Source organism: Pinus tabuliformis, chromosome J (genome assembly GCF_031772625.1).
Source record: "Pinus tabuliformis cultivar Carrire ecotype Pingquan chromosome J, CPIR1, whole genome shotgun sequence".
NCBI lineage: Eukaryota > Viridiplantae > Streptophyta > Pinopsida > Pinales > Pinaceae > Pinus > Pinus tabuliformis.
The window spans coordinates 681,050,085-681,626,800 of NC_142295.1; positions in this window are offsets into that span (position 1 = coordinate 681,050,085).

Below are 576,716 nucleotides of genomic sequence, written 5' to 3' on the forward strand. Positions count from 1 at the left end.
TGGACCAGAAACTACGGGTTGTCCAGCTTGAGGTACCAACTGTATACTTGGCTGCAACACCTGTTGACCCTGTGATGGATCCCATACTAACATTCCAAGGTATTGACCTGTAACAGGTTGAGGATACTGAGATCCATAACCAGATTGAGGATAGGATTGATAATTGAAAGGTGCAGTTCCCATACCTTGAACATATGACTGACCTTGAGGTGGTTGATAACCTTGACTTGAGTATTGACCTTGAGGTTGATAACCTTGAGGTAAATACGGATACTGGGGTTGACCTTGACCTTGAGGTTGATACCCTTGAGGTTGATACCCTTGGGGTTGATACCCTTGAGGTTGCCATCCTTGGGGTTGACCCTGGGGTACATATTGAGGCCAAGGTTGACCTTGAGGCATGTATTGCACCATAGGTACATACTGACCTTGAGGTTGCCCCCCAGACACGATTTGTGTACCTTGAGGTTGCCCCCCAGGCGTTAACTGAGGCTGCCCCCCAGGCGGTAATTGGCCACCTTGAGGTTTGGAAACGGGAACTGAACCTGACATCATGTAAATGTCTCCTATACCCAATGGTTATTACCATTGTTTCCAGCTAATAACCCATGATCAATGGGTTGAGGAGATGCCCCCGCAAAGGTACCAGAAAGTGATTGATACCCGGTGGGAACAGAAGGACCGCCGTGTAAGAAAGATTCAGGAGTTTGAGTAAACACGGACGACTGACCAGACATATTTACAGGAGTATAAATACCTCTAGGTGGAAAGGGAGTATGAGGTGTAGAAAAACCAACCCCTGAGTTGTCTAAATAATTGGTTAACGAAAGGTACCAAGTAGTACTTCTAGGAGGACTGTAAAAGATAGATTCACGCTCCCTGAGCTCAATAGTAAGCTGATCTTCAAGGTTAGAGACGCCTATTTCTTCCTCTGGAGCAAGTTCTTCGATAGCAATCAGACCAGTAGGAAGATTTTCGGTGATAACTCGTTCTACTCTTGGTGAATCTGGAACACTAGAAGTCAGAGTAACAGGTTCAGATATTTCAGGTTCTTCGCCTGTATCACTAGCAGACGAAAAACTACCAACAAGCTCAGAAACTGTAACAGCTTCGGGATTATAACCTGTCTCTAGACCTTGGTAATCTGAATGGACTACCAAGGAAGATTCTCCTTCTTCAGGTGAACCTACTCTACTGCCACTAGGAGGAGTTACAAGGACCTTCAAACCTTCTAGATTATAGGGGTCATCTTGAGGAGGTTCACCCCTAAGTCTACGGGATCTTCTCAACAATTCGGCCACAGAAACAACTTCAGGAGACTGGCCCCGAAGTCTACGGGATTGTCTCGGTAATTCCACCACAGCTAAAAACTTCTAACTACTACACACGAAAACAAAGTAAAATCTCAAATCAAACCACCTAAAGTCTCTAAAGAGCCAAACAAATTTGAATCACACGCCTAAAGAATCTAGGGCATCAAACCAAGCACAAACAGTAGCCTTCCAGACCGAAAACGCTAGTTGGAGATGAAACCCAACATCACCGGATTCAGTACAGAAGTGGCGGGTGGAACAGTTACCCCGGCAACCTGCTTAATGAATAGACCAGCACAAGTTCCTCCACTTTAACCGTCTCGAGTGAAGTGAACCCCCCGGAAAATCCAAGTGAGTCTAGCCGACGTCTGCTCCAGGTACAGTGGGATCTTCCCTCCACCGTCACCTCGGTAGAATCCTAAAGATAATGGTCACTAAGGTTACCAACCGCAACAAATGCACCTGGGGGAACAGTCTACACTCCGACAGCACGCAAGGGCAGAGTATCAAGCTCAATCCCCTTGCTGGTTCCTTGACAATAATCCAAGGTTTACCGACAAGTGACCCCTGGCTCCTCGACAATGGTTAATCCGAGGTTTACCGTTTGTAATACGTGCGTGTCTGGCGTCGTTCCCAATGAGGGGGGATTGATCCCCTCACTGGTTCGGACACGAGCTCGTGCTTCTCCTTTAAGAGGAGCTTTCCCAGAGTACAAATGAGACAATTGGATTTATTCTATCACAAGATAAGCTACTTGTTTGGTTTTGTTGTCTTGGAGAGTTAATTACTCTCCTACTCCAAGACACTAGCCTGATCTAAATTGGTGTTTCAGAGCCCTAGTAAATAAAAGTTACTAAGTTGATTTTACTTTAAGCGTTAATTTTATGGTTTTTCTTAAAGACAAAAGGTAGTGGAAGTGAAACCAATGGTGTGTAGACTCGACTCAAACCACTACAAAGATGCACCTAGGATGGTTTACGTTACTTTTCTCTTTCAATGAAATTCCTAACTAAGGGAGTTGAGAAATGCAAATCTTATGGAAAACAACTTTCTTAGTAAAGACAATCAAAGAAACAATTCTCTTTATCTTTCCAAGCATACAAACATGACCACTCCCTACGTGCACGAAAAAACTCTTTTTCTTTCAAAACTCTTCAAAGCTACTTGAAACAAAACTTTTCAAAGGAGATGTTTTTGTATTTTCCCTTATTTAATAAAGAATATAAATCTATTTTAACGAAAATCAATCTCAAAAGTTATAAAATCTATGAAAACTTGACTCACAAGCAAATCAAAAAGAAATTTACTCTAAGCAAACCTAACGAGGCAAAAGCCTACAAAGATGATTCTAGGTTGTTTTACTTGACCACAATCAAGTCAAGGACCAGCTAATGCAGAATCAAAAGACCAGTCAAAACAAAACTCAAATCTTTTTGTTCTTTTTGTAAAATGGAATTCAATACTCAATCAACAAGCACTTCGAAATTTGCCAAAGAGATAACTCAAAGGTAAGTTACTCTCACAGGTAGACTTTATGACAGGTCCGACTTCTAAGAAGGCTGACAAAACCAGAGAGATCTAAGGCTTGACAACTTCTACCGCCAAAGTCACTACAAGACCTACTCAAAAATCAAACCCTAGGGCTTAAACTTCTATGAAATCCACTAAAACACTCAATGCTATCAAAACAAGTTCAGGTGAAGATCTTTGACAAGAGACTAATGGATCTGGGTAGTAAAAACTAATAAAAAGAAAAATCCAAGAGAAAAAATGCAAAAAATGGAAATTTCTTAATTTTTAGCAGGGGACGCAGGCAACCGGTTAAGCCAGGTGCGGGCCCGCTCTGTGCACACAGCAACAGTGCGTACAAGTACGCACTGTGCAATAATCAAAGGGTGCGTCCTACTGAAAAAACCAAGAAAAGCTAAATTCAATCTGACCCTAAGCTAACCCACCCAAATGCAAAGTCACAGAGCTAAAAACCAGAAAATAAATGACTTTTCTCAGATCAAAGTTGCATACAAAGGAAAAGACTTTCACATCAATGGATCCCCAGCGGAGTCGCCATTTTGTCAGGCAGAAAGACTCGATAGTGCGGACACAACCAACCTCCCTAGGAGTCTAAGACTCTCTAGTGACAAACAAGAGCAATCCTTCTCTAAACATGCATTTACTATATAAGAAATCAAGTGTTTAGATCCTACCTATAGTTCAACGTTGTTGTAGCAGTCCAGCCTCACTGATCCGGATGAGCTCCTCCTTCACCTTGAAACCTGCATCCACTAACAATCAAACGATTAAATAGCACTTGATAATCTCATAGAATAAAACATATTTAACACATAGACCAAGGAGTGCATGAAACAACTCATAAATAACAAGTTATTGAGAAGAATGGACTCATTTGCATTAATAGGAAACAAAAGGAACAATTACAACCTGAGCCTTGGTGTTGTGCAAGTCCCTCCCAGGGTCCATCAAGAGTTCTCCTTTACTTTGACAAAGCTCACCCACTTCCAAATAGAACAAGCAAAGATGGCAATCTCTCCTCACAAGCTTCTAAATGGGAGTCCTAATTCCAGCAGCATCTACCCTTAGAAATGTTTGGCTTCCAACCTCCCCTCCTTCTGGCCCAATGCCTGTATTTATAGTGGTCTAGAGGAAGTTATTCAGGTCCACCATCAATGGGATAATCCCCTCTTTGGATGGGATAGCTCCCTTATTGATGGGATAAGTTCCTCTTTGATAGGGGTACATGAACCATCTGGAGGCGCTCAATACACGTCGAACAACCTTCTAGAATGCTCTAGAAATGACCACGAGTAACTTTTTAAAGATGAAACTTGCGCATTTTGACCTTTACAGGGGTACGCACCTGCCCCTTTACATACAGAGCGTACAAGTACGCAGCTTTTGTGAACATTGGGTGCGTACCCGCAGGTAAGGTTGAGAGAACCTGCGTACCCAGAGATAAATACATTTATAAAGACTTTCTCTCTTTTTGGAGTTTGACATGGAGAGCAGAGGCATAAGACTTGCTTAAGAGGATAGCATGACTGTTGATAGAGCCATACTAACTGTAAATAGTCATGGTGACATTTTTTAGTGTAACAAACCCACTCACTCATTTCCACATGTTTCTTTTCCCCGTGATATGATCTCCGTCATCCATCTCTTGACTTCACCCATGCGATAAGATCTTAGCCTTTCATCACTCCTGTTAGCCTTTTCCGACATCTACTAACTTCACCTATGCAATTAGATATCGGCCATTCATCTCTTGTTAACCTCATTCATCCATCCACTCACCTAATCCCTCGCAACACGATCTTCACCGTTCATTTTCTTTGTTCCCTTATTCATCCATCCATTCACTTAAGCCTTCGCGATAAGATCTCCACCATTCATCCTATTAGTTAACCTTGTTTTCCCATCTATCTACGTAACCTCCTTTGATCCAATCTCTACCGTTCATTTTCCTTTCACCTAACTGATCCAATGGCTCGTATGCACTATTGCTCCCTCACGTCCTCCTTTCACTAATTTCGTCCTCTGACTACTCATCTACTTGAAAGATGAGTTAGTTTAGTTCTTTTCTTACACCTTAGTCTAGTTTTGATGCTCTTTACTTCTATAACTTAGCTAATTAGCATTAGATTAGTGTTAATTTAGCAATTCTGCTTAGCATAGTTGTTTGATTGGTTAGTTAGGTTATGGTATGGTTTAAGCATCTCATGTTGTTTTCTTCATTACTACAATAGAGTAGCTCTCTCTTAGAATATGTTTTCTCTCCTTCCATCAAAGAATTGATCTTCTTCTGACCCTATAGAAGTCTGGCTTGGAATCCATAGGGTCTCTTGCCAGTTGAGTAGTGACAACAAGCAGTACCTTCACTTTTACTTGTGCATATAACACTGTCACCTCCAAGTTTGTATGAACCACAGGTTGATAAGTAAAGCTAGTAGCCCTGGGAGTTGCAACATTATTGTTGCAATACCTAGGCTCATCACTTGGCACAATTCCTTAACCAGTTTTCAGTAGTTGGGCCTTCAACTGCAAGGCCCATTGTCCTTTGTGTCTACAAAATCTGCTTAATCTTTCTCTACACTAACAAATTCAACTAACTGGCCTCATCTTCCCACGATTGCATCCTTGAAGATATAATCAGTTCCTCGCGACAAAGCAAATTGATTTATTCTGGATGAGATTTCCTTCTTGTAATCTAGCAAACCTTTGCATTGGTGATAAGGTCCGTGAAGTTAACCTAATTTCCTCAAACTATATATGCTTTTCTTCGATGTCCATGCCAATCTTCTGTAGAGTTGGATCCTCCTACAACAAGGTCCATAACTCCATGGCCTACTCAAATAGATAAGTGCAACCCTTGAATTCATCTTCCAAGGTGGCCATTGCTTCTTTAATAGCAGCTCTGCACTACTCTCTGACTTCGGGAGGGGTATTGGGCTACAAATTTCATTGTAACTCTGAAATTTGCAGCTGTAGCTCAAACCTGACTTAGCCAATTTCATCTTGAGACTCTTTAGTATCATTGGCCAGATTTTGAATCTTCCCACGGAGGCCACTTCTACTAGGATCTTGAGCTCTAGGAGCTCACTGTAGGGCTATGCAATCGTTGCATCCAACTGCTAGCTTCGCGTTGTGACCTCCTCCTTTTCTTTGAGGGACAATGCTTTTTCCTCAAATATCTACTAGTTGTTAGTCTTTACCTAATTAATTACCAGTAGTGGACATTACTCTCGTATCTTGATTTCATCTGACACCCTTTGGTGTAGATCGTACATAGTTAAATTGGGGAGCGTACTCAAATTCAGACTCACGTTCTTCATTTGTAGTAGATGTGCCTACTCTTCAGCTAAGTCGCTACAAAGGGATCCCTCTGGTAGTTGTATCATGTGGAGATCCATGGTCATTTCGGTGTCCAATTCTGACCTACTTGCTTGATTTAGGATTTCTTTCTTCTCGCTCACCTGTCCCATGCTCACTTGCAGAATACCTCTTTGTACTTGCAAGTCCCGAGGGCCCTATTGTACCTTAGTAAGCGATTGTTGATATTGCACTTCAAAGTGGCTCATCATATTCGTTGTTCCATAAATGACCACAACCCAAATTTCATCCAAGTCCCCCTATGTGATGACCAAAGGCATCACACCCACTACTTTGTTAGACTTTTGATTGTGTTTCCCTGTGGAAGTCCTTTTCTTCTGCTTCTTGACAACGAGGGGATACTCCAGCTCTGTGCCTCCTTCTTCTTCTGCCTCTGTTTATTCCTCCACCTGTGTTCTCTCGGTGTCTGACTCTTCGACATTGATGTTAGCCTACGACATAGTCATTTCTTGTGCTGCTTCTTTTTCCTTAGCTGCTACTTATTTCTCCTTTACAACAACTTCTTTCTCCCTCGCAACAACTTCTTTCTTTTTCATAGAATTTTCTCGAGCGACCACTTTCTATGCCTCCTTCCTTTTTTCTACTACTATGATCTATGTTGTTGAACCTTCAATAGCCGTATTGGTACCTGTGATGACATCAGAAGGGGTCAGCCAATAGCTTGGCCTCATCTTGGGCCTCCCTGTAGTCCTCCAAAAAATATTTACATAGATATTGAGTCCAATCACACTAGACCCCTTTCGCGCACTGCGCAGCCAAAGAGACAACTAATGCGGGTACTTCATCCGTGCGACACTTTCTCATGATCTTACCAGCTCATATCTACGTAGAAAACTGAACCACGCCATCTGATATGGAATGAATAGAGTATTCATGTGACTTAACCAAACCAAATTCTCCCCTCATTTGGTCTGCCAACTTCTTTTCCTGTGACTTTCGTACAAAAACCTCTGCATGGTCAAATCCTTGGGCTGAAAACAATGTAATGCGGTGGATTAGCATATCAGTGATCGGGATGGGTTCTCCCAACCAATGACACCCATCATGTACTAGTGTTAGTAATTGGCACACACAGAATGTGTTAATAATGGTGTGACTAAAGTACAACAACCACAACATGTTTAGGATCGGCACGCCCCCAACTCCAACCACCTAGTTCATTGGTTCAAGGCATGTGACATCTGATTACTCATAGTGGACCTTCTTGAGGAACTTGTTTGATGCCAATTGTGTTAATTTATCATGGTCCCCAAGGTCCCAATCCTCTGTTTTAAAATTTGGTATCTGAGCTAGCAATGGTCCCTCAAATTGCACACTCTGCGGCAACAATGGTGTGGAAACCATAAACTTCACATTATCTAGGCCTTCTGACACTTTAGTGATGGATTTTCAGGGTGGGATGTACTGCGGTAGCTGAGTTATCAGATCAATCTCCTCTACATCAATTTCCTCTATGACTTCATGCAGTTCTTCCTCATCTAGATCTAGTGGCTCCGTCGACTGTTTGGACTTATCCATTTTTCCATTCTGGTAGATTTTTGTTGGGTTTTTTTGCGACGATTTTTGCAACGAAACTTTCTTAGGCTTCTTTTGCTTCATATCTCCTATTGTAGGAGTAGATGGATTAGGCCTTGGTGACCTAGGCACGGTAGTAGGCAACCCTGTAGGTACAAATGGGGCAACCACTGTCTCATGTGGGACTGGCTTTGTCTCAGGGAGAGATGTAGTCATTCTCTCAAGGAAGCTATTATGATAGTAATCAGGCAAGTTTATGAACATAGAAGTGAAATAAGTTCCTCCCAATCTGGCTCAGACATTCAACCCTTTACTTGGCACAAATCAAGGTGAAAAGTATTAAAGAAAACTCTCAGGAAGAAAAGTGTTCGAATGTGGGGTGGTATGCCATATCTATAGACCAATTTAAATTCAAGTCCAATCATTCCCTCCAATTCATGGTCATTAATGCACATTTGGTGGTATATTTCCAAAGATATTATCCATAAATGCTCCCCCCCCCTCGCCACTCCATTAAATGGAAAATTATCCATCCAATCAACTATAGTGATTTCAATGGTCACTTTTTGGCTAGGCTACATGGGGCCCACCCACGTAGCATAGCTCCCCTTCCATCCTTAGACTTGTCGCACAACCCCTTTACTTTGCCTTTCTAACTTTCGGGCAGTGTAGTTTAAAGTCTCGTAATTCCTTGCAGCATCCTGGAGTACTAAGACTATCCAGTAATCATATAGTCGTTGCGCAGGGGCAGGATCAACCTTGTACAATTTCAATCGACTTCCATTGACTTTTCTTGGAAATAATTCCCCATTCAGCTTCGTGAGTTGAACTCCACCTCCATCTATAATTTACTTCACAACATATGGCCCCAACCAATGCATCTAAAATTTGCCTTGGAACTTTTTGAACTTATTGTCATATAGCAACACTAAATCTTTGATCTTGAGGGTGCGTTGTTTGATATGGTGATCATGCCATGCCTTTTCATGGTCCTTCTGCACCTGCTAATGAAATTAAGTGAAAAAGTGATCCTCCTCCAACTAAACAAGCAGCGTGAGCTATTCTTCCATGGTATCGAAATTAACCATGTCTGTAACTACTACAATTCTTAAACTTGGCACTATGTACTCCATGGGCATTACAACCTCTTGCCCATATACTAGCCTGAACAGGGTTTGTCCTGTCAACTTTTTTTAGGTAGTCCTGTATGCCTAGAGGACTACTTGTATGTGCACATCCCAATCACTCCGTTTCACATTGCAAATATTCGTCAAAGTGATTTCCATAATTTTTTTGAGGCCTTACTATGCCATTCGCTTAAGGGTGATAAGGTGTACTTTTCTGGTGATATACTTGGAATTCCTCAAGCAATGCAACAATTGTCTCATTCAAGAAGTGCGTGTCCCTATCACTCACCAAAATCTTAGGGCATCTGAATTGAGACAATATATATTCAAAAATAAACCTTGAGGCGGTATCAGTGCTACATTCTTTTATAGGTTGTGCCTCCACCCACTTGATTAAGTGTTCAATCATGGTAATGATATATCTGGCCAATGTCTTCTTCCCTAGTGGCTATATTGGCTATAATGGTCTCCCCATCCTTTGGCATACATTCCATGCAAAACAATATATTTTGGAGTCCTTATGCACAGTCGGCCTTATGCACAATCAGCCTCCAAAATCCTGCATGTAGAATCTTCTATACAGTTTCTCTTCTTTCATAATGTCCTTTTGCTACTCCTCTATGCGCTTATGCAAGGATACTTTTCCTCTCATACTTCAGAACATATTGATGCAATATTTCATCAGATCCCATTTTATATAGATCTCCAATGACAAAAGAGAAATTTGCAGCTCAAACCACTAATTCATTCTTTTGTTGTGTCAAATATCGTTAAGGATCTGTACTTGTAGACAAAAATTGAATTATGTCTGCAAAATGATCGTTTGCGACGCGAACAATGAAGAGATGCACATCGGTAAACCCCTCCTCTAGACTCGTAGGATCATCCCCATCCTTAATTCATGATAGGGGAAATGGACCAGAATTCAAGTGCCTTGGCTTCACAATTACTTCGAAATCACATTTTTGGAAATGCAGCAACCATCTGCAAATACCCCCCCCCCCCAACACAGGCTTTTTGACCAAGTATTTCAGAGCATAATTATTTGTATACATATTGAAGTGTGCACCCAACAGATGGTGCCTAAATTTCTGTAGCACATACACCATTGCTAAACCTTCGTGCTCTATGGTTGAATAGTTCTTTTCCGCATATGACAACTTTATACTTGCAAATTCTATTGGATGGTCAATATATCCTTCATCTAGTTGGGTTAGCATGACTCTTATCTCTATGAAGGATGCATCTACATGAACATGGAACTCCTTCTTTCACTTGGGGAACACTAAAATGGGCGTAGTGACCTTTTTCTCCTTCAAAACATCCAAACTCTTCTGGCAGTGCTCGTCCCAGCAAAATGTTGCATCCTTTTTCAATAATATTTCCATGGGTGCAGTTATTTGTGCATACACTTTGATGAACTTCCTATAATATCCTGTATGTCCCAATGTTGTGCGCAATTGTTTAACATTCTTTGGGGCTTCCAAATTAACGATTACTGCCATTTTTACACGGTCTACCATCAATCCTTGCTTGCAAACAACATGGCCCAAGAGTATCCAGTAGGGTACACAAAATATGCATTTCTTCAAATTAAGGGTTTTCTAATGCTTTCGATAAGTATCGAACATGAGGCGCAAACTAGCAGCATGTCACTTTACTAACCCAAAAATTGTCCAGTCATCAAAGTATACCTCCAAAAATTTATGGATAAATTCATTAAAGGCCACAATTACCACCCTAGATAAAATTGCAGGGGTATTCTTAAGCCCAAAAGGCATCACTGTAAACTGAAAACAACCCCATTCAGTAGTGAAGGTGGTCTTACTCCGGTTTTCCAGTGCAATCTTGATTTGATAATAACCTGAGAATCCATTCCTGAACGAACAGGTTTCCTGTCCTCCAACATTCTCCAGTACCTCATTTGTGAAAGTTGTAGGGAATGGATCATGGACACACATGTCATTCAACTTCGTTAAGTCTACGCATATCCAAATTTCACCTTGCATTTTCTTTTCTTGAACCACCATGGGACTAACCTAGTCCAATTCCTCAACAGGTTCAATGATCCCGACTTCAAGCATTTTATCCAATTCCTTGCACACTTTTTCCTTATACATAAGATTTAATCAGTAGGGGCGTGTTGTAGTGGCTACAACCACCCTCCAAAATTTTGGGCTCGCATGCAAATTTCGAAGCCTACCTCAGATCCTGCGATCGATTATCCTTGGTCACTTGTTGGTGAGATGATGATTTCAATCTCCCCTCCTTGATCTTAAGAGTTGTCCATGTTCTCATCTTCATGAAACATGTGTCATATTTGGGCATAGGGCTTTTTGTTTGTCATACGAAGGGAATGTTGTCTTTCTTCAAGGGAATTGTATGCATATGAGTGGTTGTCATCACATAGACATGTTTCACACTAACCTCATGCACTCACATCATGAAGGTTGTTGCATCAAGCAAAGTATGTCTTATGTATTCTGGATGGTCTATGTTGTGTTATGTCCTATCAATGTTTGCATATGTTTCATTGATCTCACACTTATCCATTTTCCCAAGAAACCTAGCCTCATCCAGCTTCTCGGAACTATGTGCTTTGCTTCTGCAACCATCAAGCTTCCTCCCTTACCTGCTGAAACCCCACAGTATGTAGAGACACAAGCCTACCTTTCCTGTTGAAACCCCATAGCCCATAGAGGTCCAACCAGCATTTCTCTCCATAAATGCGCAAAGAAGTCTAGCTACACAACACCATAAATTGTGTAGAGGTGTCCTCCAAGGACCCCTGTCCTGCAATAGTGCTTTGAGCCTCAAAATTGTGCAGTGGTGTCCAAGTTGTCTTGTCGGTCTTGCATGTAGAAACTACGCAGATGGGCCACCTAGGGCTTCATTCCAGCAATAGTCACTCTCAGCTGAAATTGTAGATCTACCTCTCAGTGACTACAAGAAAAGGTCACATGTTGAAATCGCTTCCAAGGAGTTGGGGAGAAGGACCAAGGAACCGATTAATGGAAAAGATCACGACCGCATGCAAATTCTGTCAGATGCATGATCATCTTTAGGGTAAGTATGGTAAGTATAGAACATCTTCCGAAGTAAACCTCTTAGTTGAGTTTGTAGGACTACTTGTCATTGATATAATCCTGTCCTCAGTAACATGCATGTGCGCAAACATGTAAAGTCATCTCATGTGTTTCCTCTACATGTCTTGCTTCTTTTTCACTTGTTTGACCAAATGTCATCTTCTGCATGTTGATTTCTATGTCATGCTTGCAACCTTGTTCCTATAATGTTGAAGGTTGTCTTCACCATGTAAACATCTATCGCACTCACACACAATGTTTTATGCATTGTCATGCAAGCATCATCATAGTCATTCAATGATCCATCACAAGCGTCGCACTTGTCGCTCACAGCGCTGGTCAGTCACGTTGAGTATATGTTTTCTTGATGGTTTGAGGTGTCTTGTCATCAAGTCATGTTGAGTGTGTGTTCGCAAGGTCGCATATTGTTCTGGATAGTTTGGTATCTACGGATAAATACCAATTCCTAGATAAGTAGCCATATCTAGAACAATAGTTTAAAGTACTTTAGTGCTTTCCTATAAGCAATAGATAAGAGAAAGAAGATGAGAATACCTACTCGTAGTTCCACCTTCCTCTTGTCTCCTTTGTATCGATCTTGTCACTCCTTCCCGTACTTAACATGCTTGAGAAGTACCTGTAAACACAAACAGAAGACAAAGAACCAATCAAAGAAAAAGATCTACTGAATACAAGTGAATGGAATTAGATACATTTCACACATATAAGCATCATATGACAATAAAAACATATGGGAAAAGGGTTCAAATACTTTATTGAATAGAAGGAGGAATTACAAACATCGTGTCTGATTAAATGTCATTCCTCCAACTTGGATCCCATCCACATCACTTCAAAAGCATGACAAACTTGTAGCATTACAATACTTGCCTCAAAGCCAATTCTCATAGAAACGTTATCTCCTTACAATTCAACATAGTCCAACCCCTGATCACTTAGATGAGTGGTCAATTTATAGGGAAATGAAGGAGGTTATGTCATAAACAGTGGTATTGAATGGCCTTCCATATATACAATTAGTTCCATAAAGGAAGGGATGAGAGGATAGGCTATATCTTAACTCATTCCTCATCCATTTTCGAGCTCATAAGAGTTGATAAGTAAGGAACCTTCTAGATGAATCCAAAAGATAAGAATATTACCCAAACCCTATGTGAATTTAACTCAATATCACCCAGCGTAGGTGAATGAAGGCCTAATTGCTCTGCAAAGCACCATAGCATGGAATTAACTGCTCTGCAGCGCACCCTTACATGGGCCTACCTACGCTGGTCCATCTAGAGGTAATTTCAGGATGTCTTCAAGTCATGAAACTGCCCGGGAAGGAGGCATTCAAAAGGGTGAATTGTTTAGGGCATGTAGCAACTAGAATTAGGGTTTGATGAGCCCTAAAACACTGATCTGGATGATGGGAGTGATGTGCCCAAATGGATCTGTAACAACTACCCCCTAAAGCATGAAATCTAAAATTGCAAATTTCGAATGAAATGCTTTACGATTTGATGAGGAGGTTTTGAAGTGGAGGTGACCTGCACCAATTACAATAAATATATCATGATATTTTCTTTTTACATGAATTACTAAGGGAAGGCATACCCATGCTCAACATATAAACTTTCATTACATGTACACAGATAGTCATCTATAGATATAGACCCATGATCGGAATGACCATCAATGTAAAGCCATTGTACATATGATTTAGTACTCTGAAATTGTAGCCTGGATGGATGAAACTAGATCCAGGTTCTTCTATCTCTTTCAATCGTTCACTCAAGTACAAGTCTAACCATGTGAATATGTGATCTAGAGTCGAACATGGGAAGACACTGTCTAATTACCAGCCAATGATGTAAGCTATTAACAGACGCGAGAGAAATCACTGATAATGATAATGATCCTCAAGGTATTGCAGTACATTCTTCACGGTGTGAATGGATGATTTAATGTCTTACACCACAAAAAGTCTTTCGGTCAAAGGCCATTGATGTCAACCTATTGCTGGAAGCGAGAAACCTACCATTGATGTATGCAAGCCTCAAGGTACTAGAAGGGTGTTTCTAAGTCAACTTCTTGGATAATGAGCTAACGTTGACAAGAAGTGACTCATCACAAGAGGGCCTTGATGTATCCCACATCAACGACACAAAACGAGTGTAGTGATTTTGGAGACAGAATTTGACTGACGACACAAGGTTCAAGAATGACAGTCATGAAAATGAAGGTTTATGGTAATTCAAAGGATGAATTTTTATTGGATGACTTCTATTGAAAATGTCGGCGACATTAAAATGAATTGGTAGCATTGAACCAAAACAAAGTTATGGATGATATGATGGACCAATAGTATGATAACCATCAAGTTGATAACCAAACCCAAATAGTCATGGTGATGGAGTGAAAGTGTCATGTTCAAGAGAGACCTGCTACCATAAAGTGGTTTTCACCTTTTCCCATTTTCCCTAGTCATCACTGATCAGTGCCTCTTTATTTTTTATCAAGCTTGAGGAGGATAACATATGCTTGTTGTATAATTCCACCCTTTGGGTGAATCTATCACTATTTGATGTTTTAACGAGTCTAGTGAAGGTGAAATTCTGTCTTGTCCAGATGGACAATTTTGTCGCTATTTGATGTTTTAACAAGTTTAAGGACAAAGATAACTTCGTTCTTTTCATGTTTAGAGAGTTTTAAATGGGACAAAAAGAAAAATCCACAAGTTCTTTTTTGTATATTTGTCTCTCAAGCCCAAAAAAGCGTAAAACAATATGAGAGAGAACCTATCTCGTAAATAATCTATTTCAACCCCAAAAAAGGTTAAAATTATATTGATTAGATGTCATTTCCAATCCGTTAATGAGATAAAAAGGGCAAGTGCTTGGCCATATTTCATGTTTAGAGAGTCTGAAAAGAGCTTAAAGAGGACTCCAAGGGGGTTCCTTTTTCGTTTTTAACAGAGCTCGAAAAAGAGATAAAAGTATGCTCTGCGGTCAAAGGTACAATTTACAATTGAGCACGTCAAATTTTGTAACTCAACTATAAAAGCTACTCAAAACAACACCAAATGTATTAAAAATACTTGTTTCATAGAAAAAAATAGGCAAATACTAACGTTTACTTGATTAATGAACATGAAATAAACAGAAAACAAGTTTTTACCATTTGGAACTTACCATTCAGTTTTGTGCTCTGGGCTAGTTTTTTACCTCGGACTTCATCAATTGATTGTGAGAGATTCTATGGACCATTTCTTGTGTCGTCCAGACTAGGTAGGAGATCTACCCCTCCTCTTTCTTTTCAGGTCATTCTTTTGTCATTTCATGCAAGTTTTAGGGTTTTTTGGGGCCTCTGGGGTTTCATTTTCTCACCCAGGGATCAACGCAGGCTTTCACATCAAAAACTACACTATAGAGCACCCATATAGACGGTTTCTTGCTCTACAGTGTAATTTCTTTGTTCCTGGGCTACATTGGGCGAGTTTCCCTAATTTGTTTTAGTTGTTTGCTCCAAAATTTGACCTATTTTTTGCATGGAAAGGATCCTAATTTAGCTTATGATTGGATTTCAGGCTTTCATTAGATTAGAATGTCGATTACATGGTGAGAATGAGAGCATGAAGAACAAGACATGGTTTCCCTAAACAATCCGGGTACAATTAAGGCCCCCAAAAAACCGTGGGTTACTCAAATACTTCAACTTGTCCGAAATGAGGCAACAAATAAAACTATTAAGTTCATGCATGGGATCCGACAGATTAGACTTTTCACATAAGGGACAATATGATCCCTATTGCCATTGATAACATTTAATTTCTTACTAGACTATCAAGGTGAGGTGCCCCCATCTCACTTTATGGATTTTACTGTGGAGGTGAATTGGTGAGAGATTACATTCAACAGTTTTTTCGGCCATGTACATAGCCTAGCAAGGATGGGAAAATAAACATCAGGGATGCAGGTGATTTTCATTTTAGAATGATCCTCTTCACAATCACAAAGTTGGCTGGCAGTGTGACACTACATCTGGTGAAAAAGTCATATATGAAATATGCACTTGAGTGTCTAGAGCCAAAAGTATTCAACTGGTGTGAGGTTGTGCTTTCTTCACTGAAAGAAAAAATGACCAAGGTAAAAAATGGTAAGACAAATAATTTCTACTATGGTTTTATCTTAATAGCTTTTACCTTAGAGAATCACATTGATGCAACCACAACATGTATCACTAGGTGTGGCTGGTCCTAGAGATCCATGTATGCAGAGGTGGGTCAAATTGATGGCCCAACATGCGGGTTAGTCAACAATCATTTTTTCCACTGCATTTTCCAATTGGCTCAATCGACAACATCTCATCATCGAGGAAAATCCATACTCATGGATGGATTTCTGTGGAGATGCATATTTGATTCTACTAGTTGGAGCACATAAGGTGCTATAGGTAAATTGTTTGACCAAAGTGTTTTTTTTTATTTTTCAAGTTTCTACAAGTTTTTTGTGTTTTTAATGTTTCCAAGACTAAACTAACATCATTCTCATGCATGCAGATGTGCGTACTATTCGACCTGTAGCACACCAATAGGGTTCAGGTGGGTTAGCACAAAGAAACATTCGGAGAGTAATTCTCTAGGACTTGGATTTGGCTGAGACCTTAGTAGAGTTGCAGGATCATATAGAGGGATTAACCCTTGGTATTTTAGATGTATGGATCGAGGAGTTACCTATGAGGCTATAGCACCACACTATTGGTCTTCCTAGCTACTGGATGATGCTTTTACACATGATAACATAGGCTATGACCTATTATCATGAGCACCACTAGATCTACTTAGGATGTTTTTTCATGCATTTTGAGTTTTTGGATCAGATGACCAAACGTGTCTTGGACACAAATTTTGTAAAAACTTTTAGAACACCTATCTATTTTACTTTCAGAGTTTTCTGTGGTTATGTGCAATCCTATTCAACTGATGATGTGAATTGAAAATATTACTTTTACATGTGTCACAAATGTCTATTTAACACATAATTCGCTAGAGAATCAGTTAATGTGTTAAAGTTTCTGGAAATATGTTGATATTGAATGTATTCAAAATACCTTTCCAAAATACTAACTCTAAGGAACATACGAAGAATTTTTGGGTTTCAAACGGAATACACACTTGTAAGTTGTAGTATGATGAGTTGTGAGTCCAGCCTAAAGATGACTCAATGAATAGTAAGTGAAATGGAATCAGAGAGAAGTTCGATCAATGTGTTATACTCAGCGATGTAGTTCATCGAGTCATCTAACTGAAAACTCACTAACTCGCCACTTGGAGTGAAAATGGCCCATGTTGTAGAAGATTGGTTTTGCGTACTACGACTAGCACCATCAGTGTAACCAACAAATGGTTCTGAAGACTCTGACATCTGCAACAAATGAAAAGCATATTACTAACCAGATAAAAACTCTAAAAGACATACACTGACACACACACACAAGCAATGAAAGCATATATAAAGTGAGTTTTACTACACTCAATCAAGCATAGTAATGTTTGCGGTGTAGCCTATTTTGGGGCTACGACAATGGAATCCCATCATAATCTACTAACTTGTAGGCACCTTTTGCCAAAACACACTTGACAATATAAGGACCCATCCACATTGGTTCAACTTTCCTTGCTCCAAGTTTATCAGCTTCCTTATCGTAAATCAAGACCATGTGTCCTCCTGAGAAGATACGAGGCTTGACATTTCTATCATATTGTACCTTGATTCATTTATTATGCGCTTTGTTAGCCAATGCGGCATCACGATGGGTTTCATCCAAATGGATTAATTCTAAGAAATGCATTTCTTCTTCAGAAGTGTCAGCTAATAAGTCAATCGTGAGTTTGAGAGATGAAATTTTGCATTGTATCGGTAAGACTACTTCTAAACCATACACCAACTGAAAGGGTGTGAATCCAGTTGAATTTCTTACCAAGGTTAGATATGCCCACAAGGTAGAGTACAGGATTAAATTCCAGTTTCATTTATGAACCCCTATCATTCTTTGCAACATCTAGTTCAAGACTTTTTTGATAGCCTCAACTTGTCCATTCGCTTGCAGGTAATAAGGGGTAGGACTATCATGTAACAGTCCTAACTCAGAAGTCAACTCAACCATCATGTAATTGCGAAAATGCGACCCGTGATCTGTAACTATGGCTTGTGGTACATTAAATTGGGCAACCACATGGTTAAAAAAGAAAAGAGTAGTTGTTTAGCCGTTGTTGTTTAATTTTGGTATTGCCTCGGTCCATTTGGTAAAATATTCAATGATGAATATAATACACCCATGCCCCATGACCGAGGTGGGGTTACATGTCATGAAGTCAATGCCCCATTTGGTGAATTATCCAACAGAAATGACTGGATGCAATGGTGCAAGTGGTAATCTAGTTTTTCGGTCATAAATCTGGCATGCGTGACAGCTTCTAACGACAATAATACAATCTTTGAATATAGTTGGCCAGAAGTAACTAGCAAGGAAAATTCTCTGTGTGGTAGCATATCCAGATAAGTTTCCATCACAAGCACCTAAATGGCAATCATTCAATGCTTTCTCGGCTTCCTCATGTGTGAGGCATCTCCTTAAAATCATATCAATACCACGACGGTAAAGAGTGTGGGCAATGATTCGATAATATTTGGCTTGGTATCAAATACGTCATTGTTGTGAGTGAGAGGTATCAGGCCACAAAGTTTGGGTCTAGAGATAGAGTAGTATATCTCTATACCATGGGTCAAATGATGGTATTATAAACAGAGACTCATCCAAAATTGATGGTTCATATGTTGAATCAATGGAGGTCGAGGGAAGGTCGCAAAGTAGCTCAGAGAAAACAAGAGATTTCTTTGATTTGGACTTGATGAATTCCAGATCAAACTACTACAAAATGAATATCCATTTTGAGTATTTTCCCCCCAGCAATTGACATGACAGAATGTATGTCATGGGGTTGCAATCCAAAATAACAGTGGTCTTCCGTAGCAGGATGTAATGGCAAAATATCTGAACAACTTGCATAGCTGCCAAAGCTAGTTTCTCAACGTAAGAGTACTAACTTTCTATATCATTGAGATTGTAGATCAAATAATAAATCAGATGTTCAATCCCATTTTCCTCTTGGACTAAAACCATGCCAATGGTTGTATTTGTAGTAGCGAGATACATGTAATAGTCATTTTGATAATTCAGAGAATACATTAATGATGCTCTAATCAAGGTATCTTTAAGAGCATCAAAATAAGCTTGTGCAACCTAATCCCAATGGAAGGGTATCCCATTTTTCAAAAGGTGTGTAAAACCTTTAGCCATCTTAGCATAATTGGGAATGAACCTCCTCAGAAAGTTAGCCTTCCCTTGGAGTCTCTGCAACTGTAAAAGATTTGAAGGTGGATGCAAATCAAGAATTGCTTGAACCTTTAATGGATTGATTCGAATTCCATCTTTAGATACTACAAATCCAAGCAAATGACTAGAACCAACACAAAACACACATTTTTGTGGATTGAGTTGTATCTTGTAGTGTCGGCACCAACAAAATATTTTTTCAAATGTTGCGGGTGATCAGTCCACTTTTGTGAATGAGCGGGTAAATCGTCAAGGTAAGGTTGAAAAATGTGCTTGATGTCATGGAAGGCATAGTTCATTGCCATCTAAAATGTGGCCCCTGCATTCTTAAAAGAAAATGGGAGTTTCCTATATGCGAATGTGCCCCATGGACAAATAAAAGTTGTTTTAGATTGTTCCTGTGGGCATATATTGATTTGATTGTAGTCGGAAAAACCATCCATAAATGAGAATATGTCGCATCTAGAACATTCATCAATAATCTGGTCAATAAAAGGAGTAGGATAATTGTCTTTTGTACATGCTTGATTTACATCCCTATAATCGACGCACACTCAAATTGTCCCTTGTTTCTTCATGATAGGAACAATGTTGGAAACCCAGTCAGTAAGAGGCACAAGGCAAATGAAACTAGCACGCAAAATCTTTTCAAATTCTACTTTAATAGAAATGAATTTCTTTGGATGAACAGGTCGAAGCCACTGTTGTACTGGTTTGACATTAGAATACATTTTGATTTCATATTCAACAATACTAGATTAAATGCCTGGCATCTCCTTGTATGACCATGCAAATATATCTCAAAATTCACGAAAGAGAGTATGATAACTATCAAGTTTTGATGGAGAACATGAATTGCCGACATGAATCTTTTCTACAATATTAGGCTTGGTCGAAATATTAATAGAAATCGTTTCCTCAATATTTGATAGGTTTCGCTCGGAATCTATTGTGTCTATAAAAACAAAATTTGAAAAGAAATCAACAACTGAAGGGTGGTTTAGTTCATTTGAATAATCTTCGATGTCATCTGGAAGATGGGAACAATAACGATAATCATCCCAAGATTCTTCTAATATCATCATTGATTGGACAATTCCTTCATCCGTAGAAAATATACGTGAAAAGGGATCTGAAGAAGTACCATGTTCTAATGAATGGTTTACCCATACTGGTGAAAGTGGATTTGGGTTTACCGCACAAGCCAGAAAAATTAATTGCTATGCAGGCTCAATGGGGCTTAGCAGCATAACTTCAGTATAACTATCATCTTCAGAATTGTTGGTAATCCTCCTTAAATTAGATGAGGTGGAGGAAATCATGTTGCAAGTCTCTACTCTTGCTACTTTCGCCAAATCAGATGGTGATGGTAGTGTAAAAGTACCCATTAGGGAAGGATATTTAAAAAGAACTACACCAACACTTTGAAGTGATAGTAGGGGTTTGTGTACCAATGAAATGCTTCTTGTAGCCTGAGAACTAGATGCAAAGAAGGAAAGATGATCGATAACTGTGATTACACTCTTGTGAGGGAACGCAATAGTACGAAAGTACATGTAAACCACAGCAGCCATAACATATACCCATGGCCTTCCTAGTAAGATGTTGTAGTTGAGGGGTTCGTCAACTACCTCAACTTCAACAGTAACTATTTTGCCGCCTAGTTCAATTTGCAGGTTACTCAAAATCGTACAAGCTGTATATGTTCGTTTGTCGAAAGATTTTAACATGGTTGGTGATTGTGAAAACGGTGGTGAAACAAGTGCTTTCAACTAGCTCATTGACATAATGAAAATAGATGTCCCCTCATCAATAATAGTTTGGTTAACATTCTTATTGAGAGCTTTTACTTGAATTAGGAAATCTAGTTGTGCCGACAACTGTGGTGTATATCCCACATGGTTAAAAACCACAAGATTGGAAGCCATAGGGTCTATTCCACCAATTTATGACAGTAAAGCTTATTTCTCGGAGGGACAATTTTGTAACACCTCAAGAATCGACATAGGAGAAGGTGATTGAGCAAGATCTTCTACTATGCTATAATTCTGCGCTGCTCGAGCTCGAGGGTTAAATGTAAATTTATGAACAACTCCCTCTAGTGGTTTTATTGTGAATTCTAGTGCAAGAGGTGGTGGAATATTTTTAGATGAACTCAAAGTCGAAGGATTAGGTTGATTAGTGGCCTGATTATTTGACAATGACGGTAGATTTCCATAATATTTATTTCTCGTTGACACAAAAACTTCGTTTTTAGGCTTTGCAATGGATAACATAAATACTTGGGATGTGGAAGCATGGTTTGTTGCAACCAAATGTGTCTCCGGGTTTGGAAATGGATCAGTCAACACTGCAGATGTGTTAGAAGTCTTTAGAATCTTAGAGACTTCTGAGCAGTGTGGACAATCTCTTGTAAAATGCTCATCATTACAGATTAGACATGGATAACGAGGTTTTTCTTACTGAACTAGAGGAATCAAATGATTTCTCTTGAGGGGGATTATCTAGTTTCTTCTTGTTTTTCCCCTTCTTCTTGACTCTTGGTTGCTTTTGATTTTTGCCTTTGTCAGATGACACAACATTGACTTTAGAAGAAAGATTGTTTTCTGATTCATTGGAAGTTTGATTGGTAATGGCAAGGGTTTGACCAAATGGTCTACCTGCCATTTGCGTGCTCGAAGAACAAATCATACCATCACCGGCATGAGAGTCCTTACTCGATTGTGGAGGAGGAGGAACAGTGAAAGCTGGTTGGGATGCATTCCAAATGTTGTTGTAGAGCATGCTGGATTGTGTATAAATCAAATCCAAATATTGGGCACAAGTAATTACTTTCTCTTCTGTGACAACTCCACCTTTCACCACATCCTCGGTGATTGATGGCAACAAGGATTTTATGAACCGCTCAGCGAAAATCTTATAAGGAACATAGGTCTTAACCATTCGATGACGACACCACCACTCATGAATATGATATGATATATTAATAACAATAGTATGTTTAAAGCTGGTTAGGAGTTCCGTTCCAGTCTCGTATCTTATAGGAAACTGGAAGTGGGTCAGAAATGTGGTGGCTAAATTTGTAAATTTTTCAAAAGAAGCTGGTGGTAACTCAATGTACCACTTCGCAACTAGACCATCAAGCATTCTTTGGAAAAGACAGAGTCTAACCGTGTCATCACTTAAGCAGTTTGATGAACACCATAGATGAAATGTCATGACATGATTTGATGGGTCTTCTCTAGGATTTCCATTGAATTTCGGAATGTCAAAAGGTAATTTATGTGGAATTACAAGCCACCAAGGTTCATATAAGATTGGATAATTAGTGAGTCGATTTAAATCTAGTAATTCTAGAGTTCCTAGAAATGGCAACAACTGATTCATGTCAAGTTGAGCATACCCAGGATATGATGGAATTGCCTGAGAAATAGGCCTTTGCATACCAACATAGGGCATCCACATTTGGTAACCTTGATAAGGTTGTTTTTGAACAAATCCGACGTAAGGTGGTTGTTGATAACCAGGTTGAATTTGTGGTTGTCCATAACCAGCAAATCCTTGTTGACCAGGACCTTGGTAAGCTTGATATTGTCCAAACCTAGGTTGAGCCTATTGGGCAGGTCCAAATTTGGGTTGGAATTGCTGGAATTGAGGCTGTTGAAATTGGGGTTGCCATGGTTGTTTAACCAACTGTTGTTGTTGTTGGTACAACTATTGTTGATTTAATAGTTGTTATTTCACAGCAATGAAAGGTTGGCTAGGTTGTGAATAAACTATACTAGTGTAAGCCTGAGTCACTTCGGATAAAGGTATACTAACCTAACGTTGTTGGACCCCAAACACAAGTGGTTTTTTTATAACAACTTGAGAAACTTTAACTTCTTGACTCGAAACTTGTGGTTGCGAGGTAGAAGGACTAGTTTGTACAGGTTGAGATAAAATTGTTTAAACTTGTGAATGCGGTATAGTGGTAACAACAGGTGTAGTAGGAATAGTTGACACAATTTGCATTGGTTGTGTTGGATACACAACCCTTGGTTGAACTTGCATTGTTTGCTTCCATTGACAAACTTGAATTCCATGTTGACTTATATACTATGGGATAATACCATATGATGGTCCTCTAGGATATGGAGGATAAGGTGAATAAGCATATTTCTCTCCATATGGTGGAAATCCAGTATGTAATGGATACATAGGTTGTCGTTGACTAGATTACCCAGTTTGATATTGATATGCAAGATCAAAATGTTGAGTTCCCATTAAAGAAGAACCAGGTAGAATTCCAGTTGAGGACATGGGTGATGACCATGGTGTAGAAGCAACCCCCAAGTGGGTTCCAGATAAATATTGGTAACCAACTGAGACAGAAAATTCACCATACAGTTGTGACTCAGGTGCAGTAGAAAACATCAAAGAGGTTGCGATAGAAGATTCTTCCGCAGCTGCATCAGATGATACAGTCTAGGATGTTGACAGTTATTCAGCCATAGTTAACTGACCCAAAAGTTGTCCGAAAGAATCGATGGGTACTTGAAAAGAAGTAGGATCAAAAGGAGTAGTAAAATGAGGAGTATAAGGATAAATATTAAGCCCAATTCCAAAATGGAATGGGGTTCCAAGTGCAGTATCTTCTTCAAATTCTTCCTCGAAAGTAATTAAACCAAGTGGAAGAACTTCACAGTCTGGTTCGTAATATACTTTTGGTGTTGATAAAGTGAAAGTTTTAGTAGTTAATAATGTCCAAGGGTTAACTAGTTGATCATCTTCTGGTAAAGTAACAACTTCTGAATGTTCAAATTCGAAGTCTAGATGTTCTAGTGAAAGAATAATAGTTTCAGAAAGAGGTTCCTGAACAACTTTAGGTTCATGAAGAAACTTTGGTTTGAACTATGATAGGTTCTGGACTAACTTCTGGTTGAACTGATTCAAGTTTAGAAGTAATTTCTTATTGAGAAACTTCAAGTTGAGGATCAACTTGTTGTTGAACAACTTCGGTTACTGTTTCACTAATATCAGTGATAATGATCTCAGGTAATTTTGAAACTTCTTCTTCAGAAACAGATGTACTAGAAATAGTTGGAGTAACTGGAGTCTCAGTACTTATCGAAATGGATGATTCTAGTAATTCAGATGAAGAACTAGGAGTTCTTGATGTACTTGACTCAGTTAAGTGAGACCTCTTTGACCGAATAGGTGTCTCTTCAGGCAAAAAAGGTGGTTTACTCGTTGTTCTCTACAAATGACGGGGTAAGGGTTGATGTTCCTCCATGATTAATGATTAATTTTATTATCAAAAAAGAAATAAACAAAAAGGGGTAAGTTAGGCAAAAGATTTACCAAGGAATTGTGAACTAGAGAATACCTCCTAGCGAACCAAGAAGTACAGGCAGGCAATCTCCCTGAATGCTGTGTTCAGTGTATCAAAGTGTACAAGGGGAACCAACTCGGTTACCTAAGGATTGATAGCAACCTAGTGTTGTCCTCCCATATATACCCGAAGGTATGTAGAGGCCCAATCCATATAAGCATTGTCTAATGAAACACTGCACAGTGAGAGCATTCCCATATACTTTATGTACTGTAACACTGCCCTATATACCAAAAGGTATGTGGATGAGCTACAATATACTCATGTACGTGGAATGAGGTATCACACTGAGGATGTATTGCAGACAATTTAGCGACAATTGCTATGTTTTGCGATGCTAGAACATGTCTCTAACCTAGAACCACTAAATGTTTTTCGTTAATGACAATGCTCCATTAGGTAAATTGATGTTAATTTTAAGTTGATCTTTCTTAGGAATTTTCCTTTCAAGTTCACCATGTGATGTATTCTAAAATTCCTAGAAATGCAACTATTATGATAAGAATTCTTTCCATTCAATTTAACAATGAAAATACAGGCTACTAGGGATAGAGCAATTAGGTTTCTTTCAATAAAAGAGCAAGAGAACAATCTAATGCAATTTCCCTAAACTATTCCTATGAGCACACACAAACTTTTTCAATGCAACATGCACGTATTTCTTTTCAATTTCCTTAATGTGAATGTAAACAAAAAGGAAACTAATGCACATACAATAAATCGATCTTTAACAAGAACAAAGACTTTACAAAAGTTTTGTTTCGAAGGAAAAGAAGACTTTTACAATACTTTCTTTCGAACAAAGATTAATAAACTATATTCTAACTTTGACTATGGATTGATCATGACAAAGAAAACATTTAAGAAACATTAATCAATCAAGTCAAAGTAGGGCTAGCAAAGGAGATAGAAACTTGTTCTCTGAGATATAACATTCATCGATCAATCAGCAAGAAAACAAACAAAGAAAAGTTGGAAAAACTCATTCCAAAGGTGGGAAGTTGACCCTAGGAGGATCAGCGTAGCCCTGAATGGGAGACAATGTTCTTCATAGCATTGTTCCTAAGCCAAGGGCGCTTTGCAGCACACGGTGTCCCTTACAAGCTTGGGTTGGTGACAGTGAGCCATTTCAAAAGGCAATTTAGCACAGTTTTGACCAAAATTTCAATGAAAAAGAGCTGAAATACAATCAATGAACACAAGTAGGGTCTGCGAGAGTGTCCTAGGAGGTGGATAAGCTACTAGGAAAGACGATCTTCCCCAGTGGAGTCGCCAGTTTTTTTTGGAGAATTTGGTATCTACAAATAAATACTAATTCCCTCGATAAGTAGCCATATCTAGAACAACAGTTTAAAGCACTTTACCCTTTTCCTATAAGCAATAGATAAGACAAAGAAGATGAGAAAACTTACTTGTAGTTCCACTTTCCTCTTGTCTCCTTTGTATCGATCCTGTCACTCCTTCCTGTACTTAACATGCTTGAGAAGTACCTGTAAACACAAATAGAAGATAAAGAACCGATCAAAGAAAAAGATCTATTGAATACAAGTGAATGGAATCAGATACATTTCACACATAGAAGCATCATATAACAATACAAACATATGGGAAAAAGGTTCAAATACTTTATTGAATAGAATAAGGAATTACAACCATCGTGTTTGATTCAAAGTCATTCCTCCAGCTTGGATCCCATCCACATCACATCAAAAGCATGACAAACTTGTAGCATTACAATACTTGCTTGAAAGCCAATTCTCATAGCAACATTATCTCCCTACAATTCAACATAGTCCAACCCCTAATCACTTAGATGAGTGGTCAATTTATAGGGAGATGAAGGAGGTTATGTCATAAATGGTGGTATTGAATGGCCTTCCATACTTATAATTAGTTCCATGGAGGAAGGGATGAGAGGATAAGATGCATCTTAAATCATTCCTCATCCATTTTTGAGTTCATAGGAATTGATAAGTGAGGGAAACTTCTATATGAATCCAAAATATAAGAATATTCCCCAAATCCTTTGTGAATTTCATTCAATCTTGCCCAACTCAGGTGAATGGAGGCCTAAGTGCTTTGTAGAGCACCCCCACATGGACTTAACTGCTCTGCAGTGCACCCTTACATGGGCCTACCTGCGCTGGTCCCTCTAGAGGTCATTCCAGGATGTCTTCAAGTCATGAAACTCTTTGGGAAGGAGGCATTCAGAAGGGTGACTTGTTTAGGGCATGTAGCAACTGGAATTAGGGTTTGATGAGCCCTAAAACACAGATCTGGATGTTGGGAGTGATGTGCCCAAATGGATCTATAACACATATGCACAAATTCACTCGCTCACAAACTTATTCATTTTTGCTGAAGTTCTAACGACCGGATCACCCTATAACAGCCAGACCCCCACCCTAGAATCAACTCAACCGGCTGTCACCCAGAACAACACAGAAGTGTCCAACAAACCATTTCAATCTATGCTACCTACAAGATGATAAATCAACCCTCCTATTGGTGAACCAAAGATTTTGACCGGGTAGTGACTCCACAACTCAATCCCCTAAAAAATTGCACAAAAGCTACAGACCTTACTAGCTCTGCTGATTGAGAAAATTTCCCAGAAAAGCTGGACAGACACCAAGTCTCGATCCCTATCTCCACTCAAGAATTGTGTAATTTTTCCAGCCAGTCACCTAGACAGCCAACCGACAGCTCACCCAGAAAACTGCACAGATTTCTGAGCAAGCCCCTCAGCATCCCAACATCCCGCTCAGCTTAGAAATTGCACATATGTGTTTAGTAGGTCATCCTCCTAATAATTGAACATTTTTTGTCTCTACCAAACCCTGCAACCCATTTCCATATCCCTCCAGGAATTGTGCAGTTTTTGCTGCTAAGGCCCTCGGCTGCCCGAACTTCTTCCCTCCAGGAATTGCGCAAATCTGCCCTCCAGCTGGGCCAGATCCCGCGAACAGTCACTATTGATATAGATTGTACATCTTAGTCCGCAAGTGACCTCTATGAAATTTTCACCAACAGTGCCCGAAGCTCGCATCCAAGCTTGAAACATGCCTCACACAGTTTCATAGCCTTGCCCTCTCTCACGGTCACCTGCATCCAAAAGTGAACAACCATGCACCATGGTAGACTAGGAAGTTTATGGATTTGATGTCATCTTATCATGAACGACTGTAGATAAAGGTACATGAACAAACATGATGTGATGACAAATGGGATGAACAAGGAGAGTACATGCAAAAGGACATGTTCACAAATGGATGAACAAATGAGGCATGTGAAGAGATGTGTTAGTGAATAGAAGACCATGGGAATATGTGTTTGCGAATGGACGAACGGATGACTTGTGTAGATGGATGGATGAGCGAACATGCAAGGAGATATTTTCACGAATAGTTGAACATGTCAAGCATGCCAAAGTACAAGAAAAGGATCAACACGCACATGCAACATCAAGCGAACCCAATGATCATCGAGGACTCCATACACTTTTCCATGTGAAGGGGAAGTTGTGATACACCAAGAGGACATCCATCACTCAACAAAAATCCATCTTGACATGCACACTAGTGTCGAGTCGTATCATGAACATACTAGCACTGTTGTGTCGAGTCGTATCATGAGTCGTGTTGGCCACATCACTACTGTGGGCCATACTGTTGTCAATCAATGTAATGTAACGTGCAAGTCCAAGAGACCCACTTGTAATCTAAAGAGTCATTTAATATGAAAAGTCATGGAATTCAAAAAGTCATGAGGGAAGTCGAATAGTCACAAGGGTCAATTTCACCCTTGGCTATAAATGCCACCTCTTGTACATGGAAAGCAATTTTTCACCTTGTCTCCTCCCACATAGCCTTGAGAGTCTATAATATTTTGTTTGACGAGCGAGTAGTGGCTCCAACACCCCACCCATAAGGTTATTGATGTATGGTGTATCAATGTGTCTTGGAACTTTCACTTAATTCAACAGCTTGCTCACATGCCAACACATTTTCTCACATGTGTTGTACTCTTTTGTAAGAATTAATCTTTAACACTTATAATACATGTTGCTTTAACCTGTGTTAAGCAATTTAACTCATCCAACTGTTCTAATACATATATTTATGAAAATGTGTTGTATAAGTTGTTAATGTTGTCCTACCCATGTTGGTTACCTCCTGGACACCACACATAACCTTTCATGAAAACCTGCTATAATGACCATCACACTTGCGTGGACTGCTCGTTGGCTATTGTACGTGCTATGTTCCTTTGTGTGTTGTGACTGCCACATCCATGTGGATTACTCTTCCAGAAGCTATGCATGTCCTATTGTGTTGTGTGTCTCTGATAGAGTTTGGACTTCCTCCCATCCAACCTGAGACTCACTCCCACCTTCTCTCTCTACTATGAAAGAACCCTAACACAAGTAACACTAGAATTCACTAGGCATGCGGACCTCACTGTTCGAAGACAAAGAATACCACTCTCTCGTGCCAACAAGCAAGAGCTAAGGCATATCTTTAAGATAATGGTGATCGAGCCATCATACTGGATGGGTCTCCTAAACCAAACGATGTGAGGTCTAGTTTGGACTTCATACCAGGGAGATCCCCTGACGTTGGTGGGTCCAACACCATCAATAGGGCGTTGTTTGAATGGCTTTGCATCTAGCATGAAAGTGATCTTCATGACTCCTAGATCCCCTACTATCCCTTTTAGATCAAATAACTTGGTGGGAAACAAGTGATGATACGGTCGTAGGAGCTCTGTGACCTCATCTATAATATATTCTTCCCAATAGTCACTAATGTTCACAAACTTCCGCTGCACTTCCTATCCAATATTCACTTGCTTGGTCTTCAAAGGCACTGATATATCAGGGATTGCTACCTTAGGCCCCTCGACTTCAGGCTATCCCTCAGATTCAGGAATGTGAATGTTCCTGGGATCCTCTTCACCATCCTCCATGGTCACATTGTAGCATTCAAGTGCATGGCATAACTGCATACCCAAATTTGGTTGTACCTATTCAATCAGTTCTTTAGGAATTCTGAATATAGTAGCTTTGATCATCTGTAGTGCTTCATCTGTTGGCATTATGATACAAGTGTTTTCCTTGATGGCAACTCACTCAGAAGTATGATACAGGTGATGGTAACTCAATCAGAGGACAGATCTTAGTAAAACAGGTCAATAGAGAGATATACGTAGGTTCATCGTGACTAAGCCGCGTATACACACAGGTTAGACGTTCCAAAGACACATATGCATATACATGCACTTTCATGCAAGGAAAAGTGCGTACATGTTGGAAAACTAACTTTTTCCCCGTGGTATTTGGTCCATGGTATTTTGGTATTGGTCCATGGTATTTGGTTCGAAATGTTGATCCCAGGTATTGAGTCCAAGGTATTGTTTCTACATGGTTTTGGACCATGGTATTGAGAGAAGCCTAAACCTATAAAAGGAGAAGATAATTAGGCAAAAGTGGGGAGCAAGGAATGCATGTCTGACGAAGTGTGAAGATCTAGTATGCTGGTTATGGGTTTGTGATGCTTGGCTCAAGTTGGAAATGGCAGCGAAGGTATAAGTAATTATCTTTAGATCTGTACGCGGGTTGTCTCTGGTGAAAGCGCGTATACACTCGGTTTTGATATAGTCAAGTAGCGTATACATTATGAGATTTGGTGTTTCAGGTTGTTGTTGGTTCTAGTGGTTGTTGCAGAGTTCTAGGCTCTAGTCTGTGTTCTGGTAACTGTGTTTTGATGACAGGGTTTCAGTGATTCAGTATTGGGTGATTTAGAGATTTATGATGCAGGTATAAGTTGATGATTGTATTGCAGCAGTGATTGTTTTGTGTTTATGGATCCAGTCTGAAAATTTATGAAATGTGGTCCCTAGAAGAAAGAGAAGGTTGTAGCTTTCTGTAAGTCAGCACCTACGTACTAGTATTTCAGCTAGTACAAGAGCTAAGGGGGTTGTAGCAACATTCCAGAAGAATCTGGAGAACAAGAGACGGTTGTAGCCCTCTGCAGGTTGCAGCCTGCGTGCTAGTAAAGGACTGTACCAGTACATTGTAAAAGAAGTTTCTTATTAAAGGAAGATAGAAACAAATTGCAGCAGGTGGTTTTCACCCACATTGGGTTTCCACCTTATATCATAGTGTTCATGTGTGCTCTTTATGTGTGATGATCTATTCTGTTTACTGTTCATATTGTTAATAACGTTCTGATGCATTCACTAAAGATGAACTAACTAAATCATAAAGTTATTGGATGTACGCTAGTTGCATTTAACGTAGTTGCGTATATACGTGGGTATCCTTAACTGAAGTAGCGTATATGAATCTGAGTATGAAAATGAAAAAGTATCTAATTTTCTAATACTGATTCACCCCCCCCAGTATTATTTCCAACAATTGGAATCAGAGCAAGTCCTTTAGAAGAAGCTTGATCGCTTGAAGGAAAGATCCATCAGAATGGCTAATCAAGAAAGAGAGGCATCCATCATGCCACCAATCTTTGACGAGAGCAACTTTACCCACTAGAAGATAAGAACCACGGCATATCTACAATTTCTTGGAATGGATGTTTGGGGAATCGTGGAAGGAGGATGCACATACCCATCAACAATTCCTATAGATCCAGCAGAGAGAAAGCAATATGAAGTCAATGCCAAAGTTGTTACTGTCTTATTGGGAAGTTTGTCACAATCAGAATTTATGAAGGTCATGCATTTCAAATCAGCCAAGGAAATATGGAACAAAATCATTCTAACCTACGAAGGATATGAACAGGTAAAAAGAGCAAAGCTTCAAACTCTCAGAATCCAGTATGAAAATCTTAAGATGCATAGTAATGAAAGCATAGCTAATTACTTCCTGTGTATAGATGAGATTGTAAATTGTATGAGGAATTTGGGTGAAGAATTTAAGGAAGTTGTCTTAGTTGAAAAGGTTTTGAGATCCCTGTCTACTAAATTTGATTCCAAAGTGTCTGCCATAGAAGAAAAGGAGGATCTGCAAAAAATCACCATGACGCAGCTTCACGGAATCTTAACTGCTTTTGAGATGAGAAAAGAGGGACCATCAGAAGCTGCATTCGAAGCATCAGGATACATGTCAAAAGAAGAATATGAGGTAAATTTTGTTAAGAATCATGAACGGTGAACTGGACAGTTCAAATGTAAGCTACCTTTCAAATGCTTTTCATGTGGTAGAGTTGGTCACTACGCTGCTAGATGCCCTCATAACAAAGCAAAGATGTCTGAAGAAGGTAATAGAAGCTATTATACCCATGTTAAAAGTAATGACTCATTCAATGGTAGTGAAGACATTAGAAGTCTCATGGCATATGAAAAGAAGGATGTAGAAATAGAAGAAGTTACTAGATGAAACGAACAATTGGAGTCAGTAACCAGAGCAAGGGAGAAATTGCAGGATATAGTAAAAGATCAGAGCATAACAATTCAGAGACTTGAATCAAAGATCCTCTCTCTAAAAGAAGATCTTGAAAAATCAAAGAAGCAGAATAGAGAAGCTCTTGAAGAACAAGAACATGAAGTGATCAAATTAAAGCAGCAAGTGGAAGAAGGAAGAAAAGCTGAAGAAAACATAAGGAAACAACATCAGGTTGAGGTAAATATCTTAAAAAGTAAATTAGAAGAAAAGGATAAATTGTTACGATTTCAAGATAGTACTAAGATTTTGGATGAAATTCTTGGTAGTCAAAGATCCCCTACTATCAAAACTAGTCTTGGCTTTTATGAATCTGTTGAAGGTGAATTTAGCTCACAAGGTGAGGTAAGGAACTCTAGTGAGAAATCTGAAATGCTCAACAAGGAACAGCCAAGGAAAGAAATTCCTCAAAGAAAATTATTTGATCCTAACTATGGAAGTGATAGATGATTATTTCCTCCATTGAATAATATTGAATGTTATGTATGTCATAATCTTGGACATGTTGCAGCCAGATGTAGAAGTAGAATGGTTCAAGACCATCACACAAGATCATCACATTCCAGGTACTTCAGAGGATATTATTTTGCCTGCAATGTGTTTGGACATAAAGCAATTGATTGCAATAGAAGGAACATGAAATATGTAAGATGTTTTACATGCAACAAGCATGGACATAAAGCAATGGAATGCAGGAGCAAATTTCAAAATTCAAAGCAAGAGGACCATACATCATCACAGTTCCAAGAATTGAAGAAGACAGAATCAGAGACAGAAAGGTGTGACATAACTCAGTTAGCTGACATAACAGACACAGGGGAAATTGAAAGTGAACACCTTCAGTATTCCATCTTGCATATGTTGATATAATTAAGATAAGTCATGTATATACGCGAGCTAGAGGATGCAGAGTCGCGTATATGGAGTTCAGAAGAAAAGGCATCATAACAGACCCAAGAAAGGGTTCGGTCAGGATATGTAATGGTTGGCACAGGCTCAAGGGGAGCATAAACTTCAAATAGTGCATTGTTGGCATTATGGTTAGAAGTCGTTGGTGAAGTTTATGAGTCTAAATGATACATCTTGTTGTTTGATCAAAGGAAGGGTATTGCAGGTTTGGATGCTGATGCTTATGGTGCAGATCATATATGATGTATGATAGTGGCCAATGACTATCATGATCTTGAATGGATAGCTGGTCTTTGAACTTGCATGTGCTCAAGGGGAGCATGGATGAATTTATACATATTGACATATACAAAGGGGGAGCCCAATCAGAGATTTCAACAGGTACTCAGGGGGAGTATGGACAACAGAGGGAGAGAACTTCTTGGTCTGCACCTTTCCCTTGATGTCAAAGGGGGAGAGTGACTTGGTGTGGTGGTTGCCATCAAGTCCAAAGGGGGAGATTGTTGGCATTATGATACAAGTGTTGTCCTTGATGGCAACTCACTCAGAAGTATGATATAGGTGATGGTAACTCAATCAGAGGACAGATCTTAGTACAACAGGTCAAGAGAGATATACGCAAGTTCATCGTGACTAAGTTGCGTATACATGCAGGTTAGACGTTCCAAAGATGTGTATGCGTATACATGCACTTTCACGCAAGGAAAAGTGTGTACATGTTGGAAAACTAACTTTTGCTCCATGTTATTTGGTCCATGGTATTTTGGTATTGCCCTGTGGTATTTGGTCCGAAATGTTGATCCTAGGTATTGGGTCCAAGGTATTGTTTCTACATGGTTTTGGACCATGGTATTGAGAGAAGCCTAAACCTATATAAGGAGAAGATTATTAGGAAAAAGTGGGGAGCAAGGAATGCATGTCTAACGAAGTGTGAAGATCTAGTATGCTGGTTATGGGTTGTGATGCTTGGCTCAAGTTGGAAATGGCAGCGAAGGTATAAGTAATTATATTTAGATCTGTACGCAGGTTGTCTCTGGTGAAAGTGCATAGACACACAGTTTTGATATAGTCAAGTAGCGTATACATTATGAGATTTGGTGTTTCAGGTTGTTGTTGGTTCTAGTGGTTGTTGCAAAGTTTTGGGCTCTGGTCTGTGTTCTGGTAACTATGGTTTGATGACAGGGTTTCAGTGATTCAGTATTGGGTGATTTAGAGATTTATGATGCAGGTATAAGTTGATGATTGTATTGCAGCAGTGATTGTTTTTTGTTTATGGATCCAGTCTGAAAATTTATGAAATGTGGTCCCTGGAAGAAAGAGAAGGTTGTAGCCTTCTGTAGGTCAGCACCTACGTACTAGTATTTCAACTAGTACAAGAGCTAAGGGGGTTGTAGCTCCCTTCCAGGAGAAGCTGGAGAACGAGGAGGGTTGTAGCCCTCTGCAGGTTGCATCCTGCGTGCTGGTAAAGGATTCCACTAGTACATTGTAAAAGAAGTTTCTTATTAAAGGAAGATAGAAACAAATTGCAGCAGGTGGTTTTCACCCACATTGGGTTTCCACCTTATATCATGGTGTTCATGTGTGCGCTTTATGTGTGATGATATGTTTTGTTTTCTGTTCATATGGTTAATAATGTTCTGATTCATTCACTAAAGATGAACTAACTAAATCATAAAGTTACTGTATGTACGCTAGTTGCATTTAACATAGTTGCGTATATACGCGGGTATCCTTAACTGAAGTAGCGTATATGAATCTGAGTATGAAAATGAAAAAGTATCTGATTTGGTAATACTGATTCACACCCCCCCCCCCCCCCCCGAGTATTATTTCCAACATCATCTATACACTTAAACCCATCTTTAAAGCTAAAATATAACAAAAAAATTTCTATCAAAACATCCCATTCTGCGGTCCTGTGACGGAGCTCCGTTTCCAGATACCAGTTCATCGGGATTTTATCCAAAGTATGGAAAAATATATGAACCCACTCTGACTGTGATTATTCTCCCCATGCTTTTGTTTAATGACCTAAGTGTTCATGCATATCGTCCTTCTCTATGTATTTCTCCGTAATGCGGGTATTAGCATACCGAAACCTCAATTTCATCATTCTCCGATACTCCTTCCAATTTGCAAAAACATTTTTATGCATGCCCCACCAATGAGTAAGCGTAGCTCATATTGCAATGTCCAGCACTTAGAACCGATGTTCCTTTGGTACATCCCTTTCAAATTTGTCCAGAAATCAATTGACAACCTCTAAACCATCATAATATGGTAAGTTGCGTACCTCGGTGGATATACATCATAGAAATTTGGTAAGCCCGTTGCAGCACAATGATGATACTTCATGCAAATGGTTCTACCAGTGTTCAATCTCCTCATCTAAATCTGAATTACAAGAGTTTTCCTTCTCCCACATGATTTTCCCATTCGTCATAGGGTTAATCCAATCTTCATCTCACACAGTCAACTTATAAATATGCTCAATATCATCATCCTCCTCATAATCGTGGACTGGTTCAGTATACCACACGCCTTCAGGTGGATCTAGTGGCACAATAACCCTTAGTTATTTATTTTCAAACATCATACTACGCTTCTTCAGATTGATGAATTTATTCATATCAAATGCCCAATAAATTCCAGGTAGTTTTGGATATGGGTTATTGTCTTCCACTATTTCAATCACTTCAAAGTCAGTTATAGTGCATGTTGGCTTAGTGGGGCCTAACCTAGGTTTGAAGGTGATTTAGCCAAGAAAATCCTGGTACTACTGGTCCTTTCAGCAATAGTCCACGGAATGTTGATTGAGGTCTCACTTGAAGTAGTATGGGAGGGTGCTAGAACCAGATTTCTGCACCCTAGGGATGTCTTGAAAAAGTTTCTAGAGGTTCGCAGTCTGACCCTACGCACTTGCGCTACTCCACACAACTGTTTATCCTTTGCGACATATACCACTACCTCCGCGCACCTCTGTAAGGTCACGAAGAAAGTACTACCTTGATCTCTATTCTTACTGCACTATTATATTAGTACTTAACTTAACTTATGAGGGCCTAATATTCTTAGTACTTCATTCAACATTTTGGTAAGTGCGTGTAATCATAAACATTATAAATGCATAAAGATAAATAGAAACATAGATGCACAATATTATGAATCAAATTTATATTTATTAGTATTCCTTTTGAAGTACAAATCCACTTACAGACCCGACTCCACCCTACACACTCAGTTGCAGGGGTCCGCACACTTAGCTGCGGACTCTATTAGGCCTTTGCACTCTCAACTACAGAGCTCTTCCTACTACTATGACCCAGTATGCTTCAACTTCCCCCCTACACTCTAACCATGCCTTTGCATCTATCTATTACTTGCTTGCCCAAAACTAACTTTACACTTAGAGCCTCACTCTATTTATACAATCCCATGGTCTGCCGACCATGGGTAGGCCGACACAACTTTACACTATTTTACAATTCTTAGGGCAGATAACCCTATGAATCATCCTAGACTTTCGTGCTCCATGCTTGTACTTCGCGGAGTCTTACAATACAATTTGCCAAAACTCGGGCTTTGAGCCCTAAAACCTGTTGCGAGGGATCCCATGCCCAATAACACATGCCTCTTAAACATCCACATTAGCTCCATGTAGGCATTCCATAGGAATAATCTTCTGTTGATTGGCCATTCTCAACTAGATCGAGGACCAATGTAGCATTGGCCTTCCCATTCTTTCCCAGGTTTTTTTTGGCAAAACACTTGCATCAGACCTTGAATCAAGAATTACCTAGTCCATTTCCTATTCTCCACTTTGGGTAGTCAATATCATTTCGTGGTTGGTTCTCTTCTTACTTTTTCCCACCTTATGTACTATGTGCTGCTCTTCTAGAGGCTTATTCTTACCAATGCAATTATCTACCAATTCTTGCAATCCTTCTACTATCTTCTTATCCCTTAGGAGTTTCATGCAGGTTTTCAAAAATGATGCTAATAAGGAGGGGTATACCTCCTGCGCAGTACTGGTATATTCATAATTTCCCATATTTTGAGTCCTTCATGTGGGAGCTCCTTCATCCATAAAGCTCCTCTTTTCTTCCATAAATGTTTCCTTCACCTTATTTACATCAAATCCTGTCTCCTTATTAGCAACCTTGTGAACCCACACATCGGCTTCTGGCTATTTCCCCTTATCTTCTATATTAGCTATACCACTTTGTGTATCAATATTGACACTAGACCAATCTTCGCTAGGCTTTAACCTCATCATCTAGATGTTCTGCATAGGATGCTAGGTCTGAGTCTTGTTTTCTTGCATGTTATTGATAAGAACTGGGAAATCTTCTATAACATGGTCAAATTATCGACAATATTGACATGAAGGGTATGTTGGATTCTGAAAATCACGTGCAAAATGACCCACTTACCCACAAATGTAATAGATGATCTGACCACGACCCCTTGCAACTCCTCCTCCTTTCCCTCTTCCTTGACCTTAGAATCCTCTGCATGCCACAGTTTCACCCTGATATTTTTGAGGACAAGTCTCTACCTACATTCTATACGTAGGGGTCCTATCCATCATCAATTCATAACTTCGACAATGGTGCTCATCATGACCTACAGATTTGTAGAAATTGCAAAACAAATGCTAGGGGGTTTGTGAAAAATTTTGTAGTAGATGAAAATTATTTGTTACATGTTGTCTTGTAACCTAACAAATAGGCACCATGGCATTATTCCCATGCTCGTCTTAGCGGTATTTTCTAGCTTCAGGGGGATAGGGCCTCCCCCTATGAGATAGTTCTGATAGACTCGACAATGGTCCTTATCATGAACGTGGCCTTCTCATTTCAAGCACCAAATGTCTGCGCAAAACTTAGTCTAAAATTACTTTCCCTTCTTTAGGCTCTACAACTCCGTATGTAAGATATCCAGCTGCAACTGAATTTGTTGTACCCCCAGATTCATATATTGAATGGGTGAAGCTTCCAATCTCATAGCAATATCTAATGCTTCAGACTGTGTGCCAATTTTCTGCTATGACAGTGGCAATCTCAGATGGGTTAACAATGAAGTAATGTACCAGTCCCTATGTTGATCATCCTTGATCTGCATATTAGCCTGCTGGAGTAGAAACTTTAGTCTCAGATCAAAGCCTCATGTAGACTCATTTACCTTTTGCTGGATCTCTTTGCCCTCATTTACTGATTGAGCTTGTGACTTAGGTTTCTTGAATTCACTATTGAGTGTGTTGGGTGTGGATCCTAATTATCTTCTGTATTCAAAGGTATCACCACTTTGGACACCAATTCTTAATGAGGCGGCAATGCCACCCATAAAATATTCACTGTAGGGGGGTTCTAGGGGGGGGGGGGGGGGGCTATGACCTTTAGGAGCCCATCGGGGGCAGCACCCCTGAAGCTAAGAATAGATGTAAAATTTCTTTGTAAAATGTTGTAATTTCATAGTCAATCTGGGCCATTCATTAGGCGGAGATCTAACGGTAGAATTTATGTTTAACTTAGGGTTTTTCTTCCCTAGAAGGCAACCCCTCACTATATATGAGGGAATTGTATTGCATCTATGTATATCTGTATTTTGAGTGAGGAAGAGAGATGAGATTGAGAGTGAAGAGGGAAATACAATGGATCTGTTGTAGGTTGTATCTCTTCAGTTTGTTGGATAATATAAAAGGAAGGATTGGCTGTTTCTTTGTGGACGTAGCCCAAACTGGGTGAACCACATATATTTGTGTCTCTCTTGTTTTATGTGTTTTCTGTGTTTATATTTCTACAATATTTTATGTGTTCCATTTCATTGTAATATATAATTTTCTAACAACTGGTATTAGAGCTGAAGGTCTATTTAGGTGATAAACTCGTAGGAGAGAAGGGTTCCTGGTTCGAGTGGGACCAATGGCGGAAGATGGTAGATTCAGGGTCGAAAAATTTGACGGAAAAAACTACCAGCTATGGAAGATGTAGGTGGAAGATTATTTGTACAAGAGTGATCTGTACCAACCATTGAGTGGAGAGGTAAAGAAGCCGATGAGTATGATAGACATAGAATGGGTTATTCTTGACAGAAAAGCACTTGGAACAATATGATTGTGCCTAGCGGTGTTGGTAGAGTTCAATATTTCAAAGGAAATGATAAAAGAGGGTTTAATTTCAACATTGGCCAAACTATATGAAGAACCGTTGGTCTCAAATAAGGTATTTCTTATGAAGTGTTTACTTAATATTAAGATGTCAGAAGGTGGATCTGTTGCTGATCATTTAAATGAGTTTAATACAGTTACCAGTCAGTTAAGTTCTGTAGGGTTAAATTTTGATGATGAGGTTAGGGCTTTGTTATTTTTGTGCTCATTGCCAGAAATTTGGAATGGTTTAGTTATGGCCATTAGTAACTCTGTCTCTGGATCTAGTACTTTAAAGTTTGATGATGTTGTCGGTGCAATCCTTAGTGAGGAAATGTGATGGAAAAGCTTCGGTTAGACATCGGTGATGCTTTGAGTGTAGAGACTAAGGGAAGAAAAATGGAAAGAGGAAAGGGCCCTGGATATCACAATAAGTCAAGAAAAATTAGATCCAAGTCCAGATCGAGGATAGTGTGCTGGAAATGCAGGAAGAAAGGACACCTAAAGAAAGACTACAAGTCTCTAAAGGGAAAAGCAGGAGACGCATAGCAAGAAACTAATCATGAAGTGAATGTAACAGGTGATGTGTTGCAAGATACTTTGATTCTTTCATTATAAAATTTTATTGATGTTTGGGTGGTAGATTCAGGGGCTGCATTCCATGCCACACTTGATAGGAAACATTTTTATGATTATGTTCAAGGAGATTTTGGACAGGTTCGATTGGGTGAGGATAAACCTTGCAAAATCATTGGAATGGGTATAGTTTTCATAAAACAACAAAATGGAAATCAGTGGCTATTGAAGGAGGTAAGGTATGTTCTAGATCTGAAGAAAAATCTGATTTCAACAGGGCAATTGGGAGGTGAAGGTTGCATAACTACTTTCACAGATAAAACCTGGAAGGTCACTAAAGGATCCCTAGTAATAGCGAAAGGAGGAAAGCTTGGTACATTGTATTTATGCAATGATATTTCTAACTCTGTTAATTCTTTAACCTCTACAGGAGAAGATACGAAATTTTGGCATCATAGGCTTGGGCATATGAGTGAGAAGGGGATGTAGATTCTTCACTCAAGAAATAAGTTGTCATGTTTGAAGCATGTTGATTTAAAATTTTGTGAGAATGTGCTTATGGAAAACAGAAGAGAGTTAGATTCCTTAGAGTTGGGAAAGAAAAGAAGAATGGAAAATTAGAGCTTGTGCATACAGATGTATGGGAACCTACTCAGGTATCATATCTTGGTGGCTCTCATTATTATGTTACTTGTATTGATGATGCAACCAGAAAAACCTAAATTTATTGTATTCGAAATAAATCTGATGTCTTTGATAATTTCAAGGAATGGAAAGCTTTGGTTGAAAATGAGACAGGAAAAAGGTTGAAGTGTCTCAGATCAGACAAAGGAGGTGAATATTGCAGCAAAGATTTTGATAGGTATTGTTCAAGGAATGGAATTCGTAGAGAGAAGACAGTTCTAAGAACACCACAAGAAAATGGTGTGTCAGAAAAGATGAATAAGACAATCATGGAGCATGCAAGGTGCATGAGATTGCATGCAGGATTACCTTTACAATTTTGGGCAGGTGTTGTAGATACTGTTGTTTATCTAATAAACAGAGGGCCTTCAATTTCCTTGGATGGTGGTATTTCAAAGGAGGCATGGACAGGTAAAAGGGTAAACTACTATTTTTTAAAGAAATTTGGTTGTGAAGCCTTTGTCCACATTAATAAAGAAAATAGAACAAAGCTTGCAGCAAAATCAAAGAAATGTACCTTTATTGGATATGGTGTTAATGATTTGGTTATCACTTTTATGATTATGAAAAACACGAAATCATTAGGAGTAGAGATGTCATATTTAATGAAAAGGTTTTGTATAAGGATCAACTACAGAAAAAGAAATAGGAAAAAGAAAATAGAGAATACACAGTGCTTGCCGAGATCACAGGAAAAGTGATGGTGCCTCAAAATCATAATGATCAATAGCCATAACAACAACCAAAATAGCAACAAGCACATCAAACACCTGAAAGTGGTGTTAGAAGATCTACCAGGATAAGTAGACCCCCTAAATGATACTCTCCTTCATTATATTATGTATTGTTGACTAATTCTGGTGAGCCAAAATGTTATGAAGAAGCAGTGCAGGTAGAAACGAAGAAGAAGTGGGACCAAGCCATGAAAGAAGAGATGGATTCCTTAGCACATAACCAAACTTGGGACTTAGTCAGGTTTCCTGCACGTAAAAAAACATTTCAGAATAAATGGGTTTACAAGTTGAAGGAATAAGATGGAGGTAGAAAAAGGTATAAAGCTAGACTTGTGGTGAAAGGGTTTTCGTAGAAAAAGGGTATAGACTTTGATGAGATATTTTCTCCTGTTGTTAAAATGACTTCAATCAGAACTATTTTAAGTCTAGTAGCAGCCAAATATTTGCATCTTGAGTAGTTAGATGTAAAGACAACCTTTCTCCATGGGGATTTGGAGGAAGAGATATATATGCAGCAACCATAAGGATATGAGGTAAAAGGGAAGTAGAAACTAGTGTGCAGGTTGAAGAAGAGCTTGTATGGCTTAAAACAGGCTCCAAGGTAGTGGTATCTAAAATTTGACAGGTTTATGTCTGAACAAGGTTATACTAGATGTCACTCTGATCATTTTGTTTATCTCAAAAGACAAAATGATGGAAGCTATATTATATTGTTATTTTATGTAGATGACATGCTTGTTGCAGGATATAACATGCAGGAAATAAATGTGCTCAAAAGAAAATTGGAAACATCATTTGTAGTGAAGGATTTGGGTGCTGCAAAACAAATCCTTGGTATGAGAATAACTAGAGACAAGAAGAATCACAAATTAAAATTTTCTCAAGTGGGTACATAGAAAAGTTTTTGAAAATGTTTAATATGCAGAATGCAAAACTAGTTAGAATACCTTTGGCTAGCCATTTGAAATTAAGTAAGGAGGAGTGTCCCAAGACTCAGGAAGAAATGGCTCATATGTTTAAATTTCCATATGCATCAGAAGTTGGAAGCTTAATGTATGCAATGGTCTGGACAAGGCCTGATATTGTGCATGCAATGGGAGTTGTAAGCAGGTACATGAACAATCCATGAAAAGAGCATTGGATCGTAGTGAAGTGAATTCTCAGGTATTTGAGAGGTACCACAAACCAAGCATTATGCTTTGGTGGTTCAAACATTTCTCTACAGGGATATGTTGATGCAGATATGGCAGGTGATAGAGATAACAGGAGAAGCACAATAGGGTATGTGTTTACTGTAGGTGGAACAGCTATTAGTTGGGTCTCAAAACTACAAAGTGTTGTTTCACTCTCAACAACATAAGCAGAGTATGTTGCTACTAGAGAGGCTAGTAAAGAAATGATTTGGTTTTCTGGATGAATTGGGTAAGAAGCAGGAGTTGGGCAAGTTATACAGTGACAACCAGAGTGCCATAAATCTTGCAAAGAACTCTGCATTTCACTCCAAGACTAAACATATACAGCTTAAGTACCATTTCATATGGTCAGCATTGGAAGATGGACAGTTGAAGCTGGAAAATATACACACTAGCCAGAATCGTGCAAATATGTTAACAAAAGTTGTAACCAGGGAGAAACTGAGAATATGATTAGTTTCAATTAGTTTTCAAGTATGATGAAGAAGATGAGAAACAACTAGGTCCAAAGTGGATTCACTATCCAGCAAATGAAGCAGCGGTGGAGTTTCTATAATCAGTCTCCAAGTGGGAGATTGTTGGCTGTGGAGCCTAATTATCTTCTGTATTCAAAGGTATCACTACGTTGGACCCCAGTTCGTGATGAGGCAGCAACACTACCCATAAAATATTTGCTGCAAGGGGGGTCCAAGGGTGGTAGCTGTAACCTTTGGGATCCCCCCCTAGTGGGGGGATCAGGGGTAGCACCCCCAAAGCTAAGAATAGATCTAAAATTGCCTTGTAAAATGTTGTAATTTCTTATCCAATCTATGTCATTCATTAGGTGGATATCTGACGGTAGAAGTTATGTTTAACTTAGGGGTTTTTTCCCTAGAAGGAAACCCCTCACCATATATGAGGGAATTTTACTGCATCTATGTATATCTACATTCTTAGAGAGGAAGAGAGAGGAGATTCAGAGCGAAGAGGGAATTATAGCGGATCTGTTGTGTTAGCGCTCAAATCTGCCTCAGGCTGAGGAAGGCAAAACTTGAGGCCGCATCAAACCACGCTCAGCCTCATAGCTAGCCCTACGAGGACAGGAGAGGGCTCTCTCCAGGTCTATCTTGGAAAAAGGTCTTCAAAAGGGCTGAGATGACTCAAAATTAATACTTATTTTAGGCTAGTAAAGAGATAGGAAAGTCTGATTTAGATTTTTGAGTTTTTTGTTGGAGAAACGGGAAAAACAATTTTGGGTCCGGGGATAAGGCCAGATTTTTGCAGAATTCGAGTTGGGGCGAGGTAGGCAGTAGTCTTGATACCTTTGATCAGGTGTATGGATGGATTAGAACGACAAGGAGCTGAAGAGGGCAAGGGAGAACATGGATCCTCTCCAAACTGGCGAAAACATGTAAAACTAAACAAATTTAAAGGCAGAGCACTGTAAAAAATGGATTCAACGTCATTTACTCATTCATTTAGTTTCAGAAGCATAAGAATGGAAATGGCATACATTAAACATGAATAAACTTACAATAAACTGAGAGATAACACCATCAAGAACTGAAAGCCACAAGAATCCCAACAGGTGCTACAAAACCTCTGATCTTTCCTTAGCCAAAATATGAAAAATATTTACAATAGTGTGCCAAAATCTTCCCAAGAGTCCAACCCTTGCTACTGACTGAAAATTTACATATATATAGCAACCCAACCCATTCCCTAACCTCTAGGGGTCGAGCTCCTCCTTCTAGGAGCAGTTTGAACAAATTCTAAACATGGAGCAAGAATCTAGGTGACCAAAACAACCTGCCTCTAAAAAGAAGGAAACTGATCCATTACATTAAATTTTTGCTATTTTATGAATGAATCATCTAGAATATGGTAAATAAGTGCCAAGTTTACATGATTTACATAAAATTATATCAAGCTGGGTCAAAAATCACATCAAGAGGTGAAACTGGTGAAAAATGGCCGAATTCTTGAGCTGGAGGATGAAAATTTGACCAAAAACCTCTATGTGTAGTGCCCTGATCTCTATGCGTAGCGCTCCTTTCAGCCTGATTTTGGGGCACTTCCCGACATCGAAATCAAGCTCACAATAGCGGGTTGGAAAGCCCTGGATGTATGCTATCCAGCCCAAGAGGAATTTCCCAATTTGGAGCTCATTTTCCCCTTCAAAATTGCATTCTCCCAGAAGTACTTCCTGCTGGTGCAAAAGGTGGCAGCAAGGTGGTTTTCATGGTGTTTTTGGGCCTTTTGATCATCCAAAACTTGATGAAATGCTTCGGAAATATTTGAGCATGCATAACTTACCATGAAAAACCCAAAAATATAAAGTTTCCCTCCAGCAAGTGTCCCAATCAAAAGCGAGCCCGTCGACGCGCTACTCGTATAGCTGAGAAATCTGTTTTGGGACCAAAAAATTTCAAAATGACAAAAATTTCTCCGAATTTGAGAAGACCCTCCATCATGTATCATGCCCAGCCAGCGAAGCCTCAGCCAAAACTCGAAGTGGATCCGACCTCTTTCACCGTTTTAGTGCTCTGCTCAACCTCCTTTTCAAAATCTTCATTTTTGCTTTGCCAACATGCATGCGAGCCCAATAATGATGTTTCATGTGACAGAGCATGTCTTTGTCTCTATTGGCCTTCTCCAACAACTCCTCCAGATGTTGATTGAATTTCTCAAGCCAAAATTGCCGCTCAAAAGGTGTCAAATCGCCAGGTCTTTTTCGGGCCAACTTTCGGTCTTCACGGATTTGTTGCAGCTCTTATAAGTGTGTGCTGATCCTCTAGTTGCTTATTGCACTGCTCCAAATATTTGATCAGACATTCTGCCTTCAGTAACTTCTCATTCAAGCTATCAATCTCAGCCTTCTGCTCTTGGATGATCTCTTTCAGTTTCGAGCTAGGAGAGCTCCTATCCACATCACTAAATGTAACGTCAATATCATGACCTCCGAAATGGCCCTCCTCATGTATTGACCTCTTGCCTCTATCCTGAACCTGTACCTATACCTGTACCTGTACTGAAGAAGAAGGCGAGACCCCTTCCATGCCATGTGGAGATAGTACTCATCATGTAGCTGCAAATAAGGCCCTGTGGCCTCTCTGATATGTCACATACACTGGAGCATTGATATGCTTGGTCTCAGGAATGTCAAGCTGATGTGAAGGCTCTCCCTCATCATGAACTATCTCTGGAGGTGGCTGTGGCGGTGTGAAAAAGTCACGAGAAATAAAATCCTCCCAAGTAATGCCCTGTTGTGCCAACTGATGAACCACTATGATCTTGATCAGCGCGTAATGATAAATACTTCTATGCTGTTGTGCTGGGGTATTCTTCTGTACAAAAATCACCATTCTCTCTATGTTGCGATACATGAAGTATGGAATGTTCATCATACGTACCCTTGTGAAATGCATCAACAAACAGACATGGTACGCATAAAGACGCAAGAATCTGCCCTCACAACTGAAATACCGAATGATGAGTTTCATCAAAGGTACAAACTCATCATTCAGGAATTTGAAAGGAAAAACCCTGCTCAGGGGCCTCATAGACCCATGTTTGATGTATGGCTCATAGTAGGATTTCTCTAACTGATGATGTTTATTCCATTTTTCTCCAATATTTGGTATCCCAGTGGCCTGTGCAATAGTTTCTGGTGATAGAATCAAATCTACTCCGGCGAGGTTTGCACAGCCATCATGTAAATGTAGAACAAACAAATGGGCTAGTTCACGATGATGCTGGATTTGTGAAATTAACTCATAATAGTGGTAGCATGACTGATAGCGAAAACAATCCATTGCAAGCGGGCAAGCCTGCAATTGAACCAAAGAAGTAGGCTCTTCCCTGAGATGCCTACCACCTTTTCCACCTCTGTGAGACATCCGTGGCACATTACCCTCTGTTGTGGAATCACTGTCATACTCCTGCTCATAGACTGAATCTGTGTCTGACATGGCTTTAAAAACAAGATGTCTGTAATATGTATGTTGATATAGGTGTGATGAAATCAAAAGTTCAATGTGTGCTCAAAACCCAAATATGTTACATATGTACCAAAGCATCATAGGAAACAAGCCACAATGATAATAGCTCTGTTTAAGTAGATTGGCATAAAACAGTCACTGCTTTTATCACAAGGAAATTTTGACAAATGAGAAAAAAGTGTAATGTGTAGCCTTTGTAATGTTGGCTAAAATTTGTCAAAGGGGAGAATGAGTATGGGACTGTATATTATCAATGGAGAATGGGAAAACAACGTGATAATGACCATAATGAACAATGGAAATGACAGTGGTAATACAGTGGCAATGACAGTAGTGGTAAAATGATAAACTGAAAGCGTGAGGGCAGTGACACTTTGACAATAGATGTGTAGGTACCTATATCAACCATACAAGTTGGGAAAATCTTCACAAAGTCACCAATATGTTTTTAAAACCCTAAGGAATGAATCTTCCATGAGCATAGGGTTTCACCTCTCTACACCCAACACATTAATTCCCCACTTTAAACACACCACAATCATTTTCAAAATTTACTGAGCAGCCATTAAAAACCTACTTGCAAGCTGTTGAAGTCGATTTGGCACGGATCCCGACGCAATAGCAGAAATTTGTTGGTGTTGTGACTGTGTGCGTAGCGCACCTACCCAACGCGTAGCGTACAATAAGTGCGTAGCGTCCGTGGTATTTAACACCGGCTGGTGAGGTTATATGCGTAGCGTGCACTATATGAGTAGCACGCCTCCTCTGCGCATAGCGCGCACCTCCAGTTCCGGTTCACAACTTTGCAAAACACGATTTCGGACTTCAACTTCACCTGCTTGATTTCTACCTTGAGAATTTGTGCAAATGAATTGTTTACCATGGTTTATATGTGAAGAAAAATATCTCATAAAATCAGATTTGATTTTAAATTTACTCCATGACCCACTTTTATAATGTTTGGCACTTTGTCATTCGATCACTTAATATAATGTTGTTCTTTGGCTTTTCCTTGCTTTTTTTGAGTCTTGCACTGATGATACCTTGTTTTTTTTGTAGGGATTCGGCATTTGGCTTTGGAAAAGATCAGAGGTTTTGCTCTGAAACTTCTTGTGATGAAACAAATACAATTATTACAAAAAATGACAATTTCTAGCTCCAAAACAGTGTTTTGGACTAAAAAAGTTTTCAAATGCTTTCTGAGAAAAAATATGAAATGAGAATCTTTTGAAACCAACCTCATGGCCTGCGGGCTTTTATTTCATGTATGCAAAGGACTGAAAACCCTAGACTCTAGGACTAAAGACTCTTTTTTAACGAAACTAATCATTTATGACGATGAATGCAATGATCATGTACTTCGGTGATTTTTGAGAAATTTTGACTAACCCTACAGGGAAAAGCATGAGGAAACAAAAGACAACCAAACCCCTCGTCAGTCAATGGCATGCCCCTAGCGAAATGCAATGAAATGGAACGAGCGAGACACCTAAGAATGACATGCAAAAGCGAAAAGATCTCTGACGGAGGGCTGTAAGGATCGACTCTAACATTGGCTCCAATGGGGATGGTGGCTCCTTGGAGATGCCAAGAATGGGAGATCTCTGGGAGAGTCAGATAGTGCCTTCATCCATTGGGCGATGGGGTCATTATTTCAACAGTTAACACAAAACTTTGACACATTTATTGACTGCAGATTTGACAGAAAACCGAATACAACTCTGACCAAACTGACTCAATTTTAAAACTGAAAGGACTGATAAAAATGACTTGAAAAACTTCAAACCAACTAACTTTCATCTCCAGAATTATAGCCTTCGCTTCGGGCCCCAGACTGAAGATGAGAGATCATTACACACATCTAATAGAACATAAGTAAAAAGATATATACAATTATGATGAAATGAGCAGAAAATACTCAGAAGTGGTACCGCTTTAGCAGCCAACCGTTGATCGGCCCGTCAGGACAATCATCTCCATTAATTTCCTTGAGAAGAAAAGTGTTTTGACCACGGTATGCTGCAATATTATAAGGACCCTTCCATAAGTTTTCAAATTTGTCGTGCTTTACTTTATCTTCATTCCGGGCATCCCACTTCAAAACTACCTCATCCAGCTGAAACTTATCTGCTTTTGCCTTCCTATCATAAATCTTCTTTATGCACTCCTGCAACTTGAAAGTATTTTGAAATACCTCCTCCCATGTCTGCTGTAAATGAATCATCTGATTAATCCTCCTCTGCATGGGATCTTCCTCACTACCAGCTTCCTGAAGAAATTTTACTACCGGGATAGCAAGTGAAGTAGGAAAAACCGTGTCTGTCCCGTACACCAACTCGAAAGGAGACATGCCAATAGACTTTTTCTGACTTACCCTATCAGCCCACAGTGCATTCACTAATTTCTTGTGCCAGCTCTTTTTATTGATTTCCAGCAATTTCTTAATGATATTGACCAAGGACTTATTTGAAGATTCCGCCAAGCGATTTCCTTATGGATGGTAGGCAGTCGAATGGCCCAAGCTGATGTTGTACTTATAGAAAAATTCAACCATTCTCTTCGACTTGAATGCTGCCGCATTATCTATGATTAGCTTACTAGGACACACAAAACGTGACAGAATATTGTTTTCAAGAAAAGAGATAATTACCGCATCCGTGGCCTGTCGGGTGGGAATTGCTTCGATCCATTTTGTGAAGTAGTCCGTAGCTGTCAATATCCATATATGCTGTCTTGACGATGCCGAATGGATTTCCCCAATGAAATCCAAGCCCCACTGCTAGAATGGTGCACTAACTTCAATTGGTTTGAGAGGCAAAGGCTGTAGTTTCTGCTTCCCTTCGAAAATTTGGCATTCGTGACAATTCTTAACAACCTTATACACATCTGAAAACAACGAAGGCCAATAAAAACCTGCCCTTAGGATCTTATTCGCTGTGGTTTTCCAAAAAATATGGCCCCCGCAGTCACCTCTATGAAAATCTTCCACAACTTTTTTGGCTTCCTCCTCTACCAAACAATTCAATAACATTCCACCAGGGTCTTTCCAATACAATGCAGAATTCAGTATGCAAAATTTTGCAGCTTTCAATTTCAATGTTCTACTCTTATTTCTAGGCATCCCAGGAGGTGGAGACAAATTTTGAAGTATGTATATAATGTCAGCATACCAAGGGGAAGAAACAAAAATATCAGATACCTGATCTAACATACTATCCTCATCTTCATCAGACATAGCAGCAATCAAATTTATATCTAGAGCATGCAGGTTTGTTTCAGCCATTAACTTGGCGAGTCCTTGTCCTTTGATCAGCCTGGTTGGTTTAATCTCCACATCATACTCTAACAACGCAGCAATTCACTTGCCCCGCCTTCCTTTTGGATCTGCCTGTACCAAAACATCTTTAACTACTGCGTTAGGAACATATGCTATAATGTGAGAATGCAGTATTACACATGGAAATCTTTCAAGGCCTTTACAAGCGCAAGTGTTTGTTTCTCAATAATGTTGTATTTCAATGCTCCATCCCTTATAATACGACTGAAAAGGGCAATGGGGTTCTCAACTCCATCCCTTTTTTGCATTAATACAGCTGCCAAAGTGTGCTCAGAAGAAAATGAAAACAAAATGAAGTCCTGTGTGTAGTCCGGGCTAATTAAAGTAGGGGCTGAAGAAAGAGCTAGCTTTACCAAATTGAATGATTTCACCGCCTCTTCTGTCCACTTTAACTGACTGTCCTTTTTCAGCATGTTCGTGATTTCTCTAAGATGCTCGACAAGATTTGGAATAAAACGACGCATAAAATTCAGTTTACCATTAAATGACTGTATTTCTTTCTTGCTCCGAGGTTGTTCAATTTTTTGGATGGCCTCAACACGTGCAGGGTCCACACAAATGCTATCTTTCGATATGATGTGGCCAAGGAGCTTGCCTTCATCCATGGCAAAAATGCTCTTTTTTGGATTCAGCGAAATTCCATATTTGCTACACTTTTGGAAAACAATTTTCAAATGATATAAATGTTCCTCATCAGAATTTGAAAACAGAGTTAAATCATCAATGTAAACAACCAAAAATACATCTTTCTCGTTGGCGAAAGCCATGTCCATTGCACGCCGAAAAGTGGCACCTGCATTTTTCAAACCAAACGACATCTTTGCATAATGAAACATTCCCCATGGACTGGTGAACGCAGTCTTGTCACGATCATCTTCATGCACTAAAATTTGATTATATCCTGAATAGCTGTCGAGTAGTGACATCCTTGATGCTCCAACTACTCGCTGCAATATATGGTCCATTTTTGGCAGCGGATTTTCTTTTAAGGACACCTTATTCAAATTTCTGAAGTCAATACATAAACGGATCTCACCTGTTTTCTTTCTTACGGGCACCAAATTTGATATCCAATCGGAAAATCTGATAGGCACAATGATTCCTGACTTATACAACCTGTTCACCTCTTTTTCTATCGATGGTAGCAGTTTAGGATTTATTCTCCTCAACTTTTGATGGAAAGGCTTCTGATTTGGTTTAATAGGGATAGTATGCTGAATGATATTAGTATCATATGTTTTCAGATCTGAGTAATCCCACGCAAAAGCATTAGAAAATGAAGACAAAAATCTGACATACTCTTCCTTTAGCTTTGGTGACAATGACTTTGATAGCTTTACCATCTTGGGATTCTCAGCTGTCCCAATATTTACCTCTTCAACACCCTTTTCAGTCGGTCTCAATGTCGGTTTGCGGGCTACATTGTATTGGTCAAACAGTTCCTCCAAAGGAATCAATCCCTTAGGAATAATGTTATCTTTATGTTGCAGCACTTCCATTTGATTTACTTGTATATCAACATTACCATCATCATTTTCTGTATCTATGGAGGTGTCTTTAAACTTACCCTTATTCTGCAGAAAATCATTAATCTCCTCATCATCCTGAAAGACTTGCTAACATCGCTGATTATCTGGAACGGTGGGGCGGTGTTTCACATGAATCTCGAATTTGCTGATGGAATTCATTGTAATTTTTAAATTTCTTGCCGCCTTACCAAGTCCATCAGCAACACCATTTTGTATGCGAGGCACACACGTCAAGGTATGATCAGAAAATAGTTTCAGAATATCTAAAACTGCATTACGGTATGCCCTCATGCGAGGATGCTTGGCTTAAAACTCACCCTTCACCTGCTTTATCACCAACTTTGAATAACCATATACTACAATTCTTTTTGCTTTCAGCTTTCTAAGAATGTTAAGGCTAGCAATTAGAGCCTCATATTCTGCTTCGTTATTAGAACAGTCAAATGCTAGTTTGTAGGAACATACTCTCACATTGCTTGGAACCTTATCTGGAGCGGAAAATGGACTACGAATCCACACACCAATTCCAGCACCGTCACTACCTACTGCGCCATCAAAATCCATGGTCCAAAGACCATCTTCATCCTCCTCCAAGTGCTAAAATTCTGTCACCTCTGTTTTTTCCTATTTGCTGCCCATTATTTTCAGCTGATTGCTCCATAGTAGCTTGCTTTTCGCTTCTTTCTTTCTGCAGAACTTCTCTAAAATTCTCGGTGATTTCTGGTATATCTTCTGCCTGAACTAATTGACTATCTATATCATTAAAACTATCAGCAAACAAAACAAATGACTCCAAAGCGGTATGTACATAGTTTACAGGATGATTGATTGGTTTCTCCTTGCTTGTTATCATGTATTTCATATTCTGCTCTCGATATAGCTTTCGCATTTGACCAAAGACTGGAATTGTAGCATAAGAAAAATCTAACTGTAGTGTACCTTTCAACTTTGCTCCCCAAGATCTTGAAAGGAGTATGCCAAAACGCGAAGGGATGTCCGCGACAACCACATCCATCAAGACATTCTTCGCCAGAATTTGATCTAAGCTTACCACCAAATCCTTGATTAGTCCGATACACTTTACACAGCTGGAATCAAATGAATACAAATCATGGTATTTTCTTGTAATATCTAATCCCAACTTTTCCATGATCGCCTTTGGCATCAAATTGTGCGAAGCACCCGAGTCGAACATGGCATTATGTAATACATATTCAAGCAACCTCAAACTGATATAAAAGGGAGGAACATCACTGTCAGGAGACTCACCATCTAAAGTAGGCCCAAAAAGCAATTCTGGCTGATCATCTTCAATATTTACCGTGTCCAACATTGGATCAAAATTCAGAATTTTGGAGACTTGACCTCGGTAGCTTCTGTTCTTCATGATTTCAGTCAAAGGAATAGATAATTTCAGTTTTGAAATTTCATTTTCCAAACTAAATGCTGAAACTCTTTCAACCTCTTTGATCGGAACTTCTCTTTTTTCAGCTTTATCCCTCATTGTGTTTAGCAGCTGATTTACCTTGTCTGCTGATGATTATTTACTAGCTACGGGATCAATTGTCTCTTTTCCTTTTTTCTGTGGTATAGGTGAATCATTTATTGCTGAAATCTCCTTCTTCTTCTGAATGGGGTTTATGGGCACATCTCGATTTCTTAATGAGTATTGCTTCTATTGGGCGGACAAAGCATTCATGTATCCTCTTTGGTACTCCTTCGATTCTTCCTCAAGTGCTGCATCGTTTGCTAGAATAAAATCCTCATCTTTGTGTGTGGCGGAGCTTTCAACATATTCTTCATCTTCCGTGATGTAGATAGGCAGATCATCAGGAGTAAAGAAATGGTTTTCCTCCCCTACAGTATCACCATCATCATCAGATTCTTGACCAACAAAATTTTGCTGAAGAGGAGTCTTTACCTGCTGCTGAACTACCGGATCTTGTGCTCTTTGTTCACGCTGCTTAATTCTAAATTGTGGCTGCTGCTGACCACGGAAATTAGGATTTCGGATCTACGGTTCTGGCTTGTCAAGAGTGAGCTTTTCGAACATCCTCTCTACCTTGTGAAGTATCTGATCTGATGTAGAAGCTTCTTCCTTTATGGTCACTCTCTTTTCAGCTTTCATCCTGGCTCTTTTATCATTCAAATTTGCTTCAACACTAACAACAATCTTTTGCATATCCTCCAAGGTAGGCGGATCTCTATCCCGTAATGAATAAGCCATCTCTGGATCAAAACCATCCAGGAATTTAAGAAGAGCTGATTTTCTAGATGGTCTTAAATCATCCGGAATAGCATTATAAACTGTATTAAATCTGATAATGTAGTCTTGGACAGACTCACCAGGATTGCGTTTGATATTGTTATACTCGGCATTGATCTGAAGTGGATCTTTTCTGATTTCCCAACGATCTAGAAACTGTCTGTGAAGCTCAGCCAATGTAGTTATACTTCTAGCTCCCAAGCCTCTGAACCATTTTCTTACCTCTCCTCCGAATGTTTGCACAAACAATCGCATAGTTACATCCTCTTCATCAATCTCATGTAAATCACAAAAATCTGCCATTCTGTCTATGTGTTGCTGAGCGGGCACACTTTGAGGAGTGCCATCAAATATAGGAAACTTACTCTAATAATTCGTGGGCATATCATGCAATTGCTGAGGTAAAGCAAGAGGTGCGAAATGAGCAGCCATTGCTTTTGTCGGATTTGTTCTGGGGGTTGCTTGAGGGGTGAATGTAACTGAAGTATGAGAAGGTGTATGCAGAGGCGTAGCAATGTGGGATGAAGAAGGAGAATTTACTGCAGACTTTTGATATGTGATGATGGGTTGCAGGGGAATAGTGGGAATGAAAGGTGTTTCGGTGGGAATTTTGGAGGTGAAATCTGTGATAGAAGATCCAATATTTGCAGATGAAGCTTCCAGGAAATCAGCAAGATTTTCAGCCTGAATGTTTCTCTGAAGATGTATCAAGATAAAATTTTCAATTAATTTATTATTTCTTTCAACATCAAGAGCTACAGCAAAGTCAGGATTTGGAACTAGAGAATCAAGTGCACACTCGGATTTGGTTTTAAACAGTGACAATTCAAACTTCTCATCAAAATCAAGTTCTTCAAGCTACTTAAAAATTGCAGGACAAGAGTGAGACTTAAACAAAGGAATTATGGGACATCCTTGTCGGTGTATTCTTGCAATTAGATTTGGGTTCTCATATACTGGAGGTGGATCTGGATTAGGATTTCATCTCGTGTATCTTCTGGAAGCCAGTGTGGAATTGTTTCGAACAATCAAAGGGACACAAACAATTTTTTCAGCCTATCAACTTCTAGACTCAATCATCCAAGGTCTAGAACGAATAAGTATACTAGGGTAAATTACAAATCAAGTGCTGCATTCACAAGCTCACCGAAGATCAACTGAAGCAGCGTTTATCTACTTCCGCTTATGCATGGCAAAACCGTTTCGAAAGCTACCTGGCATGACTTCAGACTCCGTCTAAGACTCATGAAACAAACACATCAACCAACAAACAATTTTCTTCCCCAGTATGGTCGCCACTATGTTAGTGCTCAAATTTGCCTAAGGCTGAGGAAGGCAAAACTCGAGGCCACATCAAACCATGCTCAGCCTCGTAGCTAGCCCTACGAGGACAGGAGAGGGCTCTCTCCAGGTCTATCTCGGCAAAAGGTCTTCAAAAGGGCTAAGATGACTCAAAATTAATACTGATTTTAGGCTAGTAAAGAGATAGGAAAGTTTGATTTAGATTTTTGAGTTTTTTGTTGGAGAAACGGGAAAAACAATTTTGGGTCCGAGGATAAGGCCAGATTTTTGCAGAATTCGAGTTGGGGCAAGGTAGGTAGTAGTCTTGATGCCTTTGATCAGGTGTATGGATGGATCAAAACGACAAGGAGTTGAAGAGGGCAAGGGAGAACATGGATCCTCTCCAAACTGGCGAAAACATGTAAAACTAAACAAATTTAAAGGCAAAGCATTATAAACAATGGATTCAACCTCATTTACTCATTCATTTAGTTTCAGAAGCATAAGAAGGGAAATGGCATACATTAAACATGAATAAACTTACAATAAACTGAGAGATAACACCATCAAGAACTGAAAGCCACAAGAATCCCAACAGGTGCTGCAAAACCTCTGATCTTTCCTTAGCCAAAATATGTACAATAGTGTGCCAAAATCTTCCCAAGAGTCCAACCCTTGCTACTGACTAAAAAATTACATATATAGAGCAATCCAACCCATTCCCTAACCTCTAGGGGTCGATCTCCTCCTTTTAGGAGTAGTTTTAACAAATTCTAAACATGGAGCAAGAATCTAGGTGACCAAAACAACCTGCCTCTAAAAAGAAGGAAACTAATTCATTACATTAAATTTTTGCTATTTTATGAATGAATAATCTAGAATATGGTAAATAAGTGCCAAGTTTACATCATGTACATCAAATTATATCAAGCTGGGTCAAAAATCACATCAAGAGGTGAAACGGGTGAAAAATGGCCGAATTCCTGAGCTGGAGGATGAAAATTTGACCAAAACCCTCTATGCGTAGCGTGCCATTCAGCCTGTTTTTGGGGCATTTCCTGACATTGAAACCAAGCTCACAATAGCTGGTTGGAAATCCCTAGATGTCTGCTATCTAGCCCAAGCAGAATTTCCAAATTTGGAGCTCATTTACCCCTTCAAAATTGCATTCTCCCAGAAGTACTTCCTGTTGTTGCAAAAGGTGGTAGCAAGGTGGTTTTCATGGTGTTTTTGGGCCTTTTGATCATCCATAACTTGATGAAATGCTTCGGCAATACTTGAGCATGCATAAATTACCATGACAAACCCAAAAATATAAAGTTTCCCTCCAGCAAGTGTCCCAATCAAAAGCGAGCGCGTCGACGCGCTACTCGTATAGCTGAAAATTTTGTTTTGGGACCAAAAAATTTCAAAATGACAAAAATTTCTTCGAATTTGCTCAAATTCGGAGCGAAGACCATCCATCATGTATCATGCCCAGCCAGTGAAGCCTCAGCCAAAACTCGAAGTGGATCTGGCCTCTTTCGCCGTTTTAGTGCTCTACTCAACCTCCTTTTCAAAATCTTCATTTTTGCTTTGCCGACATGCATGCGAGCCCAATAATGATGTTTCATGTGAAGGAGCATGTCTTTGTCTCTATTCGCCTTCTCCAACAACTCCTCCAGATGTCGATTGACTTTCTCAAGCCAAAATTGCCGCTCAAAAGGTGTCAAATCGCCAGGTCTTTTTCGGGCCAACTTTCGGTCTTCACGGATTTGTCGCAGCTCTATAAGTGTGTGCTGATCCTCTAGCTACTTATTGCACTACTCCAAATATTTGATCAGACATTCTACCTTCAGTAACTTCTCATTCAAGCTATCAATCTTAGCCTTCTGCTCTTGGATGATCTCTTTCAATTTCGAGCTAGGAGAGCTCCTATCCACATCACTAAATGTAACATCAATATCATGACCTCCTGAATGGCCCTCCTCATGTATTGACCTCTTGCCTCTATCCTGAACCTGTACCTATACCTGTACCTGTACTGAAGAAGAAGGCGAGACCCCTTCCATGCCATGTGGAGATAGTACTCGTCGTGTAGCTGCAAATAAGGCCTTGTGGCCTCGCTGATATGTCACATACACTGGAGCATTGATATGCTCGGTCTCAGGAATGTCAAGCTGATGTGAAGGCTCTCCCTCATCATGAACCAAATGATGAGTTTCATCAAAGGTGCAAACTCATCATTCAGGAATTTGAAAGGAAAAATCCTGCTCAGGTGCCTCATATACCCAGGTTTGATGTACGACTCATAGTAGGATTTCTCTAACTACTGACGTTTATTCCATTTTTCTCCAATATTTGGTATCCCAGTGGCCTGTGCAATAGTTTCTGGTGACATAATCAAATCTACTCCGGCGAGGTTTACATGGCCATCATGTAAATGTAAAACAAACAAACGGGCTAGTTCATGATGATGCTGAATTTGTGAAATTAACTCACAATAATGGTAGCATGACTGATAGCGAAAACAATCCATTGCAAGTGGGCAAGCCTGCAATTGAACCAAAGAAGTAGGCTCTTCTATGAGATGCCTACCACCTTTTCCACCTCTGTGAGACCTCCGTGGCACATTACCCTCTATTGTGGAATCACTGTCATACTCCTGCTCATAAACTGAATCTATGTCTGACATGGCTTTAAAAACAAGATGTCTGCAATATGTATGTTGATATAGGTGTGGTGAAATCAAAAGTTCAATGTATGCTCAAAACCCAAATATGTTACATATGTACCAAAGCATCATAGGAAATAAGCCACAATGATAATAGCTCTATCTAAGTAGATTGGCATAAAGCAGTCACTGCTTTGATCACAAGGAAATTTTGACAAATGAGAAAAAAGTGTAATGTGTAACCTTTGTAATGCTGGCTAAAATTTGTCAAAGGGGAGAATGAGTATGGGACTATATATTATCAATGGAGAATGGGAAAACAACGTGATAATGACCATAATGAACAATGGAAATGACAGTGGTAATACAGCGGCAATGACAGCAGTGGTAAAATGATAAACTGAAAGCGTGAGGGCAGTGACACTTTGACAATAGATGCGTAGGTACCTATATCAACCATACAAGTTGGGAAAATCTTCACAAAGTCACCAATATGTTTTTAAAACCCTAAGGAATGAATCTGCCATGAGCATAGGGTTTCACCTCTCTACACTCAACACATTAATTTCCCACTTTAAACACACCACAATAATTTTCAAAATTTACTGAGCAGCCATTAAAAACCTACTTGCAAGCTGTTGAAGTCGATTTGGCATGGATCCGGACACAATAGCAGAAATTTGTTGGTGCTATGACTGTGTGCGTAGCACACCTACCCAATGCATAGCGCACAGCAAGTGCGTAGCATCTGTGGTATTTAACACTGGCTGGTGAGGTTATATGCGTAGTGCGCTCTATATGAGTAGCGCACCTCCAGTTCCGGTTCACAACTTTGCAAAACACGATTTCGGCCTTCAACTTCACCAGCTCGATTTCTGCCTTGAGAATTTGTGCAAATGAATTGTTTACCATGGTTTATATGTGAAGAAAAATATCTCATAAAATCAGATTTGATTTTAAATTTACTCCATGACCCACTTTTATAATGTTTGGCACTTTGTCATTCGATCACTTAATATAATGTTGTTCTTTGGCTTTTCCTTTCTTTTTATGAGTCTTGCACTGATGATACCTTGTTATTTTTGCAGGGATCCGGCATTTGGCTTTGGAAAATATCAGAGGTTTTGCTCTGAAACTTCTTGTGATGAAACAAATACAATTATTACAAAAAATGACAATTTCTAGTTCCAAAACAGAGTTTTGGAATAAAAATATTTTCAAATTCTTTCTGAGAAAAAATATGAAATGAGAATATTTTGAAACCAACCTCATGGCCTGCAGGCTATTATTACATGTATGCAAAGGACTGAAAACCCTAGACTCTAGGACTAAAGACTCTGTTTTAACGAAACTAAACATTTATGATGATGAATGCAATGATCATGTACTTCAGTGATTTTTGAGAAATTTTGACTAACCCTACAGGGACAAGCATGAGGAAACACAAGACAACCAGACCCCCTCGTTAGTCAATGGCATGCCCCTAGCGAAATGCAATGAAATGGAACGAGCGAGACACCTAAGAATGATATGCAAAAGCGAAAAGATCTCTGATGGAGGGCTGTAAGGACCGACTCTAACATGTTGTAGGTTGTATCTCTTCAGTTTGTTGAATATTATAAAAGGAAGGACTGGTTGTTTCTTTATGGACGTAGTCCAAAATGGGTGAACCACATATATCTATGTCTCTCTTGTTTTATGTGCTTTTTGTGTTTATATTTCTGCAATATTTTATGTATTCCATTGCTCTGTAATATATAATTTTCTAACAGAGTACCATCTTCATCTCGTCCAATGTTACATTTGGGTGCTTCGAATAATACTTAATGTACCAACTTAGTTCTCTATCTTATAGTGTAGTAACCAGCTAGGCTTTCTTCAAATCATTGCCTGTAACCTCTTGTGACTTCCATACAACATCTGCTACAAACCAAAACTATTCAGGATCTTCTATCTTTAGACCCTTGAATATGGGCATCTTCATCGCGTCGGAGATATTGAATAGTGGAGGTGGAGGTGGAGGTGGAGGTGTAGGTGTAAGTGTGTGAGGCAGAGGTGACGGTGGAGGCGAAGTGGATGGATTTTTTATTCCTGTGATACCCCACTTTACCGTATGTAGCACACCTAGAGGTGTCCAAGAAACACTACTTTCTTCATCATTGTCAGATGCTCCCAATAGAGGACTATATTCAATACCTGAATCTAGGTCTCTTTTGAATGTTTTTCCACTTCGCATAGCTCCCGTCAGATCTCTTCTGAACGTTAATTTAATGGCATAATCCTTTTCTCGCACAATAGCATTTTAATCCAAGTCTTCAGAAATTTAAGATACTTACCTCTAGTTCCTTTGAAGAATTGCCATTAATATTCGCTATATCTTACAGATTTATCGATCACGAATTCAGTGATGAATCTACCCAAAATATTATCAATCCAGTAATTGAAAACCCTTGTGATCTTGTTTTCTAAAGTTTCTAGATGCCTTACCAATTTTGTAGTCCACACAATAGGGTTATCCAAATTCTACGTACCTTGGTTATCTGTAAATTTCGACAACCACTGGTGTAATTCACATGGAAAAGATCCAAAGAATTTTTTTGCTTGTCTGTATACATATATCTATTCAACCACTCTTCCTTCGACAGACGCAGATTCTTATTTTCCTGGGCTGCAAATTTGTGAATCTTCCAATCTATCCAATTCTCAATTTATTTATTTATTAGGAATCATTTATTCAGCATCAAACATTCCTTAGTCAAATCCCGGTCTTGGCAAAAGAACCATTTGTTGGCCTGAGGGATCCTGACCCAGGTTCAAAGTTAGCTACGCCAACCAACAAAACCCTAAATTGCTGGTCCTTTTGGCAACAACCCATGTAGCGTAAGAGGCAGTTTCACCCGAAGTAGTATTCGGGGATGACAGAACTAGGTTTCTGCATCCAAAGGTCTATGTGATGGGTTTCAATTACTTCTAGGGATTTATCCCGACCTTCGTGAACCCTGATTCTTAAAATTCAGGAATCACAGTAACTTATAGAAAAAATAATCTAACCCTTTGTAGAATACTTTAAATATTCATAATATCAAGTAAACATGTAAATTTACTACTTTCATGCATAAATTAAGTGTTTCTTCATATAAATGCAAAAAATAGAGCAAATACACATAAATTGCATAAGTAAATATAAATGCACAAATACTCATCTATTGCTCCAAAATAGTCTTTATTAGATATAATCCTTCTGTTATAGACTTTTCTTCCCTACACACACAACTGTAGGGGCCCACACACTTAGTTTGTGGACTTACCAATGTCTTTGTGCATACAACAGTAGGAGCCTTCCCCTTCTCCTAAGCACATGAAACAAACTTTATTTCCTTAGACTACATTCCCGTACAATGATCTTCAATTATATACTTACTTCCTATGAATCACTATGACTCCTTTATATAGCTTCTTCTTTTACAATACCATGGTTCAAGAACCATGTGTAGGTCACAAAACACCTTATCTTCTAACAACTAAGGGACTAAAGTCCCTCTAACTCTTATGACCTTCGCGCTCTGTTCCCTCAAAATGCAAAGACTTTATATCATTAACAAAATTAGTTACAAAGTTACCCTAGGGGACCCTGTCCCAACAAGAAGTGATTAGTTAGCTTCTACATTAATCCTCTATAGTTTCACTTGGAAAGAATCTTGTAATAAACATACATGATAAGCTCATGTTGTGTCCAATTATAATTCATGCTAGGGAATGCATTGTGTGTGCAGATTGCATCTAGTAGATAGGTAAACATGTAAAATATGGCTTTCCCACCCTTGAGGGGAGTAAGAAAATTAGATATGTGGATTCGAAGCTACTGAGCCAACAAGTTTGACTATTTGAATGGTTTAGCTTCATTCAAAACCTAGTTCAGTAAGAATTTCCACCCTTTAGGAAAGGTCTTGGTGCTCAGTAGGCCGTAGATTCTGCAACATAAAACTATCAAGGGATGATAGGCCCTCCTAAGAGATTTTGTCTTGTAGGTGTTGGTGGGTGTTTCAAAATTTTTTTTTAGCTCTTTTACCCAACCTTTAACAATATCCTTGGTGCTCAAGTAGTTGGTTTTCTCATAGAAGTTAGAATCCATGAGCGATTATGGCTTAGGAAAATGGTACATGCGATGATAGTCTATTGCGAGAAAATAAGCAAGCCTTTGTCCACTGACACTATTGAGAGTCATAGCCTCCGGATCTATGTGGGATATTATCTAGGTGACAACATTTGCACATGGAAAAGCTATATCTTTACATGCAATCTTGTGTAGACCTGACAATTGGACATTGACATACACCTTCCAATCTTACAAAACTACTTTCAAGGTTTTTACTAAGAAAATTTCATTCACCTTATACCGTATGATATATGATTCCTTTTCTTCAAATAGTTGAGTGTCTAAATAAATTGGCAATTAAAATTCCATTCTCTCAAATACCTCCTCGATGTTGCTCTCTGTGGTATCCTTTGAAGTAGATCTCTTTGGTGCCAGATATCAATGACTGATGAAGAGAAATTTTCAACACCTACAATACTTGTGGGAGGAAAAATCACTCATGGAAGACATAAATTATCTTTATAACATCAAATTGCAAATAAATATCAAGTAATAACCACAAGGACTGACCAGGAAAATTGCACAAATTTTGAGGTGAAGGAGGGAGACTGACTGCTTGAATTGCGCATTGCACAGTCTCAATAGCCAATGGTGCAGCCTGAGGTTAGAGATTGTGAAATGTGCATTTCTTCTTGGGCAGACTGAGGTGGAGACTACACATTGTGCAGTCTCAGAGGGAAAGTAGATAACTTGAGCCTTGGACTTGCGCAATCTCGAGCTAGACAATGAAAACATTGACTAAGGGATGAGTAGATCTACCTGGTAAGAGTGGGAAATAAGAAGTTCTGAGTGATGGTGTAAGTTGAAGTGAAGACATGACTAAGTATGGATAGATCGGTTCAAAAAAAGTTTGGAATATCAAAATGCAAAAGGAAAAACAAATATGCATGGAGAGTCTCCATAATGACAACCATTAATGGGAAAAAAAAAGAAAGGTGATGTGACACTTGTAAAAGATGAATGTTGGATTGAACCAACACTTGTACAAGCTAATATACATTAAAAATCCAACAAACATGAAAAGAAACAAGAAAAACAACACGTATAGAAGCCAAATGACAAAAAGCAATGGAAAAAGTGACAAAATACGACAAAATCAAAACTCCCCTGGAAAAGCACCACAAACTCCACCGAAGGCTCCTTGATCTCCTTGGGAATGTTAGAGATCCAAGACTGATTGTACAAATGCGATATAGGGGCGTCGATGATCCATATTTAAACATGAACGCAACAAATTACATATATAACCATAATTACAGAGATGCAACAAAAATAACACTTTATTTCATTAATATCAAATACTGAAATATGCTTATAAACAGAATGGAAATAAGGCTAGCTCGGCTAATGGTAGCTTATCTCTAAGAGAGATGTGACAGATACATGCCTATGAACTATGTTAAAATGAGGCTTGAAGGCCTATTTATTATTGAGAAACAATTTACAACTCTAAACATCCAAAAACCTAACCCTAGAAGATGAAACACCAAACTATGGGCCCATTAGGGTAAGTTAGTACATCAACTTCTCGGGGTTGTAAATTTGGAATATGATCTTCGTTTGATGCACATGATACCTCGTTAGAAAGGTCTATGCAAGGATTACAATTATTGAAAACAAATATTGAGTTGAAAGTTTATATTTTCCACTAGAGTTTTTCCCAAAAAACGATGTTTAGAGCCTCAAAACGGCTCCGAAAGTTCAGGACCCAAAAAACTGCCAGAAATAGTAAACTATGCTACAATTTAGGAAACCGAAAAATTGAAAGAAACAATGGTGGGGGTCCAAGTGGAATAAGCAGGTGGCCATCAATATACACTTGGATCATTCCTCTACCCTTAGGAAGCAATGGTCCCCATTGCGATGAGTTCCTCCATGAGATGAGGAAACTTCTGTTGAACTTGGTCCCTGGTGAGCCACTTGCCCTAGTGAAGGAGTTGACCTACATTGACAACTCGATATAGTTGGATAATTTGCTATTAGGTGTTCTTGATCTATGTGTCCATGATATGATTAGTTTTGGCTTGTTCCAAGTAGTCTGGGTTTAACTCTTTGGTGTGAGTTGTTCTACAATTTTAGATGTGTCCAACAATGGTGGAAAGTAGGGCTAAAGGCGGTCCACATTGAAAACTGGGTGCAAACCAAGGAATAGTGGAATACTAAGCTTAAAGGACTTGTCCCCTACTACCTTGGTGATGGTGTATGGCCCATATCAGAGTGTGCTAAGCTTATGGTGGAGCCCAATGAGGCGCTCCTTCTAAAAATGTAGCCAATCTTTCTTGCCCAACTGGAACTTGTTTGGAACCCGATGTTGATCATGTCATTTCTTGTACTTAGCATTGGATCTGTCCAAGATGTCATAGACCTATTGGTGGATGTGCTGAATATGCTCAATAAAGTTTTTTTTCTTGTCAGCTTCAGACTGGACATGAGCCAAATCTACCTGAGTAGCTCCAAATGGTATGGCCACATCAATGCGACATAGTGGCTGGAATCTCAAGCCCACCTGAAAAGGGTTGTGACCAGTCAAGTTATGGAGAGCCTGGTTATAACTGTGCTAGACATAGGGGAGGTTCTCATCCCATGTGTGTGGATGCTTTGAATTGTACATGCATATAATGTGTATGATCACCCTTTTTATGACCTCTGTCTAACCATCCGATTGGGGATGGAAAGTTATGCACTTAGTGAGCTTAGTGTCCAGCATTGAACAGAGACTGGACCAAAATGTACTGATGAATTTTTTTTCCCGATCTAAGATGATATACTGTGGGATCCCAAAGTGTACCCACACTCATTCAAATAAGAGTTTAGAAGTGGATTCTACTATGATATTCTTCTTGCAGGCTGCCATAATGGCCATCTTCGAGAATCTATTGAAAAACAAAAAAAACAATATTTTCCATTCTTAGTAGATGGAAGGCCCGACATGTAATCCATGGAGATGGATTCCCAAGGTTGACAAGGGGTAGGCAGCAAAGTATAAATGCCATGCTTCTTGATGGTCGGTTTGGAAATGACGTAGGCAGTGTAGGATCTGATGTACTTCCTGACAACCTATTGAAGATTCATCTAGTATAAATACTTCTAAATTATTGCCACTGTTTTCTCGATCCCAAAATGTCCAATGACCCGACTGTAGTGTGCTTCCCAAATCATCTTGGCATGCTCGCTTGAAGGAAAACGAAGGTGTCCCATGTGGAATAATAGTGCATCTTGGAGGTGAAATTTTGGCACTTGCTAACCCTCTAAGAGTGTCGGTATGTGTGGCCGAATTTTGGGTAGATTTTCTAGAGAAGTGACCAATCCAAAGTCTCATGCCCACAAGAATTGAGCACAGTGGTTAACTCCATGATCAAGAGTCAGCTGAGGCAGTTTGCAACATTATTGGTATTGAACTTCTTGTACTTGATATTCAAATGGAACTATTGCAGGTATGTCGAACACTTTTGATGGCGATCATTCTGCAACTTCCCTTGCATCTGTATGAACAAGAGGGGTTGGTGGTTCATATGGATGACCATTTGCTTCCCCAAAATGTAATGTTTCCATTGCCGGTCGACCTTCACAATGGAATACATCTCTTTTCCATAGGGATACTTCTGGATTGTGCCTGAAAGTGTCTCACTGTGATATGCCACTAGATGTCCCTGTTGAGTAAGGAATGCCCCAACAACATAGTCAGAGGCATCTGTTTCGATCTCAAATGGTTGTTGCAAGTCTGGTAATGTGTGAACCGGTGTAGAGCAAAGGAAATGTTTCAAATCTACAAATGCCTTTTGTTGAGATTCAAACCAAAAGAATTTTTCTTTTCCTCCTTCCTTGGTGACTTGAGTCAAGGTCCAAGTGAAATTAGAGAACCCCAGCATGAACTTGCGGTAAAAATTGGCAAGGCCTAGAAATCTGCGGAGCTTTGTTAGAGTGGTTGGGGTTGACCAATCCCAAATGACTTGGATCTTGGCTAGATCCACATGGAACATCCATTCATAAATAATGTATCCCAGATACTAAACCTGGGTCATGCCAAAAGAGTATTTCTCTAAATTGGCACACAACTTGTGTTGCCACAGTGTTTGGAGAACCTGTCAGATGTGGTTGAGGTGATCTTCCCAAATTTAGTTGAAGATCAGGATGTCATCCAAGTATACCACTACAAATGAGTTGGTGAATGGTCACAAGATGTCATCCATCAACCTCATGAAGGTTGCAAGAGCATTCGTCAACCCAGAAGGCATAACCAACCACTCAAAAAGGCTCTCCTTGGCTTTGAAGGTAGTCTTCCACACATTAGAGGGTTCAATTGGTACCTGGTGATATCCAGACTTCAAGTCGATCTTGCTAAAATATTCGCCCCCTTGAGTTGGTCCAGAAGGTCATCAATCTATGGGATCGAGTACCTATTCTGGACAATGATCCTTTTCAACGCCTGATAGTTGATACAAAGTTTCCAAGTCCCATCTGTCTTCTGCACCAACATGATCAGGCTTCCATAGGGTGATGAACTCGGCCGTATGTGAACTTTCTATAGCAGCTCTTGAATCTACCTCTTGATTTCGCCGTTCTCGAGAAAAGAGTGCTAATAGATGGGTCCATTAGCAAATGATGCACCTCAGGTTAGATCAATGGGGTGCTTGACCTGAAAATGCAGAAGCATCCCTATAGGGGATGTAAAGATGTCCTTGTACTCCTCCATGACCTTGTCCATCTGTTGTTGTCATGCGGAGGGGCCCTGTCTAGAGGCCGTGGCCACTGTCTTCTTCTTCCCCGAGGGAGTATCATCAGGAAAATAAATTTCCTAGTTTTGGAAATGAGCTTACTGCATGGTTTTCTAGTAACCAAAGGGATGGTGGTAGGCGGTGCTACCTCTGGTATCCTGTACAATTTATTCCCAAAGGTAAAAGTAACAACGCAAGGCCTTGACTCATACAAATCATGTCACTTCTACAAGTATGGTTGGCCTAACAATACATCACAAACATCAAGAGGAGTAATGACAAATAATACCTCATCCGTGAAGTGCTTGATGTTGTATGGAAGGAGACACTGCTGGGTGACACGAAGATCCTTTCCTTGGTGAAGCGACCTAATGGTGTATTTTTGTGGGTGTGTTGTGGTCTGTAAGCCCAGCTGATTCATGAAATTTTCTAAAATGAGCTTCTTTTGGCTCCTGCATCTACAATGAACTGTAATGGGTAACCCTTTACCCACATCTAGGAGTGGAAGATGTGCTCCTCCTCCTCTAGATCTTCAAGTTCCTCCTTTTGGATCTTCGTGGTGGAAATAGTGGTGTTGGGATCCACATCGATAATATTCTTCCCTTTGTCATTCCCCTTGTCAAGTTCTGACTCAAAGTCGAAACATGCATCTAATTCAAAAGCCTTCAGCTTAGCCACCAGTGACTGCTTGGCCTGACACTCACTTGTGTTGTGAGTGGAGCTCTTATGGAACTCACACCACTTTCCCGTGTCCTTCTTTGGCTTTGCAATGTTGTTCTTTGCTTGCAGCTTGGGTGGTTTTTCCTCAGCCACCCCGCCTTGGATTTGTCCTTTGTTTTGCAGTTTAGGGGCACCTTTCCCTTACTTCAAATTCATAGATCCAAAGTCTCACTTTCTCTATTTAAGCTTCTACTCGATCTTGATAGCATATCGGTATGTCGTGCCGAGCGAGGAGATGTCTAGGAACTCCATCTCGTCCTAAATATACTTGTGTAGGTAGCCATGACACTTGAGTACCAATTTTTTCTTAGAATTTTTGATACCCAACTTCGTGCAAAGGGTATGAAAGACATTGGTAAAATCTAACACGTCTTGGTCCCTTCCCTGTTGTAGCATGGTTCACTTTATGTATTTATCCTCATAGCTCCTGACAGGGTAGTGCTACTCCTTGATGGCATCCCAGAATGAATTCCATGTGGGTGCAACTGAAAACAATGAGGGTGCACTTTCATCCTTCTGCTCACAGTAGGTTTCCCAACAGTGCTTGACGTGGGGGGTGAATTTGAGAAGAACAAAAGTAATATTTTCCTGACTGGAAAAATCATGAACAAAAAAAATCCTTCTAGTAGATTTAACCATTTATCTACGAGGTCTACATATATTTGTCCCTCAATTATGGGAATGCCAAAGTTTACTTGTACCTTAAAAGGAGTGACACCTCCATAGTGGCTATTGGATGTGGATGCATCACCGATGGGAAATCATTGAAGCATTTGAGCAAAGTTATCCATCATCATGTTCCTTTGTTTCTCAAGGGCCTCCTGGAGCAATATTTTGATAAAATCTCTTGCTCCCTTGCCTTTCTTTTCTTCCCCCATGGGTGACTGTCAGGGTTTGTGAGGCTCATCTTGCAAAGGTTCAACCAGATCGATCCCTAACTCCTTATACCCCGACGTCATTGGGGACATCCAAAGAAAAACAAAGAAAGAGAAGACCCCTCTGATACCACTGATCCAGATATAAAAAAGAATGCAAAAAATTATAGATATAATCATAAATACAAAGATGCATCAGAAATAACACTTCATTTCATTAATATCAAATACTAAGATATGCTTACAAATAGAATGGAAATAAGACTAGCTCAGGCAATGGTAGCTTATCTTTGAGAAGAGATGTGGTGGCTACATGCCTCTGAAATGTGTTACAATGAGGCTTGAAGGCCTATTTATTATTGACAAACAATGGAAAACCATAAACATCCAACAACCTAACCCTAGGAAATGAAACACCAAACTATGGACCCTGATGGGGTAAGTTGGTACATCAACTTCGCGGGGGTCGTAACTTTGGCATACGATCTCTGTTTGATGCACACAATACCTCGTTGGAAAGATATATTTGAGGATTACAACTATTGACAATGAATACTAAGTTGAAAATTTGTATTCTCCACCTGTAGTTTTTACAACTACTGACAACGTATATTGAGTTGAAAACTGGTATTCTCCTCCTATAGTTTTCTTAAAAATGTTGTTTAGGGCCTCAAAACGGCTTTGGAAGTTCAGGACTTGAAAATCTGCCAAAAATAGTAAATTGTGCTACAATTAAGGAAACTGAAAAACTGAAAGAAACAATGGTGACGGTCCAAATGGAATAGGTGGGCGGCCACCAATATCCACCTGGATCAGTCGATTATATAGATCTATATCGATTAGGGTTTATGACACGCATGCCTACAATAAAAAAAAAAACGACACTTGTCAGAAAGTTCCAAAAATAGTAATTGTGTCACCTTCAGGAAACTAATTAATGAATCCCTATTTTATAGTGATGTTTTTTGCTTTTTATTTTTTATTTTTTTCTTTTCCAGGAAACTTGCATGCACTGCCAAGAATAATTATGCAATTCCCAAGGACTGGGAAACTTCTTGACTCAGTGTATTGTGAAGTTTCTGAGCTTAAGGGATGATTTGCATAATTTCCATCATCAAGGTTGGGATTCCATCCTAAATTTCATAGTTTCATGCTCAAGGATGGCATACCAAGAAGAATTGCATAGTTTCTATAGGAAAGGTTGGTCTTCCTTCCAAGATTTCAAACCAGGATAATTACATCACAAGTGAAGCATGAAAAGACAATTCTTTTATCATAGCATGAATACTTGACGATAGTAAAAGACAATCTCCTATAGATAGACGAAAGGTTCCAAAATCAAAGCATGGGAAAAATTTTGGAGGGTGGTTGTAGCAGCTACAACACTTGGCGACACACTAGAAAAACTCCATCTCTCTATATAGGTATGGTCTCATGTAAAATAGGTCTAAATCTTCAAGAAGTATATTTTAGTTCATTGATAATCGCAACTTCTTCACTTAGCTTGCATTAAATATATAGTCCCTACCATTCTCTTTATTAGTGGCACACTTAACCAAGCCAAGTCAAACTCAATTGTTTCGATTGGGGATGAGGAGTATATAAATTTACAAGTGAATATGTTTTCAAAGTCTTAGTTTTCATCTTTTGTGTTTCTCCACTACCAAGAGGCTTGGATACTACCCTAATGGAGTCACTTTAGGAACACAAACATTTCAATGCAACCACCGAGCCTGGATAGTACCTCGATGGAGTTGCTTTCTTCACCTCTCTACGTAGGAATCTGTTCTCTTCTTTCCCCTTTTATTATATATTTTCTTCATTTTTCATTTTTTCATAAAATTGTGCATAGGAACTTATTGATTTAATGAGGTGGAAGAGGGATCCTCCCCTCCTTACTCTACTCGATTTAGTCAACAAGGAAACAAAAATTATAAAAGGCCAATTAGAGTAGGTGGTACTAGTTATGGATTCAAGAATTGTGGTTCCACTATGATTTTCTCCGAAAAGAATGTATTTTTCATCAGGGTAATATCAACTAAAATATGAAATATTCACGCAAAGAGAGAGAATAAACAGTTAAACAAGCATTGACAACAGCAAAAATTCCTCTTGAATTTCACCCTGATTGCTTAGGAAACCAACACGGTCACATGTAAAAGATATCCTATAACTGGAAAGTAAAGAAAAGAGTAGTGTGAAAAGTAAATAAAAAACAAAGAAAACAACAAACTACCCCTACTCCTACACTAATTTAGAGTAGGCCAGGGTCAAATAAAATGAAACTTCTAGTGTAACCACCGATGCATCCACTAGTCTATATAGGCGAGGGAATTCATATCAAGAAAGATATTAAAAAATAACAACAAATAAGAAATATAAAGAGATACATGTCATAACATTAAAAGTTTGAAAATAATCACAGAGAAATAGAAAAGAAAAGCACATGCAAAACACTTAGTGGAAGCATTATGGTGTTCGGACATACTACAACAAGATGAAATGCAAGAACAATATTTCAAACTTCTAAACTTGGTGAACATAAAGAAAGAAGAAAACTTTTGTTTTCCAATGGAGCTCGCTAGGTATAACTCATCCAAATACTGAGCGATAGCATTGTGCAAAACAGATGGAGGATGTGAATATTGTGGAACAATATGATTTTTAATTTGTGTAGAGGATTGATGACGAGCCTTGAAAGATACAACATTGTTTGGATCAGGCCTAGAACTAGCCTCAAGTCTCTGAGAACCTGATATAACCATCAGCTCGGGCTAAAGTTCCTCGACAACTTGTAGAATTCCAAGAACATCATAAGGTAGATCATCAAAAACCCGTGGCTTAGAAATATTACAACAAAAAAATTAGAGCCATGACAAGATGAATTAATGAAAATATCATGACAACCATGATAAAAAATTTCAAGATAAAAAACAAAGGCATGTTCGTGATCTGATGAATCATAACAAGGGGAAGATTGAAAAAAAGAAATTTCACCCTCTGTTTCCTTACAATGATCATATGATGGATTGGAGAGATCAAGAAGAGAAGATTTTCTCTCTTCGCATTTGTATGTAAAACTAAAATCCCACGAGTTATCAGTGTGATATAAAATAACATCATCATAAACTAATTCTTTGGAATATTGAACAGGAATGACAAAATCGTGGAATATGTCAAGATAATGAGGGAGATGCATGAAAGGAGAAAAATAAACCTTAATCGCAAATTCTTGTTCAGGGATAGACTCCCACACATAGTCATTGTAAATGATATCACATGTTTGTTGCTCAACACTAACCCCATATTAAAATTGATCCTCATGAACATCAAAAGAAATAGTCAAAACAAGTGAACCAAAGAACTCATAATCAATAGGACCAAAAGAATCAATTGATGGAGGATGAGGAGGTAAAAAATCATCACAAAAATTAGATTCATAGTCCAAACTTGCATTGAAATCTTGAGTATGTGGGGTGGGAGAATATGGTGGTAAATAAGTGGATGAACTCTCCACCTCAACCTATAGAAATGGAGTTGTTTGATGAGGAGAAGATGAAGGGCCACTTGCAATAAAAATTTCCTTCGTCATAGATTTAGTAGTTGCATAACCGAGGTATGTTGGGAGACTTTCAAAAGACTCAAATTATTGTGGATCCATCGAAATATGAACAAGAAATTTGAATTTATTTTTCCTTAATTTTAAATCAATATAATGGTTAGAAAATTTAAAACAAAAATGAATGAAACGATCGTAAAAATTATTAAGAGATCTAGTAGGTGTTTTTTGCAATCGCATGATTTTCTTGAAAACAGATTTGTAATCATACCCATCAAAGGCATGGCAAAGATCCTTGACAAGATGTTTGAAAGAGTTTATGGAAGAGATGGGAAATCTGTAACACCATTCCTTTACGCGCGCTTTGAGCGTGAGGGCAAACAAACTGAATGTAGTATCCTCATAGTGAAAATTATGTTTTGTGCAAAATTCAAAAAACTGAGCAGTGTGCTCAAGAATGGTTGCTCCACCCTCGCCATCAAATTTAATATTTGACAAGTCATTTATTATTCTCATGGGAGCTTTAAGATTTTAGGCTCTATAAAAACATGATGGGGTTAAGATTTTGGAAGAGGCCATTCAAAGATGCAGAAACATCAAACAAACTTCACGAGATCATCTTGTCATCTCGCTCTCCTTCTAGCACCAAAAATGTTCACAGTGTTGGACCCACCAACATTCAAGGGATCTCCTCGACATGAAGTCCCAATTAGACCTCATACCATTTGGTGTAGGAGTCCCATTCGGAATACGACTTGATTGCCAATGTAGTGGGTTTTAATGATGTTCCTTGGCTGCAATAATGCATAGAGTGGTGTATGGTGACTTTGGTGGGAACAAGTGTGTGACTCTATGGAAATTCAAGTGTAATGCATTAAGCTTCTAATACACAAAGGGAAAATTAGTGAGTCCCTTATAAGCCTATAATAATACGCAACTTGGTAGGAACACACGAGCATAAAGACATCACAAGATAATCTACAAAATAGTTCACAAGTTAATAATGATGGAATTATACAACAAAACACATTCAACAATATTTTTACTAATGCAAACGAAATAGTTCATAAGCATAAGAATAAGGATAAGTTAAATAACACATTGCAAAAATAACAAGCATAGTCCTACTATATTCACAACATATGCATGAAAACATGTTGGCTCTGAGCTTTTATTAAGTGAAAGTTCCAATCATACCTATACCATTGATAAACCACTAGCACCAATAGTCGAACATGAAGTCAACACCCGATCCTCCAAAGAAAGATACTCCCTCTATGCTAGAGAGTAGCCAAGTGTTGTGGGGAAAAGTATCCGATGCGGATGACACTAACCCTTCTAAAGGTGACAGTCTTTAGCAACAACTGAATGATAAAGTTTTCATGTTCCACTTTATGAAAGTACAGAGAGAATAGTAAGAAGGTCAACCAACCTGGTGTCTTGCGCTTAGTCGATCCTTGTCCTTCTCTCTTTGTATCCTGCTCCCAGCTCTTTGCTCTCCTAGCCGATCCAGCTACATACAGATCCTGCACAAAACAAGAGAGCGAACTACAAGATACATGTACTCATAACTGAAGCATGGATTAGGGTGCATCAAATATACATGTAAACACAAAGCATCTATGTAAAACAAGTATATAGGAGAACATGCAAACTTTATTGATAGAAAGTAATAGGGTTCCAGAGGAAGTTACAACCAATGATGTTGGATCCAATCCAGCAGCACTTCCTCGGCAGCAAGAACTCTCCTCTTCACCTCTAGTAAAACAATCACCCAATAATCCTGGCGGTATACCAACAGCACCTCCTTGCTTATACAAAATTCCAGCCTCCTTAGACCTCATAGAAGAGCTCTATATATAGGAGGGAAGAGGAAAGGATGAGTCAGCTGGAGGCTGGCATATAGCTGACTAGTGTCCTCTCCATCTTCAGTTAATCTTCAGTTCGTGTGTCCACTTGGAGATCCTTGCTTACACATGGTGATCAAGTACCTCTTACTCATCACAGGGCGAATCTCATGAACCAAGTGTCATTTTGGAAGCTTCCTGGGCAATTGACACCTTGCAGGATGACTGTGCCACTTGGCCAATCTCGCCCAGCGCAGGTAGCCTTCATTGTTTTTGACTTCCAGCGCAGGTACAGAGTGGGACAGTTGCAATACAGCGCAGATGCTCAGTTAAGCAGCTGACATGATCCAAAATAAGCCTGTTTTGAAGTGTTTTCAGGTGGAGAACTGATTGGAAGTGCTGTTGTTTGATGACCTTGTTCTTTTAGGGGTAAGAACAACATATTTAGGGACTGAGGATCCCTGTAATTATTGACATTCCATGCTCCTTGACGCGAGGCACAAAAATGTCTATAACACCAAGGCTCTCAGAAACGCCCAAGATCCTGATTATAAGCTAAAAGCTTGGCTCCCAAAATATCTTTACATGAGTTATGAGGGTCTATTTATAAAAAAAGGAGTGACTATTCACTTCCCCTTATGACTCTTGGAATTCCCTCATGACTCTTCAACTTCTTTACAAAATGACTCTTTACATTCATTAAAACATGACTCTACACATTCCAATACTAACACTTGGAATTCCACTTACAAATTAATTAAAAAATAATATTATAATACACTCGTACCAATATAATAAAAAACTGGGTAGAGCCAACTAGACAACCTAATAAGACAAAATAGTTAAGCATGAGTTTGGGGAAACTCTAGATCAACAACTTCCACTTGATGTTTCTTAGTTACTTAATGATGCCAAGCTTTGTACTGTATGATGAAATCCCCAAACTATGTGATGGTGTCAGGATGGAAGCAAACACTAGCCTCCATGGCATTATGGTACACTGACTTGAAACCAGTTTGTGTTTCTTTCTTGAGTAGGAGCAACTTTGTGTTGATTTAGACAAGGCCACCAATGTAATTCTACATATTATGTCTATTTACTTCAAGATCTTCCTTGATGGCTATTTGTCTCAAATGTTCCAAGTATTCATCAATCTCCTTCCTGAGCTAATTCCTATGCTTGATCTCTATGAGTGAGCTGACTGATGGGATCCCTAGTGATTTCACCAAGAAGTCCAAGCTATTGTACAATTGTGCATATGAGGCCTGAGTGTTGGCAATGAACGAGGTGAGCTGTTTTTTATTCTGGATGAGAATTCGAACCTTTTATTTCTCTAACTCTGCCTCTCGCCTTGTCTTCTTTCCCAATTCAAGAAGTGCCCATTTGCATTGCATTGACCATTCATGCACAAAACCAATAACTGATTTTAAAAACTTGAGAGTTTTGACATAATATTTACACTTCTACTGCAACCCATGCAAGTTGAAGATTTCCTTATGCATGGTAACAAGCTCTTCATAAATATTCTACATGGTCTCTCCTAGTGTCGATACTTCACCGAGTATTGCTACCTTTAGTTCTTCCAAATAGAAATATGCGCAAGCTACATTCTGTGCCTCTGATCAGAATTGTTCTGCCTCTTCCATAGAATCCTACAAGTTCTTTGCCAACTATATTTTCTCAGCCTCATGTTTGAATTTTTACACCTGTGAAGGCCAAGTTGGTTGTGGAAATGGAATTCATAATCTTCTTGGTGTCAGTCACAATCACCCTTTGTCTAATGAATACATGAGATGTAAGATCATCTAGAAATTGATTCTTCCATGCTTGTACTTTTTTTTTTCCAAAGCTCATCATAGGTCAAATTGTATGTGTCCATAACTAGACCATCATCAAGAGGAACAATTTTCTCTTCCTTGCTTGGAGCTTGCTTCATCGGAGAATGGTGAGATTGAATGGTGACCTGCTATATACTTGGCATCAGGTTGACATCATGATTTTGTGGCTCCATTTCCTCCTCCATATCTTGGATCTTGATGAACTCTTCAATATCTTGAGCGAGCTTCTTGTCATGTTTCCTCTCTCCTCTAGCTGTCGGTTGTTCCCTTGTTCTTCAACTTGTCTTCACGCTGTTTCTTCTACTATTATTTTTCACCTTTCTTCTTCTTCTTGCTTCTACCTTTGTTCCTCCAATATTTTTTGATCTCGTTCTTTCGCCTGCTTTTTCCCCATTTATTGCACCCTTTGCTTCCTCTTCTTATCTACTACTATGGCTATTCTTATAATGACTAGATCTTCTTTCATGTTGCGGCTATTCTCTCCCCTTGGGATGTGCACAACCTTCCTCTTTCCATTCTCATACATTGGGTTTTTCTCTTCCTCTGGTGCTACCTCTAGATTGATTTATTCTTGTTGAGTATCCTATGAAGTTACTGTAAAATTTACTGGCTCATGGGACTTGGAGGCATTGTAACAATTCTTCCATGGTTCTTCCTTTGGCTAGTGAAAGGTCCTACTTAACCACTATAAATGAATTCTCGCATAGTGGTCTCTACAAACATTTCGGGGATCATACAAATTGAAGTCCATAGTACCAAATGCGAACTTTTTTATTGCCTTTCCTTTGGTATCTATGATTTTCATATTTTTGATCTCATACAATCCGATTTGCATAGGAAGAGTTGGCCAAGGGGCTTTCTTATTCCCATGCAAAGCTACTAACAACCCTAGAGAGATGATACACAACTTATTGCATGACTAACTTATCAGTGGCATACTTTGGTAAAATATGTAGAGACTTCTGTCTGCTAAACACCCTAAGGAAATTTCCATCCAGTGAGGCAAACCAATCTGCTATCTTTGACATTGCTTCCATTTCCCCACATGACATGCAAGGTGGCACTTCCTCAAAGACTAGCTTGTACAATGGAATGAGGAAGTGATTAGTTAGCTTCTCCATTACTCCTCTATGGTTGCACTCTGAAATTAGCTTGCAATAAACATACATGAGATGCTCTTGTGTTGTCCAAGTCCAAATCATGCCAGGCAATGCATTGTGTGCACATATTGCATCTAGTAGATAGGAAGAAATGTTAAATATGGCTTGCCCGCCATTGGGGTGAGTAAGGGAATTCGATATATGGATCCATAGTTGCCGAGCCAAAAATTATGACAAGTTGAATGGCTTACCTTCATTCACAACTTGGTTTAGTAAGAATGCCCACCCTTCAAGAAAGGTCTCAATGTTTTTCTAGCCATAGATCTTGTAACATAAAATTATCAAGAGCTGATAGGCCCTCTTGAGAGATTTTGTCTTGTACATATTGGTGGGTGTCTAATGAAACTTTTTTGGCTCTTTCACCCAACATTTAACAATAACCTTGGTGCTCAAGTAGCTGGTTGTCACATAGAATTAAGAATCCGTGAGTGATTTTGGCTCAGGAAAATGGTCCATGAGATGATAGTCTACTGCCAGAAAAGAAGAAAGCCTTTGTCCATTGGCACTATTGAGGGCCATAGTCTTTGGAGTTGTATGGTATAGTATCCAATTGACAACGTTTGGACTCTGTGCATGGAAAATCAGGATATCTGCATGCAATCTTGTGTAGACATGACTGTTGGACATTGACATACACTTTTCATCTTCTAGATTTGATTTGAAGGTTCTTGCTCAGAAAATTTCATTCACCTTCTACCATGTGAAATTTTATTCCTTTTCTGCAAACAATTGAGTGTCTAAATAATCTGGCAAGTAAAATGGCGTTATTTCAAATGCCTCCCCAGTGTTTCTCTCTGTAGTATCATTTGAAACAAATCTCTTTGGTGCCATGATGTTAATGACTAATGAAGAGAAATTCTTAACACTTGAAATACCTATGGGAGGAAAAATAACTCATGGTAGACATAAATTAGCCTCATCAAATCAAATTACAAAGCAAGATCAAACAACAACCACATGGACCGACCAGGAAAATTGCCCAAATTTTGAGGTGAAGGAGGGAGACTGGATACTTAAACTATGCATTGTGCAGCCTCAACAACCAGTGGTGCCACATGAGGCTAGAGACTATGTAATGAATATTTACACCTGGGAAGACTGAGGTGGAGACTGCACATTGTGCAGTCTCAGAGGCCAAGCAAACAGCTTGAGCCTTGGACTTGTGTAATGCTGAGCTAGACAATGCAAACACTGACCAAGGGATGAGAAGATCTACCCAATAAGAGTCTAGGAAACAAGTAGATATGAGTGATAATGAAATTTTAAGTTCATATATGAATAATTATGGATAGATCGGTGCAAAACAAGTGCGTAATATCAACATTCAAAAGGAAAAATAAACATGCATGGAGAGTTGCCGAAATGACAACCATTAATGAGAAAAAAACAAGAAAAAATAATGTGACACTTATAAAAGGTGAAAAAAAGATCAAATCAACACTTGTACAAGCTAATATACATTAAAATTCTAGCAACCATGAAAAGAAAAAAGAAAAACAACACTCATAGAAGCCAAATGACCAAAAGCAAGGGAAAAAGCGACAAAAGACGACAAAAGCAAAAGTCACTAGGAAAAGCACCACAAACTCCACCGAAGGCTCCTTGATCTCCTTGGTAATGCTAGAGCTCTAAGATTGAATGTAGAAATGAGTTCTAGGGGTTTCCAATATATAGATCTAGATCAAATAGGGTTTATGAAGTGCATGCCTACAATGAAGGAAAAAACAATAGTTGGCAGAAAGTTCCAAAAATAGTAAGTGTACCACCTTCGGGAAACTAATTAATGAATCCCTATTTTCTAGGGATGTTTTTTTTCTTTTTTTTCTTTTTTGAGAAACTTGCATGCACACTGCCAAGAAGGATTGTGCAATTCCCAAGGACTAGGCAACTTCTTGACTCAGTGCATTGCGTAGTTTCTAAGCTCAAGGGATGCTTTGCCCAATTTTCGTCATCAAGGCTAGGTTTCCATCCAAAATCACACAGGTTTCATGCTCAAGGATGGCTTGCCAAGAATAATTGCACAATTTTTGGAGGCAAGGCTGCCTGACCCTCCAAGATTTCACAATTCCTAGAGGCAAGGCTGCTCGACCTTCCAAGATTTTGCTATTTCTAGAGGCAAGGTTGCCCGACCTTCCAAGATTTTACAGTTTCTAGAGGCAAGCCCAACAACGCTGCAATGTCAAGTTAGAAGTTATCTTGTGTTTTAAAGATATCAAACCGAGATCAATACAACACAAGAAAAGAATGAAAATCTAAGTCTTTTATCATAGCATGAATACTTGACAAAAATACAAGTTAAGCACCCGTGGACAAATGGAAGGCTCCAAAATCAAAGCATGGGAAATTTTTTGAAGGGTGGTTGTAGCAGCTACAACAGAACTCCTTATATATGGAGATGTGACACATTTATACTAACACAATATCTTTAGCTAATTGTTAGTTAGACCCTGTAATTTGTTCATATAAAATGTAGAAATATATATTTATAGCCCAAGAAAAGAAGATGATATCCTCTTATTCATAAAATTGTAATTATATGGAAACTAAGATATAATATTAAACAACAACCCCAGCCTTAACCATTTAAGGTTAAACAAGAACCTTGTTTTAACATGAAAATACAATAGAATTTTTAACTCTATATTGATCAAGCTTTGCAATTCTCGAAACTTGATAAAAACACTACATATGGAAAAGCTTGATCAATATAGAGTTAATCAATATAGAGTTAAAAATTCATGTTAAAATATGTTAAATTATTTTAAAATTATCATGTTTGAAAAATTATAATACTAATAATGCTCGAAAAAGGAAGACACCTACTATATTTTGAAAAAAAATAGTTTCCTCGAGACATATTTCAAAGGAAAAATATGGTTTAATTTTGAGACAATAATAAGAAGATTCCATAATTAGCATCTTTTAAATCATGTGGTATGTCACTTTTAATAGCTCAAAGATGAATGAAATTTACAAATGGGTTCTTTTAAAAAATTTCATAGAGTTCAGATCAGTCTAAGTTTATTATTGTTTGCTAAATTAAACACCAATATATTATGACTAACTTGGACAATGAATAAAATAAACCAATAATCTCACGTACTTGCAACAACAGAACAGGACAACATCACATTTTCCAAGTTGAACCTTTTTGCCAAGAACCAAAAATGTGATGCGATAACGTATACCAGACATCGTCACATAAACAAGCTAGATAATTTGTGATGAGCAAGTTGAATAACCAAATTCATCAATCCAAATGATTAACACCCACAATATTTTCCTACAAGAAAATTAGTTTATAAAAATGTTCTCAGGATCAAAATGTGGTGAGACAAGATACCTACAATGCATTCCTACATGCAAACTATTTTAAAACAATAATGAGATTAAACAATGGCTCCATAAAAGTTGGTTGAATTTCAAAATTTATGGAAGAGCCTATTCTTCCATAAATTTTGACAATAATGAGATTCCCTAGATCTCAATCTAGTGAGAGGAGTTCTATCGTCAGAAGATACTTTCCTCTTCATTAAATCTAATATAGATAAGCTGATTGGTTGCCCGTTAAAAACAACTATTTACAGAGACAACTCTAAGAATCAACCCATAGTTCCATGTACATAGAAGAGCCTGAACGTAAGTAAATGTTACTGCATACTAAACAAATATGAACATATTAACATCCATGATATAGATTCAACCCCGATAATGAATAAAAGCACAATGAAACTCGTTCCAAAAAATATATATTATAGAACATGGGTGAAAAGCTAACATTTACAAACACATTGGATTTAATAGCAAATTACAAAAAGGGACAAAATAACTCTAACATTGAGAGTGAATTTACAAACATTTATCTTATATTTAAACAAAATACCTTTAATGGAACCACTTAACAAAATTACAAATTGTTCCCATGTTACAATCTTGAAAAAAATAGACCACGTCACAAACTTCAATTCTCCACGTGTTTTGAATTTTTGATAGATAAGTAAAATAAAATATTGGATTGCTACTATAATATTTTTGTGGCTATTACTAATCCCAACTAGTGTGATTTAAGGGTTTTGAACTACCAAAACAATGACATCCACTAGCTTACAAAGACAAACTTCCTGCTAATTTGTACAATTAATATTAATTTACCGGTTGCTGATAATTTCCATACGTGTAAGGGGCATAACTATACATATTGGGATCCTGAGGTTCTGGTGCATAACCATAACCTTCATCATATACTTGTCCGTAACCATAACAAGCTCCATTTAATTGATTCGAATCTAGTTGTTTGAGTTGAACCCACCCAATAGTCTGTAGCTACAATAATATAAATCCATCATATGAATTAACATAAAGAATAATCACTTAAACAACAATTTTACCATTAAAAATACTTGTTTGTTTGAAGGACTTCATCCGCAAGAAATACGAATGACTTACTGACCAAGAACTGTACCACGTAGCATTTGCAATTCTTCCTTGCAGAAGCCTTATGAATAGAATAATTTTTTCAAAAACAATACATAAATTAAACTATTAAAATTTGAACCAACATTGGTTTGTAAAATTTCAGATTCTACATGAAGTGGCAAGCTTATGCATGTTAATAAAATGAAGAGTAAAAAGCTACATTCTAATGCTTTGCATTGTAGCTTAACATGCCAAAATATACTTAAGAAAAAAGTGTACAATATGTGCTTAAAAATATCCATAACAAAAACCTGTTACTAAACTGGTCAAATCCACAACATTTTCCCACTGGTATTTTGACATGCACAAGTTCTCCAAATTGGCCAAATAATGATCTCAACATTTCATTTGTGACAGTTAGATCTAAGCCACCCGCAAATATCTATCCAAAAGGAAAATAGAATAAGAATATGAAGTAACAAATTCCTTAAAAAAATGAAAGCATGCAAAGAGGCAAACAAAAACAAAGGAACTCACAGTTGTATTGTTTGGATCATTATCTGAGGCAACTACTTGAGGAGGAACTTCCTTTGTTGAAAACAAAGTAGTTGTGAGGGGTATTGGACATATATAGAATAAATATAGAACAACAAAAAATACTAAACATATATCCCAATAAATTATCACATAAAAAACCTTGCATTAGTAAATAATCACATAACATTTCATAAAACATAAACATAGCCAGAAGTGATGGCTAAAGAAACTATGCTGAAAGGAATAATCACACATGATACGACAAAATAGTAACTAGGGTGTAATTAATTGCCACCAATGACAAGGAATTTGCTAAAATCCTTTACAAAATGCTAAAATAAATGATGTATGATAGGAATATTAGGCATGCATTCATAATGGGTAAACATAACATAAAATAATATAATACCAACATATGGACAAATATGTTTTAGTTTCAGAAAACCAAAGGCAACATAAGACAATACTTTTTTTGCCAGACCAATAGAAAATTAGGTCTACATCCAACTAGGCACACCCTCAAACTTTTATGCCAATATCCACAACAATTACACTTCCAAAAACTCAAATCTTGGCTTATGTGATTGAGCATTCATAAGTTGCACGGTGCACCATCCATCCATAAAATATTAATCTTAGATTAATTTAGCCTTTAAATTTTGAAGCTGGAAACACCTTGAGGGGCTCAGAAAATAACCCATGTTATTGGAAATTCCACCCTAGGCACTGGAAACATGACTAAAAAAATTCATCACTTTTCAAATTTTCTGGTAACTCCTCTTTTGGCTTTATTTCCAAGATTGAAATAAAAAAATTATGCTTGTTGGACATTAAATAAACCAACACTCCTCATGTGTTTCTCATAATGGACTAACTGCCTCTCGTGGACACTTATCTCTTGTGATGTGATTGTTGACAAACACCTATAGGTTTTGGTCTAATGACAATCATGATTCCCAACTAGTATCAAAGCAAGTAACTCTTCTTTTGGCTTTATTTCCAAGTTTGAAATTCACAAATGATGCTTGTTGGACATTGAATAAAACAACACTTCCCATGTGTTTCTCGACATGCACTAACCACCTCTCATGGATAGTTATTTCTGGCAATGTGATTGTTGACAAACACTTGTAGCTTTTGGTCCAATGACAATCAAAGTTTGATCCACACACAGATTAGGTTGGGGGGGAGATTCTTGCACATTGGATAAACGAGTTGTCCTCATGTGTTTCATAACATAGATTAACCACCTTTAGTGGATATTATCTCTTGTGATGCGATTTTTAACTAACACTTACAAGCTTTGGTCTAACGCCAATTATGATTCCCAATAATGGTATATCAAAATTTGCATTTCTAGAGGCAAATTGGGGTAGATGCTGTAGAGATGACCCAAGTTCAAATACTAGAAAGCTATTAAGTACCCTGCAAGGGGTCTGCCATATTACAAGGGCATGTGGCCTCACAGGTGTAACCACAATTTGTGCTAAGCAATGTTGTTTCATTGTGATAGCACGTTGGCAATTAATACATAATTTGCATTGACCTAACTAGTACAACTACTCCTTGCTCAGAGCTTAAATCTTACCTTTCATATCTTCCTAAACTTAGACTGATTGGAAAGAATAATTTGTACCAAGAACTATTGTTGCCTTGCTATAACATGCAAACAATTAATACATAATTTGCATTGACCTACCTAGTACCACTACTCATTGCTCAGATCTTAGGGTTTACACTTTTCATCTTCCTAAACTCACACTGCCTGGAAATAATACTTCAATGCCCTCCTCTCTCCCATAGTACAAGGGCAATGTTTCAACATATGTACAACACAACAGGTTCAAACACTGGCAAGATATGAACTACCTGCATGGGGTCTGCCATTTTACAGGGGCATGTGGCCTCTCAGATGTAGCCATAATTTGTGCCTAGCATTATTGTTGCTTTTCTATAGTGTGCAGGAAATTAATACATAATTTTCATTGACCTAACTAGTACCACTAGTCCTTTCTCAGATCTCAGGGTTTACCTTTCATATCTTCCTAAAGTCAGACTACTTGGAAAGAACAATATATACCAATAATTGTTGTTTCCTTCTTGTAGCGTGCAATCAATTAATACATAATTTGCATTAAGCTACCTCATACCACTTGAACTTGTTCATATCTCAACATTTACCCTTTATATCTTCTTGAACTCACACTGCTTGGAAATAATACTTGATTTTCCTCCTCTCCCCCACTATACAAGGGCCAATGTTCAATAGATATACAACACAACAGGTTCAAATACTGACAAGATATCAACTACCTTGCATAGGGTCTGCCATATTATAGGGGCATGCGGCCACTTAGATGTAGCCACAATTTGTGCCAAGCATTATTGTTTCCTTCCTATAGCAGGCAAGAAATTAATACATAATTTGCATTGACCTACCTAGTACAACTAGTCCTTGCTCAGATCTTAGGGTTTACCTTTCATATCTTTCTAAACTCAGACTGTTTGGAAAGAACAATTTGTACCAAGCATTATTATTTCCATGATATAGCTTGCAATAAATTAATAAATAATTTGCATTGACCTACCTAGTACCACTAGTCCTTACTCAGATCTGAGGGTTTACCCTATGTATCTTTCTGAGCACACCCTTCTTGGAACTAATAATTCAATTCCCTCCTACCCCATAATAAAAGGGCTAGGATCCAATATATATATGACACAACATGTTTAAATACTAGCAAGCTATAAACTACCCTACATGGGCATGTGGCCTCTCAATTGTAGCCAAAATTTGTGCCAAGAATTGTTGTTGCCTTGTTGTAGTGTGTAGGGAATTAAAACATTATTTGCATTCACATACCTAGTTCCATTAGTCCTTGCCCATATCTGATTCTTTACCCTTGGTATATCCTAAAAGACTGAAGGTACATTATTCGCTAACTTCAAGATTCTCATGATTACCTTCACAATTAATTATTACAATAAGGGTTGTATACAAGGACCTTACCATGCTTTGAATCATAGATAAGATTACAATGCTTTTAATGCATTACACCTCTGTTTCAATACAACATGCCCCTAGAATAGTAAAAATAAATAACGAAGGTACATTACTCACTAAACTTCTCATGAATACCTTTGCAGTTAATTATTATAATATGGGTTGAATAGGGACCTTGAAATGAATACATTCAGAGAGGTCTAGACCAAAATCCTAACCATAGGTAATTTGGGTAACCACACAAAAATCATTAATAGAATCAACCTAAGTAGTTCATTGCATTGCACATAAAATTTTTGTAAGATCCTTCCAAAAAATTTGTTTCACACTGAAAATTTTTCTTTGCTCTATTTAATCTCCACACAATGAAACTCTCACAAATTTGACTTGTGGTTTTATAGGAACATCATGTATTGATAATATTTTACAATGAAAAGCAACAATATACTCTAGCTCATGTGACCTACCTTCCTATGCAAGAGGATCTATAGTCTAGCTCATATCACATAACATCCTACATGAGAGTATGCAATTTTCATGTGTTGGGTAACTTGTAAAGTTAACACTAATCCTAAAGGCAGATGATTGGATCCAAAGGATCTAGTAAAACCTAATAGACGTAAGAGTAAATGTTAGGAATCAACACAAAAGATGAAATATGAAATGTAAGATATAAAATAACTTAAACCCAATTTCTTATATCCTATTTGAGAATTTTGTAATACCAAACATTTTCAACTGTGTCAACTCAATTTAGAAAGCCATCCACCAAATAAGGTGGCATCCACTTGGCTATACTGATACAAAATACAAAAATAATATTAAAGCCTCCCATTTCTTTACATCCAGCTTGAGAAGTTTATAATACAAAACACTACTCAAGCATTGTTCTAGATACATCTACAATAGCCAATTGTTTCAACACAATTTAAATAGGCTAAGTTATTTGAAAGGACAACCACAACATGAAGGTGGCATCCACTTGACTATCCTTTACTAAAAATCCAAAAGATAGTCTCAAAGTCTCCAAACTATTAATAAATCATTCATGACAACATGATACCTATGCCAACCATATACCATGCCTTTGTACAAGATGCCTTGAATGCTTGAAAATATTTTGTAAATATATAGAAGATGAAAAATAAGATGGACAATGAACAATTGGGGAAAAAGCTTATATCTTTTTATGATAAAACTTCAAAAAAATGAATTCAACAGTAAATCTTCTATCTAAAATGAAGGAAACAACCATATTAAAACAGGAAATGGAAAAAGTGACTATATAAAAAGGATTTTGGAAGGAAATCTAACAAGGTGGACAACTCATGAATATACAAGAAAAAAATTGTTCAACAGTAGAATAAAATTCTACAAAAATCTCAAACGAATGGAAAAATAACAGTTCATTACATAAAGAGTAAAAATGACCTAAGTGAGGGCACCCACTAAAATGATGCTTTTTTTGTGCAAAATTTTGTTCCAGACCCCTAATGGAACAAAGCATCTTGGTATCCTGCTTTGCGAAAATATTAGTTTTATAATCTCTGATAAATTTGGTCTCAAATTAAATTTTTCCCAATTACAAAAAGGAAAGGAAAATAATAAGAAGGAGGTGAGTTTGTAGATCCACTGAAGCAACCACCATGGTTTCTCTTGAAGTAGTTAAAATATAAATTAATTCCAAATATTAGAAAAATTGGCTTGTATAGAACTCACTATTTTTAAAATTCTCACACATCACCTGACCAAATTCTAGTGTAATTTAAAAAAAGCTCTTAATCGGGTATAATGGATTCAAACATAATTGGAATCAAGAATATAAAAAAAAGCAACTGAAATAACAACTATCTGCTAGTTTAGAAAGGAAAGAATTAAACACATAGGCTAGAGCCTAAAGCTACAGAACACAAAGGAAAGAAAAAGCAAATCTAATCCATATCAATGGAAAAATGATTTTTTCCAACCAACACGAAGCTTCTTCACCATTCTAGCATCTGCTACCAGACTAATAAAATATTCAAAAAATCAATACATTTATTTATACATTCTCACAAATTAAATTTAGGATACGTTTTCTAAAAAAATGTGGTCTTCTTTGTTGTTGTAGGACCTATCCACATGGGCCTTGAGGAACAAAACACGCCATTCATCTCTGTCATGGCTCAAACTTGCTTATTCTCATCCCTAAACCCTACAAACCCATGTCCTTTTGAATGGGTTGTAACCCTATCAGTAACAACCTTGTCTCCTTTTATGGTTTGACATCTAGTTCGGAATGTCTCTTGCAAAAAATAGTCTATCACATCAGATGCCAAATCTCCAACAAATATAGGATATTCAGGTCCAATCTTAGGCCATTTTTCTCCAATGCCAAAGGTTGCCAAATTTATCCTATAAAATTTTTCAATGTTAGACATCTGTGCACCATTATAAGTTTGAAAAGCTCTCTCATCGCCTGCATTTCTTACAAAATCCACAAATCCATAACCCTCTGATTGTCTAGTATGTTCACTGTGAATAATTTTAACAGAACAACCTGCCATTGACAACATGAATATGATCAAAACAACTGTGTATCCAAACAAACATTTATGATAATAAAAATGCAAATAATATTTAGCATATTTTAAATTTTCATATAAAGTACAATGAGATAGGAAAAAAGAAGTAAAAAGCGTAAATTCAAATTAATATACATAGTCTAACAATGTCAAATCAAAAGTTAGCAGCCCCATTCACCTCAAACAACTTTACAATGGCAGTGGTAGGGTGTTACCTCAAAACAATGGCAATAACAATGGAGGTGGTTTTTAAAAATATTAAAGACTTCAACGAAGGTCTTTCCACCATCATTGTTGCTCAAGGACAAATTAACAACCGAGACACATGAATGGACCCTCAACAATTTTAACAACAACCAAGGACAAATATATAACCCCATTCATATTACCATGGTGCATGACTTCTCAATATTGGATTTTGTAAGTCAATAATTTGTTGCAGAGAATATAATTTCTTAAGAATGAAAACAAGCAACTCCATTCAGAGGTACTAGATCTCAAAAAACAAGTTTTTGAAATGATAAAAAATGAAAACATACAGTTATGAAAAGCAATTGTAGACTCCCTGACACACCAAACATAAATCTCAAAACATAAAATGATAGCAAGAGATGAGATCACATCAAGACCTTTTTGAAAAAGGAATATGAGATCACAATAGCCTCCCCCACTCACCGTGGTGAAAGGCGTGGTACAAACAAAAATTGAACATCTACTAATACTTGGAGCTTAATTTTAGAGAGCATGGGATCCCCTTCCCATGGCCCCATCAAATTCCATATAAATAGTTCCTGAGGCATAGGAATGTGATGTAGAGGTATAACCATGTCTAGAAAAGAAAAGAGAAGTGGTAAAAAGGGAGAAGAGGTTAGCACAAGCATTACTAGCCAATGACACATCCCTTAGGGTAACATGTTGGAAAGAGCACAATTCAAGGTTAGTTGAAGAATACTCATTACACTCTTCAATGCATGGTTACAAATATTTTCATTGTATGGATCCAATTATTAGTGGCATTACATATTAGTCCCATCAACAAATGAATATACAAGCAGTAGTTCTAGCCAACCATAGAATAACAGTTCATCACATTCTAGTTTCTTTGGAAATACTTCAGGATTATCTTGTGGAGATGATTCTAAGAGTTATGTAGTAGTTTCATTGAGTACCAAAGCCTTTAGTTTCTTATTTTACCATAACACATCAAGAAATCATATCATAGGATCTGTTATGCCAATAAAGAAAAATGAGTGTATGGGAGGGGAATCCCTTGGATCTGGTAGACACATAGAACATGAGGTAGTATTGCACTCTAAAGTGACATATGATAAGGGATTTTATGTTGTGCCTAGAGTTAATATTGTTGGTAACCAAGTGGAAATTATATCTCCAAACATGGGGGATATTTTTATTTGTGACATGCCTAGAAAAAATAGTGGATTTATATTCTAACTAATATTAGATACACAAAAATTGCTAAATTATCAGAAAACCCTATTATCCTAATATTGTTAGTTTGAGATTGCAACCAACCTTAGTATTTTCTGCCTCTTTGTTTCCTCATTCGAACTAGCTAGACTTTGTTTGCCACAATTCATACCACAAATGTATTCTGATGCTATAAACACACCTCAGAATTGTCCCGCTACCACAAAGCCCACAAGGGTGATCCAATTCCCAAATAATTCCCCAGTTTCAATATCCTTCCACGAAACTCATTGGATAAGGTTACAAAGGTGATGAAATTTCTCTTGAATCACACCATATTTCCCCAAACAAACCCTTGCTACCTAAACCGAACCTCAGGAGGGTTTAATGACTCAACACTCTCAATAAATCTCTGATTTGACCCTATCTGTGAGCTACTACCATCAAGGATCCTTCTTATGTTTTTTTTGCCACAACATGGCTTATTTCAGCCTTCATTTGTCATAAAGGGATGAATGAACCTCAGATAACACCTTAGGAGAGTACATTTCTAAGGATTTAACCATACCTCAACTATGCTACCACAAGAAGATGCTGAAGATGGGTCACTAAGTCAAATATGAGTACAAATACCATTTCTACCTCTAAATGAACCTCAACCAAATCTCACTACCTTAGAATACATTTGAATGATTATTCACTGTCCAAATAGATGCCAAATAGCCTTTCTACCTTGCTACAAATAGATGAATGCCGCCTCATTGATTGTCTCAAGAAGTAACTCAAAGTTCGTTGCGCTCTCGATACTCCAGAGAATAGATGCCAAATACCCTTGCTGCCACACCACAAATAGATGAATACTGCTAATTGATTGACTTAGGAAGTAACCCAAATTTTGTTGTGCTCTCGATGCTCCAGACGAAAAGTTCACTAGGACCCCAATCTAAGACAGTCGAGTTACCCCAATATTCATTACGCTTCACCACTTTTGTTGTAGGGGGAAGAACCTTGACCAAATCGAACAAAATCCCTTCATCTTGGACCAATTAGTCTAAAACAAACTTGTCCCACAAATCTCAGATACATAAAGACAAACTAATTACTGATGGGAATTGTTGTGATGGGAACGTGACGGTAACAATCCATAGATGGTTTTTTTTGTAAAACACCCTATCTAGAGATAGTAATGGAACTCGGAAGGTGTGGCTCCCAATTTTCACCAATTTTTCTATGCTTAGGAATGGAACTCAATAGTTGTGGCTCCCGAGTTTGGCCAAGTTCATTGCACTCTCTACTTACATGATATTCCACTAGAAAAATCATAATCTTTCATTTATGATTGAAAAGTTACATGTTGTAGATGCCTTTCAGCATATGTTGCATTGGCCTTTTGCCATCTCTGTAAGCATATTCAAAAATGGTGCTCATTTTTTCAAGAAAGATCCATAGTTTCTTCATTACCACACAGGGTGTTTAGTTTCAGAAAAAAAAACATGGGTAACAAGATTAATATATAGGAGGGAAAAATTCAGACTTTTCACCCTTTTTTCTTCTCAACCTTTCTCCAATCCCCTTGTGAATCTGTTGGAGTTATAAGTGCTAGTGCTGATTCAGCCACAAGTTGTGGGTTATCTTTGTCAGAGTCTGATGTGTTTGAAATGTTTTGACGTTTAGATCTGCTCATATCCATATTTTCTTATGGCCTTGCCAGTTCTGTGACTATATGTTCGTGTGGATTTGTATCTTCTACTTCCGATTCTTTGTTCATCTGATTGGCTTCATTGGGGGCTACATATTCCTCTTCTTCCTCCTCCTCGTGATTCGAGAGTGGTGGAGGAATTTGCCACCTCTTTGCTTCTTTTCTCATTTTCTTCTTTCTACAGTTGTCTTTATTGGATGCTGGACATGTGCTTTGTAGGTGTCCTATTTGTCGGCATATTCTACATCTGAATGTAGTGTTTTCAGAATCTAGTACCCAAGTCTAGCTCCTCTGTCTATGCTTCAGCTGAATTTGGTCCGGCAGACCTTTGCTGAGGTCTACTTCCACACATATTCATGCAAAAGTGTAAATTATTTCCTCTAGTCGTTTGGTATCCATTTTGATGTAGCGCCCAATAGTATTACCGATTCCAGCTAGTACTTGATGATTCCAGAGATGAATTGGGAGATTGTGTAGGCGCACCCAAACTGGCATCTTAGAGACAATCATTGTATTTGCATCAAATTCTGGAAACCATGGTGTAATGAAGAGTCCTGTGGATCCCCAGAACTAGGGTCCTTCTTGTATTACTATGTCTCTGTCCTTCGCTGAAAGAAAGTACACAATGAAAAAACCCTTGGAACAGAGATGTATTTCACATTGTGTGGTCTAGTTCGTGAAGATCCAATGAAATAGATCAACCGGTTTGGGCCAAAAGCAGTTGAATCTACATATTATTGCTTGTCTTTCATAAATAGTGCAGTGCTCATCTGTTTATGGTATATCTATGTTGTATTCTAGGATACGATTCAACTGTTCCACAATGTATGGCCTTGCGTCCATACCTGTTTGATTTGGTCTTGCTCCATTTGTATTTTTCCCTTGTAGTATGTTTTTAAAGGATATACTGCCTGTTTTTTCCCCTGTTGTGTTCATGTGAATTTTTTTGAACCAATCCCACTTCCTTCACCCCTGAGAGGATTCTTACTGTTGACAGTTGTACCCCCTCTTATTCTCAGATCGAGAATGATTGTTGACAAGGGTGCAATTTTGTAATCCCATAGATACTTTGAATATTGAAGAACTCTACCCCCATGTATCAGATTTTGTGATCTAATGGGGTATCTTAGTTGTTGCATTATGAGTTTATGCATTTGCTTAATAGAGTTTGTCACTTTCCCCCAAATTAATTTCGATTTTCCTTCCAGGGTTTTGACACAAACCTAGAAGCTATGGGCATTTATTTGTGGTCTAGATCTTGTTTTCAGCTACTCCTGGTTTGTCCTGTCCAGCGTTATAAGATGTGAATTTTCCTGCGGGAGATCTAACCCTAAGATTTTGCTTCACATCTTTATCTCACCACCGGTCAGCTTGCCCTTCCTTCTTTCTTCAACATTATTGCCCCAGGTACCATATAGGTGGGGTATCATGGCCTTTGTGATCACCCAGATCTGCATTTCACATGTATTTTCGTCCTCTGTGTGTCTGAGCTGTATGATATTGGATCTACCGATAATTCCAGGTTCCATGACAAGTTGAGTTAACCCATATCCATTCCAGATCCTGCCAAAAGCAGCACTGCCAAATTCTATTGTGCATAAAAGGTATAAGATATGTTTACTCTCCCTTACCTCTGGATTGATGTTGCATATCCTTTTTGCCTCTGTAATTTGGTCGTCGTGGGCCTCTTGTCCATGTATCTGTGCTAGCGTATAACTATATTCCTATAGAGACGCCAAAATGATGATTTCATATGCCCTCCTCATTACTTCCGAGCATGCTTCCTTATTTTTGTCATTGCAGCAGCCCTAGAGAGCCGAATTTGTCAGGTTTGCAACGGATTGAGAGGGAAGAGTCATCTGTAGAGCGACAACAATTCTCTTATGTGCTTTAGTAGTTCGATCTGCTGCACCATGTTCCATATCTTCAATATATCTCTCATCTTCCATAAGAGGGTAACAAGTCACCAGCTGTAGGTAACCTTCCTTCCCGATTTGATTGATATGCTTCAACTACATGATGAAGACCTTTGTTCGGTCGATTCCGGTGGCGAAAGGGCAAGCTGCAGTTGCGGCGACCATTTTCTGCAAACCCTAGAATCCTCTTCAACGGTTTTTTCACGTGTCCTTTATATATATATATATATATATATATAACATATAAAAACCCTTGCACCCTTTGTTATATGGCCAATATATTCCTTTATGTTTTTTATTTTTATTTTTTATACCCCAATATGAGCACACATAATATGGTATTTCCTTGTCAGTGAAGCTCCCTGTGAGACAAAGATAGAGGAGGAGAAGTCCTTGAAGTAGTAGGTTTAGTTATCCTAGGTTCCTCAGGTTGTATAACCTTAGTTGTAAATTATCTAGATCTAGAAATTTTGGTTTAATGACCTCAGGTTCTAATGTTTTAGGGCTTCAGTTTCAACTACATTAGGCTCACCAGTAGGTAAGGATGTGATTTTGGGTTCAATACTTAGGGGAAGTGATGATTCTGGTTGATTTAATTTAGATGTGGTTCTAGAATGGGTATCTTTCGAAGTAACAGATTCAGTAGTTTATGTTTTCTTATTCTTACGATGACCGGGTGTTGGTTTTCGAGGTAGAGGAGGCAATGTTTGCATTCAATGTGAACAATAGGGATTTTTAAGGTGTTCTTCCATGATGGATTAATTTATTTTAGAAATTAAGACACAAAAAAAAAGGAGTAACAATGCAAAAGGTTTTACCAAGTCACTTTGAACTGCAATATACCATTTCCAGTACGTGCATGCATTCTCCCTAAATTTTGTGTTTGGTGTATCGCAGTAAACAAGGTGGCCGACTTGGTTACCCGTGGTAGGACAACAACCTAAAGGGGACTTCCAAAATATAATCAGAGGTACGTAGAAACGCAATTTGTGGTAGTCTTGTCTACTGCATCTTGTATGATAGGAAGTATTCAAATCTACTTTTCATAAGAGGAGTTCGATCCAATATACCTGAAGGTACGTGGAGAACGATCCAATATAATTACATACATGGAATACTAACTACCCCAAGAATGTAACATAAACAAATAGCGACAACTCCTATGTTTAATGACATTGAAACACATCTTCTAGCCTAAATCTCTATTTGTTTCGTTTCTAAATGATCCATAGGTTAATTGAATAAATTTTAAAGTTGATATTCAATTAAGTTTCGATTTCAAGGCTCACTATACGAATTCACTCAAACCTCATATGATGCAACTAGCATGTTCAAAATAATCCTTTTGCTTCGAAGAATATCTATCTACAAGAAGGAATAAACAAAAAATGATGCAATAATCAAAGATGTATCAAACAAGAGATTCCTAGGTAGACATTTCAATGTACTATTCCAATGTAATTCAAAAAACCCTATATGAAATGAAAAAATGGATATTTTCTTTTCTTTTCTTTTCGTTTCAATTTTCAAATGCAAAGAAAATGATTAAATGAAGCTAGATAATTGACCAAAAGAACTCACACAGAATGCAACTATAAATTTGGGTAGCGGAGGGCCTGCGTAATAGTTTTGGGGCTCAAAGCCCATAATTTTGGGTAAAAGTATGGTAAAGGCTCCACGAGGTGTGTGGAGTGTGAATTTTAATGAGTCAAGTCAAAGGGTTGTTTGCGCAAAAATAATATAAGAAAATAGAAAGTGAGTCGGCCTACCCATGGTCTACGGACCGTGGAAATGTATAAATAGAGCAAGGCTCTATGGTTAGAAGTCAATTTTTAGTCTTAGTTTTGGATCTTGAATGTAATGGGTTTATGAAGGCAATATTTTGTTTGCGTCTGTAAGTTCGAGTTAAGGGTGTTGGTAGATAGATAGAGGCTCTGCAACTGTGTGTGCAGAGACTTGGTAGAGTCTGCAGCTATGTGCATGGACCCCTGTAGCTAAGTGTGCAGGGAGGATCTAGTTGTATTGACAGAAGATAGATAAAGATAAGAATTTTAGAATCAATGTGTGCTTTATCGTGAATCTATCTGTTGCTTATGTTCTAAATTTATGCATTATCTTTAAGATTTATGATTCCACGTACTGGGTTTTATTGTTAAATGTTTGCTTAAAGACTATAAGGGGAAGATCAGATCTGTAATAAATTCATTAATAAGAAAGTGCATCTGTGCGGATCTATTCGAAAGCCCAACAGCAGTACAAAGTGGGGTCGTAGATGGTTCGCGACCCCTCCAGTCCACATCAAGACATTCCAAGGGTGTGGAAACCTGGTTCTAGCACCCTCCCATACTACCTCATGTGAAAATTTAGTTTACGCTTCGTGGATTGTTGCTGAAAGGGCCAGTAGTGTGGGATTTTTTCGGCTAAAACACTACTCAACCTAGGTCAGGCCCCAAAAAGACAAAAAATGGTTCCATTGTAAGGACCAGGACCGGCCTAAGGGATGTCTGATGTCAGAACGCTGGAACCCTATGAAGAAAGAGCTTGAAGATTGGTTGGATCAAAAGCTTCACAAATTCGTGGTTCAGGAAAATAGAAATTCACGGATATCAGAGGAAAGGTTGCTGGGTCGTTACCTATACACAAATATCCACGATATCTTCTTCGCGTCCTTCTCGATGGAACTATATGAGTGGATCGCAAGGCTAGCTGACAGTCAGGGAAGGTGCACACTGGATCAGCCCATCGTGTGGACTCTAGAGTTGGTGCGTAGGCTAGAAGTGTCTGAAGATAAAATCACACGGGCAGTAGATCACTAGTTGGATCAAATAATAGGATGGTTTATAACTGAGTTTGCGATAGACACAACTGTGAGTTACAACTAGGCAGAAAGGCGATTTGTATAAGGACTGCGAGGTAAGTACATCAAATTTTTGAATACTTGGATTAAAATGTTGTTATGTGAAAAAAAGGTTATGCGCATTCATTGATGTCTGGGGTAATGAGGAGCGGAAGAGGCTACCAAGGGACCGAAGGATTAGAAAACAGTCCTCTGATTTGACACTCGCAAGAAAGTGAGGAGGAGCTTGGAGGGTTCTCTTTGAGAAGTACGATCCTATTGATAAAGTAGTGCATTCCACTAATACCACCGCCACCCATGCCATCATCTACTTCACCGTCATCAAACCCATCTTCACCTACCCCACCTCCGCCACCATCGAAAGTTGGAATGGCAAGTGTGGTCAAGTTTCCTGTATTCAGAGGCATAGGAAATGAGGAACCAAATTAGTTCTGGTTCATGGTAAAGGATGTATAGGAAGCCCAAGGAATAATAGATGATAACATAAAAAAGGATACTTTGGTCAGTGCAATGCAAGACCATGTGTTGACATGGTATATAAAGTACTCGAGCAAGCACTTGAATGCGGGAATAGCAGCGACCCAGGATGTACTGAACAAATAATTTATCCGACCAAAATCAGAGACGCAGTCGATCATCGGATTCAAGGAGATCGCAATGCTACCTGGTGAAACCCTGTGGGATCTGGATCAGAGATTGAAGATTACAATCTGCGAGGCTAACATGACACTGATGGATGTGTAGCACTATGTATGGTTTGTGGCATCTTTGACGCCACATTTGAGGACGACGCTATCACAGCAAAAGATCTCAACCCAAGCTGAAGCATTAGAGACCACAATGAGGTTGCATGAAACTCCAATACAGGATCCAAGGTTGGGAGTTTAGAAAATCCACACACAGATACAAAACCTATGCTTAGAGATGCGAAGTTTGAAACACGATCAAGTGCCTTAGTCAGAGGCACAGAAAGAGGTGTGGTGCATCAAATGTAAAGGCCAGGGCCATGATAAGGATCATTGTCCGGTCTTCGCGAATTACTTGGTAGTGGGGGGGCCAATGCTAATGCGACCACAGGCACAAGCAAGGCCAAGCATGGCGGCCACACTCTAGTGAACGATCTGTCAGGTGGGAGGAAAGCATGCCACAGACAACTATCATCTATTGCAGAACTTAAGACAACCCTCCCAATAGCTATTTTGCAACTTTTGTAGCTCGATGGGCCATGATGAATGAAATTGCCGAAGTTATGAGTTGTTGATGGATCGAATACCTACTTATAGGATACAGATGGAGACAAGAGGTCAGGATCCAGCTGCAGAAATAGCATGGGGTGGATTCCAGGGACATGGAAGGGGACGAGGGGGAATGGTACTTGGACGAGGACAGGGACAATTAATCTGCTATAATTGTGGAGGACCTGGGCACTACACGTGTGATTGCATGAACCCAACCAGAACATGTTGCTTGTACTATTACCAATTTGACCATGAAGTAGTAGATTGCTTTAAACTAATTGCATAGATACGGGAAAAATGGGTGCACCAGGCTACTCCCACTCAGAACGTCCAAATGATGAAGGCTAAACTACATGAGAAAGATCCTAATGTGAACATGATGCTCAGAAGTGGTGCAACTATAGGAGAAGATAAGGGGAAGCAATCGAAGGAGGATGCATGGGTTAGCAAGGCCCATACAAAACAACTGGAATTTGATTTGGAACGCGCGAAGGAAACATTTATGGAAGCTAAGAAGAGCTTCGCAGAGGCTTCTACTTCGAGTAGCAAGGATCAACCTGAGTCAGAGATGGATACATCTATGCTAACTAGCTTTTTAGAGATATCATCGCGACTCATCCCGAGTCAATCAGCTGGTGTGGAAATCTTCACATGGAGGTTATTCAGAAACTTTTTCGCTTCGCTTACACTTGCAAGAAATTCTTCTGTGGTCCTTTTTACCCATTTTACGTGAGCTACCGATGCATCCGTGTCCATTTCAGTTGCTTGTCCAGGTTCATAGACAGCCTACATGTGTGCTAACTTTCCCTCAATGGTGGTGGAGACCGCGAATGCCTCATCAAGCCAAGGCTAGATATGTTCTTTAAGCATTACTTCCTTTTGCTGAGTTGCGTCAACTTGTTCCTTGAGAACTTGGGCCTTCCTCATTTTAGCCAAACACTGCGTGATGGCGACTGTCTGCGCAACCCCCTAGGCTTTGTCATAAGCCTGCTGTAACTCCCATGCTTCCGTCTCTACTTGCTGTAATGTGGGGTCTTCGTGGAGGGATGTGAGCGTAAGGAGGGACCGATCCAACAATCTCGAGCACTCTTGGACAGCATGCTTGAATTATGTTGTGATGCTGCTCTTGAACTTCTAGGGGTGTGTGGTGAGCTCCAGTATTGTAGCAATAATGCTACAACTCCTGGGGCTTCCTGTCTCTTAATTTTATCAACCCGGTAGTTCGTACAAACATGGAAGCGACGGTGTTGTATGCACAAGTACTAGCTCTTGTCGCAGCTGTCACTTGGTCAGCTGGCACAAGTCCGCTAGGGCTCAAGCCAACTTCTATAGGCTCACAGAAGAAGCTTTATCAATGATGGACGAAAGCTAGCTCAAAGAAGACTAATCTACTTGGCAAAAATGAACTGAAAGCAAATCAAAACATGGAAACCCTAGGAAACCCTAATTTAACTAGTCTAACCTCTATGATGCAAAGAATGTGAAGGAAACTTCTACCAATGATGCCATTACCTCTAATAAGTGAAAATGCATGAATCTCATCTACTTGCATCTTAAAAGACATGTTTTTGTATTTTTTCTTTAAGTGGACGGAGTGATTGTGATTTTGTGCTTATTAGGGTTTGGTTGTGCAGATGTGATGCGGAAGGAAGGAAAGCTTGGAAAAGGTTGGGGAGGCTAGGAGAGGTCCCCAGAGATCCTTAGCATCAGTCCACAGAGGTTCCTCACGTTCAGAGGCTCAGCAACCGAGTGAGTGTGCTCCTACAGGATGTCTGCAGGGGATTCTACAGGAACCGCAGGGGTTTCTACAGGATGGCCTACCGTGGGTGTTTGAAGTGATGGAGGAGTGATGGAATGGTAGGGGAAGATGTCTAAGGTAGGAATAAGGCTGGTGATAGCTCAGGAGTGGAGAAGTAGGATGGAGAACGAGTGTATGAAGTGGGTTGATGGATGAAAGGTGATAACAACGAAATGTCTAAAGAATGAAGTTACATGAGGAGAGGAGGAGTTTAGGAGATAACAGAGCGGAGCAGAGGTCGAGGATGTGGTTGTATGCATGATCAAGATGAAGAAGGAGGTAATAGAATGATGAAAAGCAGTGTAAATGAAACAAATGGCTTATGACTGTCACCAACATGAAAATTCATTAACCTAAGCTACCTGAACTCAATGAACAACAAGATAAAGCGTGTAGAGGAATGTGCATGAAGCAGTGATGAAGGTGTATGGTGCAAGAGTGAAGTGCATGGAAACATCTACCATAAACGAGACTATGTTGCAACATGTATAACGTGAAGAACTGCGTATTTTTGTGGCTGGTATAGGCTGCACTCCAATCTCGAAACAGAGATGGCAGTGGAGACTTTCTCAACCTTGTTTGCTGGAGCTCCAATGTATTATCAACCTGCTAATCTAACTAAACAATCGAAAGCAATTCAACCATAAACTAATCCTATCTATGCTCATGAAAACGACTAAATTACCAAACTGTGAATTTGAATTGCATGTGAAAATAACCAAACTCAAAGTGCTGGAACGAAATGCAAACACATTACAACACTGAGGAGATCTATTGCTCTCAGGTTGGGCCCTAACCTGAGAGCTATAGCTCCTTGAGAAAACTCAGAACTAGATCAAAATCTGCCTTCTTTATTCACAATCTGATGTCATGCCAAATTGGCTTACAAAAAGAACTACACCGAGCTGTGCTCAAAAATTACAATAGCAATGCGAAAGTTTCAACAACCTATCAAAGGCTACGGCCTCCATACTTATGCAAAAACGATCATCCAACAGGTGTCCTTGATTTTAGGAGCTCGACTGTCCAACTGAAGTTTAAACTGCTGATCCTGTAGGACAGTCATAATTGTTGTTCCTGTAGAACAGTTATAACTGCTGTTCTTGTAGAACAGCTGGCTGCTTCTAAGCTCGATGGGGAGATGTATTGGAGCTCGGAGCTATGGTGGGAATCACGAGGAGGGTCCCAAGACTGTGGACATCCTCTCCTAAAAACCAGCAGTGCCACCTCATTGTCTCCTTGTCTCCTTTTCACGTGGTCTTTTCTCCCTTTTAATGCAAAAACCTGAAATCATAATGCATTAGGCACGTAGATAAAGTGTCTACCCTTCTTCCTACAAAAAACACGGATAAACTAAGAAATGCATGCATAAGTAGTAAAAAGTGAATGGTTTGAGCAAAACAAGTAGGCCAAATGAGCCCAAATTATACCAAAAATTGGGGCTCATCATCACCCCCCAGCTAAACTATTTGCTCATCCTTGAGTAACTTAGTCCAAGTCCTCATCTTTCATTCCTTTCACTGCTCCTCTTGCATCCCAAGGCTCTGTGGTAGGGTCCTCTCTGTAGATGTGAAACCCTGCTTTTCTGTTTACCTCTTCCCATGGTTGACTGTCATCTTCCTTTGTATTTCCTTCAGTCAATCCTAGCAATAGCGGTGGGCTGAGTTTAAGGCCAATCCAGCTGGCCTGGAGGCTTTGCATGGACTTCTTGTAAAGGTCAACCCTTGCCAAAGCTTCTCTCATCCGGATGGGGGTATGGTACTCTCGGATTTTCAAGCTGTGGGCCATGGTATTCCATTTGCGTGCACAAGCCTGGGCAGCACTTTCTCCCAACAACCTTTCCATGTCTTCAAAGTGAGCTATGGCCTGGGCTTGTTGGTCCATAAACCTCAAGGAAGTTGTGGGATCCGTAGCCAACTGTTGGTGGGTTGAGATGAGTGCCACCGGGTCCTCTAGTTCCGGCCTAATGAACAGTGGTTCGATCACTTCTTGGTTCATGACCGATTTTGCTTCAGCTGCTCTTTGATCTTCATGGTTTAACCATGAGGCGAGGGCCATCAATTGCATATCACCCAAGGCAATGTTGGGATCCCATGAGACTTCATTAGGCAAAGCCAAGTTGTGGAGGTAAAACTCTGCCAATTTGGCTTTGTCTTCTACCAAACTAGTAGTGCATAATTCAGAAAATTGTTGTGGGTTTTCGATGTGTGCAATACCTCTTTGGGCCAAGGTGTTTATTTGGAACTGAAGCCATTGATCTTTTAAAATCAATCCATAGGATTTTGCGGGCATTCTGCACTGAATTGCTTCCATGGCCCAACTGGCCATGCAGGCCAATTGTGCTTCCTTTTGTTGCAGCTGTTCCTTTAAGGCTTGCACTTCAATTCTTGTCTGTTGTTCTGCCTCCTGTAGAAGTGTTATTGGCTCTTCAAGACTGGTGGTCAGCTCCTTTTTGCCTTCTTGTTCATTTGTGATGTCCTTGGAGGATGTTCCTGCCTTTGCCTTTAGTTCTTGTAGCTGCAACCATAACTTCTGATTTTCTTCCTGTAGAAGTGCCTGCGGGCAACTAGCCACATGTTTAGCCATGGTGAATTCACTCCTGACCTCCTTGAGTTGATCCTGTAGAGGGCCTATGTCCGCCACCCCCTTTGATTTGGCGATTTGCATCCATGTGTGGGAACGGACTCTTTCTTTCTCTAGTTCAAAAAATAGAGGGACAGTAAATTTTTGTGGTATGATTTTTCCCGCCTCTAAGAAGGTGTAATATGAATTCAGATTGGGTGAAGGGCTAGGTTCTGGTATGTGTTCTCTTGCTATCTCTTCAGGCAGTTCTGCCTCACCCTCCCTTGGTGATGAGGGTCCTTCTCCTTCCCTCTTTTCTGTTTCCTGTAGCCGGGCCAGAGTATCCTGTAGAACGTTTTCTGCTTCCTGTAGCTGAGTTTTTTCTAACTTTTCCTGCCATGTATTTTTCTTTGGACTCCCCTTCTCGTAGGTGACTGTGACCTTGGAGGGTGACTTTTCTTTGGGAGAAGTAGGTGTATCTTCTATGACGATCGGGCTACTGGATTGGGCCTGTGGCTTGCCCGTCTTTATCCTAACACTTCTCCGAGCCTTAAAGTACAGAGGAGTCTCCCTCTTCCTCTTGTCTTTCGGCTTAGGTGGCGTATTGAAGCCAGCTAATACAGCTGCTGCCTCCCGTGCCAGAATATCCACCTCCTTTTCTTTGGTTTTTACCTTTTTGGGGCTTCCTGTAGAAGCCTGTTTCTGCAATTTCGGGCTTCCTGTAGAAGACCCTTTCTTGACCGGTTTTGGGCTCCCTGTAGGAGCCTTTTCCTTTAGCAGCTTTGGGCTTCCTGTAGGAGCCTTTTCTTGAGTCTTTGGGCTTCCTGTAGAAGCCTGTGTCTTTGTTTCTGGACTTCCTGTAGAAGTCTGTTCCTTAGTGATTTTCGGGCTTCCTGTAGAAGCCTGCTTCTGTTTTCCTGTAGGTACAGGTGTCTCCGTGTTTGCTTGCTTACCTGCCTGAATTTTGCTTTTTGCTTTGGTTGCAGGTGCTGTTGAGGTACTTGGGCTGACGTGGACTACCTCAGCTTTGTCCATTCTGCCTTTCATCCTCTTTTCCCTTGCTGACAGAATAGGTGTGCCACCCTTTTCTTTGTCCTTCTTTTCCTCAGCCACTGCTTCCTTGTCTTCACTGCTGGAGGAGCCACTATCTTCGATCAACATTTTAATATCCCCATCTTTGGTCAAATTGCGGAAGGATTCCCATGAGAGGGGGACCTTATATGAGTGCAATGCATCTTCCACAAGCAGTTTTATTAACCCATGGTGGGCTATCTGATCAGGTATGCCCTCTCTTAGCTTTGTAGCACACTCCATTAGGGACTGCAGGAGATAATAAGGGATGCTCAGTTTTTGCTCTACAGGAAGGTCGATTCAGTGCCTCAACTCAGCGAGTAACCGAAAGTGATATGCATACACGATGCTGAACCGGCCTTCACAAGTAATATATTTCATGATTTGCAAACTAACTTCATTCCAAGGTGGTGATAGGCTCGTTCTTCTCACCCCGTTTTTATCCTCCGAGAATTCTTCCTCAGGTGGAAAGAATTCCTTCTTTGCCTGCTGACTCAGCTTTCTCTCCTCTTTATCCCACGGCAGACCCATGGGAAGTTTTGTGATCCGACTGATATGTTCTGGGGTGAGTTTGAGGCTTAGACCTCTGAAGCTTACTGTGGCCAGTGTCTGAGATTTAGGCTTCAAAGCCTGCAAGAATTCCTCGGCTACTTCATCATCGTAGCCCTGCAGCTTATCACAAAAAGGCATCCATTGTGCTCTGGTGAAGAGCTCTACCACTGCCGGGTTTCTCCTTAATTTGGTGGAATCTGTGGGTTCCCGCTTGATAAACCCACCTGGCATGATGAACACGGGGGTTTTGACTAAAGGTGACAAATGCAAAGGAGATTCGGTCTATTTTAGGCAGAGCATGCATACAATTCACAAAACACAGTCTAATTATACTGCTATCCTGTAGAAGCGATAGTATAGGCACAACAATCCGATATTTTTATGACCAGACTGTGAATAATGATCTTGCCACCTTTGAAAGCCAATTGCGGAAGGAGTTTCAGGGTTACCTTTTTCTGCCACCTTTTCTTACGTGAGGAATTCACCTTCCGGTAGAACTGCGTTCCTGTAGAAACTGCTTCCTGTAGGACTGCGTTCCTATAGAAACTGTTCCTGTAGGAGCAGTGTGCAAACTTCGGGGAGGACTGTAGTTGGCCAGCGGTCGAGATGTGCTTCACCGGCGTTCTGGTAGCTGAAAGCTCGGCGTATCAACGTGCAGAGGAAATCAAAAGAGCCACTCGAGTTTTGAAGTGGAGATTGATGAATACATGCGCATAATCTAGCCGATTAGATTTTGAATCGGTGCAGCTCGTGGCGCGGGGGGTGAGCTGTCCCCGCCGGACCGTTGGGCGACGTCACCCATCATTCGCCTGCATATTCACTCACTGCCGCATTCATTCCCACAGATCTGCCGCCGCCCTTTTCGGTTAAACTCGTTTCTCGGTTGACGGGACTATCCTCACGTGTGTGCTGCGTATTTTCTTTGTCGTGGCTGCCACCCAAGCATCCGACTATACCATAACTAGCCGACGTGGCCAGTCAACTGGCCATACGGCCGCTCAACCATTCATTTCTACGCCATGCAAACAAATCAAAGTAATACTCATGCGATTTGGTGGAAGGAAGGGTTGAGACACTTACCTGCGCGCGGCTGCACACGATTTTTCAATTTTTGGACGACGGAGAGCGGATCTACCTGCTGCATGCGGCTTACACAGTCCCGGAGGCTCATGGTTACAGGATGCTGGCGATGGAGTGGATGCTCTGGTTGCCTGCGCCCGTGTGTTGTTTGCAGAGGGCGGTGCTGTGAATGGTATCCACTCATGCAGGTTTGACTGTTACAGGATTCCCGCGGGGTGCCTTGTAATAGTCTCGCCTCCTTGGGTGCATGCTGCACGACGATGGATAGAATCTTCTGATCACGCTCCCGGAGCTTTTGATGCTCGACATGGATGTGGTATGAGCTCTCTATGCTTGTTTTTCTTTGACAAATGGCTTTACCACGAGAACTCATTGATCTGGTTTGCTGGTGCAGGGATCTTGGTTGCATGGCGACGAGGATGGTGGAGCAAGGTAACAGCAATGTTCAGGGATGCCAACAGTGGCATGCATGCATCCTACCCATTCCTCAGCCGCTAGATCTCCGTTTGAAACAAATTTTTGGCCGTCCCAAACTTCTACAGGAAGTTTCTTGTAGAACACAGAGCTTCCTGTAGAAATTTTGCACTTTCCTGTAGAAACTCCGCGCCTTCCTGTAGAAAGACTGCGCCCTCCTGTAGAAAGACTGCGCCTTCCTGTAGAAAGACAGCAGCTTCCTGTAGAAGATTCAAACCATGATAAAAGTGCACATACCTTGAAAAACATGGGTGCTCTTGGAGGAGGTACTGATGAGGTTCCTTGACATCATGATAAGGACCCTTGGCTGTGATTGGAGAGGCTTCTTCTCCTCCATAGAACATCTGCAACCTGCATGCAATTTTCATATTGTGCTTATTATTTTTTCTTTTTTTTTTTTCTTCTTTTTTTTGGAAAGATAACAGGGGCGCCCCCAAAGAGGTTTTCACCCTTGCTACCTGCCCTGAGCGCCTCAGAGAGGTTTTCACTCAAGGATCTTTTTCAACCTTTTCTCTTTTTTTTTTTTTTTTGAAAAATCAATAGGAGTGCCTCAATGAGGTTTTCACCCCTACTACCTGCCTTGGGCGCCTCAGAGAGGTTTTCACCCAAGGATCTTTATTTTTTTTTTTTTTTTCCTTTTTTTTTTTTTTTTTTTTTTTTTTTTTTTTTTTTTCAGATCTTCTTTCAGGGTGTGCCAGAGGCAAAGGCAGAACCCCTCTCTATGACCAATATAGATTTCTCCATAGTTTTGATAAACTCTTGTCTTGAGAGAGGTCTCCTGTAGATCTTCAATCGATGCCCATTGACAAGCATGGGAATGGCTTCCTCATCAATGGTTCGAATGAGGACAGATCCATTGTCATGGCATTTCTCCACTGTATATGGTCCTAGCCATCTGGTTCTCAGCTTCCCCTTGAAATCTTTGTATCTGGAATCATACAACAAAGCCCAATCTCCCGGCTGAAATTGCTTGTCATGGAGATGTTGGTCATGCCACACCTTCCTCTGAAGTTGAACCACTTCTGAGTGAAGGAGGGCCTGCATGCGGTGCTCGTCCAGGCCATTCAGCTGCAGCAACCTTTCTTGTTGTGCATGGCTGAGATCTAGGTCCAGCTGAGCTGCCATCCTCAAAGTGTTATACTCAAACTCAATGGACAGCAAAGCTTTCTTCCCATAGACCAGCTCATAAGGTGTGAAGCCGGTGGTGGTCTTCCAAGTGGTGTTGTAAGCCCATGTGGCCTCAACCAGGCGATCTGCCCAATCTTTTCTGCTACTGCTCACCACTTTGGTCAAGATCCCTTCTAATGCTCTATTGGTGACTTCCACTTGCCCATTTTCTTGAGGATGATAGGGAGTGGAAGTCCTATGCTTGATCTTGTGATGAGCTAGGAGATCTTCAACCAGGTTGGAGGTGAACTGGCTCCCTTGGTCGGTGACCAGCTCTCTTGGATAGCCAAACTTATAGAAGATGTTCTCTCTTAGGAACTCGGCCACCTTCTCTTCTATTGCTGCTTTGATTTCTTTGGTCTCTGCCCACTTTGTCAAATAGTCAGTACACACAATGATGTAGGATCTTTGCCTCGAAGAGGGATTGATTGGACCCACAAAGTCCATGCCCCACTTTTCAAATGGCTCAAGAGTCACTTGAGGTTGGAGAGGCATCTCATCCCTTTGGGTTGGTTTCCCCATTCTTTGGCATTGGTCACACTGACTGACATATCTTCTGACATCTTGATGAAGTGTGGGCCAATAGTAGCGTGCCTGCAGGATCTTGAAGGTAGTTCTCTTTGCTGCAAAATGCCCTCCACAAGGCCCATCATGACAAGTGAGGAGGATATCAAAGACTTCCTCCTCCCTTACACAACGCCTTAAGATCTGATCGAGGCCAAGCTTGAACAGATTGCCCCTGATCCAAGTAAACGAGGCACTTTTTCTGATGATTATGCTCTTCTCTTTTGAAGAGAGATGCGGAGGGAACTGAGCTGAAACAAGGTAGTTTGCTATATCAACAAACCATGGAGAGAGTACTGAGATAGCAAACAGATGCTCATCAGGCATCTGGTCATCCACCGTCCCATCTTCATCTGCAGACAAATCCAATCTAGATAAAAAGTCAGCAACAACATTTTCTCTACCTGGTTTATCAACAATGGTTAGATCAAACTGCTGCAATAAAAGTAACCATCTAATAATACGAGCATTCACATCTGGTTTATTCATTAAATATCTAATTGCAGCATGGTCAGTATGTACAAATGTCTGGTAACCTGTAATATAATGTCGGAACTTGTTCAATGCATGGACCACAGCCAAGAATTCCTTCTCGGTTACAGTGTAATTCAGCTCAGCTTTGGACAAGTTTTTGCTAACAAAGTAAATGGCATATGGAAGTTTCTGCTCAACTTGTCCTAAAGCTGCACCTATGGCTTTGTTCGAGGCATCAGTGTGGATGTGGAAAGGTAGGGCCCAGTTTGGACCTCTCAAGATTGGTGCTGACACCAACTTGTCCTTTAACTCATTCAAACTCTTTTGACAATCGTCAGTCCACTTAAACTCCACATCTTTTGCCAATAGGCCAAACAATGGTGAGGCTAACTTGCTGAAGTCCTTAATGAATCTCCGGTAGTATCCTGCTAATCCCAAGAAACTCTGGACATCTCTTACCTTTTGAGGAGGTGGAACCCTCTTGATGAGAGCAATTTTGTTAGGATCCACCTGCAATCCTTGGGAAGAAATGGTATGGCCTAGCACAGTCCCTTCAGTCATCAGGAATTCACATTTTTCAGGACTGAGGGACAGGTTCATCTCGGTGCATTTGGTTAGGACTTTCCCCAGGTTGGACAATGCTTCCTGGAAGTTGGCCCCATAAGGAGTAAAGTCATCCATATAGATTTCCACTGCATCATGGACCAGCTCCGAGAAGATGCTCAAGACAGCTCTCTGAAAGGTAGCAGGAGCATTGCATAGCCCAAAGGGAAGGACTCGATAGGCAAAGGTACCCCAAGGACAAGTGAAGGTGGTCTTATCTTGGTCTTCCGGGCTGATTTGGATTTGATTGTACCCGCTAAACCCATCCAGGAAAGATAAGAACTTCTTTCCTGCCAGTCCATCCAACACTTGATCTATGAAAGGTAGAGGGAAATGGTCTTTCTTGGTAGCTTTGTTCAGCTCACGGTAATCCACACAGATTCTCCACTTCCCATTCTTCTTGGGAACCAACACTAGAGGGGACACCCATTCACTATCTGAGATGGGGTAGATGAATCCGGCATCCAAGAGTTTTTGCAATTCTTCCTTGACAATGTCCTTAAGGGCAGGATTCATTCTCCTCTGCGGTTGCCTAACCGGTTTACAGTCCTCTTTGATATATATGTGATGAGTACAGACCGAAGGATGGACTCCTTTCATCTCCTTATAGCTCCAAGCAAAAGCATCTAGGTGGCTGGCCAACAGGCTACACAGCTCCTTTTCCTGAGAAGGAGATAGGGAGGAGTTGATCTTCAATGCTCTCTCAGGGCTGAACTCCACATTCTTAACTCTGGGAGTGACAGGGTTGGTCGTACAAAGATCCACTAAGGTGCTAGCTTGGGCATCCTCCACCAATTTTTCTAAGGGTAGTGCACTGGTAGGTGGGTTTTGGATCAAGTTCTTGATCAAGTCATCCTCGGTTGGGGGGTTTCTTCTAGTGGTATCTAGGGTACACAGAGGTGCTGAATACACCTCGTATTCTTCTCCTTCCTCCAACCAGAGTGGTAAGTCATGCTCTAAAGAGGGTTGGGCAGGAGGGTATAGGACTAGTTGCTTGGACATGGGACCATTTTTGATGGTCATGTTTCCTGCCCGACAACTGATGTAAGCATCTGCAGTAGCTAACCAAGGCCTTCCCAAAATGAGAGGATATCCAGTAAGCTTGGCCTTTGGTTGCAGAACCAGGAATTCTACAGGGTATTCCCAAGAATCAACGGAGACCATGACATCCTCCACAATCCCTTCGGGAGTCACGGTGGAGCGATCTGCTAATTGCAGTACTGTCGAGGTCTTCCTCAAGGAACCCTGAAGATTGAGTTTAAGCATGGTATCCCTGGTCATCACATTGATGGCCGCCCCCAAATCAATCAAGGTGTGGGGGATAATGGTGCCATTGATGTGAACATCTACTACAGGACTTCCAGGATCTAGGTACTTTGGGCAGATGACTTGTCCTAGCGTAAGGTCAGACAGTTGTCCTATGACATTGATAGTTGAAGCATCTTTCTTCCGTCTGCCTGGGTGTTTGAAACACTTCTCCTTAACCAGCTTGTTATATATTGGCACATCCTTGATGGCTTGGAGAAGTGGGATTTTTACACACAACTGCTTGAGCTCACCCAAAAGCTCATCTTCTTCTGGGTTAGGTTGTGTGGTGGCTGTTAGTCTCTCAGGAAAGGGTGGAGTAGGCTTTGGTTCACTCTCCTGATGGTCTTCCTCATCCTCTGGGGGAGGAGGCTGGCGATCTGGAAGAGTCTTCCCAGATCTAAGATTGATCTCCTGGATCTCCACAGCATAGGTAGGGCATGAGGTTTCCCTAGTGTATGCCTGCTGGGCCTGTCTATTGTTGGGGTTCGAGTTCGGTTGAGTAGGCATTTGAGGTTGCCTTGGAGGAGCAGGAGGTAATGGTTGAGGTTGCACTGGCGGTGGAGGCAAAATGGCAGGAGGAGTGTTGTATTGGGGCCTCCACCCCGACTGAGGTGCATTCCACTGAGGCTGTGGCTGGGTATGTGAGTGATATGGATGAGAAGTAGGTTGAGTGGGGTACTGAGGTGGATAAGACCATGGAGGAGGCATGGACCATGAAGGATGAGCAGGGGGACCCCAGGAAGGCATAGGAGTTGACTGGTTGGGGTTGTAATAAGCTTGAGATGCCCCTTGCATCCCCTGCTGATAAGGTCTAGATCCTTGTGGCCTCCTTTGGTTGAGGTAATAGAGAGGCTCTGTGGGAGCTTCGGTCCCTTGGTACATGGCTTTAAACCCAGGTAAGGTTGGACACTGATTTGTGGGATGGTCCTCCTCACAAACGAAACACACTTCAACCGAATGCAATGGACATTCATTCTTAGGGTGCCTCCTTGTGCACCTAGGACAGAAGACAACCAAGGCTCTCTGAGCCTCTTCTTTCTTTTGCTAAATCCTGAATGTATCAAGCTGCATGGTAATGGTTTGTCTCACCTCACTCTTAAGATCTTCTAATTGGTTTGCAAGCTCATGTTTGGAGAAAGGGACACTAGTTGAGAGGTGGTTTCCTCTACCTCGTTTCCGAGCTGCCCTGGAGTGGTTTCTAAATACAGTCTTGATGTCCTCATAAGGCAGTTGGTAAATGTCCCCCCCAGCTAACATGTGAAGGGTATCTAAGAGGTCTTCAGGGACTCCTCGGAGTAGGACCAACTTGAGGGATTCAGGGTCAAGTGTGCACCTGGCCCGCTTATAGCTTAGTTGGAACCTCTCCTCATAATCCTCTAAGGACTCATCATTTCCCATGGACATCCGAAAGATTTCCCCCTTTGTTTCCTTGGACCTATAGTAATCCCAGTACTTGTTGTTGAAGGCTTGCTGCATTTGAGCCCAAGTGGTGATACTATTCCCAGGTAAGCCCATGAACCAACGTAGTGCTGCATCCTTAAGGGTGGAAGGGAAAAGTTTCAACTTTTGCTCATCTTCAGTATAGTCATAGGTTCTACAAAGGACAGCAAACTCAAACAGGAAGGTATCAGGATCTTCAGTGGTCAACCCATGGAAGTGAGGTAAGGCGGAGGGGCTAATGTTTTTCATTTTCATCTCTCCATTGGTCTCTCGGATGGGGAAGGCACCTTCTATTCTCTCATCTTCTCTTCTATTGTCAGCCATAGCTTCATATGGATTGGTCTCTAACTCTTCTTCTACTATAGGGTCTTTGGATATCTCAGGTTGTTCACCTATAGGTTCCTCTGGGTCACTGTCACCAAAGAGGAGAGAAGGGTGACTCAGTGATGTGGTGGGGGTGTTTGGTAGGAATTTGCTTGATCTATCTCGGTTCCTACGAGGCATGAAATGGAAAAGACTTTCTTTTTCTTTTTGCTTGCTTTTGCTTTGCTTTTATTTTGGTACCTGCAAAACTGAGACATATTTATCTACAACTAACTATGAAAGATGAAAAATTAACTGAAAGAAGGAAAGAACTAATCTACTTTGCTCAAATGAAATTGCAGAAGGGAAATGCTAGTCTATGAAAGCAGGAAATGCTAATCTATGAAAGCAGGAAATGCTATGCTACTTTCGCAGAATGGAAATGAAGTAAACTACTAGCAGAAGGCAAGAGTAAGAAAGTAGAAGAAAAGCAACAATTACTAATACTCTGACGCTTCCCCAGCAACGACGCCAAAAAGATGGTGAGCTCCAGTATTGTAGCAATAATGCTACAACTCCTGGGGCTTCCTGTCTCTTAATTTTATCAACCCGGTAGTTCGTACAAACTTGGAAGCGACGGTGTTGTATGCACAAGTACTAGCTCTTGTCGCAGCTATCACTTGGTCAGCTGGCACAAGTCCGCTAGGGCTCAAGCCAACTTCTATAGGCTCACAGAAGAAGCTTTATCAATGATGGACGAAATCTAGCTCAAAGAAGACTAATCTACTTGGAAAAAATGAACTGAAAGCAAATCAAAACATGGAAACCCTAGGAAACCCTAATTTAACTAGTCTAACCTCTATGATGCAAAGAATGTGAAGGAAACTTCTACCAATGATGCCATTACCTCTAATAAGTGAAAATGCATGAATCTAATCTACTTGCATCTTAAAAGACACGTTTTTGTATTTTTTCTTTAAGTGGACGGAGTGATTGTGATTTTGTGCTTATTAGGGTTTGGTTGTGCAGATGTGATGCGGAAGGAAGGAAAGCTTGGGAAAGGTTGGGGAGGCTAGGAGAGGTCCCCAGAGATCCTTAGCATCAGTCCACAGAGGTTCCTCACGTTCAGAGGCTCAGCAACCGAGTGAGTGTCCTCCTACAGGATGTCTGCAGGGGATTCTACAGGAACCGCAGGGGTTTCTATAGGAAGTCTACAAATTGCTACAGGATGGCCTACCGTGGGTGTTTGAAGTGATGGAGGAGTGATGGAATGGTAGGGGAAGATGTGTAAGGTAGGAATAAGGCCGGTGATGGCTCAGGAGTGGAGAAGTAGGATGGAGAACGAGTGTCTGAAGTGGGTTGATGGATGAAAGGTGATAACAACGAAATGTCTAAAGAATGAAGTTACGTGAGGAGTGGAGGAGTTTAGGAGATAACAGAGTGGAGCAGAGGTAGAGGATGTGGTTGTATGCATGATCAAGATGAAGAAGGAGGTAATAGAATGATGAAAAGCAGTGTAAATGAAACAAATGGCTTATGACTGTCACCAAGATGAAAATTCATTAACCTAAGCTACCTGAACTCAATGAACAGCAAGATAAAGCATGTAGAGGAATGTACATGAAGCAGTGATGAAGGTGTATGGTGCAAGAGTGAAGTGCATGGAAATATCTATCATAAACGAGACTATGTTGCAGCATGTATAACGTGAAGAACTGTGTATTTTTGTGGCTGGTATAAGCTGCACTTCAATCTCCAAACATAGATGGCAGTGGAGACTTTCTCAACCTTTTTTGCTGGAGCTCCAATGTATTATCAACCTGCTAATCTAACTAAACAACCGAAAGCAATTCAACCATAAACTAGTCCTATCTATGCTCATGAAAACGACTAAATTACCAAACTGTGAATTCGAATTGCATGTGAAAATAACCAAACTCAAAGTGCTGGAACGAAATGCAAACACATTACAACACTGAGGAGATCTACTGCTCTCAGGTTGGGCCCTAACCTGAGAGCTATAGCTCCTTGAGAAAACTCAGAACTAGATCAAAATCTGCCTTCTTTATTCATAATTTGATGTCATGCCAAATTGGCTTACAAAAAGAACTACACCGAGCTGTGCTCAAAAATTACAATAGTAATGCGAAAGTTTCAACAACCTATCAAAGGCTACGGCCTCCATACTTATGTAAAAACGATCATCCAACAGGTGTCCTTGATTTTAGGAGCTCGGCTATCCAACTGAAGTTTAAACTGCTGATCCTGTAGGACAGTCATAATTGCTGTTCCTGTAGAACAGTTATAGCTGCTGTTCCTGTAGAACAGCTGGCTACTTCTAAGCTCAGTGGGGAGATGGATTGGAGCTCGGAGCTATGGTGGGAATCACGAGGAGGGTCCCAAGACTGTGGACATCCTCTCCTAAAAACCAGCAGTGCCACCTCATTGTCTCCTTGTCTCCTTTTCACGTGGTCCTTTCTCCCTTTTAATGCAAAAACCTGAAATCATAATGCATTAGTCACGTAGATAAAGTGTCTACCCTTCTTCCTACAAACAACACGAATAAACTAAGAAATGCATGCATAAGCAGTAAAAAGTGAATGGTTTGAGCAAAACAAGTAGGCCAAATGAGCCCAAATTATACCAAAAATTGGGGCTCATCAGTGTGGGTGGCTGTGCCTTCAGTCTTAGCTTTGCAATTTGTAAATTTAATTCCCACTATTCTTTGACGGCCTCCTCTTGGGCCGTATGGAATCCTGCAGCCATGTGATGAATCTTGTCAGTTGTTGGAAGTTCCGTAGGGATAACCAACTCCGATACCTTGCTGCAGGCCTCTGCCATAGCCTGTTCCACTTCCTAGTTGTGTGTGACCAAGTCATCACGCTGTAGACTGACCTGCTCTAGATTTTCCTTATGCTCCATCAAGATTTGGATGACACGGCCTTCCCAGGCACAAAGCTCGGCGGTTATCCCATCCTGTAGTTGGTATAGTGTTTCTCTAGGAAGGGCGACCAAATTCAACCCCCAGCTTTGCATGTCACCTTTGGTTTCTACCAAGACAGTGCCTGCTGAAAACACTAAAGTGTTCATTCTATGGGTGCGCACCATCGGCTCGGCTGCGACTGTGCCCTCTGCTAGGTTCGGTATCATCCCTCCCAGGGGTCGCACCTATAATTCCTGCAACTATGCTCTAAGCTCCCCCAACACATTTGTTTGCTCTCTCATCAGCTCCTCTAATGCACCTGTAGTGATATTGCGTGCTGGTTTGCTGCTGTCAAGAAATTCCTTCTCCAAAGTCTTTGCTATTTTTGACTTTTTGTGTGTACGCAGCGATTCCTTGTTGTGCAGCCTCTTGCCCTGGGTCAATTTTGGGGTAAGTTTCGGGCGTTCCTGTGTCTTTGATTCCCTCTACAGGTCCTGTTCTGAGGACATTTCCTGATCTTTCGTGATCTCCTTGGCAGTTACTTCCTGGGTCACCACCAGCTGTGAAGCGGCCTTTTGTTCCTGATGTGTCCTTTCTGCCAGTTTAGTGAGTCGCAGTTGGATTTCCTTCTTTCACTATTGCGTGGCCATTCTGCCTAAAACGGCCTTGTCCAGGGTGCGCCACTCTGAAGGCCATGCTACCAATACCTAGTAAATTGCATCATCCATTGCAATGAACGGAATCTTGACCCATCTTCATTTTGGATCCTTCTGCGCCTGGTTATATAGGTTATGCATGTCTGCTTTGAACTTGGTCGTGCTTTACAAGATGTTGTATACCATTGGGGATATCCGTGGTCTATGAGTGATCCATATCCAGATTCTTGCCTCCATGAATATCCAAAAGACCTTGATATCATGAACCCTCGTGGCGTCCTTTGTAGCCTAGAGCGTGGTATACCACACCGCTTCAGGTAGGTTGTTCTCATTGCTGGGAAACTGGCTACCCTACGATAGTTCTCCTACAACCAGAAGGATTGATAGTAGCAACCATGCATAATGGAACATCTTACCTTTTTCCTGTGCTTCCCTACAATTTATCAAAAATTTGTCGCATAAGAACTACGCCCAGTTGAACTAAACCCCTTCTACATGCTGCTCCGCAAGTGAAATGACAAGAGCTGGCACCTCATCTGCACGGCATTTTCTCATTAGTTTACTAGCTCGCAGTTGGGTGGTGACTCCCACCACTTGGTCTTTGATGCTTGCTATTACATACCCACGTGTTCGCTTTTCCAGCTTATATTTAGCCTTCATTTCTTCTTTGAGACCCACATTGCTACTTGTTCCGGCTATGTTTGTGGGGTCGTTCCCTTTAACAGGAAATTGGGTAATTCGGTGTACTAAATCGGTTGTGATAGGAATTGGCTCCTGCAACCAGAGATACCCATCATGTACCAAACATAGTAACTATCAGATAACAAAAATGGTGATGGTTGCACGGTGATAGTGGGATATCCATCGCAGATTAAGTAATCCCGCCTTCTCCACACCTAGTAACCACTTCCGCGGTAGTAATTTGTCTTTAGCCAACTAGGGGAATTTTTCGCTATCTGCAAGATCCAAATATTCAAACTTGATACTCAGTACTCAGCCCAGTGGAAAACCATCAAACCTTCTCTCATCTGGAAGAAGTGGGGCCTGGAGTGTATTCTTTGCAGTGTCCAGGTCCTTCGATATCTTGGTCGTCCTATTCCATGGAGAGACATATGGGGGTAGCGAAGGTATATGGAAAGCATCCTCTTCTTCCTCATCCTGTGCTTCAATCTGAGAGATCAAGGCTTGAAAATATTCGTTGGCCTCCTCGAGTTCGGTGGTGATTGCTTTGCCCTTCTTGGCTACTGATAACTTACTGAATCTCAGTGATACCTTGACTGGCTCCATCATGTGCTTATTTTTCCTGGGCCACAGTGTGCATGGGGACTTTGAAACCTCAAGGACCCCAGCTGCTTCATTTGGCTACTCCTAGGTTGGATATAGCTCTTTCGCGAACTGTGCTCAGGTTCTCACCATGGTGCTCATGGGATGCCTGTAGCTGGGTGTTTGCTGGTCTTTACTGGTTCAAATCTCAAATATCACAGTGTTGTCCACAGGTTTTTATAGGAATGTGTAATTTTGAATTGATCCCTTCCCTCCACTTCCAGTTCATTAATATCGTCTAGGCAACAGATCTTTTCGTATCCAGCTTAGAACTCCTGTCTTAATGGTCCACCGCCCACTCCTTCCTGTCGTAACTCGAACTTCTTACAAGGAATAGTGGTGTTAGCAGCCACCTCCCAACCTTCCCACGCAGAAGCGCAACCCCTATGGCACAGCCGCAATTTTGGTGACCGAATGACCTTGCACGGAAACTACTTTCTGTGCCGGCCTCCTGCATGCTTGTTTATAGTCCCGTGCCTTCTTGCAACTACATGGGGCGTTGAGACTATGCTTTCCACATCTAGTCAGGTCATCGCACCCCAGGTGTGAGGTCTCAGCTTTCCTACTATCTTGGGCTGTAGGCACCTTTTGAGTGCCTTCGTATCCATTATCTCCTCGTGAACTATTGTATGGGGTATCTTATTCCATTGGTGCGGTCATAGCCATGATAGCAGGGTCGTAGCTCCTTCTAGTACTACGGTAGACCCGGCCAGGCATGGTTCCCTTATATACAGAATCGTGTGGCCTGCTTGTGCATCGCCACTTTCCATATTTTTTATTCTGTCCCCCGATATAACGCTTTTCTTTCTCAGTCACACCCATTCCTAATTGATTTCGCGATACCTGCTGCTACCGCGCCCGTTCTGGTCTCCCTCTTGTCTTACTATTGACAATATCAGCTTCACCTCCCTCCTGTTATATGCCCATTAAACCCCTGGTATCTGCAGCTTCCCAGTGGGTCATCTTATCAAGCAGACATTGTTCGTGCTCCCCCCTAGTTTCCTATTCGCTTTGTCATGGACAACTGGAAGACTGGATCACTGTTGTGAATTCGGATTTGTGATCCTTATTCAGTTGGGTGTCTAAAAAACATACACCTACACCCTACGCCACTGATGGATGCTCATCCCGTCTTTTCCTCCAAACCATACCTGCACCTACCTCCTATATCCGTGCCACTTTCCCCTAGTATTTTGGCATGTGCAACACCCTTGAGCAGTTGTCATGCATGGTGCCCCCATTTGCTCACCCTGTTGCTTTTGTTTCAGACTTGCCATTTCCCATCGGTCTACTGGTTCCTCCACTTTCACTACACCCTCATCGGTTTGCCACTCTCTGGCTTCTATCGTTACACGGAGTAGTGATCTAACCATCATATTACAATTTAGCATTGTTACCTCATGCAATAGGTTCTGCCATCACTCAATCTCTTCATCTAAGTCCGATGTGTAGGAACTATCACGTTCCCATGAGATTCTCTTGTCTACTATCAGATTCACCTTATCCTAATCTTGCGCTGTGATCTGGTAGATACAGTCTAGTTCATTGTCACTATCCTCATCGCACACAGGCTCAGTGTAGCATGCTCCTTCGGCTGGGTCCAACGCAACCACTACGCGGAGAGAATTTTTTCTCGAATATCATTTTTTGTTTCTTTAGGTTGATGACTCGATTCATATCTGTGGCCCAGTCTAACCCTAATAATGCAGGATATGGGTTACTGTCATCCATAATTTCTATTACCTCAAAATCAGTTTGTGTGCTTGCACCTTCGATGTCTACTATAACTCCTTACAGTATTCCCATAGGCAAGATCTTCTATTGGTTCGCCATCCGTAATTGGATAGGAGACCATTGTAGTGTGGGCCTTCCCATGCATTTCCAGGTCTGTTTAGGTAGGACATTTGTGTCTGACCCGAAGTCCAAAATGACTTGATCCACCTCATAGTCACCAATCTGGGTTGTCAATCGCATTTCCTAACCGGTGTGCAAAGCATGCTCACCTAGTTTCCCACCATGCATGGTTCACTCGGCCCTGCACACCTAGTTATCAACTCTTGTAATCCCTTCACTGTTGAGATTGCAACAAGATGATGGAGCTTAGTGAAAAGAGTCGCCTTCACTAAGTGGGCCGCATGAAAATTATGGCGCAAGTTCTATTTTTGATCCCAACATGGATGATCACTGTGTGAGTGATCATAGTATGAGTGATCAAAGTCTATTTTTAGACTGGCTGTCAAAAATAGAAAAGTCAAATATTATTGTCTCATAATAATATTTGGACTATAAACTTGATCTTATTCTCTTGGAGCACTTCAGGATGAGCTATGGATGTGGTACATGCAGATCCCAGAGGGAAATGCGTGGTTACCTATGGGATGACTAATAATTGCATGCAGGACTTCAGTTAGATCTCAAGTGAGTTGAGTTTAGTGGACTGGAGGTGCAGTTGATGGAGTTGTGTTCAGTTTAGCTTTGTTAAACTGGTTGTATTTAGTCTAACTGGAAAATAGACTAGAGATGAGTTGGGTGAATTAGTTATTAATTAATTCACAAGTTATTAACTCATAATACAACTATAGAATACATCAGTTAACTCAGTTGCATGTCAGTGCATGTTTAGTTCAGTAGGGACAGGTGTTAGAGGATCAGATTGCTATCAGTTGTGACTATAGTTGTGCATGATGATTTGCACAATCAGAGGGATCGAGTATGCCAATGAATTGGAAAATATCAAGAATTGTAGCCTGTGCTCACGTCCAACACAGTGTGAGTGATTCTTTGCAGGTGAAATACGAGTTTGGTAAACCATTCTCATCAGTTCTTGAGCAGGTATTGAGCTGGAGAGGTAGGCAAGCAGTGGAATAGATTTGGAGATCAGATCTGAGCTGTATTGTGTGTAACAGGTGGAGCTGGTATTGGATTGCTTATGATAAGCATTGTACTTTGTAATGTTACATGGTCTCAATCATTAATATACAAATAGTGTGGGGTTTTTAGCGAGATGCTTTCCCCGGGTTACATATTGTGTTAATGTGTGAATGCTCTTGATGTTTTATTGTTATTGATGCTGCTATATTGATGATCAACGTAGAGGAGCTTATGTATTGTGTATGTATTCTACAATAGTACATGATCAGGATAATCTCCATTGAATATGTGTTAAATTGTTCAAAATTTCTACATGGTATCAGAGTTGTTGATCATCAGATCTACTATTCAGGAAGTGTTTACATTCTATTTCTTCAGGCAGAGTTTGTAATCGGGCTAGGTAGCCTCTGGATTCATCCTTCCTTTGGAAGGTGAGATATCTGGTGAATGCCCATACAGTCAGTCTCTGTACGAGAAATATTGTGTTCTCACGAATCTTAGATCCGAGGCGGTTGAGTTGGTTGCTGGTGGAATTCGAATTTGCAGCAGTGTTTTCTTGGTGACAACGCAGCAATGTCTTTCAACAGATTGCGATTGGAGTATGCTCTTGAGGGCAGCGCAAACTATATTGCATGGAAGGACAGGATGGAGGCAGTATTGGATGATAACAGGCTGAAGGAGTTCATAGATATGGATATCCCAAAGCCTACTGATGCTGCTGAGGCAGAAGTTTGGCAAAAGAAGACCGCAAAATGTCGAAGGATTCTGTTGGAGGGCGTGAAGGATCACATTGTGTCCGACCTCCATGAAAAGGCTACTCCATATTTGATGTGGAAATCATTAACAGAATTATTCCAAAGCAAGAGCGATCAAAGGAAGTTGGCGCTCAAAGATAAACTCAGAAACATCAAATGCGAGAAGGGTGACAGTATTCCCAAGTATCTCATGAAGTTCACTCAGTGTCGAGATGAGCTGGGGAGTGTGGAGGTTACTGTCGATGATGAGGACTTGGTGAGCTTGGCTCTCCTTCGTCTTTTGAAGAGTTGGCATTCCTATCAGGACTCTGTCAATGGTCGGGAGAAATTGCCAGGATGGGAAAGACTATGGTCAGATCTTGTGCAGGAGGAGTACCAGGGACGGATCTTCGTCAAAGGGAGCTGATGAAGAGAATTGTGCTTTGGCTGCCAAAGAAAAGAAAGGGAAGAGCAAGAAAGCTTCTCAGTCTAATGCGAAAGGCAAGAAGCAGGATATGTCCAAGGTGAAGTGTTTTCATTGTCACCTGCATGGACACTATGCCACTAATTGTTCGCAGAAGAAGAATAACAAGCAGGCTGCTGGATCTTCAGCAGGAGAGGCTCTAGCCTCACAATTTGAGCTTGATTTTTCATTGATCGCATGCTTGGTTTCAATTGTGATGGGATCAGTGTGGTTCTTGGACAGTGGTGCGTCTTTTCACATGACGGGAGATAGAGATTTGTTCTCTGATCTGGAGGACAAAGATCTTGGAGTGCACATCGAGATGGGTGATGATGGTAGATACAGTGCAACCAGTATCGGTACCATTTCCTTTGAGAGGGAGTCTGGTAAACCCTTTGTATTGAAGGAAGTCATGCATGTTCCAGGATTGAAGAAGAATCTTATCTCAATGGCGATGTTAGAAGACAAGGGGTATGATGTTGTTTTCAATGAGGGAAAGGCTTTCCTGCGCAGCAAGACAACTGGTGAGACCGGAAGATAGGGGTTCGAGTGAGGAACCTTTATCATTTGCATGTATATTGATGCGCAGCAATGGCGGGCAAGGCAGAAGGATTGGTGAGCCGGGATGATGGCGAGTTGTGGCGCAGGAGATTGGGTCACCTTCACCATGGAGCCTTGAAGATACTGCAGCAGATCACTATAGGGCTTTCTAAAGGCACACTTGCGCAGTCAGATCAATGCAAGGGGTGTACTTTGGGGAAGTTTGTGAAAGCCACCTTTCACGAGAAGGATAGTCACACCACGCCGATCCTTGAGGGAATTCACACAGACATGTGTGGACCTTTCTCAGTTGCTTCAACAGAAAAACACAGGTATTATGTGATTTTTGTTGATGATTTCTCTCGTAAGTGTTGGATCTTCTTCATGCAGAAGAAGAGCGAGACATATTCAAATTTCTGTGAATTCAAAGCACTGGTCGAGAAGGAGTCAGGGAAGAAGGTGAAGGCTCTTAGGAGTGATAATGGTGGTGAATACATCTCGGACGAGTTCAAGGATTTCTACAAGGCAGAAGGGATTCTAAGAGAGCTCATAGCTCCCCATAATCTACAACAGAACGGGGTAGCTGAGAGGAAGAGCCGAACGATTGTGGGTGTTTCACGGGCAATGTTGCATGATCAGGGCCTACCCCTTCACTTGTGGGCAGAAGCATGCAATACAGTAGTTTATGTGCAGAACTATTTTCCTCATAGGATACTTGGCATGAGTACACCTGAGGAGGCTTATTCTGGTAAGAAGCTTGATCTTTCTCATTTGAGGATTTTTGGTGCTAACATTTACATGCATGTGACGAAGGATGCCAGGAAGAAGTTGGAGCTGACTGCACAGGTTGGGATATTTGTGGGGTACACTGATACGCCCCACAACTATCGTGTGTATTTTCCAGACAGTGGTAAAACTGTCATGCGACGAGATATAAAATTTCAGGAGGAGAAAGCCATGAAGTGTTCGCTTGAGAGGGAGCTACACTTGCATGCAGATGAGGAGCTATTAGTTCCTAAGGATGAGCTTCAGGACGTGGATCAGCCACAGGATGAGGTTCATGGAGTGGAAGAGACCACTCATGCAGTGCCAACCATCAGAGGGCGAAAGCGCTTGACAGAAGTTGAGCGACTGGATCAAGATGCAGAGAAAGTTGTAGGACCACCTATAGCCCAACGCAGGCAGAGATAGTCACCTGATTGGTACACTGGATACATGGCTCTTATGAGCAAGTGTGTTGTGACTGAGCCATCCTCTTTCGAGGAAGCTGTGGAGGATCCCGCATGGGTAGACGCCATGGTGGAAGAGTATGATTCTATTGTCAGAAACAGTGCATGGGAGATTGTTCCTAGACCAAAAGGGAAATCAGTGGTGGGTTCGAGATGGATCTACAAAGTTAATCAGGTAGCTGACGGGAGTGTGGAGAATTACAAGGCAAGATTTGTTGCCCAAGGCTTTTCATAGATAGAGGGGATCAATTATGAGGAGACCTTTGCACCTGTCGCAAGGTATTCTTCCATACGGATGATTCTTGCTCTCTCAGCGCAGATGGGATGGCACATTCATCAGATGGATGTGAAGACTGCATTCCTCAACGGAGTCATTGAGGAGGAGGTGTACATTGAGCAACCCAAAGGCTTTGAGGTCTTCAGCAGCGAGTCGCATGTGTGCAGGCTCAAGAGAGCGCTGTATGGGTTGAAGCAAGCACCACGTGCTTGGTACACACGGATAGACAGCTATTTCCCAGGACTTGGATTCTCCAAGAGTGAGGTGGATCCTAACCTATACCAGATTGTGGTGGAGGGTAAGTTGCTTATCATTGTATTGTATGTTGATGATTTGATTCTAATGGGTGATGAGTTGTTGATACTGTCATGCAAGAAGGATCTTGATACAAAGCTTGAGATGAAGGATTTGGGCCTCCTTCACTATTTCCTAGGATTGGAAATATGGCAGCGCAGTGGTGGACTATTTGTTTCTCAGGGCAAGTATGCTCGGGAGATACTGGAGAAGTTCAACATGCATGGCTGCAAGCCTGTTGATACTCCTCTTCCTGGAGGTTGGAGGAAGGAAGATGCCACTTCAGGAGAAGAAGTGGATGCCACTATTTATCAACAGTTGGTGGGGTCGCTGATGTATTTGGTCAATACACGACTTGATATATGCTATGCAGTTAACCAGCTTTCACAAGCTATGGTTAAGCCTACCAAGCTCTTCTGGAAGGCGGGCAAGCATGTATTGCGCTACTTGAGAGGCAAATCGGGATATGGTTTATGGTACAGACAGGAGGATGAGGTGAAGCTATGTGGCTTCACGAATGTAGATTGGGCAGGGAGTCCAACAGACAGAAAGAGCACATCAGGAGGGGTCTTCAGTATTGGATCGACAGCAGTTTCTTGGTACAGCAGGAAGCGGAGATCCGTGGCACTCAGTTCAGTGGAGACCGAGTATATGGTAGCAAGTTTGGCTGCATGCTAGGCTATATGGATGAGGAAGATCCTGGTTGGTTTGTTCGGTTCTCATTTGGATCCTACTGTGATTTACTATGATAACCAGAGTTGCATTAAACTCTCGGTTAATCCTGTATTTCATGATAGATCTAAGAATATTGACATCAGGTACCATCATATCAGAGATTGTGTGCAGTGGAGGATCATGTTGCTTTCATACATTCCAATGTAGGATTAAGATGCTGATATTCTGACGAAGGCTGTCACCAGGAGCAAATTCGAGTACCACTGAGGCAGGATAGGGGTTGCTGATAATCCATATCTTGTCGAGAGGGAGTGTTGAGATTGCAACAAGATGACGGAGCTTAGTGAAAAGAGTCGCCTTCACTAAGTGGGCCCACAGGCAAATTATGGCGCAAGTTCTATTTTTGATCCCAGCATGGATGATCACAGTGTGAGTGATCACAGTATGAGTGATCAAAGTTTATTTTTAGACTGGCTATCAAAAATAGAAAAGTCAAATATTATTGTCTCATAATAATATTTGGACTATAAACTTGATCTTATTCTCTTGGAGCACTTCAGGATGAGCTACGGATGTGGTACATGCAGATCCCAGAGGGAAATACATGGTTACCTACAGGATGACTAATAATTGCATGCAGGACTTCAGTTAGAACTCAAGTGAGTTGAGTTTAGTGGACTGGAGGTGCAGTTGATGGAGTTGTGTTCAATTTAGCTTTGTTAAACTGGTTGTATTTAGTCTAACTGGCAAATAGACTAGAGATGAGTTGGGTGAATTAGTTATTAATTAATTCACAAGTTATTAACTCATAATGCAACTATAGAATACATCAATTAACTTAGTTGCATGTTAGTGCATGTTCAGTTTAGCAGGGACAGGTGTTAGAGGATCAGATTGCTATCAGTTGTGACTATAGTTGTGCATGATGATTTTCACAATCAGAGGGATTGAGTATGCCAATGAATTGGACAATATCAAGAATTGTAGCCTGTTCTCACGTCCAACACAGTGTGAGTGATTCTTTGCAGGTGAAATACGAGTTTGGTAAACCATTCTCATCAGTTCCTGAGCAGGTATTAAGCTGCAGAGGCAGGCAAGCAGTGGAATAGATTTGGAGATCAGATCTGAGCTGTATTGTGTGTAACAGGTGGAGCTGGTACTGGATTGCTTGTGATAAGCATTGTAATTTGTAATGTTACATGGTCTCAATCATTAATATACAGATAGTGTGGGGTTTTTAGCGAGATGCTTTCCCCGAGTTACATACTGTGTTAATGTGTGAATGCTCTTGATGTTTTATTGTTATTGATGTTGCTATATTGATGATCAACGTAGAGGAGCTTATGTATTGTGTATGTATTCCAATAGTACATGATCAGGATAATCTCCATTGAATATGTGTTAAATTGTTCAAAATTTCTACATTCACCGCTTTAGTGTCCCCTAATAGCTTCATGCATGTCTCTAAAAAGTTAGTTAGCATAGATGTATCCATCTCTGGCTTGGGTTGATCCTTGATACTCAAAGTAGAAGCCTCTATGAAGCTCTTCTTAGCTTCCATAATGTTTCCTTCGCACGTTCCAAATCAAATTCCGATTGTTTTGTAGGGGCCTTGCAAACCCATGCATCCTCCTCCGGTTTCTTCCCCTTATCTTCTCCTGTAGTTGCACCACTTCTGAGCATCATGTTCACATTAGGATCTTCCTCGCACAGTTCAACCTTCATCATTTGGATGTGTTGAGTGGGAGTAGCCTGAAGCACCCCTTTTTCCCACATCTGTGTAATTAGTGTGGGGCAATCTACTGCTTCATGGTCAAATTGGTAATAGTATGGGCAACATGTTCTGGTCGGGTTCATGCAATCACGCGCGTAGTGTCCAGGTCCTCTACAATTGTAGCAGATTAATTGTCCCCGTCCTCGTCCGGTCCCATTCCCCCTTTTCCCCATCCACGTCCCTGGAATCCACCCCACGCTATTGTTGCAGCTAGATCCTAACCTTGTGTCTTCATCTACATCCTGTAAGCAGGTGTTCGATCCATCAACAACTCATAACTTCGGAAATTTTGTTCATCGTGGCCCATCGATCTACAAAAGTTGCAAAATAGCTGCTAGGAGGGTTGTCTCAGGTTCTGCAATATATGACAATTATCTATGGCATGCTTTCCTCCCACCTAACAAATCCAACACCAAAGTGCGGCCGCCGTGCTTGGCCCTGCTTGTGCCTCTGGTCGCAATGGCATTGGTCCCCCCCACCAAGTAATTTTTGAAGACCGGACAATGATCCTTATCATGGCCCTAGCCTTTACATTTGACCCACCACACCTCTTCATGTGCCTCTGATCGAGGCACCTGATCTTGTTTCAAACTTCGCATCTCTAAGCATAGGTTTTGTATCTACACATGGATTTTCTTAACTCCCAACCTCAGATCTTGTATTGGAGTTTCATGCAACCTCATTGTGGTCTCTAATGCTTCAACTTGGATTGAGATCTTTTGCTGTGATAGCACCATCCTCAGATGTGGCATCAAAGACGCCACAAACCACACACAGTGCTATGCATCTGTCAGCGTCATGTTAGCCTCGCGAATTGTACTCTTCAATCTTTGATCCATATCCCATGGGGTTTCACCAGGTAGCATCGCGATCTCCTTGAATCTAATGATCAACTGCGTCTCTGATTTTGGTCGGCTAAATTCTTTGTTCAGTGCATCCTGGATCGTTGCCATTCTTGCATTCGGGTGATCACTCGAGTACTTTATATACCACGTCAATGCGTGGTCTTGCAAAGTGCTAACCAAAGTAGCCTTTTTTATGTTATAATCTGTTATGCCTTGGGCTTCCAATACAACCTTTACCACACACCAAAATTGATTTGGTTCCTCATTTCTTATGCCTCTGAATACAGGAAACTTGACTGCACTTGCCATTTCAACCTTTGGTGGTGGCGGAGGTGGGGTAGGTGAAGATGGGTTTGATGAAGGTGAAGTAGGTGATGGTGTGGGCGGTGGTGGTATCAGTGGAATACGTTGCTTTATCAATTAGAATTCACTTCTTGAAGAGAACCCTGCGAGCTACTCCTTGGTTTCTCGCGAGAGTCAAATCAGAGGACTATTTTCTAATCCTTATGTCCCTTGGTAGCCTCTTCCGCTCCTCGTTACCCCAGACATCATTGAATGCAGATAACCTGTTTTTCACATAACATCATTTTAGTCCAATTATTCAATGATTTGATGTACTTACCACACGGTCCTTGTAGAAAGCACACTTCTACCTTGTTATAACTCATAGTTGTGTCTATTGCGAACTCGGTTATAAACCCTCCTATTATTCGATCCAACCAGTGTTCGAATTCGCATGTGATTTTATCTTCGGAAGCTTCTAGCCCACACACCAACTCTGGAGTCCGCACGATGGGTTGGTCTTGTCTACACCTTCCCTGACCATTAGGTAGCCTTGCAATCCACTCATATAGTTCCATCGAGAGGGACGTGAAGAAGATCTCGTGGATATCTGTGTATATGTAATGATCCAACCACCTTTCCTCCAATATCTGTGGATTTCTATTTTCCTAAACAACTAATTCATGAAGCTCCTGATCCAAAAAATCTTCAAGCTCTTTCTTTGTAGGGTTCTAGTGTTCTAACATCAAACATTCCTTAGGCCGATCTCAGTCCTGGAAATGGAACCTTTTGTTGGCTTGTTGGCACCTAACCTAGGTTTAGAATTGTTTTAGCCAAACAAATCCTACACTACCGGCCCTTTCGGCAACAATCTGCGGATCACGGATTGAAGTCTCACCCGAGGTAGTATGGGAGGGTGCTGGAACTAGGTTTTTGCACCCTTGGTTTGTCTTGATGTGGATTGGAGGGGTCGCGAACTGTCTGTGGCCTCACGCCACTCTATACTGTTGTTGGGCTTTCTCGTAGATCCACACGAATGCGCTTTCTTATTAATGAATTTATTACAAATCTAATCTTCCTCTTATAGTCGTTAAGAAGACATTTGACAATAAAAGTCAATGCATGCAATCATAAATCTTAAAGACAGTGCATAAATTTAGAACATAATCAACAAATAGATTCACGATAAATCACATAGTGATTCTAAAATTCTTATCTTTATTTATCTTCTGTCAATACAACCAGATATTCCTTACGCACTTAGCTGTAGGGGTCCATGCACACAGCTGTGGACTGTACCAAGCCTCTACACACACAGCCACAGAGCCTCTATCTATCTCCCAACACCCTTAACATGGACTTACAGACGCTGAGAGAATATTGCCTTCATAAAACCATTACATTCAAGATCCAAAACTCAGACTAAAAAATGACTTCTAACCATAGAGCCTTGCTATATTTATACATTTCCATGGTCCGCGGACCATGGGTAGGCCAACTAACTTTCTATTTTCTTACATTATTTTGGGCGGACAACCCTTTGACTTGACTCACTAAAATTCGTGCTCCATGCACCTTGCGGAGCCTTTACCATACTTTTACCAAAAATTGTGGGCTTTGAGCCCCAAAACTGTTACTCGGGCCCTCCGCTACCCAACATATAATATGAAAATTATTTTTATTCAATCAACAATGAAACCAAGTGTTCACAAACCCTAATTGACAAGAAGAAAGAAAAATCAAATAAACTCTCATCAAAAGGAAAGAAAACTCAAATGTAAACACACCGATGACTTTACAGAGACAATGGCTAGTTCATAGACTTAGGAAAATTCACTAGATCAAATGAAAACTTAGAGCAAGGCATAAAAATGCAATTTTTACGTCCTATAGGAACCATCAAAGTCTAGGTGAAGGAACTAGGACGATGCATTGCACCAACAAAGAGAGACAAGTGCGTTAGGTTCCTTCACCAAGCTCAAATTTATATTTTTCCAAGACTAATTACTCTGTAAACAAGTCAATTTAAGTCAGATTGAAAGGTATAAAATGAATAGGCAATGGAAACCACTATAGGAACATCTCATTCCCCAACAAAGTTGCCAAGTTGTTTGACAGAAAATTATCTCCTACAATAAAAAGTGAATCCCCTAGGTCTAGTGGCTTGCTCTAGAAACAACAGAGACAAAACACTTGTGTTTTCCTTAGAGAAATTAGGATATTGAGGAAAGACTTACCTTGAGTTCAACACAAGTTCTCCTCTTCTCCCTGCTTGTGAGCTTTAGCTCTAGCTCCAAATGCTATAAATGGAACCCATAAAATAATTATAACAAGCACGAGAACTACAATATACAAATATCATAGGCCAATATCTCTAATCAATGAGTAAAAAAGGAATTGAAATAAATATGCATCGAATATACATAAGTATATTAAAACAAATAATTTTGTATTAATGAAATGTAAGAGAATATTACAACCCCTTTACAGATTTTTACCATGTAGATGTCTCCCACCAAACTTCTCCTTAGCCACAAATCAAGCCTTCAATGACAACTCAAGGATGGTAATGGATCCTTAGTTAAAAAGAAGAAACATCAGGGCATAACTAAGAGTCTCCAAAAGCCAACCCAGACTTTATGAGAGGCAATGAATTTATAGGGTAAATAGGGTAGTTTAGGATTTACCAATCTAGGAATTAGATTAACATATGAGGGAGGATAAGATCTAGGGATAAGAGATAAGATGTCTAGGATAGGAATTTGAGATCTCAATCAATTTTAAAGGTTAAAACCAGCTTTGAAGCTTCTAGAAAGAGAATATTCAAACTTTTTTTTCCTGAATTTCTAGAACCATAACATTTGCAACAAAAGAAAAATGTGCTAGTCAGTGTAGTTTCTCAGTTATGCAACATGAAACTAGTGTAGGTAGCTAGAAGTCAGGGTGCGCTAGGGCCAAAACTAGGTTTTTAAGCTGATTAACCCAAAATTCTTAGACATGTTGGAGAGATACTGCTTAAAACTTTGCAAAGGGATGATTGCAAGGTTTCGAGGATGTTGATTGATCTAGGTTTCAGGCCATTTGAGCATATGTTACCAAATGGCTTGTAACGACTACCCACCCCACTTTCTGGTGTGCTTAGTGGAGTTCTTCCTCTAATTGTGTCTTCACTTTCCTATCTATGTCTCTTTCTTTACCTGTTTCCTTCAACCCTTTTAGCCTCCAATCCATGCTTCCCTATTTTAGACGGGATTTTCTTGGATTTGTGCCTTTCTAGATAGATGGCACCAAACTCATGTTGCTTTTTCCTTTCAAAATCATATAAGATCTGCAAAATCACTACATTCACCTCTACGTGCTTTTCTTAAGCTCTAATAATCATTTAATTGTCTATCTTACAACTCCTCAGTTCAATCCTTAAACCCCTAAGGGTGTCCATCAAATGAGTGGAAGTTTCCTTTGTCTTCTTCCTGAATGAGTCTTCTTCGTGATTATATTGAGAATAATCCATGCTATACATTACGATTATGCTTCTCATTCCTTTATTCCCTTTCTGTAATTTTGTTGTCTTTTTATATGTTGTCACACACACAAATGTTATTTTAATCAAGAAAAAATACATTAACTTGTTACATTGTTATACCAAGACTAAGCATGTCATTCTGAAGTATGTTGATCTGATGTTGTTTAAAAATCCATATTAGTCACAAATTTCAAGAAACAAAACGGCATGATAGCATATTAACAATCACATCAATATCAAGTCCAAATCAAAATGTTATCAACCAAACCCATAACAAGTTCAAATTAGCATTTTAACAAGGTTTGCAGTCACATCAATTATAAATCCAAGGAAAATTTAGCACATGCACTAATCATTGTATTATATTAAATTTTCACATGAACCTCTTTAGGTCAATTGTTGAACCTTGGCTCAATACCACTCTGTAACACCCTCTCCCACACCTTACACTATCTTGGGTTGTGGAAGGTGTTACCTGATAATTTGATCTAATTTCCAAGGTATATTTCAAATTAGCATTTTAACAAGGTTTGCAGTCACATCAATTATAAATCCAAGGAAAATTTAGCACATGCACTAATCATTGTATTATATTAAATTTTCACATGAACCTCTTTAGGTCAATTGTTGAACCTTCGCTCAATACCACTCTGTAACACCCTCTCCCACACCTTACACTATCTTGGGTTGTGGAAGGTGTTACCTGATAATTTGATCTAATGTCCAAGGTATATTATGAAGATGGGGTTAAAAAAATCCTCTTTTTTCCAACTTAGTCAATACCTAAAACAAATGAAATCATCACGTTAAAATCGTTGAGATCTTTCCGAAAATACAAATTTGATCTCAATTTGACTTCTAGATTTAAAGTTATGGCCATTTGAAATTTTGGTATATTATAAGAGGCCACATCATCATGTTGGCCATGTGGTGCCCTCGTGGCATCCATGTAACTTTAATAAGTCATATTGGTGGATCCTACCAAGCAAGTCAACACCATACTACTTAGTTTCATTGTCACTTGTGACGTCTGAAATTAACCAAAAGAGATAGGGAGGTAGACTAAAAGAAGTGGGCAGAGTTCCACCAAAAATAGAGTGGTCATCATCGTAGGTGGTTTCCCATTATAGACCCACCTCCCCCCCTCCCTTTTCTAACTCATGCCAGACCATGGACATTGTGGCATGTATGGATACTCCAATATCTTCTTGTTTCTCTATTATTTTTTAATATCTGACTCCCATATACTCTACTTTTCTATAGAACAATAAACAATACAATAAGAATGAAACCCCTTTTTATCATAGTGACCCAATATTTAACATGGCCTAATAGAAATTTAGGATTAGGATTTGGATTTCTACATGCCTCAACTCTATGTTGGAATTAAGGATGTAACACTCCCTCTCACCCCCTCACAATATCTTGGGTTTTGGAAGGTGTTAGTTGATAATTTGACTTGACCTCCAATGTCTGTTAGGAAGATGGGGTTACAAAATTTCTCTTTTTCCAACCTTGTCAAAACCCAAAATGAATGTCACTGTCGCATTCATTTTGTCAATAGATTTCCAATGATATAAATTTTATCTCAATATGAATCCTAGATTGGATGTTTTGCCCATTTGAACTTTTGGCCTATTATAAGAGGCCACATCATCATGTCGGCCATGTGGCACCCTCGTGGCACCCATGTAACCTTGATAGGTCATCTTAGCAAGTCCTACCAGGCAAGTCAATGTGATACTTCTTAGATGTGTTGTCACCCATGGCATATGAACATTTACCAAAAGAGAAATGAAGGTGGATGGCAAGTGGTGGATAGAGCTCCATTAGGTTAGTTTTGGACCCCCCCTTGCTAACTCATAGTAGACCAAGGGAGCCATGATGTGAATCATGTTAGTTGATCAAAACCCTAATACAATAACATTGTTTAGAGGTGGAATCCCATTAACAAGGGCCACACTATAGGAGTTTCCATATCAGACACTCCCTCCCCCTTGTTAACCCATGATAGGCCTAGGGGGGAGCCTAAAGTGAAATTGGGCTATTGATATACCACTTCTACGATCACACCATCCAAAGAAATCCACCTGGTAAAAGGATCCCAAAGGGTTGATCACATCAGCGTGAAGCTACCACATGGTATCGACATGACTCCTACCTGGCCCATGTGGCACCACAATGTCCAAGAATTGTGGGATTCACTTCATCTCAATACTACCACATAGCATCCACGTGGCACTGCCAAGTCAACATTGGCCTACAATTTTGTGTTTTTTTGGAATTGTTCATTATAATCATTTTGGTTAACTCACCCTCTCTTATCGCACAACATGTCCAACACTATGGAGTGAAGTCCATCTAAACCATTGTTCATTCAGGCCTTCACCACGGTGTGCACCCCTTTCCACCACTAGATCCTGAATGCTCAAATCCACTTTTCACATTACCGATTTGAGCCTCTGCTAAGGTGTATACCCTTTTCCAACCCTCAGCCCTAAATCCCTAGATCTTCCTTTCATGTGATACATTCAATGTCGGACCCACTTCTGTCATTGGATCCGCATATATACCCTTGTATGCATTACAATTAGTGTGGGACCCATGTCTAGACCTTTGCTCATTTAGGCCTCCACCAAGGTGTACACTCCTTTCCACCCCTAGACTTTGAATGCTTGGATTCAACCATTCGACGGTGGATCCAATGCACAACAACTAGATCCACTTTACCTCTACTGTTGGACTGCCATGTCACAAATATTCTAGATGTGCCTAACTAGCATTGCCACATCATTAAAAGTGTGGGTCCCACTTGACCTTTACCCACGGTATGAAATACATCCCTTTGGCATCCAGTCATGTGTATGGTGATGGTGGGGGTTACCACCTTCAAATCCTGAATAACCATGTTTCTCCTATGTGTAACCAAATGAACATGGTTATGATTTGGTGAAATTATGAAGGCTTGGGGCATCGACCTGAATGCCAAATTTCCTGCAGGAGATGGTAAAGGCCTCAACATTGACCTCCATAGGTGAGATGATCCTAAAGCCCGATTGTCATGGGTCTATTATGTATTTTCTCGCTATGGTGGTTTACAAGAAAATCATTTATAATTTTCATTCAAACAAATATGATCCAAAGATTTATAGTTTTCAATCAATTTCCTAAGTTATAAGCCTACTATTACAACTATACAAACACTCATATACCAACATACAATTAACTAATAAATCATAAACATAGTAACAACACCATAGTGCTACTAATCATTGAAACATAACTCTAAAGATAGCCAACAATACGGTAATAACAACATACATCACCCATATGTGAATAAGCATGATCATAGTAATATGTATCATCATAACAAGGCTATCACAACCTAAGAGCCAAACATACACAATTTTATACTTATATGAGTGAATTGAAGTGGCTAGCAATTGGATAAGGGACTTCAACTCTCCACCCAACCATAGGCCAGCCACATTGCAATCTCTCTTTCGGTTGACCACCCTTGATCCAGATCTGTAGTATGAGGGTGTTATAAGCTCAAAGAAATTTACACCAAGGATTTACCAAATATTCAAGAGGAGGAGTCCATTGTTTGGTGATTTACCAACTATGTAGGTTTTAACCTCGTATAGAAATTACCTGCATACGAATTCTAAAAAAAAACATAAAATATACAATGTGATAGCATAACACATAAAACACATATACACAAAGATTTTCCCTTGGATCCCAAAACCGGGACTACCAGCTTGATTTTTTCGTTATGTTCCTTTCATTGTTACAATACATATTTACACATGCCAAAGCATACAATACCATGTACTGAAACACCATCACATCTAAAACCATGGACCAAAAACCATCGCGTCCAAAAACATGTGCGAAAATCATGCACAAAACCATAGGTGGGTCCGCCCAACCTAACATAGGGTCCAAAACCAAAATTTTTCAAGGTGCTACCTTGGACCCCATAAAGTGGGGTTACGGGTACCCCTCAAACCCCCTATGACCTCCTCCCCTCTAACCCGCAGTTAACTACGTGGGCTAGTCGTGGAAAGAATATATCACAACCCAACATTCTCCCACTTGTTGTTTTCTTTCCACAGGGGGCCACAAGAGCGCTTAGTCATTTATCCAGCCCTGCAATGCCCATTGTTTCTCTACACCAAGAGATCTTCTTAGAGCTAAGAGATTTTTCAATGCATCTGTAGCATTCTTAAAAGTGTGCACCTTTACCAGCAACACCTTTTTTCTTCTATCATATCCCTCACAAAGTGATACTGAACATCAATGTGATTTGTCTTTGAATTATATGCGGGGTTCTTTGCCAAGAAAATTGCACTTTGGCTATCACAGTCTCTCCTTATAGCTTCCTGTACTAACCCCATCCTTGAACACAATCTCTACAACCAAACTGCTTCCTTGCTTGCATGAGTGGCTGCCATGTATTCTGCCTCTGTAGTTGATAGTGCCACTACAGATTGTTTCTTACTCATCCAACTGACTGCACCTCGAAATAGGTTAAACACATACACACTTGTAGATCTTCTCCGATCCAAATCTCCACCCCAGTATGCATCAACAAAGCCACGAATATCCAACACTTTGTCCAATCCTGGTCTTGCTTGGTAGCACAAACCATAATTACTAGTGCCATGCAAATACCTGAAAACCCGCTTTACTGCTGTCCAATGCTCCTTTCCTAGTTTTGACATAAACCTGCTAAATACTCCCACTGCATGTGCAATGTCTGGTCTAGTACAAACCATTGCATACATCAAGCTATTGACTGCACTTGCATATGGAACACGGGACATGTCCTCTTCCTCTTCTTGTGTCTTGGGACACTACTCAGTAGATAACCTCACACCTACAGGAATAGGAACCTTCACCGGTTTACTATCCTTCATATTAAACCTTTGCAATATTGTCTCAACATACTTCCTTTGGTTTAACTAGAGCTTCCTCTTTACCCGATATCTCTTAATTTCCATGCACAAAATTTAGTTTGCAGCACCAAGATCCTTCATGTCGAATTTGGAGGACAATTGGGTCTTCAAATCCTGGATATCTTCTTTGTCATTTCCAACCAACAACATATCATCCACATATAAGACTAGATAAATAACACGGTCACCAATTAATTTAAAATGCACACAGTGATTTGCTTTACTTCTGGTGAAGCCAAGTCCCCATATAAATGTATCAAATTTCTGATACCACATCCTTGGTGACTGTTTTAACCCATATAGAGACTTCTTTAACTTGCATACCAGTTCTCTTACCCTTCACCACAAAGCCTTCAGGTTGCTTCATGTAGATCTCCTCTTCCAGATCCCTGTGAAGAAATGTTGTCTTCACATCCATCTATTCTACCTCAAAATCAAAAGTAGCAACAACAGATAAAAGTAATCTAATAGAAGTTACCTTGGCAACAGGAGAAAAAATATCACCAAAATCAATTCCCGACACCTGGGAATAACCTTTTTCTACCAACTGAGCTTTTTATTTCTCCACTTTTCCTTCTACATTTGTCTTCTTTTTTAAGACCCATTTGTTGCCAATGGGTTTCCTTCCGGTCAGCAAATCCACCAGATCCCAAGCCTCATTTTTGTGCAAAGATGCCATTTCATCAACCATGGCCTCTTTCCAAAGTTTGCATCCTCTGAATCTATTGCTTCCTTCATAGTTCTAGGATCATCATCAATAATAGACAAAGCAAAATTTGAATAGTAAGCAGATGGACTATACCTCTCTGGCTACCTTCTTTCTCAAACTAATATTCTCACAGCCGGCGTTTGTGGCTCTTCATCTTCTGATTCCTCCTCTGCTGTAGAGTCTGATTCTTCCTCCTTGAGCTCAAACTCTATCTTCTCAGGTTCCTTTGGTTGGAATTCATGTTTAATAACATCTTTCACCTCTCTGAGCACCACATCTCGACTGTACACAACCTTCTTTGTTACTGGGTTCCAAAGCTTATAACCCTTTAAACCATCCTTATACCCAATAAAGATGTACTTTTCAGATTTACTATCCAACTTGGTTCATTTCTCCTTTAGAACATGTACATATGCATCACATCCAAATACCCTTAGTTGTGAAAGAGAGGGTTTCTTACCAGTCCATACCTCTTGTGGAGTGTTATCCTCCAATGCTAATGAAGGTGACCTGTTGACTAGGTAACATGCAGTATCCACCGCCTTTGCCCAGAATTCCTATTCTAACCTGGCACCACTGAGCATGCTTCTTGCCCTTTCCATCAATGTCTTGTTCATTCTTTCTGCAACACCATTTTGATGAGGTGTATATGGAGTAGTCTTCGGTTGTGCTATACCACACTTCTTACACAATTCTTCAAATTCCTTGCTGCAAAACTCTCCACCATTATTTTTCCTCAACACCTTTATCTTCTTTTCTGTTTGATTTTCCACGAGATCATTAAATTCTTTAAACCTATCAAAGACTTCATATTTCTTCTTAAGGAAATATATCCATGTATTCCTTGAGAAGTCATCTATAAATGATACATAGTACATAGACTGACCGAGTGATGGAACCTTCACAGGTCCAAACACATCACTATGCACAAGGTCTAATATTTGTTTTGCCCTCTTACTATCAGAGGGGAAACTCACCCAATTTTGCTTCCCATATACACAATTTTCACAGAAATCAAAATCCAGAGAGCTATTACTCATACTTTCTACCATACCTTTACCATGAAGTTTTCAAAGGCCCTTCTCTCCAATATGTCAAAGCCTTTGATGCCACAACATGGTCTTTTCTCTAGAGACCACTAGATTTTCTTCTCCACTTTCAGGAACCACAAAACTGTTGCACCCATCAGTAACAGTGCTACCTTGCAGCTTGTATAGAGTTCCAATCCAAACTCCCCACATCAATACCAGTGGTCCACAAACCATTTTGCAGGTATCCTTCTCGAACACTGTTTTTACACCTGCATCATCCAGCTTGCTTATAGAAATGAGATTTTTTGGCTAATATAGGAATATGCAGAACACCTAAAAGTGTTCTAACCCTTCCACCTTGCAACTTCAACTTTACTTTTTCACGACCAATGATTCTAGCCTTCCTGTCATCCCCCAAGAAGACATCACCACCATCATATTTCTCATACTCGGAAAACCACTCTCTATGGGGAGTGAAGTGAAAGGATGCACCTGAGTCAATCAACCATGCCTCATGATCTAGATGTGTACTTTAAGAAGCCAAGTACACATCCCCACCTTCATCTGAGGTGGTTTTCGCCTCTGCAGAAGGAGCATCATCAAATCCCTTTCCTTTATTAGGAGCTTTAGATTTACAGTCCCTTTTGTAGTGGCCTTCCTTTCCTAATTTCCAGCACACCACCTTTACATGTTTTCTTGGAGATTTATATCTCCCTCTAGATTTAGATCTCCCACTCGATGACTTAGTTTTGTTTCTATTCTGGGACCATCCTCGTACAGAAAAGGCATCACCATTCTGGCTCTCCATATTTTTCCATCTCATCTCCTCCATCAGCAAGGATGAGACTATTTCATCAAATTGCAAGGAAGTTGCATTGCTACCTATTGCAATAACCAGACTATCCCATGAATCTGGTAGAGAACACAACAAACTAATGCACTTATCTTCATCTGAAATTTTAATATCAATAGGTGCTAACTAGCTTACCACAGTATTGAATGCGTTCAGATGTTCTGTCACCGAGTCTCCATCTTTCATCCTTAGGTTATATAGCTTTTTCCGTAGGAACAGTTTATTAACCAAAGACTTAGATTGGTACAAAGTCCCTACTTTGCCCACAAAGCCTTCGTTGTAGCTTCCCTTGATGCATTCAACAATACTGAATCTCAGACACACAATCTTATTGTGCTCTTTACCTTCCACTCTAACTTCTTCCATTCTTCATCGGACACTCCCATTGGTTTAGTCTGCTGTGATCCAGTGATGTTTATCCACCAACAGATCCTCCATCTTGAGTTTCCACAACTCAAAACTCTGACCATTAAATTTCTCGATCTCTATCTTTCCACTGCTCACCATCTTCTTTCACCACCAGAATCAATCTCGCAAATCTCCCACTGAACAACGTCTACCATAGGCCCAAGTGAAACCCCTCAGTAGCAAAGGTGTCCCCTTGAAGCCAAAACTTCTCTAATACCAAATGTAGGTTTTAACCCCGTATAGAAATTACCTGCATACAAATTCTAAAAAAACATAAAATAAACAATACAATAGCATAACACATAAAACACATATACATAGAGATTTTCCCTTGGATCCCAAAACGGGGACTACCAGCTTGATTTTTTCATTATTTTCCTTTCAATGTTACAATACATATTTATACATGCTGAAGAATCCAATACCATGGACCATAAAACCATCATGTCCAAAACTATGGAACGAAAACCATCGCGTGCAAAAACATGTGTGAAAATCATGCACAAAAACATAGGTGGGTCCACCCAACCTAACATAGGGTCCAAAACCAAAATTTTCCAGGGCACTGCCCCAGACCCCATAAAGTGGGGTTACAAATGCCCCTCAAACCCCCTATGACCTCCTCCCCTCTAACCCTCGATTAACTACATGGGCTAGTCATGGAAAGAATATAACATAACCCAACAAACTGCCCCAATAAATAATCATCACAAAGACCCTTATACTCCTCGAAACCAAATATGGGACTTCACCCAAGGTCCAGTTGGGGTATTTGCATAGTTCCAAGAGATTGAACTCACCATCTAGGTGGTTTATCAACTGGATTTATAAGGCAAGCCCTGTAGGAGCCTATAGACCATTATCGAAGTGGGTTATCAACTTACATAGCAAGCACTAAGTGGTTTATTAGCTTTACAAGTAATAACTTAGTGGTTTATCATTTATCTCAATAAGAACCACAGTGGCTTAACTTACCTACCTAGTGGTTTATCAGCTTACTCAACAAACACTAAGTGGTTAAATTATTCATTGAGCCTCCCACTAGCCATACAATGTTAGGCACACATAGTCCAGTCCAAATGATTCTTCTCCATAGATTTTCCTTTATTTGTTACATGCCTTCCCTCCGTCCACCCATGATTTTCTTTGTTTCCTCTTTCTAGTCACTTCTTGCCTTCCCTGATTATGTAATAACTAACCACAATTCATGTTCTCTTTCATGTTGACATTCTTCTTCTTGTCCCAAGGGAGCCACCCTCCTCGGCCTTGACCTACGAGGAGAATAGGCATTGTCCTTTTTTCCTTCATGTCCACTCCAAAACATTATTAACTATTATAGCAGGAAGCCCGAGTCATGATGGATTTTGTCGGTTTAAATTCACTGGGTATGGCTGTCTCATGGCCCTTCAAAGGCATTCCCCCCTTAAGAAATCAATATTTGTGTCCCCTCCTCAGTACAACGAGCCAATTAAATTTTTACATAAATTTACATAAGTTTATGCAGTGGCACTTACATACTTTGGGTGTAACAAAAAGGGTTGTTATGCAGGCTATTAATTTTCTAGAATCTTCTTGAAAGTAAACACTGCAAGTAATGGAAGTTAATGTGGCATCCACTTGGCATCATGGTGGTCAACATGATATGTCAACTTGTGGGAGGTGTAATTTCCTCATATGAATTTTGATTAAGGTGATATTTGCACTATTAGAAAGCTCTTGATGTGTAGAGCCACATTGAGAGGTTGAAAACTTTATTTGCAAAGTTTTGACCCCATTAATTATCATTTAAATCTTTAAATAAACTCTACATATTTTTGGACCCAAAATCACCAAAACAAAGTTGTTGGAGGGGCTAGTTGACTTATGCGATTAGCCCAGTCGACTCAAATCACAAAAGAATGTGTTGTAATTCAATTGAATCCTTAGTTTAGTTGAAGGACCAACTTGGTCTAGTCAAGTCAGTTGAGGTAGTTGAATCATTTTAATTGTCTATTGATGGATATAAATATGGATGTACTCGACTCTATCTAGGGAATTGGGTGTTGAGAATATGCTAATATAAGTGTGATTTTGCTGGCTTTCTACAACTTTTGTGTCTCTTTTCTCTTCCATGTGATGAATATGATTATTTAATCTTTCTCAATGCTCCACCCTAATGGTGACTAATGCATACCTTTCGCTAGATTACAACATTGATTCCATTGTTGGTACTATTGTACCCGAGTTTGTACAATACACACATAAAATACTAACATTGGAAGAGATACAAGAGTGGTAGGAGAGTAATATTAATAACTACTTGAAAAATTATGTATGAAGAAATCAAATATCTATTGTAGAAGCTAAAGCACATTTTTTCATATAAGCACATAAAAAGTTGATTGAGTTAGTGCCTGATAAAATAAAAATAAAAATATATCGACCATTCACGTAATGTAATAAATAGAACCTCACATTCAATTAATTTTAAATTTAACTATCACATGTAGAACACATTTACAAGAGTTGGTGGATAAGATATTAGATGAATTTTGTGAGAAAGCAATAAAATAATACACTTATGTTGAAAAAATTAAAGCAATGCTTTTGACGATTTTCACCATATTTTCTTTTGTACCATATGTGCTTTAGTACATAAATTTCTCCTCAAAAGGGGAGTTGTTCATATAGTTTAATATAGACCACCCTTGAAAACACTAATAAATTCTAAGAAAAGTAATTGGTAGGTTGACTGGGATTTCTTTTTCAATTCTTGGTGTAAAAATACAAAAGAAGCATAACGTTACTTCTTGAGAAAATAAATTTTTTTGTTGGAATCACCCTTGTCAACCTAGAGTAAGTTGGGTCGTGATTGGGGGAGTATATGTTCGTGAGAAATCAATAGGAAATAACAAAAAAGAGAATTAAAGTAAATTGGCAGTCAAAATGAGAGGAAAACAGTCAGTTGAAGGAACATGAGGATATACACATGACAAGGAAACCAAATGAAGGACCCAATAATGTATAAAACAACACAAACAACAAACAGATATTCAAAAAATAGAGTGGGACAAAAGACACAAAAAAGTGATGAAAAAGGCATGAAAATTTTACCCATATATTAAAAAATAAAGAAGTTTGAGGGTGAGAGATTGATGATGCACAAGGCATTGAAGGTAGCATAGAGCACCCAAAGTTGAGTGGTGTAGCACTAACCACTATGATGAGAAGTAATAGCCTACAATTAAGCCCTAACAAGCATGTAGAAAATATGGATGTTGATGACTCTAGGTCAGTGATTTCACAGTCTCCTATCATAAGTATATCAAGTCTCCTTATTAGATAATTCCTCCAGCAAAGACTCCATATTAATTTAGGGCCATCTACAGTTTGGGATAAACGAGATGAGCACGAGAATTTTAGAGATCATCTTGAAATTGAAATACCCATAGTCAACCAAACCTAGATTGATAACGAAGAAAATGATGACATACTTCTCCATATAAGAAATCTCATGTATGTAACCCCCTTCCACAATTAATATATGTTGAAGAAGAACAAAATAGAAGTTGAATCAATGAACCGATGTAACCTAGTATGGACCGGCTCACTAAATACATAGATAAATGGTGAGAATTGGATGTCAGGTTGATAATTTCTACAAGTTTCAAAGTCAATGATAAATAAAGTAGTCCATGCATCATTCAATTACCATGTGTTGTGGTTGAAATATTAGATGAAATAGTTTAGTTGACCAAATTGTTGGGAAAAAAATACATCTATCAAGCCAACCCTCGAGTCCAAAAAAATAGCAAAGAATATACCACCTCAAGCAAATATTGGACTAAACCATATCCCCCTCAATGAGGGAGACAAATATCCTAAAAGACATTGGTTCATTTGTGAGAAATTCTAGACAACTAAAGATACTATAGATACAGATAAACATAAGGCACAATTTGAAACAACTCATCAGAAGAGAACTCTGACATGGTTTATGAATTTTACAATGAACCGAGTTAGAATTAAGAATGACATAAAAAAAATAACTTCTTCTCATTCTTCAAATACCAAGATGTTAAACATCTTGTTGCCCAAAAGTTAAAATAAATCAAACAAAGAACATATGCAATAGTAAGTTATTATGATAAAATATTTAAGGATTTGTTAAGTAAAACCCATATAATATTAATGAAGGTCTACTTGTTTAATGTATGTTTCTGGGCTACTAGAAAATATTTGAAGCCCAATAATAATGCATGAAGTAACATCATATGAGGAAGCATTGAAAAATGCCCAACGTATTGAAACATACAATGACTTGCAATGAAACTCCTCAATGACTAATAAAATACTAGAATAAAAAGTTGAACAATTGCAACAGTTGTTGTTAAACTTATCTTCACAAAAAATAGTGTATGGTGTAGCAATTGCATAATCAAGGGACACTCAAAATATAATTTCAAATTTTCATATTATTTTGACCACAATGTCTGACACGTTCAAGAAGACATATAATTTGACATATGTCAAGTCATGTTGAGCCACACTACTAGAGAGTGCCAATATAATCTAATAAATACAAAGCCTAAATGGTGCACCATATGTGAAGATAATGCTCATTCTACACATGAGTGTTAGTTGAATGGGAAGAGCAAGCCTAACTATCACACTCTATAACATACACATACATATGATCAATTTAAAGACTCAATAAGACGAGGAAGGGGAAATGATAGCGGAGGAATTGGTGGAACATGAGGTGGATATAGTGGATAGGATCAAGGTCGAGTTCAAGGTCATGGAAGAAATTATTGCTTCACGTGTTGGCAGGAGGGCCATGATGTACCTAGTTCCCCCTGAAAGACAAAATTGACCTAAGAGTATGAAATATGTGTGAACTAGGCAATCATTGTTTAAAATATTTCCCTAAATATTAGAAAAAAATAATGAATAAAAGAGTTTTCAACCTCCTCCAATTTGTACAAAATAAAGAGGTTCTGAACTCCAAAAACCTTTATGTCATCACCAAATTGGGAGTAGATCAAGGAAATAATACAAGAGATCAAAAAAAAAATTGACCATAGAAGAACACTACCCAATATCCAAATATGCAACAACATAGTGATACAATGGAAAAAGTAGTTGAATTTTTAAAAAGTGAGGCTAAACAATAGAATCTGACAAAAGATAATATATTAGAGGAATATTTGGAATTATTACAAGAATAACAATTAGTTGAGCATTTCATCAAGCTCCTCCATATATTGAAAGACTATAATGAGGAGAAAAATCCATGTAATAATTTGCGCCAATTATCTTAGGGTAAATATCTTGATGACTTTGAGCCTCATGTAGATTTTCACATAGATGGATATATGATATATAAAGTCATAGTTGAATTTGGATCACAAGTTAATATCCTTCCTAGAGAAACATGGATAAAGCAGGAAGGATGAGTTTGAAACGAATGACTAATTATCTCAAACTGGTAAATCAAAGATTCATAGAACCTATTGGAATAGTAAGACAAGTAAAATCATCAATAATGGGCATTTTGACGTTTTTCGACATTGAGGTAATCAACATAGTCGATTGGATACCAGCATATCTAATTCTAGTCAGAAGATCATGGGGTGAAAAAACAAAAGAGACAATTTCCTTAGAAAGATAGAATAAAATTAAAAGGAAACAAGAAAAAATTAGAATTCCTCTTGACCCCTGAGAAGGAAAACCCTAGGATGATGATATATAAATAACGATACTATATGAAATATTGCATGGGGGTAAATGTAATGTGGAGCCAAATTCCTTTCAAGAAATTCTCTCAAGATCCCTCCTATCCATAGGTCAAAATTCAAACATCGATCTTAATGAATGGAAAATCGAGAATTAAAATATAAAACAAGAGAATGTTGGTAGATTGAAGTTGTGTAGACTAAAAATGTCTGACCTTGTTTCATGTTAAAGTAGTTCCCATCATTCAATATTGTTGTACCCCATTGAGATTCAGAAAGCAAGCATCTCTTGTAAACTAATTTGACATTAATATGACATAACTTTATATATTGATGTTTAGTCAATTTAATGTTCTTAAATTGTAAGCATAATTTATTGACCAGGGCAGGTAAACTGGTGAAGTACAAGTTCACTATATGCATTAGAAATTGTTTATGTCATTAAAGTGATTATTTTATTGTTATCTAAATTAATGTCAAGCTCTAGAATCAGTATTGAGATGATGTTATTATCTATACTAGGATGTTATTTTTAAGATTTGTTAATCGATTACTCTAAATGATGTTTCTAGAATTAGTTTTAATTGAATTGAGCTTTTTAGAATTGTTGAAGAATGATCTTAGCTATTTTTAATGAATATATTATGTTATTCTAATTTTCAACATTATCAATTGTTTTTGGATTTTTACGCTGCAGCTAAAGAAAGCCAATTATGAAAACATGAAATGTCATAAAGAAAATCCTATTTTATCAATTTGAAAAATATGCTTTAGTTTAGATGCTGAGAAATAGTGTCACTCTTATCTACTGAATCTTTATCAATGCAAGAGTAAAGTGGAAACAAGATTACTAAGCTATGAAACAACTAAACTAGGAATGAAACAAAATGACTGAGTTATACTAGATATAAAGCAAATGAAATGACTGAGTTATACTAGGTATGAAGCAAACAAGATTATTGAGTTATGCTAGGTATAAAGAAAATGATATTACTGATACATAGATCAATCAAGTGAACCTAGTTGCGAACTCCATTGAACTTAATCCTAAAAATGTAAAAACAGAGAATCCATAAATTAAATATATGAATCCAATATACCTTTGTTCAGGCAATGGGTGGGTGAAGGGGGGAATTCGAACCATTTTCCTATATTGCTGGAATTCTCCAATGCCCCTCCTAAGACGGCTGCTCCATTCAAATTTAATGCCTCTTGGCTACAGGAGGACTCTTTCAATCAACTTTTCAGGGATACTTGGAGACATTCGGGCATCGGTCATGTGGAGAATAAAGGAGCCTGTTTCATGGAAAACCTAAAAAGACTAAAGAGAGCAACCATCGAATGGGCCTCAGCTAGAAGGAAAAAACAAAATGAAGATCTGGTCAATATTGATGAGGCCCTTCGGGTGTTAGAAGATCCAGAGGCTGATGCTTATGCAACCCAGGAGTCAAAAGAAAGAATTTTGGCTCTAGAAAAGAGTAGAGCAAAGATTTTATTGGATAGAGAAGAGGAGTGGAGATTGAAAAGTAGGGCTATCTTGTTGAAATCGAGGGATGAAAATACAAATTTTTTTCATAATTATGCAAAGGGAGGGAGAAATGCAAATACCATATGGCAGCTGAAGGACCCTGAAGGTAGAGAGGCCTCATCTTTTGAGGAGCTATCAAATATGGGTAAGAGCCATTTTCAATCCCTCTTCTCTGAACCTGGGGGGATCTCTTTAGCCGAAATCATCAGAACAGCCCAAGCTTTCCCACACTTTGTGGAGGAGGAGGATGCTGAAGACCTCTTTAGAGAAGTGACTAAGGAGGAAGTAGAAAGCATTATTAAATCTATGGCTAAAGATAAAAGTTCGGGGCCAAATGGTTGGACCATCGAGCTTTTCTCCCATTTCTTTGATTCAATTGGGGCAGAACTGACTGAAGTAGTGGAGGAATCAAGGAAGAAAGGAGAAATTTATGGTCCTTTTAACTCAACTTTCATTGCTCTCATCCCAAAAAAAGAAGACCCGGAAACCTTTGAAGACTTCAGGCCTATTTCGCTGTGCAATACTATTTACAAGATTATTGCAAAAATCATTGCGGTCCGTTTGAAACCTATTTTATCCTTATGTATCTCAAAGGAGCAATTTGGTTTTTTGGACGGTCGTCAAATCCATGAAGCTATCGGGGTAGCTCAGGAGACTATTCACAGCATCAGGCAAGCAAACAAAAAGGGGGTTGTGCTTAAAATCGACCTCTCAAAAGCATATGATAGGATCAGTTGGACATACCTAAGGATGCTCTTGACTCATCTAGGCTTTAAGGTGGAGTTTATAAACTGGATCATGGGATGCATCTCAAATGTAAGTTTTGCTGTTCTGATAAATGGGGCCGCCTCCAAATTTTTTAAAAGCCAAAGAGGACTGAGGCAGGGATGTCCTCTTTCTCCTCTACTTTTTCTCCTGGCAGCAAAAGGATTAAGTAGGTTGCTTTCAAATGCCAAGAGATCAGGTTTGATCAAAGGTTTGGAAGTTGTTGTTAATTTGTTCATTACTCACCTTCTTTTTGTCGATGATATTCTCTTATTCTCAAATGGGACCATAAATGAAATTAAAGAGATTAAAATCATTCTTGATCTGTTCCTGAAAGCTACAGGGCTTCAAATAAACGATAGGAAGTCCCAATTAATATTCGAAGGTTTCAGTAGACAAGAGGAGATCCTGATTGCTTCTTATTTGCCCTTCGGAACCTGTAATATGGAGCAGCCGTTCAAATATCTTGGTTTTTGGCTAAAGCCATCCTCCTACAAAAAACAGGACTGGAACTGGTTGGTGGCAAAGATCGAACAAAGAATTTCCCATTGGAGTTTCAAGTGGTTATCGCGGGCAGGTAGACTTACTCTGGTAAATTCTGTTCTTCAGGCTATTCCGGTTTTTTGGGCTTCTTTGACTTGGATCCCCAAAGGGATTCTCCATAAAATCAAATAGATATGTAGCAGGTTCCTGTAGTCAGGGTCAAAGGAGGACACTGTTCTCCCGTGGGTGGCCTGGGATAAAATTGCTAGACCAAAAGACTGGGGTGGATGGGGACTAAAAAGTCCTTTAGATTTCAGTAAATCTTTGGCAGCAAAATCAGGATGGCGAATTATAAATTCGGAGAATCTCTGGACTAGAGTTGTAAAGAGGAAATATATTGACCCTGTTCCTCTTGAAGACTGGATTAGGAACCCAAACAAAAAAGGAAGGAATTGCTCTGTTATTTGGAAAGCCACTTCAGAGGCCTTTAAAGTAATTGAACAAGGTTTGGCTTGGCAGGTTGGGAATGGTGAAAGTTTGAGGATTGGCAGGGATCCGTGGGTAGGGTGTAGCGAAGGGTTTGCTCTACCCCCTGACTTGCTTACTCATCTGGATGAGAGAGGAATCAAAAGCCTAAATCAGATAGCAAATATGGAGCAGTCATCTATATGGTGGCAGTCTTGGAAAACGGAAGAAGATTTAGGCTTAGATCCCATATGGAGGAATGAATGGTAGCTTTTTCTTCAGGAGCTTAGAAGATTAAATGTCATATTAAAGTACAGACCGGACTCCCTGGTTTGGGCCCATTCTGAGACAGGTGTATATTCTCCTAAGGCTGGGTATAATTTTCTGATGAAGAAAAAAGGATGGGACCCCCCTGTTTGGTGGGCAAAGCCTCTATTCAAGCTGAAGTGTCCCAAAAAGGCTAGAATTTTCTTCTGGTGTGCCTTAAAAAATAAGATCCCTTCATGGGAGATTCTTCAATCTCGTTTTAAGCAGGGTCCAGGCAGATGCCCGTTATGTTTTGCTGATTCAGAATCCATTCCACATCTGTTTCTCTCATGTCCTTTTACAAGGCAAGTCTGGTATGAAACGGAAAAGCTCTTGAATGTCAAAGTAAGGTGGGAGGGGGAAGTTATGTCCAATGCCTAGGAATATTGGTGGAACCATTTTCATGAGAAGAATCTGAGAAACCTTCCCCCCATTATTTGTTGGGGCATTTGGTTAGCCAGAAATCGAAGTATCTTTAGAGAAAAATCTACCCCAGCGGCAGCCATTGCAATCCAAAGCTCTGCCATTCTCGACAACATTCCTGAGCCGGAAGGTCCTTTAAAATCCAAATATCGGAGGGAGTTTCATATTAGAGATGGGATTCCGTGGGCTTTCTTTGATGGGGCAGCCCAAAATAACATCGCAGGAGCAAGGATTATTATTCACATTAGCCCTTCTCACTCGCTTAAAGCCTCTGTGGGACTTGGGATAGGATCCAATAACTTTGCAGAACTCTCAGCCTTAAAACTACTACTTTGCTGGCTCATCCACAAAAATATCCTTGCAGTTCAGATTTTTGGAGACTCGCTGAATTTTGTTAACTGGGTCATCGGGAAATATAGATGCAAGCATTATATGTTGATGCCATTATTAGAAGAAATACAAAATTTAAAGCTGCAGTTTAATGTATTTTCCATTGATCACATTTACAGGGACAGAAATGAGGAGGCAGACAGGTTTTCTAAAGATGGTTTGCAGCAAGCTGTGGGCGCATGGAGAATAACAGAACAGTACCAGGACCAGATCCGTGTGTCGGATCTTCCCCCATACACTTAATGTGTTTTTTCCTTTATATATATATGCACTAGTTTTATCAGTGGCTTTATATGATACTGGTGGCATATGAAAACTGTGTCTATCTCTGTTTTTTCTGTTTTGCTCTGTTTTGATAGAGCGTGTAGTGATCTGTGTATATTGTCCTTGCTATGGGTTGTTTTCCTTTTGAAAGGAGACCCAGGTTCCTTGAGACTTTCTTGTTTACAGTTCCCATGGTGTGGCTGTACAGGCCGGGTTCAGGAGTTTACAGAACTTTGTAGGTATGTTGCTGATTACACAGAGGTGTTTATGCTCCTTCTCATGCAGATTTTGCAGAATGTTTACTCATATGCTTTGTAACTTTTTTATTCCTTATAAAAAAGTTCGATTTTTTTTCCTTGGAAAAAAAAAAAATTAAATATATGAAATAAAATAAAATCTAATTGCAGTGAATCAAAGACCTGATCTGCATGTAGGGACCCTCCACAAGGCAGTCAATAGTTTTAATCAACAACACATAAAATGTATGAACCAAGATCTTTGCATTAATCGGAAAATAGTTTCTACGGGATGCTTCAAAATTAAATATGGTGGTGCACCCTTAACATAAAGCTGACATTCTTCTTATAGAGTTTTAAGTAACAACATGAGAAATTTAGGCCTATAGGTCTTCGCTACAATCCTTATCAAAACCAAATCATATCACTTATTAATTGATTTTCTATTGAAAAAGAAAATCGATAATATCCCTTTAAACTCAAACTCTGTTCCAACACGTTATCTTATGGTTGACTGTCATGGTTGACCATGTTGTAGTGTGAATATCTTGATGGATTAGCTCAAGTAAATAGGAAGAAATCCATGAGAGAATTATTCCCTATCTACCCATATACTCTTTTGCTGAGCTGGCGCACTTGAACCCTGTCAACAATAGAAGTAGCTACAGATCTATGAATTAGCTGTAGAATTAGGTCAATTCCATAGATGCATGTAAAATTTAATAAAAAAATTAGGCATATTGATAAAATATGAAAAAGAGGACATCTGATTGTTTACCTTAACAAAAACTTATTTTTATTTCATTTATTTGGATGATAGCGATAGGAAAAAGGAAGTAAACATGGACAAAAAGGGTGTCAAGATAAAACCGTTCTTTGACTCTACATTCCCCCACACTGGAGGTTTTGTATGTACTCAGACATCACAACATTGTCATTCTCCTGTATACCTTTGCTAGCACATCCATATTTCACTTTCTTCTTCTTCTTGGCAACCACTACCATCCTTGGTTTCCTCATAAGGATCTTATATTTCAAGTTAATGATTTCTCTTTTTATTGCCTTGTTTTATTTCTTAAATTTCTTGTTCTTTTTATACCATAGACTTAAGTGAAGAATGAGGTTGTCACTCTTGGCAATTTGAATTCTATTTTGTGCCTTCAGCATTTGATTTTGAGTTTTGAGGTAGCTGTTTAGTGTCTCCAGCTCAAATATTTCTTGTTTCAAGACATTAGATATTGGAGGTTCTTGTGGCTCATTAAACTGGTTGCTTCCTTCTTTTGGGCTCTGAATTGATCATTTGGTTGTTTCTTCCTTTCTCTCTAATGATTCTATGTAATCATAAATTTATTGTTGAATAGGATCAATACCCAGACTTTATATTGGAGTCCTTGGAGGTGAACTGAAGGGAGGTGGTAATACCCTTGGTGATAGTCTCAGTGATTCTCTTAGAGAGTTCTCAAGACCTTCGGATTTCTCTTTTTACTCAAGATCGATATGTTCTTCAGCTCTTGGTGCTGCTTCTTTCACTATGTTTAATCTGGTGCTTTTTCTCAAACCCGTGGTTGGAAATCGTTGAGTTTTATTTTCTTTGGCTTTTGGATTTTTTTTATGGGGAAGGATTTCTGTTTGGGGTAAAACCTCTGTTTCTTGCTGGCTTTATTTCTTCTAATATTTTCTCTGTTCATTTTCTGCAAAATTTCTACAATTGGTAGATCATCCTCTGACAATTCTTATTGAGGCTATGGTTCCTATTCTATTACCATCTACATTTTTCTCTTTCTTCCCCTTAGGGTTTTTATACCACTTGAATTTTCAGGGATTTTCTCTTCAAAATGATTTCTTACTGGAAAATTTTCCCAATTCTCACCTATGATTTGAAGATGAAACTCAATCAAGATTTTTATCAATCTGTGATGGTACATTCTGTTGTCTATAAGATGGATTTTATTTTGAACATTCACTGAAATTTTCTTAAGGCTATGCAACAGAAAGTATGGAAGATTCATTTGATGTTCTTCAAGGAAATTCAGCAATAGCCTAATTTGATAGAAAAACATACACCCAAATCGACCTTCACAAGTATCAAATTTCTGAAGGACAAGGAGCAAATTTCTCCATTCGTTTTTTAGGGCAGAACTAGGAATACCTTTTCTGAAGATGGTAGTATCCATGCCTGGGATTTTCAAGAAAATTTTCCAATCTTCCCCTTCGATTCCTTTGTTCTTGAACCAATTTTCTCTAGCTCTAGGCAATTCAGTGGCTATTGCAATGAGGGACTCTGTTACTGTGAACTTGACATTGCCTATTTCAAACTTTGTTCCACCAAAAGATCGTGCAAAGGTTTTTGTCACCTCCTTGTGGAAACCATCAAAATTTTCTATGAAATTTAACCACTGAACTTTCTGTAACAATTCTCTGGTATAAGGGTATCCTTCCAAAAATTTCCTTCTTTTTGGTTGTATTCAAACAATAACACCCATGGTGAGAAATGTTTTGTCTCAAGAACTGTTTACCTGACAGGGAAAATGGTCATAGTAGGGTTTCAATATGGGATGGAGAGATTGTATAAATTAGAAGAATGAGAGAACGAGTGAGTATAAATAAGGTTTACAGAGATGATTTAGCCATTTGAATGCATTTAATTCAATGATTCGGAAATCAAATTGAGGTATTTGAAATGAGGATGAGATAGGAGTTAAAATGGTGGTGCGCAATAATGGATTTAACAAGCAACTATCATCCATGAACTACAATGATTTCGTTTTTATTTTGGTAATGTTATGTCCACATAATTCATATATGCAATATGTTAACCCCTATTGTGAAATTAAAGTATTACATACCTTAGATTGATTTTCTAACTTTTATTTGTCCTTTGATTTCTTTTGCAGGTAATTTGCACTTGAAAGGAGTGAATCATTTCTTCCATTTGAGCCACCAAGTGTCCTTGTCAAATTGGCTACAAAAATATTATTAGAGCTGAAGAAACTTGCCCGAGCTACAGAAAGTCACTAATTCTGTAGCTGAAATATTTTTTTAAGAAAGGGATGTTTAGAAAAAAAGGACCCTTTTTTTTTAGAAAAAAAAATTGGTGAAGAGAAAATTTAAGGTGCCAACAAGAGTTTGTCTTCACTTTAAATTTTCTGTATAAGCATGCCAACAACTTGTTGGTTTTCAGGTTTATACATTATTATTTACTTTTTTTTTTTTTTTTATGTATCATAGAGAAAAATATAATTTCTAAGGTTGAAAAGAAGAAGAAGTATTCTCAAACATCTTCAATTCTGAATTGTCTTGGAAAATTTGTATAAATTTTTCTTTTGTCAATGGCTTCTGATAAAGTCTAAGTCGACGTCCATTCACAAAAAGAGGAATTTTCTCTTCATCAATAGTCCTGACTCTAACTGCACCATTGTCAAAGACATTTTCAGCTTCATAAGGTCCAATCCAGTGAGCCTAGAATTTTCCTTGGAATTTTTTGAACTTTGAATCAAAAAGTAATGCCTAATCTCTTGGATGAAAATTTATTTCTTTAATGTATTTGTCATGCCATTTGGATATCTATTGCTGAATTAGCCTAGTCTTCTAGAAGGCTTCTTGTCTTATTTCATCAAGCTCATTGAGTTGTCCCATCCTTTGCTTTTCTGCTTATGATAAGTCAAGATCCAACTAGACTGTTATTTTATAGGTGTAGATCTGGGACTCTATTGGAAGTAATACCTGCTTCCCATAAACAAGTTCATAGGCAGTGTTGGGCCTTGAAATTGTTGTTCACTTCCATTAAATTTTCACTTATATTTCCATATTATCACCTTCACTCCACCTATATTTCATTACATTGACCTTATCATTATCATTATTGGGTCACATTTATGTTTTTACAAACTTTATTAATTCTTAAAATTTTAAAGTGAATTTATGGTTAAAAATTAGAGAATAATGTGCATATACTTATACCTAACAAGTGGGATGAGATTGCTGACATATGTCGGTCAAAATGAAGCTTCTAAAAGACTCTTATGTGGCCTCCCAAAACCAAATTCGAATTTGAGTGGAGAAGATCATGGGATTATGAGGATATGTGTCTTATTTCCTATTTGTATTGAAACTCTAAGAAGACATGTGCCTTATCATTTCCTATTTTGATTGTAACTCTAAAAATATGGGGAGAGATTCATGGACTCTCATTAATGAGATAGCTTCTCATCTATTTGTATAAATAGGGGAAGTTTTCTCCTATCATTTTCATGTGTAAAATTGGAGTTATGCTCAAGTTTTGAATACATAGTTAGATTGTGGCACCTTACTCATGAATGTTCCTTCATTTTGACTTGGTTTTGCTTACATATGGAGCATCTTGATTTACGATCTTTCACAATTTTAGATCAACTACCTAAAATGTGTGAGATTTAATTGTTTTTATGGATTAAAGTTCATTTGCTTTCTTAGTATTAGTTTTAGAATGACTGTGTAATATTTTCTTTTCTAAAAACATTTCAATAGGAAATATTTATGTATTTTCCAATTGGATTAAGTTTGAGGCAAGAGCTCATATTTATTTAGTTTCCTTTTATGTTCTGTTATTTACTTTCTCAGATCAAACTATCAATTCATTGTATAATTGAATAAAAGATTAGGCCAAGAAGGTGTTATCAAATTCGGTGATTGAATGTTCAACCTATGGAATCATTGAACTTTACTTTTTCGTGCTTTTATATTTGATTTTAAGATCCTCCTTTAATTGCATTAACTGATATTCCTAAAGATCATTCAAAGAAATTGATATAATTATATTTCAATATTGAATGGTTGAATATTTAATACATGTAATTACTGAGTTATTTTCTACACACTTTACTTGCTTTTCTAGGAAATTAGAAGTTAAAGTATAAATAGTTGCTTACACATCATCTCAAGAAGGTAACACTTCATAATTGAATGATGGAGTAACTAAGTATACATTAGTTGTTTTTTATTTCACAAGTTAGTTTAATTTCATTTTCATTATTTGATTTCATAGATTAGATGAATTGGTTTTCGTTATTTTGTAGTTAGATTGATCTAAATTGAAAGACAATTTCTAGCACATACAGTGCACGCATGCTTCACAAGTTTACAAAACCCTCGGGTTGACAAATTAAATGATAGGCAATCACTTTGCCCCCACATTTTGGCATCGTTGTTGGGGAAGTGTACATATGAACTAGCTTTCAGTTTAGAGTGTATTTTATTTGTTTTTGTTTATACTAACCATATATGGACAAAGGATCTAGAATTCAGCCTAAAGACTACATTGAGGAATGGTATCAAGAAGCAGTTATGTCACAATATTCATCACAAGAGATTCTTGTGGCAAATCAAAAGGTCAAGTCGTTTTGCATATCCTTACAAATAGTCAGGTACATTTTTCAAGTTGGGATATGAATATACTTAAAAAATAAAAAATAAAAAAATTGATTTTAGATAGATAGGAAAGATAAAAATAAATTTTTATAGTTTTTAGGATAAATTTGATGTTTTCTGGTGCAGTAAGAACCACCCATCTACTAACCCTTTGTAGGAAAAAATTTCAGTAAAACAAATGGTTGAGAAAAAGGAGCACAAGTGAAGATCACAAATGATAATTTAAGGTAAGAGATCAAGCCTTTTCATTTTACTTTTGCAAAATTTACAGAAGAATCGATTGATAAAATCTTGACTATGCTAACAAAATAAATCTCTCAAGTATGCTCTCCTTCTGCACTTCATGTGACGTGGATGATCAGAAAAAGAAATTGTTTTGTTAGTATATCATAAACATTATTTAGCTACAGAATGCAACTCTGCAGCTAATTTCTATTTTCATGATTTGATTTAATTCATTTTTATTTTTCAAGAAAAAAACAAAATCCAAATGCATTTTCTTTATTAATATATTGTTTTGTTTAATGAAATATATATATATATATATATATATGTATGTATGTATGTATGTATGTATGTATGTATGTATGTATGTATCTTTTTAAATTTTTGAATATATAACATATATAATTTCCTTAAAAAAAAAAAAAGATGAAAATCAACCAAATAGTTCGACATATTAGAATATCATGGAGATGGAAGAAAGCATTGGCCGATCTAATTAGGGAGAATTGAACCTATTGTCAAGCTTGCATTGAACAACCAAGATGAGGTTTCAAGAGTTGTATGCCCTTTTTAAACAAGCATCAGAAATTGTGGAAAAATGTATTACAATACGGAGCTGGGATGTTGTTTCTCGTCATCAAACCATCACGAAGATCACCATTGTGAGTAAAGATATTGAAAAACATCTAGCAATGTCACATCTAGTGCACATGGTCCAATTTCAAGTGCAAATTTGGAAGATCCTGTATGGAAACAAGTAGGTTATCGGCCAGAAGGAACTATTTATGTTTATTAGTTTTCTCTAAAAAACCAACTAGATCTTTAAACCAGACTAGACCTGTGTTTGAAGCCGGTGCTCTGCTCTAGATTTCAAACCCTTGTATGTCCTAAAATCTTGAACATGAAGGGAGGCTGAAAGGCCGTTGAAACTAATTGGAGAGGCAGCATAGAACAGAAGAAAAAAATCATGGCGGAAGTAGATGACACAACAACCCATCTACACGCAGTTAACGAGAAGTTGTGGTTGCTCATAAAATTTCTGCAAGAATTTCCCAAGACAATCATGAACTAGTAGGCATAACCAATAGAAAACCTGCAAATGAAAAAATCCAACCACAACAATCAATTTTTGTTGCCAGGGCATCATAGAAAATGTACTTGTTTTGACACATGTTTTTAAAATGCGTTTCTTGATAAAACCGAGGAAAATTAGAAAAACCAAGCATGATTTTTTTTGGGAATAGGGTGAGTTAGGTAACCCAGAAATGGTTTTTCGAATTTCACAACCGTTTGAGCGAATTTTATGGTTCTTTGGAGCCTTAATTTCTAGATTGCATGAGAAAAACAAATTTTCGGATTTAATGCACAATTGCGGCCATGATTTGATTTCTCTGATCCTCAGGAGAAATATCCACCCATATCCAATTTCCCTAGATAAATTGTGCCAAGTCATCCACTATGTGTTGGCCTTGTTAATTTTCTCTGTTGAAGGAGCCACCGTGAGAGAGAAACTGGTGATGGTGCAGATAAGAATATCGATGGTAATTCACAGCCGATGAAAATCCTATCTGGCAGTGGACATGGCGATAATGCTAAGAGGAGTGGAATCCCTTAACATCTAGAAGTCTATTACATTACATGCGCCACCTCTAACTATTCGTGGTTATTACAGACAGACAATCCTAATGCAAAATAAAATCGGATAGGATTTTGAGTTGTTTCTTTTATATAGATAGCTGCAGTGACTCATAAATGAGATTTAGTTTCTTCGGTATTTTTGTTGATCTTGCTCATTAGTTTTAATGGGCCCCTACACTTTTTTGGCAAGTTGCAACAATATCTTTTGTTGCAAACTTTCATTATTAATGTTGATATTCTCATCTAATGGCTATATCTTGCTGATGGTTTTTGGATATTTTCTAAAAAAAATAGAAATAGTAATAATAATAATAATAATAATAATAATATATTCTGGTGATTAATACATATGCAATCAATTTATTGAAGCAATTTATAAAGCAAAAAATACTTGCAAAATTTGATTGAAATAACTTTTTTGTACAAGTACTTTTTCATATTTTTGTCGCTTCAAATATTTTTGACAGCATGTTATTTTGACAGCACAAATGACGATTCAATAATGGCTTGCAAAACAATTGGAAAATTAGTTAGATGCTTTATGAACATTTGGCATTAATATTGTTGTTGTGTATTTTTCTATGTAGTTTTAACTTGCAGAGCACATAAAATTTTTGTGATGCCAATCATTTTACTGAGCACAGTGCTTGAAGTCATCCAACGACAGGGAGTTAATTTATTTTTCCTGGTTATTTCTTAAAAATAAATTGTAATTGATACCATGAATTGGACTGAACATAACACTTTTTCTTTTCCTTAGTCTATTTCATTTGACATTTTGTGTAAGAATAAAAAGGGAACTAATCATTTATTTTTGAACACATTTATGTTCTTTATGTCAAGTTTTTTGCAAGTTTGGGATAATTGAATGATCATTTATGAAAACTAATTGTGCACACAATTGGTCTTCAAAGGATTGATTCCATGAGAAACATAAGAACAACTCCATGTCCATATCCATCAAAGCCATTATATTCCCCCCTTTTGAATTATAAATCCAACCAAGCAATTCAAAGCAAGCCATAGTCATTTTTCCCAGCAAGAGTCAGTTGTTCATTTTCCTTTATTCACATACACTTTCCACTTTATGCACAAATAAAATCAAGAAGCTCACTTACATGCTTATTGCTCATTGTCATTACTATTTTCCATTGGCATCTTCCAACTTCATTTTTCTTTCCTATCATTTTTCATTTCGCAAATAAACCCTGCTTCAATGCAAATTATTGAGTTTATAGTTCTTTGAGTATAAAATCCTTGCAAGAACACCTTGAGGCTTGAATTCCTTAATGGCAAGTCCTCATGCCAATGAACAATGGGAATACATCAATGTCCCTTGTTCATCGGATCTTGTAGGTACTCGACAACAACAAAATTATTCTTACTTAGCAAGATGTGTTTGGTCATCTTGACTCTCATTGTCATTAATGGTGAGAGTTCTCATGTTGACTGGTGGCATCCATTAATGGTCACTAAGTTAACAATTTCTTACTATGTTTGACATCAGAACATTTATTCACATAGCAGGAATTGTGCCAATGAGTTTTGAAGACATGAAGACTATACTTTTCAGCATTTTGGAGCAAATGTATAAGATATACAGCTACAGAACTAGATGGCAGTTGCAGAATCAGACAGCAGCTGCAGAACTGGATAGCAGCTGCGAAATCAGACCCTAACTGCAGAATCAGATGACAGCTGCAGAATCAAATAACAGCTGCAGAATTAGATGACAGCTATAGAATCAAATAACAACCACGGAATCAAATGGCAGCAGCAGAATCAACACTATTCTGCAGCAGATTCAGCAAGTTTTAATAAAAGAAAATAAAAAGTCATCTTGACTCATTTCTCCATGATTTTTCAAACCACTTGAAGAAGATTATGATCAGAATTTTGCAGCCACCACACATGAAACTCATCCATTTCTAAAGGGTAAGTTAAGGTATGTCATTTTCTAACTTTTAAAATTCCTTGAAAAACTAGAATGATAATTTTTGGAAAAAACGTTTCTCTTCCTCATCTCATAAAATTTTCAGTATCATTAGTTGGGGGGGATACATTCATATTCATATTTTTCCATATTCATATCACATTCAAAAGCCCACATACTTTCAAAAGATATTAACTATTATGAGCATACAAAGGCTTGTCGAAAGTACTGAAAAGATAGAAACACAATCATGGTTGTCACACAAGAACCAACTATGACGCAATCCAATAATGGTATACTTTGCAACGATAATCAAATTATTATCATGCAAAGTTCAAAGATAAAAAATGAATGCAACAACAAAATATGCTTGTAACACAAGAACCAACCATGTTGCAATTCAACTAAAAGATTTTGCAGAAATATGAAGTTATCGAATGATACCATGCAAAGTTAAGCCAAAGACCAAGGATCAAAAAGAATTAATGTAATAGATTGCATGAGGACATGCAATAGCTTCAGTTGGGGGGTATGTTGGACCTTGAAATTGTCATTCACTTCCATTACATTTTCACTTATATTTCCATATTTCCACCTTCACTCCACCTCTATTTCATTACATTTACCTTATCATTATCATTATTGGATCACATTTATGTTTTTCCAAACTTTATTAATTCTTAGCATTTTTGACTGAATTTATGATTAAAAATTAGAAAATAATGTGCATGTACTTATACCTAACAAGTGGGATGAGATTGTTGACATGTGTAGGTCAAAAGGAAGCTTCTAAAAGACCCTTATGTGGCCTCCCAAACCAAAATTCGAATTTGAGTGGAGAAGATCATGGGATCATGAGGATATGTGTCTCATTTTCTATTTGTATTGAAACTCTAAGAATACACGTGTCCTATCATTTCCTATTTTGATTGTAACTCTAGAGATATGGGGAGAGATTCATGGACTCTCATTAATGACATAGCTTCTCATCATTTTGTATAAATAGGGGAATTTTTCTCGTATCATTTTCATGTGTAAAATTGGAGTTGTGCTCAAGCTTTGAATACAAAATTAGATTGTGGCACATTACTCATGAATGTTCCTTCATTTTGACTTAGCTTTTCTTACATATAGAGCATCTCGATTTACCATCTCTCACACTTTTAGATCAACAACCTAAAATTTGTGAGGTTTAGTTGCTTTTATAGATTAATGTTCATTTGCTTTCTTATTATTAGTTTTAGAATGACTGTGTAATATTTTCTTTTCTAAAAACATTTCAATAGGAAATATTTATGTATTTTCCAATTGGATTGAGTTTGATGCAAGGGCTCACAGTTATTTAGTTTCCTCTCATGTGCTATTATTTACTTTCTTAGATCAAACTATAAATTCATTATATAATTGAATAAAAGATCAAGCCAATTAGGTGACTTCAAATTGGGTGATTCAATGTTCAACCTATGCAATCATTGAGATTTACTTTTTCGTGCTTTTATATTTGCTTTTAGATCCTAATTTAATTGAATTAACTGATATTCCTAAAGATCATTCTAAGAAATTGATTTAAACATATTTCAAGATTGAATGGTTGAATATTTAATACATGCAATTACTGAGTTATTTTCTACACACTTTACTTGCTTTTCTAGGAAATTGGAAGTTAAAGTATAAATAGTTGCTTACACATGATCTCAAGAAGGTAACACTTCATAATTGAATGTTGGAGTAACTAAGTATACATTATTTGTTTTTGATTTCACAGGTTAGTTGAATTTAATTTTCATTATTTGATTTCATAGATTAGATGAATTGGTTTTCATTATTTTGTAGTTAGATTGATCTATACTGAAAGACAATTTCTAGCACATACAATGCACGCATGCTTCACAAGTTTATGAAACCCCCGGATTGAAAAATTAAATGATAAGCAATCACTTTGACCTAACAGCGATTATGTCTTGTCGTACTTCTCCATGTAGTTCTATAAGCCCACAAAGCTTCTGGAAGCTTTTCTGCCCAATTCTTCCTATGTAAGTGTACAATGTTGGTAAGAATTGCTTCAATCACCTTGTTTGTAGACTCAACTTGTCCATTGGTTTGTGGATGGTATGGAGTGGTTTTCTAATGCTTTATTTTGTATTGTTCCACTAGCTTCTGCACTAAAATAGATGTAAACTATGTTCCTTGATCTGTTAGAATTTTTCTTGGGACACCAAAACAAGTGAAAATATCCTCAAAAGAAATGAAACTACAACATTTTCAATAGAAAAATGAAGTTCTTTAGCTTCTATCCATTTAGTGACATAATTAGTACATACCAGAATATACCTTTTTTGTTTTGAAGGTGGGTTGATTGGACCAACAAAATCTAGTGCCCATTTCTCAAATGGTTCAATGAGTACCTGAGGTTCTAATGGAATTTCATTTGAAAGAGTAGGTTCTACATTCTCTAACAATTGTCACATCTCTTAACATATTCCTTTGTAACCTTGAAAATGGAAGGCCAATAATATCCTAAGAGTAGGACCTTATAAGCAATTCTTCTGTCAGAAAAATGTCCTCCACATGGTTCATCATGGCATGCTTTAAGTATTTCTAGTATCTCATCTTCTCGAACACATCTTCTAATAATGAGATCTAGTCTTGTTTTGTACAATTCTTCGTTTATCCACGAATAAGATGTGCTGTTGTGAATTATCCTCCTCTCCTTTCTAGGAGACAAATGAAATAGTAATTTCCCTGTAGCTAAATAGTTAGAAATATCTACATACCAAGGTGATTTAGTGGATACTGAAAACAGATATTCATTAGGAAATTTATCCTCCACAGGTTGATCATTGTTTTGTTTTCCAGGTCTATCTAGAATGGTGAGGTTGAATTCTTGTAATAGTAAGAGCCATCTGGTTATTCTTCCATTAGTGATTGGTTTATTCATTAGATATATAATGGCATAATGGTCTGTGTGAATGAAAGTTTCCTAGCCAGTTATATAATTTATGAAGTTGTTAATGGCATGAACTATAGCTAAAAACTCATTCTTAGTTACATTATAGTTTATCTCTATTGGAATTAAATTTTTACTGGTATAATATATTTCATAAGGAGTAATGTATTTTTGTCCTAAAACATCTCCTAAGGTTGTATCTAAAGCATCAGTTGATATATGGAAAGAAAATTTACAATTAGTTCCTTTTAAGATAGGTGCTTCAGAGATTTCTTTTTCAAAATTTCAAAGGTAGCTTGAAAATCAGGATCCCAACTGAATTCATAGTCTTTGGTAAGTAGTTTGAAGAGTGGAGATGAAATTTTTGTGACGTTTTATATAAATCATCTATAATATCTAGTAAAACCAAGAAAATTCCTAACATCTTGTTGACAGTTTGGCACTGATAATTTAGAAATGACCTCTACTTTAGATGAGTCTACCTTAATTCCATCTCCTGAAATATGGTGACCTAAAACAATTCCTTCACTAAACATCATAATTTTTTTCTCATGACTTAACGAAATATTTGTTTATTTACATATTATTAGAACTTTTTCTAAATTTTCAAGTGCTTCTTTAAAATAATCTCCATAAATCATGAAATCATCCATATACACTTCCACACAATCATTAATAAGATCAGAGAAAATTCTAAGGACTGCTCTTTAGAATGTTGTCGGAGCATTGCATAATCCAAAGGGAAGTACTCGATAAACATAAGTTCCCCATGGAAAAGTAAATGTGGTTTTATCTTGATCCTTAGGTGCTATGTGAATCTGATTGTATCCACTAAAACCATCCAAAAATGAAAAATACATTTTCCATGCTAATGTGTCTAAGAATTGATCTATGAAAGGGAATGGAAAATTGTCTTTTAATGTTGCTTTATTCAATTTCCTGTAATTGATACATACTCTCCATTTCCCATTTTTCTTAGGAACGATTACTAGGGTGAAACCCACTGATTGTCTGTTATTGGATAGATGAAGTTTACATTTAGTGGTTTTTGTAATTCCTCAACAATTTCTTTCAGATTTGGGTTCATTCTTCATTGTGGTTGTCTAATTGGTCTTGAACTTTTTTCAATGTAGATATGATGCATGCAAGTTTTAGGATTAATTCCTCTCATATCAGTGTATTCCCATGCATAAGCATAAGAATGATTTTGTAAAATTTCTACCAAGTGATTCTTTTATAATTCTTCCTGGTTTTCATTAATGTTCAAAGTTTTACCTGGAAAATTTTCTATTGAAGAAATTCCAAATTTTTCCATAGAGAGTAAAGATACTTGTCTAGATGAGATATATGCATTTCGACTACAGTCATAATTTGAGGAGGATTCATTATTTTCCATCAGATTTAAAATTTGGTCCTCCTCTCTTACGTGTTCAGTTGTGAAAATAGGTTGTATATCATCATCATCATCTATCCATTCCTCATTCTCTATTTCTATTGTTGTTTTGCAAGTGGATACAATGTAAATTTCTTTGTAGAACTTCCATCTAAGATAAACATGTCACTTGATCTACAACTGATCAAAGCAAAGCATCAACTGTAGCTAACCAAAGTCTTCCTAGGATTAATGGATGTCCTCCTAGATTATTCTTGGGTATTAAGACCATGAATTTGAAAGGATATTCCCAAGAATCTAAGGATACACAAACATCTTCTAACACACCATCAGGATTAATTACAGGCCTATCTACTAATTGTAATAGTGTTGGTGTGTATTGAAGGTTAGGAAGCCTAAGTGAATCCTTGACTTGTTTACTCATTATGTTTATGGCTACTCCTAAATCAATTAGTGTGTTTGGTATTTCAATTCCATTGATGTGAATTTTCACAATGGGGCTCCTTAGATCTAGATATTTTTGTATTTTTGTTTTCCTCGTCATGATGTCTACAGTTTTCCAACTAATTCAATTATTTTTATGTCTTTTCTTTTTCTTCCTCATCTTTGAGTACTTAATTCCTTTATTGTTTTTGCAAAAATTGGTATTTCTTTTATGGATTGCAACAAAGGAATTTTTATACAAACATTTCTTAATTCATCCAACATATTATAATCAGGAAATGGGATTTGTTTTTCTACTCCTTCATCAATTTTCAACTGTTTAGGAAAAGGTGGTCTAATGGATACTGAGGGTTGTTCTATAATAGGATTATTTATAGGAATATTTCTATTTGATGATTTTCTTTCTAAGGAAGAGAGGTTTCTCCTTCTTCAGATTGATTTTTATCTTTTTGAAGAATTTTCCTTGCTTCCTGAATAAAAACAGGGGGTTTTCTTTGCAATACTCTACCAAATCTTAATTGAACATTATTTATATCTAGTGGAGTTATTACATAGGTTTCAGGATTTTTCCCTTCCATATTGTAAACAGATTTTTGTGACATTTTATTATTGGGATTCAGAAGTGGTTGAGTAGGAAATTGATTTGATTTTTGTGCAAATGGTAGGGAGAGTTGTGGATTTTGGTTATGAATTTGGACTTGAGGTAATTGATTAGCTTTAGGAATTTGATTAGAATGGGGTAAGAATTGTGGTGGAAAATTAGGATAGGATGGTGAATATTGTCGATATTGAGCATAAGTCCCATAAAGATTTTTCCATCCTTGATTCCAAGATTGTGATTGTGGTTGAGCCCAAGTCTTCCAAGATGGATTCCAGTTATTTTTTGAAGACTGGGTGAATTTTTGTGATCTGAAGCCTTGTGGTTGATTTTCTTGAGAGTTATACCATGGTCTTTTGGCAATAAACTAAAGAGGGTCTACTTGTTCCGGTATCTCTTCCTCAATAAATACAACCTTAAGACTTGGTAAAGAAGGACATTCCTTAGTATCATGGTTATCTGCACATATGGCACATGTTTCTATGGTTTTTAAGTCTAAAGGACATTATCTTGGAGCATGCTTCTTTCTACACCTAGGACAAAAAATGGATAGTGCAGCATTTTCAGGATTTTTCTTGTTTTGTAGTTTAAGGGTGTCAATTTGTTCACTTAGACTTCATAAAATATCTATCTTGAAAGTATCAAGCAAACTTCCTAATTCTTCCCTACTGACTGTCCCAACTGTAGATTTATTGATTCTTGATAAGAGAGGGTCCTTAGGATTTTTTTCCAACTCGTGCTTTAAGCCTTGAGATATGTACACATAAATCACAGATATTTGTAAATGGTAGTTGAGGGGTATAGGACATATATAGAATAAATAAAGAACAACAAAAAATAGTAAACAAGTGATATATCCCAATAAATTATCACATAACAAACCTTGCATTAGAAAATAATCACATAACATTTCATAAAAAATAAACATAGCCAGAAGTGATGGCTAAAGAAACCATGCTAAAAGGAATAATCACACATGATACAATGAACTAGTAATTAGGGTGTAATTAATTGCCACCAATGACAAGGGCTTTGCTAAAATCCTTTACAAAAAGCTAAAATAAATGATGTATGATAGGAATATTAGGCATGCATTCATAATGGGTAAACATAACATAAAATAATATAATACCAACATATGGGCAAATATGTTTTAGTTTCAAAAAACCAAAAGCAACATAGGACAATACTTTTTTTTCCAGACCAATAGAAAATTAGGTCTACATCCAACTAGGCACGCCCTTAGACTTTTATGCCAATATCCACAACAATTACCCTTCCAAAAAATCAAATCTTGGCTTATATGATTGAGCATTCACATGTTGCACCATCCATCCACAAAATATTAATCTTAGATTAAGTTAGCCTTTAAATTTTGAATCTAGAAACACCTTGAGGGACTCAGAAAATAACCCATGTTATTGGAAATTCCACCCCTAGGCACTGGAAACATGACTCAAAAAATTCATCACTTTTCAAATTTTCCAGTAACTCCTCTTTTGGCTTTATTTCCAAGATTGAAATAAAAAAAATTATGCTTGTTGGACATTAAATAAACCAACACTCCTCATGTGTTTCTCAAAATGGACTAACTGCCTCTCATGGACACTTATCTCTGGTGATATGATTTTTGACAAACACCTACAGGTTTTGGTCTAATGACAATCATGATTCCCAACTAGTATCAAAGCAAGTAACTCCTCTTTTGGCTTTATTTCCAAGTTTGAAATTCATAAATGATGCTTGTTGGACATTGATTAAAAAAACACTCCCCATGTGTTTCTTGACATGCACTAACCACCTCTCATGGATAGTTATCTCTAGCAATGTGATTGTTGACAATCACTTGCAGCATTTGGTATAATGACAATCAAAGTTTGATCCACACACAGATTAGGCTGGGGGGAGATTCTTGCACATTGGATAAATGACTGCTCCTCGTGTGTTTCATAACATATATTAACCACCTTTTGCTGGATCCTTTTCTCTTGCGATGTGATTTTTAACTAACACTTACGAGCTTTGGTCTAACGACAATTGTGATTCCCAACAATGGTATATCAAAATTTTCATTTCTAGAGGCAACTTGGGGTAGATGCTGTAGAGATGACCCAAGTTCAAATACTAGAAAGCTATTAACTACCTTGCAAGGGGTTTGCCATATTACAAGGGCATGTGGCCTCACAGATGTAACCACAATTTGTGCTCAGAAATGTTGTTTCATTGTGATTGCACATTGTCAATTAATACATAATTTTCATTGACCTAACTGGTACAACTACTCCTTGCTCAGAGCTTAAATCTTACCTTTCATACTTCCTAAACTTAGACTGATTGGAAAGAATAATTTGTACCAAGAACTATTGTTGCCTTGCTATAACATGCAAACAATTAATACATAATTTGCATTGACCTACCTAGTACCACTACTAATTGCTCAGATCTTAGGGTTTACACTTTTCACCTTCCTAAACTCACACTGCCTAGAAATAATACTTTAATGCCATCCTCTCTCCCACACTACAAGGGCAATGTTTCAACATATATATAACACAACAGGTTCAAACACTGGCAAGATATGAACTACCTGCATGGGGTTTGCCATTTTACAGGGGCATGTGGCCTCTCAGATGTAGCAACAACTTGTGCCTAACATTATTGTTGCCTTTCTATAGCGTGCAGGCAATTAATACATAATTTTCATTGACCTACCTAGTACCATTTGTCCTTTCTTAGATCTCAGGGTTTACCTTTCATATCTTCCTAAAGTCAAACTGCTCGGAAAGAACAATATGTACCAAGAATTGTTGTTTCCTTCCTGTAGCGTGCAATCAATTAATACATAATTTGCATTAACCTACCTCATACCACTTGAACTTGTTCATTTCTCAACATTTACCCTTCATATCTTCTTGAACTCACACTACTTGGAAATAATACTTGAATTTCCTCCCCTCCCCCACTATACAAGGGCCAATGTTCAATAGATATACAACACAACAGGTTCAAATACTGATAAGATATCAACTACGTTGCATAGGGTATGCCATATTATAGGGGCATGTGGCCTCTTAGATGTAGCCACAATTTGTGACAAGCATTATTGTTTCCTTCCTATAGCATGCAAGAAATTAATACATAATTTGCATTGACCTACCTAGTACAACTAGTCCTTGTTCAGATCTCAAGGTTTACCTTTCATATCATTCTGAACTCAGACTGCTTGGAAAGAACAATTTGTACCAAGCATTGTTATTTCCATGATATAGCTTGCAATAGATTAATAAATAATTTTCATTGACCTACCTAGTACCACTAGTCCTTACTCAGATCTTAGGGTTTACCCTATGTATCTTCCTGAGCACACCCTTCTTGGAAAGAATAAATCAATTCCCTCCTACCCCATAATAAAAGGACTAGGATCCAATATATATATATGACACAACATGTTTAAATACTAGCAAGCTATAAACTACCCTACATGGGGTTTTCCATATTACACGAGCATGTGGCCTCTCAATTGTAGCCAAAATTTGTGCCAACCATTGTTGTTGCCTTGTTGTAGCATGTAGGGAATTAATACATAATTTTCATTCACCTACCTAGTTCCATTAGTCCTTGCTCATATCTGATGCTTTACCCTTTGTAAATCCTAAAAGGTCGAAGGTACATTATTCACTAACTTCAAGATTCTCATGATTACCTTCACAATTAATTATTACAATAAGGGTTGTATACCAGAAACTTACCATGCTTTGAATCATAGATAAGATTACAATGATTTTAATGCATTACACCTCTGTTTTAATACAACATGCCCCTAGAATAGTGAAAATAAATAATGAAGGTACATTACTCACTAAACTTCTCATAAATACCTTTGCAGTTAATTATTATAATATGGGTTGAATAGGGACCTTGAAATGAATACATTCAGAGAGGTCTAGACCAAAATCCTAACCATAGGTAATTTGGGTAACCACACAAAAATCATTAATAGAATCAGCCTAAGTAGTTCATTGCATTGCACATAAAATTTTTGTAAGATCCTTCCAAAAAAGTTGTTTCACACTGAAACCTTTTTCTTTCCTCTATCTAATTTCCACACAATGAAACTCTCACAAATTTGACTTTCGGGTTTATAGGAACATCATGTATTGATAATATTTTACAATGAAAAACAACAATATACTCTAGCTCATGTGGCCTACCTTCCTATGCAAGAGGATCTATAGTCTAGCTCATATCACATAACCTCCTACATGAGAGTATGCAACTTTTGTGTGTTGGGTAACCTGTAAAGTTAACAATAATCCTGAAGGTAGATGATTGGATCCAAAGCATCTAGTAAAACCTAATATACGTACGAGTAAATGTTAGGAATCAACACAAAATATGAAATATGAAATTTAAGATATAAAATAACTTCTTAAACCCAATTTCTTATATCCTATTTGAGAAGTTTGTAATACCAAACATTTTCAACTGTTTCAACTCAATTTAGAAAGGCATCCACCAAATAAGGTGGCATCCACTTGGCTATACTGATACAAAATACAAAAATAATATTGAAGCCTCCCATTTCCTTACATCCAGCTTGAGCAGTTTATAATACAAAACACTACTCAAGCATTGGTCCAGATACATCTACAATAGCCAATTGTTTCAACACAATTTAAACAGGCTAAGTTATTTGAAAGGACAACCACAACATGAAGGTGGCATCCACTTGACTATCCTTTACTAAAAATCCAAAAGATAGTCTCAAAGTCTCCAACCTATTAATAAATCATTCATGACAACATGATACCTATGCCAACCATATACCATGCCTTTGTACAAGATGCCTTGAATGTTTGAAAATATTTTGTAAATATACAGAAGACGAAAAATAAGATGGACAATGAACAATTTGGGGAAAAAATCTTATATCATTCTATGATAAAACTTCAAAAAATGAATTCAACAATAAATTTTCTATCTAAAATGAAGGAAACAACCATATTAAAATAGGAAATGGAAAAAGTGACTATATAAAAAGGATTTTGGAAAAGGAAATCTAACAAGGTGGACAACTCATGAATATACAAGAAAAAAATTGTTCAACAGTAGAATAAAATGCTACAAAAATGTCAAATGAATGAAAAAATAACAGTTCATTACATAAAGAGTAAAAATGACCTAAGTGGTGGCACCCACTAAAATGTTGTTTTTTTTGTGCAAAATTTTGTTCCAAGCCCCTAACAGAACAAAGCATCTTGGTATCCTACTTTGAGAAAACATTAGTTTTATAATCTTTGATAAATTTGATCTCCAATCAAATTTTTCCCAATTTAAAAAAGGAAAGGAAAATAATTAGAGCGAGGTGAGTTTGTAGATCAACTAAAGCAACCACCATGGTTTCTCTTGAAGTAGTTAAAATATAAATTAATTCCAAATATTAGAAGAATTGGCTTGTATAGAACTCATTATTTTTAAAAATCTCTCACATCACCTGACCAAATTCTAATGTAATTTAAAAAAGCTCTTAATCCGGTATAATGGATTCAAACATAAATGGAATCAAGAATATACAAAAAAGCAACTGAAATAACAACTATCTGCTAATTTAGAAAGGAAAGTATTAAACACATAGGCTAGAGCCTAAAGCTACAGAACACAAATGAAAGAAAAAGCAGATCTAATCCATATCAATGGAAAAATGAATTTTTCCAACCAACACAAAGATTCTTCACCATTCTAGCATCTGCTACCAGACTAATAAAATATTAAAAAAATCAATACATTTATGTATACATTTTCACAAATTACATTTAGGATATGGTTTCTAAAAAAAGTGGTCTTCTTTGTTGTTGTAGGATCTATCCACATGGGCATTGAGTAAAAAAACACCCCATTCATCTTTGTCATAGCCTGAACTTGCTCATTCTCATCCCTAAACCTTACAAACCCATGTCCTTTTGAATGGTCTGTAGTCCTATCAGTAACAACCTTGTCTCCTTTTAAAGTTTGACATCTAGTTCGGAATGTCTCTTGCAAAAAATAGTCTATCACATTAGATGCCAAATCTCCAACAAATATAGTATATACGGGTCCAATCTTAGGCCACTTTTCTCTAATGCCAGAGGTTGCCCAATTTATCCTGTAAAATTTTTCAATGTTGGGCATCTGTGCACCATTGTAAGTTTGCAAAGCTCTCTCAGCTCCTGCATTTCTTACAAAATCCACAAATCCATAACCATATAATTGTCTAGTATGTTTATTGTGAATAATTTTAACAAAAACAACCTGCCATTGACAACATGAATATGATCAAAACAACTGTGTATCCAAACAAAAATTTATGATAATAAAAATGCAAATAATATTTAGCAGATTTTAAATTTTCATATAGAGTACAATGAGATAGGAAAAAATAAGTAAAAAGCATAAATTCAAATTAATATACATAGTCTAACAATGTCAAATCAGAAGTTAGCGGCCCCATTCACCTCAAACAACTTTACAATGGCAGTGGCAGGGTGTTACCTCAAAACAATGGCAATAAAAATGGAGGTGGTTTTTAAAAATTTTAAAGACTTCAACAGAGGTCTTTCCACCATCTTTGTTTCTCAAGGAAAAATTAACAATCGAGACACATGAATGGACCCTCAACAATTTTAACAACAACCAAGGACAAATATATAACCCCATTCATATTACCATGGTGCATGACTTCTAAATATTGGATTTTGTAAGTCAATAATTTGTTGAAGAGAATATAATTTATTAAGAATGAAAACAAGCAACTCCATTCAGAGGTATTAGATCTCAAAAAACAAGTTTTTGAAATGATTAAAAAATGAAAACATGCAGTTATGAAAAGCAATTGTAGACTCCCTGACACACAAAAAAGAAATCTCAAAACTTAAAAGGATAGCAGGAGATGAGATCACAACAAGACCTTTTTGAAAAAGGAATATGAGATCAATAGCCTCCCCCACTCACCGTGGTGAAAGGTGTGGTACAAACAAAAATTGAATATCTATTAATACCTGGAGCTTAGTGTTAAAGAGCATGGGCTTCCCTTCCCATGGCCCCATCAAATTCCATATAAATAGTTCCTGAGGCATTGGGATGTGATGTAGAGGTATAACCATGTCTAGAAAGGAATAGAGAAGTGGGAAAAAGGGAGAAGAGGCCAACACAAGCATTACTAGCCAATGAAACATCCCTTAGGGTAAAATGTTGGAAAGAGCACAATTCAAGGTCAGTTGAAGAATACTCATTGCACTCTTCAATGCATGGTTACAAATATTTTCATTATATGGATCCAATTATTAGTGACATTACATATTAGTCCCATTAACAAAGGAAGAGACAAGCAGTAGTTCTAGCCAACCATAGAATAACAGTTCATCACATTCTAGTTTCCTTGGAAATACTTCAAGATTATCTTGTAGAGATGATTCTAAGAGTTATGTAGTAGTTTCATTGAGTACTAAAGCCTTTAGTTTCTTATTTTACCATAACACATCAAGAAATTGTATCATAGGATCTATTATGCCAATAAAGAAAAATGAGTGTATGGGAGGGTAATCCCTTGGATCTGGTAGACACATAGAACATGAGGTAGTATTGCACTCTAAAGTGACATATGATAAGGAATTTTATGTTGTGCCTTGAGTTAATATAGTTGGTAACCAAGTGGAAATTATATTTCCAAACATGGGGGATATTTTTGTTTGTGACATGCCTAGAAAAAATAGTGGATTTATATTCTAACTAGTATTAGATACACAAAAATTGCTAAATTATCATAAAGCCCCATTATCCTAATATTGTTAGTTTGAGCTTGCAACCAACCTTAGTATTTTTTTCCTCTTTGTTTCCTCTTTCCAACTAGCCAGACTTTGTTTACCACAATTCATACCACAAATGTGTTCTGATGCTATAAACACACCTCATAATTGTCCCGCTACCACAAAGCCCACAAAGGTGATCCAATTCCCAAATAATTCCCCAGTTTCAATATCCTTCCATGAAACTCATTGGACAAGGTTACAAAGGTGATGAAATTTCTCTTGAATCACACCATATTTCCCCAAACAAACCCTTGCTACTTAGACTGAACCTCAGGAGGGTTTAATGACTCAAAACTCTCAATAAATCTCTGATTTGACCATCAGTGTGAGCTACTGCCATCAAGGATCCTTCTGATGTTGTTGTTGCCACAACATGGTTTATTTCAGCCTTCATTTGTCATAAAGGGATGAATGAACCTCAGATAACACCTCAGGAGAGTACATTTCTAAGGATTTAACCATACCTCAACTGTGCTACCACAAGAAGATGCTTAATATGGGTCACTACGTCAAATATGAGTACAAAAATCCTTGTTGCCTCTAAATGAATCTCAACCCAATCTCATTACCTTAGAATACATTTGAATGATTATTCACTATCCAAATAGATTCCAAATAGCCTTTCTACCTTGCCACAAATAGATGAATGCCGCCTCACTAATTGTCTCAGGAAGTAACTCGAAGTTCATTGCGCTCTCGATACTCCAGAGAATAGATGCCAAATAACCTTGCTACCACACTACAAATAGATTAATACTACTAATTGATTGACTTAGGAAGTAACCCAAATTTTGTTGTGCTCTCGATGGTCTAGACGAAAATTTCACTAATACCCCAATCTAAGATAGTTGATTTACCCCAATATTCATTACGCTCCACCACTTTTGTTGTAAGGGGAAGAACCTTGACCAAATCAAAAAAACTCCCTTCATCTTGGCCCAATTAGTCTAAAACAAACTTGTCCCACAAATCTCAGATACATAAAGAAAAACTAATTATTGATGGGAATGTGACGGGAACAATCCAGAGATGGGTTTTTTTGTAAAACACCCTATCTAGAGATAGGAATGGGACTCGGAAGGTGTGGCTCCCGATTTTGGCCAAGTTCATTGCACTCTCTACTTACCTGATCTTCTTGCCTGCTTTTGGCCTCCACTTGGCCCATATATGCAATTAAAAATACCTTTATATATATGTGTGTGTGTGTGTATATATATATAGATATATATATATATATATATATATATATATATATATATATATATATATATATATATATATATATATATATATATATATATATATATATATATATATATACATATAAAAACCCTTGTACCCCTTGTTATATGGCCAACATGATATGGTATTTCCTTGTCAACGAAGCCCCCCATGAGACAAAGATAGAGGAGGAGAAGAAGTCCTTGAAGTAGTAGGTTTAGTTATCCCAGGTTCCTTAGGTTGTATAACCTTAGGTTGTAAATTATCTAGATCTAGAAATTTTGGTTCAATGACATCAAGTTCTAATGTTTTAGGGCTTCTGTTTCGACTACATTACGCTCACCAGTTGGTAAGGATGTTATTTTGGGTTCAATACTTAGGGGAAGTGATGATTCTGGTTGATTGACTTTAGATGTGGTTCTAGAAGGGGTATCTTTCGAAGTAACAGATTCAGTAGTTTATGTTTTCTTATTCTTACGATGACCGGGTTTTGGCTTTGGAGGTAAAGGGGGCAATCTTTGCATTCAATGTGAACAACTGGGTTTTTCAGGGTGTTCTTCCATGATGGATTAATTGATTTTAGAAATTAAGACACAAATAAAACAAAAGGGGGTAGCAATGCAAAAGGGTTTACCATGTCACTGCGAACTGCAATATACCATTTCTAGTACGTGCAAGTGATCTCCCTAAATTTTGTGTTTGGTTTATCACAGTAAACAAGGTGGCCAACTCGGTTACCCACGGTAGGACAACAACCTAAAGGGGACTTCCAAAATATACACAGAGGTACGTAGAAATGAAATTTGTGGTAGTCTTGTCTAATGCATCTTGTATGATAGGAAGTATTCAAATCTACTTTTCATAATAGTAGTTCGATCCAATATACCTGAAGGTACGTGGAGAACGATCCAATATACTTAAATACATGGAATACTGACTACCCCGAGAATGTAGCACAAACAAATAGCGACAACTCCTATGTTTAATGACATTGAAACACATCTTCTAGCCTAAATCTCTATTTGTTTCATTTCTAAATGATCCATAGGTTAATTGAATAAATTTTTAAGTTGATATTCAATTAAGTTTCGATTTCAAGGCTCACTATACGAATTCACCCGAACCTCATATGATGCAACTAGCAGGATCAAAATAACTCTTTTGCTTCGAAGAAGAAATATCTACAAGAAGGAATAAACAAAAAATGATACAATAATCAAAGATGTATCAAACAAGAGATTCCTAGGTAGACATTTCAATGTACTATTCCAATGCAATTCTAAAAACCATATATGCAATGAAAAAATGGATATTTTTCTTTTCTTTTCTTTTCAATTTTCAAATGCAAAGAAAATGAAAAAATGAAGCTAGATCATTGACCAAAAGAACTCACACAGACTGCAACTATAATTTTGGGTAGCGGAGGGCCCGCATAACAGTTTTGGGGCTCAAAGCCCACAATTTTGGGTAAAAGTATGGTAAACGCTCCGTGAGGTGCGCAAAGTGTGAATTTTAATGAGTCAAGTCAAAGGGTTGTCCGCCCAAAAAATAATGTAAGAAAATAGAAAGTGAGTCGGCCTACCCATGGTCCGTGGAACTTGGAAATGTATAAATAAAGCAAGGCTCTATGATTAGAAGTCAGTTTTTGGTTTGAGTTTTGGATCTTGAATGTAATGGGTTTATGAAGGCAATATTCTCTCAGTGTCTGTAAGTCTGGGTTAAGGGTGTTGGTAGATAGATAGAGGCTCTGCAGCTGTGTGCGTAGAGGCCTGGTAGAGTCTGCAGTTGTGTGCATGGACCCCTGTAGCTAAGTGCATAGGGCGGATCTGGTTGTATTGATAGAAGATAAATAAAGATAAGAATTTTAGAATCATAGTGTGCTTTATCATGAATCCATCTATTGCTTATGTTCTAAATTTATGCACTGTCTTTAAGATTTATGATTGTGCGCACTGGGTTTTATTGTTTAATGTTTGCTTAAAGACTATAAGAGGAAGATCAGATCTATAATAAATTCATTAATAAGAAAGCGCAACTGTGCGGATCTATTCGAAAGCCCAACAATAGTACAGAGTGGCACGAGGCTGTAGATGGTTGATGATCCCTCCAGTCCACATCAAGACATCCCAAGGGTGCGGAAACCTAGTTCCAACACCCTCACATACTACTTGGGGTGAGAATTTAGACCGCGCTCCTCGGATTGTTGCCGAAAGGGCCGGTAGTGCGGGATTTGTTCGGCTAAAACACTTCTAAACCTGGGTCAGGCTACAACAAGCCAACAAATGGTTCCGTTGCTAGGACCAAAATCAGCCTAAGGGATGTTTGATGTTAAAATGCTAGAACCCTATGAAGAAAGAGCTTGAAGATTGGTTGGATCAGAAGCTTCATCAATTCGTGGTTCAAGAAAATAGAAATTCATGGATATCGGAGGAAAGGTGGCTAGATCGTTACATATACATAGAGATCCACGATATCTTCTTTGCGTCCTTCTCGACAGAACTGTATGAGTGGATCGCGAGGCTAGCTGATAATTAGGGAAGGTGTAGACTAGATCAGCCCATCGTGTGGACTCCAGAGTTGGTGTGTAGGCTGGAAGCGTCTGAAGATAAAATCGCACTGGCAGTAGATCACTGGTTGGATCGAATAATAGGAGTGTCTATAACCGAGTTCATGATAGACACAATTGTGAGTTATAGCGAGGCAGAAAAGGTGCTTTCTATAATGACCATGGTGTAAGTACATCAAATTGTTGAATACTTGGAGTAAAATGTTGTTATGTGGAAAAAGGGTTATGCGCATTCATTGATGGCTGGGGTAACGAGGAGTGTAAGAGGCTACCAAGGGATCGAAGGATTAGAAAATAGTCCTATGATTTCACTCTCACAAGAAAGCGAGGAGGAGATCACAGGGTTCTCTCCGAGAAGTGCGGTCCGATTGATAAAGCAGTTCATTTTACTAATACCACCATTGCCCATGCCATCACCTACTTCACCTTCATCAAACCCTTGTTCACCTACCCCACCTCTGCCACCACCGAAGGTTGGAATGGAAAGTTTGGTCAAGTTTCCTATATTCAGAGGCGTAGGAAATGAGGAACCAAATCAGTTCTGGTTTGTGGTAAAGGCTGTATGGGAAGCCCAAGGCATAACGAATGATAACATAAAAAAGGCTACTTTGGTCAGCGCGCTGCAGGACCGCGCATTGATGTGGTATATAAAGTACTCAAGCAATCACCCGAATGCGGGAATAGCGGCGATCCAGGATGCATTGAACAAAGAATTTAGCTGACCAAAATCATAGACGTAGTCAATCATTTGATTCAAGGAGATCGCAATGCTACCTGGTGAAATCCCATGGAATCTAGATTAGAGATTGAATATTACAATCTGTGAGGCTAACATGACGCTAACGGATGTGAAACACTGCACGTGGTTTGTGGCATCTTTGATGCCACATCTGAGGATGGCGCTATCACAACAAAAGATCTCAACCCAAGTTGAAGCATTAGAGACAGCAATGAGGTTGCATGAAACTCCAATATAGGATCTGGGGTTGGGAATTCAGAAAATCCACGCGCAAATACAAAACCTATGCTTAGAGATGTGATGTTCGTAACGAGATCAATCACCTCGGTTAGAGGCACACAAAGAGGTGTGGTGCATCAAATGTAAAGGCCAGGGCCATGGTAAGGATCATTGTCCGGTCTTCACGAATTACTTGGTAGTGGGGGGACCAGTGCCAATGCGACTAGAGGCACAAGCAGGGCTAAGCACGGTGGCCGCACTTTGGTGCACAATCTATCCGGTAGGAGGAAAACATGCCACAGACAATTGTCATCTATTGCAGAACCTGAGACAACCCCCCCAACAGCTATTTGCAACTTTTATAGATCGATGGGCCACAACAAATGAAATTTCTGAAGTTATGAGTTGTTGATGGATCGAACACCTACTTACAGGATGCAGATGGAGACATAAGGTTAGGATCCAGCTGCATCAATAGCGCGAGGCAGATTCCAGGGACAGGGACAGGGATGAGGGGGAATGGGACCCGAATGAGGACAGGGACAGTTAATCTGCTACAATTATGGAGGACCTAGGCACTACGGGTGTGATTGCACAAACCCAACCAGAACATGTTGCCCATACTGTTACCAATTTGACCATGAAGCAGTAGATTGCCCCAAACTAATTGCACATATGTAGGAAAAAGGGGTGCTTCAAGCTATTCCCACTTAGAACGTCCAAATGATGAAGGCTAAACTACGCGAGGAAGATCCTATCGTGAACATGATGCTCAGAAGCGGTGCAACTACAGGAGAAGATAAGGGGAAGCAATCGAAGGAGGATGCACGAATTCGCAAGGCCGCTACAAAACAACCACAATTTGATTTGGAACGTGCGAAGGAAAAATTTACGGAAGCTAAGAAGAGCTTTGCGGAGGCTTCTACTTCGAGTAGCAAGGATCAACCCGAGCCAGAGATGGATATGTCTATACTAACTACCTTTTTAGAGATATCATTTTGACTCATCCCGAGTCACTCGGCTGGTGTGGAAATCTTCACGTGGTGGTCATTTAGCAACTTCTGTGCTTTGCTTACACTCACAACAAAGTCTTATGTGGTCTTATGTACCCGTTGTACGTGAGATACCGATGCATCCGTGACCATTTCAGTTGCTTGTCCAGGTTCATAGATGGCCTGCATGTATACCGACTTTCCCTCTATGGTGGTGGAGACCCCGAATGCCTCATCAAGCCAAGGTTGGATGTGTTCTTTAAGCATTTCTTCCTTTTGCCGAGCTGTGTCAACTTGTGCCTTGAGAACCTACGCCTCCCTCATTTTAGCCAACCGCTATGTGATGGCGAATGTCTGTGCAACCGTCGAGCTTTGTCATAAGCCTGCTATAACTCCTGCGCTTCTGTCACTACTTGTTGTAATGTGGGGTCTTCCTGGAGGGATGTGAGCATAAGGAGGGGCTGATCCAAAAATTTGAGCACTCTTGGATAGCACGCTTTATCATGTCCAATCCTGCTTGAATTATGTTGTGACGCTACCCTTGAACTTTTGGGGGTGTGAGTGGCTGCGCCTTCAGTCTTAGCTCTACAAATTGTAAATTTAATTCCCACTATGATTTCGTGGCCTCCTCTTGGGCCGTACGAAATCCTGCAACCATGTGATGAATCTTGTCAGTTGTTGGAAGCTCCACTGGGATATCCAACTCTGGTACCTTGCTATAGGCCTCTGCCATGGCCTGTTCCACTTCCTGGTTGTGTGTGACCAAGTCATCATGCTGTAGATTGACCTACTCCAGATTTTCCTTATGCTCGATTAAGGTTTGGGCAACGCGGCCCTCCTGGGAACAAAGCTTGGCAATTACCCCATCCTGTAGTTTGTATAGTGTTTCTCTAGGAAGGGCAGCCAAATTCAACCCCCAACTTTGCATGTCACCTTTGGTTTCTGTCAGGACAGCAGCTGCTAACAAAACTAAAGTGTTCATTGTGTGGGTGTGCACCATCGGCTCGACTACGACTATGCCCTCTGCTAGGTTCAGTATCATCCCTCCCAGGGGTCGCCCCTATAATGCCTGCAACTGCACTCTGATCTCCCCCAAGATAGTTTTTTGCTCTCTCATCAGCTCCTCTAATGCACCTGTAGCGATATTGCGTGTCGGTTCACTGTTGTCAAGAAATTTCTTCTCCAAAGCCTTTGTTGTTTTTGAATTTTTTTCATGTACGCAGAAATTACTTGCTACGCAGCCTCTTGCCCTGGGTCAATTTTGGGGTAAGGTGTTGTGGGGAAAAGTATCCGACTCGGATGACCCTATCCCTACTCTAAGAGTGACAGTCCTTAGCAACAACTGAAAGTAAAGCTTTGATATTTTCCTTTATGAAAGTACAGAGAAGGAAGAAAAGATTGACCAACCGGTGTCTTTCGCTTTTGTCGATCCTGTCCTCTCTCTTTGTCTCTTGTTCCCAGCTCCTTGCTCCCTTTGCCGGTCCAGCTACACAAAGATCCTGCACAAACAAGAGAAGGAAAACTACAAGAAACATGTACTCATAACTGATGCATGGATTAGAGTGAATCAGATATACAAGTAAATACAATACATCAATGCAATACAAGTATATAGGAGAACATTCAAAGCTTTATTGATAGAAGTAAAAGGGTTCTGAGAAGGTTACAACCATCAATGGCTCCAATCCAGTAGCACCTCCCCAGCAGCAAGAAATCTCCTCTTCACCTCTATAAAAGCAATCACCCAATAGCTCTAACTGTAAACCAACAGCACTTCCTTGCTTTGCACAAAATTCCAGCCTCCTTAGACCTCATGAGAGAGCTCTATATATAGGAGATTTGGAGAAAGGATGAGTCAGCTTGAGGCTGGCATAAAGCTGACTAGTGTCCTCTCCCACTTTAGTTAATCTTCAGTTCTTGAGTCCACTTGGAGATCCTTGCTTACACATGGAGATCAAGTACCTCTTACTCATCATAGGGCGAATTCCTTGAACCAGGTGTCAGTTTGGAAGCTTCCTGGGCAGTTGACACCTTGCAGAATGACTGTGCCACTTGGCCAATCTCGCCCAGCGCAGGTAGCCTTCATTAGATTTGACTTTCAGCGCAGGTACAAGGAGGAGCAGTTGCATTCCAGCGCAGATGCTCAGTGGAGCAGCTGACATGATCCAAAAATAGCCTGTTTCTGAGTGTTTTCAGGTGGAGAACTGATGGGAAGTGCTGTGGTTTGCTGACCTTGTTCTTCTAGGGGTAAGAACAACATGTTTAGGGACTGAGGATCCCTGTAATTATCGACATTTCATGCTCCGTGCTACGAGGCACAAAAATGTCTATAACAGTTGCCCCCTAAAGTATGAGGCCGTTTATCGGGTGAAATGCTTTATCTAGAGGGTCCGAAGTTCATTCCAGTGCTGAGGAGGCGCCCTGTAATACAATACAATACAATACATTATTTTTCATTCTGTTTTCATGATCTAGCTGAGGCGGGCATTCCCATGCTCAGCTTTATAAATACATTTTGGTACATATAACAGACGATCGTCTGATGGTAGACTGATAATTTTCTGCTGAAATTATCATCCTTTGAGTAGGATGATCATCTGCTGCAATGATGTACATGGCAAATGCTTTTATATTTCCTGAATATGTATCGCAGCCCGGATGGATGAAACTAGATCCGGGGTCTTCAAACTCGTTCGATCTTCACTCTAAGTACAAGTCGATCCATGTGAGAATTTCGCTGAAGTCGAACATGGAAAGACATCGCTTGATTACCGGTCAATGATGAAAACCGTTAACAAGCGCGAGAGGAATCACCGATAATGATAATGACCCTCAAGGTACTGCAGTACAATTCACGTGGCGTGAATAAAGGACTTGGCGTCGAACGCCACGCAAAATCTTCTGGTCGAAGGTCATTGATGTATACCTGTCGCCGGAAGTGAGAAACTTGCCATTGAGGCATGCAAGCTTCAAAGTACTGATGGGGTTGTTCCTAGATCAACTTCTTGGATAATGAGCTGAAGTCGACAAGAAGCGATTCGTCAAAGGAGGGCCTTAATGAATCCCACATCAATGACACGGAACGGAGCTAATGATTTTAGTGGAGGTGAAAACAAACTGTGACATATGATTCAGGGTGGCAATCATGAATGGATGAAGGATAATGTATGGCAGTGGATGGGACACGGTTGACACTTTCAGAATGACCTCTCTTGAACATATAACGACACTGATGCGATGGATCGGTAGCATTACCCCAAAATGTGGATGGTTTGGCGAAGACCATGGTGATGAGACCGGTGAATGAAACAACCCAACCCGATGTGGAACGGAGGAAAAAGTGTCATGTTCAAGAGCGACTTGCTACCATTAAGCTTTGATGTTCTCCCAATTTTTCCCCAGTCATTTCTGACCAGTACCTCTTTATTTTTGTCAAGCTTGAGGAGGATAACATATGCTTGTTCTATAACCTGCCCTTCGGGCAAGCCCATCGCTATGATTTAACGAGCTTAGCGATAGGGAAACTCGTTCTCGTCTAAAGACAAGTTTGTCGCTATTTAATCATTTTAACGAGTCTAACGACAAGGAAAACTCAGTCCTTTTCATTTTTAGAGAGTCTGAAAAGGTACAGAAAGTTAACTCCATAATTCCTTTTTCGTCATCTAATCCCTTAAGTCCGAAAAAGTATAAAACAATACAGAAGGGATGGGTGTTCGGTACTTTTAACGAGCCGAACAAGACAAGCGCTCGATCTTTTTGTGTAATAATCCCTCAGGTCCAAAAAGATTAAAGTCTAAAAGAGGGATAGCTCTTCCGGTCCCTTTAACGAGCTGGAAGGCCAGAACTCGGCAAACTTTTCATATTTTACGAGTCAGTGAAAAGAGCTCAAAGAAGACTCGTCTTTTGAGGAACGAGTGATAAACAGGGATAGCAGCAGATTCCAGGTACAGGTTGGAATTTTCCAATCACGGCAGTGTCACAAGGATGGCTAGATGAAATCACTCTTCGCAGATGTTCCTCAAAATGGGTAAACACACAAATGGAAGTGAATGATCGGCCAAATGACGGTGGAGGTGACGGTGCACAAACACGACCAAGGCTTTTATGGCTGATGAATTTACGATCCCAAAAGGGTATTTACCGGTTCATTTTTTCTGAATGAGCTTGAACTGTAAAGGAAAGCCTGCTCATAAACTTATGTTTATTTTTTAACGAGCATGAACTATGCGCTAAAACTGCTCGGATCTTGCGTTTATTTTTTAACGAGCATGAACTATGTGCTAAAACTGCTCGATATACCAGTCATAAGAACGCCTCCTGTGAGATAGCTATTTTTTAAGGAGCTTTACCTCACGAAGCTATGCTCCAATTTTGGCAAGTTTTTACCTTTGCCCCACAGGCTTTCTTCATGTAAGGTCGGAAACGGCTAATCCTACGAGTTTAAAGGGTTAGACCTACAGGTTTAAAGGGAGGACCTAAAAATTTAAAAAATAAATAGTCGTCCCTTGCTTACATTCCAAAAGTTTGCATGCCCCCAGGCATAGGACAGAATTTCGAGGCTGCCCCTCCTCTCCCCTACTTCTGCTTTTCTTTGGGTGTTCACAGCTACTTGTCATCTTGCCAATCTAATGTTAACGATACTAGTCTTCTTGTTATTTTAAGGGGTCTTACGCGGTACTTGTCTTCCCGTCGGCCCAACTTTTAACGAACAGCTATTTGTGACAAGAGAAGAACACTACTCAAAGACAAAACATTGGTATTATTGAGGGAGGCTTGCCTCTTTCTTATTATCCGAAGAGGGTTCTATTTGCTGCCACAAATCAATCTCTTTCTTCGGCGATGTCTATCATTGGGTTACTCAAAGATGGTTACCCTCTGTCACAACAACAGAATCTCCTTCTTTGGAGGCTGCCCCTACTTATCCTCCAAAACATTTGTTTTGATGGGTGAGGCTTGCTTTTCCCCAAAGATGGTTACTGCTTGTTGCAATAAGGGAATTCCTACTTGGGCAGTGCCCACCTCTTTAGACAAAGGTGAATGACTCTTTTGCCAAACACATAACTTTAACGAAAGAATACTATTCCAGAACAACCCCTCTTCCATCCACGGACGGGGTACGGACTAGTCATATTCTTTTGCGGAAATTCTACCTTATACCCAGGGTTTCTTCTGCCCGAAGCAGACCAGGGTGCATGCCCCCTGGGTTCCAGTCTTTCTTTCCGAATCACTCGCACTCATCGGGAAGTAGGACTGGGGGTGGAGGCGAATCTTGAGTGAATAGACCATTTAGGAATGGTATTTGACTATTTGCGATGCGAGATCCTGGAAACGAAAGTTGGTCTACGAGCTTGACCATCCTTCCTTCGTGTGGAAAACACATTACTCTAAAGAGTGAGGAGACTATCGCTCCCATGCAATAAATATAGTCACGTCCAAGGAGTAGGTTATAATCCAAGGGTCCTTGGATGACCATCACGTTCAAATTAACGGTCTTCCCTTTCAATGTAACAGGCACATTGGGGAGGATTCCTAATGGTCGACTGGTTCCTTTATCAAAACCTGAGAGATTTCTTAACTCAGGTAAAAGCGCTGGGGAACCCAGTGCTTTCCAAGCAACAGAGGAAAGGATACTCACAGACGCCCCTTCATCAATGATAGTACCAGCCATGATCATTCTATAGATCTGGACAATGATTCTGAATGGTACACTGGCTGGTAACCGGGGTCTGCCTAGTTGATTCCAATCAAAGGATACAACCAGGTTGCTTGGTGGTGGGACCGAATATACGGCTGGATATGACCCTGATGATGTTCCTTCCTGCGATAAAGGAATGGGCGCATTGCCTTGACGCTCATCAGAGTCGGTGCTGATGAAAAGAACCTGGATGGTGTCATCCTTATTCTCTTCAGTGAGGGTGTCGCATGAAGATGACTCTTCGGCGACGGTGTCATTTGAAGATGAAACTTCTGAAGGTAGAACCGGGTAACCTGCCGTATCGACCTTTGGACTTTCGTCCGGTCTGGATTCAGCAGGTTCATTTTCAGTGACTGACGCTTCAGCCGACCACTTGAGCGGGCCAGCTGTATTTTCAACCAACGAAGGACTTGGCACGAGTTTTTTGTATCCAGGAGGAAGTTTTACCGGTGAAACCGGACGATCTTCCAAAACTCTTTTCGCTTCGTCTAAGAAGGGACAACGGTGGATGGCATGACTGCCTTCACACAACTTACAGGGGAATCTTACTCCCCCTTTTTGTCTTGACCCTTCACTTTCACTGGTTGACGGAAAGCAATCAACCTGATGGTCAGAGGTTGATGCCCCCGAATTGTGCAGACGAGGGGACCAGTCCCTTAGTATCCGGGGAATACAGGGACAATCTCTGTGGAAATGGTCTCCTCTACATATGACACATGGCGATTTAGGCCCGGTTTGTGCAGTGGGTGGGTTTTCGTCAGATGTCTTTTGCTTGCCCCCAGTCGCCTTAGGCTCCTTCTTCTTCTTCTCTTTCTTCTTCCTTTCCTTCTTCTCCTTGGGAGGCTGACTTTTGCCAGCTCTACCTTGCGAAGATGAAGGATCAGAGGAAGTATTGTAAGAAGTGGAAGGCTGGTGGGTAGCTCTAGACTGGTCTGACTGTTGATTCGATTGCTCAGGATTAGTGGCGATCTGGACTACATTAGTTGAAAAGAGCCATACAGGGAGGCCGATTGTCAATCCTGGAAGTGACAATGTTGCCATATGAGGCGCACCAACATCTCCCCAAGAGGAGAAGGGATTTGGACTTCCGCCAAGGTTGCCTCCTTGGTTGGTGGGCTCCATACTTTTCAACTGAAAGATCAACGTGGGAATAACAGGTGATTTTGTTCCGCTTAAAATAAATTTTATTAACGACGCTTTTAGACACAAACTTGCTTTTTCATGTTTTAAGAGTCGAGAAAAAGCTAAAGATGACTCTAGTCGCCTTCGATGTATTAACGAGCCCGAAGTGACAAATGCTCGGTTGGACTTTTTCAGTTATAGAGTTTGAAAAAGGCCAAAAGAAACTGCTCTGGAGATCTAGGCAGAGGGTGTGCCAAACCTTTCGCGAAACCACAGAATACGTTTTACGGTATGGGTGGTCGATCTTCGTGAATGCTGTGTTCACTGCATCGCGATCAATAGGGCGGTCGACACGGCTTCCTATGGATAAAGGATAAATGCCTATAGGGGTCTCCCAATATACGCGACGGTACGCGGGAGCACAAGTCCGTATTAGTGCCACCGACTCTCAGGAGGAATCACCCACCTTCGTAGAGATCGACAGTCACTATGTTTAACGACGCCGGAACACGTCTCTACCTAGACCTCTAGATGTTTGCGTTATGTTACAAAGCATTGTTATGTAAATTGGATTTATTTTAATGTTGATCTTGCTTAGCAGTTTGCCTTTAAGGATCACCACGAGATGTATATATACAACTTCCTACATGCAACCTAAGATGAGAAGCAAAACTTTTCGATCTTTCAACTTTGAAAACCTTAATCTACTGAGGGAAAAGAGGATATCAACTTTTCTCACAGATCATAGAACACACACTAAAATGCAAATTTTCCTAAATCGTCAAGCACACAGTCAAATGCAAAATGCACAATGCAGATATTTCTTTTCGTTATCCTTAATGTTGATGTAAGACAAAAAGGAAACTGTTGTATAACTTTGAATCTAATTTCGAGCGAAAGTAAACAAGCTTGTCCAAAATCAAAAGACACCTTAAGATCGACTTGTTTAGACACTGGAAATGTATAGATTCAAACCACAAGATGAAAAACAAACAAACTCAAACAGCCATGAACAGTAATAAAACTAGCTCTTAAGATCACTACGACACTTTTACAGTTCAGGATCTAAGAGGCCACAGCTATACTGGTTTGCTTTTCACAATGGGAAACTGTAACTGAAACAAGAAATACTGAAAGAACAGTCACAGTTTCATCACACAACTGAGGCGGAATAATGTCAAGGAAAGTTGGTTTACAGCAAGTACAATGACAAGCAATCAGCAGCAAAATAACAGTGAAAACAGGGCTCAGACACAGTGGGAAACCTCAGGAGGACATAGCCTAACTGGATCAGCGCAGGCTCTGGTCTGTCAAATTGACTCTCAGCGCAGTTCCCGAAGGGAGTACCTGCGCTGGAATGCAGACTGCCTGTGGACAGCCTGCACTGAGACACGAGAGTTGCGTTTACAAGGATTTCCGGGTCATAAAAAGCTCAAAAATTCACTATTTTTGCTGAAATAAAAAGCTATAGGTCAAGTACAAGCTAAGGGATGATCAAGAGGATGAAAAGCTATCACAAAGAGTACAAGAGTCTTTTGCAGATCAGCTCTTCAAATCATGAATCTGCTCAGTAAATGAGCAAGAGTAGCAGCCCCTCTACTTCGCTTTTGATATAGTCAAAAGCTTTTCGATTTGGTACTCTTTGGTTCAGGAAATGAATAGCAAAGATACTACAAACACCAACAAGATACTAGGCATCCCCAGCGGAGTCGCCAGTTTGTTGTAGGGAAAAGTATCCGACTCGGATGACCCTATCCCTACTCTAAGAGTGTCAGTCCTTAGCAACAACTGAAAGTAAAGCTTTGATATTTTCCTTTATGAAAGTACAGAGAAGGAAGAAAAGATTGACCAACTGGTGTCTTTCGCTTTTGTCGATCCTGTCCTCTCTCTTTGTCTCTTGTTCCCAGCTCCTTGCTCCCTTTGCCGGTCCAGCTACACAAAGATCCTGCACAAACAAGAGAAGGAAAACTACAAGAAACATGTACTCATAACTGATGCATGGATTAGAGTGAATCAGATATACAAGTAAATACAATACATCAATGCAATACAAGTATATAGGAGAACATTCAAAGCTTTATTGATAGAAGTAAAAGGGTTCTGAGAAGGTTACAACCATCAATGGCTCCAATCCAGCAGCACCTCCCCAGCAGCAAGAAATCTCCTCTTCACCTCTATAAAAGCAATCACCCAATAGCTCTAACTGTAAACCAACAGCACTTCCTTGCTTTGCACAAAATTCCAGCCTCCTTAGACCTCATGAGAGAGCTCTATATATAGGAGATTTGGAGAAAGGATGAGTCAGCTTGAGGCTGGCATAAAGATGACTAGTGTCCTCTCCCACTTTAGTTAATCTTCAGTTCTTGAGTCCACTTGGAGATCCTTGCTTACACATGGAGATCAAGTACCTCTTACTCATCATAGGGCGAATTCCTTGAACCAAGTGTCAGTTTGGAAGCTTCCTGGGCAGTTGACACCTTGCAGAATGACTGTGCCACTTGGCCAATCTCGCCCAGCGCAGGTAGCCTTCATTAGATTTGACTTTCAGCGCAGGTACAAGGAGGAGCAGTTGCATTCCAGCGCAGATGCTCAGTGGAGCAGCTGACATGATCCAAAAATAGCCTGTTTCTGAGTGTTTTCAGGTGGAGAACTGATGGGAAGTGCTGTGGTTTGCTGACCTTGTTCTTCTAGGGGTAAGAACAACATGTTTAGGGACTGAGGATCCCTGTAATTATCGACATTTCATGCTCCATGTTGCGAGGCACAAAAATGTCTATAACATAAGGTCTGGGAATTCTTATGTCTTTGATTGCCTCTGTAGGTCCTGTTCTGAGGAAATTTCCTGATCTTCTGTGATATCCTCAGCGGTTACTTCCTGGGTCGCCACTGGCTGCAAAGCGGCCTTTTGTTCCTGACGTGTCCTTTCTGCTAGTTTAGTGAGTCGTAGCTGGATTTCCTTCTTTCACTGCTGCATGGCCATTCTGTCTAAAATGGCCTTGTCTAGTGTGTTCTACTCTGGAGGCCATGCTGCCAATACGTCATAAATTGCATCATCCGTTGCAATGAACAGAAGCTCGACCCATGTTCCTTTTGGATCCTTCCGCGCCCGGATATATAGGTTATGCATGTTCGCTTTGAACTCGACCATGCTTTGCAAATTTTTGTATACCGTTGGGGACATCTGTGGTCTACGAGTAATCCATGCCTAGATTCTTGCCTCCATGAATATCCAAAAGACTTTGATCTCACGAACCCTCATGGCATCCTTTGTAGCCTAGAGCGAGGTATACCACACCACTTCAGGTAGGTTGTTCTCAATGCTAGGAAATTGGCTACCCTGCGGTAATTCTCCTGCAACCAGAAGAATTGATAGTAGCAACCATGCATAATGGAACGTCTTACCTTTTTCCTGTGCTTCCTTACAATTTGTCAAAAATTCGTCGCATAATAACTACGCCCAGTTGAACTGAACCCCTTCTGCACATTGATCCGCAAGTGCAATGACAAGAGATGGCACCTCATTTGCACAACATTTCCTCATTAGTTTACTGGCTAGTAGCTGGGTGGTGACTCACACCCCTAAGTCTTTGATGCTTGCTATGACATACCCACGCTTTCGCTTTTCCAGCTTATATTTAGCCTTCATTGCTTCTGCAAGACCCACATTGCTACTTGTTCCAGCTATGTTTGTGGGGTCGTTCCCTTTAATAGGGAAGTGGGTAATCCGATGTACTAAATCAGCTGTGATAGGAATTGGCTCCTGCAACCAGAGATACCCATCATGTACCAAACATAGTAACTGTCAGATAAAAAAAATGGTGATGGTCGTGCAGTGATAGTGGGGTATCCACCACAGATTAAGTAATCTCACCTTCTCCACAACTAGTAACCACTTCCACAGTAGTAATTTGTCTTCAGCCAACTGGGGGAATTTTTATCCACAAGATGTAAATATTCAAACTTGATACTCACTACAAGGCCCAGCGGCAAACAATCAAAACTTCTCTCATCTGGAAGAAGCGGGGCCTAGAGTGTATTCTTCGCAGCATCCAGGTCCTTCGGTATCTTGGCTGTCTTGTTCCATGGAAAGACATATGGGGGTAGCGAAGGTATATGGAAAGCATCCTCTTCTTCCTCATCTTGTGCTTCAATATGAGCGATCAAGGCTTGAAAATATTCATCAGCCTCCTCGAGTTCGGTGGTGATTGCTTTGCCCTTCTCGGCTACTGATAACTTACTGAATCTCAGTGATACCCTGACTGGCCCCATCATGTGCTTGTTTTTCTGGGGCTGTGGTGTGCATGGGGACTTTGGAACGAGTACCCCAGCTGCTTCATCTGGCTCCTCCTGGGTTGGATATAGCTCTTCCATGAACGTGCTCGAGTTCTCTCCATGGTACTCGTGGGATGCTTGGTAGCTGGGTGTTTGCTAGTCATTACTGGTTCAAATCTCAAATATCCAATTGTTGTCCACAGGTTTTTATAGGAACGTGTAATTTTGAATGGATCCGTTCCCTCCACTTCCAGTTCATTAATATCGTCTAGGTGGCAGATCTTTTCGTATCTAGCTCGGAACTCCCGTCTTAATGGCCTGCCACCTGCTCCTCCCTGTCGTAACTCAAACTTCTTATGAGGAATAGTGGCATTAACGGTCACCTCCGGAACTTCCCGCACGGAAGCACAACCCCTATGGTGTAGCCGCAATCTTACTGACCGAATGACGGTGCACAAAACCTACTTTCCGTGCCAGCCTCCTGCAGACTTGCTTATAGTCCTGCACCTTCTTACAACTGTGTGGGGCATTGAGACTGTGATTTCCACATCTAGTCAGGTGGTTGCAGCCCAGGTGCGAGGTCTCAGCTTTCTTGCTAGCCCGAGTTGTAGGCACCTTTCGAGTGCCTTCATATTCGTTATCTCCTCGTGAGCTATTGTATGGGGTATCTTATTCCATTGGTGCGGTCAAAGCCATGATAGCAGGGTCACAACTCCTTCTAGTACTATGGTAGACCCGACCAAGCATGGTTCCCTTATGTGAAAAATCATGCGACCTGCTTGTGCATCACCACTTTTCATGTTGCTGATTCCGTCCCCCAATATCTCGCTTTTCTTTCTCAGTCGCACCTATTCCTCATTGATTTCACGACACCTACCGCTACCGCACCTGTTCTGGGCTCCCTCTTGTCTTACTATTGACAAGCTCACCTTTGCTTCCCTCCTGTTATAGGCTCATCGAACCCCTGGTATTCGCAGCTTCCCAGTGGGTCATCCTATCAAGCGGACACTGTTCGTGCTCCCCCCTGGTTTCCTGCTGGCTTTATCACAAACAGCTGGCAAACTGGATCACTGCCGTGAATTTGGATTTGTGATTCTTATTCGGTTGGGTGTCTGCACAACATACACCTGCACCCTATGCCGCCAATGGATGCTCATCCCGTTTTTTCCTCCAAACCATACGCGCGCCTGCCTCCTATATCCGTGCCAGTTTCCCCTAGTCTTTTGGTGTGTGCTTCTATATCCATGGCCTAGTCTATCCCTAAAAATGCAGAATATGGGTTACTATCATCCACAATTTCTATTACCTCAAAATTAGTTAGTGTATTTGCACCATCGATGTCTATTGTAACTCCTTACAGTCTTCCCAAAGGCAAGATCTTCTGTTAGTTTGCCATTCGTAATTGGATAGGAGACCATTGTAGTGCGGGCCTTCCCATCCATTCCCAGGTCTGTTTAGGTAGGACATTCGTGTTTGACCCCAAGTCCAAAATGACTTGATCCATCTCATAGTCACCAATCTAGGCTATCAACCGCATTTCCCGACCAGTGCGCAAAGCATGCTTGCCTAGTTTCCGAACCATGTGCGGTTCACCCAGCCCTGCACACCTCGTTATCAACTCTTGCAATCCCTTCACCGCTTTAGTATCCCGTAGTAGCTTCATGCACGTCTGTAAAAAGGTAGTTAGCATAGACATATCCATCTCTGGCTTGGGTTGATCCTTGCTACCTGATGTAGAAGCCTCCATGAAGCTCTTATTAGCTTCCATAATGTTTCCTTCACGCATTCCAAATCAAATTCTGGTTGTTTTGTAGGGTCCTTGTGAACCCATGCATCCTCCTTCGGTTGCTTCCCTTTATCTTCTCTTGTAGTTGCACCACTTCTGAGCATCATGTTCATGTTAGGATCTTCCTCACGTGGTTCAACCTTCATCATTTGGACGTTCTGAGTGGGAGTAGCCTGAAGCACCCCTTTTTCCCACATCTGTGCAATTAGTGTGGGGCAATCTATTGCTTCATGGTCAAATTGGTAATAGTACGAGCAACATGTTCTGTTTGGGTTCATGCAATCACACGCATAGTGTCTAGGTCCTCAACAATTGTAGCATATTAATTGTCCCCATCCTCGTTTGGGTCGCATTCCCCCTCATCCCAATCCGCATCCCTAGAATCTACCTCACGCTATTGTTGCAGTTGGATCTTGACCTCGTGTCTCTGCCTGCATCCTGTAAGCAGGTGTTCGGTCCATCAACAACTCATAACTTTGGAAATTTTGTTCGGCGTGGCCCATCGATATACAAAAGTTGCAAAATAGCTGTTGGGGGGCTTTTCTCAGGTTCTACAATAGATGACAGTTTTCTATGGCATGCTTTTATCCCACCTGACAGATCGCGCACCAGAGTGCGGCCGCCGTGCTTGGCCCTGCTTGTGCCTTTGGTCGCTGTTAGAGCCTAGATTTGCCTCAGGCTAAAAAGGCAAGGTTCTAGGTCCACATCAAACCACGCTCAGCCTTGTAGCTAGCGCTACGAGGATAGGAGAGGGCTCTCTCCGGGTCAATATCAGAAAAATATAATCGATGGGGCTCGAGATGACTGTAATGAAAGCTAATTTTAGGCTAGGTATTAAGTACATGGATTTGTTTTGGGTTTTTTGGGGGTTTGTGTTGGAAACAGGGAAAGGCAAATTGAGCTCGGGGAGGAGGCACAATTTTTGCAAAGTTCTGATTGGGGCAAGGAAGGAAATCGTTTTGATGCTTTAAAGCGAGTGAGATGGATAGATTAGACTGGAGAGGAGCTAAGGAGAGCAAGAGAGTCTCAAGAATTCTCCTTAAACAAATGAAAACATGAAAATTTAAACAAATTCAAAGGCAGAGCATAGCAGTTATGGATTCTACCTTAATCATTCATTTGTTCAAATTTAGAAGAAGAAGCAGGAAAATGATACACATAACACTAATAAACTTAAAATTACTTAGAGAAGCACACCATCAAAACATAAAGCCACATGGATCCCAAACAGTGTTGCAAAACCCTTGTCTTTCCTTAGCCAAAAATGCAGAAATGAATGTACAATAGAGTGCCAAACTTTTCCCAAGAGTCCAACCCTGAAAATGACTTAGGAATTACATGATATAGAATAGCCCAACCCATTCCCTTGCCTCTAGGGATCAAGCTCATCATTCTAGGAGTTGTTTCAACCAATTCTAAACAAAGCACTAAAATCTAGGTAATCAAAATAACTTGCCTCTATAAGGTAGGAAACTGATTCATTCATTAAATTTTCACTTTTTGGTGAATGAATCCCCTAGAAAAAGTAAATAAGTTCCAAAATTACATCATGTTTATCCAATTACATCAAGTTAAATAAAAAATTACATCACAAAGCAAAACTAGTCAAACTGGCCGAATTTTTGAGCTGGAAGGTGAAAAATTGAGCAAAAATCCTCTATGCGCCGCACCAAAATTTGTATGCATTGTGCCACTTTGAGGCTAAGTTTTAGGCACTTTCTAAAGTCCAAATTGAACCCAAGTGTGCTTGTTGGAAAGCCCTGCCCGTCTACCTTCCAACCCAAATGGAATTTTTGAATTTCGTGCCCATTTACCCCTCCGAAACTTCAATCTTCCAATACTACTTCCTGTGTGTCAAAACAGGGGCATAGAGGTCATTTTTAGGGTGTTTTTGACCTCCTGAGGACTCAAAACTTGCCCAAAATTATTGGCCATGCACCTGCAATCATGATTTTTCATGAAAAATCCAAAAATATAAAATGTTTTTCATTTGGATCCTCCTATCATAAGCGCGCGCAACATGGCGCGACACACAAGGAGAAAAACCCTATTTTTTGTACAAAAATTTGCAAAAATACCAAAAATGCCACAAATTTCTTGAAATTTGGGTTGAAGCTTCTTCATTAAGTGTTATGCTGGGCTAAAGAGGCTTCAGCCAATATCTGAAGATGATCGAGCTCCCTTTGCCTCTTTTTCTTCCTTATTGCCTTCTTCAATTTTGCCTTCAAATTCTTGATTCGAGCCTTGCACACATTGTTTCATGCCATGTAGTGAAAAGACATGTGTCTCAGCAAAGCATGGTCCTTGTCGGCCTTTTCCAACAGCCTCTCTAAGTTCATGTTAACGCTCCTGGGATTTGCCTCCTGATCCTCACTAATCTCTTGCTCCTATGACGTGAGCTCAACTCTCCTCCTTTGTGTAGCTTGGCGATGCTCACGAATGTTTTGTAGCTCCATGATTGCTTGTTGATCCTCAAGCTGTTTGTTCCTCTGCTCCAAGTACTTCATGGTCCACTTAGCTCTCTCCAAATCAAGAGATAAGGCTTGGTCTCAATTTGTTGCTCCTGGATAATCTCCCTAAGCTTGGCACTTTGTGGGCCCGTATCTGTATCATCATCATGAATGAGAATGAAGTCTGTCTCTCTTTCACCTGAAGGCTCACTTGAAGGCCCCTCATCCTGCATTGGCCTCTTGCCTTTGTCCTGTACCTGTGATGCCAATGGAGGAAGCGAGGCCCCTTCCACCCCGAGTGGAGATAACACTCGCTTTACTGCTGCAAACAAATGTCTGGTGCCTCTCTGATATGTGATGAATACAGGCACACTAGTGATCTCATGGTGCTCATACTGATGAGAAGGTCCACCTTCATGTTTAACCTTTGATAATCCTCGTGAAGCTCTGAAGAAGTCACGAGAGATGAAATCATCCCAAGTGATGCCCTATACTCCAAGTTGATGAACCACCAAAATCTTAATAAGAGCAAAATGATAGAAACTGTTAAGTTGTTGCTGAGGTGTTTTGTGTTGCATAAAGGTGGTCATCCTCTCTATGTTTTGGCAAATGAAATACAAAATTTTCATCATCCGTACCCTAGTGAAATGCATGAGCAACCTGATGTGATAAGCATAGAGACGAGAGAACCGTCCCTCACAGCTGAAATATTTCATGATCAACTTCATTAGTGGAGCATATTCATCTTTTAGATATCGGAATGGGAACACTCTCTTGAGCTGCCTCAAGAAACTAGTTTTGATGTATGGCTCATAATGCTGCCGGTCAATCTTTTATTTCTTGTGCCATGGTTCACCAATGTTCGGTATATCGGTTGCTAATGAGACAAATTCTGGTGTAAGTGTCAAGGTGACACCAGCCAAGTTAGCTTGATCTCCATGCAAGTGAAACACAAAAAGACGAGCCAACTCATGATGAAATTGGACACTAGCCACCTTTTGACAAAACTCATAACATGATTGATGCTGAAAACAAAACATGGCAAGAGGGCAGGCCTGCAATTCTGTAAGGGTGGTCGGTTCTTCCCTAACATGTCTGCCACCCTTATGAGGCCTACGGGGTGCCTGTTCTTCCAAGGGTGAATCACTTTGGGTTTCCACTTCATAGTCTGATGAGTGCTCAGATGCCATGACTACTGTACAAAATACTTGAAGAAAAGATGCTGCTGTATATGAACTGTGCTTGGACTGCTTTTTAATGATGTATGAAACTACTGTGTTGTAATGCAATATAGTTGGATTCTACCTCCAAGGGGAAAAATGCAACAAGGGAATGTTAGGAAGGGGAAATAATAGTGAGGAATGGGAATTATTGGGAGAAATTTGATAGGGAAATATGGGAGAGGGTTTGAGGGATTTATGTATGGGAATAGGGTTTAGGGTTTGGGATTGTTGTATAGAGTTTGAGGTGTGAGGTTGGAGGATTTGGGACAGAGCATGTAGGAAAAGGGAATAATGAATTTAGGTGATAGGGAATTAGGGATTGGTCAGAAGACAAGGGAACAATGGGAAGGAGAAATGATTTTGGTGGCAAAACAGTGAGTTTTGAAACCCTGGCAGCAAGTTTGCTTATGTTTATAGAAGGAGGGTTTTATATATGTGTTCACCCATTGTCATCCATAAACCACCATCACTAATCACGAAACTGGATGAAATATCAAAATAGCAACCCTACCTGGCAAATCCACGCAAGTTTATGAGCAAATTGGCGAAATTTCAAGCCAATTTGGGTTGTGGACTATATGTGCTACGCCAAGAACCTAGTGCACCGCATACTTCTAGTGTGTCGTGCCCATTCAGAATAACAATGGACAGTTTCTCCCAGTGCGCCGTGTGCTTCCAGTGCACCGCGCCACCTATTCTATGCACCGCACTGGCTAGTTTCAAGTAATTTCACCCCAAAACACACACTTGCTCACCCAATTCACTTTGAAATGCTTCTCTTTGACCTTGGCATGTAGAATGACATTGATCTTCATGGAAAAACCTTTGTAAAGACATTGATTTGATTTTTGGTTCTTCAAAACGCATTTTTTTAATGTTTTGAAATTGGCACTTTTTCACAATTAATAGAACTCTGTCTTTTTGTTTCCCCCTTGTTTTTGGTTTGAATGATGAATTTCTTGGTAATTTTTTACAGGGATAGCTGACATGGGAGTTGGCAAAAGGAGACCAGAGTTGTGCCTGAAGAATTCAAGAACTGAAAATTCTGGAAAATTATTACAAAATACAAAATGTCGACTTGTCTTCAAAACAAAGTTTTGAAGAAAAGTCATAATCCATCTGTATGACGATAAAAATCTTTGAAATAACAACTTATTAAGAACCTCCCTCTGGCTTGCTGTCTTTATTAGGCCTTGTTGAAGACCAAATTGACTAACCCTAGACCTAATGACTAAAATGACTGTTATGACCTAGAAACGGAAACAGAACAACAAATAACTTTTAAGACTTGATTTTGATGAACAGACCTGAGCTAGTAGTGCAAAGCATGAGGCAGATGAATGAAAAAATCCCTTTCGACAGATTTATGGCATGCTCCTAATGGAATGCAATTGATCGAGGATATGAGACACCTAAAAATGAAATGCAAAAAGAGTTTTGATCTCTGATGGAGGGATGACCAGACCGACTCTAACATTGGCTCCAATGGGGATGGTAGCTCCTTGGAGGTGCCAAGAACGGCAGATCTCTGGAAGAGCTAGATAGTGCCTTCGTCTGTTGGGCTATGGAGTTATTATTTTGACAAACAATATAAGATTCTGACTCAATTTATTTGACTAAAACTTGACTCAAAATGACTCGATAATTAAACTAAAATGATTGAAAAAATGACTCGACAAACTAAACTCAAAACTGAAATATTTCTTCAGAATTATAGCCTTCACTTCGGGCCCCAGACTGAAGAAAAGATCACAGCACACACTTGCAGGGAAACTGAAATAAAATGGTATTTACAATGACAATGATAACAACAAAAAAACTCAAGAAAGGTACCGCTTGAGAAGCCGACCATTGACCGGCCCTCCTGGAAAATATTCCCCGTTCATCTCCTTCAGAAGAAAGGCATTTTGACCCCGGTATGCTGCAATCTTAAGAGGACCTTTCTAGAGATTTTCAAACTTACCGTGCTTGCCCTTTTCCTCATTCTGTGCATCCCACTTTAAAACCACATCATCCAACTGAAATGTATCCACCTTTGCTTTTCTCTCCTGCAACTTGAATGTGTTTTTAAAAACATCCTCCCATGTCTGCTGCAAATGGATCATTTGATTTAGCCTTCTCTGCATTGGGTCATTTTCACTACCAACCTCTTGAAAAATTTTGACTACTGGAGCTGCAAGAGAGGTAGGGAACACTGTATCAACTCTATAAACTAACTCAAAGGGGGACATACCAATGGATTTCTTCTGACTCACATGGTCTGCCCAAAGTGCATGGACCAAGTTCTTATGCCAACTCTTCTTGTTGATTTCTAGCATCTTCTTAATGATATTAACCAAAGATTTGTTGTAAGACTCTGCCAATCCATTACCTTGTGGATGATAGGCAGTTGAGTGACCCAAAGTAATGTGATATTTACTGCAAAACTCAACCATCCTTTTTGACTTGAAAGCTATTGTGTTATCAGTGATTAACTTACTCAGGCAACCAAAACGAGACAAAATATTATTCTCAAGAAATGAAATTATTACCGCATCCGTAGCTTGCCTAGTGGGAATTGCTTCGATCCACTTCGTGAAATAATCTGTTGCCGTGAGGATCCGTCGATGCTGACCTGAAGAAGCAAGATGAATTTCACCAATGAAATCCAACCCCCACTGATGAAAGGGGGCACTCACCTCAATAGGCTGAAGCGGTAAAGGCTGTAATTTCTATTTTCCTTCAAAAATCTGGCAGTTATGACAGCTCTTGACAGTCTTGAACGCATCAGCAAACAATGTCGGCCAATGGTATCCATCCCTCAGAATTTTATTTGCCGTTGTTGTCCAAAAAAGGTGACTACCACAATCTCCTTTATGGAAATCCTCCATGACCTGCTTCGCTTCTTCCTTCACCAAACAATTTAACAAAACGCCACCGGGATCTTTCCAATAAAGTGCAAAATTCAAAATACAAAACTTAGCAGCCTTTAACTTAAGAGTTCTAGCTTTGTTTCTATCCATACCAGGCAGCGCGGACAAATTCTGAACGACATATATGATATCTGAATACCATGGAGAAAGAACAAACATTTTTGATACCTAAAGTGAAGAACTTTCCTCATTTTCATCGGACATAGCAGTGATCAGATTTATGTCTAAGGTGTGCAGATTTGATTCAGCCATCAACTTCACCAATCCCTGACCTCTAACAAGCTTTGTGGTCCTTATCTCCACATCATACTCCAGCGAAGCTGCTATCCACTTGCCATGTCTTCCTTCAGGATCTGTTTGGACCAAAACATCCCTGACAACATCGTTAGGAACATAAGCTAAAATATGGGAATGCAGAATGTAAACGCGGAAATCTTTTAGTGCTTTTACAAGTGCAAGGGCTTGCTTCTCAACAATGTTGTATTTCAAAGCAACATCTCTTATAGTCTGGCTGAAGAAAGCAATGGGTCTTTCATGCTCATCTTTTTTCGGCATTAATACAGTGTCCATAGTATGCTCCGAAGCAAATCAAAACAAAATAAAATCCTGAGTATAATCCGGGCTGATTAGAGCTGGAGCTGAAGAAAGAGCCAATTTTACTAAATTGAAATATTTTATAGCCTCTTCTGTCCACGACACTTGGCTATCCTTCTTAAGCATGTTTGTAATCTCCCTTAGATGTTCAGCAAGATTAGGAAAAAAGCAGCGCAGAAAATTCATCTTACCATTAAATGATTGAATCTCCTTCTTATTCCGAGGCAAGTCAATTTGCTGAACTGCTTCCACACGTGCTGGATCAATATGGATGCCATCCTTTGAGATAATGTGCCCAAGTAGTTTGCCTTCATCCATGGCAAACAAGCTCTTCTTAGGATTCAATGACACACCATATTTTCTGCGCTTTTCAAAGACAATTTTCAAATGATACAAGTGTTCTTCATCTGATTTGGAAAACATAGTCAAATCATCAAGGTACACAACCAAGAATTCATCCTTCTCATTTTCGAAAGCCAAGTCCATTGCCCGCTGAAAAGTGGCACCCGCGTTCTTCAAACCGAAAGGCATTTTTTCATAATGAAATGTTCCCCATGGAGTGGTGAACGCTGTTTTGTCTTGGTCATCTTCATGGACTAAAATTTGGTTATATCTGGAATAACCATCGAGTAGTGACATGCGAGATGCTCCAACTACTCGCTGAAGTATGTGATCCATTTTTGGCAACGGATAATTATCCTTCAATGAAACTTTGTTGAGATTCTGAAAATCAATGCACAAACGAATCTCACCGGTCTTCTTTCACATGGGCACCAAATTAGATATCCAATCAGAAAAATGGATGGGAACAATGATTCCTAATTTTTACAACCTATTTATCTCCTTCTCAATTGATGGTAGCAATTTTGGATTAAGCCTTCTTAACTTTTGTCTGAAAGGTTTTTGATTAGGCTTAATAGGAATTGTGTGCTGAATTATATTGGTGTCATATGTTTTCAAATCAGAATAGTCCCAAGCAAACAAATCAGTAAAAGATGACAACAAACTGATATATTTGACCTTTACCTTCGGTGGCAATGTTTTGGACAACTTTACCATCTTCGGATGCTCGGCTATTCCAATATTCACGTCTTCGACTTCCTTCTCTGTTGGCTGCAATGTTGGTTTGCGAGCTACGTCATCATGATCAAAGAGTTCTTCCAAAGGTATCAAGCCTTTAGGAATCACATTATCCTTGAGCTGCAACACTTCCATTTGATTGATCTTCACATCATCTTTACCATCATCATGTTCTACATCAATTGAGGTATCTTTGAATTTACCTTTGTTTTGCAGAAAATCATTAATCTTCTCATCATCTTGGAAAACTTGCCAATATCTCTGATTGTCCGGGACAGTCGGACGATGCTTCACATGGATTTCAAATTTATTGCTTGAGTTCATAGGAATCTTCAAATTACTTGCTTCCTTAGCAAGTGCATCAGCAATACTATTTTGAATACGAGGCACACACGTCAAAGTGTAATCTGAAAACAGCTTCAAAATGTCTAGAACAACATTCTGGTATGCCTGCATCCGAGGATGCTTTGCTTGATATTCGCCTTTAACTTGCTTAATCACCAATTCAGAGTCCCCATATACGGCAATCCTCTTAGTTCTTAGGATCTTTAGGCCAACAATCAAAGCCTCATACTCAGCTTAATTGTTTGAGAAATCAAAAGCAAGTTTGTAAGAACATACCCGCACATTACTCAACACTTTGTTTGGAGCAGAAAAAGGACTGAGTACCCAAATTCCAATTCCACCACCATCATTTCCCACCGCGCCATCGAAATCCATGGTTCACAGGCCATCTTCCTCTTCTTCTAAGTGCTGAAACTCTTTTTCCTCTATTTTTTTTGCTTGCTGTCCATCGTCTTTTTCTGATTGCTGAATGGTATTTCCATTTTCTTGTCCTTCTCTCTTCAAAACTTCTCTGAAATTTTCTGCTATTTCTGGAATATTATCTTCTACAACTAACTAACTATCAATATCATTGAAACTATCTGAATACAGAACAAAAGACTCTAGATCTTTATGTACATAATTGATCGGATAATTAATTGGTTTCTCCTTGCTGTTAATCATGTATTTCATTTTCTGCTCACGATATAATTTTCTCATTTGGCCAAACACTGGAATCATTGCATAGGAGAAATCAAGCTGCATAGTTCCTTTGATCTTTGCTCCCCAAGAACTTGAAAGAAGCATACTGAATTGGGGAGGAATATCTGCCACAACAACATCCATCAAATTATTCTTAGCCGTAATCTGATCCAAACTGACCACCAAGTCTTTAATAAGCCCAATACATCTCACTCTGCTGGAATCAAATGAATACAGATCATGATATTTCCTTGTGATGTCCAAACCCAACTTCTCCATGATAGCTTTTGGCATAAGATTGTGGGAAGCGCCCAGAATGAAACATAGCATTATGTAACACAAACTCATGCAGTCTCAAACTGATATAAAAAGGAGTCACATCACTATCTAGAGACTCACCATTCAATGCTGGTACAAAAATCAGTTCAGGTTTATCATCTTCCACACTCACCATATTAGACATTGGATCAAAATTCAGAATTTTGGAAACCTGACCTCTATAACTGTTGTTCCTCATCAGCTCTGTCAAAGGAATGGATACCTTCAATTTAGAAATTTCATTTTCTAAACTAAAAGTGGAAGTCTTCTCTACCTCTTTGGCTGGAACCTCTTTCTTGTTAGCTTTATCTTTCGGTACAATGGGCTGATTGACTCTTTCATTTGCTGGTGGAGATTTGTTAGGCATAGGATCAGCAACTTCTTTTCCTTTATTTGGTGCAACAGGTGGCTCATTCTTAGATGTTGGACCTTCATTTCTCTTCTGGATTGGATTGATGGGGACATTTCCATTTCTTAATGAATACTAACGCTGCTGGGTGGAAAAGGCATGCATATAACCTCTTTGATACTCATCTAAATCCTCTTCAAGAGCTGTGTCATTTGCCAAGATAAAATCTACATCCTGCTATACAACTGAATTTTCTGCATACTCATCATCTTCAGTGATAGATGTGGGCATATCATCAGGAGTAAAGAAGTTATTTTCTTCTCCTATTACATGGTCTTCATCATCAGATTCGGGACCAACAAAATTTTGCTGAAGAGGTGTCTTTACTTGCTGCTATTGTGATGTTGTTTCTTGTGCTCACTGCTCACGCTGTTTGATCCTGAATTGTGGCTGCTGCTGGCCACAGAAATTGGGATTCCGAATCCGTTGTTCAGTCTTATCAAGTGTCAACCTTTCAATTATCTTTTCTACATTGCGTAGCACCTGATCTGAGGTAGAAGCTTCTTCCTTTATTAAGACTTTCTTTTCAGCTTTCAATCTAGCTCTCTTGTCATTCAAATTTGCCTCAACACTAACGGCAATTTTCTGCATTTCTTCTAAGGTAGCTAGATCTCTCTCCCTTAACTGATAAGCCATGTCTGGATCAAAACCATCCGAGAACTTAAGCAGAGTTGATCTTCTAGTTGGCTTTGAATCATCAGGAATTGCATTATAAACTGCATTGAATCTAATACAATAGTCTTGAACGGACTCACCAGCATTTCGCTTGATCTTGGTATATTCAGAAGTGATTTGCAGAGGATCTTTCTTTACTTCCTAGTGTTCCAAAAATTGTCTTTTAATCTCTTCTAATGTAGGAATACTTCTGGCTAGAAAAGCTCTGTACCATTTTCTTACCTCGCCACCGAAATTCTGCACGAATAACCTCATGGTCACATTTTATGCATCGATCTCATGGAGATCGAAGAAATCCATCATTTTGTCCACATGTTGCTGAGCTGTGATACCCTGATGCGTGCCATCAAACAAAGGAATTTTGCTCTGATAATCTGTGAGCATGTCATTCAAAACTTGAGGCAGCGCAAGAGGTGAAAACCGAGCAGCCATTGCTCTTGGTGGATTTGGTCTGGGGGATGTTGGAGGAGTGGAAGTAGCTGATGTGTGAGGTGTATGAGGAGGTGTATGCAGAGGTGAAGCAATTTTGGATGTAGAAGGAGTAGATGGAGGTGAATTCACAGCAGAACTTTGATCAACAATAGTAGGCTGCAGAGGAAGGGTGGGAATGAAAGGTGGCTCCATGGGAACCCTTGAGCTAGATGGAGTTGCGACAGTTCCAAGAGTTGCAGATGCATCTTCGAGGAAATCAATGATATTTGCAGCCTCAATATTAGTTTGGAGTTGTCTTAGAATGAAATTTTCAAAAGACTTGTTAGATTTTTCAATGTCTAGAGCAGCAAGAAAGTCCAGATTCAGGACAATAGACTCAAGAACGTTTTCAGATTTGGTTTTAAATAATGACAATTCAAACTTTTCATCAAAATCAAGCTCTTCAAGATACTTAAAAATTGCATGACATGAACGAGATTTAAACACGGGAGTGATAGAGCTCTCTTGGCAAACAATTCTTGAAATCAGATTAGGGTTTTCGTAGAAAGGGGGAGGATTTGGATCCGGATTAGCTCTTGTATATCTCTTTGAATCCAACGTGTTATTTTCAAGAAATCAAAGGGACATAAACAACTTGATCAGCCTGTCAAATCCTAAAATTATCATCCAAAACCTTAGAATTCTCAAAGGTACTGGGGCGATTTACAATTCAAGTATCACGATTACAAGCTAGACCAGAGATTGACTGAAGCAGCATTTATCTACTTGTGCTAATGCAAAGCAAAAGCATTTCGAAGGCTACCTGGCATAACTTCAGGCTCCGTCTGTAGCTTAGAAAACCAATGACATCACAAGCAAACCATTTTCTTCCCCAGTTGAGTCGCCACTATGTTAGAGCCTAGATTTGCCTCAGGCTGAAAAGGAAAGGTTCTAGGTCCACGTCAAACCACGCTCAGCCTCATAGCTAGTCCTACGAGGACAGGAGAGGGCTCTCTCTGGGTCAATCTCGGCAAAAGATAATCGATGGGGCTTGAGATGATTGTAATAAAAGCTAATTTTAGGCTAGGTATTAAGTACAAGGATTTGATTTGGGCTTTTGGGGGTTTTGTGCTGGAAACAGGGAAAGGCAAATTGGGCTCGGGAATGAGGCACAGTTTTTGCAGAGTTCTGATTGGGGCAAGGAAGGAAATCATTTTGATGCTTTAAATTGAGTGACATGGATAGATTAGACTGGAGAGGAGCTAAGGAGAGCAAGAGAGTCTCAATAATTCTCCTTAAACAGATGAAAACATGAAAATTTAAACAAATTCAAAGGCAGAGCATAGCAGTTATGGATTCTTCCTTAATCACTCATTTGTTCAAATTCAGAAGAAGAAGCAGGAAAATGATACACATAAAACTAATAAACTTACAATTACTCAGAGATGCACACCATCAAAACATAAAGCCACATGGATCCCAAACAGTGCTGCAAAACCCTGGTCTTTCCTTAACCAAAAATGCAGAAATGAATGTACAATAGAGTGCCAAACTTTTCCCAAGAGTCCAACCCTAAAAATGACTTAGGAATTACATGATATAGACTAGCCCAACCCATTCCCTTTCCTCTAGGGGTGGATCTCATCATTCTAGGAGCTGTTTCAACCAATTCTAAACAAAGCACTAAAATCTAGGCAATCAAAACAACTTGCCTCTATAAGGTAGGAAACTGATTCATTCATTAAATTTTCACTTTTTAGTGAATGAATTCTCTAGAACAAGTAAATAAGTGCCAAAATTACATCATGTTTATCCAATTACATCAAGTTAGATAAAAAAATTACATCACAAAGCAAAACTAGTCAAACTGGCTGAATTTCTGAGCTGGAAGGTGAAAAATTGAGCAAAAATCCTCTGTGCGCCGCGGCAAAATCTGTATGCTTCGCGCCACTTTGAGGCTAAGTTTGAGGCACTTTATAAAGTTCAAATTGAGCCCAAGTGTGCGTTTTGGAAATCCCTTCCTATCTACTTTCCAACCCAAGTGGAATTTCCGAATTTGGTGCCCATTTGCCCCTCCAAAACTTCAATCTAACAAGACTGCTTCCTGTGTGTCAAAACAGGGGCAGAGAGGTCATTTTTAGGGTGTTTTTGACCTCCTGAGGACTCAAAACTTGCCCAAACTTCTTGGCCATGCACCAAAAGTCATGATGTTTCATGAAAAATCCAAAAATATAAAAAAAATTTCATTTGGAGCCTCCTATCATAAGCGCGCGCCACGTGGCGCGACGCACAGGGAGAAAAACCTTGTTTTTTGTACAAAAATTTGCAAAAATACCAAAAAAGCCCCAAATTTCTTGAAATTTGGGCTGGAGCTTATTCATTAAGTGTTATGCTAGGCTAAAGAGGCTTCGACCAATATCTAAAGATGATCGAGCTCCCTTTGCCTCTTTTGCTTCCTTATTACCTTCCTCAATTTTGCCTTCAAATTCCTGATTCGGGCCTTGCACACCTTGTTTTGTGCCATGTAGTGAAAAGCCATGTGTCTCAGCAAAGCATGGTCCTTGTCGGCCTTGTCCAACAACCCCTCTAAGTGCATGTTAACTCTCTCAAGATTGGCCTCCTGATCCTCATTAATCTCTTGCTCCAATGACGTGAGCTCAACTCTCCTCCTTTGTGCAGCTTGGCAATGCTCACGAATGTTTTGTAGCTCCATGATTACTTGCTGATCCTCAAGCTATTTGTTCCTCTGCTCCAAGTACTTCATGGTCCACTTACCTCTCTCCAAATCAAGAGATAAGGCTTGGATCTCAGTTCGTTGCTCCTGGATAATCTCCCTAAGCTTGGCACTTTGTGGGCCCGTATCTGTATCATCATCATGAATGAGAATGAAGTTCATCTCTCTTTCACCTGAAGGCCCCTCATCCTGCATTGGCCTCTTGCCTTTGTCCTGTACCTGTGATGCTGACGGAGGAAGCGATGCCCCTTCCACCCCGGGTGGAGATAACACTCGCTTTGCCACTGCAAACAAATGTCTGGTGCCTCTCTGATATGTGATGAATACTGGCACACTAGCAGTCTCATGGCTCTCATACTGATGAGAAGGTCCACCCTCATGTTTAACCTCTGATAATCCCCATGAAGCTCTGAAGAAGTCATGAGAGATGAAATCATCCCAAGTGATGCCCTGTACTCCAAGCTGATGAACCACCAAAATCTTAATAATAGCAAAATGATAGACGTTGTTAAGTTGCTGCTGAGGTGTTTTGTGCTGCATAAAGGTGGTCATCCTCTCTATGTTCTAGAAAATGAAATACGGAATGTTCATCATCCGTACCCTGGTGAAATTCATGAGCAACCTGATGTGATAAGCATAGAGCCGAGAGAACCATCCCTCACAGTTGAAATATTTCATGATCAACTTCATTAGTGGATCATATTCATCTTTCAGATATCGGAATGGGAACACTCTCTTGAGCTGCCTAAAGAAACTGGTTTTGATGTATGGATCATAATGTTGTTGGTCAATCTTCTATTTCTTGTGCCATGGTTCACCAATGTTCGGTATACCGGTTGCTAATGAGACAGATTTTGGTGTAAGTGTGAAGGTGACACCAGCCAAGATAGCTTGATCTCCATGCAAGTGCAACACAAAAAGACGAGCCAACTCATGATGAAATTGGACACTAGCCACCTTTTGACAAAACTCATAGCATGATTGATGCTGAAAACAAAACATGGCAAGAGGGCAGACCTGCAACTCTGTAAGGGTGGTCGGTTCTTCCCTAACATGTCTGCCACCCTTATGAGGCCTTTAGGGTGCCTGTTCTTCCAAGGGTGAACCGCTTTGAGTTTCCACTTCATAGTCCGATGAATGCTTAGATGTCATGACTGTTGTACAAAATACTTGAAGAAAAGATGTTGTTCTATATGAATTGTGCTTGGACTGCTTTTTAATGATGTATGAAACTGCTGTGTTGTAATAAAATATAGTTGGATTCTGCCACCAAGGGGAAAAATGCAACAAGGGAATGTTAGGAAGGGGAAATAATAGTGAGGAATGGGAATTATTGGGAGAAATTTGATAGGGAAATATGGGAGAGGGTTTGAGGGATTTATGTATGGGAATAGGGTTTAGGGTTTGGGATTGTTGTATAGGGTTTGAGGTGTGAGGTTGGAGGATTTGGGACAGAGCATGTAGGAGAAGGGAATAATGAATTTAGGTGATAGGGAATTAGGGATTGGTGAAGACAAGGGAACAATGGGAAGGAGAAATGATTTTGGTGGCAAAACAGTGAGTTCTAAAACCCTGGTAGCAAGTTTGCTTATGTCCATAGAAGGAGGGTTTGATATACATGTTCACCCATTGTCATCCATAAACCACCATCACTAATCACAAAACTGAATGAAATATCAAAATAGCAACGCTACCTGGAAAATCCACACAAGTTTATGAGAAAATTGGTGAAATTTCAAGCCAATTCGGGCTGTGGACTGTATGCACTGCGCCAAGAACTCAGTGTGCCACGTGCTTCTAGTGTGCCATGCCCATTTAGAATACATTGGGCAGTTTCTCCCAGTGCGACGTGCGCTTCCAGTGCACCGCGCCACTCGTTATATGCGCCGCGCCGGCTAGTTGCAAGTAATTTCACCCCAAAACATGCACTTTCTCACCCAATTCACTTTGAAATGCTTCTCTTTGACCTTGGCATGTAGAATGACATTGATCTTAATGGAAAAACCTTTATAAAGACATTGATTTGATTTTTGGTTCTTCAAAACCCATTTTGTAATGTTTTGAAATTGGCACCTTTTCACAATTAATACAACTCTGTCTTTTTGTTTCTCCCTTGTTTTTGGTTTGAATGATGAATTTCTTGGTAATTTTTTGCAGGGATAGCTGACATGGGAGTTGGAAAAAGGAGACCAGGGCTGTGCCTGAAGAATTCAAGAACTAAAAATTTTGGAAAATTATTACAAAAAAAAAAATGTCGACTTGTCTTCAAAACAAAGTTTTGAAGAAAAGTCATAATCCATCCGTATGACAATAAAAATATTTGAAATAACAGCTTATTAAGAACCTCCCTCTGGCCTGCTGGCTTTATTAGACCTTGTTGAAGACCAAATTGACTAACCCTAGACCTAATGACTAAAATGACTGTTATTACCTAGAAACTAAAACAAAACAGCAAATTATTTTTAAGACTTGATTTTTATGAATAGAACTAAGCCAGCAATGCAAAGCATGAGGGGGATGAATGACAAAAGCCCTTCTGATAGATTTATGTCATGCTCCTAACGGAATTCAATTGATCAAGTGAGATGAGACACCTAAAAATGAAATGCAAAAAGAGTTTTGATCTCTGACGAAGGGATGACCAGACCGACTCTAACAGTCGCAATGGCATTGGTCCCCCCACTACAAAGTAATTCGCGAAGAACGGACAATGATCCTTATCATGGCCATGGCCGTTACATTTGATGCACCACACCTCTTCACGCACCTCTTATCAAGGCACCTGATCTTGTTTCAAACTTCACATATCTAAGCATAGGTTTTGTATCTACGCATGGATTTGCTGAACTCCCAACCTCGAATCCTGTATTGGAGTTTCATGCAACCTCATTATGGTCTCTAATTCTTAAACTTGGGTTGAGATCTTTTGTTGTGATAGCGGCGTCCTCAGATGTGGCGTCAAGGACGCCACAAATCATGCATAGTGCTGTGCATCCGTTAGCGTCATGTTAGCGTCAGGGATTGTACTTTTCAATCTTTGATCCAGATCCCATGGGGTTTCACCAGGTAGCATCACGATTTCCTTGAATCCAATGATTGACTATGTCCCTGATTTTGGTTGGCTAAATTATTTGCTCAGTGCATCCTGGATCGCTATTATTCCCACATTCAGTTGATCACTCGAGTACTTTATATACCACGTCAACGCGCGGTCCTACAACACGCTAACCAAAGTATCCTTTTTTATGTTATAATCCGTTATACCTTGGGATTCCCATATAGCCTTTACCACGAACTAGAATTGATTTGGTTGCTCATTTTCTACACCTTTGAATACATGAAACTTGACCGCACTTGCCATTCCAACCTTCGGTGATGGCAGAGGTGGGGTAGGTGAAGATGAACTTGATGAAGGTAAAGTAGGTGATGGCATGGGTAGCGGTGGTATCAATGGAATGTGCTGCTTTATCAATTTTACCACACTTCTTAGAGAGAACCCTGTGAACTCCTTCTCACTTTCTTGCGAGAGTGAAATCAGAGGACTATTTTCTAATCCTTCGGTCCCTAGCAGCCTCTTCCGCTCCTCGTTACCCCAGACATCATTGAATGCGCATAACCCATTTTTCACATAACATCATTTTAATCCAGGTATTCAACGATTTGATGAACTTACCACATGCTCCTTGTAGAAAGAAAGTGCCTTTCTGCCTCACTGTAACTCACAGTTGTGTCTATTGTGAACTTGGTTATATACCCTCCTATTATTCAATCCAACCAGTGATCTACTACCCGTGTGATTTTATCTTCGGATGCTTCTAGCCTACACACCAACTCTGGAGTCCACACAATGGGTTGATCTAGTCTGCACCTTCCCTAACTATCAGCTAGCCTTGTGATCCACTCATATAGTTCTGTCGAGAAGGACGAGAAGAAGATCTCGTGGATCTCTATGTATATGTAATGATCCAACCACTTTTCCTCCAATATCCGGGGATTTTTGTTTTCCTGAACCACTAATTCGTGAAGCTTCTGATCCAAAAAATATTCAAGCTCTTTCTTCATAGGGTTCCAGCATTCTGACATCAAACATTCCTTAGGCCGATCACGGTCCTGGAAACGGAACCGTTTGTTGGCTTGTTGGTGCCTGACCCAGGTTTGAAGTGTTTTAGATGAACAAATCCCGCACTATCGGCCCTTTTGGCAACAATCCGTGGAGCATAGAATGAAGTCTCACTCAAGGTAGTATGGGAGGGTGTTGGAACCAGGTTTCCGCACCCTTGGGATGTCTTGATGTGGACTGGAGGGGTCACGAATCGTCTGCGGCCTCCCGCCACTCTGCACTATTGTTGGGCTTTCTCATAGATCTACACAGATGCGCTTTCTTATTAATTAATTTATTACAAATCTGATCTTCCTCTTATTGTCTTTATGCAAACATTTAACAATAGTGCGTGCAATCATGAATCTTAAATACATTCAATAAATTTAGAACATAAGCAACAGATAGATTCATGATAAAGCACACAATGATTCTAAAATTCTTATCCTTATTTATCTTCTGTCAATACAACCAAATCTGCCCTACACACTTAGCTACAAGGGTCCACACACGCAGCTGTGGACTCTACCAGGCCTCTGTACACATAGCTGCAGAGCCCCTACAGATGTTGAGAGAATATTGCCTTCACAAACCCATTACATTCAAGATCCAAAACTCAGACTAGAAAATGACTTCTAAGAATAGAGCCTTGCTGTATTTATACATTTCCATGGTCCGTGGACCATGGTTAGGCCAACTCAATTTTTATTTTCTTACATTATTTTTGGGTGGACAACCCTTTGACTTGACTGATTAAAATTTGCGCTCCGCACACCTCGCAGAGCCTTTACCATAATTTTACCCAAAATTGTGGGCTTTGAGCCCCAAAATTGTTACGTAGGCCCTTCGCTACCCAACATATAATATGAAAAATATTTTTATTCAATCAACAATGAAACCAAGTGTTCACAAACCGTAATTGACAAGAAGAAAGAAAAATCAAATAAACTCTCATCGAAAGGCAAGAAAACTCAAATGTAAACACACTGATGACTTTATAGAGACAATGGCTAGTTCATATACTTAGGAAAACTCACTGGATCAAATGAAAACTTAGAGCAAGGCATAAAAATGCAATCTTTATGTCCTATAGGAACCATCATAGTCTAGGTGAAGGAACTAGTGTGATGCATTGCACAAACAAAGAGAGACAAGTGCGTCAGGTTCCTTCACCAATCTGAAATTTATATTTTTCCAAGACTAATTACTCTGTAAACAAGTCAATTTAAGTCGGATTGAACGGTATAAAATGAATAGGCAAAGGAAATCACTATAGGAACATCTCATTCCCCAACGAAGTCACCAAGTTGTTTGACAGAAAATTCTCTCCTACATAAAAAATTGAATCCCCTAGATCTAGTGGCTTGATCTAGAAACAACAAAGAAAAAACACTTGTGTTTTCCTTAGAGAAATCAGGATATTGAGGAAAGAATTACCTTGAGTTCAACACAAGTTCTCCTCTTCTCCCTGCTTGTGAGCTTTAGCTCTAGCTCCAAATGCTATAAATGGAACCCATAAAATAATTATAACAAGCACGAGAACTACAATATACAAATATCATAGACTAATATCTCTAATCAACAAGTCAAAGAGGAATTGAAATACATATGCATCAAATAGACATAAGTATATTAAAACAAATAATTTTGTATTAATGAAATGTAGGAGAACATTACAACCCCTTTACATATTTTTACCATGTAGATGTCTCCCACCAAACTTCTCTTTCCTTAGCCACAAATCAAGCCTTCAATGACAACTCAAGGATGGTAATGGATCCTTAGTTAAAAGGAAGAATCATCAGGGCATAACTAAGAGTCTCCAAAAGCCAGCCTAGACTTTATGGGAGGCAGTGAACTTATAGGGTAAATAGGGTAGTTTAGGATTTACTAATCTAGGAATTAGATTAACATATGAGGGAGGATAAGCTCTAGGGATAAGAGATAAGACGTCTAGGATAGGAATTTGAGATCTCAATCAATTTTAAAGGTTAAAACCACCTTTGAAGCTTGTAGAAAGAGAATATTCAAACTTTTTTTTCCTGAATTTATAGAACCATAACATTTGCAACAAAGGAAAAATATGCTAGTCAGTGTAGTTCTCAGTTATGCAACATGAAACTAGTGCAGGTAACTAGAAGGTAGGGTGAACTAGGGAGAAAACTAGGTTTTTAAGTTGATTAACCCAAAATTCTTAGACATTTTGGAGAGATACTACTTAAAACTTTGAAAAGGGATGACTGCAATGTTTCAAGGATGTTGATTGATCTAGGTTTTAGGCCATTTGAGCATATGTTACCAAATGACCTGTAACGACTACCCACCCCCCTTTCTGGTGTGCTTAGTGGAGTTCTTCCTCTAACCGTGTCTTCACTTTCCTGTCTGTGTCTCTTTCTTGACTTGTTTCCTTCTACCCTATTAGCCTCCAATCCATTCTTCCCTATTTTAGAAGGCATTTTCTTGGTTTTGTACCTTCCTATATAGATGGCACCAAACTCATGTTTCTTTTTCCTTTGAAAAACATATAAGATCTGTAAAATCACTACATTCACCTCTACATGCTTTTCTTAAGCTCTAAGAATCCTTTCATTGTTTATCTTACAACTCCTCAATTCAATCATTAAACCCCTAAGGGTGTCTGTCAAATGAGTGGAAATTTCCTCTGTCTTCTTCCTGAATGAGTCTTCTTCGTGATTATATTGAGAATAATCCATGCTATACATTACGATTATGCTTCTCATTCCTTTATTCCCTTTCTGTAATTTTGTTGTCTTCTTATATGTTGTCACACACAAAAATGTTATTTTAATCAAGAAAAAATATATTAACTTGTTACATTGTTATACCAAGACTAAGCATGCCATTCTGAAGTATGTTGATCTGATGTTGTTTAAAAATCCATGTTAGTCACAAATTTCAAGAAACAAGAGGGCATGTTAGCATATTAACAATCACGTCAATATCAAGTCCAAATCAACATGTTATCCTTTGCAACACCTTGTATTGACCATAATACTTTGGTGATAATTTATTATCCTTCTTAGTTTGCTTGAGGGACATTTTCTTATATGGTTGTAGGCATAGGAATACCGAATCACCTACATCAAAACTTCTTTTGCTGCGATGTTGATCTACCTGTTGTTTCATTCTATTATGTGCCAACATGAGGTTCTCCTTTAAGAGTTGGAGGACTTGTTGTTGATGTTCGATGTGATGTTCCACTGCTTGAACCTTAGAATTTTCTCTTAAATATGATGTGATGGATGGTGGCTGATATCGATAAAGTGCCATAAATGGGGTAATTTTTGTTGCTGTATCGAAGGAAGTGTTATACCACCATTCAGCCAGAGGCAGACCCATTGTGTCTATTTATCAGATACAAAGCAAAGAAGATATCCTTCCAAGCATTTGTTTACTATCTCAGTTTTCCCATCAGATTGAGGATGATAAGATGATCTATGAGCTAACTGAGTACCAAGACAAGAAAATATTTATGTCCAAAAAATTTCTAGCGAAAATGGGATCTCTGTCACTTACAATAATCTTTGGGTTTCCATGTAGCTTTTGAATTGTTTCCATAAATGTAGTAGAAATTGTACTGGCTTTAAATGAATGTCATAATGCACAAAAGTGTGCATACTTGGTAAGTCTGTCAACTACCACCATGATGACAGCCTTTCCCTCAGACTTGGGTAAACCTATGATAAAATCCATTGAAACCTCCTCCCAACGTTGGCTTGGAATGGATAAAGTTTGTAATAGATCCAGTGTCTTAATTGTTTTAACTTTATTTTGTTGGCAAACCAAACATTCCACCACAAACTTTTGAATATCTGATTTAAGGCCATCCCAAAAAAATTCCTTCTTAACCCTGTGGTAAGTTTTTAAAAACCCTGAGTGCCCTCCTAAGGGAGAAGTGTGCAATTCCATAAGAATCTTTTGTTTTAGCTGGGAATTCTTACAAAGGTATAAGTGATCTTTTTACCATATATAAAGTTGCAATATGTACCTTTTGTGTGTTTTGCACATTATTGAGATCGAAAAATTGCTCCATCTGTAATATCCATGTTGCGGGATCCTTGCCATCAAACTTCCTCATTTCAAGTTTTGGAATATGATGGGTTTTCGATCCCACATTAGAGTCTATGAAATCATGATTAACATTTATTTTGTTCACATCATGAGTTTCCTTTACTACTTTTTCACCATTAGTAAGTATTTCTTGTAGAAACTTTGTCAAATCTGTCTTCAAATCTGCCATGTCTCTCTTTAAATGGAGCCATGGTTTGGACAAACTTAAGGAATTTTTATCTCATATAAATAGCCTCTATAAACACATAAAATTCACTATTGAAATTGAAAAAGACAACTAGCTCCCCTTCTTAGATGTCCTCCTTACCAAGAAAAATGGCAAGCTAAGCCACCAAGTCTTCAGAAAGCAGACACACACTGACAGGTATCTTCATTCAAACTCCCACCACCATTCGAAGCAAAAAGTTGGTGTCATCAAAACCCTAGCCACCAGAATCTCTGACCCTGAACATTTAGAAGAAGAACTTAACCATCTCCATGAGGTCTTTATAAACAATGGCTATCAAAAACACATTATCCATAAAATAATTAAAGATTCCATAACCAATAAACAAAAAAGAAAATCTCTTGAAAACCCTAGAATCTCCTTACCCTATATTAAAGGAACCACAGATAAAATTGCCAGAGTTCTCACCAAGCATAACATTATGGTTGAATTCACTCCCCCTAACACCATAAAAAACATGCTTGAGTCTGCTAAGGACTTAATAGACCCAAAAAATCACAAAGGAGTATACTCAATTCCCTGTTCTTGTTGTAAAGTTTATATAGGAGAAACAGGGAGATCCTTTGGAATAAGATTAAAAGAACACATTAATGATATTACAAGAAATAGGTCGGAAAAATCAGGTCTAGCAGAGCACGCATGTTTCTCCTCACACTATATCTGTATGGAACAAGCTAAATTAATCCATAAGGAAGACCATTATTTAAAAAGAAGAGTAAAAGAGGCAATTGAAATTGAGAAATCCTCCAATAACATGAATAGGGATGACGGTCTTAAATTAAGTAGCACCTGGAAACCCTTATTAAATAAAATGAAAAAATATTAAATTAATCTAATACTCCCTTTTGACAACATTTGATAAGTCAAGAAATAAATAAATAAATAAAAATAATAATTTCTTCAATTCAAACTATTTCATAACAAATAACTCATTTATATAACATATCATATAATTAAATAACAAAAAAATATAAATATAATATCTTTATAATAATAGTATTAATAATTATAAAGAATAATAATTATAACAACAACAACAACAACAACAACAACAATAATAATAATAATAATAATAATATGTATAACAATAATAAACTAATAGATAAATAATTAATAATAAGAATAATGTTTAAATTGTATTAAATAAAGATATAAATAATAATAATAATAGTAATAATAATAGTAATAATAAAATAAAAATAAAAATAAAAAATTTAAAATAAATGAATAATAAGTAATTAGAATTAATAAATAAACAGATACTAAATATAAAAATAAAAGAAATAAAAATAACAAATAACAAATAAATAAATGATATACAATTAAATTAAATAATATAATACAAATAAATAGATTAACACATAAAATAATGTAATATATATAGCAAACAAATACGTTCAGATTTATTCAATCATTAAAACCTAAAATTTAAATCATAATAATAATATTAAGAAATACTTAAATAAAATTTATTAAATAATTTAATATATATATATATATATATATATATAATCAATTAATTAATTAATTAATAATTATAAATAAATCAGGCCGACATTATAAGCTAAAAGATATCAGATATCTTTCTAAACAACTATTAATAGCTTCATAATTTTCTCGACTCTCTCTTCTCAAAATACAGATCTCATTGCCCTGATGATGGAATCACCTAGCTAGTCTGAAACGTTGGTTTCATAAATTGTTCACAGGTTTTTCCACTAGCATAAAATGTCTTCAAATCTATCTTCAAATCAACCATCTTAGCTTCCACGCACTTTATCTTAGATTCTATTATCTTTTGTGAGAGTGACATTTGTTGGACTTGGTCTTGTAATTTTGATATATCATGTAGCATTTCTTCCTCTTCTTCATGAGTCATGATAGAGCTTTCAGGTTTTTTACTAGGTGTTTGCATTTTCTTTCCTCGAGGCATCAGTTACCGATAATAATGCTCTATTATTCCCTTTGAGTTCCTTCAAAATAAATTTTCAAACCAAGCTTAAGCAAAAATTTAAAAAAATCTTCACACTTTTTTCCACTTTGTAGGAGCTTGATATTACCTCTGATGTTTCTGTATACTTTCAAATCATCCAGTTCTGAAATTGTGACTTGCAGTAGCCCTCTATGTCCTCTTTCCAATGCCACCCGTGTGATTCAAATTGGATTCTCCAAGGAAGAGTTATGTGAAATCTCCCACAGTGACCTCATTATAGACTAGTTTAGTAGAGCGAACGTGTACGACGTACCTGAGTCATTATTTCGACCTTTGGCTCTGAAAAATATATACAAGAAACTAAAATCCGTCCTCTTTCTATACCTTCTGACGAAATTTCAATCCAATTATCAGAGAGAAAGTTATGACGATTTTCCCTGGGTCACCTGTTTGGAATGTAATTCAAGAGTCAACAAAAGGACCAACTTCCTCAGATCCTATCTCCGCAAATATAGCGTGAAAAGATATTAAATTTGGACACGAGATTCAACGTGATTTCTTCTCAATTGGGTTTTTTTTAGCTTCTGAAACGTCGTAGGAAAAAAGTTATAGGGAAAATTCCACAATGACCTGTTTGGAGCAGCAAAACCCTAGAATCCAAAGCTCTGATACCAAATCTTATGAAACCAGCTCAAGAAAAATATAGAAAAGATAGATCAGCACCTTTGAATTCAGCCTCTTCGAGGGGGAACCTCCTTTACATTACATAAATGAAAAATTCTTGGATGATTCAAATGACAAAACCTCCTTTATATATATAGGAAAATAAGGAGTCATAATATAACCCAGCTAACCTAACAATAATAATATAAAGCCACAAAAATAACAATAGATGGATTCTATGGGGCACAGTAATAACAATATGGGGACAATAGTGGCACAAAAATATTAATAATGGATACAACTATAATAGTAATGGGGTAATCATTAGTATTATAGGCACCCAACACACCCCCTCACACTATCTTGGGTTTTGGAAGGTGTTAGTTGATAATTTGACTTGACCTCCAATGTCTATTAGGAAGATGGGGTTACAAAATTTTTCTTTTTCCAACTTTGTCAAATCCAAAAATGAATGTCACTGTCGCATTCAGTTTGTCAATAGATTTCCAATGATATAAATTTTATCTCAATCTGAATCCTAGATTGGATGTTTTGCCCATTTGAACTTTTGGCCTATTATAAGAGGCCACATCATCATGTCGGCCATGTGACACCCTTGTGGCCCCCACGTAACCCTGATAGGTCATCCTGCTGGGCCCTACTAGGCAAGTCAATGTGATACTTCTTGGATGTGTTGTCACCCATGGCATTTGAACATTTACCAAAAGAGAAACGAAGGTGGATGGCAAGCGGTGGATAGAGCTCCATTAGGTTAGTTTTGGACGCCCCCTTGCTAACTCATAGCAGACCAAGGGAGCCATGATGTGAATCATGTTCGTTGATCAAAACCCTATTACAATAACAATGTTTAGAGGTGGAATCCAATTAACAAGGGCCACACGATAGGATTTTCCATATCAGACACTCCCTCCCCCTTGTTAACCCATGATAGGCCTAGGGGGGAGCCTAAAGTGAAATTGGGTTGTTGATCTACCACTTCTATGATCACACCATCCAAAGAAATCCACTTGGTAAAAGGGTCCCAAACGGTTGATCACGTCATCGTGAAGCTACCAGATGGTATCCACATGACTCCTACCTAGCCCATGTGGCACCACGATGTCCAAGAATTATGGGATTCACTTCATCTCAATACTACCACATGGCATCCACGTGGCACTGCCAAGTCAACATTGGCCTACAATTTTGTGTTTTTTTGGAATTGTTCATTATAGTCATTTTGGTTAGCTCACCCTCTCTTATCATGCAACATGTACAACACTATGGGGTGAAGTCCATCTAAACCATTGCTCATTTAGGCCTTCACTAGGGTGTGCAGCCCTTTCCACCACTAGATCCTGAATGCTCAAATCCACTTTTCACATTACAGATTTGAGCCTCTGCTAAGGTGTACACCTTTTTCCAACCCTCAGCTCTAAATGCCCAAACATTCCTTTCAAGTGATAAATTCAATGTCGAACCCACTTCTTTCCTTGGATCCGCATATATACCCTTGTATGCATTACAACTGGTGTGGGACCCATGTATGGGCCTTTTCCCATTTAAGCCTCCACCAAGGTGTACACTCCTTTCCACCCCTAGACCTAAAATGATTGGATTCTGTTAGTGTCATTCTTTCCAGCCTTCCTACAGTGATCAAATATGCTCTTACAAAGTGGTCTCAGAGTGTCAAGGTCAAATTTTGTCATTTCAAAGAGTTTTCAAGCAAAATTTGGTCACTAGGCATTAGGTCTAGGGTTTGCTCTCACTTTTTTCAAAGTTGTCCAAATGTCAATCTATGTCACTATTCAGCTGAGTCTATCATCATTCATAGGGTTGTCATTATCATCTCAGTGTCTAATGAGTCATTTTACACCTTGTTCATGCTTCAGTTGCACCTAGGAAAGGTCATTTCCCTCTCCTAGGGTTTTGAAAGCTAATTTCTCTTGGATGGTCAAATCATTAGCAAAACCGGTATCCAGATGTTCATACACCTTCCCCTATCCTTCATGTACCTTATCAAACACTTTCCATCACTGAGATCCCCCAAATTCCTCATTTTTTCACAAACCCTAGTTTCTAGCTACAACTTGGCAATTTTCTAGGTTTGGCCTGTGTTTTGCCCTTTTGGACCCCTTCCCCTCGCTCAATCTCTGAGATTCCACTTTCCCCTGCTTCCTAACATCCCTCCCCACTCCCAAAAATTTCCCCAAGAATTTAGAAGCCCCCTATCCCCTTCATTTCGCTTCATTTCCACGAAATTCCTTGTTTCACACATCGGGATCAGTTTCACTCAAAATATGTTTTAGAGAAATCAAAGATGAATTTGGGAAAACTCAGAGAGTTTTTTGTCCACAACAGGCCATGGAAGAAAAACCTACTTCACTTTGTGCACAGGTGTCATGGTTTTAAAGAAATGTTAAAAATACAATCGCCAGATCCAAGGAGGTTGGCCAAGGCACTAAAACGACAGAAAAGGCCTGATCCACTCCAAATTTTGGCCAAAGCCTCTTTGAATGAGCATGGAACTTGATTGGGGACTCCCAACCCAAATTTCAAGAAATTTTGGAGAAAATTTTGTCAATTGTGAATTTTTTGGGCAAAAAACAGGTTTTCCTCCCCAACAGGTCGCGCGCCGCGCGCGACCTATTCGATGGGAAACTCCATTTCGGGAAAACTCGTCATTTTTGGATTTTTCATGCAAAGATACACCTTCTCAGCAATTACCAAGAGATTTCATCAAGTTTTGAGCCTCCAGAAAGTCAAAAAACAAGCAAAAAATGACTTTTTGCCACCTTTTTGACACATAGGAAGCAGTCTTGGGAGATTGCAATTTTGGAGGGGCAAATGGCCACCAAATTCCGAAATTCCACTTGGGTTGGAAAGTAGACATCCAGAACTTTCCAACAAGCCCACTTTTGCCTCATTTGGACACCTGTAAGTACCTCAAAAGCAGCTCCAAAGTAGCGTGACCTGTTCAGGATTAGGGCACGACCTGTTGGGCAGTTTTTCACAGAAATCCACCTACAGCTCAACAAAACGCAGTTTTGACTAGATTTGACTTTTTTTAGGGAATTTTGATCCTCCACGTTGTAAATGATGTAAATTTATGATATTTTGAAACTTATTTATCTCTTCTAGAAGATTAATTCATGTGATAGGAAAAAATTTAATGAATGAATTGGTTTCCTAGTTTATAGAGGCAAGTTGTTTTGACTTCCTAGTTTTTAGTGCTCAGTTTAGAATTGGTTGAAACAGCTCCTAGGATAGTGAGCTCGACCCCTAGAGGCAAGGAAAGATGTTAGATTGCCTATATTATGTACTTTCTTGGTCATTTTCATGGTTGGACTCTTGAGGGAGAAAGCTTCTATTGTATTACTCATTGTATCTCTGCAATTTTGGCAAAGGAAGAAAGACCAGGGTTTTGCAGTCTTTTTTGGGATTCCTGTGGTTACATGTATTGATGGTGTGTTTCTCTTTGTACTTGTAAGTTTGTTATGTGAATCATCTCCTTACTTTTCCTTCTGCAAATTAGGCAAATGAAGTGTTAAAGTAGAATTCATGATTGCCATGCTCTGCTTTTAAGTTTGCTTAATATTTATGTTTTCATCTGTCTAAAGAGAACTCTTGAAGGTTTCTTGCTCTCTTTAGCCCCTCACTGGTCATTCCTATCCATTCACTTAATTCAAAGGCATCAATACAGTCTCCTACCTTGCCCCAAAGAATCCCCTGCAAAAACTGTGTCCAATCCCCGCACCCAAAATTGCCTTTCCCCGATTTTCCACCAAAATCCTAAAACTTCCCAATTCAAACCTTTTTATTAGTTTACTAGCCTAAAATCAGTGTTTCCTTATTATTTATCTTGCCCGTTGAATATCTTTACCGAGATAGACCGGAGAGAGCCCTCTCCTGCCCCGTAGGGCTAGCTACGAGGGTAAGTGGTTTGATGTTGCCTTGGAGTTTACCTTTTTCAGCCTGAGGTGAAATTTCAAGCGCTAACATATTGGCGACCATACTGGGGAGAACAAACTTGTTTGTGGATTGATGTGTTGGATTCATAAGTCTTAGACGGAGCTTGAAGTTATGCCAGGTAGCCTTTGAAACGCTTTTGCTTTGCATTAGCGGAATTAGATAAACGTTGTTTCAGTCAATCTCCGTGAGCTTGTGAATACAGCACTTCATTTGCATTTCACCCCAGTACATGTATCAAGTTCAGATCTGATTGTTGATGGTGGACAACGATCAGACACTTGAAAGGCTGAAATCATTCACTTGGTGACTCTAAATCATTTTCGAGATCAGATCCAAAGACTCCACTGGAGGATGATCCAGACCAGCAAAAACATCAAAGGACAACATGAATAGATCAGGTATTCAAGTTGGAATTTCATCCAAGACATTTTGTTCTTTGTCATAAATTATTTCTTCTCTTTTCCCAAGAATGTCAAGAAGGATTTGCAAAGTATACTATGCTTGAGAAAAGATCCTTGGCCTGCAGTTGATTCTTTCCCTTTGAAGATCGTGAATACCAAAGATTTGCATACCTTTGAGCTTGATCAAGACATTTCTTCTAAATTTTGTAATGACCATCTTCAAATTGATGAGTCTCAAGAGACCAAGACCGATTATATACCTGTTGTACATACCCATACACCTTGTAAAATTCCAGATCGGTATAAACCTCTTGTTTTACCTTCAGTTCTTCATGCTTTCCCCTAAAACTATGATCTATACTTGCCGAGGTTTGATGGTGAATGTAAGAATGTCAATGCCGAGCAACATGTGCAGAATGTTGAGACTTTTCTAGATCTTTTTGAAGTTGATGATGAAGATGTCAGTATAAGGCTTTTTGCTCTTTATTTGCAAGCTAAAGTGAAGAGTTGGTTCAAAGCCCTGCCTGATGCGAGCATCTCAGATTTCCAGCAGTTCGTCAAAGTTTTTCTGGATAGGTGGATGATCGGGCAGAACCTTTTCTTGATTGTAGAAGAGTATAACCAGCTGAAAAGATTACCACGGGAGACAGTACAATAGTTTTTAGCCAGATTTAACCAAGTTTATTATTCGATGCCAATTGATATAAGGCCTACTCCTAGATTGGCTCTCTTGCACTATCCGGGTGCCTTTGATCCAAAGATGGAGTTTCAGCTGAGAGAAAGGGATATTGCAACACTTCATGAGATGCAAAACAGTGCGGTAAATGTAGAGGCTCATCTATTGATCCGAAGGGCAAGGATGAAGGAAGAAGAGATGAAAAACATAGATCCGGAAAAATCGACATCTCTAGAGGTAAAGCTTGACATTTTGGTAAGTGCAGTGGAAAAGATGATGGAGAAGGTCACCGCAAGAAATTATTATGATGTTCAAGCTCATGGCGCGCTGATTGAAGAAGAATAAGTTGCTGATCCAAAACATTTTGTTTCTTATCCTAGTTGTCATAGATCTGATAATGATTGTTTTGTAGATCACCTTGGCGAAGAAAAAACTGTTGATATGACCTGCATGCTTGATGATATGTTTTATACTGATGATTTTCCTCAGTTTGATCAGTATGATGATGATTATGTTCTCCAAAAAGAAGCTAATCTTACAGACAAATCAACAGCTAGTTTGTGCGAGGAGGAAGTTCACTTACAACAGCTCGAGTACAATGATCAACTGATACATATTAGCTATGACATTGATGAGGAAAGTGCAGCAAAGTTTGAAGTAAGTGAAGGATATTTGCCTTTTTGTTTTGATTCATTTCAGTTCATCAGAGATAACTACCATGCAATCAGAAATCAAATGTCAACAAGTCTTGATTTGAATCATCTTGAGAGCAATGAAAATTTTGTTCAAGACTTCTCATATTTAGATTTGCAACCCCCGAAAGCCATTGATTGTCAAGTTGCAGCTGAAGGCTTGGAAGTGTACACACAAGATTTAATGATTCAAGGTGACTCCATACCATTCTGTTTTGAATCATTTCAGTTTTTGAAGGGTAGATTGCATAGTAAATCTTCAAATGAACAGCCTATCACAAATCAGCAATCTCTCAGTGTTAATGTTGAGGATCAAACGGATAACAAAATTCTTGAGCAGCCTGTAGCATTAGATTTGCAGCCACCAAATGAAATTGAAGGGCAGATTACAGATGAAGTTGTGGAAGATGAAATACATGATTTGATGATGCAGAAAGATTCTATACCCTTTTGGTTCGAAGTATTTCAGTTTATAAGGCAGAATCTTCGTAAAATCTCTCAAGAAAAAGATGTACAGCTAGAAGGATGTCATACATTTTCAATGGATACATTACAACAGTCTTTTCATGTTTTTCATGATCCAATAGCTGATGTTTTGGATGAGGTTTGCAGTCAAAGTCTTTCTCCATTGACTACATGTGAGCTTGAAACATGTGCTGACATGAACTTGATCCGACAGCCGGTTTCTTTATCATTTTCAGCAGAGGTCTCGTCACAAGGCTCAGATCAAAGTTTTCATTCATGGTATGAGGAGAAGAGAAGTAATCCATTGGATGAGCTAAGTTCCAGTGTGCATGAACTTCAAGATCCTTATGCAGTGTTTTTGGAGAAGGATAGAGAATTCATATCATTCTACGGATCTGTTTCCAAGTTATCATGGGAGTTGCCGTGCAGTAGTTCTCTCTTGTTATTCGTAAGCGAGAACTTGTGGAGACTTCAAACAACAAACGGGATACTTACTTGGTTGCACTGGTTGTTTCATTTCACTTGATCAGGTGATGAATGAAACTGTTAGAGTAGGTTGTGATGAATAAGCTCCCCTTTGAGCATCATTTCCAGTTTGTCGGTTGTGTTTAAGTATTGAGTCAGTTTTTAGTTGAGTGAGAGTCAATTTGTGTTGTCAAGTCGTCGGTTTTCAGTCATGCATTTTAGTTTGAGTTTTTGACTCCATTGCCCAATGGATGAAGGCACTGCCTAGCTCTTACAGAGATCTGCGGTTCTTGGCACCTCCAAGATGCTACCATCCCCATTGGATCCAATGTTAGTGTCAGTCTTTCCAGCCTTCCTACAGTGATCAAATATGCTCTTACAAAGTGGTCTCAGAGTGTCAAGGTCAAATTTTTTCATTTCAAAGAGTTTTCAAGCAAAATTTGGTCACTAGGCATTAGGTCTAGGGTTTGCTCTCACTTTTTTCAAAGTTGTCCAAATGTCAATCTATGTCACTATTCAGCTGAGTCTATCATCATTCATAGGGTTTTCATTATCATCTCAGTGTCTAATGAGTCATTTTACACCTTGTTCATGCTTCAGTTGCACCTAGGCAAGGTCATTTCCCTCCCCTAGGGTTTTGAAAGCTAATTTCTCTTGGATGGTCAAATCATTAGCAAAATTGGTATCCAGATGTTCATACACCTTCCCTTATCCTTCATGTACCTTATCAAACACTTTCCATCACTGAGATCCCTCAAATTCCTCATTTTTGCACAAACCCTAGTTTCTAGCTACAACTTGGCAATTTTCTAGGTTTAGCCTATGTTTTGCCCTTTCGGACCCCTTCCCCTCACTCAATCTCTGAGATTCCACTTTCCCCTGCTTCCTAACATCCCTCCCCACTCCCAAAAATTTCCCCAAGAATTTAGAAGCCCTCTATCCCCTTCATTTCGCTTCATTTCCACGAAATTCCTTGTTTCACACACCGGGATTACTTTCACTCAAAAGATGTTTTAGAGAAATCAAAGATGAATTTGGGAAAAATGAGAGAGGTTTTTGTCCACAACAGGCCAAGGAAGAAAAACCTCCTTCACGTTTTGCACAGGTGTCATGGTTTTAAAGAAATGTTAAAAATACAATCGCCAGATCCAAGGAGGTTGGCCAAGGCACTAAAACGACGGAAAAGGCCCGATCCACTCCAAATTTTGGCCAAAGCCTATTTTACTAAGCATGGTACTTGATTTTGGACTCCCAGCCCAAATTTCAAGAAATTTTGGAGAAAATTTTGTCAATTGTGAATTTTTTGGGCAAAAAACAGGTTTTCCTCCCCAACAGGTCGCGCGCCGCGCGCGACCTATTCGATGGGCAACTCCATTTCGGGAAAACTCAGCATTTTTGGATTTTTCATGCAAAGATACACCTGCTCAAAAATTACCAAGAGATTTCATCAAGTTTTGAGCCTCCAGAAAGTCAAAAAACAAGCAAAAAATGACTTTCTGCCACCTTTTTGACACACAGGAAGCAGTCTTTGGAGATTGCAATTTTTGAGGGGCAAATGGCCACCAAATTTAGAAATTCCACTTGGGCTGGAAAGTAAACATCCAGAAATTTCCAACAAGCCCACTTTTTCCGCATTTGGACACCAGGAAGTACCTCAAAAGCAGCTCCAAAGTAGCGCAATCTGTTCAGGATTAGGGCGCGACCTGTTGGGCAGTTTTTCACATAAATCCACCTACAGCTCAGCAAAACGCAGTTTTGACTGGATTTGACTTTTTTGAGTGAATTTTGAACCTCCTTGTTGTAAATTATGTAACTTTATGATATTTTGACACTTATTTATCTCTTCTAGAAGATTCATTCATGTGATAGGAAAAAAATTAATGAATGAATTGGTTTCCTAGTTTATAGAGGCAAGTTGTTTTGACTGCCTAGTTTTTAGTGCTCAGTTTAGAATTGGTTGAAACAGCTCCTAGGATAGTGAGCTCGACCCCTAGAGGCAAGGAAAGATGTTAGATTGCCTATATTATGTACTTTCTTGGTCATTTTCATGGTTGGACTCTTGAGGGAGAAAGCTTCTATTGTATTACTCATTGTATCTCTGCAATTTTGGCAAAGGAAGAAAGACCAGGGTTTTGCAGTCCTTTTTGGGATTCTTGTGGTTACATGTATTGATGGTGTGTTTCTCTTTGTACTTGTAAGTTTTTTATGTGAATCATATCCTTACTTTTCCTTTTGCAAATTAGGCAAATGAAGTGTTAAAGTAGAATTCATGATTGCCATGCTCTGCTTTTAAGTTTGCTTAATATTTATGTTTTCATCTGTCTAAAGAGAACTCTTGAAGGTTTCTTGCTCTCTTTAGCCCCTCACCGGTCATTCCTATCCATTCACTTAATTCAAAGGCATCAATACAGTCTCCTACCTTGCCCCAAAGAATCCCCTGTAAAAACTGTGTCCAATCCCTGCACCCAAAATTGCCTTTCCCCGATTTTCCACCAAAATCCTAAAACTTCCCAATTCAAACCTTTTTATCAGTTTACTAGCCTAAAATCAGTGTTTCCTTATTATTTATCTCGCCCGTTGAAGATCTTTACCGAGATAGACCGGAGAGAGCCCTCTCCTGCCCCGTAGGGCTAGCTACGAGGCTAAGTGGTTTGATGTTTCCTTGGAGTTTACCTTTTTTAGCCTGAGGTGAAATTTCAAGCGCTAACAGATTCAACCATTCGATGGTTGATCTAATGCGCAACCACTGGATTCACTTTACCTCCACTGTTAGACTGCCATGTCACAAATATCCTAGACGTGCCTAACTAGCATTTCCACATCATTAAAAGTGTGGGGACCACTTGACCTTTTCCCAAGGTATGAAATACATCCCTTTGGCATCTAGTCATGTGTATGGTGATGGTGGGGCTTACCACCTTCAAATCCTGAATAACCATGTTGCTCCTATGTGTAACCAAATGAACATGGTTATGATTTGGTGAAATTATGAAGACTTGGGGCATCAACCTGAATGCCAAATTTCCTACAGGAGATGGTAAAGGCCTCAACATTGACCTCCACAGGTGAGATGATCCTGAAGCCCCGTTCTCATGGGCATATTATATATTTTCTCGCTATGATGGTTTACAAGAAAATCATTTATAATTTTAATTCAAACAAATATGATCGAAAGATTTATAGTTTTCAATTAATTTCCTAATTTATAAGCCTACTATTAAAACTATACAAACACTCATCTACCAACATACAATTAACTAATAAATGATAAATATAGTAACAACACCATAATGCTACTAATCATGGAAACATAACTCTGAAGATAGCCAACAATAGGGTAATAGCAACATACATCACCATATGTGAATAAGCATGATCATAGTAATATGTATCATCATAACAAGGCTATCACAGCCTAAGAGCCAAACATACACAATTTTTACTTATATGAGTGAACTAAAGTGGCTAGCAATTGGATAAGGGACTTCAACTCTCCACCAAACCATAGGCCAGCTACATTGCAATCTCTCTTTCTGTTGACCACCCTTGATACAGATCTAGAGTATGAGGGTGTTATAAGCTCAAGAGGATGAGTCCACTGTTTGGTGATTTATCAACTGACCCAATAAATAATCATCACAAAGACCCTTATAGTCCTCAAAACAAGTATAGGACTTCACCCAAGGCACAGTTGGGGTATTTGCATAGTTCCAAGAGATTGAACCCACCATCTAGGTGGTTTATCAATTGGATTTATAAGACAAGCCCTGTAGGAGCCTATAACCCATTATCCAAGTGGTTTATCAACTTACATAGCAAGCACTAAGTGGTTTATCAACTTTAAAAGTAAGAACTTAGTGGTTTATCATCTATCTCAATAAGAACCACAATGGCTTAACTTACCTACCTAGTGGTTTACTAGCCTTCCAATAAGTACCCAAGTGGTATATCATCCCTTTTAACAAGCACACGTGGTTTCATATATTATCCAACAAGTACCTAGTGGTTTATCAGCTCATTCAACAAACACTGAGTGGTTAAATTATTAATTGAGCCTCCCACTAGCCATACAATGTTAGACACACATAGTCCAGTCCAAGTCATTCTTCTCCATAGATTTTCCTTTATTTGTTGTATGCTTTCCCTGCGTCCACCCATGATGTTCTTTGTTTCCTCTTTCTAGTCACTTCTCCCCTTCCCTGATTGCATAATAACTTACCACAATCCATGTTATCTTGCATGTTGACATTCTTCTCCTTGTACCAAGGGAGCCACCCTCCTTGGCCTCGACCTATGAGGAGAATAGGCATTGTCCTTTTTTCCTTCATGTCCACTCCAAAACATTATTAACTATTAGTGCAGGAAGCCCGAATCATGATGGATTTTGTGGGTTTAAATGCATTGGGTATGGCTGTCTCATGGCCCTTCAAAGGCATTCCCCCCTTAGGAACTCAATATCTGTGTCCCTTCCTTAGTACAACCAGCCAATTAAATTTTTACATAAATTTGCATAAGTTTATGCAATGAAATTTACATACATTGGGTGTAACAAAAAGGGTTGTTATAAAGGCTATTAATTTTCTAGAATATTCTTGAAAGTAAACATTGCGAGTAATGGAAGTTAATGTCGCATCCACTTGGCATCATGGTGGTCAACATGATATGTCAACTTGTGGGAGGTATAATTCAGTCATATAAATTTTGATTAAGGTGATATTTGCACTATTAGAAAGCTCTTGATGTGCAGAGTCACATTAAGAGGTTGAAAACTTTATTCGAAAAGTTTTTACCCCATTAATTATCATTTAAATCTTTAAATAAACTCTACATATTTTTGGACCCAAAATCACCAAAACAAAGCTATTGGAGGGGCTGGTTGACTTATGCGATTAGCCCAATTGACTCGAATCACAAAAGAATGTGTTGTAATCTAGTTGACTCCTTAGTTGAGTTGAAGGACCAAGTTGGTCTAGTCAAGTCAGTTGAGGCAGTTGAATCGTTGTAATTGTCTATTGATGGATATAAATATGGATGTACTCAACTCTATCTAGGGGATTGGGTGTTGAGAATATGCTGATATAAGTGTGATTTTGCTGGCTTTCTACAACTTTTGTGTCTCTTTTCTCTTCCATGTGATGCATATGATTCTTTAATCTTGCTCAATGCTCCACCCTAATGGTGACTAATGCATACTTTTCGCTAGATTACAACATTGATTCCATTGATGGTACTATTGGACCCAAGTTTGTACAATACACACATAAATATTAACATTGGAAGAGATACAAGAGTGGTAGGAGAGTAATATTAATAACTACTTGAAAAATTATGTAAGAAGAAATTAAATATCTATTGTAGAAGATAAAGCACATTTTTTCATAGAAGCACATGAAAAGTTGATTGAATTAGTGCTTGCTAAAATAAAGAAATATATCAAACATTCACGTAATGCAACAAATAGAACCTCACATTCAATTAGTTTTAAATTTAACTATCACATGTAGAACACATTTACACGAGTTGGTGGATAAGATATTAGATGACTTTTGTGAGAAAGAAATAAAATAATACACTTATGTTGAAAAAATTAAAGCAATGTTTTTGACGATTTTCACGATGTTTTCTTTTGCACCATATGTGCTTTAGTACATAAATTTCTCCTCAAAAGGGGAGTTTTTCATATAGTTGAATACAGACCACCCTTGAAAACATTAATAAATTCTAAGAGAAGTAATTGGCAGGTTGACTAGGATTTTTTTTTCAATTCCTTGTGTAAAAATACAAAAGAAGCATATCATTACTTCTTGAGAAAATAAAAATGTTTGTTGGAATCACCCTCATCGACCTAGAGTAAGTTGGGTCGCGATTGGGGGAGTATATGTTCGTGAGAGATGAATAGGAAATAACAAAAAAGAGAAGTAAAGTAAATTGGCAGTCAAAATGAGAGGAAAGCAGTCAGTTGAAGGAACACGAGGATATACACATGACAAGGAAACCAAATGAATGACCCAAGCATGTATGAAACAACATAAACAACAAACAAATATTCAAAAAATAGAGTGCAACAAAAGACAGAAAAAAGTGATGAAAAAGGTATGAAAATTTTACCCATATATTAAAAAATAAAGAAGTTTGAGGGTGAGAGATCGATGATGCACTAGGTGTTGAAGGTAGCATACAACACCCAAAGCTGAGTGGTGTAGCACTAACCACTATGATGAGAAGTAATATCCTACAATTAAGCCCTAACAAGCATGTAGACAATATTGATGTTGATGACTGTAGGTCAGTGATTCACAATCTCCTATCGCAAGTTTATCAAATCTCCTTATTAGATAATTCCTCCAGCAAAGACTCCATATTAATTTAGGGCCATCTACAGTTTCATATAAACGATATGAGCATGAGCACTTTAGAGATCATCTTGAAATTGAAATACCCATAGTCAACCAAACCTAGATTGATAATGAAGAAAATGATGACATACTTCTCCATATAAGAAATCTCATGTATGTACCCCCTTCCACAATTAATATATGTTGAAGAAGAACAAAATAGAAGTCATATCAATGAACCGATGTCACCTAGTATTGACTAGCTCACTAAATACATAGATAAAGGGTGAGAAACTGATGTCAGGTTGATAATTTCTACAAGTTTCAAAGTCGATGATAAATAAAGTAGCCCATGCATCATTCAATTACCAGGTGTTGTGGTTGAAATATTAGATGAAATAGTTTAGTTGACCAAATTGTTGGGAAAACAACCCATCTATCAAGCCAACACCCGAGTCCAAAAAAGTAGCAAAGAATATACCACCTCAAGAAAATATGGGACTAAACCATATCCCCCTCAATGAGGGAGACAAATATCCTAAAGGACAATGGTTCATTTGTGAGAAATTCTAGACAACTAAAGATACTATAGATAGGGATAAACATAAGGCATAATTTGAAACAACTCATCAGAAGAGAACTCTAACATGGTTTATGAATTTTACAATGAACCAAGTTAGAATTAAGAATGACATCAAAAATAACTTCTTCTCATTCTTCAAATACCAAGATGTTAAACATCTTGCTGCCCAAAAGTTAAAAGAAATCAAACAAAGAACATATGCAATAGTAAGTTATTGTGATAAAATATTTAAGGATTTTTTAAGTAAAACCCATATAATATTGATGAAGGTCTACTTGTTCAATGTATGTTTCTGGGCTACTAGAAAATATTCGAGGCCCAATAGGAATGCATGAAGTAACATCATATGAGGAAGTATTAAAAAAGTCCCAACGTATTGACACATACAATGACTTGCAATCAAACTCCTCAATGACTAATAAAATATTAGAATAAGAAGTTGGACAATTGCAACAGTCTTTGTTAAACTTATCTTCACAAAAAATAGTCTATGGTGTACCAATTGCATAATCAAGGGAAACTCAAAATATAATTTCAAATTTTCATATTATTTTGATCACAATGTCCGACACGTTCAAGAAGACATATAATGTGACATATCTCAAGTCATGTTGAGCCACACTACTAGAGAGTGCCAATATAATCTAAGAAATACAGAGCCTAAATGGTGCACCATATGTGAAGATAACGCTCATTCTACACATGAGTGTGAGTTGAATGGGAAGAGCAAGCATAACTATCACACTCTATAACATACACATACATATGATCAATTTAACGACTCAATAACACAGGGAGGAAGGGGAAATGACAGAGGAGGAATTGGTGGAACATGATTTGGATATAATGGATAGGATCAAGGTCGAGTTCAAGGTCATGGAAGAACTTATTGCTTCACGTGTTGGCAGGATGGCCATGATGCACCTAGTTCCCCTTGAAAGACAAAATTGACCTAAGATTATGAAATATGTGTGAACTAGGCAATCATTGTTTAAAATATTTCCCTAAATATTAGAAAAAATAATGAATAAAAGAGTTGTAAACCTCCTCCAATTTGTACAAAATAAAGAGGTTTTGATCTCCAAAAACCTTTATGTCATCACCAAATTGGGAGTAGATCAAGGAAATAATACAAGAGATCAAAAAAAAGATTGACCATAAAAGAACACTACCCAATATCCAAATATCCAACAACATAGTGATACAATGGAAAAGGTAGTTGAATTTTTTTAAAATGAGGCTAAACAATAGAATCCGACAAAAGATAATATATTAGAGGAATATTTGGAATTATTAAAAGAATAACAATTAGTTGAACATTTGATCAAGCTCGTCCATATATTGAAAGACTATAGTGAGGAGAAAAATCCATGTAAGAATTTGCGCCAATTATCTTAGGGTAAATATCTTGATGACTTTGAGCCTCAAGTAGATTTTCAGATAGATGGACATATGATAAATAAAGTCATAGTCGAATTTGGATCAGAAGTTAATATCTTTCCTAGAGAAACATGGATAAAACATGAAGGATGAGTTTGCAACAAATGAATAATTATCTCAAACTAGTAAATCAAATATTCATAGAACCTATTGGAATAATAAGACAAGTAAAATCATCGATAATGGGCATTCTGAAATTTTTTGACATTGAGGTAATCAACATAGTCGATTGTATACCAGCATATCTAATTCTAGTCAGAAGACCATGGGGTCAAAAAATGAAAGAGACAATTTCCTTAGAAAGAGAGAATCAAATTAAAAGGAAACAAGAAGAAATTAGAATTCTTCTTGACCCTCAAGAAGGAAAACCCTAGGATGATGATATATAAATAATGATACTATATAAGATCTTGCATGGGGGTAAATGCAATGTGGAGCCAAATTCATTCGAATAAATTCTCTCAATCTCCCTCCTATCCATAGGTCAAAATTCAAACAACGATCTTAACGAATGGAAAATTGAGAATTAAGAATATAAAACAAGAGAATGTTGGTAGACTGAAGTTGTGCAAACTAAAAATGTCCGACCTTGTTTCATGTTAAAGTAGCTCCCATCATTCAAGATTGTTGTACCCCATTGAGATTCAGAAAGCAAGCATCTCCTGTAAACCAATTTGACATTAATATGATATACTTTATAGATTGATGTTTAGTCAATTTAATGTTGTTAAGTTGTAAGCATAAATTATCGACCAGTGCAGGTAAACTGATGAAGTACAAGTGCACTGTATGTGCTAGAAGTTGTTTATGTCATTAAGGTGATTATGTTATTGTTATCTAAATTAATGTCAAGCTCTAGAATCAATATTGAGATGATGTTATTATCTATACTAGGATGTTATTTTTAAGATTTGTTAATCAATTACTCTAAATGATGTTTCTAGAATTAGTTCTAATTGAATTGAGCTTTTTAGAATGGTTGAAGAATGATCTTAACTATTTTCAATGAATATATTATGTTAATCTACTTTTCAACTTTATCAATTGTCTTTGGATTTTTACCCTGCAGCTAAAGAAAGCTAATTATGAAAACATGAAATTTCATGAAGAAAATCCTATTTTATCAATTTGGAAAATATGCTTTAGTTCAGATGTTGAGAAATATTGTCACTCTTGTCTATTGCATCTTCATTCAATGCAAGAGTAAAGTAGAAAAAAGATTACTAAGATATGAAACAACTAAACTAGGAATGAAACAAAATGACTGAGTTATACTATATATAAAGCAAACGAGATGACTGAGTTATACTAGGTATGGAGCAAACAAGATTATTGAGTTATGCTAGGTATAAAGAAAATGATATTACTGATACATAGATCAATCAAGTGAACCTAGTTGCAAACTCCATTGAAGTTAATCCTAAAAGTATAAAAAAAGAGAATCCATAAATTAAATCTATGAAATAAAAGAAAATCTAATTGCAATGAATCAAAGACCTAATCTGCACGCAAGGGCTCTCCACGAGGCAGTTAGTAGTTTTAATCAACAACACATAAAATGTATGAACCAAGATATTTGCATTAATTGGAAAAACATTTCTACAAGATGCTTCAAAATTACATACAGTGGTGCATCCTTAACACAAAGCTGACATTCATCTTATAGAGTTTTAGGTAACAACATGAGAAATTTAGGCCTATAGGTCTTCACTACAATCCTTATCAAAACCAAATCATATCGCTTATTCGTCGATTTTCTATTGAAAAAGAAAATTGATAATATTCCTTGAAACTCGGACTCTGTTCCAACACGTTATCTTGCGATTGACTATCATGGTTGACCATGTTGTAGTGTGAATATCTTGATGGATTAGCTCGAGTAAACAAGAAGAAATCCATGGGAGGATTATTCCTTATCTACCCATATACTCCTTTGCTGAGCTGGCACACTTGAACCCTGTCAACAAAGGAAGTCGCTGTAGATCTATGAATTAGCTGCAGAATCAGGTCAATTCTATGGACGCATATAAAATTTAATAAAATAATAAGGCATATTGACAAAATATGAAAAGGAGAACATATGATTGTTTACCTTAACAAAAAATTATTTTTATTTCATTTATTTGGATGATAGAAAAAGGAAAAATGAAGTAAAAATGGACAAAAAGTGTGTCAAGATAAAGAAGTTCTTTGACTCTACATTCCCCCACATTGGAGGTTTTGTATGTCCTCAGACATCACAACTTTGTCAATCTCCTGTATACCTTTTCTAGCACATCCAGATTTCACTTTCTTCTTCTTCTTGGTAACCACTACCATCCTTGCTTTCCTCATAAGAATCTTATATTTCAAGTTAATGATTTCTCTTTTCATTGCCTTTTTTTCTTTCTTCAATTTCTTGTTCTTTTTATACCATAGAATTAAGTGAAGAATGAGGTTGTCACTCTTGGAAATTTGAATTCCATTTTGTGCCTTCAGCATTTGATTTTCAGTTTTGAGGTACCTGTTTAGTATCTCTAGCTCAAATATTTCTTGTTTCAAGACATTAGATGCTGGAGGATCTTATGGCTCATTAAACTCGTTGCTTCCTTCTTTTGGGCTCTGAATTGATCCTTTGGTTGCTGCTTCCTTTCTCTCTAATGACTCTATGTAATCATAAATTTATTGTTGAACAAGATCAATACTCGGATTTGTATTGGAATCCTTGGAGGTGAACTGAAGGGAGGTGGTAATACCCTTGGTGACAGTCTCAGTGATTCTCTCGGAGAGTTCTCAAGGCCTTTAGATTTATCTTTTTACCCAAGATCGATATGTTCTGTAGCTCCTGGTGCTACTTCTTTCACTGTGTTTAATCTGGTGCTTCTTCTCAAACCCGTGGTTGGAAATCCTTGAATTTTATTTTCTTTGGCTTTTGGATTTTGTTTATGAGGAAGGATTTCTGTTTGGGGTAAAACCTCCACTTACTTGCTGGATTTCTTTCTTCTAAGATTTTCTTTGTTCATTTTCTGCAAAATTTCTACAATTAGTAGATCATCCTCTGACAATTCTTATTGAGGCTATGGTTCCTATTCTATTACCATCTCCATTTTTATCTTTCTTCCCCTTAGGGTTTTTATATCACTTGGATTTTCAGGGATTTTCTCTTGAAAATGGTTTCTTACTAAAACATTTTCCCAATTCTCACCTGTGATTTGAAGATGAAACTCAATCAATATTTTTATCAATCCATGATGGTACATTGTGTTGTCTATAAGCTGGATTTTATTCTGAACATTCATTGACAATTTATTAAGTCTATGCGACAGAAAGTATGGAAGATTCATTTGATGTTCTTCAAGGAAATTCATCAATAACCTAATGTGATAGAAAAACATAAACCCAAATCGACCTTCACAAGTAGCAAATTTCTGAAGGACAAGGAGAAAATTTCTCCATTCGTTTTTGAGGGCAGAACTAGGAATACATTTTTTGAAGATGGTAGTATCTATGCTTGGGATTTTCAAGAAAATTTTCCAATCTTCCCCTTCGATTCCTTTGTTCTTGAACCAATTTTCTCCAGCTCTAGGAAATTTAGTGGCTTTTGCGATGAGAGACTCTGCTACTGCGAACTTGACATCGCCTATTTCATCCTTTGTTCCATCAAAAGATCATGCAAATGTTTTTGTCACCTCCCTGTGGAAACCATCAAAATTTTCTATGAAATTTAACCATTGAACTTTCTGTAAAAATTCTCTGGTCTAAGGGTATCCTTCCAAAAATTTCCTTCCTGTTGGTTGTTTTCAAACAATAACACCCATGGTGAGAGATGTTTTGTCTCAAGAACTATTTACTTGACAGGGAAAATGGTCATAGTAGGGTTTCACTCTGGGATGGAGAGACTGTATAAATTGGAAGAATGAGTGAGTATAAAGAAGGTTTACAGACATGATTTATCCATTTGAATGCATTTAATTCAATGATTCGGTGATAAAATTGAGGGATTTGAAATGAGGATGAGATATGAGTTAAAATGGTGGCAGACAATAATGGATTTAACAAGAAACAATCATCCATGAACTACAATGATTTCATTTTTATTTTAGTAATGTTATGTCTAGCTAATTCATATATGCAATATGTTAACCCGTATTGTGAAATTAAAGTATTACATACCTTATATTGATTTGCTAACCTTTATTTGTCCTTTGATTTCTTTTGCAGGTAATTTGCACTTGAAAGGAGTGAATCATTTCTTCAATTTGAGCCACCAAGTGTCCCTGTCAGATTGGCTACAAAAATATTATTAAAGCTGAAGAAACTTGCCCAAACTACAGAAAGTCACTAATTCTGTAGGTGAAATACTTTTTTAAGAAAGGGATGTTTAGAAAAAGGGGATTTTTTTTATAGAAAAAAATGGTGAAGATAAAATTTAAGGTGCCAACAAGAGTTGGTTTTCACTTTAAATTTTCTATATAAGAATGCCAACAACTTGTTGGCTTTCATGTTTATACATTATTATTTATTTATTTTTATTTTTTTATGTATGATAGAGAAAAATAAAATTTCTAAGGTTGAAAAGAGGAAGAATTATTCTCAAACATCTTCAATTCTGAATTGTGTTGGAAAATTTGTATAAATTTTTATTTTGTCAATGGCTTCTGATAAAGTCTAAGTCGATGTCCATTCACTAAAAGAGGAATTTTCTCTTCAAAAATAGTCATGATTCTAACTGCACTATTGTCAAAGACATTTTCAACTTCATAAGGTCCAATCCAGTGAGTCTAGAATTTTCCTTGGATGTTTTTGAACTTTGAATCAAAAAGTAATACCTAATCCCTTGTATGAAAATTTATTTCTTTGATGTATTTGTCATGCCATCTGGAACTCCGTCGCTGAACTAGCCTAGTCTTCTAGAAGGCTTCTTGTCTTATTTCATCAAGCTCATTGAGTTGTCCCATACTTTGCTTTTGTTCTCATGATAAGTCAAGATCCAACTAGACTGTTATTTTATAGCTCTAGATCTGGGACTCTATTGGAAGTAATACCTGCTTCCCATAAGCAAGTTCATAGGGAGTGTTGGGCCTTGAAATTGTTGTCCGCTTCCATTACATTTTCACTTATATTTCCATATTATGACTTTCACTCCACCTATATTTCATTACATTTATCTCTATTTCATTACATCTACCTTATCGTTATCACTATTGGGTCACATTTATGTTTTCCAAACTTTATTAATTCTTAACATTTTAAAGTGAATTTATGGTTAAAAATTAGAAAATAATGTGCATATGCTTATACCTAACAAGTGGGATGAGATTGTTGACATGTGTAGGTTAAAAGGAAGCTTCTAAAAGACCCTTATGTGGCCCCCCAAAACCAAATTCGAATTTGAGTGGAGAAGGTCATGGGATCATTTGGATATGTGTCTCATTTCCTATTTTTGTTGAAACTCTAAAAAGACATGTGTCTTATCATTTCCTATTTTGATTGTAACTCTAGAAATATGGGGAGAGATTCATGGACTCTCATTAATGAGACAACGTTTCATCTATTTGTATAAATATGGGAAGTTTTCTTCTATCATTTTCATGTGTAAAATTGGAGTTATGCTCAAGCTTTAAATACATAATTAGATTGTGGCACCTTACTCATGAATTCTCCTTCATTTTGACTTAGTTTTTCTTACATATGGAGCATCTCGATTTACCATCTCTCACACTTTTAGACTAGCTACCTAAAATGTGTGAGATTTAATTGTTTTTATAGATTAAAGTTCATTTGATTTCTTAGTATTAGTTTTATAATGACTGTGTAATCTTTTCTTTTCTAAAAACATTTCAATAGGAAAGATTTATGTATTTTCCAATTGGATTAAGTTTGAGGCAAGAGCTCATAGTTATTTAGTTTCCTTTTATGTTCTGTTATTTACTTTCTTAGATCAAACTATCAATTCATTGTATAATTGAATAAAAGATTAGGCCAAGAAGGTGACATCGAATTGGGTGATTGAATGTTCAACCTATGGAATCATTGAGCTTTACTTTTTCGTGTTTTTATATTTGATTCTAAGATCCTCATTTAATTGCATTAACTGATATTCCTAAAGATCATTCTAGGAAATTGATTTAATCATATTTCAAGATTGAATGGTTGAATATTTAATACATGTAATTATTGAGTTATTTTTATTTTTTTTTCGAAATTCTTTTACGGTTTGTGAGATAAAATTTTTTTAACATTTTTTTATTTTTTTATTTTTGTCTTTTATATATATTTTTATATTTGTTTTTTATATAATCAACATTTTAATCTTAATTTTAGTAGTTTTTAATTTTTTTTTGTTAATTTTCTATTTCTTTTAAATCTAGTTTGTTTTCAATTTTTATTTTTACCTTTTTTTGTTTTTTCATCATTTTTTTAAATTTTTCTATTTTTACCTACTTAATTTTTAGTTTATTTTAAATATTTTTTTTTCTTTTCCATTTTTTTTCTTTTACCAATTTTTTTTATGGTTTACAAGATAACTTTTTTCCCATTTTTTATTTATTTTTTTACTATTTATTAGTTTATAATTTTTTTTGTTTTAGTTTTTTAATTCTTATCATTAATTTTGTTTTTGTTTTACATTTTTATGATTGGTTATTATTTTTAGTATATATTTTAATTTATGTTTTGTTATTTTTTTTTACTTCTTTTTGTTTTGTGTTTTTTCATTGTTTTAATTATTTATTTTATGTTTTCATTGTTTTTTTAAATTTAATGTTTTTCAGGGTCATGATAAAATATTTTATGCCATTATTTCGAAATGTTGAAATTTTACTTTTGAAAAAAAAGTGTTCTCCCAGCATTAAAACTTTTCGTTTTGTGGGTGTTTTTTGGATAATTTTTGCGCAAAAAATTGGTTTTCACCACCATTTTTAAAATATGTTGAAAATTTACCCAAGAAAAAAAAAAGGTGTTATTCTAGCATCAACACTTTTCGTTTTAGCACTGTTTTTGATGTCTTTTCAGGGATTTTTGGCCAAAGTTCCAGTTTTGAGTTTATAGTTGCCGTTTCAAAGTTTACATTGTTGACGTTTTAACTTGTAGAGCACATAAAAATTTTGTGACGCCAATCGTTTTACTGAGCACAGTGCATGAAGTCATCCGACGACAGGGAGTTAATTTATTTTTCATGGTTATTTCTTAAAAATGAATTGTTATCGATATCATGAATTGGACTGAATATAACTCTTTTGATTTTCCTTAGTTTGTTTCATTTGACATTGTGTGTAAGAATCATAAAGGAACTGATCATTTATTTTTGAACGCATTTATGTTCTTTATGTCAAGTTTTTTGCAAGTTTGGGATGATCGAATGATCATTTAAGAAAACTAATTGTGCGCACAATTAGTCTTCAAAGGATTGATTCCATGAGAAACGTAAGAACAAGTCCATGTCCATATCCATCAAAACCATTAACTTCCCCCCCTTTTGAATTATAAATCCAAGCAAGCAATTCAAAGCAAGCCACAATCATTTTTCCCAGCAAGAGTCAGTTGTTCATTTTCCTTTGTTCACATACACTTTCCATGTGACCCACAAATAAAAGCAAGAAGCTCACTTATATTCTTATTGTTCATTGTCATTACTATTTTCCAATGTCATCTTCCATTGTCATTTTTCTTTCCTATCCTTTTCCATTTCGCAAATAAACCCTGCTTCAATGCAAATTATTGAGTCTATAGTCATTTGAGTATAAAATCCTTGCAAGAACACCTTGAGGCATGCATTCCTTAATAGAAAGTCCTCATGCCAACGAACAATGGGAATACATCAATGTCCCTTGTTCATCGAATCTTCTAGGTACTCGACAACAACAAAATTATCCGTACTTAGGAAGATATGTGTGGGAATCTTGACTCTCATTGTCATCAATGGTGAGAGTTATCATGTTGACTGGTGGCATCCATTAATGGCCACTAAGTTAACAATTTCTTGCTATGTTCGACATCAAAACATTTATTCACATAGCAGGAATTGTGCCAATAAGTTTTGAAGACATGAAGATTATCATTTTCAGCATTTTGGAGCAAGTATAGAAGATATGCAACTATAGAACTAGATGGCAGCTGCGAAATCAGAGAGTAGCTATAGAATCAGATGACAGCTATAGAATCAAATAACAACTACGGAATCAGATGGCAACAACAAAATCAGCACTATTGCATAGCAGATTTGGCAAGTTTTAATAAAAGAAAATAAAAAGTCATCTTGACTCTTTTCTCCATGATTTTTCCAGCCACTTGAAGAAGATTATGATCAAAATTTTGCAGCTACCACAGATGAAACTCATCCATTTCTGAAGGGTAAGTTAAGGTATGTCATTTTCTAACCTTTTACCATAAAATTCTTTGAAAAGCTAGAATGATAATTTTTGGAAAAAACATTTCTCTTCCTCATCTCATAAAATTTTCAATATCATCAGTTGGGGGGATACGTTCATATTCATATTTTGCCATGTTCATATCACATTAAAAAGCCCACATACTTTCAAAAGATATTAACTATTACATGATTTTTATGAGCATACAAAGGCTTGCCAAAAGTACTGAAAAGATACAAACACAATCATGGTTGTCACACAAGAACCAACTTTGACGCAATCCAATCAAGGTATACTTTGCAACAATAATAAAATTATCATTATGCAAAGTTCAAAGATCAAAAATGAATGCAACACAAAATATGGTTGTAACACAAGAACCAACCATGTTGCAATTCAACTAAAAGATTTTGTAGAAATATGAAGTTATCAAATGATATCAAGGAAAGTTAAGCCAAAGCTCAAGGATCAAAAAGAATTAATGTAATAGATTGCATGAGGACATGCAATAGCTTCAGTTGGGAGGTATGTTGGACCTTGAAATTGTCGTTCACTTCCATTACATTTTCACTTATATTTCCATATTTCCACCTTCACTCCACCTCTATTTCATTACATTTACCTCTATTTCATTACATTTACCTTATCATTATCATTATTGGGTCACATTTATGTTTTTCCAAACTTTATTAATTCTTAGCATTTTTAAGTGAATTTATGATTAAAAATTAGAAAATAATGTGCATATGCTTATACCTAACAAGTGGGATGAGATTGTTGACATGTGTAGGTCAAATGGAAGCTTCTAAAAGACCCTTATGTGGCCTCTCAAACCCAAATTCGAATTTTAGTGGAGAAGATCATGAGATCATGAGGATATGTGTCTCATTTTCTATTTGTATTGAAACTCTAAGAAGACATGTGTCTTATCATTTCCTATTTTGGTTGTAACTCTAGAGATACGGGGAGAGATTCATAGACTCTCATTAATGAGATAGCTTCTCATCTTTTTGTATAAATAAGGGAAGTTTTCTCCTATCATTTTCATGTGTAAAATTGGAGTTGTGCTCAAACTTTGAATACAAAATTAGATTGTGGTATATTACTAAAAAATATTCCTTCTTTTTGACTTGGTTTTTCTTACATATGGAGCATCTCGATTTACCATCTCTCACTCTTTTAGATCAGCTACCTAAAATGTGTGAGATTTAATTGCTTTTATAGATTAAAGTTCATTTGATTTCTTAGTATTAGTTTTAGAATGACTGTGTAATCTTTTCTTTTCTAAAAACATTTCAATAGGAAATATTTATGTATTTTCCAATTGAATTAAGTTTGATGCAAGAGCTCACAGTTATTTAGTTTTCTTTCATGTTCTATTATTTACTTTCTTAGATCAAACTATCAATTCATTATATAATTAAATAAAAGATCAAGCCAATAAAGTGACTTCAAATTGGGTGATTCAATGTTCAACCTATGCAATCATTGAGATTTACTTTTTCATGCTTTTATATTTTCTTTTAAGATCCTCATTTAATTGAATTAACTGATATACCTAAAGATCATTCTAAGAAATTTATTTAATCATATTTGAAGATTGAATGGTTGAATATATAATACATGCAATTACTTAGTTTTTTTCTACACACTTTACTTGCTTTTCTAGGACATTAGAAGTTAAAGTATAAATAGTTGCTTACACATCATCTCAAGAAGGTAAACACTTCATAATTGAATGTTGGAGTAACTAAGTATACATTAGTTGTTTTTGATTTCACAGGTTAGTTGAATTTCATTTTCATTATTTGATTTCATAGATTAGATGAATTGGTTTTCGTTATTTTGTAGTTAGATTGATCTAAAATGAAAGACAATTTCTAGCACATATAGTGCACACATGCTTCACAAGTTTACGAAACCCTCGGGTTGACAAATTAAATGACAGGAAATCACTTTGTGTTAATAGGGAGTATGTCCTGTAGTACTTCTCCATGTAGTTCTATAAGCCCACAAAGCTTCTGGAAGCTTTTATGCCCAGTCCTTCTTGTGTAAGTGTACAATGTTGGTAAGAATTGCTTCAATCACCTTGTTTGTAGACTCAACTTGTCCATTGGCTTGTGTATGGTATGGAGTGGTTTTCTGATGCTTGATTTTGTATTGTTCCAATAACTTCTGCGCTAAACTGGATGTAAATTTTGTTCCTTGATCTGATAGAATTTCTGTTGGGACACCAAAACGAGTGAAAATATCCTCAAAAAGGAATGAAACTACAACATTTTCAATAGAAAAAGGAAGTTCTTCAGCCTCTACCCATTTAGTGACATAATCAGTACATACCATAATATACCTTTTTTGTTTTTAAGGTGGATTGATTGGACCAACAAAATCTAATGCCCATTTCTCAAATGGTTCAATGAGTGCCTGAGGTTGTAATGGAATTTCATTTGAAAGAGTAGGTTCCCCATTCTCTAACAATTGTCACATCTCTTGACATATTCCTTTGTAACCTTGAAAATGGAAGGCCAATAATATGATTCCTAAGAGTAGGACCTTATAAGCAGTTCTTCTGTCAGAAAAATGTCCTCCACACGATTCATCATGGCATGATTTAAGTATTTCTAGTATCTCATCTTCTCGAAAACATCTTCTAATGATGAGATATAGTCTTGTTTTGTGAAATTCTTCGTTTATCCATGAATAAGATGTGGTGTTGTGAATTATCCTCCTCTATTTTCTAGCAGAAAAATGAAATGGTAATTTACCTATAGCTAAATAGTTAGAAATATCTACATACCAAGTTGATTTAGTAGATACTGAAAACAGATATTCATCAGGAAATTTATCCTCCATGGGTTGATCATTGTTATCATTCTGAATTCTAGATAAAATTTCAGCAATTGTATTTTGTTTTTCGGGTCTATCTAGAATGGTGATGTTGAATTCTTGTAATAGTATGAGCCATATGGTTATTATTCCATTAGTGATTGGTTTATTCATTAGATATATAAGGGCATAATGGTCTGTGTGAATGAAATTTTCATAGCCAGTTATATAATGTCTAAATTTGTTAATGGCATAAACTATAGCTAAAAACTATTTCTCAGTTACAGTATAATTTAGCTCTATCGGAGTTAAATTTTTACTGGTATAGTAGATTTCATAAGGAGTAAGGTATTTTTGTCGTAACTCATCTGCTAAGGTTGTATCTGAAGCATCAATTGATATATGGAAAGGAAATTTACAATTGGTTCCTTTTAAGATAGGTGCTTCAGAGATTTTCTTTTCCAAAATTTTAAAGGTAGCTTGACAATCAGGATCCTAACTGAATTCACAGTCTTTGGTAAGTATTTTGAAGATTGGAGATGCAATTTTTGTGATGTTTTATATAAATCTTCTATAATATCTAATAAAACCAAGAAAAGTCCTAACATCTCATTGATAGTTTGGCACTGATAATTTAGAAATGACCTCTACTTTAGATGAATCTACCTTAATTCCATCTCCTGAAATATAGTGACCTAAAACAATTCCTTCGTTAAACATCATAAAAATTTTCTCATGACTTAACGAAATATTTATTTATTTATTTACATATTATTAGAACTTTTTCTAAATTTTCAAGTGCTTATTTAAAAGAATCTCCATAAACTGTGAAATCATCCATATACACTTCCACACAATCATTAATAAGATCAGAGAAAATTCCGAGGACTACTCTTTGGAATGTTGCCAGAGCATTGCATAATCCAAAGGGAAGTACTTGGTAAGCATAAGTTCCCCATGGACAGGTAAATGTGGTTTTATCTTGATCCTCAAGTGCTACCTAAATCTACTTGTATCCACTAAAACCGCCCAAAAATGAAAAATACTTTTTCCATGCTTATGTGTCTAAGACTTGATCTATGAAAGGGAGTGGAAAATTGTCTTTTAATGTTGCTTTATTCAATTCCCTATAATTGATACATACTCTCCATTTCCAATTTTTCTTAGGAACGATTACTAGGGGTGAAACCCACTGATTGTCTGTTATTGGATAGATGAATTTTACATTTAGCGGTTTTTGTAATTCCTCCTTAACAATTTCTTTCAGATTTGGGTTCATTCTTCTTTTTGGTTGTCTAATTGGTCTTGCACTTTTTTCAATGTAGATATAATGCATGCATGTTTTAGGATTAATTTCTCTCATATCCCATGCATAAGCATAAGAATGATTTTGTAATATTTCTACTAGGTGATTCTTTTATAATTCTTCCTGGTTTTCATTAATGTTCAAAGTTTTACCCGGAAAAATTTCTATTGAAGGAATTCCAAATTTTTCCATAGAGAGTAAAGATACTTGTCTAGATGAGATATATGCATTTCAACTATAGTCATAATGTGAGGAGGATTCATTATTTTCCATCAGATTTAAAATTTGGTCCCCCTCTCTTACTTGTTCAGTTGTGAAAACGGGTTGCATATCATCATCATCATCTATCCATTACTCATTCTCTATTTCTATTGTTGTTTTGCAGGTGGATACAATGTAAATTTCATTGTAGAACTTCCATCTAAGATAAGCATGTCACCTGATCTACAACCGATCAAAGCATCAGCTATAGCTAACTAAAGTCTTCCTAGGATTAATGGATGTCCTCCTAGATTATTCTTGGGTGTTAATACCATGAATTCAAAATGATATTCCCAAGAATCTAAGGATACACAAACATCTTCTAACACACCATCAAGTTTAATTACAAACCTATCTACTAATTGTAATAGTGTTGGTGTGTATCGAAGGTTAGGAAGCCTAAGTGAATCCTTGACTTGTTTACTCATTATGTTTATGGCTACTCCTAAATCAATCAGTTTGTTTGGTATTTATATTCCATTGATGTGAATTTTCACAATGGGGCTCCCTGGATCTAGATATTTTTGTATTTTTGTTTTCCCCATCATGATGTCTGCAATTTTCCCAACTAATTCAATTCCTTTTATGTCTTTTCTTTTTCTTCCTCATCCTTGAGTACTTAATTCCTTTATTGTTTTTGCAAATATTGGTATTTCTTTTATGGATTGCAACAAATGAATTTTTATACATACATTTCTTAATTCATCCAACATATTATAATCAGGAAATGTGATTTGTTTTTCTACCCGTTCATCAATTTTCAACTGTTTAGGAAAAGGTGGTTTAATAGATACTGGGGGTTGTTCTATAATAGGAGTATTATAGGAATATTTTCTATTGGATTATTTTCTCTCTGAGGAAGAGAGGTTTCTCCTTCTTCAGATTGATTTTTATCTTTTTGAAGATTTATGCTTGCTTCCTGAATAAAAACAGGGGGTTTTCTTTGCAATACTTTACCAGATCTTAATTGAACATTATTTATATGTAGTGGAGTTATTACATAGGTTTGAGGATTTTTCCCTTCCATATTGTAAACAGGTTGTTGTGACATTTTATTATTGGGATTCGGAAGTGGTTGAGTAGATAATTGATTTGATTTTTGTGCAAATGGTAGGGAGAGTTGTGGATTTTGATTATGAATTTGGACTTGAGGTAATTTATTAGCTTGAGGAATTTGATTAGATTGGGGTAAGAATTGTGGTGGAAAATTAGGATAGGATGGTGAATATTGTTGATATTGAGTATAAGCCCCATAAGGATTTTTCCATCCTTGATTCCAAGATTGTGATTGTGGTTGAGCCCAAGGTTGCCAAGATGGATTCCAGTTATTTTTTGAAGATTGATCAAATTGTTGTGATCTGAAGCCTTGTGGTTGATTTTCTTGAGAGTTATACCACGGTCTTTTGACAATAAACTAAAGAGGGTCTACTTGTTTTGGTATCCTATCATCAGTAAATACAACCTTAAGACTTGGTAAATAAGGACATTCCTTAGTATCATGGTTATCTGCACATATGGCACAAGTTTCTATGGTTTTTAAGTCTAAAGGACATTATCTTGGAGCATGCTTCTTTCTACACCTAGGACAAAAAATGGATAATGCAGCATTTTCAGAATTTTTCTTGTTTTGTAGTTTAAGGTAGTCAATTTGTTCACTTAGACTCCCTAAAATATCAATCTTGAAAGTATCAACAAAACTTCCTAATTCTGCCCTACTGACTGTCCCAGCTGCAGATTTATTGATTCTTGATAAGAGAGGGTCCCTAGGACTTTTTCCAACTCGTGTTGTATGCCTTGAGATATGTACACATAAATCACAGATATTTGTAAATGGTAGTTGAGAAATATCTCCTTTTCCTATTAAGTTAAGGAGATCAATAGACTCATCTCTGATAGATTTGAGTAGGAGGGATTTCAATGTTTCCTCATCTAAACTATCCATTTTTTCCCTTTTAGGATTATATACAAATCTCTCAACTAAGTATTCAATATTCTCATCTTCATTTTGAGTCATTTTGAATACTCCATCTCTAATGTCGTGAGGCATACAATAGTCTCTATATTTCTCTAAGAAATATTTTTTCATTTGTGCCCATGTCCTTATAGAATTTTCTCCTAGACTCATGAACCATTTTAATGCCAAATCCTTTAAGGTAATAGGGAACAATTTCAATTTTTGAGCATCATGTAGATAATCATATGACCTGCATAATACTTCAAATTCAAAGAGAAACGTCTCTAGGTATTCATTCCTTTTTCCATGGAAATTAGGAAGAATATAAGGTGAAATATTCTTCATTGTGAGGGTTGTATCTTCATCGGAGATAGGAAATCCAAAAGGATCTTGATTTCCTCTACCTCTACCCCCTCCTCTGCCTCTATATCCACCTTTTCCTCTACCTCTACCTCCAATCCTATTTTTCTAACCATTGATATTTTGTACCTCCCCTTCTCCTTCTTCAGCCATGATAGATTCTTCATAACTAATGTAGGTATGTTCTAATTCTTCTAGTTCCTCTATCAATGGATAGTCAAAATGAGTTTCTTGTTCCTCTTCTTCACTGGGAATTTCTAGTTATTCTCCTAGAATTTCTTCACCAGTAGAAGATATAAAAGCTACTCCTGTAGTAAGATTTTCTTCGATTATGGCTTCAATAGATGAAGAAGGTGAAGTTCTGGATTGGATTTCTGATCTTAAGAGTTTAGGAAGTATTTGTTGACCTACAAATGGAATTTTGGTTTGAGTAGGTGGTGTGGAACTTTCAATTCGTGGAGTGAGAAAATTTTGGGAATTAAACTTCTTCATCTTCCAACAAATCTACCTCTAGAGTCTCTTTCCCTACGCATATCATGTTTTTAATTGATTTTTTTTTTAACTTCTAGTTTCACTTCCTTGACAAAGATGCCAAAATGTTTAGTCAATTTAATGTTCTTAAATTGTAAGCCTAAATTATTGACCATGGTAGGTAAAATGATGAAGTATAAGTGCACTGTATGTGCTAGAAGTTGTTTATGTCCTTAAGGTGATTATACTATTGTTATCTAAATTAATGTCAAGCTCTAGAATTAGTATTCAGATGATGTTATTATCTATACTAGGATGTTATTTCTAAGATTTGTTAATCGATTACTCTAAATGATGTTTCTAGAATTAGTTCTAATTAAATTGAGTTTTTTAGAATGGTTGAATAATGATCTTAACTCTTTTTAATTAATATATTATGTTAATCTACTTTTCAACTTTATCGATTGCTTTTGGATTTTTATGTTGTAGCTAAACAAAGCTAATTATGAAAACATGAAATTTCATAAAGAAAATCCTATTTTATCAATTTGAAAAATATGCTTGAGTTCAGATGCTAAGAAAGATTGTCACTCTTATCTACTACAACTTCATTCAATGCAAGAGTAAAGCAGAAACATGATTACTAAGCTATGAAGTAACTAAACTATGAATGAAAGAAAATGATTGAGTTATACTATATATAAAGAAAACAAAATGACTGAGTCATACTAGGTATGAAGAAGGCAAGATTATTAAGTTATGCTAGGTATAAAGAAAATGAGATTAATGATATAGAGATCAATCAAGAGAACCTAGTCACGAACTCCACTAAACTGAATCCTAAAAATATAAAAATAAAGCATCCATAAATTAAATCTATGAAATAAAAGAAAATCTAATTGCAATGAATCAAAGACTTGATCTGCATGCAGGGTCCCTCCACGAAGCAGTCAGTAGCTTTAATTAACAACATGTAAAATGTATGAACCAAGATCTTTGCATTAATCGGAAAAGAGTTTCTACAGGATGCTTCAAAATTACATATGGTGGCACACCCTTAACATAGCACTGCCATTTTTCTTATAGAGTTTTTTATTAACAACATGTGAAATTTAAGGCTATAGGTCTTCGCTACAATCCTTATCAAAACCAAATCATATCGCTAATTTGTCGATTTTCTATTGAAAAAGAAAATCAATAATATCTCTTGAAAATCGGACTCTGTTCCAACACTTTATCTTGCGGTTGACTGTCATGGTAGACCATGTTGTACTATGAATATGTTGATGGATTAGCTCTAGTAAATAGGAAGAAATCCATGAGAGGATTATTCCCTATCTACCCATATATTCCTTTGTTGAGATGACACACTTGAATCCTGTCAACAATAGAAGTAGTTGCAGATTTGTGGATTCGTTGCAGAATCAAGTCAATTCTGTAGTTGCATGTAAACTTTAATAAAACAATAAGGCATATTGACAAAATATGAAAAAAAGGACATATGATTATTTACCTTAGCAAAACCTTATGTTTATTGCGTTTATTTGGATGATAGTGATAGGAAAAAGGAAGTGAACATGGACAAAAAGTGTGTCAAGATAAAGAAGTTCTTGGACTCTACAATTGATGAGCTACGAAAGAATGATGTTCTATATAACTAGATCAAGGAATGTGACAAGTATTTTCAATTACTTAAGATATTGCTAGTTGAAACACCCATGTTGAAATTTCTCGACTGGTCAAAGAAGTTTCACGCGGATGTTGATGCATCAAATGTGGTATTATAAGTTCTACTAGTGAAAATTGATAGTGAGTTCATAGGCCATCCAAATTCCTATGCCAATAGAAACTTGGATAAAGACAAAAGAAATTATTCGATGACGGAACTATAAGCACCCGCCATGAATTTTTATTTACAAAAATTATGCCACTACTTTTTATCTAATCCATTTATATTTCTCATAGGTCATCAAGCTTTAAGATATCTCGTCAATAAATTTGTGCATCAGGGCCAAATATATTAATAGTTATTATTATTCCAGGAATTTTAATTCGAAGTGATAATCCAAGTAGGGAAAAAGAATGTTCTGCCTGACCACTTATATTGATTATAAATAGGATAAGAATTTGCAGAATTTGATAACGACTAGATAGATGCACAAATATTTAAATTTGATTAAACTCTTGCAAAATTTGCAGATAATTGTTAACGCTTTTCATATGGGAAGAGATATTGATGGGATATTCAAAAATAAATAAAATAATAACAATAAAACAAACCCCATTCACAGTAATCAATAGACAACTATAGAATATGGGAATGGAAAAAATATTTTGAAGATGTGTTTTAGAGTATGAAAGGTAGGATATTATAGGTGAAGCTAATAAAGGAGGTGTTGGTGGACATTATCAAGTAGATATTACAGGGAAAATATTACAATTTGGATTATGACATTCAACCTTGTTCCAAGATTGTTGATGACAAGTCCATAAATGTGATCTGGAGTATCAAGCAAGCGGATGTCGAAGTAGAACAGATGAGGAAGTATCCTTTTGACCTCTAAAGCTTCAACCCATATGACTCATATTTCATTGTGAAGGATCACTATAAGAGAGTTCAGTTCAACTGGATCCATTGGGCATGTCATTGGGCTGAGGAAGACTCATGGAGGTACTGATATAATTCCTCTAGACCCAATGAACAAGTTCGCTTCGCCGTAGAGTGGTTAGCAAAGCATCATGAACCAACATCATAGAGAGCACCAATAGCAGCAGCAGTAGCAGAGGCAATAGAGCCGAGCATACTTGTGTGCAACAAAGGGAAGAGGAAGATTGTCGACCACATGGAGGAGGAGCAAAGCTCCAAGTTTTGAGCATATCCACTTGTAGAATGTAGTATACCTAGGGGGATGATATGGAGTACAGAGGGAGGTACCTAAGGGAATAATGTAAGAATGGTATGGGCCATAGTAATAAATAAAGTGGTTAACCCGTATCATGTAAGGGACCACAAGTAGTTAGCAATAATGTAATAAGCCCATGGTATTAGATAGGTGGTATTGAGGGAACCATGGTAATGACCCATGGTATTGTATGTATGAGGCCTATATAAAGGCTAGAGACTCCCCATTGAGAGATGTGAAGGAATATTGTATGAACATGCATATGGCTTGTCGAGTGTTCTCCTTCCTTAAGGAATGAATGTATGTGTAATAGCCCAAAATGAACATGTAATTAATCAAGTAATTTATATTCAACATGCAATTATGAATTAATTAATATCAAGTTCAAAACTATGAGTAGAACACTTACCTGTACCTGTGATTTCGGTTGACGTTTGTACTTGTGATTTCAATTGAAGTCTGCTAATCGCAACAAGGTTTTGGGGACGACTCTCCACCCAACTGTAGGCTCAATTGTGCGAGGACTTGCTACAACTGGCCACCACCAAGCCCTCAATCAACATACTACTTCCAGTGACTCCTCTGTCTTAGAACACTATTCTCCCAAGAGAATGAATGATAGAATCTTGGAATGATGGAATCATGGAATGAGCGAATACCTCCCATCTTCCTCACCATCTAATAAATAGAGCAAACATTGGAAGGGGAACCACATGCACACACTCCATGTGTCTACATGCAACTTTATTGCTTTCTTGTTTTATTTCTTTTTTATAGCTTTACTGATTTTTTTTATTGTTTTATTTCTATTTATATTTATTTAGAGAGTATGATTATTTATTATTTATTACTATTTTTATTTTTATTATTTTTTTATTCATTGTTTATTATTTATTTTCTTGTATTTTTTTAATTATTTATTATTATTTATTATTTATTATTTTTATTATTATTTATTATTAAGGGAGGGACATTACATACTCTCCCACTTTAAGGAACTTCGTCCCGAAGTTAAGTTTTTATTTTTATTATTCATTATTTTTATTATTTATTATTTATTATTAAGGGACATTACATTTATTTTGTTATTTATTACTTCATGTAACAGTCCCGACACCCTCTACTGAACTAGTATAACCAGTAGGCATCGAAAATTTCACAACACCCAGGAAATCCCATGGAATATCTGTCCTTTTTCCCACTTTCGAAATCAGGCATAAGCCTCCACTTTTGGAATCAGGAATAAGCCTCCTCAGTCTATATCCTAGTCCAAGGGTGGCCCTAAGGCTCGTGCCTGACTCAGACCTCATATGCTCCAAGGCAGGAATCCGATACAGTGCTCAATTTCACTGGGGATCTCGCAAGGTTGGCCTACTCCATCCACAACTCACTAAGGTGCACAACCCCAGGCATCGAAGTACTTACACCCCCACCAGACTTCGACATCCCAATATAATACTAGGCACCTAGCCTTCAATATCAGGCACTTCGCCTCCTCAAGATGGTCCCATAACCCCTCAAGATCTATCCATGAAGAGCTATACAAGACAAAGGAACCACTGGTATATGTAGTGTTGATTGAGTTTGTCCCCAACCCATATGGTGTTACTTATTCTCCCTCGTGCATATGGGTTCGCATGAGATCATCAAATAAACAGGCCCTCTCGGCCCATTTGTGGAGTCCTATCAATCATGACACCTCAACATGCAACCAATGCATTAGTTATACCATCATAATATCATAGAAAATAATCCACATGCAAAGTCTTGCATGTCGTCATGAGAACATTCATCATTGTTAATCACAACATTATGAATAATAACAAATTGCATGCTCATGCATGTCATAAATTTGTATGCAACCATCACATGCTTCACCTCATGAAATACCACCATAAGTTATAACATCAACATATTTGCATCAAAGACATATGATGAATTCACATAATAAATGAACCACATGTCATTAAACCTCATATTATAGCATCATTATTCCTATGCCATGTTATGCATATCATATCCATCATGAGTATTCAACATTAATTGCCTATCATCACGTAGTAAATGAATATGTCATTATACCTTGACATAACATCATAATGCCTATGCATATCATCATCATAAGGATACATCATCACTATTGTAACAACTATATAAATATGAACCACATGTGCATGATGACCCTTATACCATCATATCATCAATATGAGAAACATCTTAATACTTATCAAATATAGAATAATACTCTATAAGGATTCTTACCATGATTCACCAAAAAAATCAATTTCATTTACTTTACAGACATTTAACTATGAACTAAGATTATTCAACATCCATCTAGGATCTATGTTATCTCATTAGTGTTATTAGTGTTATGATTCATCAAGATACCAATTACTTTTCAATAATCATCTCTACTTCTTTCAACTAGGAAGTTGACCATTTACACCATAGTTATAATCATCTAAGTACATCGTTAAATTTCACATGAGCCTCCTCATCGTGAGTCTTAATCTCTCATTATACAATCATTATTTAAATCTTCTATCTCAAAATTAAAATCCCTTGGGTTTACATCCATTTACCTTTTGGCTTACCAATTCCAATACTGCTATATGCAATTGCATATAAACACTAGGTCATCATGATTTAATTTTATATCATGCTTAATTTAGTTGCATGAGGGTTTGTTGATCCATGTTGACTTATACCAACATCATTTAACAATTATCACTTTCATCCAAAAAAATTTCTTATCTCGTCAAGTTCCTATCTCAATACCACTTGATTGCTTTATCATAAATTCACCCTTCATCAAGTTGGACAAAAAACTCTTTCTCATTAAATAGTATCATTATTTTAGACTTTTAAACAGTTGGAAACACTACTACCATCATTGTCCAAGGAAAATTTAAACGTGTGGTGTTTTGTGGAAACAACCTCTTTTAATGCTATGGGAACAAAACTTGATACGTTTCTCTATGTGAAGTCCTTCTCATGAAAGAATGCGTGCAAATGAAGTCCTACTCATGAAACAATGAGTGCAAATCAGTCAAGTATAACCTCTATTAATTGACTTTCACTTCTTTTGTCAATATGTACACAATCCTTCTCAAGGTATCCTTATAAAATTTCTAGCAACATTTCTTTCCTATACTTCAACTAATTTTTTTTTTTGCACCATTTAAACCTTTAAACATCTTCCTCGTTTATCATCACTGGTCATTATGAAAATTCTCAACTTCATATCTTCACACTTTTAAACTATGTAGATCATCAATATGACCATTACCAATCATGTTTCTTTGGTCCACTCATCAATACCCTTGAAAGAACTTTCTTCTTGATAGACATCCCTTCATTTTCTCCTACCCAATATTCATAGATATATTTTTATTTTTCTCCGAGTCTTAATTTCCTAATATTCCATGTCTACTAGCTTTAAAAATGGAAACTTCTTGTGTAACAACCCAAAATAAACATGTAATTAATCAAGTAATTTATATTCAACATGCAATTATCAATTAATTAATATCAAGTTCAAAACTATGAGTAGAACACTTACCTATAACTGTGATTTTGGTTGAAGTCTACTAACTGCAACAAGGTTTTGGGAATGACTCTCCACCCAACCGTAGGCTCAATTGTGCAAGGACTTGCTACAACTGGCCACCCCTGAGCCCTCAATCAACATACTACTGCTCGTGACTCCTCTGTCCTAAAACACTATTCTCCCAAGAGAATGAATGATAGAATTTTGGAATGATGGAATCATGGAATGAGGGAATGCCTCCCATCTTCCTCACCATCTAATAAATAGAGCAAACATTGGAAGGGGAACCACATGCATACACTCCATGTGTCTACATGCAACTTTATTGCTTTCTTATTTTATTTCTTTTTGATAGCTTTATTGATTTTTTTTTACTATTTTCTTATTTTATTTCTATTTATATTTATTTAGAGCTTTAGTATGGTTATTTATTATTTATTACTATTTTTATTTTTATTATTTTTTGATTCATTTTTTATTATTTATTTTCTTGTATTTTTTTATATTATTTATTATTTATTATTAAGGGAGGGACATTACTGTATGGTGTTGCCCTACCTTAAGGGTTTGATCAATAAAGAAGTATTTCTATCTATTTCTATCTTATTATTTCTAGGTATATTTGTATTCTCATATATTTTGCACCAGAATGTACAGATCTAATCTACAAACATGCTGACCCGAAAAATGTCTGGAACATAGCTGATTTTTAAATCAGCAATATATCCCTTATCCCGACTCCGATTCGGCTGATTTGTTTTTTCAAATTGGGTATTTTTTTGCAAAAATTTAGATATGCAATTAAGTTCTACAGATTTTGCATTAAAACATACATATTTGATCTTCAAACTCACTGCCCAAAAAATTCTTGCAAAAGAAAAATATACTCCACTTTGCCCAAGAAAGTGCTCTGATACCACTTATTATAGATCTTACATGAGAATATATGATAATAGAAAAAAATCCACTTTGCCCAAGAAAGTGCTCTGATACCACTTGTTATAGATCTGATCTAAAAATATATGAGAATATAAATATAACCAGAAATAATAAGATAGAAATAGATAGAAATTCTTCTTTATTAATCAAACCATTAAGGTAGGGCAACACCATTCATTCACTCCTTAAGGAAGGAGAACACTCCACAAGCCATATGCCTATTCATACAATATTCCTTTACATCTCTCAATGGGAAGTCTCTAGCCCCTATATAGGCCTCATACATACAGTACCATGGGTCATTACCATGGTTCCCTCAATACCATCCATCTAATATCGTGGGCTTATTACATTATTGCTAACTACTTGTGGTCCCTTACATGATATGGGTTAACCATTTTATTTATTACTATGGCCCATCCCATTATTACATTATTCCCTTGGGTACCTCCCTATGTACCCCATATTACCCCCCGTAGGTTTACTACGTAGAACAAGCAGCTTGGCTATTTAGGCGAAGAGGCAGCAGTGCGACAAGGGAATAGCGTGAAGGCAGAGGGATAAGAAGAGAATGGAAGAAGCAGAGAAGGAGTTGCATGAGCTAAGGTTGCAACTCTTGAAAGAACAAGATCTACGCTAACAAGAGAAGGAAGCAGAATAATAACAGATTCAATAGGGGGTGCATCATGTGCAGACAGATGAAGCAGTGCCTGTGCAAGTAGTTGATTCAACTGAACATCTGGCATTAGGCGAACAGGGTGAACCATTACAGGGGCAGATTTTTCTTATGAGATAGAACACGCACTTCAACATCTGGATGCAAACATGGAGTAGCAAGAGTTGGAACAGGATGCCAACCTCATGCCTCATCACAAAGAGGTCGACTCACCCACTTCATTACATCTTGATGATGAGAAAGTCTTCAAATGACCAAGGGGGCACTGAGATCCTTGGTGGTCAGCCAAAAGTAGAGATGCACAACATCTCCTTTTACGAATCTCATCATAGAGTTGTGCAGTCTCAGAGAGTACCAACTCTGAAGGACCAAACATCCCCTATGCAATTTGAAGAATAAGTGATTGTGACTGATGTGCACAAGCATCCAGTTGCTTTCGCTGACACAACTAGAGTGTATGCCAAAGCCACTAGCTAAAGTGTTCATTTCCTCATAGCTAAGAATGATTGAATGGTGAAGGAACTACAGGTAGCCAAGAAGGAAGGAGAATTGGTGACAATTTCCACCTGAGCTGAACTAAAGAAGGCAATACTAGATGAAGTATTGTCCTTGGACATAGTTATGTGAGAATTGTACTCCAATTTTGGTACTTGTTGAGCGATAAAAAGGGTCTTTTTAACCTCTATTTACCCTACATTAATTATCAATCCATGTACGATTTTTTTATCTCAAGAGTGTACTCAGTCTGAGGCGGTCACTTGTTCAAGAGTAATGCTTGCAGTATAGTGCTTACAAAAGTAAAAGTAAATGCTAGAAACAAACTCTAATTGTAATGGCAAGAAACTCAAATGCTTTGTAACTAAATCATTCACTTAAGAAACCACAACAATCATCGATCAAGGATGTAGTAATGATAAATCTTTCCTTTGTAAACTGATGTAAATGAAAATCAACCAAAGACAATATCTCCAATCTGAGAACTTAGACAACAGTTGTCAATGTTCATTACAGTTGTAGATCTTTCTATCCACACCAAAGAAAATAATGGAAATAAAAATTCAATTAATAGAAAAGGAACAACAACTAATCTATTGAAAAGATCAAACAACAAAAGTTAATCTACACGAATGAATTAAGCAACAATCTTAACCGAAAGGATTTGAACAACAATCTTTAACTAATAAAGGAATTGAGCAACAATCCAAAAAAGGAACAACAAACCAAAATAGGTCTACAGAAATTGGACAACAAACTTAATCAAATGTAAACACACAACGACTATAGAATCAGTAATATTATTCTATGATACAGGACATTAACCACAGTTATAAATGAACAACAATTGCAACGATAATGGAACAATAATCTAATGAACATCAATCGCAATTGTAAGTAAACCATAGCTAAATGAATAACAATACCAATCGGTAAATGAACATCAATATCAATCTGTAAATGACCAGCAATATTAATATGTAAATGGACAGCAATATATGAATTAGATAGTGTGATATTACTTCAGAATGAACAACATAACATTTTCAGTTGTAAATAATAATCTTGCTATCTAATTACTAATTCGATATAATAGAGAAATTCAATGAAATGTTCAGAAACGAAATATTACTGAATAAAGAAAGTTAAGGAAATGCAAAGGAAATCAATCCACACATGACTGTAATCGTAAATAATGATACAAGAAGCAAGTGATCCACTAGGGCCGGGCCCTTAGCCACTAGGGAAGCATTGTTGCGTTTACTCCAGGATCAGATAATGGAATAGCAACTGAGTTATATATTAATCATAAAGGTAGAGTTACAGCTATCGCTCTTTAAAGAGAGTCGATGATCAAATTTTAGATTACAACAGTAAATTCTAAAAATCAACAATAATATTCTGCCCTGGACTAGCAGCACTGTCCCTTTTATAATGGCCAGGTGGAAGTATCAAAAATACAGATAAGTTTTGAGGTAGAAATCCCTCAGGATCAAAAGATCCTAAGGGATTCACCATATCTTTAATCTTCAGTTATCGTTTTGTCCTCTTACGCTAATGCCGCATTTCTTCTTCCTTTTCTTGGTCCATGTGCTCCAATCTTGATTTCCTCATCTGGATGTGGTTTCCTGTCAAAGGGACAACAATTGGTTCTGCTTTGTCTTTTCCTCCAGAATAGTGATTTTCCATTTTCTTCACTTTCTGCATAGAAAAATACAATAATTAATCATTTTACATCAATCACAAATCTCCTTAATTCTATTATAATTCTTTAACATATTACCATCTTAGAATGTAAAGAAGTTATGATTTAAATGAAAAGATAAAGAAATAGATGGTAAATACATACCTTTTCCAATGCTCAACAGTACCATGCATCAAGCAGTCGTTCATCTCCATGAATGGTAGCAGCGATGTGCGAGAAGAGAATGCATCTTGAAGAACATACATATTGTTGTTGATAACATGCAAGCATGGATGATGAAGTACAAGGGAGCCCCACTTCACTTTCCAAAGATGATGAAGGCCAATGCGGTCGAGCTGCAAGTATGTATTTGGAACTATGAAGACCTACCACAACTCATCACTATCATACAAGCTTCCCATGCACAATTATTTAAGAGCATGGATGTTATAGTGCACACTCATGCGATCCCATCACTTGGGACTCTCACCTAAGTAAAGACAAAGAAGAAGGTCCGACAGGAGCTTGATTCGTACTTTGATGAGTTGATGCACCCCGCCACCATCCCAGACTTTCCTATTAGTGTAGACATCATGCACAAGTACGTTTCTGGTCTAGCCAGACTGAAGACAATGATGCGCATGCTCACAGACGAGTTGGACAGAGGAGCTCGAGAAGTGTACCCAGATGCTATGGGGGCAAGGTTCAGGTTTCAAATGAATGTCACAACAAAACACATGGACACTATCAAGGATTACCAATCCTAGCATCAATATGTCACTGTTGATCAACATGAGGATGTCGAGTAGTTGGACTTCTAAGGTTGTCTAAGTCCAAATGATGTCTAGTTTGGCTTGTCCAAGCCATTGTTCACATGGGTACATGTGCATTGTAATGTTGAGTCATGTCAAGTGTAAGTCAAGTGTCAAGAGTGGATGTAACAGACATAGAGTAGGTGAAGAGTCATGAGGGTAGTTGAATGGTCACAAAGGGAAATGTCAAGGGTCACCCCACTCTTTTCTATAAATAGTCCCTCATAACTCATTGTATAGGATTTTGGTCAACCTAGCTTCTACTAAGACTATCTTGAAGAAGGCTTGGATAATATTGTAACATGCCTTGGCTTCTACATTGCACGGAGCTAGTACATCTCTTTGGAAGAGCAAGCAGATGTGGCTATAACATTCCACTGTTGGGGCTAGCAGGTTTACATGGATATATTGTATGATTGTGACTTACACTTCTTTATATAATAAGAGCCAGCACATTTTCATGCATATGTTGTTATTGTAGTTGGACTGCTCCGGTTTCCTTAATGATATCTTGTTTAACTTACGTACTTGTGTATGAACTGATTTGTATGCAATTATATGAATCTTGTTGTTAATGTGTTGCATATGTTGTTAATGCTGCCAGCGTCTGTGTCAACTACTCTACTAGAAGTCAGACATACCTTTCACTTGAACCTTGCTATAACAACCATTGCATTTATATCAGACTGATCCATGTGTGTTGTACGTGTTATCTTACCTTATATGACGTGACTGCTACATCCAAGTGGACTGATCCGCTGGAAGATGTGCATGTCCTTTGTGTTGTGTGTTCCTAGCCAAGTTGGGACTGATCCCTTTCAACCTAGAGCTCACCTTCACCTCCTCCCCCCTTTGAAGTGTTGGAACCTCTCATACACCTTCCTTGACTCATTGCATTAGTCACACCATTACTGCTGACATAGTTATCCTACTTGCCTCTGTATGACATCGTGGTCAAGGCATTACCTTACGACTCATTGCTGGGACTCCTACACCAAACGGTCTGAGGTCTAATTGGGACTTCTTACCGGGGAGATCCCCTTGACATGTTGGCATCTTGTGGAGGACTTGAAGAATGTCCAAATCATTATTGAGAAAGAGCTAAATTTGGAGGTATTCGAGAAACTCTTTAGAGAGAATTATCTATCTGAGCGTTACTATTATGACAGGGCTAATGATTTTTATGAACTCAGGATGGGGAAGATGATGGATGATGACTATGTCACCAAGTTATTGGAGTTTCTGCTATATGCACCTTACCTAAGGGATGAGAAGGAAAAGAGTCAGAGGGTTTTAAGTGGTCTTCCCATAGTCTTGAGGGATAAGATTAAGATGTTGGAGCTAAAGACTCTAAGTGATGTAGTTAAGAAATTGAAACATTGTTTTGAGCAGGCCATAAGTAGACCAGAAGCTAAGGGCATATGGAGGTAGTGAGATAGCGATGATAATGCAAGGACCTAGCCTAATAATCATGCTGAGAAGAAGGAAAATAAACAACAAGCTTCTGTGAATCGATTTCAACAGAAATTGAGCTCTGTTGATAAAAATAATGCCCAACAAGGTTTGGCAATGCAACGAGGATAAAAAATGAAGGAACCTATGCGATGTTGGACATGTGGAGAAAACCACAAAAGGAAATATTGCCGACACCAGTTCAACATAGGACCAAAAATTTATAATATTCAGGAGGCTAGAATAGTGGGAGAAGTGGCTCAAAGTTTGCGTAGGATCTACGCAACAATAGACAATCGAGAAGAAAATCATTAAGCATCCATCATTGAGATGGAAGGTAAGCTAAGTGATCATAATATTTCTCTTTTAATAGATCATGGTTGAAATTACAGTTATATGGGACTAGAAGTCATAGAAGAATGTAAAGTGATTACACAGTAACATGAGGAACCTTGGTTGGTTGTGTTGTAAACTAGAACTAAAAGGAGAATTCTTTATTGGGTGAGGTTTGGTACATTTGAGCTCAGTGGAATGCCCACATCAACCCACTTAAACATGTTGCTGTTGGGGAACTATAACTTGTTGTTGGGCATGAAATGGTTATTGATCTAAGAATGGGGCACTTAGGCTTGTTGTCTAAATTACAAGAACCTCTCCCACTTCCAAAGCTTAAATTTTCCCAAGTCTTATCGGTTAACTAATGTGGAATTATCAATATGCTTGAAAATATAGGTGTTTGCTTATGTTTGTTTAAAGTTGTTTATGTGTTGTAAATCAATTTTCTTAGACTGATATAAAACATGTGACATTGAAACAATGCAGTAAATGAGCATCACACATAAGACAACAATTTAATTAGGAGTTCACCCAAAACTCTTAGGCTACGTCTCCATGAGCTCTAGTCAACTTGACTAGGCTCTCTGGGATTATGGCATCAATATTTTTACAAGCTCTCTGGCTCAACTCCATAGTTTAACACAGAAAAAATGGGTTTAGAATGCCATTCTATCCCCAGCTCTAAAGCTCTTGGCCTTCTTACTCTGGCATTGGCACTTAGGCTCTCGTACTGGCTCTTAGGCTCTCGGCTTCCTCAATTGAGCTCTCTATCTTTGATCCATGCGCTCTTTTGCTTCTGCTTTGTCTTAGCGCTGCCTTTTTTTTCTCATTCTATCATTTTGTGGCTTTTTAAGCCAATCAGCGTTGGTTAGTTTTTTTTCCCCTTCAGGCTCTTTAGCTCCCAGCCTCTGTCTACTCAAATCCCCTTCTCAGCATTTAACAATCATTTGTTAATGCTTTTAGGTAAGGTGGCAACCTGTTTTGTAATGGAATGGGTCATTAGGCCTTTGAAATCCCTAGAAACAACATTTTTTGTTTACACAGAGAAATACATTCAAACATGGGAAAAATCTACCAAAAAAATGTTCATTAGACTTCAAATATCCATAAATCCACTCTATACTTCTATCGGGTCCGCCTTTTAATTTCTCGCCGCATCTCCACCATTGATCTAGTAGATCTGGATCCAACGGCTGAGGTTCATTTCGGGTGACTCATTCGTATGGGGGTTAACTGCCCGATAAGGGTGGTTTTCTCTCTCTAGGGTTTGGACACATGGTAGCCAATGTATGGGCTTGGGTGGAGCACGGCCAAAACCTCTTACCGCCTTCAGCCCGCCTGAAATCCGGCCTCTTTCGTGACTTTCTTTGTATTTAAAAGTACATTAAAAATATGAAAATCCCGCTCATATCAGACTTAAAATATTATCAAATATCGTTCATAAGTTTATTAGGTCCAATTATATCGCATCGCATATGGTATCGGCCCTGCTCCTTTGAATAGCTCTGATGCAATAATGTGATGTGATTAATCACAATCGCATATCGTAGAGACCCAGGGTCCTGCCTTAAGCCTCATGCCATCGCCGATGTTGATCCGCTGACTTCGGCGATCACACCATCACATTGGCCTGGGTCTCTTGCTCATTTTATATGTGTATGCCTGCCTCTGACCCGATATGTCGGGGATCGGTGATTGTGGGTACTTCCCCTTTCCACTTAAGTCCACCTTGGACCTCCTCCAATGCGATTTTCCCTTTATAAGGGTTTTTAAGCCATTTTTAGGGGATTTTTCCTCTTTTTCCAAAAACAAAGGGCATCTTCCTTCTGCGATAACTTCTGCATCCTAAGTCCATTTTTTTCCCATTCAAGTTGCAGTAGATTCAGAATGAAAAGATCTCTGCACTGGGGCTATGTCCAGGAACTTCCTTGGAATTTCATTTTCCTCGGTGAGGAACACTTATACTTAGGACTCTATCCAAAATCCATTTTGGATCATGCCTTCCCACTAAAATAACTTTTGGTCTCCAAAAGACTGATATACTGATCTATACAATAAATGAAAGTAACAACACCCTCTTCTTCCAACCTGCATACACTTGCCTTGCATAGTGCCTTTGAACCAAAGTTTTTGACCACTTCCCTTCCTAGATGAGCTAGTCTTCCTGGGAAGAACTGTCTTCCTCCTTACCTTATTGCAGAACTTTTGCTGAAATGGTCATAGAAGGTAGTTTGAACTTCTCTACCTTGATCATTGATCCAAGGTGGCTCAAACAAATGTGAATTTCATCTGATCCACAAAACTTTCATTTGTATCTGTTTGACAAGCTGTCAACAACAACTATTAACAAAAATAGAAATAAAGACAACAACTAGATGGCCTAAACTCCTGCTTCAACAAAGAAACATATTTCCACATCTTGTGAATACCTCCATGTCTTACATCTACATACAAATGATGGACTATCTAACAAGCCCACCAAACATGCCTTTACAAAAAATGACCCTTCAAGTCAAGCATGTAGATAAAGACCATTAGGACTCTTTTCAAAAGATGAAACACTTCATTATTATCTCGCTCTTGGAGACCAAGTCAACTTTCCTCAATTTAGCATTACATCACATGCATGTCAAAGCAATCAACCCTGCAAGTTAATCACACATACATGTTCAAATACAAGGAAAACATCAACATCCCTGTGTTCATGCACATCATGCTCATGCATGCATTTTATCCTTCAACTTTAACTTAAGTACACTATACTTTTGAAGCTAAAGTGAAATATAATGTTGCAGCAATAAAGTGAGTCTCCTACTCAACTTTTCCATTCAACTTCTTGGTAAGAACCTGAAACTTGCATCTCATAAACAAAGAAATGCAAATAGATGCATCAATAGGCATGCAACATTAATTGGAAAAGAAATCTAACCATTTCTTACCAATCCAGTTCAAACATATTTCCTTTTTGTGCACATTAGCATCAACATGTGAATCATTCTTAAGCACATCATCCATGGAAACTTCATTTCCATTTCTGCCATCTTCTCTTTCCATTTTCTTCAGCTTTTTTTGAAGCATTGTTGGATTCAGAGTCCAACACCTTTCAGCAAGATACCCTTGCTTATGATAGTAAGTGCAACACATGTGCATCCTCTTGAAAGCATGATTTTCCTTGTCCAATGGACCTTTGGATTTTTGCTTCTTTTCCTTCAAATGTTTCCTATATGTGGCCATTCTCTTCCAACATCTAGAAACATGATGGTTATCCAAACCACAAAAGGAACATGCAATTCTTTTCCCATGCTTATGTGGAAATTTATCATTCTTTGCAAAATCAAAAGGAAGATGTCTAGAACTAGATTTATACCTTTCTCTTTCACCTTTATTGCCTTCACAAGGAGGTGAAGAAAATGAAGAAGTGGCTCCCTTTGGAACCCCATCAATCTCTTCAAGGCTATTAGAGTCTCCCCAACTCTCTGGTTCAAGTGTGTGCTTCTGAACACCCGCATCCTGCAAATGATGTTTTGAGTTATTTCATTCCTCCTGAATACAACCTTCAAATGCTTGAAGACCTGCAATGAAACTCCTTCTTGGAGCTGTTTTAATGGTCTCCATGGCAGCTTTGGAGCTTTCTCCATAATCTTTTCCATAGCCAAGACCTAAATACTTAGGCCTTTCCTCAATTATCATTGGTTCAACAATACCTTGTGCATGCTTTCCCAAGCCCTTTCCTTCATAGCCCATCATGGAAATTAGCTTGGAACCTATGCCTTTAGTATGTTTTTCAAAAGAACCAATATAAGCATTCTCAGAAGAATTTGAAGACAAACTGGAATGGTTTACCTTTTCTTAAAGTTGATACTTGAACAAGGCTTCTTTGGCAACAAAGAGTTGTGACTCCAACTCATGCATCCTTTTAAGGTTCATATTTGACATATGAAGTTGCCTCTCCATTTCCCACGGTCTATGAGAAAGAAACTACTTCTCTTCCTTCATGGAATTCAACTACTCTCTAAGTATGCTGCTCTTTCTTCCATCCTCATACATTTCTCTCAACTTGTCCATCATGATGAACAAGTCTTGCTTCAATTCCTCATCATAGAGTCTTGTGATGAAGGAGGAATTTGAGGATTCACTTGTAGAAGTTGTCATTATACCAATGAACAAAATAACTTCAAACAAGATTAATAAAGTGCTTTATTAAGCAACTTTTTGCAACAAACCTTTTGTGCTTCAAGGATTTCTTTGAGGTCCTTTGGGATAGAAGAATGCCTTCAGCCCTTCTTCCTTCTTTCCCTTCCTGGACTAAGCTATCAATAGCTTTCCCTTCACCTCTGCAAACTCAGAAAATAGTCAGTCTGTAAACAAGCATACATCAACTAGACAATCAATCCTTGACTACCTAAACACCTTTCAGACAAGCAATCTTTGCTCTCTTAATCAAGCATTCTAATATAACCTACTTTGAAGGTGGATTTAATCAAACTTAAGCTCTGATACCACCTTATCTGAGAATGGGGCACTTATGCTTCTTGTCTAACTTACAAGAACCTCTCCCACTTCCAAAGATTAAATGTTCCCAAGTCTTATTGATTAACTAATGTGGAATTATTAATATGCTTGAGAATATAGGTGTCTGCATATGTTTTTTTAAAGTTGTTTATTTGCTGTAAATCGATTTTCTTAGACTGATATAAAACATGTGACATTGAAGCAATGCAACAAATGAGCATCACACATAAGACAACAATTTAATTAAGAGTTCACCTAAAACTCTTGGGCTATGTCTCCATGAGCTCTATTCAACTCAGCTAGGATCTCTAGGATTATGGAAGCAATCTTTTTACAAGCTCTCTGGCTCAACTCCACAATTTAACACAGAAACAATGGATCTAGAATGCCATTCTGTCCCCAGCTCTGAAGCTCTCAGCCTTCTTGCTTTGGCTTTTGCTCTTAGGCTCTCACACTAGCTCTTAGGCTCTCAGCTTCCTCAATTGAGCTCTCTTTCTTAGCTCTGCACGCTCTTTTGCTTCTGATCTGTCTCAACGCTGCCTTATTTTTTTCATTCCATCATTTTGTGGCTTTTTGAGCCAATCGGTGTTGGTCAGTTTGTTTTCCCCTTCGAGCTCTTCAGCTCCCAGCCTCTGTTTGCTCAAATCCCCTTCTAAGTGTTTAACAATCGTTTGTTAACGCTTTCAGGGAAGATGGCCACTTGTTCTATAACGGAATGGGTCATCGGGCCTTTGAAATCCCCATAAACAACATTTTCTATTTACACAGAGAAATACATTCAAACATGAGAAAAATCAACCAAAACATTGTTCATCAGACTTCAAATATCCATAAATCTACCCTATACTTTTATTGGGTCTGCCTTTTAATTGCTTATTGCATCTCCACCGTTGATCTGGGAGATCTGGATCCAACGGCTAGCTTCATTTCGGGCGGCTCATTCGTACGGGTGTTAACTGCCTGATAAGGGTGATTTTCTCTCTCCAGGGCTGGGAAATGTGGCAACCAATGTATGGGCTCGAGCGGAGCCCAACCAAAACCTCTTACCACCTTCGGCCCACCCAAAATCCTACTTGTTTCGTGACTTCCTTTGTATTTAAAAATACATTAAAAATATGAAAATCCTGCTCATATCGGACTTGAAATATTATCAAATATCGTTCATACTTTTATTAGGTCCGGTTATATCACATCGCATATGGTATCGACCCCACTCCTTTGAATAGCTCTGATGTGATAATGCAATGCAATTAATCGCAATCGCATATCATAGAGACCTAGGGTCCTGCCTTAAGCCTCATGCCATCACCGATGCCGATCCGCCAATTTCGGTGATTGCACCATCGCATTGGCCCGAGTCTTTTGCTCATTTTATATGCCTATGCTTGCCTCCAACCTGATATGTCAGGGATTGGTGATTGGGGGTGTTTCCCCTTTTCGTGTAAGTTTGCATTGGACCTCCTCCGATGTGATTTCCCTTTATAAGGGTTTTTAAGCCATTTTTAGGGGATTTTTCCTCTTTTTCCAAAAACAAAGGGCATCTTATTTCTATGATAACTTCTGCATCCTAAGTCCATTTTTTCCCATTCAAGTTGTAATAGATTCAGAATAAAAATATCTCTGCACTGGGGCTATGTCCAGGAACTTCCTTGGACTTTCATTTTCCTCACTGAGGAAGACTTAGACTTAGGAGTCTATCCAAAAACCATTTTTGATCAGTTATACAACCATAGGGCCAAAGTGGACTGCTTTGAAAAATTAGTTAAATGTTTGGATGAGGATGGGAAGTACAAAATTCTATAGGGAAATAGGAAGCAAACATTAATTAGAATCGTTATGAAAACTAAATCTAACTGTAGCTATCAAAAGGGATGTAATTTTTTTTTTGTTTTGATTTCTTAGGAGAGAGAAAGAAAGGCTAGCATAGGTTAGGTAGATAACGAGCTATTAAAAAAGTATCTAATGCTACAACAGTTTGAGGATGTGTTTCCCATTGATTTGCGAGGGTTACCTCCTCACAAAGAGATCAAATTCTTCATTGAATTGATTCTTGGATCAGAACCAACATCCAAATCACCTTATAGGATGAGTACACTTGAGCTAATGGAATTAAAATTGTAGTTGAAGGAAATGTTGGATAAAGGGTATATTCGGCCAAGTGTGCCATATCGAAGAACCCCAATATTGTTTGTAAAGAAAAAGGATGGGACCCTTCACCTTTGTATTGGCTATAGGTAGCTAAACAAAGTGATTATTAAAAACTGATATCCGTTTCCACGGATAGATGATCTATTTGATCAGATGGAGGGGGAAACAATTTTCTCCAAGATAGATATGAGGTCTAGATATCATCAGATGTGAATTAAAGAAGAAAATATTCACAAGACTGCTTTCTAGACCAGGTATGGGAACTATGAGTTTGTAGTGGTACCCTTTGGGATTACTAATGCACATATAATTTTCATGTGTTTGATGAACAACATATTGCATCCTTACTTGAACAATTTTGTTATTGTATTTGTGGGTGACATCCTAGTTTATTCAAAGATAGAAAAATAGCATGAGAAGCATTTCAAAACAATGCTATAATTGTTGCAAGAGCATAAGATTTATGCAAAGATTATAAAGTGTGACTTTTTTTAGCCTCGAATTCGCATTATTTGGGACATGTTGTCTCCAAGGAAGGGATATCAATTGACCTAGAGAAGATCAAGAATATAATGGAGTGGCTGACTCCAAGGAACGTGAACGATGTCATATCATTTATGGTATTAGTAGGTTATTACAAGAGGTTCATTATGAATTTCTCCAAGATTGGGTATCTTATTACAACATTGCAAAGAAAAGGGAAGACGTTTGATTGGACAACAGAGTGTGGAACAAGCTTCGAGAAGCTAAACCAACTGTTCACAACTGCACCAGTGCTCAGGATTGCAGACCTAGTAAGGATTTCATGGTTCACACAGATGCATGCAAGGAAGGACTCTGTGGAGTCTTGATGCAAGAAGGATAAGTAGTTTTATATGAGTCCCAGAAGCTAAACATGCATGAGGTGAACTACATGAGTCATGACTTAGAGTTGGTAGCCATCATTCATGCACTAAAGATGTGGAGGAATTACCTCCTTGGAAAGGAGTTTAATCTTATGATAGATCACAGTGGATTCAAGTATTTGATTGAGAAACCCAAGTTGAATGCGAGACAGGATAGGTGGTTAGCCACACTCAGTGAGTTTTATTTTGAAATCAAGTACATAAAGGGAAAATAAAATAGAGTTTTTAATGCACTCATCTAAAGAATTCAGTTAAATCATTTAGTGGCCGTAAGTTCCTACAAGACAAACTTGGTGGAAAGGATCAAAAGTACAAGAAAACATGATGACAAGTATCAACAAATGAAAGAGAATATTCTAAAAGGTGGTGAGGATAAGGAGTATCACCTCACTGATGATGAACTAATTAGATTTAAGAGAAGAATTTATGTCCCAAGTGATCAGAAGTTAAAAACACTTATCATGAAGGAGTTTCATGTCAAACCTTATTTAGGCCATCCAAGATACCAAAAGACAATTTCAACCATTAAGAGATTCTATTATTGGTTGAATTTGAAGAAATAAGTGGTTGATTTTGCGGCCAAGTGCATAGAGTGTCAGCAAGTAAAGGTTGAATGTAAACATCTAGTAGGATTATTGTAACCCATTCCCATTCTGGAATGGAAATGGGAAATGATTTCTATGGATTTCATCTCAGGTTTGCAACAAAATTCCAAGCAACATGATGTAATCATGGTAGTTGTTTATAGGTTGAGCAAGGAAATTCATTTTGTGGTGGAAAAAACCATTAACTCAACTAGTGAAGTGGCACATACATTAATAAAAGAGATTGTGATTCACAAAAAGTTTGTTTTCGATAGAGATTCCAAGTTTTGGAAGGATATGTTTGCCGATTTGGGGACATAACTAGCATTAAGAATAACATATCATCCACATAAAGATGGAAAAACTGAGATAGATAACAAGATCCTTAAAGAAATATTGAGGATATATGTAATGCATCAACCCAAGAAGTGGTAGGAATACCTTCCATTGGTGGAGTTTGCTTACAACAATGGATATCAAGAGTCCATCAAGATGAGTCTATTTGAGGCTCTGTATGGAAGGAGTTGTAATACTCCTATTAGTTGGAGTGATATGGTGAGGAAGGTCCTCTTTTGGCATGATATGCTCATGGAAATGGAGCAACAAATTCAAGTCATCGGACAAAATTTAAAGGTGACACATGATAGGAAAAAGAGTTATGATGATCAATGTAGGGTGCATAAGGAGTTTCAATTTGGGGAACATGAATATTTAAGGGTCAAACCTTAGAAGAGTTCCATGAGAATTGGAATTGTGCCAAGTTGGAACCATGGTATAGTGGGTCTTTTGAGATCCTTTAGAGGATTGGGCCAGTGGACTATAGGATGGACCTACCTCCTACTATTAGAGTTCATGATGTTTTTTTCGTGTTTCTTTGATTAAAAGGTAGGTGAAGGATTCTAATCATGTAATTGATTGGTATGTGATACAGGTGGAATGAGAGGGGGAGTCCCAACCAGAACTAATATGCATTCTAGACTGAAGGAGTCTCATGCTATGGAATCAAGCCATAAAGCAAGCTAAGGTGTAGTGGAAGCACTTTGGTCTTGAGGAGGCAACTTGAGAAATGACTGATGCCATGAAGAAAACTTATTCATTTTTATTTTCCGGTTAAGGAAATTGTTTATAGGTTTATGGAAAGTATGAAGCTCCAAGGACAATATTTTATTTTTATTGTGTACTTCTGTTTGAGAATGTATTTTGTCTCTGTATATAAGGACAGATAACACCAAGGAAGGTGTGCCCTCAAGGGGCAGAGGTTTGTAGTAGCCCAGCTCGATGATGGCTGGATTTTTCCATGTAAATACATGATTGTTAGTGCATTTAAAGAAAAAGGGGTTGAGTAAGGGACACTGATTCCAAAAAGGGACCGAGATAGGTCAATTGCTTGGAAAATTCATCTTACTTGCTAAAGCAAGAAAACTGTACAGTTTGGAAAACCATTGAAGGCTGGTTGTTGAACATTAAATGCTCTAAAATAGTGTGTCATAGAGAGAGTTGTTGTAAGTTTATGAACTACAGGCAAAGGAAAAATCCAATGATGGCTTGGTAAAACACAACAAAGCAACTAGGTCGCAAGGCATGGAAAAGAAAAGGGGAGACTACACAGAAAATGAAGGGGAAGGAAAAAAAACCACAGTTTTTATCTGTGAGGAGAAAGGAGGGACAATAGTGGCAAGGATAGAAATAAAAGAAAAAATCTCTCACACAAGTTAACTGCGCCAGGGAGGAGAAAAGGGAAAACAACCATGGACAAGCATATATAGGGGGAGCTCAATATCTTGTGGACAATAGATAGAGAGACTAAAGAGTAGCAGAAAAAGGGGTAGCACAAAGTTTGATGCACGCACAATGAGAAAAGAGAAGAAGGAGATTGATTGGAAGAAACTGTGGTAAATTAGAGTGATGTTATTCCTGGTAAACAACAACAAGTTCAAGAATTGGGAGGAGTTTAACATCTTCCTTTACTCTCAAGGTGTCATCATACTTTTGTCAAGCAATAAGAGCAGTAGAGGATTTCTCCCTCAGATGAGGGTAAATCTCCAAATACTGTAGGGTGCTGGAGGGTGGAGATGGCATTCTTGGATTCTATTGACAACCTGGGGTAGAGGTTTAGCCCTTAGATTCCTAGTAAAGGAAACTATGGATGTATCCATTTCTTTTCATTTAACAATGGGTTATGGATTCCATTAATTTGGTGGAACCATTGTGTGGCAGTGGGTTTTGGATTCCCTTAATTGGGTGGAACCACTATGTTGCATGTTGTCAGGGTGGAGGTGAAACCTTTCGACTCCCTAGAGTATGTGGGTGCTTTTTCAGATGGTTAGAGAGGGTGGAGGTTTTAAGTCTAATGAATCCCTAAACACGGTCAATTGATATTGATTAGTTGAAGAGTGGAGGCAACAAACCTCTGGATTCCATGTTTATTGTTCATCATCATTTGTTAGACAAAGCGTGGAGGCAACATGCCTCTGGATTTACTGATGTGCAGCTGTTGGGTGGAGGTAGGAGGACCTCAGGAGTCCATGCTTCAACTAACAAATATTGATTATTTCCTCCAACAAGATCACCTCAGTCAATTGGTATCTGGCTCAGGGGTGTCAACTACAAGTAGCTTGGATGCATTTGTCTACGGTTGGGTTGAGAGTTGAAGTTCTGAACTTAGTTACTCAACAATTGTATTAATTAAATATAAGTTCTTATGTGTAACCTTGTATGATCTAATGGTTGAATGTTATGATTATAATTGTATAATGAAGTCAGAAAGGAGAAAGGAGGACTTATCCTTGTACTGTCAGAATAACACTAGTACAAGAATGACTAAGAAGGTCAACGAACCTTCAATGGTAAATTTCCTATTGTATATTCCTTTATGGAATTATGGAGATCTATGAGAGATGCAATGCCTCCAGTCTTTGATCTTATTGGGTCAGTTAATGGATTCAAATTTCTTGGTTGACAAATTTGTCAGTTATTTTGGTTTTTGGAGAAAAATCCTCTTTTTATTGACCCTTTTTGATAATTTTCCAAGTTATTGTAGGGCCTTGTAAGTTATCTTAGTTCCAGGTATGAGTGATGCATCCATTTCCTTGAAGAAACCCAAGAAGTCCCCATTGAATTTGCTTCAGAATATGACCTCTGGAAGCTTCCATAATGTTTTGGAATTCAATGAAAATCACCTATGTCAGAGGTTGGGAGGTCGAGATAGTTTCATGGGGAAGTGGTCCATTAGGGTATCCTACCTTGACTAGGTTAGAGGTTGGGATGGTCGCCTGAGGAAGTTTTCCATCAAGGAAGCTGACCACGACTAGGTCGGAGGTTGGGAGGCAAGGGCAGGGTTATTTTTGGAATTTTTGCACTCGACAAGATGCCAACTTGACCTGAAGGTGGGCCTAATGATCACTACAGCCTATTGTACAATACCACATTGAATATTGCTAATATGTCTAGTGGGAGTGGAGCCCACTTTGAATGGCCACTTCTCTTGATCTGTAGCTCGGATTGGGGTGAAGATACATTTCATCATATTCATTTAAATGAGACAATCACAAGGCTGATGATAGTTTTGGGTTTAGAGGAGTTCCACAATAGTAAAAAAATTTATACCCCATCCTCATAATAGTATTTTGAGGGTTGTGTATTAAGAGTGACTGCCTCTTGGTCAGGGGTTTTAGTAAGTGGTGTTGTTAAATCTTCAACATGATTTCCTTGACTCAAATTTGCATAAACATATTTAAAATCTTCATCTTGAGCATACTGTTCAATACAAATTTCATGCATGATTGAGTTATGATTAATAATAGTAGATGAATTAACAATAAGCCTTGGAAACATATCTGAAACTTTGTTGTATATACCTTTCTTATAACTAATTACCAAACAAAATTGTAGCAGGAATCCCATCCACCTGAAATGTCTAGCTTGTTGTAGCTTTCTTTTTTAATATAAATATTGAAAATGTTAATGGTTGGTATGAATAATCGTTTATTTACCCATCAAATAATTCTTCCATTTTTTCATGCATTGTACCAAATCATACAACTCTTTATCATAAGTGGGATAGTTAATTATTGTGTTCGTAAAGGTTTTAGAATGATGGCAAATTGGCTTACCATGCTGCATCAAAACTGTTCTCATAGCATAATTTCTTGCATTAGTTTGAATATCAAATGACTCCTTAACATTTGGAAGTGCTAGAACTGGTGCTGTATTGGTTTTCTCTTTCAAAGTGTCGAACAATTTTCGCTACTTGCCTCCCCACTGAAAGACCATGATCTTGTTCAAAGCTTGGAAATTCACACACATGCACCATGTACCATCCTTCTTTGGAACCAAGACAATAGGATAACCACATATGTGCTAGGCCTGATGACCCCTTTGTCAAGCAACTCTTGAATTTGCTTCTTGATTCTGCATTCTCCAAAATTGGCATTCTATACATGCCAATATTTGGATGTGGTGCATCCTGCTGTAAGTGAATCTCATGTTAGATTCCTCTTTGAGGAGGCAACCCCTCAAGTTCTTGAAACATCTTGCCATAAGTGTTAATAAATTCAACCAATTCAGGGTTGATTTTTGAATCACATCCTTTGAAATCTTCAGATTCAACAATATCTTTAGATTTAATCACCAATAACACAAAATTCTTACTAGCATTTACAAGCCTTTTCATATGACCAACACTAACAAGAGATAAGTTCATATTCTTGTGATGTGCTTTAACAATATACTCAACTCCATATTTAAAAATATGATATTTCTCTCATGATGATAGAATATGGATTTTCAATCATACAAATATGGAATCTCTAAAAAGATTCCATAAATATCAAGTGGTACAACATCAAGTTCTACCTCATATATAAAGTTGGCAGTGATGGTGAATTTGAGCTTACATTTTCTTGTCACTTGTAATTTGGAATCATCACATATCCAACCCAAAGGGTAAGGTTTGGTATGAGGTGTAGTTTCTAGATTTGGTTTCTTGATAGTTGCTTCAGAAATAAGATTGACTTGAGATCCAATATCAAACAATGTATCAACTTTTGTATGTTTTGTAATGACCTCGATATGCAAAAGATCACTTCTTTCTTTATCATTTTGAGACTCAATAAGCTTACTAGAAGAAATAGTACTTGCATTAGAAGCTATAATTTTCATTCCCATGTCTATGATTTTGGTTTCATCACCTGAATCAAATCCTAGATCTTGTTGAGTTGTAGCATCGGTCTTTTGTTTCCCCTTATTATTGAACTTCTTTGGTCTCATTTCTAGATGTAATTTCAAACAATGGCCTTCATCATAGACTTATTTTGAATAATGCTTACATGTAAGTTTCTCTCCCTCTTTCTTGATAGTAACATTATTTTTTCCTTTGCCTTTAAACTTCCCCTTTCCTTTGTCTCTAGATTTGGAAGGTTTCTTGCTAGTTTCTTGAGGAACATTCTTACCTCTTGATTCTAAATGAGTTGCTTGAACACATACTTCATCTAGATTGGTGGGATTAAACATAAGTATAGTATGTCTGAAATAACTATGTGATCCACATATGTGTTTAAGGAGAGTATCTTATGAAGACAAATCAACACCCAATATTAAATCTCTTCTTCTAAATTCTTTTGTGTACCTTTGGACACTCCGACCTTTATGTTGTCTAAAATTTTTCCAATCCATAATTGATTTTTGAATGTAAGCTAATGGATAAAAATTCTTTCTTAATGTATCTATAAAATTATTACAAGAAGAGATAATTTTACATTTTTTCTTCAAATCTTTTTGAGTTCTGGCCTCGCACAAGATGAGGGATACCATCTTTCCAAGTAAAGAGAAGCAAGATTGATCTTTGTAACGTCATCATCAATCTTTGTAATCATGCAATAGACTTCAATTTTATGAACCCAATTATCCAACTTTTCAACATTTACTTCCCCATTATACATAGGAAATTCGAACTTGAAATCAAGCTTAGTCAAAGGAGACTTAGCATATCCTTTTGGAGATGGAGGAGGAGTAGATCTATGAGATGAAGGAGGTGAAGAAGGAGGTGAGGATGGAGGTGTAGATGGAGGAGAAGGAAGAGGTGGAGGTGGAGGCTTTCTGCCATCACTGCCATTACCTTTTGAATTATTAGAAGTTTCTCCTTGCAACCCTGCTATCCTCTCATTGTACAACACTTTCACCACCTCAGACATATCATTGAAAGGCTTTCTAAACACTCTCTCATCCTTAGACATCAACTATTGTCCTTCTTCATGTCCCATGATTGGTGGAGTTTGTGACCTCGAACCAATTTGAGGGTTTGGTTCTTCAAGCACTCCTTCTCCTCTTCTCATTTTAGACCTTGTAATCATTCAAGAAAAAATGTGAAAATTTTTTCAAACCTTCAAAACAACCATGACCTGATACCAAACTAATTTGAAATTAAAATTGAAGGTTTAACATAGAATTTTGCAAGCTAGTTTATGTGTTGTGGTCAATGGATCAAAATTGCAACAACATATAAACTTAGTAAACGTTGTTAATTTTTGTAGATTTAAACAGCGAAAAATAGACAACATGCAACATCACAAAACAACAATTTGATGACAGAGTTCACCCCTCCTGGGCTACATCTCCGGGTCCAACTTACAATGTTGGCCCTTTAAATTATATTCTCAAATGTCAAATTACATCAACATACAATTCTCAAATTGCAAAAATAACATCGCCATTGTGTCAAGAACACCCAAAAACCACTATGGAGGCTCTTCTTGGGCTCAAAAAGGCTGAAAAATGGCCAATTTAGGCCTCCTTCATTTCCCTGCTAACTCTTCTACAAAATCGATCCTCTGTAAAAACTAGCAATGAATTTTTCCTTTGGCAGAAATTCTCTATGAAAAATTTGTGCGGGTTCAACGACAATTCTACTGCTAATGGTGCAAATTGTCGGATGGTTAAGAATGACAATAGGAATGAGCCCCTAGTCCTTTGCCCCCATGTTGGGCATATGGGTACAATGTGATATGGGGTGCAAGACAAATGCCACATGCCCTCTGGCCCTCTGCTCCTAGTCATGTGGTAGTAATGAGACAAGGGGATGTGTACCACATGCCCTACCCCTCCTCGTCTCCCGTCGACGATTACGTTGGATATTAATAGAACCAAGGCTAGGGGCCAACTCCCTGCCCCTTCTACCTCCACCCATGGTCATGCCATAACACATATAACCTGGGGCTAGACTGAATGAGTGAGGTTGTTGGACCAACCCCCCACAAACATGCCAACTGCATCATATTAAATATAAGTAGCCCATTACATATATCAAGAAACATTGCGTGATCTAGCAATAAGGTGAACAAATGTGTTATTAGAGGTCACAGGGTCGAACCCTACTGAGGTCAGTCGGTGCATACGTTTTTCTTACACAAACTTCGAGGGCCATATAGTGCCCTCTCATAGGGCCACATGGTGCCTTCTGGTTGGCTCCACACCAAACCTTCCAACCAATGAAAAAATGCCAAATGCCCCTATATGATCATGCCATGTGTCACATCCTGATTGGATCAGATGACAACAATATTGCAAAGTCACTTGCTAACGTCAATGCCACATCATCATATGCTCTGCCCAGTCAACCCTACAAGTTTACTTTTTAAATGTTTGTTAAAAAATTTAGAACATGATAAATTTCTCATACAGTGTTGAATTGACGTGATTCAAGCGTTGTTGGAATCAAAACGATGAGATTTACGATTTGGTATTGGTTTCAATATAATTTAAGAACTTTAATTTTTGAGCATATTTTTGATGCCCTAGATAAATTAAAACGAGGAGTCTAATGTGAAGGATCTTATCTTTGAGTATGAGGGGTAAGAACAGGATGAGGTTGATAAAGAGGTGTCCCTCTTAAATAGACGAGAGATGAAGGTCAAGACTCTTCTTCAATAATGTCCTCAATACTCAAAATATTGGGTGGAATTTGTTCTCCATAAAGATTGAAATATAGAGGTTGTGGTTGAGACAAAGCACAAAGGGGTTTCACTCAATGAACCTCTGGAATATTACATGTGTTTGTGGCATACTAAACAATAACATTAATTTGAATACATATTGGAAAATACCTCTAAAAATCACTTTATTTAACCCCCTACCAATATGAACCCAATACACCTTACGAATTTAAAAAACTCCTACTTTCACTAGATATTGTAAATATCCACTTTTTCATTAACATTTTTAATACCCTTTTATATTTATATCTCGATTATAGTGACATGAAGCCTCTCTTATCACCCCACATGCATTCTACAATGCACATTTCTTCTTTTGATATACATTGTAAATGCATATTATTTCTCCCACAATTACTCAAGCCATACTCAAGCACATCTTACTATGATTTGTGGCATTTAATGGTCTAAGGCACACAAATATTAACCATGTTTTATGAATATTGGTGATGTGAGTGTATATAAAATGAAATATAAATTGATCTATATGATGATTAAAAATCAATTGATGAATCTTTATGAATACGTTTGCACCAAATAAGGTGTTCAATACAAGTCTAGACCCTCTAGAAGTAAGACCACTATCTACAACCAAGGGTGGGGCCCCAAATCACAAATCCATATAAAGAAATGGGTTTTACCCCCATCACTTAATTAATCATTCACTAACTACCTCTCAAGCAAGGGAACTTACTAAAACTTATTTAGGTCTTTGGAGAGGAATAAAAACAATAACCTGCTTGTGTTTTAGGAATATTTAGTGTTTCTACAAATGCCTAACCCTCTAGATCTAGTAGCTGATCTAGAAACAACAGTCAAAGAAAACTTAATATTTCCTATAAACAACAGATAAAATAAGGGATAGAGAACCTACTTGTAACTTACGCTTGTTCCTTATCTCCCTTGACCAATTTCACTGCTCCTTCCGTACTTAAATCGCTTGAGAAGTACCTACACAACTTACAGAAACAAAAACCTGTCAAAGCATAATGATCTATTGTTCATAAATATCATAGAATTGAAAGTATGATATACACATGAATTCATTGAACATAAACATAAACATAAGGGAAAAATCTAGAAAACTTTATTGATAAGAGGAAAGATTACAACCAATGCGAGTTTGATCCAATGTCATTCTTCTAACTCAATCCTTCTTCACCTCATGAAAAGTAAGACATTCCAACAATATCACAATACTTGTACTCAATCCTAATCTCATACCACCAGCATCTCTTTGCAACTCAATATTTTCCAGCCCAGATCTCTTAGATGAGTGATCTATTTATAGATGAGTGAAGGAGGTTGTGTCATCAATAGTTATGATGAATGACTTTCTATTTTTAGAAATGAGTTCCATGAAAGAGGGGATAGGAGGTTGATGTGTTATCGGGAAATCTAGTATCTATGCAGAGATGCTAGTCCCACTAAGATGGGTAGCTATCTTAGAAACAAACAGATTAAAGTTACTTTCATTTTCCTTTATGAGAAGTAGATAGGAGAGGATCAAAGAATACCAACCTCGATCTTTCGCTCAGTTCTTTGCTTGTCCCTTCTCCTCACCAACAGGTCTTTGCCACTTCTCCCTTGACCACTTTGCTTCAAAGAGTACCTATAAAGTCAAAGCAACATAATACCTTCAAAGTGAAAAGATCTACAATCATAAACAATATAGGACCAGATATATATTGACCACACAAATGCATATACTATCAGACATATAAGAATGTGGAGGAAAACTTGAATATCTTTATTGATATAAAGATTAGAAGAGAGGATTACAACCCATTGATCTGACCCAACGTCATCCTCCTAGCATGAAAGTCCTTCTTCACCTCATGAAAAGCTTAGATCACCCAACACTATGATATTCCACCAAGAAACCAGCAACACTTCCTTACAAGATACAAAATTCCAGCCTCTGGATCTCTGGGATGAGGGATCCATATATAGATGATTGCAGGGAGGTGAGTCAGCTTCTGGGATTTTGATTAGTGTCTTCTCTCTGATAGTTCTTGATTCCACTTGGATATTGATGATCTCTTACTCATCCCTAGGCGAATTCAGAGAGGCAAGTGTCACAGGAGAAGTTTCTAGAATATTCCATGATCATCCACCTTGCAAACTGTCTCTGCCATTTGTCCATTCTCATCCATCGCACCCTACAGAAGGGATTTTCATTATGCATCACACTTTTTGCACTAGGAAAGTGAGATGCATTGCACCCTTAGCATTGAGCAGCCTGCATGGTCCAGTTTTGGCTAGTTTCGAGCAGTTTCCTGTGGAGAACTTCTGGGAGATGATGTAATCAGTTGACCTTGTTTCTTTAGGGCATGAAACAACACTTTTAGGGACTCAGAAGCCCTTGGTTTATGGACATATATGATTGGGGTTGTAGTACCCAAAAATTTCCATAATAGTTGCCCCCTAAAGCATGAGGTCGTTAATCTTTTGATTTCGGGTGAAATGCTTCATCATGAGGATCCGAGGTTTTTCGAACTAGAAGGTGACCTGTAATAAGATACAATACAATACATTATCTCCGTAATATTTTCATGATCTAGCTAAGGTGGGCATTCCCATGCTCAACTTTATAAATTCATTTTCATGTACATAGGACAGACAACCGTCTGTGTGGCAGGCTGATGATTCTAATAGAGCCATCATCCTTTGATTTGGATGATCATCTGTGCAACAATGATGTACATTTGATGTCTTTATCTTCCTGAATATATCACAGGCTGGATGGATGAAACTAGATTCAAGGTCTTCAAACTCATCCAATCTTCGCCCGAAGTACAAGTCGATCCATGTGAAAAATGTTCTGGAGTCGAACATGGAAAGACATTGCCTGATTACCAGCCAATGATGTAAGCTATTAACAGGCGCGAGAGGAATCACCGATAATGATAATGACCCTCAAGGTACAACAGTACAATTTGCGTGATGTGAGAATGGGACTTGGCGTCGAACACCACACAAAATCTCTCGGTCGAAGTCCATTGATGTAAACCTATTGCCAAAAGTGAGAAACTTGCCATTGAGGCATGCAAGCTTCAAAGTACTCAAAGGGTTGTTCCTTGGTCGACTTCTTGGATAATGAGTTGATGTTGACAGGAAGTGACCCGTCGTAGGAGGGCCTTAATGAATCCCACATCTATGACATGGAACAGAGCAAATGAATTTTGGAGTTGAAAACGATCTGATGATACAGGGTTTAGGGTGGCGGTCATGAAAGAATGAAGCGTAAAGGTATTGTAGTGGATGAGACACAAGATGGGTTGGTGAATTCTCTAATCGACTTCTCTTGAACATATCCGCGACACTTGAAATGGATTGGTAGTGTTAACCCCGAAGATGGATGGTATGATGGACCAGTGGTAATATGACAGGTGAATGGAATAACCCAACCCGACTCAAACATGGAGTGAAAGTGTCATGTTCAAGAGCGACTTTGCTACCAATAAAGTTTCTTCAAGTTTTCTTCCCAATTTTTACCCAGTCATTGTTGACCAGTACCTCTTTATTTTTATCAAGCTTGAGGAGGATAACATATGCTTGTTCTATAATTTTCCCTTCAGGCAAACATGTCGCTATGTTTTAATGAGCCTAGCGACAGTGAAACTCATTCTTGTCTATATGGACAAGTTTGTCGCTATTGGTTTTAACGAGTTTAACGACAAAGATAACTCGATCCTTTTCAATTTTAGAGAGTCTGAAAGGGACATAAAGGAAACTCCAATAATCCTTTTTCGTCATATAATCCCTTAAGTCCAAAAAAGTATAAAACAATACGAAAGGGATGAATTTTTGATAATAACGAGCCGAACAAAACAAGCGCTCGATCTTTTTGCATAATAATCCCTCAGGTCCAAAAAGATTAAAATCTAGAGGAGGGATAGCACTCCCGGTAGCTTTAACGAGTTGGAGAGGCCAACTACTCGGCAATATTTTCATATTTTATGAGTCAGACGAAAAGAGATTAAAGGAGACTCGTTTTTTGAGGAACGAGTGATAATTTCAGGTAGCAGCTGATTCCAAGTAAGGTTTGGAATTTTCCAATCACGGCAGTGTCACAAGGATGGCTAACAGGATCACTGTTTGCAGTTGTTCCTCAAAAAGGGGTAAAAAATCAAATGAAGGTGAATGATCAGCTAAAATAGAGTGGAGGTGATGATGAGAACACGACCAAGGCTCAGGAGCTGATGATAATGCATTCACAATGGTTATTTACCGAAGATTGGTTCATTTTTTAATGAGATTAAACTCTGGGGAAACATTTTATCATTTCTTAGGTTTAATTTTTAACGAACTTGAACTTCACATAAAGAATACTCATGATAATGGTCATTGATTATTTGATTTCACCGCTAACCACTTTGTTCCTTTGATGGTTGTACTTCCTGTTCAATTGCTTCATCAAACTGATTAGAAATGAATAATACATGCTTGAAAAATGATTTAAAGCACTAATACTTTACTCGAATTACGTGAAAAGTAATTTAAAAGTGGTTTTTACCCCTCATTTTACCATTTCATCTGAACTTTGGTTTGTTGGAGCTCTGGAGGTGCCTTTCCCCCTTGATTTTCACTATCTGATTCTAGGAGATTCTGTGGATGATTCTTGGCGTCATCTGGACCAGGTAGGAGCCAAACTTGAGCTCTTCAGTTGCATTCCTTCCTTTTTGAATTCTGAGCATGTTTCCCTATTTTTCTGATCACTTGGGGTTTGAAAAATTCGCCCTGGCTCCATTTCACCCTTCCTATATCGAAAGGTGTGATGCATACTGGCTTGGCTGTTGGCCAGTTAGTATGCATCTCACCCAGTACACTGCTGGGGTGCAATGGGCATAAGAAGGGAAACTTTTGACTATTTTCTCATGGAATTTTTGCCTATTTTTTGCTAAATCAGGACCTTGACTCCTCTCTTGCTTGTTTTGCAGAGATTCATCAAAGCAAAAATGGTTGTTACATGGCAAGAATGCAAGCATGAAGAAGAGGACATGGTTGCTTTACATGATCCTGGTATGGTAACTGCACTGCGGAACTGTGGCCTACTCAAGTTTTTTACATCTCTAGCATGAGGCAAAAAATCAACTTGTTGCAATATTTTCTCAATGCATGGGATCCTACCAACCAGGTGTTTCATATCAGAGGCAAATCCATCCCCTTGACTGTCATAGACATCTATTTTTTGACCGGTTTATCGAGGCGTGGTGCCCCTCTCTCATTATCAGGTTATGCCCATGGGGGCGAATCCGTGAGAGATTATATTCGCCAGTATTGCAGAGAGGGATCTCAGCCGATTAGGGATAGCAAGATCAACATCCGAGATGTCACTGACCAGTCCTTGAGGATGATTTTATTCACTTTTACTAGACTGGCTGGTAGTGCAGCTCTTCACGTGGCTAACAGGTCCTATATGCAGTACGCCTTGGAATGCCTTGAACCAAAGGTGTTCAACTGGTGTGACGTAGTACTCCCTGTGATGAAAGAACAAATGACCAAGGTAAAAGGTGGAAAATCTAAGAATTTCAACTATGGTTCTATTTTGACCACTTTTTCCTTGGAAAAGATCCCACTGATGTAGCCGCAGTACATTTCACTTAGTTTACCTCCACTGACTGAGCCACAGATGTAGAGATGGGTTGACCTCATGGCTCGACATGCTGGTCAGTCCCAGGTTTCCTTCTTTGATACCTTCTTCGAGTGGTTCAACCATCAGGAGATGGCTTTTTCTGAGTGTCCATACGCTGGTATGGATTTCCGAGGTGACCCGGATTCGGTGTTGTCGGTTGGTGAGCGGTGGGGTGCTATCAGTAAATTCTCTAACCATATCTCTGTTTATCATTTTTTTTATAATGTTCTCGTGCTTTCTTCTATCAAGACTAATCAAAACTCATGTGCTCATGCAGATATTGGACCAGTTCGGCCAGCAGTACATCTGAGAGCACCAACTATCGTTCCAGTAGGAGAGGTTGTGGGGAGGGTTACCCTTCACGACCTTGATGTGGCCAAGACACTTTCAGTATTGCAGGATCAGGTCGAGGGTCTCACTCTTGGTATTCCGGACGTGAGGACTAATGAGCTGCCTCTGAGGTTGCAGCGACATACTACTGGTGTGTTGAGTCGATGGACTAGGCTTTTACGCATGATTGCACAGGCAGTGACTTGTTATCACTAGTATCATTAGACTAGGGTGCCCCCTAGCCTTTTGAGTTTTGGGTCATTTGATCGATTTTGTCTTGGTTACAAAACATTATGTATAAACCATAAACAGATATATATATATATATATATATATATATATATATATATATATATATATATATATATATATATATATATATATATATATATATATATATATATATATATATGTATATATATTTGATTTTCGGAGCTTTATTTTGGTTAAGTTGCATGATCTTGATGCAAATATTGATGAAATGCTTCTTTTATAAATGTTGCAAATGTCTATCTAACACATAATTTGCTAATGAGTCCGTTAGTGTGTTTAAGTTTCTAGAAATATGCTGATATTGAATAGAATCAAACTGCCTTTCCAAAATCTTGACCCTTAGGAACATGCGATAGATAGCTGGATTCCATACGGAGTAGATACCGGTGAGCTGTAGGATGATGAGTTATGAGTCTAGCCTGATGATGAGTCAGTGTATGCCACGTGTGATGGCATCAGAGAGGAGCTCTATCAACGCACTGTATTCAGCAATATTGTTCATTGACTGACCAATACATACCCCTCTGAAACTCACTAACTCACTGCTTGGATCGAAGATGGCCCAAGCTGCAGAAGATAGGTTCCGCGAACTACGACTTGCTCCGTCAGCATATCCAACAAATGATTTCCATAGGTTTGACATCTACAACAAATGTAAAAGTGGATCACGTAACCAAAACAATTACCCTTAGCGAAAACAAAAATGTAACAAAAGCATAGGGGTTACTATCTTAAGTCAAGCATAGTAAAACTTAAGGTACAACCTGTTGCGGGGTTGCGCCAATGGAATCCCATCATAATCCACTAACTCGTAGGCTCCTTTTGCTAATACATGCTTAACAATATAGGGGCCCACCCATAAAGAATTGAACTTACCTACTCCCAATTTATTGGACTCCTGGTCATAAAGTAAGACTAGGTCACCTTCTGAGAAGACACGGGGTTTGACATTCTTGTCGAACTGCACCTTGACTCGTTTCTTATGGGATTCGTTAGCCAAAGTGGCATCACGACAGGTTTCATCCAATTGGATTAGTTCCAAGAGACAAGACTCCTCTTCTGAAGTTCTGGGGAGAAGGTCGACCGCGAGTTTGAGGGACGAGATTCCACACTGAACTGGTAAGATCGCTTCCAGGCCATACACCAGTTGAAAGGGTGTAAAACCGATTTCATTCCACACCGATGTCCGGTATGCCCACAAGGCTGAGTATAGGATCAGGGGCCCACTCCTTTTATGGACTCCAATCATCCTTTGCAGCATCCACTTCAGGACTTTGTTGATTGCCTCAACTTGTCCATTAGCCTGCGGATAATACGGAGTAGAGCTGTCGTGGGATAGCCCTAATTTGGCAGCCAACTCAACCATCATGTGATTGAAAAAATGCGATACATGATCTATGACTATGGCCTATGGAATGCCGAATCTGGAGACCACATGATTGAAAAAGAAGAGGGCAGTCATTTCGCCGCTGTTGTTTAATGTAGGCATCGCCTCGGCCCATTTGGTAAAATAATCTACTGAAACTATGATATACCCATGCCCCCTAGCCGAGGTGGGGTTACATGTCATGAAATCTATGCCCCATTTGGTGAATAACCCAACAACAACTACTGGTTGCAGAGGTGCGAGTGGTATTCTGGTTTTGCCATCAAAGATTTGACAGGCATGGAAACTTCTGAATACGGTTATGCAATCTTTGAACATTGTTGGCCAGAAGTATCCTGCTCGTAAAAATTTTTGCATTGTAGTGTAACCAGATTGATGCCCCCCACACGCACCTGAATGAAAATCATTTAGGACTTTTTTGGCCTCCTCGTGGGTGAGGCACCTCCGCAGAACTGTATTGACACCACGACGGTAAAGCGTGTCACCGACAATCATGTAGTCTTTTGCTTGGTCTCGAATTCATCTTTGTTCTGCGTGCGATGTATTAGCCCTATATGTTTGGGTTTAGAGATAGATTATTATGTCTCCATACCACGGATTGCTTGAAGATATCAGAAACAACGATTCGTCCACGATCGCTTCTTCTGAGGTTGCATCATTGGACGATGATGGGAGATCGCATATTAACTCCGCGAAAACCAGGGATTTCTTCGATTTGGATTTTATAAATTACAGATCAAACTCTTGTAGAATTTCTATCCATTTTGAATATTTGCCCCCCAGCAACTGTCGTGACAATATATAAGTCATGGGGTTGCAATCTGACAAAATGGTAGTTTTTCGAAAGAGGACATAGTGTTGAAATCTTTGTATCACTTGAACAGCTGCGAGAGCTAGATTTTCAATGTAGGAGTACTTGATTTTCGTATCATTTAAGTTTCTACTCAAATAATATATAGGATGTTCAATTCCATTTTCTTCTTGAACTAAAACCATTGCGATGGTCGTATCCGCTATAGCCAGATACAGGTTAAAGTCTTTTTGATAATCAGGAGCATACATTAATGATGCTTTTATTAGGGATTCCTTTAAAGCATCAAATGAATCTTGCGTGACTTGATCCCAGATGAAGGGTACTTCTTCTTTCAATAAACGAGTATAACCTTTAGCAAGTTCGGCATAATTTGGAATGAACCTCCTCAGAAAGTTTGCTTTCCCTTGGAGTTTCTGAATCTGAAGAAAATTTGAAGGTGGAGGCAAATTAATGATTTCCTGAACCTTACAATGGTCTAGACGAATCCCATCCTTTGAGACCAAAAAGCCAAGTAAATGACCAGAACTGACACGGAACACACATTTGTGTGGATTGAGTCATATCTTGTAGTGTCGGCAACGTAGAAATATCGCTCTCAAATGCTGTGGATGATCGGTCCGCTTTCGCGAATGAGCCGGAAGATCATCGAGATATGGTTGAATGATGCTTTTGATGTCATGGAAGGCATAATTCATTGCCCTCTGAAATGTTTCCCCTATGTTCTTTAAACCAAAGGGTAGCTTGCGATATGCAAATGTGCCCCACGGACAAATAAATGCAGTCTTTGACTAGTCTTGTGGGCGGATATTTACTTGATTATACCTGGAAAACCCATCCATAAATGAAAATATTTCACATCCGGTGCATTCATCAATTATCTGGTCAATGAAGGGTGTAGGGTAGTTTTCTTTTGGACAAGCTTGATTTACATCCCTATAATTGACGCACACTCTAATCGTTCCTTGTTTTTTCATTATAGGAACAATAATCTATACCCAATCGGTTAGAGGAACCGGGTGAATAAAACTAGCATGGAGAAGTTTTTCAACTTCTGCCTTGATGGCAGCGGCTTTCCTGGGGTTCACCTACCATAGACGTTATTGTACTGGTTTGACATCTGGATACATCTTAATTTTGTGTTCAACTATGCTCCAGTCAATGCCTGGAATTTCATCATACGACCAAGCAAAGACATCTCTGAACTCGCGAAAAAGAGAGTAATATATTTCCAGTTCTGAAGGAGAACAAGATTTGCAGACATGAATATTCTCTACAACACATGTTTTGGTTGAGATATTTATGGCGATAGTCTCTTCAATATTGGAAAAGTTTCGTTTGGAATCTACCGTGTTTACAGTATTTGATAGAAAATAGAAAACTGAGGGATGATGAAGGTCACTAGGAGTATCTTCCTTGTAATCAGGAAGATGGGAACGATGGTGGTAATCTTCCCATGGTGCCCTATCAATCATCATTGATTGAACAATTCCTTCATCTGTAGAATGTACTTGCAACCAAGGATCTGAAGGGGTACCATATTCCTTAGACCTATCTATCCAAATGCTTAATGAGCGTTGATTTGGGTTTGCCTCCCATGCCGAAAACATTGATTGCTACAATATTTCTATTGGGCTTGGAGGCAATACCTACAGATGATCCATGTTAATATCATTTTTGGACATCTTTTGAATAGAAGATATCATATTGCAGGTTCCCATCATTGCCACTTCTGCCAGATTGATTGGAGGCGGCAGGGCGAAATTCCCCATTAATATAGGGTATTTTAGTGGGCCTACTCCGATATTTTGAAGTGAATGAGGGCTTCCATGGATCATTGGAATGCTTCCCGTAACTTGTGAACTGTTGGGGAGAAATGTTTGCTGGTCGACGATTGTAATACTTCCTTGGAAGGGAAATGCAATCTTCCTGAAGTAGGTCAACACAACGGCATCCATAGCATATATCCAGGGCCTTCTGAGTAGGATGTTGTAATAGAGGTTTCCGTCGATCACTTCAACATCAATTTCTACTATTTTTCCCCCCAGTTCGACTTGCAAGTTACTTAAAATCCCATATGGGGTGTATGTTCGTCCATCAAATGCTTTTAATGTTGTCGAAGATCGCGACTATTAGAGTCGGTCTGGTTAGCCCTCCCTCAGAGATCAAAGCTCTTTGTGCATTTCAATTTTAGGTGTCCCGCTTCATTCACTCAGTTGCATTTCACTAGGGACATGTCATGATCTAACGGAGAAAGTCATGCTGCTCAGTTTCCCTCATGCCTAACCTCTGCTGGTTCAGGTCTTAGTCCAAAATCAATCAAAGTCATGATAGTCAAGGTCTGGTTCCATTTCAAGACAGATTCATTTTATATGGTTTGAGTCTAAAATTCATCAGTTTAGTCTTGGAAAAAACATGTCCAGAAACAAGCCATGCAGGCCAGAGGGAGATCTTATTCACCTACAGTGCAGAAAGCTTCATCCTGACCGTAAGAGACATCGACTTTTGTTCAAAACTCTGTTTTGAAGAAAGGTCAAACAGTGCCATTTATAACAAAATTTTCCAAAAAAGTCACTAGTTGATTTTTCAGATGCAGTCATGAATTTTAAAGCGGACTGGAACTAGAAATGGAATCGGGCGAAGAGAAGCTACAGGGACTCTCGATCTCGAAATGGAGCTGGAAGGTATGCTGCTACCTCTGCTTCTCTTGCGACTGCCTTAGGTGCTTGACCCAGAGATAGTGGTGGGGAAGTGGGTCAATAACTCTAACTAGTGGCGGAATCTGGCGAGTTATTTAGGTCGACTCGTCAGGCATGATTTATGATGCTCTTGGGTCATCAAACATCCTCTTCGTCACTGAGACCCATGCAAGTCCCTGGGGTGGGGTTTGCTACCCCCATACTAATCGAACACAGGCAGGGGAAGGGTTGGACCAACTCCAACCAATCGGCTCTACTCCCTCCAATCGGATTCTATCTCTTTCTGCGCTAGAGGCCCAGTCACATAGTCCCCGTGAAGAAATACCGAAAATTTCATCAAGAGAGCCAAATTTTCGAAGAAAAATGAAAAGCAGAGTTTTTAAAGTCAATGAAAAAGAAAGTGCAAAACAAAAACATTATAAAGTGGGTTTTCATAGAAGGAAAAATCAAACCAGTTTCTTTAAAGCCTATAAATACATATTGTGGTCCAAAGCAAAGCCATTGTGCCATTGAAGACTTGGATAGACATTGTAGAAGGTGGAAGAGTGAGATTGGTGAGCGTTTGAGTGAGTTGGGAGGCGATTTGGTAAGCGCAGCGCATACACCAGGTCGCGCGACGCAATGGCAGCCAACCTACAGTGTGAAATTTGCAAGGGTGTGATGCGTATAAGGTGCGCGGCGCATTGGGAAGAGCGTGTGGCGCACACAGTCCAGCGGCCCAAAAATGGTGCCAAAACACTTCAACAGTTGGGAAAGCTATCAAATCACGAGGTAGGCTTTATAACACCTCTCCTCCATAAATTTGGTCAATGTCTATCTATTTTTAAGACGTCAAATGAGATCCAAAACAGATTGTCCATCCATGCCAATCATCCTCAAAGAAAAAATGATAATGGGGGTTTGAAAATTTGAAGAATCTACCAAGGTTTTGTTTCCCCTCTCCTTTTTCCTCTCACTCCTCATCTTTTTCACCTCCATATCCCTATATCTCCTAAGAAAATCCCTTAAAAAACCCCACTAAGACCCATCCCCTGTTTTCCCAAGAAAATAGTGTCGCTTGACCACGCGCGGTGCACACACGAGGTGGCACGGTGCACTCAGGGCGCACGACGCACCGGGAGCCTAGCCACAGTGTTAACTTTACACTGGCGTGACGCATACCCGACGCATGGTGCACTGGGCAAAGCGCGCGGTGCACAGGCCTGTGAGCCTAAAAAAGCACCAAATCTCTCATGATTTTTAAAAATTGGCTCTCAAACTTTCCAAATTGCCCATAAACCATATCATCATTGATCCTTAATTCAAGAAAAAATAAATCTTCGTGGCCATGAAATCAGAGGAAGACTTCTATCAAGCAGACACAAAATGGCACAAAGAATGGCAAAATGGCTAGGGTTTTGCTATAGTAACTTAATTATCAATTTTTCTCCTACCCGACCTCTGTCAGCTAAATCCTCTAGAGCATTCTTCCTTAATTGTTACCCTAGCTACAGTGCAATCCTACCCCTTTGTCCCCTTACTCATATAGCTCAAGAGTGCATTAACCCTACCCCACCAAAACCACACCCCAAACACTCCCAAATCCCTGATAAATTTCCCCTTTAAACCCCTATCCCCCTTTTCATCATTCCCCTCCTGACACCCCCTATTTTTTTGTCCCCTTGGTGACAGATTTGCAGATCATATATCAGTTCAGTGGGTTTAGAGGGCAGCGAAGAAATTCAGGACACAAACAACAGTAATGGCATCAGAAACTTCATCAGATTATGAGGGGGAAACTCACAGTGATACAGCTTCAGGAGAACAGGCTCCCCGGAGACCTAGGAGTGGCAGACATGTCAGGGATGAACCAAACACCCTCACTGAGTTGCAGGCATGCCCTCTCGCTATGTCTTTTTTCCAGCACTTGGCATGTTTCGAATTTTGTTAGAGGGTGGCAAATGTCAGAATCCATCATGAGTTGGCCCGTCTTTTTGCTCTTCACCTACATGGAGGACAGTCTATCTTGGTAGGGGTCACTTTCACATTGACGCCCAAAACCATATCAGTGGCAACAAGCATACCAAATGTTGGAGAAAAGTGGCACAAAAAGATGAAGGTGGAGAGGGAACTTTATGAGCCTTACATTAAGGCTAGTTGTTTGACTCATCTCACTAGAGTTTTCCCATTCAGATTTCTGAGAGATGATTATGCTCCGCTCATGAAATTGATCATGAAATACTTCAGTTGCGAGGGGAGGTTTTCTTGCCTTTATGCCTATCACATCAGGTTGCTCATGCACTTTACCAGGGTGAGTATGATGAACCTCCCATTTTTCATCTGCAGGAACATAGAGAGGATGAGAAATTTCATGCAGCACAAGACCCCTTGGCAGCAGCTCAACAATGTATATCACTTCACCCTTATCCAGATTTTGGTGAACCATCAGTTGGGATTGCAGGGCATTGCTTGAGAGGACTTCATCTCCCGTGACCTCTTCAGCGCCCCACAGGTAGTATCAGAGGCAAAATATGAGACGGGTGGTCCTTCTCATCAGTATGAGTGCCATGAGGCCACTGTGGTGCCATTTTCCATCACATATCAGAGAGGCTATCTGAAAGGCACCAGGCCTTTGTTTGCAGCAGCAAAGCGAGTGTTATCTCAACCCAGGGTGGAAGGGGCCTTGCTTCCTACATCGGAAATACAGGTACGAGACAAGGGCAAGAAGCCCAAGCATGAGGAGGGACCTTCAGGTGTGCCACTAGGTAAACAGGAGGCCGGATCCATTCACATTCGTGATGATGATGATACAAATGCACGTCCACAAAACGCACAGCTGAAAGAGATCTTCCAGGAGCAATAGGCAGAGATTCACTCCTTGACCCTCAAGTTGGAGATGGCCAAATGGAACATCAGGTATTTAGAGCAAAGGAACAAACAGCTGGAAGACCAACATGTGATCATGGAGCTGCAGAACATCCGTGAGGATCGCCTAACGACCCAGGAGAGGGGGATTGAATTCACTTCATTGGAGCAACAAGTTAGGGATGATCGTGAGTCCATTCTTGAGAGAGTGAACATGCACCTAGACAACATGCTGAACAAATCTGATGACGACAACACACTGTTGAGACACATGGCTCATCATTACAAGGCACGAAACTTGAGTTTGAGAGCCCAAATAAGGACTTTGAAAGCAAAACTGAGGAAAGCCACACAAAGAACAAAAAGGGCAAAAGAGCAAGATAGGCTCAGAATCTTGGCTGAGTCTTCCTTGGCTCAGCAAGGCACCCCATAGAGGACTTCCAGCCCAAATCTCAAAAAGTTTGGGCAAATTTTGGTCACATGGAAATTTTTTGGGCGAAAAACAGGGATTTTCTCCCTGTGCGCCGCGCACCCTGCGCGGCGCTAAAATTATAGACCTCAGATCGAGGAACAGCTTATATTTTTGGATTTAGCAATGAAAAATACATCTACTCGTGTCCAGGCTAGAAATTTTGATAAGTTTTGGGTCTCCTAAAGGTCAAAAAACACCCAAAAATGGCCCCTCTACCACTTTTTTGACACACAGAAAGCAGTCATGGGAGAACGAAGTTTTGGAGGGGAAAATGAGCTTCAAATTCAGAAATTCTAGTGGGGTTAGAAAGTAGATAGGCCAAGATTTCCAACAAGCCCACTTGGGCACATTTTGGACACTTGCAAGTGCCCAAAAACAGGCCCCAAAGTAGCGCGACACACAGAGAAAAGCGTGCGGCACACAGAGGAAATTTTGCCCAGTTTTCTCCCGTTTCGCGAAATTTCGGGTCGCGACTTCTCCAATTGGGCCCGGTCATCCACTCTTAAGTTTTTTGGCACCAAAGGCGGCTTTTAAAGAGTTTTCTCTCCAGGTGGGCATCTATCCAAGTGGCGAAGAGTGCAAAGGGTCACCACACGCCAAATTTCATGCTTGAGAGCGCTACACCTGTAGCTGATGGTTGGCTCTCCAGCTCCATTTCGAAATGATTTGAGTAACCTCCCAACCCCTAGGCATTCCATCTCTTCTCTACACTTTCTATATATTGTATGTATTTCACTTGCAAAAGGTTGGCTGGCTTGTAACTTCTGGGAGACTGTGGGAAAGAAACTTTGTTTCTCCATTGTATATTTTTACAGAGAATTAATGAAAGGCAGCGGCTCTGTTTCATGAGATTCCTGTGGTTGTGAGTGTAGCAAGTGTGTCTCTTATGTTTCATATGTATCTTGTTATGTTCCATATTTCATTTCATATTCATTTCTGGTGAAATTTTTCAAATGATATTAGGTAGAATTCAATGTTATTGCTATACCTGTGGGAAAATTTCATGTTAGTGTTCATTCTTCTGTTGAAAAGGATTCATGTTGCCCATGCCATTTTCACCTTCTTAATCAATCTCCACATTCCGCCATACCTTAAAAATAAAATTGCTATACTTTCCGCCTACCTTGCCTCACGAAATAATCTGCGCCTTTATGCTAAGTTCTTTGTTCATTGAGGTCCAGTGGTCCCATAACATCCCAGAAACACAGTCATTCATAAAAATCCCCCTTTATGTTCATTTTCACTTACTAGCCTAAGATAAATTGTTCATTGGAAAGTCATCTCAATCCTTTTCGTTTCATCTATTCACTGAGTGTGACTCGGAGAGAGCCCTCTCCTGCTCTCGTAGGGCTAGCTACGAGACTAAGCATGGTTTGTGGTTACCCTAACTTTTGCCTTCTCTCAACCTGAGGTGGATTTAGGTGCTAACAGCGACAAGAGTGGAGATCCTAAAGTTTTCCAGCAACTCATTGACATAATACATGTAGATGCCCCCTCATCAATAATGGTTCGATGAACGGTTTTGTTGAGGGCTTTCACTTGAATAAGGAAAGCTAGTTGAGCTAGTAACTAAGGGTCATATCCATTGTGATTAAAGGACACAAGATTGGAATCCGTTGGGTCAATCCCACCTATCATTGATAACAAACCCTGTTTTTGGGAGGGGAAATTTTGCAGTACCGCAAGTGTCAACATAGCGGATGGCGATTGGGCCAGATCCTCCACTATATTATAATGTTGTGCTACTCTGGCATGAGGATTAAATGTTGATTTGTGTACTACTCCCTTTCGCAGCTTTATTGTTAGTTCAGGAATGATGGGTGGCACAACTTCGGTCGAAGTTGTTGTCAAACTACTAGGCTGATCATTAGCCTTGTTTTTCGACAGCTGTGGATTCCCGTAATATTTATTCCTTGTCAATATCAAAGCATCATTTTGCTACTTCGAAACCAACAACATTAGCATTTGGGACGGGGAAGCATTGTCACTAGCAACCAGATTTGTTCCTGGATTTGGAAACGGATCAGTCAATACCGCCGAAGTTTTTGAATTCTTAAGGAAATTTCTAAGCTCGGCTTTATGTGGACAATCTTTCGTCCAATGATCCTCATCACATAAGAAGCATGGATGACTTGGTTTCCTATCTCTAAAAGGGTTTGCAGAAGATTTTTCAGGAGATGACTCCTCCTATTTTTTCTTCTTCCCTTTCTTTCTCTTCTTGACACCTGGTTGCTTTGGTTCTTTTCCTTTGTTAGTCGACACAGTGTTTACCTCTGAGGTGAGAAGTTCCTCATTTTCATTTTGACTTGGAACTATATGAGCCTTCTTTGATGTAGCTTTTATGGTTTTCATGCTAGTTGCACCTATCACACCATTGCTAGCATGAGAGTCTTTGCTTGATTTAGGAGGGAGAGGAACAGAGAATTCTGGTCTAGGAGCATCACGGATTTTATCGTAGAGCATGCCAGACTGAGTATATATCAAGTCTAGTTATTGCGCACGAGCAATTACTTGCTCTTCAGTGACGACTCCCCCCTTTGCCACATCTTCTATAATATAAGGTAATAATGACTTAATAAACCATTCAGCTAGCAGCTGATCAGGAAAATATGTTTTCACCATTCTACAATGATGTCGCCACTCATGAATATGATCAGATATGTGAGTGGCCGTTGTCTATTTGAAATTGTTAAGAAGCTCTATTCTCGTTTCGTACCTTATGGGTAACTGAAAATGCGTTAACAAGGTTGTGGCTAGGGTGCTGAAGTTATCAAATGAAGCTCTAGGCAATTCGATATACCATTTTGCTGCCGAAACAGTTAACGTTCACTGAAAAAGGCGAAGCCTAATTGAATCATCGTTTAGAGTGTTAGATGAACACCACAGTTGAAAGGTCATCACATGATTCGACGGGTGTTCACCCTGATTTCCATTAAATTTAGGAATATTTGACGGAAGTTTATGAGGAATTGCTGGCCACCAAGGGGCATAAGCGATTGGATCGCGTGTCAGCTAATTTAGATCCAGTAACTCTAAAGTTGCCACGATGGGCAATTGTTGATTCAAGTTTGGCGAAGCATACTTAGGATAAGATGGGATTGCCTAAGCAATGGGTCTTTGCATACTATCATAGTGCATTTGATGCTGATAACTTTGGTAAGGTTGATGGGCATAACCATTATGAAATGGTTGATGTTGACCGTTTTGAATATACAGCTGCCCATTACTTGCAAAGATTTGGTGCTCAGATCCTTGGTAAACTTGTTGGAATTGCGGTTGTTGATATCATACCAGCCATGGTTTTGAAACCATTTGCTATTGTCCAATACTGGTTGTTTGACCAAGATGAGGGGTAATGGTACCTGTTTGAGCCTGGGTCACTCCAGTTAAGGAGCCACTAATCAATGATTGTGGTGGTGTCGTAGAGACAAGAGGCTATTGACTTGTGACCTGAGAGACTTGAGGTCGACATACATCAGGAAACGCTTGTACTTGCGACACCATCACAATAGCCGGTGTAGTGGGGATATTTGACATAGGCAAACTTTGTTGCATTGAGTATACAACTCTTGGTTGTTGAGGCAATATTGGCACCCAACCGCTAGATGTAATTCCAGCATAACCTGAATTCTATTGTGAACTCTTGTATGTTTGCTCTCTTGTAGGAGACAATGAAAGGGTATATTGCCCCCCATACGGTGGTAATCTAGTGCTTAAAGGAATGATCTTCCTTTGAGGACCGGACTGCCAAAATTGACATTGCGAAGGATCAATTTGATGAGACTCAACATAAGGGATTCCAGATATTATTCCGGACGAACAAACGGGAACAAACCATATTGTCGAAATAGCCCATGGATGAATTCTACCAGTGCTTGAGAGCTAGTTGCGACAAACGGTATGTCGACGAACATTGTTGGAGTGACAGCAGGAAGTTCTACCACTGTTGTGTCAGATGACACAGCCCTAGATGTCGATGGTTGTTTAGACATATCTAGTCTATCCAAAATATCTCCTAACGATTCTACAGGAACTTCCAATAACGGTAGACTAATTTCTGACGAAGAAGGATATCGGGTGATCCCAACTCCAAAATGTGATGGAGTACTAGATAGGGGATCCTCCAAAATCTCTTCTATAGCAATCAATCCAGGTGGAAGAGGTAGACTGTCAGGTCCATAAAATATTTCTGGTGCCGAAGAAGGTATAGATTCTGCAGCGACAGATGTTTGGGGAATAACACCTTCTGAATCATCTATAGATGGGGCCAGTTCAGGAATAGAAGTGTTTACCTTCACACTAGGATCAGTTCTACTATCCTCTTGTGGCTGTGGAACTTCTTCTGTAGAGGCAGGGATACCAGAAATGTTTGTAGTAACTGGAGTCTCCGAGGGTGTCGGAACACTTGTTCCAACCGGACCAAGGGACTTTGAACCGGTTAAATGAGTTTGCTTTGTCTGGAATAGTTTTGTTTTTGGAGACAAAGACGGTTGACTCGTAAGTCTCCATGAACGATGGGGTTTTGATTAACTTTCCTCCACGATTGTGGATTACTCAATCAACTAAAAATAAAGGGGGAAATTATTCTGAATTAAATGAATTTTAGATGCTTTGACACAACTTGCTTTTTCAATTTTTAAGAGTTGAGAAAAAGCAAAAGATGACTCTAGTCACCTTTGATTTTTAATGAGCCTGAAGTGACAAGTGTTTAGATGGACCCTTTCATTTAAGGAGTTTGAAAAGGAATGAAAGAGACTACACTGGAAATCTAGATAGAGGGACTACCAAACCAATTGCAAAACTGCAGAATACTTTTTACGGTACGACAGTCAATCTTCCCGAATGATGTGTCCAGTGCATTGCAATCTATAGGGCAGTAGACATGGCTTCCTATGGATAAAGGATATAGCCTATTGTGGTCCCCCAATATATACTCGACGGTACGTGGGAGCACAATTCTGTACTAGCACTTGTTGTCTCAAAGAGGAGGAATCACCCAACCAACAATGAAAGCGATAGTTACCAGGCTTTACAACACCAGAATAGGTCTCTAGCCTAGACTTCTAGATGTTGTGCATTAGGTTCCAAAGCGTTTTTATGTTCATTGAATTTATTTTACAGTTGATCTTTCTTAAGAAATTTTCCTTTCAGGTTCACCGCGTGATGTAGATATACAATTCCTAAAATGCAATCTAAGATGATAAAGAATCATTTAATCTTCTTTTTTGCAATGAAAATCCTAGCTACTAAAGAAAGAGAGACGATATTCTTTCATCATAGAGCAAAGAGCACACACTAGATGCACTGTCCTAAATCAAATCAACAAGCAATCTAAATTCAAATGCACATGCATGTATTTGTTTTCAGCTTTCTTAATGTGTGAATGACAAGAAGAATTAAGTACAAATCTGAATTATCTTTTCAAAGCGACAGTACTAACAAATTTCGCTTCAAAATGAAAGGAAGATAATGACGACACTTTGCGACTTTGAATTGAAAACTGCTTTTGACACTTGAAAAACTACTAATCCAAATCAAATACAAGAGTAACTATATAATTGACCATCAAGAACAATAGAATTTTTTTCTTTAACTGAAAACGACACTTGCGACACTTCCAAATCAAAAGACGACAATTTGATTATGCTACTTTCTGTAAAAGAGAACTATAAATGGCGCACAATACATAAAAACATTCACAATTATTTGTACTATGGAGGCGGAATCATGCAAAGGAAGGGAGTTTCACAGTGGTATACTGATCACAGATAGCAAAACTCCTGAATAAAGCCGAAGAGAGTGAACACAAAAACCAAAATCTGAGAGCAGAAGAGGTCTTATCTGATCAACGCACCTACAACACAGGGAAAGTGTGATGCAGCACACCTACTGCACACGGGAGGTGCGATGCATCCAGATTCCCAAGAGGAGAAAGTACGATGGTCCAGGGACAAGACTTCAACATGGTTCTTGGTCACATTTTGCAGCTTAGTTCAGGGATTTATTCAGTAAATAGAAATCACAAGGGTTGATCTAATGAGGTTACTAGAGCCACCACTAGGGCAACTAGGATGTTTGCAAATCGATTGTTCAATTTATAAACAAAAACCCAGAGATAGACTAAAGAAACATTGATCTACTTTGCACTTGCATAGAAAATGCAGTTCGAAGGCTAGCTGGCTTAACTTTAAGCTCCATCTGCAATTTTATAAAGCAAACAAATATAGACAGGTAAACAATCTATTTGCTCCCCAGTGGATTTGCCATTTTGTTATCGGGAAATCTAGTGTCTACATAGAGCTGCTAGTCCCACTAAGATGGGTAGCTATCTTAGAAACAAACAGATTAAAGTTACTTTCATTTTCCTTTATGAGAAGTAGATAGGAAAGGATCAAAGAATACCAACCTCGATCTTTCTCTCAGTTCTTTGCTTGTCCCTTCTCCTCACCGATAGGTCTTTTCCGTTTCTTCCTTGACCACTTCGCTTCAAAGAGTACCTGTAAAGTCAAAGCAGTATAATACCTTCAAAGTGCAGAGATATACAATCGTAAACAATATAGGACCAGATATATATTGACCACACAAATGTATATACTATCAGACATACAAGAATGTGGAGGAAAACTTGAATAGCTTTATTGATATAAAGATTAGAAGAGAGGATTAAAACCCATTGATCTGACCCAACATCATCCTCCTAGATTGAAAGCCCTTCTTCACCTCATGAAAAACTTAGATCACCCAACACTATGATATTCCACCAAGAAACCAACAACACTTCCTTACAAGATACAAAATTCCAGCCTCTAGATCTCTGGGATGAGGGATCCATATATAGATGATTGCAGGGAGGTGAGTTAGCTTCTGGGATTTTGATTAGTTTCTTCTCTCTAATAGTTCTTGATTCCACTTGGAGATTGATGATATCTTACTCATCCCTAGGCAAATTCAGAGAGGCAAGTGTCACAGGAGAAGTTTCTGGAAGATTCCATGATCATCCACCTTGCAAACTGTCTCTGCCATTTTCCCATTCTCGTCCATCGCACCCTACAGGAGGGCTTTTCAGTATGCATCGCACTTTTTGCACTGGGCAGGTGAGATGCATCACACCCTTAACACTGAGCAGCCTGTATGGTCCATTTTTGGCCAGTTTTGAGCAATTTCCTATGGAGAACTTCTGGGAGATGATGTAATCCACTGACCTTGTTTCTTTAGGGCATGAAACAACACTTTTAGGGACTCAGAAGCCCTTGGTTTATGGACATATATGATTTGGGTTGTAGTGCCCAAAAATTTCTATAACATGATGTTTCCCAATTGCCTTTGTCATCCAAGGGAAAACTGAAAGGGGCAGGTGGCACTTGAGAAACTTCTAGAAGCTTCCAATGGATAAGGAATCTTCAAACCCTCACAGAAATTTTCCCAAGTTCGCCCATCGTAGGTTAAAGAGGGACTAAGTGTGATGCATAGCACTTAGTCAGTGTAGCTCCTGTAATGCATTGCAGCCTGATAGAAGGTTTCCTGCACTGATCTCCTTTGGGGTATTTTTGGATTTTTTCTGTGATGGAACTTCTTTGGGAGTTAGGCATTCTGATGACTAGCTTCTTTAGGGCATGTAACGACTGTGTTAGGGATTGATGAACTCTAATAACATCAACTTGTAAATTGGGGTTGATATGCCCAAATGGATCTGTAACAGTTGCCCCCTAAAGCATGAGGTCATAAATATCTATGTTAGGTGAAATGCTTTATCATGAGGATAGGAAGTTTTGAAACGGAAGGCGACCTACATCAATTACAATACAACAAATCATGATAATTTGATATTTTCTCATGAATTAGCTGAGGGAGGCATTTCCATGTTCAGCTTATAAACTTTCATTACATGTACATAAATTAGATAGTCATCTACAGATATAGACCTATGTTTCTATAGATATAGATTCGTGATCCATGGTTAGGATGACCATCTGTGTAAGGCCTTTGTACATTTGATTTGGTACTCTTGAATATATCGTAGCCCAAATGGATGAAACTAGATCCGGGGTCTTCAATCTTGTTCAATATTCACTCAATGTACAAGTCTAACCATGTGAATAGATGTTCTGAGGTCGAACATGGAGAGACATCATCTGATTACCAGCCAATGATGTAAGTTGTTAACATACGCGAGAGGTATCATCGATAATAATGATGACCCTCAAGGTACTATACTACATTTCACATGGTGTGAATAAATTATTTGATGTCGAACACCATGAAAAATATTTTGGTCGAAGGCCATTGATGTCAACCTATCACCGGAAGTGAGAAACCAACCATTGATGTATGCAAGCTTCAAAGCACTGAAAGGGTGTTTCTAAGTCAAGTTCTTGGATGATGAGCCAATGTTAAAAAAAAGCGACTCGTCATAGGAGGGCCTTGATGTATCCCACATATACTACATGAAATGAGGTAAATGGTTTTTTAGAGATGAGAATTGACTAATGACACAATGTTCAGGAATGGCAGTCATGAAAATGAAGGTTTACACTATTGCAACGGATGAAGGTTTAAGTGGATGAATTCTCTTGAACATATCAAAAACACTGAGATGAATTTGTAGCATTGACACAAAACGAAAGTAATGGATGGTGTGATAGACCAACGATGTGATAACCATCAAACTGAATGACCCAACCCAACTAGTCATGGAGATGAAGTAGAAGTGTCATGTTCAAGAGCAACTCGTTAACATAAAATTTTTCAAATTTTCCCATTTTGTCCAGTCATTGCTAACTAGTACCTCTTTATTTTTATCAAGCTTGATGAGGATAACATATGCTTGTTCTATAATTCACCCTTTGGGAAAACTCATTGCCATTTGATGTTTTAACGAGTCTAGCAACGGTGAAACTCGACCTTGTCTAGATGGAAACGTTTGTCACTATTTGATATTTTAATGAGTTTAACGACAAAGATAACTCGATCCTTTTCATGTTTAGAGAGTTTGAAAAGGGAAGAAAAGAAAACTCTATAAGTTATTTTTCGTAAAATAATCCCTCAAGTCCAAAAAAACATAAAATAATACAAGAAAGATGTCGTTGCCAATACTTTAACGAGTTGGAATGGACAAGCGCTCGACAATATTTTCTTATTTAGAGAGTATGAAAAGAGTTTAAAGAGGACTCTATGGTTTCTTTTCATTTTTTATCAAAGCTCAAAAGGAAACAAAAAGTTATCTTTGTGGTCAAAGATGCTCAATTTGCCATTTAACATATCAGATTCTGCTTCTAGTTATTCATCCTGCTCAAAACTCCACCAAAGATGATTAAAAATACATGTTCATGGATAAAAATGAATAAAAACCAACATTCACTTGACTTACATGTAAAAGTAAAAATAAAAACAAGTTTGGTAATTCATTTTAACCATTTCACTTTTACCATTTGATTTGGAGCTCTAGAGCATTTTTTTACCCCAAAGATAACGAGCTAATTGTGAAAGATTTTGTGGATCATTTCTCATGTCGTTTGGACCAGGTAGGAGCTATCCCAGTGCTATTCCATTCCATTCCATTCATTTTCAAATTTGAGCAAAAATTCTTGGTTTTCTAGGCCTCTAGGGTTTCATTTTACATTCTATGGATCATCACACCCTTCTTATGTGGAAAGGTGTGATGCATTTCATGCACCTAAGAGGCAGCATGCAATGCATAACACTGTCTCTAGAGGGTGGGTGTGATGGGCACAAAACCCAAAATTAAATAGTTATTTTCTCCCAAATTTTTAACTATTTTTTGCAAAAGTTGGATCCTAATTTGTATAATTGTTGTGTTTTAGACATTCATTGGATCAAAATGGTCATTGAGTGGAGAGAACGAGAACATGAGGAACACGACATGATTTCGCTAAATAATCAAGGCACAGTGGATGGTTTAAGAAATTGTGGGCTACTGAAATACTTTCGTTTGTCCAGCATGAGACAACAAATTGAACTGTTACATTATCTTGTTCGTTCATGGGATCCTACTGATTAGGTTTTCAACATCAAAGGAAAAATGATCCCCTTTACCACCGAAGATATTTACTTTTTGACAGGACTGTCGAGATGGGGTGCCCCCATCTCATTATCAGGATTTACCCAAGGAATTGAATTAGTGAGGGAGTATGTATGAAAATTCTGCTGGTTAGGATCTCAACCCAGCAAAGACAGAAAGATCAAGATTTAAGATGTTAATAATTTTCCATTGAGAACAATCCTCTTCACCCCTGCCAAATTGGCTGGAAATGCATCGTTACATTTTGCTAATAGGTCTTATATGCAATATGCCTTAGAATGCCTAGAACCAAAGGTATTTAACTGGTGTGAGGTAGTTATTTCATTGATGAAAGACCCGCTGACCAAGGTGAAGAATGGGAAGACCAAAAATTTTGGATATGGGTCTATCTTGATTTCTTTCACTTTGTAGAGAATCTCGCTTATGCAGCCACAACACATTTCTCTGGGAGTACCTGGACCTAGAGACCCACGGATGTAGAGGTGGTAGATCTTATGGCTAGGCATGTTAGCCAGTCATTGATCTCATTTTCCTCCGCTTTCTTCGAGTGGTTCGACTGTGAGGAGATGGCATTCACAGAATATCCATACATTGGGATGGACTTCCATGGTGATCCAGATCTAGTATTTCCAGTTGGGGCATAGTGGAGCGCTATTGGTAAATTGATTTGACCACACTGTTTTTATTTTTGGAGTTTTTACTTTTCTTTTATTATTGTTACCAAGACTAAGTAAACTTGTATATGTATGTAGCTGTTGGATCCATTCGACCTATAGTATTCCAATGGGAGGCGGATGTGCTAGTTCAGAGAGCTATTGGGAGGGCAGTTCTTAGAGATTTCGACATAGTAGAGACCTTGGCTCAACTGCAAGATCACATAGAGGGTTTAACCTTCGGTATTCCAAATGTTCGGATTGAGAAGTTACCCATGAGATTGTAGCATCATACCATTGGCGTGCCAAGTCATTGGATGAGACTCCTGCATATCATAGCACAGGTTGTGACCTATTACCATTAGCAACACTAGTCTACTGGGATATTTTCTGCATTCATTTTTGAGTTTGTGGGTCATATGATTGACTTTGGCTTGGACACAAACTATTTGTAAAAACTTATATACAACTATCTTTTTGACTTTCAGAGTTTTCTTGTGGTTAAGTGATGAAATCCTGTTCAAATGATAATGTGATTTGAAAATGGTTTCTTTACATATGTTGCAAATGTCTATTTAACACATAGTTTGCTAAAGAGTCAGTTAATGTGTTTAAAATTCTAGGAATATGTTGATATTGAATAAATTCAAAATGTCTTTCCAAAATTCGAACTCTAAGGAACATGCGATGAATGGCTGGGTTTCAGATGGAATAGATGCTAGTAATCTATAGTATGACAAGTTGTGAGTCTAGCCTAATGATGATTCGGTGTATGCCAATTGAAATGACATCAGAGAGGAGTTCGATCAACGTGCTATAATCAACAATATTGTTTGTCGATAATCCAATACATATCCCTCTGAAACTCACTAACTCGCCGTTTGGAGCGAAAATGGCCCATGCTACAGAAGATAAATTCTATGTATTACAACTAGCTCCATCAGCATACCCAAAAAAAAGTTCCGAAAAGTTTGACATCTGCAACACATGTGAAGTGGATTACCTAACCAAATAAGAACTCTAAAAAGAAAACTAACACACAAAAATGAAATCAAATCATATTTACAGTGAGTTTTACTACACTTAACTAAGCATAGTAACGTTTAAGATACAACCCATTTCGGGGCTGCGGCAATGGAATCCCATCATAATCCATCAACTCGTAGGCTCCTTTTGTCAACACATGTTTAACAATATAAGGGCCCATCCATAATGGTTCAAATTTTCCCGCTCCTAGTTTGTCATAATCTTGACCGTAAAGTAAGACCAGGTCACCTTCTGAGAAGACACGAGGCTTAACATTCTTGTCGTATTGTGCCTTGATGCATTTCTTATGCACTTCATTAGCTAATGCATCATCACGACGGGTTTCATCCAGATGGATTAATTCCAAGAAATGTGCTTCTTCTTCAGAAGTAATGGGTAGCAGGTCAATTGCGAATTTGAGGGATGAGATTTCACATCGAATTGGTAAGACTTCTTCCAAACCATAGACCAAATGAAAAGGCATAAATCCAGTAGCGTTTCTCACTGAGGTTCAATATGCCCAGAAAGCCGAGTACAAGATTAAATGCCAATTTCGTTTATGGATTCCAATCATTCTTTGCAACATGCGCTTAAGGACTTTGTTGATAGCCTCAACTTGTCTGCTAGCTTGCAGGTAGTATGGAGTAGAACTATCATGTGATAGTCCTAATTTGGTAGTTAATTCGATCATCATGTGATTGTGAAAATGCGATCCACGATATGTAACTATAGCTTTTGGTATACCGAACTTGGAAACCACATGGTTAAAAAAAGGAGTGCAGCCATTTCACCACTGTTGTTCATTGTAGGCATCGCCTCAGCCCATTTGATAAAATAGTCAATAACGACTATAATATACCCATGCTCCCCAGCCGAAGTGGGGTTACATGTCATAAAATCAATGTCCCATTTTGTGAATGGGCCAACAACAACAACTAGATGCAGTGGTGCAGGTGGTAATCTAGTTTTATGATAAAAAATATGGCAAGCATGGCACTTCTGACAGCAAGAATGCAATATTTGAATATGGATGGCCAAAAGTAACCACTCGTAGAATTTTTTGCGTAGTTGCATAACCAGATAAATGCCCCCCACAAGCACCTGAATGACATTCATTCAAAGCCTTTTCGGCTTCCTTATGAGTAAGGCACCTACGCAAGATCGTATCAACACCATGATGATAAAGTTTATCACCAATGATCAGATAATATTTGGCTTGGTATTGAGCACATCATTGTTCAGAGTGAGAGGTATTAGGCTAAAATTCCTGGGTCTGGAGATAGACCAATATATCTCCATATTGACAAAATTAGAAACAGAGACTCGTCTGAAATTGGTGCTTCTGATGTTAAATCATTGGAGTACGAGGGAAGATCGCAAAGTAGCTCAATAAATATGAGATATTTCTTTGATTTTGATTTGATGAATTCCAAATCAAACTACTGCAAAATAACTATCCATTTAGAATATTTACCCCCCAGCAATTGACGTGACAAAATGTATGTCATAGGGTTGCAATCTGATACAATGGTAGTTTTGTGAAGGAGGATGTAATGACGAAATCTCTGCACAGCTTAAACGACTTCCAAGGCTAACTTTTCAACATATGAATATTTACATTTTGTATCATTGAGATTGTGACTCAAATAATATATAGGATGTTCATTTCCACTTTCCTCTTGAACTAAAACCATACCAATGGTTGTATCTGCAGCGACGAGATACAAGTAAAAATATTTTTGATAGTTTGGGGCATACGTTAATGATGCTTTAATCAAGGAATCTTTCAGAGCATCAAAAGAAGCTTGTGCAACTTGGTCCCAATGGAAGGGTACCCCTTTCTTCAATGGACGTGTATAACCTTTAGCTAATTCAACATAGTTTGGAATGAATCTCCTCAGAAAGTTTGCCTTCCCTTGAAGTCCCTATATCTGTAACAAATTTGAAGGTGGAGGCATGTCAAGGATCACCTGAACCTTTATGGGATCAAGTTGAATTTCATATTTCAAAACTACGGATCCAAGCAATTGACCAGAGCCAACACAAAACATACATTTGTGTGGATTTAGTCTTATTTTGTAGTGTCGATATCGTAAAAATATTGCTCTCAAATGTTGCGGGTGATCAATCCATTTTCACGAATGAGCAGGCAAATCATCAAGATAGGGTTGAATAATGTGTTTGATGTCATGGAAGGCATAATTCATCGCCCTCTAAAATGTAGCCCCTACATTTTTTAAACAAAAGGGTAGCTTTTGATAAGCAAATGCGCCCCATGGACATATAAAGGCAGTTTTTTATTGGTCCTGTGGGCAAATATTGATTTGATTGTAGCCAAAAAACCATCCATGAATGAAAATATTTCACATCTGGCACATTTGTCAATAATCTAGTTGATAAAAGGTGTAGGATAGTTCTCCTTTGGACATGCTTGGTTTACATCCCTATAATCAACGCACACTCTAATTGTCCCTTGATTTTTCATCACTGTAAAAATATTAGATACCCAATCAGTAAGAGGTATAGGGAAAATGAAGCCAGCACGCAAAAGTTTTTCAACCTCTACTTTAATGGCGGTGATTTTCTTAGGATGAACAGGTCGAAGTCGTTGTCATACTAGTTTGACATCAGGGTACATTTTAATCTCATGTTCAATAATGCTTGAGTCAATGCCTGGCATCTTCTCATAAGACCATGTAAACACATCTCGAAATTCACAAAAAAGAGCACAATAATTATCTAGTTCCAATGGAGAACAAGATTTGTCGACATAAGTAGTTTCTACAATGTTAGGCTCGGTGGAAATGTTTATAGAAATTTTTTCTTCTATGTTAGACAAATTACACTCATAATCTACAGTATTTATAGAATTTGACAAGAAATCAATGATTGATGGGTGATTGAGTTCATTTCAATAATATTCATTGTCATCTCGAAGGCGGTAACGATGATGATAATCTTCCCACAAAATCTCTCATATCATCATTTATTGGATGATTCCTTCATCCGTAGAATGTATACAAGAAAAAGGATCCAAAGAGGTACCATATTCTAATGACCTATCTACCCATGCAATTGTTGAGTGCATATTAGGGTTTGCCACACAAGCCCGAAAGAGTGATTGCTATAATGTTTCAATGGGGCTTGGTGGCATTGCCTCGCCATAATCATCACTTTCAAGGTAATTAGAAATCTCCTTAAAATCAGATGATGTAGAAGAAATCATGTTGCAAGTCTCCACTCTTGCCACTTCTGTGAAACCAGATGGTGATGGGAGGGTAAAAGTGCCCAACAGGGAAGGATCTTTTAGGATACCTACTCCAACATTTTGAAGTGATGGTGAGTTTTTTTGTATCAATGGAATGCTTCCCGTAACCTGTGAACTATTTGCAAAGAAGGCTAGCTGATCAATGACTATGATTCCACCCTTGAAGGGAAATGCAATCATTCGAAAGTATGTGGAAATAGCAGCAGCCATAGCATATACCCAAGGCGTTCCTAATAAGTTGTTGTAATCAAGGAGTCCATCAACTACCTCGACCTCAACATTTATTGTTTTGCCCCCCAGTTCAACTTGCAGGTTACTCAAAATCCCATATGGAGTGTATGTACCTCCATCGAAACCTTTAGTGTAGTTGGTGATCGTGACAAGGGTGGTGAACCAAGAGTTTACCAGCAGCTCATGGACATAATGCAAGTAGATGCCCCCTCATCAATAATAGTTCGGTGAACATTTTTATTGAGAAATTTTACTTGTATTAGGAAAGTTAATTGTGTTGGTAACTATGGTGTATATCTTGCATGGTTAAAAACCACAATATTTGAATCCGTAGGATCTATTCCACCTATTGCTGACAATAAATCTTGTTCTGGGAGGGATAGTTTTTCAACACATCAAGTGTCGACATAGCAGAAGGTGATTGAGCCAGATCTTCCACTATATTATTGTTTTGAGCTGCTCGAGCACGAGGATTGAATGTTGATTTGTTTACAAATCCCTTTGGAGGCTTTATTGTTAATTTAGGTACAATTGGTGGAACAACTTCTGGTGAAGTCGAGGTCGAAGTACTAGGTTTATCAGTAGCTTGGTTATTCGACGATGATGGATTTCCATAATCTTTATTCCTTGTTGATACCAAAACATCATTTTGTGGATTTGTGATAGATAACATGAGTACTTGGGATGTGGAAGCATTATCAATTGCAACCAAATGTGTCTTTGGGGTTGGAAACAGATCTGTCAAGTCTCTTGGGTTAGAAATAGATCTATCAACACTGCTGATATATTCGAAGTCTTAAGAAGCTTAGAGACCTCAAAGTGATGTGGATAGTCTCGTGTATAATTCTCATCAGAACATATCAGACATGGATAATGAGGTTTCCTAGCCATAGTAGGGGATTCAGATGATTTCTCAGGAGTGAAATTTTCCTGTTTCTTTTTGTTATTCTTCCCTTTTTTCTTACCTCCTGATTGCTTTGGATTTTTTCCTTTGCCAGATGACATGACATTAGTCTACAAGGCAATATTGTTTTTTGATGGATTTGCAATTTGATTGGAAATAGCAAGAGTTTGACCAGATGGTCCTCTTGTCATCTGTGTGCTTGAAGAACCAATCACACCACCGCCAACATGGAGTCCCTACTTGATTTTGGAGGTGGTGGGATAGTGAAGGCCGATCTAGGTGCATCGGGAATTTTATCATAGAGCATGTTGGATTGTGTGTAAATCAAATCCAAATATTGGGCACAAGCAATAACTTGCGCTTCTATGACAACTCCTCCCTTTTCCACATCCTCGGTGATTGATGGAAACAAGGATTTTATGAACCACTCAGCTAAAATCTGATCGGGAACATACGTCTTAACCATTCGACGATGACACTACCACTCATGAATATGATCTGATATATGGGTGGACGTAGTCTGTTTAAAGTTGGTCAAGAGTTCTGTTCTAGTATCGTACCTGATAGGTAACTAGAAGTGGGTCAAAAAGGTAGTGGCTAAAATGGTGAAGTTATCGAAAGAAGCTCTTGGTAATTCAATGTACCATTTAGCAGCTGGACTAGTAAGCGTCCTTTGGAAAAGATGAAGTCTGATTGAATCATCATTCAAAGTATTGGATGAACATCATAGATGAAAGGCCATAACATGATTCGATGGGTCTTCTCCTGGATTTCCATTAAACTTCGGAATATCAGGTGGTAACTTATGAGGAATCATCGGCCACCAAGGTGCATATGAAATTGGATCATTACTGAGCCGGTTTAAATCTGGTAATTCTAAAGCTTTTACAAATGGAAACTGTTGATTCAAGTCAGGTTGAGCATACCCAGGATGAGATGGAATCACCTGTGCCATAGGTCTTTGCATACCAGCATAGGTCATCTACATCTCGTAACCTTGATATGGTTTTTGGAAAAAACTAGAATAAGGTGGTTGTTAATAACCAGATTGGAATTGTGGTTGTCCATAACCTGCAAAGCCTTGTTGCCCAGGTCCTTGGTAAGCTTGATATTGACTAAAAATAGTTTGAGCTTGTGAACCGAATCCAAACTGGGGTTGAGACTATTGGAATTGGGGTTGTTGGAATTTTGGTAGCCATGGTTGTTGAACCAACTGTTGCTACCTAGTAGTAAAAGATTGACCAAGCTATGGATGACCTATACCAGTGTAAGATTGGGTCATTCCAGATAAAGGTATACTAACCTGAGGTTGTTGCTCGGCTCCAAAAACAAGTGGTTGTTGTATAACAACTTGAGAAACTTGAATCTCTTGACTTGAAACTTGTGGTTGCAAGGAAGAAGGATCAGTTTGTACCGGTTAAGATATGACAGTTTGAGCTTACGACTATGGCACAATAGTAACAACAGGTGTAGTAGGGATATTTGACATGGTTTGCATTGGTTACATTGGATACACAAGTCTTGGTTGGTCTAGAATTACTGGTTTCCATTGACAAACTCTAACTCTAGGTTGACTTGAATATTTTGGGAAATTACCATATGGTTGTCCTCTAGAATAAGGAGGATACGGTGAATAAGCATATTAATCTCCATATGGTGGAAATCTAGTATTTAATGGATATATCGGTCTTTGATGACTAGATTTCCCAAATTGATACTGATGTGTAGGATCAAATCGTTGATTTCCCATTTGAGAAAAACCAGGTAGAATTCCGGACGGGTACATGGGCGTTGACCATCGTGCAGAAGCAACCCCTGAGTGGGTTCCAGACAATGATTGGTAATCAACTGACATGGACGATTTAGCGTATAGGTGCGACTCGGATGTGGTAGAAAACATCGAGGGAGTTACAACGGAATATTCTGCTACAGTTGCATCAAATGATATAGTCTTGGATGTTGATGGTTGTTCAGCCATTGTTAACTGGCACAAAAGTTGTCCTAAAGATTCGATGGGAACTTGCAAGGGAGCAGGATTCGAAGCAAAGTAATTAGGTGTAGAAGGATAAAGATTAATCCCAGTTCCAAAGTGAAACGAGGTTCCAGGTGTGGAATCCTCTACTATCTCTTCTATGGCAATCAAATTTGGTGGAAGAGGTTGACCGTCAGGTCCATAAAAGATTTCTAGTGTTGATGAAAGTGTAGTTTCAATAGTAACTAATGTCATAGGGGTAACAACCTATGAATGTTGAAATTTGAAGTCCAGATGTTTAGGTAAATGAACAATAGTTTCAAAGGGAGGTTCTTGAACAACTTCTGGTTCAAATGTAATTCCTATTGGAACTAGGATAGATTCTAGACCAAATATTGATGGAGTTGTTTCAAATTCAGAAGTACTTTCTGGTTGAACAATTTCAAATTGAGTATCAACTTGTTGTTGGACAACCTCGGTTACTACTACACTAGGATCAGTGCTAATGTCCTTAGGTAACTGTGAAACTTCCTCTTTAGGAACAGATGTACTAGAAATAATTGGAGTAACTGGAGTCTCTGTAGCTACTGAAACAAATGTTTCAAACAACCCAGATCAAGAACTAGGAGTTCTTGATGTACTAGAGTTAGTTAAACAAGACCGCTTTGTCCGAATTGGTGTCGCTTTAGGAGGCAAAGGTAGTTGACTCATTGTTCTCCGCGAACAACAGGGTTTGGGTTGACTTTCTTCCACGATTTTAGATTACTTTATCAACTTAAACTCAACTATGGAATAAAGATGTTATTTGTGGTCAATTAATTTTTAGTGACACTGGGACACAACTTCGCTTTTTCAGTTTTAAAGATTCGAGAAAAAGAAAAAGATGACTCTAGTCGCCTTCGATTTTTAATGAGCCTAAAAGGACAAGTGCTTAGATGATCCTTTTACTTTTAAAGAGTGGAAAAGGAATGAAAGTGACTACTCTAGAGACTCTAGGCAAGAGGGTTTACTAGACAAATCGCAAAAGTGCAATATACACCTTGGTGATAAATGAAAGAGAAATTGCCAAGGACTTTATGTACAGTAGTCAATCTTCCTGAATGCTATGTTTAGTGCATTGTGATCGGTTAGGTAGCAGACTCAGCTTCCTAGGTATAAAGGATTTCAACCTATTGGGGTCTCCCACTATATACGTGACGGTACAGGAAGCACAAATCCATACTATCATTTATCGGATCAAAGAGGGGGAATCACCCAACCTTCAGTGAAAACAACAACCACTAGGTTTAAAGACACTGGAACACGTCTCTAGCCTAGACCTCTAGTTGTTTTTCGTTAAGTTCCAAAGCGTTTTTAGATCAATTTATGTTTATTTTAAGTTGATCTTGCTTAGGAATTTGCCTTTGAAGGTTCATCGTGAAATGCGTTCTGAAATTCCTAAGAATGCAACTAGAATGATAAGCACTCTTTTCATTTAATTTCAACAATGAAAATCCAAACTATGAGGGATAGAGCATAGAAGTACTTCTGAAAAAAACAAAAAAGAGCACAAACTAATGCAATTCCCTAAACCATTTCTTTTGGCACACAAACTCAAACTCTAAAATGCAAATGCATGTATTTCTTTTCAGTTTCTCTTAATGCGAATGATGCAATAAGAAAAACTGGTGCACAAATGATTCAGAATTCTTTTCATACAAAAATGATGATTGCGACAGTTTCTTTCAAAGACAAAGGAAGACTTGTACGACACTTTCAATTTTGAAGAAATGAAGCTTTTCGACAGTTCGAATGAAAATCAAATCAAATACACAAAATAGATCAATCGATCAGCGATGAAAGAGGACTTTACGACACTTCACTTTTCGAAGAAAATGAGGACTTTATGACACTTTTCTACTGAAATGACAATCGATCAAAACTACTTTTCGACAATGGATTGCAAATGACCAAACAAATACATAAACAAAATTCACCAATCCTAGTCTAAACACAGCCAAATGAAAGAGATGAAGGCTAGTTTCAGAGATGAGACATCATTCATACTCAAGAAGCAATTCAATCAAAGATGAAAATTGAAAAAACTTCAGCTCCTAGATGGGAAAAATGATCCTCAAGAGATCAATGTAGGCTGTAGTGATAGACAGTGCACTGAATCTCTCTGTTCCAATGTGGGAAATGTATTGCATTGCAAGTATCAGTTAAGGACAATGCGATGATTACAGTGAGCAATTTTGAAGGTGTTTTTAGCTCAAATTTGATTCAATTTTTAGTGGATTAGAATTGAATTGAATAAACAACAACAAGTACAGTATACTGGAATGTTATAATACGATAATTAGCTACTAAAAAGGGAAAATGTTCTTTCCCAGTGGAGTTGCCAATTTTTTTTGGGAATATTTAGTGTTTATACAAATGCCTAACCCTCTGGATCTAGTAGCTGATCTAGAAACAACAGTCAAAGCAATCTTAATTTTTCCTATAAAAAACAGATAAAATAAGGGACAGAGAACCTACTTGTAACTTCCGCTTGTTCCTTATCTCCCTTGACCGATTTCGCTGCTCCTTCCCATACTTAAATCACTTGAGAAGTACCTACACAACTTATAGAAACAAAAACCCGTCAAAGCAAAATGATCTATTGTTCATAAATATCACAGAATCGAAAGTATGATATACACATTAATGCATTCAACATAAACAAACATAAGGGAAAAATCTCGAAAAATTTATTGATAAGAGGAAAGATTAAAACCAATGCGAGTTTGATCAAACATCATCCTTCCAATTCAATCCTTCTTCGCCTCATGAAAAGCAAGACATTCCAACAATATCACAATACTTGTACTCAATCCTAATCTCATACCACCAACATCTCTTTGCAACTCAACATTTTCTAGCCCAGATATCTTAAATGAGTGATCTATTTATAGATGAGTGAAGGAGGTTGTATCATCAATGGTGATGATGAATGCCTTTCTATTTTTAGAAATTAATTTCGTGAAAGAGGGGATAGGGGTTGATGTTTCCTAATTCCCTTTGTCATCCAAGGGGGAACTCAGAGGGGTAGGTGGCATTGGAGAAACTTCTAAAGGCTTCCAATGGATAAGGAATCTTCAAACCCTCATGAAAATTTGCCCAATTTTGCTCATTGCAGGTTAAAGAGGGACTAAGTGTGATGCATAGCACTCAGTCAGTATAGCTCCCGCAATGCATTGCATCCTGATAGAAGGTTTCTTGCGCTGATCTCCTTAGGGGTACTTTTTGGATGTTTTATGTGATCGAACTTCTTTTGGAGTTAGGCATTCTGATGACTAGCTTCCTTAGGGCATGTAACAGCTGTATTAGGGGTTGATGAACTCTAATAACACTGACCTGTAAATTGGGGTTGATATGCCCAAATGGATCTGTAATAGCTTGTGTATTATTACAATGCATATATAAGAATCTTGTTATACCCATGCATTCATGGTGATTTACGATGGACATGAACATCCACCCTTATTTATAAGTAACAACATTTATTTTTGTGGTATTTACAAATTACAAGCAACAAACAAGAGTAATTTGCTATTTTCTTTCCAAATGTTGTATATATAAACTATGGTATAGGAACATTAAACTAGATTAAAGATTGTCTACTCTCTACAATGATGTGATGTGCTCCTTTGTAAGTTCTCAATAAGATAAATATTTTATTTCATTTACCAAACTTGTTTTTTAATGGGATCTAAGTTGCGAAGTCAAATAATTGTATTGTATTCATAAGCATATGTGCTTGATTAAGTATTGTATTTTATGTTGTGATTTTCCTAGTTCACTTATAAAATAATGCAAAAGCTCTAGCACGCATTGAATGTGAATTCACACTTCAACAACAACATATAAAAAAGAAAATGCTAGCAAATTCTAATGAAAAATGGCATTCACATAGAAAATACTCTACTGAAAGTTACACTCAACCTTAAATTATTACCCTCCCTTCTTCAATCCTTTAGCATGGATTGTTCCTTCTTAAATGTGAAAAATTGCTCTAATATTGATTTTTAGATGATGGGACTATGGGCTATCCATCTCATAAACATGGACTCATATAATTAATTAAACAATTATGTTCTCTATCAAGTTCAAGGCTTCTTTTCCAACAAGGATGAATGAGTGGCTCTATTTGGTCAATACTAATTGGCTTGGTTCACTACTTGTATTTCCAAGGCCAGGATTGTCCAAGAAATGAACTCTATATTTAATGGAAAACTAAATAAATCTATTGTGTCAAGTTAATAAATATATTCTAACTTTTAATGTATGTTCATAGCACTTCAATCCATCATTCCTCTCCTCATTCACAATATAATTAATTGTTGAACAATTGTCTGGCATTGAATTTATGGAATTATTCAAACATATGTTTGCCAAAAACGTGTGGTTATATCTTGACATGATGCAATAGAATCATGATCTAATGTTGTAGATAATAAACCAACATATATTTAATTGACGAGACCACTTGGCAACTTGGGTAATTTCTAATTTGGGCAATGTGTAGCTGCACGGGAAAATTGCTTAGCTACACATACACAAGTACATTATCATGACAACATCATGATACACAAGGAAAACAAATCAAGCACCATAAGAATATCCATCTACCATGGTCAAGGGCATTAAATCACATGAAAAATATCTCTCATCAATACATCCAAGCTCATCCAACAACTACTCCAATCTATGAAATATCATACAAGCTAAGGAGTAACAATGTCTATTATCTATAATGTGTTTATTGTCAACAATTTCAAGCCATGTCAGCCATTTCACTCAGAGTAATCCATTCCATTCATAAATTTAGAGGTTTCCATTTCAGAATTTTAGTCTTCTATTTCTGAAGATGCTTTTCTTGATGTGCATATCAAGACTAGTAGGTTCCATCAATAAGGTGTACACAATTTAAAAATAAAACACATAGAAATCCAACTATTATATTTTGATTATTGTGACACGAGATATACATGTTAATTTTCATTAGGTTGTATATAATAGAAGACACAAATCTAGTTTTTATAAAACAAAACATGGAAAATGCAAATCAAAAGTTAAATAAAACAGTTGGGAATGAAGGTAGATAGAACCACTAAAATGGAAATTGAAATAATAAGTATTTATAAGTATATGTGTGCATAATAGTTTCTAACTAGTAAGTGGCCAAGTTTAATGGGCATAATGTGTGGGTGCAATGTAAAAAACTCTTTTCTGAAGTTAGGGAGCCACTTGGTGCATGGGAATGGGAGGTTGGAATATCATGAATATTTTTTGATAAATATCTCATTCCAACTAATCAAGTTGAATAAAGGAAAAAAGTTGAATAATTATAAATATATTACACTATATCCAAATAAAAATTCATATCATATGTATTGTTTAGACTTTCAACCATAGAATAATCTGACATCCTCACAAAAGATTTGTTTTGCAACCCACTATGGAAACAAAGATCCTAACATGTAAACCATGTAACTTAAGTACTTTTTTTCTACATTGGCTTAGTAACAATAGTAATATAGTTAGGTTCAAAGCTTAAACAAAGACCAAATTGATAAGTATGAACCCGTTGATGTTGCTAGACCCGCCAACATTCAGGGGATCTCCCCAAAATGAAGTCCCAATTAGACCTTACATCATTTGGTGTAGGTGTCCCATCTGGAATACCACTTGATTGCCAATGTAATGGGTTTTAATGATGTGCCTTACCTGCAATAATGCATAAAGTGGCGTATGCTGACTTTTGTGGGAAAATTTGTTTGACTCAATGGAAATTCAAGTGAAATGCATGAAAGTTCTAACACACAAAGGGAAAATGAGTAAGTTCCTTAGAAGCCTATAATAGTACAAAACTTGTAAGGAACACACAAGAATAAAGACATCAAAAGCTAATCTGCGAAATAGTTCACAAGTTAACAATGATGGAATTATACAATAACACACATTCAACAAGATTGATACAAATGCAAATGAAATATTTCAAAAGCATAAGCATAAGTTAAATAAAACACATTGAAAACATAACAAGAATAGTCATAATATATTCATAACATATGCATGAAAACATAGTGGCTCTGAGCTTTTATTAAGTGGAAGTTCCAACTGTACATATACCATTGACGAAGCACTATCCCCAATACTAGAACATGAAGTAAAAACTTTCTCCTCCAAAGAAATATACTCCCTCTATGATATGAAGAAGCCAAGGATCTCACAAACTCCCAAGCTCCTAATTCTAAGTTAAATGCCTAGCAAAAATATTTGCTCCCAAAATCCCTTTACATGAGTTATGAGGGTATATTTATGAAAAAAAGGGGTGACTATACACTTCCCCTTCTGACTCTTGGACTTCCCTCATGACTCTTCAACTTATTTACAAAACGAATATTTACATTCATTACATCATGACTCTTCACATTCCAATGTTGACACTTGGAATTCCACTTACGAATTAATTACAAAATAATATTATAATACACTCATACCCATAAAAGTCAAAATTGGGTAGAGCCAATTAGACAAACCAATAAGTCAAATTACTTAATCTTGAGTTTGGGGAAACTCCAGCTCAGTAATTTCCTCTTGGTGTTTCTTAGTTACGTAATGGTGCCAAACTTTGTACTACATGGTCATTGATGACATCCCCAAACTATGAGATGTTGTCAGGATGGAAGCAGACTCTAAGCTCCATGGCATCTAGGTACATTGACTTGGAACTGGTTTGTGTTTCCTTCTTGAGCAAGAGAAACATTGTGTTGATTTGGAAAGGACCACCAATGTACTTATACATATTTTTGTCTATTTACTTCAAGATTTTCCTTGATGGATACTTGTCTCAAATGTTTGAAGTATTATTTAGTATCTTGTCTAACCTGATTCCTATGCTTGATCTTCATGAGTGAGTCGACTGATGGGATCCCGTGCGATTTCACCAAGAAATATACATTGTTGTACAATCGTGCATATGAGACCTGAGTGTTGGAAATGAATGAGGTGAGATGTTTGTTATTCTAGATGAGAATCCAAACCTTTGATTTCTCCAACTCTGCCTCTTGCCTTGTCTTCTTTCCCAATTCAGGGGGTGCCCCTTTGTAGTGCATTTGTTAGAAAATTATATATTACGGAGCAATGGAACACATAAAATATTGCAGAAATATAAACACAGAAAATGCACAAAACAAGAGAGACACAGATATACGTGGTTCACCCAGTTTGGGCTACGTCCACCCCGAACAACCAGTCCTTCCTTTCTATTATCCAGCAAAATGAAGAGACACAACCTACAACAAATCCGCTGTAATATCCTCTGTTTTCTCTCACAAACTCACCTCTCTGTTTCTCGCTCACCGAATACACATCTATTTTTTCATAGCCTCAAAATACAATACCCTCATACAAAGAGAGGGGTTGCCTTCTAGGGCAAAAAAACCCTAAACTAAACATAAGTTCTACTGTCAGATCATCCGCCTAATGAACGGCCCAGATTGACTAGAATTACTATACTTTTACAAGGCAATTTTACATTTGTTTTTAGCTTCGGGGGCGCTGCCCCTGAGCCCCTGGACCCCCCAGCTGGGGGGGATCGGCCCCCCCGGACCCCCGCGGGGGGGACAAGTCCCCCCTGCACCCCCTCGTGTGGAGGGGTGTACAAACTTCCTGGGGTATACATCCGGCTGAAACAAAGACCTCTTAACAATCATGCTCCACACACAACAGCATTAACCATTCATGTACAACAACAATAGATGATTGTAAAACCTTGAAAGTTTTTGCATGATCTTTACACTTTTGATACAACCCATGCAAGTGGAAAACTAACTTATGCATGGTAACAAGCTCCTTATTAATATTTTCCATGGTCTCTCCTTGTGTCAACACTTTGCCAAATATCACTGCCTTAAGTTCCTCCAAATAGACCTGTGCAGAAGCTGCATTCTATACCTCTGCTTAGAGCCATTCTTCCTCTTTCCTAGCAGCCTGCAAGTTCTTTTCCAACTATTTGTTCTTGACCATCAAATACTCCATGTTTGAATTTGTTGTACCTACGAAGCCTAAGGTGGCTGTAGAAATGGAATTCAAATTATTCCTGTTCCCTGTCATCATCACCCTTTCTCTGATGAATATAGGAGATGCGAGATCGTTCGTAAAATGCTTCTTCTATTCTTGTACAATATTTTTCTGAAGCTCGTCATAGGTCAGATTGTACATTTCCATAACTAGACCATCATCAAGAGGAATAATTTCCTCTTCCTCACTTGGAGCTTGCTCTACTGGAGGATGGGGAGATTTAATGGTGACCTAATGTGTACTTGGTGATGAGTCCCATCAATAGGTATATTTTGGAGATCATTATGCCATCATCCAGCCTTAAAACTACCCTTCTCTTACATTAATTCACTTTTTTTGCTATATTATGCTTAGTAATAGGAGTAAAATGTGTTTCTCATGTATGTGGCGTAATGTGGTTTAGTTGCAGGAAAATGAAGCATTTTTGAGGCTATTACTATGTAGGGGCATGTTGGAGAAAAATAGGAGAGAATCTAGGGGGTTTTTCCACCTCCTTAACACCTTAAACTCAGCTTCAGATCATAATATCCTCTCTCACTAGTTAGAATTCATTGGTAGTCAAGTGACTCCTAGTCCAAGTGAAGACCGAGAGGGTCAAGATCCACCATTCTCTAGATCAAGGAGGGAAGCAATCCTACTTTCAAGTGAGTTGCTTTAACTTCCCTTTTGTATAAATAAAATACAAGAAGAGCACAAAAGGATTCAAAGTTTTTGTTCAACTAGGTGTAGCTATTGAGCTTCAAGCTTGACATTGTTACTTTAAAATTTTATGTGATGTATTAGACCTATAATTTTTTATAATGAGAAGTTGGATTTTAAGTTGCATATGAGTTAGTTTCAGAGGGATGATACTCTTGGGTTTGGGCCCAACCTAGAGGCTTTGGTCCCTCTTCTTGTATTCATGTTTCTTCTTGATTCTAAGTAGTTCATAGTTTCTTGCATTTCAATAGATATGAATCTATAATATCCTATGGTCGCAACCTATACATCACCTCTCTCATGGGAGAATAAGTGGAAGGATTCACAACCACAATGCAAAAATATTGTATTTATTATTTCTTGGAAATAGAATAGTGTTAGTTGTCCTGTTTTACATTTTATTTATGTAACATCAAAGTTAGTTTATTGATTAGATAAGTATTATGGCGTAAAGTAGATGTTATTTAAATTCAAATCATATTTTCTAGCATAAGTTTTAACACCAAAAAATCATACACATGTTGGCACAATCCATAAGACACTAAAAGGTGTCCAACAGAATATGCAAGTGAACATTTTCCAGCTAAATACATCATGAAGTTTAAAGAATCAAATTTCTACTAAAGGTCCAAAGTTTATGAAGTAAAAAAAATTGATGTCACTCTACTATTTAGTCGATAAACACACGCATGTGAAATATACTTCGAAAGCCACGCAGTTGCAAAAGAGGATGACACAACAATTCAGGGCCACTCTACACACTTGGGGCCAATTCTCTGACATGAGCTTAGTCTAGTACAACTGAATCTGAGTCTCCTTGAATATGTGAAGCACTCAATGGAATCATCTTGTCTTATTCATGTGTCATTATCATACATGAACAAAGAGGGGGAAGATGGATTCAAAAAATTCTATATAAACAGGCCATGGGAGAGCCAAAATATGAGACATTGTTATGCTGGCCAAATTGCTATCAGAGCAAACCACCATTACATAGCTAAAGCCAAATTAGGGTAGAGCACTAGAATGTTGGCCATATTGCTTCTAAGAAAACCATCATCCTAGTGAGAAAAGAGGAATCCACCATTGGAGAGTCTTCATACTTCTTTGAGAGAGGAGAAGCTTGCAAAGAGATTGAGGAAAATAAGCCCCCTTGCTGAGGATTTTTGAGCACCATGGCTGAAATAATTATCTTCAAGTGTCTAAGATTAATCTATTGTAGTCAATCTCTACCACCAGTAGTCAATAGAGGGAGTTTTTTCCATTATCTTATTGATTTGTTTACTCCATTTGAGCACTGTTTGTGTATTTTCCTCTTTGTTTAGTTTATGTTCATGTATGCATTGTTTCCACTATTTACAATGTTGTGTTTATTTAAGTCTGTCCACTAACAATGCCAATTCTACTTGTGATCCTTTGCAGGGAACAATTAACTACTAAGGAGGTGTCTTTTGGTACACCATTGCCACAAAAACACTACCACGAGAATGGAGACCATACATGATCCAAGATATTTTACTTATAGATGAATCAGATTTACATATAACAGAGCTTATTACCCATGGAACTTAAAATCACATAATACAATGCAAAAATAACAATATAATCATGAAACCATGACACAATGATTTGATTATAGAGTTAATCCAATTTGGACGATGTCTCCAGGCCTTTCTCAATAGTGGGGAGGCCTTCATTCATTAAGTGGCATAAAAAGAGATAAAAGTACAAGCAACATCATTTACAATCATTATACCTACAAGCGGGAAGATGGATGAAGAATGAAGAGCCCAGACTCAAACTATTTTGCTAAAACTTTCTACAAATCACATAGCCTAATTAGTAAAGAAGCAAGTGGCCCATCATCCACAAATATTACTACTAAACAAAGAGTTTAATTTTTCATTTTTTATGGGACTAGGAGAAAATTTTATTAGAGAAAGTAAGTAATCTCTACTTCCCTTGCATCTCTTAGATGAACCTAGACTTGCATATGAAAACTTTCTCAAAAGCATTTGAATTTCCATCGCTAAACTCCAAATAATTTAATAGGAAAAGAGTAAGTTGCCCATAATCCACAATATATTTCTTTTTTCCATGCAAGGAACAATCAACACTTAGTGTAATTAGAAGGATATTGTAAAGGATCATCACATATCCACATCTTATCACACTTGGTATGCTCGCTTGCATCACACACTAAGCTTCAATATGCTTTGTACTAAAGAGCATCTAGTTTTCAAAGATTTGGGTAATTAGTTTGTTTTGTCTTACAAAAATCACTCCATAAGTGAATTAAGAATCCTTAAAACCAGCCATAACTTGAACCAACTAAGTTCCCCACAGGGGCCACCAAAAAAATTACATTGCAGGTTAGAACCATTGGGGGTAGGCATCCCATAAGCCGCCATGGTCATGTTACACCTTTGAAATATTGTTGTTAACTTTTTAGGGAGCTTAAAATCCTTCAATCAACCCATGGAAAAAAATACCTCAGCATGGAAGATACTTGATTCAGACAGGGTTCGACTTAGGTCCAATATGTGCGATACTCTTTGGGGCTACTTGACCCATCTAGTGCTCGGTACTGGTAACTAAATACCAAGAAGCTAAAGACTCGAATGCTCATGTGGGAAGAAGATACTTTAGTGGCCAAAATTGAGGGCATCCTTTCCCTATAGGTGATGATGCAGGTAACACTTGAGCCTCATTACCGTTACCTTGGTTGATTATTCGGTTGCTGGAAGGCGGTGCCAGTTCTTTAGGGACATTTCCCCGGGACCCATTCGAATACATCTTTGCAAGGACCAGTTATTTTGAGAGTGGAAAGGACAATTAGGTCCACATAGGATCTTTTATCATACGCAACAAATAAAAACCTTGTTCTTGTTTCCTTGATCACATAGCTTAATCATAAAAGGAGAATAAATCATTAATATTTTCACTTTGTTTTATGCATGTGATCATATTGCATTGATAATTATATTCTTCCCTCACCATACAAAACATAGCACACACTCTAATCGACATCATAGGGGACCCACGTCTCCCTGTCGATCTAGAAATTTTTTTAAACCTCCCCCCATTACCAGGAGGTGTGCCAGGACTCTCGCCATTTAGGCATAGAGGATGTCACACAACCACCATTATTGGATCTTCCTTTATTGGTGCATCTTTTCTTGCAACCCCTACCCAAAAAGGTACACCCTTCACCACTCCAAAAGGGTCCCCAAGTGCTAACCTGTTGGGTCCCTATAATACTAGTGATTACCCCATTACTATTGTAGTTATACCCCTTATTTATATTGTTGTGCCCCTATTACCCCCATATTGTTATTTCTGTGCCCCATAGAATCCCTCTATTGTTATTTTTGTGGCTTTATATTATTATTGTTAGGTCGGCTGGATTATATTGTGACTCCTTAGACTCCTATATATAGAAAGGAGGTTTTGTCATTTGAATCATCTAAGAATTGTTCATTTATGAACAATGTAAACTTTGAAACAGGAACTGATACTGTTACCCATTTCGTAGAGATAGCAAAAAAATGACCCAATTTTCAAAAGTGGTGATGCAGAATACACATGTTTTTTTTAGAACATGGTTTTTGGAACTTTATTTTTTTCATGTGCATTAAGTTTTAGAATGGTAGTGATTTTCATGCTGATTTTAAAAAGTGAGTATTTTGCATCACACCCTTTTTTTAAAAGACCTATTTTTTGACTTTAAATTTTCTAGTGTGTGAAATGTAAAAAATTATTTTCTAAATTTGATAATTTTTGAAGTGGTCATTTTATTCATATTTTCTTGTTCTCTATCTTATTTTTTTTAGTGGGGTTTTTATTGTTTTGCGTTTTTAAATTAGAAAGTCGATAGTTTGAATTTTAGATAATCTACATATTTATACATCCTTAATTAATTTTTCAATCCACATGAAATAATTGTTTCTAAAAAACAACATTTTTTAACAATGGACATAAAAATAACCATTTTTAACATAAATATAACAAAAAAACTAAACGTTTTGATTATTTTTTGCTAGAATTAACATGTCAAAATCACAATTTTTATACAAAAATATTAACTAAAAATGGTCAAATAATAGTTTTTTTTATGAATTTCATGTCAAAAAAATAATAATAACAACTTTTTTTTCAAAAAATAATAATTAACTTAAAAATCAATGCGAAAATCACAAATTACAAATATTGAACAGATAACAACTTTAATTCATTGATTATTCTTTTCATGAAATGTCAGAGTCAAAACATTACAAAGCTTGATTTCCAGGTATAACTTAAATTTAATCAACAATGTCACGTAATCCAAACTCTTCGTCCTCTAGAGTTTCATCATTGTCATCTTCCACAATATTTTCTGCTTCCTTTTGCGCAATTTCCTCTTCTAATGGGTCTTTGATGTCTGCAAATCTCCCAATATATGTCTTTCCAAACATTCCATGTAATGGTGGTTGGGGTTCCTTTGCCTTTTTTGCCACACGTGATTCACTAAAGTCCCCTTTCTTCAACCCAATTTCTTGCATTGCATCTAGAAGAAATTGAAGAGCATTAATTCTTTGCTTAATGAAATTGCATTGTAATGGATCTTTCTCAATTGCAATGCAATTTCTTCCTTTTTGAAGGCAGCATGCTAGTGTTGTACCTAATTATCAAGCACAAAAAAATAATGAAGTAAATTAGTACAATGACATATTAATTAAAAAAAAAGAACATATTGAAATTCAATTCCATGTGGCAAAACCTACCCGAGCCAGAAAATAAATCCAGAACCCAATCTCCTTCATTTGAACATATGTCTATAAGATAGTTAATCAATAATTGTGGTTTCTGATAAATGTTAACTATCTCTCCTTTCGTTTCTTTGTCTTCATATGTTAGTTTTCTCACAACAGCATCATAAGTCAGTATTTGGCTATTACTCTTTCTGTCCACCCGATTAAAAATCATAGACATATGGCTATCATCTTTTGCCCAACTATCAATATGAATGAACTCACACTCATTTATAAATTGTTGATCTTCATTGTTAAGAAGAGTTGACTTTTGCCTGTAACATAAAATAGTAAAAGTTCAATTAACTTGTACATAAATGAATTTTTCAACAATAATCAAATATACCTTTAAACATCTTACCATGTAAGCTGCATCCTTGAATTTGTTTTCCCCTTGAAGCTTGACAATACCATTGTCAATTGTGTGTCTGAATGAAATGTCACAAATCTCCATAATGGTGATGACGTCACTTCCATAAATCCCGCCACCACTTTATTAAAAGCTTGATAAGTATAAGGGTCACTATCATAGTAAATGTTTGGAATATTGAAACCATGGGGAATATCTGCAATAACCAGGGCATAATCCCTTTTTGGTACGAGTTTAGCAATGTCTTCACAGTCGCCTTGTATTACTTGATATTGAATAGTGTCTAGCCCATTCCAAATGAAATTATTAAGAGTTGGATCAAGTTCAACATTCTTAATACGGTGCTTTCTCAGTCTTTCAATCTTTATTTTTTCAATAAAAGTCTTGAAACTATCTGGTGCTCCATTATCTTCTTTCCTCATCTTTTACCAAACAAACAAATGTATGTGTAAGTTTTAAATTAAAAATAGTACACAGATGATTAAAACTGAATGTATAAATCAAGTTACCTTTTTAAATGCAAGATAAAAAGCTTTTAATGTTGATGTAGAACTTGAATCTGGATAGTTGCGTACAACATCATCCCAACTATCTTCATTCAACAATTTAACCATTTGTTCCTGAATTTTCATGTAAACTTTGTGACTGCATAGATAAAGTAAGAAAAAGTTAATATAATGATATGTATAACAAATACTACCAATAACAACATGTTTTATTTAAAAGATAACTATAATCCTGGAAATAAGTAAAAATAATTCAGCAAACTTACTTTTGAAATTCTTCAGACATTTCTTCCAATGATAATTCCCCTGACCTCACACGAGATAATATTGTTTTGACAATTTTTCATCTTTCACTCCTTGCATCGCCCTCCAAGGCGTGATGGTCATATCGTCTGGAAGTTGCTTCAGTTCAGGAGTTGATTTATTGTTGCTACATATCAATGGCTTAGACTTTTTGACCCTCTGATTTTTAATGCCAATGTCTTCCCACATGCTAAAAATGTCATAAATCAAATTCCAAATATCTCCAGTTCTAAATGCCAATTGGAAAATGTTATCAACACCTCTGAATAAATCGCTATATCTTTTGTCTTTTCCACCTTTTGAATTGGTTTTCTCTTCAATTTGATAGCCTATTTCCATACAACATTCCTTTCGAAAATCTGCAGTAATATTTATCTTATCGCCACCACATTTTTCTAGGAATTCACTATGAATAAATCTAACCTTTTGGATCAAAGTCATAGACATCCTATATTCATTATCTGAATTATGATCCCATGCCACTAACTTTGCTTCTGTTTCATTTAAACCAGCATAAATGATACATTTCATTGTTTCAAAACGTGGGTTATTAGGATATTCCTCCATCAATTGTCTTTGAGCTTCAACAGAATGGTTCCCCCCAAGCACATAATAATTGTATTCAAAACATTTTGACTTATCAAATGCTTCTTTGTTGGGAACTTGAAGTGGATCAACAAGAAGCACATAAATAACCACATGAGCATATGGATTGTACCTCATCAATGTCTTCAAGTTGTGAACATGCAGATGATGTGGCTTTCTGACTTGATATTGGAATTGTCCTTCACTTGCCTTATAGGTTTGTCTGACATTTAACTGAAATGTACAACCACCATCAATTAAGTTTCTCTTTGTCAAATTCTGTCGGATGGCATTTTGTTTTTTTATTTATTATGCCATCATCTAAATCAACTCCTGGTGTAATGATTTCTCTGCTTTCTTTTGAAGTTTCACTAGGTTCTTGATTGCTGGTAATGACTACTTCAAGATCTTCAACTCTACTTTTTTTCGTCATAACATTCTCAAGAGATCTATTCCTGGGCATTGTTACTTTTGGTCTTTTACGACCTTCCTCAGTTCCAATGTCATCTTCAGTAATGGCAACATATGCTTCATTGTCAATTTCAACTTCATCGTCCTCAAAAGTAACTTGTTTACCCTTGCTAGATTTATCCATCAGAGGCCTTTTTTTTTATTCTTTGAATCTAGTTTTGTAGCATCATCAATTACTACATTTTCCATGTTTTCCATATCTTCTTCTAGCACTGAGTAAAAATGGCTGACAACTTTCATGATATCATGCTCTATGAAATGAATGCCTCCCAACCTAATTGAACAGCTTTCAACAAAATTCTGCCAAACAAAATATCATATGTTAATATAAACAAAGTTAAAAAAATATAGCGAGACACTTTCAAAACTCAAAATAAAAATACAAATAACAATACTTACGATGTTTTGTGTCATCTCATTTACGATTTGTTTACACAACTTTGTAGATACCTCTCTCGTGTCATATAATGAATATGATAGTTAGTATTTAATCCTTTCATGTGACTTGGGAGCTTTTGTAAGTACGTAAACAACTTCAGTGTTTGGTACTGAACACATATCTATGACTCTTCCCATCACCTCCAATTTTTCATTATTATGGGGTATATCAATGTATAGATATATATTCACAGTTGTGCTCTCTCTTTCTTTCACATACCAGACTCTTGATGGAAATTTCACCTCTTTTGAACTTTTCCAATCTGAGATTAGCTTCTTATCACTTGAAGCACTTGAAATATTTGTAGGCATGAGCTCAGGTGGAGTTCGTTCACCAATGTTTTTTGAAGATACACCTTTAAGACTCTTTGGTCCAGAAAGATTCACAGAAATTTTCCTCGATGCCATTTTCCTAAAAAAAAACACATAAATTAGTAAATAAAAAAACATATTAACTTAAATTAATAAAAAAATATACCATAAATTTTTTATTTGTATAATCAGAATTGCCCAGCCACCTCTAACGGGCAGGCGGGTCGATGGGCGAGCGGGAGGTCAGGTGAGGGATAATGAGGCTAAGTAGACATTTAGGCAAGTATGGGCGAGCCCCTACCCACGCGCCCCCCACAACCCCTTATGCTTCCCCCCCTCCCCTTCCCTCACCCTACCCCCTACCGTCCCCCCACACTCCCGCGCCCCATCCCCCCTTGCCCCCCACCCCAAAAACCCCCTCTCCCACTAACCCCTACCCCTCCATCCCCCCAAACCCCCTACACCCCCCAACCCCTCCCCGCGGCCGCCCCTCCCCTAGCCCCCGCCCCCAACCCCCCCACCTTCTGCCTCACCCCCTACCCCCACCCCCCTCCAATCCCCCTACCCACCCCCTTCTGCCCCTACCACCCCCCCTACACCCTACCCGCACCCTCCGCCTCCCCACCCCCCCACCCTTACCCCCCCCATCCCCCCCGCCCTACACCCTATCCCCCTACCCTTACCCATCCCCACCCCCCCCCCACCCTTACCCCGCCCATCCCCCCCCCTACACCCTACCCCCCACCCTTACCCATCCCCACCCCCCCTCACCCCCCACCACCCTTACGCCCCACATCCCCCCCCGCTTACCCCCCCATCCCCCTCCCCTACACCCTACCCCCCTACCCTTAGCCCCCCATCCCCCCCCCAAACCCTTACCCCCTATCTGCGCCCTAACCCCCCCCTCCTTACCCCCCCCCACCCTTACCCATCCCCACCCTTACCCATCCCCACCCCCCAGCCCCTACCCTTACCCCCCCACCGCACTACCCCCCCTCCACCCCCTAACCTTACCCCCCCCCATCCCCCTACCCCCTACCCACGCCCTACCCCCCCCATTCCCCCTCCCCCCCCCCGCACACCCTCCACCCCCTACCCGGCCCACCCCGCCCACCCCTCCCCCTCCCTCATCCCTCCCCCGCCCCCTCCCCGGCCACTCCGCCCACCCCGCCCACCGCTCCCACCCCTCCCCCTCCCCCGCCCCCTCCCCAACCCCTCCGCCCACCATTCCCACCCCTCCCCCTCCCCCAACCCCTCCGTCCACCCCGCCCACCCCTCCCCCGCCCCCTCCCCGGCCCCTCCACCCACCCCACCCCCTCCCCGCCCACCCCTCCCCCTCCCCAGCCCCCTCCGCCTACCCCGCCCTCCCCCCGGCCCCCTCCGCCCGCGCAGTGCCACCCTCAGGCTGCCCCGCCCCGCCCAACCGACGGCGAGTCGATTCCGCGCGCAGCGCCACCCCCGAACCGCCCTGCCCTGCCCGACCGGCGGTGGGTCGGTTCCGGGAATCGACCCGCCGCCGGTCGAGTGGGGCAGGGCGGCCCGGGGGCGGCAGTGCGCGGGCGGAGGGGGCCGGGGAGGGGGTTGGGGAGGGGGCGGGGTGGGCGGAGGGGGCGAGGTGGGCGGAGGGGCCGGGGAGGGGGCGAGGTGGGTGGAGAGGCCGGGGAGGGGGCGGGGGAGGGGTAGGGGTGGGCGGGGTGGGCAGAGGGGCCGGGGAGGGGTGGGCGGAGGGGCCAGGGAGGGGGCAGGGTAGGGGGAGCGGTGGGCGGGGTGGGTGGAGGGGTCGGGGAGGGGGAGGGGTGGGCGGGGTGGGCGGAGGGGCCAGGGAGGGGGTGGCGGAGGGGGAGGGGTGGGAGGGGCCGAGGAGGGTGAGGGGTGGGCGGGGTGGGTGGAGGGGCCGGGGAGGGGGAGGGGTGGGCGCGGTGGGGAGGGGGCGGGAAGGAATGGGGGGTAGGGCACGGGTAGGGGGGTAGGGGGATGGGGGGGGGGGGTAATTGTAGGGCGCGGGTAGGGGGTAGGGGGGGGGATGGGTAAGGGTGGGGGGGGGGGTTAGGGCGCGGGTAGGGTGTAGCGGTGGGGATGGGTAAGGGTAGGGGGTGGGGGGGGTAATGGTAGGCGGGGGTAGGGCGCGGGTAGGGTGTAGGGGGGGGTGGGTAAGGGTAGGGGGTAGGGGTAGGGGCAGAAGGGGGGTAGGGGTAGGGGCAAAAGGGGGGGCGTGTGGGGGCGGGGGTAGGGGCAAGAGGGGGGGGTGTGGGCGGACGCGGGGGGGATGGGGGATAGAGTGGGGTGCGGCGGCGAGGGGCGTCGGAGTTAGGTTGTGGGGGTGCAGGTGGCGAGGGAAGGGGGTGGAGGGAGAGGGGGCACGGGGAAGGAAACATAGGGGGAAGGAGTTAGGGGGTGGGGCCCATGGGGTTGGCGTTAAGGAAGGGGGGGAGGAGTTGAGATTGGAGGGGAATGGGAGTTAGGGGGTGGGCTTATGAGGAGAAGAGTTGTGGGGTAGGGAAGGAAGAGTTGGAGAAAGGGTGCATGGGTGGGTGAGTTGGGGGTGGCAAGGGCTAGTGCATGGGTAGGGTAGAAGGGGGAAGAGGGCATGGGTGAATGGGAAAGATCAGTAATGGGTTGGGGGAAGGGGGCACGACGACGGCCTACCCACGGTTATTGGGTGATTGAGTTTGATTGGGCCCACCATGCTCACGATTGACATAATTGTTATTTTGGCTTGGAAAAATTATTAATTAAAAAAAAAAAATCTTCTTCATTAAATTAATTTAATATGAAAATTTTGAAAAAAAATTGAACTTACCTTTCAATTGCGATAATTCTTTGTTGAATATGTTGTTGATAGCAATATAGCTGCTCCACAAATTCACAAGTCTTTCAACGAACTTCAGAAAACCTGGATGTGAGGTAAGTAATAGTGATAACGAAATTTAATATATAAGTGAAATTACGAAGATGTTTTTCTGTACGATTAATGTGGGATAATTTGTTTTAAATTATTATAGAGCGAATATTGTAGAGTTATTTTACAATGGATTGAATGTGGGATTAATTTGTTTTAGAATATATTATAAAAATTAAAAAAAAAAAATAGTTGTTTAGTAAATATTATATACTTTAACTATTAGATAAATTAATATAGAAGTTGTAGTTTACAATTTGAATTTCAGTGCTTGATTTCATAAAAAAATTTAGTTTACGTTTTTCAATGAATTGTAAAATAAAATAATAAAGGTAAATAAATCTAACAAACTTTTGGAGGGAAATATTTTCGCGAAAATTTTTGGAGGGAATAATTTTGGAGGGAATATTTCATTCTTTAAGATATATAATATTCTTAGGAGACTCCATTTGTATCATTCAACATCTTCTATTTGAAAGGGATGGATTGTTCTGATGGTGAAGTTTCGATTTACACACCATCAACATCTTCATCGCGTAACAACTCTATTCATATTGATGAATATAGCAGGAATTCTTCCACTATGAATAGAAAGTCAATTCTTCCACTTAGTCTCGATTGTATAGACTACAAGAGCAGCACTGATGAAAGAGGGGATGGAGAATTTCAAATTAATAAAGAGTCACAGATTCCACTTAGTCCAAATTCTAAGGACTATGAAAGCAGCGGTGATGAAGAGCATGATGGTGAAGTTCAAAAGAATGGAGTGTCACGATGTCCACTTAGTCCTAATTCTGAGGACTATGAGAGTAGCAGTTTTGAAGAGTGTGATGGTGAAGTTCAAAAGAATGGAGGGTCACGGTGTCCACTTAGTCCTAATTCTGAAGACTATGAGAGCAGCAGTTTTGACGTGCATGATTGCGAATTTCAAAATAATGGAGTGTCACGGTGTCCACTTAGTCCTAATTCTAAGGACTATGAGAGCAGTAGTGATGAAAAGTGTGATAAAGAATTTCAAAAAAATGGAGTGTCAAAGTGTCCACTTAGTCCTAATTCTAAGGACTATGAGAGCAGCAGTGATGATGAGTGCGATAATGAATTTCAAAAGAATGGAGTGTCAAAGTGTCCACTTAGTCCTAATTCTAAGGACTATGAGAGCAACAGTGATAAAGGGCATGATGATGAATTTCAAAAGTATGGAGTGTCACAGTGTCCAGTTAGTCCTAATTCTAAGGACTATGAGAGCAGCGGTGATGAAGCGCGGGATGATGATTTTCAAAAGATTGGAGTATCACAATGTCCTCTTAGTCCTGATTCTAAGGACTATGATAGCAGCAGTGATGAAGCGCGGGATGATGATTTTCAAAAGATTGGAGTATCAAAATGTCCTCTTAGTCCTAATTCTAAGGACTATGAGAGCAGCAGTGATGAAGCGTGGGATGATGATTTTCAAAACATTGGAGTATCACAATGTCCTCTTAGTCCTGATTCTAAGGACTATGAGAGCAGCAGTGATGAAGAACGGGATGATGCAGTTAGTCCTAATTCTAATCAGTATAAAGGTAGCAGTGACAAAGGACAGGATGTAGCATCTTCAATAAGTAAACAACCACATTTTCAACGTAGTCCTAATTCTATGGACTATGGGAGTAGCACTGACAATGTACATGAGGAAGAATATCATTAAACATTGAGTCAGATTTTCCCTTTAGTATGAATTCTAAGGACTATGACAGTAGCACTAAAGAAGGGGAAAATGAAGGGTATCCTCTCAGTCAAAATTTGAAAATCAGAGCTGATCATAGTGTGGATAACATTCCTCTTAATGATGATGAAAATCCTTATAAAAATGATGATCCAATGATGGAGATGTTGCCAAGAAATATTGTATCGAGGAGTAGGAGCATACCTCTTCGTATCAATGCAAACTATTCTAGTTATACAAGGGGTAGAGCAGAATATCTGACGAGAAGAAGTTCTATCAGCGCTCTCATTTCAAGTGAATGTTGCCAAAAAAATTGCTTGAAACGTATGGATTTCACATTTGCATTAGAAAGTAGGAAGAGATATTTGTCAATGAATAAAAGCATGCAAAACGCATATTTAGTTGGCTGCATGCAATCTACATTGTCAGGTTATGATTATCATATTAGGAATTTATTATTGTGTAGAAAAGCTTTCAAAATGTTTCATTCAATTGGGAATTTTCGTCTCTCGAGAATTCAAGAAAATTTGGAAAAGGATCCCACATTTTATTCAGAAGTATGTTATAAAAGACAGTTTGGGCCATTATCAAATACTGCAATGTCATGGATGAAAGATTTCTTTTCAAAGCATGGAGAGTGTATGCCAAATAGAGAGACAATACATATTCCAGATAATTTTTCAAGACGAGAAATCTACAACTTATACAAAGAATATGCAGAAAGTGCTGAGGGACAGGGCCAATTTATTACATATCAATATTTAGTGAAGATATGGAAGAAAGAATTCAATAATGTTCCTATTCCAAAGAAGACAAGGATGGGGATTTGCAGTACATGTGCTTCTCTTAAATCAAAAAGGGACAAATGTGAAGGCTCAGAAAGAGGTAAGTGTTCATAACTTTTACTTTTAAAATTGTATAGTCATCAACTATGAAAACATATTTCTTAATGAATTTCTTTTATGTTGTGTAGATTTAATTGTCAAAGAACTTCAGGAGCATCGCGAACAACAAACAAATGAAAGGAAGAAGTTGTACAAGCATCGAAAGAAGTGTTATGATAATCCAAATAAATATTTGGGTTTGATAATTGATGGTATGGACCAGAAGAAAACACTTTTACCACATTTTGTTCGCACACCCAAAAATCTACAAGAGGAAAATTTTATTCAGTTTCACTTGGTCGGTTGTATGGTCTTCAATGGGAAAATGTTGCCAAGGGTGTACTTCACAGCTCCAAATATTCATAATGATCCAAATCTGACCATAACCATAATTCATGATGTGATTTCTCATTGGTCTGGTAATCTTCCTGAAGTTTTGTATCTACAATTGGACAACACTTGCTGTGAAAACAAAAATCAGGTTGTTTTTGGGTATCTGAACATGTTTGTTGAATTCAGAATTTTTCAAAAGGTAAAGGTTGGTTTCCTTCTTGTTGGGCACACTCATGACCATATTGATCAGATGTTCAGTTGTTTTTCAGTCACATTGAGGAGGAAGGAAGTTGGGAGCTTGCCATCACTAATTGAATGTATTAAGAAATCATACATGCTAGAACCTGCTTTTGAAGTGTTGGAAGAAATTGTTGACATGTGAAGGTTTATTCTAGGATCATATGGTGAGGGGAAATGCATTGAACAACTTAATGACATTAGCTTCCAACATCAATTTCGTATAAAAAAAATTGATGGGAAAACACTAATATGGGGGAAGAAGTTTTCAACTACTACAGAATGGGCACCATCATTAGGTTTTCAATTTTTGAAGCTCATTCCAGATCATCCAATATTTGCATCAAAAATATTGTTATTACAATTAGTTGGTGAAGTTCAGAATGCACGCAGACAGAATAGACATATAAATTATTCTGATTACCTAGAAGAAATTAAAAAATGTATTAGATATACATATGAGTACTTTGACATTGCTGATTCAGTTTGGTGGGAGTCATTTTTCAATAATCAAAGTGATATCATTTCAACAACAACCAATGAAGATATACCTTTAAAAAATCCATTTATTTGGCCAAAAAATGTGTCGAATGAACAAGAGGAAGTAAACATTGTTGAACAGCAACAAACTCAAGGTATTATTAATTCTTCACAGGCAATGGAAAGAGAGATGTATATTGGTTCCAGAAGATCTCGTGCACAACGTGAAGCCATGGAAGACCTTTATAGGGGTTCAGTACATGATATTAAGGAGGGTTGCATGATTGCAGTGCTAGCAGATGGAGATCCCAAAGGCTATCCATTTTGGGTTGCTAAAGTTATAAAGGTATTTTCAGAAAATGAGGATGTTACAAGTGTTGAAGTACATTGGTATGCCACAAATACACACCCATTCAATGGTGTGTATAAGCCAGAGATGGTAGTTGACAAAAAAAATGGTGGAAAAAGAAAAAGAAATGGTAAAAATATAAATCGCCGCCGCACAGACATATTACAATTGAAGGATGTTGACATACTTGTTTATGACTTCAATTTAACAAAGAGAGGAACTCTTCGCTTCAAGGCGACAGAGGTTTTGAAAAGGTTGTTACCAGAAGGAATAGTGTTGACATGGGAGTCTGCGGAAACCAGTCGTAGATCTAGAAGACTTTTGAAACCTGGAATGTTGAGCATGCATGTGGACTCAGATGGGGCACTAGTTGATGAAAGAGAAGAATATGGAACATCTTCGTCAGCATCCAGTCACTCATCTAAAGATGTGAATTATGATGGTGTGCAAGAAAATATGAGTGATTTTGAATAATTGTTTAAGACAGATTATATAACTGATGTATGCATCATATCTTCAAATAAAATTAATGTTTTCCATATGTTGTTAAATGAGAAGTTATGAAGCATTTTTATGTTGTTGGATTATGTCTTAAGTATGATAAATTTTATTGTTTAAATATCTACAATGCAATATCAAATTAGAGATATAATGTCTGTTTTATTCAGTATACAAATAAAGACTTTTGATTTCATTCAATGATATAATTTGTTCATAATGTCATGGTTTTTTAATTTTATAGTTGAAAAAATTTCAATTTCTTTTGTATCTAGCATGGTGTGGTTGAAAACATGTTAAATTTATACTTAGGAAAGAAAAATGATATTCTACTAGAAACATTAATGTGTTTTTTCCTTAAAAATTAACTTTGTTTGAAACATAAAAAATTGGTTTTATTAGCATTTTTTAAAAAGTTTGAAAATTGACCCTAAAAAATAAATTCCTTATTCCAGTATCATCACTTTCGTTTTGAAGCTATATTTTGCACGAAAATTTCGTAGTAAATTTCGTAGTCACTTCCATTTTTAAAACAAGTTCAAAATTGACACCTAAAAAAAAAAACATCGTTCCAGTATACACACTTTTCGTTTTTAGCACTGTTTTTGATGTTTTTTTGGGGTTTTTTGGCCAGAGTTCCTGTTTTGAGTTTATAGTTCCTGTTTCAAAGTTTACATTGTTTATGTAATGTAAAGGAGGTTGCCCCTTCGAAGAGGCTGAATTCTAAGGCATTGTTCTATCTTCTATCTTAAGCTGGTTTCATAACATTTGGTATCGGAGCTTTGGATTCTAGGGTTTCGTTGCTCCAAACAGGTCATCGTGGCATTTTCGCTATAACGTTTTTTCTGTGATGTTTCAGAAGTCGCATAAAAAACCCATTTTAGAAGAAATCGCGCTGAACCTTGGGTCCGAATTTCAGGGCTTTTCGTGTGATATTTGTGGAGATATGATCTAAGGAAGTTGGTCTTTTGCAGACTCCTGAATTACATTCAAAACAGGTGACCTGGGGAAAATCGTCATAACTTTCTCTCTGGGAATTAGATTGAAATTTCATAAGAAGGTGCAGAAAGAGGATAGACTTTAGTTTCCTGTATGTCCTTTTCAGAACCAAATATAAAAAATTGTACATGTGGCACTTCATACAACTTCGCTCTTCTGGAAAGGTCTATAATCAGGTCATCATGGGAGATTGTGCATAACTCTTCCTTGGAGATTCCAATTTGGATCAGACTGGTGGCATTGGAAAGAGGACACAGAGAGCTACTACAGGTCACAAATTCAAGACTAGATGATTTGGAAAGTATAGAGATACATCAAAGGCAATATCGAGATCCTACAAAGTGAAAAACGGTGTGTAGATTTTTTTAAATTTTTGCTTAAGCTTGGTTTGAAAATTTATTTTGAAGGAATTCAAAGGGCATAGTAGAGCATTATTATCGGTAACTGATGCCCCGAGGAAATAAAATTCAAAAACTTAGTAAGGAACCTGAAAGCTCTAGCATGACTCATGAAGAAGAGGAAGAAATGCTACATGATATATCAAAATTACAAGAACAAGTGCAACAAATGTCACGCTCACAAAAGTTAACATAAGCTAAGATAAATTGCGTGGAAGCTAAGATGAATGGCATGGAAGCTAAGATGGACAATTTGAAGATAGATTCGAACATAAATTTGAAGACAGGCATGGCAGATTTGAAGACAAATTTGACAAATTTTCTACAAGAAATACTTACTAATGGTGAAAAGGTAGTAAAGGAAACTCATGATGAGAACAAAAGAAATGTTAATCATGATTCCATAGATGGTAATGTTGGATCGAAGAATCACCATATTCCAAAAATCGATATGAGGAAGTTTGATGGCAAGGATCCCGCCACATGGATATTATAGATGGAGCAATTCTTCGATCTCAATAATGTGCAAAACGCACAAAAGGTACGTATGGCAACTGTATATTTTGAACCAAATCAGTTTGTATGGTATCAATGGATTTGTTCTCGTAAAAAATTTATCACTTGGGGCAGTTTTTATGAAAGAATTGATAGCACATTATGAGGATACAAAAAGCAACACTTTTTTTAGCCAATTGATAATTCTCAAACAAAAGGGTTCAATAATGGAGCACATTGAGGAGTTCCAAAAATTGAACATAAGGGTAAAAGATATTCCAGAGGAGCATAGGATTGATGTGTTCATAGGGTCTTTAAAGGATAATATCCAACATGATGTTCGCCTTTGGGAACCTGATTCATTAGAGAAGGCATTCAGGTTAGCAAGAAAAATGGAAAGCAAAATTATGGCAACTAGGAAGCATACCACTCACAACTATAAAGACGGAAGTGTTGTTGTCCCTAGTCTTCCACAACCTACAAGGTTGACACCACAACAATTGGAAGAAAAAAGAGCAAAAGGGCTTTGTTACAGTTGTGATGGCAAATACACAAAAGGTCATAAGTGTGCTGAGAAGAAATTATTCTACATAGATTGTGAAGAGGAAGAAGAAAAGGAGCAAGAAAGGTCAAAAGAAGAGGATATACTCCAGGAACAAAACCTAGATGAAGAAAAAATAAATCTGACCATATCTTGTAATGCATTGGCGGGAATTACCACTCCTCAAACCATCAACATAGAAGGACAAATCAAGAAGAAAAAGGTAATAGTGCTGATTGATTCAGGAAGCACCCACAATTTTATTCATTGTAGGGTAGTAAAAGAATTGAATTGCTTCCTATATCCAGCACCAGAGTGTCAAGTGTTGATTGCAAATGGAGGAACAATAAATTGCTCTGGAAAGTGCCATAATATCAAGTTATCCATGGGAGAATATGTATTGACTAGCCCAATGCTTTCCATTCCAATGGGAGGTGCTGATGTTGTACTAGGAGTCCAATGGCTACAATAGCTTTTAATTTTCAAGAACTTTTCATCAAATTTTCTACGGAAGGAAAGGAAGTTGAATTAAGGGGCATTGCAGGGAAACCAGGAAAGATAATCAGCTCTAATGGCATGACTAAGCTTCTAAAAAAGGTGCAAAGAGGTGTAATTGCACAATTATGTTCGCTAGATGTTTCCACATTGGAATCATCTATTTCTCCTGATCTCCAAAAAGTCCTGGACAATCATTCCAAGGTATTTGAGACTCCCAAAGGTCTCCCACCTATGCGTGATCATGGTCATGCTATTCATCTGATTCCAGGAAGTGTTCCTCCAAACATCAGGCCATACAGATATCCCTATGTCCAAAAAAGTGAAATTGAACGCATGGTTTCAGAAATGTTAGAGGCTGGTATAATTCAACCGAGTCAAAGTTCTTTCTCAGCTCCAGTAGTATTGGTGCACAAGAAGGATGGATCATGGCGCATGTGTCCATATTATAGGGAGCTCAACAAGCTCACTATTAAAGATAAGTTCCCCATTCTTGTCATTGATGAATTACTGGATGAATTGCATGGATCAATTTACTTCACCAAGTTGGATCTTCGTTCGGGATATCATCAAATCAGAATGAAGATTGAAGACATTCCGAAAATGGCATTTATAACTCATGAGGGTCATTATGAATTTTTGGTCATGCCTTTTGGCCTCACCAATGCACCTTCAACATTTCAAGGTTTTATGAATTCAACTTTCAAACCATTCCTTAGAAAATTTTTGTTAGTATTTTTTGATGATATACTAATCTACAGCAAGTCTTAGAAGGATCATGTTGAACATGTTGATAGGGTGCTACAACTATTGGAGGAGAAACAATTATATGCAAAAAGATACAAATGTTTCTTTGGAGTCGAGGAGGTGGAATATTTGGGTCATATTGTATCTCATGAAGGAGTTAAGGTAGACCCTAGCAAAATTAAAGCCATTAAGGAATGGAAAATCCCCACATCCATAAAGCATCTGCGAGGATTTCTTGGGTTCATAGGGTATTATCGCAAGTTTGTTAAGAATTATGTGAGAATAGCAGCACCTCTAAAAACATTATTGAAGAAAGATTCATTTTCTTGGACTCCAGAAGCAACAAAGGCCTTTGAACAAATTAAAGAGGAAATGTGCCAAGCACCGGTCTTAGCTACACTGGACTTCACAAAAACCTTTATTGTGGAATGTGATGCTTCAGGAAATGGAATTGGTGCTGTTCTAATGCAAGATGAAAGACCCATTGCTTTTGAAAGTCGTCCAATCAAGGGAAAGTTTTTAAGCAAAGCTATTTATGAGAAGGAAATGTTGGCAATACTCCATGCACTTAAGAAATGGCGACCCTACCTAATGGGAAGACACTTCAAGGTAAAAACGGATCATGATAGCCTTAAATACTTTTTAGAACAAAGATTATCCTCTGAAGAGCAACAAAAGTGGGTCACAAAGATGTTGGGTTATGACTTTCAAATCATCTACAAGAAAGGGAAGCAAAATGTGGTGGCAGATGCACTCTCAAGAAAGGATGAGGATGTGGAAGCATTGTTGTGTGCCATTTCTATTATCCAACCAGTTTGGATAAATGAAGCAAGGGATGAATGGAAGAATGACGAAGAAATGTGGGCACTTATTCGAAAGCTACAACACGATTCCAGTACTTCTGATACATTTATCTGGCAAAATGATTTGTTATGGTACAAAGATCACTTATACCTCTGTAAGAATTCCCAGCTAAAACAAAATATTCTTATGGAATTGCACACTTCTCCCTTAGGAGGGCACTCAGGATTTTTAAAAACTTACCACAGGGTTAAGAAGGAATGTTTTTGGGATGGTCTTAAATCATATATTCAAAAGTTTGTGGCGGAATGTTTGGTTTGCCAACAAAATAAAGTTGAAACAATTAAGACACCGGGTCTATTAAAACCTTTATCCATTCCAAGACAACGTTGGGAGGAGGTTTCAATGGATTTTATCACAGGTTTACCCAAGTCTAAGGGAAAGAGTGTCATCATGGTGGTAGTTGACAGACTTACCAAGTATGCACACTTTTGTGCATTATCACATCCATTTAAAGCCAATACAGTTTCTACTGCATTTATGGAAACAGTTCAAAAGCTACATGGAAACCCAAAGATTATTGTAAGTGACAAAGATCCCATTTTCACTGGAAATTTTTGGACAGAATTATTTTCTTGTCTTGGTACTCATTTAGCTCATAGCTCATCTTATCATCCTCAATCTGATGGGAAAACTGAGATATTAAACAAATGTTTGGAAGGATATCTTCGTTGCTTTGTATCTGATAAATAGACACAATGGGTCAAATGGTTGCCTCTGGCTGAATGGTCGTATAACACTTCCTTCCATACAGCAACAAAAATGACCCCATTTATGGCACTTTATGGGTATCAACCACCATCCATCACATCATATTTAAGAGAAAATTCTAGGGTTCAAGCAGTGGAACATCACATCGAACATCAACAACAAGTCCTCCAACTCTTAAAGGATAACCTCGTGTTGGCACAAAATAGAATGAAACAACAGGTAGATCAACATCGCAGTGAAAGAAGTTTTGATGTAGGTGATTGGGTATTCCTACGGCTACAACCATATAAGAAAATGTCCCTAAAGCAAGCTAAGAAGGATAATAAATTATCACCAAAGTATTATGGTCCGTACAAGGTGTTGCAAAAGATTGGTAATATGGCATACAAATTGGAGTTTCCTGCAACTTCTCGATTGCACCCAGTTTTCCATGTTTCATGTTTAAAGAAGGTTATAGGCGACAAGCTCCCAATTCAAACAATGTTGCCAAAACTTGATGAGGAAGGAAAAATTATATTGGAACCGGAAGCAGTCACAGAAACAAGAACTTGACAGCTACGAAATCAATCAATTTCAGAGTATCTTATCAAGTGGAAGAACTTATCCGCTGAAGATTCCACATGGGAGGATGAGAATTTTATGCAGAAGTATCCAGAACTACTCAAGCGTTGAGGACAACACTTTTTTGAAGGAGAGGGGCATGTTGGATCCCTATAATACTAGTGATTACCCCATTACTATTGTAGTTATACCCCTTATTTATATTGTTGTGCCCCTATTACCCCCATATTGTTATTTCTGTGCCCCATAGAATCCCTCTATTGTTATTTTTGTGGCTTTATATTATTATTGTTAGGTCGTCTGGATTATACTGTGACTCGTTAGACTCTTATATATAGAAAGGAGGTTTTGTCATTTGAATCATCCAAGAATTGTTCATTTATGTAATGTAAAGGAGGTTGCCCCCTCGAAGAGGCTGAATTCTAAGGCGTTGATCTATCTTTTCTATCTTCTCTTAAGTTGGTTTCATAACATAACCCCTTTAGGAGCCCATACACCACTCCTCCAGACAGTGCCTGAGGCACATATCGAGGTAGTTCTCCTGAGACTTCCTCGGAGAGGACCCCTTTGCATATGGCTATCGAAAATCATTTTACGATGGAAGGGAACACATAGATCCTATTTTTAGCTTCACTAAACCTACCATATTTAATCAAGCTAACCAATGACCAAATCGCCCATGGCCATAATTGGCTGACTATGCCCACCAAGCTCCCTTTGGATATTCCAAAGTTAGAAGGAAAATAAGGTGAATACCCAAGAAACCATGTCAAGAATTTTCACCTATGGTGTTCGTCTAATAGTATCACCAATGATACTATTAGATTACGAGTACTTCAATGCACCCTAACTGGGCCTGCTGTGAAATGGTATGTTGACTAGCCTTCTGCGTCACACATAAACTTTAGCTCATTAGCTACAACTTTCCTCACCTTCTTCCAGCTCCTAGTCTGCCATGCTTCGGGTATGGAACTCCTCACCCACTTCAAACTAACATGTGCTACCCAAATTTTGGATCATATCCATGATTGTTGAAAATTTCATAGCTTGTGTAAAACCTAGTTTGAAGATAAAGTCCTCTTGGAGTTATTCTTGAGATCCCCCACATATGAAATCTCTAAAGATGTGTTAAATTCATCCCTAAAGACCGAGGAAGAAGTCATTATTAAAGCTTAATAACTAGATATTATTTACACCCAGTCCAAGTAAATTTATCATGTGATTCTAGATGCCCCATGCCTACAAACTTATAAAGAGATGTCAGGCACATCTAGTGCTACTGATGGATTAATTGGGTCCATAACCCAAAATCAACACAACAATAACTTCTAATACCCCAAATATTTGTTCAATGGCCAAGCATTTGATGCTACGGAAAAAGCACCACCATTGCAACATATAAGATATTATCATGGTCAACCCACACCTATGCAGAATATGGTCAACAAGGCTAACCAATGTCATCCCCTCAGGGGGGCTCATATCCTCCCCCACAGGGAATCCAATACTCAAGTTTAGGAATACAGACATGATTTCCTCTTTCCAGAATCCATACATGAATCAGGGACATGGAAACTAATATTATCCTTTCCTAGCACAACAAAATAATAACCAAGCAACGCAAAATAATGCAAGGGTGAATCTAGTGAAACCTTCTCTCACTTCACAACAATAGTCATAGGAACAATTGAATTCAGGTAATGCTTCGAATTTTACTAAGAAAAATCCAAAAAGTAAGACAAATGGAGAACTTGAACAAGGGGCAACAATCAACAACAACCCCCATAGGGACTTGAAAGGGGCAACCCCAACCATAATCAAAACTAGAGATCAACCAACAATAACCCATAGAAAACACAAGTCTATAGACTAATTATTCATGTGCTATCTGTGGCGAATATGGTCATTATAGCCACCAATGTCCTCAAATTCCTGACTTAAAAGTGATATAATATAGTAGGGGGCAAGGAGTTCAACAAAATATAGTAATGTAAGACCCCTTCCCCCATTAGGGAGTAGTTAACACTCAATGACAAACTCCCCACCCTCGTCCATCTGGAAGGAATCCCCATAACAATCCTCCTACAAACATGGAATCAAAGTTATGAAGCTACCCAAAGCCCATTCTTTCCACCTCGGCTATGAAAATACCTATAGGGTTGTTGACCATTCCTTGACCTTCTGTAGAATCTATTCCTAAAATGGTCAAAGGACCTTTACGGTGCACAAGACAGAACTCGAAAGATGATCATAGCTACAAATAGTCGACAACTTAGCACAAGCACCATCAACCATGTCAACATTAGAAGCCTTGCAAACATTCCCAACCCAATGGAAAGCATTTCTTTCCGCTCTAGGCACAATCGAACCATCCGATCCTTACCTAATGGTCTTCAACTTAGATAAAGCTACTCCACGACTACCATCAACCATTGCTTTCAAAATTCTAGTCTCAGTCCAAAACATTAACATTCATCATTTCATTGTTGATGAAGTGGTTTCTACATGTATCATGTCCAAATCCATTTGGCAGAACTGGGATCCCCCAAAATCAAGCCTTCTAACATTGCACTTAGAGCATATAACGGTCACCCTTCTGCTCTCATTGGTCTATAACCTAGCGTGCCCGTTAATTTGGTTGGAATAACTGTGTTAATAGAATTTGAAGCACTAGATACCCAGTTGGATTACAACATCATACTAGGCCAAAGCTACATGTACGAGATGATCATAGACACCTCATCGGTGTTCAGAAAAATTATGTTCCCCCATGATGGAAATATCATCACTATCGATCAACTCACATACTACAAGAAGTAAACCTTACCCACACTTGAAGGTGAGCTCATCTTCTCACGAGTTGATCACTACTTACACTGAGCTCAGTCATGGCCAGTTTAAGCCATCAACACTCCTAGGGACATTCCCAGAAGACCCTCCGGTGCTACAAGAACTTTTTCCACATACCAGAGTATGAGTGTGCATGATGACCTCATCAAGCACCACCTAAACCAAAGAACCAGTGTCAGAAACCAAACACCCTACAACTATTGATTCCATGTCCCTATCTCACATGTTTACGCAAACCCCTTTTTATACCCCCCACCCGGCTTTATCTCACACCAAGTTAGGGAAACCCTTACATTACCAAATATGGCTCTCATGATACTTATCTGGTATCTGGTCCCAATGACCATATTGACTCATCCATGACATATTTCGGTAGGTAGTATCCCTGTTCCTGCATCTCAAGAAACCATCCCTACTCAAAAATGTCCTACACCAACATCAACCAGGGGTGGCAAGAAGGCAAAACAAAAAGGTAAAAGAGGAGAATCCTCAAAATCCTCTACGTCCCTACAACCCTATGTGTTATGTGAAGAATTTGGGCACCCGAACCACATATTCCCTGAGTTAGGTGAGTTGAAAATCCTCATGCACGCCTCCAAAACATCGATAACCTCAACCCCAAAAAAATGAACAAACATTATGCTTATACGTAATAAAAAATTACGCACCAATCATGCATGCACTATATGAAAAAGACATGGGAACTACGCTCATCACTGTCCTATTATCCCTTGATACCAAGAGACATTAAGCACACTCATTCAAGCCAATATTAATGAGCCAATAGCACCAACCAAACCTCAAGTGGATGATAGATGAAAGAACATCTTCTACATTCAAGCAGAACCAAATTCATGGTCTAAAAAATCTTCCTGCAACACACGAAGATACCATGAACAACAAACCCCTTATCCGCATTACCATGTTCTCTATGCGATGACTCTAATCATTTGGTAAACCTTTGCCCATAACTATGGACATTTTACCAAAACAACCGAGTCACCCAGGTGTTGAAGCCTCATATTTCTATTGTTCCAACACGGGGGATAATCACCCGCTCTGGACCTTAAAGGCAAATCCTTTTCTGTTTGGTATGGCGGCTTCGACTGGGGATGATGGGGCAAGATTCCTAGAATGGGTTTGAAAATGAGAATGTGTGGTTTTCAAGAGATTGAAGTAAGAATAATGATAACTAAATGACCTATTCTAGCATGCAAATCTCTATCTAACTTGATCTAATATAAACTAGGGGCATTCTTCGAAATATGCGATCTAAAAAGATATCTGTTTGTTATGTTATAATAAAGATCATTCGCGTATTAAACAGAGATGATAACATGTAAATATAATTTATTTGAATCAAAAGTTAGTCAAATAAATGTATAAACTATATCACATATATTTAATGACCATATATGAAAATGAATACTTTCAGCTAGGCATCATACAATAGTGCAATTAACACATAACAAGAAGAACATACTCCATATATAATTCATGAAAACGAAATGTTATCACTAATATAACAAAACAAAACTTATCATACAAGATAAAAGTACCATATGTGTTAGGTTCTTCTCATTTGAATAGTGACATAGATCAATTCCTTTCTTCAAATCAAATTATTCTCTAAGGATACAGTAGTGCATCAATAAAGGAAAGTAGTTTTATATTCAAAAGAAATGACCATGTTCCATAATTTCATCAAGGCGTTCAAAAACTTATAGAAGTGCATTCTTTGCAATTTTTTTTGATAAAATTATGGACCCCTCTCTAAATGCATGAGAGGGGTTTAAATATTAAACTATAGGTCCTAAAATAGATTATTACAAAAATAACTGAGGCGGTTTAAACAACCTTCCTCAGATTATGTGAAATAAAACTAAAATATAAATAAAACTAAGTGACTAACTCCTTTGCATTCGATCTTTGATATCACAGATATATGTCATTGGATTGAGCTGCGTTGGTTGGCCGATCACAGATTTCAACTATCCAACAAATATAGCGTCCTTCAATGCTGGCACCATTTTTTGTGTGGAGGTAGTTAAGCATTGCAAGGTCATCCACTGGCTATATGGTTTGACTAATAATTTCTAGTATGCTTCCTAGTTTAGCTCGCACATTTGTCTGATCACCTCCTCTTTTTCCTTTGCTGCCTGTCTTAACTGCTACTCTGATTTTTTGGATTTTGGAAGAAATCTCGGTATAGACTCTGCAGCCAGGTTGACGCCATGTAGATTTTTGTTGATGGCTTCAATGATGTTGTTTGTTGCTACGGTTGTGACCACTGTTTCCCTTTCCTCTTTCTTGAGACGAGAATCCTAGTCTGTGAATAATATTTCTTTATGCAATTCCTCTAGTTTTGGCAGATCAACGTTCCTCCCATCTTCTAATTCTTTCCAGGTGATAAAGTAAGAAATCCTTTCATGGATTTTGTCATACTCAAACCTCATGTCAACAACTTCTCATGTTAGCTTATCAATGACCTCTCAATAAGGACTTATTTGTGAGATTTTTTGGCATTGAACTTCCTTTTGCTGCATTAGTTGGGAGTTAAGACTGACTACTTCTTTTATGAACTCATTGATCTGCAAATTGTCTTTATACTTATTTGTCATAGCTTGTATTCTTGCATCTCTTTCCACTAGGCTGGCTTAATGTTGTATTTGCATCTATTCAAATTCCTAGTGGAGATTCGGTACTTGTAACTCTACTTGTTGGTTAGATTTCTCTTGCTCTAATTGTTGTTCCAATAGCAAAATATTTTGTTCTTTTTCTCTAAGTAGCATTTGGACCTTTGTTGCTTTATCAATAGTTTTCGTAGCATAGGATCCTGCAAATTGCGATAGTGTCGTAAGATTTTTAGATGGGTCCATGGGAGAGTCTTTCCAAACAATGTCCATTGGTTCATTATTGGGTGTGGTAATCGTTGTAGCATCTAACTTTCTTTTCTTCCTATGCTTTTTAATGACAACTTTGTGGGTAGGGCTATAAAACACATATAATGGAGGAATTTCCTCAATTCTCAAAATAATTTCTAAAGTGAGGGTAGCAAGAATGAGATCCACATCTTGAGTGCCTACAATTTTCTCCGCTATTATTTCTTGATTTGATTTGTGTTGTGGATTCTATATCTTAGATATTTGTTCCTCTATGTGAATCTTGTTAAAATTCTCCCATTCTTTTTCTAAATCAATAACTAGGGGTTTTGCTGACTGAGTGGAAGTAGAGTGAATTTCAGCTTGTTTCTTTGCCGAGGTTTGCTAGACCATTTTCTCTGTAGTTCTGACTGTGTCTCTTTCAGACTCTTTATTTTTATTTCCCCCATTTTGAGACTATTTCGTTGAATTATCTAACTCATGAGTAGATCTCTCCTGGGTCTCTGCTTCAGAATCTTCATTGGAATTCTCTTTGGAGCTACCCTCCAAGCTTACACTAGGAGTTGGCTCCCTTATTGGTTCAATCTATAGTAGGTCCAATGGGACCTTTAATAATCTCCTCTCTCTATATTCATGGAAATCTTCAACATCATATGGGGCAAAAATTAGTGATTCCATATACGTCACATTTGAAAATGTCTCTTTGTGTAGGAAGAGGTCATCGAAGGCATCTTCCTCATGGGTGAATGGTTTCTTTTTCACCATAGTAGTGAAGTCCTTGGCAGTACCATTTGGGTCATACTTCCTTGCTGTGAATGTAGCTAATTCAGATATTTGATAATCTCTCACTCTTTGCATCCATGTCCAAAATCATGTACTGAAAATGCACCACATTGCAATGGAAATGTAGGCCAAATGGACTTTTTCTATTCTTTCAATCCTTTGCTCAACCCACATTCCCCTCTCTTTTGGTAGGCTATCTTCTTGGCCATTAACTTTTCGGGGACATAGTATGGGAAGACATGTGGTGAAGCAATGCTCCCAAATGCTATGATATATGTAAATGTCTCCTCCCCAAACCATCTGACTATAGGTAGGATATCTACTTTAGCTTCTTTGGAAAACCTAGGGGCAGTTCTATTGTAGACTTGTTTGTGGATAGGCAACATAACTTCTTGAAAAATCTTGTAGAAATGGGGGTGAAACTGAGACTCCCACAGACTCTTATGATACACATGGATAGGAATCAGGTCTTCCACAATCCACTTCCATCCCATGATAGGAAATTTGGAGCCAAAACAAATTGTGTCCATTACATAGGCACTCATGAAAATTAGGGGGTAAATCCTTGAAGAGGGACTCATCTTTCTCCTATAGTCCATAATGGATTTTGCCAAATTATCAAACAAAATTTGGGCCCAATTGATTATTGTTGCATTTACAGCTGCTTCTATTAATGGCAGCCATTCTGGGGAAAATTTGGTACTATCAGGCTTGCCATACAATCTACATAACATTGCTGCTGCAAAACTATAAGGGGGAGAGATAGATGTTGTAGAATACATACCTGTCTTATCCTTTTTGATCTTTCTTTTGTTCTCTATCCAGGTCCACGTGATGTCTGTTGGGTCTTCATTCTCCTTAGCAAATTTCTCGAGGAATTGTTTATTGTAGAGCTTCTGTGGCTCTGGTAAATTGTACATAAACCTTAGGCTATATGGTGAAAAAGATCCCATAACCTCCTGCCGACTATTATTGAATTATCTGTCTGAGATGTCCACCATATCAATTATCCACTTAACCATATCTATATATGGAATTATCTTCGGTCTTGCAGCTATGCGGTGTAGAAAGGAACATGTTGTCTCGAAGAAGGAGGCATCGAAGGAAATATTAGCATCGACTATGGCCTTTGCTCCAGAGGTCTTGGTTTCTCTTCTTCTAATAAATCATACATGACTTCCCATGTTGAGGTTCGTCCATCTCTACTGCACATAGTATCAGAGAATAGATGGATCATTTCTGAATTTTCAGATGTGGCTGGAATTCCCCTCTTTGCCATTGCTCCCAATGACTCTTGTTGTGGATTTTTCCCAGAAATGGAGCAAATCAAAAGCTATTGGATAGACACAAGTAAAAATGAAAATAAGAATGAACGATACAGATAACCTTGAAAAGGTGACAAGAAAGGAGTTTTAATTAAACACAGGTGAGAAGATATCGTATCACATCGAGCCATTTTTCAAATGTAAATCCCATTAACACATAATAAATGCCCACTAATGGTTCCTTATCTCTAGCTTTATTTCTCATTAATGTTTTGCATCATAAGTCAGGAATGAAACTTTTTAGGGTGGTGAGCTTTAGCTATGAGAATGTCGATTTTTCGATTGCAATGCAATATCGCAAATCGCATTATCACATTTTGTGTGTGCACTTTCTTTAAAGTTCCTTTGGTTTCTATGGGATGAAAAATGTGGGACGTTCCTTATTGTTTTTAAAGCATAGCTTGTTTGATAGGATTTTCTTTATAAAGCATTTTTTATTGCACAGCAGAATTAAGTATTATTTAATAACATAATTTTCAATCGGGTCCGAGCTTCTATCGCATTTCGCAATATCACATGGTTGGTAAGGTTTCAAACCTTTATTAAGTATTTCCAATGCGATGCGATAAGGTTGATCATTTCATCACAATATTGTATTTCTCATGGTTAAGGATACTTTGTGAGGGTGCGCCCTTTGTAAGTGGCGATATGCGATGCAGGTCTTATTTTAATAAGAAATGCCTTAGGTCTTAGTTTAAATGAAAAAGCCTAATAACATCTAGATTAAGTGCAGTAATCCCTTTCGATCGCTTTTCGCAAGTTTCATTTGTTAGCAAGGCTTTTGACATGCTTGGTCATGCGGAATATGAAAAAGGTGAGCATTTGCTAGCTTTCAAAGGGTTTTTTCTTGATATATTTCTTTATTCCAAAAATTTAACAAGAAAATAACTAGATGCTAAATTTATTTTTTGGAAGGATTTTTTAAGGGTCCCCATTTATTAATAGAATATTAGCTATTATATTAACAAATGGGGGGGGGGGGGGGGGGGGGGGTTGTTGAATAGCACAACACCAAGATGCTCAAATAAGCAAAGCTAAACGCTAATGCCATACATGCACTATGTACACAGGAAACCATTATAAGAGAAGGTGCTACCACCTTCCCAGATTCCATGAATCATTGATTTTTATATGTCGATTCATGAATGCCAACTCTTATCTATTGGAGTTAGATACTAAGTCCATAGAACCCATCCCCCCACCAGGGGCAGGTGGAAACCTAAGTGTCTTATGTGTGTTTGAGGAGAAATTACAACCAACAAAAAGGTAGGCCTCCCATAATTACACCTCCCATCACCACCGTCAATCCATATCGGTCCAAAAATTATCTAAAACCACCTAAAAAACAAAATCACCCATCATATGTGCCTTATGTGATAAGCCCAACCATTTGATAAATGAATGCTGCAAACTAAGTTGTGAACTAAGTAAGTTCAACGACATCTTCTACTTAGTGGTCCAGATCCCACACAAGTATCTCTCCAACCAAGAGAAAATCACACATTGTTATTGTTGTGTTAGCTCTCAATTCCACCACATGAGGAATTGCCAGTATCTTCCAAGGTTTCGCGCAGAAATAGCAGCACTAAAACCAACCCATACAAGAAAGCCATGTCACACCAATACCATGACCTAGATATGGATACCACCACCATGTATTCCATCTCGTGATGTCAATGAGGAATCAACATCCCATATTATGCGTAATATTGCCTCCCATACAATCTACTCAGTTAGTTCTGGACAAGTATGTGGAAACTATACCAAATCCTCTCATACCACTACAACGGCCCTTATATCACACACATTTTTGGCATGACAATCTCTCTAGAATAATGAAGCCCACAAAAAGAGGATCAAAGCCTCATTTGATTGCAACATCACACCTTAGACATTTACCGAGGGGGAGTTAGTCCCCTGCTACGATGTTGCCCAAGAAGCAGTAGGATTTGAAAAGTTTGTAATCCTAGGGAAGGGCCCATACATCGTCACACACTGCCTCCTCATGGGGGCATACATACTATTAGAGCTTGATGGGACTTGCTTGAAAAATCCCGTCAATGGTCTCTACCTCAAAATATTCCACCCTCAAGATGCAAAAATACATAAAAGTATAGACACATATGACATATCATGATAGATGCCAAAAGTTATCTTGCATATACATCAAAAAATATATGCGTACAAAAAAATCACATCATCCACTAGCCCACAACCAGGAAAAATAAGTCAACAAAAATATAAGGGAGCATCCTCATAATGGGAGCTTACCCTGGTACATACATAGTCTCATTAAAAAAACAATACCATCAAGTCTATCTAGGGCCCTAACAGCACAATCTCTATTGGAAATAATACTGAGAGGGGGGGTGAATCAGTATTATTAAGTCAATTATTTCTCAATTCAACCACAGATCTGTATACGCTACTTTAGTTAGAGAAACCAACATATATACGCAACTTCAGATAAGGAAAACAACGTATAACTCACAGACTTGTAATTTAGTTATTCTTCAGATGTTAATCTTAAATTTGTGTGTTAGAACCATATAAAAATCAACCAAGAATAGAAAAATAGTGCGAACAGTCGCACACAAGAACACAATATATAAGGTGGAAACCCAATGTGGGTGAAAACCACCTGCTACAATTCATCTCTATATTCTTTCAGTTAGAAACTTCTTTTTACAATGTTTCTGTACTGGTGCAGTCTTATACCAGTACGCAGGCTGCTACATGCAGAAGGCTCCAACCTTCTCTCATTCTCCAGCTTCACCTGGAAGGGAGCTACAACCCCCTTAACTCTTGTACTAGCTGAGGTACTAGTACGTAGGCTACTACCTGCAGAAGGCTACAACCTTCTCTTTTCTTCCAGGGACCACTTTTCATATATTTTCAGACTGGATCCATGAATAACATCAATCAACCATCAAGAATTTATGCATCAAACAATCTCCTTTTCTCCAATCAAAACTGAATCAAATAGATACTTCTCTAACAGCTGTACCCAGAACACAGTAACAGTCACCATACACCAATTCTGAACCCAGATCACTGTAGTAATCAATAGAAGCAGCTAGAACATAATTTAAGAGACGTACGCTACTTCAATATTCAGAAACCTGCGTGCATATGCTTCTGTGTTAAGACCAACCTGTGTATACGCACTTTTGACTTACAGAAACAACGTGTATACATGCCTTCACTTCACTAAACCTGCATACAGATCTATAAAGATAATTCACTCCTTCAAATATTCAGACATTAGTTAACCCAGATTATCAGATTTATAGATCAAGCGTGCACCACATATAACAGATCAAAATCATACAAAGATACTATTATTCAATCCTTAAGATTTTGACCCATCAATAGAACTTATCCTTTTCCTTGTGCTTAGGTTCCTCCTTCGTTCAGATCCAGCTATGCACCATAACCCAATCACTAGTATTCCAGATCTACCACTTTATCAGATATTCAGTAATTCAGATCATGTTTCCAAATGATCTCCTTCCTCTTTTATAGTCTTAGGCCTTTCAAAATACCACGGTCCAAAACCATAACAAACCAATACCATGGACCCAATACTTGGGATCAACACTTCGGACGAGATATCTTGGTCCAAAACCATAGGTTCAAATACCAAGGAATAAATACCACAGACCAAAAATAAGTTCTCCCACATGTACGCGCTTTTCCTTGCGTGAAAGTGCGTGTATACACATACGCGTCTTTGGAACATCTAACCCACGTGTATACGTGGCTTCGTCAAGGTGAACCTGCGTATATATCTTTTTCCTTCATTCTGAGAGCCTGAACTGTGATCTGTCACTAGAGTGAGTTGCCATCAAGGATGACACCTGTGCCATAGCGCCGAACCTGTGTCATAATGCCAACAATATCACCCTTTGGACTTGATGGCAACCCCAAGATCCTCATAGTCATTCTCCCCCTTTGTCATCAAGGGCAAAGGGTTATGGTCCCCCTGAGTACATGCTGAAATCTCTGCTCTACTATGCTGACCATGCTCCGCCTGACTGTAGGAAATATCTGCAAAAAGATGTTCTTCAAGAAGAACCATGACTTATACATCATAACTGACCTTCCTATCACCAAAAGACTATATACATACATCTATCACCCAACCAAGTGGGGGCTATCCACCCAATCAAGTGGGGATACATAAAAAATTTACATATGACAACCAAGTTCATTACATCATTCATCCTAGGCATAGTGGGGAAACCAAAATAGGCCGTTACATGACCTTGATAAAAAGAAGATATAAATGACATAGAGACAAAATATATAGAGCAAGACTATGAAAGTCACCAATAACTAATACCAGCAGCATCTGTCAATCACTATTCAGATCAGCAACCATGTTCTCCTTCTGCAGCTAATCCATCTAAACCCAAAAACAGCTTGTGTACTCGAACCAAGAGCTTCTAATGTAATGCCAACAATGCATTATTAGAAGTTTATCTACTCCCCCTGAACCTGTGTCAGATGGTCTCTGTCAGATCCATATCAGACTCTCTTCAACTAGAGTCTGTCCCCACTGATTTCCTTCAACCACCATATACGCGACTGTATCTGCATAAATCGGCATATGTATGTGGATCCTCCTCATCAAACTTGCGTACAACCACATTTCTCTGAAATGGACAGGTTTCAACAACAAGATGATGCATCAAATACTCCCAGCTTCTGTCTGAGGTATTCAAATGTTTCCCTGGGCAGAGGATTGTTGAGTATATCAGCGACTTGTTCCTTGGAGGGAACATACTCTAATTTGACCTTTTGTTCCAGCACTTGTTCTCGGAGAAAATGATACTTGATCGGTATGTGCTTAGTCTTTGAATGCATGACAGGATTCTTTGAAATGTTAATTGCACTTGTATTGTCACAAAAAATGGAAATGGGTGGAGTACAAGTGATTTGAAGATCTTGCAATGTTTGCATCATCCAAAGGAGTTGTGTGTAACAAGATGCAACAGCTACATATTCTACATCAGCTGTAGACAATGCAATGGAACTTTGTTTCTTGCTGAAACATGATACTAATCTAGGACCCATGAAGAATGCACCGCCACTAGTGCTTTTCCTGTCATCCACACTGCCTGCCCAATCTGCATCTATATATGCATGAAGTGTGATATCTGTATCTCTAGGATACCATAAACCATAGTTTTGAGTCCCTTGAAGGTACTTGAAAATTCTCTTGACAGCCTGAAGATGACTTTCCTTTAGATTTGCCTAAAACCTTCCAACTATCCTTACTACATGCATAATGTCTGGTCAGGTACGTATTAGATAGAGTAGACTACTAACCATGGATCTATAGGTAGGTTGATGTACAGCTGCTGACTCATCATTTGTGCTAAGACTGCATCCTGTTACCATAGGAGTACATACTGGTTTCGAGTCCTTCACCCCATATTTCTTCAAGATCTACTTGAGATACTTGGATTGTGATAGAAAGATACCGTCTTTGTTTTGTTGAACTTGTAAACCAAGAAAATATGTGAGCTCACCAAGCAGGGACATTTCAAATTTTTTCTACATCACCAAAGCAAAGTTTTGACTCATGGCTTCTTCATTGCTGCCAAAGATGATATCATCAACATATACAACAAATACTAGCAACTTATCATTGCCAATTTTTATATATAGATTTCTGTCTGTTGATCCTTTTGCAAAACCTTGTTGATGAAGGTACTCATCCAATTGAAAATACCAAGCCCTTGGAGCCTATTTAAGGCCATAGAGAGCCTTTTTGAGTCTGCATACAAGATTTGGATCATTTCCAAGGATGAAACCATCTGGTTGCTCAATGTAGACTTCTTCATTCAAGTCTCCATTCAGAAAGGCAGATTTTACGTCCATATAAAATACTTTGAACTTCTGAAAGCTAGAGAGAGTAAGGAACATTCCTATAGCCTCAAGTCTAACAACTAGTGCAAAGGTTTATTCAAAGTCTATGCCTTCTTGTTGCGCATATCCTTTACAAACAAGTCTTGCCTTGTTTCTAACCACATCTCCATTTTCATTCAGTTTATTTTTGGAAATCCACTTTGTCCCTATGACATTCTTATCTTTTGGTCTAGGAACCAACTCCCAAGTGTTATTCCTTTCAATCTGTTCAAGTTCTTCCTCCATGGCCTTGACCTAGCATTCATCTTTGCATGCCTCTTTTACATTTTGTGGTTCAGTGGAGGAGAGCAATGCTAGATAGCTTGAAGCTTCTGAAATGGTTCTCCTTGTTTGTACACCTGCCTCTTTCTGACCCAAAATTTGAGATTCTGGATGATTATTCTGAACGTATCTAGATGGAGTCTTTTCTTCTATTCTTATTTGTTCTTCTGGTGCCTCATGGGTTTCTTCTTTATGATGAATCTGATTTGACGTTGGGGGATATTCCTCATCATATTTGAAGATTTCAGATCTTTCCTGCCTAGGGGTATTTCCTTCTTCATCAATCACTACATCAATACTTTCAATATTTTTTCCAAGTCTTTTATTGTAACACTTATATGCTTTGCTATGGGGAGAGTAACCAAGGAGAATGCCTTCATCTGCTCTAGGTTCAAACTTGCCAATATTTTCATCAATCCTTTTAATGTAGCATTTGCTTCCAAAAATTTTGAAGTATTTTACCATGGGAGTCTTACGATACAAAAGTTCATGAAGAGTTTGAGTGTTGTTTACGCGAACATCTTTCTTGTTAAGAATAGTTATTGCAGCAAATGCGGCTTCACCCTAGAAGGTTGCGGGAGTTCTAGATCCATCGAGCATAGCACGAGCCATTTGTTGAACCATTCTGTTCATCCTCTCCACTACTCCATTTTTTTTAGGTGTCCTTGCAGCAGAAAATTCCCTTCTTATGCCATGTTCTTCACAAAAATCGAAAAATTCATCCGCAGTAAATTCTCCTCCTCGATCAGACCTGAGGCATTTGATTCAACAATCTGATTTGTTTTCAACCAAGGCTTTGAATTATTTGAACTTTTCTAAAGCTTCATCTTTATACTTCATGAGTCCTATCCAACAAATCCTTGAAAAGTTGTCAATGAACAATATGAGGTACTCTTCACCTCGAGGTGACCTCTTCCTAGTTGGACCACATATATCAGTATGGACAAGTTCAAGTGGCCTGCTATCTGATCCTTCCTTCTCAGGGAAATTAGTTCTTGTTTGCTTACCAAACTGACATGATTTGCATATTGTATTTTCTGGAATTCTGATGTCAGGAAGATCACGAACCACCTGATATTTGCATGCTTTCCTTATCTGAGGGAAGCTAAGATGCCCCAAACTTCTGTGCCATAGCCAGTGTTCATCATTCTTGCTTAGATAGCATTGATGTTTTCCTTCTTTGAATATGTATAAATTATTTGGAGTTCTCATGCCTTTGATCATTGTTTTTCCTGTATCAAGATCACGAACATTACATCCATTTGATCGAAATATTACCTCAATTCCTTGATCGCACATCTAACTGACACTCAATAGATTATGCTTTAAGCCATCAACATACATAATATTTCCAGCTTTGACCTTTTCTTTCAACTGAACAGAACCTTTACCATTTATGAATGCAAGGGTGTCATTTCCAAATGAGAACTTCTTTTCCTTTTCTAAGGCACTATATGATTGAAGTTTTTCTTTATCACCTGTCATATGTTTTGAACATCCACTGTCAATGTACCATTGATTTTCCTATCCTTCTGCATATAAGGCTAGCCCACAACTTTCTAGTTGTGGTTATTTCTTTCTCCATGTTTTGGGGTTCAATGAAGATTTCTCATTCTGAGTTGTTTGTCGGAACTTGCTCTTGCATTCAGACTCTACATGACCGAAATTGTTGCAAATAGAACATTCTATTTCATTTTCAAGAGAGGTAAAGTTATTGTAAGTCCTTTTCATGTTCCCAGTCATACTCCTTTGTTTTTGAGCTTCCCTTGTCATGATGGTCTTGTAGGCAACACATTGAGTGGCTTTATGACCAAAGTTATGACAAGAAAAACATTGGCCATTGAAGAAATTCCTGCGATTATCAAACCTACCAACCCATTGATTGTAGTTTCTATTGACATCCATTCTTGAGCCAAATTGAGAATGATTTACCTGTGGTTGATTGAAGCTTATGTTCATCCTTGAAGTAGATTTCCACCGACTTACTTGGTAATCTTTGTTCATTCATGAAGCCAATGGTCCCTGATTTACCTGTTAGTCTGCATTATGCTTTTGTTGTTGATTGTCAACCTGTTCACTTCTCCTTGCTGCATCAAGATAGCTTTTGGAGGTGGATGGCTTCTCTGCTTGCTTCTGTGCATGATCCGTTTCTTCAAAATATCTGAGACCTGTCTTGATTAGAGGAGAATGCTATACTTTGATAATCTCATCTATAATTTCAGATCCTTTAGCAAATCTAAGATTAAGAGCTTTTGTTTTCTCAATTTCCTTTCTAAGTCCCACAATTTCACATTCTAACTCTTCATTATGTTTATCTCTTTCAACAAGTTGGAATGTCAAAGTGTCTATAATCATGTTCTTTTCTTCTAAACAAATTTTTAGTTTAGAAATTTCTTCACAAAGATCTTCTTCATTAATAGCATCCAAGAAGTCATCATCTTCAAAAGCCATCAAAAGTCTATTATCATTACCTTGTTCATCTTCATCACTATTTGAAAATCCATCACTGTCTTCATGTGTATAATAGCTCTTCTTACTTACATTCTGTTTCCTGTTCCATCTGACAGGTTCCTTTCCTTTGTCTAGTCTATCTTTATGAGGACACTTTGCAGCATAGTGACCGACTCTTCCACAAGAAAAGCATTTGAAAGGCAACTTACCTGTGAATTTTCCAGTTCCCCTTTGAAGGTTCTTGACAAAATTTGATTCTTCCTCTTCTTCTGACATATGTCCGGTCTCATAGTAATCTCCTTTTCCTGAGGCCTTGAATGCAGCTTCTCTCCTATCTGATGGTCCCCCTTTCCTCATCTTGTTAGCAGTTACAATTCCATGCAGCTGTGACATGGTAAGACTCCGTAGATTCTATTTTTTTCTATGGTAGAAACTTTGGAATCAAACTTAGGAGACAAAGATCTTAGTACCTTTTGTTGAGTCTTGAAAATGTCATTCATTTACATTATACTTTCACTATTATGTCCATTATATCACCTCCGTTTCACCTCCATTTCACTACTATGTCACCACATTCATCCCACTTTCATTATCATTGGGCCACCTTTATGTTTTTCCAATATTTATTATTTCTAAGCCTTTTAAGTGAATTTGTGGTTAAACATTAGAAAATAATGTGCATATGCTTATACCTAACAAATGGGTTGAGATTGTTGACATGTGTAGGTTGAAAGGAGGCTTCTAGAAGACCCTTATGTGGCACTCTAAGGCCAAATTCGAATTTGGTTGGAAAGAATCATGGGATCATGAGGATATGTGTCACATCTCCTAATTGTATTGTAACTGTAAGAAGACATGTGTCTTATCAGTTCCTATTTTGATTAGGACTCTAGAGGAAGAGGGAGAGATTCATGGATTCTCATTAATGAGATGGCTCTCATCTTTTTGTATAAATAGGAGATCTCTCTCCTTCATTTGTTAGTCTTCCCTTTTAGTTTTTTCTTAGTCCTTTTAGCTTGTTAGTCCCATGGCTTTTGAAAGCTTTTGTACTTTGTACTTTTGAAGAAATTGAATAAAGCTTTGATGTTCTCAACATGGAAGGAGATGTGAAGTAGATGTCATGGAGCATATTAGGATGTAAGTAGAGTAGATTTCATTTTGTAAATATTGCTTTGTAGAATGTAAGGTAGATTAGATTTTTCATTCATGCAATTTTAATTTATGCAAGTGTGTTTAATTTTGCTTTGATTTCATAGGTGGTAGGGGGCCCCTGCCTTGTATAGTTGTCACTTTAATTTCTTGCATTTCTTTTTCTGATTTTCATGTATATTAATGTACAGTTTGAATTACTGCATTTTATTTTCTTTTTAACATGTATATTATTGTACATAAATTGCTTTCAAGTTGATTGTAGATTAGTGATGCACATAGCCTTTTAATGAACTAATGACGTGATAGAATCATCTTGTCCTTTTGCTGAAGCAGCAAGGATACTGGGTCTCATAGTCATTCTCTCATTATTTGATTATTGCATTTTATTTTGATTGAACTAGTTGTATATTTACACTTTTGTTTAAATACTAACTCCATCAATAACATGTTTTAAGTTCTTTTGAAGTGCTAAGTTTTGGAAATTACCATTAGAGACATAGGCCTTGTCTTCAAATCTTTATCCATACTTGTCCTTTAAAAGTATTCTTAAGACCTTAGAAAACCAACAAGAAAAAAACCCCAAAAACAAAATAAACTATAAAACAACGAAGTAAGAGAAAGGTTAACTAAGCACATATAGTGCACCACACTTCATCAGTTTACAATACCCGGATTGATAATTTATGTAGAGCAATTTAAGACATTAAATTGACTAGACATTTTGGCGCCGTTGCCGGGGAAGTGTAATTAGGAGACCTTATTTCTTACATCTGAAAAAAAAAAATTCACAATTCTTGAGTATGCTCTCCTCCTGCACTTTGTGTGATCTAGAGGATCAGAAAAAGGATTGTTAAGTAAAAAAAAAGGGTTAATAATTCTTGAGTATGCTCTCCTCCTGCAGTTTGTGTGATCTGGAGGATCAGAAAAAGAATTGTTAAGAAAAAATAGGAGACAAAATAAACCTCATCACTTCAATTGATTCAAAAAAAAAAGAGAAGAAAAAAAAATAAACTTCATTTCATTTCCATTTTCACTCCATGCCATCCATTTCATCAATAAAAGTTATTTCCTCATGATCATTTCTATTAAGATTGCCTAACTATCTCTATTTAGCTAAGTGGTTGCTGTGATACTGGTTTCTGCAGCTGATACCAGGTTTCCCCAGCTGATACCACTCTGTTTTTCAAACTTACAGTCAAGATGTTAGTGCAATAAAATGAAAATGCAGGAATGACTAAGCAATATAAAAATTCACAATTTCAGAGAAGAAAAACAATCTATGGCTATCTCCATTCCTAGTTTTCGCTATGGCCTCAATAAAAAAATTTGCCTCCCTGATCAAGCTTTGGTCCATTTGGATTCAATGGTGGATTTTGCTGCCATGTGTGGTTTCAATTGGGGTTCAAAACTCTCTTCAATCATGCATGGGCTTGCTGGGTTATGACATGGGAATGATTGTCTTAGACCCTAAGGACTTTGGAGTGTTAATACTTGCTTCCTTCCTATCAGTTTCATGTGTAGCGCTTCTCTATTCTCTTCATACATATCGTATATAATTGATGATGATTCTTGTAATTAGATATACGGCTATCAACAAGACAAAAATGGAGTAATCTGTTCTTGCCTTGATTGTTTCCTTGATGGAGGAGCGTTGTACCGTTTTGAATATTCTGTCAATCCTGCCTTCTTTCTTGCAAAAGTTCAAGGTGGAACTTGCACACTCACTGATGAAGACCCAGCTGAGACTGTGGTGCATAGAGCGACATACTTATTTCAGAAAGGATTTGGGTTGTACAATATCTTTAAGAACAACTGTGAAGATTTTGCTATCTACTGTAAGACTGACTTGCTTGTGATTGAGGGAATTAATGGTGGTCGAAGTAGGTCAAGCAGCATCAATCCTTTATGTTCTTCACCTCTTCAATTCCTGACCAACAGTATACCTTGGTGTGACTGCGGTTGCAGGTGGATTGTATCCATCGTCCTATGTTCATAGCAACATTACAGGTCTTGTCACCTTGCTAGAAGCCTGTAAAGCAGCCAATCCTCAACCAGCTATTGTTTGGGCTTCTTCTAGTTCAGTCTACGGCTTAAATGATAAGGTGCCCTTTTCTGAGATAAATAGAACTGATCAACCTGCCAGTCTCTATGCCGCTACAAAGAAAGCAGGGGAGGAAATCACTCACACATACAATCATATATATGGACTCTCTATCATAGGTTTGAGATTTTTCACTGTATATGGACCATAGGGACGGCCTGGCATTGCTTATTTCTCCTTCACAAGGAATATTTTGCAAGGCAAACCAATAACTATATACAAATTGTATTAGTAGGGTTGAACCTATGTAACACACCTGCAAAACAGTAGATCAAACAAGAACAACGAATGCAGAATAGAGAACAGTAAAACTCAGAAAACGTAAACACAGAAAAAACGTCAAACTTCAAACGTTCGATTTTCCCAAATGGAGACGAATTTCAAAAAACTAAAACATGGGTTTTTTTTTCCAGGTGGGTTAATTAGATAATCCAAAACCCGTTTGAGAAAATTCATGGCGGTCTGGGAGAAATATTCGGTTCTTTGGAGCTTCTTTTTTTGCCGCCGCGTGAAGAAAAACGTGAGTTAAACTGATAGTTTGATTAATGGATTAACTCTGCGTGCCTGAGGGAAGGAATTCTAATTGGGATCAATTACATGCTTGCATATAAAACCAATTACATGCCTTTACATGCCTTCCCTCTTATTCAATTCAAACCTGTTTAGAGACGTGTTCCAATTGAACACGACTCTCTGCCATTAAATCCCATGAAGTCATTGTCGGTTAGATGTTGGGAGAAAATCATGTTTGAAGGATCCCATGCTTAAGGATAATACCTTGCAGGCCTTGACATCTCTGTTCTTGGCTCTTAAACATGCTATGGAGACCCTCAAGTTTGGCCACGAGAGCAGCAAGCTGTTCATGGTTCTAGGAAGAAAGCAAGCCGCAGGCAAATTTCATAGTGTAACTACTCAGTTGGAGCAGGCTTTAAGTGAATTGGCTTATGTAGAACTTGGATTGTCAAATGAAGTTCGAGAACAGGTTGAACTTGTACATGCCGTCATTTGTAACCATCTTATAGCCACTTTACATGAATTTGGTGGTTATGGCTCTGCTACATATGGGCAACCTGTTAGGGCTATCCTACTAAATTAATCTTGCATCAATATTATTGACGAAAAAGCCCATGTCCATAATGCCTGCCTCTTCACCATGTGCTGCTGCTTTTGCTGTTACAAAATCTGTTGTTGCTGCCCTTGAGAGATATACTCTGTTGTTGCTGCCCTTGAAAGAGCAGAGAATGATGCGGTCATCTTCCCATATAGGAAATTCATGTCACAAAGAAAAAAACAACAAAACATTAAGATTTGGACTCCAAAGGATCAAAATAATTTTGTTATGGACTTTTTGTCATATGATCCCCTGATATGATCTGAGGTTTTTGTTGTAATTACTACACTCTGCACTTTCCACAGCCAATACAGCGTTTCCGCAGCTCACACAGACTTTCCGCAGCCAATACAGCGTTTCCGCAGCTGTTTTCTTAAACTCTAGGTTGCAGGTGTCATCAAGCAAAACAAGTCACATGGGCAGCTGGGGGAATGTTGGTACATGGATGGTGTCCTATTCATTCGATCAAATTTGATGAAAAAGACCCCGGTCAAAGGGAAGTCAAATTGTGTGTTATCACTGAGTCGCCACACTAAGTCGCTGCATGTCAAGAAAAAATAATAATTTTGAATCAATGAAATGAACAAGTTATTTTCTCACTTTTCTGAAGGTATTGATTAATTTTGGACTGATAATGAAAGATGAATGGCTAACTTTTTATTCAAGATTTTTAGCTACAGAGCTGTTCCCCAATTCCGCAGCCAGAAAAACCTCATTGTTCAAATCAGCCTATCTTTCTCATACAAAATCAGATTTTGATGATTTAAGCACCATTGGAAAGATCTCAACAAGATCTATACAATGAGAAATATATCATTAGAGTTTGAAATGGCAAATAATGAAATAAATTGCTGAAAAGAAGCAACATCAACTTGAGGCACTAATTCCAAAGCAGGTATAAATTCTTTTGATTTTTCCTTTGAGAACTTGTTTCATTAATACAAATTCTTAGTTTTGTGTGTAAATATCATAACTAGAGAGATTGATCACCTCTCTCCTTTGATAATCTTACATTCCGTTGCAGAAGAAGTATTAGTTTTTTTTGCAGGTTCCAGGAGGAAGGACAAATGACTACAAAAGAATGGTGTCTCTCTAAGAGACCAATTTGTTTCATAAGAGGATGATCAGCAAGAAAGAGGAAATATGTTGATGCAAAATCAGATCCAAACACTTAAAAAACTTTCAGATATTATTGTCTCCATCACATCCATCCATCACAACCATACTTCACAATAAACCATTCACCTCATTTTCCTCCATATTTTCCATTTTCATTCACATACACTTTCCATCTCTTTTTGTCCATTCATAACCCACAAATAAAAGCAAGAGGCTCATTCACATGCTTATTTCCATTGCCATTTCTATTCTCCATTGCCATTTTCCATTTCCATTTTCCATTCCTTGTCATTTTCATTCTGCAAATAAGCCCTGCTTCAATGAAAATTATTGAGTCCATAGTCCTTTGAGTCTAATTTCTTTGTAAAAAAACACCTTGAGGCTTGCATGCCTTAATGGCAAGTCCTAATGCTAACAAACAATGGGAATACATTAATGTCCCTTGTTCGTTAGATCTTCTAGGTGACTCGACATCAACAAATTCATTTGTACCTAGCAAGATGTGTTTGGGCATCTTGACTCTCATTGTCATCAATGGTGAGAGTTCTCGTGTTGACTAGTGGCATCCATTAATGGCCACTAAGCCAACAATTTCCTACTATGTTCGACATCAGAACATCTTTTCACATAGTAGGAATTGTGCCAATGAGTTTTGAACACATGAAGACTATTATTTTCAGCATTTTGGAGTAGATTCAACAAGTTTTAGTAGAAGCAATAAAAAGTCATCTTATCTCTCTATCCATGACTCCTCTTGTTCAGCCACTTGAAGACGAATATGATCAGAATTTTTCAGCCACCACACATACAACTCATCCATTCCAAAGGGTAAGTGAAGGTACGTCATTTTCTAACTTTTGACCATAAAATTCCATAAAAAGCTAGAATGATAATTGTTGGAAAAACATTTCTCTTTCTTATTTCATAAAATTGCCAATACCATCAGTTGGGGGGGGAATACATTCATATTCATATCTTGCCATGTCCATATCATATTCAGGAGCTCACATACTTCCAACATATATTAATTATTACATTGCTATTATGAGCATACAATGGCTTTTGAAAAAAGTGCTCAAAGGATAAATTGGATACAAACAAAATCATGGTTGTCACACAAGAACCAACCATCATGCAATCCAACAAAGATATACTTTGCAACAATAATCAAAATATCACTATGCAAAGTTCAAAGATCAAAATAGAAGGCAACAAAAGAAAAAAAAAAAATGGTTGTAACACAAGAACCAACCATGTTGCGATTCAAGTGAAACACTTTGCAGAAACATGAAGTTATCAAATGATATCATGCAAAGTTAAGCCAAAGCTCAAGGATCAAAAGAGTTAATGTAATATATATTGCATGAGGACATGCAATAGCTTCAGTTGGGGGTATGTTGAGTCTTGAAAATGTCATTCATTTGGATTATACTTTCACTATTATGTCCATTATATCACCTCCATTTCACCTCCATTTCACTACTATGTCACCACATTCATCCCACTTTCATTATCATTGGGCCACCTTTATGTTTTTCCAATATTTATTATTTCTAAGCCTTTTAAGTGAATTTGTGGTTAAACATTAGAAAATAATGTGCATATGCTTATACCTAACAAATGGGTTGAGATTGTTGACATGTGTAGGTTGAAAGGAGGCTTCTAGAAGACCCTTATGTGGCACTCTAAGGCCAAATTCGAATTTGGTTGGAAAGAATCATGGGATCATGAGGATATGTGTCACATCTAATTGCATTGTAACTCTAAGAAGACATGTGTCTTATCAGTTCCTATTTTGATTAGGACTCTAGAGGAAGAGGGAGAGATTCATGGATTCTCATTAATGAGATGGCTCTCATCTTTTTGTATAAATAGGAGATCTCTCTCCTTCATTTGTTAGTCTTCCCTTTTAGTTTTTTCTTAGTCCTTTTAGCTTGTTAGTCCCATGGCTTTTGAAAGCTTTTGTACTTTGTACTTTTGAAGAAATTGAATAAAGCTTTGATGTTCTCAACATGGAAGGAGATGTGAAGTAGATGTCATGGAGCATATTAGGATGTAAGTAGAGTAGATTTCATTTTGTAAATATTGCTTTGTAGAATGTAAGGTAGATTAGATTTTTCATTCATGCAATTTTAATTTATGCAAGTGTGTTTAATTTTGCTTTGATTTCATAGGTGGTAGGGGGCCCCTGCCTTGTATAGTTGTCACTTTAATTTCTTGCATTTCTTTTTCTGATTTTCATGTATATTAATGTACAGTTTGAATTACTGCATTTTATTTTCTTTTTAACATGTATATTATTGTACATAAATTGCTTTCAAGTTGATTGTGGATTAGTGATGCACATAGCCTTTTAATGAACTAATGACGTGATAGAATCATCTTGTCCTTTTGCTGAAGCAGCAAGGATACTGGGTCTCATAGTCATTCTCTCATTATTTGATTATTGCATTTTATTTTGATTGAACTAGTTGTATATTTACACTTTTGTTTAAATACTAACTCCATCAATAACATGTTTTAAGTTCTTTTGAAGTGCTAAGTTTTGGAAATTACCATTAGAGACATAGGCCTTGTCTTCAAATTTTTATCCATACTTGTTCTTTAAAAGTATTCTTAAGACCTTAGAAAACCAACAAGAACAAAACCCCAAAAACAAAATAAACTATAAAACAACGAAGTAAGAGAAAGGTTAACTAAGCACATATAGTGCACCACACTTCATCAGTTTACGATACCCGGATTGATAATTTATGTAGAGCAATTTAAGACATTAAATTGACTAGACACCTTTTCAACCAAAACAAATTCTTTTATTTCTTCACCCAATTTTTTCATACAGTTTACGATCTCATCTATACGTAGGAAATAGTTAGCCACGCTTTCATCATCGTGTATTTTGAGACTTTCATATTGAATTCTAAGAGTTTGTAGTTTTTCTCGTTTTACCTATTCATCTCCTTCATAGCTCAGAGCAATCTTGTCCCATATTTCTTTTTTGGTTTTAAGTTGCATAACCTTGACGAATTCTGATTGAGATAGACTCCCTAATAGAATATTGACAGCCTTTGCATTTGTTTCATATTGCTTCTTACCAGCTGGATCTGTAGGAGTTGCTGATGGAAATGTATATCCTGTTTCCAAATTATCTCAAACTTCTGTACCAAGAGACTGAAGATAGGCTATGATTCTTACCTTCCAATAGATGAAGTTGCTCCCATCAAAAATTGGTGGCCTGATGGATGCCTCTCTCTTGTAGTTACTCATGATGATAGTTCTTCCTTCAAGCGGTCAAGCTTCTTCTGAAGGACCTGCTCTGATACCAATTGTTGGAAATAATACTAGGGGGGGGTGAATTAGTATTATCAAGTCAATTATTTTTCAATTCAGCCATAGATCTGTATATGCTACTTTAGTTACAGAAACCAGTGTATATACATAACTTCAGATAAGGAAAACAACGTATAACTCACAGACTTGTAATTTAGTTATTCTTCAGATGTTAATCTTAAGTTTGTGTTTCAGAACCATATGGATATCAACCAGGAACAGAAAAATAGTGCAGAGAGTCACACACAAGAACACAAGATATAAGTTGGAAACCCATTGTGGGTGAAAACCACCTGCTGCAATTCATCTCTATCTTCTTTCAATTAGAAACTTCTTTTTACAATGCTTCTATACTGGTGCAGTCTTATACCAGTACACAGGCTACTACCTGCAGAAGGCTCCAACCTTCTCTCGTTCTCCAGCTTCACCTGGAAGGGAGCTACAACCTCCTTCGCTCTTATACTAGCTGAGGTACTAGTACGCAAGCTACTACCCGCAGAAGGCTACAACCTTCTCTTTTCTTCCAGGGACCACATTTCATAACTTTTTAGGCTGGATCCATGAATAACATCAATCAACCATCAAAAATTTATGCATCAAACAATCTCCTTTTCTCCAATCAAAACTGAATCAAATAGATACTTCTCTGACAGTTGTACCCAGAACACAGTAACAATAACCATACATCAATTCTGAACCCACATCGCTGCAGTAATCAATAGAAGCCACTAGAACATAAGTTAAGAGACGTACGCTACTTCAATATTCAAAAACCTGTGTGCATACACTTCTGTGTTAATACCAACCTACGTATACGCATTTTTGACTTACATAAATAGCGTGTATACGTGCCTTCGCTTCACTGAACCTGCGTACAGATCTATAAAGATAATTCACTCCTTCAAATATTCAGACATTAGTTAACCCATATTATCAGATTTATAGATCAAACGTGCGCCACATATAACAGATCAAAATCATACAAATATACTATTATTCAAGCCTTAAAATTTTGACCCATCAATAGAACTTATCCTTTTCCTTGCGCTTAGGTTCCTCCTTCGTTCAGATCCAGCTTTGCACCATAACCCAATCACCAGTATTCCAGATCTAGCACTTTATTAGATATTCATTAATTCAGATCATGTTTCCAAATGATCTCCTTCCTCTTTTATAGTCTTAGGCCTTTCACAATACCACGGTCCAAAACCATAACAAATCAATACCATGGACCCAATACTTGGGATCAACACTTCAGACGAGATACCATGGTCCAAAACCATAGGTTCAAATATCAAGGACTAAATACAACAGACCAAAAGTAAGTTCTCCCACATGTACATGCTTTTCCTTGCGTGAAAGTGCGTGTATACGCATACGCGTCTTTGGAACGTCTAATCCGTGTGTATACGCGGCTTGGTCAAGGTGAACCTGCGTATATATCTTTTTCCTTCATTCTGAGAGCCTGAACTGTGATCTGTCACGAGAGTGAGTTTCCATCAAGGAAAACACCTATGCCATAGCGCTGAACCTGTGTCATAATGCCAACAATCTCTACATCTGGAGCCAAAATTGAACCAGTCGTAGCCATCATCATTGCTATATGGTGAATAACTAGTCAATGTGCTCTTTCTAGTGATATCATCATCTCGACAACGACCTCCACCAACCTTGCACATCCATCAATAGGAAACCCACTATTTAGGGTATCCACGCTACCCCAGGAGTCATGATAACTCCTCAGCTCACCCTCCACAACTACCAAGCGAGCCTCTGCAGTGTCAGCATTCTCACGCCATTGCTCTACATCCTCGCCTACTAATCCGAATTGGATCCATAAATAATGGTCAACAGAGCCATGGTTGTACCAGGTTGGGACATAGTTCAAAGAATTAAGAACAATGATAAAAAAACACCTCTAAACTAGTGGCAGTTGGCAGCTAGCTTGGAATGATGAGGACCTCGGTCAAAGCACACTGACCAAGGCCCATAGAGACTGTGCAGGAGGCAAAATTAGCCCTTGGGAGGCCCAGATCGGGAAATGGAGGGAGTTTTTGATAAACGATAATCACACATTGTTGGGCGAAAACCCTCGAAATGGAGAAGCCCTAAGTGCTCGGTCGCATGAGAGCCAAGAAAACAGTGGGGAGAAGGGCTAAAGGCAAAGGTGGGACCCACTCCAAAACCGGCAGCATTGATCGGGGGCACCCTCAGGTAGTAAGCAGTTTTGGTGAAAGCGAAGCGATTCCACTCAGCACCCAACGCGTGGCAAGCAGAGGAGAGAGAAAACCACTACTCATCGTGTGCTAACGGTCGAGCTAGTCAACTGTGCAGAATGAGCGAATGGTGTCAGATTTGAGGGCTCTAGATCTAATGGCTGAGATCATGCCCGATGGAGAAGATGGAATTGACAGAGAGTTAAGCTACGATTTAGAAGAACTTGAGGTTTTCTTTGACCACCAAGGTGGCTGATGACTCATTCTATAATGTAACCAAACAATTGAACCGACGAAGCAGGCTGGCGCAGTTTGCAGGAGGACAAGTGGCCACTCCCTGTGAGCCTGATAATGGTGTCGAGATAGGGAACTCTAAGCACAGCTACAAGCAGGGGATCTGACGGAGGCGGAAGAGGAAGTGAACCGCCATTAGCACGAATGGATTTAAAGCCATGAATAGAGAATAGAAGGGACACGGAGAGGAACGTTGAAGATAGAAGACGGAGAAGAGAAGAACTAGTGAAGCAAAAAGCAAAAAGAAACAGAGGGTTGAGCTAACCAAAGGCAGCATCGAGCACCAGAGGGCTTGAGGAATTCGAGCCATCCCTGAAGGGAATCTATCAGGACCAAGCACCACATTTGGCTCCTTCCATTATAGACCTGAGAGTTCAGAAAGATGGTAAGGCCAAGAGTCTATGTACTCTAGTGGCTTGGGAAATCCAAGAACCACCCTGCCATGCTATCCTGTGACAGGAGACTCACATCGAGCTCCTTATTGTAATTCTCTTCTTTAAGACACAATAAAAGAAGGCCACCACTGAAATCTGGACCGGAGATGTAGCCCTGGAGGATAGGGTGAACTCCTTATTAATTACTTGTGTTCTTATGTTTTCTTATTATATTTCTCTATTGTCTTCCATTTTTAAGTGTCTATGTATTTTCAATCTGATCGATCTATTTCTTAAATAACTTAGACACACACCAACACATGAGTCTGTAATACCTTCATTTAATAATTATTTAACTGAGGTCACTCATAGGGTGATTATCAGATCAAGTGGTATCAAAGCTTTAGGCTGTAAGGTTAGACAAGCTTGTGATGGCTTAGCTGTTGAATGCTCACTAGATCAAAGCTCAAATTAGGAGAAGGGGAGTTTATCCTCGGAAGGAAATGTCAGAGGAAGGTTCTGTGGGGTCAGACCCTCAATTCATAGAAATTTTCCTATATATAAGATCTATGTTAGAAGAAATGTATAGGGACTTTAGAAAGCATAAGGATGAAGATTCATCAAGTTCTAAACAAGACAAAGAAGAATATGGGTCTCATTCTCATGACCACTCAAAAGGAAAAGGGAAAGAGGAAAACTTTCCCACACCTCCTAATAGCCTTGTGCATAATAAGAAAGCATCTTTGATCAAGTTAGATGTTAAATTCAACTTGCCTAGATATGATGGAGAGCTAAATGCTAAAAAGTTGGACAACTAGATTAGACAAATTGATGTGTATTGCAGAGTGCAGAACATCGACTCAGACAAGAACAAAATTCAGCCGGCAAGCCTATGCCTAGGAGGCACTACCTTGGTTTGGTGGGAAGGCAAAACCCAAGCTGACATGAAAAGACATGGTAAGACTATCTCTTTCTCGAGTGAATTTGTTTCTGCCATCAAGAAGCAATTCTATCCATTGGCCTACATGTAACAAGCCATGATGAGTTGGCAAACTCTTTGGTAGTTGAAAGGGAAAAGTGTGCAAGGGTACACTCAAGAATTTAGAAAGAGAACATTGATTCTAGGGATCTCATTAGACTCACCAGAGACTCTTTTGAAGTACATTGGTGGTCTACACAGCTACATAAGGCATGCCATCCTCATGTTTAATCCCACTAGTATAGATGAGGTATATGTACAAGCTACTCATCTAGAGGCTAGATGAAAGAATGGAAATCCAGAAGTTGGGGGACCATCCCAACCCACTGCAAGGAAGAGCAAGGAGAAAAGAAAGAAGAAGTGGAAAGCAAGGAAGGAAAACACTACACAGAAAAGCAAAACTTCATGCACTCACTGTAAAAAGGATGGGCATGATGATGAGCATTGCTGGATTCTGCATCCAAAGCTGATACCTAAGAAGTCTGAGGGCAAGAAGAAGAAGACTGTTGTAGCTATCTAGAAAGATTTGGGGTCAGACTTGCCAAATATCAAAATATCGATACTTTGTTTAACAATGGCTCACAAGTAAATTTGATTTCTGAAGCAATTGTAAAGAAATTGGGATTAGCAACCACACCTCATAAGAAAACATATCCATTAGGATGGTTGAATGATGAAGCACAACTACAAGTGACTAGACAGTGCAAACTCATGTTTCTTTTGGGTCAGCATTTGTAGATGAGGTTGAGTTATACATAATTCCTTTGGATATATGTGGAATTGTTTTTGGAAGTCCTTACTTGTATGATAGAAAAGCTATTTTCTATGGAGCTGAGAACAAGTATCTACTTGTTAAAGATAGAATCGAATACTTTGTAAGATCTCACAAGCTCAAGAATAAATATACTCTCATAAACTCAGGGTAGATGAAAAGAATGATAAATTCATGAAAACAATTCTTGTTGATGGTTGTAAAGGAAAAGAAAACTGATAAAACCAACGTATTTGAGGGTTGTAATGCTAAACAAAAAGATGATATAGAAAAGGTTGTTTCAGAGTATGATGTCTTGTTTAAAGAACCTAAAGGTCTGCCACCCAAAAAGGAAATAGTACATGATATTATTTTGCAGCAAGATGTTCCATTGCCTAACATTGGAATGTATAGGTTGTCTACTTTAGAGAATGCTGAAATCAAGAAGCAGGTGCAAGAGTTGCTTGAGAAGGGGTTCATCAGGCCTAGCACGTCACCATGTGGGTCACCAATCATTTTGGTGAGAAAGGAAGATGGCTATTGGAGAATGTGCATTGAATACCGAGCACTGAATAAGATAACAATCAAAAATCGTTATCCCCTTCCTCGCATAGATGATATTTTAGACCAATTAAAGGAAGTTGTTTATTTCACCAAGCTATATTTGTACACTGGTACCATCAAATCAGAGTTGCAGAGCAAGATGTATGGAAGACTTCTTCAAAAACAAAGCATGGATTGTATGAGTGGTTGGCTATGCCTTTTGGATTGACCAATGCTCCTACTACTTTCATGAGATTAATGAATGATGTACTCAGACCTTTTCTTGATGATGTTGTTATTGTGCATCTGGATGAAATTCTGACTTTTAGTAAAACATGGGAAGAACACTTAAAGCATGTTAAGAAGACATTATATGTTTTGAAAAGAGAAAAAATTTATGTTAAACTCTCAAAATTCAAATTTGGCAAAACATCTCTAAATTATTTGGGTCATTTAGTAGGGGGTGATGAATTGAAAATAAATCCCTCTAAAGTGGCAGTCATTGTAAACTAGCCTAAACCCAAGTCTGCTACAGAAGTGAGAAGCTTCTTAGGAGAAGCACAATATTGGTGGAAGTTCATTTCTAACGTTTCCTCGACTGTAGCTCCCTTACATGCTTTAACCAGATTGAACAAGGTGTTTCAGTGGGGAGGAAAACATCAAAAAGCCTTCGACACCTTGAAAGAAAAGATTAGTACAACACCTGTACTAGCACTGCCTGATCTACAAAGACCATTTGAGATCCAAACATATGCCAGTGACTATGCCATGGGAGCAGTGTTGACACAGCACGATAAACCATATGTTATCATTCTGAGACTTTTAATCCTGCAGTAGCTAACTATCCTACATATGATAAAGAATTGTATGCATTAGTTCAAAGTGTGAAAAAGTGGAAACATTACTTAATGGGCAAAGAGACAATAATACATACTAATCATCAACCACTTCAATCTCTACTCCCAAAATAAGTTCCAGCAATCAAGACATTACAAGCAAATGGGTTTTCTACAACAGTTTCATTTAGTCATCAGATATAAAAAGGGCATACATAACAAAGTTGTAGATATGTTATCTAGACCCATTATAAATGCATCTACTATACTTAAGCATAATTTTGTACTATATGAAAGCTACATTGAACAATATGCTCAAGATATATACTTTAAAGATGTATATGCAACTTTGAGTCAAGGCAAAAGAGTAGAAGAATTGGATTATCATTTCAATGACCGACTTTTATATCATTGTGGGAAACTGTGCATTCCACAAACATAGAGTGTAAAGATAATTAGGGAGGCACACACTTCTCTAATATCAAATCATTTGGGGTAAGTAAAACAGTTGCACAACTGCAAAAATTTTGTTATTGACCAAAACTAAATGAGACAGTTTCTAGATATGTAAGAGGGTGTACTATGTGTGCTAAAATCAAGCCCAACAATAGAAAACTAGGCTTGTACACTCCATTACAAGTTCCTTCTCACCCTTGGGAAAGTGTTTCCATGGATTTTGTTGGAGGACTACCTAAATCTAGGAAAGGTCGTGATTATCTATATGTTGTTGTGGATAGGTTTAAGAAAATGTGTATTTTGATACCTTGTAATAAACAGATTACAGCTGAACAAAATGCAAAACTATTCTTTGAACATGTATGGGTTCATTTTGGATTACCCACTTCCAATGTATTTGATCGAGACACCCAATTTGTGGGAAGTTTTGATCAAGTCTGTGGGAACTGATGGACACCAAACTGAAGAAAAGAACATCTTTTCATCCACAAACTGATGGCCAGACAGAAATAGTTAATAGGACAATGATCTAGTTACTCAGAGGATATTGCAGCAAACATCTTAAGCTTTGGGATGAACATTTGTGTTATGTGCATCATGCTTACAACAGAGTAAAGCATTCTTCCACACAGAGATCTCCTTTTGAGACCTGTTTTGGTTTCCCACCAAGGTCACCTTCAAATTTTGTCTTTGGTAAAGATACCATAGTTGATGGACACAGTGATGTGGACTAGGCAACTAGGTTCATTGAACAGATCTAGGAGATCCACTAGGCAGTACAGGAACAACTGGAAAAGAGCCAAGCCAAATACAAGGCTAGGCATGACAAGCATCGGGTGGAGCATAGTTTCCAAGTTGGTGACCAGGTCTGGCTGTATATCAGCAAGGACATGATGCAAGGTGAAGGTAAGAAGTTAAAGCCTATCAGGTATGGACCTTTTAGGATACTCGAGAAAATTGGTGAAAATGCTTTTTGCCTTGACCTACCAGCTTACATGCACATCTACTCAGTTGTAAATGCAGATTGCTTGAGATTGTTTGAACCTTCAATGATTGTGGATCCTGAAGAGCAAAGTCAATTGCCTTCTATTGATAACCTGCTACCCAAATATCTGAATGAATTGCAGGAAGACAAAGTCTTGGACAGGAAGGTGAGGACAACGTGTAGAGGGAATGTTGAATACCTCATAATTGGACTCAAGGGTTCAAAGCCGAGCAGTGCAAAGTGGATTGAGATTAGGAAAGTGAGACAAAAATACCCTCACTTAGTCGATGCTTGAAAGAAAACCAGCTTTTGGTGGTCCAAAAGCTTTTCAATGGGAAGGCTGTGATTCGAATTGGATCCACAAAGAATGATCAACAGAGCCATGGCTGTACCAAGTCGAGATAGACTTCAAAGAATTCAAAACAACGATCGAAAACACCTCTAAATCAGTGGCAGTTGGTAGCCAACGTGGAACGACGTGGACCTCAGTTAAATCATCCTGACTGAGGCCCATGGAGACTGTGCAGGAGGCGAAATTAGCCCCTAGGAGGCTTGGATCGGAAAACAGAGGAAATTTTTGATGCGCAATGTGCTAATCGCACATCTCTGGGTGAAAACCCTCAAAATGAAGAAGCCTCGAGCACTCGATCACATGAGAGCTGAGAAAACTGGGGGGAGAAGGGCTAAAGGCAAAGGCGGGACCCGCTCCAAAACCGACGGTATTGATCGGGGGCACCCTCGGGCGGTAAGCAGTTTTGGTGAAAACGGAGTGATTCCATTCAGCACACGACACATGGCAGGTGGAGGAGAGAGAAAATGGCTGCTTATCGCGCACTAACGGTCGAGCTAGTGAACTATGTGGAACGAGTGAATGGCGTCAGATCTAAGGGATCCAGATCTAATGGCTAAGGTTGCGCCTAATGGAGAAGACGTAATTGACGGAGGGTTAAGCTATGATTTAGAAGAACTTGAGGTCCACTTTGATCGCCAAGGTGGCTGATGACTCATAATATAACGTAACTAAAGAATTGAACCGATGAAGCAGGCTGGCGTAGTTTGTAGGAGGACAAGTGGCCACTCCCTATGAGCTTGATGATGGTGCCGAAACAGGGAACTTTAAGAGCAGCTATAAGCAGGCGATCTGACGGAGGTGGAAGAGGAAGCGAACCGCCATGAACTTGAATGGCTTTAAAGCCATGAACAAAGAACAGAAGGGACACGAAGAGGAACACCGAAGATAGAAGATAAAGAAGAGAAGAACCAATGAAGCAAAAAGTATAAAGAAGACAGAGGGCCGAACTGACCAAAGGCAGTGTCGAGCACCAGAGGGCTTGAGGAATTCGAGACATCCCTGAAGGGAATCTATCAGGACCGAGCACACCATTAGGATCCTTCCATTATAGACTCGAGAGGTCAGAAAACTGGTAAGGCCAAGAGTTTGTGTACTCTAGTGGCTTGGGAAATCCAAGAACCACCCTACCAAGCTATCCCGTGACAAGAGACTCACATCGAGCTCCTTATTTGTAATTCTCTACTTTAAGACAAAATAAAAGAAGGCCACCACTGAAAGCTAGACTAGAGATGTAGCCCTGGAGGATAGGGTGAACTCCTTATTAATTTCTTGTGTTCTTATGTTTTCTTATTGTATTTCTCTACCGTCTTCCATTTTTAAGTGTCTATGTATTTGCAATCTGATTGATCCGTTGCTTAAATAACTTAGACACAGACTAGCACATGAGTTTGTAATACCTTCATTTAATAATTCTTTAACTGAGGTCACTCATAGGGTGATTATCAGGTCACCTACTGTAGCCCTTCTACCCTCTCCAGAGGTCCCACCAACATCTAACTGGCACCGTTACACTAGTCACTTAGGACAACCCTGAGGCCTAGCCGGTGGCCTCACGACCCTTGGTCTCTGTGGAATAGGGGCATCCCCTGTGACGCCCATATGCCTAGGATCATGGCTTAACAAATAGGCCAGTGGTTGCCCCTGAGGCCCCACATCTGCAAGTAAATAAGAATGGTATCAACATCATCATAAATAAAACATTTTAATGATACATGCAAACAAATATATGTATACAAATGAAGAAATCAAAATATCCCTTCAGGTCCCCAAGTAACACCCAGAGGAAGTCCCATATCTAGATCTCCCCGGAAGTCCACACCATGGTAGGGAGACTCTAGAATCAACTAAGGATTAGAGTTAATCCAATCATCTACAGTGGCATTCCAATACACCCTACCTCACCATGCCCATCTCTCAACATCGCAGCTGCCCAATGACGCATATGTGGATCCTGGGCAGGCCTTGCTAGCACAGTTAATATCAGATGAAGCATAATTACTCGCCCATACATAATGCTACATAGTACACTCCTGTAGCAGAAACGTTTGAGCACACCACGCTGCACCTGCTTAAGCTAAGACAACATCCCCTGATGCAACAATCAAGCCCAATAAAAAAATTTCCCTACATGTAGATGTTGAATAACCGCTATATGGGACCCTGATGCTTTGTAGGGGGATGCTGATCCCACCACCCTCATGATCATAGCCAACACTGCTCGCTTAGTAAGGTCCAACAAAACTGTAATATTAATACAACCCTCCTCATATGAGTCACACCCACAATGAGAAACACCCTCTGCCTCTGCCCACTGATGAATATCCACATGCCTAGCTAGAAGTGGATAAGGTAAAGCCTCCCCATGAGGTAGTAGACTAGTAACAAAATAAATATCAATATGAACTGATATCAGAAAATCTATCAAATGGATAAACATAACTTATCAGTCCACATCCCAACATATAATCAAAAAACACAGGAACATATCCTGCGATCTCAATAGGTGGTTATGAAGAAACTTCAGAAGCCCATACCACACTAGCAACTAGCTAGCTATTGGATCCCATGCCACATTTTCACACATCCACTCCCAATCTCTCTCCCTCCAGATCATCCTTCCTGCCAGGATACCATGTCAAAAATATATAACCCCCTAGTTTATTACAAAAGGGAGAAAAACCAAGAGAAACCCCTTTTTTCTCATGGCCACGCACCTATGAGCCCGACAGATGTGATATCGCTTACCTGTTTTCCCAAAAGATGTGCAAGCATGCATTTGTTAGGCCCCTAAGCCACAACATCCAAAGCAGTGAGGACCACACACCTATTTCTCAAATAGGTGCATGGTCCATAGACGCGCGACCATCATGCTTTACCCTAACCAAGCCATGATGACCCCCGTAGGGTTTTTCCATGGAATTTCTCCCCTCAAACACATGAAATGCATGTCTGAGGAGGAGTTTTGTGTAGAGTTGTCACATAAGACCCTTATTTTTGGGTGGTGACTGCTCGATTCCAAGTGAGTCACTTGTGCAGCCAAAAGAAACCAACCCTAATAGGCTATACAAGGGACCCTTGTATGACCTATATACCCTAAGTCTACAAAAATGGGAAATATTAAGGTACAAGCCTTTACCTGGCTCTCCCCGAGTATATCCTATGTGCCCTGGATGTCCGCAACAACAAGAAAATATCCAAGAACTCACTTTGACCTCTATAGCTCCACAACGCAGATGAGTGACATTTAGCCCCCTTAGCCCTATGTGTCGCCCCTTTCGTCAACTTTTGGGGTCCATTACAGAAGCCTGGGATATCCTTTAAAAAAACTAGAAGAGATTCAAGGATCAGTACCACACCATCTTAATCATGGAACTCTCCATTCTGGTAAATGACAAAAATCATTTTTGGGCCTATCGCACACTCAGAAATTCAGGTCAGGTACTCCTCTAGTTCTTTAATTCATGGAATGTCATCAAATCACAAATCATACATATGTTTTAAATTGATACTTTCACATAGGGTATTGGTTGTGTCCATTGAAGGAACATCACACACGATCCACTTTGACCAACACCTTGACAAGTAAATAATAGAGAAGGTATCATTCCCCACTTGGCATGATAGGCTTCCTCCTAAGCTTTGAATATCCTGAGATCAATTATCCAAAATTAACCATAAGCTCCCTCATCTTGACCATGTTTATCACCATCTCACCTTCGTATATGATAAACATCTGTGCCAGTTGTAATACCCTCCTCCCACATCTACCCAAGCAATCAACCAACGAGGGTAAACATGCAACAAGAGGCCACTATGATGTGGTTCGTCCTCCTAATTCACATTAAGGAAATGGAACTAATGGAAAAACACCATAAAAACATTCAACGTCAACACTAGGACCCTCATTAACCAACCCAACTTTTATGCCAATGAGCTCTTGGGTCCCATTGACATTTTGAACCACTTTACCTATGGAAACTCTCATGCTATGGGCATGCCAATGTACAGGAACCTCTAGATTCTCTCATAGGTTTGCAAGCCAGTGTTAAGGGACATTTTTTTAGTTCTATGCCAATGTCCCCAGGATTTAAGCCATGTTTTTAGGCCTAGAGCCCACGTCCCTGCCCAGAATTGAATGACACATTTAGAACAGTAAGATGACATGGAAATAACAGTACTAATGCATTTACTTGAATAAGACATTCACTAGACCCCTACTAGCCATGACAAGCATTTCGTCAAACATATCACGAATATGTAATATATAGGTGTAAATAATAAATCTGAGCATATGGGTCTCATAATTATATGAGATTCACTGTGAGGCATTGTTTCCCTATTAGTTTAGCTGCAGTTTCATACATTAGGCCATAGTTACAATGTTCATTCATATACAAGTAACAGCATGATGGTAGCCATACATAGCTACTGTCATAAAACATATACCTAACTAGCATGATAGCAACAAAAATGCCAAGGAAATCACATCCATATAATCCACACACAAACCAATATAATAGTCATAGAAATACAAGGAGAAATAACCTCATATTGATGATGCAAAATCCAAACTCGAGATGGGAATTCCACATTCCACATGACCTTAGAATGGTTGAGCCAAATATCTCTTCATCCTTTCACCCACGTGCCATATTCCAAGCATGAATGTGGGATCTCATAGAACACATCAATCTAAAACCATTCAGGTCTTCCAGAGGCCATCCACATCAATCCATCAAATAGTGATTCCACCCCATTGTCGTACATCACAAAACATCATTAGATTGGTCTCTATCCAAGCCATCCAAGGCTCTAGAGCATTTGTAACTTTGTTCCAACCAAGGATCCAAGACTAGTAACTCAACCCACAGCTACTCCTAGGCTCCAGAGCGTTTGTCCAACCATGGCTCTAGGACTAGTAACTCAACCCACCAAGGGCTCTAGAGAATTTGTCCAACCAAGCCTACGAGACTAGTAACTCAACCTAAGTTGCTACAGGGCTCCAGAGCATTTGTCCAACCAAGGCTCCAGAAAGTAGTAACTCAACCCAAGCTAAGGAAACATGAGAAACAACCAAAACAAAACAAGGAAATAAACCTACAATCTCCATGGCTATCTAGGAAGTGGCAAGGCTAGGCAATCCACTGTCAATCCAAGAAGTCCTTCGTACCAATGACAGATCACAACTAAAAAACCACATGCATATGCCATGCATGCCAAAACTAGTGAATAAAACATACATGCAACTCAGTACCTGCAAGAAAATATCGTTGTCGCTGTTCATCCCGATGTCCTCTTGCCATTTCTTGCTCTTCGTTTTCCTTTTTTCTCCAAAATACAAGTATTCCACACTCTCCAAGAGTGCTCCAAGAAAACTCTAAGTATCCTAGAGTATGAGAGAGAGAATATAATAAAGAGAGAGATCCAAAACTGAACTATCCAAGCTTACACTGACCAAGTCTGTCAATTGATCCTCATAAGCCTTTTTATTAATGAGGCCTCTATTTTATTCATTTTCCTCCTCACATGAAACATGTCACCTTTCACCTTCCTTTTCTCCTAATTTCCTTTATTTTCATAAATAAATGTGCCAAAATGCCTTTTCTCCTTTCCAAGGCCTTTTCCAATTTCCTTAGCCATAATAAACCGAAGTGACACCCCACACTAGGATGTCTTGCCCAACATTCATCTTGAAATACCTGTCGGATCACCACAGCCTTATATATTTTTACATGGATTTTTAACCAGGACTGTTAGAGAACCCTCCCCCTTGGGGGAACATTGTCCTCGGTGTTGATTGACACCTATAACCAAAAAACCATTGAAAACAAAACATACTAGCCATGGAGATTTATAACATAGCTCATTGCAGTATTTACAATGACCATCTACTAAAACATGAGAAACATACCATTTACTAGAGATTGATAACACAACTCATTACAATATTTACAATCCACATATACTTATACACATTTGCTTCAATCAACAAATAACCATAATGTCTATGGAGCTTTATAAACCAACTCAATACAATGTTTACAATAATACACACATATTCACATATGCACATTTTCTCAACTAGTAAATAAAAAGGATATGATACTTGCATCCACAACAAGGGAATCCAAAGGATCACACCTCCACCCTCAAAATAATACCAGGATTTACCTCCTTCCCGAGTGTTATCGGGAAATCTAGTGTCTATGCAGAGCTGCTAGTCCCACTAAGGCTGGTAGCTACCTTAGAAACAAACAAACTAAAACCACTTTCGTTTTCCTTTATGAGAAGTAGATAAGAGGGGAATAAAGGAGACCAACCTTTGCCTTGTGCTTGGTTCCTTGCTTGATTCCTCTCCCTTCTGATAGATCTTTGCCACTTGCTTCCTCGTCTACCCACCTTCAAAGAGAACCTGTAGAATCAAAGCAGCATAACACTATCCAAGAACATAGATCTACTATCATAAATAAAATAGGATCAGATATATATTGACCACACAAATGCATATATCATCAATCATACAAGAATGTGGAGGAAAACTTGAATAGCTTTATTAATAATCAAGAATAGCAAAGAGGATTACAACCAATTGTTCTGACCCAACATCATCCTCTCAGCAAGAAAGCCCTTCTTCACCTCATGAAAAGCTTAGATCGCCCAACACTATGATGTTACACCAAGAAACCAGCAGCACTTCCTTGCAAGATACAAAATTCCAGCCTCTGGATCTCTGGCATGAGGGATCCATATATAGATGTTTGCAAGGGGGGTGAGTTAGCTTTTGAGATTTTATTAGTGTCCTCTCTCTGATAGTTCTTGATTCCACTTGGAGATTGATGATCTCTTACTCATCCCTAGGTGAATGCAGAGAGGCAAGTGTCATAGGAGAAGTTTCTGGAAGATTCCATGATCTTCCAGCTCACAGATTAGCCCTGCCATTTGTCCACTCTCGCCCACCGCACCCCATAGAAGGGCTTTTCAGTATGCATCGCACCTCCCGTGTGTATTTAGGTGGGATGCAACACACTTTGACCATGGAGCAGGTGAGATGGTCTAGTTTTGACCAGTTCTGAGTAGTTTTTCATGGAGAACTTCTGGGAGAAGATGTAATCGATTGACCTTGCTCCTTTAGAGGTTGGAACAACACTTTTAGGGACTTAAGAGCCCTTGGTTTATGGACATTTGTGATTGGGGTTGCAGTGCCAAAAAATGTCTATAACACCGAGAAGTCTAGAATCCAATGCAAAGTAAAATATGCATCCAATGTCTAGCACTACAATCCAATGCCACTTTTTGTCTCAGTGAATAGTTACTGGGTCATTTTTCCAGGGCACACTCCCAATGTGCATTTGATTCCATCTAGAAATTCTAATGACCAAAATAAATCCATCCTCGACCTTCCACACCCGACAAACACCCAATGCCTTCTCCTCAGCCATTTTCACATACACATAGTGTACATCACACACATACAACCATACACAACATACAACATCATGCAATGCATGCACCTACACCTGACATACCACACATACACCTACACCCAGTGTACAACACAACACATAGATACGCCTACATCCAGTGTGCACCACCACACAATACATACATATATACTTAATGTACAATGCCACACAATACATGTACCTGTGCATGGCGTACAACACAACAAAATACATGTACTACTTAGAGTACAACACAACGAGTACACATGTCACAATAACATGACTATACAATGCACACACATAGTACTACATGCCCATAACACAACATGTATGACATGCACACAATACCACATATACACCAGTACCATATGTACAACACATACACAATACCACCTGTACAAAGCACCACCTGCATAATGTGTGCACAACATCACATGTACATGACACCACATGCACAACGTGTACACAATGAAACATGTACATCGTGCCACCTGTACAATGTGTACACAAATCCAGACATACACAGAACCACATGCATGACATGTACACGACACCACATGTACACAACACCATATTCATGACATGTACACAGCACCACCTACACACAACACCATATGTACAACATGTACACAACACCATATGCACAAAACACCACATTTACTATCATGAGCATAACACCATATGTACATAGTACCAAATGTACAACATGCACACAACGCCATATGTAAATATCACTGCATATATAACATGTACATAGTGCCCCATGTACACAACACTGCATATCCAACATGCACACAACATCATATGCAAACTGCATTGCATATCCATCATACACACAATACAATATGTACACAACACCGCATATTCAATATGTACATAGCAAAATCTATACCTGAAACTGCATATGCAATATTCATAGAACACTATCTATACCACCTTGTACATAACATTGCATAAACAACATGTACACACACTATATATACACAACACTACATGCACACAACATCACAGATTCAACATGTACACACACTATATATACAAAACACTGCATGCGCACAACATCACATATGCAACATATACAACATATACATCATATGCACAACAATAGTACCATACATCCAAAATCACACTATCTCTACCAAGCAACCTTTCTTCCAATATCTTATCCATGCTTGTCCTAACATGTCGCAAATCACACTGCTTTCATTTCGCTGATGTATCCCTCAGTATAGCCTACCCATAACATAGACATAATATAAAATCATAACCACATGATACTAAACTAATAGATTTGTCTGGGCTACTCCTCCCAATTGATTCCTCGTAAGACCAGGAACATCTTCATGCCATTCACCTGCATAAGCAATCATTCCTCCACAAGAATGATTCCTAATGACCTTGTCAGAAAATGACATAGATACATAGATATATATACATAAACATTAGCCTTAAACAACCATGATCCATTACGACCCTATCAGACACGACATACATACATACATATATAAACATCAGCACAGTCATGATCATAACATAATTACTAGATAAAATAAGGTCTAGGTTGAGAGAACTTCCTTATTTGTGCACAACATGCATAGCATTGAGAACCATACTTCCCAACTTAGCAAGGAATCTGACATCTTAGATCCATTTACTTTACCTTTTCTTGATTACCTTTCCCGTGACTTTCTTGCCATTGTCCATTTACACCAATGGACCCAACCAGTCCAACTTGCTATCATACTCTTGCCTTCACCTGGCCTTATACATGCACTGAGCTTCATCTAGGTCTCACCTTACTTGTCGAGTACCACACAACTCTTCCCGGCCTCCATTAACTTCCTCCTTCCCCAACCAATTCCCAAGACTCTTAAACATAAAATGCAATGCCAAGAGCCAAGAAAGAGAAAAACATGAAAACCAATAAAATTATGACACCACAAACAAAGTGTCATGATCATGCACTAGACATAACAAAACTGAAGATCAAGCGTAAGAAAATCACAAAATACCAAAAGCACAACACTAACAACAAACACCATGACTCAATCCCCATGGTTCCTAGTGCTTCTAAAGGAAATCCAGCCTGAGCATTCTTCAAGATTTCATGGTAGTCTATTTGCCATGAAATCACTTGCATCGTATTTCCATAAACACATAAATGTCAGTGCATAAGTAAACATAACAATACTCTAGTTACCTTACCTTGTTGTGCCAAGCATGTTGTGTTGCAACTTAACACATCTATGCCATCTGTCAAGGGACTTTAATTCCTTTGGCAGATCCACCTGTAACTAGAGACTAGCTAATATACGTGTCAAATACATGCTGATGAATATAGCACATATCATCATAATGTCAAACAAATTCAAGGTTAAGAAGACTTCCTTTATGCAAAACACTCATTCGTTTGGAATTAGGGCTTCCAACATAGACAAAGAAATTCTTCCCCAACTCCTTTCGTTTACCTTTACCTTGCTGCAATTGCGTCTTACTATGTAATGTCACATCACCCAAGTGTTAGTTATATAAACACATCAATTGTTACCTTTTTACACTAATACCAAGCATGTTTCCTGAAACTATTTACACATTTCAACCATATGTTCCAAATAACAAGATATATATATATATATATATATATATATGAGTGTAGTAGGTGACAGTTGTAGCCTTATGTCTAATGATTGATGAATGCGAGCTGAGTATGGATTATTACATGATTGTTAGCCTTGGTAAAGGTTGATTTCATTATTATGAAATCAACCTTTACCAAGGCTAACAATCATGTAATAATCCATACTCAGCTCGCATTCATCAATCATTAGACATAAGGCTACAACTGTCACCTACTACACTCAAGTACATATCAACTATCTCAACACATATGTGTTAGTACGACCATGGTAAAACAAGATCATTTAAACAGATACTCATATTATGAAATTCATCAAACATTCAACCAACTTCCAACATACAATGTTAAAATAAATTGACTAGATGATATAGTAGACACCAAACACTCAAACACCAAATAGACATCATAATCAAACAATTAAGCACAAATTAGACGACATAAGAAAGTTCATACCTTAATGTATCTCAACGGAGGCAATATTGTCTGCACAATCAATCTAGTTAGCATGATATAACTTCACAACACATCAGCTCAAACAAAAATAAGATCCTGATATCCATTATAGTCACTAACTAACATGTTTACATCATAAACTCATAAACAATTATCATTCATACATAATAATCACATATGCAAAGTCAGTCTAGATTAGTACAACATAACATCACAAATATTTCGACTCATACCTGAATGTCATAACCCTAACCATTTGAATATACTAATCCAAATTAGTATGATACATGTAACATCAATATCTTAATGTAATAACCCTAATCATCAAGTTACTAGCATATAACAACAAGTTATATATCATTCTCATCAACAACATATAACATAATCATCAATTTATCCAACATAAAACAACAATAGAAATGCATACAACCACATGATACGATCATTCATGAGTATCTGACACATGTGCATATCACTACACTAATCAACTAGCATCTATCATGTATGTAACCATAACATCAATACAATGACAAACATATAAGTAACCCTAATGTTTACAATAACCATGAATCACATACCTGCATTCCAAACATACAAACTTGTATGACGACATGCTCTTTCCTCGAGGTCCAATCCTGCAACTTCACTTTGACGATCTACATCTCCTACTATATCTCAACCAACACATTAACATCATAACATACCAATATCACCATGATGACCTAATTGCATACAATGACCTTATGCACAACAACCTTCACCATGAAAATGCATTCATAACAACATATATACACCAACATTAAAAAATGCATATACAACCATACACTCATGACGACACATCCCACAACAACACCATCAACCTTCACATGATGACATTACTACTTCCATGGTCAAGACCATGCAATTGAAACAATAACATGGAGTACAAGAATAAGGAACACATATGAAATAGACATGAATGCATTAACAACACACTGCCCATCCAGTCTGAGGGGTGAACCATGCTCTGATACAACTCTATAGCAGCCTCCTCCCACATCTAATCAAGCAACTAGACAGTCGAGGTAAACATGCGACTAGAGGCCAATATGATATGGTTCAACCTCCTAAGTCATGTTAAGGAAGTGGAACCGACAAAAACAAACCATAAAGACATTCAACATCAACATTAGGACCCTGAGGAACTAACCCAACCTTTCTGCCAACTAGCCCCTAGGTCCCACTAACATTTTAAACCACTTGACCTCTAGATCCTCTCATGCTATGGGCATGCCAATGTCCAGGGACCTTTGTACACTCTCACAAGCTTGTAAGCCAACATCCAAGGACTATATTTCTCAGTTTTTTGCCAACATCCCCAAGATTTAAGCCATGTTTTCAAGCCCAAAGCCCAGGTCACTTTGCGGAATTCAATGACACCTTCAGAACAAGAAGATAACATGGAAATAACAATACAAATGCATTTACTTGAATATGATCTTGACTGGACCCCTACTAGCCATGCCATACATTTAGTCAAACATATCACGAATATGTAATCTACAGGTGTAAATAACATATCTGAGCATACGGGTCTCATACTTTTCTAAGATTCACTATGAGACATTGTATCTTAATCACTTTAGCTGCAATTTCATCCATTAGGCCATAGATACATTGTTCATTCATATACAAGTAAAAACATGATGGGATCCATACATAGCTATTGTCATAAAACATATACATATCCAGCATGATAGCAACGTAAATGCCAAGGAAATCACAACCATATAATCCACACATAAACTAGTGTAATTATAATAGAAATACAAGGATAAATAACCTCATATTGATGATGTGAAATCCAAACTCGGGATGGGACTTCCATGTTCTATCCAATTGTAGAATGGCTGATCCAAATATCTCTTCATCCATTTACCCCCATGTCATATTCCAAGCATGAATGTGGGATCTCATAGAAAACATCAATCCAAAACCATCCAAGGCATCCAGAGGCCATCCACCTCAACCCATCAAACAATGATTCCATCTCATAGTTAAACATCACAAAACCATCATCAAATTGGTCCCTATCCAATCCATTTGTGGATCTAGAGTGTTTGTTCTAACCAAGGCTCTAGGACTAGTAACTCAACCCACATCTACTGTCGGGCTCTAGAGAATTTGTCCAACAAAGGTTCCAGGACTAGTATCTCAACCAACCAAGGGCTCAAAAGAATTTTTCCAACCAAGGCTACAGGACTAGTATGTTAGGGTCCCACCCTAACCCCCTTATTTAGGTAAGGGGATCGAGTCATAGTCAAGAGTCAATAAAGCGCATATTAATAATTGTAAGTGGTTAACCTGCAATTAATGACGGGACCACAGTTAGTTGCAAATGGGCCGTAGTATTAGATAGATGGTATTAATAAAACCCATGGTATTGATCCTTGGTATTGCATATATGAGTCATATATAAAGAATAGAGACTCCCTGCGAGGAGCATCGTGTCTCATTTTTGTATCGAGCTCTGCTCTATTGGAGGTTGCCCCCTCGAAGAGGCCAGTGAACATTGCTTTCTAAATAATAAAATATTTGTTGTTGTCTCTCACTGTTCTATGTTCTGGGTATCTTTCTTCGCATATTCTGTATTTGGGTATCTTTTGCAGGTTAAGAGCATAACAAGTGGTATCAGAGCACTTTCCAGGGCTGGTGGGATCTCCATTTCGTAGCAATTTTTTTTTTGGCTAGAGACATGTTCTGGCGTCTTTAAACCACGGGATCTGTCGTTAAGCGCATAAACCTACGGATTTGGGGAGGCATGCACACAGGAAATACAAGAGGTGGTCATGCTTGTTGGACTCCCTTGTAACCCCTGTGGGTACCCCTTCGAGTAGTAGCGCATTAGACAGAACCGCGTACGGACTGTCTTCCAAGTACCTTCTAGGTATATCGGAAGCCCCTTAGCTCCTCTGCAACCTCGCCATAGATAAACCTTCGGCCGTCTTGCTGCTATAGTACACCGAGAATAGCATTCGGAGAGATTACTCGCCTGTACGATAGGGTAGTCGGGTTGTACAGCTAAGGGTACAGTTGATCCTCCTTAGTTAGAGCCCTGAAACATTGGGCCGAGTACTACTGTCAGACCCCTATGTATATTTCGATCTGTAGCACCTGACACTCCTCGAGACCATATTTCCCTTTTCTATCTGGGGATCATGCATCATATCTGCCAAATTAGCGTGCAAAGAGGTGCAGAAGCAACAGACATCAGTCCCGCAGTTCTGAGTTAGTAGACCAGCCATTCCGATCTATTAGATCGATCAGATCCGCAGCAGCAGTCTGTTCTGCCACCCAGAGCTATCCGATCCACCATTCAGATAACTCAGCTCCACCATATCTGAGTAGTTGTGTGGGGTTCCTATACCGGGGTATAATTTTCGCAGGACTTTTGGCCGCATTGACATTTTGAGGATTTGGCAACTGCAGTATTCATAAGGGAGTAAAACTCCATTAGGAGTTTTCAGAAAAAAAAATTCTGAGATCTCCCGGGGCGCTTATTGGTGATCTAGCCCATCAGAATCAGGATGACGAGCTGAACACGGTGGTACCATTCAATTCTTAGTGAAAAAAAAAAATTAGGTGGTCCCAATTTTCAAAAAACATCAGGTCGGTGCATGGTAGAAACTAGAGCTCAAACTATGGCCAATGAAAGGATGGAAAAGCTTGAAGAATCCTTGCAATCCCTCCACATTTAGTTTGAATGACTAAATAGCCTGATCACGAGCATAATCCCGAAGGGCAAGGAGGCAGCCCACGAGGAGGAGTATAATGTCAATGGACACAGTGAGGGTGAGTCTAGCCACTCTCCTCATGTCTGGCGCACCCAGCCACCACCTGGAATCCAACAATCCCGTTAGTGACCTCCCAAGTTGGATATGCATAAATTTGACGTTTCTCACTCGGCAGCATGGATAGCACAAATGGAGCAGTATTTCAATCTGAATAACATCTTAGATGATGCGACTCAGCTTATGGTGGGGAGCATGTACTTGGACAATGAAATGTGGCAATGGTGGGAATGGCATCAACATTGCAATGGACCTTTTCTGGCTTGGAACAAATTCAAAAAAGCTCTTTCAGACCACTTTGACCAGGAATCTTCTTTTTTGGGTCGTCTTACTAAGCTCCGATAGACTGGCACAGTGGATGAATATATTACAGCTTTTGAAACCTTAGCCTTCCGCACTTGGGGTCTCTCCGATGTCTTCTACACGGAATGTTTTATCAGCGGTCTTAAACAAGCCATCAAAGCCCAAGTCCTACTGCACCACCCTCCCACATGGACAGAGGCTTGCAAGGTAGCTCGTAATGTGGAACGTGCATTAGCAGCCCAGTACAGTCGCCAAAACTTCTCCGCTAAAGGTTGCCCCCCACAAGATCATAACACGACTCAAACAATTAAGGTCCAAAAGGTGTCACTGGCGAAAATGGCCGAAAGAAGAAATAAAGGATTATGTTACTACTGTGATGAAAAATACTCCCCAGGTCATAAATGCAAGGAGCCCAAATTTTTTCAAATTGATGCCACTGACTACAGCTCAACAGAGGAAGATCCACCACTTGAGGAACATGAGGCGCTAGAAGAGGACAACCAAAAGGACAATGTCTCTGACGAACCGGTTATTTCGCTGCATGCTTTGGCAGGGATTTCTTCACCTCAAACTCTCAAAATCAGAGGTTTTATTAAACATCGCCCAGTAGTAGTCCTGATTAATTGTGGAAGTACACATAATTTCATCCATCAAAAAGTTGCAGAAGCAGTGCATTGTTTTGTACGAGCAGTTTCTAACTTCCAAGTCCAAATTGCGGATGGGGGCACAATGAAATGTGAAGGCTGCTGTGAAAATGTCAAACTTCAAATGGGGGATTATCAGTTGAAAACCCACATGTTTGCCATACACATGGCTGGTTGCGACATTGTCCTCAGCGCTGAATGGCTCCGCACTCTTGGGCCAATCACAATGGATTTCCAGGAGTTATATATGAGTTTTAAGCAGAAAAACTACACACATACCCTCCGTGGACTCCAGGCGGGAGCTCCCTCTATCATCAGCTCGCATAGGATGGAAAAATTGCTAAAAAAGGGCCATCATGGAGTTATAGCTCAATTTAATGCCATCCAGGCAGTTGAAACCAAGACTCTGCCAATTCATCCTTAGATGCAACAGATTTTAAATAACCATCTGCCAGTCTTTGACAAGCCTCATGAGCTTCCACCCTCGAGAGGGGAACATGATCATAGCATCACTTTGGTTCCAGGGGCCCAACCCCCAAATGTGCGCCCATACAGATATCCGTTCACCCAAAAGAATGAAATAGAAAAAATAATCAAGGAACTTTTGGAAGCAGGTGTCATTCGTCCCAGCATTAGTCCTTATTCATCACTGGTGGTCATGGTGCTCAAGAAAGATGGGGAGTGGCGGATGTGTCCAGACTTTAGGGCCCTCAACAAGTTGACAATCAAAGATAAATTTCCCATCCCGGTGGTTGACGATTTGCTGGATGAACTCAATGGGGCTCAATTCTTCACTAACCTGGATCTTCGCTCAGGCTACCACCAAATTCGCATGAAGGAAGTTGACATTCCAAAGACTGCTTTCAGAACTCATGAAGGCCACTATGAGTTCTTGGTCATGCCATTCTGTCTTTGTAATGCCCCCTCTACTTTTCAGAGCCTTATGAACCACATTCTCAAACCATATCTCAGGAAATTTGTCCTTGTCTTCTTCGATGACATCCTCATCTATAGTTGCACTTGGGCCGCACATCTTTAGCATGTAGATCTACTCTTGCAACTGCTCCACAAGCATAAATTATTTGTCAAGATGTCTAAGTGTTCATTTGGCATGGAAGAAGTTGAGTATTTGGGCCACATTGTGGGGCGTGAAGGTGTCAAGGTGGACCCCAAAAAGATCCAGGCAATGCAGGATTGGCCTCAACCTAAGACCTTGAAGAGCTTGAGAGGATTTTTGGGTCTCACAGGCTATTATCGTAAATTTGTCCACCACTATGGTCACATAGTGAAGCCCCTCACTCAAATCCTAAAGAAAAATTCATTCTTCTGGAATGAGGAAGCACAACAGGCATTTACAGCTCTAAAAAATGCCATGTGTTCCACTCCAGTCTTAGCACTACCTGACTTCACCAAATCTTTTGTCCTTGAATGTGATGCTTTGGGTACAGGTATTGGGGTGGCCTTAATGCAGGAAGGGCGACCTTTGGCCTTCACAAGCCAACAAATAAGTGGGAAGAATCTGGGCCAATCTACCTACGAGAAGGAAATGATGGCCATCTTACATGTAGGAGAGACCTGGCGACCTTACTTATTGGGGCGACGTTTCCAAATCCGCACAGATCATCACAGTCTTAAATATTTTTTGGAGCAACGCCTATCCTCCCCAGAACAAAATAAATGGCTCTCCAAAATGTTGGGATATGATTATGAGATCATTTACAAGAAAGGGAAAGACGATAGTGTAGCAGATGCCTTATCTCGCCAATTTGAGGAGGAAAGTACTCTGCTAGCAATTTCCCTCCCCATTCCAGAATGGATTGAAGAGGCTCACAGGGAATGGTTTTCACGTCTCGGGCTCTCCCAACTCATTTCTCAATTGCAGGAAGATCCAAATTCCAACAAGGGCTACTCGTGGCAGGATGATATTCTTCGCTACAGGCACAGAGTCGTAATATCACCAACATCCACCCTCAAAAGTCGCATTTTGGCAGAATTGCACTCATCCCCCATTGCAGGACACTCAAGCTTTCAGAAGACGTATGCTTGCACCAAAAGATCATTTTTGGATAGGCATGAAAAATGACATCCTTACTTTCGTAGCAGATTGCGATATCTGTCAACGCCACAAAGGGGAGACCGTCAACACACCAGGCACATTACAACCGTTGCCCATCCCGGCATCAATTTCGACGGAGGTTTCTATGGATTTCATTACAGGTCTTCCAAAGTCAGGAAACAAGTCAGTCATCATGGTGGTGGTGGACCGACTTTCGAAGTATGCTCATTTCTGCGCCCTACCCCACCCATTTACACCAACTTTGGTCGCTCAATATTTCATGGATCACATCTTCAAATTGCATGGCATGCCCACTTCTATTGTGTCTGATCGCGACCCGATCTTCACCAGTAAGTTTTGGCAGGAACTCTTCAGGATACAAGGCACTCAAATACATCTCAGTACTTCCTATCACCCGCAAACAGATGGTCAAACTGAAGCCGTCAATAAATGTATGGAAACCTACCTTAGGTATTTCACTTCACAAAAGCAACATCTTTGGGTACAGTGGTTACCTCTGGCTAAATGGTGGTATAACACCAACTATCATGCCACCACCAAAAAGACTCCCTATGAAGCAGTATATGGTTAACTTCCTCCTTCCCCTACTTGTTATCTCAAGGGGTGCTCAAAAGTACAAGCAGTGGATCAACTCCTACAACACCGCGCAACCATCCTCGCCCATCTTAGAGAGAATCTTCATCAAGCCAAAACTGCATGAAGCAATAGGTAGACCAGCATCGCTCAGAGTGCCAATTTCAAGAAGGGGATTAGGTCTTTTTGAGGCTGCAACCATATAAGCAAACATCACTCAAAGACAAGGGTTGTCAGAAACTATCTCCAAAATTCTACGGACCATATCAATTACTTCAGCGCATTGGAGAAGTGGCTTACAAGTTGGCTTTGCCACCTACTGCAAAAATCCATCCAGTTTTCCATGTCTCATGCCTCAAGAAAGTGATTGGGAACGATTGTAGAATTCAAACTAGTCTACCTGAATTGGACGAAGAAGGGTCCATCTGGCTCCAACCTGAACAGGTCCTAGACACACGAGACAGGCACTTGCGGGGCCGCATGATTAGGGAAGTCCTCTTCAAGTGGAAAGACACCTCTCTAGAAGATGCAACTTGGGGAGCAACCACTATTCTTCAGCAGTTTCCGCAGCTTCAGCCTTGAGGACAAGGCTAGTATTAAGGGGGAGGGCATGTTAGGGTCCCACCCTAACCCCCTTATTTATGTAAGGGGATTGAGTCATAGTCAAGAGTCAATAAAACCCATATTAATAATTGTAAGTGGTTAACCCGCAATTAATGACGGGACCACAGTTAGTTGCAAATGGGCCGTAGCATTAGATACATGGTATTAATAAAACCCATGGTATTGATCCTTGGTATTGCATGTATGAGTCATATATAAAGGATAGAGACTCCCTGCGAGGAGCATCGTGTCTCATTTTTGTATCGAGCTCTGCTCTATTGGAGGTTGCCCCCTCGAAGAGGCCAGTGAACATTGCTTTCTGAATAATAAAATATTTGCTGTTGTCTCTCACTGTTCTATGTTCTAGGTATCTTTCTTCGCATATTCTGTATTTGGGTATCTTTTGCAGGTTAAGAGCATAACATAGTAACTCAACCCAAGTTGTTACAGGGCTCCAGAGTGTTTGTCCAACCAAGGCTCCAAGAACTAGTAACTCAACCCAAGTTAAAACAAAAAAAGAAAATAAACCCATAGTCTCCATGGCTATCTAGGAAATGGCAAGGCTAGGAAATCCATTGTCAATCCAGGAAATCCTCCATGCCAATGAAAGATCACAAACAACAAACCACATGCATATGTTGTGCATGCCAAAACCAGTGAGGAAAACATACATGCAACTCTGTACCTGCAAGAAAATCCCACTGCAATTGTTGATCTTGATGTCCTCTTGTGCTTTCATGCTCTTCCTTTGCCTTCTTTCACCAAAATCCAAGTATGCCACACTCTCCAAGAGAGTGCTCAAAGAAAACTCTAAGTGTCCAAGAGTATGAGAGAGACAAGACAATAAAGAGATAGCTCCAAAACTGTATTGTCCAAGCTTACACTGGCCAAGCCTACCAACTGATCCTCATAAGCCTTTTTATTAATGAGGCCTCTATTTTCTTCATTTTCCATTATTTTCCTTCATTTTCCTCCTCACATTCAGCCTGTGACCTTTTATCTTCCTTTTCTCATAATTTCCTTTATTTTCATAAATAAATGTGCCAAAATTCCATTTTTCCTTTCCAAAGCCTTTTCCATTGTCTTTTCCAATTTCCTTAGCAATAATAAACCAAAGTGACACCCCAAACTAGGATGTCCTTCCCACCATTTATCTCAGAATACATGTCCCATCACAGTGGCCTTTTAATTTTTACATGGATTTTTAACCAGGGCTATTACACCGGTCGATAGAGCCCTACCCCCCACTCATGGTTCACTTCATATTTATAGACTCCTATTCATTAACAAGAGCCATGAATACTTACTCTGGCTCAGGAACCATCCCACTTAAATTCCTTGATGTTCAACCTCATTATGCTACACTCATTGACCATATTTTAGGCCATCTCTGGTACTTTACAATGGATCTAGATGGATGCAACTCCACGCCCTACATTTGACCTATCATTCACCCATATTACATAGCCCATCTATGTCACTTCATCCGCCTCACCAACCCAACACAGAGACCAATCAATGGGTCCTCGCCCTCAACAAAAGACACCACACCTCCATACGGGTCACCATAATTATGGGGCACCGATCTCCGTGTATGTACATCCAAATCATCCTCATATTCTTTTGGCAAATGTACACATATTTTCTTTTTAGGAAAAAGACTCCCACCCACATTTTCTTCTATTCATGTCTTGTACTTGGTCATAGTTTCTAGTTAACCTTGGTTAGAGCTTTCACCTCACTAGCAATCACTTTCCATTTTCACGCTCATCAGAACATACTTACAACCACCCTGGAAATTCTACCGACTCCAGGGCCATCACCATCAATAAACATGTTTTGTCTACTGCCATTTGCACAACAAGCTCCTACCTTGGGCTAGTTTTCCATATCCTCTTATATCGTCAAATCTCATTATCATGCCTTATCTGACCCACATTATTACAGTCTGTTTACATATCATATTAATTCTCCGACCCAACATGTTGGACGGTTAACACTCCTCTCTTGTAAACTTCAAGATTTGTATTCCAGGATAGGGGGATTACCTTGGATACTCCCCCCTTGTAGGGATATCCTTGGGTGGAACAATGGGAATCATTATTGCCCACTAATATCATCGGTTCCCTTGAAATTTTCCACCAACACAAGCTTTCATGTCAAGGTGGTGCCATACTTAGTTACAGTTGCAATTATTTCATTTAGTTGAAGACGCCTCCATCACTAAGCACCTCATCCCATAGTGCTTACACCATGATACATGGGAGGTACCTGAATTTGAAGACCTATGCATACCATAACACCTCAGTCAACAATGCTTCACCTATGTTATGCATCAGGGAACCAAATTTTGTCTATTTTACAAACAAGCACCCTTGAGGGCATCAACAGTTATCATCATCAACTATCAGCACATCAACTACCACGAACGTTAATTGGACAAAACATTTCTTTGGTCGATTGTAATCAATTATGATTAGTCATCATAACGAGGATGGGACATGCCCACCTTGTACAAACACATTTTATTTCACTTTATAGGTTTTCACCAGAGCATGGTTACCATTTATATTTAATTAAGGGTTTTTATATACTCATCTCCACAACAAGTTATCCTCTCCCTTGAAAATTTGATTAGACTCTCTGTCAAAAAATAAAACTTGATGTATTTTGGCTATACAGTTCCTCCTAACCTCATACATAAGGGGGAAATTGTTAACAACATTAAATCATATGCATGTTGGCACAATCCAGAAGACACTAAAAGGTGTCTAGCAGAATGCACAAGTGAACATTTTCTAGCTAAATACATCATGAAGTTTAAAGAATCAAATTTCTCCTAAAGGTGCAAAGTTTATAAAGTAAAAACAATTTATGTCGTGTGACTATTTCTTCAATAAACACGTGTGCACAGAATATCCTTTGAAAGCCACATGGTTGCCGAAAAGGATGACTTAGCGATTCAGGACCACTCTAAACACTTGGGGCTAATTCTCTAAAATGAGCTCAGTCCAGTACAACCGAATTCAAGTCGCCTTGAAGATATGCAACCCTCAATGGAATCATCTTGTCCTATTCATGTGTCATTATCATACATGAACCAAGAGGGGGAATATGGATTAAAAAAATTCTATATAAATAGGCCATGGGAGAGCCAAAATATGATACAATGTTATGTTGGCCAAATTTCTATTAGAGAAAACTGCCATTACATAGTTGAAGCCAAAGAAGTGAAGAGCACTAGCATGTTGGCCATATTTCTTCTAAGAAATCCATCATCATAGTGAGAAAAGAGGAATTCACCATTGGAGAGTCTTCATACTTCTTTGAGAGAGAGGAGAAGTTTACAAAGAGATTGAGGAAAATAAACACCCTTGCTGAGGATTTTGAGCACCATAGCTAAAATAATTCTCTTCAATGGTCTAAGATTCATCTATTGTATTCAATATCTACTACCAACATTCAATAAAGGGATTTTTTTCCATTATCTTATTGATTTGTTTGCTCCATTTGAGAATTTTTTGTGTATTTACCTCTTTGTTTAGTTTATGTTTATGTATGAATTTTTTCCACTATTCACAATGTTGTGTTTATTTAAGTATGTCCACTAACAACACCAATTATGCTTGTGATCCTTTGTAGGGAACAATCAGCTGCTAAGGAGGTGTCTTTTGGTACACCATTTCCACAAAACACTACCACAATAAGTTTTTTCATTTTTTTAATGATAAATGGATGAATTCATGTGATTTATTGTATGGATGGCTGATCTACAGGGAAATTAACCTTTACCACTTCTATCTTGAGCTCCTTCATCTTCTCTTTCCACTTCGAAATTCTGTCCCAAAACCTTGTTTTATAAGACATTTTTCCTATTATACTGAGAGCACTCATCCTAGTGCAAGACATGCCTCTGACAGGTCCTCATATTGGCTAGGGGCTCAGACCAACCTCCCTCCATTTTCTTCAACTTCCATCCACCTCTCCATACCATCAAGACAACGTTTTCACCTTCAGAAACCACTCAGATGCCCTCGTGTAGCATTACAGACCTCCTGCAAAAATCACCTATAGTAAACCTTTAATATCACTTTCCTTCATCAATTTTGATCCCCACTGCAACTTTGACTTAGTCTATATGAATTATGACCCCCAAATATGATTTTATGATCAGGGGAAGCTCCTAGGCCACTCCACTAATTCCTTTTCTTCACTGCAAAAGCATAGTAGAGCTAGTATTTTTTTATCACAAGAATGATGCAAGTAGGTTAATGATTTACAAGCATGTGTAAACTAGGTAGATGGTACATGCAATTCTAATTGATATTTTTATGAATTATGCAAGACCAAATAGTTTCCTTTCTGCAAGTAGACTTGGTATTTTAATGGATTTTGCAAGATAAAATATCTTTCTTTCTGCAAGTAGACTTGGTGTTTTCATGGATTTTACAAGATAAAATAGCTTTATTTGTGCAAGTATATTATCCTTTGTCCTTTCATGATTTGATTAGTTGGAATTTACAAGATGAGTGAATGGAATTTCCACTTTCATAGCTATAAGTAATTTCTAATTGTACCTTTACCAGAAAGCTTTCATTCTAATTTAGTAGGAGGAATGGTCTCTGAGAACTTTTGATCTAATGTCATAACTGAGAGTGGCATGAGTGGGATCCTATCGGCTACGCATATAACACTGTCACCTTGAAGTTTGTATGAACCCCGGGGTTATAATTTGAGTTAAGGAGCCCTTGGGAGTTGCAACATTCTTGGTGTAATATGAGGGCTCACCACTTTTTGGCACCATTTCCGAGGAGGTGTCTAAGTAGATGTTGTTTTTGCTTAAGCATTGTTTTCTGTTTTGCATACAATTTCTGAGAAAAGGTAAGAAATCAAAATCAAAACTATTTCTTTGATGCCTTGTAGGAGTAGGGATAATCAAGGAAAAATCTTACCAAAAATCCCTACACCCTCAAACAATCAACCTTCACACTTCTTCGATGATTGTGATCTTCCCTCTCTCACTACAAGGGAGTTGGAAGACCCTCTCGATGAACAACCTAAAATTTTTGAAGAACCTACTGGGGATGAAGAAGAACCCACTTCATCTACCAAAACTATGGATGAAAATAGGGACAATGAGGTTTTCCCGATCAGAGAGACCAATGGAGAGGCTAGAATGAAGAACATAAGCTCTACTCCCCTTCCACACTTCCATGACTTAACCTCTGAGGATCCTGACACCTTCATGTTTGAATTTTCTATTGTCTGTAGGACCTATGACTGTGCCTTTGATGAGCAAAAGTTGAAGTTAATATCCTCTACCCTTGAAGATGTAGCCTTACGTGCCTAAGGGTAGCATCATTACCTGGGCCCAAATGCAACAAACCTTCAATAACAAGTACAAGGACTACTGTAGGTCCAAAGAAACCAATGAATAAATATTTAGGATGATTCTTGGACTTGATGAATCCCTAGATGACTATGATGAGAGATTTCAACTCAGTTATAGGAGGGCCAACTGTACCCTTGAGATTGAGTCACTCAAGCTAGTTCTTCTCGGTGGGATCATGGAGGATATTTTTGAAACCCTAAAAATGTTGTCTAGAGGAGATATCTATTAGTTATCCTATGATGGAATTAAAATTGTGTTCAAGAATCACTCTAGGTCTACCAGGAAGAAGGGTAGGGCTAGTCAAGGCTTAGTCAGTTCCTCTCCCTCCACAACATCCATTAAAAATGATATAGTTAACATGTTGGAGGATTTAAATAGTGAAATTCTGCATACCTTTGCATTGCAAATGGATACCATCCAAATCAAAAGACATCAGGAGGAAGCAGAAAAGGCACTATCTATTTTCTGCCATAGATGCACCAAAAGATATCCTAAGAATGAATTCCCATTGAATGTCATAAAATTTTGCCTAGTTTGTGAAGAAAATCATGCCAAAAACAAACAACCTTCTTTGCTAGGACTAAAATATGTATATCAAGGGGTAGAAGGGGGGTCAGAGTAGCTTTGTTTCATTAATTAAAGAAGAACTCAAGGGCCTCAACCATATCAACAAGGAAAGCAAGGTGCACACTACTCTTATTAAAATCCAAATTATAATTCACCCTTCAACCTTGGTAATATTACACTCATCCATCCTGGTCCACACCTACTTCTTGGCCTTATGCTCCTCCATATACTCCTCAACCTATCAACCATCCTTTTCAACCATATCCACCCCAATCTTCTTAATGGGGAAACCCATCACAAGGGTGGAGGCTTGTAGTTAACCAACCTCCTTCTTTACTACCTCCACCCTAACCTCGACCACATCTCACTCATCCTACTCCACCTAAGCAATCTCAAATGCCTCCTCAACCCAATGAAAACCTGAACAACATGAAAGCACAACAGGTCTACATTGGAGAGACATCCTATCCTGCTTATGCTGTGGAAATCCAAGAGATCAACCTTCTGGCTGGGAGAGTGCTTCCAGATAAACACCCACCTTATCCACCTAAAGAGCTTGAAGAAGAGAAGGGATAGAGTGTTCCTCAAGTCAATCCAGCTCCTTTTCTTGAGAGGTTGATCCACCCTAACGATCACACCCCAGAAGAGGTTGAACTTCTGGGAGAATTGAAGAATTTTTGTGTTAATATACCCCTTATCCAGACTATTAAAGATGTTCCCATATATAATAAGCTCATCAAGAATATTCGTTTCCAAAATCCTGAGAGAAGAAAAAGATACACCCCCACCATAAATGTTGTTGGGCGATTATCTGATTTGATGCTTGGGAGGGTGGTCTTCCCGAAATATATAGATCCTCGAAGCACAATAGTAGATGTGCACATTAATCGCCTTATAGTCCCTAATACCCTGATTGATCTTGGGGCTGCATTCAATGTGATGACTAAGGAAACCATGCTAAAGCTAATCCTTCAAGGGTCTTTGAGAAAGACCACCACAATGTTGAAGCTTGCAGAGAGATCCATAGTAGCTCGTGAGGGAGTTGTTGAAGGTGTTATGGTCTCCATCGACTCTTGGAGTATCCTACTGACTTCTTGGTTCTCCGGCCCAAAACCAAGTCTAATGGATATCCTCTCATCTTGGGAAGGCCATGGTTAGCCATTACTAATGCTTACATTAGTTGTACAGTGTTGGCTTAAGGGGTCTTGAACCAAGTTCAAAGTTAGGAATGCCAACCAACAAAACCCTAACTGTTGGCCCTTTCGGAAACAACCTACATAGCGCAGGCTACAGCCTCAGCTGAAGCAATATTGAGTGATGCTAGAACTAGGCTTCTACATCTAGAGGCCTATGTGATGGTCTCCTAAGGTTATTATAGCTTAGATACATCTTCACACAACATTATTCCCTATGAACAAACAACTACTGCAATTCTATCTAATTGGCTTTTAGATCTTCGCGAAGGTGGTTAATTGTACTTATCATGTAGAAAGATTATAGATCTACTAGTTCCGTGTAGTAAATAAGAATCAGTTCACATTAAAAATATTACAAAGCGAGGATACATAAACTTTACAGAAGTAAATATAAGAACACAGATGCATCAATTTCGGCCAAAAATAGTCTTTATTAAGTATAATCGTTCAGATACAGACTCTTTAACCCTACACACTCAGCCATAGGAGCCTTCCCCTTTCGTCTAATTACAGGAAAAAAACCTTTCTTGCATTAGAACCTTTCCCTTGCAATGATTATTCACTTCAAAGTTATATATAAGACTCACTATGACTCATCTATTTATAACATTTTCTTTACAATACCATGGTCTGCGGACCATGGGAGGGTCTAAAAACAACTCTATCACCTACCCAACTAAGGGACTAAAGCCCCTTTGACTCTACTTAGCTTCACACTTTGCTTTCCACATTTTGAGGAGACTTTACCTTGGCTACAAAAAGATATTACAAAAATGACTCAAAACTCAACAAAATTAACCCCAGGGACCCCATCCCAACAAGCCCCCAATACAAATCTTGTGACTCACACTTGAGTCACTCAACTGGCACCTTGATATTGTTGTGGAGTTCACTAAACTCGATCTACAATGTTGCGAAGTCAACAGAACCCTGTACTATGGCTTGCTACACTTCCTCTACCAGATTTTCTGTAGTCAGGCCTTCCATTCCTAGGCGCATCATTCTTTGTGTCTGTTGGAGTGTCTTTAACTTGTCCTAGACTGACAGAGTAAGTTGAAATGCTTCCTATATCCATGGATGTATCTTAGCCTTTAAAATGACCTCTTTTCCCTGCAACTATTTAATTTGCGATTGCAGTTGTTTTCCTTCCTCCAATCGAGTGAGGCGTTGGACTGGCACCAAAATTCGCGCAGCTTCCTTGACTTCATCAAACTATTGTTGTGTCTCCTGGATGTATGTGTTATGTTTCTATAGGTTTGGATCCTACTGCAGAGTCGTCCATAGCTCCATGGCCTATTTGAATACCAGTGTGCAACCTATGACTGTTGCATCCAAAGTGCCCATGCTTTCCCTAATGGTGGCTCCACACTGCTCTTGGACCTCTAGCGGATTGGTTGGCTACATTTTCAGCTACAGCTCTAAGATCTTCATTTCAATTTCAAAGGTTACTCGACGGATCTGATCCTTTGATTCTCTGACTGTGGGAGAAAACTTCTGAATCTTCGTTGTTGCTTTTGCATCCTCTAGAATGTGAAGTTCTGGTAGCATCTTGTATGCTTATGCAACTGTTGCCTCCAAGTTTTGGCTTGACGTGGCTAATTATTCCTTTTCTTTTAGTGCTTAAGGATTTTCTGCAAAAATATGCTCATTTTTCATCTTGACTTCACTGATGACTGATAATGCATGTTGCTCCCTGATCCTAAGCTCGTATGATACCCCCTTATGAAGCGCATGGAGGGTCTGAATGGGCAGCATGGCCTAGTTGACACCCACATACTTTATTTGTCCGAGCTGGGTGTTTGCCCCGCAGAGATCATTCTGGCAAGAATTACTCTAAGGTCCAGAGTATTATTTGTGTCTAGCCCTGATGTGCTAGCATGTTGTTGGCTCACTTGAATCCTGCTCGCTTGTCCCACTCTCACTTGAATGTGACATTTTTGAATCTACAACTCGTGTAGATCCTTTTCCACACTTCACAGTGTCTGCATCTATTGCTGCTCGAATTGAGTCCACAACTCCATTGTGGTGTCGTAGACCTTGTCACCAATATCTTCCAATTCCCCCTCAGCGAGGACCATTGGATCTACATGTGCCTACTTTTATGACTTCTACTTCTTCCTCGGCCTGGAAGTCATCTCCTTAGTCCGCTTCTATGATTTAGAGGGAGTGCTCTACTCCTCGCCACCACCACCTTCCTCGTTGCCAGGCCCTTCCTTGTCCATGGTCTACAAAGAAGTAGAATCCTCTACTTCCACTATGGTCTCCTTTGCAGTGTGCTCCTTATTAGCAGCTTCCTTCTAAGTGCGCTCTTTGTCAGCAGCTGCCTTAACAACAACTTCCTTCTTTTTATGTGCTTCTTTCTCTCGGGCTACATCATGCTCAACCTCTTTATTTTTTTGTGCTACTATGGCCTGCGTGGAGGAACTTTCCTCAGATGTGCTTGTTCCTGCGCCGAGATCTGATGGCTACCTCCACTTAGCTGGCCATTTTCCTACGACTTCCTACACATCTGCATCCATTACTAGGTAGGGTAACATGTACCATATTTTCTTAGGGTCTCGCCTCGCCAAGATGGATATGTTGAGAAAATTGGCTTTAAACTCTCCGTAGGTCTTCAATTGTCCAAATAATGTTGGTGAGAGCCTTGGCCTCTGATTTATCATGGTGCAAAGGTCCATCTTCATGAGCACCCATAATACCTTCATTTCCTTTGTTGCCCACATCGAACCAAACTTTGCTGCTTCTGGTAAATCCTCATCCTGTGGAGGGAGCTAGATATCCTCTAGAAGTCTCCATGAGATGAGAAAAATTAATAACAAAAGCCAAGCATAGTGAAAATCCTTGCCATCATCATGTGCTTCACGATAGTTCAACTTGAATTCTTTGCACAGGTACTGCACCCAGTTATACTGCACCCCCTTCACGCATTGTGTAACCAATGAGATTACTACACCGATACTTCGTCCATGTGACATTTACTCATGATATTGCAGGCTAATATTTGAGAAGCAAATTGTACTGCTTCATCAATGATGGTGTGGGCGAAGTATCCGTGCCACTTATTGGTTAAGAAATATTCGTGCTTCATTTTGTCCACAATTTTTTTCTCTTAACTCTTGCCCCAAAATTCTTTAGCGGGATCCAACCCTTGGTATGAAAACCTTGTGATATAGTGGATCAACATATCTGTTATGGGGATGGGATCTCCTATAAAAAGACACTCATCATGCACTAGCACAAGCATTTGGCGTACACACATCATGTCGATAGTGGTTCGGCTAAAGTGTGGTACCCATAACATATTCAACAATCCTTATCTTTCAACCCCCATGACCCACTTCATAGTCTCCAATCGCGTGACTCTAGTCTGCTCATAATATATCTTTACTAGATATTTGTTTGTGGCCAAATGTGGGAATTTTTCGTGATGAACGAGATCCAAATCCTCCATTTTCAGTGCAGTGATACATCCTAACTGCGTGCCTTCAAATGGAACTTTCTTCAATAATGGAATTTGGATCCTTGGGTACCTTTTCTTTGCCCTTTCATTGAGGGATACAGTTTGGGAACCTAGTGACAGGCTCACCCTCCCTAGCGTCCAACACTTCAAACTCATTGTGTAGCTCCTCTTCATACAGATCCAACGATTCGTATGGTTGTTTTGCCTTATCCATTTTTCCTTTCTTTCGAACCTCCACAAGGTTTTTCCTCAGTGTCTGCTGCACCAAAACAACTCGTGGTTTCTTCTGTTTCTCCTTAGCAGTGGATGGTGTAGGCCTATGCGACCTCGATGCCATAGGCATAGATGGTGTAGATTTTACTGATGCAATTTCAGGGGCTACGGTGTCAGACACAATGGCTTCTGAAGTAGTGACTTCAGATGGCGACTTCTGTGGGAATGGTTCCAGCCATACTGTCTAATAAGGCTTTTTGGTTCCACTTAAGAAACTCAACTAACCCCGGTCATGAAAGAAGTTCTTCCCAATCTTCTCATTTCATAATTTTCAAGCAATAGAGCTTACTTTGGAAGGAAAATTATTCGACTGTAGCCCAACATGCCATATTTATAGGCGATTTCGAATTCAAATCCAACTGTTCCCTCCAATTTCTAATCATAAATGTATCTTTGGTGGTAGATTTCGAAACATTTTCTCCATAAATCTCGCCTACCCACTCCTCCTAATGGGATTTTCACCATCCAATCAGCTGCAGTGCACTCAATGACTATTTTTTGATCCAACTGCATGACACCATCTTCCATGGTGTAACCCTCCTAGCAAACCTCTTCCTGGCACATTATTTTCTTTCCTCTCGCATCCCCCTTACTTCGTTTTCCTCTTCTTTGGGAAGTGTATTTTATAGTACCATACCTCCTTGTAGCTGCCTGGAGTACTAATATTGTCATGCCATCATATAGTCATCATGCAGGGTAATGATCGCCTTGGGACAACATTAGTTGGCTTCTGTTGACTCTTCCTGGGAATGGTTCCCCATTTAGCTTCATGCACTGAACTGTGCCACCATCCATGATTTCCTTAACAACATATGCCATAACAAATGAATTTGAAATTTTCCTTGAAACTTTGTGAACTTGCTATCATATAAGAGCACAAGATCATTCACTTTGAAGGTGTGCAACTTAATATGCCTATCATGCTAGGACTTCTCATAATCCTTCTGCACCTATTGGTGAAATCCAGCTATAAATCGATCTTCTTCAAGATATTTTAACTACGTGAGGTGCTCTCCCATAGTCTCGTGATTAGCCATCTCAGTCAATGCTGTAATTCACAGACTTGGCACAATATACTCCATTGGCATGACTGCTTCTATCCCATAAACGAGCCTGAATGGGGTTTTTCCTGTTAGCTTCTTACATGTCGTCCTATATGATCATAGGACCGATGGTATGCATACATCCCAATTGTTCCTCTGTGTGTTGCAGGCCTTAGTCAACGCGTTCTTCAGGATCTTATTAAATGCTTCAATTGTTCCATTTTCCTGAGGGTGATATGGCATACTCTACTCTTCTGATGATACACCTGAAATTCTTCCAGCATCGCAACAATAGTTTCCTGAGGAGGTGCATACCCCTATCACTCATCAGCATTTTCAGACATCCAAACCTTGTCAAGACATACTCAAATAGGAACTTCACGACTGTAGAAGTGGTATAGTCTTTAACCGATTATGCCTCTACCACCTCGTTAAGTGTTCAGTCACAGTAAGAATATACCACGTGGCCAGTCTTTTTCCCTGGGGGCTGTATTAGACCCACAAAGTGAATAGCCCATTTATTAAACACCTGTAGTGAAATCTGAGGATTTGAACGTAATTCATCCCTTCACGATGGCTTTCCCATCCTCTGACATGCATCACATGCCTTGCAATATGCCTTAGAATCCTTATGTAGTGTTGGACACCATAATCCTATGCGTAGAATATTCTGCGTGGTTGCTCTACTTGCATAATGTCCTCCCGCTACTCCCCCATGTGATCTGATGAGGATACTAGAACTCTCAAACTCCAATATGTATCTGCACAATATTTCATCAATACCCATCTTATACAAGTGTCCCGCTATCACATAAAAGTCAGCAACGCGGACCACCAGTTTCTTCTTCTACTGAGTAGAATACCCTTGTAGAGTTGTTCCAATAGTTAGAAATTGAATTATATCTGCAAAATGATCATCTGCTACTCGTACATCAAATAGCTGCACATTTGGTGATCATTAATCTAAATTAGTTGGCTTTTCACGTGTCTCAATCCTGGATAGATGATCTGGTCCTGCATTCAAACATCCAAGCTTCATAGTCACTGCAAAATCATACTCCCGAAATAGTAGTAACCACCTACGGGTTCCCCCCCTCCCAACAGAGGCTTATTGATCAAGTATTTGAGAGCGAAGTGATCTTTATACATTGTGAAATGTGCACCTAATAAGTAATGTCAAAAATTTTGCAACACGTAGACCATCGCCAACCCTTTGCGCTTTGTAGTTGAATAGTTTTTCTCGGCCTTAGACAGTTTCCTGCTTGCTAAGGCTATAAAATGATCAATCTCACCTTCACCTTCTTGGGTCAATACCGCACCCAAATCAATACAAGAGGCATCCACATGCACACGAAATTCTTTCTTCTAGTTGGGAAACACCAAAATAGGCACAATCACCATCTTTTCCTTTAACACATCCAGACTGTGCTAAAACTCTTCATCCCAGTAGAAGTTCGCATCCTTCTTCATTAATTTCTCCATTGGTGCAGTTATATGTGCATAATATTTGATGAAATTCCGATAGTAACCAGTGTGCCCCAATGTTGTTCACATATGCCTTACATTCTTCGAAGCTTCTAAATTGACAACCACTGCTATCTTCGTAGGATCTACCATTAATCCCTGCTTGCACACCACATGACCTAGCAGTATCCCATAAGGCACGCAAAAGATACACTTCTTCAAATTTAGAGAATTTTGGTATCTGCAAAAATTATCCAACATGAGGTGCAGACTTGAAACATGGGATTTTACCAACCCAAACACAGTCCAGTCATCAAAATATACTTTGAGAAATTTATGGATAAATTCTTTAAATGCAACAATTATGACCCTTGAAAATATCATTGGTGCATTCTTCAGCCCAAATGGAACCATTATATAATAGAAACATCCCCATTCTATCGCGAAGGTAATCTTGCTATGATCCTCCAATGCGATTTTAATTTGATGATACCCTGAGAACCCATCAGCGAATGAATAAGCTTCTTTTCATCCAACATTCTCTAAAACTTCAACTGTGAATGGTGTTGGAAATAGATCATGCACACATGCATTGTTCAACTTCTTAGATATACACATATTATGATTTCACCGTGCTGCCTTTTTTCCTGAACCACCATAGGGCTTACCCAATCAAATTCTTCAAATGGTTCAATGATTTTGGCCTCTAGCATCTTATCAAGATATCTGTGGACCTTTTCCTTATAATTGGGATTCAATCGGTAGGGTTTCTGTTTCACAGGATTCACATTAGGATTTAAATTAATCTCCAGGACACCTAGATCCCACACTATTCCTTTCAGGTCCGAGAACTTAGTAGGAAACAAGTCCTAGTACTCGTGCAATAGCGTCATAACCTTATCAACTATATCTTCATCTGAGTAATCGCCTATCTTCACAAACATAGGTTGTGCCTAAGACACAATATTTACTTGCTTTATCTTCAAAGACTCTGATATATCAGGGTTCTTTTCTTTAGGTCCTTCAACCTCTCGAGGTCCCCCAATCTCTAGAATGTTGATTTTTCTTAGATCAACTTCTTCTTCTTCAATAGTCACATTGTAGCATTCTAGCGTGTGGCGCAGTTGTGTACTCCAATCTGGTTGGACCCATTCCATCGGTTCTTTAGGAATTCTAAAGATAGCGTTCTTCATCTCTTGCGGTGCTTCATCAATGCATTCAAATACATCCTCAATGTTGAAAGTTAATAAGAATCCATCCCTCAAGATGTCCCATTTGGCCGTCCCATGGCGTAGCTCTGTTTATAAATACCAATTCATTGGAATAGTATCTAAAGTGTGATAGAAGATATGCACCCATTCTGGCTACAACTCTTCTCCCCAAGATTTAGTCCACCTAATCCAAGTGGATATTGGTGGCCACCCGCAAATTCCACTTGGACCCCTACCATTGCTTCTTTCAGTTTTTAGTTTCCTTAATTGTAGCACATTTTAATATTTTTAGCAGTTTTTTGGGTCCTCAACTTCTGAAGCCATTTTGAGGCCCTAAACGACATTTTTTTGGAAATCTACCTCTAGCAATTTGTTGTATAAAATCATCTTTTCCATCGTATTCCTTGGCGAGATATTTCTGATGGCATATCATGCACATCAAATGGAGATAATATGACCAAGTCGCGACCTCAGGAAGTTGGCTATCCAACTCACCCCAGCGGAGCCCATAAACTCTTGGTGTTACATCTCCTTGGGTTAGGGTTTTGGTTGTTTAGGGTTTTCTCTTATTGTTCAATAATAAAAATGCCCTTGAGTCTCATTGTAATGAGTTCAGAGGCATGTAGCCACCACATCTCTTCTTAGAGATAAGCTACCATCCCCCTAGCTCGCTTATTTCCATTCCTGTTTGTAAGCATATTTCAATATTTTACATTAGTGAGATGAAGTATTATTTCTGCTACATCTCTATGTTTATGATAATCTTTGTAATTTGTTGCATTCCTGTTTAAATCTGGATCAGTGTTATCAAATTGATCTGTTTTTTTTCTTTCTTTTTATTTGCATGTCTTCAACAAGGTCTGGATATAAGGAGTTAGGGCTTGAACTGGTCAAACCATTGCAAGACCAGCATCGCAAATCCCGACGGCATCCCATGGTGGATGAAAAGAAAGATGAGGGGGTAGGAGATCCTATCAAAATATTGCTCGAAGAAGCCCTTGAGTGACAGAGGAACGCGATTATGGGCAACTTTGCCCAGATCCTTCAACAGCTACCCAAGGGCAACACATCGACTTCCAATAGCTACTTTGGAAACGCCACACTGTTTAAGGTACAAGTTAATTTTGAAATCCCCATATGCGAGAGTCAGATAGACATAGCTGAAATCGATAAATGGTTAAATCTGTTAGAGGGTTATTTTTCTGTTCATGATTTTTCCAATCGGGAAAAGATTATTTTCGCTCTTCGCAAAGTAGCCCCCCACGTCAAGGTCTGGTGGGAAACCTACTGCGAGGAGAAGGATGAAAGTATAGGCTCACTATTTTAACCCACACCCACATGGAATTCATTCTGGGATGCCATCAAGGAGCTGTACTACCCTGTCATAAGCTATGAGGATCAATATATAATGTGGACCACGCTGCGGTAGGGAAGGGACCAAGACGTGCCGTAGTTTACCAATATTTTCCATACGCTCTGCACCAATTTGGGTATCAAGGATACGGAGCAGCATTTGGTACTCAAATACCATGGCTGCCTGCACAAGTACATCTAGGAAGAAATCGAATTCCTGAACATCTTCTTGCTCAGCATGGCATACCGATATCCCATCAAGGTTGAGAAAAAGTTTAAATAGAAGAAGCGAGACTTTGGATCTATGAATCAGAAGCAAGGGAAAGGTGCCCCCAAACTACAGAACAAAGGACAAAGCCAAGGCAGGGTGACCCAAGACAACTCGCCAAAGTTACAAGCAAAGAACAGTGCCGCAAAGCCGAAAAAGGACAGGGGAAAGTGGTGTGAGTTCCATAAGAGCTACACTCACAACACAAATGAGTGTCGGGAAAAGCAGTCACTGGTGGCTGAGCTAAAGGTTTCAAAATAATATGCATGTTCTGACTTTAAGTCAGAACCCGACAAGGGTAATGAAAAATGGAAGTAGATTATCGATGCGGAGCCCAATGCCACCATTTCCACCATGAAGATCCAAAAGGAGGAACCCGAAGATCCAGAGGAGGAGGAGCGTCTCTTCCACTCCTAGATGTGGGTAAAGGTCTCCCCGCTATAGTTTATTGTCAATAGAAGTTGCCAAAAGAACCTCATTTTGGCAGAGGTCATGAAGTGATTGGGCTTACCGACCATAGCACATCCACAACTGTACACCATTAGGTGGCTTCACCAAGGATGGGATCTTAGCGTGAGCCAGCAATGTCACCTTCCATACAACATCAAGCCCTTCATGGATGAGGTATTGTGTGACATTGTGCCCCTTGAATTTTGTGATGTATTATTAGGACAACCATACTTGTGGAAGCGACATGCTCTGTATGAATCAAGGCCCCGTGCTATTATTGTTACTTTGGGAAATAAGTTGTACAGGATACTAGAGGTAGCACCACCTACCACCATCTCTTTAGTTACTGCAAAACAATGTAGTAAGCTCATTTCCTAAACCGTGAAATTTGTTTTCCTGATGATACACCCTCAAGGAAAGAAGAATATGGTGGCCACGACCTCCAAACAGGTCCCCTCCGCACAATAACTACAGATGGACAAGGTCATAGAGGAGTATGAGGACATCTTCACCTCCCCCGTTGGGGTTTCTCTGCACTGTCAAGTCAAGCACTCCATCAATCTGACCCTAGGTGCACCGCTGCCCAATCGACCAATCTATCGGCACTCCATTCTGGAGAACGATGAAATCAAGAGGTAGATTCAGGAGCTGCTGCAAAAAGGTCACATCCATCTGATTTCATCTCCTTGTGGGAGCCCGATCGTGTTTGTATAAAAGAAGGATGGGACTTGGAGACTATGTATTGACTATCGGGCACTAAACAAGATCACTGTTCATAATAGGTACCCGATCCCATAGATTGATGACCTCCTGGACAAATTGAAGGGGGAAAAATATTTCAGCAAGATCGATTTGAAGTTAGGATATCACCAAGTACCAATCAAACCCTCCGATGTGTGGAAGGTTGCCTTCAAAGCCAAGGAGGGCCTTTTCAAATGGTTGGTTATGCTTTTCAGATTGACGAATGCTCATACAACCTTCATGAGGCTAATGAATGACATATTGAGGCCATTCACCAATTCATTTGTAGTAGTATACTTGGATGACATCCTGATCTGCAGCCGGAGTTGGGAATATCACCTCCACCACATCTGGCAGGTTCTCCAAACACTGCGGCAACACAAGCTATGTGCCAATTTGGAGAAATGCACTTTTGGCATGACCCAGGTTCAGTATCTGTGATACATTATTGATGAACAGGGGGTGCATATGGATCCGGCCAAGATCCAAGTCATTCGGGATTGGCCATGTCTAACCACTCTGACAGAGCATCATAGCTTTCTAGGTCTTGCCAACTTCTATCGCAGGTTTGTGTTGGGATTTTCTCATATCACTTGGGCCTTGAGTCAAGTCACCAAGGGAGGAGCGAAAGAAAAATTATTTTGGTTTGAATCTCAATAGAAGGCATTCACAGAGTTGAAATATTACCTCTGCTCGACACCAGTGCTCGCATTACTAGACTTGCAACAACCATTTGAGGTCGTGTTGAGGGCCCCGAGGTCAGGTCAACAACAAGGGGGATACCCACCCGGTCCGGAACCTGGTTGGCGGCTCCTTGCCCATTTGGAGTAGCGGGTCCGACTGGGGGTAATGGGACCAGTTTCCCAATGTGATGGGTGTGTGTGTGTGCGTAGAGTCTGATGGTATTAATCTAAAAAGGGGGAGGGATTCTTCTAAACTAGTCTCAATTCTAACTGCTAAATTAACTCTATGCTAATGTAATCTAATGAAGAAAAATACAACTAATCTACGCTAACCCGGGGTGTTTTTCTTTTGTTATGCGATCTAGAAAGATTTCTAACAGCAGCCGGTAATAAAGATCATTCAACTGATATCAGAATATAAATCAATAAAGATAAACCATTCTGCATAAGAAGTTAGGCAGAGTAGTTGTGAACAGCATATCGCATAATCAGTTTTCTATATGTTAAACATAAATAAATGACCCCACCGTACAGAAGTGCCAAATGGTAATACAGACATTCATGCAATAACATACAAAGAACTCAGCCACATATCACTTTAGGAATACTAGCAGAATCTAGCCAAGAGATAAAAGTACCATTTATGACTAAGTTCACTAATAAACTTCAAGTAACAATGATTTATTTCTACTTGTTCTAACATCTGCTAAGAGTACAGAAGTGCAACATCAGTAACAGATATTAAAATGCAAACATAAATAAATCTCGATCCATCCATTCATCAAAAACCTCCTCTGAGGGTGCAGAAGTGCATGTTCTGAGGATAAGTTTTTTGACAGATTTCCGGACCCTTCTCCAAAAACCATGAGAAGGGTTAAATACTACTAACTACTCAATATTAATTACATGAAATTAGGGAATCGGCCTCAAATGACCGCCCTTTTACTAAAAGCAACTTTATTTCTAAACTTAAAACCTAATTTCTGACCGTTTCTGTATATTCTCTTTAGTGCTGTCAACAGTGTAATGCTTTCCTGGGAAGAGTCGGCTAGCCGCCTTCTTGTTTTGCTCGGGAGATAAAAGTGGAAATAGCAGGAGCTGGCACTTCCTTCAGGCAGACCAGAAGATATTTTCGAAAACCTTTCTCTAGTTGGGTGTATTCGCCGTGTGTATACTTAGAGTGTCCCAGTTTCTTCTCGAACTGATTTTGCTGTTGCCGTTTTCGGTTTCCGGTCGTGCGAATGACTGAGTGGGTTGAGAGTCGTGCTGCATGGGCAACTCCCTGTGTCGAGAATTTCTTCCGTTCTTTGTTCCAGGTTTCCCTGAAGCGTTCTCCTTCTCATGTGCTTCTTTCTCTGCTTCACTAAGTCTTAGCTTCAGATCTTTTCTGAATACGCTGCTTTTGTGCGCCTTTGACTCTGAGTCCTGGATAGTCTAATTTCATCAGTGCCGGTTGGCTGATAGCCTGGAATCCGCGGTTCTGCTGCATGCGGCATCCATTTTGCGAAAGCATTCTCTCTTTGCTGATTGGCGCTTTCCTCTTTCCTTCAGATGTTTCTTGCATATAAACTTATATCAGTTGCGTGTCTTGCAGTTTACGCAAAGGAGAAGTGAAATGAAAAGACTTGACGTGAAAGCATTAATCTCTAATGAGCGCATAATTCTGACATCCATCATCACTTGACTCTTCGATAAATGTAACGCAATCATTCCTAGATACTTAAGCATGCGGTCATTAAATTCTTTCAAGGCGCGTGCTTAATGCATGGGTCTATCGTGTGGTAAGTCTTTTCAGATTGCAGGTCGCAGATCGCAGATCGCCGCCATCGCAGATTGCAAATCGCAAATCGCAAATCGCAAATATCGCAAGTTCTCGTTTAATGGTCACGTCGTATAGCGTAATGCTTGCGATTTGCGATATCGCATATCGGTGATCGCATTGCTCAAAGGTTTTTCTTTTAAGGGGCGCGTGTGAGGTATGCGATGCGATGAACTTCGCATCGCAATTTCGCAGTATTTGTTTTTTGCGCTCGAGTTATGCTTCGGGCTTTCTTTGCGATGCGATTTGAGCCTTAGGGAGAGAAATATAAAAACTTTAGAAAAAGTATTTTTTTGGGATTTTCGTTCAGGGTCCCCTCTTCGCTTGACGTTATTGCTAATGTCAAATGAAGAAATGGGGGTTGTTGGTGACCACAACAATGGCGATTCACTGTGAAGAACCAGTTATCTCTTCTTGTTCTATTGCATTTTCACTTCCAAAACAGAAAAGTTTTCTTATGCCTAAATTTTGTTATGGACAGATAGAGTATTACCTTTTATCCTGTTAATGATGCTTCGTCACAACTTCTTATTTGATTCTGATTGTTTGTTTCCCCTGGGTTATTTTTTGTATTCATACCTAGTCATTACTTAGTCTCCTCAAAGACAAAATAAGGTCTTCTCTGCGTACTGGCTTTGTAAAGTATGCTCATTTGTCGCAGGTAGAGCCTCTGCTGCCCGCAAGCGTCCATAGCCTCGACAGGGTTACCATGTTATCCAGTAATGATCCTTTTTCCTGCTTGAGGTTATTTACAACATTCCAGACAAAAATCCTTTTGACACTTTTTTTTTTTTTTTATTCTCTAAAGAACAATGTCTTGGTTTGGTGGCCAAATTATGACACAGTCATTCACTTGATTTATACTTTTTGCTGAACAAGCTGGCTCGTGATGAGAACCCTTGTCTTTCGATTGCACAATCTTGAGTCGTTGCCCTGTTTTGGTAGACAGTAGTGGCAAAGTCAGCAAGTTATAATATCTGTGATCATGATAAGCTGGCTCGTGATGAGACCTCTTATTCTTTGAGATATAGTGTTTTCTTGGATTGTCTCTCTGGATGCTGCGATTTTCCTTAGCAGGGAGGAAGTCATTGTTTTTCCTTAAGAAAGCTCTGGACGACAATAATAGAGTTTTAAGAACAACAGTTTTGCAGAGAATACCTATTTTGCTATCGATGATACCTTTCATAGCATTGGCATAAAACAATTTTTGCCAAAAGTTACTCTCATCCCAGTTTTCTTTGTGAAGTTTGAAACTAACATCATATTCAGGTTAAAGTCAACTCTATTTGTCAATAATAAAAATCAGATTTTTCGAAAAGTTTTGCTATTTATACAAGTGAAATCAAAATTTGATACAGAAATGGTATGTTGCTTCATGAATACTATTTATGATCATTCACAACCAGCCCTATCTATGAAAAAATGAAAACTAACATGAAAATTTAAAACTATCCTACAAAAACAGAAGGATGACCTTCTATGGGAAATACATTTTGAGGATTTGTTCGTTTACGGGCAGAGAATCTCTTCTGCCTGTCAAGTCCTGCAACACAAAAGTCGACGGGCCTATGACTTCTATGATTTGAAAAGGACCAAGCCATAGCTTCTAGAATTTCGTATGTTTGCCCTTTTCTTCGTGAGCCTTATCCCACTTCAAAACTAGATCACCCATCTGGAAGTTTTTTCTGGTCTTTATGTTCGAGTCAAAAGAGGATTTTATCAGCGCTTGGTGGTGAGCATGGGTTTTCTTGGCCTGTTCTCGTCGTTCTTCTAACTTGATTACCTCCATTTGCCTTAGTTGTAAGGGAGAAGTAGGTACTTCATCAATGTATTGTACTAAGGACAAAGAGGGAATGAGTAAGTGAGTAGGAAGAACTGCTTCTCTCCCGTAAACCAAATTAAAGGGAGAAGTTCCGATAGAGGCTTTCTTGGTAATTCTGTCTGCCCATAAGGTGTTTACCAGCGCTTTGTGCCAATTCTTTTGGTTTTGGTCAACTGTCTTTTTGATAATCCTGATTAGGTTCTTGTTCGTTGATTCAGCCAACCCATTACCTTGCGGATAGTAGTTGGCAGAATACTTCAGTTTGAACCCTCTTTTGAGTGCGAACTCAGTCATGGTATTTCCAGAAATATATGAAGCGTTATCAAATATTAAGGCCATTGGCAATCCAAACCTAGTAATGATAAACTGATCTATGAATTCAACAATGTTTTCAGAATTAGCTGTCTTGAGCAGAACCGCCTCTACCCATTTAGTAAAATAGTCGGTTGCAGTGAGGATATACCTATGCTGTTTAGAGGAGTGAGGAACGATCTCACCTATTATGTCCAGGCCCCATTGGCTGAACGGCTGTTCGATGTTAACCGGCTGCAGTGGCATGGATGACTTCTTTTGTTTTCCTGCAGCAGTTTGGCAGACTTGGCATTTTCTCACGTGATTGTACGAGTCTTTGAACAGCGTGGGCCAGTAGTATCCTGCACGTAAGATCTTGTGTGCAATGGCTTCTCCAGCATAGTGTCCACCTGCTGGTCCATCGTGGAGTTCCTGCAAAACCTTTTCGGCTTCAGTTTTCTCAAGACATCTAAGAAGCACAGAATCATAGTTTCTTTTAAATAAGACATCATTTACGAGCTGGTATTGTTTAGCTTTTAACCTCAGGGCTCTCTTTTTTATGTGATCCAGATGAAATGGAGCATATCCGTTCTTTAGGAAATAAATGATGTCGGCATAAAATGATTCTGCGTCGTTTAGGCTTACCTCATACGCGTGTACCTCTTCAGGTGACTCTTCGGGGATTTGCGATGCTCCAGCTAACATCTTGCAGAAGCCTTGGCCTCTTACGATGTGTGCCGGCTTGATTTCCAGGTCGTATTCTTGCAAGGCGGTGATCCAATTCGCTCTCTTTTCGCCCACGTCTTTCTGAATCAGGAGGTTTCTTACCGCCGGGAATGGTACTATGACCTTGGTATGGGCCTTTAGCAAGAAGGGTGTGAAATATTTGACTGCTTTAAAGACGGCATATGCCTGTTTTTCTACATCCGAATATTTCAGCTTAGCACCTTGTAAGTTTGAGCTAAAGAATGCGATTGGGGCTTCTGCCTTTTCTTTGTTTGCCTGGGTCAAGATCGCAGCATATGAATGCTCTGAGGCAAACGTGTATAAGACAAATGGTTCTGAAAAATTTGGGGTTGCTAGGGATGGAGCGTCGATGATGGCTTGTTTGATTAAGTTAAACGCTTCGTGCTCGTCTAGACCCCATTTAAAGCTTGAATTATTTTTTATCATTTTTTGTAAAGGAGAAATAATACGTGAAAAATCGGGGACAAATCGTTTCACAAAATTGATCTGTCCTAGGAAAGATTGCATGGTCTTTTTGTTATGGGGCATGGATATCTCGGAAATTTCTTTGATTCTGGCAGATTCTATGTGAATGCCCGATTTGGACACTATGAATCCTAGCAATTTTCCTTCACTCAACGCGAAAAAAGATTTCTTCGGGTTAAGCGAGATTCCATACCTTAAACATCTTTGAAAGATTTGCTTCAAATCTCTGAGATGGTCGCTTCGTTTTTTGGAGTACACAGTTATATCATCCAGGTAAATCACTACTGATTTATTGATTAACCCTTTGAACGCAATATCCATAGCTCTTTGAAAAGTAGCGCCGGCGTTGATCAGACCGAACGGCATCTTTCGATACGCGTAGGTACCCCATTTAGTTCGGAAGGTGGTTTTTAGCTGATCGTCTGGGTGTACCAGCACTTGATTATATCCTGAAAATCCATCCAAGAAAGACATCAATTCTAAGCCTGCTACAGCCTGTAATATTTGCTCCATAGGTGGGAGGGGAAAATTGTCCTTCTGACAGGCTTTGTTGAGATTCCGGAAGTCGATGCAGATTCTAATATCTCCGTTTTTCTTCCTAACAGGTACCATATTGGATACCCATTTGGAATGTCTGACCGGGAAAATTATTCTGGCTCTCAACAACTTATTCATCTCAGTTTTTATCTGATTTTCCAGGTTGGGGTGGATTTTTCTGAGCTTTTGTTGGACGGGTTTCTCGTTATCGATCATAGGGATAGTGTGCTGAATGATAGAAGTGTTATAAGTTTTCAGCTCATCGTAGTTCCAGGCAAAGACGTTCTTGTACTGTCGTAGAAGACGGATGTATGCTGATTTTTCTTCAGGAGCCAGGCCTTGGCCTAGATTGACGTTTTGGGGTTTTTCGTCGGTTCCTAAGTTCACTGATTCGTAGTTCAGAGTTGAACTGTAAAGTTTGGCATTAGCTGACCTTTTGAACCAACTTTTTAAGTCATACAAATCTTCTAATTTGACCACTGATTTGGGTATAGCATTATCAGTGCCACTTTGTTGTATTTGGTGGTCATGACAGTCCTCGTCGATTATCTGGTTTGAGTAGGATCCTTCGGAGGTAAGGAAACTTGCGATGTCTGGGTCGTCGTTGAATACTCTCCAGTTGGTGATGTTGTCAGGGATAGACGGTTTAAAAATTAATTCTATCGAAAACCTATCTGGACTAAAATCTTCGGAGGGAATGAGTCTGGAGGCTACGTTTGCTAGCAGGTCTGCGCTTGCATTGTGAAGTCTTAGGATTGATGAAATATTAAATGCTGTAAAATGCGCAGTGAGATCTTTCACTAAAGATTGGTAGTGCTTTAAATGACTAGATAGGCAATGTATGGTTTTACGTACCTGTTTGACGACGATCTCGGAATCTCCAAAGACTTGAAGATATTTGACGTTGGAGCCGATTGCTTTGTATAGGCCTTGCACCAAGGCTTCGTATTCCGCTGTGTTGTTCGTGCAATCGAACTCCAGTCTGCATGTGAGCATGGTCTTATTTCCATTTGGGCTAATCAAGACGCATCCTGCTCCCGCTCCCTCGTTGGACTTAGAGCCATCAAAATATAATTTCCAAAATAAAGAAGTATTTACAGGGTTATCTAAGAAACTAACACATTTTGAATCATCAGTCTGGGAAAAGTTTTCTACTTGGGACACGACTGAATTTTCTAAATATGGTGATATGTGAGCATTGAAATTTCCAAGGAAAGAGTCTACCGAATAGTTGCCTATGATGCTGCTGTTGTATGCTATGGCTTCGTTCTCTCCCTCCAGGTCCGTCACTATGTACTTTTGGTGCAGTTCTCGTTCAACCTTTATTTGATTTGGCTTCCCGTTGAAGGGTAACCACATGTGCGACCAGTCAGTCGAAAAATATCCGTGTAGCTTCTCGGACCAATCCCTGCTAAGAATTAGACCATAAAATTCAAGGATGTCAGCGACTAGAATATCGATGACCTGGCACACCTTGGGGTTGGATGATAGTCTTATGTTCACTTGATTAAGTTCGCCTATCACTTCGACTTGTGATCGATCAAGTTGTACTATGCGCACTGCGGATTTTTGCGGTTGAACATTAAGTTTGGCACATATTGACTTGGGTAGAATATTGGTTGAAGCACCAGAATCAACCAAGCAGTTATGCACGTTTCTGTTAAAGATCTCGTAAGTGAGGAGGAAAGGGGGAGTGTGAGATCTAGACCTCCCTCCAATCAAGGCGATGTCATTTGGATCGATTTTATTGATCGCGTTGATTGGGGGTCTCCCTATATTATGGGAAGCTATAGCTGTAGGTAGAGGCGCAGTAGGTACGGCGTGTAACTCTTTCATCATGATCTTCTGTTGGTGTTTCAATTTGCTCAGCTCGTACAGGGTGATATTAGCCCTAGTCTTCTTCATGTCGTCGATGATGTTATACTCCATTTCATCTGACACTATTAGTGTCTTTGATGGAGGCGATTGCTCTGATTGGACTGGGCTAAATGAGGTCGCTTTAGGGGTTGTCTTCTTTGTTGCGACCTTTTCTCTTGCTGGAGGGCTTGCGCCCTTCTGTTTTGGGGTAGTCTGGGGAGGATCAAGTTGATTTCTGCTTCTTGTGCTAACAGGAAGTGCTTCTTGATCTTCCTCTTGTGGGAGGATGAAATCCCACATTCCTTGCAGTTCCACCACTTCCTCATCGTCGGTATGTGTTTCAACGGTGTTCTCTTCTTCTTCTTCTTCAGATTCCACGTTAGAGACCATGCTGGGTGGCTTCATCTCCATAGGAGGATTTCTCTTAAAACTCCTAAAAGGCTTTCTTGGGGACGATTCTACTACTTGTTTCCTGATATCAATCATCTCATTTGACATGGCCTTTAATACCTTTTGTAATCCTTCCATGTCGAAAGGATCTTTCGTTTGCTTCTTCTTGGTTTCTTCTTTGAAAGAGATTTTCTTAGATTTACGCTCTTCGATTGTAGATCTCTTTTCTAGGGCTACTACTCGTCTTTTGACTGCTAATGCCTCAGCCAAATTTTCGACTAAGGTTGTCTTGCTTGCCCTATCTACGAAGATGGCCAAGTTTGAAGGTAAGGCGGTGATGTACCATTCGCATCTTACTTCCTCGCTGGGTTGGGAAGCAGCGGGGATTTTATTAAGGATCTTGTTGAACCGTAAGTTAAAATCTTTAATGTGTTCCCGAGCCTCAGCTTTAAGATTGGACAGATCGTTAATCAGTGTCGCTGTCGATCTATCATCGCCGAATTTAGTGAGAAATTGATTTTGAAAAATATCCCAGCTGGTGATAGATCCGGAGGGTAGCGAGAAGTACCATGACCCGGCCGTCCCTTGCATCGTATAGGGGAAGAGTCGGACCACGGCGTCTTCATTGGTAACTCCGTTGAGATTAACAGAAAGCATGAAATTATTGATATGTTCTTCAGCTAGCATTCCAGTTTCTGGATTGAACTTTGGTAACCACTTCTCGGGATGGGCAGGTATTGGACTCAGGGGTGGAGGCATTAAAACTGCCCCAGGGTTATTCCATGGAGATTGTGCCATCGCTGAGTTGCTGGTTAGTAAAAGTGTAGAAGATGATCTTTGAGGTTGAGAAGATAGAGATGTTATGATCTTTGACAATTGTGGAGGAAGGGTTGCGGAAGATGGATGAGTGATTTGAGGTGGAGATGTGGGTGGTCGACTTCGCGGAGAGGGAGTTGAAATGGATGAGGTGGATGAAAGGGTCTCTCTGTCAGACTCTTGAAATGTTTTCCTTGCTCTTTTCCTAGTGGGGAGATGGATTTCAGTTGGCTGAATGCCAAACTTTTCACTCTTCAATCGGGTCATGGGATGAGCAGGGTTGTATTGCGAAGTCAAGCTGCCTTTAGATTTATCAGATTTCTGGTTAAAAATAGAGAATCCCTGGAGTTTACGGATCAAGGTTTGAACTTCAGGGGGATCGATAATAAGTTGTTCTGATGTATCGTGATGTATAGCAGCGGTGGATGTCCGAGCGACTTCCAGTTCCGAGTTTAGTCGTATTGGGGAAGTCGGGGAAGTTGGTGAGGGTGATTTGCTCTTAGAATGGTATTTGGATTTTGAATTATGTGCCATTCATAGCTGTTGCCCTCCTTCTAGCGCCAGAAATGTTGAGGGCCCCGAGGTCGGGTCAACAACAAGGGGGATACCCACCCGGTCCGGAACCTGGTTGGCGGCTCCTTGCCCGTTTGGAGTAGCGGGTCCGACTGGGGGTAATGGGACTAGTTTCCCAATGTGATGGGTGTGTGTGTGTGCGTAGAGTCTGATGGTATTAATCTAAAAAGGGGGAGGGATTCTTCTAAACTAGTCTCAATTCTAACTGCTAAATTAACTCTATGCTAATGTAATCTAATGAAGAAAAATACATCTAATCTACGCTAACCCGAGGTGTTTTTATTTTGTTATGCGATCTAGAAAGATTTCTAACAGTAGCCGGTAATAAATATCATTCAACTGATATCAGAATATAAATCAATAAAGATAAACCATTATGCATAAGAAGTTAGGCAGAGTAGTTGTGAACAACATATCGCATAATCAGTTTTCTATATGTTAAACATAAATAAATGACCCCACCGTACAGAAGTGCCAAATGGTAATACAGACATTCATGCAATAACATACAAAGAACTCAGCCACATATCACTTTAGGAATACTAGCAGAATCTAGCCAAGAGATAAAAGTACCATTTATGACTAAGTTCACTAATAAACTTCAAGTAACAATGATTTATTTCTACTTGTTCTAACATCTGCTAAGAGTACAGAAGTGCAACATCAGTAACAGATATTAAAATGCAAACATAAATAAATCTTGATCCATCCATTCATCAAAAACCTCCTCTGAGGGTGCAGAAGTGCATGTTCTGAGGATAAGTTTTTTGACAGATTTCCGGACCCTTCTCCAAAAACCATGAGAAGGGTTAAATACTACTAACTAATCAATATTAATTACATGAAATTAGGGAATCGGCCTCAAATGACCGCCCTTTTACTAAAAGCAACTTTATTTCTAAACTTAAAACCTAATTTCTGACCGTTTCTGTATATTCTCTTTAGTGCTGTCAACAGTGTAATGCTTTCCTGGGAAGAGTCGGCTAGCCGCCTTCTTGTTTCGCTCGGGAGATAAAAGTGGAAATAGCAGGAGCTGGCACTTCCTTCCAGCAGACCAGAAGATATTTTCGAAAACCTTTCTCTAGCTGGGTGTATTCGCCGTGTGTATACTTAGCGTGTCCCAGTTTCTTCTCGAACTGATTTTGCTGTTGCCGTTTTCGGTTTCCGGTCGTGCGAATGACTGAGTGGGTTGAGAGTCGTGCTGCATGGGCAACTCCCTGTGTCGAGAATTTCTTCCGTTCTTTGTTCCAGGTTTCCCTGAAGCGTTCTCCTTCTCATTCGCTTCTTTCTCTGCTTCACTAAGTCTTAGCTTCAGGATCTTTTCTGAATACGCTGCTTTTGTGCGCCTTTGACTCTGAGTCCTAGATAGTCTAATTTCATCAGTGCCGGTTGGCTGATAGCCTGGAATCCGCGGTTCTGTTGCATGCGACATCCATTTTGCGAAAGCATTCTCTCTTTGCTGATTGGCGCTTTCCTCTTTCCTTCAGATGTTTCCTGCATATAAACTTATATCAGTTGCGTGTCTTGCAGTTTACGCAAAGGAGAAGTGAAATGAAAAGACTTGACGTGAAAGCATTAATCTCTAATGAACGCATAATTCTGACATCCATCATCACTTGACTCTTCGATAAATGTAACGCAATCATTCCTAGATACTTAAGCATGCGGTCATTAAATTATTTCAAGGCGCGTGCTTAATGCATGGGTCTATCGTGTGGTAAGTCTTTTCAGATTGCAGGTCGCAGATCGCAGATCGCCGCCATCGCAGATCGCAAATCGCAAATCGCAAATATCGCAAGTTCTCGTTTAATGGTCACGTCGTATAGCGTAATGCTTGCGATTTGCGATATCGCATATCGGCGATCGCATTGCTCGAAGGTTTTTCTTTTAAGGGTCGCGTGTGAGGTATGCGATGCGATGAACTTCGCATCGCAATTTCACAGTATTTGTTTTTTGCGCTCAAGTTATGCTTCGGCCTTTCTTTGCGATGCAATTTGAGCCTTAGGGAGAGAAATACAAAAACTTTAGAAAAAGTATTTTTTTGGGATTTTCGTTCAGGGTCCCCTCTTCGCTTGACGTTATTGCTAATGTCAAATGAAGAAAGGGGGGTTGTTGGTGACCACAACAGGTCGACACAGATGCCTTTGACTATACTATTGGGGTAGTCCTTATGTTATCAAAAAACCCAGCCCTGATAGGTTGCTAATCAGGAAGAATTTGAGTAACTATTCCAATCCAAACTTTTGGCTGAGGCTTATCCTCCTCAACCTGAGAGGGCTCTCTCACTAGGTTAAAGATTTTTGTTTAAAGATTAGATGGCTAACTCTGTGGAAAAAAAAAGTGAAAAAAGTATAAATGGTTGAACAAAATCAATAAACATCCATTGGGCTATGGAGTCAAAGTATGTTTTTAGTACAACAACATATTATCTTACATGGAAGTTAGGGCATAAAGAGTTTTAATCTATCAACAAAATAGAGACATAATATAGGAAACACAGTTTATAAACACATGAAGGAAGTTAGAGCATTATCAATGAATTCTAAGTAACATGTGTTCATACCACTGCACGTGAGAAAATGAGGAAAGCCATGAGAAAATCAAACACATAAAACCCTCTCTAAATCCTGAGTAGTAAAGCCAAACTTCTATATTAACATCAAACATACTGTCTTCTACAATAACATAATATAATTGTTTCTTTGAAAATTGCCAACCATTGGTGCATTACACCTCTTACTCTTTATAGAGTTCATTACAATCTTGGATTCCTTCCTCCAACATGAGCGGAATTCGAATTTACTTGACTTGACACCTATTCATACTTTAAACAAACTATTAATTACAAGTGGTAGTTAACTAATAGTCCTAGAGTCCTAATACAGTTAGGAGTACAAATCCTTATTATGTTAGCAACAACCTAGACTTTGGAATAAATTCAATCTTTGATAGGTGCTCCTCCTTAACTTCTACTTTGGTGATGACTATAACCTCCATGCTAGCCTTCAATCACCTCTCCTTTGACTCTCCTGAAAATGAGGCAACTGTCCCCTACAATGTTGCTTTGGTCTTCAAGGATATTCTTCGAAGTTTCTATTGGCCATGCTATCTCTTTTAGTCACATGACACATAATGAATTAATCATAGGACCCTACTCTTACATTTGTGCCAAAACAGAACTCCTTGAAGTTGCCTGAAGGAAGACAAACTAGATGAGCTACGAAATGTACTGTTATTTTCGTAGTGCAAGGCTTAGCTCTTGCATATATCTTGCATTCCTTGAGTTCATATTTACTTAGGGTCTAAACATTCTCAAATGATCTTCTTACATCTCTGCAACAACATCCTTCTCAAAAATAGCCCCTTTTTCCTTTGAATATTAATCCAAAAACAAAACTACAGCTACAACAGGGATAGTCCAGGTGAAATATTGAGCATCTCTACCAACTATTTCAGGTTTTGGAACTTTCCCTTCTTCCCACATGGCTTTTACTCTTTTGAAATTGGCTTTTTCAACTACATGTTTCCTTGCCCTTTTCTTAAGTTGAGCAATCTCAAGATTGGAAAGCTTCAATTTCTTCTTGACTTCCTCAAAGCTATTTTCTTCTTCTTGAGTATCAACTACTCTATTTTTGTCATCTTCATGCGTGAGTGATGGTGGCACTACTAGAACTATGGGCTCTTCACAAAATCTTGATATCTCTACTGTCTGACTCACCTCCGTTTCTACCTCCTATAACTTTTTGGACTGCCTAGTCACATGCCTTCTGGGCTTAAAAACAAATTCTGAAACTTGATCATCAAACTGTAACTTTTTGGAAGATTTCATCTTTTTTGACCTACTCTCACTTAATTCAATGAAGTCTGCTTGGACTAGAGGAGACTCCTCAATGTCAATTGCCTAGAGAAGATCATTCAAATTGCCCTTTGAGGCTGGGCTTTCATTAGTGACCACTGTTTTACCCTTCTCTTTGTCTATTTGGCTTCTAGTTATCCTTCTCTAGACTGTTTTACCGATGGATTGCTCTTGTGCTGCTTCTTTAATATGAACTTTCTTCTATTGTGACTGCTAAGGAGTATCTTGAGCAATCAGTGGTGTCATTGGTTCCTTCACTTGCTTTCTAGCTTTTAGTTTCACAAACCTGCTTGACCTACCTTCTTCTTGGTGACTAGATACTCATGATGATATTTCATTAGCCCTAGGGCAAAGTCCTATTTCAGCTCTAAAACCAGACATAAATAGAAAAGCAGACCATTCTCTATCTACCTTCTGAAGTTCATGCAAGAAAATTAATTTGATTAATCCATGATGGAACAATGATGTTTCACAAGCTTCTTTATTCAACTGTATTTTATCAGACATCTTGCCTAAGCATCGAAACAAATAGAAAGGTGGGTCTAGAGATATTATTCTAGTGAAATGCAATAGGAGCTTGAAATGGTAAGAATACACCTTGTGGTATCTTCCTTCGCAGGTAAAATAACTTTGTATGCATGAGAGTAAGTTGGCAAATGAGTCTTTGACATAACTCCTAGGCACTGCTTTAGTTAAATCTGAGTCTATAAATTTTGGCTTCAAGAATATCTTGCAGGGTGCCAACTTAAACTTGAAATTCTTAAACCATCTCTCTTGACCTATAGGAACTTCTTTGACTAAAGATATGACCTTAGGAGAAACTGGTAATTCTAACACTCAAACCTTTGTATTCTAACCTATTAAATTGAGAGCAAATTCCTTGCTTACTTGGATGTGACCTCCGTGTATTTTTTTGTAGAACCTCCAACAGCCTACTTTTTTGAAGACTTCTTCAACTTCTTTATCCTTTGTGAGAGCATATAAGCCTTCAGGCTCACTTCTCAAACGCCGGCCTGATCTATGATTCTTTTCTTTAGACATTTCTTCTTTGAAATCCCTGTAAAGGAAACCTGGAAGAAACTGCCCTATTTAGTTTAAGAGTTGCCTCGCTTGAATTGGATGAAGAGCTGCCTCGCTTGAATCCTATGAAAGAATTCTATTCTATGCTCATCCTGGGCTTGCTAACTCAACATTAAGGAAAGCATCAAGTGTTTCTCATGCATGAAAATGACATGAAGATGACCAGGACCAATTCACCCTTACCTTTTCTTTTTGAAATTTGAAATGAGTGCGGAAAAATGACTCCTAATGAATCTAATGATGAATGTGAATGGCTACATGTGATAAGTAAGGTTCATGGATTGACACCTGATGAGGAAACATTAACGGATTTTGGTGGATTTGACAACTAGACAAGATTTGGCATGAATCACCAATTTTGTAGTGCATCCAGTGTAAATTCGGGATTTTGCGCTATGAAAACTCCTAACTACGAATCCCCGATTTCATAGTTCATGTAGTGTATTTTTAGAGTTTTGCGCTACGAAAACTCCTAGACAGTTTTGTAGCGCGTTCAAATTTTAAAATGACCAAATACATGACACTTTTGGAATGATGTGGGATCCATAATGGGTAAAACCAGGTTGTTGACCTTTATTTGATAATGGAAACGAGACTCTGACTCTATGACTTAGACTCTAAACATAACATAAAAATAACTTGACCATGACTGACACAAAAATTGAGAAACCATGTAGGTCATCCACTTTTTTTTTAAAGGAATTTTTTCAGTGATAACACATTACTCAACATGGACATCTAGTGGCATATCATAGTGAGACACTTTCAGACACAATCTGAAAGTATCCCACTTATGATAGAGAGATGTATTCCATTGCGTAGGCCTACTGAAAATGGAAGCATTACATTTTGGGGGAGGAAAAGGTCATCCACACAGACCACTAACCCCTGTAATTCATACAGACCCAAGGGAAATTGTAGAATGATCGCCATCAGAAGTGGTCCACATACCTACAATAGTTCCATTTGAATATCAAGTATAAGAAGGGAAGCACCAATAATGTTTGAGATTGCCTCAGTCGACCACCGATCATGGTGTTAACGACTGTGCTCAACTCTTGTGGGCATGAGACTTTTGATTGGCCACTTCTCTACAAAAGCAACCCAGAATTCAACCGCACATACCAGGCACTCTTGGAGGGTCAACATGCTCAAGATTTTCACCTCTAGGATGCCCTGTTAAGCCACCTGGGTCATCTTTGTGTTCCTTCAAGTGAACATGCCAAGATGATTTTGGAAGCACACTATAGTCTGGTTGTTGGGCATTTCAGGCTTGACAAAATGGTGGCAATACTCCAAAAGTATTTCTATTGGCCGAATCTTTGAGAGGATGTCGGGAAGTACATCAGATCATGCACTACTTGTGCCACTGCCAAACCGACCATCAAGAAGCAAGGCCTCTATACCTCGTTGCCTACCCCCAGTCAACCTTGGGAATCCATCTCCATGGATTACATGTCAGGCCTTCCTTCCACTAAGAATGGAAATGACAATGTTTTCGTGGTTGTCAACAGGTTCTCGAAGATGGCCATTATGGTGGCCTGTAAGAAGAATATCACAGCAGAAGCCACTACTAAACTCTTCTTTGAATGAGTGTAGGTACACTTAGGGAACCCACAGTCTATCATCTCAGATCGGGATAGAAAGTTCCTCAGTACATTTTGGTCCAGTCTTTGGTCAATGCTGGACACCAAACTCACTAATTCCACAACCTTCCATCCTCAAACTGATGGCCAGACAGAGGTTGTCAACAGGATGATCGTACACATTCTGTGTATGTACAACTCAAAAAATCCACGCACATGGGATGAGATCCCCCCCTGTGTTCAGCACAACTACAACTGGGCTCTCCACAGCTCGACTGGCCATAACCCTTTTTCGATGGGCTTGGGATTCCAGCCACTATTTCCCGTTGATGTGGCCATGCCATTTGCAGCTACTCATGCAGATTTGGCTCATGTCCAGTCTGAACAGATAAGGCAAATAGCTTCATTGAGCACATCCAACATATTTGCTAGTAGGTCCATGGCATTCTAGAGAAATCATATGCCAAGTACAAGCAGTGACATGATCAACATCAGGTGCCACACAAGTTTCAGATGGGCGATAAAGTCTGGTTGCATTTGCAAAAGGAACGCCTTACCGGAACCTATCCGAAACTCAGACCACTTTGATATGGTCCTTACACCATTACCAAGGTTGTGGGAGACAATTCATTTGAGCTTAGCATTCCCCCATTCCTTGGCCTACACACAGTGTTCAATGTGGACCGCCTTTGGCCATACTTTCCACCATTACTAGAAACATCCAACTTTGCAGAACAGTTCACACCCACAGAGTTAAATCTAGATTGCATGGAACAAGCTACAACTGATCAGATCATGGACACACAGATCAATCACACTTGCTAGTAGAATATTCAGTTGTATCGAGTTGTCAAAGCAGGCCAACTCCTTCACCAGGGCAAGTTGCTCACCAGGAACCAAGTTCAACATAAGTTCCTTCATCTCATGGAGGAATTCAATGCAATGGGGGCCATTGCTTCCTAAGGGGGGGGAATGATCCAAGTGGATATTGGTGGCTGCCTGCGAATTCCACTTGGACCCCCACCATTTCTTCTTTCAGTTTTTCAGTTTCCTTAATTGTAGCACAGTTTACTATTTTTAGCAGTTTTTTGGGTCCTAAACTTCCGAAGCCATTTTGAGGCCATAAATGATGTTTCTTTGGAAATCTACTGCCAACGATTTTGTTTTTAGAATCATCTTTTCCATTGTAGTCCTCGAAGATATCTTTCCAATGGGCTATCATGCGCGTCAAACGGAGATAATATGACCAAGTCGCGACCCTGGGAAGTTGGTTGTCCAACTCACCCCAACGGCCCATAAAATCTTGGTGTTACATCTCCTCAGGTTAGGGTTTTGGTTGTTTAGGGTTAGCTCTTATTGTTCAATAATAAAAAGGCCCTTGAGCCTCATTGTAAGGAGTTCAGAGGCATGTAGCCACCACATCTCTTCTCAGAGATAAGCTACCATCGCGCTAGCTGGTTTATTTCCATTCCTATTGGTAAGCATATTTTAGTATTTTACATTAATGAAATAAAGTATTATTTCCACTGCATATTTGTGTTTATGGTTATCTATGTAATTAGTTGCGTTCCTGTTTAAATTCGGATCACCACTGCACCAAGTGCTCGCGCGGATCATCCTTTCTACTATATTTCTCAGTCATCCAGGTATTAATGTATCCAAACCTCAACTTCATCATTCGCTTTTATTCATTCAAGTTAGAGAAGCTTTCCTTATGTGTACCCCACCATTGGGCATGTGTAGCGCACAGTGCCAATTCAAGTTCCTAGAATCAATGTTCCTTGGGCACCTCACTTTCAAACTCATCCAAAAAGAGATTAACATCATTTAAGCCATCATAATGCGGAAGTTTTCTTACCTCTGTAGATACACATTGCAATGATTTTTTCATCATATTGCAATGTATCAAAGAGACCTCATGCAACCTACTCTAGCAGTGTTCGATCTCCTCATTTGAGTCTGAGGTACATGATTTGTCTCTATCTCATGTGATTTGTCCATCCGCAGTGGGATTGATCCAATCTTCATCATGCATAGTAATCTTGTAGCTTTGATCCAAATAATCATCTTCCTCATAGTTGCAGACCAGTTCAGTGTAGCGCGCTCCTTTAGAAAGGTCTAGTTTCACAATAACCTTGAGCGCCTTCTTCTCAAAAGCCATCTTTTACTTCTTTAGATTTATCACCATGTCCATGTCGAAGGCCCAATAAATTCCCATTAGTGGAGGGTAAGGATTGTTGTCATCCACTATTTCAATTACCTCAAAGTCAGCCAATGCTCTTGCTCCTTCAATGTCCAAAGTTACCCCATAAAGGAGCCCCGTAGGAATGATCTTCTACTGATTAGCCATGCGTATCTATATAGGAGACCATTGTAGTGCATGTTTCCCCATCCTTTCCAATGTCTGCTTCGGGAGTATATTCACATCAGAACCCAAATCCAAGATGTTCCATTTCATACTCCCTGATCTGTGCGGTTAGCCTCATATCCCACCCTATTCGCTTCTTATGCTTACCCAGTTTCCTCACAGCATGCTACTCTGAAGGAATCTTAATCTTACCCGTACAATTGTCTATCAGTTCGTTTAGCCCTTCTACTTCCTTTTGATCTCTCAACAACTTCATACAAGTTTTCAAGAAAGTAGCCAATAGTGAAGGATCCACATCTTACACTTCACTGTTGCTAGGTGATTTCTCTTGACTTTCGAACGTAGAGGCTTTAACGAAATTCTTTTTATCTGCCATAAAATTTTCTTTAGCTCAGTTGAGGTCAAACCTGACTTCCTTTTCAGCAGCCTTGTGCACCCATCCCTCAGTTTCTGGTTGCTTTCCCTTATCTTGACCTATGGCCATACTATTGTGCATTACGATATTGATGTTATGATCCTCTTCACAAGGTTCTACCCTCATTATCTAGATATTCTGCGTAGGTTGCTGGGTTTGCGTCTTCTTTTCTTGCATCTTTGCTATAAGTATCAGGCAATGTTCTATCACATGGTCGAACTGTCTGCAATATTGACAAGATGGATGTGTTGGGTTCGGACAGTCATGTGAAAAATGTTCAGCTTCACCACAATTATAAAAAATAAGTTGTGCATGACCTCTTGCAGCCCCTCCTCCTCTTCCTCTTCCACGACGTTGAAATCCCTCCACGTGTTGCACCTGTGCTCTGATCTCGAGGACAAGTTTTCACTTACATTCGATAAGTAGGGGTTCTATCCATCATTAATTCATAACTTCGACAATGGTGCTCATCATGACCGAAATAATTGCAGAAATTGAAAAACATCTGCTGGGGGGTTTGTACAAATTTTTGTAGTAGATGACAATTGTGTGTCACATGCTATCCTGTAACCTGAAAAATAGCGCACCATGATGATGCTCCTGTGCTTGGGCCCACAATATTTTCTGGCTTTAGGGGCACAGACCCCCCCAGTAAGATAATTTTGATAAACCAGATAATGGTCCTTATCATGACCATGGTCCTTGCATTTCAAGCACCAAACTTCTGTGTGAACTTCTGGCTGGGCTTCCTTTCCCTTCTTCAGGCTCTGCAGTTCCAGGTACAGACTTTCTAGTTGCGAGTGAATCTGTTGTAATCCAATGTTCGTATCTTGTATTGGTGAGGCTTTCAACCTTGTCGTGATCTCCACATCTTCTTCTTTCATTGCTATCTTCTATTGTGATAATGGTAATCTTAGGTGAGGAAACAATGAAGCAATGTACCAATCTTTGTGTTGTTCATCTGTGACATTCATATTAGCCTGCCAAATTAGGAATTTCAGCCTCTGATTGAAATCCCATGAATATTCATTTCCCATTTGCTGTATTTCCTTAAACTCTATAATAGATTATGCCTAAGACTTAGGCTTCTTAAACCCACTGTTCAACGCTTGCTGAGTCTCTGCCAATGTTGTGACAGGTTTGTCTTGACAATACTTGATATACCAAGTCATCACCCTATCCTACAATGCTATGACTAGCTATGATTTCTTTATATTATCATCAGTGATATGCTGCGCTACCCACACAACATTTGCAACAAACCAGAATATCTCAGGGTATTCACTCCCTACCCCTTTAAATACTCACATCTTCATTGTGTTTTCCATGTTGAATGGTGGAGGTAGAGGTGGAGGTGGTGGTGAAGGTGTAAGTGTATGAGACGGAGGTGGAGTGGATGGATGAGGTATCCTTGAGATACCCTGACTTACTAACTGTAGCGCACTTCGCGGGGTATTTAGAATAGTTCCCTCGTCGTCACTTGAAGAGGATCCCAATAGTGGACTATATTCAGAGCCTGATTCTCCATTCCTTCTGAAGAGTTTTCCACTTCACGTAGTCTCAAACATCAAGGTAATGGCATAAACCATTTTCACACAACAACATCTTAATCCAAGTTTTTTAGATATTTTAAATGCTTACCTCATGGTCCCTTGAAGAGTCTAAACTCTTCTTCACTAAAGCTGATGGTCGCATCAATCGCGATCTTAGTGAAAAATGCTCCTATGATACGATCAATCCAGTGATCAAAAACCCGCGCGATGTTATTTTCTAAAGCTTCCAAGTTCCTCACTAGATCTCGAGTCCACATAATAGGGCCATCAAGTCTCCACGTACCTTGACTATCCGCTAATCTAGATAACCACTCATGCAATTCACAAGGGAAGAAACATAAAAAAAATTTGGTTTCGTTGGCTTAAGGGGTCCTGACCCAGGTTCAGAGTTAGCAAAATCAACCAACAAAACCCTAACTGCTGGCAGATTAGGCAAAAACCTATGTAGCGCAGGCTACAACCTCACCTGAAGCAGTATTGGGGGATGTTAGAACTAGGTTTTTGCATCTAGAGGCTTGTGTGATGGTCTCTTAAGGTTCTTATAACCTATATCTATCTGCGTGTAAACTTTTTCCCTCTGAGCAGACAACTACTGCAACTCTATCTAATTGACTTTCAGATCTTCGTGAAGGTGGTTAATTGTACTTATCATGAAGAAAGATTATAGATCTACCCATTCCACATAGTAAATAAGAATTAATTCACATTAAATAGATTACAGAGCGAAGATAAATAAAAATTACAAAAGTAAATATAAGAACACACATGCATCAATTTTGGCCCAAAATAGTCTTTATGAAGTATAAGCATTCAGATACAGACTCTTTAACCCTACGCACTTAGTTGTAGGGGCCCGCGCACTTAGCTTCATACTTACTAAGGTTTTCGCACATTCAGCTGCAGGAGCCTTCCCCTTTTTCACAAGTACAAGAAACATACCTTTCCTTCCTTATCACCTTTCCCTTACAATGATTCTTCACTTCAAAATTATCTCTAAGACTTGCTATGAATCATCTATTTATAACATTTTCTTTACAATACAATGGTCCACCGACCATAGGTGGGTCTCAAACAACTCTATCACCTACCCAACTAAGGGACTAAAGCCCTCTTGACTGTACTTAGCTTCGCACTCTACTTTCCACATTTTACGGAGACTTTACCTTCGCTACAAAAATATATTACAAAAATGACTCAAAACTCAACAAAATTGACCCCAGGGACCCCATCCCAACATCAGGTTGGGAACATGACCATTAAGAATGCACATTTATCTAAATAGTTGGTATTGTATCCTCCTACTCAACCTTCTATTGAGAACGACTTACACTTGTGGTTAGAAGAGGAGAAATAACATGAATTGTATCACACCACCCCCCACCCAATCTGCACTCTAGACACAATTACAAGATGGGGAAACCTGATGAAGATGATATCATTGTCCATATCCTTTAGAATCAAACTCCCACTCCCATACCAATTGATGAGTTGATGAAATAATATCGGAATAATCCTTGGGATGACTTATGCCCTATTGAATAAAGTCCATACCATGTCAAGATTGAAGAGTTTAGCCCATCTAGAATCTTAAAGAACAACCCTTCTCTCTCGGCCAAATCGGAAGAACAATTGTACAAAGTGCTGAGGTAACACTAAGATGCTTTTTCTTGGGACTATAAGGAAATGAAAGGTGTGCATCCCTTGGTTTGTACTCACAATATTTACATCAAGGAAGGATGAAAGCCTATGTGCCAACCCCAGAGAAGGATGAACCCAACTCTTAAGGGCATTGTGAGAGAAGAACTACAAAAAATAGTGGATGCGGGGTTCATATACCCCATTTTAGAAAGTGAGTTTGTGTCACCTCTTGCATTAGTTCCTAAGAAGAATGGGAAGTGAAGAATCTCTTTGGATTACCAAAAACTCAACAAGGTTACAAATAAGGAACATTTTCCCTTTCCCTTCATTAACCAAGTCCTAGATGGCCTTGTAGGGAGGACACTCTTCTCCTTCCTGGATGGATTTAGTGGATACAACCAAATATATATCAACCCCGAAGACCAAGATAAGACTAGATTCACATGTACTTGGGGTACCTTTGCTTATAGAGTCATTCCATTTGATTTTTTCAATTCCCCTGCTACTTTCCAGAGGGAAATTTTGAGTATTTTTGTTGAATTGGTTCACGACTTTGTTGAAATATACATGGATGATTCCACTCCTTATGTAAGTAACTTCCATGAATCTCTCTCCAATATGTGTAAGGTTTTGAAGAAATTCATTGAAATGAATATCTCTCTAAGTCATGGTAAATGTGAGTTCTTGATGAATGTGGGTACTATCCTTGGCCATTCCATATCTAAGGAAGGGATACAGGTAGACCTAAATAAAATTGCCATCATAAAAAGGGTCCCTACCCCTCATAAGAAAAGAGATGTCAGGAGCTTCTTGGGACTAGCTAGGTATTATAAGAGATTCATCAAATACTTTATTAAAGTGGCTTCACCTTTTCTTGGTTTACTGGCCAAGGATTCAGATTTATGTTGGTCTAGTAGTTGTCAAGAGGCCCTTGATGAGTTGAAAGAAAACATGACCACTACACCCATCCTAAGGGGTCCCAAATGGGCATTTCCTTTCCATATCCATACTGATTCATTAGATAAAGTTGTGGGGGGGAGACTTGGGACAAGTATAGTGTTATCGGGAAATATAGTGTCTATGCAGAGCTGCTAGTCCCTTAGAAACAAACAAATTAAAACCACTTTCGTTTTCCTTTATGAGAAGTAGATAAGAGGGGAAAGAAGGAGACCAACCTCTATCTTGCGCTTCGTTCCTTGCTCGATTCCTCTCCCTTCTGATATATCTTTTCCACTTTCTTTCTCGTACCCAACTTCAAAGAGCACCTGTAGAATCAAAGCAGCATAACACTATCCAAGAACAGAGATCTACTATCATAAATAATATAGGACCAGATATATATTGACCACACAAATGCATATATCATCAATCATACAAGAATGTGGAGGAAAACTTGAATAGCTTTATTAATAATCAAGAATAGCAAAGAGGATTACAACCCATTGTTCTGACCCAGCATCATCCTCTCAGCATGAAAGCCCTTCTTCACCTCATGAAAAGCTTAGATCACCCAACACTATGATGTTACCCCAAGAAACTAGCAACACTTCCTTACAAGATGCAAAATTCCAGCCCCTGGATCTCTGGGATGAGGGATTCATATATAGATGTTTGCAAGGGGGGTGAGTCAGCTTTTGAGATTTGATTAGTGTCCTCTCTTTGATAGTTCTTGATTCCACTTGGAGATTGATGATCTCTTACTCATCCCTGGGCGAATGCAGAGAGGCAAGTGTCACAGAAGAAGTTTCTGTAAGATTCCATGATCCTCCACCTTGCAGATTGACCCTGCCATTTGTCCACTCTCGCCCATCGCACCCCATAGAACGACTTTTCAGTATGCATCACACCTCCTGTGTGTATTTAGTGGGATACAGTGCACTTTGACCATGGAGCAGGTGAGGTGGTCCAGTTTTGACCAGTTCTGAGTAGTTTTTATTGGAGAACTTCTGGGAGAAGATGTAATCAGTTGACCTTGTTCTTTTAGGGGTTGGAACAACACTTTTAGGGACTTAAGAGCCCTTGGTTTATGGACATTTATGATTGGGGTTGCAGTGCCCAAAAATGTCTATAACATATAGGATAAGTTTCCTAATGATATTGACCACATTAGTAAGAATTTGTCTAGAGCTGCGCTGAATTACACTATAACTGAAAAATAAATCTTAGTTGTAGTGCATTCTTTAAACAAATTTAGGCACTATATCACTGGGTACCAAAATTTTGTTCATACTGATCATGCAACCATTAAATATTTAATGAACAAGCTTGATGTTACTTCTAGGAGAATTAGATGGTTGTTATTGTTACATTAGTTTGATTTGACTATTATTGATAAAATGAGGAAAGAAAATGTGGTTGTCGATTTTTTGTCTAGGTTAACCTTGCCTGTATGTAATGAAGAGATGGTGGATGATCAATTTTTATATGAGCACCTATTTTCCATCTCGGTGCTTTCTCCTTGGTTGTCTAACATAGCAAACTACTTGGTTTTTTGGAGGTTCCCTCCTAATCTATCATCTAAGAAGAAAATCAAGTTTTTAAGGAAACACTCTCCTTTCACTTGGATTGGGGGTAATATTTTTAGACTAGAACCATATCAAATATTGAGGATATGTTTAATATATGAGGAGGCATTTGAAATCCTCTCGGCATGATATGATAGACCCTGTGGATGTCATTTTTATGCAAAAAGGACAATCTTTAAAATTTTACAATATGGTTACTATTGGCCCACTCTACATCAAGATGCAAGGGGATACACCACTAGGTGTGATTAGTGTCAGAGAATGGGAAAATCCACACCCAGGGATGAAATTCCCCTACAAGCTCAAGTGGCCTTAAATCAATTTGACAAGTGCGGCATGGATTTCATTTTGCCAATTGATCCACCATCAGGACAAAAAAAGTACATCATTGTGTGCACTGATTACTTGACAAAGTGGGCTGAGACAAAGGCATTCAAAGCAACAACTGAGTAGAAAGTGGCATAATTTTTAAGAGAAAACATCTTCTACAAGTTTGGGTATCCAAGGGAGGTAGTTACTGATCAAGGAGCATAATTCACATCCAATTTGATTAAATATATCATGCGGAAACACCATATCAAACACAATACATCCACTTCCTATCACCCTTAAGAAAATGGGAAAGTAGAGGTTGCAAACAAATAATTTGAGAGCATCCTCACCAAGGTTATTAGCAGTAGTAGGAAATATTGGGCAAAGAGACTAGTGGAGGCCACTTGGGCCTACAATACGACTTGGAAAACCACCACGAGCTTCACTCCATATGATTTTGTTTATGGGAAGAAGGATTTTCTTTCTATTGAATTTGAATATAACACTTTGAGAATGGTAACTCAGTTGGACTTAGATATCACCATAGCACAACAAGAAAGGTTGCTTCAACTGAATGACTTAGATGAGTTTAGAATGCAAGCTCTCCTACACACTAAAGTCATACAAATACAAAGGAAGGTATAGCATGATAAGAATGTCAAGGAAAAGACTTTTCAAGAAGGGGATTGGGTGCTATTATATGATTCTAGGTTCAAATATTTTAAAGGGAATCTAATGACAAGATGGTTGGGTCCATACCTAGTAGAAAATTGTCATGAAAATGGATTTTTCCAGATTAGAACCATTGATGAGGAAGAAATTCCCTTCGTTGTAAATGGTTATAGGTTGAAGTTATATAGAATACCTCTATCTAAGGAGGAATTTATCAGTTTAGTCAGCAAATAATTAAATGTGATTGGGAGTTTCATAGTTTCCAATCCACAACATTCCTAGAAATCTGAAAAAAAATAAACAAATGAAAAGGCTTGGATGAATACCTCTATGAGGAATCAAAGGCCAAGTTCACGGTTGAAAACCTCTCTGAGGTATACTAGGAGCCAAAAAAAAGGAAAATAATAAATAATAAATATCTCTAGGTGAAAACCTCTCTACGGCAGACCAGGAGCCAAAAAAAGGGAAAAGAAAAAATAATAAAGATCCCTAGGTGAAAACCTCCCTTGAGGAACCTAGGGCAGGCATGCAGGTTCAAAAAATCCTATGAGGTAGCCTATGTGTCTCAAGAAAAAGAGAAAAAAATAAAAAAAAAAGGAGAAGAAAAGGACAACAAGGAAGAAGCTCATATCATGTTTGCTAACCTTTCTTTTGTTTTGCATAATTGTACACATTGGCATATTTCATGGCTACAAGCCAAAACCTACAAGCTATCATCCATCCCTCCATCAATACATCACATATCCATCCTCTCCATTCATATTAATATCTCTATCCACCATCCCATCATCAAGAAATCCAAATTTCACCTCCTCTTTGTGATGATATAAGAAGGAAATGTATTGCTACAGGAAGGTTTTGTAATGCTACAAGAGGAGCCTGTGGATCTACAAGAGGGATATCCAAGGAGGAGAAAAACCCAAAATACCATTATGACTCGAAGAAATGATAAAGAGGGTCCTCCTATTATTTTCCATCATCCATCCATCACCCATCCACTCCATTTGAACAAAAATTTTCTCAAATTCTCCACTCTTTCCTGCCTTAAGAAAAAATAAAGAAACCACTATTCTCGATTTCTACGTTGTCTACACCACTACTTCATGAATCTAACCCTATCCTAATGGCTTATCATCATCTCCCTCATCTCCCTCATGTAAACTGAAGACTTCAAGGGGAGATCAAAACACTGCTACCAGAAGAAATGCCTCCCGTAATAGCCTGTGCAACCACACAATAATCAATGATATATTCTTTTCCACCATTAGAAGTGATGATGAAGCCTTGTTTGTAGCTATGAAGAGACACCTCATTCTCAGGGCGGCTTTCCACCAGCAACAACAAGTTGGATATCAAAAGAGACACTTGCAAACACATAGCAAAAGCAACAGTTCGATCCATAGGTAGGTTCAGGAATGGAAACCCTAACCTCCTCCCTTTGCATAAAAATGACAAAAAATGTTTTGAGCGAGAAAAGGTGTTTTAATAGGCTGGTGGTGGCCAGTGAACTTGGCCACCCTCAACTAGTAAACTCATTTGTGAGTTAAGTCACCCATGCAACATGGAAATGTCAATTCAAAACAAAGTGGTGTCCTCAAAGAGTACGATGACAATCACGACGAGAGATAAATAATTATAGTTAGTGGGGAAAATGTTCCAAAAGAGGAAGCCTATGTTAATTGCAAGTCACTTGAGTGCTCCAAGATTTTTACCAAAAGAGGATATTATGTGTTGGCTCGACTTCATTTACTTCATCACTCATTCCAAAAATAGGTAGAGGAAGGACAAGTTAGTGAATCGAGAAACCTAGTGTGTCACCAAGAAGTTTTGAACCCTATGTGTAAGTGCTACAGAAGAAAGCTCTAGGGAGGCCTGCAATTGCTACAACTGGGCCGAGAAGAGATATATGAGGAGTTGGGAGGAGACAAAGGAGTCATAGTGGCTCGAATTTTCCTAAAAAACTTCATGTACACCCAAAATTGATCTGATAATAAGTAAGTGACATCCTCCTTTGTTTGTACACCCAATTTCATCATATGTCTACTTGAAATTAAGAGCCTATAATAGTCAATTAATCAATAGGGGTATTTTAGAAGTTTTCTATGGTTAAGAGAAGAGAAAATAGTTTGGTTGATATCAATTAGAGCACCCTTCTTCCTCACTATTACCAAGCACTGTAACATTGTTTCAAAACTAAGATTGTTTGATATTTTTTTTTCAATTCCACACCTGAATAGCATAAAGGAGTGGTAGAGAAGATATGGGGGGAGAATTTAAGAGAACATAAGCCTCAGACACCAGAAGAATTCACCAACACCTCCTGTAGTTGAGATATTAATAAAACACTAGTGGTTGGGTTTCATTGAGTTGCTAAAGCGGTAAGATGTTGATCTTGCCCATGAATTTTCCATGGCATTACACTCTCAAGAGGAAGACAATGCCACAACTATTGTCATAGGGTTTGCCATCTCCCTCAATCCTGAAGCCATCAACAAAGTGACCACATTTCCTCTAGGAACTAGATGGAGCAAAGAAGACAAGCAAGTGTCACAACTAGGAAAAACTTCTTCCTTTCAAAAGAGAAGCCTGCAAAAGACAAGAATGGAGGGAGAAGAGAAAGTATGCCTTACCCTTGGGATGAGGTAGCTTACCATATCCTTAAATATATGTCTTGTGAAGGGAGATTAAGTGTGGTTTATGCCTACCACTTCAGGCTACTCCACGAGATGAGATTCAAGGTAGAATTACCCCTTTCTCAAAGACTTAGTGTTCCTCATTTCCTCATGCAATCAATCATTAAGATGGGTCAAAAGGTGTTGTACTATCCAAAAAAACCCATTTTAATGAATTATAAATTTCCTATTATATTAAAATAGTGATCTTTCATCTTAAAAATTCTTATAATTAAAGTTTAATACTGAGGAGTTTTAATTAAAACCAAATTATTAAACTTTGATTATCCCAAAAAACCAAATTAAATAGCCCCTGAGACACAACTATACTTAGGCTTAAGTATTAAACATTATGGGTTATTTGATTAAAAATAAAAATGAAATGGATATATTTAATATTCCTAAAGGTTGAAGCTTCACAAACTTCAACACTCTGCCATACCCCATATTGCATCTATACCCCACATGACAAAGTTTCATAGGGAAAAGACCCCTCCGCCAAATCCATTGTGATTGCGATAGAATCCGGACTTGATGGGAAAATTAACTTCACTTCATTAAAATCTCGTCCCTGCAATAACAAGAACAATTTCCAAAGTCCCGCTACCTATCTCTTTTGTGATATGCGATTACTTTGGACCCGACGAGATTATCCATTGCAATCCATAAAATCCTGCGTCCAAGGCTATTGAAAAAGTTTAAAATCTTAATTCCAATCCCACTCCAAACACCAATTGTGATATGCGCTAAGCCCAGACCTGCTTGGATTATAAATTGTAATTTAAATTAATATCATGTCATGATCCTATACCATAATTGCAAAGTTCTAAAAAATCATGCCTCATCCCAATACTGATTGTGATAAACATCCCAATAACGATTGTGATACCACGTCATAGTGACTTCAGATTCCTGTCATCCCTGACGTCACACCAGGATCTCGCAATCACAAGTTTTAAAGGGACATGACTTATAATAAACCCTTCACCCCAACCAATTTGCAATTGGGATAGCCAAACCTGACGAGATTATTCACCTCAACTTATAAATCCCCGCATCTACATAATCACATGAATCAAGTCTCAATCCTCCTGACGCCAATTGCGATTTTCGATAAGCCATGGACCTGATAAAAATTACATGTCAATTCATAAAAATCTTACGTTTGTGGTTATTGCAAAAGTCATGTAACTTAAGCCATTCCTGCCTTTTCCACCCATTCTGATTGCAATTGCAATATAAAATCCCGCCTTGCCTTGATTTAATAAATGACTCAGATTTATTCACTCAAATCAATGGTAGATAATGGTTTTAGACCCCCCTGCATTCAGTTTTAAGTTTCTCACAGTGGGGGCTGAAAATTGGTTTTCTTGTCTAAGCCCTATTTTTATCACCAAAAAATTGATCATCTAGCATAATTTACTAGATGGATCAAAGTACACCATGTAAAGACAATTTTACCATAGTAAAATTGCTTTCACTGTGAGAAATTACTTATTAAACCACCTTTGTTAACTAATTTATAGTTAAACCCATGAAGAATAATTAAATAAATCACTATTTATTTGATTTTATTCTAGGAATAATTAACTAAACCATTTTTTAATTATTATTCCTTGTCATATTTGACCCAATCATGAAAATAAACAGATAAATCATTAATTATCATTTTTCTCTAAGAATAATTATTTAATCACTAATTAATTATTATTATTTGTTAAATTTGACTAAACCCCTTAGGAATAATTAAAGAAATCCTTATTTATTTATTATTCCTTAACTAATTCCTTGAGAGGATAAATAAATCATTTATTTATTTATTATTTCTAAATAAAAGTTTAAATACTTTTTCCCTCCTAAACAAATATAATAAAATATTTCAAGTGGTTATTCCAAGAATTGGATTAATAATATTTTATTATTGCTCATTATTCGAGGATAACCCAATATTTTGTTATAAATAGAAGTGTTTTCCATTCATTATTCACTTTTGATTATTTTCATTGTTTCACTCACTACTATAACTTTGATTATTTTCATTTTCACACACCATATTTTTCTGGGATTACAAATTATAGAGGATAGCCAAGAACCCATCCCATAGAGGTGGACTAGTAACATTTATCTGTTCTCTTCGTAGGTGTTATAATAAAATTATTCATTACATATCTAGTTTCCATTGGATGATTGGAGTTATTACTCTTTCTTTGTGCTGTTTAACTATGATTGTGGCATAGATCCAGACTTTGGAAGGTTTTGTTTCTATTAGTTGCTACAGATCTACAATGTTTAACAGCCATTTATATTGTTGAGATTTTTTGTTATCCACAATCTTAAGTGGGTTCTTTTCATACATCTTTGAGAAGAAAACATTAGAGAAAAATTGGCGAATCCACTAGGGAATTATTCTGATTTAGAATCTTGGGTCTCCAATACAAAATTGGTGACTCCACTAGGTTTTTATACTTTAGATCCAGAAACCTGGGTGACCTTTGGCTTTTAGCTTAGGGTTTCTTCATTTTTCACTTCTCTTAATGTTTCCTAGTTTTTTAACACTAGATCTCATAAATTTATAACTTCCGCAAGCTTTCTGGTTGTTTTCGCAGGTCACAAGAACCAGTGATGACAAAGGCGATACTTTTCTCCCAGATTTGCCAACCGGGATCCACATAACAGAAATCATAGTTTTTAGCCCAAAACGTGTGATCTAGGCTCCATAATACACCTTTCAGCCCAAAAAATGGAATCCCTACAGAGAAATAGGTCAGTACCTGCGATTTATGGGTTTTAGGGTTTTTCTCAGATATGTTTCTAGGTTTTGTAGAGAGCTGTCTGCTAGGTTGTCTGACCTCTGTCTCATCCCGCTTAGGCCTTGATACACTCTGATTTACTTGTCGAAGTCGAATTTAGCCTCCCCTAGGGCTTTTAGTACACTTCCACCTTTCTAGGAGGAGTTTAGCTGAGTGAGTAGTTTGAGTTTCTGCAGCATCTTCAGCCACATTTTCCAGATCTTTACCCTTTTGTTTCAGATCTATTAAGATTGGTTTTTACCATCCATAGTTTCACATTTAAACTTGTTTGTTCATTTTCCTTAATGTCCCATCGGTTTCCCTAGGTGTTCCACCCATCTCCTTATCTTTTTACAATGATATCCCCCAGTGGTTTTTTGTTGTTGATGCACCACTTTCTAGCAACTTAGTGTCACTTGATCCAAGTCACATCGACATTTAGATCTCTTGACCATTTCAGTGTATTTTCCATTAGTTTAGCCACCAAGAAGTACATTGTTCGCAAACGTAGTTTGGGTAGGGTTTAGTTAATTATTTTTCTATTAATTTTATGTTATTTATTTCAGTTTATTTTTATCAATCTTTTTTCCTTTTTACAAACACGATTTGGGCTTAATCAATTAATACACTTGTTAGAGTCGGTCTGTTCAGTCCTTCGTCAGAGATCAAAGCTCTTTATGCATTTCCTTTTTAGGTGTCCTGCTCCATTCACTCAGCTGCATTCCGCTAGGGGGCATGCCATGATCTGACAGAGAAGGTCACGCTAGTCATTTCCCCTCATGTCTGGTTCCTGCTGGCTTAAGTCTTTGTGTCAAATAATCAAAAAAGTCCATAACAGTCAAGGTCTGGTCCTTCAACAGACAAAAGTCATTTTTGGTCATTAGGTCTGGGAATTGATCAGTTTGGTCTCGAAATATGCCCAGTAAAGCCATGCAGGCCAAAGTGATGCTCTTGCAAAGTAATGATCCGCAGCTCTCCATCATCTTATTGACCAAAATCGATGGTTCTTCAAAACTCCGTTTTGAAGAAAAGTCCAACAGTGCTATTGGTGACAAAATTTTCAAAAAAGTGGTCGACAATTGATTTCTTCAGGTGCAGCCATTGTTTCTGTGGCCAAAGTTCTCTGTCATGCAATCCCTGCGAAAAGTGTCGAAAATTTCATCATTTGAGCCCAAAATTCAGAGAAAAGGTGAAAATCAGGGTTATATTAAAGTTAGTGAAATGTGTTGAACAAGACATTATAAAAGTGGGTTTTTCTTAAAAAGCTAATTTAAAAATATGACCTCCAAGCCTATATACACAAATATCATCATAAAACAAACTCATTGTGCAAGCAAGGCGTTGGAGGAAGGTTGCAAGGTCGTGAGTTGAAGGTTGGAGAGAATTGGAGCAGCTTGGGGTGATTTCTGCGCGCGCGGCGCACTCACTGGGCACGGCGCACACAGAGCCTGCCCACCGTTTAAAATCACCACTGGTGTGGCGCACTCAGAGCGCGTGGCGCACTGGCCTTTGCGCATGGTGCACAGGGGCAAAGCGCCCAGAACTTACCAATTTCACTCAAATTTTTGTGGAGCTCATCCAATTCCAAGGTAGGCAACCTACCTCCACTTGTGCATCAAATTTGAAAGAGATACGATGGTTTTATGATTATAATCAAATGAAATTTTTTTTTATAATAAAAAACACAAGAAGACATCAAGAAAACCATGATGCTAGGGTTTTTGCTACAGTGATATTGGTGCCAAGGTGTTTTTCCTACCCTACCCCTATTACTCATTCCCCTATGCCATTGTCCCCATAATCACTACCCTAACACTACCAAAATCATACTCCCTTTCCCCTCTTCCTATTGCTCAAAAAACTCAAACCCTACCTTGCCAACAACACAAACAATACCCTACCAAAATACCCCAAAACCCCTTGTATATCCCTAAACAAAATTCTCCTATAAACCCCTATTCCCATTATATTATCCCCCTCCTAATACTCCCTTTTTAATTGTCCCCTTGGTGGTAGATTGTCAAAGAAAACTCCAGCTTCACTATAATCAAAGGGCAGCCTAAATTTAGTTTACAAACAGCAGTCATGGCATCCGAGGTTTCATCAGAATATGAGGAGGAGACCCACAGTGATACAGCTTCAGGAGAACAGGCCCCCAGGAGACATCACCAGAGTGGCAAGCATGTTAGAGATGAGCCAAACACCCTCACCGAGTTGCAGGCATGCCCTCTTGCTATGTCATGTTTCCAGCACTTAGCATGTTTTGAATTTTGTCAGAGGGTGGCAAATGTCAGAGTTCATCATGAGTTGGCCCGTTTTTTTGCACTTCACCTACATGAAGGATAGTCTATATTGGCTAGGGTCACTTTCAAATTGACACCCGAAACCATATCAGTGGCAACAGGCATACCAAACATTGGAGAACAGTGGCATAAGAAAAAGAAGGTGGAGAGGCATCATTATGAGCCTTACATTAAGGCCAGTTGTTTGAGCCAGCTCACGAGAGTTTTTCCATTCAGATTTTTCAGAGATGAGTATGCTCCGCTCATGAAATTGATCATGAAGTACTTCAGTTGTGAGGGGAGGTTTTCTCGCCTTTATGCCTATCACATCAGGTTTCTCATGCACTTTACCAAGGTGCGGATGATGAACATCCCATTTTTCATTTGCGGTAACATAGAGAGGATGAAAAATTTCATGCAGCACAAGACCCCTCGACAGCAGCTAAACAATGTTTATCACTTTTCTCTTATAGGGATTTTGGTGGACCATCAGTTGGGATTGTAGGGCATTACATGGGAGGACTTCATCTCCCGTGACTTCTTCAGCACTCCACAGGTAGTATCAGAGGCAGAGCATGAGGTAGGTGGTCCTCCACATCAGTATGAGTGCCATGAGACTGCTATCATGCCAGTATACATCACTGATCCAGGTGGATATTGGTGGCCACCTGCTAATTCCACTTGGATCCCCTCTAGTGCTTCTTACAGTTTTTATCAGTTTCCTTAATTATAGCACAGTTTACTATTTTTACCAGTTTTTTGGGTCCTAAACTTCCGGAGCCGTTTTGAGGCCCTAAACGATGTTTTTTGGGAAATCCACCGCCATCGATTTTTTTGAAAAAAATCGTCTTTTCCGTCGTAGTCCTTGGAGAGATCTTTCCAACGGGCTATCATGCACGTCAAACGGAGATAGTATGAGCAATTCGCGACCCCGGGAAGTTGATGTACCAACTTACCCGAAAACGGGGCCCACAATTTGGCGTTTCATCTTCTAGGGTTAGGTTTTGGAATGTGAAGGGTTTTCCATTGTTTCTCAACAATAAATAGGCCCTCGAGCCTCATTGTAACACAGTTCAAAACAGTTCAGAGGCATGTAGCCGACACATCTCTTCTCAGAGATAAGCTACCATCGCCCTAGCTGGGTTATTTCTATTTGTAAGCATATTTCAGTATTCTCCATTAATGAAATGAAGTATTATTTCCGCGGCATCTCTGTTTTTATGGTTATCGCATATTATTATTTATGTTGCATCTCTGTTTTTATGGTTATCGCATCTCTGTTTTTATTGTTATCGCATATTATTATTTATGTTGCATCTCTGTTTTTATGGTTATCGCATCTCTGTATTTATGGTTATCTCTGTAATCTATTGCGTTCCTGCTTAAATCCATATCAGTGGTATCAGAGCGGTCTGCTTTTTCTCTGTTTTTCTTTGCATGTCCCCAACGAGGTCGGGATATAAGGAGTTAGGGCTTGAACTGGTCAAACCTTTGCAAGACCAGCCTCACAAATCTCGACGTCCTCCCATGGCGGATGAGAAGAAAGACGAGGGGGCAGGAGATCCTATCAAAATCTTGCTCGAAGAAGTGCTCGAGCGGCAAAGGAACGCGATGATGGATAGCTTTGCGCAGATCCTTCAGCGGCTACCCAGAGGCGACGCATCGGCTTCCAACAGCTACTCTGGAAATGCCACACCGTTTAAGGTACAAGTTAATTTTGAAATCCCCATCTTCGAGGGTCTAATAGACGCAGATGCCGTAGATAAATGGTTAAATCTGCTAGATGGGTATTTTTCTGTTCACGAATTTTCAAGTCAGGAGAAGATTGTTTTCGCTCTTCTCAAAGCAGCCCCCCACGTCAAGGACTGGTGGGAAACCTATTGTGAGCAGAAGGATGAAAGTACAGGCTCACTATTTTCAACCGCACCCACTTGGAATGACTTCCGGGATGCCATCAAGGAGTAGTACTACCCCGTCGGAAGCTATGAGGACAAATACATCAAATGGACCACACTGCGGCAGCGACGAGACCAAGATGTGCCGGAGTTCACAAACATTTTTCATACCCTTCGCACACAGTTGGGTATCAAAGATTCTGAGCTGCATCTGGTACTCAAATACTGCGGCTGCCTACATAGATACATCCAGGAAGAGATGGAGTTCTTGAACATCTCCTCACTCGACACAGCATACCGATACGCTGTCAAAATTGAGCAAAAGTTCAAACAGAAGAAGCGAGACTTTGGATCTGCAAATCCAAAGCCCAAAGGACAAAGCCAAGGCGGGGTGACCCAAGACAACCCGTCGAAGCTGCAAGAATAGAACAACACCACGAAGCCGAAGAAGGACACAGGAAAGTGGTGTGAGTTCCACAAGAGTCCTACTCATAACACAAGTGAGTGTCGGACCAAGCAGTCGCTGGTGGCCGAGTTGAAGGCTTCCGAATCAGATGCATGTTCTGACTCTGAGTCAGAACTCGACAAGGGGAATGACAAAGGGAAGCAGATTATTGATGCGGATCCCAGCGCCACTGTTGCTACTGCCAAGATCCAGAAAAATGAGCTCGAAGATCCAGAGGAGGGGGAACGTCTTTTCCACTCACAGATGTGGGTGAAGGGTTCGCCGCTGCAATTCATTGTCGACAGTGGCAGCCAAAAGAACCTCATTTCAGCAGAGGTCGTGAAGCGGTTGGGCCTACCAACTACACCACACCCACAACCGTACAGTATCGGTTGGCTTCACGAAGGACGAGATCTCAAAGTTCGCCAGCAGTGCCGCCTTCCCTACAGCATCAAGCCCTTCACAGACGAGGTATTGTGTGATGTTACAGCTCTGGATGTTTGTGATGTACTATTAGGCCAGCCATACTTGTGGAGGCGACATGCTGTGTATGAGTCAAGGCCTCGCGCTATCATCATTTCTTTGGATAATTCATTATACAGGATACCAGAGGTAGCCCCACCTACCGCCACCTCTTTGATCACTGCTAAGAAAGGCAGCAAGCTCATCTCACAGACTAGGAAATTTATTTTCTGTCTGGTTCGTTCCCAAAGTAAGGGGAAGATCATTGCTACATCCATGACCCCCGTGAAGGGTTCCTCCACACAGCAGCAGCAACAGAGGGATACAGTCATGGCAGAACACAGGAACAACTTCTCGTTACCTGGAGGGGTACCACACAAGTTTTAGGTGGGTGACAAAGTTTGGTTACATCTGCAGAGGGAGCGCCTTACCAGAACCCATCAGAAACTCAGACCACTTTGACATGGTCCTTACACCATTACCAAAGCTATGGGAGACAATGCATTTGAGCTCAGCTTTCCCCCATTCCTTGGCCTACACCCGGTTTTCAATGTCGACCGCCTTCGGCCATACTTTCCACCATTACTAGACACGTCCGACATTGCAGAACAACTCACACCCACAGAGTTAAATCCAGCTTGCATGGAACAAGTTGCAACTGATCGGATCATGGACACACAGATCAAGCACACTCGCCAGCAGAATATCCAACTATATCAAGTTGTCAAAGCAGGACAACTCCTTCACCATGGCAAGTGGCTCACCAGGGACCAAGTGCAGCAGAAGTTCCCTCATCTCATGGAGGAACTCAATGCAATGGGGACCATTGCTTCCTAAGGGGGGAGGAATGATCCAGGTGGATATTGGTGGCCACCCGCTAATTCCACTTGGATCCCCTCTAGTGCTTCTTACAGTTTTTATCAGTTTCCTTAATTATAGCACAGTTTACTATTTTTAGTAGTTTTTCGGGTCCTAAACTTCCGGAGCCGTTTTGAGGCCCTAAACGACGTTTTTTGGGAAATCCACGGCCATCGATTTTTCTGATAAAAATTGTCTTTTCCGTCGTAGTCCTCGGAGAGATCTTTCCAACGGGCTATCATGCACGTCAAACGGAGATAGTATGACCAATTCGCGACCCCGGGAAGTTGATGTACCAACTTACCCGAAAACGGGGCCCACAATTTGGCGTTTCATCTTCTAGGGTTAGGTTTTGGAATGTGAAGGGTTTTCCATTGTTTCTCAACAATAAATAGGCCCTCGAGCCTCATTGTAACACAGTTCAAAACAGTTCAGAGGCATGTAGCCGACACATCTCTTCTCAGAGATAAGCTACCATCGCCCTAGCTGGGTTATTTCTATTTGTAAGCATATCTCAGTATTCTCCATTAATGAAATGAAGTATTATTTCCGCGGCATCTCTGTTTTTATGGTTATCGCATATTATTATTTCTGTTGCATCTCTGTTTTTATGGTCATCGCATCTCTGTATTTATGGTTATCTCTGTAATCTATTGCGTTCCTGCTTAAATCCGGATCAATCACCTACCAGAAAGGCAGTAGACCTTTGTTTGTAGCAGCAAAGCGAGTGTTATCTCCACCCGGGGTGGAAGGGGCCTCGCTTCTGGCATCAGCATCACAGGACCAGGGCAGAGGTAAGGAGCCAGTGCAGGAGGAAGGGCCATCAGGTGAACGAGAGACCGAATTTGTTCTCCTCCATGATGATGAGACAGATGCAGAACCAACAAATGCAGAGCTTACAGAGATCATCTAGGAGCAGCAATCAGTGATTGAGTCCTTATCCCTTGACTTGGAGAGGGCCAAGTGGAACATGAGTACCTGGAGCAGAGAAACAAGCAACTTGAGGACTAGCGGGCGATCATGGAGCTGCAAAACATTCAAGAGCATCGCCAAGCTACTGAAAGGAGAAGGGTTGAGCTCACATCATTGGAGCAAGAGATCAATGAGGATCGATAGGCCCATCTCGAGAGAATGAACATGCACTTGGAGAGGCTTTTGGAAAAGGCTGATCAGGACCTTGCCTTACTGAGACACATTGCTTATCATTACAGGACACAAAACATGAGTGCAAGGGCCCTTATAAGGAGTTTGAAGGCGAAATTGAGGAAAGCAACAAGAAAGGCAAAAGAGGAAAAAGATCAAGATCGGATTTAAATCTTGGCTGAGGCTTCCTTGTCCCATCATAACACCCCATAGGGAATGTCCAACCCAAATTTCAAGAAATTTGAGGAATTTTTGGTAACTTCAGAAATTTTTGGGCAAAAAACAGGGTTTTTCTCCCTGTGGCACGGCGCTAAAATTCTAGAGCTCCAAATGAGGAATGGTTTGCATTTTTGGATTTAGCATGGAAAATCATGACAACTGGTGCCCAGACAAGAAATTTTGGCAAGAGATGAGTCTCCAAAAGGTCAAAAAACACCCAAAAATGGCCTCTCTGCCACTTTTTTGACACATAGGAAGAAGTCTTGGGAGAATGAATATTTGGAGGGGCAAATGAGAACAAATTCAAAAATTCCAGTGGGGTTAGAAAGTAGACAGGATAGGATTTCCAACAAGCCCACCTGGGCACATATTGGACACCTACAAGTGCCCAAAAACAGGCCCCAAAGTAGCGCGGCACACAGAGAAAATGGCGTGGCGCGCAGAGGAAAAATTGCCCAATTTGCTTCCATTTCGTGAAATTTCGGTTCGTGACTTCTCCAAGGGGGCCCTCTCATCTACACTTCAGTTTTTTGGCACCAAAGGTGGCATTTAAAGTGTTTTTTCTCCATATTGGCTTCTATCCAAGTGGCGAAGGAAGGCAAACGGTCACCCAAGCCAAATGTCATGTTTGTAGCGCTGCACCTGTAGCTGATGGTTGGCTCTCCATCTCCATTTTGCAATGATTCGAGTAACTCCCCAACCCTTGGGCATTCTATCTCTTCCTTACACATTCTATATATTGTATGCAAGTTATTTGCAAAGGGTTGGTTGGCTTGTAACTTCTGGGAGACTTGTGGGAAAGAAACTTTGTTTCTTCACTGTGTAATTTTGACAGAGAATTAATGAAAGGCAGCGGCTCTGTTTCATGAGATTCTTGTGGTTGTGAGTGTAGAAAATGTGTCTCTTATGTTTTTATATGTATTTAGTTATGTTTCATAATTCAGTTCATGTCCATTTCCAGTGAAATTTTATGAGTGAGATTAGGTAGAATTCAATTTTATTTCTCTGCCTGTGGGAAAATTTCATTTTCAGTGTTTTTCTTCTGTTGAAAAGGATTCATGTAACTATGCCCTTTTCACATTCTTCAGAAATCTATTCATTCCGTGTTATCTCACAGTAAATTGCTACATTTTGCGCCTGCCTTGCCTCACCGAATAATCTATGCCTTTGTATTAAATTCTCTGTTCTTTGCTGAGCATTGGTCCCATACCATCCCAAAAGCTCGGTCATTCATACAAATTGTTTCTTGCATCCATATTCACTTACTAGCCTAAGATAAATATTTCATTTTAAGTCATCTCAGACCATTTTTTGCTTACCTATTTACTAAGTGTGACTCGGAGAGAGCCCTCTCATATTTTGGTAGGGCTAGCTACTAGACTGAGCATGGTTTGCGGTTACCCTGATTTTACCTTCCTTCAGCCTAAGGCAGATTTATGTGCTAACATAGTGGCGACTCCACTGGGGAGGAAAATGGTCTGCTTGAAGATTGTTTTGCCCCAGTACATCTATCAAGCTCAAATCTGATGGTTGATGGTGAACAATGATCAGACATAAGAAGACGGATGAAATCATTCACCTGGCGACTCCATTCACTGAAGAATCCAACAATCCGTGCTTCATGGTGACTCCACTGCAGAGAGGTAAGTAGCTTTGAGATTTTCAAGATGGATCGAGTTGCAAGAAGATATGCTCCCATGAGCCGAGATCACATTATAGGCTTTCCAAATAATATTTCGAAAGTATATTGGTCAAGGAATTTTTGCCTACGTTTAAAGATGATGGTAAGAAGGATGCTGCTTTACATCTAGTTCGATTTCACATGCATATTCACAAGTTGAAGGTTGATTTTCCTCAAGATTGCTTAGTGAAGATATTCATGGCCACTCTAGAAGGTGAAGCCCAATCTTGGTATGAAAGTTTACCGCCTGCTTGTATTTACTGTTTAAAGGATTTTCATGCCATGTTCATTGAAAGATATAAAGACTCTTATCCATCATTAAATCTAGTTCATGATTGTTGCAAACATGCTTCTACTTTTATTGAAAGCCTTGAAAAATACTATGAAGATCATAATTTTATGGATGATGAGATCATCGAAGCCCTGGATGAAAATCCCTTTCAGTAGTGTAAAGACGATCATGAAAATTTGCAACATGATCAAGATTATAGTACGGTGGAAGAGGAAAGATTTTTGCATCTTGACAGTCAACAAGAATTACATGAAATGGATCAGCAGTATGAGGAATATTTATATACACCTTCACTTGAAATTAATGAAGACAATCACTGTTTGAGCGAATGGAAACGAAAGGTCTTATCTCCTTTTTCTGAAGACAAGATAGGTCAACTCTTGCACGGTTATGTTCTAGCTCAAGCTAAAGCGGATTTGTAGTGCACACATGGTCAAGAAAGTGTTGGTGAAACTTCTTCCTCTTTTGAAAAGGATGACAGTCCGGTGAACAGATTTATAGATCAGTAGGTTGAAGAATTCCATATGGCTAAAAGTGTTGAAAGAAAAAGTGTCATTTCGGATCTGTCCATAGAAGAAGACAGCAGGTAGCGAAGTCCAGTTCTACTTTCAGAATGTGATAATGTTAAGTCAACCCTTTCAGATCCAGATTTGGATTATGGTGACCAAGAAAACCCTATACTAAGTCCCATGAAAGAGAACTCTGCTGCTGAAATCATCTGGGATGAAGAAGACAGAGTCTTGGATCCAAATATTCTCATGTCATCAGAACACAGTCTTCATGAAGAGGTAATCTAGTCAGATCATGAACAACAAGATGAGAATTTTGTTCAAGTAAGTGAAAAAGGTTCCTTGGATGAATCATTGGTAGATGATAGAAATGTCATGCTTGGGTTTCAAGAATCATTCGAAGTTTCTTTTCTCATGATTGATGAATGCAAAGACAATCCGGCTGTCATATCATATGAAGGTGACCTACAATAAATTGAGGCTACCGAAGAGCAGAACATTCAGGATTGTCTTTCAGACTCTTCCTCATATGTTTCATGTTTTAAAGTGTTCTTTGAAGAGGAGATCCGCTCATCTGCTTGTTCAGAATTTTTTGAGGACCAGGAACATATTTTTCTAAAGTACATTATGAAGGAAGATCAGAATCAAAAGAAAAATACGTCTTGTTTTTTCAGTAGGAGGAAATAATTCATGTTTTTCAGGATCCAATGGCAGATTTGTTGCAGTCAGCAGTGAAGGTGATTATTGCAGTATTCAGTGATGAAGAGGTTCATGGTCAATTACGTTTTTGGATGCCCAGTTACAAGTATCTACTGTTGGCCAGGAGATCTGATCAGGAGAATCAGTCAGCAAGGCATCTGCTTGATTGGTTACATTAGAAGACACATTACACATGATTGTACATATTGCATTAGTACACAAGTGGCTGTCATCATGATTTGAAACCCTCGAATCTTGATGGACTGCTGCCATTGAATAAGTTTTGTGAGTTCTTGTTTTAGTTAAGTCAGTCATGAGTCATTTCCTTTTGTTAGAGTCAAGTTTTTTCAACCTTGTTGGTTTCATAATTAAGTCGGTTTAAGTCAAGTTTCAGTTAATAAATGAGTCCAAGTCTTGTGTTGTTTGTTGAAATAATGAATCCATAGCCCAATGGACGAAGGCACTATCTAGCTCTTCCAGAGATTTGTTGTTCTTGGCACCTCCAAGGAGCTACCATCCCCCATTGGAGCCAATGTTAGAGTCGGTCTGGTCAGTCCTCCATCAGAGATCAAAACTCTTTATGCATTTCATGTTTAGGTGTCCCACTCCATTCACTCAGCTGCATTCCGCTAGGGGGCATGCCATGTTCTGACGGAGAAGGTCACGCTAGTCATTTCCCCTCACGTCTAGTTCCTGCTGGCTTAAGTCTTTGTGTCAAATAATCAAAAAAGTCCATAACATTCAAGGTCTGGTCCTTCAATGGAGAAAATTCATTTTTTGTCGTTAGGTTTGGGAATTGATCATTTTGGTCTCGAAATATGCCCAGTAAAGCCATGCAAGCCATAGTGATGCTCTTGCAAAGTAATGATCCGCAGCCCTCCATCATCTTATTAACAAAAATCAACGGTTCTTCAAAACTCTGTCTTAAAGAAAAGTCCAACAGTGCTATTGGTGACAAAATTTTCAAAAGAGGGGTCGACAAATGATTCCTTCATGTGCAGTCATGGTTTCTGTGGCCAAAGTGCTCTGTCATGCAATCCTTGTGAAATGTGTCGAAAATTTCATCATTTGAGCCCAAAATTCAGAGAAAAGGTGAAAATCAGGGTTATATTAAAGTCAGTGAAATGTGTTGAACAAGACATTAGAAAAGTGGGTTTTTCTTAAAATGTTAATTTAAAAATATGACCTCCAATCCTATATACACAAATATCATCATAAAAAAAACTCATTGTGCAAGCAAGGCATTGGAGGAAGGTTGAAAGGTTGTGAGTTGAAGGTTGGAGCGATTTGGAGTAGCTTGGGGCGATTTCTGGGGGCGCGGCGCACACATACAGGAGCACGACGCACTCATCGGGTGCGGCGCACACAGAGCCTACCCACCATTTAAAATCACCATTGGCGCGGCGGACTCAGAGCGCGTGGCGCACTGGGCTTTACGCGTGGCGTACAGGGGCAAAGTGCCCAAAACTTACCATTTTCACTCAAATTTTTTTGTGGAGCTCATCCAATTGCAAGGTAGACAACCTACCTCCACTTGTGCATCAAATTTGAAAGAGATACGATGGTTTTATGATTATAATCAAATGCAAAAACTTTTTATAAAAAAAACACAAGAAGACATCAAGAAAACCATGATGCTAGGGTTTTTGCTACAGTGATATTAGTGCCAAGGTGTTTTTCCTACCCTACCCTTATTACTCATTCCCCTATGCCATTGTCCCCATAATCACTACCCTAACACTTCCAAAATCATACTCCCTTTCCCCTCTTCCTATTGCTCAAAAAAATCAAACCCTACCTTGCCAAAAACACAAACACTACCCTATCAAAATACCCCAAAACCCCTTGTATATCCCTAAACAAAATTCTCCTATAAACCCCTATTCCCATTATATTATCCCCCTCCAAATACTCCCTTTTTAATTGTCCCCTTGGTGGCAGATTGTCAAAGCAAACTCCGGCTTCACTATAATCAAAGGGCAGCCTAAATTCAGTTTACAAATAGCAATCATGGCATCCGAGGTTTCATTAGAATATGAGGAGGAGACCCACAGTGATACAACTTCCAAAGAACAGGCCCCCAGGAGACATCACCGGAGTGGCAAGCATGTTAGAGATGAGCCAAACACCCTCACCAATTTGCAGGCATGCCCTCTTGCTATGTCATGTTTCCAACACTTAGCATGTTTTGAATTTTGTCAAAGGGTGGCAAATGTCAGAGTTCATCATGAGTTGGCCCATCTTTTTGCACTTCACCTACATGGAGGATAGTCTATATTGGCTGGGGTCAATTTCACATTGAAACCCGAAACCATATTAGTGGCAACAAGCATACCAAACATTGGAGAACGGTGGCATTAGAAAAAGAAGGTGGAGAGACATCATTATGAGCCTTACATTAAGGCTAGTTGTTTGAGCCAGCTCACGAGAGTTTTTCCATTCAGATTTTTGAGAGATGAGTATGCTCTGCTCATGAAATTTATCATGAAGTACTTCAGTTGTGAGGGGAGGTTTTCTCCCCTTTATGCCTATCACATTAGGATGCTCATGCGCTTTACCAGGGTGCAGATGATGAACCTCCTGCTTTTCATTTGCGGTAACATAGAGAGGATGAAAAATTTCATGCAGCACAAGACCCCTCGACAGTAGCTCAAGAGTGTTTATCACTTTGCACTTATCTGGATTTTGGTGGACCATCAGTTGGCATCGTAGGGTATTGCTTGGGAGGACTTCATCTTCCGTGACTTCTTCAGCACTCCACAGGTAGTATCAAAGGCAGAGCATGAGGTAGGTGGTCCTTCACATCAGTATGAGTGCCATGATACTGCTACCATGCCAGTATACATCAACTACTAGAAAGGCAGTATACCTTTGTTTTCAGTAGCAAAGCGAGTTTTATCTCCACCCGGGGTCGAAGGGGCCTCACGTCTGGCATTAGCATCATAGGAGAAAGGCAGAGGGAAGGAGCCAGTGCAGGAGGAAGGGCCATCAGGTGAACGAGAGACTGAATTCGTTCTCCTCCATGATGATGAGACAGATGCAGAACCAACAAATGCAGAGCTTACAGAGATCATCTAGGAGCAGCAATAAGTGATTGAGTCCTTATCCCTTGACTTGGAGAGGGCCAAGTGGAACATGAAGTACCTGGAGTAGAGAAACAAGCAGCTTGAGGACTAGTGAGCAATCATGGAGCTTCAAAACATTCGAGAGCGTCGCCAAGTTGCTCAAAGGAGAAGGGTTGAGCTCACATCATTGGAGCAAGAGATCAATGAAGATCGGGAGGGCCATCTCAAGAGCGTGAACATGCACTTGGAGAGGCTACTAGACAAGGCTGATCAGGACCTTTCCTTACTGAGACACATTGCTTATCGTTACAGGACACAAAACATGAGTGCAAGGGCCCGGATAAGGAGTTTGAAGGCGAAATTAAGGAAAGCAACAAGAAAGGCAAAAGAGGCAAAAGAGAAAGATAAGCTTCGAATCTTGGATGAGGCTTCCTTGGCCCATCATAACACCCCATAGGGAATCTGCAGCCCAAATTTCAAGAAATTTGGGGAATTTTTGGTCACTTCACAAATTTTTGGGCAAAAAACAGGTTTTTCTCCCTGTGCACTGCACCACTGGCGCGACGCTAAAATTCTAGAGCTCCAAATGAGGAATGGTTTGAATTTTTAGATTTAGCATGGAAATTCATGACTACTGGTTCCGGGACAAGAAATTTTGGTAAGAGATGAGTCTGCAAAAGGTCAAAAAACACGCAAAAATGGCCTCTCTGCCACTTTTTTGACACACAGGAAGCAGTCTTGGGAGAATGAAGATTTGGAGGGGCAAATGAGCACCAAATTCAAAAATTCCAGTGGGGTTAGAAAGTAGACAGAACAAGATTTCCAACAAGCCCACTTGGGCACATTTTGGACACCTACAAGTGCCCCAAAATAGGCCCCAAAGTAGCGCAGTGCACAGAGAAAATGGCACGGCGCACAGAGGAACAATTGCCCAATTTACTTCCGTTTCGCGAAATTTCAGTTCGCGACTTCTCCAAGTGGGCCTGCTTATCGACACTTCAATTTTTTGGCACCAATGATGGCATTTAAAGTATTTTTTCTCCAGATTGGCTTCTATCCAAGTGGCGAAGTAAGGCAAACGGTCAGCCAAGCCAAATGTCATGTTTGTAGCGTTGCACTCGTAGCTGATGGTTGGTTCTCCATCTCCACTTTACAATGATTCGACTAACTACCCAACCCTTGGGAGTTCTATCTCTTCCTTACACATTCTATATATTGTATGCAAGTTATTTGCAAAGGGTTGGTTGGCTTGTAACTTCTGGGAGACTTGTGGGAAAGAAACTTTGTTTCTTCACTGTGTAATTTTGACAGAGAATTAATGAAAGGCAACGGCTCTGTTTCATGAGATTCTTGTCGTTGTGAGTGTAGAAAATGTGTCTCTTATGTTTTCATATGTATTTCGTTATGTTTCATAATTGAATTCATGTCCATTTCCAGTGAAATTTTCTGAGTGAGATTAGGTAGAATTCAATTTTATTGCTCTGCTTGTGGGAAAATTTCATGTGCAGTGTTTTTCTTCTGTTGAAAAGGATTCATGTAACTATGCCCTTTTCAATTTCTTCATCAATCTATTCATTCCGTGTTACCTCAAACTGAATTACTACATTTTTCGCCTGCCTTGCCTCATGGAATAATCTATGCCTTTGTATTAAATTCTCTGTTCTTTGCTGAGCGTTGGTCCCATACCATCCCAGAAGCTCGGTCATTCATACAAATTGTTTCTTGAATCCATATTCACTTACTAGACTAAGATATATATTTCATTGTAAGTCATCTTAAACCGTTTTTTTCTTACCTATTTACTGAGCGTGACTCGGAGAGAGCCCTCTCCTATTCTGGTAGGGCTAGCTACCAGACTGAGCATCGTTTGTGGTTACCCTAATTTTGCCTTCCTTTAGCCTAAGGTAGATTTAGGTGCTAAAAACACTTACACAAAAAAGCATGCCTTAAGAGAAGGGCACTTGGTTTACACTGCCAAGCCAAGACTTAACATAATAAATTTATCTCCCTGCATCGAGACAAAGATATATTGTTGACCTCCCTCCACCATTTCCGTGTCACGAGTGCCCTACCATCATTGTGCCACCAAGGCATTTGTCACAGAGACTATTAGGCCTTTGTCCCCTGTTTCTACTTGGGCATATTACCCCTCCTCATCACATTCGACTTCATAGCCCTCCGAGTCCTCATACTGACTCTTCTCCTAATTCCTCATTTGATTCTAAGCCTCCTTCACCGCATATCATCGCCATGTCTGGACCTAAAACTAGTGCAGGAACCCAACTTGGTGTTGGCTTCGGTTCTATCCCAGTCGTCACATCAAGAAGAACAGTCTTAGGAACCATTCTGGCAACCCCCATGCTCCCCTTTATGGTTGGGTTAAGTCTATTGGATTTTAACCAATTGATAAACAACCCCTTACACCATGATATTGGTTGGCCCTCTATGCCGAGTAAGCTTCCTTCAGACATCCCATAGTTTGAGTGTAATGTTGGAGAGGATCCTACCAACCATGTCTGATCCTTCCACATGTGGTGTTCATCCAACTCCATAACCGATGACTCCATTTGTCTTCGGCTCTTCCAACGCACGCTCACTAGAGACGCTGCAAAATGGTATGTAGAATAGCCCTCCACATCTCATTCCATTTTCGTGACACTTGCTAAAGTGTTCCTTTCAGATTTCCAGTTACCTCTTTGGTACAACACTGGTACGAAGCTATTGACCACATTCTGACAGTCCTTCGCCACTCACCTTTCTGACCATGTTCAAGAGTGGCATCAAAGGAGGAGCACATGTCATGCCCTACCTTTCGAAGACCATGTTTATCTAGATTTGTTTCTTAGAAGCCTTTTATTCCCCATTTGGAAAGATGTTGCATCCCATTTTCCTCAGGCCAAGGAAGAAGCTCTCAAAACTTCCCTGAGATATGATCTGATTTATGCACAATCTGGTTATGTCTATACCGTCATTCCATACCTCCTTCGTACTAGAAGTGCCAATGCACCAGGGGCATCCCACGTAATTGATGGTATTGTTGGATCCCTTTCACACTCTTTGCCATATACTCAACAGAGTTATGGCTACCGGAAGGGCGGAACTATTTCCTCTAACGCTTATGCCCCTCCTTCTAGCAACATGTTTCCAAGGCCCCAACCCATCTATCAAACTATTGCTCCTCCTTATGCACAGTTGAGTGCTCCATCCCCCCAAGCATTAGTGCCTCAACCTCCCATGCATCCTCATCCCCAACAACCACCACCCTCTCAAGGTCAAATGTTTTCATAGCAGAGTGTTACCAATCCCCCAAATTCGAAGAAAAAGAATAAGGGGAAGGGTAACAAGGGTAACTAGGGTAACCAAGGCAACTATCCTAGTGAACCCCAGGTGAACCAACCTAGCACCAACAACTAGAAATGAGGCAGCCAACCCAAGCAGAACAAGGTTATTAGTAAGAATAAGCCTTGTGCATGTTGTGGTGTACATGGCCATTATATTCATGAGTGTCCCCTTTTACCCCAAATATGCCAAATGTGGGAAGCTCAAGAAGCTTCTAGAGGTAAACAATTGCCTCAGATCTTACACCATCTCAACCAGCAGTGCTCACAAATCCTTTCCCTCAGCAAGGAATTTTTGTTGCTCAACCTCAACTAGGTCAAACATCCCATCTCCCCCAACCTTCTGGTCCCGGTGACTACCAGATCCTTATGATGAACTTTGATGACGTTAACCCCTCCAATATCAACCTACAAACTCGATCGCATCAATATGACAAGCCCTTCACTTCGTCAGCTACCGAATCCAAAACCAAAGTATCTGTTGAGCCTCTTATGACACCAAATGGTCCTTTACAGTTCCCTCAACCTAAATTTGAGGCCATTCCCAAGATCCAAAAAGGGCCATTAATCCGTAATGTGGCTTTTAATAGAGCTGCCCATACATACAATATAGTAGATGACTTGGTGCAATCACCTACTGCCATGTCAATATCGGAAGTCCTCCAGTCATACCCTTCATCGGTTGCTTTCTAGATACTAGTTAGAGCCTGTAATTCCATCATCTGCAAATGCATTATTGATGAAGGTGCATCCACTTGTGTGATGTCCGTTTTTGTTTGGAAACAAGTTAAGTCACCCAAGTCTTCCCCCTCCACCATCCGTTTTTGTGCTGGGGATGGGCACCCCTCCCAGCCCCTTTGCATGTACCACAACTATCCAGTGATCCTTGCGGGCAAGACTATCCATGTCGATATCAAAGTCATCAATTCCCCTTTAGATTACAATATTCTCTTAGGTAGTAGATACACATATGCCATATCAGTGGTCGCGTCTCCAGCGTTCCACAAGATGTGCTTTCCCCATGAAGGGAAGATCATTACGATCGGTTAGTTGACTTACTATGAGCCAGCATCTGTGACCTCCCCTGAGTCCATTATCTTGTCCATGTCCGACAACCAATATTCAATTCGTTGCACCAGTGTCTCACTCAGAGTCTATAAGGATTCCTCATTGTTGGGTTCTTTCTGTGGTCCTCCCCCTCCCATTTTAGTACTTGCTTCCATGAGTGTTTGCATGTTACAAGCATCACGGGGTGCCCTTAAGTAGTCCGATACATCTTACCAACAATAAGCTCCTTAGCACCCTCTTGTCGCTCTTCCAACTAAACCCTCTAGACCCACTCCCATAGGACCTCCTCCATTTGTGGGTGCCTCTCCTATGTTCCTACCAGGAACCATTCCTCCAGGTCTTAACCATCTAGGAGCTATTTTGCTAGAACATTACCCAACAAGCCATATACCTTTATTATTCCCCCCTCTGGGAGTATTTTATGTCCCTGTCATGGATTCATTGGTCCTTCCTAATGTGACTTTGGGGATCCTAGTATGGTACATTGATCCCCCAGCAAGCACTCCACCTGGTCAACTAAGACCATATCATGCTTTGACCCCGGTTCAACCAGTCCCTACGACCCCTGTCGTTGCTTTAGTTCCACCGCAACCTCAACAAGAACCCATTCCTATTGCGAAAGCATCTAGATAGGGGGGAAAAGCTAAGAGGAAAGAACCTAAGGACAAGGCTCTTCTACTTGTTGCATCTTAACGATATCATTGATGTCCCTATTTTTACAAAAATCTTGATACTTTTTAAGGAAGACCGATTTCATGTCATCCCATGAATATATAATCTGTTCCCCTATACTCATGAACAATCTAAGTGTTACATATTTTAAAGTGGCAGGAAACAATTTAAGTTTATGTGCATCCTCATAGTAATTATAACTGCAACATAAAATATCGAATTCAAAAAGAAATGCATCGATATCTTCAGATGATTTATCGTAGAATAACATAAGAGATGCCATTGGGATGTTTTTCATGTTGATGTTGTGAGTCGCATCTAGGATAAAGAATCTGAAGGTAGTCTCTTCATCGTCTTCCACTGGTCCTCCTCTTGTGCCTTCCGGGTTATTCCCTCTAAAGAAGTTAACATTGTGTTGAGGGCCTTCTCCCTCTCCATAGAGTTCTTCATTGTTTATGTTCTCCCATCGTGGTGATCCATATTTGTGATGGGCACCCAAACAGGTTTGCTAATTATAGTATGAACAATAGGTACTGGAACACGATTGATGTTATTTGATTACTTGTCCATGTTGTCCTGCAGATCTACTGGTTATTCTACCTCGATCCCTTCAGGGTTGTCAACGACAATTTTTCAAATGGCCTTTTCTCATTGATCTAAGAATTCATGATCTGAAATGAAGTTGTTATCAACACTTCCTCCTTCTTGTCTCAGTCCTGCATAACGATTAAAAACATTAATAAGAGGTCTATTAACTGATCCAAAGGTTGTAGGAAATTTAGAACTAGAAATAAATCTACGCTTACTATCTCTAGGTCTACCTATACTCCTACACATAAAGATAAAGGAAATAGATACTTAAGAACAAGTTAGACTATGGAGAAACCCGACAAAAGTGGATGCATGGCTCTTCACTCATGTCTTACTATACACTCTTTTCCCTATGACAATCCTACAAGATATTGAAACTCTAATAATAATAGTTACCTAAATAAGAAATTACAACTTCCTCGGCAACGACGCCAAAATCTTGAGAGATTTAATAGGTGTATTAATTCCCCCGCATTTATATGTCAATTCGGGCTCGTAAACATGAGTTGTATTGCACTTTATATATTTAGTTCTTGGTCAGAGTTTTAATGTTTCCTTTATAATGATAACCTAAGTAATGGAACACCCAAATGCTTGTAAACACACAACTCAAAAGGAAATCAATCCATCTTGCTAACACATGAAGAATCAATAATCAAATTCAACATAAAGACTTCGAAATCTCTATAAACTTAACCTATTCTATTCTTGAACTCAAATCTAGACACAAGTGAAGACTTAATTATTTACCATAGTTTCCACTTTGACAAACTATGAAAGTGAATTCCTAATCAAACAAAATCCACACACCAGCTCAACATTCGAAATCCAAATCCTAATTTTTAACTCTTACAATTTACACTTGAAAGGATTAAAAGATCTAATATACTTGCAATGGTAATTCAACTTTAAACTAAGAAATCAATCTTACACTCAATAATTGTTCTTAATTCAAAACCCTAGAATGAGAAGGGCTTCACATTAATTTCATTGTCTTGACAACAAGTAAAAGATCTTTATGTTACGAGCTAATATGAATACTCTATCTTATATACTTAACCAAGCAACTTGATCTCTCACACTCAACTAATCTACATACATAATACCTAACCTGTAAGAACCATAGGAGCAAGCTCAAATATCAAACCCTAATTCTAGTTTCAAGAATGAAAAGTAAATAAGACAACTATGAATTGCTATAAGACACACAAAATTATACTCAAGAGGCTATCCTACAGTCATATTTAACATGAATGAAATCTCAAACTAACTCAAGCAAACCTACTTAAGATTTTGGCAAACCAACACTCTGTCTTCTCAATGAGAAAGGTAAATAACACAGTTGATTGTAACCTTACTTCGAAATCCAATCAAGCACACATTATACTAAGGCAATGTTGATGGAAATTACCTTAGGCTGGAAACTACGATTTCAACCAACAGTATCAAATTCTAGGCTACAGTATTGCACTCAAGAACTCAAAACAAAATAAAAGGAATCATACTGAAAACTGAATCATCACTTGAACTTCAAAATCAATATGAAAAATTTATCAAGAAGCTAAGAATCTATTGAGAAACAAGACTAGATCCAACTGTGATAAGTTAAGCTATTCTAATCAATCAATTTGGAAAGAAATACTCCTATAGCACTCACACCCATGAAAATAATTTAAAAGAAAGCCAATCGATTTGTTGATGGAAAGAAACAAGTAATGCGATTCTATTAAATATTAACTAAAATCCACTCAATGCATATTACCAATCTAACTTCCTACTTTACACAAATAAACCCACACCATATCAATCCTTGCTACTCAATGAATTATATTAACTTCAGCATTTGGGGGTGCGTCTTGCATTTTTAAACAAGGGGCCAACTCACCACAGGTATTTGATTTCACAACATGATTGAAACAAGTTTTATATGACTGCAACAACACAGTCAGGTCAATGTAACTCACTGTTTTGGAGAATAGAGTATGAATCTATCTTAAAGGTAGGAGTGCCAATCTCTGGGATGCACACAAGAACCATGCATTCAAATTGCTAAAGTGAAAGATATGAAAATGCATATAATGGTTAGCACACTGAAATAGTTCCAAATCAATGAAAGCCTCCATGAAACATATAAACAATTAATATACAAGACGAAGACAAACGAAAAGAAACTATATTTAACAGACGACTATGTTTCCTAAGAAATAATACAGAGCTAATCCCAAATGGTGGTGGGTCTGGCCACACCTGGGGAAGCTTACTTACATAAAAATGAAAAGCTTTAGCACATCTAATTCATGAACTCACAAAAAACCATACAACGAATCGATTTAAACTTAATACATGGCCATAATAACAATCTTCAATTAAAAATAATATGTCTGGACATAACACTTCAAAGATACAATGACAGTATTCTCTTTTTATCACTACCTTCCTAGTTATTATAGATCAGCCTTTATAGGCATCGAATTTAGTTAAAAATAACACTAGACCATACATAGCAAGTTTAATGACTTGGCTAAATCGATCTTCCAGATTATATTGCTGGAACAACTGGTTCTATTTAACATAGCAAATCCTCAACTAACCCCAATATTGGAACCAACTAAGTTCAACGATGATAGTGAAGATCTTCATCATGGGATAGATTGAACTTGTTTGATCACAATTGTAGGTGTCTCGATGATCTAGAAGAATGTGACCTATTTATCCTTTATATATTTGAGTACCGATCCTGAAATTGTTGTTGAGTACAGAAATGGTGGAACATGGCCCATGGACAAGCACTCTCCTCATCTCATCTTGCTCAAGTTACTGCAATATTCACACTCAATCATATTGATTAGTTAGCTCATTGGTAACAACTTAAATTCGCTTAAACTTAACCAATAAACAACAAAATGACACAATGAAATGCTTTACCTCATAGTAGGATTTTGACAGTTTTAGAGCAATGAAAGTGATAGGAGAGTAGGTATAGGAGTACAAGAAGGACAAAAATTGAGGTGGAAAATAGTGGAATTGGGGACAAAATAGGGCACCAACATCCTCCCACGCCTATTTGGATGCATGTCATCATGCATCTATTATGTTCGCCAAAAAGGAAAACTATGCTAAATAAAAGGAATTGTGGTCAAAGACCAACAATCTTAATCAACACTACTATCCCATGTTTAACTGGTGGGGAACATTTCTAGAACTGGAGGGTTAGACCCTGTGCACTCAAATTTTTAACTGGCCTATACCTTAATGCTTTCTAATGCAACAACTGCCTGTTCTTCCTATTTAGTTCATCATTATGAGCATACAACCTCAGATTGGAGTCTCTCACCTGGTGATTGACCTCCCTGACATAATGAAATAACAACTTATACTTATTAGCCTTCTCTCTGAGTTTGGAAATCATATTTTGCATTTTGATGAGATGAATCTTCAGATTTTCCTCTGCATAATAAGTGGGAGCCCTGGTAGGTGTCATCGACAGCTGAGATGCACTGCTCTCAAGTGATTTCCCATTGCATCCTCTTGGTGAAGAATGAGGATAACTTGCCTTGGTAGCACTCCTGCTTACTGATGACCGGATGGGAGATAAGGTTTCTATGTCCCGTGCAATATCCACAGGGATATTTACTTCGAATGTGTTCATTAGGACTTTCTCATAGGAAACTTCAAACTGTTGTGCATCAAAATCATGAGATGACGAAATATGGATGTGCTTAAAGCTTGCACCCTCAACCTTGGATCGTTGGGTTGAGCCATACTCTGAGTTTGTCATCGGCCCTAAGCAGAGGTCTCGGCTAGAGAAGTCAAGGGTTTATTGATGGGAAAAAGGGGCAGCTTGCATTTTGACTTGGGTGTGGCACTATGGGGAATTTGGGAAGTCTCCGACAGGGGCTCTAATGCTTCATCCTTTGTTATGGGGCTCGACTCAGGTCAGTCCAACTCGGCCCTATCTATTTTCCCTTTTTGTTTTGTGCCCACCTGGGTTTCCACAAAAATTGCTTCTTCTCTATGCTTCACAGTTTTATCAGTTGTATGGGGGGTTTCAGGAATTTTAATGGGGGAGTGGGTAGGAGAGGTAGGTGTTGATTGGGATTCAGACATAGGAGTAGTGTTGTTCTACTTCAGTGATTGGCCCATTGTTCATTGTCATATTTTGTTTGAGTTTCCTATCTAGGAAACTCCCCAACTAAGAAATATTCCCTTGACCTCATCCTCTTTTGGAGCTCAGCGATCAACAAAATTTTGATGAGGCTATGCTGATACGATGTGGTCTCAGGTTTCCTACACTGAGTCTGCATCCCTCGAGCCATTTTATGCAAACTCAATTTCAAGAAGTGGGGGATGTTTAATTGTTTGTCTTCTGTAAAATGAGTCATTAACAAAATATGATAAAGGAACACGACTGCATACCTCCCCTCACAAGTTATAAAATGTTGCAGCATTGTGAGCAACAGGTGCCATGGTTCCTCGATGCAATTTCGTAACACTCCTTTTGCCCAACTAAGAGACCTATAAGCGGGATTTAAAAGCATTGTGCATTTCAGAATGTCTAGATGCCCTCCTTTAAAGAACTATTCACGCTCCGTTGGTATCCCAATGGCTCTGCTTATTGACTCTTCTTTTACTCTAAAACTTAAATTTACCACCTAGACATGCTCTCCATCAAAACTATGTGCAAATGCCAAGGTGACCTGATCATTCTAACCTTGGAATTTTTTTAGAAAGCTTGTCCATCCTTTCTCTTCCAAAACACCACTACACTACTGATACTCTCGATTGCATGTGAACTAGCCGAAGGTGGGTTCGTGGCAGTTGACTCCCATTTTTCTTGGCACCTACATTCAATTTCAATTTTTCTCTTGCCAACTCTTTTTTGCCTCTTAGCCTTTTACTGACTCTATAATCGTGGTCTTGGATACCCCTCATATTTAAAATTTGGATGAATGATCACCTAATCATCATGATGAATTGGGAGCGTGATACTGATAATCATCATGATGATTGTCCCATACATATCTAGTGTACAGTACGAACATCATGGTCGAGAGTCGGCACACACATACTCATGATTGCTGGGAGGTTTTATGAGGCGATGATGAAGCAAGGACAAGGTGGATATCATTACACAGCGAGGTAGGAATTATGAGTGGATATCATTAGTGATTGTGGGTTTGTGTCTCACTGAGTGTGCTAGAATGTAGTCGATGTGGGATTGGGGGATAGTCATGTTAGGGAGATATAGAATATGATTATGAGTAGAATTTAGAATGAAGGATAGGTTTAGAGGTGCATTTACACAGCATGCATTTTAAACATTCATTAATAAAATTCAAGCAAATAAAAGTGCATACTTGAGCACCTTAAGATATTAGTGATTTCATGTTGATTTCATGGTTTTGATGTAGCGCCCAAGTATTTGAATGAAAACGATGCTGACAAAATCATGCTGAAGCCATAACTATGCTCTACGATCACTATTTTGGGAATAAAGTTCTAATAATAAGATCTTTGATTTTTTGTTTAAGTTAAGTACAGATCTTGCGAATCAGTCTTTGTGCATATCAATCAGTAGAAACAATCATCCTTAACTGCTAGTATAGATGAGTATTGATTACGAAACATTCTCATATAAGGAAAATATAATCCTCGATGCCATATATCATGTTGATTATTGTTCTTAAGAAAGAAAACCTGTTTCTCATCCCATGGATTTTTAACCAGGCCTGGAATGATAACTTCCTAGGGCATTTCTTATTTAGGGAGTTGGAAATGTCCAGAAAGAGAGCTCCACGGGGTTTCTTTTCTATATTTATTCCCTTGGGCCCGGAAAAGAATAATTCAATACCCAAAGGATCCCTAAAATACCACTACTTTATTGTTTTAGTGAGCCTAAAGTAGTTTGTGCTCGAGGCATTAATGTTTAGAGAGTTTGAGTTGCCCATAGTAGACTCCAAGGGGTTTCCTTTCCGTAAACATTTCCTTGAGCCCGAAAAAGAACAATCTATACTCAAGATCCCTAGACTAATATTGGTCCATATCATTTTTTGAGCCTGGATTAGTCAATGATTGGGAGCATCATGTTTAGAGAGTCTGGAAGCCTCCTAATAAGACTCCAAAGGTTCCTTTTCCATAAAAAATCCACCAGGCCTAGATAAAGGAATAAACTTGCTCCTGGTGAATTCCTCCTTTATTCTACATGGGTTGTGGGGAGAACCACCTGTAGATATGAAAAATAACAACCCACTAGTTTATCTATATATATATATATATATAAGGAAATTAATCAACTGAACCAACAAGGGGCTGGTCATTTGCATGAATCAACTCCAACCTTGGATCCTTTCGTAATTCTTCCAAAAATTGATCACGTGAAAATGGTTTGTGATAAACATTAAGCCGATGACCATTTACTACAAAAGAATTCTTATGAACATCGATAGTACAAATACGAACTGAATCATTATCAAAAACTTAATTTACTTCATACGGTCCTAACCATTTAGTAGAAAATTTACCTTTAAAATGCTTAAACTTACTATCGTATAGCAAGGCCCAGTTACCTGGGTGAAAGGCTTTCTTATTGATAAATTTGTCATGCCACTTAGCTCTTTGGTTATGCACAAACACAATTCTATGGTAGGAATCTTGTCGGATTTCATCAAGTTCATTCAATTGCATTACCCTTTGATGTTGAGCTTCATTTAGATTCATGCCCAACTGGGTGGTAGTCCTGAATGTTTTTACTTGGAACTCAATGGGCAAGAGCACTTGTTTACCATAGACTAACTCATAAGGTGTGTGTCCTATCACATTTCTGCAAGTGATCTGGTAAGACCATAGTGCCTCTAGTAACTTATCTGCCCAATCCATATGACGCAGTTGAATAGTTTTGTGATGATGGATTCTAAAAATTTGTTTGTGGACTCCACTTTCTTGTTAGCCTGGGGGTGATAAGGAGTCGATTTGTGATGCTTAATTTGATACTACTCTGTGAGTTCCTTGACCAACTTTGATGTAAATTGTGTACCCTTATCAGTGACGATCTCACGAGGCACACCAAATCTCATAAATATGTCCTTGAACACAAATTCTACCATTGCCTTTTAAGTGGCAGCATACAATGCCTTAGCCTCCACCCACTTGGTGACGTAGTCAGTGCACACCAAGATGTATTTTTTCTTCTTTGACATTGGGGAGATGAGCCTTACAAATTCCAATGCCCACTTCTCAAAAGGTTCAATGGCGATTTTTGGTTGAAGAGGCATTTCATCGGAGGCAACTGGTCTCCCCATCTATTGGAAAGCATCACAACTCAAAACAAACTTCTTGGCATCTTTAAAAAGTGTAGGCCAATAGTATCTAGTATGGAGAACTTTGTATGCAATCCTTTTATCAGAAAAATGGCCACCACAAGGCTCGTTGTGACTAGCTCTCAGCACATCATACATTTCATCTTCCCACACACACCACCTCATAATCAAGTCTAGCCCAGTATAAAATAGATCCCCTTTGATCCAAGAGAAATTAGAACTACACTACACTATATTATGCTTTTCTCAGGCTGACATGTTTTGAGGTAGTTTCCCTGATACTAGATAATTGGCAACATCAGCGAACCAGGGAGTAATATTGGAAATGGAAAATAATGCTTCATCTAGAAATTTGTCAAGCACTAGTGTTGGCATGCTTCCCTACAAAATGTTCAAACGAGATAAGAAGTCAGCTGCCAAGTTATCCCTTCCAGGCCTATCAATTACAATTATATTGAATTCATGTAAAAGCAACAACCATCTTGTTATCCTACCATTAGTAATAGGTTTATTCATTAAAATTCTAACATCAGAATGATTAGTATGGACAAATGTCTCATAACCAGTAATATAATGCCTAAAATTTCCTATAACATGCACGACTGCTAAAAACTCTTTTTTAGTAACCGTAAAATTTAATTCAGTGGGAGAGATATTTTTGCTGACAAAATAAATAGAATAGGGAAAGTTTCCTCCCTTTCTCCCAAAATTGCTCCCAGTCTAGTATCCGAAGCATCTGTACAAATATGAAAAGGTAAGGACCAATTTGGCCCTCTTAGTACTGAAGTTGTGGAAAAATTTTCCTTTAGTACCTAAAAATCTTGTTGACAATCAACATTCCATACAAAGTCAACATCTTTAGTTAAAAATTTAAATAATGGTGCTACAATTCTAGTGAAATTCTCAATAATTTGTCGATAATATCATGTGTGCCATAAAAAACTTTTTACCTCTTTTTGCGAGCTAGGAATAGGGATATCCGATATTACCTCGATTTTTTCTGGATCAACTTGAATTCCTTCTAATGACACAGGATGGCCTAGAACAATTCCCAGAGTTTGCATCATCTTACGTTTATCGCTACTAAGGGCTAGATCGACTTCTTGACAATGAATCAACACTTTCTCTAGATTTTCCAAAGCCTGTGAAAATTCATCTCTATAAACTGTGAAGTCATCCATATAGACCTCCACACAGTCATGGATCAAATCAGAGAAAATGACAAGTACATCTCTCTGAAAAGTGGCGGGGGTGTTACAAAGACCAAAGGGGAGGACTCTATATGCATAAGTACCCCAAGGGCATGTCAAGGGAGTCTTCTCCTGGTCTTCTTCAACTATTTGTATTTGATTGTAACTGTTGTACCCATATAGAAAAGAAAAATATTTATTACCTGAAAACTTGTCGAGGACTTGATCAATGAATGGCAATGGAAAATAGTCACGCAATGTGGCCTTGTTTAATTCTGTGTAATCAATGCAGATACACCATTTGTCATTTTTCTTTGGAACCAATACCAGAGGTGACACCCACCTACTACCAGAAATGGGGTAATTGAAATTTGTAGCCAAGAGTTTCTGAATCTCATCTTTGACAATGTCTTTTAATGCTGGGTTCTTACACCTCTATGGTTGTTGAACATGTCTCATTTCTTCATTTTTATAAATATGGTGGATACAGGTGTCTGGATGTATGCCCCTCATGTCCATGTAACCCCAAGTGAATGCTACAATTTGTTCACGAATCATACTCATCAACTACTGCTTTTGTTATGCAGTCAATCCTGTATTGATATGTAAGATCTCTCCTTCAAATATTTCCACAGGTTTTGTGGTGGGTTCATGCCTTTCCTCCATTGCTGCAAAAGATTCAAATATAGCTGGATGGCAGGTTTCTTGAAACACATCACTACACATGCTGATATCCACTAAAAGAGATGGGATAATCAATACAAGAGCTATCAGCTAAAAACTGTTGCAAAACATGTTTGTCAGAATTCTCCTAGAGAGCTCTAGACTGATCTAATGAAAACAAAGGAAACATACAATCTTCATCTCCATATGGGTTTTTGGAGCCATAACAGTACTTCAACATCTGTCTAGGCAGGGGAAAAATAGACAAGGTTTGGTTGTGGGGACCATTAGAAATAATCATTTCTTCATTTCTGCATCCTATGACGGCATCAGCAGTTGTCAACCATAGTTGTCCCAGAACCACAGGGTGTCTAGGCCTAGAGGTTTTGGGAGAAATAACTACAAAATCTATGGGATATTGCCAATAGGTAATTATGATCACTATGTCCTCTGGGGTTCCCATTGGTTTGATGATGGATTTGTCTAGCATTTCTAGAAGGATAGGGGTGGATTTAAGTCTAGGTAGCTGTAAGGATGTCATTGTTTCATAGGTCATTGCATTCATTGTTGCCCCTAGATCCACAAGGGTATTTGGTAGTACTATGTTTATCTCAATAGTGACAATGGGATTCCCAGGGTCATTGTAATTTGCAGGAAAATTAGAAATCATAGTGGACATTTGGCTTATGATTTTGACATTCTGGTTCTTATGCCCCTTCCTCCTCAGTTTCTTAATGTAGAGATCTTTGACAATTTTGGTGTAAATGGGAATGTCTCTAATTACTTGTAAAAGTGGTATTTTAATGCAGACATTTCTTAGTTCGTTTTCCAAATCATATTCAAGAAACATCTCTCCTTTCTTTACAATCAATCTTTATGGGTATGGTGGTTCGTTTGATTCTTCTTTCTATGGTTGTTGTTGTTTTTCATTTTGCAAATGGTTTTCAGATGATGTGGAGGGCACCTCTTCTTGGATAACAACAACTAATTTTCCTTTGTTAACTATCTTTCCTGATCATAATTGGATTTCATTCATAGGAATGGAAGTGATCATGTATGTAGGAAAAGGTTAGATATCAATGTTTTTCATAGGTTAAGGTAGCCTATTATGACTTGGGTTAGGTACGGGTTGTGTAGGAAACAATGTAGGTCAGGGTGGGTTCGAGGTAGCAAGTGCCTATGAAGATGATCAGTTAGCAGGTGTAGGTAACAACTGATGCAAAGGAGGTGGCGGAAATGTGGGTTGTTGATACATGTTCGAGTTATACCCTTGCTGATAGGATTGGATGATCAGATTATACGAGGTACTTAACATATTTGGATAAGGTGCATAGAATTGGGTCTGGGGTTGATAGGTGTTGGTATAGGGGTTTTTCCTCCAATTTTGGCTCCATGTAGTGTATTGTGTCTACAGAGTAGCCCAAGGAGGGTAAGATTCTTGGAAGGTCCACGACTGAGTCTAACCACAACTTTGGGAATTTGGATCTGGAAACACATTTGGATTCTAGCCTCTCCATATGGGTCTTTTGGTGGCTTGAGATTAGTTAATGGATTCAGCATTCCCTTTGTAGATAGCCTGAATGTTGGGAAGTAATGGGAACTTCTCGATCGGGTGTTCTAGAGTGAAGATTCCACAAATCTCATTGGAATTTAAAGGACATTCCCTTTCTGCATGTTTGCGCCTATACTTGGAACAAAAAACTGACATGACTGCTTTTCAACCTCTTGTTTTTGTTTGATTTTCATAGTGTCTAGCTGGTTACTAATTATATCAAGTATATCAATTTTAAATTTCTCTAACAAGTTTCCTAGTTCAACTCTCGTGATAGAATTAGCCACAATTTTCTTTGTCACATAGTCTTTCGAATTATCTTTAAGTTCATGAATCTTTTTGCCTACTTTAGCTTGGCTCCTAGAATAGGTATGAAAAATCTCAATTACTTTAGAAAATGGCTTCTTATAGATGTCCCCGCTGTTAATAAGGTTTAATGTTTCAATGTAGTCATCCCTTAGCCCTTTTAGGAACATACTTCTGATAATATTTTCATCTCAGTTTGACTAATGAGATTTGTGAATATTGTATAGGAATCATTTAAGATACTCCTCTAGGTTTTCGTCTTCTACTTGTTGCATCCTAAGGATATCATTGATGTCCCTACTTTTACAAAAATCTTGATACTTTTTAAGGAAGTTTGATTTCATGTCATCCCATGAGTATATAAAGTGTTCCCCTAGACTCATGAACCATCTAAGGGCTGCATCTTCTAAAGTGACGGGAAACAATTCAAGTTTATGTGCATCCTCATAGTAATTATAACTGCAACATAAAATATCGAATTCAAAAAGAAATGCATCGGTATCTTTAGATGATTTACCATAGAATATCGGAATAGATTCCATTGGGATGTTTTTCATGTTGATGTCACAAGTCACATCTAGGATAGGGAATCCAAAGGTAGCCTCTTCATCGTCTTCCTCTTGTCCTCCTCTTGGGCCTTCCGGGTTATTCCCTCCAAAGAAGTTAACATTTTGTTGAGGGCTTTCTCCCTCTCCATGGTATTCTTCATTGTTTTTGTTCTCCCCGTTGTGGTGATCCATATATGCGATGGGCACCTAAAGAGGTTTGTTGATTATAGTATGAACAGGAGGTACTGGAACACAGTTGATGATAGTTTATTTCTTTTCCACGTTGTCCTGCAGTTCTATTGGTTCTTCTACCTCGATCCCTTTAGGGTTGTCAAAGATAACCTATCGAATGGTCTTTTCTCCTTGATCTAAGAATTCTTAATCCGAAACAAAGTTGGTATCAACACTTCCTCCTTCTTGTCTTAGTCCTGCATAATGATTAGCAGTAATAATAAGAGGTATATTAATTGATCCATAGGTTGTAGGGAATTTAGAACTGGAAATAAATATACTCTTACTATCTCTAGGTCTACTTGTACTCCTACACATAAAGATAAAGGAAATAGAAACTCAAGAACAAGCAGTGATCAGTCAGACTTTGGAGAAACCCCACAAAGTGGATGCGTGGCTCTTCACTTATGTCTTATCGTAAACTCTCTGCCCTCTGAGAGTCCTGCAAGATCCTGAAACTCTAATAAAAATAGTTACCTAAATAAGAAATTACAACTTCCCTGGAAACAACGCCAAAATGTTGAGAGATTTAATAGGTGTATTAATTCCTTTGCACCTATATGTCAATCTAGGCTCGTAAAAACGAGTTGTTTTGCACTTTCTATATTCAGTTCCTGGTCAGAGTTTTAATGTTTCCTTTATAATGATCAACTAAGTAATGGAACACACAAATGCTTGTAAACACACAACTCAAAATGAAATCAATCCATCTTGCTAATGCAGGTAGAATCAATAATCAAATTCAACCTAAATACTTCGAAATCTATATAAACTTAACCTATTCTATTCTTGAACTCAAATTTGGACTCAAATGAAGACATAATTCTTTACCAGAGATTCCACTTTGACAGACTATGAAAGAAAATTCCTAATCAAACAGACTCCACACATCAACTCAACAGTTTAAAGTTACATTCAAAATCCAAATCCTAATTTTTGACTCTTTACAATTTACACTTGAAAAGATTAAAAGATCTAATCTACATGCGATGGTAATTCAACTTTAAACTAAGCAATCAATCTTACACTCAATAATTGTTCTTAATTCAAAACCCTAGAATGAGAAGGGCTTCACATTAATTCCATTGTCATGAGAACAAGTAAAAGATATTTATGTTAGGAGCTAATCTAAATACTCTGTCTCATATACTTAACCAAGCAACTTGAACTCTCACACTCAACTAATCTACATACATAATAACTAATTTGTAATAACCTTAGGATCAAGCTCAAATATCAAACCCTAATTTTATTTTCAAGAATGAAAAGTAAATAAGACAACTATGAATTGCTATAAGACACAAAAAAATATACTCAAGAGGCTATCCTACAATTATATTTAATATGAATCAAATCTCAAACTAACTCAAGAAAACCTACTTAAGGTTTTGGAAAAACAACACTCTGTCTTCTCAATGAGAAAGGTAAATCACACAGCTGATTGTAACCTTACTTCAAAATCCAATCAAGCACACATTATACTAAGGAAATGTAGATTGAAATTACCTCAGGCTAGAAACTATGATGACAACCAAAAGTATCAAATTCTAGGCTACAATACTACACTCAAGCACTCTAAACAAAACAAAAGGAACCATAATGAAAATTGAATCACTCACTTGAACTTCAAAATCAATCTGCAAACTTTATCAAGAAGCTAAGAATCTATTTAGAAACAACACTAAATCAAACTATGATAAGTCAAGCTATTCTAATCAATCAATTTAGAAAGAAATACTCATATGGCACTTGCGTTGATGAAAATAATGTAAAGGAAAACCAATCGATTTGATGATGGAAAGAAACAAGCAATGTGATTCTATTAAGCATTAACTGAAAACCACTCAATGCATATTACGAATTTGTCTTCCTACTTTACACAACTAAACCCACACCATATCAATCCTTGCTACACAATGAATTATATTAACTTCAACATTCAAGGGTGCATTCTTCTTTTTTCCATAAGGGGCCAACTCAGCATAGGTATTTGATTTCACAACGTGATTGGAACAAGTTTTATATGACTGCAACATAACAATCAGGTCATTGTAACTCGCTACTTTGGATAACAGAGTATGACTCTATCTTAAAGGTAGGAGTGCCAATCTTTGGGATGCAGACAAAAACCACACATTCAAATTTCTAAAGTGAAAGATATGAAAATGCATATAATGGTTAGCACAATGAAATCATTCCAAATCAATGAAAGTCTCCACGCAACATATAAACAATTAATATATAAACCAAAGACAAACGAGAAGAAGCTATAATTAACACATGACTATATTTTCTAAGAAATAATACAGAGCTAATCCTAGATGGTGGTGGGCGTAGCCACACCTAGGGAAGCTTACTTACAGAAAAATGGAAACCTTTAGCACATATAATTCATGAACTCACAACAAACCATCCAACGAATCGATTTGAACTTAATACATGGCCATAATAACAATCTTCAATTAAAAATAATATGACTGGAGATAACACTTGAAAGGTACAATGACAATATTCTCTTTTTATCACTAACTTCCTAGTTATTAGAGAGAAGCCATTATAGGCATCGACTTTAGTTAAAAACAACACTGGACCATACATAGCAAGTTTAATGACTTGGCTAAACCGATATTCTAGGTTAGATTTCTGGAACGACCGGTTCTATTTAGCATAAAAAATCATCAACTAACCCCAATATTGGCACCAGCTAAGTTCAATGATGATAGTGAAGATCTTCATCATGGCAGAGATTGAACTTGTTCGATCACCACTATAGGTGGCTCAATCATTTAGAAGCAAGAAACCTATTCATCCTTTATATCTTTGAGTACCAATCTTGAAATGGTTGTTGAGTACAAAAATGGTGGAACATGGCTCATGGACAAGCACTCTCCTGATCTCATCCTGCTCAAGCTGCTGCAATATTCACACTCAATCATATCGATTAGTTATCTCATTAGTAACAACTTAAATTCGCTTAAACTTAACCAATAAACAATAAAATGACACAATGAAATGCTTTACCTCATAGTAGGATTTTGACAATTTTAGAGTAATGAAAGTGATAGGAGAGTAGGTATAGGAGTACAAAAAGCACAAAAATGGAGGTGAAAAATAGTGGAATTGGGGACAAAACGGGGCACCAACACATACCTTTGATTTGTGTGTCTTTATTTTTTCCATAAAATTAGGAATATTTCATCATCTCATCAGTTGTCTTTTGCACCTTTCAAATGGATCTATCATCCACACTGTATATCGGTCATGCTGATGGTGCAAGTCGCTTCTCCTGGAATCTAGCCTTCGTAGTCGGGGCCATTTTTACCCCCTTTCATACATTAGTCCTTTCAAACGGTGTGTGCATTGGATCTTCCACCAATAATAAGGCAAAATATGATGCAGTGATAGGTTTGTTAGTCAATTCCCTCGCTCATCACATCCTTCATCTTCATGTTCATTTAGATTCCATGATACTTGTAATGCAATTGAATGGTGTGTATCATGTACATAACCAAGTCATATTTATAGAATATCTATGCGTAAAGCTATTGGCACATGAATTTGAAACCATTACGTTCAATCATGTGCGTAGAGCCCAAAATCACTATGTAGATACCATTGTAAACAACATTCTAGATTGGCATTTATCACATGTATACCACATAAGATAACAAAACAAATGGCGAACCATCATCATCATATATAAATGCATAATGATATTATGTATCATATACATGTTTGGAGCCAATAGCTCTAAATACATCCAATATGCCCATAACATACTAGGGAGCACATATGCCCCTGCATCTCCTTTGGAGGATCTCATGCAAAGTTGGGCCGAGATGCTTGAATCCCTTTTTCGAGCACTTGAAACACAATGGCACTCCACACACTCCTCCTGCTAGGGGGCATCATTCCCACCTTTTCATACCAAATCAATATCCCATGCTTGGGGGCATTTTGTTTTTTCCCCTAGTCATCTTCTCAATTAAGTCTCGACCTAGATCCCATTGAATCTAGGTATGGTCGATTATCCTCTCATTCCTTGGATAGTTTGTCCTACCGGTCTTTCTGATGAGCCATATGCACATTGCATATCATAGACGTTTGATACCATATCTTCATATATTCTACTCTATGTCCACATGGTCCCCATGTTTGACTTCAGGGGTGAGGATGTTTCTAGACCTCCTCTAGTAGTTCATTCTCATTTTCCTCTTTCTTTACTTCTTTGCTAAGAACCATCGTTCAAAGAAGCATTAAGCCCATCTTTAGACAAGTAGGGCCACTTTCCTAAAAGTTTTAGATCTTGATTCTGATGGTCAGTTTGTCTGCTACGATCTCCACAAGATTTAGGGCCTTTTCCTCCTCTCCAAATTCACCACAGCTCACTTAGAAAATGAATCCAACTTGGAGGGAAAACGTCCTCTCATAGAAAATCCCCAATTTTGCTATCACCAAATGTGACTAGACCATATCGCATTTTGACGAATTGTTAGCACCATTGGAAAGCTCTCATCGAGTTCTATAATGGGTCTTCCTCAGTTTTGGATGATTTGACACTTCACCAAGAAACCATTTTTCCATGAAAGGTCACTTCATCGCCTCTCAAAATCGAATTTCTTCATAAAGAGACACTTGTAATTTGAGTTTCACCTCCTCTTAATACTTTTCATACCATATGTCAACTTTTGTCATGAGTAACCATCATTTACTCATTTTTTCATGGTCCCCACCAGGCCTAGTATGTGTGGCAACATTATCAAGTCACCCTTGTTCAGAGCATCCACGATGAGTCACCCTTGCGTTCTTGGAGTCTATTTCATGTCCCATCATATCATGTCATAGTATTCCATCCATATTTTCATACCATTCATCTTGTGTTTCCCATTTTTTCCTTCAGTCATACTGTCCCCATACCCTCTGAAGTTGAGTCAATTGCTGCCAAGTCAACCATGCACTTTATGCTCTAACAAGGGTAGTCATTTGTTTGTCCCTCAGTCCCACTTTTTCCTCGTTATCCCTAGTGGCATTCCATTAATCACATTACTATTTTCCCTTGTGCTATAGTTGAGGATCATCATTACCTGATCTATTGTTGGCCCTATTCTATCAACAATAGCTCATTTTTTCCAGAAGAACTACCTAGAGGGTGGTGTATCTCAACTCTAGCTTCCATTCTTGTTTGGCACCTTGGATTGAGCAAAGGGTCTCATTATTTCCCTTTGACTTGGCCTTTTCATGTTCATGATCCATACACTTGATTGTCTAGTGATGTAGATGATTATACTAGTGATTCCTGTGCATGTGTGAGATGTATCAGACCTCATGAGGGGTGGCCCTTCAGGTATCCCCCAACATGCCCGGAGGCATACCTACTGTGCTACAGCCTTAGATCCAGTTCCACAGAGTTGACAGGTTCAATTCCTACTGATCGCAATGTTCATAGCATGCACATTTCCTCCAGATGATCCATTTAGTTTTGCAGAGCCCCTCCTTGTTCAATAGGGATTCTCTGGTTGTTCTATTCTCCCTCCCACCCATTTTTTTATGGAAGGGCCTTTGTATCTCCTGTACTTAGACATTATTGTATTTAGTCCTGGCTCATGTTTTTTACAAGTGCATTATGTATATGGGACACATTGTATTATTTTCTAGCTTTGTTATGTCAGCATGTCATGTACCATTCAACATGTACTTCATTGCTCAGTTTTGTATTTCCGGGTGAACCATTATTTTTGTACTAAGTTATCTCAACAGGTATGGGTATGCCACCCCTGCCTCATTGAGGTCCGGTACCACAGCATAAACAGAGACTTTTATTAGTCTCACCCCCTCTATCCCTATCCTCTTTCAATTCAGCTTCATTGGTCTCTCTCTCTCCCTCTAACTTCATTGTGTTGTCTAGAGATTGCGTCTTTACAATGTACTTCCGTCATACGTTTTCCTCCTAACACTCGTACATTGGGGGGGAACCTGTTATCACCAAAAAATTGATCATCTAGCCTAATTTACTAGATGGATCAAATTACACCATGTAAAGCCAATTACCATAGTAAAATTGCTTTCACCGTGAGAAATCACTTAATAAACCACCTTTGTTAAATAATCTATAGTTAAACCCATGAAGAAAAATTAAATAAATCACTATTTATTTGATTTTCTTTTAGGAATAATTAATTAAACCATTTTTTAATTATTATTCCTTGTCATATTTGACTCAATCATGAAAAATAAACAGATAAATCATTAATTATCTTATTTTTCTCTAAGAATAATTAATTAATCACTAATTAATTATTATTCTTTGTTAAATTTGACTAAATCCCTTAGCAATAATTAAATAAATCCTTATTTATTTATTATTTCTTAACTAATTCCTTGAGATGATAAATAAATAATTTATTTATTTATTATTTCTAAATAAAAGTTTAAATAGTTTTTCCCTCCTAAACAAATATAACAAAATATTCCAAGTGGTTATTCTAAGAATGGGATCAACAATGTTTTATTATTTCTCATTATTCTAGGATAACCAATATTTTTTATAAATAGAAGGGTTTTCCATTCATTATTCACTTTTCATTATTTTCATTGTTGCACTCATTGTTGTAACTCTATTATTTTCAATGTCGCACGCCATATTTTTGTTGGGTTTACACATTATAGAGGAGAGAGACTCTACTCAAGCTGAAGATGTTTGAGGATAGCCAAGAACCCATCCCGTAGAGGGGTATTGGTAACATTTATCTGTTCTCTTCATAGGTTTTATAATAAAATTATTCTTTACATATCTGGTTTCCATTAGATGATTGGAGCTATTACTCTTTATTTTTGCTGTCTAACTATGATTTTGGTATAGATCCGGACTTTGATAGGTTTTGTTTCTATCAGTTGCTGCAAATCTACAATGTTTAGCAAACATTTATATTGTTGATATTGTTCTTCATCCACAATCTTAAGTGGGTTCTTTTCATACATCTTTGAGAAGAAAACACTAAAACACCTATCTCTACAAGTCACTCCTCTGTTCTTTCGAACTTCCCCCTTCACAAACCACTTACCACTCCGAAGTCCCTCTGAAAATAAAACACTAAGCCTCCCGCCTATTTTGAAATCTGCGATATCATTCGGCCACATCATCTGCCATGTGGATCCTCCACGTCATCTGCCACATCACCATGATGTCATCCCTTCTCGCATATCGTAAATTGTAAGTATTTCAAGACTCTTAGTATTGTATCGCTCTGTTATTACGATATGTGATATATCCAAATCCAACAAGATTATACAATGTAATCCATAAATTCCTGCATCTGCACAATCGCAAAAGTCATGAACTTTAAGCCATTCCTCTACCCATTCCGATTGCGATTTGGTTTTATTCGAATTTTTGTCTATTTCAAATAGGGATTATCCTTGCTTGAAATATGATGATAATTCTACCCCTGGTCTAAAGCAATTGAGATTTTGCGATAAAACCATAAAAGTCCGACTTGTTTTACCACGTACCTCACTCCACATGACTCTTAGTGACGGTCGTGTTTAGGATTTATTATGCTCTATGTTTTTCCTGATTTCCTGATTTATTTGTTTCAAATAAAACTTTCTTATCAATTTCATTTATTTCCATCTTATCGATTCCTATTTTTCTTGTTCAAGTTCATGATAGAGGAGGACAACTATATTGATATGTGGCATATATGTTCAAACATGCAGACAAATATCCAGATAATTCGATGGAATAAACAAAGCTGATGAAGACAAGAAATCACTTTCATAAACTTCTACCAAAATATTGTTTTCCTTTAAGCATTGTTGAAGGGATTTGTTTAAATTCCCTCAACGCTCTGCACAATAGATTCAGTTGTTTTCTGTTATTTAAGCTTACTTTTTGTATGAAATAAAGGTCCAGAATTCAAAAGAGAAAGCCTTGGAGGCTTGCATTATTGTACCTCTTAGTCTTTTTAATAGAATGGTTGGTCTTGAATCTTAGGAGAGAAGATTGCAATACTGTAACTGTGGATCATATTTGTTGGTAGAGAAGCTCTTGTTTATCATGCACTATTGCTGAAGGGAGGAAACATTTTTAGCAATCAGAGATCGATTATAGACTCTAAAGGATTGTACACTACTATCATTCTGTGACGATATGTGATTTGATTTCATTTATTAATAAATGATCATTTTAGTTAATGATGTTTAACACTATTGTTTACAAGATTTAATTGAAATAAATTCTTATTTCAATCTTTCAATTTATATTTTTAATGTATGAGTTTAATTGGATTGATGCACTATTGTTGAATCTTGAGTGTTAATTCATTTAAAAGTCTACTTAGACTATTCTACATGCTTAATTTTAGATATAATATGAGAGTTGAATTTTGCATAGGAATAGATAGTTATAATCTTAGATCGGCAAGTTATCGTCTGATTTAGGATAATAATTGTTTGTTTGCATACATGATGTCTTATTTGAACTAATTAAGTAATTCATCATGAATCTTTGTAATTCTTATGCATATGATAAATAAGGAATTATATTAATTTTTAATAGGCACTTACGTAACTATTTACTAAGTGTTTAATTGTTAGTATTTATGTTAATGAGGAATCTGATCTTGTGAGCTATCTCCTTGATCTAATTCCTCCATCTTAATTCCAATTCTTTAAAGCTTCTTTTCCCATTAATTTAAGTTGGCTCTTGATTGAGAGAAGGGTTACCCTTTCCTTCAAATAAGCTAGGTTAGATTAATTGCATTTTAGACTTAGTCTTGCATGTGTTATCATAGATATTACATTTTATAAGTCCTCTTTTTAAAGAGGAAAAACTTTAGATTGGTTTGATTTTTCCACAAAAACAACTTAAGAGTCATTCTTCTTGCCCAATTAGCTAGAATAATTGATCCGATGTCCCTAGATATTGATAGTTAAAGATATATTATAAAACCTATAGTAATTGCGAAAATGTAAATAGAACTAGTTAAACCAGTCAGAGCCACTATTCCAAATGGAAAAGGAGTTGTTTTAAGGTCTAGACCGGGTGGTTATCCCTAATGTTGTGGCAACGATTTTCGAAACCACAACATTTTTGGTGATAGAAAGAGGGCCTTGAATTAGTTATTTGTTTAAATTTGTTTATATCATTTTTAAGTAATCATGGCTCCCATATACATTCCTTCACTTGGTCATGCATTTAGTTCACCTAAGCCTACACAAGGCATGCCCAAAAAGCAAATCAAGTCCTTGTCAAAGTTCAACAGTGAGAGTAATATTTATGCATTAAATCATATTGCTGATTTTGTTAATATACGTAAATCTTTTAATATAATCGTTGATAATGAGATCTGTAGGCTTTTCACTCTCACATTCAGAGGACGGATCCACAAATGGTTCTTGATTCTTCTCGAGAAGTTGATTCTTTTATGGAAACATTTTTGCCAGGTATTTCTCAAAGCACATCAAAAATAAAATTATTGTAGTTTGTGTTTAGAATTAGATAATGTTTACATGTATGATAATGAATCTTTAGATGATTTTTATAGTATATTTTGTTCATTTTGTTACAGATTTCATTTAGATGATTTTCCTTCAACTGAAGATTTAATTGAACGTTTCACTTATCTTGTTTCAACCCATATTGGAAATAATAAATCAATTAATGAATAACAAGACACATCTAATTTATTAACTAGTCTTGAATCACTTAACAATTTTATGGAACCCGATCCTGAAACTGTAATTGAATCACAACATTTTTCTTTAGAAAATTTCAATTCTCATTTTTTTTTTTTTTTGAAGATGCAATTGAAACAAATTTTAATAACGCATGTGATCAATCAGTAGGTCTAATAAAATCCAATCTACAAGACTTGAAAGCTGAACACATTAGTTTATCTTCTTTAAAGGAAACTTTAGAAAATCTAGAACATGTAAATGCAATTGAAAGAATGTCCTTAAACCTAGATCATAATATGACAAGTTCCATAAACCATTCATTTTAGGCCTCATTATATTCTGGAATGCATTATTTTATCTATCTTGGTACCTTTTCAAATCAGAGTATAGTTAATGCTGATTACACTAATATTTCAGTTGATAATTTTCCTAGTTCTTGTTTTGAAAATTCTACATCTAGTAATCATCCGAATGATAATCCTTTAATTGCAAAATCTTCTTCTTTTGTATTTTATGATTCTGCTATTTCATATCAGTCGTTTGATTTTCATAAGAAGAAGGTAATTTATGAAGATTATCATGATGGTGATGACAACGGATCACATCTTGTACAAATTGCGCCAATTTTGAAAATTGATCTATCTTATAAAGATTCACACACTTTAATTTTTCCTCCTCTTACTGAACAAAAACTTAATTTTGAGAATTTTAATGAATTAATGTTGCGAGTTTCTAACGTATTTCATTCTGATTTTCTTGTAGAAACTTATAATTATAAGTTTTTCAGGAATGTCTTTTTAGTGGAAATTCATTGACTGAATTCCAAGATGAGTTCCAGAATTGCCTTGTACAATTATTTTGTAATTTTAGATTTCATAAAAATTTAATTGTTTTTCCATTCTTTTATTTTATTTTATTTCCTTTTTTCAAACATGTTAAATCATTCAATATTGAATATCATTGAGATTTATTATGTGAAAATGATGAATTGGTTTCTTATAATCCTGAATATCAAAAACTATTCCGTTTCCAATTTAATTTGACATTCAGAAATTCATTCCAATCATTTCATCATCAATCAAATCTAAATCTTGAGAGTGTTCTTCCTTCACAACACGCTTTGCCATCATCTCCTTTGAAAAGATTTCATTCTCTAGAAAATATGAATCCATTCTTTGATGATCCCACTGATATTTTTTTAGAGCATAATTTCCAAAAAATATGGTTTACTAACAGGTTATTTGTAAATAAACTTGTTTGTGTACATAATTTTACATTAGATTTAAATAATAATTTTTTGTTTCATTTTGATTGTTTTCATTATCTAGTTACTAATGTTTGACTTGTACATATAGGTAGGTAATAAAATGAGAGAATTATTAAATTGGAAGTATGATTATACAATCATGTTTCCTTCATTAAGTTAGAATTAGGCGTATATTAGTTTAAATTAGATTCAACAAATAATGATTTTGAGTTAATTGACTTTCATTGGAGAAAGTCATATCTTTCCAGCAAGATTAAATAAAATTCTTCAATGGTAAGTCTTATATACTCACTTCCATTCATTTCTTTACCTTTAAGATTTAGTTTTGTTTTCTTATTTTTTGCTGATATGTAACTCTCTTTTGTAGGTCTTCACACACATTTTCACACCTTCACTAGATCAAATTGTGATCTCAAATAAGCAGTAACGATTTTCATCGAATAAACCAAAATGTCGAAGTTCTAAACCTTAATCTTTTTCTTCAAAAGAATTACTCTGATTACAAAATGGTTAAAGCATTTTTTTTTTCAAAGTTCTACTTTAAAAAAAATAAAAAAAATAAATAGAAAATTTCCTCATTCAAACTAAATTATAACTAAATGCTTTTAACTTTGCAAATTTGATTTATCTAGATTTCAACATAAGAATGAATGTTTTCTTCATTATCGTTTTCCTCCTTTGTTAAGAAATTTGCATAAACAACTTTGTAAAGTTTTCCTTTTAGATTTGGTTTTGAGTGATTTTATCATCATACTTGTGAATGGTTATATCTTGAAAATTCAGTTACCATATCACATTTACTTTTTCTTTCATATAATAAAGTTAAATGACATAGTCGTGGCCTTTCATCAACATCTCTTGAAAACCATTTTATGATTTTTCAATTTGAAAGTAGGAATTTTTCAGGAAGTGGTTATGAAAATTGAAAATTAGATAAAAATTATTAACTCTGAAGTTATTCCATTAAATTGTAAAATCTTTAAAAACCTCAAAAAATTATATCCTTTTACTCTAGTTTCAGTAAAAAAGGTTATCCTTAAAAAGTAATGACCGTCTTACAACTTAAAACTTTCAACTCGGATTTGTCATCCAAAACTCTGAAGGAGTCAATAGTCCTCCCCATCCATTAAAAAGGGAATTTTTTTATAGTGTTGCTCTAAAATATAATAAAATATAAAAAGATAAAAGGTCTCATCACGAGCCTGCTTACCATGTTGATAGGGAACCAATTAAACGGACATTACCACACTGAACACCAAATCAGGGTAATGACTTATGATTTTTAATTATAAGGCAAGGGGTCTCATCATGAGCCACCTTATTTAGTTTGATTGTTACCAGTGAATGGAATTGTCATTATCTAGCCAACAAACTAGGACAATGGATTTTTAGCATTAAAATAAATAAATAAATTATCTCTAATTATTGCACTACTAAATGGATGAGACACTAGATTGTTTTTGGTTAAAAGGTAACCCTGTTGAGGTTATGAACGTCTTCTAGTAGTAGTGGCTCTACTCATGACGAAAGAGTACATTTTAAATCTAATTCATAAAAGGCCCCCTACTTTATTTTTATAAACTGATTAATGACTAATACAAGTAAATAGGTGTTTTTCATTCATATAAGGTTTTTAAAAGAGATTGCAATTTAAGGAATTTTTTTTGTCAAAGTAATTTTATTTATCTAAAAGTTTCGAAAAGTAGTTTCCACTTCTTAAATTATTTTTATTGAATTTTTGGAGAAATTTAATTTATTAGAGATAACTGGTTCTTCTAGTGAATCGACATTTGTTGTATTGTCCAACAAACCCAATTTAATAGGAAATTTATTATATTAAAATAGGGACCCTTCATCTTAAAAAATCTTATAATTAAAGCTTAATACTTGGGATTTTTAGTTAAAACCAAATTATTAAACTTTGATTATCCCTAAAAACCAAATTAAAGAGCCCCTAAGAGACAAACTATACTTAGGGTTAAGTATTAAGCATTATGGTTTATTTAATTAAAAAAACAAAATAAAACAAATATCTTTAGGATTCCCAAAGGTTGAAGATTTACAAACTTCAACACTCCGCCATACCCTACATCACAAAGGTTCATAAGGAAAATACCCCTCCACCAACTCCATTGCGATTGTGATATAAATCAGACCCGACGGGAAAATTAACTTCACTTCATTAAAATCACGCATCTATGCAATCATAAGAACCATTTCCCAAGTCCCTCTACCTATCTCTTTTGCGATATGCGATTACTCCGGACTCAATGGGATTATCCATTGTAATTCATAAAATCCTACATCCAAGGCTATCACAAAAGTTTAAAAGCTTAAGTCCAACCCCTCTCCAAACTCTGATTGTGATAGGTGATAAAGATCGGACCCCGCCTGGATTATACACTATGATTTATATTAATATCGTGTCTTAGGCCTATACCGTAATCAAAAAGTTCTAAAAAATCATGCCTCATCCCAATGCCAATTACGATATACATCCCAAAGCCGATTACGATACCGTGACATAGTGATGTCAAATTCATCTCATCCCGTACGTCACCCCAAGATCTTGCAATCACAAGTTTGAAAGGAACACGACTTATAATAAAGCCTTCTGTTGGGCATGGAATCCCCCCACGGCATGTTTTGGGACTCAAAGCCCAAGTTTTGAGTTGATATTGTTGTAAATCTCTGCGAATTGTGGGCGTGAAATGTATGTTAGAGTTATAGGGTTGTCCGCCCTAGTTTTGAATGTAATGTCGGCCTATCCATGGTCCGTGGACCATGGGATTGTATAAATAGTGAAGCTCTAAGTGTAAAATATAGTTAAGTTAGAATGGAGTATGAGATAGAAGCACAGAGCAAGTGTCTAAGTGTGTCTTGGGTTGTAGAGTAAGAATAGGCTCTGGAGCTAAGTGTGTAGAGGCCTACTAAAGTCTACAGTTGAGTGTGCGGACCCCTGCAGCTGAGTGCATAGGGCATAATAGAGTCTGTAACCAAAGGAAGAAAATAAATAAGAGAAGATTTATCTGAATTTCATGTATGTGTTCTTGAGTTATTACCTGTTTTATATCAATTGCTAATTTACTGTTTATTTATTGCGCACACTTGTATGAATGATTTATATTACTAAGTATGCTTTACACATAAAAGTAAGATAAGTTAATCAACTAATTTTGAGTTACTAGTAAGCATTTGGGTAATAGTGCTTTTCGGCCCTTGAGTGGGAATGTGCGAAGGAAACATCACAGGCTATGAGGTACAAGTAAGTGCGCATACCGACATGCGCGTAGGGTCAAACCGCAAACCTCTTGAAACCATTAGACATCTCCAGGGTGTGGAAACTTGGTTCTAGCACTCTCCTATACTACTTCTGGTGAGCCCTCAGTCTGCGCTCTGCGAACTATTGCCGAAAGGGCCAGTAGTACTGAGATTTGTTTGGCTAAATCACCTCTGAACCTGGGTCAGGCCCTAATAAGCCAAAAAATGGTTCTGTTGCCAGGACTGAGATCTGCATAAGGGATGTCCGATGTCATGTCACTAGAATCCGACGAAGAAAGAAATTGAAAGGTGATTGGATAGAAAAGTTCACGAGTTCACGGTGTAAGAAAATAGGAATATATGAGTATCAAAGGAACAGTGGTTAGAGCAATACTTATCTATGGAAATCCATGAAATTTTCTTTGCATCCTTCCCCTCTAAGTTGTATGAGTGGATTTTGAAGCTAGAAAATAGTCAAGAAAGGTGTAGGCTCGACAAATCGACTGTGTGGACTCCAAACTTGGTGTGTAGACTAGAGTTATCGGAAGATAAGATCGTGCATGTTGTCGACCAGTGGCTCGATCAAGTTATAGGAGGGTTTATCTCCAAGTTCACAGTAGACATGACAGTTAGCTACAATGAGGTAGAACGATGCTTCGTCAAAGGACCACGAGGTAAGTACATTAAATCTTTGAACACTTGGATTAAATTGCTATTGTGTGAAAAGTGGGTTATGTGAATAAATTGATGTTTGGGGCTACGCGAAGTGGGAGGATCTATAGAAATGAAGGTAGCACAGAAATAGAAACTAGCCTCTTGATTTTGCCTTGGTGAAAAGGCAAGGAAGAGCTCGTGAGAGTTTCACCAAGAAGTGCGATCAGTCTGATAAGGCAACGAATTCTATGCATACCACCTCTACCTACACCACCACCAATCTCACCATGTTCACCTCCATCTCCGTCCACACCACCTTCGCCACCACCACAGTTCAATATGGTCAATGTGATAAAATTGTCGGTATTAGGAGTAGTAGGGAATGAAGATCTAGACCAATTTTGGTTCGTGGTAAAATCTGTATGGGAAGCAAAAGGAGTCGTGGATGATAATAGAAAGAAGGAAACGCTGGTAAGTGTGTTACAGGATCGCGCACTAACATGGTACATTAAGCATTCTAATGACCATCCAAATGCAGGGATCACAGATATCTAGGTTGCACTGAGCAGGGAATTTAGCAGGCCAAAATCAGAGACAATCAATTATCGAGTTTAAGGAAATCATGATGCTTCCAACTAAGACCCCATGGGATCTATATCAGAGTCTAAATAGTATGATTCACGAAGCCAACATGAACCTAATGGATGGACAACACTGTGCATGGTTTGTAGCGTCACTAATGCCACATTTAAGAATGGTGTTGTCACAACAGAACCCAGGCTGAAGCTTTGGAGATTGCAATGAGACTACATGAGACCCCAATACAAGATCCTGGCTTGGGAATCCAACAAATCCACACGCGACTGCAAAATTTGTCTCAAGAAATGCAGAGTTTGAAACAGGATAGGACAACTCGGCTAGAAGCACATGAGGAAGTATGGTGCATAAAATGCAAAGGCCAGGGGCATGACAAGGACCATTGTCTAGTCTTCGCGAACTACCTAGTGACTGGAGGGCTAATGCCATTGAGACCAGAGGCACAAGCAGGGCGGAGCACGACGCTTGCATTATGGTGCATGATTTGTCATATGGGAGGAAAGCACACTACAGATAACTGTCACCTACTATAGAAGTATACATAGACGTCCCAACAATTATTCTGTAATTCCTGCAGGTTGGTAGGCCATGATGAGTGCACCTACAGAAGTTATGAACTGATGAAGGATCATACTCCTGCCTACAGAGTGCAAACTAAAATGCAAGCCCTCGATCCAAATGCAGGGATAGAACGCATTGGATTTCAGGGGCACGGACAAGGTTGAGGTGGAATGGGACCAAGAAGGGGTCGCGGACAGCTGATTTGTTACAATTGCGGAGGGCTAGGGCATTATTCCCGCGATTGTACAAATCTGATGAGAGCATCACGTTTATATTGTACTTAGTTTGATCATGAGATGGAGGACTACCCTACACTGATAGCGAGGCTGTGTGATAAAGGGATACTCTAGCCTCCCCCGACTCAGAATTTGCAAATGATGAGGTTTGAGCCATGCGAAGAGGACCCAAATGTAAACATCATGCTCCGAAGTGGTATCACGATAGGAGATGAAAAAGGTAAGCAGCCTGAAGAAAGTGTGTGGGTTTATAAGGCTTGTACAAAGGAACCTGAATTTGATTTGGAGCGTGCGAAGGAGACATTCATGGAAGCTAAGAAGAGCTTCACGGAGGCCTCCACTTTAGGTAGTAAGGATGAACTAGAATAGAAGATGGATCCTTCAATGCTCACTACCTTTCGGGAGACATGCATGAAGTTGTTGTGTGATAGTAAGGTCATGAAGGGACTACAGGAGCTTATCACTAGGTGCACTGGGTCCAGAGAAACACGCGTAGTCTGGAAGCTTGGAAATCACACATCCCGAACAGGAAGGGAAATGTGATTAACTACAGAAATTGGAGAGCATGAAATGGATCAAGTGATTCTAGATCTAGGATCGGATGCGAATGTACTGCCAAAACATAAATGGGAGCGCATGGGTAGGCTCACGTTGCAATGGTCCCCTATTCAATTGTGAATGGTGAACCAACAAAAGATCCTACCGATGGGAATATTGTAGGGAATAATGGTAGGCATTGAAGGTGCAAGCACGCTTGCAGTTTTTGAAGTGATAGAGATTGTCGATGACAACAATCCCTATCCCGCACTGCTAGGATTATATTGGGCCACTGATATAAATGGAGTGATAAACCTAAAGAAGCGCAAAATGATTTTTGAGAAAAAGGCACTGCACGTAGTGGTACCTTTAGACCCTACGGAAGGATTGCACTACACAAAACCAATGCACGTCGACGAGCTAGACTCTATCTACAAGATAACTGCTCGGGAATCGGATTGGGTAAATCCTATAACCAATGGCAGGATTTCATGGGAGCATGAAAGCTCCTGCACATAAGATTTGGATGAGGAAATAAAACGATGGCAGAACCAGTTACATGAGGTAACCACACTCAATTGGAACATGATGGTAAGATCACTTTGTTGCGTGACAACATAGGTGAGGGATATGCCTATGTATGATGGGTTGACAGCGGTGGATGAATTCCTAAACAAATTTGAAAGCAAAGTGCCAGAACAACATTGGTTCAATGCTCTGAAATGGGCACTACGCGCTACGCCAACAAGGTGGTGGGGTACGCACTAGCATAGTTTTGTGGATTGGAGAAAATGTAGAACGGTGATGCTCATATGGTTTGGAAAGCCTCAGTTGTGGATGGAAGCCAGGTATGATGGACGAAATAGCTTGTGTGCCCACCTCTCCAGATGGGTACAGGCATATGGTACGCAACCTGCATGAATGCACACCGTCCTCATGACAGGAAATAGGAACAATAAGCAAGAATGGGCAAGACGAGGGCGCGAATGATGAAGTATGATAAGAACAAGAACGCTAAAGACTATACACGAGGAAGCCTTTGACAAGGTGTACGAAGTGTGGAACATGGTCTACTAGGTGAGATGTACTGACTGGGACCTGTGTGTACCAATGGTTCTATGGGTTTATAGGACCATGTGCAAGACCCTGACTATGCGCACAATTCCGAAGTTGAAATATGAAGCAGGGGTTGTAATTCCTGGGAAGAATGTGAAGCCTAGTCTGTGAATAGAAGCACCCATAGATACAACAGTCCGCGAAGCACGGAATGAAGGAATCACACAGCCATGAGAAACAAAACACATAAGACTCGAGGAAGAAATCCAATGGGTAAACCTTAGACTTCACAAACTTGAAAAAGACCACGTACGACTAAGGGAGAAAAGTGCTTTGACGGACGTGGAGGTCAAGGAGCTAGAAAAAGAAATAAAGGAATAATTTCTCGTTGAAAAACCGAGGATGGTAGGGCAAGGTATCATCGTGAATTGGTTAGTCTCCTACCTTATCTTGGACCGCATATCGCCAAATGTAGTGACCAGGGTAGCGCATTACAAATAGTAGAGTGTGTGATGCCAATCACCACAATGGAAGATGGGGATTCCGTGAACCATGATGGAAGATAGGATGGAGCCCCACACAGGTGGTGTGACCACCTGACTAGCCATAGGAAGAACAGTCTCAGCGCCCCAGGTAGCTGAAAGGGAATGCGGGACTATAAAATATTCTGCCTGGGAGCTGCGCGATAGTGGAGATGCACGTTGAATCAGAATGTCACAAGGTTTATGACCACGCACAGAGGGTTGCGCTGCCATGCAAGTTAGCTGGGAAGTGACCGTTGAGGTCACTATTCACGATGGGTTGTACGATTTGAGACCAAATGGAGTAGGCGACATGAATTTAAGACATGAGTTATGGGCAAGATTTGGGAAATCTGCTACTAGGAAAGCATTAACGGCCCGAAATTGGGGGGAACAGTCGAATTCAAATTTGAAAGGTGCTATAAAACACAAAGGGCTAGCCAGCAAACAAAACTTGGTCATTTGAGAATTGAGTGCTTAAGCAGAGCACTGAGCGTTGAGAGCCGAGCGATAATTGAGCTCCTAAGTTTATGAGTGACCAAATACAACCTAGCTACGATGATGCCCACCAAGGATTTTTTAGGGATTGAAGAGGTAACCGCCGATGAGGCCACACAGACCCAAATGATAGAGGATGTACCAGAAGGCACCGAGGTTGTGACAAAATCCCCAAATCACTGCGAATGGCGAAGCCCAAGAAAGATAAACAGGCAATGGCTCCAGTACATGTGTCCCGAAGAAACCCGCTGTGCAGCAAGCTATCAATGGCAGAAAAAGGGAAAGTTGTCACAATTGACACAGATGAGGAAGAAGAAGACTTACAGACCTTGATCATTGCAGAAGAAGAAGAAGAGGACATGGAGGAAGATATCCAACCATTACGCTTTGCAACAAAATTGCCCACATATGTCCCTCAACGAAAAGGGAAGACTAAAGTGCTGATGTATCTGGATGAAACCAAGAGTCCACTCTAGACCCTACTCCTCCCAGACGACATCATGTTTGAAGGCACGCACCTGAGCCACATGCCAACCATGAAGTTTGAAGATTGGGACCTCATTGACCGCGATAATTTCCCTCATCTAGAGACCATGACGCTGATGAAGCAGAATATTGAGGGGCGGTGATAACGTTAGAGCTGCGTAAATGGTTGTCCGGTGTGGAAAATGTTAGGTTGCTGCACTTATTATGGATACCACATTTCCGCCACGCACCCATCACCATTTTCATCATCTGGCAGCTGATCTGCCTGGTGCATGATGGGTATCTATGGCTGGAGGAGCCTATTCCCATCATGGCAAACCTCATTCACTGTATTTCTCGGCTCCCCTGTAAAGGAAAGGAACTCACGACTATAGTTGGAAAGGGCAGTGATTTGGCTCTCGCAGAAGCTATGAAGGAGAAATACAAGCTGGAGAAGAAGAAGAGGGGTTATGTCATCTCCAGCATCAAGGATAAAGGGGTACACGTAGAAACCCAACTCTTGGCTGGCAAAGTTATGAGGAAGTGTCGCGCCAACGAGGTATCGGTGGTAGTGGTCACATTGGCCGAGCAATGCACAGAGGGGGTCTAGTTCAACTGGTCTGAAATCCTCTGTGAAGAATTTTTGACAAACTATCGCAAAGCCTATGAGCAGGGTAAAACCTTCCAATACACGAGGTTGCTATTATCCACATTTCTAGTAGGTGGAGAACTGCCGGAGGACAGTCAATTCTGCAACATTGACAGCGAGTTACTAGAGGCCATGAAGTACACTTCACTCTGGGCCACAAAGGATGTGCACTGGACTCGCGACACCAAAATTTTCTCTGTTGTCATGGAAGAAAGCACCCGAATCTGGATCGACTGGAGGCTATGCCTGTCACCTACAATTTACAATAGTCTATAGAGTTTTGCAGACTTTAAAGCTAATATGCATAACATTTATATCAGGTCGTGAAAGGATCTGGAAAAGCGGTGGATGAAGCTACCTTTTGTAGCCAGTGACGACGCAATTTTTACTGTCTTGGAGACATGGCCTCTTGTATGGCATGCCCCGGATTTGGTAGAATTAGAGAAGGTGGCAACATAGAAGGAAAGGACGATGCCAAGTTGTGCATCACTCAATTGATAGAGAAAAGGCGAAAGGAAAAAGAAACAGCTGAGGTAGGGGTAGCACGAGAAGTGGCACAGAGAGCACAAAGCAAAAGAAGGCCACAGAAGTAGCAGCAACAACACAGGCAGCATAGACAACAACAGCATTGGAAGATGAGGGCCAAGCAACGTCCTCACAGGGGTAGGAGGCAGAAGAAATAGAAATAACAAAAGGAAGCACAGACCCAAGGGCCGTTTCCACACAGCTAAAGCACCCACACATCACAGAAAGAGCAGGACTAAGGAAAAAGGTCAAGGCCTTGAAGTTGGCCATTGACCTGATCACCTTAACCAAAGGTTATCTCCATGACATCGGCTAGATGGCCCACGATGTCACAAATGAAGCACTTCAGGATTTTATGAAGGAACATCAGACTATGTTGGGGGCCCTCAGGGCACAACTGCAGGAGTTACAGGTGCAACCCCCTCAGGTGGATACCCTTTCTAACCACCTCGTAGCAGGACCCTCAATAACAGAGCAGATGCTACGTGTACAAATGGACAATACGATAATATTGCCAAAAGGGGCCATAATTGCAACGAATGTGACCGATAGATTTTCTGTTAGCATGTTGAAAGGACTTGGCCTTAATTAGGTTGCCCTTCCACGAGAAACACTATATCGGCTATAGGATGGGATAACACTAGAGTTGCACGTCAAGGAGAGCCACGTGATCCAAGTTCTTGGCGAGTAGAAAATAAACATAGAATAGCTCAGCTTGCAGCGGGACGAGTTGGTGTCGCAAAATCAACATTTGGTGAAAACAGTAGATGACACTTGTCGAAGTGTCCCGAAGTTGACCATCACAGCAGATCTACCGGTAGAAGTGTGGATCCACAGTTTGTAACCGAAGTCCGTGAGGCCAGGGAAGAGATGAAAAAGGTGCAGCTGGAGCTCAATCTCCATATCGCTGAGCTGCAGTTGAAGGAACAACCTTCCACTCCCCCGAAATTTCGAAAACAATTTGCTAGCGCTATTGCAACAAGGTTGGAAGAAATAGGAGGTGCAGTGCGCGACTGTACTAACATGTTGGAACAGACACTAAGGTCCTGTTGATGCCTCGAAAATCGCTGCAACAACAATGGGGGATAACCACCCGGTCTGGACCTTAAAGCAGCTCCTTTTCCGTTTGGTGTGGTGGCTCCGATTGGTTTAACTAGGTCCAGTTACCTTCTCCCTATCACTATGGGTTTATGATGTATTTTTAACTACCCATAGACAAGGATATCAGATCACTTCTTCTTGTTGATCAGGCAAGAGAATGACCCTTAAGCTGATTTGGGTTCAGCCAAGCCACGATTGAAATTTTGCCTCTTTGAGAAGAGGACTTAAAAGAATGTAGAAATTACTCTCAATGCAAACTTATTCTATAATGCAAGCAAAAAAAACTAATCTAAACCCTATCTTAATTAGGTAGATATAGATCTAACCCAACTAAGAGCAAGATAATTAAAATATTGGGATTTAAACATGCTTTGCTTATAATGAATATCAAGTTAATGAAGTAGTTCAATTAACTGATATTGATTATCAAATCAATAAATCTAATAATTAAACAATAATATGTAGAAATAGTTCATAACACATTACTATTTAATAAATCAGTTTTAAAAGATAGATTTTTGAGCAAGTAGTTACTCAGAAATCAGAATTTTAATCCATAAGAACAAAGATACATAATAACAACATTGAGACAAATTACCCATATTGACAATAGTGCACAAACATGAATAAAATGACACATTTCTATTACCATAAAAATGAAACTGATATTTGAAATAGTAATATTAAAAATACCAATTTATTGCCTCCATTTCTCTGACCTTGGTCTCAAACAGTCCTTTACATTGCTTGAACTTCTGCCTTCAAAACTAGAGCCACAATAGTGAAAACTCTGCCCTTCATACATAATTCAAGATACAAAAGAAAAATCCTCAATAATCCCCAGATCTGATATTTTCTCTCCCCTCTCCTACAACTCTAAATTCCTATTACAGTAGTGCTTTTAGAAGTCTAGAATTGTAGACGAGAGCAGCCCCTTATTACATTCTGCAATCTATTATTTATACTATTTACAAAGGAATTTTGGAGAGGAGAGTTTGTTGAAGAGAAATCTGCCAAATACAATTTTATTTGTTCAAAGTTCCAATATTTAATTGTTGGAGCATTCTCATTGATTGAAATCATTTTCTCCATATCTCTTGTACTGTTTTCCTGCAAGAAGAAATCAAAATAAATTAAAATGCAACAATAAAATCAAAATGGAATTGCTGGCATTTAAATCAAATCCAATCGAATTCTATTTAAATCAATAATTGAAAATAAAATATAATCTTTCTATTGATGCATGAGATGGTTTGATTGGCCAAGGATATTATTGATGAATGGATATGCATTGAGAAGAGGCTTAGGACAAATGAAAATGCAAAAAATAAAACTCAGAAAATTGATTTTGTTTTCAAAATTCGGAGCTTGATCTTCTGCCTGATTTTTGACCCAATAAATGAATAAATATGTTAGTGAAAACTCCTCAAAAATGTTCTCCTTGATTTTCTCTTTCCAATGAGCCGTCCTTGGCATCATTTGGCCAAGTATAGCTTAATCTATGTGCCTCCAAAGTTGATAGATCAAATTTGACATAAATCTAGAAATTCTGTTGTTGGGCCAAAAATCAGAATTTTAATTAAAACTCTAATCCTAAATTAAAATTTTAATTAATCCTAATTTAATTATTAATCATAAACAAAACTAATTAATTAATTAATATTAATCTCACTAACTAATATATAATAAATTATTTACAAACTATATAATATTAATCTTAAATAATAATTACATTTTAATTTATTTAAATTAATTATATTACATATATTAATTAATTTAAATATTAATATTTAAACTAATAAATATTATTTATAACATTAAATTAACCCTACATTATCTTACTTCACTTACATTTCCTCACTCATTCACTCATCGTATGAGTGAGTTTTGAAATTCAAACAAATGCATGTTATAATACTTATGCCTTAATGCCCCTTTGGTTAATGCACCATAGTTTGACTTTTCGCAATTGGAGAATCGGGGGTATGGAGGCTCTCAAACTTGTCACAATGCCAAAGTCCCCGATGCAATGTAAAGCAAATCGGCAATCGGCGTCTGGAGGGTATCGAGGTTCTCAAACTTGTAACAATAAAAAATCTTCGATGTGATTAAATTTATTATATATATATATATATATATAAATTTTAATTTAATTTAATTAATTATATTTTATATAATAATTAATTTAATTAATTTGAGATTTAGTATATAAAATTAATGTTTTGTTTCAATTTTATTTTAATGAAATTTAGTTATGAAATTATCTAAACTATAGCCACTTGGGAAATAAATAAAAAGAATACAAATAAATTACATCCACTTGGATATTATGGGTTTTTTAAGATTAGTAATTGTTTTGGAAATTGGAGTAAATTTCCTAAATCCTGATGCTAAATAATTTCGCTGCTTAAGTAAAAATGGAACATGAAAAATGTTAGTAAAAACTCACTAAGTGTTGGTATTTAAAATAAATGCATTATTGAACTAATTTATTTACAAAATGATATATTGTACATTTTATGCATTTTTAGCCCATGCTAGATAAATGATGAGACTTCAAAAGAGTACCATTTTCAAACCAGTTGACCAAATGAGGCAAAACAAGCATTAATGGAAAGCTTATAAAAATGATTTTAACGAAGAAATCAAATCAAGAATCCAAAGAAAATGAAAAATTAACCAAAATCATAAGGCAATCAACTAAATAAAAATCCAAAAAGGTGTTTAGCCAAATTTTTATTGAAAGGGTCCCCATTATTTGAGTTGAGCAAGTCAATAATGGGGGGGTGTGTTTTCACCACAACAATGGCGACACACGAGAGAAGAACCAGTTATTTCTCTTTGATATGAATGAGATTTTCCTAAAATTAAAGTAAAAATAATTAAAGAAGAGAAAATTATGCTTGAATGCTTGACTAAGTTTATTAATCTGAATAAAAGCCAGAATCATCTAAATGTATTTTTTCTTAAAATTTCTCATGAATTAAAATATTTCAAAACTCTATATCAGTCCTTAATTAGTTGTAGAGGTAAAGCATGGGTCACTTTACAGCTTAGCTTTTGAAATATACTCATTTGTCACAGGTAGGGCCACTGCTGCCAGCAAACATCTATAGTCTCGGCGCGGTTACCTTTTAATCATCAATGAGTCAGAATCCCATATGTTTAAGAATTATTGACTTAGAAATAAATCCATTTATATATGTTTATTTTTTGTTATAAATCTTAAAAGCCATTGCCCTGGTTTGGTGGCCAGATAGTTAACAATGCCATTCACTGGTTATAATTGGACTGAACAAGCTGGCTCGTGATGAGACCCCTTGTTTTATAATTGTTGGCAATCATAAGCCATTACCCTGGTTTGTTTAGCAGTGTTGGTAGTATGAGCCTATTTTTCCCCTATGATCATGGCAAGTAGGCTCATGATGGGACCTCTTATCTTTTAAGTTTAAATATATTTTTGGATTACACTCTAGAAAAATAAGACTCTTTTGGACAGGGAGAATCATTGACTCCTTAAGAGTTAAGAATGACAATTTCAGAGTTAAAGTTGCTTTGCTGTAAAGTGTCTTTACTTGGTTAAAAATAACTTCTTCTTCTTTTTTGACCGAGAATAGAACTTTGAAAGATCCTAATGAAATTTTGAAATCTCAAAATGATTACAATTTGATGAAAAAGAAATTTTTCAGATTTTATGATACTTTGCCAACTTCTCTTGATTGGTAATCTCTTCCTTAAATATGTCTACCTTTATAATAAGAAAATCAAACTTTACTAAGAGTTTTAAGAAAAAGCTAATAGGTGACTATTAACAATTTTTCTCCATGTATGCTAACCATTGTTAGGTAACAAATAGGCATTCCATATAAATCACAACAAAGTCACCAAAATCAAAACTAAAAACCAGAGGAAAATAATTTAAGCCAAAGTGAGAAAATAATTCAGCAAACCAAAATAAAAATGAAGAAATTTGAAAGTGGAAAGGAAAATCCAAGTTTCGAAAGATAAACTCAAACAAGAATGTTTATACGAATGTCTCAACAATATGAAGAAAAAGAAAATAATCGTGTAATCATTCTTTCTTATGTCTAGACTTAGAAAAACATACCTTGCAGGGTTGTGAATGCTTTAGGCTTTTAGATAACAGTGATTGTAAAATTCAGCCACAATGAAAACTTTCTGTCTGATATGGATCTTCTTGTTTCCAAGCATCATCTTAATCATTTTCTAGAAAGGAATGCTTAAAAAAACAAACTAAAGGTTCATAAACTTCCTGGTGTGGCTGTTTTAATGAGAATTATTGTTGCTTCTTGAAATAAAGCCAGGAGAAGAGTATAGGACTTCGAAAATCTGATTCGGCAGAGGATTGAAAGCTTCAAATGGAGAACTGCAAAACAGATTTTTTATATTAGAAAAACAAAACTGAAACTAAAGTAACGAATTAATAAAAGTGGGTACATGAATCTTACCATTGGATAATTGCTTTTGATCTTACCTGAAAGGTATTAGTTTCTCCAAACTAGCTGACTTATTATTTTAATTAACATTAAAAACATGAAGAAGTCAAGCTAACCAAAATCATATAACCCAAAATCATTATTTATTTTACTTACACTAGAGTAAGTAGTAAAATGTAAAAATGGAATGCTTAGTGCTCAGGGGAGTTGAAATTGAAATAAATGTATCAGAAATGAGAATGAGAATTTGCAGTAGCAAATGTTTCTCAAAGTATTATAAGTTTCATATAAACTCCATGATTTTATAAATTGTCCAGAATCAAGACCAAGTCCAAGATAATAAAATTTAAATATGAAGATAGAGAGGTCTTGAATTCCATTTTTAATTATGGAATTATATATTTAAAACTGAAATGTATGAGAAATTGAAATGATTTTTGTATGCTGCAAATTTTTCATCAATTGCTTTCTTCCCATAGTGGTTACCCAAGCTTGCTTTTAAAATAACACATCGCCATATCGAATGATTCACATAACATGTTTCTTCACCATGCTTAAAGTTTAATTTGCAAGACTTCACCATTGTTGCTATGCCATATATCGATTAAATGTTAATGGCTTAGAGGCATGCATTGGAAGCTATCGCATCGGAGGTTGAAATAACAAATTTCCAATATGAGATCATGCGAAGAAAATATGTGCGATGGGATGTAATGATCACACTATTGAAGAGCTGTTATATTGCGAATTGGGGACAGTCATGCTGCAATTCTTATATTGCACACCGCATCTTGTGATTTGTATTTTGCACATTGCACATTGCACATTGCAAATTTGGAATAGTGATATAGATATACGATGAAGCAATCAACATATTCGGAATATCAGAGAATAGTCATGTAGGGAATGCCAATATGATTCTTGCGATTTCGGCGATGCGATGGATGACATTGCTAATTGGCGATCGGAAACTTTGAGCACATGATGTAGCACTTCTTGATACGCTGATATGCGATGAAGAGTGAACCCGATAACTTTATGATGGGATTTTAATAACATATCGGATCTAAGACATCGACCCTTTTAAAATTATTCTCTCATCAATATTGCGAGTGAACAGACGTGATATTTTTTGTGAATTTGATTTGAATTTCATATCAGGTCCGGAATTATGTGGTCATCGCAATATCGGTAAAGTCGATTATCAGAGATCGGTGATTCACGATAATGGAAGTATACTTCAACTGCAAAACTCCGATATGAGAAATGTGATATGGCATATGAGAAGATAATACATCGGAGGTCTCTTATGAATAATTTGTTATCGAAAGAAATGCTAAGAACTATTTCCGATGAAATCTTATGATGCGAATGGTCTTATGATATTCCTTGAAATTTCAATTGGGATTTCTAAGTGAATAAAAGCAACGTTAAAAAAAAATGCTTAAATTCTAATGAATCAAAAGTAAAATTTCCCTGAACCTGTTGCAAATTTGAAATGGGTTTACTGCTTACTTTATGTTTTGAAAAGAAATAAAAACCTGCAAATAAAACAGATCACGAATCAAAAATAAACTAAGAAAAATAGAAACTAATAAGAGATGAGAACGAACTTGTAAATGCGTACCTGGAAGGAAATTGTTTGCAGATTTTACCTCATAAATCTTCAAATCCTTCCTTCGATTAAAATTTTAACTTTGTTCAAAATCATCTCATTATTTATCCTAAATTAGAGTGAGCAATCAAGTGGAATGAAATCAATTATTCATGTTCATAAAACAGAAAATTTACCAGAAATAAATATAAAAATAGGCTTCCCTTTTGAATTGAAACAACAATTTATTACCTCTGCTCATTCCGAATTAATCTTGAGAAAAATTTGTATTGTTATAGTGACTGTTCAATAATGCCTTCAGTAAATAAATATGATGTGTTTTGTAGCATCAGATAATAAACTAAAGATTAGAATGCGATTAAGCCACTAATTTGTGGAAGAATATAAAAACAGATTTGAATGTGTGCCAAGAGCATACTCAATTAAATTTTGTCAATACAGTATTCAAAATAGGCAGAGATGTATTCATGGGTAGAGGTATTGCTGTAAGAAATTTAAAAAGGAAAATAAGAATTAAAACTTTTTGATAAGGAGAAAATGTTTTCACTGAACATGTATGAAAAGGGTTGATTGCTTTGTTTTATTTTTTAATCTACAGAACTATTAAAAATAAATTAACTACATAAAACAAACTAACTAAACTAATTCTACTCCTATTCTAACCATATACATGAAGATTACTAGGTACAATCATATTTCGAGTGTAACCATTCTCTCATTTTTATTCCCGCATATATATACAGTTCAAATAAAAATACAAATCTTATTGAACTAGGAAAATTAAATCTGTAAGTACAATGCACAGCTATTGTTAGCAACTTAATTAAAACCTCTTTCTCTTGAAATTTCCTTTCCAATTGAATACCAATTGGATCATAAAAATCTAGATGGATTTCTATTAATAATTGGGAAATGTTCAAAGGAAGAGATAACCGGCTAGATTGTGAAGATGAATTTTTAGATTCAAAGGCCTGAAAAAAATTGTTAGTGTTATGTACAAATATTAAATTATTGACAATCTTCCGTGAAAGGAAAACTTTCCAAATATTTTTCAAATGAGTCAATGAAAAATAAATGGAAATCTGTTAAATACAATTGAAAATTATTAATTAAATTAGATTGTTGGCCAGATTGTAAAAATACATTCTCTTGTTGATATTGCCTTTGAGAAGATAGAAGCTTTTGATAAGAAATGAACATCAATTGACATTGACATGTTAACAACTCTTGATGTTCATGGTTACAATATGAAACTTCAATTTCCAAATAAGGCAATTCATCAATTGAGTGTTTGATAATAAAGTGCTCAATATGGCAGCATAAAGTGTTAAAATTCTGAAAAATAAAATCTGAAAATAAATCTGATTTTATACAAAATAAGTGAGGAAATAAAAATAAAATGAAATCACTATTTTTACAACTAATGTTACAACACAATTAGGATCGTTTTGAAATGATTTTTTTTTCACAAGGATTAGCCAAAAGTATGGAATTTGAGTAATTTCGAATTCCAACTTGTGAACTAGAAAATGAATTATGATTATGAATAGGAATGAGAGTTTGATCATGATATGAATCATAAATTGGAATGTTTTCTTGAATGGTGAAATCATGAAGATAATTTGCTACTCTAAAATGAGGATAGGTTGGAATAATTTCTAAATTGAAGCATTCGTCATTCTCAGATGTTATTTGAATTTTATCATGAGGATTCTCTTGAGAAGAATAGAAATCAGCATCCTCAATGTCAGAGTAATTATCATAAACGATTTCACAAGATTGTATGGAATTCCCTTCGATCTCATCCAATATACCAAAACATGGAGGAACAAGAATTTTATGTTCATTAATGGCAAAAGAATGATCAATCATTGTTTCTCTATCTTGATAAAAATTAATTGGTATGTCATTTAGATCATCCTCTTTATCTTCTGAAACATCATTAATACCAAGAGAGAAAAACTTACCATCATTAAAAATATCAGGATAAAGGGAAAAATGTGAATCTGAAATAATGCAATTAAAAATGTCTCGATTTGAGAACTCTCGTACATTATGCTGATTGTAAATTTCAGTTTCTAAATCGTTCCTTTGTGTGCTCATGCTTTCTTGAAGAAGGCTTCTTTGCTGCTCTGATTTTGGCATTTGTTCATCATGGAAAAATTTAGAAATTTGTACAGCAGTTTGCATTTTATTATTTAATTTGATTGCTGCTTTTACTTGTTGATTTGCAATCTGATTTTCTGAATCGACTGCAGAGTAATTTTCAGATTCCAAGGCAACTCTTTCTCCAAAATTGTTGTCGTTTTCTTCTTACATTTGAATAGAAATATTTTTCAAGCTTTGTGAAACCACTTCATCACAATTTATTTGCACATCCATGTTGGAATTCTCATTTATGTTAGAAGGAAATGGTACAAAACTTGAAATAATTTCATATGGATTGAGAATGGGTGGAAGAGAACAAATATATTGAAACCAGTCTAGTGATTCTTCTTCCATAAGTTTATCTTTGATTTTGAATCTTAAACAATTCAAGTGAAATCGAATATTAAAATCATTAACAGACTCATTTTAAAACCTTTGTACATATTCAATTTCTTCACATACCTGTTCATAATCATAGCCGTCAAATTTACTAATGAAAATTGTAACAAATTGATCCGAGCTGTGAATTGAGGCAACTAGAAGATTTCTACACCAATTTCTGGCTTTTCCCACAAATGTGAGAGTAAAAATTCTGCATAAAATGCCTTCATCAATTCCTTGAAAATCATAATTTGAAACATTTTGAATAAATTGAAAGACATCGTTAAAAGCAAAAGAATTTTTCTTACCATTAAACTTTTCCTGAGACAAGAGTCTTACCACTTCAGGTGGAGTATTGGAAGATGCATGTCCATGGATACAACTCCAAATTGGAAGTTTAAGAGGAGCCATTACAAAAAATAAAATATTAAAATTGAAAAGACTCCAATAGATAAAAAAATATCAGGACCTCCTTCTAGTGCCAAAATGTTGATGCCTCGAAAATCGCTGCAACAACAATGGGGGATAACCACCCGGTCCGGACCTTAAAACAACTCCTTTTCCATTTGGTGTGGTGGCTCCGACTGGTTTAACTAGGTCTAGTTACCTTCTCCCTATCGCTATGGTTTTATGATGTATTTTTAACTACCCATAGACAGGGATATTAAATCACTTCTTCTTGCTGATCACGCAAGAGAATAACCCTTAAGCTGATTTGGGTTCAGCAAAGGCACGATTGAAATTTTGCCTCTTTGAGAAGAGGACTTAAAAGAATGTATAAATTACTCTCAATGCAAACTTATTCTATAATGCAAGCAAAAGAAACTAATATAAGCCCTATCTTAATTAGGTAGATATAGATCTAACCCAACTAAGAGCAAGATAACTAAAATATTGGGATTTAAACATGCTTTTCATATAATGAATATCAAGTTAATGAAGTAGTTCAATTAACTGATATTGTGGATATCAAAACAAATCCTATTGAGACCTTTTAACTGAAATAATAAACCAACAATATTCAAGGAAGCGGTTCACAAAAATGATATTGATTATCAAATCAATAAATCCAATAATTAAACAATAATATGCAGAAATAGTTCATAACATACTACTATTTAATAAATCAGTTTTATAAGATAGATTTTTGAGCAAGTAGTTACTCAGAAATCAGAATTTAATCCATAAGAACAAAGATACATATTAACAACATTGAGACAAATTACCCATATTGACAATAGTGCACAAACATGAATAAAATGACACATTTCTGTTACCATAAAATGAAACTGATATTTGAAATAGTAGTATTAAAAATACCAATTTATTGCATCCATTTCTCTGACCTTGGTCTCGAATAGTCCTTTACATTGCTTGAACTTCTCCCTTCAAAACTAGAGCCACAATAGTGCAAACTCTGCCCTTCATACATAATTCAAGATACAAAAGAAAAATCCTCAATAATCCCCAGATCTGATATTTTCTCTCCCCTCTCCTACAACTCTAAATTCCTATTACAGTAATGCTTTTAGAAGTCTAGAATTGCAGAGGAGAGCAGCCCCTTATTACATTCTGCAATCTATTATTTATACTATTTGCAAAGGAATTTTGGAGAGGAGAGTTTGTTGAAGAGAAATCTGCCAAATACAACTTTATTTGTTCAAAATTGCAATATTTAATTGTTGGAGCATTCTCATTGATTGAAATCATTTTCTCCATATCTCTTCTACTATTTTCCTGCAAGAAGAAATCAAAATAAATTAAAATGCAACAATAAAATCAAAATGGCATTGTTGGCATTTAAATCAAATCCAATCGAATTCTATTTAAATCAATAATTGAAAATAAAATATAAGCTTTCTATTGATGCATGGGATGGTTTGATTGGCCAAGGATATTATTGACGAATGCATCTGCATTGAGAAGAGGCTTAGGACAAACGAAAATGCAGAAAATAAAACTCAGAAAATTGATTTTGTTTTCAAAATTGGGAGCTTGATCTTCTGCTTGATTTTTGACCCAATAAATGATTAAATTTGTTAGTGAAACCTCATCAAAAATGTTCTCCTTAATTTGCTCTTTCCAATGAGCCGTCCTTGGCCTCATTTGGCCAAGTATAACTCAATCTATGAGCCTCCAAAGTTGATGGATCAAATCTGGCATAAATCTGGAAATTCTGTCGCTGGGTTAAAAATCAGAATTTTAGTTAAAAATCTAATCCTAAATTAGAATTTTAATTAATCCTAATTTAATTAATTAATATTAATTTCACTAACTAATATATAATCAATTATTTACAAACTATATAATATTAATCTTAAATATAATTACATTTTAATTTATTTAAATTAATTATATTACATATATTAAATATTTAAATATTAATATTTAAACTAATAAATATTATTTATAATATTAAATTAACCCTACACTATCTTACTTCACGTAGCTTTCCTCACTCATTCACTCATCGTATGAGTGAGTTTTGAAATTCAAACAAATGCATGTTATAATGCCTATGCCTTAATGCCCCTTTGGTTAATGCACCATGGTTTGACTTTTTGCAATCGGAGAATCGGGGGTATGGAGACTCTAAAACTTGTCACAATGCCATAGTCCCCGATGCGATGTAAAAAAAATCGGCAATCGGCATCGGGAGGGTATCGAGGTTCTCAAATACAAAATCCCCAATGCGATGTAAACTCCGATGCGATTAAATTTATTATATATATATATATATATATATATATATATATATATATATTTATATATATATAATATTTTAATTTAATTAAATTAATTATATTTTATATAATAATTAGTTTAATTAATTTGGGATTTAATATATAAAATTAATGTTTTGTTTTAATTTTATTTTAATGAAATTTAGTTATGAAATTATCTAAACTACAGCCACTTGGATATTATGGGTTTTTTAAGATTAGTAATTGTTTTGGAAATTGGAGTAAATTTCTTAAATCACGATGCTTAATAATTTGGCTGCTTAAGTAAAAATGGAAAATGAAAAATGTTAGTAAAAACTCACTAAGTGTTGGTATTTAAAATAAATGCATTATTGAACTAATTTATTTACAAAATGATATGTTGTACATTTTATGCATTTTTAGCCCATGTTAGATAAATGATGAGACTTCAAAAGAGTACCATTTTCAAACCAGTTGACCAAATGAGGCAAAACAAGCGTCAATGGAAAGCTTATAAAAAATTGATTTTAACGAAGAAATCAAAACAAGGATCCAAAGAAAATGAAAAATTAACCAAAAGCATAGGGCAATCAACTAAATAAAAATCCAAAAAGGTGTTTAGCCAAATTTTTATAGAAAGGGTCCCCATTGTTTGAGTTGAGCAAGTCAGTAATGGTGGGGTTGTGTTTTCACCACAACAGGTCCTCACGACTTTGCAGGAGGACCCCAACATCTAGCACATGGAGACAGAGGCACGTGAACTCCACTAGTAGTATGACAATTTCAGAGGAATTGCACAGATAGTAGTCCTCACTCAGCGGCTTGCGAAGAAGTAGTAAGCCAAGGCATTAAAGGAGCAAGTGGACATGGCATGTCATAAGGAGGCAGTTCTCAATGCACACATTCAGCCATGGATTAATGAGGCCTTCACAATCATGGAAAATATCAAAGGGAAGCTTGTGCACATACAGGGGATGCACGTGCAGATGCATGAAAGTGCACCGGCCACGAAGGTCTCAGAAGAATGGGTGTAGCAGGTTCAACAAGTAGCATCTCAGTGCGCTGTAGACATCAATAATGTTCGAGAGTAGTTAGAGGGACTCCATGCCAAGATTATCGCACCAACAGAGTGACTCAAGGGCGAGTCACAATGTTTGTGTTGGGGGCTTGCTAGGCATGGAATCACCCCATGACATGTTTTAGGGCTCAAAGCCCAAGTTTTAAGTTGATATTATTGGAAAGTGCCACGAATTACGGGCACAAAATGTATGTTAGAGTCATAGGGCTATCCGGCCTAGTTTTGAATGTAATTTCGCCCTACCCATGGTCTGTGGACCATGGGATTGTATAAATAGAGTGAAGTTCTAAGTGAAATATAGTTAAGTTAGAAGGGAGTATGAGATAGAAGCACAGAGAAAGTATCTAAGTGTTTATTGGGTCATAGAGTAGGAATAGGCACTGCAGCTGAGTGCGTAGAGGCCTAGTAGAGTCTACAGCTGATTGCGCAGACCCCTGCAACTGAGTGCGCAGGGCGGAATATAGTCTGTAAGTGAAGGAAGAAAATAAATAAGAGAAGATTTATCTGAATTTCGTGTATCTATTCTTGAGTTATTAATTGTTTAATATCAAATTCCTAATGTACTATTTATTTACTACACACACTTGTATGAATGATTTATATTGCTAAGTATACTTTACACATGCAATTAAGCTAAGTTAATCAACTAATATCAGGTTACTAGTAAGGATTTGGGTAATAACGATGTTCAATCCTCGAGTAGGGTTGCACGAAGGCAACATCACGTGCTGAGAGGTACGGGTAAGTGCACGTAGCGACATGTGCGCAGGGTCAAACTGCAGACCTCTTGAAACCATCAAACATCTCCAAGGTGCAGAAACTTGGTTCTAGTACTCTCCCATACTACTTCAAGTGAGACCTTAGTCTGTGCTCCGCGAACTATTGCCGAATGGGCCATAGTGATCCGAATTGGATTTAGAACACTCTCTAAGTTTTCATGACCTCTTTATCATGCCAAAGTTTCAAAGTCTTATAAAGATCAAAGCTATCAGAGATATCCTCGAAACAATTGCAATTTGTGAACAGCGCAGAGCAACGAGGACCCTCGGTCAAGCGCGCGGGCCATCAGCCGATGGTAACGCGTGCTGTCGCTAATTAGCAAAAACGGGAGGTCAATTCAAGAAATGGGGGCAGTTTCTGATATGTGATTAGCAACCACCGAACAAACCCCTCAAAGAAGGAAAAGCCTCAAGTTCTTGGACCCGAAAAGTTATAAAATGTAATGGATATCGTGCTAATTCCACCAGAGGTGGGCTCCCACAAAAATCGGCAGAATATCGGAAGGGCTTCGAGCGGTAAGCAGTTTCAACAGAGTCCCGCCTGATGCCACACAATGGGTTCCACACGTCCAGTGGAATAGAGAGAAAACCACTCACATCAGACAGGTAAATGTCATGTTACTTACCCACTCAATATGAACGATGACCGTAGGATCTGGAGGCTCCAGATCAACGGTGGAGATGTGTTTCGATGGGTGACCAGATTTGATGAGGCAAACATGTAGAGTTGTATGGGATTTGAAGTCCGACATGGACAATGCGTTGGTAGAAGATCATGTTTCGTAGTCATTCCTGGAGTTAATGGTAAAAACGATCGTTTCAAAGATGTCCAAGAGAATTGACACTCAGTTCGTTACGAAATAGGTGGCCACCTCCCTGTGAGGCGTTATACAGTGATGATTACACGTTTGTTGCTTATTACAATTTGAGTAGTAAGCGGTTTCAATCGAGTCCCACCCGATACCACACAATGGGTGCCACACGTTTGGTGGAAGAGAGAGAAAACCACTCACATCGGACAGGTAAATTTCATGTTACTTACTCGCCTGATATGAATGATGACTGTAGGATCTAGAGGTTCCAGATCAATGGCAGAGATGCGTTCCTAAGGGTGACCAGATTTGACGAGGTAAACAGGAAAAGTTTATAGGATTTGAAGTCTGAAGTGGATGATGCTGGTGGGCCCCAGTATTGTAGCAATAATGCTACAACTCCTGGGACTCCCTTCTTTAATTTTATCAACCTGGTAGTTTGTAACAACCTTGGAAGCGACGGTGCTGTATGCACAAGTACTAGCTCTTGCCACGGCTGTCACTTGATCAGCTGGCACAAGTCCGCTAGGAGCTTAAGCCAACTTCTATGAGCTCTTAGAAGAAGATTTTTAACCAACTCAAAGGGGGCTAATCTACTTGCAGAAAGAAACTGAAAGCGGAAAGGAAATGCAAACCCTAACAAACCCTAGTTTTACCGACTAACCCTACTGGTGCAAGAAAATGAAGAAAGCTACAGAAATGAATGCCATTGACTCTTATAAAGGTAAAATTCATGTTACTAAGCTATTTCTGAAGTGAAATCTGAAAAGAAACATCTTTTTGTATTTTTGATTAAGTTGGCAGAATTATTGTGCATGCGATTTAACTATTTTTGACTGTGCAGAGGTGGATTGGTGAGAGAAAATGCTTGGAGGAGGTCACAAAGGTTCAGAGAGGGCCTAAGGAGTCCCTAACACCCTTCCAGAGATTTTCACAGAGTTTGGCTATCAGGAAACCTCATTCTTGAGCTTCTACAGGAAGTCTGCAGGGGTTCTACAGGATGTTCTGGAATTTTCTACAGGATGTTCAGAAATGGGATTTTGGAGGATGGATGGAGGGAGAAAGATGAAGGAGTGCTTATGGAGGTGATATAAGGGTGTGAGGAGGTCCATGACTTGGGTAATGGAGCTGAGAAGTGGCGAGGATGGTTGGATTTGTTCAAAGAGAGGTAGAGCAATGTTGCACAACAATATGGAAATTTAGGGCAAAGTGAGCAAATGGAAAACGTAAGGCAGGGATTATAAGTAGAGGATGAAACAAGTGGGATTGATGGAGAATGGGCAAATAAAGAAGGATAACAGGTGCTCTGCAAGTTGTTTTTCAAATGAAACAAACAAGGATTTGGAAAATCAAAGACCTAGTTACGTTAGTCTATTCTGACCTAGATAATGGCAAAGAAATGGAACAGAAGTTTATTTGTACTGAAATCAGATGAAATAACTATGCAATGAAGCAATCAAGAATCTGAACATGTAACCAACTTCTAAAATTAAAAATCGAACACTAATGATTGCATGGTGAAGCAAAGACAGTGTTTTCGGTGGTAGTAAGGTCACCTTTATCCCAGCTCCTGATCCCACTGAGGGAGAGGTGAAATCAGAGGTGCTTGATGGCCCTTTTTCTAAAGATCTTCCCTATTATTAACCTATCAACTAAATCTAAACATGAAAATCCTTTTTAATCATCAAAAGCAACCTAAACAACAAAAAAAGATTTAAACCTAAATAGCATATTTTATTCTAAGAATGCAGCAAAAACACATAAAGGTAAACAAAGGAGGTATTGGGCACTTGAGATGGGCCCAACCCCAAGAGCTACAACCTCCTAAGAGAGATTAGAGCTGGTGAAAAAGCTGGATTCATCTTTATTGATCAAAAGAAATGTTACATTTCAAAAACTATCCACAAGGAAAAGCTTGAAAATGTGTTGAAATGCAAAGCTAATCTACTGCCTAAAAAATGACTAAAATCGAACTACACACTAGCTAACTTCTGCCTACAAAGTGACTAACTGAAATGAGGCCCTAATCCCTCTTATTTATACAAATTGAGGACCCCAACAGCCCTCCTAAACTTTAGGAACTCGACTGCCAAAACTTGTAGTTAACAACACTTTTACTAGCACTTGCTCAGCTGCCCTTGTGATAATCGATTTCGTGGCCCTTGAACTCTGAGCTGATGGTGGAGAATTCAAGGTAAGGGCCCATAAATGAAGGGGACACCTTCCTACAAATCCTCTCCCTTGTTCTTCCATGAATTTGGCTGCCAAGTGCTCATTAAAACCTTTGATTTGTCTCAAAATTGACTAAAAATATGCACAAAGCACCCATTAGACTTGTTGGCATAATGACTAACCCAATTCACTCTATTAGCATAAATATAATAAAAAACATGCAATAAACTAATGAGAATGGTGGATTAAGTTGAATTAGGAGGCTGAATGAGCCCATATAATTATCCATTTTTGGGGCTCATCATCACCCCCCTACTGAAAGTGTTGCTCATCCTCTGAGCAACTAATCTATCTCTTCATCTCTGATGGCCCTGGTGGCCTCCCTGTTGTGCCAAGCTTCTGAAGTGATGTCCTCTTCTTGGTATTGAAACCATGCTTTTCTCTCTGCTTCTTCCCACTACCTATGCTCCTTTTCTTGTAGTAGTTTTGTTAGCACCTCAACCTTAGCCTGCCGCTTGTCCTCTCTTTGTTGTTCATCAGATGCTTCCGTGTCTTTCCTTCTTCCTATGATTGTTTAGCCACCTTTTCCTCCAATTGCTCGGTCTCTCTTAGCTTAGCCAGTGTTTCCTGTAGAACAGTCTCAGCATCCTGTAGAGAGGCTATTGTGTCCAACATTTTCATTATTTCTCTCCAGGTGGATGTCTTCGGGCTTCCTCGTTCATAGGTGATGGATGCCTTTGAGGGAGACTTTTCCTTTTGTGTAGTTGGGGTGTCTACAATTGTAATTGGCTCTTTTGACTGTGGTTGGGGTCTGCTAGTTTTTATCCGCCTGCTCCTTCTTGCCTTAAAATACATGGAAGGGTCCCTCTTTCACTGCCCTTTTTTCTTTAGAGATGTGCTAAGGGTAGCCATCACAGCTGCTACCTCCCTGGCTAAAATCTCAGGCGATTTCTCCTTTTTGTTCCTCCGTTTCCATACTTCGTGTAGAAAGTCTTGTGTTAACTATTCTCTGGCTTCCTGTAGAAACTGTCCTCATTGTTTCAGACTGCTTGGCTGGGGGTGTCTTGCCTTTTAATTTTGGTGTGGTTGCCTTGGTTGTGCCCTCACTTGTTTAGACTTTTTCAGTCCTCTCTGCTCTATTTTGGAATCGCTTTTTCCGAGGTGTTTGTGCCATTGTTCCTCCACAGCTTTAGGCTTCAGCAATTTGGCCTTTGCTCCTTTTCCTCTCTGTCCTTTCCTTGCCTGAATGTCTTGCATTTATTCATCATTGGTTTTCTCATCTTTTTCAATGTGTTCTTCTTCCTTGCCATCCTTTATTTTTCTTCAGCACTTCCACTAACTCATCGGCATTAGTTCTTTGAGTATCCAACCTTGTCCTCCCCCTCTCGCTTTTATTTGGCTCCTTGTATTTCTCTTGATCATGGAAAATATCCCACCTGTTCATTGTATGACTGTATTATGACAAGACACAAACTTACTGTTCCTGGTCGGTTAATTACATGCCTTGAATGGTCCAATCCTACGACTGATTTCCACCTTACACTTATTTCATCCCATTAGTCTTATGGTCAATTTTAAGTCGCACCAATGTTTGCTAAACCTTCATTTGTACAAATTTGGGCACATTCAATTAATCCCTCTAGCTGTAGCCGGTTGTCAGCTACCAAGCCTGATCCGTCACAGTAAACAAATTTTGCATTCCTAGCCTGATCGCTTTTAGAATCACTCTCAAAGTATTGTTCCCTTGTTCTCGATTTAGACAGTTCCAAACTAGCTTGGATCTATGACAGAATCTTCATGTCTCTCCTTTGATGTGAGACTCTAATTCCATCCTCCAAGTCCCCCACCAACTTTAAGATTTCCATCCAATCTTGATGAAGAAAAGTTTACTCTAATTCCATCCTCCAAGTCCCCCACCAACTTTCAGATTTCCATCCAATCTTGATGAAGAAAAGTTCAGGCTCCCTGCTTCAGATGGATATGTCGTACTTCCTATAGAAGACCCCCCCATTTCCTGTAGAGCACCACTGCGCCTCCGAACGAGCCCGATATGTGGGAGAATTTTGAACCAATTTGAAAAGCTCGTGGAGGACGACGGGTTAGCAGATTGTGGGAGAAAAGGACGTGTACTTTGGCTAAGAAAGTTGCAAGTGCAAATTAGTTAACGGGTGGTGAGATTCAGTCGAGTATTTTTTAATTGTGGCATGATTCGAGGTGAGGGAGTGAAGTGGCCAGGCGTACGTGGCCACATGCAGACTGCAGTGCCATCTTCCTGTAATCTCTTACCATTAGTTGCGGTGGAGTTCAAAATCTCTACCACTGTCTGTTTATTTTTTTAAATCTCCTGTGAATGACTATACACGTGCGCTGGTGATCCCTGGATGAGTGTAATCGAACTAGCTATCTTTCTGGCTGAATCCCACCATCTCATTTGTTCATGCAGTTTTTAAATTAGATTCATGCAACAGAGGAACGAGGTTAGTCACATACCTAGAAGTCGAGCGTGGTTGCTGTGAGGTGTTGTGGCCTTTCATTTGTTGCATGCATTGGTTTTTGTGGTTGCATGATGGCTTGGTTGCTGATTCATGGCTGCTTTCCTTGTGTAGGTGTCGTCTGGTTAGATCCATGCTGTAGAAATTTGTTTCCACGTTCAGATCTGCACCCTCAAGCTGCTGATGTTGAATTTCCATAGGAAAAAAACTTGTTTTCGCCATTACTCCCGAACGATAGACTAAATCGATCTGAAACTTTCTGAGCATATGTTTATCATCATTATGCACCTCCCAGAGCGAAATGGTGGTTAATGGATTCACGGATTTCGAAAAAAATGGAAAATGGTTGAATATTACAAAGGTCAATTTCTTGGAAACCGTGCATCGGAATCGGCTGAAACTGCTTGGGTAGGTTGTTATCACCCATATGCATCTCCCCATGAAATAGGTTTTGAAATGAATGCACGGATATGGAGAAAATGAAAAAATGGCTGAAGGTGATGGAGGTTGGTTTCTTGGAAATTGTGCACCGGAATTGGCTGAAACTACTTGGGCATGTTGCCATCATCCCTGTACAACTCCCCATAAAACGGTTTTGTAAATGGATGCACAGTTTTCACGTGAGGGAAAAAACAAATTATGTTCTATGTATTTTTGCTTCAAAGCATTCTGCAAGTTTTTGCATAGAAAGAAAAACTAAGCTTGGGCTGTGATGCAGGCATGGAGATGATGGAGGAGGAGTTTGAAGATTTTAGGAGGACTTCTAAACCCTTGAGGAAGCTATCATGTTCACCAAACTACCTTTTTGAAATCCATTTCTAGCTTCCTGTAGAAATCCTGTAATTTCTACAGGAACTTCCTATAGAACACACAATTTTGAGGAAAGAAGCACAATGAGATGGAAAAAATGATGGAGAAGGGTGAGGGATGGAAACATGGATACTTTAAGGCCTCATGGACAGATTCCTGGCCTTCATTTCCTCTTGAGAGATCAATTTTGGCTTGTTTGTAGGCTTCCTGTAGAAGACACGGAACTTCCTGTAGAAAACACAGAACTTCCTGTAGAAGGCATAGAACTTCCTCTGTCTTTGTTTTGAGAGATCCTCCTGACCTGCAATGTCCTTGCTACAACCTAAAATTATTCAATGGAAATTAGATTTATTTTTCTTTTTCTCTTTTTTTTTGAAAACAACTAGGGCGCCTCATGGAGGTTTTCACCCTAATTGCCTGCCCTGGGCACCTCCAAGGGAGGTTTTCACCCAGGGATCTTATTCTCTTTTCATTTTCTCTTCCCAACCCATTGACTGCCTCATGGAGGTTTTCAATCAATGAGCCAATCTATGGCGCCTCTGAGGAGGTTTTCACCTTAGATTTTTGTTTTCCTCTTATTTTCATTTTTTTTTAATCTTTTTTCTCTTTTTTTTCTTTTTTTTCTACCGTACCCTACTTGCAAAACAAAATCATTTTCAATTATAAGAATAGCCATGTGCACATCGAGATTAGAGACAAAATGATGTGGTGGCTTCAGATGCATGCTTTGACAGCGATCCGAATTTCAGAGACCAAATGATTTGATTTTGAAGGGATCAAACATAGCTGAGGAAGAAAGTACTGCTGCAACTTAGTGACTGTCTGGAACCATATCTCAATATAGCTCTGATATCCTTGGTCCTCTTGCTGATTTGGATCATTCTTCACCTCACCTTCTATTATGACCTTCTCATCTTCCTCTTTTTGCTGATTTTTATTTTGAGTACATGGAGGATTTGATGGTAACCATGAGGGATCTTTCTCGATCTCTAATTCTGATCTCTTCTCTTCATCAAGTGCAGCCCATGGTTCTTTGATCTCCTCTCTTGAATCTTCTTTTGTTGGATGTGATCCTTCAGTGCTTTCAATATAATCTCTTTTCTCCAATACTCTTCCTGAGCTATGGTGAATATCTTAGAGCTCAAGAGGAGTTGTTTGGACATGTTGTGCCTCAGCATTGTAATGGATTTGAGCTACTCCAATGTGTGGATTTGGAAATGGTGGTACGGGTAGTTGAGTGGGGGTGTATATTTGAGATGGATGTGGATGGCGTTGTGGTTGGGCAGGAATTTGGGGCTGCCTTGGTGGAGGAGGAGGTGATGGTTGCGGTTGAGTAGGTGGTGGAGGCAAAGGAGTGGGAGGAGAGTTGTATTGTGACCTCCACCCTTGATGAGGTGCATTCCACTGAGGTGGTGGCTGAGCATAAGAGTGAAATGAATGAGCAGCTGGTTGGGCATAATATGGAGATGGATCCGACCAAGAAGGGGGTGTGGATCAGGAAGGATGAGCAAGGGGACTCCAAGAAGGCATGCAAGTGGCTTGATAGGGGTCGTAATAGGTCTGAGATGTCCCTTGCATTCCCTGCTGGTAGGGTATGGGTCCATGTGGCCTCCTTTGGTTCATATAATAGAGTGATTCAGTGGCTCCTTTGGCTCTCTGATATGCAACTTTAAGTCCAAGCAAGGAAGGGCACTGATTCGTAGGATGATATTCTTCACAGACGAAACACACTTCTAGGGAGTGCATTGGACATTCATTGCTAGGATGCTTTCTAGTGCACCTAGGACAAAAGATGGCCAAAGCCCTCTTGGCTTCTTCTTGCTTCCTTTGGATCCGCAGGGTATCCAATTGCATGGTAAGAAACTGCCTCATATCACTCTTGAAATCTTCCATCTGATTTTCAAATTCGTTTTTGGACAAGGTATTGCTCCCAACATCGCTGCTTGTAGCCATTTTCTCCAGAGGAATGTTTTCTTCTTCTTCTTCCCTTGAGGTTCTTCAAATATGTCTTGCTGTCCACTTAAGGGTTCTTTAATCCCAACCATCAAAGAAGAGAGAAGATTGGCTATGTGAAGCAGTGGGGGTGTTGTGCAATCATTTTTCTGAATTATCTCTACTCTTACAAGGCATGAAATGAAATCTTTTTGGTTGATTTTTGTTTCTTTTTTCTACTTGTACCTGCAAAAATTAAAATAGATTGAACTGCAACTAATTATCTTGCTGAAATGAAAATGCAGAATTGAAATGAAAGCAGGAAAGGACTAATCTATTTTGCTCAAATGAAATTGCAGGAATGAAATGCTAGGCTACGCTTGCGGAATTGAAATGCTAATCTACGCTTGTAGAAATGAAATTGCGGAATTGAAATTCTAATCTACGCTTGTAGAAATGAAATTGCGGAATTGAAATGCTAATCTATGAAAGCGGGAAATGCTAATCTACTTTTGCAGAAACGAAATTGCATAATGGAAATAAAATAAACTACTTAACAAAAGGTTGTAGTAGAAAATAGAATAAAAGCAGCAATCACCAATACTCTGATGCTTCCCCGGCAATGACACCAAAAAGAATGGTTGGCCCCAGTATTGCAGCAATAATGCTGCAACTCCTGGGACTCCCTTCTTTAATTTTATCAACCCGGTAGTTCGTAACAAACTTGGAAGCGATGGTGCTCTATGCACAAGTACTAGCTCTTGCCACGGCTGTCACTTGATCAGCTGACACAAGTCTACTAGGAGCTTAAGACAACTTCTATGAGCTCTTAGAAGAAGAATTTTAACTGATGCATGAAAGATAACTCAAAGGGGGCTAATCTACTTGCAGAAAGAAACTGAAAGCGGAAAGGAAATGCAAACCCTAGCAAACCCTAGTTTTACCGACTAACCCTATTGGTGCAAGAAAAATGATGAAAGCTACAGAAAGGGATGCCATTGACTCTTAGAAAGGTAAAATGCATGTGACTAAGCTATTTCTGAAGTGAAATCTGAAAGGAAACATCTTTTTGTATTTTTGAGTAAGTTGACAGAATTATTGTGCATGCGATTTAACTGTTTTTTTACTGTGCAGAGGTGGATTGGCGAGAGGAAATGCTTGGTGTTGGAAATAATACTGAGGGGGGGGGGGGGGGGGGGTGAATCAGTATTATCAAGCCAAATATTTCCTTTTTAAATTCCAGAAGATATACGCTACTTCAGTTAATAAAAACCGCGTATATACGCAACTACAGATAAAGAAACCCGCGTATATCAAGAAAACTTATAACTTGAATTATCTTTCAGATATTAGTTATTAATCTGTGATTCAGATGCACATAAACAGTATCAGAAATAGTGAAACAGAGCAGAAGACAGTCACACACAAGAACACAAGATATAAGGAGGAAACCCAATGTGGGTGAAAACCCCCTGCTGCAATTCGTCTCTATCTTCTTTTTAATTAGAAAATTCTCTTACAATGTCTTGTACTAGAGCAGACTTTACCAGTACGCAGGCTGCAACCTGCAGAGAGCTATAGCTCTCTCTCGTTTTCCAGCTTTCCTAGAAGGGAGCTCCAACCCCCTTAGTTCTTGTACAAGCTTGAGATACTAGTACGCAGGCTCCTACCTGCAGAAGGCTGCAACCTTCTCTTTGCTTTCAGGGACCTCGTTTCATAAATTTTCAGACTGGATCCACAAGTAACATCAATCAAACATCAAGAATTTCTGCATAACCCAAACTCATTTTCACCAATCAAAAGCTGAAACAAATAAGCACTTCTCTGACCACTAAACCCAGAACACAGTAACTGTAATCAAACACCAATTCTGAACCCAGAGCACTGCAGCAATAAAACAGAAGCAGCTAGAACATAAATCAAGATATATACGCTACTTCATTGTTCATCAACCTGCGAGTATACTCTTCTGTATCACAAAAAACCTGGGTATACGCGTATTTCATTCACAGAAAATGCGTGTATACGCACCTTCAATTCACTGAACCTGCGTACAGATCTATAAAGGATAATTTATTCTTTTAAGTATTCAGACATTAGTTAGCCCAGATTTATAGATCAAGAGTGCGCCACATATAACAGATCAAAATCATACAGAGATACCAATGTTCAAGCCTTGAGATTTAGATCCATCAATAGTCCTTATCCTTCTTGCGCTCAGGTTCCTCCTTTTTCCAGATCTAGATATGCACCATAACCCAATCACCAGTATTCCAGATCTATTACAATATCAGATATTCAATAATTCAGATGATCCCTTGCCACATGATCTCCTTCCTTTTTTATAGTTTTAGGCCTTCCTCAATACCACGGTCCAAAACCATAATAAACCAATACCAAGGGCCAAAAACCTGGGGTCAACTCTTCTGACGAGACACCATGGTCCACAACCATAGGTTCAAATTCCAAGGACTAACAACCACAGACCAAAAAAAAGTTTCCCATCATGTACACGCTTTTATGTGCATAAAAGTGCGTGTATACGCATACGCGACTTCGGAACGTATAAACCGCGTGTATACGCGTCTTCGGCAAGGTGTACCTGCGTATACAAGATTTCCTTCAATCTAAGCACCTGAACTGAGATCTGTCACCAAAGTGAGTTGCCATCAAGGACAACACCTGTACCATAGCGCCATACCTGTGCCAAATTGCCAAAAATCTCCCCCTTTGGACTTGATGGCAACCCCAAGATCCTCAAAGTCATTCTCCCCCTTTGTCATCAAGGGCAAAGGGTTGTTCTCCCCCTCAGTACATGCTGATCTCTCTGCTCTGCTGTGCTGAACATGCTCCCCCAAGATCTGCAAAAAGATGTTCTTCAAGAAGAACCATATCATAAAAGACCTTCCTATCACCAAAAGACTCAATACATACAACCATCACCCAACCAAGTGGGGATCATCCACCCAACCAAGTGGGGATACATCAGAAAATTACATATGACAACCAATCACATCAATCATCCCAGGCATAGTGGGGAAACCAAAAATATGTCGTTACATGACCTTGATAAAAAAATATATATGATATAGAGACGAAATGTCAAGACTATGCAAATCACCAATGACTACTATTAGTAGCATCTGATAATCACTGTATTTATCAGCAATCATGTTCTCCTTCTGATCTTCTTTCTGCAGCTGATCCATCTGAACCAAAAACAGCTTGAGTACTTGAACCAAGAACTTCTAAGGTAGTGCCAACAATGCATTATTAGAAGATTATTTGCTCCCCCTGAACCTGTGCCTGATGGTCTCTGACAGACCCATATCAGATTTACTACAACTAGAGTCTGTCCTTGCTGATTTTCTTTAGAACTCAATATACGCGACTGCACCTGCATAAATCGGCGTATGTACGCGGATTCCCCTCAACCAACATGCGTACACAAACTTTTCTTTGAAATAGACAAGCTTCAACAGTAGGATGAAGCATCAACTACTCCTAGCTTCTGCCTGAGATATTCAAAAGTTTCCCTGGGCAGTGGTTTGGTGAGAATATCAGCAACTTGTTCCTTAGAAGGAACATACTCCAATTTGACCTTTTGTTCCAACACTTGTTCTCAGAGAAAGTGATACTTGATCGGTATGTGTTTGGTCTTTGAATGCATGACTGGGTTCTTTGAAATGCTTATTGCACTTGTATTATCACATAAGATAGAGACAGGTGGAGTACAAGTGATTTGAAAATCCTGCAAGGTTTGCATCATCCAAAGGAGTTGTGTGCAACAAGATGCAGCAGCCACATATTCCGCTTCAGCTGTAGATAAAGCAATCGAACTCGGTTTCTTGCTGAACCAAGATACTAATCTGGTACCCATAAAGAATGCACCACCACTTGTGCTCTTCCTGTCATCCACGCTTCCGGCCCAATCTGCATCTGTGTAAGCATGAAGAGTGAGATCTGTCTCTCTAGGATACCATAAGCCATAGTTTTGAGTTCCCTGAAGGTACTTGAAGATTCTCTTCACTTCCTGAAGATGAGTTCTTTTGGATTTGCCTGAAACCTTCCAACTATTCCCACTGCATTCATAATATCTGGTCGGGTACTTGTCAAATAAAGCAAACTCCCAATCATGGATCTATAGGTTGGTTGATGCACTGCTGCTGATTCATCATTTGCACTAAGGCTGCATCCTGTAACCATGGGTGTACATACTAGTTTCGAATCTTCCATGCCATACTTCTTCAAGATCTGCTTGAGGTACTTGGTTTGAGACAAGAAAATACCGCCTTCATTTTGTTGGATTTGCAATCTAAGAAAATATGTCAATTCTCCAAGTAATGGCATTTCGAATTCTTTCTGCATCACCAAGGCAAAGCTTTGACTCATAGCTTCTTCATTGCTCCCAAAGATAATATCATCTACATACACAACAAGTATTAGCAATTTGTTATTTTCAATTTTTATATATAGATTGCTATCTGCTGATCCTTTTGAAAAACCTTGTTGATGAAGGTATTTGTCCAACCGATAGTACCAAGCCCTTGGAGCTTCTTTAAGCCCATAGAGAGCCTTTTTAAGTCTGCATACAAGATTTGGATCATTTCCAAGGATAAATCCATCTTGTTGCTCAATGTACACTTCTTCTTCTAAGTCTCCATTCAAAAAGGCTGACTTCACGTCCATTTGAAATACTTTGAATTTTTGAAAGCTAGAGAGGGCTAGGAACATTTTGATGGCCTCAAGTCTAGCAATGGGAGCAAAAGTTTCTTCAAAGTCTATTCCTTCCTATTGAGCATACCCTTTGCAAACAAGCCTGGCCTTGTTTCTAATAACTTCCCCATTTTCATTCAACTTGTTCTTGAAAATCCATTTTGTTCCTATGACATTCTTGTCTTTTGGTCTAGGAACCAACTCCCAAGTGTTGTTCTTTTCGATCTGCTCAATCTATTCATCCATTGCCTTAACCCAACACTCATCTTTCCATGCTTCTTTTACATTTTGCGGCTCAGTGGAAGAGAGTAATGCCAAATAGCTTGAAGCTTCTGCTATTGTTCTTCTTGTTTATATACCTGCCTCTTTCTACCCCAAATTATGAGATTCTAGATGATTCTTTTGAACATATCTGGATGGAGTCTTCTCTTCTATCCTTATATGTTCCTCTGGTGCCTCTTAGGGTTCTTCTTCATCATCTGCCTGATTTGGAGAGTAGTCTTCATCCTCATCGATATTTTCATGATTTACTTGCCTGGGGATGTATCCTTTTTCATCAACCACTACATCAATACTGTCAACAATTCTTCCAAGTCTTTTATTGTAACACTTATATGCTTTGCTGAAAGGAGAATAACCAAGAAGAATGCCTTCATCTACTCTAGGTTCAAGTTTGCCAAGCTTCTCATCAGTATTCTTAATATAGCATTTGCTCCCAAAAATTTTGAAATGCTTTACCGAAGGAGTCTCACCATACCAGAGCTCATGAGGAGTTTGAGTGCTGTTCACTCGGACATTTGTTTTGTTAATAATAATAACCATAGAATATGCAGCTTCACCCCAGAAAGTTGCGGGAGTTCCAAACTCATCAAGCATAGCACGAGCCATTTGTTGGACTGTTCTGTTCATTCTTTCCACCACTCCATTTTGCTGAGGAGTCCTAGCTATAGAGAATTCCCTTCTTATTCCATGTTCTTCACAGAAATTGAAAAATTCATTTGAGGTAAACTCCCCACCTCTGTCGGACCTGAGGCACTTATTTTTGTAACCTGATTCATTTTCAACCAAGGCTTTGAAGGATTTGAATTTTTCGAATGCTTCATCTTTGTGCTTCATAAGTCCTAACCAAACAAACCTGGAGAAATCGTCAATGAATAATGTCAAGTATTCTTCTCCTTGAGGTGTCCTTTTCCTAAATGGACCACATACATCTGTATGGACTAGCTCAAGAGGCATGCTAGCTGATCCTTCCTTCTCTGGGAAGTTAGTTCTAGTTTGCTTTCCAAACTGACATGATTTGCATATGGTGTTGTCTGGAATTTTGATATCTGGAAGACCACGAACTGCCTGATATTTGCATGCTTTCCTTATTTGTGAAAAGCTTAGATGCCCCAACCTCCGGTGCCATAACCAGTGTTCATCATCCTTGCTCAAATAGCATTGTTGTTGTCCTTCTTCAAATATGTATAGATTATTTGGAGTTCTTCTACCTTTGATTACTGTTTCACCTGTATTAAGATCACGAACACGACATCCATTTGATCTAAATATTACCTCGGTTCCTTGGTCACACATCTGGCTGACACTCAGAAGATTGTGCTTCAATCCATCAACATACAAAACATTTCCAGCTTTGACCTTTTCCTTTAACTGAGCAGTGCCTTTTCCTTTTATAGATGCAGGAGTATCATTTCCAAAAGAAACTTTCTTTCCCTTTTCTAAAGCAGAATATGATTCAAGTTTTTCTTTATCACCTGTCATATGCTTAGAACATCCACTGTCGATGTACCATAGATTTTCCTATCCCTCTGCATAAAATGATATCCCACATCTTTCTGTTTGTGGTTCCTTTATTCTCCATGTTCTGGTGCTTGAGGCTTGTTCCTTTGTCTGCTGAAACCTGCTCCTGCATTCAGAATCTTCATGACCAAAGTTATTGCAAATAGAACATTCAACTTCATTTTCAAGAGCCGAAAAGTTTTTATAGGTCCTTTTTGTAATCCCGGTCATACTTCTTTGTTTTTGAGCTTCTCTAGTCATGATTGTTTTATATACAACACATTGAGCTACTTTGTGACCAAAGTTATGGCAAGAGAAGCATTGTCCATTGAATAAACTTCTGCGATTATCAAATCTACCGGCCAAATGATTGTAATTTCTATTTTCATCCATTCTTGAAGCAAATTGAGAAGATTTTACCTGTGGTTGGTTGTAGCTTTTGTTCCTTAAGATGGATTGCCCCTGGTTTACTTGATAGTCCTTGTTTGTCCTTGATATAATTCGTCCCTGCTTTACCTGGTGATCTCCATTGTGCTTTTGCTCATTCCTTCTTGCTGCATCAAGATAATTCTTTGAGGTGGATGCTTGAAATGTTTCTCCATTATACCCCAGACCTATCTTGTTTAGTGGAGAACGCTGTATATTGATGATCTCATCCAGAGTTTCAGATCCTTTGACAAACTTAAGATTAATAGCCTTTGTTTTCTCAATTTCTTTTCTAAGGCCAACAATTTCACATTCTAACTTTTCAAGAAATTTTTCTTTTTCATCAATTTGAAATTGTAGAGTATCAATGATCACATTCTTTTCTTCTATACATGTCTTGAGTCTATAAATCTCTTCATAAAAGCTATCCACATCTATAGCATCCATGTAATCATCATCTTCAAATGCCATTAAAAGTTTATAGTCATTACCTCGTTCATCTTCATCACTATTTGATAGACCATCACTGTCTTCATGAGTGTAGTAGCTTTTCTTATTCTGTTTCTTGTTCCATCTAGCAGGTTCCTTTCCTTTGTCAATCTTATCCTTATGAGGACATTTTTCAGCATAATGACCTACTCTTCCACAAGCAAAACATTTAAAAGGTAACTTACCTCTGAACCTTCCAGTACCCCGTTGAAGATTTCTGACAAAATTTGATTCTTCTTCTTCTTCTGGCACGTGACTTGCTTCATAGTAGTCTCCTTTGCCTGAAGCTTTGAAAGAAGATTCTCTCCTGTCTGATGGACCTCCCTTTCTCATTTCATAATCAGTTAGAATTCCGTGTAGCTGAGACATAGTAAGAGTTCATAGATTTTCCTTTTCTTCTATTGCAGACACTTTAGATTCAAACTTGGGGGACAATGATCTTATAACTTTTTCAACCACAATAGCCTCTTTTATTTCTTCACCCAAGTTTTTCATGCAATTAACAATCTCGTCTACCCAAAGGAAATAGTTAGCCACACTTTCATGATTATACATTCTGAGATTCTCATACTGAATCCTGAGGGTTTGAAGTTTAGCACGCTTTACATGTTCATCTCCTTCGTAGCTCAAGACAATCTTGTCCCCTATTTCTTTTGCGGATTTATATTGCATAACCTTCACGAATTCTGTTTGAGATAAGCATCCCAGCAGAGTATTGACTGCTTTAGCATTTGTTTCATATTTCTTCTTCTCAGCCGGATCTGTAGGAGTAGCTGAAGGAAAAGTGTAGCCTGTATCTATGATATCCCAAACTTATGTACCAAGAGATTGAAGATAGGCAATAAATCTTACCTTCCAATAATTGATGTTTGTCCCATTAAAAATTGGTGGCCTGATTGATGCTTCCCTCTCGTAGTTGCTCATGATGAATGATCTTCCTTCAAGCAATCAAGCTATTTCAGAAGGACCTGCTCTGATACCAATTGTTGGAAATAGACTATTTCCTTTTTAAATTCCAAAAGATATACGCTACTTCAGTTAATAAAAACCGCGTATATACGCAACTACAGATAAAGAAACCTACGTATATCAAGCAGACTTATAATTTGAATTATCTTTCAGATGTCAGTTATTAATCTGTGATTCAGATGCACATAAATAGTATCAGAAACAGTGAAACAGAGCAGAAGACAATCACACACAAGAACACAAGATATAAGGAGGAAACCCAATGTGGGTGAAAACCCCCTGCTACAATTCGTCTCTATCTTCTTTTTAATTAGAAACTTCTCTTACAATGTCTTGTACTAGAGCAGACTTTACCAGTACGCAAGCTGTAACCTGCAGAGAGCTATAGCTCTCTCTCGTTTTCCAGCTTTCCTGGAAGGGAGCTCCAACCCCCTTAGTTCTTGTACTAGCTTGAGATACTAGTACGCAGGCTCCTACCTACAGAAGGCTGCAACCTTCTCTTTGCTTTCAGGGACCTCGTTTCATAAATTTTCAGACTGGATCCACAAGTAACATCAATCAAACATCAAGAATTTTTGCATAACCCAAACTCCTTTTCACCAATCAAAAGCTGAAACAAATAAGCACTTCTCTAACCACTGAACCCAGAACACGGTAACTGTAATCAAACACCAATTATGAACCCAGAGCACTGTAGCAATAAAACAGAAGCAGCTAGAACATAAATCAAGATATATACGCTACTTCACTGTTCATCAACCTGTGAGTATATGCTTCTGTATCACAACAAACCTGCGTATACGCGTATTTCATTCACAGAAAACGCGTGTATACGCACCTCCAATTCACTGAACCTGCGTACAGATCTATAAAGGATAATTTATTCTTTTAAGTATTCAGACATTAGTTAGCCCAGATTTATAGATCAAGAGTGTGCCACATATAACAGATCAAAATCATACAGAGATACCAATGTTCAAGCCTTGAGATTTAGATCCATCAATAGTCCTTATCCTTCTTGCGCTCAGGTTCCGCCTTTTTCCAGATCTAGATCTGCACCATAACCCAATCACCAGTATTCCAGATCTATTACAATATCAGATATTCAATAATTCAGATGATCCCTTGCCACATGATCTCGTTCCTCTTTTATAGTTTTAGGCCTTCCTCAATACCACGGTCCAAAACCATAATAAACCAATACCAAGGGCCAAAAACCTGGGGTCAACTCTTCTGACGAGACACCATGGTCCACAACCATAGGTTCAAATTCCAAGGACTAACAACCACGGACCAAAAAAAAGTTTCCCATCATGTACGCGCTTTTATGTGCATAAAAGTGCATGTATACGCATACGTGACTTCGGAACGTATAAACCACGTGTATACATGTCTTCGGCAAGGTGTACCTGCGTATAGAAGATTTCCTTCAATCTGAGCACCTGAATTGAGATCTGTCACCAAAGTGAGTTTCCATCAAGGACAACACCTGTACCATAGCGCCATACATGTGCCAAATTTCCAACACTTGGAGGAGGTCGGGAAGGTTCAGAGAGGGCCTAAGGGGTCCCTAACACCCTTCCAGAGAGTTTCACAGAGTTTGGCTATCAAGAAACCTCATTCGTGAGCTTCTACAGGAAGTCTACAGGGGTTCTACAGGATTTTCTGGAATTTTCTACAGCATGTCTGTAATTTTCTACGGGATGTTCAGAAATGGGATTTTGGAGGATGGATGGAGGAAGAAAGATGAAGGAGTGGGTATGGAGGTGAGATAAGGGTGTGAGGAGGTCCAGGACTTGGGTAATGGAGCTGAGAAGTGGCGAGGATGGTTGGATTTGTTCAAAGAGAGGTAGAGCAATGTTGCACAACAATATGGGAATTTAGGGCAGAGTGAGAAAATGGCAAACGTAAGGCAAGGATTCTAAGTAGAGCATGAAGCAGGTGGGATTTCTGGAGAATGGGCAGATAAAGAAGGATAACAGGTGCTCTGCAAGTTGTTTTTCAAATGAAACAAACAAGGATTTGGAAAATCAAAGACCTAGTTACGTTAGTCTATTCTGACCTAAATAACAACAAAGAAATGGAACAAAATTTTATTTGTACTGAAATCAGATGAAATAACTATGCAACGAAGCAATAAATAATTTGAACATGTAACCAACTTCTGCAATTAAAAATCGAACACTAATGATTGCATGGTGAAGCAAAGACAGTGTTTTTGGTGGCAGCAAGGTCACCTTGATCCCAGCTCCTGATCCCACTGAGGGAGAGGTGAAATCAGAGGTGCTTGATGGCCCTTTTCCTGAAGATCTTCCCTGTTATTAACCTATCAACTAAATCTGAACATGAAAAGCCTTTTTATTCATCAAAAACAACCTAAACAACAAAAAAAGATTTAAACCTAAATAGCAAATTTTATTTTAAGAATGCAGCAAAAAAACATAAAGGTAAACAAAGGAGGTACTGGGCACTTGAGATGGGCCCAACCCCAAGAGCTAAAGCCTCCTGAGAGAGATTAGAGCTGGTGCAGATGCTGGATTCATCTTTATTGATCAAAATAAATGTTACATTCCAAAATTTGTCCACAAGGAAAAGCTTGAAAATGTGCTGAAATGCAAAGCTAATCTATTGCCTAAAAAATGACTAAACTCGAACTACACACTAGCTAACTTATGCCTACAAAGTGACTAACTGAAATGAGGCCCTAATCCCTCTTATTTATACAAATAGAGGACCCCAACAGCCCTCCTAAACTTTAGGAACTTGGCTGCCAAAACTTGTAGTTAACAACACTTTTACTAGCACTTGCTTGGCTGCCCTTGTGATAATCGATTTGGTGGCCCTTGAACTCCGAGCTGATGGTGGATAATTCAAGGTAAGGGCCCATAAATGAAGGGGACACATTCCTACAAATCCTCTCCCTTGTTCTTCCACGAATTTGGCTGCCAAGTGCTCATTAAAACCTTTGATTTTGTCTCAAAATTGACTAAAAATCTACACAAAGCACCCATTAGACTTGTTGGCATAATTACTAACCCAATTCACTCTATTAGCATAAATATAATCAAAAACATGTAATAAACTAGTGAGAATGTTGGATTAAGTCGAATTAGGAGGCTGAATGAGCCCATATAATTATCCATTTTTGGGGCTCATCAGATGCGTTGGTAGAAGATCATGTTTCGCGGGCATTCTTGGAGTTAACGGTAAAAATGGTCGTTTCAAAGATGTCTAAGAGAACTGACACTCAGTTCATTACGAAATAGGTGGCCACCTCCTTGTGGGGCATTATATAGTGATGATTACACAGAACAAAGGGATTCAAACGGACTGATGCAGGGGAACTAGAAAGCCAAGAAGCAGAAACAAATAGTCAGAAAACAGATTGGCTTTAAAGCCATGAACTGACAGAGAAAGAAGTAAGTGAGTTAAGAAAGTTAAGAGCAGAGAAAAGAGAGAGGAAGTCGAGCTGACCTGCAGAAGCAAAGGCAGCATCGAGACAGAGCTAAAGAGAGTCAAAGAGTTTGTGTACTCTAGAAAGGGCTTGATAGGCTCAAGAGAACTCCTCTGTATATGCCTGTCATGTATAGAGTCTCAGCTTGGACTCATACTATTGTGACCAATGGAGGTTGAGATTTAGTAAGGAGAGTCTGTGTACTCCAGAGACTTGGGGAATCCAATTACAATCTTGTTGATTTATATCTATTGAGTGAGACTCAAATTGAGCTCACTAATGTAAAAACTCTACTTTGAAAAAATAATAGAGAGGCCACCAATAAAGGTTGGACCAGGAGATGTAGCCTAAGAGTATTGGGTGAACTCCTTATTAAAATTGTCATGTTTACATGTTTTCCTGTTGTGTTTTCTTTAATTGCTTTGGTGTCTGTGTATTTCGCAATCTTATCGATATGTTGCATAAAATAACATAGGCACATCCATCCACATGAGTCTGTAATACCTTATTAATTGTCATGGATCAATTCTAGATGAAGTTGTACCAACATTTGTTTGACTAAATCACCTCTGACCCTAGGTTAGGCCCCAACAATCCAACACCTTCACCCCTATGAATTTGCAATTGCGATAGCCGAATCTGATAGGATTATTCACTCGAACTTATAAATCCTTGCGTCTGTGCAATTGCAAGAATCATAGTCTCAATCCTTTCGACGCTGATTGTGATTTGCGATAAGCCTTGAACCTGATAATAATTACATGTAAATTCATAAAAATCTCATGTCTATGGCTATCACAAAAGTCACGGAACTTAAGCCATTCCTGCCATTTCCGCCCATTCTAATTGCAATTGCGATATAAAAGCCCAAATTTCCTTGATTTAATAAATGACTCAAATTTATTCACTCAAATCAATGACATATAATGGTTTTGGACCCCCTGCATTCAATTTTAAGTTTTTCATGGGGGGGGGGGGGTCCAAAAAGTGGTTTTCTCATCTAAGCCCTATTTCTACATGTCACTTCTCCTTTCTTTCGGACTTCACCCTTCACAAACCACTTACCACTTCAAACTCCATTCGAAAAAAAGAAAAAACAAAAACACTAAGCCTCCCACCTGTTTTGCAATATGCGATAAGACATCATTCCGCCACGTCATCTGCCATGTGGATACTTGACATCATCTGCTATGTCACCATGATGTCATCCCTTCCCACATATCGAAAAGCACAAATCTTTCAAGACTGTTGGTATTGTACTGCTCCATTATTGGGATATGTGATATATCTATACCCAACGGGATTATACAATGTAATCAGGAAATTCCCCCATCTGCGCAATCGCAAAAGTCACGGACCTTAAGCCATTCCTCCTCTACCCATTCCGATTGAGATTTGTTCTTATTCAAATTTTTTTCTATTTCAAATTGGGATTCTCCTTGCTTGAAATATGATGATAATTCAAACCCTGGTCTAAAAGGGATTGCAGTTTTGTGATAAAACTGTAAAATTTTGACTTGTCTTACCATAGCCCTCACTCCACATGGATCAATGATGGTTGTGTTTGGGATTTATTGTCCTCTACGTTTTTCCTGATTCCTGCAAAACGTGATTTGTTTCAAATAAAACTTGTTTATCAGTTTCATTTATTTCTAGCTTATCGATTCATGTTTTTCTTGTTCATGTTCATGACAAAGGAGGTCAAATGTACTGATAAGTGGCATATCAGTTCAGACAGGTAGATAGACATCCAAAGAATTCGATGGAACAAACAAAGTTGATGAAGAAAACAAATCACTTTCAAAAACTTCTACCAAAATATTGTTTTCCTTTAAGCATTGTTGAAGGGATCTATTTAAATGCTCTCAATGCTCTGCACAATAGATTCAATTCTTTTCTGCTATTTAAGCTTACTTTTTGTATGAAATAAAGGTCCATAATTCGAAAGAGAAAGCCTTGGAGGTTTTCACTATTGTACCTCTTAGTCTTTTTAATAGAATTATAGGTCCCAAATCTTGGGAGAGAAGCTTGTAATACCATAACTGTGGATCATATCTATTGGTGGAGAAACTCTTGCTTATCACACACTACTATTGAAAGGAGGAGACATTTTTTGCAATTCGAGATCGATTAAAGACTCCAAAGGATTGTACACTACTGTCATTCTATGAGGATCTGTGATTTCATTTCATTTATTAATAAAGGATCATTTCAGTTAATGATGTTTAACACTATTGTTTTCAAGATTTAACTGAAAGAAATTCTTATTTCAGTCTTTCGATTTATATTTTGAATGTATGAGTTAATAATTGGATTCATGCACTATCGTTGAATCTTTAGTGTTAATTCATTTAAAAGTCTACTCAGACTATTCTATAGGCTTAATTTTAGATATAATATGATAGTTGAAGTTTGCATAGGAATAGATAGTAATAATCTTAGATCGGCAAGTTATCTTCTGATTTAGGATAATAATTGTTTACTTGCATACATGATGCCTTATTTGAAGTAATTCAGTAATTCATATTTGTAGTTCTTATGCATCTGATAAATATGGATTTAGCTATATTTTCAATAGGCACTTATGTAACTATTTACTAAGTTTTTAATTGTTAGTATTTATGTTAATGAGGAAACGGATCTTGTGAGCTATCTCCTTGATCTAATTCCTCCATCTTCATTCTAATTCTAATTCTTTAAAGCTTCTTTTCCCATTAAGTTAAGTTGGCTCTCAATCGAGAGAAGGGTTACCCTTTCTTTCAAACGATAGGTTAGATTAATTGCATTGTAAACTTAGTCTTGCATGTGTTATCATAGATCTTATAGTTTAGAAGTCCTCTTTTCAAAGAGGAAAAAATTTAGACTGTTTTGGTTGTTCCAAAAAAACAACTTAAGGGTCATTCTTCTTTCCTGATCAGCCAAAAGATTTGATCCAATGTCCCTAGCTATTGGTAGTTAAAGATATATTGTAAAACCGATAGTAATTGGGAAAAGGTAACTGGACCTAGTTAAACCAGTCGGAGCCACTATTCCAAATGAAAAAGGAGTTGTTTAAGGTGCAGACCAAGTGGTTATCCCTAATGTTCTGGAAATGATTTTCAAAACCACAACAGAAGGTAAGGGAAGGAAAACGCCAACATATAGCTCATCGTGGCTTCATCAAGTTGATAGTGGTGGATTCTCTAAATCACTTGATAACCCCTTCCATATGGAAAAAATTTGTGGATATGGATAGGGAGACTTTCATAGAAACACAAGCCCTCACACCAGGAGAGACACTAGCCTATAGTATTTGAGGAAGAGAAGGAAAAACAAAGGAAGAATAAGGAGCAAAGAAAAAGGAGGAAGAGGTAGAAATAAAAGAAGAAGAAGAATTAAAAACAAAGGAAAAAGAAGCAGAAGAGACAGAGGAAGGAGAAGTAGAAATTAAAGGAGAAGAGGGGGAGAAGAAAGGAGATAAAGATTAAGCCTTGAGGAGACTTCTCCACCCCAAGGAGCAAAAGAAACTCAATAGGAAGTAGATGCAACATTAACTATGTTGGGCACTCCTGTCAAGACCAAAAGGAAGCAATCAAGACCAAGTCAAACTATTTTAGAACCAGGAAGAGCACTAAAATTAGATAAGGGAAGCCACAAACTCCTATAAGGTTCCTATAACTATTGACGAGTCACAAAGAAAAAAGGAATAAATAGGACCAGTGAAGGAAAAATTGATGAGGTCACTCATTATAAAACCAAAACTGAGTCACCTATAACACCTGTGAGTAGGCCTACCACTAGGTCTGTCACCTTCAAGAAGCTAAGGACAAAATCTACCTTTGACGAAGAAGAAAAAGAGAATTTATAGGAGGATCGGGGTTTTCTATAGGAGAGACAGGGTTTGCTATAGGAGGGGCAGAGTCTGCTACAGGCAGGACATGGGAAGTTATAGGAGAATAAGAAAGAGTTACAAAAGGAATCCACCACCTCAGTTACTTTTGGAAAAGACCTACAAGTCTAACTCCAAGAACCTAGCCCACAACCTAGCTTGGGATCCTACTACAAATTTATTGAAGGAGGAAGGATTATCCCTAAAAACATTGTAATCCCACTCCTTTATGAGCTGGAGATAGAGAGAGGTAGAACCCAAAGGTGGATTCAAATTTCTAAATCTAAGAATGTAGAGGACATAGGCCACATGGAAGAAAAGGTCACTAAAATGGGAACATAGTTAAGTGATTTGAGAATGAGAGGGTCTATGATGAAGGAGAAACTACATGCAAAAAACATGAGGTTGAGAGAGAGGACGTAGGAGAAAGAAACAAAACTTTCCACCATGGAAAGTATTTCCATGGAAGCCCTATAATGCAGATAATCATAAAAGTCTTATGCCCTATTTCTCAAAGAAAAACGAATTCAGTTCCAAATCAAAACTTTGGCACAATATAGATCTTTTCCTTTTCATAGCTACAAGAAGTTCATTGAATTTTGAAACCAAACTAACATGGAAGACAGGGAAAAATTGGATGAATTTTATATGCATAAACTCACTTTGAAAAATATGAATTTTTTGGATCACACTTCAATATTGGGAGATACGCAACTAATTGGTTTAGAATCTTGGATGACTCACAAGGAGATAAGAGTTGAGGAGGTGAAAAAGGTAATGGAAAAGGAGGAGAAGGAACCATTGTATATCAAGGTAGAGCTAGTGAGCCCAAAGGCTGTCATTAGCAATCATAGCCTCATCTCCAATGATGTTGCTTTAGCACCCAAATACATTGCTACCTAGGAGCAAGCCATTATACACTTTGAAGACACATTTAGGATGTTGGGAACATAAAGTCTATAGGCTTGCTATAGGAGATGGTATGCCTTACCTCACAGCCTACAGATCATAGAATATCACTCTCCTGAAAGGCTAAGGAATGCCTTGGAGAGAACACCATTGTATGAGAGGATCATGCAAAGGATGAAAATCAGGTGGACAACACTCGAACTCAATCCACCCTTGCTACTAGGCTTACAAGAAGGTAGAGATGGCGCAGAAGAGCAGAAGGAGTGGACAAAGATAGGGAGGAATGATTGTTTTTACCCACAAGAGGCACACCATTTGAGGAGCCTTGGGATGTCAGGGAGGCCACCAAGGCCTTCAAAGAGCTTCACATGGATTATTGAGTTGCTTAGAGGATGAGCAACACCTTCAATAGGGGGTGATGATGAGTCCCATCAATAGGTACATTTTGAAGATCATTATGCCATCCTCCAACCTTAAAACTATCCTTCTCTTACATTAATTCACATTTTTTGTTATATTATGCTTAGTAAGAGGAGTAAAAGGTGTTTTTCATAATATGTGGCCTAATGTGGTTTAATTGCAGGAAAATGAAGCATTTTTAGGCTATTACTATGTGTTGTACTATTCAACAACACCGCCCCCCCCCCCAAAAAAAAAATATTATTTAATATTTAATATTCTATTGATAAATGGGGACCCTTCATAAAAATCCTCCAAAAAACTTAGCACTTAAGCGCTTCCTTTTTGAATTATTAGAATTAAAATTTTAAATAATATAAGATATCAAGGAAAACCCCTTTGTGACTAGCTATTCTCACTTTATCACATATCGCCAGATCATGTATGTCAAAGATTAATTAATAAATTGGGATTTGTGAATTGCGATAAGAGGGATCACCGTAACAAACTTATGGTATCGTTAAATTTTTTATTTAAAACTAAGGGTTAAAGTATGTCTTGCAGAATAAAGTGCCTATCGCAATCACATATTGACATTCATGAAAACCACAACTAACAAGAACTTTGGAATATGTGAATTGTGATATTGCGACATAGTAAACTGGACACTCATCGCATTGTGGTGCCTACACGAAGGCCAACCTTGTGAATTATGAAATTTTTTTGAAATACGATATACCTGGACCTAATGGAAGTATGCGATAAATGTTATAAACTTTGGTTAAGTCTGACGCATAGTAAAAGGTCACTTTACGTAATAAATATTCATTTAAGAAAAATGTGCTTTAAACAATAAAAGGTACACTTCTCTCATCGCATCTTGCAAAATTCTAAACAACTTCGAAATAACACATAATAAAAAATGCAATATTTCAATAATCTTTATTGCAATCACATAATCGACATTTCACTATTTAAACCCATCACTTTAAACTTTTTCCTTTCATGTTTTTGATCCGATGACTTAAATGGTTATTAAAGGCCATGATAAAGATCTTAGTGCATATTTAATGAGTTTTAATGGCATTTATGTTTAAAATGATTTGACACGATTTCATATCTTTCTTTTGCATTTTTGAATAAAATCTTCTTTCTTGTCATCTTTCGGAATTCACTGTATCACTGAATTTTCACTATCATTTTCACTTTGTGTTTATCCGATAATCTCCATTTCTCCATTTCAGGGAACCTATGAAGAAAACATCATTGGAAAATATGGTGAAGAAGGGAAAAGCTACTACATTTGAGAAATTAGACATGATATGACTTTTCTTCGATAACACCTGTAACAAATATGGAGGAACCACATCATGGGAATCTATGTATAACATATTGGAAGAAGAGAAACCCATGCCACTAGAAAGAAAGGAAACATCTGATGCAGAAGAATCATCAGACACTTCCTACTTTGAGGCAGCATGTTCATTTTTACACAGAATAGCAGCAAGACCTAAGATATTACCATACACAGATATGGTAAAATGGGTGATTTATGATGTGGATGTCTCAGACAAAAATTTCAGGAATTCAATACATGAGGTCAAGGGGTCTTTCACACCAGAAAATCTACGCTAGATGTACCATCTACTAGAGCCTCAAAATATCTCTAGGAAAGATTTCCTTGAGAATTTTTCCAAAGAGAAGGAGGACCCATTAGACGTTACATAGACCTGGAGGGAAGGTGGAGGAAAATTCAAATGGGAGAAATCCGGTATATACACAATTGCATCCCTCTCTGCCCCACATAATTTCGCACCTACAATGATGTGTATATTTTTTGGTAAAGTTGATAGCACCAAATTTTCTATGGAGTGGCTTCCATTAATTTATACAGCAGTTAACACAACAATTATGAACCAGAGTCAAATTTTATCAGATAATTTAGCAATGGCCATTAGGGAATATAAACAAAAAAGAAGTGTTTCCTCAAGAATTTTCCCCCTTTCTTTATGAGTGCTCATGTTATGGATGCAATTTTTTTTGTTCTCAATTTCCAAATATGGGTTGGAAGTGGATTGTACAGAACCCTTTACCTATCCATGTATACCATAAAATCTTGTGGGAATTCTAATACAATCCCCATTTTTACAAAATCTTGTAGGGTATTATGCTACCTATTCATAAAACCATTTTTGATAGAATGACCCCCAGGTTTTCTGAGGAAGCCAAGGTAGACATATTTCCAGTTGCAAGATGGTTCAGTGAAGAAAAGTTCACATACATCACAGTTTTTGGGAGCATTGTTGTTCCACATGTCCTCCCGTATTATGTCCTAGGCAATCTTTTAGATAGGTAAATGGCTTACCAGACAGTAGGGGAGGGTGGCTTAACCAAAGGCACGAGGGAACAGAGGAAATCCATTTCGCAAGCCTTCCCATTACAATGTGGCACTTTCACACTACATGACTATGGGCACACAATAAAAGAAGCAGAGATTATTATGTCTCTAAAATTGGCCACAGTTCCAGGGAGACAGTATGACCCAAATCAAGTTGCTAAAGACTTACCACTATGGTTAAAGTAAAATAGTTTATGCATGAAGAGGATCTCTTTGATGACCTCTTTCAAGGAGCTGAAACATTTGCACAGGTTTTACATTTGGCATCATTACAATTAAGCCCAGATGATATTCATGATTTTCATGCATATAGGAATAAGATATTGTTAGAGGTACCATTGGACCTATTACAAATTGAACCAATAAGAGAACAGACTCCTAGCATAGCTTGGAGGGAATTTCAAAGGAAAATTCTAGTGAGGAAACCCAAGAGAAATCGACTCATGAGTTAGAACACTCAGAACAACAATCTCAGAATGGAGAAGGAAATACTAATAAAGATTTTGAGAAAGATACAGAAGGAAATACAGAGGAAACAACTGAACAGGCATTGGCTAAGAAGCATACAGAGGTTGGTTCCACTTCAACTCAATCAGGGAAGCTTTGTCATTGACATAGACAAAGAATGGGAGAAATTCAATAAGAAGCTCCAAATAGGCACAAATCTTGAGGAAACATATGAATTGCAAACCCCCAAATAGACCCAAGACAAAGAAAATCGAAATACAACAAAGAAAGGGGCTACAAACACTCAAGATATCGAGGTTATTCCTTCTTTTCCTACTTCCGAAATTGTCTTGAAAATTGAAGAGATATGTCCATTAGATATATTCTATAGTCCTACTCATAAGGCTGTAGTGAAAAGACAAAGAAAGAAGAGGAAATTAGACACCACGACTGTTGCAACTCTAGAGAACGAACATATGGATTTTTTGTGGAAGGACACTCCTGTTGACCCATCAGGAAACCTTGTGAAGCTGTCACATTTTACAGGAGCTTATGCCACAATGACCATCGATAAAGAAACGGAAGTCCAACTGCTTCTAAAAGAAAAAGAAAAAAATTTCTTCTGCTTGAATAGCAATTAGAACAAGAAAAAACTAATCAACAAACAAAGCAACATGTATCTTAGCTTTAGAGGGAATTTGAGAAAATGAGGTTACAACACCAGGCCAACTTATCAGAAAAGTATTCGTAGATTCACCAAATGCAAGCCATGGTGGATAGATTTAAAGAGAACCCTCAAACTGACAAGTTCATGAAAGAAGAAATCAAGCTAAATTTCTATTGTAGCGGCTACAAACACCCTCCAAAATTATTCCTTAGCCTATTTTGGAGCCTCCCTACCAACCTTACACAACACTTTGTCTTGCTTCGTCAAGTACTCAAGCTTCAGTTGTTTTCATCGCACAAATGAAGCCTGTCGATCACAGTTGATCCATTCGCCTCACAGGTTGCTCACCCAAACTTGATCTAGCTGCAAGTTGAGCATCTTCCCCTTGAAAATTATGCATTCCTGGAGGGAAACCAACCTTCCCTCCAGGAATTATGCAATCCTCTCTGACAGCCTGCTGGGCTTCAGGATTGCGTAATCCTGCCAGCCAACCCTCGCAGCAGGATTTGTGCAATTTTTCCCAGTAGCAAGGCTATTCAACCTAGGATTTCCTCAAATCTAGGCAACAGTTAGCTGCTCTTCCTGAAAATTACACAATCCCCTTGGGTAGTGAGCCCAACTCACAGTCAGGAATGTGCATTTTTCCCAAGCAGTTGAGTAAATGTATGCATGAATAGTCCGGTTGACCAGTTCCACTCGAGACCAAGGAAACTTGAATTTCATGCATGCATGACTTGATCTTCCTGAAATAGCAAGAGACAACATGAAAAAGGCATCCCATGATTCATGGAGATATTTTTAGCAACCGGGGGTTACATGCAAAGTTGTTTTAGAAGTTTCCCTCCAAGTGTCACTTTCTCCTAGATTTGTGGCATGCACGCCATGAGACCAAAATTATTTATTCGATACATCAGATCTCATTCATTCACATTGATCTTGGAGCTTTGACATCCCACATCACATCTAGGACTCTTCGACACATCCGAATCAACTATTCACGGGTAAGTGGCCTCAACTTGTCTTTTTCAACATTTCTGTCGCTTTTTCTGTATTCACTTGTGTGAGTGTTGTTTTCATAATTTATTTGAATAATTGATATCGTTTACATGTATTATCTCTTTTCCTAGCTCTTTTCAGTTTTCATCACTATCTCACTATTGTCACATGCATGAAACTGTTTTGCACGGACATTCACCCAATCGGCGAATGGCCTCACCCACATGCATGTTGATCTGTTTGTTGAATCTTCCATTCTTGTTTTGCATGCACTATTTATGAATTTTTCTATCACTTAGTGTCACCATGAATTTCATCGACATACTTTCTTTCAATTTCCTGTCGGTGAGTCGGGCCAACCTTGGCCCAGGCTCTGCCTTCACCAAGGCCGTATTGCACAATTTGGGGAAGGAAGGATTACCTTCCTCTCTATATTTTTGCATTCTAGCCCAGCACTAGCCTCCTAGACTATTTTTTACATTCCTAGAGGACAGTGGCTACTTGGCGCAAGGAATTTTGCAAATTTGTCCCTAGGCCAACAGTCCTTCCCAACTGGAATTGCGCATTGCTTAATCCCAGCAGCCATCTGCCCAACTAGATTGCAGATTTCACAGATCTAGCAGCCAATCTAGCTTCCCAGATATCTCAAACTACCTTTTAAACAATTCTAGTAGCCAGTCACGCAGCCTCCCAGTCAAATTTGCACAATCTTGGTCATCAGTTTCCAAGGCATGCGTTCTGTCCTTCCCCAGATTTGCTTTGTTTTCACTGACACATTTCTTTCCATGCATGATGCTTGTTTCCAGATATTTCAAGTGTTCATATGTCTCAATGGATTCCAAAAGAAAAATGTCTCAGGACACTTATGGTATGGTAGCTGGAGCAACATCTGAGTAGGTGTCCTTTGGTTTGTCGATCTATGAAGATACGAAGTTGTATCTTGACAAGGACATCAAACTGAAGTGGCAAGAGGTGAATGAAACGTTCGTAGGTACTTTTGGGGAAGACCTTGAAGACCGTCAGGTGTGCGTGAACATTCATAATTCTGGCTTGTACCCGATTTCATGCAGGTACCCCGCATTCCCATGCATGGACATGATTCACTAGATTGTCTCTCACACTAACCCGGAGACGATGACGTTGAGTAGTGTCAGTGGGACGAAGCTTGCAACTTTCTGGACACAAGATTACATTGAGATGTATTAGATGACCGAGCCCATGACTATCATGACTCCCCTGTTCAGCTTGCCCAACAACAAAGGCCACTCTAGAGAGATTGTGAAGGATTGGGTAAAGGAGTGAAGTCATTTCAGGATGACCCCCAATCAGATCTATAAGACGAAGATATTGAGGAAGGCATACCAATACTTGGTCATATTCACATTTCAACTAAGTTGCAAAATGAGCACTGAGACCTTCCCTCAAAGTTGGGTGGTCATGCTGGACCAATTGGCTAGAGAAGGAAGACCATGCAACTAGTCCAGCATACTGGCTCATCAACTGAAGGAGAAAGTCACAAAGGCTCAATAGTCACCCGAAGGCATGCATGCATAGATTTACATGTCCACCTACATTCTAGATGTAGTCTATGCCTGACAAGGGTTCCCGAGCTTAGAGTGGGCATGGTCACTGACAGAGACTATTGTGAACACGTATTTCAAGATATTGCTAAAGTGCAGCTTCAAAGGAGTGATCATATGGATGTCTGACCATTTTTTCACCCTAGTGTATAGGTTGATATTTGAATAGGATCCACCCTACATGTTAGAAGAAGCAATGAAGGCATTGTTAGGCATTGAAGATTGGTATGCCTCACCATCCAGCACATTCATCCGAGTGTTCAATACGGAGAAGCCTCCGCATGTTATACCAAAGTTTTCTTTGGACGTGGTTATCATGCAGGAAGTAGCGTATCATGTCTTTATACGATTTATATCTAGGTTGTAGCAGAAGAAGAAGGCACCTTCACCCACTCTTTCGTTGTGGATTGGGTTATACGAGATCCAGAGAATCAAGCAAGTGTATCTCAAAGCTAAACAGATGAAGAAGTACCCGTTCGACCTCTGAAGCTTCAACTCGTATGACCCACATTGCATTATGAAGGATCACTACATGAGAGTTCAATTCAATTGGACCCATTGGGCCAAGGAGGACTCATGGAGATACTGTTATAATTCCTCTAGAAATAATGAACAGGTCGGCTTCACTGTAGAGTGGTTAGCAAAGTAGCATGAAGTAGCATCACAGAGAGAACCAATAGTAGTAGTAGCAGAAGCAGAGGCAGTAGAGCCAAGCATACCTATGCACGATAAATGGAAGAGGAAGATTGTCGACTGCATGGAGGAGAAGAAAAGATGCAAGTTCCGAGTAGATCCACTTGTAGAACAAGCAACTATGGCTACTCAATAGAAGAGGTAGCAGCATGACAAGCGAATCATGCGAAGGCAAAGGGACAGGAAGATAATGGAAGCAGGAGAGAAGGAGTTGCATGAGCTGAGGGAGAAACTCCAAAAAGAATAAGAGTTGTGCCAACATGAGAAGGAAGTGCAACAACGACAGATTCAGTAGGGGTGCATCAAGTGTAGAAAGACGAAGCAATGCCCATACAACTAGTTGATTCTTCTAAACAACTGGCATCAGGTGAATAGGGTGAACCCTCACAGGGGAAAGACTTTTCTGATGAGATGGAACAGGATCTTGAACAGTTGGATGCAGACACGAAGCAACAGGAGTTGGAACAGGACACTGACCTCATGCCTCACCATAGAGAGGTCGAATCACCTTCTTCAATGCATCCAAATGATGAGAAAGTCTCGAATGACCAAGGAGGCACTGAGATCCTTGGTGGTCAGTCAAAAGCAGAGACGCACAACATCTCCTTTGATGAATCTCAACATAGAGTTGGGCAGTATCATAGAGTGCTAACTCTGGAAGACTAAACATCCCGTGCGTAAGCTGAGGAACAAGTGATCGTGACTAATGTGCACCAGGACCCAACTGCTTTGTGTTTTTGGGAAAAATAGTGTCTTTTCGATCGACTAGCTCTCTAGGTTTGCCAGCTACCCTTGAAACAACAGTTTAAAGCAATTTGGGATTTCTTCTATGTATAATAGATAAGAGAAAGATGAAGGAGCCAACCTGGATCTTCCACTTAACTCCTTGCTTGATCTCTCTCCCCCTTGACAAAGCTTGCAACTCCTCTCTGTACTTATCCTGCTTGGAGAGAACCTATAGAAACACAGTAACAAAGAATCATCAAAGCATATTGATCTATTATATCATAAGAATTGCAGAATCAGAAATGCAATGAACATACAATGGCATTCACAAATAATAACATTCACAAGTGCACAGCTATATGGAAGAAAACTCAAAGAAATTTATTAAATAGAAGGGAGAATTACAACCCAGTTGTCTGATCTAGCATCATCCTCCCAGCATGAAGCCCTCTTCACCTCGTGAAATAGAAAAATCACCCAACAATACAATGCTCTTTCTCAAACTATCAACACTTCCTTGCAATTCACAAAATTCTAGCCTCTATATCTCTCAGATGAGGGATCCATTTATAGATGTGTGAAATGGTGTGGGTCATCTCTGGGTTTTTGATAAGTTTCATTCCACTTGTTGCATTTGGTTCCACTTGGAGATTTCTTGGATCTCTTACTCATCCCTAGGCAAATTTAGAGAGGCAAGTGTCATAGGAGAAGTTTCTAGAAGATTCCATGAGCATCCACTTAGAAAATTGTCTCGGACATTTGTCCATCCTCGCTCATCGCACCCTACAGAAGGCCTCATCATTATGCGTCACAACTGTCTAGTGTAGAAGTCAGTATGCATCACACCCTGATAGTGGAGCAGTCAGTATGGTCCAGTTTAGGCCAGTTCTGGATGGTTTTTCAGGTGGAACTTTTGGGGAATGATGTAATGAGTTGACCATGATCTTTTAGGGTATGAAACAAAAATTTTAGGAGTTATAAGAGCCCTAGTTTATTGACATATTATATTGGTGTTGAAGTGCCCAAATATGTCTATAAGAGTTGCCCCCTAAAGCATGAAGTCATAAATCTTTGATGTCGTGTGAAATGCTTTATCATGAGGATCTGAGGTTTTCAAACTAGAAGGTGACCTATATAAGATAAAATAAAATACATCATAATATAATTTTTCATGATCTAGCTGAGGTGGGCATTCCCATGCTCAGCTTTATAAATTCATTTCATGTACATAGAACAAATAATCATCTATGGTTGCAGACTGGTGATTCTTCATATGTAGAGTCATCATCCCTGGCTTGGATGACCATCTGTGTAGCTTTTGTGTACATTTGATGTCTTTATATCCCTGAATATATCACAGCCCAGATGGATGAAACTAGATCTGGGGTCTTCAAACTCATTCAATCTTCGCCCGATGTACAAGTCGATCCATGTGAAGAGATGTTCTGAAGTCAAACATGGAAAGACATCGCCTGATTACCAGCCAATAATGTAAGCTGTTAACAGACACGAGAGGAATCACCGATAATGATAATTACCCTCAAGGTACTACAATAGAATTCATATGGTGTGAATATATGATCCGATGTCGAACAGGACATAAAATCTCTCGGTCGAAGGCCATTGATGTCAACCTATCACCGAAAGTGAGAAACTTGCCATTGAGGCATGCAGGCTTCAAAGTACTGAAAGGGTTGTTTCTCAGTCAAATTCTTGGATAATGAGCTGACATTGAGAAGAAGTGGCTCATCGTAGGAGGGCCTTAATGTATCCCACATCTACAACATGAAATGAAGCAAATGATTTTCTAGAGGTGAAAACGATCTGATGACACAAGGTTCAGGAATGGCGGTCATGAAAAATGAAGGTTGAAGGTATTGTAGTGGATGAGGCATTAACTGGATTGTGGTTTCTCAACTGAATGACTTCTCTTGAACATATCGCCGACACTGAGATGGATTGGTAGTGTTAACCCCAAAAGATGGATGGTGTGAAAGACCAATGGTGAAATGACTGGTGAACGGAATAACCCAACTCGACTCAATCATGGTGACGGAGTGAAAGTGTCATGTTCAAGAGCGACCTGCTACCATAAAATTCTTCAAATTTTCTTCCCTTTTTCCCCAGTCATTGCTGACCAGTACCTCTTTACTTTTGTCAAGCTTGAGGAGGATAACATATTCTTGTTCTATAATTTTCCCTTCGGGCAAACCTGTTGCTATGTTTTAACGAGTCTGGCGATAGTGAAACTCATTCCTGTCTAGGTGGACAAGCTTGTTGATATTCTTTTAACGAGTTTAACAACAGGGACAACTCAGTCCTTTTCATGTTTAGAGAGTTTGAAAAGGGACGAAAAGGAAACTTTGTCTCGTCTCGGGTGGACAAGTTTGTCGCTATTGTTTTGACGAGTTTAACGACAAGGATAACTTGGTCCTTTTCATGTTTAGAGAGTTTGAAAAGGGAAAAAAAGGAAACTCCAGCAATTCCTTTTCGTAGGATAATCCCTTAAGTCCGAAAAAGGATAAAATACTACGAAAGGGATGACTTTTTGATAACTTTAATGAGGCGAAAAAGACAAGTACTCGAAATTTTTCGTGAGATAATCCCTTAGGTCCAAAAAATATTAAAATATACAGGAGGGATGGCACTTACAATCACTTTAACGAGCTGGAAAGGCCAATTTCTTGACAATCTTTTCATATTTAACGAGTCTGAAAAGAGTTTAAAGGAGACTTGTTTTTGAGGAACGAGTGGTGTCTAGGGTAGCAACTGGTTCCGGGTAAGCTTGGAACTTCTCAAAATATGGCGATGTGAAGAGGTTGGCTAATAAAAACACTCATCTCAACTGTTCCTCAAAAAAGGGTAAACAATCAAGTGGAAGTGTATGATCGGCAAAAATAATGGAGATGATGGGAGGAACACAACCAAGGCTCAAAAGGCTGATATCATGGCAATCACAAAGGTTATTTACCGAAGGTGGGTTCATTTTTTAATGAGCTTGAACCATGGGGAACTATGCTCGGTGGTAGGTTTATTTTTTAATGAGCTTTAACCATGCGATAACATATGCTCGGTTTTTAGTTTTTCATTTTATGTAAGCTAGAAATGACAAAAACTAAAAAAGCTAGATAAGAAAAAACTAAAAAGCTAGAAAAACTAAAAAGCTTAAAAGATAAAAAGAAATTGGAAAAAAGCTTGCATGCCCCCAACATGATAAAAAGGAGAGTCTCCAGTAACCGTATGGAAATCACTGTGGTTAGGTAGGATGTTTTCGTCTGCAGAATAGACAAAACACTTCCTTCGCTTCGTCCGCCAAATAGACAAAGGTGAATGGTGTCTCAGACCAATCACTTAACTTACAGGGAAATTCATATGGTAGGATGTTTTCATCCATAGAATAGACAAAATACTTCCTTGGCTTCATCCACCAAATAGACGAAGGTGAATGGTGTCTCAGACCAATCACATAACCTACCGGGAAACCTATCTTTTCAGCTGGGTTCATCTGCCAAATAGACAAGGATTCATGCCCCCTAAGCTTCGCTACATTCACAAGACTACTTGAAGTAATTAGGTGGATGGAATGAAGGTTCGAGAGACATTGCTGATGTAAAAGGACCATTTAGGGATGATGATCAATTTGGAGCTATGCTTGAACTGGGAAATGAAAGCTGGTCAACAGTGACAATTTTGCCTTCATGCGGGAAGCACATCACTTGGAAGAGTGTTGAAATGATAGCCTCCATGTTATAAACATAGTCATGTCCAAGAAGTAGATTGTAATCTGACGGTCTTGGGACTACCATCACGTTCAGGTGAACGGTTTTCCTTCCTAAAGTTATCGGTAACTTAGGAAGGATCCTTAATGGTCAACCGGTTCCTTTGTTAAAGCCTGACAAAGTCTGTGTAACAGGCATAAGCGATGGCAAACCAAGCGCTTTCCAAGTAGTTGAGGAAAGGATACTCACTGAAGCCCCTTCATCTATGATAGTGCAAGACATGATAATTTTGTAAACTTGTACTATGATCTAGAATGGTACATAAGAAGGAAGGCAGGATCTTGCTAGTCGATTCCAATCAAAGGAAGTGAATAGACTACTTGGATGGGGTATCGAATAAACGGGATAATTAATCCCTAGAGTAGCAGGAATTGGGGGATTTTCCTCCTGTTGTGAAGGAACGGGTGGATTGCCCCCAAGTTCATCGGACTCTGAAGTAACAAAAAGAATTTGAATAGTATTGTTCTCACCCTCTTCAGGAAGGGTATGATCTTCTGAAGGTAAAACTGGGTCAACTGTCTCCTCAACCTATTGACTTTCATTTGGTATAGACTTAGAAGCTTCACTTTCAGTGATAGGAGTTTCGATCGATGGTTGAGTTATGCCAGTCAGATTTTCAACTAGTAAAGGACTCAGGGAGAGTTTCATGTATCCATATGAAAGTCGCTGCAGTGAAGCAGTACGATTACGCAAGACTCTTTTGGCTTCATAAAAAAAAGGACAACGGGGAAGGGTATGGTCCCCTTCACATAATCAACATGGAATTTTGACCTTTCCTTTCTATCCATGAACTTCACTATTACTAGTTGATGGTGTGCTGCTAACGTGATCACCAGAGGTTGATGACACCTGACGGTGCAAATGGGGAGAACATACTCTCAATATCCGAGGAAGACAAGGACAGTCTAGATGAAAATGGTCTCCTTTACAAATTACACAAGGAAATTTGGGTTTAGGAGATTTATTGTGCAAATTTTCACGAGATGATTCATGGTTTCCCCCCTACTGAATCGGTTTCTTCTTCTTCTTCTCCTTCCCTTTCTTCTTCTTCTTAGCCACCTTGTTACTAGCATCACTATTTTCACCAAGCAAAGAGGAAGAAGGGGAGGGAGAAACAAACGAAGAAGAAGGTGAAGGGTCAACTTCAGTATCAACTGGATGCTGATTCAATTGCAGAGGAATCACGGTATTTTGAACCACAGAGGTTGAGAAAATCCATACTTTCCTGGAAGAGACAATGTGGCTATATATGGAGCACCAATATTTCCCTAAGAAGAAAATGGACTAGGATTCCCCTCAAAAGGGATTCCTAGATTGGTGGACTACATTATCTCAAACTAAGATCAATGAAGGAACATGGATGTTATTCCAAATTTAATAAATTTTAATGATGTTTTGACACAACTTTGCTTTTTCAATTTTTAAGAGTCAAGAAAAAGCTAAACATGACTCTAGCCCCCTTTGATTTTTAATGAGCCTGAAGTGACAAGTGCTCAGATTGACCTTTTCTTTTAAAGAGTCAAAAAGGAATGAAAGTGACTACTCTGGAAATCTAGATAGAGGGATTACCAGACCTCGCAAGACTACAATATACACCTTGGTGATAAATTAAAGAGAAATTACCAAGGACTTATGTACGGTATTCAATCTTCCTGAATGCTATGTTCAGTGCATTACGATCAATAGGGCGGAAGACACGGCTTCTTATGGATAAAGGATATAATCCTATTGTGGTCTCCCAATATATATGTGATGGTACGGGGAGCACAAGTCCGTGCTAGCACTTGTCATATCAAAGAGGAGGAATCACCCAACCTTCAATGAAAATGATAGTTACTAGTTTTTCTGACGCCGGAACACGTCTCTAGCCTAGACCTCTAGATGTGTTGCATTAGGTTTCAAAGTGTTGTTGAGTTCATTGAAATTTATTTTAGAGTTGATCTTGTTTAAAAGTTTGCCTTTCAATGGTTCACCACGTGATGTAGATTTGAAATTCCTAAAAATGAAATCTACAATGATAAACAATCATTGTTTATTTTGAGCAATGAAAATCCTAGCTACTAGGGAAAGAAGAATCAATTTCTTTCAAACAAAGAGAAAATAGCACACACTAGTGCATTTTCCTAAATCATATTTCGCACACAAAATAAATGCAAATGAAAATTCATGTATTTTTTTTTCATTCCCCTTAATGTGAAAGATGCCAAAAAGGAAAACTAAGTATAGCAAAGATCTGAAATGTTTCACTCAAAGCGACATTTTCAACAATTTCTTTTTCAAAATAGAAAGGAAGACTAAACGACACTTTTCAATTTCGAATAGAAAATGTTTTCAACACTTCAAATATCAAAAAATCAAATCAAGTACATGACAAAAAGTTCAATCGACTATCAAGGGAAGGAAGACTTCATGACACTTCTCTTTTTGACACAAAATGACAGTTACGACACTTTTGTACCAAAAAGATAGATCGACTTAAACAAATTTTCGACAAAGGATTGTAAATGATGGAAAAATACATAAAAAGACATTTACTAATCCTAATCAATGGAGGCTGATCTATGTGATGCAAGGAGGCTTCAGTAATGAGGCATTGTTCATGAGAAGCAAATCAACTAAACAGAACTGAAAACAAGGACAAAAACCCCAAATTTCAAGAATGGAAATAGGTTCAGTAAGTCATCGCACCTGGGCTTCACAGAAACAGGGATGCATCACACCTGCTACACTTGGGAAGTGTTATGCATACTGGTTTATAGTGACAGACAGTATGATGGGCCAGGGAGCGCAACTGAAGTGGGTTTTGGCTCAAATGTGCCACTAATTTCAGTGAGTTAAGCTGAGCTATGATGGACAGTAAAGAGAAAAGTACAAAGGAATGATCTTGAGAGGTTACTGAGCTACCAAAATGGCATCTAGAATGCTTGTAAGTCAAATGTTCAATTCATAAACTAAACCAGAGATTGACTAAAGCAACATTCATCTACTATGCAATTGCAGAGCAAGAGCAGTTCGAAGGCTACCTGGCTGACTTCAGGCTCCTTCTATAGTTTATAAAACAAACAATAACAACAAACAAAACATCTATTCGATCCCCAACAGAGTCACTATCTTGTTTCTAGGAAAGCTAGTGTCTTTTCAATCGACTAGCCCTCTAGGTTTCAAAGGTACCCTAGAAAGAATAGTTTAAAGAAATTTGGGATTTCTTCTATGTATAATAGATAAGAGAAAGATGAAGGAACCAACTTAGATCTTCTGCTTAACTCCTTGCTTGATCTCTCTCCCCCTTGATAGAGCTTGCAACTCCTCTCTGTACTTATCCCACTTGGAGAGTACCTATAGAAACAAAGTAACAAAGAACCATCAAAGCATCTTGATCTATTATATCATAAGCATTGCAAAATCAAAAATGTAATGAACATACAATGGAATTGACAATAATAACATTCACAAGTGCACAGTTATATGGAAGAAAACTCAAAGAAATTTATTAAATAAAAGGGAGAATTACAACCCAGTTGTCTGATCCAGCATCATCCTCCCAGCATGAAGCCCTCTTCACCTCATGAAATAGCAAAATGACCCAACAATATAATGCTCTTTCTCAAATTATCAACACTTCCTTGCAATTCACAAAATTCCAGCCTCCAGATCTCTTAGATGAGGGATGCATTTGTAGATGTGTGCAAGGGTATGAGTCATCTCTGGGTTTTTGATTAGTGTAATTCCACTTGTTTCATTTGGTTTCACTTAGAGATTTCTTGGATCTCTTACTCATCCCTGGGCAAATTCAGGGAGGCAAGTGTCATAGGAGAAGTTTCTAGAAGATTCCATGACCATCCACATAGCAAACTATCTCAGACATTTGTCCATCCTTGCTCATCGCACCCTACAAAAGGCCTCATCAGTATGCATCACACCTGGCTAGTGTAGAAGTCAGTATGCATCACACCCTGATAGTGGAGCAGTCAATATGGTCTAGTTTAGGCCAGTTTTGGATGGTTTTTTAGGTGGAATTTTTTGGGAATGATGTAATCAGTTGACCATGATCTTTTAGGGTATGAAACAACACTTTTAGGGGTTAGAAGAGCCCTAGTTTATCAACATATAAGATTGGGGTTGAAGTTCCCAAATATGTCTATAACACTTTGGCTGATGCAACTAGAGGGTATGCCGAAGCAACTAGCTCTAGTGTTCGCTTCCTCATAGCTGAGAATGAGTGAATGGTGAAGGAACTACAGGTGGCCAAGCAGGGAGGAGACTTGGTGACAATGTCTGCCTGAGTTGAACTGAAGAAGGAAATACTAGATGAAGTATTTTCCTTGGACACAGTTATGTGAGCATTGTACTCCAAGTTTGGTACGTGCATCAAGTAGGCTTTCATCTCCACGAATGGCAGTAGCGATGTGCAAGAAAAGTATGCATCTTGAAGAACATAAATCCTGTCGTTTATAACATGCATGCATGGATGATGAAGTATAAGGGAGCCCTGCTTCACTTGCCAAAGATGATGAAGGCCAATGCAGTCGAGCTGCATGCACATATCTGGAGTTAGATCCAGAACTACGAAGACCTACCACAACTCATCACTAGAATACAGGCTTCCCATCAACAAATATTCAAAAGCATGGAGGTTATAGTGCACACTCATGCGATCCCAACACTTGGGACCCTCACCAAGGAGAAGACCAAGAAGCTGGTCTGACAGGAGATTGACTCGTACTTCGACGAGTTGATGTGCACCGCCACTAGCCCAGACTTTCTAATTTGAAATGGGGCACTAAAAGGATTCTTGTCAACTTATAAGAACCTCTCCCACTCCAAAGTTTATATAATCCCAAGGTCTCTGCTTATGATTGATAATTGTGGGATTAAAAGTGCTTGAAAGAGGTGTTGATCCGAATTGGATCCTCAAACAATTCCATGACTGTTAAAACTTAAGAATGAATGATAGACTTCAAAACTTGTGAACAATGAGCTATCAGGAAAGACCTCTAGACAGTGGTAGTTTGTAGCCAGCATGGAACAATGAGGACCTTGGTCAAATCATGCTGACTGTTGGCCCATGGAGACCGCACAGTGGTGCAAAGTAGCAATTGGGAAATCTAGATCAGAAAATGGAGGCCATTTCTGATGCGTGATTAGTGCAAAGCGCTAATCATTCATTGCAGGACAAAACCCCTTGAGAAGGAAAAGCCCCGAGCACATGGTCACAAGGGGAACAGGAAACCATGGGAAAAGCGCTAAAATGATAGGCGGGTCCCGCGCTCCAAAACCAACGGAATATCAGAGGCATTTTGGGCAGTAAGTGGGTTTGTCAGAGGACCAAGAGACTCCATACGTTGAATGATGCATGTCCGGTGGATGAGAGAGAAAACCACTCTCATCGTGGGCTAACATTCGAGCAAGTCACCTGCACGATAAGAGCGATAATCATGGGATCTGGAGGCCCTAGATTTAATGGCGGAGATTGCACACAATGGATGACTAGACCCGAGGGAGAAATAAGCTACGACGAATAAGTTTTGACGTCCTATTTGACCATTGAGATGGCGATGAATCATTTAACAAAGTAACCAAAATAATGAACCGTTCGAGGAAGAGCTAGTGCTCAGTTCATGAGAGGACAAGTGGCCACCTCCCTGTGAAACATTACATAGTGGCGATGACGCAGAAGTATGGAATTCCAAGTGGACAGTGGCAGGAGATCCGAAGAGATGGAAGAGGAAACAAACAGTCAAGGGACAAACTAGCTTTAAGCCATGAGCAGAAAGAGAACAAAAAAAGGAGACAGTGAGATAGGGAGATAGAAGAAGCAACATAGAGAGGAAGCAAGAAGCAGAGAACATAGCAAGTCAAGTTGACCTGCAGAGTTAAGGCAACATCAAGTAGACATAACCAGTCTTGAGAGGTTCAAGCAATCCCTGAGATGATATCTGTTGGGAACTAAGTACCAAATTGGACTCATCCCATTAGGACTAGTTGAGGTCGAGACTTGGTAAGGGGGAGTCTGTGCACTCTAGTGGCTTGGGAAATCCAAGTACCACCCTACTAAGCATCATCTGTTACAGGAGACTCAAATTGAACTCCTCATTATAAAAAATATGCTTAAAGACACAATAAAGAAGGCCACCACTGAAAGCTAGACCAGAAGACGTAGCCCAGGAGGATTGGGTGAACTCCTTATTAAATTGTTGTGTTTTTGTATTTGCTTACTATATTTCTCTTACTATTTTCCATTGCCTGCGTATTTCGTAATATTATCAATCCGTTTCTTAAAATAACATAGGCATATCACACCAGCACATGAGTCTGTAATACCTTCATGCATTAATTAGTTCACTGAGATCACCCACAAGTGATTATTAGATCAAGTGGTATCATAGCTTTAGGCTGTTAAGGTTAGACAAGCTTGTGCTGGATTAGCTGTTGAATGCTAACTAGATCAAAGCTCAAATTAGGTGAAGGAGAGTTGGTCGAAAATAATCTTGAAATTGGGAGAGTCTATACTCAGAAGATAATGTTAGAGGAAGGTTCTATGGGGCCAGACCCTCAATTTATAGATAGTTTCCTGGCCATAAGGTCCATAGTAGAGGAAATGTATAAGGACTTTAGAAAGCATAAGGATGAAGATTCATCAGGCTCCAAACAAGATAAAGGAGAAGAAAGGTCTCTTCTCCATGACCACTCAAAGGGAAAAGGGAAAGAGGAAAGCTTTCTCACACCTCCTAATAGCCCTAAACATAAAAAGAAGACATATTTGATTAAACTAGATGTTAAATTTGATTTACTTATATATGATGGAGAGTTGAATGCAGAAAAACTGGACAATTGGATCAGACAAATTGATGTTTATTGCAGAGTGCAGAGTATTGATTCAGACAAGAGAAAGATTCAGATGGCAAGCCTATGCCTTAGAGGCATTGCCTTGGTTTGGTGGGAAGACAAGACCCAAGTTGACATGAAGAGACATGTTAAGACTATTTCTATCTGGAGTGAATTTTTTTCTGCAATTAAAAAGAAGTTATATCCATTGGCCTACATGCAGCAAGCCATGATGAGCTGGCAAAATCTTCATCAGTTGAAAGGGCAAAGTGTACAAGGTTACACCCAAGAATTTAGAAAGAGAGCATTGATTCTAGGAATCTCATTAGACTCACCTGAGACTTTGTTGAAGTACATCAATGGTCTGCATAGCTACATGAGGCAAACTATCCTCATGTTTAATCCCACTAGTATAGATGAGGTATCTGTTCAAGCTACACATCTAGAAGCTAGAGGAAAGAATGGAAGTCCAGAAGTTGGGGGATCATCCCAACCCACTGCAAGAAAGAATAAGGAGAAAAGAAAACAAAAATGGAAAGCAAGGAAAGCCAACACTGCATAGAAAATCAAGGCTTCATGCACTCACTATAAGAAGGATGGGCATAATGATGAGCACTATTAGATTCTACATCTGGAGCTGAGACCTAAGAAGTTCGAGGGAAAGAAGAAGAAGACTGTTGCAGCTATTCAGAAAGATTTGGGTTCAGAATTAGGAGATGAAACAAGCATTGCAACCACAGGTATAAAAGGTTGTCCGCTTTAGAGATTGCAGAAAGAAAGAAGCAGGTGCGGGAGTTGCTCGAGAAGGGGTTCATCAGACCTAGCACATCACCATGTGGGTGACCAATCGTGTTGGTGAGAAAGAAAGATGGCTCTTGGAGAATGTGCATTGATTACCGAGCACTGAATAAGATAACAATAAAAAATCGTTATCCGCTTCCTTGCATAGATGATCTATTGGATCAATTGAAAGAAGTTGTTTATTTTTCCAAGTTAGACTTGCATAGTGGATATCATCAGGTCAGAGTTACAGAACAAGATGCATGGAAGACTTCTTTCAAAATGAAGCAGGGATTGTATGAGTGGCTGGTTATGCATTTTGGCTTAACTAATGTTCTTGCTACTTTCGTGAAAATTATGAATGATGTGCTCAGACCTTTTCTTGATGATTTTTTTATTGTATATCTGGATGACATTATGATATTTAGAAAAACATCGGAAGAACATTTAAAGCATGTTAGACAAACACTAGCTATTTTGAAAAGAGAAAAACTTTATGTTAAACTCTCAAAATGTGAATTTGGAAAAACATATTTGAATTATTTGGGACATATAGTAGGGGGTGGTGAATTGAAGATAGATCTCTATAAAGTCGCAGTCATTATAAACTAGCCTAAACCCAAATCTGCTACAGAAGTTAGGAGCTTCTTAGGAGTAGAACAACATTGGAGAAAGTTCATTTCTAACTTTTACTTAATTGTGCTTCCTTTACATGCTTTAACAGGATTGAACACGCTGTTTCAGTGGGGAGGCAAACAACAGAAAGCCTTCGATACCTTGAAAGAAAAGATTAATACAACACCAATACTAGCACTGCTTGATCTTCAAAGACCGTTTGAGATCTAAATGGATGCCAATGACTATGCCATGGGAGCAGTGTTGATACAACACAGTAAACCCATCATTTTGAGACATTTAATTCTGAAGTAGTTAACTATCGTACATATGATAAAGAATTGTATGCATTAGTATAGAGTCTGAAAAAGTGGAAACATTACTTAATGGGAAAAGAGACAGTAATACATACTGATCATCAACCACTTCAATATCTACACTCACAACTAAGTTGCAACAATCAAGACACTATAGATGGATGGGTTTCCTACAACAGTTTCATTTAGTCATCAGATATAAAAATAGCATACACAATAAAGTTGTAGATATGTTATCTAGGCCTATTATAAATGCATCTACTATACTTAAGCATAATTTTGTGTTACATGAGAGCTACACTGGACAATATGTTCAAGATATAGATTTCAAAGATGTATATGCAACTTTAAGTCAAGGTAAATGAGTAGAAGAATTGGATTATCATGTAAAGGACCGACTTTTATATCATTATGGGAAGCTATGCATTCCACAAACTAAAAGAGTAAAGATAATTCGAGAAGCACGCACTTCTATAATATTAGGTCACTTTGGGGTAAGTAAAACAATTGCACAGCTGCAAATATTTTATTATTGGCCAAAAATGAACGAGACAGTTTCTAGATATGTAAGAGGGTGTACTATGTGTGCTAAAAATGAGCCCAGCAACAGAAAACTAGGCTTGTACACTCCATTACCAGTTCCTTCTCATCCTTGGGAAAGTGTTTCCATGGATTTTGTTGGAGGACTACCTGAATCTAGGAAAGGTCATGATTATTTATATGTTGTTGTGGATAGGTTCAACAAAATGTCTATTTTGATACCTTGTAATAAACAGATTACAGCTGAACAAACTGCAAAACTGTTCTTTCAACATGTATGGGTTCATTTTGGATTACCCACTTCCATTATATCTGATCAAGACACCTGATTTGTGGGAAAGTTTTGGTCCAGTCTGTGGGAACTAATGGACACCAAACTGAAGAAGAGCACAACTTTCCATCCACAAACCGATGGTCAGATAGAAGTAGTCAACAGGACAATGATCCAGTTACTCAGGGGATATTGCAGCAAGCATCCTAATCTTTGGGATGAACATTTGTGTTATGTGCAGCATGCTTACAATAGAGCCAAATATTCTTTTACAAATAGATATCCTTTTGAGACCTGTTTTGGTTTTACACCCAGGTCACCCTTGGATTTTTCATTGGTAAGGACACAACATTTGAGGGACACAGCGATGTGGACAAGGCAACTAGGTTCATTGACCAAATCCAAGAGATCCACCAGGCAGTATAGGAACAACTAGAAAAGAGCCAAGCCAAATACAAGGCAAGTCATGAAAAGCATCGAATGGAGCATAGCTTCCAAGTTGGTGATCAAGTTTGGCTATATATCAGCAAGGACAAGATGCAAGGTGAAGGTAAAAAGCTAAAGCCTATCAGGTATGTACCTTTCAAGATACTTGAGAAAATTGGTGAGAATGATTTTCACCTCGATCTACTAGCTTACATGCACATCTACTCAGTCGTAAATGCAAATAGCTTGAGACTATTTGAACCTTTGTTAATTGAAGATCCTGAAGAATAGAGTCAATTGTCTTCTGTTGATGACCTGCTACCTAAATATCTTAATGAATTGCAGGAAGACACAGTTCTTGACAGGAAGGTGAGGATGATGCGCAGGGGAGATGTTGAGTACCTCATAATTGGGCTCAGGGGTTCAAAGCCGAGCACTGCAAAATGGATAGAGATTGGACAAGTGAGAAAGTTGTATCCTCACTTAGTCGATGCTTGAAAACTAACTTTTGGTGGTCCAAAATCTTTCTCAGTGGGAAGGTCGTGATCCAAATTGGATCCTCAAACAATTCCATGATTGTTAAAACTTAAGAATGAATGATAGACTTCAAAACTTGGAAACAATGAGCTATCAAGAAAGACCTCTAGATAGTGGCAGTTTGTAGCCAGCTTGGAACAACGAGGACCTTGGTCAAAGTGCACTGACCGTTCACCCATGGAGACCGCGCAGTGGCGCAAACTAGTAATTGGGAAATCCAAATCAGAAAACAAAGGCATTTCTGATCACAGGACAAAACCCCTTGAGAAGGAAAATCCCCAAGTGCATAGTCACAAGGGGAACAAGAAACTGTGGGAAAAGAGCTAAAATGACAGGCAAGTCCCGCGCTCCAAAACTAGTCGAATATTAGAGGCATTTTGGGCAGTAAGTAGGTTTGTCATTGGACCAAGCGATTCCATACGTTGAATGACATGTGTCTGGCGGATGAGAGAGAAAACCTCTCTCATCGTGGGCTAACATTCGAGCAAGTCACCCACATGATAAGAGCGATAACCATGGGATCTAGAGGCCCCAAATCTAATGGCAGAGATTGCACCTGATGGATGACTGGACCCGAGGGAGATATAAGCTACGACGCATAAGGTTTGAAGTCCGATTTGACCACTGAGTTGGTGGATGAATCATTTCACAAAGTAATTGAAATAACGAACCATTCGAGGAAGAGTTGGTGCTCAGTTCATGAGAGGACAAGTTGCCACCTCCCTGTGAAATGTTACATAGTGGCTATGACACAAAAGAAGGGAATTCCAAGCCGAGAATAGTAGAAGATCTGAAGAGATGGAAGAGGAAGCAAACAATCAAGGGACATACTGGCTTTAAGCCATGAACAGATAGAGAACAAAAAAAGGATACAGTGAGATAAGGAGATAGAGCAAACAAGACAGAGAGGAAGCAAGAAGCAGAGAATAGAGGAAGTCAAGTTGACCTACAGAGTTAAGGCAGCATCAAGCAGATAGAACTAGGCTTGAGAGGTTCAAGAAATCCCTGAGAGGATATCTATCGGGAATTGAGTACCAAATTGGACTCATCACATTAAGACCAGTTAAGGTCGAGACTTGGTAAGGGGGATTCTGTTCACTCTAGTGGCTTGGGGAATCCAAGTACCACCCTACTAAGCATCATCTGTTACAGGAGACTCAAACTAAGCTCCTCATTGTAAAAAATCTGCTTAAAGACACAATAGAGAAGGCCACCACTAAAATTTGGACCAGGAGACGTAGCCCAGGAGGATTGGGTGAACTCCTTATTAAATTGTTGTGTTTTTGTATTTGATTGCTATGTTTCTCTTACTATTTTCCATTGCCTATGTATTTCGCAATCTTATTGATCTGTTGCTTAAAATAACATAGACATATCACACCAACATATGAGTCTATAATACCTTCATGCATTAATTAGTTAACTGAGATCACCCACAAGTGATTATCAGATCAGGTGTATACTTACATTTGTTTTTAAACTATTCAAGTGCTTATGTACATTTGCTTATGTTGATATGTAGCATATAACAGTGAAAAAGTGTAGAAAATAAACATCATACAAATATAAATAAGATGCAGCAATTAAACAAACCATAAGACAACAATATTAATATGGAGTTCACCCTAATATCTTGGGCTATGTCTCCCTGAGCTCTAATGAACTCGACTAGGCCCTTTGGGATTATTGCTTAAATTCTTTTACAAGCTCCACACTCAACTCCATTGGTTTACAATAGATCCTATGGGTTTAGAATACCATCTTATCTTGCTGGGTGTCCATACTCTGCAAACATATCTAGGCTTCTGTGGACTAGATTCCTTCAATCAGCGCTCTAAGCTATCTTGAGCTCTAGCTTGCACCAACTACCTTAGAATTTCGTATTGTCTCTGGAACTCCTTCTTCTATCTTCAGCACACATCAAACATCAACAACAACTGGATCATTTGATCTATTTTTTGTTCTCTTAGCTCTGGCTCTGGCTCTTGGTTCTCGCTCTCACTCTGGCTCTCAACTCTGGCTCTGGCTCTGGCTCTGGCTCTCAGCTCTGGCTCTAGCTCTAGCTCTGGTTCTTGGCTCTCACGAGCTTCTAGTTTTGCTTGACCTCCAAGCGACCCTCTGCTTCTGAGTCACCCCGACTCCGCAAACTACCTCCTTTGGGCTTACAATCAACATTCAAGCATTTCTGAGCCTCTTGGGCTTCTATGTGCTTCTCCTGAGCATAACTCTATGTGTTATTAGTGGTTTGTTCGACCTCCAAGTGATCCTCTTTCTCTATGATTTCTGTGTTTTTCTCAGCCTATCCGCGCCCCCTGTCAATTCTGTTCTTTGTGTATTTAATACACGGTGACTACAGTTTCCTAACGCATGGAAGCCTGATCATTTCCTTACAAGAAGCAGTTTACAATTGGAAAGGAACCAATGGGCATGAGAAACCCAGTCATTTGGCCTTCCTATGCAGAAATCCCGAATTCGAATATGTCATGGCAATACACAAAGAAACGCATGAAAAACACATTATGGGCTTTAAGCTCGGACTTCAAACAATATGCAATCGTGTGTATAATCCCATCAGGTCCGCCTTTGGTCGCAATATCTCAATCACATTGTGTAAGGTCCAAAAACCCAAACACACAGAAGTACACTAAAATCCCGTAAATCTGGATTTCAAATATTATGAAATCACACTTATAATCCTTATCGGGTATGGGTCTGATCGTATATCGCAATCACCCAGTGCATGGCTCCTTTGCATTGCAATAGGATCACTGATCGCCGATCTTCAATCGCCTATCGCAATTGCTTTATTAGCGCTATTGCATCGGCATATCGCATTGTGAATTGGCCCTTTCTATCATGCGATCCAATCACCAACCATCGACCAAATCAGGACTATACTTTCTTTTTCTGATCCGACAGTTGACAATCTCTCATCGCTATCGTCCCATCACTTTATTTGCAGGTTGCATGTGCATTGGCCTTTGTATTTTTTGCGATGTGATTCACTGATCGCCAATCAGCGTTATCACATATCTAGTCGCAAGTCACAATGCCATGGGGCATGGTCCTCAACCTTCTCTGATCGCCAATCAGCAATCATATCCTGACCATTGATCTATGCACTCGATCCAATGGTCCACATGCAATCATTGATCACTTATCGCAAAACCTTTATGCCTCGACTAAGTCTTCCCTTTTGGATAATTGCGATGTGATATATCCATTGATCTGCTATAATACATATTTGTGACCTGATGAGAGGTTGCATATGGAATTGTAAGGGACTTATGTTAAAACATATTTACCCTTAAGTCCACTTTAATAAGGATTTGCCTCCTTTTTCTAAGGATAATGGGCAAACTTCTTTTCGTGATAACTCCTTCATCTGAAGTCTGTTATAGTCCATTCAAATTGTGTTAGATTCAAGATGAAGAGATCTATGCAACGAGACTATTCCCAAGAGAATGCTTTGACATTAATTTTTACTCTGTGAGGGAAAATTCATAGACTTATAAGTCTATGTTAGATCCATTGTGGATCACGCCTTCCCACTAAAAAGCTTTTGGACTCCAAAAGACTGCTATACTGATATGAACAGTAAATGAGAGTACCTCACCCTCTTCTTTTGGCCTCCATACACTTGCCTTACATAGTGCCTCTGAACCAAAGCCTTTGAACACTTTCCTTCCTGGATGTGCTTGTCCTCTTGGGAAGAACTATTTTCCTCCTGTTAACATTGTCCTCCTTGATTTCATGCAGAACTCCTACTGAGAAGGTTACAGAAGGTAGTTTGAACTTCTCTGCCTTGATCATTGATCGAAGGTGGCTCAAACAAATGAGAAGTTTCACCTACTTCACAAAATTTTCATTTGTACTTGTTTGAAATACTGTCAACAACAACTGTTAACAAAAATAGGATTATAGACAAGAACTGGATGGCCTAAACTCCTGCTTCGAGAAAAGAAACAGATTTCACATCTTGTGAACACCTCCATGTCTTTACATCTGCATACAAATTATTTTCTAGATAACAATACAATAAAACATGCATTTAAAACAATTGACCCTTCAAGTCAAGCATGTAGAAAAAGAAGAACTATAGAATTTTTTTTCAAAGATGAAAACACTTCATCATCATCTCCATCTCAGAGACCAAATCAACTTTTTCCAAGTCAATATTGCATTACATGCATGTTTGCAACAAAGTAATCAACCCTTCAAGTTAATCACACATACATGTTTAAATTCAAGGAAATCATCAACATCCCTATGTTCATGCACATCATGCTTATGCATGCATTTCATCCTCCAACTTTCGCTTAAGCACATTGTAATTTTGATGATGAAATGAATATAATGTTGCAGCAATAAAATGAGTCTGTCTACTCAGCTTTTCCATTCACCTTCTTGGTAAAAACCTACAACTTGCATTCCATTAACAAAGAAATGCAAATAGATGCAACTTGATATAATGCATCTTCAAAAAGACATGCAACCTTAATTGGATAAGAACTCTAACCGTTTCTTACCAATCCATTTCAAAGGTCCTTTTCACATCAACAAAAACATGTGAATCATCCTAAAACACATCATTCATGGAATCTTTCTTTCCATTCCTGCCATTCTCTCTTTCCACCTTCTTCAAGTTTCATGGAAGCATTGTTGGATTCAAAGTCCAACATTTCTTAGCAATATGTCCTTTCTTATGGCAGTAAGTGAAACACATGTGCATCCTCTTGACAACATGATTTGCCTTGTCCAATGGACCTTTGGCTTCTTGCTTCTTTTCCTTCCAAAGTTTCCTGCATGTGACCATTCTCTTCCAACAGCTAGAAACAATATGGTTAACCAAACCACAAAAGGAACATGCAATTCTTTTACCATTCTTATACGGGAATTTATCATGCTTTACATAATGAAAAGGAATATGATTAGAACCATATTTATGCCTTTATCTTTCACCTTTATTACCTTCATGAGGAGGTGAATTGAATTAAGAAGTAGCTCCCTTTAGAACACCATCAACCTCTTCAATGGTTTCAGAGTTTCACAACTCTCTGGTTCAAGTGCATGCTTATGAACACTTGCATCCTGCAAATGATGTTTCAATCTATTTCATTCCCCATGAATACAATCTTTACACTCTTGAGGTAGAACAACTGAAATGAAACTCCTTCTTGGAACTGTTTCAATTGTCTTCATGACAGCTTTGGAACTTTCTCCATAACACTGTCCATAGCCAAGGCCCAAATACTTAGGCCTTTCCTCAACCATTATTGGCTCAAAAATACCCTATGCATGTTTGCGTAAACCTTTTCCTGCATATCCCATCTTGGACATTAACTTGGAACCTATGACTCTGGTATGTTTTTCAAAAGAACCAATATAAACATTCTTAGAAGAATTTGAAGACAAACAGGAATTGTTTACCTCTTTTTCAAGATGATACTAGACCAAGGCTTCTTTGGCAACAAAGAGCTATGTCTTCAACTCATGCATCCTTTTTAGGTTCATATTTGCAATATGAAGTTGCCTCTCCATTTCCTACAATTTGTCAAAAAGAAACTGCTTCTCTTCCTTCATGGAATTCAACTGCTCTCTAAGTATGATGCTCTTACTTCCATCCTCATACATTTCTCTCATCATATCCATCATGGTGAACAAGTCTTACTTCTTGTCTTCATCAAAGAATCTTGTGAAGAAAGAAGAATTTGGAGACTCACTTGTAGAAGTTGTCATTATCAGAATGAACAAAAGAACTTCAAACAAGATTAACAAAGATCTTATTCAAGAAACATTTTGCAACAAACCTCTTGTGCTTCAAGGATTGCTCCGAGGACCTTTGGGATAAGAAGAATGCCTTCTTCCCTCTTGTCCTCTCCTAGACTTAGATAACAACAACTTTCTATTTACCTTTGCAAACTCAAAAAATAGTCAGTTTACAAACAATCAAACTGTTTGAATTTAGTTGTTTGAACACCTTTCAAGTCAAACAATCATATAGATTGCTCTGTTAATCAAGCATACTGATCTGATATCACCTGCTCTGGTATAACTTGCTATGATATAACCAGTTCTGATATCACCTTCTTTGAAGGTGGGGTTAATCAACCTGATGCTCTGATATAACCAACTCGGATATAACCAACTCTGATACCAATTGATTTGAAATGAGGCACTAAAAGTCTTCTTGTCATCTTACAAGAACCTCTCCCACTCCAAAGCTTATATACTCCCAAGATCTATGCTTATGATTGATAATTGTGGGATTAAAAGTGCTTGAAAGAGGTGTTTGCTTATGTTGATATGTAGTATATAAAAGTGAAATAGTGCAGCAAATAAACATCATACACATAGCAATAAGATGCAGCAAGTAAACAAACCATAAGACAACAAGCTTAATATGGAGTTCACCCTGATATCTTGGGCTACATCTCCTTGAGCTCTAATCAACTTTACTAGGCTCTTTGGGATTATGGCTTAAATTATTTTACAAGCTCCACACTCAACTCCATTGGTTTACAACTGAACCTATGGGTTTAGAATACCATCTTATCCCACTGGCTGTCCATTCTCTGTAGACAAATCTAGGCTTCTCTGGACTAGATTCTTTCAATCAATGCTCTGAGCTATCTTGAGCTCTAGCTTGCACCAACTCCCTGAGAATTCTATATTGTCTCTGGAACTCCTTCTTATGTCTTCAACACACATCAGACATCAAAAAAAGCTTGATCATTTGATCTCCTTGTTGTTCTCTCATCTCTAGCTCTGGCTCTTGGCTCTAGCTTTGGCTTTGTCTCTGGCTCTGGCTCTGGCTCTATCTCTGGCTTTGGCTCTCAGCTCTAGCTCTGGCTCTGGCTCTCGGCTCTGTCTCTGGTTCTTGGCTCTCACGAGCTTCTATTTTTGCTTAACCTCCAAGTAATCCTCTTTCTCTATGCTTTTTGTGTTTTGGTCGACCTCTACGCGTCCCTTATCAATTCTATTCTCTTTGTATTTAATACATAGCAGCTACAGTCGCCTAACACATGGAAGCCTGACTATTTCCTTACAAGAATATATTTACAATTGGAAAGGAACCAGCGGGCACGTGAAACCCAGTCGTTTGGCCTTCCTATGCAGAAATCCCGAATTCCAACACGTTATGGCAATACACAGAGAAACACATGAAAAACACATTACGGGCTTTAAGCTCGGACTTCAAACAATATGCAATCATGCTTATAATCCCATCGACTCTACCTTTTGTCACAATATCGTAATCGCATTGTGTAAGGTCCAAAAACCAAAATACATGGAAATACACTAAAATCCCGTAAATCTGGATTTCAAATATTATGAAATCGCGCTTATAATCCTTATCAGGTCCAGGTCTAATCACATATCGCAATCACTCAGTGCATGGCTCCTTTGTGTTGTGATCCGATTGTTGATCGCCTATCGCAATTGCTTTATTGGCACTATCACATCGGTGTATCGCTTGTGCATTGGCCCTTTTTATCGTGCAATCCAATCATCGATCACTAACCAAATCAGTACCTTCCATTCTTTTTGTGATCTGACGGTTGACAAGATCTCATCTTAATCAATCCATTGCTTTATTTGTAGGTCGCATGTGCATTGGCCTTTGTATTGTTTGCGATGTGATACATCGATTGTCGATCAGCATTATCGCATATCAGCATTAATGTGTTCCATATGTTGTTAATTTTGTCACCGTCTGTGTTGAATGCTCTACAAGACATTATAAAAGCCTTTCACTTGAACCTTTATATAACGACCATCACACTCATCTCGGACTAATCCGTGAGTGTTGTATGTGTTATCTTACCTTGTATGATGTGACTGCCACATCTGAGTGAACTGCTCCGCTGGAAGCTATGCATGTCTTTTGTGTTGTGTGTTCCTAGCTGAGTTGGGACTAATCCCTTTCAACCTAGAACTAACCTTAACCTCCTTCCCCTTTTGAAGTGTTGGAACCTCTCATACACCTTCCTTGACTCACTGCATCAGTCACACCCTTGCTGCTGACAAAGTTATTCTACTTGCCTCTGTGCGAGACCGCGGTCAAGGCATTACCTTATGACCCACTCTTGGGACTCCTAGACCAAACGATCTAAGGTATAATTGGGACTTCTTACCGGGGAGATCCCCTTGAAATGTTTGCAGGTCTAGCACTATCAACATTTCTGGTGCTAGAAGGAGGGTCTGATGACAAGCAGTGTCCTCTCATCAAGTTTTGAACCTTTGCATATATTTCATGGAGGCTTGCATTCTTCTTCCCTTGAGGTGTTTTTTGAATCGTGAAGATGTCTCCATCTCGGGGAAGCTTTTCAACCTCTTCTCCATTCACACATATGATGGTGAAGGTGAAGTGGATTGGCCTGAGCACTTACATAGCTTTCTTTCCATGATTCATGAGGAAGATGATTTTTTTGACGAACAGGCTAGTTTGTTTCTTGCATACAAACTTCACGAATCTCCATTTTGTTGGGTGCTCAGCCTACCAGCTGACATCGTGCACTGATTTGAGCACTTCCATGATCTTATTGAAGACACATTCTATCATTTTGATCTAGACCATCTTGACCAGAAATTGTTACAACAACAGAGGGCTCTGCATGAATCCGTTATTTATTTTTGACAGCGCTTCCCTGACTTGTAATTTTAAGCTCTAAGGAGCCATATGAAGTTTCGTTATCTCTAGGAACAATTCAAGTACTGTCTTAAGAAATCTTCCTGTCCCAAGAGAAATATTGAGATCAATCCTCACTCAACCTTCTTCGTTGATGAAACTGTACAATCTCCTGTGGGAGAAGGCAGTTTCTCAATAGACTATCCACCTCCCTCTCATTCAATAGTTCCACCATTGCTCACTAATGCTGAGGATCATGTTTGTACACCTGTTCATCCTTCACACTCTCCCAACATCACTCCACTCAATTTTCACCCAGATTTGGTTGTGAGTCCTTCGAGTTCCCATATGCATTCTTTTCTTCCACCTCTATCTTTGCACTCAAGTGTTCCTCCAGATGATGTTGTCTTGTGTTCATCCATTCTGAACTCTTCACTTGTTGTGAATGAGGAACAACCCACTAATGGATTCGGTGTTGCACAACCAACATGCGCTATCATTCATAAAGAGTATGAGTGGGAGATTGAACATCAACTCTCGGCGAAGGATGAATCCCTTCCATTCGAACCTCATCCATTCTTTCCTAGCCTCTTTGGTGAACCATCCATGATTTTGCATGTGTGTCTTCATCCATGAATGCACCCATTGTTGATCACTTGCAGGACTCACCGGATGTTAGTCCATCATTCGATAACAGAGAGGACAAGTTATCCTTTGAAGATCCACTTGATCCTTAATTTGTATTTTCTAGGAACACAGAGGATGAGTTCGTTTGCTTTTCATCTATCCCTCTGTTTGATTCATCTGATCATGAGGATGCCAAAGAATTCATTGATTTTTTTTATCATGGTGGTCATGATCCATTTTCTTCCAATTTTGATCATGATCACAAATATATCAAAGTTGATCTTTAGAAGACACTAGTGTATGATGATCTACTTGATGATGAAGTTGAGACACCCAAGTCTGTCGAGGAACTTCAGCTTGAGCTGATGGTTATTTCAGGCCCTCGCTCTCTTGAGGTTAGTATCACTTCTAATCGCCCAAGGATCCTCATCACTCATGTTTATGCATTGAAGATCCATCTCACTCACAGATGACGCTTCCTCCACTCGAACTGCATGATCCCACTGCTCATGAATTGGAGTTACATTGCAAGCACTCGTTTGCGATGCAATTTGGCCTTGTTTCTTTTGTTTGCTTTCATGTGATAGTCTTGAGTGTTATTATGCTTCAAAGTTGCATGTAGTGTCACATAGCACCATGAGAAGTCCACAGATTGTTCGTGCTCCTGAACCCACTTATGTCACGTGGGCAATTTGGAACATGAAGTGTGGTTGTCTTCATTGTTATATCTTTCTTTCTTGCTGGTTCACATCACTGGGTTGCTCGCAGACCAAGCCTTCACCAACATGGGTCTACCAATGCGCTGGTGGCTGCATTGGAAGTATCACTTCACGTGATTAGGCCCATGCACAATTATTGTAGGACTAGGAGTAGTGTTTTCTTTTAGTTGTTTGCTTGCATGCTTGTTTGCTTACATGCTTTGTTTGCTTGCTTGTTTGTTTACTTATTTCGATTTCATTTTTTCTTATGCTCTTGCTTTTCTTTATTGATTGTTAGCTCGTTCACTTGTTTTGTTCATAGGTTAGTTTGCATGAAACCATGTGTGACTCATGAAACGAGCTGGGTAAAGTGCAAGGGGACTTGTACAACTATCACTACTTGGTTATTTGTCATTTAGCTTCTGTATGATGAACTTGTTACTTTAGTCCATGATATGCCAAAGGAAAATACATACTGTTCGAAGTGAACCTTGGTGAAAACACAACGCTTACGCGCTAATTAGTGTCACCTTCTCTAGTCGATTGTTTTTTTGAGTTAACCCTTGTCAGCTTAGTCAAGTAGAGTAAGGTGAGGGAGAAAACATTAATAGGCACATCAAAGATAAAATAAGCTACTTCTCTACTGGAACAACCTCCTCTGCTCTCAATAAGTCGGGATCCCTCTTCTGCGTCTGAAATGAATAAGTGTTATTCATAGAGAAAATGAAAAATGAAAATTCAAAAATTCGAAAATGAAAAATAAATAAGGCGAAAGAAGAGAAAGGCTTCCTGCATAGGGAGGTGATGTAAGTAACTCCGCTGGGGTACTAACCAGGCTTGCTGACAGTAGAGCCATGCTTTTGTTCCTATGTGACTCCACCGGGGTACTGTTTGGGCCTGCTGGCAGTGGAGAAACACCAGAGATGAAACTAAGACTCTGACGACTATACTGCGTGTACACCTATATACCCCTCAACAAAAATCAAAACAACAATGTTTCCTTGACTTGGAATGTGTGTCAATAGACCAATAGTCTTGTAGATGGTACATCTTACGATCAAGCTAGTGTGAAACAAGATGAGCTGAGAGCTAAACAATACTTCCGGAGGTGTTAGACTTGCTTTTCAATAACAAGGTCCATTCAGAGAGCTATAGTTCTACCAGTGTGTCGCCAAGTGTTGTAGTGGCTATAACCACCTTCCAAAATTTTTCCTTAGCCTGTTTTTGAGCCTCCCTACCAACCTTACACAACACTTTGTCTTGCTTCATAAAGTACTCAAGATTTAGGTGTTTTCCTCACACAAAGGCAACTTGCCAACCACAGTTGATCCATTCCCCTCACAGGCTGCTCACTTGGACTTGATCCAGCTGCAAGTTGAGTAGATTCCCCTTGAAAATTGTGCATTCCTAGAGGCCAACCAGCCTTCCCTCTAGGAATTGCGCAATCCTCTCTGACAGTCTGCTGGGCTCCAAGATTGCACAATCCTGCCAGCCAACCCTCCCAGCAAGATTTGCATAAATTTTCCCAGCAACAAGCTGTTCAACCCATGATTTCTACAAATATGGGCAGCAGTCAAATTCTCTACTCAGAAATTCTGCAATCCCATTGGGCAGTCAGCCTAGATCACAGTTAGGAATGCGCATTTTTCCCAAGCAATTGAGCAATTGCATGCATGAACAGTCTGGTTGATCAATTCCACCAGGGACCAAGGAAACTTGACTTGCATTCATGCATCACTTGATCTTCTTGAAATAGCAAGAGAGAACATGAAAAATGAATCCCATGATTCAGGGAGCTATTTTTAGCAGCCATGGGTTACACGCAAAGTTGTTTTAGAATTTTGCCTCCAAGTGTCACTTTTTCCTAGATTTGTGGCATGCACGTCATGAGACCAAAATTATTTATTGGATGCATCAAAGCTCATTCATTCACATCGATCTTGGAGCTCTAACATCCCATAACACATCTAAGACTCTTTGACACATCCGGCTCAACTATTCACAGGTAAGTGGCCTCAACCTGTCTTTTTCAGCATTTCTATCGCTTTTTGTGTATTCGCTTGTGTGAGAGTTGTTTGCTTGATTTATTTGAATGCATGATGTTGTTTACATGTATTCTATCTTTTCCTAGCTCTGTTTTAGTTTTCATCGCTATATCACTGTTGTCGCATGCATGAAGTTGTTTTGCATGGATGTTTGCCCAACTGGCGAATGGCCTCACCCACATGCATGTTGATTTGTTTGATGAATATTCCATTCTTGTTTTTCATGAACTGTTTATCACTTTTTCTATCACTTAGTGTCACCATGCATTTGATCGACTTACTTGCTTTCAATTGCCCATGGGCGAGTCAGGCCAACCTTGGCCCAGGCTCTGCCTTCACTAAGGCTGTATTACGCAATCTAGGGAAGGAAGGCTTACCTTCCTCTCCATATTTGCACATTCTAGCCCAACATTGGCCTCCTAGACTATTTTTCACATTCTTGGAGGATAATGGCTGCTTGGCCCAAGGAATTGTGCAAATCTATCCCTGGGCTAGCAGTCCTTCCTAGCTGGAATTATGCATTGCGCAATCCTAGCACACAACTGCCCAACTGGATTGCACATTTCACAGTTCAAGCAGTCAGTCCAGCCTCCCAAATAGTCCAAAGTTCCTTTTGTACACTTCTAGTAGTCAGTCACTCAGCCTCCTAGTTAAACTTTTGCAATCTTGCTCATCAGTTTCCCAGGTATGTGTTGTGTCCTTCCCCGAATTTTCTTTGTATTCACTGACACATTTCTTACCAAGCATGCTTTTTGTTTCCAGATCTTTTAGGTGTTCATCTGTCTCAATGGATTCCAAGATACCAAGATCTCAAGACATTGATGGTATGGAAGCTGGAGCAACAACTAAGAATGTGTCCTATGGTTTGTCGATCTATGAAGATACAAAGTTGTATCTAGACAAGGAAATCAAACTAAAGTGGAAAGAGGTGAATGAAACATTAGCAGGTACTTTTTGGGAAGACCTTGAAGATCGTCAGGTGTACATGAACATTCATAAGTCTGGATTGTATCGGATTGCATGCAGGTACCCCGCATTCCCATGCACAGACATGATTCACTATATCGTCTCTCACAATGACCCCGAGACGATGACCTTGAGTAGTGTCAGTTGGACGAATCTTGAAACCTTCTTGGCACAAGATTACGATGAGATGTATCATATGACTAAGCCCATGACTATCATGACTCCCCTGTTCAGCTTGACCAAAAATAGAGGCCACTCCAGAGACATTATGAAGGATTGGGTAAAGGAGCCAGCTCGAGGATGACCCGCAATCAAATCTATAAGACAAATATATTGAGGAAGGCATACCAATACTCGGTCATATTCACATGTCTACTGAGTGACCAAGTGGGCACTAAGACCTTCCCTCAGAGTTGGGTGGTCATGCTGGATCAACTGGATAGAGAAGGAAGAGCATGCAACTACTCCGCCATATTGGGTCATCAGCTGAAGGACTAAGTCACGAAGGCTCGACAGTCACCCGAAGGCATGCATGAAGAGATTTACATGTCCACATACATTCTAGATGCAGTTTGTGCTCGACATGAGTTCCCAAGGCTTAGAGTGGGCATGGTCACCGACGGAGACTATTGTGAACACATATTTCAAGTTATTGTCCAAGTGCAGCTTCAGAGGAGTGATCATACGGTTGTCCAACCATTTTTTCACCCCATTATACAGGTTGATATTCGAATAGGATCGACCCTGCATGTTAGAAGAAGCGATGAAGGCATTGTTAGGAATTACAAATTGGTATGCCTCACCGTCTGACATATTCATCCAAGTGTTCAATGTGGAGAAGCCTCCACATGTTTTGCCAAAGTTTGCTTTGGACATGCTTATCATGCAGGAAGTAGCGTATCATATCTCAGAAGGATTGAAAACTAGTTTGCAATGGAAGAAGAAGCCACCTTGGCCCACTCTTCCATTGTGGATTGGGTTATATGAGGTCCAAAGCATCAAGCAAGTACATTTTGAAGTTGAAAAGATGAAGAAGTACCCATTCTACCTTCGAAGCTTCAACCCGTATGACCCACAATGCATTGTGAAGGATCACTGCATGAGAGTTCAGTTCAATTGGATCCATGGGGCATTTCATTGGGCTGAGGAGGACTCATGAAGATATTGTTATAATTCCTTTAGACCCAATGAACAGGTTGGCTTCACCGTAGAGTGGTTATCAAAGAAGCATGAAGTAGCACCACAGAGAGCACCAGAGGTAGTAGCAACAACAACAGAAGCAACAGAGCCAAGCATACCTGTGCGCGACAAAGGGAAGAGGAAGATTGTCAACCACATGGAGGAGGAGAAAAGCTACAAGTTTTGAGCAGATCCACTTGTATAACAAGAAGCTATGGCTATTCAACAGAAGAGGCAGAATCATGAAAATTGAATAATGTGAAGGAATAGGGATAAGAAGAGAATGGAAGAAGCAAAGAAGGAGTTGCATTAGCTGAGGGAGAAACTCCAGAAAGAAAAAGATATGTTCCAGTAGGAGAAAGAAGTGCAACAACAACAAATTCAGCAGGGAGTGCATCACGTTCAGACAAATGAAGAAATGCATGTACAAGTATTTGGTTTTTCTTAAAAACTAGCATCAAGCGAACAAGGTGAATCGTCGTAGGGGTAAGACTTGGCTCATGAGATAGAATATTCTCTTGAAAAGTTGGATGCAGACATGGAACAACAGGAGTTGGAACAAGACACTAACTGTTGTGGGGAAAAGTATCCGACTCAGATGACCCTATCCCTACTCTAAGGGTGACAGTCCTTAGCAACAACTGAAAGTAAAGCTTTGATGTTTTCCTTTATGAAAGTACAGAGAAGGAAGAAAAGATTGACCAACCGGAGTCTTTCGCTTTTGTCGATCCTATCCTCTCTCTTTGTCTCTTGTTCCCAGCTCCTTGCTCCCTTTGCCGGTCCAGCTACACAAAGATCCTGCACAAACAAGAGAAGGAAAACTACAAGAAACATGTACTCATAACTGATGCATGGATTAGAGTGAATCAGATATACAAGTAAATACAATACATCAATGCAATACAAGTATATAGGAGAACATTCAAAGCTTTATTGATAGAAGTAAAAGGGTTCTGAGAAGGTTACAACCATCAATGGCTCCAATCCAGCAGCACCTCCCCAGCAGCAAGAAATCTCCTCTTCACCTCTATAAAAGCAATCACCCAATAGCTCTAACTGTAAACCAACAGCACTTCCTTGCTTTGCACAAAATTCCAGCCTGTGCCCCCAGTCCTCCTTCCCGATGAGTGCGAGTGATTCGGAAAGAAAGGCTGGAACCCAGGGGGCATGCACCCTGGTCTGCTTCGGGCAGAAGAAACCCTGGGTATAAGGTAGAATTTCCGCAGAAGAATATGACTAGTCCGTACCCCGTCCGTGGATGGAAGAGGGGTTGTTCTGGAATAGTATTCTTTTGTTAAAGTTATGTGTTTGGCTAAAGAGTCATTCACCTTTGTCTAAAGAGGTGGGCACTGCCCAAGTAGGAATTCCCTTATTGCAACAAGTAGTAACCATCTTTGGGGAAAAGCAAGCCTCACCCATTAAAACAAATGTTTTGAAGGATAAGTAGGGGCAGCCTCCAAAGAAAGAGATTCTATTGTTGTGATATAGGGTAACCATATTTGAGTAACCCAATGATAGACATCGCCGAAGAAAGAGATTGATTTGCGGCAGCAAATAGAACCCTCTTCGGATAATAAGAAAGAGGCAAGCCTCCCTCAATAATACCAATGTTTTGTGTTTGAGTAGTGTTCTTCTCTTGTCACAAATAGCTGTTCGTTAAAAGTTGGGCCGACGGGAAGACAAGTACCGCGTAAGACCCCTTAAAATAACGAGAAGACTAGTATCGTTAACATTAGATTGGCAAGATGACAAGTAGCTGTGAACACCCAAAGAAAAGCAGAGGTGGGGGAGAGGAGGGGCAGCCTCGAAATTCTATCCTATACCTGGGGGCATGCAAACCTTCTGGAGTGCAAGCTAGGGGCGGTTATTTATCTGTTTTTAAGATTAACCGTTTTCCGAACTTACACAAAGGAAGGATGAGTTGGAGCATAGCTGTGGTAAGGCGCAAGCTCTATAAAAAATGGATCCTTAGAGGAGGCATTCTTATTTTATGACTGGTATATCGAGCAGTTTTAGCACATAGTTCATGCTCGTTAAAAAATAAACGCAAGATCCGAGCAGTTTTAGTGCATAGTTCATGCTCGTTAAAAAATAAACATAAGTTTATGAGCAGGCTTCCCTTCAGAGTTCAAGCTCATTCAGAAAAAATGAACCGGTAAATAACCTTTTGAGTTTGTTGTGGGGAAAAGTATCCGACTCGGATGACCCTATCCCTACTCTAAGGGTGACAGTCCTTAGCAACAACTGAAAGTAAAGCTTTGATGTTTTCCTTTATGAAAGTACAGAGAAGGAAGAAAAGATTGACCAACCGGAGTCTTTCGCTTTTGTCGATCCTATCCTCTCTCTTTGTCTCTTGTTCCCAGCTCCTTGCTCCCTTTGCCGGTCCAGCCACACAAAGATCCTGCACAAACAAGAGAAGGAAAACTACAAGAAACATGTACTCATAACTGATGCATGGATTAGAGTGAATCAGATATACAAGTAAATACAATACATCAATGCAATACAAGTATATAGGAGAACATTCAAAGCTTTATTGATAGAAGTAAAAGGGTTCTGAGAAGGTTACAACCATCAATGGCTCCAATCCAGCAGCACCTCCCCAGCAGCAAGAAATCTCCTCTTCACCTCTATAAAAGCAATCACCCAATAGCTCTAACTGTAAACTAACAGCACTTCCTTACTTTGCACAAAATTCCAGCCTCCTTAGACCTCATAGAAGAGCTCTATATATAGGAGATTTGGAGAAAGGATGAGTCAGCTTGAGGCTGGCATAAAGCTGACTAGTGTCCTCTCCCACTTTAGTTAAACTTCAGTTCTTGAGTCCACTTGGAGATCCTTGCTTACACATGGAGATCAAGTACCTCTTACTCATCACAGGGCGAATCCCTTGAACCAAGTGTCAGTTTGGAAGCTTCCTGGGCAATTGACACCTTGCAGAATGACTGTGCCACTTGGCCAATCTCGCCCAGCGCAGGTAGCCTTCATTAGATTTGACTTTCAGTGCAGGTACAAGGAGGAGCAGTTGACATTCAGCGCAGTTGCTCAGTGGAGCAGCTGACATGATCCAAAAATAGCCTGTTTTTGAGTGTTTTCAGGTGGAGAACTGATGGGAAGTGTTGTGGTTTGCTGACCTTGTTCTTCTAGGGGTAAGAACAACATGTTTAGGGACTGAGGATCCCTGTAATTATTGACATTTCATGCTCCATGCTGCGAGGCACAAAAATGTCTATAACAGTTGCCCCCTAAAGTATGAGGTCGTTTATCGGGTGAAATGCTTTATCTAGAGGGTCCGAAGTTCATTCCAGTGCTGAGGAGGCGCCCTGTAATATAATACAATACAATACATTATTTTTCATTTTGTTTTCATGATCTAGCTGAGGCGGGCCCAACCATCAATGGCTCCAATCCAGCAGCACCTCCCCAGCAGCAAGAAATCTCCTCTTCACCTCTATAAAAGCAATCACCCAATAGCTCTAACTGTAAACCAACAGCACTTCCTTGCTTTGCACAAAATTCCAGCCTCCTTAGACCTCATAGAAGAGCTCTATATATAGGAGATTTGGAGAAAGGATGAGTCAGCTTGAGGCTGGCATAAAGCTGACTAGTGTCCTCTCCCACTTTAGTTAAACTTCAGTTCTTGAGTCCACTTGGAGATCCTTGCTTACACATGGAGATCAAGTACCTCTTACTCATCACAGGGCGAATCCCTTGAACCAAGTGTCAGTTTGGAAGCTTCCTGGGCAATTGACACCTTGCAGAATGACTGTGCCACTTGGCCAATCTCGCCCAACGCAGGTAGCCTTCATTAGATTTGACTTTCAGCGCAGGTACAAGGAGGAGCAGTTGACATTCAGCGCAGTTGCTCAGTGGAGCAGCTGACATGATCCAAAAATAGCCTGTTTTTGAGTGTTTTCAGGTGGAGAACTGATGGGAAGTGCTGTGGTTTGCTAACCTTGTTCTTCTAGGGGTAAGAACAACATGTTTAGGGACTGAGGATCCCTGTAATTATTGACATTTCATGCTCCATGCTGCGAGGCACAAAAATGTCTATAACAGTTGCCCCCTAAAGTATGAGGCCGTTTATCGGGTGAAATGCTTTATCTAGAGGGTCCGAAGTTCATTCCAGTGCTGAGGAGGTGCCCTGTAATACAATACAATACAATACATTATTTTTCATTTTGTTTTCATGATCTAGCTGAGGCGGGCCCAACCATCAATGGCTCCAATCCAGCAGCACCTCCCCAGCAGCAAGAAATCTCCTCTTCACCTCTATAAAAGCAATCACCCAATAGCTCTAACTGTAAACGAACAGCACTTCCTTGCTTTGCACAAAATTCCAGCCTCCTTAGACCTCATAGAAGAGCTCTATATATAGGAGATTTGGAGAAAGGATGAGTCAGCTTGAGGCTGGCATAAAGCTGACTAGTGTCCTCTCCCACTTTAGTTAAACTTCAGTTCTTGAGTCCACTTGGAGATCCTTGCTTACACATGGAGATCAAGTACCTCTTACTCATCACAGGGCAAATCCCTTGAACCAAGTGTCAGTTTGGAAGCTTCCTGGGCAATTGACACCTTGCAGAATGACTGTGCCACTTGGCCAATCTCGCCCAGCGCAGGTAGCCTTCATTAGATTTGACTTTCAGCGCAGGTACAAGGAGGAGCAGTTGACATTCAGCGCAGTTGCTCAGTGGAGCAGCTGACATGATCCAAAAATAGCCTGTTTTTGAGTGTTTTCAGGTGGAGAACTGATGGGAAGTGCTGTGGTTTGCTGACCTTGTTCTTCTAGGGGTAAGAACAACATGTTTAGGGACTGAGGATCCCTGTAATTATTGACATTTCATGCTCCATGCTGCGAGGCACAAAAATGTCTATAACAGTTGCCCCCTAAAGTATGAGGCCGTTTATCGGGTGAAATGCTTTATCTAGAGGGTCCGAAGTTCATTCCAGTGCTGAGGAGGCGCCCTGTAATACAATACAATACAATACATTATTTTTCATTTTGTTTTCATGATCTAGCTGAGGCGGGCATTCCCATGCTCAGCTTTATAAATACATTTTGGTACATAGAACAGACGATCGTCTGATGGTAGACTGATAATTCTCTGCTGAAATTATCATCCTTTGAGTAGGATGATCATCTGCTGCAATGATGTACATGACAAATGCTCTTATATTTCCTGAATATGTATCGCAGCCCGGATGGATGAAACTAGATCCAGGGTCTTCAAACTCGTTCGATCTTCACTCTAAGTACAAGTCGATCCATGTGAGAATTTCGCTGAAGTCGAACATGGAAAGACATCGCTTGATTACCGGTCAATGATGAAAACCGTTAACAAGCGCGAGAGGAATCACCGATAATGATAATGACCCTGAAGGTACTGCAGTACAATTCACGTGGCGTGAATAAAGGACTTGGCGTCGAACGCCACGCAAAATCTTCTGGTCGAAGGTCATTGATGTATACCTATCGCCGGAAGTGAGAAACTTGCCATTGAGGCATGCAAGCTTCAAAGTACTGATGGGGTTGTTCCTAGATCAACTTCTTGGATAATGAGCTGAAGTCGACAAGAAGCGATCCATCAAAGGAGGGCCTTAATGAATCCCACATCAATGACACGGAACGGAGCTAATGATTTTAGTGGAGGTGAAAACAAACTGTGACACATGATTCAGGGTGGCGATCATGAATGGATGAAGGATAATGTATGGCAGTGGATGGGACGCGGTTGACACTTTCAGAATGACCTCTCTTGAACATATAACGACACTGATGCGATGGATCGGTAGCATTACCCCAAAAGTGGACGGTTTGGCGAAGACCATGGTGATGAGACCGGTGAATGAAACAACCCAACCCGATGTAGTACGGAGGAAAAGTGTCATGTTCAAGAGCGACTTGCTACCATTAAACTTTGATGTTCTCCCAATTTTTCCCCAGTCATTTCTGACCAGTACCTCTTTATTTTTGTCAAGCTTGAGGAGGATAACATATGCTTGTTCTATAACCTGCCCTTCGGGCAAGCCCATCGCTATGATTTAACGAGCTTAGCGATAGGGAAACTCGTTCTCGTCTAAAGACAAGTTTGTCGCTATTTAATCATTTTAACGAGTCTAACGACAAGGAAAACTCGGTCCTTTTCATTTTTAGAGAGTCTGAAAAGGTACATAAAGTCAACTCCAGAATTCCTTTTTCGTCATCTAATCCCTTAAGTCCGAAAAAGTATAAAACAATACAGAAGGGATGAATTTTTGATTGCTTTAACGAGCCGAACAAAACAAGCGCTCGATCTTTTTGTGCAATAATCCCTCCGGTCCGAAAAGATTAAAATCTAGAGGAGGGATAGCGTTCCGGTCCTTTTAACGAGCTGGAAGGCCAAAACTCGGCAAACTTTTCATATTTTACGAGTCAGTGAAAAGAGCTCAAAGAAGACTCGTCTTTTGAGGAACGAGTGATAAACAGGGACAGCAACTGATTCCAGGTACAGGTTGGAATTTTCCAATCACGGCAGTGTCACAAGGATGGCTAGGTGAAATCACTCTTCGCAGCTGTTTCTCAAAAGAGGTAAACACACAAATGGAGGTGAATGATCGGCCAAATGAACAGTGGAGGTGACGGTGCACAAACACGACCAAGGCTTTTATGGCTGATGAATTTACGATCTCAAAAGGTTATTTACTGGTTCATTTTTTCTGAATGAGCTTGAACTCTGAAGGGAAGCCTGCTCATAAACTTATGTTTATTTTTTAACGAGCATGAACTATGCGCTAAAACTACTCGGATCTTGCGTTTATTTTTTAACGAGCATGAACTATGTGCTAAAACTGCTCGATATACCAGTCATAAAATAAGAATGCCTCCTCTAAGGATCCATTTTTTATAGAGCTTGCGCCTTACCACAGCTATGCTCCAACTCATCCTTCCTTTGTGTAAGTTCGGAAAACGGTTAATCTTAAAAACAGATAAATAACCGCCCCTAGCTTGCACTCCAGAAGGTTTGCATGCCCCCAGGTATAGGATAGAATTTCGAGGCTGCCCCTCCTCTCCCCCACCTCTGCTTTTCTTTGGGTGTTCACAGCTACTTGTCATCTTGCCAATCTAATGTTAACGATACTAGTCTTCTCGTTATTTTAAGGGGTCTTACGCGGTACTTGTCTTCCCGTCGGCCCAACTTTTAACGAACAGCTATTTGTGACAAGAGAAGAACACTACTCAAAGACAAAACATTGGTATTATTGAGGGAGGCTTGCCTCTTTCTTATTATCCGAAGAGGGTTCTATTTGCTGCCGCAAATCAATCTCTTTCTTCGGCGATGTCTATCATTGGGTTACTCAAATATGGTTACCCTATATCACAACAATAGAATCTCTTTCTTTGGAGGCTGCCCCTACTTATCCTTCAAAACATTTGTTTTAATGGGTGAGGCTTGCTTTTCCCCAAAGATGGTTACTACTTGTTGCAATAAGGGAATTCCTACTTGGGCAGTGCCCACCTCTTTAGACAAAGGTGAATGACTCTTTAGCCAAACACATAACTTTAACAAAAGAATACTATTCCAGAACAACCCCTCTTCCATCCACGGACGGGGTACGGACTAGTCATATTCTTCTGCGGAAATTCTACCTTATACCCAGGGTTTCTTCTGCCCGAAGCAGACCAGGGTGCATGCCCCCTGGGTTCCAGTCTTTCTTTCCGAATCACTCGCACTCATCGGGAAGGAGGACTGGGGGCGGAGGCGAATCTTGTGTGAACAGACCATTTAGGAATGGTATTTGACTATTTGCGATGCGAGATCCCGGAAATGAAAGTTGGTCTACGAGCTTGACCAGCCTTCCTTCGTGTGGAAAACACATTACTCTAAAGAGTGAGGAGACTATCGCTCCCATGCAATAAATATAGTCACGTCCAAGGAGTAGGTTATAATCCAAGGGTCCCTGGACGACCATCACGTTCAAATTGACGGTCTTCCCTTTCAATGTAACAGGCACATTGGGGAGGATTCCTAATGGTCGACTGGTTCCTTTATCAAAACCTGAGAGATTTCTTAACTCAGGTAAAAGCGCCGGGGAACCCAGTGCTTTCCAAGCAATAGAGGAAAGGATACTCACAGACGCCCCCTCATCAATGATAGTACCAGCCATAATCATTCTATAGATCTGGACAATGATTCTGAATGGTATACTGGCTGGTAGCCGGGGTCTGCCTAGTTGATTCCAATCAAAGGATACAACCAGGTTGCTTGGTGGTGGGACCGAATATACGGCCGGGTATGACCCTGATGATGTTCCTTCCTGCGATAAAGGAATGGGCGCATTGCCCTGACGCTCATCAGAGTCGGTGCTAATGAAAAGAACCTGGATGGTGTCATCCTTATTCTCTTCAGTGAGGGTGTCGCATGAAGATGACTCTTCGGCGACGGTGTCATTTGAAGATGGGTCTTCAATGACAGAGTCATTGGACGATGAAACCTCTGAAGGAAGAACCGGGTCAACTGCCGTTTCGACCTTTAGACTCTCGTCTGGTCTGGATTCAGTAGGTTCATTCTCAATGACTGACACTTCAGCTGACCACTTGGGCGGGTCAACTGGATTTTCAACTATCAAGGGATTAGGCACGAGTTTTTGGTATCCAGGAGGAAGTCGTAACGGTGAAACCGGACGATCTTCCAAAACTCTCTTGGCCTCATCTAAGAATGGACATTTGTGGATGGCATGCTTGCCTTCACACAATACACAGGGTGATCTTGGTCTCCCTCTTCGTCCTTCACTCTCGCTAGTTGACGGACTGCAATCAACATGACTATCAGAGGTTGATGCTACCGGATTGTGCAACCTCGGGGACCAATCCCTTAGTATCCGGGGAATACAAGGACAATCACGATGGAAGTGGGTCCCTTTGCAAATGACACATGGCGATTTAGGCCCGGTCGGTGCAGTGTGTGGGTTTTTGTCAGCTGTCTTTTGCTTGCCCCCAGCTGCCTTCGCCATAGGCTCCTTCTGCTTCTTTTCTTTCTTCTTCTTTTCCTTCTTCTCCTTGGGAGGTTGACTTTTGCCAGCTCCACCTTGCGAAGATGAAGGATCAGAGGAAGTATTGTAAGAAGTGGAAGGCTGGTGGGTAGTTCTAGACTGGTCTGACTGTTGATTCGATTGCTCAGGATTAGTGGCGATCTGGATTACATTAGTTGAAAAGAGCCATACAGGGAGGCCGATTGTCAATCCTGGAAGTGACAATGTTGCCATATGAGGCGCACCAACATCTCCCCCAGAGGAGAAGGGATTTGGACTTCCGCCAAGGTTGCCTCCTTGGTTGGTGGGCTCCATACTTTTCAACTGAAAGATCAACGTGGGAATAACAGGTGATTTTGTTCCGCTTAAAATAAATTTTATTAACGACGCTTTTAGACACAAACTTGCTTTTTCATGTTTTAAGAGTCGAGAAAAAGCTAAAGATGACTCTAGTCGCCTTCGATGTATTAACGAGCCCGAAGTGACAAATGCTCGGTTGGACTTTTTCAGTTATAGAGTTTGAAAAAGGCCAAAAGAAACTGCTCTGGAGATCTAGGCAGAGGGTGTGCCAAACCTTTCGCGAAACCACAGAATACGTTTTACGGTACGGGTGGTCGATCTTCGTGAATGTTGTGTTCACTGCATCGCGATCAGTAGGGCGGTCGACACGGCTTCCTATGGATAAAGGATAAATGCCTATAGGGGTCTCCCAATATACGCGACGGTACGCGGGAGCACAAGTCCGTATTAGTGCCACCGACTCTCAGGAGGAATCACCCACCTTCGTAGAGATCGACAGTCACTATGTTTAACGACGCCGGAACACGTCTCTACCTAGACCTCTAGATGTTTGCGTTATGTTACAAAGCGTCGTTATGTAAATTGGATTTATTTTAATGTTGATCTTGCTTAGCAATTTGCCTTTAAGGATCACCACGAGATGTATATATACAACTTCCTACATGCAATCTAAGATGAGAAGCAAAACTTTTCGATCTTTCAACTTTGAAAACCTTAATCTACTGAGGGAAAAGAGGATATCAACTTTTCTCACAGATCATAGAACACACACTAAAATGCAATTTTTCCTAAATCGTCAAGCACACAGTCAAATGCAAAATGCACAATGCAGATATTTCTTTTCGTTATCCTTAATGTTGATGTAAGACAAAAAGGAAACTGTTGTATAACTTTGAATCTAATTTCGAGCGAAAGTAAACAAGCTTGTCCAAAATCAAAAGACACCTTAAGATCGACTTGTTTAGACACTGGAAATGTATAGATTCAAACCACAAGACGAAAAACAAACAAACTCAAACAGCCATGAACAGTAATAAAACTAGCTCTTAAGATCACAAAGACACTTTTACAGTTCAGGATCTAAGAGGCCACAGCTATACTGGTTCGCTTTTCACAATGGGAAATTGTAACTGAAACAAGAAATACTGAAAGAACAATCACAGTTTCATCACACAACTGAGGCGGAATAATGTCAAGGAAAGTTGGTTTACAGCAAGTACAATGACAAGCAATCAGCAGCAAAACAACAGTGAAAACAGGGCTAAGACACAGTGGGAAACCTCAGGAAGACAGCCTAACTGGATCAGCGCAGGCTCTGGTCTGTCAAATTGACTCTCAGCGCAGTTCCCGAAGGGAGTACCTGCGCTGGAATGCAGACTGCCTGTGGACAGCCTGCACTGAGACACGAGAGTTGCGTTTACAAGGATTTCCGGGTCATAAAAAGCTCAAAAATTCACTGTTTTTGCTGAAATAAAAAGCTATAGGTCAAGTACAAGCTAAGGGATGATCAAGAGGATGAAAAGCTATCACAAAGAGTACAAGAGTCTTTTGTAGATCAGCTCTTCAAATCATGAATCTGCTCAGAAAATGAGCAAGAGTAGCAGCCCCTCTACTTCGCTTTTGATATAGTCAAAAGCTTTTCGATTTGGTACTCTTTGGTTCAGGAAATGAATAGCAAAGATACTACAAACACCAACAAGATACTAGGCTCCCCAGCGGAGTCGCCAGTTTGTTGTGGGGAAAAGTATCCGACTCGGATGACCCTATCCCTACTCTAAGGGTGATAGTCCTTAGCAACAACTGAAAGTAAAGCTTTGATGTTTTCCTTTATGAAAGTACAGAGAAGGAAGAAAAGATTGACCAACCGGAGTCTTTCGCTTTTGTCGATCCTATCCTCTCTCTTTGTCTCTTGTTCCCAGCTCCTTGCTCCCTTTGCCGGTCCAGCCACACAAAGATCCTGCACAAACAAGAGAAGGAAAACTACAAGAAACATGTACTCATAACTGATGCATGGATTAGAGTGAATCAGATATACAAGTAAATACAATACATCAATGCAATACAAGTATATAGGAGAACATTCAAAGCTTTATTGATAGAAGTAAAAGGGTTCTGAGAAGGTTACAACCATCAATGGCTCCAATCCAGCAGCACCTCCCCAGCAGCAAGAAATCTCCTCTTCACCTCTATAAAAGCAATCACCCAATAGCTCTAACTGTAAACCAACAGCACTTCCTTACTTTGCACAAAATTCCAGCCTCCTTAGACCTCATAGAAGAGCTCTATATATAGGAGATTTGGAGAAAGGATGAGTCAGCTTGAGGCTGGCATAAAGCTGACTAGTGTCCTCTCCCACTTTAGTTAAACTTCAGTTCTTGAGTCCACTTGGAGATCCTTTCTTACACATGGAGATCAAGTACCTCTTACTCATCACAGGGCGAATCCCTTGAACCAAGTGTCAGTTTGGAAGCTTCCTGAGCAATTGACACCTTGCAGAATGACTGTGCCACTTGGCCAATCTCGCCCAGCGCAGGTAGCCTTCATTAGATTTGACTTTCAGTGCAGGTACAAGGAGGAGCAGTTGACATTCAGCGCAGTTGCTCAGTGGAGCAGCTGACATGATCCAAAAATAGCTTGTTTTTGAGTGTTTTCAGGTGGAGAACTGATGGGAAGTGCTGTGGTTTGCTGACCTTGTTCTTCTAGGGGTAAGAACAACATGTTTAGGGACTGAGGATCCCTGTAATTATTGACATTTCATGCTCCATGCTGCGAGGCACAAAAATGTCTATAACAGTTGCCCCCTAAAGTATGAGGCCGTTTATCGGGTGAAATGCTTTATCTAGAGGGTCCGAAGTTCATTCCAGTGCTGAGGAGGCGCCCTGTAATACAATACAATACAATACATTATTTTTCATTTTGTTTTCATGATCTAGCTGAGGCGGGCCCAACCATCAATGGCTCCAATCCAGCAGCACCTCCCCAGCAGCAAGAAATCTCCTCTTCACCTCTATAAAAGCAATCACCCAATAGCTCTAACTGTAAACCAACAGCACTTCCTTGCTTTGCACAAAATTCCAGCCTCCTTAGACCTCATAGAAGAGCTCTATATATAGGAGATTTGGAGAAAGGATGAGTCAGCTTGAGGCTGGCATAAAGCTGACTAGTGTCCTCTCCCACTTTAGTTAAACTTCAGTTCTTGAGTCCACTTGGAGATCCTTGCTTACACATGGAGATCAAGTACCTCTTACTCATCACAGGGCGAATCCCTTGAACCAAGTGTCAGTTTGGAAGCTTCCTGGGCAATTGACACCTTGCAGAATGACTGTGCCACTTGGCCAATCTCGCCCAGCGCAGGTAGCCTTCATTAGATTTGACTTTCAGCGCAGGTACAAGGAGGAGCAGTTGACATTCAGCGCAGTTGCTCAGTGGAGCAGCTGACATGATCCAAAAATAGCCTGTTTTTGAGTGTTTTCAGGTGGAGAACTGATGGGAAGTGCTGTGGTTTGCTAACCTTGTTCTTCTAGGGGTAAGAACAACATGTTTAGGGACTGAGGATCCCTGTAATTATTGACATTTCATGCTCCATGCTGCGAGGCACAAAAATGCCTATAACAGTTGCCCCCTAAAGTATGAGGCCGTTTATCGGGTGAAATGCTTTATCTAGAGGGTCCGAAGTTCATTCCAGTGCTGAGGAGGCGCCCTGTAATACAATACAATACAATACATTATTTTTCATTTTGTTTTCATGATCTAGCTGAGGCGGGCCCAACCATCAATGGCTCCAATCCAGCAGCACCTCCCCAGCAGCAAGAAATCTCCTCTTCACCTCTATAAAAGCAATCACCCAATAGCTCTAACTGTAAACCAACAACACTTCCTTGCTTTGCACAAAATTCCAGCCTCCTTAGACCTCATAGAAGAGCTCTATATATAGGAGATTTGGAGAAAGGATGAGTCAGCTTGAGGCTGGCATAAAGCTGACTAGTGTCCTCTCCCACTTTAGTTAAACTTCAGTTCTTGAGTCCACTTGGAGATCCTTGCTTACACATGGAGATCAAGTACCTCTTACTCATCACAGGGCAAATCCCTTGAACCAAGTGTCAGTTTGGAAGCTTCCTGGGCAATTGACACCTTGCAGAATGACTGTGCCACTTGGCCAATCTCGCCCAGCGCAGGTAGCCTTCATTAGATTTGACTTTCAGCGCAGGTACAAGGAGGAGCAGTTGACATTCAGCGCAGTTGCTCAGTGGAGCAGCTGACATGATCCAAAAATAGCCTGTTTTTGAGTGTTTTCAGGTGGAGAACTGATGGGAAGTGCTGTGGTTTGCTGACCTTGTTCTTCTAGGGGTAAGAACAACATGTTTAGGGACTGAGGATCCCTGTAATTATTGACATTTCATGCTCCATGCTGCGAGGCACAAAAATGTCTATAACAGTTGCCCCCTAAAGTATGAGGCCGTTTATCGGGTGAAATGCTTTATCTAGAGGGTCCGAAGTTCATTCCAGTGCTGAGGAGGCGCCCTGTAATACAATACAATACAATACATTATTTTTCATTTTGTTTTCATGATCTAGCTGAGGCGGGCATTCCCATGCTCAGCTTTATAAATACATTTTGGTACATAGAACAGACGATCGTCTGATGGTAGACTGATAATTCTCTGCTGAAATTATCATCCTTTGAGTAGGATGATCATCTGCTGCAATGATGTACATGACAAATGCTCTTATATTTCCTGAATATGTATCGCAGCCCGGATGGATGAAACTAGATCCAGGGTCTTCAAACTCGTTCGATCTTCACTCTAAGTACAAGTCGATCCATGTGAGAATTTCGCTGAAGTCGAACATGGAAAGACATCGCTTGATTACCGGTCAATGATGAAAACCGTTAACAAGCGCGAGAGGAATCACCGATAATGATAATGACCCTGAAGGTACTGCAGTACAATTCACGTGGCGTGAATAAAGGACTTGGCGTCGAACGCCACGCAAAATCTTCTGGTCGAAGGTCATTGATGTATACCTATCGCCGGAAGTGAGAAACTTGCCATTGAGGCATGCAAGCTTCAAAGTACTGATGGGGTTGTTCCTAGATCAACTTCTTGGATAATGAGCTGAAGTCGACAAGAAGCGATCCATCAAAGGAGGGCCTTAATGAATCCCACATCAATGACACGGAACGGAGCTAATGATTTTAGTGGAGGTGAAAACAAACTGTGACACATGATTCAGGGTGGCGATCATGAATGGATGAAGGATAATGTATGGCAGTGGATGGGACGCGGTTGACACTTTCAGAATGACCTCTCTTGAACATATAACGACACTGATGCGCTGGATCGGTAGCATTACCCCAAAAGTGGACGGTTTGGCGAAGACCATGGTGATGAGACCGGTGAATGAAACAACCCAACCCGATGTAGTACGGAGGAAAAGTGTCATGTTCAAGAGCGACTTGCTACCATTAAACTTTGATGTTCTCCCAATTTTTCCCCAGTCATTTCTGACCAGTACCTCTTTATTTTTGTCAAGCTTGAGGAGGATAACATATGCTTGTTCTATAACCTGCCCTTCGGGCAAGCCCATCGCTATGATTTAACGAGCTTAGCGATAGGGAAACTCGTTCTCGTCTAAAGACAAGTTTGTCGCTATTTAATCATTTTAACGAGTCTAACGACAAGGAAAACTCGGTCCTTTTCATTTTTAGAGAGTCTGAAAAGGTACATAAAGTCAACTCCAGAATTCCTTTTTCGTCATCTAATCCCTTAAGTCCGAAAAAGTATAAAACAATACAGAAGGGATGAATTTTCGATTGCTTTAACGAGCCGAACAAAACAAGCGCTCGATCTTTTTGTGCAATAATCCCTCCGGTCCAAAAAGATTAAAATCTAGAGGAGGGATAGCGTTCCGGTCCTTTTAACGAGCTGGAAGGCCAAAACTCGGCAAACTTTTCATATTTTACGAGTCAGTGAAAAGAGCTCAAAGAAGACTCGTCTTTTGAGGAACGAGTGATA